The following is a 560,943-nucleotide window of genomic DNA, read 5'->3' as shown; positions in this document are numbered from 1 at the left end:
TAACTCAATGAACACACACTATACAGGAGTCCAATCTCTAAAGCATTCATGTGGTGAGTTGTAGTAGTAAGCCCACTTAGTAGCTCAGACCAGGGATTTTCGAAGTTGGGTCCGGGTATCGGGGTCTTGGGGTTCCGCGAAAAAAGATGTTTTGTTTTGGGGTGCAGCCAAAGTTACACGTTAACCTAATATATTTATTATGTTCAACACTTTATCTTTTATTATCTGATCTTATTACCGTTCCATTCTGGTATCGGATATCCCGAGAACGCAAAAATAATTGATTAAACTGACAGCCTTAATTTTTAACTGAATAAAATGAAGTTATAGCCTATTTAGTTTAGCGACACATACATTCAAGAATACCGGTAGTTTGTAATAGGTCTATCTTTCTATCGAGTTTCTAAGCTGTCGTCTTCACATTAAGGACCTAAGACTATCGGAAAAATAACCTGTCAAACCATATATCCAGATAATGTTATTAGTTTTAGATTTTGTTAAAAGCTTTGGCTTTTGTAAAATGCCCATACAATTTTTATTATTTAATTTATCACTAGCTTAATATATTTTTCACAAAGCATACATGGGTTTTTATACATGGAAATATAAGCTTATTTGAATAATGTAAACACATGAGATTCTCTAAACCACATTACCGAAGGCGTGTTATTTATTTAATTTTAATTAAATTAATTAACCGGGTGTGACGGTTTGCATATACGACAAATCACCGCCTGTGAAACAAGCTCAAGAAATAAATATCAAAGATTATTTTTCCAGTTTTCTGAATCACCCATTCACTTCCAAAGTCAGTCATTGAAGCATGGCATCACGATTTCATCTGAACTTGAACCGGTGATCAATCGATCAGTTCACGAGACCTTTCCACACTGGGGGAAAAAAAGAATATTAGGATAAAAAAACGGGTGCGGTTTCTAACCACCCCTTGGTGCGCCTCGGTTCGGTTTCAAGGCGTCCTTGAGAAGGCAGTGGAAACGGGTCACACAGGAGGAAAAGACCTACGTGAATTGTCAGATTTTAAAAGACCATGCCTCCTTTGCAACTCCTACCAAAATGACAACACTTTCGGGAAAAGCTGAGCTTCAGGACTGGTGGTTTTCTCCAAGGACCCGCGGGAACAATAGCGCTGATTTGCTGTGGAAACCGTTGGTCTCGAGACGCTGCATGGTCATCACAGCTTCATGGCGGCTCTCTGAACGCGTATATGTTCATGAGCAGCGGAGCGACAGTAAATGGCAGACGGCGCAGTCGGGTTTGTTCGTGTTGGCAATTTTAACTGAACTGATAATATATCTGTTTTCCTTTGGATGTTGGTTGCATACGTGCGCCTTTCCCAATGCCTAAAATCAGCCTGGATTGTTGATTTAGGATCCTTTCTTTCGTCCATTGTTCTCGAAGACCCATCATCTCTATTGTTAAGGTGGGTGTTGAATGCGTGTCGTGGAAATAAACATTTTACACATACCAGGCCTATGCTTTAATGGTTCTGCCTTTCATGGTTATTGTTTAAATTTATAAACCATAACCATGCTTGTTAAATATAATTGTTAAATATTTTGAAGCCTAAGCGTCATGTATCCAAGAAAAATATGTTGAGGAACTTAGCACATTAAACTCTCGCATGAGCCTATTATTGTATTTTACCCATTATTTTATTACACAAATATTTATATTTGATCAGAATCTTTTATATGCCTCAAAGCAATGTGCAATGTATCCAAACAAAAAGTTATTAAATGCATTTAAAAAGATAAATGTCTGGTGTATTTAATTTACTGCAAACACACTTTGCTTCAACTTGCAGTCAGTTTACAACATGTTAGAGTCTCTGAATGCTTCAGATGAGGGCAAAAATAAAATGAAAAATTGAATCAAAATAATGTGAAAAAATATATGAGAATTGTGCCAGTTTCATTGTCCATCCTTTCCTCATACGTCAAGTTAGTGTATTAAAATAAGTAAATGGTTAAGTCTATACAATTCTCAGATCAAATGAGAATTGTAATGCAGGGCTTGACATGACGACTTTTGAGCTATATGCAAATCTTTGTTTATTCAGACCAGAAGGGAACTAAATAATTTAATAATAAGCAAAGTACAGATGTAAACAAACACTCATTTTGCATGATGTGCATAACAGGCCTTATTCCTGAAATGTGCAAATATAAGCAACTAATGCCGTGAATTTGCAAGTCAGACTGGTCTGTACTTCCTTTGTACAATGAAATGGAATTATAATGCAAATTCCCAGAAAATTCATGACAGGATTAAAGCATTGAAAAACACAATCACCATCGACAAGCCATACCGTTATATAAGCCTATATAAATATATACATACACATTTGTGAATAAGCAAACATTATTAGTATTGGACACTACATTATTGACACCTGACTTGAGGCATCATGTACAGTAGTCAACATTTGAAGTGGATCAAAACCTTTCTTCAAAGTTATACATGAATTTTGAACAATACCCGTTCTTGTTTTATGACAACTTTGATTAACTTTTTCGATCCACTTCAAATGTTGACTACTGTAGTTCATTTGAAATATGGTATGTGTTCACAATTCCACGAAAATAAATGTTATGAATAATACAATTTCTGGGAAACATGGAAACCGTTACTGCGCAGAAAGTATAAATAACTTGTGATTTGATGTTTATTAAAAATGCCTGACGGGTGTTTTCAATTTACTCCCTTTGGCAGGAATTTATGAGGAATATGGGATATTATCTATGGCCGAAAAGTATGCATGTTAGGTAAACAAACATTGAATCTTGCCTAGGTGAATTATTATTATAAATTTTTTTAGCATCCTGGGAAAATATCCTACAATCATGAGGGATCAGTTTCCTAAAACAATAGACTTTTATGTTCTTGGCAGACACATTTTTACCAAAAGTGGTTCCAAAAGTAACAAAAGCCCTAACTTATTGTAACCAAAGATATGATAGTATAATGTTGCCTCTCTGCCAGTTTAGCAAAAGGTCAATTCTATAAAATAAAGATAAGATCTGCCTCCCACAGCCTCTGTTGCTTTTGAATCAGATGACTCATACAGCCACTGTGTGTATGTGTGTGTGTGTGTGTGCACGTGTGCACGCACGCGAGAGTAAGATTGTTGTGGATTCTATTCTCTAACAATCTCAAACATATCTGATGCAGAAGGCTACATGTTTTGTTTTAAATGCTTTCGGGTGGTTTGAGAAAAATGGAAGACTAATAAATGGATTTTTATAGAACGGGAGTGTTTGGTACACTGTGTGTAAATTCAGTGGATAATAGTGTATAAAATGTCAAAGAATTGCTTTACTGGCTTTAGCAAACGCCTCATTGATGATCGATAACAGGCTTGTAGAAAGGTAAAGCAGACCAACTCGTGATGATTTCACCCTGCCTGCTGTCATGCTGCTGCATATGAAATTTCAAGTTCAGCCGAAATTGTTGCACTATTATTGTCACCAGCTCATTAATGATAACTGTGGATAAAATACGCCCTTTATTAAGATGAAAGGATCGTGATTCAACGCAAAAATGTGAAAGTGTCATGAGTAACAGCGCCACCTAAAGGTAGTGCCCACAAACTGAAGTGTATGTCAGTGGGCTTCATTTCTCAAGGTCCTGAAAAAGGGAAGAGAAGAGAAGAGAGCTGACCTTAGCCAGCCATGCAATTCAACATACTTGTATCTAACTTTGATATTTTAACAGCTGGCTAAGCTAATTTTTTATAACTTATTACCCTATATTTTTCATACATGCTAAAGAAATTCACCTCTCTTTCAATGAAGGTAAGACCCCTACTCATAAAAGTGTGGACGGGAAAAAACCTCCATAAAATAGACATAAACCACTTTTGCACTAACTCTGCAATAAACAGAAAAGCTCAGTGTTGTGGATTCTAGCCAAAAGTGCAATCTTTTCTACTCCATCATCAGCAATAAAGATTACTGTTTATCAACAGAATTTACAGTCAAGGGCAAAGTAATGCCAGTGCTGTGCACTAAGTGTAGTAAAGATGTTGTGTTAACCTTCCCCATTTATTTATTTAATTATTTAAAAGCCATATGTTCACTAATACATTGGACAAATAAAACCATACGTGTTTGAAATTATAGTTAAAATCATTCACATCAAAAAATTAAATAAAGAAATCCTAATTTTTAATGGCATGTTATTATGATGATGATGTCATACATGAAGCTGGCTATTATTTCTGCTTGTGTAAAAGATGAAAACCTTCTCTTTAAATATATTTGAATCAGATTTGCTGACAGTTGCATGTGTTAAACAAGTTAAACAACTGGAAATTCAAGCAGAGACGGGCAGTGCAAGGGGAATGCCAGCGTGATATTTTAAGAGAGGTATTTTGCTGTGGTTATTTTGACCACTTACATCTGGCAGAGCTAAACCTATACAAATGTTTTTTTCAAGAATCGGCATGCACAAGTAAAAATGATGCCCTTAAGTTCAGCCGTGCCTGTTTGATTCCATTGGTTTCTGTGATTTCAGTCACACGAATGCTTTACATTGGTCGCCTGGGGCAGATGTAATCTACTTTACGGCTTTATCTGCACTTTAAGGCGGCACAACTGCTTACTTCAGTGCATCCAAAGGTAAATAAACAGCTTAGAGATCTCTGCTGGAAAAAAAAGACAACCCTATTTTACATCACTTAACAAGAGAAAATCTGCTTGTCTTTTGAATAGCATTTATGTGAAATATATGTTTGGATACAGAATTTATTGCGCTTTACAGACTCGCTTTTTTTTTAAGGATCCTTGGTAGAAATCCTCAGGGAATATAGCTTTCTGCCTTCCTGTGCCTTCGGTTTATAAGCAGTGACAACTCAGCGCTTGACAGGCGAGTGAGACAACCTGCCACAGAGCTCAGAGACCTTCCCAGGATGTCGAGCTCTTCTGGGGCTTAATCTCAGTGTGGTGGGCCCGCTCCTATGACAGCTTTTAATTCTCACTGGGCAACATTCATCATGCACTGTCTGTGTCTGCTATGGGCGCTGGATCAAATATACCCCAGGATATTCACATTCCAGCCAGTGTGTCCCAACCCACTTTACACCATCACATATATTCATGGCTCTTTTATTCATGAGTTTGTTTGCCTTTTGTTAGACTGCTCTCTCCCCTGTGCAGCGTCTGACTGTGAGTGACAAGAGAACAGCCGGTAGACCACCAGACTGATCTGAACGCACTAAAAAGAATTACACATCAAATCGTACAGTGAGATGTGATATTCATGATGCATATTTCACTAGATCTAATAATAGTCTTCTTTTTATGTTAAAAGGAAATCAAGGCGACATCGTTTTCTTTGATAACACACAAACTATATATTTAACTGCCAACTTGTGGTTTAAGAAATGTGTCGAAAGCTGTACTTTTGACAAACTTATAATAAGAATTTCATAATACTGAATTTGGACATTCATGTATTTTTTTAACAGTTGTTGAGGGCAATTGCAACAATAAAAAAAATAAAAAAAAGATCCATAGGCCTTCTCTTGTAAGGGCTTACCATTGCTATAATACTTTTTAATATTAGTGAAAAGGTTTTCCTTTCTACTACGGTTTCATTCTTTTAGCTGAATAGTGTTTAAAGCCAAAGTGTTTAAACCTGCATCATATAATTTGTCTTTGGAGTCACACATTTTTTATTTCTTTTGGAAAATATAGCCTACAGCTAAATTTTTTGAATTGTTGTATTTACTAACTAAGCATTATATCTGCCCCAACAGCCATGAAAATAATTAAAATGAAAGCTATTAATGGCAGTTATATTATATTTAAATCCAAAGTCCTTAAAACTTTAGACTACATTTTTTGGACAAAACATTTTTTTTAATATAACTTTAGAAATGATCAAGAAAATAATATAATATATAAAGACTACAAGAGAAAGAAATTCATCTATAACTCAGAATTCTGGTGACTTATTTTTCAAAATATTTCTTAGTTTCCAGTTTTTAGTGCTATAGGACTACAGCAAATCCATTTGTAAAACCTTAATCTTCCTCTGGAAAGAAACGTTGTGCATGTGAATAAGAATGTTGTTGTGGCTTAAACATTTCCAGTGAAATCCAATCAGGGACTTAACACAAAGCGTCTATCAGACTGAGGGTCAGAGAGAGCTTTCAGGAAATTAAACTTATTGCAATGAAAAATTAAACGCAGTTCAAATCAGCCCCTATTGAAGGGGTGTTCAGTGTGGGTGGGAGAGCGTTTGACATTTTTAATTAACTCAGGCTTTGTATTATCCCAGGGTTCATCACAAACCAGCAGTGTACCTCAGTAGTTGAGATGCAGACTTTCAAAAGGGCAATGCTTCAGACGTTTCAGCCAGAGCCGAACTATACGCACATACATGAGCCATTCCCCAATAACCCCGCACGCCTGACCTCCCGTGACCTTCCCGCTCTCTTTTTCTGCCAGCTTCAACTGACTTCTGGTCCTCAAGTGTCAGTCAGAATAGAATTTTGTTGCCAGAGCAGAATTTAAGTCCATCTTCTCCCCTTGAGCTTTGGCTGAGTTCGCACACACATGACACTCAGTCCTCAGCATGGGGAAATAAGGCCCTCATGCAACACTACTGTCGTCTAGCCACAATGTTCGCACCCCCCAGTTTCAAGAGGCTGCGACTTATCTGACCATTCATTATTCACAATACAGCACGGAGCATTTGGAGTCCCTCAACGTGCTTTGATTTAAGCTCTGGGATCATAAGCATATCACAACAGATTGGCTTTTTAAGCCATTTTTTCCCCTCTTGTGCTTGGGTTCAGATGCTTAATATGTACTGTTGCCGTAATGAGGTTGTTTATGCAATTTTGTGTTTTGTTACATGCAAATAACACTCTGATCTGATGCACATCAGAGCTGCAATTAAACCTTAATATCAAAAGAGTTCTTTAGGGCTTTTGGAGTTGAGAATAGTATAATTTTAAAGTCATTTCTTTATTTATTTAACAAACTCCACAGAAAGACTAGCGGATTACATGCTTGCTGATGTGGATTAGAGATGAGATTGTAAAATACAATCATGCATATTTATGTTCCTAGTGCTTCTGATGTTAATTTTATGCTATTGTATCTTTGGATGCCTGGACCGCATGTTTCCGTGATATGGGGAAATTATTTTGCTTTATCTGTGATGGGGAAAAGATCGTGTTACTTTTAAACAGCTGCTAGGTACAAAGGGAATATAATGAAAAGTACACACAATCAGAATGTTCACACACTTTGTTGTTCCCACCAACTTTAAATAGCACAAAGCTGGCACTGTGTTCTGAGGACGGCGATGGTTGAAAACTTGTTATTAAAAAGTCATGGGAACAACATAATGCATGAAAGATTCTGAAGAAAGAGGTTGATTTTCAGGGAAAAAACTTGCTTTATCTCAGCTGCTCATCTATGGTGGAGTTTTAGTGGGTGTCACAGTCAATTACGTGAATAGAAATATTATTTGGGAAAAAAATAGCTATAGCTAATTAAATAAATGCCATGAGCTTTTTCCAGGTTACTTTAAATAGGGGAGACCAGGGAGTGTTATTTGCTTTAATGTCTGTAACACAGTTATTTTATTTTACTTTTTTTAAAATTAAAATATAAAAAGTTGGTTTTAAACCAACCCCCTTCAGGCCCTTCCCCCAATTCCACCCACTTCATTAGTGCGCAATCTTTTTCAAAGGGTTAGTTCACCCAAAAATGAAAATTCTATCATTAATTACTCGCCCTCATGTCGTTCCAAACCCGTAAGACCTTTGTTCATCTTCGGAACACAAATTAAGATATTTTTAATGAAATCTAAGAGCTTTCTGTCCCTCCATTGACAGCTACACGACCAAGTTACCACTTTCAAAGGTAGATAGGCTACATTGTAAAAGTAATCCATGTGAATCCAGTGGTTTAACCTACATTTTCTGAATCGACGGGAGTGCTGAATCGACGGGAGTGCTGAATCGACGGGAGTGCCCCCCCCCCCCATAATTTGCATTTTATGTACAAAATATTAATCTCCAATTCCTGTTCACCCCAAAACGTCTGGTGGCTAGCCATGTTTCAGTTTAGTTTGCGCCAACCCTGGGTTTTAGCGCATCAGACATGTGTCACTTTCCTCACAGCTGATTGGTCCAAATTCGGTTTGCAACCGCTTACCTGTAACATAACCTGCCCCGGACCAGGTTAGCCGTGGAGCGTAAGTTACTATGGCGATGAACACTGCTAAAAGCCAAACCACTTTCATGGTGCCACATGTTTTGTACATAGAGCACAGAGACCCTAAAAAGAGAGCATGAGATGCTATTAAAGTGTTCATCGGCTTATTTTATTTGGTTATGAGAGCCGTGACAAACAAGCGGTGGAACAAAACCCTCCTATGATATTTTCAGAATTCATTGTATTCGTATTGATCCATAGAAGAGGGACAAATGGCAGTCATTTTCTGCTTTGTTACTGGACTCCATCAGTCTTGCTCATTTGCTCTCATTTTGCTTTATGTCATCAATCACAATAGAAATCATTTTGTTTGATGCATTAGCTTTCTGTGTCAATACAAAGAAGATTAAAACTGCAGCATGGTATCATAGATAAACAGTTTATGGGAACCTAGTCACATGAAATGGCTAATTATAAATGCCAATGGTTATAAATGCATGATAGTAATAAAAGAGCTGTATGTAAATCTAAATGAACAGGTGAACAGACTTTTTTTTATGTCATCCTCAAGCTACATTGTAAGAGATAAAAAGGTAAACATTCAGCATGATGTTTGCAAGTGATGCATGTGCCACAAATGAGTGTTTATCAAAAAAGACATGTTTTAGGACATGAAGCAACAAAAACACAATATTGATTTTGTGCTACCGTGATGCTTATCTGAGTCTGAATAGTCTTTATGTGCATGAAGGTGACTCAGAGCTGGATGGTAAGTGTAGCTGGCCATGGATTCTGGGAAATACAAAGTGATGTGCTTCAGCTGTTTGCCATTAACCCAGGCGCACTACCTTGGAAGGTCATCTGACCTCTCCTGTGTTAAATAAAGGCCTGATGCTTTGAATAAATTGGTCAGATGAAGAGCAGGATTGCTGTGGCACAGCGTGAGCATCAGTGCATTGTGATACAATGACCCACGATGCTTGCGATTTATAGCACAGCTTTTTATTTAGTGATAAAAGCTGCTGTGATGGAAGGTGACAGCTTCTAGCACAGAAATAAATCACACAGAAAATGGAAGGCTTTCGCTTTGAGCCTGCATATAAAAAGTGTCTATTTTGTCATTTTGCATTATTGATCTCTTGGAAACTGACCGGGATGAGGGATGCCTAAATTTCTGTAAACCTGCATGGATTTTAAAAAATATCAAGTGCGTGCATTGGGGTCGGGATATAAATTATTAATATTGTTTATTTATTAGTAATAATACTACTGACCACGACCAAGGTTATTATTTTGATATATTTTATTCGGTTTGGTAAATGTGTCGTGAAATATTGGCATATGTACATAAGGAAGGCAGCATGACAGAAAGAGGATGATGGCTTAATACAAACAGGCTATATTGCTATATCAAAACCCTTGAAGTCAACTACAGGCGAACGTTTTACTCATTACTAAATCACAGTAATCATCATGTTCAGCAGCTGCTGGAATAAAAGGAAGTTAGGTTTTATGCAACAAAGAGCAATGTGCATTGTACCCGTGTGCAAAAACCCAGTGTGGAAGTGGCTTTGAAGTTTGCTAGCGACTGTGCAAAAATAGCATAGCATGACAAAAACAAACTCTCGTTAATATGCACCGTCTCGTTCTGAATGCACCCACACTCCATTTTCATCTTCCCGTGTGTGGTTTGCGTAGTCGGTGAATCTGAGGCCTCTAGAGTGCGAGCGTCAGCCTCTATCACCCGCAACATGCATGCCATTTCTGGGCATGAAAACCACAGCTCACCCCAGGAGCCGAGACTTAGCATGCCAAACAATACCTTACAGTTACACTCGGTCTTTTCAGCATTCTTTTAATCATGACATCATGAGTGTCGGCTTCCTACTCTCTGAAAAGGCGCCCAGATGCAGCTGCTCGTGTCACTCCACAAAGTAGACAAGTGCACGCAGATGAGAGAGAAGCTTTGCCGCTTTGACACAAAAGCAACTTCATATTACAAGAATGAGAGACAAATGTTTGAAAGACTTTAATGAAACTGTCACTGTAGATGTTCTATATCCAGCTGACGGTGTCGTGCTAATGCTCAGGAAATATGTGCATGTTGCTAACAACACTTTCAGATGAAATCGTGTTGGCTTTTATAAAGACTCTCGGGTCACATTTCTCACGATAACTTCCATTTTAGATTAAGGTGTAGGCTATAATGATATATACCTTTTTGTTTCTTCAACGGTGCTGATTCACACAGACAAAAAAAATCACAGAGACTTTTCACTGTGTGTGACTGCTCCAGAAAAGCAGGGATTTTCTGTAACACTTTCTGATCTAAAAAAAACCACTTATTTAAAAATAACTGGAAGCGAATGACAGTAGAAGCCAGACACATTCAAATTACAAATGGCCGCGCCCACTCTGACCTGAAAATTAAGGTGGATAAGGGTATAGGGGGGGATTTCGGACACAGCCACTGATTCATTTGGAAAAGAAATGCTACTGTGTGTCCACAGAGACTCAACAGTTCATTCTCTTGTGGCTTTGTTTGTAACTTTTTTTGATGAAGCAAAAAACACTAAGTAACTGTCAATAATATTGTGTCTAAAATGTAAGTTACACTGTTAAAAATGATTGTAATTTTAATGGTAAACTACTGTAAAAATGCTACAGTAAAAACCTGTTAACGGGACTTTACTCTATAAGGAGAATACTCTATATACTAAGAAGTTTCTTTTCTTAGTTTTTTCTTATCAGCTATAGGGTTTTATGTTACATTTTATGTTGTTAATGTTAAATTAATGTTTATTGCATTATTTTAGTGTCGTGTGTGTTACCATGGTGGTGTTTTGTGTTTGTGTGTATGACACTGTGTGCGTCAGCTTGTGTATTAACCTTAGCTTGAGTAAAAGCTACATGTGATGAACTTTGGCTTTCTTTCTTCTGTTTTTTAATGATGGTTGTCAGTATTATAAAGGTAAAAAACTGATTTTAGTGATTTGGTAATTAATATGACTTCAGTTAATGAAATGCATGTTTTTTTTTTTTTACTATCTGTAAAATGTCAAATGTAGCTGCCGTATTTGTACAGTAAAGTTCTGGCAACCACAGCTGCCTTTTTTTATTGTAAAATTCACAGATTTTTGAGTTTTTGTTTAAAGTGTACTAATATTACCTTCTAGTTTCCTAGTTTATAGAACTTGTACAAAAGCATTATCACACTCGTAATGGTTTTGCTGGGCTGCAGTAGAAAATATGTCAGCTGGATAATAATGTTCTCGCCTAAAATGTAGCATGTGTGGTGAACGCAAACCACAAATTTCAACGACCTTTGGCATATAGTTCTAAACTCGAGCAACACATTATATAATTGCAGCTCATGTCTGCAGGGGTTGACTGTCAAACACATTTACTACAGCATTGTGAAGCAGCCCTTGCCATGTTTGAATCCTACATGCAAGCCGTGTTTTTCCTCCAAGGATGTAATGTCTCTAAAATGTTAGTCATACCGCATGGGTGGAAACCTTCATTACTCATTTTGCCTTATGAGCTTTCTGGCTCAGACCAAATAAGCTGTTACCAGCACCCTTTCTCCAGAACGAGATACCCAGCTGTGTGGGTATAATAAAATTATAAAACCTGAATAAAGGATTGGCAGGAAGGAGCAGTAAAACATATATGCTATTTCAAGCCCAGCAAGGCTGAACGCACTTTGTTTCCTTTTAATTTCTAATGGCTCCATCTCCTGTGCTCTCTGGGGTGTGTCCAATGCATAGAAACAGCTGTCTGCAAATCTGGGTCATACCAGCCCAGCCTGCATGGCCTTTAACAGAGCAGAAGCCAGGGAGCATGGCAAACAGAAGCCATCCCATCATCTGAAGACCGTAGAGTGTTTTTTTTTTATAATTTTGCACAGATTCAATCAACATGTTTTATTACAAAAACCCACACCCATGTCCTTGCTGTCAAATCGTTTTTCCTGGATTTGTGATCGCTTGAACGGAGCATTGATGGATGCAATTTTTTACAGGCATCCCAGACATCCTTGGGGGTGCTTTATAGTGACAGTAAATGTGGCTTGGATATTGAAAACGCACCCTGCAATTCGCATGGCAAGATCCGATGCTGTCTGAATTGCTGTGCCTTATAGCTGTATTCAGTGAAACAACATTATCTAAATACTCCTATGACTTGGCTGTCTTCTTTTGAACAGAGCATTTGTCAAAATTGAAATCAATTGCTGTTCTTACAAGAATTGTTTAAAGCATTCATATATGGTAAAAAATAATTTTCCAAAATCTAATGGGATTAAGTCAAATGTGATCTACTGAATATACAGGTTTATTTGATTTTTAGTTTTGTGATTTTTAGGTTTATTAGAGTTCTTTTTGGATATTGTGTAATCTTTATCAGAAATCTTCTAGTAGTTTTAAATGACGTATTGTTAATTGGTACTTAAAAAACCCCCACATGGGAAGTAAATGAGCTTTAAAATCAATCCTGAAGAGATTTTATTGAAATTCCTTGTTGTATAGAGCAGTTGTTGTCAACCAGGGGGTCAATCAGTAAACTTACAAGGGGGACTCGAGATGACCTAAAAAGATTTAATAAAATAAGACAAAACAAGCATTAAAATAAGACAAACCAACTACAAATCAAGATATTTCTTATATTAAATTACCCAACGTCTTGAAAAATATGAATATATGAGGAAGCCTGTTTTAAAAAGTGTGATGACTAAACCTAGAAAAGCCATGTAAATAAAAAAATATATAAAAAAATTCTAGTTATGCCAAACTGATAGTTATGCCTATTTTAATAGGGTAGAATTTTTGAGTACAAAACATTTTTAAAATCCTTATTCTTATACAGTAGATCACGAATAAAAAAAAATCATGGGGACTTTGAATATTGTCAAGGCAAGGGGCTGGGGTGGGTCTTGCTCTCAGAAAGGTTGAGAACCCCTTTATCCAGATAATCTTTGGAAGCCATATGTGTTCTAAAATATCTACGTTTCTATTTTGTGTTATGCTGTAAAGTCCCCGATATACTTCAAGCAAAATCGAAGAATGAACTGGTGTGATGAAAATCAGGCTAAATGAAGTTCATTTTGGGAGTTTGCCAAAGTGAACTTTCCAGAAAAGTTTGTTCTGGCCGCTGCCCCACCGGAACACGAAAGGACCCCCCATGCTTGGGACGGCCGTGGCTGCAAATGTATATTTTTACCCCTAAATGAAGAACAGAAAGGAACTTTTATATCGGGGCCTTAATCCTAAGAGAAATCCCATTGGAAACCCTTAGATTTGGTTCCAAATTATGACAGAATTGTTTTTATTTATTTTTTATAATTATGACAGAAAAGTAGTTTTTTTGTGTGACTTTTTTGACTTAGGAAAAGTTTAATCGATATAAAACTATAAATATACATTTTTATAAATATTATAATGTAAAATATTGCACGTAGGAGCTGTGTTAGAATGTTTCAGTGTTCAGATCACTTTCCTTTTGTACTGAGAATTGTTTCTAACAACAAAACTGTCCAATTATTGTTACCTCTGCAGCTAAAGTTTTCACTGACTCATTTAATAGAAATTAAATATGAGTTTTCCTGCAGTACATGCAGTCCTTTTTGAACCATTAACACTGTGAAAACTGTTAGTGGAAGAAGAGAACAGTGGTTGTCCTGACAAACCAGGTTTATAACAATAAAACGCACTTGTACTCAACTGTGAAGCCTGACTGGAGAAGAGTTACAGCACAGCTTCAATTCATAAAATGACTTTCATTGAATGCTGGCTTACCAAAAGTGACGTCACAAGGTTTATATGCTCTCCTTTTCGACACAATGCAGGAATCCTACCAGCAGCCATTTCAGTGGAGTCATGCTGGTTGCTGTAAAATGGAGAACTATCATATTGAGAGCTGATGGGAAACCAATTTTCTTTTTCTTGAAGGGAACATATTTCACATGGTTCTGGTTCCACAAAATGCTTAGAATTTTTTTGTTGAAAATAATAAGTACCAATAGAAGATTATATATATATATATATATATATATATATATATATATATATATATATATATATATATATATATATATATATATATATATATAAAAAGTTGGCCTAGAGAGGGATCAGTGGACATGCTCAGCGCCTTCATTCAACACCGTCAGGCACTCCCTGCCCAGATTAAAAAAGCTCTCTGTGTAACACCTGATCTGAAATTCAATCCCATATTGAGTGCATGTGTAAGTGAAAATTGAGGTCATACTAATCTGTACCTCTGTCTCTTCCTGTCAAATCATAATCCAATCCATAACCTGCCACTGAAGCCATAGAAAAGTAAATGCATAATCCCATATAAGCCTGGTTTTCACCAAAAGCCCCGTAAACTAGCTAATGCCTTGTGTGTTATATAAAAAAAAGAGGTTCATAAATGATATCCCAAATCAAGTTTGTACCACTTTTAACCGTAAAAGAGGTTTAGCATGCGAATACATGAATGGAACCTGAATTATAGTCATGACACTTGATTTGTATTCAGTCCCATACAACACAATCATAATCCTGATTGCGTTTGCTGCTCAAAGTGGATATTTTGCTTGCGCTTATCTCATAATCCAGAAGTAGAAAGGCAGGATGCGGCGCTATCAGAGAAAAAGAATAAAAAAGAAAAGAAAACAGAGCCAGCATGTGGTCTGTGGGATTCCTCTGTAAAATCAAAGAGCAAAAACGCAATGTCAATCAGTTTCTGGTATATATCTTAAGTAACAAATTAATTTGTTTCACTGTCTTGGAAATTACTGCTTTTACTTTTCATCTTAATCACTGGCAACACATACATATTCTTTCTTATATTCTTTTTTTTAACAAATCCTCTAAAAACAAACAAATAAAAACCACCAGTGTTTGGGGAAAGTTGCCCCCCATATCGAAGTGTCTATTTGCACCGCTGCCTTACAATATTGCGTTAGGCTACTTTCTCAAAAAGTATTAATTGTGTTGGCTACTTTTTATGGAAAGTACTAAAGAGTTACATTTGCCTACCTCTGTGTTACTTTTTCTCACCTGGGCTGGGCTTGCTTACTTGATTTTAATAACGAACTAAACAAAAGTTATATTTTTGGCTAATGCAAAGGCCCTTTCACACCAAAAGTGAAATGATTTAGCCTCAGGCTGAAGGAAATGCAAATTCACGGTTATACAGTAGAGGGCGCAGTTCAAACAAACCTTTCAGCTGTGCTGCCAATTCTGGATTGCAGAAGAAAGGACACATGATAAGTATACTAGCTGCATCCGAAATCACATACTTCCCTGCTAAACAATAGGCTACGTGACAAAAGAAGTATGTCCACTCCAAATTCACGGTAGGCCTACTCATAAATAGGCAAAAAGTACCCGGATGACCTACTTCTTCCGGCGCGATTCTGGGTGCTTCTCATTTCTTATTTTTGCATCCTCGTTACCTTAAATTTCCTCGCGTCTCAGCTCCACCCCCTGTAGGATGCGAGTTAAGGCTGCAAGGAAAGAAAAGGAGGACGGAGGAATCAAATGAAAGCTTTTTTATATACATGGGGTGCTTCTCAATATCTCTCCTCGTCTCCTCGATCCTCCGTCCTCCATCCTATGACCCGGAAACCGATCGAGCTCAGCCATCTTGAAGGACATCTCAATTGGCTTTATGCACAGCTTCACTACTTCCTGAACTTCAGCCAGCCCTTTGTTTCCTGTCTGTCATTATTGGACAAACTGATTAATCTAGGTGCGCCTGGCCTCAGTAACAATAATCAGGCACACCTGGATTAATCAGTTTGTCCAATAATGACAGACAGGAAACAAAGGGCTGGCTGAAGTTCAGGAAGTAGTGAAGCTGTGCATAAAGCCTATTCTCTAATTGCACCGCGAGGATCGAGGAGTGAGGAGGCTTCCAGAGGAGTCATGAGCGAGGATGCACAGTTGCATGCTTTGCGGAAGTGTTTTATCGACTAAACGTGACGCATGTATCAATTCTCCTCCCCCTTCACGTCGGTCACAATCATTTTAATTTATACGTTACCTTTGCAGTTTATATAAACCACACATCTCACATATTTCAACAGGGTATCTTGCTTCATTATTATTTATTACTAATTTCTTAAATAACCAAAATTCTACAACATAAGGGCAGATCCTTTGAGCGCTGCTGATGACGCAGTGAAGTGACGCTCGAGTGGTCAAGTATTCCAAAGTATAAATAAACTTTCATTCGATTAGCTCCGTCCTCATTTTCTTTCCTTGCAGCCTTCCCTCGCGTCCTACAGGGGGTGGAGCTGAGACGCGAGGAAAGGAAACGAGAATGCACAAATAAGAAATGAGAAGCACCCATGGAATACTTGATCACTCGAGCGTCACTTCACAGCGTCATCAGCAGCGCTCAAAGGATCTGCCCTTATGTTGTTGAAGTTTGTTTATTTAAGAAATTCATAATAAATAATAAAGCAAGATACCCAGTTGAAAAATGTGAGATGTGTGGTTTATATAAACTGCAAAGGTAAAGTATGAATTAAAATGATTGTGACCGATGTGAAGGGGGGTGAGAATTTATACGTGCTTCACGTTTAGTCATAAAACACTTCCGCATAGGATACACCTGTGCATCCTCGCTCATAACTTCTATGAGGCTGGAAGCCTCCTCACTCCTCGGAAACGTAACTCTTGTTATAATGCTTTACCCCAAATCTGATAACCACCATGTCTTTTGGACACTGGTCCCTCCCATAGAAGCTTTAAAATGTTTCTTTAAAATAAGCAATAACCAGCATAAACTAGCTGGACCAGCATGGAAATCCATGTTAAGCTGGTCTTTTCAGCAGGGAAAACTGAGCTGATAGCATGATACATTAAGCTTGTGTAGATACTTCCATTTCTTAAACAATGTGTTTTTGTCTTCAGTTTCAGCTGCATCTGTCCTTCCCAGTGTTTCTCCTGCTCTATGAGTCATCTAGTGTAGCCACATTAGCACCTTCACAGTCAAGTCCGACTCTTAGCACTGTCTGGAGCAGCTGTGTCAAATGTAACCTTCCCTGTCTGCTCATTACAGTCCCTGTATCCCTGCCATTATCTGGGTCATGGTAATTCAGACACCCACAAGTGGCTATTACACGAGCCCTGACTGTACAATAACTTACAACCAGCCAGCATGGAAATGAATGTGTTGCTATAAGACATCTAACCCAACATACAACAGAAGCACCCCATCTGTTGGCGAGTCGAAAATGAATGACTCTAGACTGTGACTGCATCCCAATTTGGCCGAAATTTTTCCGGAACAGCATACAATATTAGAAGTAGTGTGTCCTAAATCATAGTACACTTAAATTTCATAATAGAAAATTAAACTATAACTTTTGGCCATTAAAATGCATCTTGCAGAAGAGCATTTTCTGGTTGTGCTTCGGCTCTGTTGTTCTATGAATGTGGTTTGATGAATATAGGACATTTCAGACATACCCACAACCAGTGCTATACAGTTATTTCCTGCTACATCTGTCCAGACAGCTCTAAAATATAAATTGTTATTATATATTAAAGTGTATTTGAGTAAACATGTTTGGAAGATGGATTTCTTTGCACTATTATTTACTTTGAAATAGAAACCATCTTTTACAATTTTATGTTGTATGTCCCAGTACTTGGTTACTGTCTCGTGACATAATAAAGGACTATACAATACCAACCAAAAGTTTGGAATAATTAAGAATATTAATTATTCTTATAATATTATAAAAATATTTTCTTAAGAATAAAAAAGAAGTATCTTATGCTCACCAAGGCTGCATATATTTGATGGAAAATATAGTAAAAAACAGTAATACTATGAAAAATGACATATAAATATGATTTAAATCAACTTTTTAATTTGAATATATTTTAAAATGTAGCCTTATTTATTCCTGTGATGCAAAGCTGAATTTTCAGTATTATTACTCCAGACTTCGGTATCAAATGATCCTTCAGAAATCATTCTAATATGGCATTAAACATAAGAAACTTAATTATTACAAACTTTTGACTGGTAGTGCATATATGTATTTGCACCATCACTAACAATGTATTATAGTTTAGAAGTATACATGCTAGTAAAAGTATGCTTATTGCGGTGCAGTGTAGAAAAATAAAAAATAAAGTATAAATCAATTAACACGCTCTAACAAGTCATTTTTAAAATTCATAAATGGTTTGAATATGTAATTTGCTGTTGAATTAGTTCCTTATGATGATCTTTAGAAAGCTCTCAATATAAAATGGGACTTCTCAGTACACTTCCTGGCTAAGAAGGCATAAGTCATAAGATTGGGGCCACAGTGTCTGGCATGTCATTAAAGATTCAACACGGTCTCGATTAGAGGTCTCAAAGCGGGAAAAATTTGTAGTATGTTGGTATGATGTTCACGATCTGCTCCATCCCTTGAGAGTGCACCTCCTTGTAATCAGTATGTCTGTCACGCCTGAGACTCTCGCTCTGACATACTCACAATTTAAACCACTCACATGTCTTTTTCATGAGTTTAACCTTCAAGCAAAATAACTCCATTGCCAGTGTACATTTTTATTGGATCGTCCCTGGAGGAAAGTAACACATACACATCTAGTTTTTGCTTGAGTGTGCTGACACTTGTACTAGATGAAACAGCTATTAGATACTGTGCAGTCCTGAGTACCGGTATATGTGAATGTCAGAGAAAGAGTATGAATGCAACGTCAATGCAACAAATCAATGTCCTTGAGCTGAGAAGTTCGCTACAAAGAACAAGAATATTTCACCACAGCTTGGAAACACAAATAAAAATCAGCTACTTTCCCAAGGGAAGGACTCTTAAGTGGCATATTTACAATGAGATACCGTTAGGTGTTTAGCTTTGAAACATAGTAAACTAGATAGTCAGTGACAACAATGATAACAAAACTATGACAACAATGATAAATCAATGAGACAGACAGATTCTGAATTGTTACTGGCCAACAGTGTAATTTACAAATTAGTTATTCACTGCAGTTTGGAAAACTTGATTCTCATTGGTCAATTGTGGCACCCTGCTGTCAGATATTTCCTAATATTCACCATCGTCCATGGCAAACCAGTCTGAAACTACGTTCAAGTCTCTGGTATCACACAGTGAACTCACTCTCTCAAAGTTTTTGGAAAGAAATTAATACTTTCATTCAGCAAGCATAAATTGATCAAAAGTGACAGTAAAGACATTTATACAAAGGATTTCTATTTGAAATAAATGCTGTTTTTAACTTTCTATTCAAAGAATCCTGAAAAAAAAAATGTTTTACAGTTTCCACAAGAGTATTAAGCAGCAGAACTGTTTTCAGTATTGATAATAATACTAAATGTTTTTTTGAGCATCAAATCAACATATTTGATTGATTTCTAAAGGATCATGTGACACTTACGATGCTGAAAATAGAATGATAGAATAGAATAATTTACTTTTGAAAATATATTAGAATAGAAATCTAGAAAAGCCACCATATTTCACAATATTACTGTTTTTACTGAATTTTTGATTAAATAAATGCATTTTTCAAAAACATTTTAAAAAAAAAAACTTCCAGACCCCAAGCTTTTGAATGGTAGTGTAATTTTTGTTTAAAAAATTATTTCAAGTTAAATTGATATTTCATTTAAACATGCTTTTAGTGAGTTGCAGTGTAGTTAAACAAAATAACCAAGGTCAGTAAAACGTTTCTGACATTGTTATATTGGTGTGTATTCAGTTTAGAGGACAGGGAGCAAAGTGGGATTATAACAAAGGATAGAAGGTGATTCCCAGTGATGAATTGGACGTCAGTTGGCACATCCTGGCCCGTTTAACTTTCAACGAGTTGATCCATCTCCTCTAGAGTTTTGGAGGCTGCTCAAAACAAAGTGCCAGAGAACTAGAGCAGAGTGAAAAATGTTCAGGAACTGTACTATTAGACACCAGGAACCCTCCAGCGGCTAGACCAAAATTAGAAGCCTCATTGTAACCAAGTCTACACCCTATTTTAATTCTCTATGGAGTTAATTAGGCCAGCGTGGTTACAACACTACTATACATAACGTTTTTTTTACGGTACGCTCAGGTGGTTTTGTGAAAACAAGAGTGTGTGGGAAAATGGTAGCTGATAAATCCTCACGCATGAGAAATTCCTGTTATTTTATATAGGCTTGAGGGAAAGTCAGATTGTGGTATAACATTTTGGTTACACTTTATTTTAAAGTGATGTAGTTACTTACTCAAATAAGTACTGAGTAATTTTAATTAACTACAAGTTACTTACTATAGAGTTAAGGTTAGGGGTTGGCACAGGTTACTTGTAATTATGCATAATTTACTGTAATTACTATATAGTAACATGTAACTACATCACCTTAAAATAAAGTGTTACCTTTATTATTATTTTTCCAGTATTGTTGAGGTTAAATAGCTGTTTAAATAATGATGCTGTTGATATTTGTTAAAGAACAGGCTAATGGTTAATTCATGTTTTGGTTTTGGATTCCTTATGGATGAAATATGTTTGAGTCTGGTTCATTTCATTTGCCAATTCTCTTGTATATATTATAGAATCCCTTCTTAAACATTAAAGGATTTGTTCACCCAAAAATGAAAATTCTGTCATCAATTAGTCAACTTCATGTCGTTCCAAACCTGTACGACTTTCGTTCATCTTTGGAACACAAAAGAGATTTCTGTCCCTCTATAGACGGCTACGCAACTACCACTTTGACTATTCAAAAAGTTTATAAAGAGATCATAAAAACGAATCCATTTGAATCGAGCGGTTTAGTAAAAAAATTCTGAAGAGACACTATCGCTTTATAATGAATGAGCGCAATATGATGAACAGATTGAATTTAGGCTTTTACTCATATAAACATTGATCAGCGAACATAAACAGAAGCTCAACCGTACTTGCTTGACGCATGAGGACAAACCTCATTGGTTCTTGCAGAAGCTCAAATGTGCTGCGTAACACATGAGAACAAACCTCATTGGTTCTTGCAAGTTTACCACAACTGACGTGTGAGTTGATGAATGTATAAATGTGAGTAAAAGCCTAAATTCAATCTGTTCATGATATAAAGCGATCAAGTCTCTTCAGAAAATTTGTACTAAAGCGCTCAATTCATTTGGATTAGTTTTACGATCTCTTTATGAACTGGTTTGCCTAGCTGTCAATGCAGGGACAGAAATCTCTCAGAATTTATAAAAATATCTTTATTTGTGTTCCGAAGATGAACGCAAGTCTTACTGGTTTGGAATGACACGAGGGTGAGTAAATAATGACAGAATTTTCATTTTTGGGTGAACTATCCCTTTAAAGGGACACTCCACCCATTTGCATTAAGAGGTCCATTGTTAGACAACCAGTCATACTATTGAATGGTCGTGCAACATTCTTTCATTTTCCCCTGAGACGAGAGAAATCTACTATTTACCTTTTTCACTTCCTCCTACAATGACGCAAAAATCGTCATTTGACGTCATTGTAGGAGGAAGTGTAAAAAGGGGGGATTTCTGTATAGACTACAAGCACAAATTCCCACCCTTTCAAACCCGCCCATAGGGGGTTGGACCTAATGCGCTAACAGAGCTATCACAGATCAGTGGGTGGGACTTCACTTGCAGATACTGAAAGCAATATCAGCCATCTTGTTTATAAGCTAAGCTAACAAGCGCTGTGGATATAGGAAGTTACGACAATGACGGAAGAAACTAAACATGATATGGAAGAAGAGGATTTTGAAATTCTGCTGCTCGAATCCGCTGTTCGTGGCTATCTTTACGAGCCGCAATATAGTGAAGAGCAGCTGAGGCTGATGGTGGAACAGGAGGCGGCTGCCTGTCGCGGACGAGGAGCCCGGGCTGGCTTGAGCTGGGCGGACTGCTGGTGCGTGTGCTCTCGCTGTGCGCTACGGACACAGATAGAGTCCGTCTGCTGCAGAGAATTTCAACAAGGCAGTTTCTCCTGGACGAAATCTCTGAATCAGACGACCACACGGACGTTTGTGTTGTGATGTGAACCATCCTAGTTTCGCCTGACTGAACATGCAGGTATCATGCAATAATTCACCATATAGAAAGAAATACAAACGAGTAATTCACTAATGAGTTTGCCAATGTAACGGGGTTCGTTGTTGTGGGAAGAAGGAGGCTGGAACCGGCGAACATTTAAACGTTTTAATAGTAAAATAAACAAATACAAAACAAAAGTATAAGCCAGCTGGCCACACACAACAGAAACAAAACATAAAATCAGGCCTGTTCCTTTTGTGCTTCCGCTCCTCCGTGAGAGATATGAGACCGCTGCACAGGTGCCATTCATTATCACTCGCGTCGTCCTCTCACGTCCCTCGCCCTCGTCCTGCTCGCCACAACTAACTAGACATTTGTGAAATGAATTTTAAACTCATTTGGCAGCTAGCCTTCTTGTAGACGGAAGAGCGATTTCTCTGATGTTTGCGCTGTTCTGGATTAGTGGGAGTGGCTTGCGGAGCTGTGCAACATGGTGCATTGTGGGAGTTGTTGTCTTACATACAAATGCGCCCCAAAGTTATTTTCTGTCTTTTCTCGGTCAAGAGGGCACCAAATTTAAAATTTCTTTTACATTTCGACTACATATATAACCCACTTTCAATAAAGATTAATGTTGAAATGGGTGGAGTGACCCTTTAAGGGTTGCTATTTTGAAACCCCAGTAGAGTCAATTGATGAGCTGGAGAGTGACCAGGATCTCCCATCTTCACCATTGTGCCCTTGAGCAGCCTCAGGTTGCCACAGGAGGGTTGTCCTGTCCATGTAGTAAAAGTTGGCCTACTGCAAATCTAGTGACTAAATATTTTAAAATTATGGAAATAAGCTTTTCCTGCTGCATGCAATTAAAACTTAATAACATACTGTCATTATATTCAGCAAAAAAATAATTGGGTGAGGGCTAATACCAACCCAGCAGGTTTTATGTGAATGTATTAGCTAAGAATATGTCAGCTAAATTAGGAGGAAATCTGTACTGTGTCTGATATCCAGACAGGGATCGACTGAATTTGATTGCAAATTACATTTTCATTCTCACTGAGTCGCTGTACATTGTAATGGATTTGGCTGATTATCTCACCATCCCTGTATGTTACCTCTTCATAGCAGCAGTAGAGTAGCCTATCTCCAGAATGTCCTGCCGTTAAACCAGTGAATTATCTGCTCTCTGCATTAGCTCATGGGGATATGAGCTGCATTTTGCATATAGCATGAGCAGTAGGTCGTGGAGTTATAATTTGTGTTTAATCAGATTTATCTGTAAACAGAAATGCAACGCATGCAGCCAACATAAAATTATATAAAACTTAGTGTTTTGCCAAGAACACTGGACAGTGTTTCTGTAATGTATGCTAGTCTGAAAACGTAGTACAGCAGCGCCATCTGCTGTCTTGAAGAGTGTACATGTAGCAAGCTGTTTAATACATTTTATACCATGGTCTGGGTGAATACTCGATTCTGATTGGCTGCAGGGTGTCCATTAAAAGGTGATAGAGGACACCTAGTAAAGGAGTTCTGGTGAAACTGACTGTTTACCGTTCGAAATTAATAGATAAATGCGCTGGTTGCATCAGCTGTGAGTAACCATAGGAACAGGCAGTCAAAGTATCCGTTTACAATTTATTGTATCAAAACCTGATCAAAACAAACATCTAGTACTGAAGGGTTCTACGCACTGATCTATATCAGAGACTATGTCTATATAGAATGTCATTATATAGATCAGTGGTTCTATGAGCTGAGCGGACTATATCTGTTGCTAAATAAACCGTCAGGCAGGCATAACCAGGGAAACCAAGTTATTGTTTGTAAAAACTTTAGATTTCGATTGTAAAACTAATTAAATTATAAACTAATGTTTTAAAAATGTGTTATTTGGCAAGTGACCATGAAGCGGGTTAATGCCCTTCGAGGTGTCCATATAGGTATTAATGGACTTTGGCGGAGGCAACCGTTAATGGACTTCGGCGTGGCAAGTGAATGAAGTGGGTTAAAGCAGCACTAAGTAGGAATTCCGTTTTTGTCAAACAGCGACCCCTAGAGTCGCTGTGGAGTACTTGTACTGTCGTGAATAGCACTCACGCAGAGATGGCTCGCACTCACGGCCGAATCCCCTCCCCCTGTACACCGGTACCTGTTCAGTAGGATGGACGCTGTAACGAGTGGAAATAAGGTATGGCCCATTTAAGAGCTGCGCGCGCCCTGTTTAACTGTCGGCAATCTGTATTGTATGTGCGCCTCGAACACCACATGTATACGGCGCCGGGTTATTTCTGTTTGATGCTCATTTTATCAGAATTTTATCAGATCTGTTGTTTGCCATAAAGCAATTCGTTACCTCGCGAGACCTGATATCACACGATACTTGGGGGCCCGCCGGCCCAAAGTTGCAAGGGTGGTTTTGCGGCTCACAGGCACCAGGGGGGTGCGAGACGACCACCATTCAACACGAAATCAGTAATATAAACATTACAATGACTCCAAAGCTGTTAAGGTAAAAAAGTTATTTAGTTCACCTTTCATGCCCTTCGAGGTGTCCATTGTATAGGTATTAATGGACTTCGGCGGAGGCAACCGTCCGACGCGCACGCCTCGCCGTCGTCCATTAATAGGGACTTTAAGCAACAGCTGCTGAGCTGATGGAACGGCAACGGCAGCCGGAGGTAAACGGTTAAGTTAACTGCCGTAGCTAAAAAATGCAAAAATCACTAAGCAACAGTAAAGAGTACGGCGTAGAGGATAATTTAATCATTTGACAAAAAACAAATAAAGAAAGTGATTTTAAAAAGCAGGAAAGGGTTGCTTTGGGCATTTAATGATAGGCCTACATAAACAAAATTTGCAATGCCACATACCATAAAACATAACATTAACTTTCTTAATCTTTCACGTAGTAGCGACTACGGCAAATCAGCTGTTCTCCCGTAGTAGACGGTTACAGTAGAACGTCGCGAAGTAGCAGAAGTTGCGCATGCGCAATGGAACGCCAGAATGCCGTTGCCGTTCCACCAGAGGCTATTGCTTAAAGTCCCTACCTGACAATGGACACCTCGTCAGGCATTAACCCTTACACATAAAAAATGGCCCGCGATCTAATTGATATTACTGAAATATGTGTCTTATAGACATCTTATATGTCCCACTGTGACAGCCCTAGGCTCCAATGTGACATAAAAAGTTAAAGTTACTTAAGTCTCGAAAAGGGGACTCTTAAAGGGATAGTTCACACCCACAAATGAAAAGATTTGTGGGTGAAAATTCTAGAATTTTCATTCAAATTTCATTTGACAGTGGCTGAACTGTCCCTTTAAGCAAAAAATACATACAGGTTTGGATCAATTTGAGGGCGAGTAAATGATGCTGAATTTTCATTTGTGGGCAGACTACCCCTTTAAATATGAATCTATGCTATTCTAAATGATTTTAGCAGCATGTAAATTGTGTGGGAAGGAGCCATAATATTAAATATGCTTGCAGCAGTACATTTTCTTAATGTATAGGCCTGATGTCATAAAGTGAACTGCAGCTCCAAAATATAATCAGGTTTATTAAATCTTACAGTTAATCTTTCATGTAAGGATTTTGTCATTTGAAAAATGGATGTGATGGTATTTTATGAACTGGATGAAATATACTGAATGGCATCAATCCACAATCTGACTTGTGATTCAGCCGGGAATCAATCATACCTTGTTCGTTCGTTTGGCCAGAGGAGAACCCCTGACTCAGCCTGCTTTCTCCCAAGTTGTTTTTCTCTCTCTCCATTTCTGTCACCAATGGAGTTTGGGATACATGCCAGTTGCCTCTGGCTTGTTTAGTTAGGGACACTTAATATTCAGCAATATTATTGATTTGACAACACTGATACTATTGGATGATAACTGAACTGGGTTTAAGATGACATTACTATTTTGTGCAGGGCTCTTAGCTATAGTTGAATTTAACTCAATCCATAATTGATGAACTTTACTCAGCTATTAAACAGAACTGAATCAACACCGAATTGACTTTAACTGAACAATGATACTATTTTCTTTTTAGTAGGCTACTGCTTTACAGCATTGTTGCTTTTCATGGAATCGATATGTTCCTGTTTATCACTGTAAAGCTGCTTTGAAACAATCTGTATTGTATAAAGCGCTATATAAACAAAGGTGACTTGACTGCAGTTTTAAAATAATACTGTCACACACCCCAAATGAAGATAACTTTACTAAAAAAATTCTACAAGAAAAATGCAAGAAAGTTTACAAAGAAAAAAAAAGATTTATTTAGATATGTTTACATTCAGTTAGCTTTAGCAAAAAGGTCCAGTATCCACATTGCACTGACTATGATTTTCTTTTCGGCAAATCTCTTTTACATGCATCCAGACATAATGACCCTCATCTAGTACAGTTCCTCAGTCCTGTCAGAATGTACGTTCATGTTTGTCTGTCAATACCATATAACACCACAAAATGTGGAGTCAAGACTTTAAACCAGAAGAAACCCCAGTGATTTTCACAGTGGTGCCAGCTTTATCACCACACAACTAACATTTGGCATCTTAACCAAAGCGCCGTCAAAAGAACATTTGGCAACATGAAGAAAACACTCTCAGAGAAAAAAAGAGGCAACACAACTTAGAACACATATATATAACTCTTTACAGTGTCAAAGCTTGTTTCTTCATCTATTTGACTACATTCACAGGCACAGAGCATTGCAGGTGGGCCAAAAGAAGCCTGCAGCAGAGGTCTGATTTATGGGAACTGCGGAGTTGCTACACAGTGTGGCAAAGGTGCTGCCTGATGAGATTGATGACAGGAACAGACATGTTTTTTTGGCTTGGACTATAGGGTACTAGTACCCCTGGGTGAAGTTGTAGCCAGTCTCTGAGTGTAAGATGGAGCTTGAAGCGGTGAAACTGTAGGCAGCATAGGAGACCACAGAGCCCAACATCAGTCCAGTCATGTAGGACACAGTCATTATGTTACCTGTAGGACAAAAAAACGCAAACTAAATGTACTGCCTACTGCATCTTTAGAGAGGAGATTATAAATGCATCTTTCTGAAGGTTTAGACTTGTATACAAGCACCTGTTCATCTGGATTTATACTGCATGAATCTAAACGGAGTGGTACATTTACCTGCCAGCTCCCTCTGCTCAGGTGCCACCTTGCCTGCAGCATGAATCATGGGAACACTGCCAAAGTAGCCATTAGTGATGCCCATGAAGAGAGAGAAGATGCAAGGCCATGTCGGGTGGCTGAAGGTGGGCTTCTGAGCGGGATACACACACAGGATGAACAGAGGGATGAAAACTACTCGCACACAGGAGCAGAAGAGAAGACGAGTTCCGTTCCATTCATACGGTATGGCTGCCAAGATCTACACACGGACAGACGAGATTAGACATCAAATGATTTCAGAGAACGTTCAAAGCGACAAATACTCTGTTATGTCACCATGTCTCTGAACATACTTTGCCCACAAAGTCGGATATGTTGAAGGTGGCCATGATCAGGATGGGCAGCCATTCCCCCATTGTGACATTCCTGATCTCAGATTCCAGTCCAGGAAAAAGACACAACGTGATGAAGTAAGTGACGGCAATAGACAGCATGTAAGTCCAGATCACCCTGGCAACCACATAACGATGCAGGATCATGTCTGCAACAGAGGGGGGTCATTGCTCGATTAACCCAATAACATGAAAATTAGGTGCTTTTGACAGTATACACTACCGTTCAAAGGTTTGAGGTCAGTAAGATTTATTCAGCAAGGATGCATTAGATTACTAGTGACAGTAAAGCCATTTATAATGTTTCAAATAAATGCTGTTCTTTTGAACTTTATATCAAAGGTATCCTGAAAAAACTGATAATAATAAGAAATGTTTTTTGAGCAGCAAATCAGCATATTAGAATGATTTCTGAAGGATCATGTGACACTGAAGACTGGATTATTTGATTTCCATTACACGAGAGTAGATGTTAAAACCTTCGCCAAGATAGGCACCAACTGAGACGTAGCTTTACAGTAACCTATGCGTCTCCATCCATTTACGCTACCTTCTATATGGTGATGTGAATATCCTTCCGTGTCTGGTGTTAATGGCTGAAGTATATTTCTTGGCGCTTCAGCACACACAACGGCTGCGATGCTGGCTCCGGGGTGAGCGGTCACAGTGCGGTCTCCCCAGCGGATCAGCACGACAACCGTCTGGATTGAGCTGAGTAGGGTACATCTCTGGAGTCTTCAAGTTGGTACCTTCCGTCCTCAGCGTTTCGTCGACTAGCCCACGACACCTCAAGAGAGCTTGAAAGTAATTCTGGCATCCCAGAGTCACCCCCCTCCGTCCCCCACTCAACTCAGCCCAGCTTACTTGCCTGTACATCAGCGTTTCTTTCTATTGTGCTTGAGATCCCTCCTGCTGCTGAGGTTGCTCCTTCCTTGTAGTTCAGTGACATAAACCCTTGATGTGACCTAACCACAATCTGTAACGCCACAATCTCACCGCAACCCGACCATACGCGCCAATCCGTTTGACTAAAGCTGTCGAAGCCCCACTGTCGTCTTTAAAGCAGGTTCAGTTGCAACGGTTCCGTATGGCATTCTACCTACCGCAAAACACAACAATATCTGTCCAACACAAATCCTCATTCATGCAAAATACAGTACACAGGATTGTAATAACTATGATAACTATGCAAACTATAAAAATAATCCAACAGACTCTTCACGTTTTTCAAGTATTCTTCGAAACCGTAGCGTAGTGTGGCGGCCTGTACACAGCCAGCTAGAATCTTTCCGTCTCAACCACAGCCAGTTGCTGCTCCTTTCTGCTGCTTCAGATAAGTTCTTCACTGTGCGACGCAACTCTTGGCCACTGAATCCGACGTCTCTGAGAAACCGGGTTGTAGAGTGTGCCACAAGTCCTCGACAACCCACTTCCACTGGATAAACCCGGCGGAGGAATATTGTCTTCTGTGTGTAATGTTTTGCTAGAACAGGTGGCAACTTATTGGTCATGTTACGCTTGTCTTCCAATGCTAGAGCCAAACATCGCAGTACCTGGTCATGACGCCGAGTAAACCGACCTTGGCTAAGAGCCACCTTACATCCTGTCAAAATGTGCCTTAATGTGGCAGGTGATGAACACAAAGGACAAGAGGGATCCTCTCCTACCCAAAGGTTTAGGTTCTGTGGTGATGGGAGAACATCATATATTGACCTGATAAGGAAACTGATCCTACTCTCTTCCATTGACCAAAGGTCTTGCCAGCCCATTTTGCATTGTTCCACACTCTCCCATCTCATCCACTCTCCCTGCTTGGCCAGGGAAATGGCCTTTATACACCTCATCCTCTCCTCCTGCTTTCGCACCTCGTTGACTACCAGCTTCCTCCTTTGAGCTGGGCCTGCCTTGTGCCATTTAGGAGGAGCTAAACTGAGCCCAAAACCCCCTCTTCCATGTTGTACCTGTCCCACGATATCACCAATTTGAAGGTCAGCCTTTGCATCTTCCACAGCTTTCTTTGCTGACCACTTTCTTCCAGTTTTTAATACAGGTGCTGCCTCCCTTACACATTTGTCGCGTGACTCTACTAAGGTAATTTCCAGTCTGACCTTGGCACACTTAAACTCCTCGGTTAAAGCAGAGACTGGCAGCTACAATATTCCTTTATTATAAAGTCCCACTCTGCTGAGGCAGCGTGGAACTCCCAACCATTTCCTGATGTATTAACTTATTAAAGCTTCCAGCTTATCCACTGTTGTCAAAGAAACCTCGTACACAGTCAGTGGCCACAGCAACCTCGGCAGTAGACCAAACTGAAAGCACCAGAGTTTTAGTTTGCCAGGTAGAGCACAGCTGTTCATGCTCTTCAACCCTTCCACTGCTTGTCGTCTAACTTCTCCCACCCGAACTGTGTCCTTTAGATCCCCATCGTACCATCTCCCAAGACTCTTCACTGGCTTCTCAGACACTGTTGGTATTGCCTCACCATTAATGAAGAATGTTTTATCTACTACTTTGCCTTTAATTATAGAGACACTCCTTGATTTAGAGGGCTTAAATTTCATTCGTCCCCATTCAATGTTATCGGTTAATTTACCCAATAACCGATTAGTGCAGGCTACTGTTGTAGTCATGGTTGTCATGTCATCCATGTATGCTCTGATTGGTGGTAGTCGCATCCCAGAAGCCAAGCGCTCTCCTCCTACAACCCATTTTGATGCCCAAATGATTACTTCCATTGCCATGGTAAAAGCCAGTGGAGAAATGGTGCATCCTGCCATTATTCCAACCTCTAAGCATTGCCATGTAGTGCTGAATTCTGAAGTTGAGAAACTAAATTGCAAATCTCCAAAGTAGGCTTTCACTAAATTTATTATTGTCATCAGTACACTGAAAAAAATCAAATGCTGCCCAAAGAAGCTCATGTGGCACTGAACCATATGCATTAGCCAAATCCAGGAATGTCACATGGAGCTCCTTCCTCTCCTTTTTAGCTGATTGAATTTGTTGCCAGATCACATTGATGTGCTCTAAGCATCCTGAGAACCCTGGAATGCCCGCTTTTTGTATTGAAGTGTCAATGAAGCCATTCTTTAATAGGTAGGTTGACAATCTCTGAGCAATAATGCTGAAGAAAATCTTGCTTTCAACGTTTAATAGTGAAATAGGACGAAACTGACTGATGCTTGTTGCATCTTTTTCTTTAGGTATAAAGACTCCACCTGCTCTGCGCCATGCTCTAGATACAACATGTTTTTCCAATGCCACTTTTATCAATTTCCACAGAATTGGTAGAACTCCTGAAGCACTCTTGTACACTCTATACAGAACTCCATTAGGCCCTGAAGTAATGATGCTGAAAATTCAGGTTTACCATCACAAGGATAAATTATATTTTAAATATATATTTACATACAAATATATATTCCAAATTGTAGTAATATTTCTCAATATTACGTTTTTTACTGTCACAAATAAATGCAGCCATTGTGAGCATAAGAGACTTAATTCAAAAAGTGACCAAAAATGTACCTAAACTTTTAAACGGTAGAATATATGCAACTTTTAGCTTATTAGGAATGCACAATATATCGGTAACAGTAACATATAAGTTATCTGAAAAAATTACATACATATATTTACACTGACATATTTACAGTTTATATTTTAACATTACGTTTGAGGTGACCTAATGCTTACTTATAGTCAGTCTTTAAAAACACTTAATTTAACACCAATAATATAGATCTCCTAATGACTTCAAATTGTACATTATAATGTTGTTGTGCCTTAATTAATTTGTAGTATTTAAAAAAGGCATTTTAGTGTTTTATTTTTATTTATTTAGACAAAATAATATAGGTTTTTGATATCAACCACTCGGTTATTGGGCATGACATGAAAATAATTTATAATAATCAGTTTAGGACAGAATTGTAATATTGATGCATCCTTAAATCATACATTCTTTGTAACATGGATGAGGAGTAATATATAAAATAAAGTATTGTAAATTAGATCACACCTTTGATGCCTGGCCAGCTCCGTTTAATCTTTGGTTTGGGAACGTCAAATCTTACGTAAGTGTTTTCTCCAGCAAAATCTGTGCATCCGTCTTCAGCTGGGGAGGAGCCCACTGCACCATTACCCTTGAAAACAGACAGGACATCTGAACAATTCACACTGAATACATTATATCTGCATAGGACAGTGGAGTGACCATCAATAATTGTTTTTAGTTCAGTATGGCAACCTTGCATTCACTAATACATGTAGCAAAATCTAACACATCAAGCAGGTCATTGCAACTTTGTAAGAGCGTGCACTGAATTCAGATATTATAATTCTTCTCTTGATGAACTTGCATTTCTGCAGGGGCTTTGTGAGGAGGACCATTACTTGATTAAGTGTCTGGCTGAGCTAGTAAAACCACTCTCCTTAATTTGCTGAGAATAAAACAAGAGCATTCGGGTCCCACGGCAGCACAGACAGGGAACTGCTCAGGAGAAATACCCCTTCAGAGTAGCTAGCTACACCTTTAAGCTCTAGCATAGAAGAGCATTGCATACATCAAAAATAAATACACAGCAATGACTAACAGAGAGAATCTTTAAGATACAAATACTGTCTCATTTTGGGCATTTTGTCTTTGCTATACTTTAAAAACCAGCTGTTAATCCTGGCCAGACAAAAAAATCTTTAATTTAATTTTTCATTAATTATTTTCTCATAAATTGAATTTGGACCAATTCTAAAGACCGGATCGAACAATAATAAAAAATAATATAAAATGTAAGAAATAATTAATAATAGAAATAAAATAGGGAATCCATTAGAATCTGTTTTGATTCTTAGAACATACATTCATGGAGAATTTAGGATCAATTTCCAATTATGATAGAAATCATTTAGGATTTCTAAACAGGGAATTTCTAGATAAATATGAAGAAATCTTGAGGGGAGAAACGGCTGAGTGCTCAGCCTGTCACCCACAGGAAAAACATGAGGTTACTCTGAAGTGCTTTCATATATTACTCTGCCTGTGAGCAGTGAGCACTTAAATCATGCTCTCCCTGTGTCCTTCTCAGTCTCAGAGAGCACTGACCGGCACAAATAGAATGAAGTTATGTGGGATTTTACAGAAAACACTGCTGAGTATGCAGAGAAGGTTTGTCTAATTTACACAGAGAGTTCTTGGGGACTTTCGCCTGCAAAAACGGACCTCAGATGTTGGACTGTTACACTTAAAGCAAAAGTATGAGAAAGCTAGAGCACATTGTGGACACACTCAAACCATATGACTGGGTTAAAGGCCCGTTCACAACTAGAACGATAACTATATCAATAACTATATTAGTGTCCACACCAGCTGACGATAACGTTCTGTTTATTGTCTGCTGGTGTCGTGCTCAAGCTCAAGCTCTTTAAATCAGCATGGATTCAGATTGGCTGTCAATGTTTTTATCATTCATCAGCTGGATATTGTTATCGTTATAGTTGTGATGTGAACGGGCCTTAACCCTGCTCATCTTAAAGTTGCTTATATGGGTTTGATGACTACAGGCACATCAACCTTTTACTTTCTAATAAACTTTTTAATTTAGCTAAGCTTCTATTTCGGATCCTGTCGGATATATATTTAATTGTTTTACCCTTGTTCCACACTTTTAATCTTAGAATAGTTAGTGCACTTGCCTACAAAGAAGTAAACATTAGTAAACATCATGCTTGAAATAAGCTATCTATATAAATATCTACATATTATTTATGTATTATATATATTTTTACATGTATATATTAGCAAATTGCATTTCATATTTTTTTTTATATATTGTTAGATTATGATATATTATATAGCTAATATGTACAAATTGTATTTTTAATGTTTTAATTTTATAATTAATTTATTAATATATTTATATCAATACATATCAATACAAAATAGATGTTAATATTAATGTATGTTTATAATGTGTGTCATTGCCAGTAAAGCTGTAAAAATATAGAAATTGTTAAAAAGTTAGCCTTAAAGAAATCAAGGAGTCTGAGACTATTCCACTTTTTTTTTTAAATCTCATGTCCACCACAAACTGAATTTTTTTTTTAATTTTTTTTTTTGAGATGTGGTGAAAATGCCATTTGCTAGTTCAGAACAATAACAGAATCACTATTGGAGAAAGGCCACAAACAGGTTCATCTTAATATGTCCTTCTCACATTTGACATGCAAAACTTACAAATCTTACTTCTTCTGTAATTACATCATGGTGGACCTGGTACTGGGTTCCATGGTGTGAGTGGTCTTTGGCATGGGACAGGCCCTGTCGTGCCAGACTCGTGTAGTATTGGACAAAACGTGTCCGTCGCACCAGCATGTGCAGGACAAAACAAACCAGCACCATACAGATGGAAATGACGAAGAAGATGATGGTGTTCTCCCTTTCGTTTTTGATCAGTAGTTTGGTGAAGATTCGGCTGAGTGAAATGATTACTCCTGCCGTGCCTACACACACACACACACACACACACAAAAAACAAAAAAACAATGAGAATCTTGTTTTTGCAGTTTGGTTTTTCAAACATCATGGTTTTTCATAACCACATTTGATGACAAAAAGCCTCTTACTCTCTCCGGTCATCACGCCCTGTGTGTAGCGCTTGGGAAGCATCCCCATGTATCCATAGAAACTGGACTGCTGCACTGGAGACACAACAGGGTAAAAGACTGTTATGGATGGAAATGTTTGAGAACACAATGTTCTGAGCCTAACTCAGCCCAACATGATTCTGCGGAAAGGAAAATACCTGTACATCCAAATGCCACAGTGCCCATAGACATCAGATTGATGACATACGCCTGTTTTGTGGTGAACTTCTCCAGCCACACATCAAAAATAGTGACAAAAAACAGAGGTCCAAGTGCAAAGAGGTAACCTGCAAGAGATGAACTCAGATATAAACAAATCTGATATAGCACAGCTCAAAATCAAACTATGTTTGCAAGTAATATCATTGAATATTTCATAGTAGATGTTTTAACAGGCCTGATTTGGTTTTGGAGGGCTCTTAAAGGGATCGTTTACCCAAAAATCACTGACTCACCCTAACGTTCCAAACTTGTATGACTTTCTTTCTTCTGTGGGACACAAAAATGCATTTTAAAAAATGTCTTAGTGTTTTTGTCCATGTAATGAAAGTTAATGGGGTCCAAAAAAAAAAACCTGACACTGTACACTCTTAGAAAAAAAGGTTCTATATAGAACCTTTAAAGGATTCGGTCAGGTGCTTTATATACAGTACTATGCATAGAACCTTTTATGGGTTCCCATCATGGGGTAATTTTATGAATTTAGCTTTAATTAATTAATTTTGTTTTAATTAATTTTTATTTTAAACTAAACTTCATGAAATAAACGGATCGTAAACATACTTTATCACTTTATTACTTCATAAAAGTAATGCAATAGTTAAGGACATTTCACCTTATATAGAACCTTTTTGGCAAAAGAATCAAGAATCCAAAAAGTCAAGAATCCAAGGTTCTATAGTCAACCTTTTTTTCTAAGAGCCTATGGACAAAAAACTGAGACATTTTTCAAATTTTCATCTTGTGTGTTCCACAGAAGAAGAAAAAAAGGCATAGGGGCCATTCACACAGAGAGTTGAGTAAAAAAATGCCCAGCCTAGAGATGCGTTTTTTTAAAAGTTAAACTTATTTTAACTTGAGTCATGCGCGAAACGCTGTAAAAGATGCGAGCGCAATGGTTAAAGACTAGCACGTGTTTACATTGAAAAACAATGGAATACTAGAGTAGTGGAATGGAAAAAACACATTCTGTATTGGCAGGTCTTCTGATGATTTGTGCTACCCTCTACCTCCCATTAAAACAGTAGGTAGCAGAATTCGATAGCGAAAAATGCTACCTCTCAGATTGTACTACCAGAATCATATTCATGTGGTTTGAGGCTTTATTAACACCCATACCTACCCTTAAAACAAATATAGTGTTGGTAGCACAATCTAGCATTATTCGGCCCCTTACAGGTTTGAAACCACATGAGGGTAAGTATAATGACAGAACGTTCATTTTTAGGTGAACTATTTCTTTAAAAGCATGAAATTATTTCCTGATTGCTCCCATTCTTGACGGTCACTAGTGAAGGGTTTGTGGCAGTGTGTGTTTTTGTGGTGTCATCAACCACTTTCCCTTTGTTTTTCTCCCGTTTCCATTATATGTGATCCATCTTCTTAGACTGCATTTCACAGTATTTTGCGAGTGTTATTCTTCAGGTTCAGATGAGTGATGCAGCTTTCCCCTCAGGCCAGCAGCTGTCTCAGGTCGATCAGCGGCCTCCTCCCCCATCCCTTTGTTCTCTAGATAAACAGACTCACCCACAGTGATCCTGGTGTGCAGGCTCAGCATCTCCACCAGGACATTGTTTAGGATCACAGCCACTAGGGCCACTAGAATATATGTTAAACCCATGTCAAACACGATAGATGTTCCTGAAGGGCACAAAAGACAAAGAGGAAATGATTACCAAATTGATTGCACAAACCACAAAGAGAAGATTCGTGCATTTTCAGATATCAGACCTGAAATATTAACATAATCAGATGTTTGAGACTTTTTGGATTTGTTTTAAAAGAAAGATCATAGTAATAACAAGTTAACAGTTATCGTGAGATTAAAATGTTAACCTAAAGAGCTGTGGAAGAAATCACCCATTCACAACCCGAGTTGCAAGTTGTACCTTCTGCTGATCATTTGTTTTATATTTAAAATTCATCAAAATTCACAAATCTTCTGATTTATATTATATTTACAGTCTACACTACTGTTTAAACATTTGGGGTCGGTATGATTTTTGCTCTCTAAGGCTGCATGTAATTGATCAAAATTACAGTAAAAAAGTTGCCACACTTTTTCCTTCCCACAGACTTCCCACTGAGGTGCCTTGATACAGCACTCTGGGAACAGCCTATTTGTTCAGAAATTTCTTTCTGTCTTACCCTCTTGCTTGAGGGTGTCAATGATGGCCTTCTGGACAGCAGTCAGGTCGGCAGTCTTACCCATGATTGCGGTTTTGAGTAATGAAACAGGCTGGGAGTTTTTAAAAGCCTCAGGAATCTTTTGCAGGTGTTTAGAGTTAATTAGTTGATTCAGATGATTAGGTTAATAGCTTGTTTAGAGACCCTTTTCATGATATGCTAATTTTTTTAGACAGGAATTTGGGGTTTTCATGAGCTGTATGCCAAAATCATCAGTATTAAAACAATAAAAGACCTGAAATATTTCAGATGGTGTGCAATGCATCTAAAATATATGAAAGTTTAATTTTTATCATTACATTATGGAAAATAATGAACTTTATCACAATATGCTAATTTTTTGAGAAGGACCTGTAGATATTTGTAAAAAATAAATTGTATATTTAGATTTTATATATCCTCCTGAGAATTTAGCATTTTTGTTCATGTCATTACATTGTTTAGAGCATAAGAAACAAATGGATTTTTAAATATAGTTTATTCAAATGTTATGCTATGCCTCTGTAGTGGACACCAGGACTTATATAAAATGACATGACATGTATAGGCAAATGACATGTATAGGCAAAAACAATAGGATTTTTAGGTTTTCAGGATTTTTTAAAACCAAACTTTGTATAAAGATGATTCTCAACTGTTATGAAAGATGTAAGGGAATTAATTGACATACAATTTTACTTAATGCAATATGTGGGTAAAATGACCATACATGGGTAGACCCATTCAAAACCCATATATTTATACACTGTATCTAATTTGCATATTAATGTGTTCTTGGGGCAACATGTGATGAAAAAAGAAATGTAGTAATGGGAGTAATAATTGGCAACATTTTCATAATAATATCTAATATTTCATATGAATACTAACACATAATTATTATTTCGCTATTCTCTATGTGTCTCCCAAAATGCCTGGTGTCCACTACAGTGGACATGTATGAAATCAATGCCCTGTTTTGTAACAGAAAGTCATATTTTGATTAGAAACCCTATAAGATTTTCCTGAGATGTTGATTCATGGCAAACAATTTGAAAATGAGTCCGATTTAAATGATAATTACAAAATATCATCATATTTCAATAAGAGTGCTAAATGTGATCACCAAATTAATGTCAGTCATTTTTAAAGACCAAGTAAAAGTTGTTGTCATGGTAAAACCTCCAAACATTTGGTATCTTTGAAAAGCCCTGAATGTGCTCTTTACAGGACATCCAGACTGTGGCATGTATGGCGTCAGAGATATTCCCTAAAACAGAATGTCCACTACAGTGGACAAAAGAGTATTCCTGGGTCCCAGGAGGATATACAAATACAAATCACAATAATTAACATAAATCAAGTGAATTCATTAATTTCACAGTTTTGGTAAGTTATGAGGCATAAATTGAATGGAGTACCTTGAAATTTATGATGCAGGTAGTCAACGTCTGTAATGAAGCTATTGTAAGGCAGCAGGAAGCCCACTCCAGCCAGGAGCATGGCAAAATAGATCCCATGGTAACGGTCGTCTGGAATAGGTTCTTCAAACACTATGCACAGAAATCACACACATTTGTATGCGCAAACAACAAGTCATAGTTAGAAACACTGTCCCATCTATGTTTTATTTGTGTGACATTTCAAAATATATGCATTTTAAATATTTGGCTCCCAGCCTGTCTGCAGTCTCTTTGAAGTATATTTATGCATATGTATGAGACATTTGACATTTTGCTTCTCTCTCTCTCTCTCTCTCTCTCTCTCTCTCTCTCTCTCTCTCTCTCTCTCTCTCTCTCTCTCTCTCTCTCTCTCTCTCTCTCTCTCTCTCTCTCTCTCTCTCTCTCTCTCTCTCTCTCTCTCTCTCTCTCTCTCTCTCTGTCTGTCTGGACGAGGAACTGATTGATGGAAGCACTTTTAGCACTTTTGTGCCTCTTGCTGTCTTTAGTGCATATATCAAATGTAAAATATAACTTATTATATATTTAGCTTTTACCAAAGATCATGGAGTAACCTGTTCTCCTGATCCATTGATTTAATAAGCATGACCTTGTAACCAGACAACATGAGGGGACAACAGACTCTCCACCTAACATGATTAGACCTGGCATACATGCCAAGTAATGTACCCTTTCCAACCAAGGTGAGTCTTCATCCTTGCCCAACCAAATACGAAATAGTGACTCAGATGACAATTTTACATTGAGGCACATCATATGCAGCAGAGACTCACCAGGTTCTGAAAGGGCCAGCACTCCTTTATCAGAGATGTCTTTCACCTGGCAGTCCTCTTCCTCCAGCTGATAGCTTTCGAAACTGAAGCTCATCACCACATTGCCCTCGGGGGTCTGGCCAGGGGTGGCCTGTTTACGTCTCTCTACTCCTTTTGAGCCCATAGTCCCCGAGATGTCTTTCAAAAAGGCCTTTTTTTAACAGTGCAATAAATATGATCTATAAGAGGATGCAAATTATTTATGTGCCAGCAACTTACAAAACAGATTAGATGCAACACATTACATACAAAACTATAAATATCTAGATTTTTAGTTTTAATCAACCTCAAAATGTAAAAGTATAGCTAAGATATTTCATTTTAAAGTCTTTTAATAATACGAAGCCCCATGTAACAGAATCACATGAGATGATGAAACTCTGATTAATCTTAACAATACCTTCAAAAAAATAAACAATCCTTAAATATAGTTACATGTATTTTGTGTTTTTATTTTGCACGTATTCCTGATGTAAATAAAGTTCAATACGCGCATTATAGGCATTATTATAGGCATTATCAGTTGAGATGAAAGGGGCCTGTGATGTCAAATTGGCTCTAGCGACTGAACAGTGAAGTGTAATAAAAGCATGTGAAGAGCAGCCTCAAGCCACTTTCTGTTAAGTCGACCATGCTATGTGACATTTCACTTTTGGCTATATGTTGTATGCCTATGTGCAAGTCCAAGTAACGTCCTCTGTACATCTGTTTGCATATGCATGTGTGTGCATCATTGCTGATGAATTGTCAAGGGATATATTGCATCCCTATGTGTTCTATTTTAGGAAGGGACAGTAGGCTATCTCAAAAAATCTATTCTGTTAATGCAAATTAGGCACTTCCAGCGAGCAGAGCCTTGGCCAAGATGCCACTGTTGGACGTGCTACTGAAATCTTCTTCATCTTGGAAATCTGCCAGTGCGTCCTTTAAAGGAGGCTAGCAATGCATGACTGGATCAAAAGAAAAGCAATCTTTGATATCAGTGTTACGTCACTGACTAGAGAGCGGTTAGGCACATTTTGTGCCTTATCCGACTGTGTTGCATTGAGTGAGTGATGAACAAACCAAATGGAATTGTTCATTGTCAATAATTTACACAGTACGAGTTTGTAACCAAACACAAAGACGTACATCACATCCACCAAGCTGTCATGTAGCATATAGTATCATAGTGGCTCATGCTGTTTAACTAAGATACTATATGTCAACAAACAGTGCTGAAACGTGCAAATAAAAAGCACAGAGCAACACCTGCTCCTGAACGAACTGTCAAGGTCTGTCAGGCTCATTTTACTCCACTTATTTACAGCCATTTTCTATAGGCTAGATGACAATGATGAGCACAAACAAGGAAATTAATATATAGACATGTATAAAAAGCTTTCCAAAATGATGCGGAGAGGCAATAATATAGAAAATGGGCTGATGAAGGCAGACGAATGATGTAAGAGGAACAATCAAAGGACCTGATGCTCGCGTGCTTTGTTGTGATAGCCTAGTGTTGCTGTGTGTTTAGCACAAGTTAAATCTCTGAAATTTGTGTTAAAAATGTTATGAAAAAAACGTAAAGTGAAAACTTACGTATGAAAAATGAACTAATCGTGCACTAGTAGTCCACTACAATTTAGAAGTATGGCAAAAAACAGCAGTCAACGCGCCTTTCAGTGAGCACTAATTTAATCACTTTCTTCTTTTCAAAACATACCATCCCTGCGAGAAAATCTCACATCATTTTATGCTATCTGTAGCCTGCTTTCTTTCAGGTGCTTTGTTGCTCTCACGGGACTTGTTACTCACACAATCAAATCGCAGCATATATTTTCCATTATTCATCTAGCAGCGCTCATGCATCATTTAGAGAGACAAAAGCGATACAGTTATCAGAAAGACAACAGGTTAAATCTTACCCCCGAACAATTAAATGTCTCTTTCCTCCCTTATACGCATGTTATTCGGTGTAACCACAACCCTTCTTTACATATAAAGTATTTTCATCATACGTGAGGTGATGTTTCGGTTCTCCGGTGTAAATATCCTCCTTGCCAAGGTGAAGAGCCACAGAGCCGCTGTCATTCTCCCTCCCACACAGCGCGTTTGTGTCGGTCTATAAGCCTCCAGCTGTCTGCCTAGGAAACAAGCTTTCATTATCGCTTTATTAAAGGAAACCTGCTTTAGAGCACTTCATGATTCTGAATACACTTATTTTACAATGCAAAGAATAATAGCCTACATGTAGTTTCACAATTTAAATATTTTCGGAAAATCTAAAACTATAAACAAATAATCAGAATTTATAGCCTATGGCTATATATGGAATGCTTCATTCTGATTGGTCAGTTGCGGTTTTTATTATTTCCGAATAGATAAAAATTCAAGTCCTTGTAATAATAATATACTGTTTGGATAGTTTGGGATCAGTACGATTTCTTTTTTTCCTCCTAATGCATAAAAAAAAAAAAAAAAATGTTCACACTTTTAGCATTCCAGGGTCTGTTTGGACCCGGTGGAATAGAACCTTATAAAACAGTCATAAGGTAATATTTTTGGACTAAAACCATATTGTATCTAATCAGTAACTTATCATTAATGAAAAATGAGTGAATGCACAAAGGTTTTGAATGTTTTTACCATTACTTCATTTACCCCCTTTTTATTAATTGAAATTGAAGAAATTCTTTGAAATGTCACAGAGCTACAGCAAAAACAAGTGTGATGCAGGAATATATATATATATTTAAATATAATTAAATTCACTTATAATTCATAACTGCTCAAAATAGTCTACATTTGTTAAACTTGCATATTCTTTTCCTAACAAAACAACATCACCAAAACAACAACAATATTACTCTGAAATGTTTTCAAACAAAATATATTCATTTTACTTCCATAAACATTTACTTTATTATGAAAAAATGATGATAAACAGCTTGAATCTCCTTTTAATTCTGCAATGATTCATCAATAGGTGGCAGCAAAGTGAAATGTGGACTTTTTCCCCCCTCTTTCCTTTTTTAAACTTAAAATATGTTGATCTACTTTTGCTCTACAAACACATTAAGACATTAATTTGTTTATCATTTAAAATTTTAATCTCAGGATTATTGTGTGTGTATGCACTAGCATGTTTATAAACAAAATGCAGCCCAAAAGCATTAGCTTAAATGGTTATATCTCTTTTATATAAAAAAATGACAGTACACTTACAAAATTTAATCTTTGTACTAAAAATGATGTAGCCTACCTCTTCCAGTTTAAAATGGACCTGAATACAATAGAAGTGTTAAAAAGGAAATGAATTGCTTACTTTTAGCTTAATACTTCTAAGGATGCATTAAACTGATCAAACGTGCTAAAGACTTTTAAATTGTTTTGAACTTTAGTTTCATCAAAGAAAATACATGGTTTACACAAAAAGCAGCACAACTGTTTTCAACATTGATAATAATCAGAAATGTTTCTCAGAAATCAGCATATTAGAATGATTTCTGGGGATCATGACACTGAAGACTGGAGTAATGATGCTGAAAATTCAGCTTTGCATCTCAGTATGTTATTTGGTCTATTACATTAGCCTCTGTAGAAAAAAAGTCAAAACAGTCCACATTTTGAAAAAAAATAATACATTGCAACAGATTGGAACAAGTGGGACCCATGCTACTTTTTGTCATTATTAAAAGTGACATATTTTGGATAATCAATGTGTTGTACTGTTGTACAATACATGGTTGGGCAGCATTCAGCCTTGAACTTGATTTTGCATCAGATGTCCAGACAACATAATTGGGTAAGATCAAAGCACAACAGTGAATCTCAAAGAGGAAAGGCGCAAATGATAGATTTCTTTATTCTTTATTTCCTGACATAACTATCTGTAATTTCATGTATTTAGCTGTTCACTCTTTTTCTCATTACAAAAAAAGTCCAAAACAACCATATCAGCCAGCGCACCCTCAACGAAAATGTACAGACTGCCTCTTTAAAGTCACCATGGACAATTCTTATTTTTTATGGAATATTGCAGTATTTATTATAAATGATTCATTTGTGCATATATATATATTTTTTTTTAATTCATGCGTCTTCATATTCTTTAATCAAAATAACTTCCCCTCCCTCTTGTGTTGACATCTCTTCCCTTCTCTGATGACGTGTTTACTGGCATGGGGGCGGGACAATCTGTCACTCACATGAGATCGACCAATTGCAAACCACAATGATCCAATCAATTCTCAATGGACAACATCAAGTCCTGCCCTAATTTTTTTAATTTTGTTCAAGAAGCTGTTTCACTGATTGGTAGTTACACGACACCATTTTCAAAAAAAAAAACCGGAAAGCTTTTTATGCATTTTGGACGTTTAATTACACGACAACTCTTTCGGGGGCCTGAAAATGCAAGTTTTTTAAATTGAGTTTCAAAGTGCAAGTTTTTGAAAACGATACTATTATAATCCTAATGTAAACAACAAAAACGCGACTTTGCCTTCTCTTAAGGTAAAATCTACATACAGTTCCCAACAAAAGTACTGTTTAGTGTAAAACATGTTGAAGATTAGCGTATATCGCCAAAGCCGAAGTGTTAGCTTTAGCTGTTAAGCTTTTCTTGGCTAAAGGTTGCAGGCTTGCCTTCCAGGTGGCTTTGGTGTTTCTTTACAAAGTGACATCGTCAACTACTGGCCTGGCTTAATACAGCGTCCTTAGTCGTTTTCGTGGATCCGTGTGAAGATCGTTTTGACAACGTTGTCGTCTGTACGTGCAAAAAGAAATGGAAATAGGCTACTTTTCTGTTTTTATTACATCATTGTCGGGTAAACTCACCCTCAGATATAACGGTATGGTATGTCACAATAGGGAAGAAAAGACCAGAACCGAAAGATCGTAACTTCTGTTTTATGTCGACGTTAAATACATAAAACAAGACAGATTTAGGTCCAGAGTTCATCTGTGCTTGCCCTCTAGCTGAGTTTTGAGTTGATCGCTTCTTATTCAGTTAAGTGCTACTAGTAGGGCTGCTGTTTCAGCATATGGTGCTGCAGGAGACAAGAGATGATCCATATCATGCAGGAATAAGATCCAGACTGGAGAGAAATGAGATACGGCTTAAACACTGCCTTCATTAATCGTGTTTACTGCTGGGGTTTGTAGCACATCATTGGCTACCTTGACAAACCAGAGGAAATGTTCTCATAACATGCAGCGCAGCGACTGCTATAATAACAAATCAATATGTTATATTTTTAAAGCTTCAAGTTAATAGTTATTCCAACAAAATATACATAGCACAAATCCCAAATAACAATTCTATGCAAGATAAGATGTATTTTATCTGAACCACAATGAATGGCATAGCTATGATCTGACATAAACAAGCCATTGAAGATGTAAATTAGATATTGATAGACGAACTGTGTGTGAGTAACAGTTGGCATAATGTCAAATAAATGAAGAAATTAGAAATATGATCTGTTCCTAGAACTTGCTCAGTATTAATAGTGCCTTCCGAGCACCTTATAGTCTAATTTGCAATGTATTGTGAACACCGCTTGTTAAATCCTGTAACTGCAAATTTATTTAATGACTATATCATGCTATTGTGATTTTAGATCTTATATTTGCTTTACAATGTTTTATTATTTGAACATTAAATCTCACAATGGCATCATGAGGTGGCCTCCAGACAGACCTGTGCCCAAAGTCAAGACATTGTGTCCCTTTAAGTCACAACATTTCACTTGGCGGCCATCTTTGAAAAGCCTCTCGGGCAGCTATTTCAGTCATGGAAGTACAGCTCCTATCTCTTTTAATGGGAAAACATAAAATTCTCCAAAGCAGTTCACTTATCTTATGATTGAATTTCCTATTTGAAATCACCAATGAAATCTGACAACAACTGTCTCATAAATTTTGTTTCTAACCACTCAAATCATGACAAAACAGTATTTTTCAGGCTGGACCAGTCAGTGCACTTGTGCAGTCATAAGCGTGTGTCTCAGAATACAGAGAGAACAAGAACATGTATAGAGAACAAGAGAACAATGTAAACACTGGATGAATTTAAATCATTTTCCAAGAATTCGAATTAGTTAAGAGTGTGTTAAGGAGCCTAATAGCCTCAGGGGAAAAGCTGTTTCAGAGTCTAATAGAGTTAGTCCAATAATATCATGTGCGATTGTGTGAGGGTGAAGGGTTTACAGGAGGTGGCATTTATTGTACCTCAGGCCTTGTGCATGCAGAATAGGTCATTACTATAACAATTATTTCTTGTATATGTAATGAGATTGAATATTGTAAATTAAAAATCATTATGCTTTACATGTTAATTCCTATCATGACAGTTATTGCGGATATGAATATATAATGCAAAACATAATAGTCTCTCTTCTCTGCCAGACAGATTTTTAATATATTGTCAAAAGCAATTAGCTTGTGAGACATGCAGTGAGGAAGAATTACCTGGACACACCTCAAGGCCTTAATTTTATTAATACAATCAGTGTAAACTGATCTCCCTCGACAGCACTAGCAAGATTAAAAACGTAGGCTGCGTTCAGAATGCAATACCATATTACTGAATACTACAGTATACACTGTATACTGCCTACTATTTAAAAAAAAGTAAATTAAGCCATTATTCCACAGTAAATATATAAAATAGTATGCTAGTGATATGACTTTGTAATTATGCATGTTGCGTCAAGTTATCATTTTGAAAATAAAAATGGTTATTGAGCATTTTGAATCAGATTTTGTGTAGAAATTTACATTTACATTAAGCAGACTGAATGAGTCAAGAAAGAGATGTGAAGAGGATATTTCTTCTGGTTTATCCATCACAATGGAAATAGCAAGTCAAGTTCGGGACATTGCATTGTGGGATACAGAAGTCCATGCAGTAAGGTAAGGTCATCTGTATACTGCTTGTTTTGGTAAATGGAAGTCATCCCAGTATCCTTAAATTAGAAAACATTCTAGTATACATACCGTAATATATACTGGAGGTCTGCAGCAGTAGTGCGAGTCAATATGTTCAAGAAAAAAAAAGAAAAAAAAAGAAAGTTAGAAAATCCAGTGGCACACAGACAATTCATTTATTCTCTATCATTCCCATGGCAGATAAATGAGCTAGAATAATAACATTCTTTCCATTACATAATTTTACTAATCATGAGGATTATTAACTTGTTAAATTAGAGTCTGGAATTGAAATTGGCCTGATCTTCCATCTGTTAGCAGACATTAAGGATGAACTAATAAACCTGGGTCACTGAAAGCATAGATTAGAAATAATATTATTTTAAAATGTAATATGCATCCTATGGCAATACAATAATAATATTTGAGGAGTAAACACATGGATAGTGAAAATCAGAGCAGACAGGAGAATAATGAAAATCAATATAACGTAACTGCACGCTGGACAGTTCTGAAAGACTATGAACTGATGCGTCCATTTGATGTGACTGCGGCACCATCTTAATTAAAATCTCAAAATTATAATTCTGCCGGGGATTTTTATGGCAGAGCAGAGTAATGAATGACACTTATGCCTTTGACCTCATGTCTAATGCATCTACCACAGTCTCTCTCATGTCTCTGTCTCTCATTCTGAGATCACCATGAATTGAATTGAATTGAATTTATTGTTGAGGATAACCCCTTGAGATGAAACATCTCGTTTTCGAGGGGGTCCTCGAGACAAAGACAAAGATAATGCAGCACATATACATTCACTCACACTAAAGCTCTACCTCATCCCGCCTCGCCCGACCCACCAACTCCTTATTGGAAACAAATCCATGAGTAAAACATATTGCAGTATTAAGATGCATAACAACATTTAGCCCTGGCTTACATACACATATGTCTATACATACATATATACAAACATCATGTATACACGTACCTACACCCATACTCGCATAAGTACACATAATAAAAAAAATAAAAATAAAAAAATAAAAAAATAAGTATCCCAGATATAAAGGGTATAAAAAACAAAAGTCCAGTCATGCATGAGGAAAACATTTACAGCAACAGTTTGCTTGCAAGTAAGTAAAGAGAGATATTTTGAAGGAACACAATGATGTGACAGATCTTAGAGACCCAGGCAGGCTATTCCAGTCTGAGGGGGCTTTGAATTTAAAGGCACGTCTACCACTCTCTTTGGAGATATTTGGCACAATGAAGGAGAGATATTCAGTGTGTCTCAATCTATAGCTGGGTCTATATGGAAGTAAATATTCCTTCAGGTAAGAAGGATAATTATAATACACACATTTAAAAATGACCTGATACCAGTGATACTGTCTTCTGGCTTTTGGTGATAATAGGTTCAGTGAGTCATACATTACACAGTGGTGAGTAGTAAAAGGACATCTCAGCACAAATCTACATATATTATTGAAAACAACATTCAATGCCTTCAAATTTGATTCTGATGTGTTTTGATAGACAATGTCCGCATAGTCTAATATGGGAAATATTAACTGTGACACAATTCTTAGTCTAATCAGTTGAGTGAAACAGTTAATAGAGCGATACAATATTCGTAAATTAATCTTTTTAACAACAGAGTTGATATGACACCTAAAGGAGAGTTGTGAGTCAAGCCAAAGGCCCAAATATTTAAGTTCATCAACTTGTACAAGTTGAGTATCATCTAGGAATTTGAGTAAAAGTTTGTTATCTTGATTCATTGAAGCTGATCTGGTGGGGAACAATATGCTATATGACTTTTTCTTATTAGCTTCTTATTATTTTTCTTATTCTTATTTAGCAAATGAGAAGGAACTGTTAAACACATCTGCCGGACTAGAGTAGGAGAAATTCGAAAATTGTGAACTACAAATGGAGGAAAAGTGTTGGTTGAAAGCATTGGCAACTGCAAAAGGATCACTGATAACATCATTATTGACTTTGATTTCGGTAGCAATGCTTTTAGTGGAATTTTTAAATAAAGAATTAAGGCTTTTCCAAAACTTCTTAGGATTATTGAAATTATTAGATAGAAAGTTTGTATAATAGTTCGATTTAGCATTCCTTGTTTTAGTCGTACACATATTTCTTAATTGTTTATATACAGCCCCGTCTGATGGATCCTTTGACAGGCGGTACTTTACCCATGCCTTGTCTCTTTGTTTAAACAGACGAATTAAATCAACATCAATCCATGGTAAATGTCGGCCCTTAACCTTGACTGATATCCAAGGGGCATGTTTATCAATTATTTTAAGCACTTCTGTATAGAAAAAATTCCAAGCATCTTCAACTAAAGGAATAAGGTTAAACCTGTTCCAATTTATATCTAATAAATCTTGGATAAAAAACTCAGTGTTAAAATGTTTACTCTGCATTACCCTGATCACCTTGGGTGGTAGGCGTGGTATTCTAATTTTCCATACACAGAAAACCATGGAATGATCACTAAAGCAATCGGGTAGAACACCGGTTTCAGTAATCCTGTTAGAGTGGGTGACCGAAGTGACAGACTTCTCTCTTTCTCATTTACCGAATGTTATTGAACACTGGTGCAAAACAATAGTGAGTTAAAGACAATAATCATTTTAATAGTAACAATTAATTGTTATATACTGTCTTACAATGATTCCCCCTACTAAATGTATATATAGTCACTATGGTTAAACCATCATCTACTTCATTTTTTTTTTCTTTTACCATCATTTACTTAAATGTCACAGGGGAAACAAATCCTTTATATGCATATAAAGGATATTCACAGTTTAAAGTATATACATCTTAAATACATTACCTGAGATCTACATATCCTCTCAAAGGCTTTCAGCTAGGCTGCCATGAAAGCTTTTGGTCTTCTGCCATATACAAATAGATGTATGTGCACCTAAAGGCAAATGGCTGTAGGAATGATTTGGATTAAGATTTACTCTAGGCCTTCAATTAAGGAAAGAGCATGTAAATACTGAAACTGTTTTAGTCATCTGTATCATCTGTACTGTATGAAAAACTTAAGAAAAAAAATCCTGACACAACGCCGAATCATCCCATTTTGTAATGTTGCAAAATAAATATTACTATTAAATTATTAAGCGAGTTTGGTATACAGTTAAATGCACTTGTCTGAACATCCCTAAAACAACTACCGGTAGGCCTACCTGATTTTGCAACAATAAATGCAGTGTCTATAGGTCTCTGTTGCTCAGAGAGGATGTTGCTTTTGCCTAAAACCACATAACCACTGCAAAAATCCAGTAATTTTCTCTCTAGCTAAACTTAAAACAATCAAAACAACAGATCCGCATAAGTCTAAAGACATGTGCAAGTGTTCACATTATAAAAACCAACAAGTAGGCCTGATTACTTACCACATGTTTACCACCAGAAAGATGCAATATGTGATTTGATGTGTTTTCATCATTGCCTGTTTTACAAACAAGTGCGTATGCAGTAATGTCTCCCTCCAGTGGTAGTATCCTATATTAAACAGACCAAGAAAATAATATAATATAATAATTGTATGTAGCGTGTTTTAGATGCTTAGATAAGATTTTTCACGTAGCCTACTGTTTGGTGTCATGCCAGAAAACGTGGTATTTTATTAGCGTATTTGCTTGTGTGTAGGCCTTTGCTAAAGTTAATCCTAAAATAAACCGATAAGGTTGTTTTTGTTGGTTTCTTTCATTACATTGATATCAAAGCCAAACAACATTGTAATCGTTTAGCACCGCTCTTCCAGAGCCATAGAGAGACGGCTCTGCGCTCTTCTTCTATCCAGCGGTCACATGATCTGTAAACTCCGCCCCACATTTTGCCCGTTGACGTCACTTCATTTTACTCCCAGCGTACCCTGCTGCAGCAGCCATCATCTTGAAGTTCAGACAGAGCAAGATGGCGGATAAACCAGGTATGGCTGAATGGGAATTGCATAGTTGAATATGTTTCTCTGTATTACGTTAAGGTTTTTACAGAAATCGTGCTGTTTTATTCATCTCGGTGTCTGAAGACAAGAATGGCGTGAATGTTCATGATGTCGTTTGTGCGTATAGTGTCGCTGAAGGCCTCGATGCAGGCAGACGCGAGTCATGTCAAGGACTTTCAGTAACATTGGCTGCCTGATTACCTTCGTGATTGAATATAATGTCCAGGACATGCAAATCCTCCCGTAGTGTTTTGTGAGATATTCGTTAGTGAATCGTGCTGGTTTGTTAATGAGGGAAAAAACATGCTTAACTACTAACGTTATATACTGTATTGAACTACTGGCTGACAGCTTTCACACAAGAGTAAAAAAAGAAGCAGCATTTGTTAATTTTGTCATTGTCTCATTGACTCATCTCACATTTTTCAGAAAAGGGCAAAATAATTTAGTAGCTATTAATATTAGTAATAATATTTTATTAAATATTGTGGCGTGGGATTGTTCTCTTTACAAAAAGTATAGTAGTATTACCAAAGTTTTCTATGTTTATACCATGGTACTGAATAGTCACCAAATAGTGCTGAAAATGATACTACTTGAATATTTTTAAAAGCAAAACATACCGTGGTGTTTTTTGAGTCTGCTTTGGACTAATTTGAAAAAGTGCATTTTGCATAATCTTATTTTACTTTTTTGGATTTTAAGTTTCATTTGGATGCACAAGGAAACTGACTCACTGAGCTTATCAAATAAAACCTAGTGAAATGCCTTGACAATTGTGTTTGTGTTTTTTCCCTCAGTTGCCCTGGCCCAGAAGAAGCTTTTGGACGTCAAACTCGGGGAACTGCCATCGTGGCTCGGAAAAAGAGACTTCACCCCAAATGGAATTATTGGTGGAGTTCGTGGAGGTAATGAGTAATGTAATTTACAAAATTAATGTAGTTTTTTTTTATATTAGAAAAACATCTTTGATCAGTAATATTGTAATAATTTCTGTTTGTGTGTTTTATAATTTCACTAATCTAATCAAATCTCATCTCAGGCTATGATAGATATTACAACAAATACATCAATGTGAAGAAAGGAGGTATTGGTGGAATTGCCATGTTCATCGCTGGTTACATTGCCCTGAGCTACCTCTGGGAATACGATCACATCAGTAAGTACTAAAAGTATTGGAGAATCCGTAGTAATGTCCTTCGCCATTGTACTGTTGTCTAAATTTAGTGACACTAAGGAAGTGTTTCTTTTCTTGCCTCTCAACAGAGCACGACAGGTGGAGGAAGTACCACTAAAACATACCCTTCGTCTGCAGCAGTGTGATCGCCACACCTCTCAGCTTTCTCTGTTTGTGACTGTTGTGACCAAGAATAAAATGACATTTATTTAATTTGGACTCTTTATTGAAAGCATACAAAAGTGTAGGCTGTATGTATAAGACTTGATTATTCACATTTCTTGTGATGAAATAAACATGTATTAAATTGCTTGGGGTTAGACTTGTGTTTTGTCACGACTCAAGCGTTAGGAAAGTTTTACTGATTTTGAATACAAGTTCAGTATGCAGTCAGTAACGTTGCAACTGAGATTATTAGGGGGGAAAATGTTCACTGAATTTTCAAAGCACAAGAATGTGGGAAAAGGAGGGACAAAATTATCCTCATCCAGAGACAAAAGCTAAAACAGCATGAATAGTTTGTGCTACTTTTCATATTATAAGATACAGATAAAACAAGTCAAAGATAATGCTTTTATAAACTCAGTTAACCTTTATTGTAAGTACAACATCCATTTTTATAGATACAAAAAGGCATGTCAATAGACTGCAAAATGATGTCTCTTCAGATCATCTTGGCTGCTAAATGACACAATGTTCTCTCTAAAGACTGTCATATATTTTCCAAGAATTTCAGCACTGCTTTAAAGCTTAAGCAATCAAGATGCTTGTTGCTCCAATACAAAAGACTCACATTTCAAAGTATGTGATTATGTAAGGTTTTGTTTGAAAGAAAAACAAAATTCAGTAAAAAAGCCGTTTTCTACCTTTTGAATGTGTGTTGACTGTGATGCTCTTGGCACATGGACAGTGAGGTAGAACCACATTTACATCACTCATCTCTAACTTTTACAGTGAAAGGGTAATGTACTAGGAATCGAATACCTCACTTTGCAAGCTATCACCACATATTGGAGATCCTTTATTCAGAAAACTACTGTCCACTCAAAAACGCCAGGTGTCCTTTTGTGCATTTGTTTGCGTAATGGCCCTTCTCACCGCACTGGAAGAAGCAAACCGACATTGAGTGTGATTGCACATTTTGAAATTATTTGCACATATTTGAACATCATCAAATTAATATAGCAGACATAAAAAGTTTATGCAAAAAATCAAATGGCGTTCTCACCTTGTAACATGTAACTTGGTCCAGTGGACGAGGACCGCGAGGTCCACCCATGTTGCTGTGAGAATGCATTATCCCAACAACATTTGGCATTCTCTGGTGGTGGTTGTTGATATTGGGGTTGGTTAACTGGATGAGTGAATGTGACGATCTGTTTATGGGCTGCATGTTTTGCTGCTGGAGAGTAAAAATTAAGATGAAACATTAGTATCAAAGTAAGAATTAAAGAGGCCATATGATGATGTTTTAAAAGTTTATTATTTTGTGTATTGGTTGTGCTAGATAGGTACGGAGACCCGAAAGAGAAACAGTAGTAAAAAAAAAGAAGTAAGAATGGGTGTAAAAAATTTGTCAATGTTTTTGCATTCCCCTGAGAAACTTTGTGTTCGCACGCAAAACCTTTGTGTTCCCACAAAAACTTTGCATTTGTGTGAAAAACTTGAGTTCTTTGAAAAGTTTTGTGAGAGACTGCAAATGCATTATTTGCCTATTTTTTTCTCCAATTTCATATTTTTTCAATCACCATGTCTTTTAGGGGCTCTGTAGAATAGGTAAACAAGCTTTAGTGTTCAAAGAACATTCTTTTTCACATAATGTTTATTATTGCAGCATTTCTATTCCCAGGCTGTCTGAAAAGCACAGATTGAACTCCTTACCATAATCGAGACAACACTACAATCCACTGAAGCCTCACCTTATTTCTTTGCTTATACTTTTGCGCAGGCATTATGCTAATATTTCCAATTGTGACAGACGTTTGCGGAAGTAATATCTGGACTTTGCGTTTTAGGCAGGTCTGGATCAGTGTTCTTTTTTAGATAGAATAAGGGCCATTTACACTACACCGTTTACAACTAAAAACGGAAAACTTTTTTATGCGTTTTGGCCGTACATTTTTAGGGGCTGTACATATATAAATTTTACATATTTTGGGGGCCTGAAAATACAAACTTTTGAAACCGGGATTCAAGTTTTTGAAAATGAATATTGTTACTGTCTCCTTGTACACTACAAAAACACAAATTGGTGAAAACGGTGATGCAGTGCAGATTATGTGTTCAGGCCAATTACTGGCCTTGCATGAATAATACAGCGTTTTTAGACATTGTTGAAGATTCGTGTGAACGGGATTCGTTTTGACAACATCGTCTGTATGCTAAAAACGCAAAGTAAACACTTTTCCGGTTTTAGTACATCATTGTAGTGTAAACATACCCTAAATCCCTTTTGTGGGAGACTATGTGCTTTGTAACTTTGCAGATTGTATACATGTGCAAACAGATACATTACACACAAAAGGAAGAGGAAAACAACCCTTTACGAGTATTTGGAAAAAAAGAAGAAGAAAAATAAACCTTTTGCTGAGACTGTGCTTGTTGAGGTAATGGTGGTTGTTCAGCCGCACCCATTGGGAGTTCAAATCTTGGGCTAGGAATTACAATTTTTTTTTATAATTTGGTTAGAATTGAAGCAGAAATGTTTCTTTAAATCACAATCACAATTGCAATGACAGATACTCACTGCATAAATTTGCATGACTTGCCCTCTGGGCAGAAGCCAACAAGGTAATTTACACAAATGACTCTTCTTGTGTGTCTGTGTCTGCAATCCGGACCTTAAGGGGAGGTGGGGGAAATGGACATTTTATATTTTCCCATACAACAATTCATTTTGAAGTATCTGTAATGTAACTTTCATTTAAATATAAATATTAACTAAAACATTCATTTAAAACATCCTAGCTTGATTTAACACAATTGAATGTAGTACAGTGTTTATACAACTTTTTTTTTTACATGTAATAAAATATATAAATGTAAAACTGAAAATATCCGCAAATAAAAAGACTTACCATGCTTACAAAAACCCCTATCATACCATGGGCAATCTTTAATCTTAGATTCTGGGTCAATGTGCAAGAATGGACACTCTTTGTTACTGCACTCCCCTGCACAAAGAAGTTATTAATACTTATTACACAGACAGACGGATAGATAAGTTATTAATACTTATTACACAGACAGACGGATAGATAGATAGATAGATAGATAGATAGATAGATAGATAGATAGATAGATAGATAGATAGATAGATAAACAGATAGACAGATAGATAGATAGATAGATAGATAGATAGATAGATAGATAGACAGACAGACAGACAGACAGACAGACAGACAGACAGACAGACAGACAGACAGATTTTAAAAATACTAACCGAATTTAGAGTAAAAATAACATTCAGGCATCTTTGTCATGTCATACTCGTGTAAAAATTCACATTGGTCTCCTTTCTTGCATAAACCTCTAAGCCAGTGCTTGCACACCACAGTCTTTTCTCCACTGATGTGTCTGAAGGGGCACATTCCACCTGTCAAAAGAGAAAGCTGTAAAGTCAGATCAAATCAGTAAGTCTCACGTTAAAACCTTAAACAAGCGTCTGGAATACATGCCTTTCATACAGGCAGCTCTCATGAAGAACTCGCACACAGCAGCGCCAGATTCTGAAGAATAACAAGAATAGATTTGTACCGTTATTAAAAGTCTTCTGTCCTAAGCAATATGTATCAAGCAGTTCGTCTTATATGTTGAAATATGATAATAAATCAGAAAACGAAACAAATATTCATCAGTGCTCCAGTTAACTTACTGTCCATTCCTGGAAATGGCAATGGTTGAGCGCCCAATTGTTGTTCTACAGCCATTTCTAGATCAAACTTGAGGTGATCGGCACTAGCAATTAATTCCTGCATTTTGGTATTATATTCTGTATGCTTTTTTTAACAGCAGCAGAAAGTCTTTTCGTTATAACACTTTATCTGAAAACTAAAAGAAGACTTGATGGCTAACAACTTATCAACGTGCCTTTGATCGGGTTTAATACAAGGCGTAAAAAGAGAGAATAGCGAAAAAGTATGCAGATGTATTAATTGAGTAAACGATTTTTAATGTAGCGCATGAGTGGATCGGTAAAAGAGATAAACATTGTAAATAAACAGTTGATTTTAGAACCGTCTGCTTCTACAGCGCTGCTCAAGAGTGACCCCTGACCCGCGAACTCCAGGCCGTATAATCGATTACGACAGCATCGAGGTTTCTGGGAACGCGCGAATTCCATTTTTAAAAAATGTATTTCCTAAAATTAGTAATTTCGTATTATTAATGTCAAAAAGGTGTGCTAATGATCTACTGGTGATTTGTCGTTAGATGGCGACTTGGGCGCCATAAACCATAAAAAATACACGAAATGCTGCTGATGCATTGATCAGTGTGTTGGTTGTTGATTAAAAGGTCTGCTGCAGTCACTAGCGCCATGCAGTGCCAACCAATTGTATTATAAAAGAGTGCTGACAGTGGTGCGGCTGGACAAATTGTACTGGGATTTCAAATTTGAATGTGTGAATCTGAGTTTTAGTCATACATTTATGTATTTCTCCATTTAATATTTTAGTTAATAAAACATAGAACACAGCTGAGGAACCGGAGGAGGAATTCTATTTAAGCTTGGCATATCCATTTTCATTTGAGTATTTTGAACAGATAAGGATAAGAATTAAGTCACATCCACTTCTGAAAATGTCGCTAATCATTCTTTTTAAGATAAAGGAATAAGACCCATTCACTCATTAAATTGTTCTTAAGCTGCAAGGAACTGATGTGAAAACTGAATTTGTACCATCAGTAAACATTTTTCAATAATATTAGGGACATTTTTATTGCCATTCTGCAGTATTAGCTGAGTGAGTAGGCTGTTAATATTGCACATCTGGAGAGAGAAAACATTTTCATATACGAGTTCCAGTTCCAAAAAATTAAGTGCTTGTTATCAGATTATATTGTTTTAATTAAAATACTCAATCAGTTGATTTTTTTTAATGATTACATGTTATTCTCACAATGACAGTAAATTATTCATAATTCATTGACTCTCCCTACTACTACGTTTTTATCTTTAACATTTTCCTTTCTAAAAAAAAAAGTCTATAACTTGTTTATTCAGAACGTCTTTCAGGTTTGTGGACACACAGACCAGCCACTAGTCAAGTGCCTAACACTGAAAACCGAGACCCACATAGCATGTGATTTATTGAAATCATTTCACTTTTAAGTGTTCTCAACATTGCATATCTAATCAGCTCCTGACAAACACATCCATTCTTTTAATTATCACACAGTCAGTCATTTACCCATGTATGTCTTAAGGCTTTTGTCTTTCAAACACATTGAAATGTACAGATTCACATACTTAAATGCAATGCAGGGAATCCCCAAATCAGCTGAACCTCTTTGACCTAATATATTTACTTGAAGTACCCCCTGAGATTTTAAGATAATAGGTTAGGTCAATCATAGGATTAAGACAATAATACTACAAAATAAAATGAAGTTCATGGCTCTCTGATGTCAGTTAATGATCACATGACATGCAGGCAAACAAATAAAATATTTATTTGTTATTTAATTTTAAATATATGATTTAATTACTTAATAGCTTTTCATTAAACTTAACCTCCCCATGCAGTTCCATCACAATCCCCAGTGTGGGAAACCCTGACATGTATTATATTTAATATATATATATATATATATATATGATTGATAATAATCAAAGAATGAGACTGGATACTGATCCAGAATGATTAAGATACAGCAGTTTAATAAAAAAAAGTCAAAACATACATAAACAATCATATTATTTCAAAAGATCCAACATAGTAATAACACCATTAAGTGTATTAAAAATACAAATCAAAGCTCAGTAAGCCGTTTCCCCTTTGCCTCATCCAGAACATCCTCTGCATCCACAGTGAGTGCACTCAATGATACGACCCTAAGACAACAGAGCAAATTAGGGACAGTGAAAGAAATGTAAAAAATCTTGGCATACATAGTTACTAACAGGACCAGTGTTTGGTGAAGAAAAATGGATTCACTAAAACATCTAGACACAGAAACAGCTTCTCACAGGCCATTTCCCTCTTAAACAGTTAAATGCCTCCCAAGGCACATGTCTGAAAGTGCAATACTCCCACCCACGGTGTGCACAACATCTTTGTAAATTAATTCAGTCGTATTTATTCATATTATTCACAATACTGTAAATGCTTATTCTGACTAATCCTATCTGTGTCTTCATACATTTATTTTTTATATATTATTCTTAAATTGTATCATGTCTTGATACATTTATGTGTATGCTGGAAGCTTCAATACCAAGGTAAATTCCTTGTGTGTGTAAACACACTTGGCAAAAAAGCTCTCTCTGATTCTTACCACTTCCAGCTTGCCCTTGGGAACTCTGCATATGCAATTTGTTCCAAAGTTTGTGTCGCGCGTCTGAATGCACCGCAGACAGCACAGATTTTCATATCCCTGTTTCTTCCATTTGGCAATCAAGTTTTTGTCTGCATAGCCCTCTTTGATGCAGTACTCATAAAGCTCTGGGAATAAAATAGAAATGAAGAGTTAACAACTTATAGATCTGAAATAAAACAAACACTACAAAGCTGAATCTAACTAACGTTACAATACCTCGACTGATGGCCTTTCTCTTGTAGAAAAGGTCAAAAATGTAACGGCTGCGTTGGTGATGAAGTCGGAAGATTGGCCAAAGAGACTCAACTTTACGTTTGCCCTCATGTGGCTCGGTTTCAGCTGCGAATGTAAAGCATATTAAGATTGAACACCGTGGTATACGTATAAACGTGATATTATCTAGCCAATAGCACAATAAAAGTGACTTCTTAATCTTTTTTTATGTTTTATTAACGACATACATAAATATGTTTTATTACGCCAACGTTCCTTCTGATCATTAAACGTTACAAATAAACAATCGACTTGTTAGCATTCTGGCTATAGATTGTAGCTTGCTGAACGAACCTTCGCGCATTTTCTGGTCCAGTTCGTCAAGGGTTGGCTCTATGAGCTCCCAACCATCTGGAGGTGGTTTCCTACTCCTTTTTACCTTAGGCATTGTTTTATTTAAGCAATATACTATCGTCTCAGTTATTTAGCAACAACGGGCTGATGCATTAGGAAGTAGGAACTTTACCGATTTCTGTCGCCAAGCAGATGACGTCACTCGTTGGGTCCTTATAGAATGACTTGTTACACGAAAGTTACGTCAACGAGCTGTCTTTGTTCTTACACATATAATACGAACTATATTTATTATCAGGCTTATTTTATTTGACATTTCATTCCTCAAATGGATTGCATTGAAATCCTGAGTCATACACATATCAACATTGGTTTTATTATGGTGAAGCTGTGATGTTATTTTCTCTTCCAGTATATTGCGTCAGGCTAGGTGCCTGGTTGTGTGCCTGAGTGTAAAAATAGAAATATGGACCCTCTGACTGATCACCGATGACTGTACTTACTTAGTTAATCGTGGAATTTTATATTTGTTTTATTTACTGTATCGCCCCCAAGCCAATCACAACCACTTACAATTAATTACTGCAATTTTGCACCTACAGAATTGGATACGTGAGAGTGTGGTGAAGTGAGGCAACCTGCTATCATAACTGTACCAAGCTTTTGTTGGGACTCGGAGTGTGTTTGAGTGGATTTATTTTTTAAATAACAAGTTAAGTTTAACCTTGATCATGCCTAAAGGAGGTAAGAGATCATTTAGTTTTAGATCACTGATTGAGCACGTAATGAGCTGGTGCTGCTCATATAGTCTGCTTTTATGATTGACATTATATACAGTCGATATTCTGTACTTTTAAAATAAGTATTCTGCTTTATCTGGATATTTTTAATTGAGAACAATACTCTTAGAAAGTGATATAGCCCATCTCACCCCCCTTTTTTGTTGTTGTTGTTGCTTATTTTAGGGAAAAAAGGGGGTCATAAAGGTCGCATGAGAACCTACACAAGTCCTGAAGAAATAGATGCTCAAATGAAAGAAGAAAAAGAACGAAAAAAGGTAAGTTGTATTGCAACTTCCGACAGAAATACAAACAAATATGGGCAAGAATGAACTTTTAAAGTAAGCGTTAACGTTTCAGTAATAGTCTTAAAGGGATAGTTCACCCAAAAATGAAACTTCTGTCATTAACATAGCAGCTCCCTCTGCTGGAACAGTTTTTAGTAGTTTCTCTGAGAAGGGAATGTTTATAAACAGCTTAAGTTGGCATGAAATGAAAATGAACCCCATTAATTCAATAAGTGTGTCTTAATGATCTTATTGTGAAGGCCTTGTCATTTTTAATCAAAAATGTCTTAAAACTTTCAGTGCAATGACAGACTTCTCTCTGGTGACGTACGCCAGATTTCTCCAATAATTTAGTCTGTTTAAACTCCACTCCTTTCTTACAATTTAAAATAACAGTAGTTAAGAAAAATACAAAATGTTATTGATTCTCAAGAGCTCCAGTCTACTGCCACTTTCAGATTCAGTGGCCATCTGCAAGTCAAATTACCTAAACAAATGAATTGTTGTATGTTGTAATGGTTTATTTTGACATTGTAGAATGAAGAAGAAGAAGGTGCAGCAGTGAACGACAACCAGAGTGAGGACAAACTGACAGCATCAGGCTCAGAGGACAGTGACGATGAGGGGTCTCAGGTAAAAAATTGGTGCTTCCATGTTCCCGCAGAGCTGTCCATCTACTTTTAGATACTTCTGCAGATTCATTCACCAGAGACTACCGTGGCAGGACGTGGATATTCAGCCAGTTCTGGTCACAAACATCTGGCACACTGTTAAGAATTAGCATCCACACTAAATGTATGTTCTAACGTTCTGTTTATTGTAAGAGTGTGCTGCAGATTTGTCGTCTGCCGCTTTAAATGCTTAAGCTTGTTAAAGTCTGTGGATTCTGATTGGCTGTCAATGTTTCTTTCATTCATCAGCTGAAAAAAAAATAGTTCTAAAAAGTGATTCCAACAATATTGTTGCTCTGTGTCGTTATAGTCATAATTGTGGTGTGGATTGCCCTATTCTCATAGAACTAGAATGCTTATTAAAATGTCATAATTATCGTTATAGTTATCGTTCCTGGTTTGAATGGACCTACACTCAGTTTACTTAATGTGGAATCTCACTGGGTGGAGAGCAGAGCATTGCTCTTTGATTAGTCACTCAATCAATGTGTTTAGAACGTAGGAATTATATATGTGGAATGTCAGTCACAGTCATCTGATGGATGAAGGTTGGTTGGCGATACTTCAAAAATAAATATTTTGAATTGGCTTTTATTTTTACATTTTAGTTAAAGTTTTATTTTTTATGTTATCGTATGTTTCTATTTTGCTTTAATTTATTATTATTTCAGTTTTAGTATTAGTAATTTATCACTTCAACATAAACCTATTTTATTTCAGTTAGTTGCAAAGCCAACATTTCTAATTTACATTTTGTTTTTTTAAATTTACGTCTTTTTTAATCTAATATTCTTATTTTATTTTTCTTTCAGCCTTATTTTCTTATTAAAGTATTTATATATTTTAATTAACTAAACCATTTCAATAGTTTTAGTTTCAGTTAACAATAACAACACTGTCTCCATTTTTGTCACAGAAAAAGAAGGGTATTGAAGGATTGATAGAGATTGAAAATCCTAATCGAGTTGCCCAAAAAACAAAGAAAGTCACAGAGATAGAACTTGAGGGTCCTAAACAGCTTTCCAGAAGAGAAAGGTAAGAGACAACGTCTTTATCTCCAACTACTTGTTACCCTCCCATTATTTGTAATAATTTTATTTGTATAATTTTTTTATGTCATTGCTGCTCACATTATACTAAATGTTTGATATACTTTAATATACTTGTATACAGTCTTCTAGATACGTACATCTGTTCCCTTTCAGCTATTTCAATTTTTTTTCTCTCCATATTTCAGAGAAGAGATTGAAAAGCAAAAGGCCAAGGAGAGGTATATGAAAATGCATTTAGCAGGAAAGACAGATCAAGCTAAAGCCGACCTCGCTCGACTCGCCATTATTAGAAAACAACGTGAGGAGGCTGCACGGAAAAAAGAAGAGGAACGTAAAGGTAAATCTTCAGTTTCAGATCAGGTATTCTGTCTTCTTTTGTACCGTAAAAAAGAAGAAAAGTAAAATAGGATTGGATCACTCTCTGATCCAGTTTTCGGACACTTTTCCGGATTACCAAATCTGGATTACATGGGGTTTCATTTCACAGTGTAGTAGACTGCTAGATATGTAAAGAGCAACAGGTAGAAGAGTTATTGTGGGTAACTTTAAAGGGGTGGTTGATTATGATTTCACTTTTCTAACTTTAGTTAGTGTGTAATGTTGCTGTTTGAGCATAAAGAACATCTGCAAAGTTACAACGCTTAAAGTTCAAAGCAAAGGGAGATATTTGCTTTTAAAGAAATCGTTTTTTAAGGACTACAACAAACGGCTGGTAGGAACTACACGAGTCATCACTAACCCTAAATTTGACATAAACCCCGGCCCCGGGGCAGTCCATGTTGAGAAGAGGAAGAGCTGTTGTTGTAGTCAAGCACATTTGTGAGTCAGCTCAAACTGTAGCATCTGTCTTTTCACATGCAATAGAAAGTCACTTTGTGTGCATCTCACAACAGTTCCTATACAAGCGATTTATAGATTATCCTGGCAGAATATGCTAATTGAAGATAGTTAACTCCACATCAGCAACATAAATTCGGCAACTAACCATTCAGAGATGTCCTGTTGCATTCTACATGTTGTCACTTCTTCTTAGTCTCTCCATTTTTGTCTGACTCCGGTTTAAACATAAAAGGCAGAACAGTTTCTGACATTTTAGGCTGTGTCTACTTGAGGTAATCGGAGCTGCTAACACACACACACTCTTGAAGCTCCGCCCACTGTGTCGGGAGCTGCAGTTCATTTGCATTTAAAGGGCCAGACACAAAACGGTGCGTTTTTGCTAACCCTCAAAAAGTGACAACTTTAACATGCTATATAAAAATATCTGTGGGGTATGTTGAGCTAAAACTTAACATACACACTCTGGGGACATCAGAGATTTATTTTACATCTTGTGAAAATAGTATAATACCACACCTTTAAAGTGTTTTTATATAAAGAGAAAGACAACAACATAAACAAACAAACATCCCCTTCCATTTTCAATTTCTTTAAAACAATCAGACCCCTATGGAGGCACTAAAGGGACATGGATATGTAAAGAAAAATATGAAATGGGAGAAAAATTATATATTTTATATAGGCTACATTTAGTTTTGCATTCCCCCAAGAAAGTTTGCATTCATTCTCAAAAAACTCAAAAGTTTTGAGAGTGAATGCAAAGTTTCTTGGGGGAACGGAAAACATTTGTGAAAGAACACAAAAGCATTAAAATTTATTTATCCTCCCATCTCATATTTTTCCTCCCATTACCATGTCCCTTTAGAGTTTCCATAGCCCCTCGTGTGACCCACATCAAAAACAAACAAATATACATTCAATAAGGGATGCAGTTGTTAGATGAACCAGTCGAAAGTATTTTCTCTGATGATTGTCCCAATGTAGTTTATATACTATACTATTAAAAACACATTTAAAGTTAAATATATTATGTTTTTTTTTAGATTTACAGCTGTTTGGGGGATTATTTGATTTATTTCCAATTTTTTTTTTTACTTTACTGTACTGAAAGGCTTAATATATGTAGCATAATGTTTACATTTTTACTTGAACTGTTAAACTAATCAAGATCCACATAGAAATATAAATGTGTATATATATATACATGACACAAATGTTTTATTTATTTTTTTACCAGTTTTAAAGTTTTATTAAATTTTTGTTCCTGAAATCCACCCTTCTGCTGGGTTCAGCATAATCCTGCATTTTTTGGATCAAAGGTATCCTAATCTATTTTCCTTAAAGGTTTTGAAAAACACAAACTGACGGTTTAATCCAGATCAAAACCAAGATTGGATTTTGTGATCTAATCCAATTTTGGAATACCGGTACTTTTTTTTTCTTGGTTTGAACAACCCATTTTTAAGATTTCCTCCAATCCAATAGCCGAAATTAGGTTAGATTACTTCTGAACAACTGTGGGCCCAGCTTACATCTTCTTTCAAAAGTGACCAATATCCGATATCTGCATTTACACTTTACACTTGGCATAACAACCCAATGTAGACATACTGACCCAGAAAAGCTTAAAGACATAAAGACCGAAAAGGAAGTAAAAACGGCGCGATTTGCAATAAACGCATACGAAATAATAATTTTGCTTTAAAGGTCAGCAAAACATTAGTCTCTTAAAGGGTTAGTTCACCCAAAAATGAAAATTCTGTCAGTAATTACTCACCCTCATGTTGTTCCAACCCCGTAAGACTTTCGTTTCACATCACACACATGACCAGCGTCGGCCAATAGTGAGCCTGCATGTGACGTACAACACAGAAGCGCTGTGCAGTTCCACTACATGAACTCACGTCAGAGGCCCACAGAGAAGGAAATGAATAGTTGAATAAAGTCGTTATTTTTGTTTGATTTTTGCGCACAAAAGGTATTCTCGGCGCTTGATAAACTTAAGATTGAGCCACTGTAGTCACTCGGACTATTTTAACGATGTCTTTAATAACGTTTGGGCCGGCCAGTTTCGATCCCTTAGAAGCCTATGGAGGAGTGATCCAGCTCTCAGATTTAATCAAAAATATCTTAATTTGTGTTCCGAAGATGAACGAAAGTCTTACGGGGTTGGAACAACATGAGGGCGAGTACTGACAGAATTTTCATTTTTGGGTGAACTAGCCCTTTAAGGCAGAGGGATAAAAAGAGGAGAGCACTTGTTGCAGCCTAGAAAATCCTCCTGAGTTGACATCATTCGCCACTGTTGCTTTTTCAATGACGTACGTCGCATTGACAGTGGGAATATCCGATCTGTCCTCTGCTTACATGATAGATCATAGATGCAAATGCACATCCAATTCATGTCAGATTTATTTCCACATATGAATGAGGCTTGAGACCGATCTGAGAGTATCGGACTCCATATTCTTTTTTCCTGCTCACACGTTCGTGGGTCATATCCGATCTGTGCCACATGGGAGGAAAAAAAATCTAAATTGGGTGCAATATAAATGTGGGCAAAATGTCTCATGGCAAATCAGAGATTAATTGATGTTTTCTTCTTTGTCGTTGTAGAAAAAGATGCAACAGTGGCGGCAGCAGCAGCGGCGAAAGGACTACATACATTGTCACTCAAGTAATCCAAATATTGGATTCTTAGAGGTTTTAATGCATTTGTGGACAGTATATAATTATATTGACAATGTTATATTTGAAGACAACGCAAAAGATAATGTGGTATGCTATGTAAGATGAAAAGGAATATTTCAGAGTATATTAACCCAAAAAGCAGGCATTTTATTGTCCAAATAAAATGTCTTTGTGAAAGCTCTGGTGCTTTCACTAAAGTGACTAAATCTTAATGCTTGCTTTCACTCAGTGATATTAGTATAGACATATTTATTAATATATTAACATATTGCCACATGTAACTGAGTGGACTTTGCCATCTCAGTTTAAAGGATTACTGTAAGAATAAAGACATCTGTCCTCAGTTGTAAAGGACCTGGTGTAATTTAGAATGATGTTCTGATGTTATTCCCTTCGAATAATGTAAAGAAAAACATACCAATAAAATTTCAGAACTTTTTATTATATCGTGAATTATTTTGTACATCTTAATAGTATTCTTGAATCCCTTCCGAGGAACTGTTTTGATTTTTTTAAAGGTGTAGTTTTGTACATTGTACTTGAATGCATTAATATTTTTGACATTTTGTAGTTGTTATATGTATTGACACTTATATTATTTTTAGATCATTACATCATACATTATATCATTTATATTATATATTTCTAGATCATTTTTAGAGTGCATTAGAAACATATTGCGAAGATGTTTAAAATATATATTTTTAGCATTATCATATTGCACACAACCTTTGATCGACTAGCCACGCCCCGCAGCGTGATCATTGGTCTCCAAATTTCGCGGACTTTGACACGAGGAAACCTAAAAGAAAGAACAACACACATTCACTAAAAGTAATTCGGAGCGAAGCGTTCATCACGTTTGTTAAGGTAAGTAGAAGAACATTCCGACTGTATATTACTAGCTATGTTTAAAATTTAGGTAACGTAAAGCATAGTTGTGATTTAGTGGATCAAATCAAAACCTTGTGACTGTCTGCATGTGCTCCACATTCTTGGCCGCATAATGTTAATCTCTCACGGTTGTGCAGATAACGTTATGTGCATAAAGAGCGCTTCCATTAGTGCTATATGCACGAATGCTAATCGCATCGTTTCAGTTTTTATTAGTAAACGTTTCCATCACTCACTTATGTATTATTTTAGTTACAGGATGTATTTCGCGGGAAAAATGCAACTCTAAAGGCAGTAGTTCCGGTTTGTGTGTCATACTTGCTGCAAATCTAATTTTGTTTTACCCCTAAAGTTATCGACAAGACATGGAAAAACAGTTATGTTTCGTAAGCGTGCTCCGCGCTGCCAGCTGCAGTTGCATCATTTGATTGACAGCTGAGCAGTGTTATTTTAGTACTATACTATTATGGTATTTATTCGTATATTTTCAGTTTTCATTAAAAATATATATATTTCCATTCAACTTATTTCACATTGTTTGAGTAATTGTATTACTTTAAGTTAAAGTTTTTTTAAAACTAATTTTCATTTGGACGAAGAATGACTTAAAGTTTAAGAACTCAAACTCAAGGACATGCTTCTATTATAAATAATGTATCCCAGTGTATGTAACAATAACATAATTTCCTCTAGAGGTAATCAACTATGGCTCAGATCAACGGCCATAATAATAAAACATGGGAGTCTCATAACAAGATGATGCTGGAGCCTCTCAGCACAAATGATCCTGAGGTAAGTGTGTGATTATACAAACAAACAGCCTTAAGACTGTATTATTTTGAAAGCATGCAGTGTACCATGAGTGATATTGTGAAATGTGTCTCCTAGACTATTATCTGCTCCGTGACTGACAGCTGTAGCACATCTATGCTTGACTCAATTAAAACGACTTGTCATTGTTTATCTGTTTATCGCATTGATAGATTTCTGTTTGCACTAGATATTTGACATAATAAAGAAGGAGAAGCGGCGGCAGACGTATGGATTAGAGCTCATTGCCTCTGAGAACTTCACTAGTCGAGCTGTTTTGGAGGCTCTTGGTTCCTGCATGAACAACAAGTACTCTGAGGGTTATCCTGGTCAGAGGTAACTATTGTGCAATGACATTTCATGTACTGTTTAATTACAATTTAATGTTGTTTTTGTAATGAGAATAATATTATTTTATTTACACTTAGCACTTAAGATATTGAAAAATGGGCTTGTGTTAAATCTCAAATTTTGTTTAATGTTATAAGATATTATGGAGGCACAGAGCATGTTGATGAATTGGAGCGTGTGTGTCAGGCAAGAGCTCTCAAGGTCTACGGCCTCGACCCGGATAAATGGGGAGTGAATGTTCAACCGTACTCTGGTAGGCTTGTTTCTGTGTCTGGACTGTTGCTGCTGGAAGAGATGATGTAACAAATGAAACATTAACTCAATCGCACATTGTTCAAAATATTGTTTCTTTTTTTCCTCAGGGTCACCTGCGAACTTTGCCGTATACACAGCCATAGTGGAACCTCATGGGCGGATCATGGGCCTTGATCTTCCTGATGGCGGCCATCTCACCCATGGCTTCATGACTGACAAGAAGAAAATCTCAGCCACATCTATTTTCTTTGAGTCTATGCCTTATAAGGTAACCTTGTAGTGAACTCTTTAGTTAGTGTTAAGTTCAACATTTACTAAGACATTATTAAAATCAAAAGTTGTTTCTGTTAAAAAAATTTAATAGAAGTGAACTAACAATGAACAGTTGTATTTTTATTAACTAACGGTAACAAATATGAATAAATACTCTTACTGTATTTCTAATTGCAAATTTTAGTTAATGCATTAACTAACATTAAGTATTGGGACCTTATTGTAAAGTGTTTTTCCCCAGGTAAATCCAGAAACTGGATATATTGATTATGACAGACTTGAGGAAAATGCTCGCCTCTTCCACCCAAGACTAATCATTGCAGGTCAGGAAATCTAAGGAATTTCTGAACTACAGGATGTAAAGTATTCATAATTTTAGTTGTTGGACAATCAAAAAAAAATGTGTTTTTATCTTTGAGAGTTGAGATTTTATTATATATATATATTTTCTAAATTCCTTTTTGTGATTTCTTATGTGTCATTTTTTATACATCTTTGTTCAACTAAATAATGTGAAAAAAACTACATAAACAGGTTTTCTGAATATTCCCTCTTTTTCTGCTATTAGTCAGATAAACAATAAGCTCTGCCCAAATTCACATCATTGGTTAATCCAGTGTTGCTGGTTGGGACAATGTATTTTAAAGGGCACCTATTATTCAAAATCCACTTTTTGGACATAAATGTGATTGTGTGAACACAATCACCCTACAATGATAAAAATCCCCATTAAAGCAAAGCAGTCTCATTAGACATGCCGTTTTGAATCTCTGAGCAGTGTGACAACATACTGCTCAGGCCCCGCCCACGGCCGCTGACCGACAGTCCTGCATTACCATAGTTTCCGCCCTCAGTGAGTTGTACACTACCCGCCATTTTCTCCGCGTTTGAGCAGCTGTAGCTGTTACGTCTGAAAACGTTCAGTATTGTTTCCTGTTGGACTCTGTTATGTTATGCACTGCGAGTGACAGGTTACGGTGCTTTTTAAGGCTTACGGCAGTGATTTACGGCAAGGGTCAACAAATGTAAGGTTTGCATCAGTTCAGTAAACGCAACATGAACGGAGCTACACGGTGTGGTTATTGAGTCCTACACAAACACATCAACAAACGTCTCGTAAGCAATCCAGGTGTTCTGTTGTCAGTTGGATGTAAGAGTGAACTTAAGAGTCTTCGTTTTCTCTCAACATCTGAGCCACTGAGGAGACATTAGTGAATTAGTTTTATTTTTTAAGGTAACGCGCCTCAAAATATACCTAAATTCATGACGCATTTGCAACGAGCGGAACCGATAAGCGGAATTGTTAAGCAAGCATGCTAACGGTTCCAAGGAATCGATTCACTGGGCACCGGTTCTGAAGAAGAACCGGTTCTCGGTTCCCATCCCGGCGGCGTTGGTACGGCAAAATTTTTGTATGTGAATGCTGTTTTACATGAATATTATGGCACGAGTGGAGCACAACACGTTGTTTACAAAAGAAATAATAGGTTAGCAATTAAATGTTACATCGCAGCCATGGAAACATTTGGATTCATGACGAATGAGAGAGTTATAGCCCATAAATTTAAGCTTTGTCAGCTTTGTATTCTGGTTTGCAATCTGGTCACCTGATTATCAGCGAATTTAACAATATTCCATTAGTTATTCCACTGGACATTTATTTTCCCAAATCTTCACTCACGTCTCACCCATTTTCGAAGGGGATTATAAACGATTCTTCCTTGGTTCGCTTTTAATTAGGCCTAATATATTCACATTCTTTACTGTGGTAAAGTAGAAAAACGCTGTAGGACAGATTTTTAATGCACGTTTGTGCTTGTTATTAGACATCGTAAGGCGCGGCAAGTTTATTTTTAAACCGCGTTGCACACGTGGGTGATTTTAGTTTTGCATCCTCTGGCAGCGCAAAATCAAACACAGTCTAAATGTCTTGCCCTTGTGGAAGATAAAATTCGCTCTTCAGACCTTTTACAACAAGTAGAAAACATGAAGATATCAGAAAAGAGATATCGATGGTCTTTCCTGCTCGTGTCCCACATCCCTCTCAAAGCGCAGAGAGGTATGCTATATGACGCGTCTATGTGTGGAAATATAAAACAAATGTTTTTTTTTAAATATTTAACTTTATTATATTATTTAAGTTGCCATTATTTACTGATATTTATTTCAATGCTTTACAGGTTTTAGTGTGTCTCTTTGACGGACTTGCTCAAATAAATACGCATGTCTGTTACGAAATGGATGTTTGAGCCTCGTTTATTATTATTTTTTATTTCAAAACCACCGCGCAACCGCCGGTAGTTGGTCCACCGCGGTAGTTAAAAACTGCCACCGTCACAGCCCTACTCGAGGATGGATCAGTAGTAGTACCAACTGTTCGTGATACAGCTTATAGTTTCCAGAGCGATACTGGTCACAGCAGTAATGAAAGCTAGAGCACGCACTTTATTACAGTTCATAGGAGTTTTACGGATATAAAGTTTATATCAGCATATACTAATGTCACGGATAGTTCCTATAGTGCTGGTTTAGACCCTACTCTGAAGTAAATTATTTCCTCCAAAAGGAGTTCCTAGAACTAAAATCGTTCCTAGTTCCTGCGGTGCAAACACGGCAAAAAAACAGGAACTTCCGCCAATAGTGCTAGGAACGAAAGCCTCTGGTGCGAAAGCCCTTAAAAACGACACGTTTTTGCTCACCCCCAAAAAGTGGCAATTTTACAATGCTATAAAAATATCTATGGGGTATTTTGAGCTAAAACTTAAAATACACACTGGGGACATCAGAGCCTTATTTTACATCTTGTAAAAAGTAGCATAATAGGTGCCCTTTAACATTGAAAGAAGTGAAAAACATCACCTTTAACATTTCTGTGTATCATTGTTAAGGAACCAGCTGCTATTCCCGTAACCTGGACTACAGTCGGCTGAGGAAGATCGCAGATGAGAATGGAGCGTATCTTCTGGCAGACATGGCTCACATCAGTGGTCTAGTGGCAGCAGGAGTCGTTCCATCTCCGTTTGAGTACAGTGATGTTGTTACCACCACGACCCATAAGACCCTGAGGGGCTGCAGGGCAGGAGTCATTTTCTTTAGGAAGGGTGAGTTCAGTGTGAACTGACCTGTCACACTAAATCTAGGCCCTTGACAGCACTGCGTTGATCAGTGTTGTGGAAAGTTACTTTTAAAATGAATGCGTTACAATATTGTGTAATACTCCCTAAAAAAATTGACAAATTGCATTACTTGGATACTTTTTATGGAATGTAATTTATTTTGGACTACTTCCACCTGGGCTGGGCTTGTTTGTTTGGTCTTTAATAACAAAAAAAAGTTTCTATGTTTTTGGCAAATGTAAAGTCCCTTCACACCAGTGAATTAAATGAGCCTCAGGCTGAAGGAAATGCAAATTCACACCTGTACGATTAATAAAGTTAGATTAAATGCTTAAAGTATATGGATTAAATTTGAATAATACGGAAAACAATAACCATCATGTTCACACAGCGCTCACAACACCTCTGCATTTACTCCCGATTTTTCTCAACATGGGGACAAGAGAGATGTCAGCCAATAAATGGGAAAACAAAGTAACTTGCGTTACTTATTTTAAAAAGTAACTCCGATATTTGCTGCAAATTGAAAAGAAATACATTACTTTACTACTTGGGGAAAAAAGTGATCTGATTACTTAACTTGCGTTACCCCAACACTACAATACAATCTATTTCAGGAGTTCGAAGTGTTGATGCAAAGACAGGCAAGGAGACCCTGTATAACCTGGAGAGTCTGATTAACCAGGCTGTGTTTCCTGGACTGCAGGGCGGCCCTCACAACCATGCCATTGCAGGTAAGAGCTGACGTCCTCCATGTCTTTTATTTAAAGGTTAGAGAAGTTTGCACTAGGGATGTTTATGATTAATCGAAGATCTATTAAGGCCATGCTTAAAAATATTCTTGTTTGCCGTAACCCGACCGACCCTGTCAAATTAGGACCGACCCAATTATTTATTTTTTTCCCCTTTTAGTCCGACCGACTTGCCGGTTGTAAACTTGCATTAAGACCGACCGATTTTTTTTTTACTCTTCAAACAACTAATACAAATGCAATAAAATAATATACATTTATTATAGTAAGTATTGTGAATATAAATTGCGTAGGCTACGTTCTTTCTTTTAAATAAAAACCCGTGGCGTCATCTATTATGATTATGTTTACACCATTGGTTTACGCATGTCACACTATGGCCTGTGCGTTCGCTTCGTTTCATTCACTGTCAATGGTTCGCGCTCGGTGATGATGGCTGCGGCGCGGCTGCTTGTGAAATACGTCTGTATGAGCCTACATTTAGTCGCTCATTATTCGAAATTCTTAATGGTCAAATAGGGAATCGATGTTAACGGCCTTTTCTCGGAGCCCGTCCAGCTCGTCATGACATGCCCACCGCGAACGCGCGTCACACAGCAACTGCAGGCTCTGACAAACAAACACACATAAGTGTGGGAAGCCAAACACACCGAAAGGGGGACGAAACGGCGCGGTGTGTTACAGAGTTCGCGCTGCGCTGACTTGTAATCTGCGTGGCTCAATGGACCGAGACGCGCAAGCGCGACAGACTCGACAGCGCAGGAGAAGTGTTTGCTTGCGCCAGCCAATGGTCAGAGCGGCGCGAATTAATCTCACCAGCGCCGCGCTGACCAATAAAACAGCACATCCCATACCGAAATGTACTAAATTGCACAAAAGAAAATCGACCATTCCATAATATGTCAGGACTACTTAATCGGCCTATAGTTTCCTACAATGCGCCTAGCTATTTAACCACACTGATTTCCGTTAATAATAGCAGATGTTTATGGGTCAAATCTCTCACTCTCTCCCTGCAACTTTTTGTTACCCTCCTTTCCTGCCCCTAGACCAGAAAGGGGGCTTGTAACAGTATGGGTCAAATGTAAACGAATGGGGCCAAACGCGCTGTTTTATTGGTCGGCGCGGCGCTGGTGAGATTAGTCATTTTAATTTATTTGTTTCCCTCTGAAAATCCACTTTCATTGAAATCTAGTGGCTCCTTTTTTTCTTTTGATTTTGCCTATTTTTTTTCCAAATGAATGCAGCTGGAATTAATGCAATAAATATGTTTTTTTTTTTACAAAGATTTCAAATTGTTTGTGGTCTATAACCTGTATCAGAATGAGGTTCGCAATGGTGCGCCCGAAGGCATGGGGGTTGAAGACCCAGTCAGTGACGTCACGATATGCAAATTTGTTTAAATTCATACCGACCTAATCACCATGACCAAAATTATCCTTTTTTTTTTACATTGAATCTTGAAAAAAAAATATATAGACCTACCTACCGACCCTTTTTTTTTTTTTTTTTTTGCTGTTACTGCAAACCAAAATATTTTTAAGGATGGCCTAATTGACATTTGATTAAGCTTGTCGTTTAATTTAGTTCAGTAACCAGATGCTGAAAACACTGTCTATACATAAGATGCACAAGTATTTATCTATATATAAGTATTACAATCACTGCAAACACCATGATAACACCACTTGACAAAAAGCACCATTCATTTGTTGGCCTCCCTGTATCAATCAACCAGTATCCCAATAAACAGTCATGGCAGTGCTTGCCAGGAGGGCATGTAGGTACTGGTACACTGTAATCTTACAATGACCAGTGTAGTGGTATGTTATGCACTGGATTCATTAGGGCTGGGTAAAAAATATCGATTTTTTCGATATTAATCGATATCGATTCTTAAATCTCAAGAATCGATTAGTCATCCTGTTTTCATTTGATGAATGAATGGAACATTGTTGTGCGCATCGCATCCAATAAATCGCAATAATCTTTGTCCTTTGTTACTATTGATACCAAATAAAGTCTCAAATTTCAAATTACGTCCATTTTCTTACGAAATTCAAAAACATATACCGTTTTGGTGCTGTGGCGTGAGATCGCTCTGGCTCAGCTCAGCTCAAGTGAAGCAGCAGCGCGGAGCGCACATGATCTCCTCTTCTGCCTTAATAATACCAGTTACAGCGCGAAATAAACATGAATGAACGTCTGAAAGTGTGTTAAAAGATAGAGTACAACTTATCGAAATCCATATCATGTCACATGGAATCGCTCAATTAATGCATGTTTGAATAAATCTGGCAAGTTTTTATGACAGCCACCATTTAAATGTTTATATTTCATATAACTTTATTATAACAAAAAAAAAAAAGTGTAATTAAAGTGTTTGTATAGCTACAAATCAGTTAATTTTTACCTTCAAAATTATAGTAGGCTAATGAAGCCTAGTAGGCTACAACTGACTCCCATAGTTTACAGCATTAGTTAAGAGATTTGTTTTCCTTGAGAAAATTTGCCATGTATTGTACCTGATATCCAAAATAATCAATATTGAATCGAATCGGAATCGAATCGAATTGTGAAATTTGTGTCAATACCCAGCCCTAGGATTCATCCTGAGTTAGTACAAATTTTGTTGAATTTGGAATTGAAGTCAAGTAATATGTACAAACTATGTTCACACTTAATACATAGATATATTAATATATAGTAAATTTGATTTTGAAGTCTTGTTTAATTAAATTTAACAGTAAATATGCATTAATTTGTATAAATTAAATAATAATTTAATGTTATCACTCAAAAAATTACTAATTAAACTAAGACAATTATTATATTCCTGAAGATGGGCAATCCTAAATCTGAGTTCAGATTTTTTTTTCTACCAAAGATGTGCTTTGGTCAAATTAAACGTTAAATATTTATTAATTATATATAAACTAATTTAAATTGTTTATTGATGATGATAATTACATTTTATAATAATCAATTATCAAATTTTTTTATTTTTATTCTTAATCTGATTTCAGATTTATTTTTATTTTTTTATGTGATGCGCAGGGGTTGCTGTTGCTTTGAAGCAGGCTCTGACTCCAGAGTTCAAGAACTACCAATTGCAAGTTCTGGAAAATTGCAGGGCTTTAGCAGCCACCCTAATGGAAAAGGGCTACAAAGTTGTTACAGGTAAGTTTCTTTAGGATTTAGATATAAATTATAGCTAAATGAAACCATTGGCTGATTGAACATCAATTGGCAACTGTGTTCCCTTTATCTTTCATTTTAAATTTAGGCGGCTCAGATAATCATCTCATCTTGGTTGATTTACGTTCAAATGGAACTGATGGAGGAAGAGCAGAGAAAGTGCTGGAGGCTTGTGCCATTGCCTGCAACAAGAACACCTGCCCAGGTGCCTTAAAAATGCTCCATTTATAATACTTGTACAATTGACCCAATCTTTTACAGTCTTTTTGGACGTATTTTTGGATATTTTACTACAACAATCTAATCAGTTTTTCCTCTCCCAAACTCCATTTTGAAGGTGATAAAAGTGCCTTGCGCCCAAGCGGCCTTCGTTTAGGATCTCCTGCTCTTACATCTCGTGGATTATTGGAGGACGATTTCCGTAAAGTGGCTGAGTTTATTCACCAGGGTGAGTTTGTTTTAAGCAATAATATAATATTATAGGATATGGTACAAACTTTTAACCTACCTCAGACATTGATTGTTTATCTGCTCTTAGGCATTGAGTTGACATTGGAGATCCAAAGAAACATGAATCCTAAAGCAACTCTGAAGGAGTATAAAGAGGAACTGGCACAAAATGAGAAGTACCAATTGAAAATAAATGAAATCCGAAAGGAAGTCGAAGACTTTTCAGGAAAGTTCCCGATGCCTGGGTTGCCGGAGTTATAACTACTGTCTTTCTGACATTTTGGTCTTCCCAACATAAAGATTTCTTTTGATTTGATGGGCAAACGCTTGAATAACAACCTTAATGTGATGACTTCCTTTTTAAATAAATCATTCAAATGACCTGTTTGTCTTTTGATATCACACATTGGTTTGGTTTCTGTACTCCTGCTTGTGTTTTCGCTTATTTCTGTGGATTAACCTGCATAATCTAAAAGTGTTACTGTCCACTGAAACCGATCAACAGAGAAAAAATATCCAACTGGCACAATAAATTTGGACATGCAATGCAAATAAAGTCTATTGTAAATGTGAACATGTGACTGGACCTTTGCCTTGGTGATTAAGTATAAAATTTACTTTTCACTGTTATTATTTATTTACCCTAATAAGTTCGCATGTGTAAGTCTATACAAATTCAGAGTGAGACATATTATGTGCCTTTAATTACATAAAGAAAGGTATGTTTTTGCTGAATACACAACCTTTTACAAGGTAGATATAATACCATTTGATAAAGATGTGATGCACATGGCTAAATCAGAAATAATTTAATGGAATTGAAGGCAGAGTAATTTCACTGTGGGCAGCAACAAAGCACACAGATGACCCTTGAATTTTTTTACTTTAACATCCATAAATGTTTTAGCATGAGGATTACACCTTACCCCAGACAAGCTTACAATACTGTCTTAAAATAGATTTGTGGAAAGTAGCAACAAAACTGCATGATTTAGACCGTTACAGCAAAGAAGATTTGTTCAAAATCAGCAAAAAGAAGATAATGTGCTTATAATGGTATTACTGTTTCTAAAATTACATTCAACAGACTCTGCAATTAAATGCTGAAAAATCGGTCTCTGACAAATCGTTACAAAGGCCAATAATTACGGGGTAGCCAAAAGCTCGGGCACGAGTATTGTGGCGTATTTGACGCTTTGGGAAAACTCCTTTTTCTCTGAAACACTGAAGCCTGAATTAAACACGCAGTAAAACTGCATGAACCTATGGCCCTACAGGGCCAGCAAAACCATCAGGACCCATGGTTGCAGTGCAGGGACGTCCACGTTGTAAAATCTGTTGAAGGTGGACGATGAGGACCAGCTGGCTGCCGCAACGATGTCACCAATGGATACTCCACTGTGCCATGCCCAGGAGGGGGCCATGCCTCTGGTGGAGTGGGCTCTCACTCTGATGGGGCACTGGAGGCCCATAGAAGTGTAAGCTAGTGCAATTGCATCCCCTATCCAGTGGGATTATCTCTGCTTCGTGATCAGATTCCCTTTTGGTGCGGCCTCCAAAGCATGCGAAAAGCTGCTCTGACTACCTGAACTGGGCAGAGTGCTTGATATACACCTTTAAGGCCCGAACCGGGCAGAATAAGTGCAACTCTCGCTCGTCCTGAGAAACTGGAAGAGCTTAGAGAGTAATGCCCTTTGCTCTGAACGGAGTGGAGAGCACCTTAGTTTTTGTAACCACATCTTGGTTTGAAGACGACTTTACAGTCGTTTGGCCCAAACTACGGACTGGAGGCGTTTAGTAGACGGGGCTCTGGCCTCAGAGATAGTGTTTAATACTCTCGGATGGAGGCTCGTAGGCTCCCATCGAGGGACCAGACATGGAGGGCACACAACTCTGGTTGGGTGTGCCAAATCGTCCCCTTTGTCTGGGAAAGGAGGTACTTTCTCAGGGGAATTGGCCAAGGAGCTGCTCCCAGCAGCTGAGAGGGGCCACCAGCAGGACTGCGCGTCTGTCCTCCCCGATTCGTCTGATGACCTGAGGGAGCAGCGCGACTGGGGTAAAGGCATACAGGGAAAGGCTGACCCACTTGTGCTGGCACGTGCACTGCTCTCATCGAGCGCAGGATGTGTTGTGCCCATAACATGAGACATCTCACCAGTTTGTACAGAGGCCTCGATCTGAGTACACCTTGGTGGTTTGTGTAGGACACCACTGCCATGTTGTCCGAGCGGACTAAGACGTGGTGCCCTTTCAGGTCTGGTAGAAAACTTTTGAGAGCCAGAAAACCGCCAGCATTTCTAGGCAGTTGATATGCCGGTGTTTCTTCATACTCGACCAGGAGCCGGATGTCGGCCTGCCCACGCACAGAGCTCCCCAATCCGTATTGGAGGCATCTGTCGAGACCACCTTCCTTCTAGAGACCAACCCCAAGTCTGCGCTGGCCTGGTACAGACGAGAGTCCTTCCAAGGTCCAAGGCAATGACACAGCCGTGGTCCACCTTGATACGGAGACATCTGAAATGCCAAGCATGGGCTGGAACACAGGGTTTCAGCCAATACTGCAGGGGCTGCATGTGTAGCAGGCCCAGCGGAACTACTGATGATGCGGCCGCCATTAGGCCCAGCATCCTCTGAAAGGCTCTGATGGGGAGTGAAACCCCGACTCTGAATGACACCGCAAGCTGCTGAATTGTCAGAGCGCACTCTGGCGTGTGCCAGGCCCGCATTTGGGCCATATCGAGCACTGTTCCCAGGAACGAGATTCGCTGAAGCGGATTGACAACAGAACCGGAAGACAATACAATGCTGAATAAAGTTGTAGTTTTTGTTATTTTTGGACCAAAATGTATTTTCGATGCTTCAAAACATTCTAACTACCACTGATGTCACATGGACTACTTTGATGATGTCTGTATTTCCTTTCTGGACAAGGACAGTATACCGTACATACATTTTCAAAGGAGGGACAGAAAGCTCTCGGACTAAATCTAAAATATCTTAAACTGTGTTCCGAAGATGAACGGAGGTCTTACGGGCTTGGGACGACATGAGGGTGAGTCATTAATGACATAATTTTCATTTTTGGGTGAACTAACCCTTTAAACCCTGGAACTGTTCCACCATGACCCCTGTTCCCTACCTGAAGGCTGGCCAGACATTTTTCACCCTGATTCCTGTCCTGCTCGAGTCTGATCTGGCTGTTCGAATGGTCCAACTCGAGTTTCCTGTTCTGCTGGTCCCACTCAAGTTCCCCCTCAGGCTACCGGCCCCAGTCAAGCATCCAGACACGCCTGACCCGCCCCGACCTTCAGCCAGGATTCCAGACCTGCCTGATACTCCCTGGTCCTGTACTAGGACTTCTGACCTGCCTGAGCCTCCCTGGTCCTGTACTAGGACTTCTGACCTGCCTGAGCCTCCCTGGTCTCGCCCTAGGACTTCTGACCTGCCTGAGCCTCCCTGGTCCTGTACTAGGACTTCTGACCTGCCTGAGCCTCCCTGGCTTCACGCACCTGCCCCTCCTTGGTCCCTTCTAGAGAATACTACAATACTATGGGAAGCCAAACACATCTCAAGTGGGACGAAACGGGGCTGACCACATTCAGGTGTTTTCCCCTGCACATAAAATAATGAAGATCAGCATGAAGTTATTAAAAAAAAAATTGCGTACTACCTTTCATTTTTTGTTGTAAATGATTGAACATGGTCTTTTTTAAATGCTATATGTAAAGAAAAACTCTCTCTAACTATTTTTTTATTTTTTTTATTTTTTTTACATTTTCTTCTGTAAGGTAAGTGCCAGAAAGTCTGGGCAACCCTTCGAAAGAGCAAAAGGCTCCTGAGAATTAACATTTGAACCCTCCCCTGCATAATTAATCAATGTAAGCAAATATAATTTGGGAATTACCTGTCTTTCGAATGTCTGGGTATTGTGTTAAAAGGTGTTCCACGCATTTTACTTATCATTATTTATAGGCCTCCAAAATACTCTCCAGCCTTTGCTGAGGACTTTACAGAACTGTTATCAACAATTTCCTCAGAGTTTGACTGTTTTGCCATTGCTGGGGATTTTAACATTCACATAGATAATGCAGAAACCAATATGGCAAAAGAAATCAAAACTGTTTTGAAAACTTTTGATCTGACTCAGCATGTATGGTCCCACACACAATCGTGGACACACTCAAGATTTACTTATCAGTAAGGGTCTAGACATTTCATCGATTGTTATTAAGGATGTAGCACTGTCTGATCATTTCTGTATTTTCTTTGATATATTGATCTCTCCTAGCCTGGTAATACCAGACTCTGCAACTTCACTTTGCTTCGTAGACAGAGTCTGGAATGGCATAATAGAGAAGTGTTTTCTCTCTCGCTAGGGGGCGCTTGTCTGAAGTTTAAAATCATTGGTTACCCATAAGCCAATCAGATAAGTTTATATATGACGTATGTTATGTGCCAACACAGCCACATCGAACCACAGACATCATGCATCGAACTCAAATCTATGATCGAACTTCCACTGTAAACCTGCTGTAAACACTTGATGATGTGAGCGAAATACCGGAGTGAACATGGCTGTAAACGACTTTTGCAGATTATGCGAAGTTAATCTACGCATCCACGGTACAATCAGGGCCTCTAAACTGATATTTGACAGTAGAGAGAAACAAAAAAATATTTGCAGCCAACTGTCAAAGTTAGGATTAGTTCTGTTAAACACAGCTCTTTGTTCATCTCGAGTCTGTCGGAAATGCTGCAACTTAATTGCAAGATTACAGCATGTCATGGCAATATTTAAGACCTGGAAAAGAAAGGAGACACTGACCTGTCAAAAGGATCCCCAGTTTCTCGCTGACGATCGGTAATAGTTGATAAATTAAACTTTTCCCAAAGGGAGTAGGGCCACAACATCACCTCCATTCAAAATGTTTAATACACACTCCTCTTGTTCGGGCTTCAGTTTGCTAATGCCGGGAATATTCTCCACAACAGAGCGAATTGCATCCGCGTCTCCATATCCGCGGTCGTTTTCGATTTCCCTTACTTAATCTTAAACTCGCCGCTTAGCGACTACGTCACGTCTTTCAGCCCGCCCTCTGTTCGTTGATTGGCCCGGCTGTTTTCAGGCCGGAGGAAAACGGATAGATAGGCCGCTGTCTCAGACTGAGTACAGAAGCGAAATGAAATTGAGCGGAAGTACGAAGTCTGACGTAGTCAGGCTAGATCTCTCCTGCCATTGAAGCTAGATCTGTGTCTGTCAAGAAGAGATGCTTAAATGAGAACACTAGTGTACTATTTATGAAGGCCATATCTTTAACGCCAAGCATATCTGCTGACTGTTGATTTTCTCCTTGATTTTTTTAACTCAAAAGTTAAATGTGTAATTGATGATATTGCTCCAGTGAAAGTCAGGAAGAAGAGCGGTAAACAAAAAGCACATTGGAGAAACTCAACAGCAGTGCAAAATATGAAAAGACAATGCAGAAAAGCAGAGGCCATGTGGCAGAAGACAAAACTTGTAGTCCATTATAACATCTACAAAGACAGCATCTATGCTTTCAATATGAAACTAGGCAAAGCTATACAGACTTTCTTCTCTAATATTATAAACAGCAACTTAAACAACAGACACACTCTTTTTGTTACTGTAGAGAGACTTGCCGGCCTCGAAAAGTTATTAAAGACATCGTTAAAATAGTGACTACAGTGGCTCAATCTTAAGTTTATCAAGCGACGAGAATACTTTTTGTGCGCTAAAAAAAACAAAAAATAACGACTTTATTTCAACTATTCATTTCCTTCTCTGCGCCTCGAGTCAGTTCACAAGTGTAATAGCGTAAGCTTCTGTTGTTGTACGTCACACGCATCACGCACATGACCAGCGTCGGCCAATAGTGAGCCTACGTGTGACGTAGCTCTACGGAATCACACTACGTTAACTGACTGGAGGCCCAAAGAGAAGGAAATGAATAGTTAAAATAAAGTCGTTATTTTTGTTTGTTTTTGCACACAAAAAGTATTCTCGTCGCTTGATAAACTTAAGATTGAGCCACTGTAGTCACTTGGACTATTTTAACGATGTCTTTAATAACTTTTCGAGGCCGGCAAGTTCAATCCCTGAAGAAGCCTATGGACTATTATGGAGGAGTGATCCAGCTCTCAGATTTCATCAAAAATATCTTAATTCGTGTTCCGAAAATGAACGAAGGTCTTATGGAGTTGGAACAACATGAGGGTGAGTTAATACTGACAGAGTTTTCATTTTTGGGTGAATTAACCCTTTAAGCAACTATAGACCGATGTCAAATCTTCCTTTCATAGGCAAGATCATTGAAAAAGTTGTCTTCAATCAGCTGAACAAATTCCTAAGCTTGAATGGATACTTTGACCATTTTCAATCTGGTTTCCGATCGCATCACAGAACAGAGACAGCGCTCATAAAGATAGCGTCTCAGGTTACGACTGTAACCATAGTTCCCTGAGAAAGGGAACGAGACGATGCGTCGACGACGCTTTGGGAACGCCCCCAGCGTGAATGCGTCTGAGCATCAATGTCAACTAGTCCAATGGAAAGAATGAGCGTCACGGGCGGGTGACGTCATGACCAGGAAGGGATAAAAGCACATCCGGTGCAAACCGGCATTAGCTTCAAAAATGTCGAAGCAAGCCGATCACAGGGATGCAGGAAGTATGGCAGGGTGACGCATCGTCTCGTTCCCTTTCTCAGGGAACTATGGTTACAGTCGTAACCTGAGACGTTCCCTTTCGAGGGAACTCGCGATGCGTCAACGACGCTTTGGGAACGAGAATACCCAAAACGCCAGAATTCCAAGTACCTGAGTGTCAGTCTGTTGAAACTAAGCACTAAGCACCTGAGAACCTGGGGCAGCATCCAGGTCCAAGCTGTAAAACCTAACGAATGTGAGCGGTGAGGACCAGCCCGCCGCATCACAAACGTCTTGAAGAGAAACTCCAAATAGTAAGGCTTTAGAGGCCGCCATACCCCTCGTAGAGTGAGCTCTGACCGCCAAAGGACACGGCTGGTCAGAGTACTCGTATGCAAGTGAAATAGCCTCAACTATCCACTTACTAACCGTCTGTTTAAAAGCAGGAAGACCCTTCTTAGGTGATCCAAAGCAAATAAATAACTGGTCGGACTTCCTCATTGAAGATGTCCGATGAACATAAGTATCCAGTGCTCGCACTGTACACAAGAGATTCAGCCTTTCCTGGTCCGCAGATGTAAAAGGAGGAGGACGGAAACCTGCAGCACAATAGGCCTCGGAATAATGGTAGGCACCTTTGGAACATATCCATGTTTCGGGTAAGATTGCCTTGGCCATCCCCGGTGCACTCAAGGCAGGTGGGGACCGAAAGGGCCTGAAGGTCTGACTCTTATAGGGACGAAATAGCTAGCAGAAAATAGTCTTAAAAGAAAGGAACTTCTCTGAGACCAAATCTAAGGGCTCGAAGGGAGCCCCAGATAGGCCTTCTAGAACTATTGCAAGGTCCCAAGCCAGCACCCTAGTGCAAGTTGCAGGCCTCAGCCTCAAAGTGCCACGAAGGAAACGAGTGATCAGCGGGTCTCAACCCAAAAATGTACTACCCACCAGGGCGTGGAAAGCCGCAATGGCCGCCACGTATACCTTAAGCGTGGAAGGACATAGACCTGATACAAAGCGTTCTAGCAGAAACTCGAATACTGTGTTTACTGAACAGTTAACCGGATCCCACTGACGCTGCTAACACCAAGAAGTGAAAAACTCTCGAAATAGTGAATATAGTTTCCTCGTAGCGGGAGCTCTGGAGCTTAGAATGGTCTCAACAACCTCGTTTGAGAGACCACTCTCTATGAGTTGGGCCCCCTCAGAGGCCAAACCCACAGTTTCCAAATCCCCTGCCGGGGGTGCAATATTGCATCCCCTGCCTGAGACAGAAGGTCTCTCCTGATCGGGACCTTCAAGGGAGGTCTGTCGAGGAGAAAAATTAGGTCCGCAAACCAAATTCAGCTCGGCCAGGGTGGTGCTACTAAATAGGCTTATTCCATCCTGGCGGAATCACTCCAGAACTCCTGGGAGCAGAGGAACAGGGGGAAATGCGTACAGACGTAGCCTCGGCCACATCTGCACCATAGCAACCAGCCCCGAGGGGACTGGTTGAGTAAGGGATAACCAGAGTGGACAGTGCGTCGTATGCTGAGACGAGAACAAATCCACTTCTGCCTGGCCATAAAACTCCCATATTTGCTCCACCGCCTCGGGGTGGAGTCCCCTGGCCTCAGCCCCTGCCTCGACAGGGTGTCTGCTCCAATATTCTGGCCCCCCTGGAATATACACTGCCCTCAGACAGCGTAATTTCCTGAGGGACCAAAATAATAGGCCACCAACGTGTTGTCTGTGGGTCAAGAACCAGAGTTTCCTCCATATAACCAAGGCGCGGGGATACTGCCGCGTGATCTTGATCGTACGGAGTGGGTTTCCCCTCAGGGAGAACCCTCTGGTCCTGAGCCACCACTGTAAAGGTCTCACGTACAGCAGGTCAAAGGGTATCACATTGAACGCTGCTGCCCTGAGGCCTAACAGTCACTGTTTCAGAACAACACATGATGGCCCCTCAGGTCTGGGAGGAGAGGTCTCAACGCATTGAAGACGACCATCATCTCTAGGCAATTCATGTGCCAAGCGAGATGATGACTCCTCCCAAGCCCTGAGCTGAGCGGCCTTCCAATACCGCTCCCCAGCCGGTGAGGGAAGTATCTGTCGAGATCACAACTCGATGGCAAAGAGCTCCCAACACCGGACCCCCGGCTAAGAACCAGTGTTTCCTCCATATAACCAAGGCGCGGAGACACCGCCGCGTGATCTTGATCATATGAAGTGGGTTTCCCCTCGGGGAGAACCCTCTGGTCCTGAGCCACCACTGTAAAGGTCTCATGAACAGCAGGCCAAAAGGTATCCCGTTGGACGCTGCTGCCACAAGACCCAACAGTCTCTCGAACTGTTTTACAGTGCGTGACTGGCCTAGCCTCAGCTCTTTTGTGGCTGTTAGGATAGCAGCTACATGAACGGGCGACAGAGTGGCCCACATCGTCACTGAATCCCATACCACACCAAGGAAAGTGGTTCTCTGTACTGGAGAAAGCACACTCTTCTTGGCATTGAGCCTCAACCCCAACATCTGCATATGAGCGAGAACCGCTAACTGTTCTGATTCCGCTAGAATCAGCCAGTCATCTATGCAATTCAGAATGCGTATACACTGCAGCCTGGCGGGGCCAGAGCTGCGTCTACACACTTTGTGAATGTGCGGGGTGATAGAGCTAGACCGAAAGGAAGTGCCTGATACTGGTGTTCTTTGCCCCAAAGAAAACCTCAGGAACCTCCTGTGCTGAGGGAGGATGGAGATATGGAAGTATACGTCTTTTAGATCTATCGTGACAAACCAGTCCTCGGATCTGATTTGAGTCACGATCTGTTCGAGTGTCAGCATCTTGGACTTGAGTTCCAGCACCAAACACTCCAACAGACGAAGATCTAGTATGTGACGCAGCTCTCCATCCTTTTTTGGAACAATGAGATAACGACTGTAAAGACCCGACGCAATGTTGGGTGAGTACACCTGCTCTATAGCTTTCTTTGCTAACAGGGCCTTTACCTCTTGCTCCATTACCAGATAGATTACCCATAGAGATATATTTGGCAGTAGCTTCCCTTTACACTTACACTTTAGGACAATATAACGTTGCAGTCAAATTAATAATAATATAATAATAATGATAATAATAAACACACGATAATTGAAAAGGAGTAAGGGGATAGCAAGGTAGCTAGCTTGAAGCCAATGGGGCTGTCGGTAAGAACAGGTCCAGTCTAGTCACTCAGGTATCAAATTCTTTATTTCTTTTTGTGTGCGTGTGGTTTCTACAAAGGAACATAGGAATACAGCATTTAAGGTTACAATAAACAATACATATGAGGCATCTACTCATACTATAAAGATCATCAAATATACATCTAAATAACTAAAGATAATGCCTAAACAGGAAATATAGCAAACATAAAAATAAGCACCTTTAAAGACAAAGTTTAAGAAATACAGAACGATACTAAGTATCAAACAATAGGCACTTACATGGTCAATTACGCACACGCAGGAAAACACAAAGGAGAGAAACTCAGTCCTCTGCATGGTACATCCATGTGCTACAAACAGAATTAACATGCTGTGGGCACAGGTGCAGTTAATAAAGCCAGATATAGAGTCCTGATTGGCTAAGAGATCAGGTGGGTGGAGCTAGAGTTAATCTGAAAATTAACAGGCTAAGAGGGGTGTGGCACATGCTTTGCACCTTGTGGATTAAGGGACACAAAACTTCTCAACAGCCGCCCCCAAATTTGTATAGCAAATTTGATCAGTTAGGGAATATCAGGTAGGGCTGGAAGAGGGATGAGGCGGGCAACGGGCCTTGTATATGTCCTGTCCTTGAGTTGTACATCAGCAACCCGACAACGACCATCCTTGCTAGGATGAAGGGCGATGATCTTACCCACTGACCATTGGGATCTGGGAAGTTGAGGATCTAGAATCAAAACAACAAGAATAAAACGGAGGTTCGTGCCAGCGAAGACGAGCGGGAGGGAGATCTGCCATTCGGGGAATAATGGGATGTGCTCGGAATTGTAGGCATTTCGTGCACCTATGCTGATATTTTCTGACTGCCTCACGACCCCTTAGGATCCAGTACTGCCTCCTTAACTCCGCAAAAAGCCTTTCTGGCCCAGGATGTTGTAGGTGGTCATCACAATCCTTAATTATAAGCGTTGTGATTGGATGGGCAGGGTCCAGGACTACTGGATGAACGGCATCAGGGGGTAGATCACTGCTTTGCCGTAACCTTCCGCCTACTCGAATGAGCCCTGATGCGGGGTCTACCTCTGGGGCAAGGGAGAGTAAACAACTTGAAGATAGAAGGGGCTTTTTGGCTTTGAAGGCAGGCTAAATCATCCCTGAAGGAATCCACCAGGGCTTGTCTTAGCATGGCGGCCTCTGAATCATGGTAGTTTTCGGCTGATGGAGGCTTTGCCGCCCCATGAAGGGATGCAGCCATGCAGTCAAGGAGATCTTGGAGGGTGGCAAATTGACTGGGGTCAGGGATGGAGGGGTATGGACTGAGGGATACAGCACCACAGAAGCTGGGCTTATGCCACTCTTCAGCATCATCAGATGGATCTATTGCAGGGCTAGTGGGCCACAGTTCAGAGGATTGAAAAAGAAAGGCAGGTCCTTGGTTCCACCTGCAGGGCCTACTAAGTTCGGCTAGTAGCTTTCCTCTAGTTAGGTCGTCTGCTGGGTTGTTCTGAGAATCCACATAACACCACTCCTGGCCTTTAGTGAGCTCCTGAATCTCAGCTACCCTGGTTCCAACGAAAACCTTGTAACGGCAAGAGTCAGACTTGAGCCAATGGAGTACAGTGGTAGAGTCAGTCCATAGAATAGTCCTTCTGATATGGAGGGTGAGCTCTGTTTGGAGGAGATCAAATAGCTGGGCTCCTATGAGAGCAGCACATAATTCAAGTCTCGGAATGGATAGTTGTTTTTTGGGAGTGACGCGGGACCTCGCCATGAGGAAGGACACATATCCTTGTTGCTGACCATCTTCTATGTGCATGTAGGCAACTGCACCATAGGACTTCTCTGATGCATCACTGAAGATGTGAAGGTCCCGAGTGGCTAAGGAGGTGTCTCCTGAAGGAGGGGTGAGACAGCGAGGCAGAGTGATAGTGGAGAAGTTAGGGAGTTCAATTTCCCAGGAAACCCAGGCTTCTAAGAGATCATGAGGGAGATTTGGATCATCCCATTCTCGTGCTTTTCCCCATACGTGCTGAACGATGATTTTGGCCCTTGTTGTGTAAGGGAGGATATAGCCAAGAGAATCGTACTGGCTAGCAAGAACTCTGTAAATATGGCGCATAGTTGGAATGGTAGGTTCAATGACTCTGTGCCTGTATCTGAGGGTATCGTTCTGGCAGTTCCAGAGGAGGCCTAGTGTAGACTCTGAGGGATCAAGGAAAGGATGGTGTGATAACCAAAGCTCCGTTTGTTCTGACCTGGCTTCAGGAGGTAGGTCATAGATGACCTGAGGATCATTACTAGCCCATTGTCTGATTTCGAAGCCGCCAGAGGAGAGGGTAGAGCGCAGGCTATAAAGGAGATCTCTGGCTTCCTCTGGGGTCGTGAGACTCTGTAAACAGTTATCCACGTAGAAGTTATTGTGTATGGAATGGCGAATGCACTCATCTGCCTGAGCATCTTTGATGATCCTCTGGAGGATGTAAATGGCACAGCAAGGGCTTGAGGTTGTGCCGAAGGGGAGAACTTGCCATTCATACACTGTTGGAAGAGCTTCACAGTCCAGGTCACGCCAGAGGAATCGCAGGAGAGGTTTATCCTGGGGTAATAGGCGCACCTGGTGAAACATTGATTTAATGTCTCCACTGATAGCAGTCTTGTGCTGCCTAAAACGGAGTAGAACTCCAAGGAGTGAAGGCCCGAGGATAGGTCCAGGAAGTAATTGTGAATTCAGGCACTGATTTCGGTAAGAGAAGGAACAATCAAACACAATGCGATCTTTACCATTGTGATGCACAATGTGGTGGGGTATGAACCAGGACTCAGGGGCATCTTATATTTCAGAGGATGACAACTTCTTGACATACCCAGCATTAACTAATTTCTCGATCTCTTTGGTATAGGTCTTTGCCTGTTGTGGGTTTTGAATGAGTCGCTTTTCACAGCTGCGGAGACGGGACATTACTGCCTTCTCGGTCGCCTTCAGAGGGGGCCAGGGGTCTACACGGAGGAGAGGTGCCGCATATCGTAGGGTGCCATCAATAGGTATTCTGATGGTTCGGGTCTCAAGCTGGTGCATTGCCTCTTGATCCTGTTTGGAACGAACCACATCTTTCATGCTTCTCTGAGGTAATGCATCAATCTGCCACAGCTTCTGGACATTATGGTGAATGTCATCAGGTGGGCATTTAAAGGAGATATAGTGAGAACAAGTAGAAGGAAAGCTAGAGAGATCTCTTGCAGGACCCTGCAGTGTCCAGCCGAGCCGGGTCTTGATTGCTACAGGGGTTCCAGGAGGGCCTAATTTGACAGGTTGTGTTGGGATGATAAGATGTGTATGATCAGCCCCTAGCAGGAGAAGGGGTCTTACTTTATTAAGCTGTTTGAGAGGGAGCTGACGGAGGTGTGATTAGCGCCGCTGGAGGAATTTCACCGGGTGAGAATGTTCTGACAAGGATAACTGGTCAGCAGTGAAGGCTTGACTGATGACATAAGACTTGTTAGGATGTGCTTTAGGAATAAGGGTGAAGGATACAGAAGCTCCATTAAGAGTCTGGACATCCTGTCTCACAGTTCTCAGCTGTAGATTCTCAGATTTTCCTTTTAACTGAAGTGTTTTGGCAGCGGGGTGAAGGAGGATTGTTCTTTCGGACCTATCATCCAGTATGGCATAAGTATCTAAGGATCTGTTGCCATAGCGCAGGGTCACTCCAACTACCTTCAGCAGTACTTTATTGCAGTCACTATGGTGGTCAAGATATAGATTTTGCACTTGCCTCTGGTTAATGTTGCATAGGATGTGTAGGTGTTTCCCGTTACACTGGCTGCAGCGTCCCTTCAAGTCACATTGGGTTGCAAAGTGATCTCGTAAACATTGCCAACAACGTCTCTGTTCCTTGATCCAGTTAGTTCTCTGGTCTTTGGTGAGCTGGAGGAAACCACCACATTTACTGACATGATGTTCGGTAGAATCACAGTAAGCGCACACTGGATAGCATTCAGCTATGCTGTTAGGAGAAGGCTGAACAACTTTAGGTGAGGGAACTTGGGCTCTGGAGGAAGTCATATGAGAGGAGGTTTTAATACCATGGATTATGGTTGTACCCCTTAATGGGTGAGGAGGTGGAGGCCTCTGCCGGATAGGCTGACCGATAGGCTGAGATGTTCTTTCTCTCCTGGGCTGGCAGCGGGGTTCTTGTTGTAGCCAGTTGGAAAAATCCAGGAGGTTATAGGAAAGGGGACCCGGTCTACTCAAACTCATACATCTCTTAAACTGGCAGAACTGTTCATGGGGAAGCTTCTCTAGTAGTCGCTCAACATGTGAGCCACAGGTAAGCTCAGAGAGACCTTCAGGGCCCATGGACTGAAGGAGGCCCACTAATGCCTGCACTCTGAGGGAAAATTGGTCTAAGCCTCTACCATCACCTGTACGAATAACAGGCATCTCCATTATGGTTCGGAGCTCCTTCAAAGCAAGTTGTCTAGGTTGACCATAGCGCTCATCTAGGGCTCGTACAGCTTGAGTGTAAGGATCTGGGGCATAAGCATAAGCCAAAGCAAGTCTCCTTGCCTGGTCTACCTTCAGATGATCCAACAGGACGTGGTATTTATATTGCTCTGATTCTCTTGGATCTAACAAGTTGGATAGGGCCATCTTTAACATCATGTACTGGCATTCATCCTCCCTTGTGAGATCAGGGAAAGAAGGGCCTTCTACCCTCCTATGGTTGAACTGCTGGAGGCCAACAGGAGGAACTAGCTGGTTTAGAGGGGGAGCCGATGTCAGGTGGTGTGGCTGCACATTGAGAGGCTGGTATGCCGGCTGGACAGAATAGGATAAAACAGCAGGCAAAGGTTGATTTGGCAGTGTATAGGCTGGGTGCATGGGGTTATACGAGGCTGGTGCTTGATATCTGGCAGGAAACTGACCACAGCCAGGAGGATGCATGCTCTGCAAGGACTGTGGCATAGGCTGGGTAAGAGGGGCACGGCTTACAGGAGGAGGAGATGGAAGCTGTGACTGAAGTGGAAGAGGAGGTGGCCTATGGTCCTCCACAGTCTGATGGGCTTGTGGTGATTGAAGGTTAGAATTATCAGGGCAAGGGGATGACAAGCGAGACCATGAGGAGTGAGTGCTGCTCCTAAGCATGCACTGCTGGATTAATCTACCCTGATTTCTTAATTCTTCTACCAATTGCTGTAGGAGTGCAGTCTGAGTATCGGGCATGTGAGCTATAGGAGAGGTATGTGGGTGTTCAACATCAGGGGGTTGCAGTTGCATTCTCTCAGATAGGACAGGGGAGTAAGGGTGTGGAATATCCTCCTGAATGTCTCCCTCCAAGGGCAATTCCCACTCCTCTGGCTCTTCCTCAGACTCGTCCGCTTTCCAGGGTTGATAATGAGGACCAGTACCAGAACTGTCTGCAGGATGAAGCAGTTGTTGTTCTGGTGGTTCTGCTGTAGGTTGTGACCTCTGATGATGTTGCAGGATGAAATCATCATAACGTGCAGGGAGCTGGGCTTGGCGACGTGGGCGCTCAGGCTGAGACAATGAGGGCAGGGAGTGACTAGACATATCCACCGATCATCAATGGGCTCCGGCTCGAAGGACCATGAAAAGGAGTAAGGGGATAGCAAGGTAGCTAGCTTGAAGCCAATGGGGCTGTCGGTAAGAACAGGTCCAGTCTAGTCACTCAGGTATCAAATTCTTTATTTCTTTTTGTGTGCGTGTGGTTTCTACAAAGGAACATAGGAATACAGCATTTAAGGTTACAATAAACAATACATATGAGGCATTTACTCATACTATAAAGATCATCAAATATATATCTAAATAACTAAAGATAATGCCTAAACAGGAAATATAGCAAACATAAAAATAAGCACCTTTAAAGACAAAGTTTAAGAAATACAGAATGATACTAAGTATCAAACAATAGGCACTTACATGGTCAATTACGCACACGCAGGAAAACACAAAGGAGAGAAACTCAGTCCTCTGCATGGTACATCCATGTGCTACAAACAGAATTAACATGCTGTGGGCACAGGTGCAGTTAATAAAGCCAGATATAGAGTCCTGATTGGCTAAGAGATCAGGTGGGTGGAGCTAGAGTTAATCTGAAAATTAACAGGCTAAGACGTGGGGGGGGGGGGGGCGTTCCCAAAGCGTCGTTGACGCATCGCGAGTTCCCTCGAAAGGGAACAAACGATATTCGCTTAAATACTGATACAGGCAAATTATCAGTACTGGTACTTGCCTTGCCTTGTCTAATTATGTAACAACAACATCCGAGACGCAGCACACAGTACAGCTAACACACTTTGACAATCTCCCCCTTCTCCCCCCTTCTCCTCCACACCTAAAACTCACTGAAAACCCATGAAATGTTAAGTGTGTACAAAAAAAGTAACTTTACATGTTTGGTAACATTTAAAATGTCTCAGTGTGACTGGTACAAATGTCTCATTCCCAAAGAAGTAAACCAAAAGGTAATAAAGTTCTTAAGAGTTTAGAAATATTTTGCACACAGAAGGGTGTGACTTTCAGGCAAATGGTCTTTTGCTCTCAAACGTTGTGACCTCTGAATGCAAATTTCCATTGTTAGCACATGTTTCCATGTGAAAGAAGTTTCTATTTATATAAAGAAATGCAACAAGAGAATCGTGGCGTTTTGTAACTCAAAATTAGCCCGTGAATGCTGAGAGTCGGCGAGATTTTCTAAATGTCGGGTTAACTTACATCTTTTACTCATTTGATGTTATTGTATTGATTATCTTTGAATTGATTATGAAATTGACATGATACATTTACCTGACATTAACCCTCTACCGCACGCATTATGATAGACCTATAGAAAAAAATATTTGACTCTTTTTATTTTCTTAGAATGGCTTAACTTGAAGTGCTGTAAAAAGAAAATTTTTTTTTTTTTATTTTTTTTTATGTTGCAACATACAGCAACAACATACAACAGTGGAGATTTTTTAGAAAAAAAAAATCCATTTAAATTAGATTTTTTTTCCATAATACAAATGCATTGGCAGTATGACAAGCCGTTTTAACTTTTATTCATTTCCAGGATACTAATTCTTAATATCAACAATTAAATTTTTACTAGTTAACATGATAGTTATTGATATCAGGAATTAGATTTCTACTATAACAATTTTTGATATAAGAAATTACATTTCCACTAACAATGCTAATTCTTGATATCCACAATTACATTTTCACTAGTTTAAATGATAATTCTTGATTTCAACTATAGTAAAAACCTTTATTTTTTATATCAAGAATTAAATTTTCACCTGTTGAAATGTCTATTCTTGATATCAACAATTGAATTGCAACTAGTAACAATGCTCATTTTTGATATCAATAATTTATTTAAATTTCTGATATATAATTTTTTTTATGTATTTAAAAGGGACAATGCACATCACTTGACATTTTTTGTTTACACTGAAAATGTAAATGTGCCAGAGTTAGCAGAAAAGCTCATTTTCATCTGTATCATTGCATGTGATTGTTAGTAAGAAAGACATTTTAGATATCTAAAATAATATTGATATCAGATTTTCAGATATCAAAAATGATTTTTTTACTGCATGGTGGCAATTCAATTGTTGATTTCAAGAATAGACATTTCAACTAGTGACATTTGAATTATTGATATCAGGAATTCAAAAGGTCGGAAAAGGGTGGCTTGCCCACTTCAGGTTGGTGGAGAGATCCTGCCTCAAGTGAAGGAGTTTAAGTATCTTGGGGTTTTGTTCACGAGTGAGGGAAGGATGGAACGGGAGATTGACAGACGGATCGGTGCAGCTTCTGCAGTAATGCGGTCGATGTACTGGTGTGTCGTGGTGAAGAAGGAGCTGAGCCGCAAGGCGAAGTTCTCGATTTACCGTCAGTCTGCGTTCCTACTCTCACCTATGGTCATGAGCTTTGGGTCATGACCGAAAGGACAAGATCCCGGATACAGGCGGCCGAAATGAGCTTTCTCCGCAGGGTGGCTGGGCGATCCCTTTGAGATAGGGGGAGAAGCTCGGTCACTCGGGAGGAGCTCAGTGAAGAGCCGCTGCTCTTCCACATCGAGAGGGGTCAGCTGAGGTGGCTCGGGCATCTGTTCCGGATGCCTCCTGGACGCCTTCCCGGGAAGGTGTTCCGGGCACATCCCACTGGGAGGAGACCCCGGGGAAGACCTAAGAACACGCTGGAGGGACTATGTCTCCCGGCTGGCCTGGGAACGCCTCGGTGTCCCCCCGGAAGAGCTGGAGGAAGTGTCTAGGGAGAGGGAAGTCTGGGCATCTCTGCTTAGACTGCTGCCCCCGCGACTCGGCCCCGGATAAGCGGAAGAAGATGGATGGATGGATGGACGGATATCAGGAATTCGCATATTTACTAACAATGAAATTATTGATATCAAAGTTATATTTCTACTAGTAAGAAATCAATTCTTGATATCAACAATTGATTTTGAAAGGCAGCCTATGGTGACATTTCACTAGTAAAAATACATTATAGATATCAACAATTCATATCCTGGAAATGAATAAAAGTTAAAACAGCTTTCCATATTGGCAGTCCTTAACATATGACTAATCAACATTATATCACTAGCATTAATGTTGTTGTTGCTACAGCTTAACAGATTGCAGCTGACCTTTTTAGCTAGCTACTATTGCAATAATGTTATTCCACTATTGCACAGTGTTGCCGCTTGGCAACACAGACATATGACCGATTTACCAAAAATTAATTTCATAAAAACTTTTTTGAGTGGTGAATATGTCATCATAACTTAAAGGGGTCTTATAATGCCATTTTCATACAAGTTAATTTGATTCTTTAGGGTCTAAATGAAAAGTTTGTAATATACTTTAATTAAAAATTCTCATTAGTATTGTAAGAAAACACTCATTTTACCTGGTCAAAAACCGCTCTGTTTTTTAGCACGCCGTTTCAGTGCATATGACTTTAAATGATAATGAGCTTCGCTCACTCCGCCCCTCTGTTCTGCGTTTACAACACACGCGGAGTGTTGCCTTGACAACATTTAAGGGTTTTGGAGAAAGAATGGCAGCGGGAGTCTCTGAGGACACATCTGTGCAACCGTATCAGTTTGAACCGGAGTCGGACCCGGAACAAGATGACGGCCCGAAGAAGTTCGTCAATTAAGTCTCGAACAGGACGTTTCTGAATGGTTGGTTAACATAATGTCACTTTGATCTATCTGTGTGTACTGGCAGGGTAGAGTAACTTAGTGAGATGTACGAACGCTATGTGTTTACTGATGTATACGTACTCAGTCATGACGTGTTGTTCATTATAAACGTGGGATTATGAATTATATTGAGAACGTCGTACATAGAAAACATGCCGTAATGTAACTTACCCTGAGTGTAAACCTTAGCCGCATTCATCGTGAAGCGTGCAAGCGATTTGCAAAAATGTATATAAAGGTTAATAAAACGTTACACTCACTTCAGTTCTTCTAGAGGTTCAGCCGGAACATGAATAGTTGCTACCGATTCTTTTTTCAGAAGCAGCTTCTTAGCAAAACCAGCTTTATACTGACCCTCCTTTATAAAGCAGTCTGGGGAGAAATGATTTGCGCAAACATGAGAGCATTGATGTTGCTCGTGGGGGAATATTCCCTTCGAAAACAAAACTCAGCCACTGCGTCTTCAGCGGTTCGGATTTAGGAACATCAAAATGACTGCCGTGTTCGTTATTACACCCAAGAACAGAACGCCATTCTGCTCCAGCGTATCAACAATGGTGGACTATGATGACAGCTCGCTCAGGGCGAGGATGTGTTGAAACACCGCTGTCAATCAACAATCGTGGGAGGGGCGTCTGACCATGTGACGACAAGAGACAAGAGACGACCGTGTGACGTCACACGTCCGACCGTGTGACCACAAGAGCAACTACCGACAAGAGACGGTAGTCTGTCAAAAATCGCGCCACAAAAAAAACTGCATGTCATGTGACTTAACCAAAGCACATCATTGGCTAAACTAAGGTCTTCTCATTTCAACAAAAAACACGAGAATGTTTTCTTAAAGAGACAGGGGCAATGAAATGAACACAAAGAGTATGTTGCCATATGGCAACACCATTGGGTAGAGGGATAAATTGTAAACATTTGATTTTATTCTAATCAACTCTGACATTATTTTCAATAAAGAGTTAAAAAGAATAGTCATTTAATGATGCACAGATATCATTAAAACCTTTTCATTTATGGAAAAAAACGAGAAAATACACGAGAAAATGTATTTCATTTAATCAAATTACTTTGCCACGCGGACAGTAACGCGCAGAGACCTTCCCCGCTGACCGAATGCCACCATTGGATCGATTTTGCCGGCCTTACACTTCTGTAACGACTTAAAATGGATGCATGCCAGGCCTTTGTATTTTACCGTATAAACATAAAAAATTACTCATCCTATTCTGATTTTCACTTTCTCTATTTTAAGCTCTCGGTTGGACCGTAATAATAGGCTACTAGCAGCAGTGCCGCATTAAGACTATAAGGGGCACCTGGGCTTTACCCAACGCAAAATTAGCGCCTATCTTCAACTAATGCTCAGTCAGTGCTCAAATGTTTTTGTGCATTCAAAAATTACGTATCTGCTCGTGCCTTAAGCTACATTGTGATCTCACATAGCAGAATATTTTAGTCCATATTAGAGAAACGTAGGCTACATGTGATGCATAGCCTATATAACAAAATATGCATGCACAATTTCTTTTACTGTCTATGGAATTTCCTGAGCTGTACGATACAAGGTTGTCGTATAGGGACATCGTCAGAAAAGCTATAACGTTATTTAAAAATTAAATTATATTACACTATCACTAAAAATAATTCTAATGTATATTTATAGGAACACATTTTTATGGGAAATATTAACTAAATTACTCCCACAGTCACACTCCACCTATTATTGACTGTCTCTGCCTCCTGATTCATACATTTGTGTTTACTCTATTAAGTTAGGCTATATAAACAATTGCAAATAATATATATTTATACATATATATATATATATATAATATATATTTTCTGTATTATTTGTAATTTAATTAATAAAAAAATAGATTTTTGTGTCTGTCCCTATGTTCTGGTCAACTCTGTTACCTATGTTATAAAACAAAAAGAAAACCTCCAAGGCATTTGTAGAAGAAGCATGTGACTTGCACCAGATGTCACTTCCTCTGGCGGGAAACTCTGGAAAGCAGTCAAGAATGTCATTATTCTCCTTCATTAATTTGTACAAAATGTTTAGGATACACCAATAGTAGATTAGGCCTAATTATTAATTATTAGTCAAATCTATTATTGTGATATTGCAGTGAATTTCTCATTCACTTTTTAAAAAACGATAATATGGCGAAAACCCATAAAATTATGTTTTTAGACAAGCATGTGCTAAAGCACAAAATGGTAGAAAATGTCAACTCTGTTATCGTCAACCCAATTGGTCTATAACAGAGTTGACCGATTTTTCTGCTAGTAGGCTAGCCTACATTGATGTTCAGTATTAATATTTTAATATACAAGTTTAAGATCAGCAAATATTGAAATGTTGAATTTAAAGTTCATTATATGAAAATAAAAAAGTTAGCCCCTATTTTTTGTTTTCTTTCTCTACTTGAAATACCCGCAATTCTGGAATGAGTCACATGCATTCAAAGCAAAGCGATAAAGCGTCATTTTAAAGGAAGTCAACTCTTCATTAAATGCGGTTATCATTTTTTCCGTCATCACCGCGGGCCCCTCCCAGCCCAGGTAAGCACGTGCATTAATGCGGCCCTGCCCACTAGTACCGCCGGGGGATGGAGCGGGGTGTGGGGGTGGATGTATATAGCTATTTATTTACCCAGAACGGGCTTGACAGAAGCTGCAGCACGACTTCTAGCTCAAATCGACGCATCATAGCCTAAACGGTCATAAAGTGCAAGTCTGCGAGATAAGATGTAAGTATAGCTAAACTAAATATTTCTTATTTGGTTTAGGATAGAACTGTTAAACGACAGACAAAAATAGTTAGGCTAACTAATAAACCTGTGTCTAATTTCGCCATTTCGAGTTGAAAATATGCCTATATTGTAATAGCCTAATTAGTTGGCCTATAGTGAGGGGACAAAGTAACTTCACGATGTCGTTTTCATCATATTAGACATAAGATAGCTATGTCTAATATGATAACGAATGTAGGCTATATTGTAAATTATTTTTTTTAAAAGCCTTCCGTAAATTAAGAAAAATAATTAATATAACATAGGATAGGCTATCAATTAACCGTATGTTTACCTAGCCTACATTCTTCACTGACACAGACGAAAATGAAAAGACTAAGTCAAAGCTCAGCTTTAGGGGGGGGAGAGACATGGCAAAATAAGGACTGGAGACTTAGTGAAAAAGAAAGAGTGATGGAGATGAGGAGAGAGCAGGTATTGACAAATAATCTACTGCCCACTGACATGGTTTTAAAGCTATTTATTATCATCTTTTTGGCCTTGAAATGCACAAACGTATTTCAGAGACATCAAACTTTTCTCGGGGGAGCACCGTATAACCAATTAGCTCAAATTTCAGGAGCTGCCTGTCAGACAGAGGCAACGCGCTGAGGGCAGGGCAAGGACACAGCTTTTCAGACACGACATTCTTCTCTTCTTTATAGTTCTTTTGAGACAGTTTCTATCACGTTATTTTAATAACAATTGTCAAGAGTATTTTGTAACATTAGAGTGGATATTAATGCGCGAGCGCCAATCTCTTCGCAGGCGGATTTATTTCACTATCGCACAAAACTCGGGGCGCGCTTTCGAAATTCGCTCTGCTCTCGCTCAGCCTATTCTGGGCTGCGTAACGTAGCCTACACAACGACAACTCGCAGCTTAACTAACTGAATATGCATCGTGGAACGGGAAGAAATCAAGTAGGCTAGCTAGTCTCGACTGTTTTCCGAAACTCTGTTGTCGCAAATTGGTCGTTCAACCACGCTGGGGACGGGGTGCGTTGCCCGTACAACGACGCAACTCGATGTTTCACTACCATAGTACGATGCATCGTTGAAGAAATCAACTATCAGCTAGCTTTATTTCCAGATTCAGGCTCGTTCTTACATACTAGAGGACGTTCGCACATGCACAGTCTTCAAAAACGGTGCTTTAAACCTCTTGACAAACTCAAAGACGTATCAGGCTAAATGACATTTGAATGGATTCTAAATAAAAGACACAGGTTGTACTGAATGTCAACATGCTTATTTTGCTCAAGATAAGGATTTATTAAGTCCACATGCAGAGGTGGGTATTAACCTAACGAAATATATATATTTTTTTAAATTGTAGGGTGATATCAGCTAAATTGGGCCACTTTTTGGTAAATCGTTTGGGACAATAATACAATACCATGCCTTTTCCATTTGTTTTTATGATTAATAATGACTGTTCTTGATAATTTTGTGTTGGAATTATGTAATAAAATATAATTATTTAGGCCCTACAGTTCTTGAAACATCAGCTGTGCCAACTTTTTTGCATGAGCAGTTTCAGGTAAAATGGGCCAGCTGTCCAGGTAAAATGGGCTAGTCAAATGCAAAGGGAAATAGTACTAATAATGTATCATCAATTTTAATTTTAAAACACAATTTCTTATACAGCCACATAACATTTAAACTGCATTAAACAAACATATTCATATGTGCCATTAAAAAAAACATTTTGGGTGCAAAACCCATATTCAAATGTGCAATTAAAAAAGTCCATTTTGGAACAGCATAGATCAGTGAACTGTGTGTGTGTGTGTGTGTGTTTTCATGTTTTACTATTCTGGTGGGGACTTAAACCCGAATGCACACAGACTCATGGGGACTCGAGTCACTGTGGGGACCTAAATTGAGGTCCCCATAAACAAAAGCTTATAAATCATACAGAATGAGTTTGTTTCAAAAATGCAGAAAGGTTTCTGTGATGCGTAGGGTTAGTGTAAGGGGATAGAATATGCAGTTTAAACATTGTGCCTATGGAGAGTCCTCACAAAGATAGCGAACCAGACGTGTGCGCACGCACGCACACACACACACACACACACACACACACACACACACACACACACACACACACACACACACACACACACACACACACACACACACACACACACACACACACACACACACACACACACACACACACACACTCAAACACCTGTGCATGTGTGTTTGTGAGTGACACAGATAATGGCCCATTTTAGCTCGGGTTAAGGTAAATTGGGCCACCAAGAAAAACATCACTTTTTCAAAAAATATGTTCATATACCAAACTAACAACATTCTTTCTGATTGATGCCATCAAGACAGATATTATGCATAGTTTTTTTATGTGCATGTTTATTTTTTATTTTTATAGATTTATCATCCTTATAATAGTTTAGTTAGATTTGGTATGCCAGGCTACTTACCGTGCAGCTTTCTGGTGTAGTCTTGTTTTTAATTATTCCCCTGCCCACCATACATTAGCAACCATAAACCAATCAAATCACCTGTTACTTGTCAAGCACAGTTATGAAATGACAACAGTTTGAAATCCTTTGCAGTCATTGGCTTTAAATTCCATAGGGGCTGGGACCCCAAACCCTTAAATGGCCCATTTTACCTGATGGCCCATTTTACCCGATATCACCCTAGCCTTTTTAAGAGATTTAAATGTGGGTACTTTTACTTTAACTCGAGTAGCCTACATTTCTAATGAAAACAAAACAAAACTGTAGGCTACTGTTGTTACTTCGTTACGTTGGGCGACTTTCCTCGCGTTACTTTATTTTAATGCCTATGTTTAAGGCCTATGTTGTTAAATGCGTTGTTTAGGCTATTCCAAGCGCGCTTTTTTTTTCTGGGCTTCAGCGAAGCTCAATTCACAAATGAATCACTCTTTTGAGTCGAGTTGACTCAAGATGTTCAAAGACTTCATCAAACAAGTTGGCAGATCCATAGGGCAGATCTGTCGATCGGTTCGCGAATCAGTTTGAATGATCTGTTCAGTTTCCTGCACGCACTGAATCGTCTGAAGCGCTTTCAATTCACACTCGACCCGGAGCGTTAGATGAAATGCGTGGTGGACCTACAGTACAGTCAAGTGAAAGCAAATCTGCAAATGCATCATATTATGACATTACTCGTTTTTTGGACATATAGATTAATTTATACATTAAATAAGGTACCATTGTCCACAGTTTATGAAATGAACACCCGCCATCCCGCGGTGGTTTGTGTGTATTGCGCAGTGGCGTGCGAACTCGACTTAAAAACGAAAGCCTTTGCCTGCGGGCTGCGGCACAGTTAAGTTAAACCAGTTTAAACATGCTTGCACAAATATACATTTGATTACATTTTGGAGAACAGACAGAAGAAGATCCGTCGATGTGCATTCGATCGTTGTTGCACGGTCATAAGCGCGAGCACATGTGAAGAGTTTTAACTCTTTCCTCTCTGTGTCAATAATGGTTCCCTTTACATGCCTTTGAATGCAAAACTCTAGAGTCACTTTATTTGGACATTGTCTAATAATCCAAATGTAGTATAAGTTACTATTAGGCTTATACAAACCAAAGGACAGGCAATGATTTTCGGGCTACAGATGGCTTGAAAAGTTTTTTGGACATACTTTATATATTTAAATTATACTATTAAGTGCGTATTAATGTAGCCTATTCTAAACAACTTCAAGTATATTAAGTGTATTTCAAGATATCGGTTAGGATAAGTTTGAACCTTTTTCTAATATATTAAATTGTGCTAAAATGGAACCACTTCCAAGTAGCCTACATTTAGTGCATTTAAGTGTATTTCTTTGCAGTTCATTTAAAATATACTTTCATTTTTCTTAAACTAGGTAGAATATATTTGAAGCTTCATTTTAATAGGCTACTTCAAAAACGGTTAAATAGCATTTCAGCTCATTAAAAATGTATTAGCATTACACTAATAGTTTATTAAACTGTTTTATTCAGTATTCAAAATGGTATATTAAAAGTGCAAAAATAATTAAATAGAAATGTTAAGACATACACAGACTTTGAAATCAAGAATTTTAATATACTATCTTGTGTACATTGCAAAATAAATACAGGGTACATTAAAAAAGTACAGCAGCATATATAATCTCTTGAACAAAATACATTATAACAAAGATCAGTGAAATGCTATGGCCGAGCTATATTTATACATTTTTAGTAGAACATTTCAGTTATACCTGTATTACTGAAAAGTACACTATGTATAACTAAATAAATAAGCATCACAATGCAATTTTCTGAAAAAATTAAAGTTATGAAAAAACAATGTGCATAAGTGAATAATGCATTATTTACAAACTTAGGCCTACAAATGGTTAAACCAAAGAAACAGAAGAGTTTGAATGTCACATCTTCATCTTCGAGTGGACTGTCATTTCTTTGAGTACGACTCGCATTTTCTGCAACTGAGGGCTTGTGGTTCAGACACTGTAGTATTTGAAGACTGCTTTATCAGGATCTGTGAACGGGTAGAAGAATTTATATAAAATTAAGCAATGATTAACATTTTTGAATCCATGTTTGAATATATGGATAATAATTTGCATAGAAATGCATTCGAATTCCGTTGACTTCTCAGTTTACCTTAAAGCTTTGACTATATCCTTATCAAGCTAGACATGAGTGTCCGTCTGTGGTCTTGTCAGAGCACTCTATGAGTTACATTGAACATAAGATTAGAAGAAGCCCAACACAACTTACAGTCAGCAGAGTTCAATCAAAAAGTCACTGATATTATTTGCAACAATAAAGCAACCTGTGAGTATTAGAGGGTATGTTGTATATTGATAATTGTGGTTTATTTAACCTAGGGTATTTCCCATGAATGTGTCTATTGTGGTCATGCTAACATGCACTCTCTTCACCTCTGTTGAATTAGAAGTTGTGCAAAATATTGTATGCCAGGACAATAGGTCAAGTGACTTGCAACTATACCAAAAAACAATTAACAGATATTTAATAACAGATTTTTACATGAATGACTCAAAGGCAGCACAAATTAGAAACCTGAAATGGACACGTTGCTAACATTTTCCTACCAAGACAGACCGAATCACCTTTCATTAGGCCTGATTAAAAAATCTCTATAACAGAGGTCATATGAGATTAAACCATACTTACTTACTACTGTCTTCTTCGCTTGTCTCTGCACTCAGATTTCAGTTTTTCTTCTATAACAGCTGGTCTGAAAAACAACAATTTAAAAAAAATATATTTATATATATATATACACACACACGTAAGGCAGGCAAACTATGATGAATGATTTGTTTTCTTTTTAAGAATGACAGTACGCTGAGTACAATGTACCTGGTGGGTAATATAATCAAAACCCTTCTCAGACTCAGGAGTTTCAAATGTATGCTCTCTTATAAGCATCCCTTTTAACAATTTAATCTTTGTACTTATTTGTAATTAGAAATATATATTAGAAAGTAATGGTCAGGTGGATGGTGGATGGTCAGCTCAAGACAAAGTAACTTTATGTTCATAACATGGTTTTTTCAAACTTTTCAAAGATCATTTACATCATAACAATGAAGCCAAATTGTTTAGGAAATCAGAAATAAATACACAGCTTCATTTTGCAAATAAAAATAATGTTAATGTAATGTTGCACATTTTATAATGACTAATTATGTTTTTTTGCAGATGCATTGGACAATGTTTTAAAGTTGTTTTAAGACAGACAAATGTCTCCACATATATTTTAAACAGATTTATCAAATACTTTAGACATTGACTATATACCCAGTGCTGAAGTTGCTAGAAATCAGTGTCAGCATCAAGTTACAGCGGTTAACGTCTATGGCAAGCCGTTTTAACTTTTATTTATTTCCAGGATATGAATTCAAACACACCTCCTGTTGCCGATGTGATAAGGAAATAACGCAAGATCACGCGTGTGTGAGACCAGAGTTCTCGCGCGAGACTGAAATTGAAATATGATAGCCTGCAAGAGGATTGATCCAAATAGTCTGTGCGCTGATCTGCAGTGAAAAGGAGAAAACAAAACAGATTATGCAGGAGGAAATGGTTTGGGAGACGAGGGGAGCAAGGATTGTGTTTTCTGCAAAGAGAGTTGGCGGTAAATAAGTAATTTTGCAATGTGCTGCTGTTGCTGCTGGTCAAGCAAATGTTTGTGCTTTGTTTCTGTTTAATATAATTTATTGCGGTCCGTGTCCTTAATATAATTTATATATATATATATATTAAAATACTGATATTCTGCTAAGTCCTCCCCGTGCTCTCTCATTGGCTGTAGTTCATCGCCGATGTAGTTCCCTTATTGAGTCGGTCCCTCGACATTACGTATGGGGAAATCCTTTTCCTCGAAATGTTGAAGCCTGATTTGAATAACTCTTTGCTTGCAAAAGCCAATGGCGCCAGCGCCCTCACCTGATTGGCTGACAGTACCCAATATAGGTGATGCAGGGCGCCAAAAACCTCAGAATCTTTCTTCTTCACCTGGAGCCTGTTCGCCGTGGATTCACACAGACAGAGTGGACAACGTGGAAATTGGAATATCCCCATTTCGCGTTCCGGCGGATTCTTTGCTATTAAAAAATGTTTCTTTGCCGCATGTGTGGTGGTCCCATCGACTTCCCGGACGCACACGAGCAGTGTGTGCTGTGTCTGGGGCGGGCCCACGCGGAGGTGGCACTCGAAGGATCAGATTGTCGGGCCTGTGAGGACCTACCGGTTAAGATCCTTCGCTCGAGGCTGGCCGTTACCCGTAACGGTGGCCTTATTACTCCTGCCTCTCCCCCGCCCACCGCCGTCGAGCCGCGGGCCGGGAGACTGCAGAGAGCTCCATCAATGGACTCTGCCGAGGAGTTGGCGTCGGCCCAACGCCCATGCTGCCCTCACATGTCAAAACCTCTCACCTACTCTGAGGCCAGTTTCTGTCCCCCGAAGGAAGCGCGGCAAATGGTCTCGTTCGGGTATGGTGAGGACGACACCATGTCCACGAGTGCCTCCGACCCAGGAGCGTGGTCTGAGGCTCCAGCAGAAGCCACTCCGGCCTCGTTGGATGCGGAGCTCATGGCTATTCTAACTGAGGCAGTAGCTAATATGGAGCTGGACTGGGCAGCCCCCAAGGAGCAGCCGTCTAGGAAGTGGATGGACGGTTCCTTCCTCGGCGCGGGCCGCCAGGCGGACGCCCCACAGAGACCAGCACACTTTTTTTGGAGCTCACTCGGAGCTCACTCGGTCATGGCGCTCCCCTCATTCAGCCCGAGCCCATGCACAGGGGACCTAGCTACTGACAACAGTGGAAGGTGCGGAGAAGTTGGGTTACACACAACCGCCTCCTGTCGAGGACGCCGTCGCGGCCCACCTGTGTCCGTCCCCCGGATGGAAAACCACCTCTCTGCCTTTCAGGCCATGTAGAGCCACTGCCCACATTGCCGAGAAGGCATATATTTCGGCTGGGCATGCAGCATCTGCCCTCCACACGATGGCAATCCTGCAGGTCTTTCAAACTCGACTCTTGGGGTCCCTGGACGAGGTAGACCCGGACCCCGAGTCCCTCAGGAAGCTGCGCACGCATGCCGCGGATCTGGCTCTGGCCGCCCCGCCTCTAAGAAGGTCGCCCAGGGGCTCAGCCGTAACATGGGCAGTCTCGTGGTTCTGCACTGCCATCTTTGGCTGACGCTGACCGAGATGCCCGATACTGAGAAGAAGGTGCTCCTGGATGCACCGGTAAGCCCGTTGGGTCTTTTCGGCGTTGCGGTCGAGGCCTTTTCTGAAAAGTATGCCGAGACCTTGAAACAGTCCAAGATGATGCCGCACCTGCTGCCTAGACGGTCTCAAGCCCCCCCTAGAGCGAGGTCTAGATCCTCTTCAGGGCAGCGTCCGGCTGGATACGCTAGGCGCGCGCCCCCGAACCCGAGGGAGCACCGCGAGCCTGAACCGCCGCTTCGTCAGAGGCAGTTTAGGAAGCCCCGTTTCGCCGCGAAACCGGCTGCTAGCCAAGGACGGCCGGCGGACAAGAAGGAGCAGCGTTCCTGATGTTCGTGCCAGGAGGAAGAGAGCGCAGGCCGTGCAAGACAACGGAACTGCGGCGAAAAGGGCGCGTTCCCGCCCAGAGTTTGCTCGCAGACCACCCCGTTTCGGCGGCGTGATTATGTCAGAGGTATCAGAACAGAGCGCCCGCTGCTTCCGGCAGAAATCTCCTCTTTCCTGGCCAAACAAGCAGTAGAGATAGTGCCCGGGGAAAAGAGAAATTGCGGGTTTTACAGTCGTTATTTTTTAGTTCCGAAAAAGGACGGAGGTATGCGCCCCATTTTGGATCTGAGATTACTGAACAAAGCGCTCTCGAAACGCGCGTTCAAGATGATTACGGTGAAGCAAATCCTCGCGCATATTCAGCCCGAGGATTACTTCGTCGCAGTGGATCTGAAGGATGCGTATTTTCACATTCAGATAGCCCCGCACCACAGGTGCTTTCTGCGTTTTGCATTCGAAGGCATTGCATACGAATTCAAAGTACTGCCGTTCGGGCTAGCTCTGGCTCCCCGCGTGTTCACAATGTGCATGAATGCAGCGCTCGCACCCCTGAAGCTCTGTGGTATGCGCATACTGAACTATCTCGACGACTGGCTAGTCATCGCGCATTCGAGAGGCGCTCTCGAGGAACACAAACGCAGACTCCTCGCCCACTTATCAGGTCTGGGTCTGTATGTGAACACACAGAAGAGCACGCTTCAACCGTGCCAGTCGATCACTTTTCTGATTATGGTTTTGGACTCGCGCTCAATGATCGCACGCCTATCAGAGCCGAGGATCCAGTCTGTTCACAACACACTAGCCCTCTTCGTTCAAGGCAGAGCTATCCCCTTAAAAATGTTTCAGAGGCTACTGGGTCTGATGGCAGCTGCAGCCTCCGTCTGCAGACTGGGCTTGCTGCACATGAGACCGCTGCAGCATTGGTTACAAAACCGAGTGCAGCCACAGGCGTGGAAAGCGGGGACGGAACGCCTCATTGTAACGTTCATGCCTCGAGACTCTGGCGCCGTGGTCCGCCACGACAATGTACAAGCAGGGTGCTGCTATGGGCAGAGTGGTCAGATGGGTAGTGGTCACTACGGATGCATCACTATCAGGCTAGGGAGCCCTCTGCGATGGCAGACCTGCATTCGGTATATGGGCGGGGGACCAGAAGCGCTGGCACATAAACTGCTTGGAGATGGAAGCGGTTCGTCTTACCCTACAGAGCTTCCTCCCGTTTGTGAAGGACCGTCATGTTCTCATCAGAACGGACAACACGGCGGTGGTAGCGTACATCAATTGCCAGGGAGGGCTGCGCTCGCGATCCCTGCAGGGCTTAGCGAGGCAGATGCTCTTGTGGATGGATCGGGTACTTCTCTCGATCCGTGCGGTGCACGTACCGGGCAGTCTGAATTGCGGCGCGGACATGCTCTCCAGGGACGGCGTTGTGCCGAGGCGGGACCTTTTGTCCAAGGCAAGGGGCACCATATGGCACCCCAACCCAGAGCTATGGGACCTACATGTGTGGCAGATCAATACGGAGTATCACAGCGAGTGCTGCAGACGATAACAGAGGCTAGAGCCCCCTCGACGAGGCGCTTATACGCTCTGAAATGGAATGTGTTTGCTAACTGGTGTACTGACAAACGAGTAGACCCCAAGGGTTGTGATATTTCCGTTATTCTGACCTTCCTGCAGGAACGTCTAGACGCTGGCAGCTCCCCGTCTACAGCGAAAGTCTACGTGGCCGCTATCGCCGCTTTTCGTGACATGATAAATGGTTATTCGCTGGGAAAACACCCCCTGATAATCAGTTTTCTCCAGGGGGTGAGGAGGCTTAATCCTCCCCGCCTTCGCCAGATGCCAGTTTGGGACCTGTCGTTAGTGCTCAGTGCGCTGTCCGACCCTTCCTTCGAACCAGCCGAATCTAGCGACCTTAAAGTGCTCTCAGTTAAGACGGCGCTTCTGCTCGCGCTGGTTTGCGGGAAATGAGTGGGAGACTTGCAGGCTCTGTCAGTGAACAGTGCGTGTATGCAATTCGGACCGGACGACTGCATGGTCAGACTTTTACCCAAACGCGGCTACTCGCCGAAGGTGCTCTCAACTCCGTTCAGAGCCCAGGTGGTTACAATTCAAGCGTTTTGTCCCGCGGAACTAGACAATGATTCAGTGTCACAGAAAGGCGCTTTGTGCCCCGTGCGTGCGCTGCGTGCTTATGTGAACAGGACTAGCCAGTTTCAAACTTCAGAGCAGCTCTTGGTCTGCTACGCTGGCGCCAGGAAAGGCAGCGCGCTCTTGAAACAGAGGGCTATCACACTGGATTGTGGAAGCCGTGCGACTAGCTTATGCTTCCCGAGGAACAGATTGCCCAATAGGGGTGCGCGCCCACTCCACTAGGAGTTTGGCGTCGTCATGGGCCTGGGCGGAAGGCATGTCTCTTCAGGACATTTGTCACGCAGCGGGCTGGTCATCTCACAACACGTTTGCTAGATTTTATAACTTGGACATCCCCTTGTTCGCACCACACGTTCTGTCAGTGCAGGAGGAGAAGGCTGGACTGCCATTGGGTAACTGAGTTGCCTGGGGACACGCACCGTCTGGCGCGTCCTTCTAGCCATGGTTCCAACCAGGTCGTATAGGCAGCGAGTTGCCTTTGATAAGTTTCACATAGTCTAATGTGGCCCATTCATTATGCCCGCATTCATAAGCTGGCAGTATTCTCAAGCACCAACATATTGTTGCATTTTCCCCCATATCACACCAGTTCAGTGTTGCTTAACTGAGTATGGGGAGATACTGGTGGTGTGAGCGCCGAGTTGGCTCTGTGCCAAGAGCGCACCGGTGTTTCAACCAGGTCCGGTACCCGACCTAAAGCTAAAGCGCATGTCTGAGGATTAGTGCTTGTGCTTTACAGGAGCTCAATAGCTGGGTCGGCCAGTTTTTTCCACACGGCGGGGGTTTTATATGTTCCCCATACGTAATGTCGAGGGACCGACTTGATAAGGGAACATCTCTGGTTACTCACGTAACCGTAGTTCCCTGAGAGGAGGGAACGAGACATTACGTAAACTGCCGTGTGGTAAAAAGCCTTCAGCCTCATTGCTCTCGTTCAGTCGAAAGATTCTGAGGTTTTTGGCGCCCTGTATTACCTATATTGGGTACTGTCAGCCAATCAGGTGAGGGCGCGGGCGCCATTGGCTTTTGCAAGCAAAGAGTTATTCAAATCAGGCTTCAACATTTCGAGGAAAAGGATTTCCCCATACGTAATGTCTCGTTCCCTCCTCTCAGGGAACTACGGTTACGTGAGTAACCAGAGACGTTTTGAGTCAGAAGTTCAACACTGTCAGAACCACTGATCATTATATAGATCAGTGGTCAGAATACATTCACACCGCAGGATTTTGAATTGCCGACAGCTTATAAAATCATCTTCAAGGCTGTGCTGGTTGCATTTGAGGTACAGGTCATGGGGTTTCTCAGATTTCGCTTGAGAACGGTATTAGCAGTCGCCTCGATGGTAGTCTCCTTCATTGCTTATTTTTATATTTTGAATATATCTCTCCACTGCATACTGTAACCCCTTGTGCCTCGATCTGGAGGATATCGCTAAGGTTTTGCTCCAAAAAAGGTCACTGACACGCACGGGTATACCTCTTCCCGTCATGGCAATCTGTCGCGCTGGTCGTGTTTGACCATTTGTTTGACGGGCGTAGAAACAATAACTAGGGGGCGTGGCTTTTGCGAACGGTCAAATTCCCCCCTTTGATTTTATTAAACCTAACGTTACTTGATTTAAAAAAAGGTGGTCGCTAACAAGTGGCTAAATGGGACACTACAAAGGTTGTCTGGGAATTAAACATCACCATGCTGAACAGGTAAACTCATCTATTCACAACTATTCACTTTCTTCAGACTCATTGAGTTTATAATCACTCTTGCATACTATTCGAACTCAAACTTTCAGAGAAAGTATTTTTAATTAAAGAGCTGTCAGAAGCTTTATGGCGGTTACATTAAAGTCATAATGTTGGGTGACGAAAGTATTGTCAAACAAAACGGAGGCTATTGGTGCGTTCTTTTATTGTCAACGAACCGACTCGGCCCTCGGATATGACGCCATTTCCACACCTCAAGGTTTCTGGTATGTTTTGCGCGTCCGAGTCGGAGAAAAAAGATGTACGCCATAAGAGTAAGAAAGAGAAGGGCGTTAAATTATATATTTCGAGCTACATCGACAACTTTGAGGGTGAGTAATCTCTCATAACATGCGAAATCCGACTAGCGAATCAGTTTCTAAAATCGTTGTCTCGTTTCTGAGAAAATTAATTTTATTAAAGTTTGGCCTCTAGTACACTTTGCTATAGAACGCGCTATGCGGAGGTAAAGACACTTGCTGAGATTCTACCGGAAATGCGTCAGCAGCGTTCGTGCATAGAGCCTATGTCGCCAAGTTAGATAAATGCTTTCATATAATGCAGAAAAAGAGAAACATTACCAGAAAAAGACGATAAAACGTTTTGCCACCTGAGCTTATAACTTTAGCTCCCATACAATAACGCAATAATTGCAAGATAACGTTAGCTTCGCGTTTCCCAGTGAGCATAAACAACGTCTCCGTCGTAAACAAATTTAGTCAAAGTTGTCAATAGGCTATAAATGAACATTCACACACCCAACTTCATGTGTACGCGCACTAACCCCACCCCCAAATCCTTCTTGTCAGTTATTGGCTGGAACACTGTTTGTTTTGTTTTGTGGAGCGGGTTGCCCCAGTTTGTTTTTGTTGCTGTTTGTGGAGCCTGGGCTGTCTACAGAGACCACGTTTTTTTACAGTGTGTTCAGGGAACAGGCAGCTAGCGGTTAGTGAGGACATGTTTGCTGTATGTGCCAAAAAATGTTTTGGCCTAAAAAACGTGTGACATCGCTTAGAGCACCTTTAGTCTTTTACAAGTAGCCTACAAACAAGTAAAAGTGAACAACATTAATTTTAAGTGTGCTTATTACAATGCTTAATAATAGTTGACAAATGTGTATAATACATTATAAGTTGGTACATTGTAAATGTAAAAAATGTTTTTCAAAATATTAAAATGATAAATATATAAATATTAAAATATTTTGCAGTAGGCCTAATTGTTTATAAAGTATATATTTTAAACACACTAAAAGCTTAATCATTTTGCTATGTTCTTATACAAAGTAATACACATACCGCTAAAATGTACTTTAAGTAAGAGCAACATATGTTTTCTATTTAAATAGACTAAAACTTCACTAAAAGTATGCTTGTGTTTAGCATATTTCTTAAAAATGCAACTAAGCATATATTTACTTATAGTATACTTTTTAGAAATATATTAAAAGGATGCTTGTGTTTAGTGTCATGATTCTGCCATCATGTCTCTGATTTCTCTGGTCTTGTGGCAGGATCATGGCAGACCCATGTTTTATGTACAAGCGCATGGTCTGTTATTTGGACCATGTGCTTGTGTTGTCTCGTCTTGTAACCCCGCCCCCTTGTTACCCTTGTTTAGTCATCATTGATTAATCTGTGTCACCTGTTATGTTATCATTAGTCTCCCTTTATCTTCCCCTTGTGTTTCACTGTCTTTTGTCGGTTCATTGCCAAACGTTACTTGTGAGTATCTTGTGGAAGTCTCGTCATTGAAAGTCTAGTCATTGTTAGTATCTCTCGAAGTGTTGTTTGTTTTCTTGTTCAGTCCTTTCCTAGTCTAGTCAGCCTTGTATCCCTTGTTCTATCTGTTTTGCCCCCTCGTGGGTTTTGTTTTCCTGTTTTTGTTCAAATAAACCTTGTGTTGTAGTATACTGTCTGCGTCTGGGTTCATCTCCGTGCACTAACATAACAGAATGAACCGACCAGAACCGAACCCAGCAGACATTACGTCCTCTTATGTCAGGCATAACCTAGATGATCTTAAGGATTGGTGGCACAGGACCATTGCTGACTCTAAGAGGGGCAAACTCCCGATTCCCTCCCAGGGAGAGCTATCATTGAGGGAGTATGCCCGAGTCGCCAACGAGAGGAGGTTTTTCCTGCCTGATGTTCTCCTAAACCGCTACCTCATTGCAGGTCTCAACTCTCCTCCACCCCTGGCTGAACGGGAAAGGCTGGTTTGCCATTCGTTCGCTGATGTGGTGGATTGTTTATCGAGGAGAGAGTCCCGGGGGTCCGTCTTGTCTTCACCACCAGTCAAGCTGCCAGTGATTCTGGAGGGTCGTGTCCTAGGCGTCGTTTCCCAGGGGAATCAAGCTGGTTCCACTCCCGTGACGTCATCCGGACCCGAAGGTCTACTCGGCAAACGAGAGAGACGGCTGTCGTGGGAGTCGACTTCGGAGTCCTCTTCCACTGAGACTGCAGTCCCTGCTGTGCTTCCTCAACTGGTCACAAGCCCGGCTACGTCCTCTGCACCGCGACCCAGGAAGAAGAGGAGGAAGGGAGCCTCTTGTCCTCCGTCTCTGTCTTCCCCAGAGCCCGCTCCAGCGAGCGCCGTCCCAGAGCCCGCTCCAGCGAGCGCCGATCCCAAGTCAGCTGCTGTGAGAGCTGCGGCCGATCAAGCTGCAGAAGCAGTCCTGCGATCGGTATCAGCTCGTCAAAGGATGCCTGTTGTCATTGCCGCTGAGGCTTTAGCTAATTATTTGTCAAGTCTTGTCAAAATCCTTGAACCTGTCTGTCCTGCCATGTCCTCAGCACCCACGCCTGTACCTGTGAGCGCTGCACCCACGCCTGTACCTGTGAGCGCTGCACCCACGCCTGTACCTGTGAGCGCTGCACCCACGCCTGTACCTGTGAGCGCTGCACCCACGCCTGTACCTGTGAGCGCTGCACCCACGCCTGTACCTGTGAGCGCTGCACCCACGCCTGTACCTGTGAGCGCTGCACCCACGCCTGTACCTGTGAGCGCTGCACCCACGCCTGTACCTGTGAGCGCTGCACCCACGCCTGTACCTGTGAGCGCTGCACCCACGCCTGTACCTGTGAGCGCTGCACCCACGCCTGTACCTGTGAGCGCTGCACCCACGCCTGTACCTGTGAGCGCTGCACCCACGCCTGTACCTGTGAGCGCAGCACCCACGCCTGCCACTGTAAGCGTCAGACCCATGCCTGTTCCTTTGAGCGCTGAACCCGAGCCTGTCGCCGTGAGCGCTACACCCGGCCCTGCCCTGTCGCCTGCCATGTCCCCTGTCAGGAGTCCTGTTACCTCTTCCTCTGTGTCCTCTATGTCTGAGCCTGTTGCTGCTCCCTCAAATGCAGTATCCCCATCTGTTTTCCCGGTCTCCCCCGTCTCCACTAGTCCCCGGACTGTTTCACCATTTGTCCCTGTCTCCACTAATCCCCGGACTGTCTCACCGTTCGTCCCTGTCTCCACTTGTCCCCGGACTGTTCCCCCTGTCACCACGAAACCCCGGTCTGTTTCGCCCAAGTCCCGTCCTTGTGTGTCTTCCTCCAGGCCTGCCCGGATTTCTCGTCCTCAGCCCTCATCCCATGGACCCAAGACCCCTAGTCCTCCTGTCCACCCTGGACCTCCTCCTATGAACTTTGTGTGTCCCCCACCCCCTCTGCCTTGCATGTTATTCTTGATGTTTCACCCGAACCCAGTTATTGTTTATTCATGTATGCCGTTGTTGATGTTCACTATGTTTTGTTGGTTCTTGTCTATGTCTCGTTCTGTCTTGTCTTGTGTTTAGTTTCCCTTTGAGGAGCGTCTGGAAGCCGCTCCTTAAGGTGGGGGTTCTGTCATGATTCTGCCATCATGTCTCTGATTTCTCTGGTCTTGTGGCAGGATCATGGCAGACCCATGTTTTATGTACAAGCGCATGGTCTGTTATTTGGACCATGTGCTTGTGTTGTCTCGTCTTGTAACCCCGCCCCCTTGTTACCCTTGTTTAGTCATCATTGATTAATCTGTGTCACCTGTTATGTTATCATTAGTCTCCCTTTATCTTCCCCTTGTGTTTCACTGTCTTTTGTCGGTTCATTGCCAAACGTTACTTGTGAGTATCTTGTGGAAGTCTCGTCATTGAAAGTCTAGTCATTGTTAGTATCTCTCGAAGTGTTTGTTTTCTTGTTCAGTCCTTTCCTAGTCTAGTCAGCCTTGTATCCCTTGTTCTATCTGTTTTGCCCCCTCGTGGGTTTTGTTTTCCTGTTTTTGTTCAAATAAACCTTGTGTTGTAGTATACTGTCTGCGTCTGGGTTCATCTCCGTGCACTACCATAACATTTAGCATACTATATATATATAAATAGAAAACATTTGTAAAATTGCTTTACTGTCACTTTTGATCAATGTAATGCATCCTTGCTGAATAAAAATATAAATTTATTTACATTAAAAAAAACTTACTGACCCCAAACTTTTGAATGGTGTATAATGTTACAATGCTTTCTATTTCAGATAGCCTAAATGCTGTTCTTTTGAACTTTCTATTCATCAACTAATCCTGAAAAAAAAAAAATTCAACATTGATAATCAGACATTATTCTTGAGCAGCAAATCACCATATTAGAATGATTACTGTTACAGTTATATATTCACATAGAAATAAGCTATTTTACATTATAATAATATTTCACAATAATACTATTTTGCTGTATTTTGGATTAAATAAATGCAGCTTTGGTGAGCAGAAGGGACTTTTAAAAAAATCTTACCGATGTAAAATGTTTGAACGGTACATAGGTATATCCAAACACATTTGTTAGTAAGCCTAGACACAAAAGGTTGACAAATCAATAGCAAGAATATTTGCAATTGAAACCCATGACATTCCAGTTTCCCTCACCTGTGAATGTTGTTCTGCAGTGGTGAGATATCTGGAAGTTAGAATTAAAAATGTTTTATGGTTTCATTCATCAAGGCATGAAAATATTTTAGGTAGCCTACATTTTACATTTAATAGAATTCTAGATTTTAGATCATAACTAGAGTAGCCTAAAATAATGGACGTGCTCCTCAAGACGAAGTTTCTGCTTTGAACAGCTCTTTTCGTGGCTACAAATGCATTTCTTCAAAGCGGCCTGTCAAAAACTATACTATATAAAAAATGAAATGCTGATCTTCATTATTTTATGTGGAGGGAAAAACACCTGAATTTCTGCGGAACAGTAGCCCAATGAATTTGAATGTGGTCAGCGCCGCGCTGCACTGTTGAGTAGGTCCCAGTTCATGGAGATGACATGTCAGAGTGGCACGAGCTCCATAATATTGCGCCGTTTTGTCCCACATAGTTGGCTAGATGTGTTTGGCATCCCATTAATATACACTCTCGTGTTAAAATAATACGCCCTTGACAATTCGCCTTTGGCTTTATTAGCAGCGTGTGCTAGACGACACTTGTCAGGATTTGACTTCGATTTTGGGAAGGGAAAAAAAATGGACACCCCCCTCCAACCTCTCTGGGAAACACATATGTGTTACAAATGCCCCAGGCACAACGTTTAACCATATTTTTCATAAAATTACGACGGTAATAGCCTGCCAAGACCAAAAATATGAGACGCCTGTGTTAAAGGCAATGGAGCGCTGTGAAAAAGTGTCGGACCTCTGTGGGAGCTCGTTCTTGGCTGCGCTGTGATTGGTCAATCTACATTCTAGGGTGTGGCTTAGCCGAAGGCGAATTGCTGTTAAAATAACACAATAGAAACTGCCTCAAAATAACTAAAGAAGAGAAGAATATCGTGTCTGAAAGCTGTTGTCTTGCTGTCGCTCAGCGCGTTGCCACTGTCTGAGAGTGTAGGGCAGCCTGGGCAGGCGATAAATTGCATGGTCAGACTCAGATGTGCCATAGGCCTATACATAATGCCACAGCGCTCTGGGTAAATTACAGAGCTGGGTATATACAGCGGCTAGCTATGGCCAACATGACATCAAAAAAGATAGCCTACATCCTCTGAATAGGGAATTCCAGTATCTCCCCTCTGGACGGAGGCTAAAAGTTCCTGGTTACAGAACCACAAGATTTAAAAACAGTTTTGTACCAGCGGGAATCACTCTGTTAAACAAACAGTAAAATCATTTGCACAAAACGCATAAGCAATCTGGTCATGTACTGTTTTCTGTTCCTCCTTTTTTTTTTTTACTACCTGTTTTTATATGTTTTAATGTTTTGTATGTTGCATGCTATGTTGTGGTCAACAAAGTTAAGGATGTCCTGCCTCTCAGACTGTAAAACTAGTTTACCTACGGGTACCAATAAAATAACCTAACATACATCTACACCCCACCCTAACCGAGAGCGCAAAACATAGAAATGGAAAATCAGAATAATCTGTCATTTGTTATGTTTGTTAAAAAATCTGATTTGGACGCAACAACCCAAACAAGACAATTATCCGTTTGTGAATCATTTATGTTTTCACACAAAACGAAACTCTACGCTGCATGCTGTGCCTCCATGAGACTGCTGCTAACTTTGCTTGATTGAAACTTTGACGTCTCAATTTTTTTCTATTGTTGGTGGTTTTTCTGTTATATTGGAATTAGCTTACATTTTCATGTGTTCATAAAGAAAATAAAAATAAGAACCTCACGGCCGATGTCAAACTTGACTTGCATTGAAGGGGGGGGGGGGGGGGGGGGGACATCTGTCTATATAGAGGGTATGTGTGTGACGTCCCGCCACCCGGGGTGACTGTAGTTACGCCCACTGAGTGGCAAAAAGACTGAGCAGTAGCATTTGTTTTTACCATGAGTGCTGCTAAAAACACACAAAAACATCTAAAACGAGAAAGAGCTTTCCGATTGACTTTACAGATTTGACAAGAAATCTGACGTATATTTTTACAGACTTCCGGAAGCTACAGAACAGAGAAGCAAATGGATCGCTGCAATTTAGAAACAACTGTACTCATTTCTGTTATCATTTTGTGTCTCTGGTGGTGATGGCGCTGTGGATAAGACACATGCCTTTGGTGTGAGAGACCCGGGTTTGAATCCACTGTGAGACACCAATGTGTCCCTGAGGAAGACACTTAACCCCTAGTTGCTCCAGAGGCGTGCGACCTCTGACATATATAGCAATTGTAAGTCGCTTTGGATAAAAGCGTCAGGTAAATGTCTATGTTATATATTGTATTGACAACTAAATTAAAAGATCAATTAAATATTTCTCATCGTATATTCAGCATAATTGGATATAATCGGGCTGGCTGGGTGATATGATATATAACATAAGTGATCACCCGAATTTAGACCTACCAGTACCTATTTTGTATTTAAGGGTTCACAGGCAAATTTGCTTTATGCATTTCCCCGGCGTCGCAATCAGGCATACAAATGTCAGGAAACATGATTCCTGGCTGCATGTCAATATCCATAGATCACTGGAAGTTGTAAGGAACACTATATTGAGTCCAACCTTTAGTTTAAACTGATAATCGTTTGTTTTACTCATGTTTTCGCAGTTTCCAGTCACGCAGCAGCTCTTTTGCCAATCTGTCCCGCTGAGGGGGCGTGTTCCAGCAAGAATATGACGTCAATGCATACCCTCTATTAATTCTAAGAATTCCAGACAATTTAACTTGAATAGCAAGTCATTTTCTGATGCATGTACAGGCAGGTACAACAGGGAACAATGAAGACAAAAGATGACTTGAAAAAAAGGATAATCCACAGGTAAGCATCAAAGGCAAGTTCAAACAGGGTAGTGCAAAGGTAATGCAAGGTGAGTATGTGAGTGTCTAAATGAGGTGATGATCAGCAGCAGGTGTAGTGATGGCTGACTGAGTGCAGGTGGGGACCAGAAGGGATGCTGGAAAATGTAGTTTTGTGGTGACTGGAGAATGTGACATTACTCCTCACCCTCCCGGAAGGTGCAACCTCGCGCCAAAATAAGTCTGGGGAGTGGAAGGAGGAAGAAGCCAAGAAGCCAGGAGAGGATGAGCAAGGGTAGAATCCATAGCAGAAGATCCATGATGCTTGGCAGAGCTGAAGACTCTCAAGGTGGAGCTGGCAGAGCAGTAGATACCCACCGTGAGGCAGAAGACCTTCAAGGCGGGGCCGAAGACCACCAAACCCGAACAGACGACGCTAACCCCAGGCAGACCGGTTGGCAGGAGAACGTCTGGAAGGGCAGCTGGGTTGAGAACGTCTAAAATACCCAATGAGAGAAAAACAGAGAGTTCAAGGGCAGCCATAAAGGTTGTGACGAGGTGACTTTTGAGGATCGCCTCTGTGGCCATGATGACGGGACTTTGAGCGGCCTCTGTGGCTGTGATGGAGTAGACAGGAGGTCCGGGGACAACCTCCGTGGCTACATCAGGGCAAACTGGAAACTCAGGGATGACCTTTGTGGTTACTTCTAAACAAATAGGAAACTTGGGAATGACCTCTGTGGTCGCTTCAGGGTATACAGGAAGTTCATTGACAAATACCGCCACTTCGATAAGAGTAATGAAGCCGGTTTAGGTGGCTAGCCCGATATTTTTCTGTTTTGCGCCAACCCTGGGTTTTAGGCACCATGAAAGTGGTTTGGCTTTTAGCAGTGTTCATCGCCATAGTAACTTACGCTTATGTTCAGGTAAGAGGTTGCAAAACGAACTTGGACCAGTCAGCTGTGAGCAAAGTGACACATGTCTGATGCGCTAAAGTCACTCCACCCGTTTCCACTCCAAATTAAAGATCACTACACAGCAAATAATTTTTACATTTTAAATGTTTTTTAATGATTTTTAGATATTATTTATGTAATTATTGTACCCTTAATCGATCACACATGTACAATTTTAGTTTATCGATTATTCTTACACACAGTTTAATTGAATAAATATATAAAGGTATATAAATACACTTTAGAATCAATAGATAAAGCTATAAATAACTACATGTGAGCTTAAATGTTAAATTTTCTCTACCTTTATCAAATGTATAACTTCACAACTTTTACTTGCACTGATATAGCAAGACTTTTTTTTTTAGTTGTCCTCTTTCATAGACAGCCATTTTCTTCTTGCTGTGTAAATTTGTTTAAATTCTTTATATTTTTAAATCTCGTAATATTCTGTAGTGAAACACGCTGCTTCTCTCGCGAGAAATGAATCTCAGTTTCACTCTCTCAACCAATCGGTTGTTCGCTACTGATGTCACACCTAAACTCAGGATCAAAGCCTGAGTTCACAAAAAGTTGATGATCAGCTGCAATCCAACCAATAAAGTCTGGTTGGATTGGTTTGGTTTTGTCAAATCAAAACTAATCCTGTAAGGCTGTAACTCTGAGTTTGTTCAACTACCATCATGGTACACAGGCCTAGTGGCGGTTCTACATTGAATTACACCCTGGGCGAGACCCCCTTCGAAAAATGTGCAGGAACTATAGGCCTGTATTTATAATATTATGAATGAAATGTGCGTTATTTGGAAGAAAGTCGAGGTGTGACTGACTTTTGCCCACTAATTCCATTAGAGTATTGCTCTATACAGTGGATTCCCTGTTCCCCCAATGTCCGTTCTATTTTGGAGAGACCCAGAGGTGAACTGTCCCCAGAGGTGAACTGTCCCCGTGGCCCCTATCCCCTTCTCACACAGCTTCTGTGCACGGCACCTTCTCAGCAAGCAGGGGCGCCAATTTGCCAATTCCCCACACAGGGAAATGATAGATAGATAGAAAACCGCTTCGCAGCGCAGAGGATTTTTTTTTGAAACTGCTCGTGCCGCCATGTGTCCTGAAAAAATGCCGCCCCTGGTCTTCTGTCAGCAACAGAAGAGGATACAAAAAGGTCCTTTTCAAAACAGTGGTTTATTGGTAGGTAAAGCGGTGCACAAGCGATAGCAGCAGGCTAGTAGGCCTAATGCAATTCTGAGAATTGCAAACCACTTAACTTGAATAATAAAAGTCGTTTTCTGATGCAGGTACAGGCAGGTACAACAGGGAACAATGAAGACGATGACTAATCCACAGGTAAGTATCAAAGGCAAGTTCAAACATGCTAAACAAGACCAGACATTTAACTCGTCTCCATACCTCCGACTTCCAAACAGATGGAACTGGATTAATATTCTGAATGTTCTGATCCAATCTGAGTTCTGACCTGTAATGCTGCCTGGATCATAATCTCGTTGGCCAGAGGAGAACTGGCCCCAGACTGAGCCTGGGTTCTCCCAAGGTTTTTTTCTCCATTCTGTCACCTGATGGAGTTTTGATTCCTTACCACTGTTGCCTTGGCTTTTGGGTTGCTTAGTTAGGGACATTTAATATTCAACTATATTATTGATCTGCCTTACGATGGACGATGACACAATTTTCTTCTAGAAAGAAACTTTGTTGTATTATTTTCATGTTATCACTGAAGCTGCTTTGATACAATCTGTATTGTAAAAAGCACTATATAAATAAAGGTGACTTGACTTAGGCCATGTCTACACTAATCCGTATACATTTGAAAACGGATTTTCGTTTAAAAAAGCTCTCCGTCCACACACTAGCATTTTCAGGCGTTTTCCGACGTTTAAGTGTGGATGAGAAACGGTTGTAAAATGCCTGAATACGCTAAATTCACCTTACTGCGCATGCGTAAAACCTTACAAAGGCTTCCTGTGATACAGACGGAAAAATAAATAATAAAGATATCATGCAATTCTTCTGACAGGATAATTTTATTTAGCAAAATACTATCTCACCATTCACTGATGCGTCAAGGTCGCACTCAGTCACATTAGGTCTAAAAAGCAACTGCTATCATTGCCGCAGGACAGCAAATGTGAGTAAATTTGCAGCACTGTGATATGAAGTGTACGCAAAGTAGCTAATACCTTTTAGCAAAAGTGTTAAAGTGAATAACACTTAACAGGCACAAATACCGATATAAACCATTATAGTTGTGCATTTTTAAATTCGTTTTTATTTTAATATAATTTTCAAATTTCCTATAAATTTCTGTTTAGTTTTAGTTTCATTAATGGTTTAGTTAGTTTTGTGTGAACACATTTCTATTTAGTTTTTATATATTTAGTTTCAGTTTTAGTAGTTTAGCAGAACACTTCCAGTTAAAGACATTTAATTTTAGCAGTTTAATGTTTGCAGTTTACAGTTAACTTTTGTGCAAACCTCTTAATAATAAAAATAAAAAAAATGTTTGAGATTGAAATAATTATTCATTCATACTCATTCATATTAAAATTAAATCTTGTTAAACGTTGTAACGGGGTTCGTTGTTATGGGAAGGAGGAGGCGGGAACCGGCGAACGTTCAATGATTTTAATAAATAAACAAATACAAAAATGAAAGTAAAACCAGCAGCCCCTCACGGACGACTGCTGGCCACAGAAACAAAACACAACATAAAATAAGGCCTGTTCCTCTCTCGATCTTCACCGTCGTCGCTCCTCCTTTATGCTTCCGCTCCTCCGTGAGAGATGCGAGACCGGTGTGTCTCACAGGTGTCGCTCATTACCACTCACGCCACCGGCCTCGCGCCGCTCTCACGTCACTCGGCCTCGTCCTGCTCGCCACATACCCCCATCGCCCCTCGCAGGCCGGGGGGTACCCACGAGACTGCGCTCTACTCCCCCCCCTCCGGGGGAACCGATCACGGTGGCCGCGGCACCTGGGGGTATGGATAGACGAGGCGAGAGAACAGGAGACGGAAGCATGAGGAGCGACAGATACGAGAGAGAGGAGAAAAAAAAATCATGGTCCGGTTCCCGGACACACTGCCGCTCGGTCCTCAGCCAGCTGAGAGACTCACTCGCGGTGCCATGCGATGGTACTGGACATCCGTTGGGGAAAGGTTCGACACTCCTCCGCCTCCTGGCGGACGGCGATGGCTCCTCCGGTCGAGGGCAGCCGGCAGCGAGTCCTCCGTTCCCTGCTCCGCCCCCATCAAGGCCGACGGCAACAGGCTCCGGCCCACGGCGAACGGGAGCGACTCCTCCGCTCCCTCTCGGACAGCAGGCACCCCTCCTCGACCCAGGAGCACGGCAGCGAGGTCCCTGTCCCACCTGCTGTTACATCGCTCCAGCACCATCGCCTCGGGCAACAATCGGCGGCCATGGCTCCCTCGTGCTACCCGACCTCCTCAGCACCGCGATCCCCCTCAGCAGCGAGGGCTCTCCGACAGCGTGTCCCTCCTTCTTCCCGGGTTTCGGCACCAATGTAACGGGGTTCGTTGTTATGGGAAGAGGGAGGCGGGAACCGGCGAACGTTCAATGATTTTAATAAATAAACAAATACAAAAATGAAAGTAAAACCAGCAGCCCCTCACGGACGACTGCTGGCCACAGAAACAAAACACAACATAAAATAAGGCCTGTTCCTCTCTCCCTCTTCACCGTCGTCGCTCCTCCTTTATGCTTCCGCTCCTCCGTGAGAGATGCGAGACCGGTGCGTCTCACAGGTGTCGCTCATTACCACTCACGCCACCGGCCTCGCGCCGCTCTCACGTCACTCGGCCTCGTCCTGCTCGCCACAAACGTGTATAAGAAAAATAAAAAATATACGTATGATTATTCTGTTATAGTTATTTCTATGTTTAATCCTTTCAAACATTATTCTTGTATTGATCCATTTATGCTTTTCGTCTATTGTGTATTTTAATAGGCTATCATAGGTTACTCTTTGTTTTTAATATCATAGGCCTACTCATTTTTAGTATACTCATGTGTTCTATTCAGACCAGACATTTAGTTTACTTCTACCAGAGAATGTGACATATGTAACCTACGTCTATTTGTGGGTTGAAATGCTAGGCTATTGTTATTTCCGTTTTCTGCTCAGGCCCCATCCACACTACTGCGTTTTAGTTTAGAAACGGATAATTAAAACGAATACGATATCCGTCCACACCAGCGTTTTAGCTGCGTATTAGAATTGATCTCCGTCCACATTAAAACGACTGAAAACGCGGATCACGTGACCATTCACCAACACTGGGCATGCGCGTGCCGGTGTAAACACAACTTCATTGATAAAATTATCCCACCATGCTCTGGGTTAACCCCAAACCGACGCTCTATGTACGGTCAACGCCGCCGCTGCACACGGGAATTGTCACAGATCGCTCAAATAATAGCTTGACTCCGGCGCATGTAGGCAGTTATAGCATTGTAAAATGCAGAATTTACTTGTACAACAGCTGCTAGCAAAGATATACGCCATGACTGATGACACCCAATCATAGAGCCGAGCGTGAGCCTCTACTACGTCATCATTTCTAAAGTCCTCCGTTTTGACCCGTCTACACTAAAACGCCCTCCGGAGATTCAAAACGAAAAACGGGTCGGCAGCGTTTCTAAACTTCTCCGTTTTGGGTCTCCGTTTTTGCCGTTTTAGTGTGGACGGGAGGGGCAAACGTAGCAAAAGGTCTCCGTTTTTAAACGAAAACGCAGTAGTGTGGAAGGGGCCTCAGTGTGGTAGCCTATCTTGTTTAGTTTCACATGTACGGAGCCCCTAAAGGGACGTGCTGGTGGGAAAAAATTGGTATGGGAGAATATATATTCTTTTCTTTTTTTTTTTAAATCTTTTGCGTTCCCCCGAGAAACTTTGCTCGGACAGACACCTGTTTAATGTCCCGCTGGCAGTGTTTCAGAGCTCCGTACGTTAACGGAGCATGAATAGTGTTTGAACTTGCACTCAAATGTAGGCTAAATGCTGACAGTTATAACTCGAGGAGCTGTCACAGATTCGAACTTCCCGGATCAATAACTCGTGAGCTAAACGTTGTTAAAACACAAACTACACCTATTTACAAATCACAGTAATAACCTAACGAGCAACAACCCACTTGTCCTCAATAAACTCAAGCCCCTGCCCCTTTTGCCTCAAAATGTATTGTGCCCTTTTCTGATAATTGTATACAATAATAACTATTATTATAAATATTATAATAAATAACAATAGACTTACACACTCTTGCCACTAACAATAATAATACAAACAAATATTATATATAAAAAAAAATTTGGCGGAGAAGTGGTAGGCGGAGTTCCTTTGCAGCGCCTCGCACAGTTCTACCAGAAAGACTCGGGAGAATAAATACTGTAACAATAAATACATTTATTGATAGCCCAGCAAGCAATAAAGTTCTTTGGCGTAGGCCCCGTCCATAGCTCGCAATCCGAGGGTCCGGACTCTGCATTTCCTGCCTGAAGACGAAGGCAGGGGCGCAGCCGACCCCCTGTGAGGTATAGGAAGGGACCATCCTGGTGGTGGTGGGGAGGATGGAGGGGAAGGGACCATCCTGGTGGTGGTGGGGAGGATGGAGGTGAATGAAAGCGTCAGCATCTGCGAACTCAGACATGTGTAAGTACTGGTCTTTTATACCGCAAGTATTAGACACGATTGGATAGATGAGAAGGTAATAAGTGACGTAGCAATTGAGTCTTCCCGGCAGAACTTAACGCTAAAGCTTCCATTTCTACCAGAAAGACTCGGGAGAATAAATACTGTAACAATAAATACATTTATTGATAGCCCAGCAAGCAATAAAGTTCTTTGGCGTAGGCCCCGTCCATAGCTCGCAATCCGAGGGTCCGGACTCTGCATTTCCTGCCTGAAGACGAAGGCAGGGGCGCAGCCGACCCCCAAAAATAGGTGGAATATAATTCCACCAGGACGGAGCCCACCCCCAAAGAACGGTAAAGAAAAGTATACCCACCAGTCGTGTATCCTGTAGAGCCTAAAATAGAAAGAAAAGGGAGTTAATAATGGCATGAACATGAAATGTGGAAAGCCTCGTAGCCAATAACTAATTAGTGAGAGACGACTTCATAGTGAGCCTGAAGGTACTATGCGAAGACGTGAATAAAGCATTTATGCATTAATGTTCTGCTGCTGAAATGTACATTAGCATTTATCCATGCTGACGCTTTCATCCAGGCGACTTATGTTTTGAGACGCACTTACGTCTGATCGAACCAGTTTCCCTGAGAATGAGTTGGAGGGAAGCAAGTGTTGTGGAATAGTGACTTAGCTGAGAACGAGCTAACTTAGGACATAGGGACAGGTCATGGAACAAAGCTGTTATAGGACCACAGAGAAAAGGCCACCTTGGGCATACAGAACCGGCCATATGGGACAAGCCGTAACAGACCGCACAGAGACAAGGCCTCGATGGACCACACAAAACAGAGCCACATTGGCCAGGCCTCATTGGACCACACAGAGACAAGGCCGCGATGGACCACACAGACAATGCCACATTGGGCCAGGCCTCATTGGACCACACAGAGCAGGCCGCCTAGGGCCGTACACAGAGCAGGCCTCATTGGACCACACAGAGACAAGGCCTCGATGGACCACACAAAACAGAGCCACATTGGCCAGGCCTCATTGGACCACACAGAGACAAGGCCGCGATGGACCACACAGACAATGCCACATTGGGCCGGCCTCATTGGACCACACAGAGCAGGCCGCCTAGGGCCGTACACAGAGCAGGCCTCCTTAGACCGCAAACTGGCCACATTGGACCACACGGCCATGATAGACCACAGACACAAGGCCGCCCGGCCACATGGCCTTGCTAGACCACAGAGACAAGGCCGCAATGAGCCACGACGGCCTCTAATGCCGCACATAGAACGAGGTAGACTGGACAAGGCCGCAAGGCCACACAAAACCAGGCCGCAAGGACCACAAGACCACATGGCCATTTTTTAGCGAGGCAACAATGCCTCAAGGCCGCTTGGCCACACAGACAACGGCCGCTTGGCCACATTGAACCGCGCCACTAAAGGCCACAGACCACTGGCCATTTTTTACATACAGGACAAGGCAACTTGTGCCACAAGGCCACTATGGACCACACAGAGCAAGCCACACAGACAACGGCCACTAGGCCACATTGAACCGCGCCACTAAGGGCCACAGACCACTGGCCATTTTTTACATACAGGACAAGGCAACTTTGTGCCACAAGGCCTCTGGACCCACACAGAGACAAGGCCCGCTGGGCCACAAGGCTGCTAAAGCCATACAGAGACAGAACCACTCATAGACAAGGCCTTAGGCCACATAGAACCAATGCCATAACTGGCCACAAGACCACGGGACAAGGCCACATTAGGCTACACGGTCACAGTAGACCACACTGAACATAGAATGAGGCCGCAAGGGCCGCAATATCGTAAGCCCACACTGAGACGAGGTCACACAGGGACAACGGCCACTAGGCCACACAGAACCGAGGCCATAAGGGCCACAAGACCATGTAGGCCACACATAGGACAAGGCAACATTATGCCACAAGGCCTTGAGACCCGCACAGAGACAAGGCCCGCTGGGCCACAAGGCTGCTAATGCCACACGGATACAAGGCCAACGAGACACAGCCACTAGGCCACACAGAACCATGCCATAACTGGCCACAAGACCACGGGACAAGGCCACATTAGGCTACACGGTCACAGTAGACCACACTGAAAATGTATATCATACACTTGCATGATTTTTTTTTTTTTTTTTTTTTTTTTAAAGACCATAAAGACCACATGGAACAAGACCACAACGGCTACTACTGCCACATAGAGACAAGGCCACATTAAGACAAGGCCACTTGGCCACATATAGACAATGACTCATTGACCATTTGTAAATGCAAGCAGAATTTAAGACCAATTGTGAGAATGGAATATCATGGCACCACCACCAGTAGTTGCAAAGGTTATTTACCTGAACAGTTTTAGTGAAGAGCTTGCTGAGCTTCGAGGATGATTTTGAATCGGGTCTTATATAGACTAATGCAGAGGAAGACCATCTGCCCAGGATCTTAATAGCTGAAGTAGAAATGCCATGATCAGCTGCTGTAGTGGCTGCCCCGATCCTGAAGGAATAACCAGTATACTGGGAGGGAGATAGACTGCAGCTTTTGAGGACAGAACTGATGAGTCCTGAACTAGCTTAGAAAGAAGTGCTCCGTTAGTTAGGATAATTGGAGGGGAATTTAAGAAATTAATCATAGATGAGAAGGGACAGAATTTATTACTAATTAATAAATTGATAATGTGAAACAGAGCCTTGAGAGTCATTCTTAGAGTTCTTAAGAAAGAGAGTAAAGAAATTAGGTGAGAAACGCAAATCAGAAAAAGACCATGGGGAAATCGGAGTATTTAGCTCCTGGAGTGAATCCCCTGGATGCATGAGCCATGACGCTGTAACAGACAGCTCCAATCTGAATACCAATAGAAAAGAGACCATGCGGACAGGAAGTAATAAAAAGGGGGTTGGATGGATTTTGCTTTTCTAACTTACTTAGTGTGAAATGTTGCCGTATAAGCATAACCAACATCTTCAAGGTTACAACAGTCAAGTTCAAACAATGGGAGAAATTAATTTAAGAATAGCTTTTTAAAGACTACAACAGCGCTGAGAGGAGCTAATGAAATTCCTCCTGGTTAGTGCATCACAACCTAAATTTACATGAATCCTCCCCACAGAACATGATTTAAAGAATATCGAGACAGAATAAACTAATTAGTGACTAGAGATAGCTACGATGAGCTACATAATTTATCAACGACCATTCGGAATGTTGTCTATATGTTGACACTTCTTGAGTCGCTCCATCTTGAATGATTCTGGTGGAACAAAGTGAAAAGTTAAATTGTTGGTGAGAGGTAATTGAAGCTGCAAACGAGCTGTTGAAACTCCGACCCCTGTGCCGGGAGTAGCAGCCCTGCCACATCCAAAGGGATAGACAAAATGATATGCTTAATCACCTCGAAATGACCATTCCAACATGCTATTCAAAATTATCTGTGGGGCATTCCGAGCCAAACCCGCATACACACCGGAGACCCACCACATATCCTGCGAAAAGGGGCACAATTATACACTTTTTTTTTTTTCTTTTTTTTTTTATACAATGTGATTGGCAGGCGTTTATCGGAGGTTTACTACAGGTCTTGGCTATGCCTTAAGTAGCAAACAAAGAGAAGGAACGGTGAACAGACTTGGATAATTAGTATTAATACTTGCGTGAATTTGAATGCCTGCGAGCAAACTATGGATGGAAGAAATATTAAATTACGATTCGTTATTGTAGATGAGGAAGGAACAATCGGCCGTGATCAGGATGTGAAAACAGGAATCTGAAAGAAAAGCAAACATTACTAATTTAACAAACTCTGTTAGAGGAGGGCAGGGTGATGGATCCGGGTTGCTGAAGGCCAAAAGCCGTCTGAAAGCCTGTAACGAAGAGTGAAAGCGCGTAGCTATGGCTTTGCATTGGAAGGAATAAGCGCAACCTTAATTATGAAATTGAAGACGATTGATAGCCAAATTAACGTCTCAGAAATGGCATGATCGCCTAACAATAAGATCTGCCTTGATGACAACTATGCTTTGTAGCACAACGATATAATATATTTTGCGACTTAATCCCTAAGGACGCTAACGATCGCTATAGGATGATTTTGTGAAGAGCGGACGAACCTTGAGTGAGCTTAGAAGATTCATCTAGCCTTTACTGACCTAGATATCCGAATCTGAGATTGGACATGCACCCTTTGTCTAGTGTGTTTTTTTTTTTTTTTTTTTTTTTTAAACCGGCTAAATCTGACTTCTTAATACGGTACTTACCTGAAGTAAGGTGACGGCGTCCTGTCAAGAAGCTACTATCATTACCTAAATGATACTTGATCTGTTTTTTTTTGTTTTTTTAAAGCGTAGAATCCTTTTCTCAGATGCGCAGCATATGCCTGACATGGCTCCCAAGTTGCTCTTGCAGACATAGCCCCATTCATGGCTGGGAGATCGCTGGCCACAACACAGTTGAGACTCTTGAATAGAAGATACATGAGCAAGTAAATCAAACAGTTGAGCAAACACAATGCCACTCGAGCCTCCTTCACTGATTAGTTCTGTTGATTGGTTTGACTTGGTAAAACTAATATGACTGTTAGTTCTACTGAGTTAGCAGTTTTTGCTAAGGATATGTGGCCTTTGACAGGAGCATCCTTAGTCTGCATTTGTCTGTACATTAATGTGGAAATACCCATCACATAAAATATTTCTATCACACATATCAGTGGATTAAGTAGTCACCAGGAAAGGTTAAATATTACAGCAATTGTACACATTTCCAATATTGTAGATCTAATTTCATTAAGGGACTTATAATATGATTTAAAGTAGGCCTAAATATGTTGAAAATAGTTGTTTGTGAAATTACAACACTTATGTAAGTATGTAATTAACTGCCATTGTAGATATATCCATTACCGAATGCATAACAGCCAAATGAACAACTTGCACTCTTTAGCTCAGGTTTTTTTTTTTTTTTTTTTTTATCAGTTACTCAGTTGTTAGTGGGTATTTGCAAACTGCCCATGAGAGCGTGGTATCGACAACGCTGATATATATATATATATTTGTTCTACAATTGCACAGTTTACAGGAACGTTCATCTCCATTGTAAAATAATACATAGTGCAGTTCCAACATTGCGGGTGTTTTGACAGCGCTGATATTATTAGATCACTGTACTGTGGCGGTGACGCGAAACTTGCTTACACTTGCTATGAACATTTCCCCTTTAAGGCGAGCTAACCGGCCCCATTGCAGTCTGCAGATCAGTAACGTTAGTAATTATGAACACGTACGCCACGTCACCGTGGACACCAATTTGAACTCTGCCGCTGGTGTAGGAAGCAACAGAGAAATACTTACCTGGATGAAGTTTAATCATGATAGAGGGGACATATTAACAGTGGCTGGTGGAAGCGCCTACCAAACTTGAAAAACCGACTTGAAAGCCTTGGAAGTGGAGCTTGAACTTGAACCAGCGAGAGAAGATCGCCTCTCGTGATTTGCAGAGTTGTTGATTCATGTCGTTGGATCGTGATCTGCGGGATAATGCACCCGTGCAGACAGCGAGGTTCTTTTGCTGGACAAGTTGATGAGAATGACATAGTTCTCTTCCTGCCGGATTATCCTGACTGAGCTGACGCTGTTGAGGCGTTTGATGACGTGAAAATGGAAACTGATTGGTTACCCAGGGTGTTTTAGGCCTAGAGAGCAGAACTTCTCATAAGAGGCCTTGGCTGATCAAAAACTCTCCGAAGACCACTGTGCATACGGGGAGATGCGGCACTGATCGCGGGAACCTCGACGTGTAGCAGGAGATACGGCGGGACATATCCATCGTCGGAACTCAATAATAGAACAATATGCGTGTCCTGAAACATGTTGGCTGGCGACTAAACGAGAGCATGAATGAAAGCGTCAGCATCTGCGAACTCAGACATGTGTAAGTACTGGTCTTTTATACCGCAAGTATTAGACACGATTGGATAGATGAGAAGGTAATAAGTGACGTAGCAATTGAGTCTTCCCGGCAGAACTTAACGCTAAAGCTTCCATTTCTGGTACGCACTACACAGCAGTTCGCGCGAGTCTTCAAACTACACGAGCAGCAGGTAACTGTAATATCTTGAAGGTCCGAATAAGGCACTGAAAACGGTGGTTGAAATAACTCAATAGCTTTTACTGGAAACAGCCGCATATTAGACTTGTAGTCGAGACCGCCTAAACCGAGACCAAGACACTACCAAGACCAGATGGTATCGAGACCAAGACAAGACCAAGACCAAGACCAAGACAGACCAAGTCGAGACCAAGACCAAGTCGAGACTAAGACCGAGACCAAGTCGAGACCGGAGGGGAAAAAAACATTAGTGTTGAAGCTAAGCAATAACTTGTCAAATGTTGTTTTGCATTTGCCTGCCTATCTCTGCTGATTTCGAAGTCTCCAAATGAATCCATTCTGCAACTTTTAAATACATAATTATATTTTTAAAAACGAAATTATAGGCTTAAGTGCAGGATCCGAAAGTTGGTCGTTTTTGTCGCTATGGTTACACACACACACACACACACACCGTTGGCGGTGCGCTCAAAGTCATCTGTCAGTTGTGCAGTTACCCAAAATCTCCTGAATGAAGGTAAAACCCATCATGTCACTGATATGTGTTTTACTAAATATTAATATATCAAAAACTGTACATGATATGTGTTTTTTAAATCAAGTGATCAAAGTGCTCGTTGCCGCTGCGATCAGTGGCGCGGATACAGTGTTTTCTCGCGTGGCTCGCGCGCACCGCACTGTCTTCACTCGGACGCGCGCTTCAATACATTGCGGATATCGTCGTGGATATTGTAGTATTGTATTGCTCAATCCCCTGACCACTATGTCGGTCTGAGACAGCGAGACCTAGACAAGACCGAGAGGTCCGAGACCAAGACAAGACCGAGACCAAAGACCGTCAAGGCCGTGACAAGACCGAGACCACTTTTACGTGGTCTTACGTGGCTTACTTTTACAGCTTCCACTCGTCCAAGACCGGTCTCGAGACATACATCACTACCGCATATACATACACAGACACAGCTCACTTCTGAGCTTCCTGATTACACTGTCACGTGACCTAAGAACCAATCACAACACTGCATTTCCTCACATGAGAACCCCAACATGAGAAACCCAGTCTACTACATTCCTCCCCTTTAAGATTTAAGCCCGTTTACCAACAAAAATAAACAACTTTAACTCACTAGATCTTCTTGAACCAGGAACAGTCCTTTCACAAATTTTTTTTTAAACCCCTGCCTCCAATTAACCTCTTACAGGTCCAGTCTCTTGGGAGCAATTCATGATTCTCTCTGGATTTCTCCGTGGCTGCACTTCGGGAGGAACAGCAGGGGTGCTGTTATGGCTGCCTGGAGGAGACGTAACATTGGCTGACCATGCTGGACCCAGGCCGACACCCTTCTCTGAGGAGTCAGAGTTAGGCAGTTTCACTCCGCTGGCCGATACTGGATCAGGCACTGGTGAAGCATCTGATATAAAGTCACGGCCCTCAAAAGGTGTGCATGACTCCAGTTCCTTGAGTTCTCCTCTTCTCCCCAGCATGTGGTCCACATGAACTGACCGCTGTCTGTTTCCTTCCCAGACACGGTATGTCACAGGACCTAAGCGCTTTATGACAGTCGCGGCAGTCCATTTCTCATCTCCCCCCCTGAATCTTTTCACGCGGACTTGGTCGTTTTCCTGAAACTCTCTCAATTTCAGTCTCTCTTTGTCATGATACAGCTTTTGCTTTGCCTGCTGATGCTCGATAGTGCGCGATAGATCTGGTCTCAAAAGACTGAACCGGGTGCGCAGCTCTCTCTTTAAAAACAGCTCAGCTGGAGAGCGACCGGTGACTGAGTGCGGCGTAGCCCTGTACATGAGCAGAAAGTTTGACAGCCTGTGCTGCAGCGAGATGCTGGGCTGTCCACTTGCGTCTAGAACCTGCTTCACAAGAGCCCGCTTCAGTATTTGCACCGACCTCTCAGCCGCTCCATTCGATGCTGGATGATATGGTGGTACCAGAGTTTGTTTCACTCCATTTTTGTCAAGGAACTGCTTGAATTCTGCGGCGGCAAACTGGGGTCCGTTATCCGACACCACCTCTTCCGGAAGACCACATGCAGCAAATAGGTTGCGCAACACCTCTATGGTTCGGCTTGACATTGTGGAGGTCATGTGGAAAACTTCCAGCCATTTCGAATGACTATCCACTATCACTAGGTAGTACGGTCTATCCTTCTCCGCGAAGTCCAGATGGATCCTCTGCCACATTCTGACAGGCCACCGCCAGGGATGGAGCGGTGCCACCGCAGGTACCTTCTGCACAGCTTGACACACAGCACAGTTTTGGACCATGTTCTCAATCTCGCCATCCAACCCTGGCCACCATACATAGTTGCGAGCTAGCGCCTTCATCTTACATATGCCCGGGTGTTCATGATGCAGGTCTTTGAGAATCTTTGGCCGGTGCATTTGAGGAACAATGACTCTGAGACCCCTCACAACACAACCTTGATCGGCTGACAGCTCATGCCTCCTGACAAAGTACGGTTTCAGGCGTTCATCATTCAGGTAATTAGGCCATCCATTCATGGTAAAGCTCCAAACCTTGCTCAACAACGGATCTCGGCTGGTGGCTACTTTTATGTCCTGAGCTGTTACTGGCAACTCTTCCACATGTGAGAAGTAGAAAATGTGGGATTCCTGTGCTGTGTTGTCCAACTTGGTCACGGGAAGTCTGGACATAGCATCAGCATTAAGGTGGTCTGACGACTTCTTGTATTCTAGCTCATAACTGTAAGCCATGAGAATTAACGCCCAGCGCTGCATGCGCAAAGCTGCCAATGTAGGCACCGCTGACTTTGGCCCCAAAATAGCCAGCAAGGGTTTGTGATCAGTGATGAGAGTAAATTTGCGTCCATATAAATACTTGTGAAATTTCCTCACTCCGTAAATGATTGCCAGCGCCTCCTTTTCTATTTGCGCATACTTTTGCTCGGCCTCAGTAAGAGTGCGCGAGGCGAGCGCAACTGGTCACTCATCACCATTGTCCATCACATGAGAAATGACTGCTCCCACCCCGTACGGGGATGCGTCACATGCCAATCTCAATCTCTGTGTCATAATGTACCAGAACCGTGCTGCTCAGTAACATCTCTTTACCTGTCTTGAAGGCTTCCTCACAGGCAGGTGTCCAGCTCCATTTTTCCTCTTTTTTTAGCAGAGTGTGCAATGGCTGACATGGCTGTAGCACACTAGACAAGTTTCTCAGAAAATGGCCATAATAGTTCAACAGCCCCAAATACGCACGCAACTCAGAAACATTTGTGGGCTTTGGGGCATTTACAATAGCCTCCACTTTGTGCTGAGTGGGGTGCAGGCCTTCCTGATCTATCCGATGCCCCAAATACTCTACACTTGACTGTAGAAATCTTGGCCAACTTTGCTTTCAAACTATAGCGTGCAAGAGAGCTCAACACTGCATCCAGCCTTTTTAAGTGTAGGACTTTTGTGTCGGCTGTGATCAAGATGTCATCCAGGAAACAAGTCACCCCTTCTTGCCCTTGTAGTACCTTATCCATCACTGATTGAAAAATTGACGGTGCACTGGCAACTCCATAGCTGAGACTATGGTAGCGGTACAGTCCTCTGTGAGTATTAATGGTTAAATACTCTTCAGAGTCTTTGTCCAATCTCAACTGCTGGTAAGCATGAGAAAGATTTAACTTTGAGAAACACTTCCCTCCTGCTAGAGTTGCAAATAAATCCTCAGTGTTGGGCAGGGGGTAAGTCTCGACTTCCAGCTGGTTATTTATTGTGACCTTGTAATCCCCACAGATGCGGATGGATTTATCGGGCTTCGGTACAACTACGATCGGGGCCCCCCATTTGCTACGATCCACTTTGGAAACTATTCCCTCTTTTTCTAACCTATTCAGTTCTTTTTCAACAGCCTCTGAACACTTCTATGGCACTGACCTTCTCTGAAAACACCACCGAGTGGCGCTGCAGCACTGCTTGTAATTCCTTTACAAAAAATGTAGCTTTCTGGTCCCCGTACTGCACTGGTGCCTGAACATAGCCAAGAAGGGGAATTATTTCTCCTGAGTACGCTTTTAACCTGATGTTGGACTTTTCAATGGGTAAATGCGGAAACTTATTTTGGTTTTGGTTAACACTTCAGACGCAAGGGACACTGCCGCACCCGTATCCAACTGCATACTAATGTCCTCATCACACACTTTCACATTAACTTTAATGCCTCCATCCCCACTGGATGCCATGTAAACAGTAAAGACTCCTAACGGGTCATCTTCACTGACTACATTGTGATCCTCCGTTTCCACGTACTGAGCCTTGGCAGTCTGTCTCCTATTCCGACATGCTCTGGAAATGTGCCCTGTCTTGGAGCACGCATGACATTTCTCATTTTTGAATCGGCATTCCTGAGGTGAGTGTCCCCCTCCCCCACAACGGTAGCATCTCTGTTTGCTGTCCCCTTCCTGATAATTTTTCAGTTTTGGATTCTCATTTCCATGTCTAAACTGGCGATGTCCTTTGCTTCCAATATATGATTTAGAAACTTGATTTACAGCTGCAGCCTGTACTTTTCCCAAGATTTCAAGAGAATTCTTCGACGCCATCTCCATTGTCAACGCTATCTCACATGCTCGGGCAAACGTCAGCTCTCTTTCCGCCAGTAATTTTCTTTGAATCGATTCAGCGGACAGTCCACTCACAAGACGATCTCTCAATGCGTCATCTAAGTGAGTTCCATATTCACAGTCCTTCGACAATTGTATTATTGCCACAAATGTAATCCGTCACTGACTCTCCTTCTTTTTGATCACGTTTTTGAAAACGGAATCTCTCCGTTATGACCAAAGGCTTCGGCTGATAATGTGATTTCAATGTGTCAGTCAACTCCTCATAAGTCATTTCTGCTGGCTTCTTTGGTATTACCAAGTTCTTCAGCAGCCCATAAGTTTTGTGGTCCAATGCACGCTAAAAATACACTGACCTGTTTTTCTGCTTTTATTTCGTTTGCCACTACCCATAGTTCAAATCTCTCCAAGTAGGATGCGAAATCCTCCCGCGACTCCTTGAACTCTTCCACTCGTCCTATTAGCGCAATCCTCTTCGCCAATGTAATATCTTGAAGGTCCGAATAAGGCACTGAAAACTGTGGTTGAAATAACTCAATAGCTTTTACTGGAAACTGCCAGAGAACAGCCGCATATACATACACAGACACAGCTCACTTCTGAGCTTCCTGATTACACTGTCACGTGACCTAAGAACCAATCACAACACTGCATTTCCTCAAATGAGAACCCCAACATGAGAAACCCAGTCTACTACAGTAACGTTTAAGCTAATACAGAAAATTACATTTATCCTATATGCTAGGCTACTCTAAAAGTTGCGGCAGCATGCAAGTTATACTTAACTAAACTAACTCGATTTCAGACGCATTCTGAGTGGCAATGTCATTCGTTTTTATCCAAGGCCATAGCGAGTGTTATTAGCTTGGGGAAATACATCTAGTTAAATGAAATCTTAAGTCCATGTCCAACTCTAAATTGTAAGGAATTTATATATTTGATTTCATAGTAACGCTTTAAAATAAAGTTCATTTGTTCATTATTCATGTATGAACTAACCATGAGCAACACATTTGTTAATGGAAGCTTTAGCGTTAAGTTCTGCCAGGAAGACTCAATTGCTACGTCACTTATTACCTTCTCATCTATCCAATCGTGTCTAATACTTGCGGTATAAAAGACCAGTACTTACACATGTTTGAGTTCGCAGATGCTGACACTTTCATTCACCTCCATCCTCCCCACCACCACCACCACCAGGATGGTCCCTTCCCCTCCATCCTCCCCACCACCACCAGGATGGTCCCTTCTATACCTCACAGGGGGTCGGCTGCGCCCCTGCCTTCGTCTTCAGGCAGGACAGACTGATCTCATGAAATGGCGTATGTATGACACGCCAATTCGTATTTCCATTTTTGGCGTGCTATCAACACGCATAATCGCTTTTCAGCGTGTTTATCAACGCCTTTGACTTAACGTTATATTACTGTATTATGTATAAATATATGACCTACCCCAACCCCGTCCCTAAACCTACCCGTCACTGGGGTTAATTCCATTTATGAGTCTTCTCCTACCATCCTAGGAAAAGAAATATCGCTCCACAGATGTAGATATAGATTTTGCTTCGTTTCGCTCGGACATTTAACGGCGTACACATACACGCGGAATCACTCGGACATTTAATGGCGTAGACATACACGCAAAAGATTTCGGCGTGAACATACACGCGGATAGCTCAAAATGCGTATAGATAACACGCCACTTGACTTGAAAGTGGCGTGTATGTTTACGCAAAGTCATGATGTCATGTTGGGCAGGAAATGCAGAGTCCGGACCCTCGGATTGCGAGCTATGGACGGGGCCTACGCCAAAGAACTTTATTGCTTGCTGGGCTATCAATAAATGTATTTATTGTTACAGTATTTATTCTCCCGAGTCTTTCTGGTAGAACTGTATTTGTTAATCTTAGTTAATAATACAACTGTTAATTGTTTATTCATGTTATGTCACAGTCAGTGCATTAACTAATAACAAATACAACTTTTGATTTTAATGTTTTAGTAAATGCTGACATTAATATTAACTAAGATTAATAAATGCTGTAGAAGTGCAGTTCATTATTAGTTAATGTAAACTAATTTAACTAATGAAACCTTATTGTAAAGTGTTACTGATTCATGATAGCTAACACTTTCAGACATATAATACATACATTAAATTTACAACATCAACAAAACTAAAAAATTTCCATAATTAAGTCAAGTCAAGTCAAATATATTTATATAGCGCTTTTCACAATACAGATTGTATCAAAGCTGCTTCACAGTATCAATCAAAACAAATTAACAGTGTTTGTTTATTACTGGAAAAGACATCCAAGTTTGGTAGAGCTGATCAGTGGTATGATGGGTCATTTAATTTGAATTACCTTCTTGATTCTCACTGTTTTGTTTGGTAAAGTAAATAATATTTAGTAATATTATCATCATTTCCCTATTTTCATTTGATGTGTTATGCATTCTAATTGTATCAACATATTTTCTTAGAATGCCAAGGAAAGAAAGAATAAAAACTAAAAAAAAATGTTAGTGCCCTTTTTGGTCCCTCCACCCCTGCCCCTGCCCCTGCCCCTGAGGAGGTCTGTGCACACCACTGCTTTAGGGGCTCGAACTCATGAGATGGTTATCTTACTTGGAATTAAGGTAGGCTACAGCTGTATTTGCATATGGTCTAGAAATGATGGAAATACTTATTTGGCCATTTCTGCTTCTTAGGGCTGGTTCACACAGAAAGCAGGTTTGCTTTGAAAAACAGAAAAACATACACAGGCAGTGTAATGGGGAAAAAAACGCAAGTTCTCGAGACTCGTCTTTTAAAAGTTTAACTTATTTTAACTTGAGTGCCACGTTTTTTACAACGTCGTGTCATGCGCGAGATGCTGCAAAAGACGCAAGACTACGGTCATACAAGTCATACAAGCGTCTTGCACAAGCCCTGAAAAGTGAAGCCAAAGTGTCTCGATCGCCCACCGGTGACTGGTCCTAGTATAGGTCATAAACCCCACCTCCACGTGTTATTCAACGGGACGTGAGACCAACTAAACAATTAAATTACATTTCAAATATCTTTTTTCCAAAGGTGGTTTCTGTCATTTGCTGTAGTTTTTATCACGCTAATATAAGTTCAAGTGTCTGTTTTTAAAATAAGTTTTTAATTTTGTTAGTTATGTGATGCTATAAAAAAGGTGATGTGACGTCATGATTGACAAGCTGTTATTGACAGGTTCTCTGAGCGAACTAGTCCCTGAAGCACCAACTGACTTTTTTTTCAGGATCTTCAGAGGGCTGAGGAGAGTGTATAACAAGCCTCTTGTCGTACTGCAATCAACAGACATCAAAATTGGCTTTACTTCCTGCTCACTACTGCGCAGGTCTGGTCCAGAGATCGCTACTGCGCAGACTCAAGTCCCAAGATGTCAGCGCCATATCGGGACCAAGGGGGTAATCCATCAGCTGGAAACTGAAGCTTCCCATGGGGGCCGCCATTGTAGCAGACCATCACCTGCTGTTTGCATTCCATTGACTCCCATTCATTTTGGCGTCACTTTGACAGCGAATAACTTTACATCTGAGGCGTCTAAAGACTCCATTTGTCCATTATTTATTTCTAAAGAAACACGACAATGTATAAAAGGCTCCATTACTTTGTATCTTACGTTATGGCCCCGTAGAAGCAGTTTTTGTAAAAAAATAGGCTAACGATTACGTCATAACCACTCGACTCTCTGTCGCACAGTAGAGAAATTACTGTATAGACAGAAGGAGAAGCTCGCAGGCAATCTTTTACTGTCTATGAGGCAATTGGGTGGACATGGAGGCATAAAGTCAAGGCAGAAGATAGAGATTCCCATAGATAGAGAGTCCATAAAAGCAACGGGACAAAATATTTCAACAACAGGTTCGTTTCAGATTTCAATTCAGATTTGTCTCGGCACAGCTACTAGAAGGTCAGAACTGTTGCTCACGTCACATCTACGTCGTCAAGCTCAGTTTGAGCCTGCGCAGTACGCTTGGCCATCAGGAAGTGAGTGCTTCTATTGGGCTTCAATTCTCTCCGTTGAAATCAAGGGGTCGCTGTGTCCATTTCTTTTATTGTCTATGAGTGGGACCCAACACTTCACCACAGCGGCTTCACTTCTCATCATTGGAAGAGAGCAAAGGGGCGTCGTCCATCTTTTTTTACAGTCTATGGGTCATACATTGAAAAATAAAGTAGCGCTGTGGAATGGAAAAACTCCGGTACAGGATGAGAGGTTATTAATTACGAAACTGATTGTTTATTTTTACTAATTATTATTTTATTTCCGTTAGTTTTTCAGTAACTGTTATTGGTTTCGTTTAGTTTTAGCTTTTCATTTATGTGAAATTTCTAATTTATTTCAGTTTACGAAAATGTTTTTTGACCAAAAGTTTTAGGCCCTGTTTACACGAGAACGCTTATGGGTGAAAACGTACAAATATTTTATCAGATGTGCCTTTCGTTTACATGGCGACAGCGTTTTTGGGGCTTAAAAACGCAAAAAGTGAAACCATCCTCCAGAGTGGAAATCTTAAAAACGCTCCACCATCGCGTTCCCGTCTAAAGGGTAAAAACGCAAAAGTCTGCTAGACAGTGAAGGCACAGATCTGCTCACGGTGGCTTTCGTCGCGTACGCGTTTACGTCACAGGCATCCGCCAGTACAGGGAAATAACAATTACAGCAATAACTCCACCTCCTCGTCTGTCCAGACAAAATTCTCAGCTCTTGCTGTTCGCTTCGCCATGTCTTTTGACTTCGCGCTACTAGGGAGAGAAGTAGAAGGAAGGTTGTACGCAGGCGTGCGGACTTGGTGTTGTTGAGTGGCAGTCCTTCACATTGCCATCTAGCCGCCTGGAGTGCATACTTCATCGAATTTCACACACTTTTGCATCACCATATGCGCGCAGATTTCCCACCCATAACGCTCTAAACGCAGAATAAAAAGTGATAACGCAACGCCACTTTTGCGTTTTCTCTTCAGATCGTAAACATACTAGCATTAGTCTTGGTTTCAGTTTTCGTTTACGAAAATAACCTTGGAATAAACATGAATATCTATGGGTACAATATTCACTTGACTAAACTTGCGTCATCGTTTTTAAATACTTCCGTTTTGACAATTCACTCTACAACACGAAACGGTATTTTCAAATGTATCCACTTCGGAGAGCGTTTTCAAAAAGCTTCGTTTTCATTTATAAAAACGCCGTCTTGGGACGGAAGGCCAAAACGGAGAGAAAAAGATGTGTTTTCAAATGAAGGCCTGAGGGTAGGTGGTGATGTTTATGTGTGTGTCTAAATGAGAGGTGATGATAAGCAGCAGGTGTAGTGATGGCTGACTGAGGGCAGATGGAGATCAGGAAATGTAGTTCTGTGGTGACTAGGCTGGTGACTGGAGAATGTGACACTACTGGTAGCTCACAAGCGACGTATTGGAGACTATAGCTACTATTATATTTATTCTTATTCTGAATTAGCATTTATATTTTCAGTTTTGTTTGTTGTAAATATTTCTATTTAACTTATTTCAATTTGTTTTAGTAATTTTAGCATTTTAAGTAAAACAAAATGTTTTTAGTCAAATATTTTGATTTGTTTCTGCTTTATTTCAGTTAATGACAACGCAGATTACTACACTGCAGATTACTGCATATCAGTCTAAGCAAGACTCTGTAGTTACAGATCAATAATCATACTGTGCATTTGAACCAAGAATACCCTGTTTTAAAGTCTAAGCACTCAAACACAAGTACATCAATGCTTCTATTACAAATGGTGTAACCCACTGTATATAGTTTGTTTTGCATATGTCTTCTCCCATTTAACAGTAACATTTTTTTCCTGGAAATCAACTTTGGCTCAGCTCAACGGCCATACAAATAACACATGGGAATCTCATAACAAGATGATGCTGGAGCCTCTCAGCACAAATGATCCTCAGGTAAGTGTGTGATTTATATATCTATATAATATTATATATCTGATTCTGACCCTCTCAGAGCGTCAGTCCGCGGCGGCAGGCCTTCAGAGAGCCTGGGCCGGGCCCCACTCTCTTCCTCCTTCTGCTCAGCCACACACCACGCCTTTTCCCGACACCGCACCCCGTACGGAATCACCCGCCCCTACCAACGAATGTCCTCTCCCTAGCGTGAGGCTGCCTCTGCTAGAGTTGCAGGCCCAGACAACACTTCCTTCTCCTTGCCCCTGCTACCGCTAACCTTTTTCCCCATCAGTGGCCTACAGCAGACCCTAGCGTGAGGCTTCCTCCACTAGCTGCGCAGGCCCAGTCGGTATATTTTCCACCCCAGCCTTCCTTTTCCTTCCCTGTCGCTACCCAAGCCCCAGGGGCCATCCCAAGCGTAAGGCTGCCTCGGCTTTCATCTTCGGCCCTGGAGTTTTTCCCTCCCAACACTCTTCCTCAGGCGAAATCACCATTTTCTCTGTTTTCAGCAACACAGATGCCCATACCTCCAAACGTCATCACTTCAGAACCGCCCCCTGTCACCAGCAACGTCAGCAAGCGCAGATTTGATCAGAACTTCAAACAGCTGGCTCCAAAAGCGGACTCCAACCCTCACTATTCAGAATTAATCTTCCCATAAATCACCCCTTGAGACCACTGCTCTACTCCTCTCTCAACTCCATTTTCAAGCTTTTTCCCCCAGAACCCACCAATCTTACCTAACAGCATGGAGATGTTTTAAAGAAGATGTTTCTCTTATCACTATTAAGTAGTTCATTTCATATCTCAACACAGTTAAGAACCTCCAAATCGGTTCCATTAAAGGCTATTAATTGGAATCCAATTTTTCCACAAACTTATTTTTGGCTCACCCTCCTCCTCAATAACCAACTCACATACCTCCCTACTTATCAAAGGCGTCCAAAAAACCCATCATACCTGTCCAGACGCCAGACTACCTTTAACATTAGACTACTCATCAAATTGCATCTCCACCCTCCGCCTAGGCTACCATTCCATTAATGTTCTGAATTAGCCATTACCTCTAATTTTAACCCTAAAATTCACCCCACCATTTCAGATTTATCAATATTGGACAACGAGACCATCTTTTACTTTATCAAACAAAGTAAGCCAGATCAGACGAAAAAAGGTAATTTCATTTACATTTTTAATCTCCCGTCATCCATCCAACCGTATCAAGCCCTCCTATCCTACCTACACTTCAGGAACCCACAGGTTAAAACCCCTTATGATCCGCTTTTCACAGACAATATCGAATCACCCCGTCACACGTTTTGGTTTCAAAAGCACCTCAAATTGGTCTTGATCCAATCCGGCATCTCAGCAGAGCACTTCTCAAGCCACTCTTTTCACATAGGCGCCTCAACCACAGCTGCCCAAAAAGGCCTCTCCCAGCAACAGATTCAAGCACTTGGTCGCTGGTTGTTGGAGGCTTTCAAAAACTATATTAGATCCAACCGCTTCCACATCAAAAAATCACACCAAACCCTTATCAGCTAATCTACTCATCCCCACCCGCCTTTCACCCTTCTCTTCAACCATCTTACCACTTCAACTCACGCCTGCTCCATCCAGCCCAAGTTCTTCGTCCAACAATTCTCCCCTTAACAACAGTATTAACCCTCAGCCCCGCAGAAGCCCACCCTACCTCCTAAGTCCGCTCCATGCCGTTAGGACGCCATGAGAGCCTTCCCATTCCAAATGGCCAAAGTTCTATTCTCGCTCTACTACCGGCAGTGCTTGCCTGTCCGATCACTGCTTGTATTGAACTCCCGTCGGATGCAGTTTAGAGCCCTCCCAGTCGAAACAACCTAGCTCCATACCCGCTTGACTGCCGACGATGCTTACCCGTCCGATCGCCACGAGTATTGAACTCCCGTCGGACGCCACTAGAGCCCTCCCAGTCAAAACGGTCGAGAACTTCCCGCTTCACTGCCATAGGAGGTTTACCCATCCAATCGCCGCGAGTATTGCACTCCAGTCGGACGCTGTTAGAGCCCTCCCCGATTTTACCTGTCTTCCAGCTTAAAAGCTTACTCTTCCGATCACTGCGAGTATTGAACTCCCGTCGGATGTCGCATAACCCCTCCTGGTCAAACGGCTAAAACTCCTCATTCACTGGTCGGGGGAGCTTTCCCATCTGATCACCGTGAGTATTGTCGGATGCTGCGAGGGTCCCCCGGCCAAAGCGTCTAAACTCCATCCTCGTTCGCTGGCCGGCAAGGCTTACCCATCCAATCACCGCGGTCCGCGAGTATTGAACTCCCGTCGGATGCAGAGAGAGCCCTCCCAGTCTGGCAAATAACTCCTTCCCTGCAAACGCCACAAACTTCAGCCTTGTACTCCGTTAATTTTTGGGGGGTCAGTGACATTTCCCGGCTGCTGTTCGTTGTTCCATTTTGCATCTCTTTGGGGGAGTACTCTGAGTTCAGGCGAAAATCTGAGCTCAGAGCCCTCCCCTCGGACAGCATGCCAAATATGGATTCGTTTATTTCATTCGTATTATTTGTAAGTGTAAGCTCTTGAAATTTCTGTTTGCACTAGGTATTTCACATAATAAAGAAGGAGAAGCGGTGGCAAACGTATGGATTAGAGCTCATTGCCTCTGAGAACTTCACTAGTCGAGCTGTTTTGGAGGCTCTTAGTTCCTGCATGAACAACAAGTACTCTAAGTATCCTGGTCAGAGGTGACTATTGTGCAATAACATTTCATGTACTGTTTAATTACAATTTTTATGTTGTTGTAATGACAATAAGATTAATATTATGTAATTTACACTTTGCAATTACCCTTTGCGTTACATATTGAAAAATGGGCTTGTGTTAACTGTCAAATTTTGTTTAATGTTATAAGATATTATGAAGGCAAAGAGCATGTTGATGAATTGGAGAGTTTGTGTCAGGCAAGAGCTCTCAAGGTCTACGGCCTCGATCCGGATAAATGGGGAGTGAATGTTCAACCGTACTCTGGTAGGCTTGTTTCTGTCACTGGACTGTTGCTGCTGTAAGAGATGATGTCACATATGAACAGTGTTGGGGAGAAAGTAGTTACATGTAACGGGTTTATGTAATTAAATTACAAAATAATTATTACTGTAATCCATTACAGTTACTAAAAAGAACTGTGTAATACAATTACAGTTACTTATGAAAATGTTGACAATTATTAAGGGGGTTACATCTGAATATTCCTGTAAAAAGTTACGATATGTTAAATAATATTAATTTGTTGCTTTGCCTCTTATTGATGTGCACACTGGCTCCAGCCATTTAAATACCGTTTAGGAAAGTGATGCTATTCTGATGCTTTTGATAGGCTCTCTTCTTTGAATTTGCAGTTGAAAACATTTGTTAGAAATTTAGAAAAGTAATCAAATGTAATAAGTTACATTACTTTAATAAAGTAATTACTTACACTACTTATTGGGGGTGTAACGATACATGAGATTGGGTTCACAAGAATGAGACGAGACTTTTTAAGAAATCCTCAATGACAAAATTCATGGAAAAATAGTCTGCAGGTGCATTTTGAAATGTTTTAACTAATCATCTTGTAATGAATGTCATTTCAGTTCTACTTTCTGAGTATGAATTATCTTGAAAGAAAACACCTCAAATGTTTTGCCACAAACTCAACTAAAGGAGACAAACAAACTGGCTTCTCTCCTGTATGATTTTACAAGAGATTCTTCAGACCTTACTGTACATTAGCTTCCAGAACTTCTGATTGAAGCTGTGTGTGACCTCCTAATTGAACTCTTTTCCACAAATTTAACAAAGAAATAGCATAGCAAATAGAAATAGAAAAAGCATTGTTTGCTTAAGTGCAAACAATAACTGCAACCATAATTAAAGTACTCTCTCAATATTCTAAGTGCAAACAGAGACCACACCAGAGCTAAGAGGTGGTTACAACTACACAGCCCAGCCTAGGATAAATTTGATATTGGGAGACAGGCTATTGAATGCAGTCTAATTTGCGCGCATCAGGGAGCTCGCGTTTTAATTTTACTTTTAATTTGTGATGATCGTGCATACTCCGTGTATAGTACGATTTACGCTCTGTTGTGCAACGAATCATCAGCCATGATGATTCAATATTTTCCCATTTTCAATAGGGTAAATTGTAATCTGTAACATATTAAATTTCCAAAGTAACCTTCCCAACAATATGAAACATTAACTCAATCGCACATTGTTCAAAATATTGTTTCTTTTTTTCCTCAGGGTCACCTGCGAACTTTGTTGTATACACAGCCATAGTGGAACCTCATGGGCGGATCATGGGCCTTGATCCTTCTGATGGCGGCCATCTCAGCCATGGCCTCATGACTGACAAGAAGAAAATCTCAGCCACATCTATTTTCTTTGAGTCTATGCCTTATAAGGTAACCTTGTGATTATAATCAACATTGTAGTGAACTCTTTAGTAAGTGTTAAGTTCAACATTTACTAAGACATTATTAAAATCAAAAGTTGTATCTGTTAAATTGTTTAATGGAAGAGAACTAACAATGAACAGTTGTATTTTTATTAACTAACTGTAACAAATATGAATAAATACTCTTACTGTATTTCTAATTGCACATTTTAGTTAATGCATTAACTAATATTAACTATTAGGACCTTATTGTAAAGTGTTTTTCCCCAGGTAAATCCAGAAACTGGATATATTGATTATGACAGACTTGAGGAAAATGCTCGCCTCTTCCACCCAAGACTAATCATTGCAGGTCAGCATAATTAATTTCTTTGGAAACCTAAACCTTTGGAATTTTTTAACTATAGGATGTGAAGTATTCATAATTTTAGATGTTGGGAATTTTTTTTTTTTTTTACCTTACTTGAAAACGCTCCAGTCACTGTCACTTGGTTCCCTGAGATAACGGGAACGAGCATTGCGTGAGAGATTTTCTCTCTCTCACTGTCTCTCACTTTTCTCTGAATACTGAAGCCTGATCACAGACACAGACAATGGCTTTTCAGGCCGTCAGAATGGGCGGGGCCGACTGCCGACTGCCTATATAAGTTGCACCAGAGAATGTCTAATAGGAGAGAACCAAGGGGGTAATCCATCGACCGGAAGTTGAAGCCGGCCATCTTGTAGCAGAACTTCACTTGCGTTAGCATTTCCATTGACTCCCATTCATTTTGGCGTCACTTTGACAGCGAATAACTTTACATCTGAGGCATTTAAAGACTCCATTTGTCCATTATTTATTTCTAAAGAAACACGACAATGTATAAAGGGCTCCATTACCTTCTATGTTACATTATGGCCCTGTAGAAACAGATTTAGTAAAAATAGGCTAACGATTGCGTCATAACCACTCGACTCTCTGTCGCGCTGTACAGAAATTACCGTACAGACAGGAGGAGAAGCTCGCAGGCAATCGGGGGGACGTCCCGTCAAGGGAGAAACCCATAGATAATGAGTCCATAAAAGCAACGGAATACTTACTCCTGCTCACTCACACCAAAGAACTCTTTGCTCAAGTTCCCCGTCTCTGCAAGATTAACGTTAGCAATTTTCACGCACAGCTACTAGAAGAGTAACGTCTGTCAGAGAGGTTGCTCACGTCATCAAGCTTAGTTTGAGTCAGTTTGAGTCTGCGCTGCAGGAACGGAAGTGCTCAAAAATCGCTAAAAATGGGCTTCAACTGTCTCAACTGAGTTCCAATGAGATGGCTCTGTCCACTTCTTATACTGTCTATGGAGAGAACTGGCACTCTCTGGTTACTTCCGGGTTCTGAACTGGCTGCAGTAACACGTCTCTGTCCATGCGGGGGCGCTCGCGGGCGAGTGCAGAATGAATGGGAGTCTATGGGGTTTCACCCCCAGAAATCCACTTTTCTCAGGATGTAATTTTTTGTCAAGTAATCTGAAAGTTGCATTCAAAAGGGGGGACTAAGATAATACACTCAGCTGAAAACTGTAGGTGTGTCCCCGACTAAGGATTTTCATAGTCGAATCAGATTCGTAGTCGAATCATGTGTGTGGTGTTGGGGAGGGGGCGGGGCTTTAACATTTTTAACATTTTAAAGCCGCGATGTACAGAACATCACAGAAAGATATAGAAGAAAATGTATAAAAAATAATATATAGCAGAACAAATGTGTGCAAAATGCCTAAAGTGCAGGGGAACAAATATTCAAAACACAAGTCACAAATATTAAATTAGATCACCCTGAGTGATCAATTAATAAAACTAAAATAAAGAAATTATTAAAATAACGAAAGTATGGCCAGGATTGTCAACTTTGTCTTTTTAACTGCAGAAACAACAATAAACGCTAAACTGGAGCGGCAGTCTTTTTAGCTAAACGTGTTCACAGTATCCAAATATCAAATTAGAACCGGCTGAAATGTTTTGAAATCACTTGTACCCATACCTGATCGAAAAAACAAAATCCAGTCTTTCACTCGCCCTGTGTCCATTTGAGTCTTTTCAAATTGTGTGCGCGGATAAAATACATTCTAAAACGCTTAACGTGAAAAACGCTTAACGGCTTTGTCCTAAAACTGTTTATATTAAAAGATCAAATTCTGTACACACCTTATATTAATAAAGCATACTATATAGCCTACAGAAATGCAGATGAGCCCAGAATATGAACGCAACGCGTTTTATTATAGGTACGTTAAGCATTTTCCTCCCATAGAAAACCGTTAAAGAAAAAGCTTTACGTGACTTTCAACAGGAGAAACGCGTTGCGTTCATATTCTGGGTTCATCTGCTTATCTGCTCATAGAATGGTTTCTTAAGGTGTGTAGCCTACTGTGTATACATTAAGCACGTAAAAGTGCCATTTAAGCGTTTTAAAAGCTTTTTTCACGTTAAGCGTTTTAGAACGTCCCGAGGAAAACGATCGGTTACCTAACGTAACCTCGGTTCTCTCTAGATGAGGGAACGAGTATTGCGTAAGCTAGCTTACGCTGCGGGAAAGATTAATCTTTTCTGAGAAATTGAAGCCAAAAATTATCCTATAATTTTGTATCCATTGTCAACGCAGTTCAGCTGCAGCAGAGCATGAGCAGGCTAGCTAGCAGCTCATTGGCTCGCTCACAGGGAACTGCTTAAGCCTATGAGGAGACACGAATGAACTCTCGGCCAATGAGAGTCTGACCTGCTCTCATTGCGTCAGAGCCCGCCGAAACGGGCGTGGCCAGAGAGTATAAATTCGCCTCTCAGGGGAATGGGGTTCCTGGACAGACTGTCTGGACCGTCGTTCAGATGGCCCGGCACGTGCGTCGCTCTGAGCGAGAGCAGGTGACACTGGGACCAAACTAGGATGCGTTCTGTCAGCCGGAAGAGAATTCTGGATCTGACTCCGCCCTGACGGTTTAGATAGGAGACCACAGCCATATTGTCCGAACGGATCAGCACATGGTGACCGTGAATGCGCGGCAGAAAGCGCGTGAGCGCGTTCTCGACCGCCAGCATCTCCAAACAGTTTATGTGGAGGAGACTCTCCTGAGCTGACCAGGGGCCGAAGGCCGGTGAGCCCTCGCAGACCGCACCCCAACCCATGTTGGATGCGTCTGTCGAAATGACTTTTCGGCGAGAAAAGGTCCCCATGGAAACGGCCCGCTGAAACCATTCTGTCATGGTCCATGGCTGCAGAGCTGTGATACAGGTCTGCGTTACCTTTATCAGCTGGCGGCCCATGGTCCACGCGCGGTGAGACACACGGCTCTTCAACCAGAACTGAAGCGGGCGCATGCGCAGTAACCCCAGCTGGAGCACTGCGGAGGCTGAGGCCATGTAACCCAGCGCCTTCTGAAAAGTTTTCAGAGGTGTGAGTCTGTTCATCTGAAAAGATGCGGCGAGACGCTGCACACGGCGCGCGCGCTGTGTAGACAGACGAGCCGTCATTGAGACCGAGTCTAGCTCTATACCCAAGAAGGAGATAGTCTGACTGGGTTGAAGTGCGCTCTTTGTCCAGTTGACAGAGAGGCCCAAGCTTTTCAGATGGTCGAGGAGAACTGTACGATGAGACAGTAGCTCCCTCTGTGATTGTGCCAAAATCAGCCAGTCGTCCAAATAGTTCAGTATTCGCAGCCCCTGACTCCGTAGGGGGGCGAGCGCCGCATCCATGCACTTCGGAAACGTGCGGTGTGCTAGGGATAGGCCGAACGGGAGGACGGTGTATTGATAAACCTGGCCTTCGAAGGCGAAATGTAAGAATGGCCTGTGAAGGGGATTTATCTGAATCTGAAAGTAGGCATCTTTCAGATTTAGTGAAATGAACCAGTCCCCCTGGCGCACATGCCCGAGGAGTTTTCTGATAGTGAGCATTTTGAACGGTCTCTTCATGAGAACTTTGTTCAGAAATCTGAGGTCTAAGATTGGTCTGAGGCCGCCGTCTTTCTTTGGAACCAGAAAATAACGGCCGTAAAACCCCGACTCGCTCATAGATAGAGGGACTCTCTCTATAGCCCTTTTGCACAATAGTTTTGCTATCTCTGAACGGAGCAGAGTCACTGCTTCTGGGTTCACAATAGTTTCTAGCCGCGCTCGGAAACGTGGAGGGCGGCGGTGAAACTGTAAGCGATAGCCTAGCCTTATTGTGTTTAGCACCCACTGGGAAATTCCCGGAATAGCTTCCCACGCTTTGAAGCGTAACGCTAAGGGGTGAATGGCTACATGGTCCCCGTTGCTGCACACAGCGGGCCGCGCGGGCGCGCTCATCGTGTTTATGACAGCGGGACTTACACTCAGAGATGAGTTTAAGAGCCGTGTAACAGAGTGAGCAGAGGTGGGACGCGCACACGGGCTCGTGGGCGCGCTTATGTACTCTGAAACTCGAGCGGGTTGGAACCGCTTTATGAGAGTGGGCTCTGTGAGACACACGGGAACTGAAATGCTTTTGTGTATGTGTGAACACAGTGTTGTGGGCACATTTTCTACACGTGAGGCTTTTATGCTCTTTTTGAGATTTCTCTGGGTCGCCGTGATAACGGCGTTTGTGCTCATGCAAGCGGGAAAGGGAACCGGCTTGGTAATGGCGGGGTACACTGCTGTAGTAGCCGCGTGAGCGGGGACTAACAGAGGGCGAAACTTTGACGGCGGTCCGGCCTCGGCGGGAGAGCGCCGTCTTTTGTCAGCTGTGCTAGGCAGACTTTGAGTGATCAGGTTTCAGCGTGATCCTGGACCGAGGCCCACGGGGAGGCGGCGGTCTGTGGCGGCTGTCAGAGCGAGAACGAGGGCGGCCGCCCTGGCGTCGGTGAGAAGTCTGACTGTGCTGAGCTGGGCGCTGGGGTGGGGCTCGTGCAGGAGGCTGGTCATGTGAGCGGCCTGCAGAGGAGCTAGCGCGACGAGGCAGAAAAAGATTCATGGCCTGGGAGGCTTTCTGCACTTCGGAGAAACGGTCAACGATACCCGTGACAGCAGATCCGAAGAGGCCGGACGGAGAGAGCGGGGCGTTGAGAAAAGCGGCGCGCTCGGAATCTCCCATGTCGGCGAGCGTGAGCCACAAATGTCTTTCAGACACGCAAATGGCGGCCATACATTTCCCCAGGGCTTGAGCAGCAGACTTTGTAGCGCGAAGGGCAATGTCCGTGGCGCTCCTCAAATCCGCGACTGAGGGGGGATTTTTTCCGCTCTCGTCCCACTCACGCAGTAAATCACCCTGTAGAATCTGGAGGACGGTCATGGAGTGAAGTGCAGAGGCTGCTTGGCCGGCGGCTGAGTAAGCGCGTGCGTGGAAGCTCGAAGTCGATCTGCAGGCTTTAGAAGGAAGCACAGGTGATGAGCGCCATCTCGTGGAGGGCGGGCACAGATGTGCGGCGACCAGGTCCTCTACAGGGGGAATGGAAAGATAGCCCTTTTCTGCGGCTCCGTCCACAACGCGAAGCGGGGCGGAAGAGTCGGAGCGAGTTCTGGCAGAGAGCGGGGCATTCCAGGACTTTGTGAGTTCCGCATGCAGTTCGGGCAAGAAGGGCGCGGCCCGTTTAGTGACGGGAGTCGAGCGCTGGCGGAAATAGCTGCCGTCCATATGGTTGATGGTCTGCTCGGGGGGAGGAGACCAATCGAGCCCGAGGCGTTCGACGGCCTGTGAGAGGAGGCGCACTAATTCCTCCTCAATTCCAGCGCGGGTCCTAGAGGATTCTCGGGCCGAAGAGGCGTGAGAACCGGACCAATCCTCACTGTCTGAAGCGAGAAGCGAACATGTCTCCTTGATGTCCGCGGCGTCGTAGGAGGCGACAGAGCGGCCACTCGGCGGCAACTGTATGTCCGGAAGCGGCGGAGAAGGAGAGCGGGAGGCGACAGGCTCCGGCGGGATGAACGCTTCTGGCTGGGGTTCCGGCGGCCTCTGCGAGCGCCGTTTCTTCTTACGCGGCGAAGTCGAAGGCGGCGCGGAAGCAGCTTTAGTGGCCTGAAGTCGAGCCCGCAGGGTCGACAACGGCATCTCCTCGCAGAGATCGCAGCCGCCATCGGCGAGGGCGAGCTCGGCGTGCTCCAATCCGAGGCAGAGAGCGCAGATGACGTGGCGGTCTCCAGTCTCGAGGGGAGCGCGGCAAGAACCGCAGGAGGAAAAATGAGACATCTTTACAAAGACGCTCGGCTCTTTTAGATACACACACACAAAACAAGAAGCTTTTGGTAAAGGATATGAATCCGTCGGATGGCGCTAGCTTGCAGGACAGCTGAAGGTGGCGAAGACGGCCGGCTTCCTCAGTCTCCCAGATGCTCGCTAGAAGGTGCCTTTTCCACGACGGCGGCTTCTCTCAGGATCAGCAGATGCGTGTAGCCTCGCTGAAGAGATGAAAATCAGAGTTTGCAGCCTGAGAGGCGAATTTATACTCTCTGGCCACGCCCGTTTCGGCGGGCTCTGACGCAATGAGAGCAGGTCAGACTCTCATTGGCCGAGAGTTCATTCGTGTCTCCTCATAGGCTTAAGCAGTTCCCTGTGAGCGAGCCAATGAGCTGCTAGCTAGCCTGCTCATGCTCTGCTGCAGCTGAACTGCGTTGACAATGGATACAAAATTATAGGATAATTTTTGGCTTCAATTTCTCAGAAAAGATGAATCTTTCCCGCAGCGTAAGCTAGCTTACGCAATACGAGAGAACCTCTCGTAAGAGAACCAACCTGTTAACGTTGGCCGGAAGAAGTGCGATCATGGTTTTCCTGATGCTAAATCCAGCCTTGGAGAATATCCTATTCTGATGGTGTGCATCTTTAGATTTTCTTATCCCAGACATTTTTAAAGATTTAAATCCCTGCCGACAAGACGCTCCTCTGTCGGTCACGGATCGAAAGTGAAACTTAAATCTGTCACGGGGTGTTTGGATTCATTCACGCTGCACGCACGTTAAAAAATATTTATTAAAAGCTTATTTCTTTGCACATTTTTATTGACAGCATTATCATAATAGGCTGTATATTAACGTTTTGACAGAAAACCAGTAGTTCTATGTGAAATCAGACATTGAGCACACTCATATAGCCAAAATGACATAATCCTCGTTTAATAACACATCTGCGAAGATTCGACCGTGAGATTGGTAGTCGAATCAGGCTCCTCCTATCGAAGCATCGAATCTTCGACTATTCGGGGTCACCCCTAGAAAACTGCATTTTTAAGTTCACTTATCTGTTCTAAAAATCCGTTAAAAAATGTGATGACGTCACATAATAGCAGAATGCTAGCGTGTTCCAGCCAACAACGGCCCAACCTGTAAGAAATCGAAAGGACATAAGTACTCATTTATTCGACTTTTGGTCTATAATCTATATTGAACTTGTGGAATCAACAATAAAATCTATGTTGATTCAACGACAAGCAGGAGAAAGAGATACATTTAGCAGTCTAGCCCCATAGACTCCCATTCATTCTGCACTCGCCCGCGATCACCTCCAGTGGAATTCTAATGGAACTGCAACCAAGATGATACACAATGGGGCTAATAGGAAGTGCCAAGGCTGTCCGTAGACTGGCTTTGGTTGCACCAAAGGCCATCCTGCCATTTCATAGCACGCCCAAACCTGTCTTGGAGGGGTCTGTCACGACCACCTTCCTTCTGGAGACTGAGCCCAGCTCCACGCATGTTGGACGAGTCGAGTACTACCCCCAGAAATGAGATGCGCTGGCTGGGTAACAGCGAGCTCTTGTTCAAGTTGATCCTGAACTCCAAGCTTTCTAATTGGTTGAGGACCAGAGATCTGTGCGCACATAATTCCTCTTTCGATTGGGCTAAGAGCAGCCAATCGTCAAGTTAATTTAGGATGCAAACTCCCCTCTGTCTCAGTGGGGAGAGAGCTGCATCCACATATTTCGTAAAGGTGCGTGGAGTCAAGGACAGTCCAAACGGTAGAACTGTTTATTGATAAGCCACCCCCTCGTACACGAATGTCAAGAACGGTCTGTGATGGGGAGCTATCTGGATATGAAAGTATGCGTCCTTTAGATCCACTGATAAAAACCAATCCACTTCAGGCGGCGAGGGGTTGAAGAGCCGCAGATGGCAGCCTGCCGCATTGTGGATAAATGCTCTTTTTTGTGAAGACGCTTTTTTTTGTTGATTTGCTACAACAGTGGAAAAACACCTTATAACAGGTGATGGGGGTCCAGTACTGCCAACAAAAACAGCGTCTCCAATGCCCAGAACTGAACAGGGGGTTGGGAGGTTAATGTGTGGTCTCTATGGTGGCGGTCTGGCCTCGGCGGGACTTAAGAGTGAAAGAGCACTGGTGAATCAGCACGCTGTGGGGAGAGCGAGGTCCGCGGGCGCTGGGCCGACATGAGAGTTTGCTTTTTTTCCGCGGCGTGCGCCATGAAAATGCTCACAGTGCATAAAATCTCTCACGCAATGCAAGTGAACCTTATCGAAAAGGGAACTGAATTTTTCTTTGGGAGTTGAGATATTTTTGAGATTTGGAATATTTTTTAGATATATTATTTTCCTAATTACTTTTTTGTGTGTAATTCCTTGTTATTTTTATACATCTCTTTGTTCAACTAAATAATGTGAAAAAAACAGTACATTATGCAAAAGTAATTGCAAAAAAAAAAAAAAATACAGAAACATTTATGAACATTCCCTCTTTTTCTGCTATTAGTCAGATAAACAATTTGCTCTACCCAAATTCACATCATTGGTTGAGCCAGTGTTGCTGGTTGGGACAATGTATTTTAAAATTGAAAGAAATGACAAACATCACCTTTAACATTTCTGTGTATCATTGTTAAGGAACCAGCTGCTATTCCCGTAACCTGGACTACAGTCGGCTGAGGAAGATCGCAGATGAGAATGGAGCGTATCTTCTGGCAGACATGGCTCACATCAGTGGTCTAGTGGCAGCAGGAGTCGTTCCATCTCCGTTTGAATACAGTGATGTTGTTACCACCACGACCCATAAGACCCTGAGGGGCTGCAGGGCAGGAGTCATTTTCTTTAGGAAGGGTGAGTTCAGTGTGAACTGATTTGTCACACTAAACCTAGGCCAGTGGTATTCAAATGGTGGATATTTGGTTCCATCCGGATTGCGGGACATAATTGCGCCATTTTACATTTTCTACAGTTTAAAGTGAGCAGCACGTCAAAACAACGGAGCGGTTCAAACCACAAGCGCTCAGGGTCATTTACGGTAATGATCTTTTGGTGCTATATCCTCAAATATTGGGTAACACTTTAGAATACGGTTCCTTCTTTAATGAATAACTACATAGGAACAAATGAGTAATGCACTATTAACATTATATTAACTACTATTAACTAACAAGAAACTCTGATTAACGAATTAGTAAGTAATAGCACTCAGTCGAATGTGGTAGTTCACTATTAGCTAGTCTCAGCCTCAGACGTCACGCCCACGGACCGTTGGCTGAATGTCTGATGCATATGGCACACTTTTCTGGAAACACTCCAGGAGTTTCGAAGTCGCAATCTGATTGGTTGAATTCTATAGGATGTCCGGGAGACGTGCGTTTTGCGTTCTTTATCGGTCCGCCTGGAAACAAATGCCGTGACACCAAAACCCCTCGTGGAAGAAGAAAGCCATTGTGTTTACAACTGTGACAATGAGCAGTTATGAACTGCTCGACCAGGATCAACTAAACGCTGGATTTTCAAAAGTATGTGAAGTTCGCGGCTCCATTGATGAAACTTGCATCAAGTTGCATAAACTTGCACATGGTTCTTGAATTAATAATTTATTAGATGCACGCCAGTCTGTTATTGTAGGGACATCGAAATTATATTGGCACGCCCCTAAACATGACGTGGAACAAAACGATCTGTGATTGGTTGCATTACATGTCAGTGAAACGTCCTCTTGGGCGGTCCTTGGCCAAGAAATGCTACGATAGAGTCCAGACCTTCTGCCGCCAAGTCTGAAGGTCTGGCTATGCGAGACTAACTATTAGCTAATCAGTAGCTTCTATTTTTCATACCTCACTGAAGACTACTAAGAACTATATACAGGTTCATAATTAATATTAATAATGCATAATGTATAATATAAGGTAATGGTAACCCATTAGTAATGAGTAGTGTTATTACATCCTTCTAAAGGAGCTACTAATAATTTGGATCAGTATTCTAAAGTGAAAAGCTTGATAACTACCTAATATTGACTGAAGTCATTGTAAGCTTTTGAGGTTTTTGTAAGGATTTGGATAGTAAAAAATAGTAGTTACTGATTAGCTAATAATAGTGAACTACCACATTCAACTGAGTGCTATTACTTATGTAAGGACTGGGCTAAAAGGGTGAATCTGAATAACTAAATACATCCTGCTAAAGACCCAAAAAGACTGAATGCAACACACACACACACACTCTCTCTCTCAGGAATGGCCAGAGTCATAAAATGCTTTTAACATTCCATGCCATCCCCCATCTCTACAAGAGAGATAACAGAACTCTGACACACACACACACGAACCAACACACACACACATAATGAACCTTTACATTACACGCATAAAACGAGCCATTACCAATTGTATATGATATATTGCTGTATGTCTGTGTGTTTCCCAGTCCATGGTAGTTTAGAAATGATCTCCTAGCGTATCAGTGAAACTCTTGAGAGTTTAAAAGTTATGTATTAAATGTATCTTCATATTCCAATTATGTGTAAATGTTGTGTTTGGTACCGTTTTAATTATCTCGTTCCAACTGATTTGGTCAGATACAGAAGATTACAGTAAAATGTATGTTTTCTATGTTTTTATCATCTTGTGGAATGATTCTGACAAATTCTGACTGGTCATAAAAGAGGCGGACACGGCCATAGTTTAACTTTGACAAGACAAAGAGAATTTGGCCGCCAAAAGTTTCGTTGAATGTCATTGGCCAGTTCGCACCTCAGAGGTGTGGACTCCAGTTCCTCTAAAGAGGACTGAACCTCCCCCTGTTCTCTCTCTCCTCCTCCCGTGTCCTCGTGTCATGATGTAACGTCTCGCCTCCGGGCGAGCTCTTCGCCTTTCTTTTATTTGTTTCTAGTTTAGTTTGTGTTTTTCAGTTGTAGATAAGTCTCTGTGTTTAATTCCAATCGACGATTGAAAAGAAAACCCCGTGACATATCTCTTCAGCAAATCCATCTACAAGGGACCTTTAAACGAGCGCGCGCTCGCTTTGAAGGAGAAACACGCGCACGTGACCGCGTGACGCGCCGGACCGAGCGAAGCACGCGCTTCTTCGCCAGCCATGCACAGATGGAACATTAACTCCTCGTGATTCCTCCGTTCTACGAAGTGAAACGAACTCAGCCGAACTATTTCCCTTTGGTAATGTTACCCCAAAGACTGTGAACCTCCGTTCAACACGCGCGCCAAGCAGCCCACGTGATGCTTCCTCACACACATAGGAATCCTCTCACGCACGCGGCCAGACAAGGCCGCGCAGGATTGCCGCGATACAGAGAGACCAAGAAACTTGCGCAAGTATATCTCTTTATAGAGCTTCTAAGAAGTTTTAAGATGATGTTTCGTGTTGTTATCAGAGAGGTGAATGTCTTCCTGCCAATGAAATTCTCCCAATTTCTCTGTTCTCTCTCTCCCCATCCCCTTTCCTCTCTCTCTTACTCGCTCACGCGTGTACGTTATCCATTGTCCAAACTTTATGCATTTCTCGTTCATTGATGTCTTATTGTATTGTTCATTGTTGTCTATGTGTTTGTAAATACATATATCCCATGTAACCATAGTAAATACATAAGTAGTCATGCCTTTATTAAATCCATTATATTCATTTTGATTGATGTTACTGTGTCTGCTCATACTCCAGGTCTCTGAAATGAATAGATCAAGCTACGGCTTTATAAATTAAAAATACTTTAAAGAGTATGTGTTTATAGGGCAGAAAACCCAGTTCTTCTGGCCAGAGAATTGCGTTTCCTGAAATCCTATGAAGTAAGATGATATGTGGGATTCCCCCAATATTAATCTGACAATTGAGCTAATTAAATTTTACCTGTCTGTAAAACGTGATCTATGCAATCAACTTGTAGTTAAAATGCAAGGATACACGTATGCATGCAGGTAAAATGATAGATCCTCCCTTAGAGGGAGAGTAAATTCAATGTAAGACTGATCTAATCCAAACATGTATGAATAATTATTAATAACCAATTATTAATTAATTTATGCAAATTCCCCACGGATTAGATCCGCCCTGAATCCTTACAAAATGGTGGAGAATGCGGGCACATTTTAAACTTGTTTATGAGCAATTCAGATTCAATCGAATGTGTATATTGTTATTTAATATTGTTTATGTAATATTTAATATTACACGTGCGCATCGGAGTGAACGCTTGCGAACTCCCGATCTGATTTAACAAGCTGCTAAATGTTCAAACATCTTAGTCACTTTTAATCGCTAAAAGTAAACTGCAGTTCATAGTATTAAATTTGTCCCACAAAAGACGAAGAAACCTCTTTTGAACGACGACATTTTTTATGTTAAACTCCCCTGTCTGAACGATGTTCTTCTGTCAGGGTGAAGACAAGACTTAGTGAATCGATGCTCTTTCACTATTCTTAAAAAGGCCTTATTTTATAATCGTTAGATTAACGATAAAAACTCCTGGTTAAAACATTGACTTAGCTACTCAATTGTAAAAACCGAAAAGCATATTATCACAAGTGCTATTTGATATATGCTTGGAGTCGAAAACAGATGAATAATTCCTGTTTCCTTTTGCACGACGCAGCGAAAGAAAACCTGCTAACGTGTTAAATAAATATAGCACCGATAAAAATCCAAAACTGAAAACATTTTTAATCAATGCCATTTGATAAATGTTATTTGGAGTTGAAAACAGATGAATAATTCCTGTTTCCTTTTGCACGACGCAGCGAAGAAAACCTGCTAACGTGTTAAATAAATATAGCACCGATAAAAATCCAAAACTGAAAACATTTTTAATCAATGCCATTTGATAAATGTTATTTGGAGTTGAAAACAGATGAATAATTCCTGTTTCCTTTTGCACGACGCAGCGAAGAAAACCTGCTAACGTGTTAAATAAATATAGCACCGATAAAAATCCAAAACTGAAAACATTTTTAATCAATGCTATTTGATATATGTTATGGGAGTCGAAAAACAGATGAATAATTCCTGTTTTCTCTCGCACAACGCAGCGACGAATCCTGCTAGATGTGCTTGTAAAACATAGCACCGAGAAAAAAAAATCCAACACTGAAAACATTTTTCATCATATATGCTATTTGATAAATGTTATTTGGATCCGAAAAACAGATGCCTAATTCCTGTTGTCCACAATTTACGTGTAGTGCAGCGAAGAAATCCTGCCACACACTTGTGTGAAATATAGCATCGAAAAAAAATCCAAAACCTAAAAAACATTGTAAATCATAAAATGCTATTTGATAAATGTATTTGTATCCGAACGACAGACGTGTAATTCCTGTTGTCCCTATGTGTGTGTGTAGGAAAAATCCTGCCACGCCGTTTTGTGAAATATAGAACCGGAAAGAAATCCGTCGATATTTAAATTCCGCACTATTTCGGATTGATGCAGCAATTGAGGCGTGTAATTCTTTGCACGTCCTCTGAGACAGTCACTTGTGAAAGCAGGCGGGTTGCAATGCTACTGCCAAACGCTAGGGCGCGCCCTTGAGTTTCCCAGTATCAGACGGCCTCCACGTCCTGACTTTACCCTCCATGAGCGAGATGTCGCCATCGTGTGGACAATGGTAACAAGGTCATCCTTTCCTAAATAATTTTCTCTCAGCACCATTTCAGATTGTTCCAGTGAATTCCTGAAATTGTGTTTCTAACTTTCAATGCATGTGCAAGTTCCAGTTTTAATAACATGATTTCACTACTGACTGTGTACATTTATTTTGAATTTAGTTCAAACCACGTTTGAATTCAAAATTCAAAAGTAGGTATTAGCAGTTTCTGATGACTAATCAAATATAATGCCAACCTTCAATTTCCTACACTTATTCAAATTTGGTTTGAAACAAACAAATTTCAAATTAATTTGAAGGAAGTCTCCGTTCCTGTCGGGAATGGTTTTATGGCTTTATTTCTATATTTCCTTTTTCAAATTATTTGTAGTAATTTTGATTCGATACGTTATGACAACTGTATCCTTACTTTCTAGAAGTTACTTAACATCTATGCATATGCTTGATTTGAATTGTAGTTAAACCAGTTTGAATGCAATTTAAATCAAGGTCTCTGTCAGCCAGATTGACCACTAGGAGGAAGTGGCCCAAACACGCCACTGCAGCTTGCTTCCTCCTGTGCTCTTCCTGCGGCTCTAAAACTCTCCTCCGAAGGGAGACTAGGTTATTCTGATAATTAACATTGTCATAATTCCCTTTTGTTTTTACCATAATTTTAGTAAAGCCGTTGCCTTTGATTTTTCAAAAAAAAAAAAAAAAAGAGACACTCAATTTGATTTAGATAAAAGAGCTTTAATTCACGTTGAGGTTCAATTGTTCTTCATCCTGTTTTGTGTTTGTAGGTAGAAATCTCTCTCGGGCTGTGGCGATTTGACAGTCAGCTCTGCTCGAGGTCCGGCGGGTGGTTCGTCTGATCTGCGTCACCAGCACTGACTGAGCACGGGTCTCGGACTTTCCTGTATCTTTCCCTTCGTGCGGCCCGCAACACGACATTACCAATTCGGCACCGCCGGTTGTGTTCCAGGTCAAGTTGCTTGAAAGGGCGCACCTAGGTACAGATGCACCGAAAGGCCCGGGACACTGCTGCCAAGTGTTTGGGGCGACAGAAGGACCAACCACGATGCTGACTTCGAGCGGAATGACCTCATTTCACCCCAGGCAAACTAGAAAAAGGTATTAAACCCATCCACTTAGTATTGGCCACAGAATCTATGAATTCCCCCGGTCATTGAAGCGTGTGGCTCCCTTCTCCTCTCCGAGCCACAAACCGCAGGCTTAGGCCTCCTCTTCCCTTGTAACACTTCCTGTGTACTATTGACGCCATTTCATTACAGAACTTTCCATCTTTAATGGTTGCATGTTACTTCAAACTTTGCTATCTTGCCACTGCTCTTTTCTGTTGTGCTCTGTTCCTTTCAGTTCACCTAGAAGACAGAGCCTATCTGAGACAACAAGGAACGCTGAATAATAGTTTGACAAACCAAGCCGTTAGCATCAACAGGTGACCACTAAGCTACCGCCCTGTTAAATTTTATTCAGGCCCATACTGAACTACCTAAATTGTCCCACCGAATGATTTAACTGTCTGCATCAGTTAACCAAAATTTTCATACACGGCATAGCCCGTATTATAGCTCGTTAAACGTAGAACGAAATTGCACTGGTCTCTCTGCGTGTGTTGTGTTCCTCTCGCCCACAGTGAAGCCAGTTTGTTCCGGTCCCACAACCCGCTGGGACAACCTCGACACATGGCTGACGGCCATGACGGCTAACTTCCTGCCCGAGGACGCTAGTGACTCAGAGCCTCGAGCCAAGAGCATCGCAGACGTGGACAAGCTGACGGCGCACAAACCAAGCCAAAGCTCCCACGACAAAGACCGGTCAGACACGTCAACCTCACTTGCCAGCTCATCACACAAGAACGTCTCCACGAAAGGAGCCGCATCGCCCTGGAGCACAAAGTTGCAACGCTAAGGATGCAAGCCGAGGATGACAACGACCCCTAGCTACAAGAAGGAAGTGGAAAGACTTCAAACCGCCCTGGCTAACCTTCATCGACACAGACCGAAGTGAATAGTCAGAGAAAAGAACCAGAGAGGAACTCGACGAGAAACTCCGACAAAGTGAAGCCTCTTGCAAAGAGCAGAGACCGAACTGAAAGAGACTCGAAAGCGCACGGCCTGCGAAAAACCCAAAAGAGGCCCGTGCGACCATCCACAAGCCCGTTCAACAGAGACAAGATCTCGAACACGAACTTGGCACCGATCACACAGAGTCGCCACACTCTGTTAGACTGCAGCATGACCTGAAAAGGGGAAACACACACCACAAGTTTCCCCTGACCGGTCCGCACATTTCAGCCAACGCACAAGAGCTGAAAAGGGGGGTGAAAAAGCCCGCCTTCCACACATCTCTGACAATCTACAGGACATTGATTTTTCACCTGCAGTCTCCAACCGGTGAACACACGTCACAGACACCCAGCAGCACAGACCTAGAAGAACCTGTGCTACCACCACCGGCTCCGAACGAGTTTGCTGTGGAACTTACAACGAACCTGTGACTGAGGACACAAGTTTCAAGAAACTTTCCCTCCAAAACCCGTCAGCCACCATAGTTCTTCTGCCCCCACGCAATGCCCACTCAACGATGCGTGAAGGTCCCCTCAGTAAGAATTCCTAAAACCCCAAATTCCTGAACTGCAAAACCAGAAGACACACTGCACGAACACCGTGCAAGACTCAGCTAAAAGGTCCTTGATCAACATCGGACATAAAACTTTTAAAAGTAGATGAAAGTGTGCTCAAAGAGTTGCAAGACTCTGCGTCTGTAAAATTAGAATTTTACTGATTTAAAGGAATCTTAGACGGACATGTAAGCCTCAACGGCCGACAGACTATGCACGACTCTGTTGAAACAAACGGTTTCTAGATGTTGAGTAAATGGGCACCGCTAAACATTAGGTTCCGTGACAGTGAAGAGTTACATAGAACACCAGCTCCAAATAGGGTATACGTTACCTTGACGCCAGAGTGTAGTAAAATCACCTGAGTTCTAAACTACCGTTAACCCACGGGCGTGCACTTGATCATCGCGATCCAACTAAAACAAAACGTGCAATACGTGTTTCGATCGCTGGCTTGTCTAAATGCCGATAAAACAATAGCTGGAATTGACATCTCTACTTCAAGTAAAAGAGCCTTAGATTCTCAACTGGTATCAGTAACTTCAGCATTAAAGCGTAAGTCTGTGTGAAAAAGGTATCATCTCAGCAGCTTGTAATCTGTACCGATATCCATTCCGCTTTGGTTAAAAAGAAATCCAAATCGCGGTATGGCTAAAACCTGTTTCTGACAAAGAAAACTCAGAACAGTGTTATCTATGTAGACCCGGGTGATGCTCCCCTTTCTACGATGTAAAGGCCCTCAGAAAAAAAAAAAAAAAAAAATTTGTTGCTAGATTGATGTAATTCACCTAAATTTTGGCTGCATCTACAAGCAGAAAGCTACTAAGCGATCAAACCAAGTCACGTGCTGGAAAATCAGCATTTATGCACGAGAAGAAACGTAACTACATACGCTTAGACAAGCGTTGACTTGCAGCAATTCTATTTCCTTACTTTGTAAACAAATAGAATAAGTCATGTAAAGTAAAGAGCAAAGTTCCATTAGTACAATTAGCAAATGCCAAAACACATCTGCAGTTTACTAAATGGAACATCAAGTTCTTGAAAAACAAAGTATAGGCGCCTCCTGTTAACCCGTTAAAACGTGTGTGATTCATGTAAAATGTACAGACATTCTTCAAGTACTGTTGAATTGTTCTGACATGCTCTGGTTCCCATGACAACAACTTGCCACAGGAAGTGTTAACTCGTAATGTCACTTTTGTAAACAAACCAGCCTGGGTGGCTAAGCTAAATCTAACCTAGCATCCAGCTAACTTAGGCTAAGCTAACCTAGCCTAGCATCAAGCTAACTTAGGCTAAGCTAACCTAGCTTAGCATCAAGCTAACTTAGGCTAAGCTAACCTAACCTAGCTCCCGTACAGCATAGGCTAAGCTAAATAACTTCCACAGTTAGCAGCTAGCATCATTTACTTGAACCCTTAATCACCTCCTGTGTTCCACAGGGCAAAGTATTCTATAATACTTTCCTCAACACCAGTTAGGGTTTCTAATTATCCACTTTCCGTGTTTGCAATTCTTATTAGCTAAAGTTCACCTTCACTGGTTTAGGAATACTCCTTGCTAACCGTTGAAGACTAACTTCGCAGATCCCCTGTCAATTAAACTTAAGTTTAACTACATGTAAACTGCGTAACTAACTACAGAAGAATTTGTATAACCATAGGAATTTTCATCTGCATGTTGACTAAACCTTTGGAGGGACACACACGATGTGGTTTTGAACATGCAACCGCTACAACCCACTATAAAGTGTTGATCAAAGCAAATCCAAAGTTTAGTCACTAATGCCACTGATTATTCTCGACTTCAGATCATTCCTGTGTTTGATCATTTTATTCCATTTTGCTTTGATTTTTATTTTATTTTCCTCATTAATTATTTCATTCCTTTGACCTTGATAATAATAGCAAGCAGCTATTCCCTGGTCTATTAGGTCATCTATATGATTTAATTTTTTTTTTGTTTGCCTCTCTTGTCCGAGTGTGGTTCCATCTCCTATAGGGCCCAGAAAGGAAACAGACCCCCTTATTTGTTATTTTGGCTTAATTTCAACCAGTGCACTTGTTTTGTGACCCTTCAACACCACTACTAGAGTCCTGAGGATTGACAATAAGCAGAATTTAAATAAGAAAGCTGTCCTTTTCCCTATTATCGTTCACTTCGTCGAACCATCTCTAAGTCCAGAGAAATAATTTAGTCATAAGAACCACCTTACGTCATTTATTTCATCTCGGCTATGTCCTTTCCAGGAAATACCATCGGAACCACACAAAACTTAGCCTAACAGTCACAGCTAAGATAAGGACACAAGAGAGACTTAGCTTTATGCTAAATGCTTAACGAACCTATTAAGCAGTAGTTCTGAACTTTTAGGGCCACGCATTAATCACTCACAACAAGTGTGCCAGAATGCCACAGAGCCCCTGCCTAACCGCTCATCAGTCACGACACCAGCCCAGACGCCAAGACTTCTGTAAAGCCTAATCAAAAAGGGGGTGGCACGAAAACTCTACCTAACCACCACCAGAGACATTGATTTGAGCCTTGAAGGCCTGCTAGACACTAGCTCGAACACCACGCTAATGTCAGCCCAACTCTCTGAAAGACTCAGTGCTACAGCTGAGCATCAAAACGAACTCTCAAGTCCCAAACATGTGAGCTGAACGTGCAATCCTACAGCCAAAACAACATTTGGCTCAAAACAGGTAGCTCCCGTTCACCCAGTGTACCGATCACGTACCCACTTCTGATTGGCCAAGTTCTGTTAAATCGCTTTGAGCCTTTAATAGACCCTAAACAACTGAATGTCTGAGCTCAAGTTCAAAAACCCCTCCCCCTCCAGTCACACAGGTCAAGAGAACCTAACTGGCAGGTCACAGAGGTCACAAGAACTCCCTCAGCCAGCCATAAAGGCACAGCCTCAGCACCAAATGGAGATGTGAACTTGCTACCCTGCACCTTTCAGCTCACCAAAGACTGTGACTAACCAAATGAACTTTGAGACAACCACCTCTCTACCCCTCCAACCACCCACGACCGCAGTCTGCACCCACCGACAACCGGTGCCTTCAGCCAACCTGCGTCGACAAGCACATGCTGCGTGCACTAAACAACATTCAGCGTTCTGCACCTGATGCCATCACCGCGCCACAGCTTGTGATGCCACAGTGCAAAAGGGGGGTAATGCCAATGTATGCCGCTGCACGCCGCAGCACCAGAGACACTTGCAAGACACCGAAGCAAGTGGCATACCGGCGAAATTTTTCCTCCCTTTCTCTCTGTCTCTCTCCCTTTCACTTTTACCAGGATGCTGCTGTGCCTCCAGCCAACCAGAGGGCAACCGCACTCGGACATCTCACCAGGTCTGGCACCAGGACTCCTTTTCTGCCGGACCCGCACTCAGAAAGTGAATGTGCCACCTGATCCTTACAACGCCTACAGAACACACTACCCCAGCGTAACAACACAATACAGCTGGGTAGGTGCCGATGGACAAAGGACTCCCGCACTCACGCTGAGACCGTGGTTGAACACATGCTCAAGCAACTTGAGAAAATGACTGTCACGAGCACTCACAACAGAGTGCATCCCTGCAGACCATCGACAAGACACTGAAGGGAACTGTGGTAACTTTCAACACTCACAGCGTTGAACCCCATGCACTCCAACACTCACTCCATGAAACAGCTGTTTACTGTCTTCCAGAATGACTGTGCTCAAACTCAGCTGGTAACAGCCCTGATGACAAACCTGCTGCAGGGGGTGAACTCCTCCATCGACAGCCTCGCCAGGGGTAGAATTCCACCGCACCTGATACCCTTAAGCCTCGTGAAAACCGTACTGGCGTCCGCCATCACCACGCCACGAGTACAAATACACCTTTCCTACTCTCTGGGTAGTGCCATCCCTCTCTGCGCCGACTACAAGCAGAGAAGTTGGGGGGTTTTCTCTTGAACTTGCCCATCATAGAGTCAAGCCGAATCTACCGGCTCAAGAACATTGTCAAGGTCAGATTTTGAAAAGTAACATTCACATCAAGATCCACACGCCGGACGGGGTTGACTGCAACGACGGCAACACAAAGCCGTCCTAAGCTCCGAACCCGTACGTGTGCACATTGACCAAAGAAATTCACTATCTCTGCCCTAACAAGCCTCTCCTCAGAGACAACACTGACGGAATCTGCGGGCTGCAGATCAGCGACACCCGCTGCCCTGCCGAAGCCAAGCTACGCACTCAAGGCATCAAGACCCAAGCAGAGAGTGTAAGTGACAGGCGGCTCGCTAACACTCCTGTGCGCACAGCTGCACTCACTTACGACCAGAATGACACCGACACCTGTGTCACCTCGCTCCACTAGAGCCTGTGAATCCAAGCACCGGAAAGTGCCATCCTTCACCTTGGCGACCTGGCATGGTACCATCTTCCATGCAAAGAGTACAAATTAAAACTGGAAATCCCATCCTTCTCCAGGTACCACACTTTCACCCTAACTCCAGAACGGGAGTTGTGGTTTGCGAAAGGGGGGTGATCCCAGCTAATTGACATTGCTCCTATCTACACAGCTCTCCAAGCTTTGTCTCGACTACCCATTCTGACTACCTCACCTGTTGTCCAAGCCTGGACCGCAGCCGACACTGCACGGTGTACCTCTATGGTAGTCAGACACACCCTGACACTGGGCTTGACCTTCATCCTATACAGGAGACTCAACGAGATACAAACATCTTCAGCCAAGCTCACGAAAGGTTTCGGACGAAACCCGCAAAAAGGGGGTGCCAAGTCAGAGACCAGGCCAGAGGCAGCTTCGAACCTCATAGAGCTGAATCCTCAGCCCTAATAACCACCTGCTGCATGAGTCATGATTCACCTGCCATCCGTCCATTGTGATGATTGTTGTCCGATTAAGTCCACACAGGGACTTCATCGGACAAAAAGGGGGACTGTAAGGACTGGGCTAAAAGGGTGAATCTGAATAACTAAATACATCCTGCTAAAGACCCAAAAAGACTGAATGCAACACACACACACACACTCTCTCTCTCAGGAATGGCCAGAGTCATAAAATGCTTTTAACATTCCATGCCATCCCCCATCTCTACAAGAGAGATAACAGAACTCTGACACACACACACACGAACCAACACACACACATAATGAACCTTTACATTACACGCATAAAACGAGCCATTACCAATTGTATATGATATATTCCTGTATGTCTGTGTGTTTCCCAGTCCATGGTAGTTTAGAAATGATCTCCTAGCGTATCAGTGAAACTCTTGAGAGTTTAAAAGTTATGTATTAAATGTATCTTCATATTCCAATTATGTGTAAATGTTGTGTTTGGTACCGTTTTAATTATCTCGTTCCAACTGATTTGGTCAGATACAGAAGATTACAGTAAAATGTATGTTTTCTATGTTTTTATCATCTTGTGGAATGATTCTGACAAATTCTGACTGGTCATAAAAGAGGCGGACACGGCCATAGTTTAACTTTGACAAGACAAAGAGAATTTGGCCGCCAAAAGTTTCGTTGAATGTCATTGGCCAGTTCGCACCTCAGAGGTGTGGACTCCAGTTCCTCTAAAGAGGACTGAACCTCCCCCTGTTCTCTCTCTCCTCCTCCCGTGTCCTCGTGTCATGATGTAACGTCTCGCCTCCGGGCGAGCTCTTCGCCTTTCTTTTATTTGTTTCTAGTTGATGTTACTGTGTCTGCTCATACTCCAGGTCTCTGAAATGAATAGATCAAGCTACGGCTTTATAAATTAAAAATACTTTAAAGAGTATGTGTTTATAGGGCAGAAAACCCAGTTCTTCTGGCCAGAGAATTGCGTTTCCTGAAATCCTATGAAGTAAGATGATATGTGGGATTCCCCCAATATTAATCTGACAATTGAGCTAATTAAATTTTACCTGTCTGTAAAACGTGATCTATGCAATCAACTTGTAGTTAAAATGCAAGGATACACGTATGCATGCAGGTAAAATGATAGATCCTCCCTTAGAGGGAGAGTAAATTCAATGTAAGACTGATCTAATCCAAACATGTATGAATAATTATTAATTACCAATTATTAATTAATTTATGCAAATTCCCCACGGATTAGATCCGCCCTGAATCCTTACACTTACTAATTTGTTAATCAGAGTTTCTTGTTAGTTAATAGTAGTTACTAGAAAGTTAATAGTGCGTTACTCATTTGTTCCTGTGTAGTTATTCATTAATGAAGGAACCGTATTCTAAAGTGTTACCAAATATTGTTATCTAGAGCCAAACTCTTCATTTAAGCCCTTTCCGCTCTGTGTGCGTTGCTTCTCTCCCGCTAAAGACGTAAAGCACGACATAAAGAGCCGCAGATGACGCGGTTATTTTAACAACAGTAGCAGATACACAATGAGCAGAAAAAAATAGATACATTTGCTAAAACCCTGCAGAAAACAAGAATGCAGCAAATACAATTATTTTGATCTGTCATAAAGATGACTCCGACCGGTTAACTAAACCAGGTTTGTGACAAGTTAACGCATGTAACTTGCGTTACTTATGCTGCGTTCCAGGCAGGTTTTTGAGCACGTAAATCACGACTTCAAACCACGACTCACGACTTTGTAGCGTTCCAGGCCAGTCACGCCAAACTACCTGAGCGCAAGGAATTGTGGTAGCTAGATGTAAACAAACCATTGTTGTTTTGTATGTTTTCGCGGGCTATGTGACGTCAGAGCTCGGAACTGGGAGTGCATCGATCTAGTATGAGTTCACGGGTGGGAAGTCACGGGTTTGACTGCCGTTCCAGTGCACTTTCACGGGTATAAGGTTGGAAAAACACGGGTTACAGGTTGCCTGGAACGCGGCATTATAATGCCTTGCCCCGTCACAATTATGTTCTGTCTTGTCTGCACCTGTTCTCGTTAGTCCCTGATTAGTTTACCTTTCTCCACCTGTGTCTAGTTAGTTTCCTCATTTCCTCCTGTGATTTATACTCCCTGTTCTGTTCAGTCCCTTGTCGGTTCTCGTTTATGTTGAACGTGGATGTGTCTATTCCTGCCTGAGTTAGTCTTACTTTGCATCAAGTGTGTGTGTGTACCTTCTGCCCATGTTCTCTGTACCTGTGTGAGTTACTATAGTAAAAGTTTGTATTGGAGCTTTTGGCCTCTTCGTATTCCTCAGCCTACACCACACCGTGACAACCCCAACATTGATCATGATACACTCTTGAATTTCAGGAGTTCGTAGTGTTGATGCAAAGACAGGCAAGGAGACCCTGTATAACCTGGAGAGTCTGATTAACCAGGCTGTGTTTCCTGGACTGCAGGGTGGCCCTCACAACCATGCCATTGCAGGTAAGAGCTGACGTCCTCCATGTCTTTTATTTAAAGGTTAGAGAAGTTTGCATTTACACTAGGAATGTTTATGATTAATCTATTAATTGACATTTGATTAGCTTGCCTAAATTTAATTTAGTTCAATAACCACCAGCATAATCAGATGTGGAAAACACTATATACATACAGTCATCTGATGCTAGAGTGCACAAGTCTCATCCTCTCCTTACGTACCTATAACAAATCCTTCCCTCATGGATCAAAATGACCTGAAGCTCTAAAATTATACTTTTTTTTACTTTTTTTTTATCATTTCATTTTTATACTTTTTTTAATGCAGTTTTTTACAGATTTGTTTTTTTATTTTTTACTGTATTTACCTCCAAATTAATAGATTTTATCAATAATTTTAATACAAATAAGCAAATTCTTCACATTCTTTCACTTAAATACAAAATAACTCTCCATTACATGCAAAAACTTGTTAAAACAGCTTTGTGTTTCACATTGTGTGTCTCTGCCGACCTCCTGTGGAAATAAAAATCTAACATGATATTTCATGACTCTTGCCACTAGGTGGCCTTATAGCATATAGATGGCCTTTATGTAGCAAATGAACTGTCCCGTGGGTCCTAAAGTCAGTTTTTCTTTTTTTCATCAGTATGCATTCAGGTATATATTTAGACATTATAAAATAATTTTTGGTAATGTTAGGGGATTTACAGTTAAAGACCCAAGGACCAGATATGATTAATTAAGACCCGGAGTCAGAAGTGCAGTCAATAAGACAAGAGTCAGAATTATAATAAATTAAAGTTTTACTGAAGATAGTTTGCAGTTTCATCAGGCGGAAGTCAGCTTCAAAACTCACAAGGAGTTCGTAGTCCGCCCCATACAGTTACAGAGATCACAGCAGTTATACCCTAAACCAAGGTCTAAGCTATGTCCTTGCTTCAGGTTGCAGTTTCTGATTGGCTAAGAAATAGATAAACACCAGGGCTGCCAACTTTTGAGTTCAGCTTAGAGTGAGATTTTGGGGGGCGGGGCTTGGGTTATGGGGGAGGGGCTTATTGAGGGGCGTGGCTTGGTGTGGGGAAAAATACAAACACAAAATCCTTGCATTAGCAGAAGTGTATTAAATATATATTGATTGTCAAAGTATTTGGTATCTGTACAGAATTTCTTGGGAGATTTACATTACATTTAATTTTACATTTAACATTTTAATTGACATTCTGTTCTTAGAAAACAATAATTAACATTAACTACTAGGCATGTCCATATTTGTCATCTGGAAATGCTTTTGTACTGTTTTTATGATAAAGTTATGTAAAATAACTGCTCAGTGCTGCAAAACAAACAACTCTGCCATTGCTAACTTAATTCTATATAAACTATATAACAGGCCTATTACCAGCCTAAACTGGATGGAGACAAGGAGCGCCCTGTAACTCACTGACCTGCCTGCGTTCACAATTCACACGGTGCAGATGGGAGGGAGAACGGCTGACTACACAGTTTATGGGAATAAATTGTGTATTTCCCTCACAATTGTCACAAAAAACTCACACTGTCTGTCTGGTCTCCAGAGCCGGTCCGAGCCTTTTGGGGGCCCTAAGCAGAATTTGATTTGGGGGCCCCCTCCCACTACGCGAAGTCCCCTGTGCTTGACGATTATTGACACAAATGTCACGCAATAATGATACATTATGAATGAATACAGTAAGGTTATGTATTAATACAAAATAAATAGGCCTACTTAATCAAAAATAGATGCCTACTTAAATAAAAAAGTTTTAACTTTTACTTTACTCTTTTACTAACTCTTTAAAACTTCTTAAAACAAACCGTCTCAAAACATATAAAATAAATGATTTGCTAAAATAATGACAAAACTGAGAAATCAGAAATATAATAAGAGCAAGGGTTCAACAATGACAATTATTGTTGAAAACTGTAAAAATATTATTATTTCTCAACTGTCTCAATACAGTGTGTAACTGTCCACTGGGTTGTTTTGCGAAAGACACGCAAGCTCGCTTAATCACCTCTCTGTCGTCGTGCGCGTGCGCGGTTAGGAGCGCGCCGTTAAGAGCTCAACACATCTGTCTCGCATGCACGCTCGCTCGCTATAGATTACAGGATATTTTAACTAATTTGCGGTAAAACTAGTCGATCACGAATGGCTCAACTGGTAGATCTATAGATAAACTTATCTTTCAGGCATTTGACCGACCGGGTTTACACTTCAGCGTGAGAAATCGGGGGTGTGGCGTGAGAGCGTGAGAATTGGCTCAATTGCGTGAGTCTCACGGTGAATGCGTGAGAGTTGGCAGCCCTGAAACACACATTTTCCACACATAAACAGATAGACTGAAGCATATCTCCATCGATTAGGCGGCTGACACTCGGACCCTAAATTTAGGCACGCCGTGACCTTCCAGGTCGCAGATCTCGGTTGCTGGGCGCCAACATGTCCAGAACAACAAGTCAGTCAATCTTCAATAATGCAGTTGTTTCTTAAAGGTTCAGTGTGTGATTTTTAGCGGCATCTAGCTCGGTTGCGAGTTGCACTAAGGGCTCAGCCCGCCGTCTGAGACCGCAGAGAATAGCCAGAGTAAGCCAAGAGTGTAACATTGTCACTGTTTCTGTACCACAGTCCATTTTTAACCACATCATGGATAAAGTTTACAAAGCCATAGTCAGGTGAGGATCAAGGGTCTTAATATATATTATAATAATAGTAATCAGCTGATTGTCTCACAAACGTAACCAGCACATTTCTCCCCACATAGCAAAGCCATAACACAGCTAGGGAGAAGAACTAAGTTACATGAAACAATCCAACTACATATTTTACACCTTTGACAAGGGAGAAGTCACTACTCACGGTGTCTATGGCTAGCTTCTAGCTTTCTGCTGCTTCTCTTTCAAGGTAGTGACGAAACGCGCTCTGTAGCGCTGTTTGTTCGCTGTCGGCTACAGTAGAAACATGATGTCACAATATGTCGACCTTCATAGAAGGGGGTGCCCGCGGTTATGTAGATATAAATGTCTCGTTCTAAGGTAATAAAAACATTACGGTTTATTAAATAAGTTCTTTATACACCACTGAAAACATAGTTATGGATGTCATATTGCATTTCTGTTAATAGATACTCAAAATTATTACACATTGCACCTTTAACCTGTAACCAAGAAGACTAACAAACACACACACACCGACACACAGCTCCTTGAAGGTTAGATTTGGCCAGGCTCTAACTATATAAACAGGAGAGTCTTCTCAAAAGATAATACGTTCTTTCTCTCAAGGAGAGGACACTTCTAATCCAACTGGAACGTAAGGCTTTAACAAAGAAATGGTCCCTTAAACTATAGACTTTAATGACCCCTGTAAGGTCAATTTTGATTTCATGACGACTTTAATATTCCTGGCATCCTTAATCTGATTTTTTTTATTTTATTTTTTTTATTAAACAATAAATATTTATTAATTATATATTAAATTGTTTAAATTGTTTATTGATTCCGATAATTACATTTTGTAATTATTGATTAATAATATTCCTAAAAATTGCCATTCTTAATCTGGGCCCGTATTCATAAAAAAATCTTAATGCAAAGAGTAGCTCCTAGTTACAAAACTCTAAGAAAATTCTTAGAAATGTGGGCGTTTACTCTTAAAATTAAAGAAAAATTCCTCGTAAAGAAAAAAGTAATTCAGAAAGCATCTCAACCCTTAAAAGAGGTCTTAAGGTCAAAATTGTTAGGAGCACAGACGAGGACTTTTAAGAGGCTTAAGAGTTTCTTTAGCAGAGGAGAAAATGGCAGAAAGACGAAGATGGAGAAGAAATGTGTTGCAGACAATGGATGACTGAGTAAATAAGACGTTGTAGATTAGATCTTGCAGGGATCATGTTTTTTTTGTGACAGATCTTATTAGAGACACACTAACATCTCCGACACAGCGCAGGAATGGCTTGCAGGCTCAAATAGGCTAACTGCATTTATGAATATAGCAGGCTTCCCTGGTGCTCACAAGCAGGGGAATGAACCGTTAAGAATTTGCGCTATAAGCTCCCACGACTGCTTTTTGCCCCGTGCTGTGACACCCGGCCCGAACTTTCCTTTAATGATGGCCTTGTGTTTTTTTTAATTTGATTTATTCTTTTTATTTCAAACATGTAAAAGAAACAATAATAATAATATAATAATAATAGTTCATCCACTAACTGGGCTAACAGCAAACACTGTTCCTCTGTCAAGTTGCGCTTTCTCGTCCTTCTTGGTTTTGATTCCATGTTTGATACATTAAAACCAACATTCAACCCACCACTTAAATAGACATGCCAGCAATCAGTGTAATTGGAAAGAGTGGAACAATTTTTATCATTCTAAGCCAATCAAATACCTTATAGGAAATTAACAGCATGGTAAATAAAATAAAAAGGATTTATATACACATATATGTGTGTGTGTGTGTGTGTGTGTGTGTGTGTATGAGAACGGTCAAATAGGAAAAATTACGCATGTAATTTCAAAGTGAAGGCTTAGAATAAACCCTAGACTTCAAATCACTCTTTTTTCCTTCTTGGACAACCAACCAATTACAGTCTTCAAAAGATTGTGTCATACATAGCAATGGGGTCAGCCCTGCCTCCTCACTAAGATGAAAGTTTTTGTCTTTTCCTTTTCCTTGCTCAGAGTTGCTCTCAGATCGGTCCTGAATCGCTCTTAAGCTAAGTCAAGTCAAGTCAAGTCATCTTCATTTATATAGCGCTTTTAACAATGGAGATTGTTTCAAAGCAGCTTTACAGAGATAAACATACAATTTACGGTAACAGAGATTGTTTTGGCTTTATAGCGATTTTGAATAATGTTATTTCCAGCTAAAGTTGGTTTTGATTGATTCACTTTCAGTAAAATTATCATTTGTTATTACATTAGGGGCCACTAAGACGACGACGTTCTCTCTAAACAGACTTTAAACGCGAACCTGTGACCTGATGGCGTTTACATGCGCATTAAAAATTGATTCTATAGTTATATTTGTTTGAATGTGTGCGCAGGTTTGTAATTTCCCAACAAATCATGCCTAAACAAACTACTTGTCTTGCCTATAAATTTGATACAGAATTTTATTTTATCACTTCGAGGTACGCGAACCAGATTTTCAACAACGCTTTATCTGTAGAGTGGGAAAGGGATCCTCCATAGGGAGAGGATAGTTGACACTTCAGCACTGCATTGTCATCGGGTCCAGGCGAATCTCCTTCGTCAGATCTGGATACGGCCTGGATCCGGCAGGCTGCAGGAAAACTTCGGGATAAACAAAGACACTAAAGTTAGCGTAGATGCCATTCTTCTTATGATGTAACGAGTACATCTGGATTTAAGGGAAGTGTTCCCAGTTCCGGCTGACCTAATCTATGCAGCCTAACATTGAATTATCAAAGTCTATAATGTATTATGTGTATGCTAGGTCAAAGAGATATGTTTTTAGTCTAGCTTTGAACTGACAGAGTGTGTCTGCTTCCCGGACAATGGTAGGAAGACTGTTCCAAAGTTTTGGTGCTAAATAAGAAAAGGATATACCGCCTGCAGTCGATTTTGATATTCTAGGTATTATCAACTGGCCGGAATTTTGAGATCGCAATAGACGTGAAGGACTATAATGCGTTAAGAGCTTGCTCAAGTACTGCGGAGCTAAACCATTTAGTGCTTTGTAAGTAATCAACAATATTTTAAAATTTATACGATGTTTAATAGGCAGCCAATGCAGTGTTGACAGAACCGGGCTAATATGGTCATATTTCCTGGTTCTGGTAAGAACTCGAGCTGCTGCGTTTTGAACTAGCTGTAGTTTATTTATTAAGCGTGCAGGGCAACCACCCAGTAGAGCATTACAATAATCTAGCCTTGATGTCATGAACGCATGAACTAATTGTTCTGCATTTCTTAATGAGAGCATATGGTGTAATTTAGATATGTTTTTAAGATGGAAAAATGCGGTTTTACAGATACTAGACACGTGACTTTCAAATGAGAGATTGGTATCAAAGAGCACACCCAGGTTCCTAACCGACGACGAAGACTTAACAGAGCAGCCATCAAGTGTTAGACAGTATTCTAGGTTATTACGTGTGGAAGTTTTTTGTCCAATAATTAGAATCTCTGTTTTTTCAGAATTTAGTAGTAGGAAATTACTAGTCATCCAATTTTTTATATCGGCTATGCATTCCGTTAATTTTGTGAATTGGTAAGTTTCGTCGGGGCGTGAAGAAATATACAGCTGAGTATCATCGGCATACCAGTGAAAACTAATTCTATGTTCCCTAATGATATCTCCTAATGGTAGCATGTACAGAGTGAACAGCAACGGTCCTAGTACTGAGCCTTGTGGCACGCCATACTGAACTTGTGATCGATAAGACATATCTTCATTTATTGCTACAAACTGATAACGGTCAGATAAGTATGATTTAAACCATGCTAGTGCAACTCCACTAATGCCAACATAATTTGAGTCTATTTAAAAGAATGTTGTGGTCAATAGTATCAAATGCAGCACTAAGATCAAGTAACACTAATAGAGAGATACAACCACGATCGGATGATAAGAGCAAATCATTTGTGACTCTGATGAGAGCTGTCTCGGTACTATGGTACGGTCTGAATCCTGACTGAAAATCCTCGCAGATATCATTTCTTTCTAGAAAGGAGCACAGTTGTGAGGATACTGCTTTTTCTAATATCTTTGATAGAAAAGGCAGATTCGAGATCGGCCTGTAATTGACTAATTTTGTATGATCTAGTTGCGTTTTTTTAACAAGCGGTTTTATCATAGCCAGCTTAAAGGTTTTTGGTACGTATCCTAGTGACAAAGACGAATTAATGATGGTAAGAAGAGGATCTATGACCTCTGGAAGCATCTTTTTCAGTAGCTTAGTCGGTATAGGGTCTAGCATACATGTTGTCGATTTAGATGATTTAACGAGTTTAGAAAATTCGTCCTCTCCTATGGCAACAAATGAATCAAATTTTTCCTCATGGACACTACAATGCACTCCCTGATGCGATACTGTGGTAGACGGTTGCATAGTTATAATTTTGTCCCTGATATTATCGATCTTATAAGTAAAGAAGTTCATAAAGTCATCACTGCTGTGTTGCTTGGACACTTCTGGGGTTGAAGCTTTCTTCTTCGTTAGTTTAGCTACTGTTTCAAATAAATACCTAGGATTATGTTTATTTTCTTCTAATAGGGTTGAAAAATAAGCAGATCTAGCAGCTTTTAAAGCCTCTCTGTAAGCAATCGAGCTCTCTTTCCATGAAATCCGAAATACCTCTAGTTTAGTTTTCTTCCAGTTGCGCTCCATTTTTCTGGCTGCTCTCTTAAGGGCCTCGGTGTGCTCGTTGTACCATGGTGTTGGACTATTTTCTTTAATCTTCTTTAAGCGCAATGGAGCAACTGCGTCTAAAGTGCTGGAAAAGAGAGTGTTAAAAGTTTCTGTTGCAATATCGAGTTCTTCTAAGCTATCTGGGATGCTGAGATGTTGAAACTGATTAGGAAGATTATTGATAAAGCAATCTTTAGTGGCAGAAGTTATAGGTCTAACGTATTTATAACACGAAGTCGGCTTTGCAGCCTTGGCTAAATGTAATTTACATATGACTAGATAATGATCTGAGATGTCATCGCTCTGCTGCAGAATTTCAACGGCATCAATATCTATTCCATGTGATAATATTAGATCTAGAGTATGATTACGACAATGAGTAGGTCCCGACACGTGTTGTCTAACTCCAATTGAGTTTACAATATCTTTAAATGCCAATCCCAATGCATCTTTTTCATTATCTACATGTATATTAAAATCACCAACAATTAGTACTTTATCTGCAGCCAATACTAATTCTGATAGAAAGTCCGCAAATTCTTTGATAAAATCTTTATGGTGCCCTGGTGGCCTGTATACAGTAGCCAGCAGAATTCTCAAATGTGATTTATCGTTTACACTATATATTTTTACATTAAGAACCAACACTTCAAAAGAAGTATATTTAAAACTAGATTTCTTAGTGGCTTTGAAAATATTACTATAAATTACAGCAACACCTCCCCCTTTGCCTTTCAGACGAGGTTCATGTTTATAACTGTAATCTTTTGGGGTTGACTCATTTAAAGTAATATAATCATTTGGTTTTAACCAGGTTTCTGTCAAACACAGCACATCTAGATTATAATCTGAAATCATATCATTAACTATGAGTGATTTTGGAGTAAGGGATCGAAAATTCAGCAACCCAAGCTTTATCATTTGCTCATCTGTATTATATCTGTTTTTTATTTGTTGAACATCAATTAAATTTTTTAAACTGACGTTTTTTGGATTTCCAAATTCGGGGAACAGACACAGTCTCTATATGATGATATCTAGGTGAAAGAGGCTCTATGTGATGGTATTTATCTGACCTTGGTGACGTGAGGTCGCTAGCAGACGGTCGGTTTAACCAGTCTGTCTGCTTCCTGACCTGAGCCCCAGATTGTCATGTTTTAGCTCTAAGACTATGAGCCAAATTACTAGAGAGAAGAGCAGCACCATCCCAGGAGGGATGAATACCATCTCTTTTCAACAGGTCAGGTTTGCCCCAAAAACTTTTCCAATTGTCTATGAATTCTACATTATTTTGCGGACACCACTCAGACAGTCAGCGATTCAGTGAGGCCAATCTACTAACTATCTCATCACTCCTTCGAACAGGAAGAGGGCCAGAGCAAATTACAGTGCGTGACATCATACTTGCGAGTTCACACACCTCTTTAATATTAATTTTGGTGATTTCCGACTGGCGGAGTCGAACATCATTAGTGCCGACATGAATAATGATCTTAGAGAATTTACGATTAGCATTAGCCAGCACTTTTAAATTTGCTTTGATGTCAGGCGCTCTGGCTCCCGGCAAACATGTGACTAGTGGCTGGTGTCTCTATTTTCACGTTCCGTGTGATCGAATCACCAATTACCAGGGCACAATCAACAGAATTCTCAGTGGGTGTTTCACTGAGTGGGGCAAATCGGTTTGTTATGGGAATCGGAACGGAAGAGTGGTTCTTTGATCCGCGACTAGAGCGGTGATCTCTCACAGTCACCCATCTGCCCTGCTGCACGGGCTCTACATCAGCCGGAACCGTATCATGTAAAGAGTTCACTATGCTAGGCGCATCCAAAACACTATCTAAAGATCTAGCATTCTTACCATCCTCAATTAAAGTTTGGATGCGTGTCTCTAGTTCTGAAATCTTCTCCGTCAGCCTGACTGTCTCCTTGCATTTATCACATATAAATCCTATATTGCCATCGGAGAAGGCTATACTAAACATATGACATGTGACACAGGTGACAATAACAGGACAAGACATTACTCACCGTGTTTGTTGACTGATTCTTACTTACCTGGACTTATGAACTCAAAGGTGCGGGCGCGTGAGAGAAAATAAATAAATAAATCGCACGGGGTGCGCGTTAACAGGCTAACGTTAGCGAGTTATCGTGCTGTGTTAACAATAACGGAAGATGTAAGGTTAATCTCAGATGTTGGGTAAGCTGTATTTAGTAGTATAAACAACTAGAAATGATAGTAAATGATAAATGATGGCTCAAAACAGAAAGAAATACGAGGCTCAGGCGGAGCTTACAACCTCGAAGCAAACAAACACACCGCAGGCAGCGAGGCAGACAGGAGCAATCGATCAGCGATCCAGACAGGAGCCTACGTAGCTAAGACTCCTACGTAGAAGATTTAAAGGGATAGTTCACTTTGAAATAAATTTTTGGTATGTTTTAGCTTACCTCAAGGGCATCCAAGATGTAGGTGTCTTTGTTTCCGCAGTAGTTTCAATTTTGATATTTTTTGGTCAAACCGTTCTTGTCTGTCAGTCATATAATGCAGGTCTATAACTCACCACCTCAAAGAGCATGCACAGAGAAGTCCAAATTAAACATGATTTAATGACTCGTAAATGTAAGTACACATTGATGGCCTAAGACACGAAACGAGCAGTTTGTGTGAGAAAACGAACAGTATTTAAATAGTTTTTACCTCTTGTAACCACAGCCACGTCCAAGTGATCTGGGGGCGCGGGCGCTTCGGTCTGCGCAAGCGCCGCTCTCGCGTGTGTACGTCACTCATTGTTTACACAGAGATTTCGGAAGTGTTACCTTTCACTGTGAAGATCTAAACATATTTAGATATACAGGAAATCGAAATGGAAGACGATTTCGATATATCAACAGTCAACGTTGAATTTTTTTCACAACCGCGCGAGAGATCACTTCCGGCGCTTGCGCAGACCGAAGCAGTAAATGCATGCTCTTTGAAGTGGTGACCATAGACCTGCATTATATGACTGACAGACAAGAACGGTTTGACCTAAAAATATCAAAATTGAAACTACTGCGGAAACAAAGACACCTACATCTTGGATGCCCTTGAGGTACGTAAGCTAAAACATACCAAAAGTTAATTTCAAAGTGAACTATCCCTTTAAAGCTAAATTAAGAGTTTTCTGAGAGGATTCTTAGAATCTTTATGAATACGGGCCCAGATTTCAGATTTGTGTTATTTGTTTGTTTTATGTGATGCGCAGGGGTTGCTGTTGCTTTGAAGCAGGCTCTCACTCCAGAGTTCAAGAACTACCAATTGCAAGTTCTGGCAAATTGCAGGGCTTTAGCAGCCACCCTAATGGAAAAGGGCTACAAAGTTGTTACAGGTAAGGCTTTAGATATAAATTATAGCTAAATGAAACCATTGGCTGATTGAACATCAATTGGCAACTGTGTTCCCTTTATCTTTCATTTTATATTTAGGCGGCTCAGATAATCATCTCATCTTGGTTGATTTACGTTCAAATGGAACTGATGGAGGAAGAGCAGAGAAAGTGCTGGAGGCTTGTGCCATTTCCTGCAACAAGCACACCTGCCCAGGTGCCTTAAAAATGCTCTATTTATAATACTTTGGTAACACGTTACAAAAAGGTTTATTACGGTGGTTAACTACCTTAGTTAACGTGAACTAAGAACAATACTTCTAAAGCATTTATTAATCTTAGTTAATATTAATTTCAACATTTACTAACCCTAACATTATTAAAATCAATGGTTGTATTTGCTTACATTAGTTAATGCACCGTGAACTAACATGCACAAACAATGAACAGCTGTATATTTATTAACTAACATTATAGATTAATAAATATTTTAACAAATGTATTGCACATAGTTGGTGCATGTTAGATAATACTTTAACTAATGTTGACTAATGACCTTATTGTAAAGTGTTACCAATACTTTTAATATTTCTTTTACAGTGATTGTGATATTTTTGGATATTTTACTACAACAATCTAATCAGTTTTTTATCCCTCTCCCAAACTCCATTTTGAAGGTGATAAAAGTGCCTTGTGCCCAAGCGGCCTTCGTTTAGGATCTCCTGCTCTTACATCTCGTGGATTATTGGAGGACGATTTCCGTAAGATTGCTGAGTTCATTCACCAGGGTGAGTTTGTTTTAAGCAATAATATAATATTATAGGATATGGTACAAACTTTTAACCTACCTCAGACATTGATTGTTTATCTGCTCTTAGGCATTGAGTTGACATTGGAGATCCAAAGAAACATGAATCCTAAAGCAACTCTGAAGGAGTATAAAGAGGAACTGGCACAAAATGAGAGGTACCAATTGAAAATAAATGAAATCCGAAAGGAAGTCGAAGACTTTTCTGGAAAGTTCCCAATGCCTGGATTGCCGGAGTTATAACTACTGTCTTTCTGACATTTTGGTCTTCCCGAAATAAAGATTTCTTTTGATTTGATGGGCAAACGCTTGAATAACAACCTTAATGTGATGACTTCCTTTTTAAATAAATCATTTAAATGACCTGTTTGTCTTTTGATATCACACATTGGGTTGGTTTCTGTACTCCTGCTTGTGTTTTCGCTTATTTCTGTGGATTAACCTGCGTAATATAAAAGTGTTACTGTGTCCACTGAAACCGATCAACAGAGAAAAAATATCCAACTGGCACAATAAATTTGGACATGCAATGCAAATAAAGTCTATTGTAAATGTGAACATGTGACTGGACCTTTGCCTTGGTGATTAAGTATAAAATTTACTTTTCACTGTTACTATTTATTTACCCTAATAAGTTTACATGTGTAAGTCTATACAAATTCAGAATGAGACATATTATGTGCCTTTAATTACATAAAGAAAGGTATGTTTTTGCTGAATACACAAACTGTTACAAGGTAGGTATAATACCATTTAATAAAGATGTGATGCACATGGCTAAATCAGAAATAATTTAATGGAATTGAAGGCAAAGTAATTTCACTGTGGGCAGCAACAAAGCACACAGATGACCCTTGAATTTTTTTACTTTAACATCCATAAATGTTTTAGCATGAGGATTACACCTTACCCCAGACAAGCTTACAATACTGTCTTAAAATAGATTTGTGGAAAGTAGCAACAAAACTGCATGATTTAGACCGTTACAGCAAAGAAGATTAGTTCAAAATCAGCAAAAAGAAGATAATGTGCTTATAATGGTATTACTTCTTCTCAAATTACATTCAACAGAGTAGACTCTGCAATTAAATGCTGAAAAATCGGTCTCTGACAAATCGTTACAAAGGCCAATAATTACGGGGTAGCCAAAAGCTCGGGGACGAGTATTGTGCCGTTTTTGACGCTTTAGGAAAACTCCTTTTTCTCTGAAACACTGAAGCCTGAATTAAACACGCAGTAAAACTGCATGAACCTATGGCCCTACAGGGCCAGCAAAACCATCAGGACCCATGGTTGCAGTGCAGGGACGTCCACGTTGTAAAATCTGTTGAAGGTGGACGATGAGGACCAGCTGGCCGCCGCAACGATGTCACCAATGGATACTCCACTGTATCATGCCCAGGAGGGGGCCATGCCTCTGGTGGAGTGGGCTCTCACTCCGATGGGGCACTGGAGGCCCATAGAAGTGTAAGCTAGCGCAATTGCATCCCCTATCCAGTGGGATTATCTCTGCTTCGTGATCAGATGCCCTTTTGGTGCGGCCTCCAAAACATGCGAAAAGCTGCTCTGACTACCTGAACTGGGCAGAATGCTTGATATACACCTTTAAGGCCCGAACCGGGCAGAATAAGTGCAACTCTCGCTCGTCCTGAGAAACTGGAAGAGCTTAGAGAGTAATGCCCTTTGCTCTGAACGGAGTGGAGAGCACCTTAGGTACGTAACCACATCTTGGTTTGAAGACGACTTTACAGTCGTTCGGCCCAAACTACGGACTGGAGGCGTTTAGTAGACGGGGCTCTGGCCTCAGAGATAGTGTTTAATACTCGACCAGGAGCCGGATGTTGGCCTGCCCTCGCACAGAGCTCCCCAATCCGTATTGGAGGCATCTGTCGAGACCACCTTCCTTCTAGAGACCAACCCCAAGTCTGCGCTGGCCTGGTACAGACGAGGGTCCTTCCAAGGTCCAAGGCAATGACACAGCCGTGGTCCACCTTGATACGGAGACATCTGAAATGCCAAGCATGGGCTGGAACACAGGGTTTCAGCCAATACTGCAGGGGCTGCATGTGTAGCAGGCCCAGCGGAACTACTGATGATGCGGCCGCCATTAGGCCCAGCATCCTCTAAAAGGCTCTGATGGGGAGTGAAACCCCGACTCTGAATGACACCGCAAGCTGCTGAATTGTCAGAGCGCACTCTGGCGTGTGCCAGGCCCGCGTTTTGGGCCATATCGAGCACTGTTCCCAGGAACGAGATTCGCTGGCTGGAAGTCAGTGAGCTCTTGGCTAGGTTGTCTAGGCAGTCCCAGGAATTCCAAATAGTTGAGGAGCAAGGACCTGTGAGTTTTCAACGCAGCCTCCGACTTGGAAAATACAAGACAATCATTGAGGTCATTCAGGATGCGTACTCCCTTCTCTCTCAGAGGGGAGGGGGCCGCATCCATGCACTTTGTAAAAGTGCACGGGGCCAGAGACAGTCCGAATGGAAGGACGGTATACTGCATCATTGAGGTAATTCAATTCAGGATGCGTACTCCCTTCTCTCTCAGAGGGGAGGGGGCCGCATCCATGCACTTTCGTAAAAGTGCACGGGCCCAGAGACAGTCCGAATGGAAGGACGGTATACTGGTAAGGGCCCCTCCCACATGAACAGAACAGAGGATGTGCGCTAGGTTGCTCCTTACCAATGTGCAGACCACGCCCTTAAAGTGAGGGGATCTGCAAGCAAATTAAAGTGAGTAACCTCGTTTGATTGTGTACAGAACCCATCTTGACACTCCGGGGATGGTTTCCCAAGCCTGAGCCCGGGTAGCGAGGGGCTGGGAAGCGTTTTGGGTGACAGGCCGCTGTGCTGAGACGGGACTGACACTCATTGTATTGGGAAGAGGAAAAGTACTCTTTTTTGAACGTGTATGTTTTTTTTACATTTTGTTTGCAATGACAGTAGTCAGTTGCATGGGTGCGTGAACATTCAAATGAACAGGCCCAGTGCTTACAACAAACACATTGCCTCCAACACCCAGAGCTGAACGGGGTTGGGAGGCAGGCTCAAGACTTTTTGGAGGGTGGTCTGGCCTCAGTGAGACTTAGCCCTCTCCTGTTCCTGAGCTGTCGACTTTGTGGGCTGCTGAGTCGGCAAGCTTCTCTGGCGACACACTCTGCGAATCCATCCAACGCGGGCAGAGGAGACCAGGGGAGTAGAGTCGGGGAAAGCAGATTTCTGCGTCCTTAATCTCCGTTAAATTTACTAACACATCTAAGCTGGCCATGGCCCTGCGATGCTGCGCAGCTCCCTAAAAGTAGCAGAGACTGGGTCAGACTCGTCCATGGAGGACAACCTGGTGAGTTCTTCGTGAACCTCCGAGAAGAACAGCGTTGCTCTCTGGAACCATTCATCCTGGCGACTGATTGTGAGCTCCTCTGGGGCAGACCACTCTAATTCAAGCTCCTCGATGTCCTTTGAGATGATGTTGATGAGTTCGGCATCCAGCCCAGTTCTGGCGTCTCTCGGATATCTAGACATCTAGGGGGGGGCAGAGTCATCCACTGAGCCCCATCAATTCTCTGCGTCAGAAGCCGCCAGTCAGGCCCGTCGGAACAGGACAGGCAAACCAAGCAATTGCTTGGGGCCCCGAGCTGGACTGGGGCCCCAAGACAACGACTGTTTAAGAATAAAATGCAACGACAAACTGTGAGCGCCCCTTTGATAGTCAATGCAGTAAAGTGCAATGACACTGTTATCGGAATCCCCCTCAAGGGGGCTCCCTCCGTAGTCGCTCGCTGACAGCAGCCAGCCAACCACGCGATCTCTGCTGCCGGCAAAATACAAACCTCCTCGGGAGTTATCATGACGCGGAATTATGCTTCAGGAAGCCAGAAAAGAAAGAAGAAAAAGGAAGAGAAGGTTAAGAAAAATACCAGATAGTGGTAAAGTAATAAATTACACTGCATAAAAATAGCTCTACTTGTCTTGTACAAATGGTGTAATTTTGCAGCAGGTAACATTAGGCTAGCAAAAATATGTTTATGTTAGCTACCTGTAAACAACCGGCAAATGCTGCTTGTAACGAACAGTTAGTGCACATTTTTTTTCGAACGGACGGAATATGGTTAACGTTACATACTGTAATATGTTTTTTAACGGTTTAAGGAGTTCCAGAATCACTGTTTATCGTATTTAATGACATGACATTGCTATAGCTAATAGGTTTTGATGAAAGTGGCATAGCATAACTATTCCACCGTGATAATCTATTTACCAATGGGGGTTAGGAAAACCACACAATAAATTCCGTGCATCAAACATTAGCTTGGGATGTTTTTAAGCATTGGTAGTGAAAGCAGCATCCCTTCCCTTCTAATATCAAAATATGGAAATGCTAACATATCTTTAAGTTTTCTGTAACACTTTATAATAACAATCATTAATAGATGGTAAATTGTTAGTTATTTAATATTTAGTTAATTGTCATTTAACTGTTAGCAAACAGTCTTTTTACTTAATAAATAATTTGTAACCTTACCCATCTATAAACATTATTTAACCTGAAAAAGGCAGGGGAACATGATTTTTTCATAGCTTATGGGGGGGGGGCTTCCATGTCCATTTTGCTTGGGGCCCCCAAATTCCTTCAAACGGCCCTGCCGCCAGTAACATGCTGCCATCAGGGAGATTATCCTTGGACCCCCCAAACAAGACCAGGCAGCATTCGCCAGAGGAGGGGTGCTGGTCTGACGCGAAAGGCAAGGGAGATTTCTCTCTCTGGGTTCTCCGTGCGACATCGGGTCCCTAATAAATGAATAATTGAAAGAAGCCTATGGGATACCAAGAATAATCAAAGATCTAAATTTAATCGCAACTAATCTTCTGATCAGCTGTTAAATCAGAAATGTAAATTGAAGAATCACTTACAATTGGGAGTCAGATTAAATGATTCATGGAGTCAGAATTAAAATTAGAAACCACAATTTTTATAAATTCAAGTGATTTTTACAGAAGTGCCAGAAAAGACATACACGCAGAATACCCTCAACCATGCCATTGGATTCCGTCGTTGGGATACTAGATATACCAGGGGTCTCCAACCGTTTTTCATTTGAGTGCTACTTTTTTTTATTTTTATGAAAGTGGCTGAATGCTACTCTCATGTTATGCGATACTTAAGTCTCCTAAATACTGTATCATAATTCTCATAATTCTCTGTATCAACTATCCAATATGTTTTACACCTGAAAGAGTTTTTGTAGGCCTATATAAGTCAACTTTTAATGTCAGAGAAAAGAACAGAATCAGAGAATACAGTTCTTTATGGAAAATACTTTGTATATTATAGGCTACTGTAAAAACACATAAGTGAATTTATAGTGCATAATATGAAACGGTATGAATATTTCATGATTATAGTGACCTAAATGATCACGTTATCGTGGTCTCGTTAAAATGTGCAGGAAATGTTAAAAAAAAGTACTGATACTACAGAGTGAAATCAATTCACCAAGTTTTAGCCAATGTTGAAAACCAACAAATAACAAATAAAATTAGCATTATGCACTTTTTGTTTTCATAAACATTAAAATAATAACATTAAAAATAATGGCCAGATTTTAAAGAAGTGTCTACAACATAGTTAACATGTAGGCCTACTACAAGTTCAAATACAGTTTTGACAAAAAAAGTTTTATTAAAACCTCACATTTCAACCTTTAAATTATTGGATGAGTCAAAATGATAAATTACTTTCATTTTATCTGCTTCATAAACAAGGCTACCTTATTATCCGAAGTGTAACGATTTTTACAATGCACATTGACTTATATTCCATCTCTCTTTTAAAATGACCAGAGACTATTCCTGAGCCACCCGTTTCCCCTGTCAGGCCATGGCCCACAGGGCGATTTTTCAAGGGGGTAATCCATCGACCGGAAGTTAAAGCCGGCCGGGTACCGCCATCTTGTAGCAGAACTTCACTTGCGTTAGCATTTCCATTGACTACCATTCATTTTGGCGTCACTTTGACAGCGAATAACTTTACATCTGAGGCGTTTAAAGACTCCATTTGTCCATTATTTATTTCTAAAGAAACACGACAATGTATAAATGGCTCCATTACCTTCTATGTTACATTATGGCCCCGTAGAAACAGTTTTAGTAAAAATAGGCTAACGATTGCGTCATAACCACTCGACTCTCTGTCGCGCTGTACAGAAATTACCGTACAGACAGGAGGAGAAGCTCGCAGGCAATCGGTGGGACGTCCCGTCAAGAGAGAAGCCCATAGATAATGAGTCCATAAAAGCAACGGAATACTTACTCCTGCTCACTCACGATAAAGGACTCTTTGCTCAAGTTCCCCGTCTCTGCAAGATTAACGTTGGCAATTTTCACGCACAGCTACTAGAAGATTCACGTCTGTCAGACAGGTTGCTCACGTCATCAAGCTTAGTTTGAGTCGGTCTGAGTCTGCGCGTCAGGAACGGAAGTTCTCAAAAATCGCTAAAAGTGGGCTTCAACTGTCTCAACTGAGTTCCAATGAGATCGCTCTGTCCATTTCTTTTACTGTCTATGCGATTTTTGTGTCATGATTGCCCTGCATTCCGGGGCAGCACACACCTCTCAGCTGGCTGTCTCATGTCCTGTCTGTACTCCTGAGGCATTCCCAGCATTGTTAATTTTGACAGCAAATTTTGATTTAGTTTTAGTCATAGTCTTTTGACTAAAATGCCATTTAGTTTTAGTTATCTGAATTGTTTTAGTTTTGGTAGACTAAATCCACAGTAGATTTTAGTCGACTAAAATCCAATGGGTTTAGTTAAATTGTAATGCATTAATTTAGAGTTTTTCAAAAATTTCCAAACCCATTATGTACTCCCAGAGAAAACAACTATTAATATTAATGAATACCTGTGTGACGATGTTCGGCTGGATTGCCCTCGAGTGCCACGAGAGGGCGCTCCACCTCTGCACTGCCTTCCCTTGGACTGTTCACGCACACACCCTGGACTGATTACTCACACACCTGTTTCCACTGATCACTCTCACACCTGCATCTAGTTCCACACGCAGCTCCACACACACTTATACCTCACTGTCACTATCACTCTTTGCGTAGTATTGTATGACTGTATGTCACTGTCTATTCCTAGTGTTTCCTAGTCTTGATTCCAAGTCTGCTTTAGAGCATTTCCATGCCTGATATCCTGCCTGTGTTTCCTGACCTTCTGCCTGTGTTCCTGGATTTCGTATCGTCTGCTGCCTGCCTCTGATCTCTTGCCAGGTATTTGGACCACGATTTAGCTTTGTCTCCTATGCTGTGTCTGCTGTCTGTGACCCTTGCCTGTCTGACTACCCTGTAAATAAACCTACGCTGCACTTGGATCCCTCTGTGTCTGGTGGTTCATGACAGAATACTACGCCATAACCAGATCCAGCAGCATGTCAGCCTTGTATGCCTCCCAGTCAGCCAGTGCGGGTCTGAGCGCCGTACACCAAGATCAACTGGACGAACTCACCTCGTCGCTGGAGAGGTTGGCCAAGATGGTTTGCGGTCTTCATCTTCCTCCACCGGGACCATCCCAGTTTCAACCCGTCTCCACTGTTGTCAGCCCTGAACTGATCCCATTTCCACGTCAAGCTCGCCCAGTGAAGACACGGATACGGGAGCTGATATCATGCGACTCCAGCATGGAGATCAATCGATTGAGTGGTATGTCGAAGAGTTTGTTGAACTGGCACGTCTCACGCTTATTAGCACCGAATGTCTAATGATCTTTTTCCGCGGAGGGTTATCTGAACCGCTCCAGTCACTGATGCCCATCCATGATCCTCACGGTACTTTAATGCAGTATATGGACATGGCCCTTCTTCTGAGTGGTTCAGCTCTCACTGTGGGTAAGATGGGGAATCTTCAGGTCCTGCCAGATTTTCACGACATGCCAGAGCTTCTTCCCGCCGAGACCGTCAGGCCTGGGTTTCGTCCCGCCGAGTCAAGTCCCGAGTCAAGTGAGTCAAGTCCCGAGTCAAGTCCCGAGTCAAGTGAGTCAAGTCCCGAGTCAAGTGAGTCAAGTCCCGAGTCAAGTGAGTCAAGTCCCGAGTCAAGTGAGTCAAGTCCCGAGTCAAGTCCCGAGTCAAGTGAGTCAAGTCCCAAGTCAAGTGAATCTAGCCCCGAGTCAAGTGCCGAGCCGAATGAGTCAAGTGAGTCAAGTGAGTCAAGTCCCGAGTCAAGTCCCGAGTCAAGTGAGTCAAGTCCCAAGTCAAGTGAATCTAGCCCCGAGTCAAGTGCCGAGCCGAATGAATCAAGTGAGTCAAGTGCCAAGTCAAGTGAATCAAGTGCTGTGTCAAGTGAATCGAGTGAGTCAAGAGCCGAGTCAAGTGAGTCTAGTGCCGAGACAAGTGAATCGAGTGCCGAATCTAACCAAGTGAGTGAATCCAGCCAAGTGAAAGATTCAAGCCCAGTGAAGCGCCGTCGCAGAAGGAAGAGGAGGACTCGTTTGGCTCGCCAGGCTCCGGAGGGCGTTCCCAGATGCCTCGCCCTGCCGGCCCCGCCTCTGCGCCTCGCCCTGCCGGCCCCGCCTCTGCGCCTCGCCCTGCCGGCCCCGCCTCTGCGCCTCGCCCTGCCGGCCCCGCCTCTGCCCCGCCTCTGCGCCTCGCCCTGCCGGCCCCGCCTCTGCGCCTCGCCCTGCCGGCCCCGCCTCTGCGCCTCGCCCTGCCGGCCCCGCCTCTGCGCCTCGCCCTGCCGGCCCCGCCTCTGCGCCTCGCCCTGCCTGCGCCCTTCAAGCTCCGGGAGGGCTTTCCTGAACCCGTGGATTTCCCCAAGTATTTTTTGGGGGGGGGGCAAGGGTCCGGTGAGGAGACCATGAGGGCTGCGCCGCCATGGTCGGTCGTCTGCAGGGGCTTCACCTCCATGGCCTTCGCCTCATCCTGCTCCGCCCTGGTCTTCGCCTCGTCCTGCTCCGCCCTGGCCTTCGTCTCGTCCTGCTCCGCCCTGGCCTTCGCCTCGTCCTGCTCCGCCCTGGCCTTTGCCTCGTCCTGCTCCGCCCTGGCCTTTGCCTCGTCCTGCTCCGCCCTGGCCTTCGCCTCGTCCTGCTCCGCCCTGGCCTTCGTCTCGTCCTGCTCCGCCCTGGCCTTCGCCTCGTCCTGCTCCGCCCTGGCCTTCGCCTCGTCCTGCTCCGCCCACGCTCTGCGGCCCAGGCCCGCCTTGCCTAGGTCCTGGTCCCGTTCCCCTGCACGGGCCTGGCCCTCCGTCCCTCCCCCAGGATCGTCTTCGCTCTGCCCCCCGCCTGGATCTTCTTTGGAGCGTCTGGAAGCCGCTCGTTAAAGGGGGGGTTATGTGACGATGTTCGGCTGGATTGCCCTCGAGTGCCACGAGAGGGCGCTCCACCTCTGCACTGCCTTCCCTTGGACTGTTCACGCACACACCCTGGACTGATTACTCACACACCTGTTTCCACTGATCACTCTCACACCTGCATCTAGTTCCACACGCAGCTCCACACACATTTATACCTCACTGTCACTATCACTCTTTGCGTAGTATTGTATGACTGTATGTCACTGTCTATTCTTAGTGTTTCCTAGTCTTGATTCCAAGTCTGCTTTAGAGCATTTCCATGCCTGATATCCTGCCTGTGTTTCCCGACCTTCTGCCTGTGTTCCTGAATTTCGTATCGTCTGCTGCCTGCCTCTGATCTCTTGCCCGGTATTTGGACCACGATTTAGCTTTGTCTCCTATGCTGTGTCTGCTGTCTGTGACCCTTGCCTGTCTGACTACCCTGTAAATAAACCTACGCTGCACTTGGATCCCTCTGTGTCTGGTGGTTCATGACAACCTGTTAATATGAATGATTTTAAAGTTTGAACATGCAATACAGACACAGATGTAACTGCGGTGACATAAAAAATATCTTAAAATGATATTAAACCACTTCTCCTAAAGTAGAACAGTCTTCTTTTCAATGAAGGATATATGCATTCTCTATAACAACTTGCATACATCATTCTTTATCATCATTCTTTCAAGCAGACATATTTATTTAAATTGATCCTTAATAAAGAGCAGTGAATGCTTTTTTCTTTTGTTGTCTGATTAATATTAAGGGTACAGATGCGGCATTAGGTTTATAACACAGCTGTCGCTTTAAGACTGAATGAATGTACGGATCCAATTGCACTGATGTACATCCAATATTCTCACAACTATACATTCTGTAAAGACATAACTGACCGTGAATACTCTCCAAAACGGACATAGACATAATGTTGTGTGTATTTGTCCATTCAGATGCAAAAGAGCTTAATTCAGTACTTGCCCTCTGTATAGCTTTCTATGTGCATGGCTGCCACCCTGGAGCTTAAAGGGTTAGTTAACCCAAAAATTAAAATTATGTCATTAATGACTCATCAGCGTCACTGAAGCGGATTGACAACAGAACCGGAAGACAATACAATGCTGAATAAAGTCGTAGTTTTTGTTATTTTTGGACCAAAATGTATTTTCGATGCTTCAAAACATTCGAACTACCACTGATGTCACATGGACTACTTTGATGATGTCTGTATTTCCTTTCTGGACAAGGACAGTATACCGTACATACATTTTCAAAGGAAAGACAGAAAGCTCTCGGACTAAATCTAAAATATCTTAAACTGTGTTCCGAAGATGAACGGAGGTCTTACGGGCTTGGGACGACATGAGGGTGAGTCATTAATGACATAATTTTCATTTTTGTGTGAACTACCCCTTTAAACCCTGGGACTGTTCCACCATCACCCTTGTTCTCTACCTGAAGGCTGGCCAGACATTTTTCACCCTGATTCCTGTCCTGCTCGAGTCTGATCTGCCTGTTCGGATGGTCCAACTCGAGTTTCCTGTTCTGCTGGTCCCACTCAAGTTCCCCCTCAGGCTGCCGGCCCCAGTCAAGCATCCAGACACGCCTGACCCGCCCCGACCTTCAGCCAGGATTCCAGACCTGCCTGATACTCCCTGGTCCTGTACTAGGACTTCTGACCTGCCTGAGCCTCCCTGGCTTCACCCACCTGCCCCTCCTTGGTCCCTTCTAGAGAATACTACAATACTATGGGAGGCCAAACACACCTAAAGTGGGACGAAACGGGGCTGACCACAGGTGTACTTCAGGTGTTTTCCCCTGCACATAAAATAATGAAGATCAGCATGAAGTTATAAAAAAAAAAAATTGCGTACTACCTTTCATTTTTCGTTGTAAATGATTGAACATGGTCTTTTTTAAATGCTATATGTGAAGGAAAAACTCTCTCTAACTATTTCTTTTTCATTTTTTTTTTTTTCATTTTCTTCTGTAAGGTAAGTGCCAGAAAGTCTGGGCAACCCTTTGAGAGAGCAAAAGGCTCCTGAGAATTAACATTTGAACCCTCCCCTGCATAATTAATCAATGTAAGCAAATATAATTTGGGAATTACCTGTCTTTCGAATGTCTGGGTATTGTGTTAAAAGGTGTTCCACGCATTTTACTTATTATTTATAGGCCTCCAAAATTCTCCAGCCTTTGCTGAGGACTTTACAGAGCTGTTATCAACAATTTCCTCAGAGTTTGACTGTTTTGCCATTGCTGGGGATTTTAACATTCACATAGATAATGCAGAAAACAATATGGCAAAAGAAATCAAAACTGTTTTGAAAACTTTTGATCTGACTCAGCATGTACATGGTCCCACACACAATCGTGGACACACTCTAGATTTACTTATCAGTAAGGGTCTGAACATTTCATCAATTGTTATTAAGGATGTAGCACTGTCTGATAATTTCTGTATTTTCTTTGATATATTGATCTCTCCTGCCATTGAAGCTAGATCTGTGTCTGTCAAGAAGAGATGCTTAAATGAGAACACTAGTGTGCTATTTATGAAGGCCATATCTTTAACGCCAAGCATATCTGCTGACTGTTGATTTTCTCCTCGATATTTTTAACTCAAAAGTTAAATGTGTAATTGATGATATTGCTCTAGTGAAAGTCAGGAAGAAGAGCGGTAGACAAAAAACACATTGGAGAAACTCAACAGCAGTGCAAAATATGAAAAGAACATGCAGAAAAGCAGAGACCATGTGGCAGAAGACAAAACTTGTAGTCCATTATAACATCTACAAAGACAGCATCCATGCTTTCAATATGAAACTAGGCTAAGCTAGACAGACTTTCTTCTCGAATATTATAAACAGCAACTTAAACAACACACACACTCTTTTTGTTATTGTAGAGAGACTGACAAACCCCCCTAAGCCATATTCCCAGTGAAATGCTCTCAGACAGCAAGTGCAGTGAGTTTGCTTCTTTCTTCTCTGAGAAAATCAATAATATCAGAAAGGTGATCAGCACATCCTTGAGTTGCACTGGGGTCAGACAGATCAGACCACAACCGGAGAAAGTAGTTACTATGTCTGATTTCGAAGAAATTGATGGCAAAATTTTGAAAGAAACAGTACAGCACCTTAAAACATCAACCTGCGCCCTTGACGCACTTCCCACATCTTTTTTCAAAAGTGTGTTAAACACCTTAGAAGCAAATCTCCTAGAAGTTGTAAATGCCTCACTTCTCTCTGGGAGTTTTCCAAACTCTTCCAAACTCCAAACTTATCAAGCCCCTCCTGAAAAAGAGCAATCTGGATAAGACCATATTAAGCAACTATAGACCGATGTCAAATCTTCCTTTCATAGGCAAGATCATTGAAAAAGTTGTCTTCAATCAGCTGAACAAATTCTTAAGCTTGAATGGATACTTTGACAATTTTCAATCTAGTTTCCGATCGCATCACAGCACAGAGACAGTGCCCATAAAGATAACAAGCGATATTTGCTTAAATACTGATTCAGGCAAATTATCAGTACTGGTACTACTCGACCTCAGTGCTGCATTTGACACTGTCGATCATAACTTCTTGACAGGCTGGAAAACTGGGTGGGGCTTTCTGGGATAATCATAAAATGGTTCAGGTCATACTTAGAAGGGAGAGGTTATTATGTGAGTATAGGAGACCATAAGTCTCCTATATATGGTGGACATCCATGACATGCGGAGTCCCTCAAGGCTCAATTTTTGCGCCACTCCTGTTCAACCTGTATATGCTCCCAATGAGCCAAATAATGAAAAATAACCAAATTGCTTACCACACCTATGCAGACGACACACAGCTCTACTTAGCCCTATCGCCTAACGACTACAGCCCCATTGACTCCCTGTGCCAATGCATTGATGAAGTAAACAGCTGGATGTGCCAAAACTTTCTTCAGTTAAACAAAGACAAAACTGAAGTCATTGCGTTTGGAAACAAAGATGAAGTTCTCAAGGTGAACGCATACCTTGACGCTAGGGGTCAAACAACTAAAAATCAAGTCAGGAATCTTGGTGTGTCTCTAGAGTCAGACCTTAGTTTCAGTAATCATGTCAAAGCAATAACTAAATCAGCATAATATCATCTAAAAATTATTGCAAGAATTAGATGCTTTGTTTCCAGTCAAGACTTAGAGAAACTTGTGCATGCTTTCATCACCAGCAGGGTGGATTATTGTAATGGACTCCTCACTGGCCTTCCTAAAAAGACCATAAGACAGTTGCAGCTCATACAGAACGCTGCTGCCAGGATTCTGAGCAGAACCAGAAGATATGAACATATCACACCAGTCCTCAGGTCTTTACATTGGCTCCCAGTTACATTTAGGATTGATTTTAAAGTATTACTACTGGTATAAAAATCATTCAATGGGCTAGGAGCTTAAAATATTGCAGACATGCTCACTGAATATAAACCCAACAGATCACTCAGATCATTAGGATCACATCAGCTAGAAATACCAAGGGTTCACACTAAGCAAGGAGAGTCTGCTTTTAGCTACTATGCCAGCCGCAGCTGGAACCAGCTTCCAGAGGAGATCAGATGTGCTCATACAGTAGTCACATTCAAATCCAGACTCAAAACACATCTGTTTAGCTGTGCATTTACTGAATGAGCACTGTGCCACTGTTCGTCCTACTGTTTGTATTTTATTTTATTTTTTATTCTAAACTTTTTAAATTTAATTTTAATTTCCTCTATGTAAAGCACTTTGAATTACCATTGTGTATGAAATGTGCTATATAAATAAACTTGCCTTCCCTTGCCTAATTATGTAACAACAACATCCGAGACGCAGCAACGCATTCTCATCCCAAGGCGTCACTAAATTACAATTTTGACCATGCTTCAATATTCGACGCTTTAGGCACCCTTTAGCGTCAGTTACATGACGTGATCCTAGGGCGTCATCTTACTGACGCTTTACCTTTAGCGTCAGTTACATGACGCGGGTAGGTTTAGGTCTGGGGTAGGAAGCGTCAGTTACATGACGCTAAAGGTAAAGCGTCAGTAAGATGACGCCCTAAGATCGCGTCATGTAACTGACGCTAAAGGGTGCCTAAAGCATCGAATATTGAAGCATGGTCAAAATGATTCCCAAAGCGTCAGTTTGATGACGCCTTGGGATGAGAATGGGCTGGCACACAGTACAGCTAACACACTTTGACAATCTCCCCCTTCTCCCCCCTCACTGAAAACCCAAGAAATGTTAAGTGTGTACAAAAAAGTAACTTTACATGTTTGGTAACATTTAAAATGTCTCAGTGTGACTGGTAAAAATGTCTCATTCCCAAAGAAGTAAACCAAAAGGTAATAAAGTTCTTAAGAGTTTAGAAATATTTTGCACACAGAAGGGTGTGACTTTCAGGCAAATGGTCTTCTGCTCTCAAAAGTTGTATCCTCTGAATGCAAATTTCCATTGTTAGCACATGTTTCCATGTGAAAGAAGTTTCTGTTTATATAAAGAAATGCAACAAGAGAATCGTGGCGTTTTGTAACTCAAAATTAGCCCGTGAATGCTGAGAGTCGCCGAGACTCTCAGCATCATGTATTTTCTAAATGTCGGGTTAACTTACATCTTTCACTCATTTGATGTTATTGTATTGATTATCTTTGAATTGATTATGAAATTGACATGATACATTTACCTGACATTAACCCTCTACCGCACGCATTATGATAGACCTATAGAAAACAATATTTAACTCTTTTTATTTTCTTAGAATGGCTTAACTTGAAGTGCTGTAAAAAGAAAATTAGATTTTTTTTTATTTTATGGTCCTTTATGATATGTTGCCATACAGCAACAACAGACAACCGTGGAGATTTTTTAGAAAAAAAAAATTCCATTTAAATTAGATTTCTTTTTCCATAATACAAATGCATTGGCAGTATGACAAGCTGTTTTAACTTTTATTCATTTCCACTAACAATGCAAATTCTTGATATCCACAATTAAATTTTCACTAGTTAAAATGCTAATTCTTGATTTCAACTAGTAAAAACCTTTATTTTTTATATCAAGAATTAAATTTTCACTAGTTGAAATGTCTATTCTTGATAACAATTGAATTGCAACTAGTAACAATGTTCATTTTTGATATCAATAATTTAATTACATTTCTGATATATATATATATTTTTTTTTTTTTTTTTTTTTTTTAAAGGGACAATGCACATCACTTGACATTTTTTGTTTACACTCAAAATGTAAATGCGGCAGTATGGAAAGCCCTTTGAGCATTTATTCGATATCCTACTAGTACGCATTTATTTCATCATACTAGTAAGACTTTTGTTCAAACTAGTTCGACAAAATGGCGGTTAGCGGGCATATATTTTAAACCTTCCTATTGGCTGTCCAGCAAGAATTCCCTCCTGCCAAAATGTAACCCTTTAAAGCCTGATTAACTTTTAATTTTGTTAACTGCCAGCTCATTGATCAATATCTATGCAGAAAAAAGTGTGAAACCTGTGTACTGTCAGATAAATCTTTAATCTTGCTTGATTTACTTTACTTTTTGCCTTTTTTCACCAAGGTTTTTCTATGTTTTTTTTTCCCTATTGTATTGTTGGTGAGTAAAACAGAAATGCAGGTTCTCTGCTCCATGGAGTAGGCTATACTGTATATAGGCTACTGTAAATATTCTCTCTCTCTCTATATATTTTATATATATATATATATATATATATATAAATACACATATATAAAAATTTTCCCTGCACGCCTGACCGCAGTGAAGGTAACGCTCCAGTCCTCAGCTGTGTGGGATCACTTTTAACTGAGTGATGACAGCAGTAGTGTGGAAGTTATGGTGTTCATTAAATACGACCACATTACCCCTGTTTTAGCTTCATTACACTGGCTCCCAGTATGTTTTAGAATTGACTTTAACATTTTATTGATCACTTTTAAAGCTCCTCATAGCCTCTCACCTTGTTATATTTGTCTGTTCCAGAGTCTCGACTAAAAACTAAAGAGGACAAAGCGTTTGCAGTCGGGGCCCTAAGGCTCTGGAATAGCCTGCCCGAGGAAATCAGGTTGGCTATTTTATCCCATTTTATTTTATTCTATTTTATATTTATCTTAAACGTGTCTCTTACGTGTTTTCTTGCTTTTATCATGTAAGGTCTATTGTTTTTGTGTTTTATTGTTTGTTTTTACACTTGTTAAAGTACTTTGTGACTTGTTTTTGAAAAGTACTCTACAAATAAAGATTATTATTATTATTTCTATTAATATTATTAAGAATTTTGCAATTGCTTCATTTCATTACAGCTCAAAACAGTCAAATTTCCTACATTTTAAAATTAACAATTAGGCTTAGGCCTAAACTGCAGGCTACCACAAACAAACAATAACATAATGAACACATTTATATAATTATATTATTAAACGTTGTGCAGTATTGAGTGTGGGATCATCTGAATAATGAAGTCGAGGTTAAAGTGCTGCATCATGGTTGATTTAATGTGGTACTCAACATCCATCTATCTATTTATTTAGTTTTTAATTACATTTCAGTGACATGCTTTATCTTTATCTACCTTTTGTATTGTTCCAGAGACAACAAATAAAGATAGAAAGAAGTGCTGATACTGGCGTCTTTATTCCATGTGGAACCATAGACAGTAAAAGAATGGACAGAGCCATCTCATTGGAACTCAGTTGAGACAGTTGAAGCCCACTTTTAGCGATTTTTGAGAACTTCCGTTCCTGACGCGCAGACTCAAACCGACTCAAACTAAGCTTGATGACGTGAGCAACCTGTCTGACAGACGTTAATCTTCTAGTAGCTGTGCGTGAAAACTGCCAACGTTAATCTTGCAGAGACGTGGAACTTGAGCAAAGAGTTCTTTGGCGTGAGTGAGCGGGACTAAGTATTCCGTTGCTTTTATGGACTCATTATCTATGGGCTTCTCCCTTGACGGGACGTCCCCCCGATTGCCTGCGAGCTTCTCCTCCTGTCTGTACGGTACTTTCTGTACAGCGCGACAGAGAGTCGAGTGGTTATGACGCAATCGTTAGCCTATTTTTACTAAATCTGTTTCTACGGGGCCATAGTGTAACATAGAAGGTAATGGAGCCCTTTATACATTGTCGTGTTTCTTTAGAAATAAATAATGGACAAATGGAGTCTTTAAACGCCTCAGATGTAAAGTTATTCGCTGTCAAAGTGACGCAAAAATGAATGGGAGTCAATGGAAATGCTAACGCAAGTGAAGTTCTGCTACAACATGGCAGCACCCGGCCGGCTTCAACTTCCGGTCGATGGATTACCCCCTTGTGTGGAACACTAAGCATGTCTCCATTACAACCACTTCCTCTAGCAAATGCACCTCATTTTATACAACACATTACTGCCACCTGCAGGCATAAATCAGCACTCATCACATAATAGATACTCATTACATCTTTTCCCCTTTTTTTTTTTTTTTTTTTAACACAGTTTCACAATTACTAATAATTCACATCAGCCCAACTGTAAAAAATCAGCAATCACTTCATCAATATACATAAAAAAAACAAAAACATTTTTTTTTTTTTTTTTTTACAAGTCCATTCGAACAGGAGCTTTTCGAACTCGATTAGTTCTCCGTAAGACAGGCACGTCAGTCTTTGGTACAGATACATCAAGTTCAGGAATTTGTTCTGCAGAGTAAAGCATACCTGGAGATAGCATTTCATGACGTTGCAGATCAACAGAGGAGGTTGCAGACAAAGGAGGCTCATCCAAAGGAGGACGTTGTTCTGCAGTCTTAAGCAAGCTCTGACGATTTCTCCGCAATGTCTGGCCATCTTCAGTTTGAACCAGATATGATCTTGGGTTTACCTCTTTTAGAACTGTAGCTTTCTTTCTCCATCCCGTAGGCTCCTCAACTCTAACTGTATCTTGTTCAGACAGAGGTTTCAGATGTCGAGCTCCCTTGTCATAATATTCTTTCTGCCTCTCTTTAAGCTGTTGCATCTTTCTCAATGATAGGCTGTTGTTTTCGGTTTTCAGGGATAACTTTGGCAGTGTGTCACGCAGTTTTCGGTTCATCAATAACTCACCAGGAGATAATCCACAACTGAGTGGAGAAGAACGGTAACTCAGAAGAGACAGATTTACATCAGACATGCTTGCGGCGGCTTTTTTCAGTAGCCTTTTTACAATTTGTACCCCTTTTTCTGCTTTACCATTTGCCTTTGGATAAAGGGGGCTTGAAGTAGTATGCTTGAAGCCATACTGTTCTGCAAACAGCCTGAATTCACGACTATTATACTGAGGACCATTATCACTTTGCACAATATGAGGAATTCCATGCCTTGCAAACATGCTTTTCATGCCTTGAATCATATCATTCGATGTTGTATGACGGAGCTGTTCAACTTCAGGATAATTGGAATAATAATCGATAACCACCAGATAATCCTTACCATTCAACTGGAACAGATCAGTTCCTACTTTTTGCCACGGTTCAGTAGGATGAGCAGCTATCATCATAGGTTCTTTAGCCAGTTTATAATGATGACTCAGACAGACGTCACACTGATTGATGTAGTTCTCAATGTGTACATTAATTCCAGGCCAAAAAACAGCTTGTCTAGCTCTTCTCTTGCATTTTTCAATACCAAGATGTCCCTCATGAATTCGACGAAGCATGTCTTGGCGCATTGACACTGGAATGACAATTCTGTTATTTCTCAACAGCATGCCCTCAACCACACTCAGTTCAGCCCTTAATGGAAAGTACTGTGGACACTTGCCTTTGATCCATCCATGATGAAGATGTTCAATAACCCTCTGCAGTTCAGCATCTTCTGCAGTTCCCTCTGCAATCAGTTTTAACATCTCATCTGAAACTGGTAGAGCTGAATACACCATATTCACATGTCTCTCAACTTCGTCCATATTACTGATCTCCGAAGCTACTGGTGCTCGAGACAGTGCATCAGCCACAATTATATACTTTCCAGGTGTATACACAAGATTCAGATCATATCTTTGTAATTTCATCATCATACGTTGAATGCGAGGTGTCATATCATTTAAGTTCTTTTGAATGATAGATATTAATGGTTTATGATCCGTTTCTACTGTAAAAGTAGGTAATCCGTATACATATCCATGAAACTTATCACAGCCAAATACTAAACCCAAGGTCTCCTTTTCTATTTGAGAATAGCGTCTTTCAGTCTCTGTCATAGATCGAGAAGCATATGCCACAGGTCTCCAGGAATCTTCAAAGGCCTGAAGAAGCACCGCCCCCAATCCATCCTGAGAGGCGTCTGTAGAGATCTTAGTTGGTCGTGTGGGATCAAAAAAAACAAGAACAGGTTCAGTAGTAAGAATCTCCTTTAACCGATTCCATTCTTGATCATGTACAGAAGTCCACACAAACTCTTGATTACTTTGTAACAACTTTCTCATATGGGTAGTTTTGGCTGAAAGATTTTTGAATGAATGAGACTGGCGTCTTTATTCCATGTGGAACACAAAGCATGTCTCCATTACAACCACTTCCTCTAGCAAATGCACCTCATTTTATACAACACATTACTGCCACCTGCAGGCATAAATCAGCACTCATCACATAATAGATACTCATTACACCTTTATTTCCCCAAAATGTAGATTATTTGGAATGTATATGATTTGTAATGAAAAATATCAATAAAATAGGAATGCAAATGTAAACTGTTTTGTAAATGCAATACAAAGATTAATGTCACATTCACTTTAGTTTTATGATTTTACCGTATAAACATAAAAAATTACTCATCCTATTCTGATTTTCACATTCTATATTTTAAGTCTCTACAGGCTACTAGCAGTGCCGCATTAAGACTATAAGGGGCACCTTACCCAACGCAAAATTAGCGCCTATCTTCAACTAATGCTCAGTCAGTGCTCAAATGTTTTTTGCATTAAAAAATTACGTATCTGCTCGTGCCTTAGGGCCGTTACATAGTCAACGCGAGCAACGCGAGCAAGCAACGCGAGCGACGCGAGCTACGCGCTCCTTTTCATAGTACACAAGCGTCACCGGCGATGCGTGAAATGCAATACACCGATCGCGCAGCAGGGGGTAGTAGAGTCTAGAGTCGGGTCACGTAATATTCAGATCAAAATGGCAACTGAAGAGGAGTGCATATTGCTGATTTTACATCGGCGGCAACAAAGGATGTATACGAACAAGCTCGCATAACTTTTCCTCTTCGCCCGCCATTGTATTCAAATCTTCTTCTTCTGTAAACATAATAATATACCTTTTTATGTACATTACTTGCAATGTCGCCCCCACCGACAACGCATAGTATTGCGTGCATGGGCGCGTCGCGTATCAAAAACAAGGATGACACATTAGGCTATTGTGATCTCACATAGCAGAATATTGTAGTCCATATTAGAGAAAGCTACATGTGACGCATAGCCTAGCCTATATAACAAAATATGCATGCACAATTTCTTTTACTGTCTATGGAATTTCCTGAGCTGTACGATACAAGGTTAATGTCGTATAGGGACATCGTCAGAAAAGCTATATAGATCTCCCGCTTAAAGTTTTTGAAAACTCCGCCTACTTTGCTCTGACATAGCACAGCGCAAATCACGTTGTATCTGAAGAGCAACGCTGAACCCATGGTGGCCGCGCCGCGCATTCCGCGTCCTGTGTGAAAGGCCCATATTAGGGCTAGGCTACATTGTGATCTCACATAGCAGAATATTTTAGTCCATATTAGAGAAACGTGGGCTACATGTGACGCATAGTCTATATATATAACAAAAATATGCATGCACAGTTTTGACGCATCTTTAATCGCCTTTTTGGTTATTTCATGACTTATTGATGACAGAACTACAACGTTGCATGCTCGTAGTTTCTTTTGCGCTTTATTTATAGTGAAGTGATATTCAGCGCGTAGCCTATCCTACTGTGAGTTGATTGACGAGGTGCGCGTCTTCTCGCGCAGGATTTGAAACGCCCGCATGAGGCATCGGACGTACATTTCTAGTTGGCGACCTTCTTTTATTTAAAAAAAAAACAAAAAACAAAAAAAAAAACTTTTTTGAATCAGTTTTGAATAATTATTAATAATAAATAACACAAATTATATTACACTATCACTAAAAATAATGCTAATGTATATTTATAGGAACACATTTTTTATGGGAAATATTAACTAAATGACTCCCACTCCACCTATTATTGACTGTCTCTGCCTCCTGATTCATACATTCAACCGGAATTATCATGAAACAATTAAGTCTAATTTTAAAATCTTTTTTTGTGTTTACTCTATTAAGTTATATAAACAATTGAAAAGAATATATATTTATATATATATATATATATATATATATATATATATATATATATAAAGAATATATATTTTCTGTATTATTTGTAATTTAATTAATTAAAAAATAGATTTTGTGTCTGTCCCTATGTTCTGGTCAACTCTGTTACCTCTTTTATAAAACAAAAAGAAAACCTCCAAAGCATTTGTAGAAAAAGCATGTGACTTGCACCAGATGTCACTTCCTCTGGCGGGAAACTCTGGAAAGCAGTCAAGAATGTCATTATTCTCCCTCATTATGATGTACAAAATGTTTAGGATACACCAATAGTAGATTAGGCCTATTTATTAATTATTAGTCAAATCTATTATCGTGATATTGCAGTGAATTTCTCAAAAACGATAATATGGCGAAAACCCATAAAATTATGTTTTTAGACATGCCATGTGCTAAAGCACAAAATGGTAGAAAATGTCAACTCTTTTATCGTCAACCCAATTGGTCTATAACAGAGCTGACAGATTTTTCTGCTAGTAGGCTAGCCTACATTGATGTTCAGTATTAATATTTTAAATCTTACAAGTTTAAGATCAGCAAATATTGAAAATGTTGAATTTAAAGTTCATTATATGAAAATAAAAAAGTTAGCCCCTATTTTTTGTTTTCTTTCTCTAGGCCTACTTGAAATACCCGCAATTCTGGAATGAGTCACATGCATTCAAAGCAAAGCGATAAAGCGTAATTTTAAAGGTATAGTCAACTCTTTATAAAATGCAGTTATCATTTTTTCCGTCATCACCGCGGGGCCCTCCCAGCCAGGTAAGCACGTGCATTAATGCGGCCCTGCCCACTAGTACCGCCGGGGGATGGAGCGGGGTGTGGGGGTGTGGATGTATATATTTACCCAGAACGGGCTTATGTTGACAGAAGCTGCTGAGCACGACTTCCAGCTCAAATCGACGCATCAAAGCCTAAACGGTCATAAAGTGCAAGTCTGCGAGATAAGATGTAAGTATAGCTAAACTAAATATTTCTTATTTGGTTTAGGATAGAACTGTTAAACGACAGACAAAAATAGTTAGGCTAAGTCATTTAATGGAACATTTTAATTAAAAAAAAAAAAAAAATTCTCATTTCTTTAGCTCTGTACACAGCATGGCTTATATCAGTCATTATAGCATCAGTCGTCTGCTTTTCCAATGCAGTTTTCCAATTAGTAAATCCTTGTTTTGTGAAAACCAAATCCAGGGGCGGAGTGGGACCAAAAAATCTACCGGGAAATTTCGTAGACCACCGGCCCTCGTCGCCGGCAGGGTCGGATTAAGAGGCTGATGGGCACAATGTCTTTTGGGTCCCCTCTTAGGCAGGCCAAATTTATATTTTGTCCAGGGACATTTTAATATGGCATTTACAGTTTTACTGATTTAAAAGTAACTTTGTTGTACTATGCTAGAGTAAAGTTCATAAATGGTCGTTCTTTCCCATAGGAATTTGTAAAACTATGTTGGGTGGACCTCTGTGCCTCTAGGGGGGTTCGGGGGAATGCTCCCCCGCAAGATTTTTTTTACATTTGAAGGGTAAATGCATCAATCTGGTGCTCTTTGAGAGATCAAAATTAAGAGCTTAACCCATGAACTGCTCGTTGAACAAAGAAAAAGCATTGATTTGTACCTGGACAATAAAGAGGGCATCTTTTTAGTTATGAGAGTCTCAGTCTGCATTACATTATCAATGATGTTTTAGGATGTCAAACCAATTATTATAATAATGTAATAATGATTTTTATAATTATTCCTATGACGTAAAATCCATTTAGCCTATAAATGTACTATATAAATGAAAATGAATATTTTTAAAAGTATATTTTAGCCTACATTACACTATAATATAGGACAATTAAAATATTTTTGTCCTAATTTCTTCACTTGCAAGAAATAAACCCTTGAGCTTTTATTTAGGAGAAAACACCAGATAACCATGCTGATCGCGTGACCAAAGTAATCACGCAGCACAGACAGGATGCCTATTAAAGTCTTGCTGTTTTATAAAGACAAAGCCATATCATGGTTTCAATTTTAGTTCGTTGGCAAAATATAACGCTAGAGACCTTAATGTTAGGTTATACATTTTACATCTTTATATGTGCTGGGAAAAGGGAAAAGAGAGAGTTCGGCAAAAGGCGGATTCGAACTCGGGTCGAGCGCATCAAAAGCTGCTTTCAAGCCAAGCGTGCCGCACAAGCCCTCAAAAGTGAAGCCAAAACGTCTTGATCGCCCCCCAGTGACCGGTCCTAGTATAGGTCATAAACCCCGCCTCCCCCTGTTATTCAACGGGACGCGAGACCAACTAAACAATTAAATTACACTTCACATATCTTTTTTCTAAAGATATTTTCTGTAATTTAGTGTAGTTTCTATCACGTTAATGTAATTTCAAGTGTTTTTAAAAAAAATAAGTTTGTTTTTTTAGTTCGTTATTTGATGCTATAAAACGGTGCTGTGACATCATGATTGACAGCTGTGATTGACAGGTTCTCTGTGCGAAGTAGTCACTGAAGCGCCAACGCCCTTTTTTTCATAATGTTGACTATGTGGTTAGTAGTTGTATTTACCTTATTTTAACAAGGTACTGCAATCAGCAGACATCATTGGAGAGGAACGGAGCAGACAAAGGCCACTTAAGAAAAGTGCAGGGCATGTGCTTGCGATTGATTCAGCGAGAGTGAGGGCGGGGCCTTGATTTCGCGGCTTTACTTCCTGCTCACTACTGCGCATGACTGGTCCCGAAAACGCTACTGCGCAAACTCAAATTCCAATATGTCAGCGCCATATCAGAACACTGGCGGCTTCAGTTCTCTCCAATGGAAAAGAGCGAAGGGGCGTCGTCCATCTTTTTTTACAGTCTATGTTTCAAGCACTTTACGCCCTACTCGTCACTCGGTGCAAATTAGAAGAGAAAGCGATAGAGAGATATGGAGGGAATGAGAACACGCTTACAGAAAGAGTAACCAAATAATTTCAGTGACTGACTGACGGCGAAGGAAACTCAAAACAGGGGCTGAGCTCAGCTGACGACAGTGTGTCTGCGTGCTCCGCTCTGCAGTGACTGACTGAGACGTGAAGCTCAGCAGGTTCACCACAAGCCGGTGAAGCGGCCACGCCCTCTGTCACTGGCCTCACTGTTTTAATCAATCCAGCTATCCAGTCGCTAAACACTTCCACAGTAAACTCCACGAAGGTGCAATTTATGTCGTTTAATCATGAAAAGTGTGAAACTACAAAGAAGAGAAAATACACAAGCATGATTTTCACAAAATAGATAAATCATCAAAATGAGCATAGTCAAACACACAAGGCAAATAACCAACAACAATACAGTTGTATAAATCAACAGCATTAATACTCTGTAAACTTGAGTAGAAAAAAGTAACAAACATGCTGAATTAAATGCTACATTACATAGCACAACAATAAAGTACACATAATGCTCATTAACAAAATCAAACAGTCACTTACAGATATTGCATTGGAAAGGGCTTTGATAGGCAAGATGAAGCTGGATGTCTGCAACCACATGAAGCACCTTGCACAACTCAAGCACAGAAGAAATATGGCCTACTTCCTCTTTTAAACAGGAAGCCATAGGAAAACTAAGGAAAACTCAAAAATAAGTATCAAAATAAAAGTCCTTGTTTAAACCGAAGTTTAAAGTCCAGCACACTCCCCGCCTGGGGTATGTAAATACCTCACTTTAGCTTTTATACTCCTAATATCTTAGGGGGAGTAAAGCAGAACCACTTCTGATATAGGGCGAATAAAGTTTTTCTGCACACCTTCTGTGATGAATTTCAACTCCACTTTCCTCACAAGACCATCTTTACTAGGTAGTGTTTTTGCGATGATAGCCATAGGCCACTGATTTCTCTTGACTTGGCTATCCTTCATCAACACAATGTCTCCTTCCTTGAGACAAGGCTTCTTGTCTTGCCACTTCTGCCTACTCTGTAGAGTGGCAAGATACTCACGGCGCCATCTTGTCCAAAATGTTTCTGCAAGATTTTGAACTCTTTTCCACTCAGCCTTGAAAAGATCTTTATCTGTAAACTCGCCAAGTGGCGGAGGGTTCGAACAGGTTTTCTGGGTCAACAGAATAGCAGGGGTGAGTATTAAAGGAACTTCAGGATCTGAAGATACTGGCACGAGAGGGCGTGCATTAATGATAGCAGACACTTCAGCCATGAGGGTTACAAGAACGTCGTGTGTGAGATGCAGGGACTTTCCTTCAAGCAACATACAGTCAAGAATACGTCGGGCTATACCCACCATCCTTTCCCAAGCACCTCCCATATGTGATGCATGGGGAGGGTTGAATATCCATGTACAAGCATGTTCTTGTAAATACTTCTGATGATCAGAGCCTGAAGTTTCCTTATTCATCTTGAGCTCCTGCACTGCTCCAATAAAGTTTGTACCACAATCAGAGCGTATCTGCTTAGCGGGTCCCGTTATTGCAAAAAACGTCTCAGAGCATTAATGAATCCGCTTGAGCTCAATGTCTCTACAACTTCAATGTGCACTGCTCTTGTGCACATACATGAGATAATGATTGCCCATCTTTTGGAATTGGAGCAGCCTCCTCTGGTGCGGCGTATGTGAAATATACGCCGCACCAGATATGCGATATGTGAAAGGTGGAGCCACTTGAAGTCTTTCTGCGGGCAAATCGGCCATCAGTTGGAGCTCTGTAGGATGGCTTTCTACATGTCACACACTTGTTAAGTAGACTTCCAATGCATCTTTTGGCACTCATCAGCCAATACCCTGCTGCTCGTATTGCTCCCTCAGTAAAATGTCTTCCTTGATGTTTGACTGCTTGATGGTAATGTCGAACAAGCAAGGTTGCTACGTGATGTTTACCAGGAATGATCACAGGATTGGATTCTTCCTTCTCAAGACCTGCCTGAGCAATGCGGCCTTCAAAGCGCAGAAGACCTTTTTTCATCCAGAATAGGATGAAGTTTCCGTTTACTACTTTTAGGTGAGAGATTGCATCCTGCTTTTATATCACTTAGCTCTTCAGGAAAGGCTACATTTTGAACGCTCTTTAGTATAATAATCCTGGCTTTTTCCAACTCCTCATTTGTGGGACTGTTACTACAGAGATGCCATCCACTACATCTTGGCTCTTTTGTTAAATGGGAGAATGACTGGGAGATGTGGCTTAAATGAGCGATCGCTCTGATTAGCTTATTCAAGCTGGAGAAGCGTTCAAAACGCTCAGGAGTCAGGAACTGAGTATGCACTGCAGTTAAACATGAAATCACTTGTGGTCGGATTTCTGGATCTACTTCAAGATCAATAAGGTCATAGTTCTCTTGAAGCAAAGCATTTAAGGATGGAGTGTTCTGAAAGAAATCTGGCCCTGTAAGCCAAGTTGCACTACTGAGATAATCAGCTGATACAGATCTAGACCCATGATCTGCAGGATTGGCATCTGATGGAACATAGCTCCATTGACTAGGAGTAGATGACTGAAGAATTCGTTGGATTCTGTTGTGCACATACACATAAAAGCGTTTTGTTCGATTATGAATATACCCAAGAACAACTTTACTATCTGTGTAGAACTGGATATTATTGAACTGCAAGCCTATTTCTTCTACAACCATGTCTGCGATCTCAACTGCTAGAACTGCTGCACAGAGTTCTAATCTTGGAACAGTCAGATCTGGCTGTGGTGCCAACTTTGTCTTTCCAAACACAAAACCAGTATCTGCTTGGCCATTTTGAGATGTGGATCGCAGATAAGCTACAGCTGCAACAGCTTTCACGGATGCATCTGCAAATATACACAATTCCCTTATCTGAACCTCTGAAGTAGGAAAAGATGAGTAAGTTCGTTGTCTCTTTAGATCTTGCAGGTTTTGTAAGGAATTCCTCCATCTGATCCATTCTGGCTTTATGTCATCAGGTAATGGAGAATCCCAGTCTTCAGCCTGCTTTGAGAGTTCCCGAAGCAACAGCCTGCCTTTGATGGTAACAGGAACAATGAAACCATAAGGATCATATAAGCTGTTTACGGTTGACAGTACACCTCGCCGGGTGAATGGCTTCTTATCGTCAATAGCTTGGAAAGTAAATGTGTCTGATGCTAAAGTCCACGACACTCCTAGGCTACGCTGGACTGGAGTATCTTCAAAGAAGAGATCAACATCTTTGATATCCACAGCCCGATCTTGAGGGTGAAATGCCTCAATCACTGCAGGTCGATTGGAGATTATTTTATGTAGCCTAAGGTTTGCTACTGCAAGCATGTCTTGAGTTTGCTTCAGAGCACTAATTGCTGCGGTTTCATTTGGGAAGGATTTCAGAGCATCATCAACATAGAAATCATGTTCAACAAACTCTTTAATTTCACTGTCGAAGTTCTTTTCTTCCTCCTTGGCCGCTCTATGCAAACCATATATGGCAACAGCAGGAGAAGGACGATTGCCAAACACATGTACACACATTCTGTATTCCACTATTTCTTTACCAGGGTCATTGTCTTGATACCAGAGAAAGCGCAGGAAATCTCTGTGATCCTTTCTGACTAAAAAACAGTGGAACATATGCTGAATGTCAGCGGTGATCGCCACTGGCTCCCTACGAAATCTTAGCAACACTCCCAGGAGGGTATTGTTGAGATCTGGCCCCTTAAGTAGGATATCATTCAATGAGACTCCATCATAAGGTGCACTAGAATCGAAGACCACACGGATCTTGCTTGGCTTCTTCGGATGATAAACACCAAACAATGGCAGATACCAGCATTCTTGGTCTTTCTTGAGTGGGGGAGCAATTTCTGCATGTCCTTTAGAGAACATGTTCTCCATAAACTCAAGAAAATGAGCTTTCATTTGAAGACGTTTGTCCAAAGTATGACGAAGTGAGGAGAGACGGCTGTAAGCATACTTTCTGTTATTTGGAAGCCTTCTTCTGGGAACTTGAAATGGCAAAGGAGCCACCCAGCCATTGGATTCATCTTGGTAGAACTCTTTGTCCATTATGCGTAGAAACCTGTCATCGTCCACTGACAGTGCAAGCTTGTGATCTCTGGATGTACGAACAAAGATTGATTGGCCTAGCTTCTCACTTGCACATGTTGCTAAAACACTTACATTTTTTGATGTAAGATGATCTTGAAACTGAAATTTTGTGCCATACTGCTCTTTTACATGGAACTGACTTTCACAGGGCCAGAATAAACTGGGGCGACCACTTTCAAGTATGGAGGTCTTAAAAACATCTACATGAGCAGGTCGATGAGCACCTCCAAGACACACGTCTCCAATAACTACCCATCCAAGATCTAACTTTTGAGCAAATGAAGCGTTGGGTGGACCATCAATCTGCTGACGGACCTTGTGGACCCTAATGAGGTCCCTACCAAGGAGGAGAAGGATGTTAGCATCTGGGTCTAGGGACGGTATTTCATGAGCAATATCCCTCAGGTGACTGAAATGACGTGCTGCATCTGGGGTAGGAATTTCAGAACGAATGTTAGGAATCTGATTGCACTCTAGCAGTGTAGGAAGATGAAGACTTACACTCTTATCCAATGATTCCACAATGTAGCCACTTGCTCTCCTTCCTGTTGTCTCTTTTAATCCAGCACATGTCTTGAGTGAATATGGAAAAGAAGATCCTTTGATTTGAAACTCTTCAAAGAATTCTGTTCTCGCTAATGAGCGGTTGCTCTGTTCATCAAGAATTGCATACATTCTTCTGGATTCGGTTTTGTTACCGACAGGATAGACATTAACCAAACAAATCTTGGAACATGCTCTGGCACTCTTTCCAGCTCCACACACTTCAGTACAATTTGAGGTTACCTCTTGGTTGGTTAATTCATCTTCCTCCCCGCCATCTTCTAAGACAGGAGAGATTGTTTTCCTCCAAGGCGCTGGACCAGGATGTAGAGCTGACACATGACGATCACTATCACATTCAGTGCAATGGATTTCAGCTTTGCAGTTTTTTGCCATGTGATCTACAGAAGAGCAGCACCTGAAGCATACTGAATGTTCTTTAAGAAACTGTTTGCGATCCTCAAGACTTTTTGCTCTAAAGCCTCTGCATCTTATTAGTGGATGAGGCTTATCATGAATGAGACAATATCGTTGAGGATCAACAATCTGTATCCTGTCTGTAGCATCTCGTTTCAGACATGTTAACTTGGGTTTTATGAACAGCTATAGAAGCTTGCCTGAATTGATCTGATCTTTCTCTTTTTTCTTGTGGCGGTGCTGAAGGAAAAATGGCAACGCTGGGATCTGTTCTTGTTTTAGCTTCTGAACGAATAAAGTCACCAAACACAGAAAATGGTGGGAAGGCCACATAATGTTCTCTCTTGTACTTCGATCCATACGATATCCATTTTTCTTGGATACCATAAGGAAGTTTTCCTACAATCGGGCTCACACCATGAGCAGTGTCAAGGTAAGACAACCCAGGAAGATAGCCATCCAGCTTGGCTGCCTCTAGCTCTGCAAGCAGGTCTCCAAGATCACGCAGCCTATAGAGATCTTTACCTGATATTTTAGGGAAGCTTTCTAATTTGGAGAAGAGAGCCCTTTCAATTGCCTCTGCTGAACCATACATTTCCTCCAGCCTCTCCCAAGCCATTTGTAGACCTTCAAAAGGGTGCCTAATATTAACTGATTTTATTCTTCGTACATGTTCAGATGATTCTCTTCCGAGATATTTGATGAGCAAATCCATCTTAACATGTACGAAGCTAGCTTACGCAATACGAGAGAACCTCTCGTAAGAGAACGAATCGGTTACCTAACGTAACCTCGGTTCTCTCTAGATGAGGGAACGAGTATTGTGTTCCTGGCCGTGCTTGTGCTACTAGCGTTCTCGCTTCATTCTATGAAAACCAGAGTTTACAGCCTAGGACGCCAAGTTATACTCTCTGACCACACCCGTTTCGGCGGGCTCTGATGCAATGAGAGCAGGTCAGACTCTCATTGGCCGAGAGTTCATTAGCATCTCCTCATAGGCTTAAGCAGTTCTCTGTGAGCGAACCAATGAGCTGCTAGCTAGCCCGCTCATGTGCCCTGTCCCAAATGGAACCCTAAGCACTCGCGGTCTTCCTCTGAGTCCGCACTTTCGCGACGTAACGCCGCTTTGAATGTCGGGAAGAAGTCTGCTGTGGAGTCCGCATCAGCGCGGGCTCGGCAAAAGTGCGCATCAAGGGCGCAAATCGACCGCAGAGGGGGCGCTCGCGAGCACCCTTCTGAGATCTAAAAATGACAAATGGGACACACTACGGTCTCACGGACTTAACGGACACGCGCACGCGGCAGCCATTGTAAGTCCACAAGACCGAAAGTGCACATGAAGTGTGCCATTTGGGACAGGGCCATGGTCTGCTGCAGCTGAACTGCGTTGACAATGGATACAAAATTATAGGATAATTTTTTGGCTTCAAATTCTCAGAAAAGATGAATCTTTCCCGTAGCGTAAGCTAGCTTACTCAATACGAGAGAACCTCTCGTAAGAGAACTGTAACCCATGTTTTTCCAACCTTATACCCGTGAAAGTGCACTGGAACGGCAGTCAAACCCGTGACTTCCCACCCGTGAACTCGTACTAGATCGATGTACTCCCAGTTACGAGCTCTGGCGTCACATAGCCCGCGAAACCATACAAAACAACAATGGTTTGTTTACATCTAGCTACCACAATTCCTTGCGCTCAGGTAGTTTGGCGTGACTGGCCTGGAACGCGACAAAGTCGTGAGTCGTGGTTTGAAGTCGTGATTTACGTGCTCAAAAACCTGCCTGGAACGCAGCATAACTCCACCTCCTTTGCGTCACCATATGCACGCTGATTTCCCACCCATAAACACTTGTCTAAACGCAGAATAAAAAGCGATAACGCAACGCCACTTCTGCGTTTTCTCTTCAGATCGTTTCCGTGTAAACATAGCCTTTGTCTTAGTTTCAGTTTTCGTTTACGAAAATAACCTTGGAATAAACATGAATATCTATTGGAACAATAATCACATGACTAAACTTGCGCCATCGTTTTTAAATACCTCCATTTTGACAATCCACTCTACAACGCGAAAAGGTGTTTTCAAATTTATCCACTTCGGAGAGCGTTTTATAAAAACGCCGTCTTGGGACGGAAGGCCAAAACGAAGAGAAAAAGATGTGTTTTCAAATGAAGGCCTGAGGGTAGATGTCGATGTTTATGTGTGTGTATAAATGAGAGGGGATGATAAGCAGCAGGTGTGGTGATGGCTGACTGAGGGCAGGTGGAGATCAGGAGGGATACTGGGAAATGTAGTTCTGTGGTGACTAGGCTGGTGACTGGAGAATGTGACACTACTGGTAGCTCACAAGCGACGTGTTGGAGACTATAGCTACTATTATATTCATATTCTGAATTAGCATTTATTTTTATATTTTCAGTTTTGTTTGTTTTAAATATTTCTATTTAACTTATTTCAATTTGTTTTAGTAATTTTTGCATTTTAAGTAAAAAAAAATGTTTTTAGTCAAATATTTTGATTTGTTTCTGCTTTATTTCAGTTAATGACAACGCAGATTACTACACTGCAGATTACCGAATATCAGTCTAAGCAAGACTCAGTAGTTATAGATCAATAATCATACTGTGCATTTGAGCCAAGAATACCCTGTTTTAAAGTCTAAGCACTCAAACACAAGTACATTAATGCTTCTATTACAAATGATGTAACCCACTGTATACAGTTTGTTTTGCATATGGAAGTCTTCTCACATTTAACAGTAACATTTTTTTCCTCTAGAGGAAATCAACTATGGCTCAGCTCAACGGCCAAACAAATAACACATGGGAATCTCATAACAAGATGATGCTGGAGCCTCTCAGCACAAATGATCCTGAGGTAAGTGTGTGATTTATGTATCTATATCTATATATATGGATGCACTTGGCCGAAAACCGAAACCGATTTTTTTTTTTTTTTTTTTTATAATTATTAATTTCTAAAGGTGCCCTAGAATGTGAAATTGAATTTATTTTGGCATAGTTAAATAACAAGAGTTCAGTACATGGACATGACATACAGTAAGTCTCAAACACCATTGTTTTCTCCTTCTTACTTAAATCTCGTTTTTGAAAAACACCTCTGAAAAATAGGCGAATCTCCACATAACACCGACTGTGACGCAGCAGTTGGGATCATTAATATGTACGAATCCAAAAATTTGCATATGCCAGCCCATGTTCAATGACAGGGAACTGCGCAGCCGAAGCATAGCAGTTGCTCAGTGTTTGGATGTACACATGAACACAAATGTATTCTTTAGTTCCTTCATCCGAGCCTCTGAAGAAACAATGGGTTAATTTTATTTTCTCTGGAAATTTCCAAACATTTCACAGACGACTGTTTCCTCAACTTAGGCCAATACAGAGCTGGCCTCGGATCGAGCTACCAAGCAACACTTTCTGATGTGTAATTGTTCAAGTTCAGACAGGTAATCTTTCTCTCAAAATCGTTCAATAATGTTTATGCATCAGTAAGTCAAGCCAGTGACTAAAATGTCAACTTCACATCGTTTCTTTTAGTAGGATGAAAAAAAACGTATTTAAATTGTGAATAAATTATATACAGAAAGCGATCAAATAACAATCTTTCCACACAGTGCAAGTTTATCTGGACAACTCGTTATGAAATCAATGGCGCACGTTACACTGCACAACAAAGCTCTTACTGTATGTACATCATCGTGTTTGCATTGGTGAAAGCATTGGAGAGAGTGCAGAAACTGCGTTACAATGGTAAGATCTTCATTCTCGCGATCAACAGACTTTCATCTGTTTGCTCAATGCTCATCACGCAACATTTTATGTGATGGGAATAGATCTAAATACTTTAAAAACATCTCACGATTCGTTAATCTCGATAGCTGTAATAGTAAAAACGTATAATAGCTGTAGTAAAATTATTCGAGAGAGTTTCACATGTAATACATAGCTATTTCATATGCAAGCATGTCAGCCAATCACAGCAGTGGCCGGTTACACTGAATCCCACAGCAGACACGCCCCTTCAAACAGAGCGTTCAAATCAGAGGCTAAAATCAGGCTAGGAAAAATGCCTTTTATTTCTAAATTAGGACTATTTTTGATCTAAAAAACATACTAACATTATAAGGGCAACCCAGGAAACATTATAAAATAATAATAAAAAACATTCTAGGGCACCTTTAAATTATTATTATTATTAGACTTTTTAATGAAATAATCAATAATCATTCCGAGATAAACATTCTGAGATAAAAGGTCTTTTAAAATGATTTATTCTTGCAAGAATAGGTTCAGTCTGACACACAGAAGTTACGCTGTGCATGAGAGTGACACACAACAGGAAGATATGAGACAGCCTTTATACTCTTTTCAAGGTTCCTCTTCACCCGCTGTACCTTTCACCCACCCAGATAAGGTCCTTACTGCTATTTAGTCTCTACTTAAAGACACAAACTGGTACTGAAATAAACTGGCCAAAACTGGCCGTCCCTAAGGTCAGTTGTCCTGTCCCATATGTTCCTGAAACGTCACAATGGGACCAATGGGATCAATGACTATTAAAATTTCCTCACCAATTCCCCGCTTTTTATCATTCAGATTACCCATAATCATAATAATAAACAATAAGACAAATTTTAAGTCATATCATCACACTTATACTTTTCATTTCTGACTTTTGTATAAATTATCACTCTTCTTAAACATTTGTGAAATAACATTTTGAAAAGTAAAAAAACTTAGGCTGTTTTGTGGGGATAGCCCCTTAACTATTAGCAAGCAAGTAAAGATTTTATCTGAAGCCGGGCTGAATGAATAAGCACTGTTATTGCACTCCTGACCTAGATCAGACCCTCAGTCTAAACAAGAATAAACCTCAGAATAAACAAGAAATAGTTTACAGATTAGTAGGAAAACAAAACCATCAATCCAAACATAATGAATAAAAGTAGAATAAAATCCCTCATTTCAAACCCTGTCCTTGTACGCCACCTTGTAACACGGATGACTGCTGTTTGTAACCTTCTTTAAATCTTTTGCCCTTAATCTTTCTCAGAAAAACAAACTGAACATACATTTAACACATCTCACTGTAGCTTCCGCTACCTGTCTCGTCGCATAATTTTGTTAATCCTTGGGATAGACTGTCATTTTTTACCAATTGAACAGACAGCAGGTTTTCACCTGTCTCTGTTTTCGTATTCACCCATGAATAACAAAATTATCATAACACATACAATCCTAGCTCCTACCATTAAAGGGCATATTGCAGGTTAGAGGACCCAACGAGTCAATGTATAGAAAAATAATGTAGGAACTAGATTTTCTTTAAAATATTCTTATAAATACGCTACATAAGCTTCTGGAGTCGTTTTTGTGAGAAAATTTTACTTCCGCGTCTGAAAATGGGTGTGGTGGGCGTGACGTAACGGGCGGGAGAGCGGTCGATTCAAACAACAGGAAAACAATGGATCGCAATGACATTTCGGACGCTGAGGAAATACTTACTTACAATTATGGACTACAGCCATACAATTATGAGCCTGCTATGCTGCCAGAGAGTAGGGACAGGCCAGGATTAATGTCAGACAGAACGGTCAGAGACACATTGAGTTGTGGTGTGAGGAGAACCAGTGGAGAACAGGACAGGTGTCTTGGTGAGAGACGTGCTTATAGATACACGTTCGCTAACGATATACACTGTGCTCACAATATTGTACAGATTATTACCATCGTATATCAGGCCAGCAGACATTAGTATGTTTAGGGTAGATGTATACTATTAAATGTATAAAAACTATACTTGAGTATATTTCTATTGTAAGTTACTAAAAACATACTCAAGTACATTTTTAAAACATATTTTTCATCTGGGTTATAACATAAACAGAAAATTAAAGATTTTAATATTTAATCAACCTAGTAATTTTGTTTTTCAATTACAAGTTGCCTCTATTTAGGGCATGACTACCTATATCACACTATTTGATGCCATTGGTACAGTATACGACGATCAATATTCTTGCTTCGGCATCCCATGTTAAACTCCATCATATCGCCGGGATGATAATCCTCCGATCTGAAGTAAACGCTACACACGATCTGAAGTGAACGCTACACACGATCTGAAGTGAAAGCTACACACGACCGCGTTTCTCGAAGCCGATGCGGAAGAGAAATCCCGTCTCTTCACCTGCACAAACCGCACCAGGCACGAAAGATATACAGCAGCACCGTTTTTCTTGTGTGGGAAACCTGTGGACTCGATGTCCTGACAGGCCGGAGTTTTTGCAACCTCCACAAACACAATAATTTACCATTACGATGATAGATTGAAATACAATAACTACCGAAAACACACTGACTCACGGCCGCTCTCACTGAATGCCAGCCTACTCTGCACTGAGGCGAGGCTGAGGCTCCCTAGCGTGACGTAAAATGACGCGATGTTGAAAAAAAGCCGTTTTTATGAGCAGTCCAAGAAAGCTCACTTTATCTACTAAATTAGTGCCCTTATGTCGTTTTAAAACATTTTAAATCCTGCATTACCTTTTCATATGGTATTTTCATACAAGGTTATATATTAATTTAGTTGTTTTTTTTACCTACAATATGCTCTTTAAGCCTTTTCCATTAATCTATGCCCATCTCCATTTATTCACTTCAAATTCAATTTAGTAAGCTCTATTGAACGCACTGTTTAACAAATCTAACCAGAGAAGTCTTATAATTTTATCCATTCCTCTAACCAAATTAGTTGTTCAGAATTAACTCTAATATCTCTTGTACGGACACATCAATCAATAGATTTTCTACATTTACAATCAAATCAATACCTAGTTTGATTCAATCAAACAAAATCATCAAAATCATCACAAAAACAGATTCTTCTGTTAAACTTAAACCATCAGTTGGCAGTTGGTTCCTCCAGGTGTGTTGATCATCTCGTTCGCCCCACGGACGTTCCGTGTTCGCCAGGGTGACACTTTGCGTGCCGTTGCAATGGTCTTTCCCTCGTAGGCGAGGCAGACAGTTACTAGCACAGTCTTCTTTAAACCTCACTTTATGCTCTATTGGATGGTTGAGGCCTGTTGGTGTTGTCTAAGGTGAGAGGCTTGGACCCAGGTGTCACATTCTCCAACCATTTTCTGATCCTTACAAGGTTTACCCTTAAATCACGACCGCACCCCCACTGGAGTGAACCATTTCTTGCCTGCTTTCACCTGTGAATGGAGACCTTAAGTATTTTGTTAGTGACGCGTGTCTAGCCGCTCGTCCCTTTTGGTGTGACCTGTGGAATCAACAACCTGAAACATATTATCACCGGATCATTTCTTGCTCACTTAATAGCACAGGGTTCCTTTCTCCCCTGAAAAAAACACTCAACCCACTTTGCTCATGTCAATATTTATATATTTGGAACAGAATCAGTTCTGTTTGATGCAATCCATCCTGACATTCTGCAAAAGGAAAATCTTAAGTTATGCGCTGCGCAGGTGTGGCACCTTTCTGCTACAATAATAACCCAGGCCAGGATAGTTAGCCAAATTCATCCATAGCCATCATTTTATTGGGCACATTCTGCCCTGTATCAAAAGTCTGCATGATCTGTAGAGAAAAACAAATGTCGAGGTTATTTTCAGATAGTAAAATTCACGTAGTTTCTTTTGTCTGCTGTGCTGCCACGGCCTTCGCTGCTGCATCTGCCCTGGCGTCTCCTGTTGAAACAGTCCTGCAATTTTGTTATCAGCGTGTGCGGCACACTTACAGACAGCAATATTGCCCCACCTGTGCAATGGCTTTCAGCAAATGTGAACCCCTTAGTAAACCATATTTGGCAATTGTTACCCTCCCCCTTTTGATGCATGACCCAGCTCATGCATCAATTTAAACTAATTTGATTTGCTACCCAAACGGCGTCCTTCAGCCCAATCTCATCTTCTTATCGAAGTATTTGAAGGGCAACGGCCCTGAGTCTCACAGCGTATCCTGCTTTTCAGGCCTGTTGTTTGGTCTCTTAAGTCAGTCATCTACAAACATTTCCAAAGTCATCAATTGTTTCTATCAGGTCAGGTCGTGCTGTACAGACTTGGTCAATGTCAGTCAATCATTTCCCCCCCTTTGTTCACAATAATCATAACTGTTAAGGGCTCTCTTGATAATTCGAAATTGACTTAGCCAATGTGTCGCTTTGTTGTTGCCGTCAAATCCCCAGACGGCGATCTACGAATTCACAATTCCAATTTACATCAATACTTAAACTGATCTTCAAATCTACATCATGTATGACAAAAGTATTACAGCACACTTACAGACAGAGCTTGATGGCCAATCAACTTAAAGCTCGTCCCCTGTTCTGTATCAACGCATTCTCATCCCAAGGCGTCACTAAAATGACAATTTTGACCATGCTTCAATATTCGACGCTTTAGGCACCCTTTAGCGTCAGTTACATGACGCGATCCTAGGGCGTCATCTTACTGACGCTTTACCTAAGCGTCAGTTAGATGACGCGAGTAGGTTTAGGTCTGGGGTAGGGTTAGGATTAGATAGCGTCATCTAACTGACGTTAAAGGTAAAGCGTCAGTAAGATGACGCCCTAGGATCGCGTCATGTAACTGACGCTAAAGGGTGCCTAAAGCGTCGAATATTGAAGCATGGTCAAAATGATTCCCAAGGCGTCAGTTTCATGACGCCTAGGGATGAGAATGGGCTGTCTGTATTGTCTTTTCATCAGAATTATCAACTTCTTTAAAGTTTGTCATTTGCCTTAACCCATCTGTGATGATAAAACACTCATAAAAACATACAATGCTTTCACCATCAAATATACACATTCATAACTGACTATGAACTGCTCATATTCTCATATTCATATCTTTTAAATAAGATTTTAAACTTCACATTTTCTTGTAGCTTTTACCTAATTGTACATGGTCTCTCAACCAGTTTCAAAGCATGTCTTGTTCATTATTCATTTGAATTTAACAAGGTCAGCTGGGTTGTTTTGGTTTATTATAATTATTTTGTTTAAGCTTGCTTTAGCAGGCTGATAACAGAAAGACAGACAGAGTTACCATCCCTGCCTCCACTCAAGCAGTCTCTCTCACTATAAACAATTAATCTTTTCAACAGCCTTCTAAGACTGTAACTTAGACAAAATTTAAATTCATTACAATAACCTTCGACCATTCACCTTTGTTATCCAGACTTTTCAAATCTACAAAAGCTGTCTTCATCTTTAGCCACCACCATGTCTAACAACCTTCAGGAGTTCAAAACCATGTTATAGACTAGTTCCAAATCAACTTCTATACATTTTCTTGCTCCCCTAAGGCAGCCAACATCATGTTCCTGATTTAAACTAATACGTTTTGTTTCTGTCTCCACAACAAATAATACCAATCACCTCATGGTCTCAGCAGGCTCTTGAAAGCCCATTCCTGTTAGCCCTTTATCTATAATCTCCATCAGGGTGTTGTCCCCTGGCATAATTGGAGACACTTGTCACAATGAAAAACAAGCCATACAATGAATGCGGTTTCTGGTGAGTGGTATAGAGGAACACTCACATTTCTGGGTCAGACTGCCATAACTCCTTACAGCTCATCTCCCCTGCATGGTGTATGATGCTGTTGACCCCCCTGCCTTAGGTTGCCCTCTGTCTGGCCAAAGAAGGTCTTACCCGTCACTGGGAAAGTCACCTCGTGACACTGGTAACCGCTCTCTCCCAATACCAAATCAGTCTTCTTCAACAAAATCAGTTGTTTTCTGGAGCTTAGGAAAGGCACGTTCAAGAGTCACCAGAGCCATCTTAAAAGCAGAAACCTAGCTGCTTAGACTATACTCAGTGAGTTTAAATCACAACCGTACATTCAGTGTACTTCATCTGTAGCCGGAGCCATCGGCCCTGAATGGTGGAGACTAAATGAGACAAAGTTGTTACTGGTCCTAAAATAAGCTAATCAAAATGTCACTTCTATCGTTTAAGGTCTGTATTATTAAAAAAACTTCTTTAAAGTCATTCAGTTTTACTTTTAAAACATTTAAAATACTAATTGCCCTCTGCATGGCAATGATTTCTTTTAACATCTCTGTGTCTATGATTTTCAACTGAAACACTGTGCTTTACTATAAATAGTTTATTATCACTTATGACACAGGCTCAGATAGCAGCTTTTAGCTGACATTGAATGAGAGAGGACTGGTACACTGCACTCTCATAAACTTCTAACTTTATCTACCATCTTTTAACTCTATCCCAGCTTAAGGCATCTTTGCCAGAAATTACATGTGTTTCCAAATAAACATAATTTCATAGTTGTCTTTTGCCCATACCTCAGGGAATTTAGACATTACAAATTTCCACTCAGATTGAGTCTCTGTTGCACTGACAGTTTCAGCCACAGCACACATCAGATTTAGATAAGCGAACTGTTTCATTACAGCCAATAACAAACTTATCTTTTGAAAGCAAAGCATCAGCTTTTAGTTCTTTCATGGTCAACTTTTCAAGCTGTTTGTTTAATCAGATGCCTTTCTACCCATTTTACATTTAGCAACTGATAATTCAGTAGCCTGCTGCTTCTGCTTATTTGATCTTAAATAAAAATAATTATTCCAGTTCTCAATAACGTTTCGCATGTCATCTCAATTACCATAGTTTAATATCTGACTTCAAAGTTTTTTCTAGGAGTTTATCAATCTCCAATTAGGATTCACACTAGCTTTGACGAGGCTAGCACTCTCTGCTTGCGATACATCTTTTGCAGTTATTATAAATCATCCGTGAGATTAGTCTCTCTATATCATCTAAACCCTTTTTAAAATGTTTAATTAAAACACAATCATCCTTTTAGTTACTTTAATATATTTTGCAAATCACATTTGTTGGAGTCATTCATTTTGCATCAAACTGTATTCAATTCACTTATAAAAATTACTATTATAGATCTTTTCTTCAAAAGGATTCACTTTAAGACTTCAATCTTTTGACCTTGTTTTGATAACATTAATTTTAACTTTATTTTTTCATCATAACTACTTCTCACAGTATTCCTCTATCAAATGGTTAGTCTGAGATCTAAAAAAAATATTAATCAGTATTGTCTCAGTCCCACTTATCTTTACTGTTTTGCAGAAACATATTACAATCGCCTATTTCACACACAAGTGTGACAATCAGCAGCTGTAGTGCCCTCGAGAGCCACTGGAGGGCACTCTCTCTTTGTGTTATGTTTTCCCCATGGACTCATTATGTTTTATTATGTTCAGCTGTGTTTCATTATTGGTTATTGAGTTCCTGATTTAAACCTGTGTTTCTCCTTTGTCCGGTGCGAAGTCTTGTTACACTGTAAGCGTGCATTTCTGAGCGTTATTCCCTGTTCTGTTTCTCCGTGTTTCCCTGGACTCTTGACCCTAGCCTGTATCCTGGACTGTTTACGAACCTGTGCTGCCTGCCTCGACCTACGCCTGTTTGTACCACGATTTATTGGATTGCCCTTGTTTATTTGTGTGCCTGATTGTCTAATAAAGTTCTGCGCATGGATCCGACCGTCTCTGCCCGTACGTTACAACAAGCACGTACACACATATATTTTACACATTGAATAGGTTCTCTCTCTTATTATATCTGTTAGGGATCAATGACTATTAAAATTTCCACAACACATGCCTCTCTTGGTATCATTGTAATCCTCTTGGCCTCCTCTAGTCAAAAATGTATCTTAGGTTACGATAAAATGTATTACACTATACTTTCCATTCTTGAGAGTAGAAATGATGCTCGCCATGATTCTGACCACCCTTGTCATAAACCATGCAAATCGGCTGTCAGAAAGAGACAAAGGAATTCTCTCCCGCGCGAAGTTCCCAAGTGTGATTGGTCATTCCGCTCGAAAAGGGGTGCGGAATATTTGCCTTAAAAAAGGATGATGTTCAAGCATCTCTCTCTCTCTTCTTCGGTGTGCTCTGCCTTCTTGTTCGAGTTCCGGCTTTTCTTATTTTCGTTCTAGTCATTTTCTTTGTTTTAATCTGTGTGCTGTAGTTATTTTGATCTCCGGGTGAAACAGACTAATTTCCAGCAACTCACCTACACGTAACGTTTTGAACTTCCCGCGAGCCATACGCGTCCTGGAAGGACCAAAAGAATGATCTGACCTAAAGGACACAACGAGGACCCGAAACGCGCGTCCAAGCAGCCTTATTCAGTGACACCAAGATCCATATGCAAGTATCGTTCCATCGAAATTCAAATGTTTTAAGTGCTTGACATGTTTTAAGGCATTGTGATTCTTTTGCTGGCTTTCCAAGGTTAACTGTTTTGTAAAACTTGCTATCTCTATGATCTCTCTTTTCCTTCCTTTCTTTATTTCCATTATTCGTTTCCTTCCTTTCTTTATTTCCATTATTCGTTATTCGGTACATGTTCGTCGTTATATGTAATTTGTGCTATAGCTTCATTTATTAAACTCAATTACACATTTATTGTCTCTGATTGTTGCTCAGCTAATAAAAGCCTCTTTAATGTGTGATCTTAGCTATAAGCTTGATATTGATAACTACTTTAGTTAGTAATATTATCAGAAAGTTAGTCCTCATAAACAAAGGTATAACTTTTCCTGATAGTGATCAGAATGATCCTTTTCGCAAAGTTGATCAGAGAACCGTATGGTCGGTTCAGCGGACGGACCGATCAGGCGAGGTGCAGTTAATTCTGTTTAAAGGATATTCTGGAAAATTGATATAGCCTATGTGTATATTGTATGTATCCATAATTAATTATAATTCCTTGTGGTTAATTGTGTGTATATATAAATGTACAGATACATGGACTATATATCCCCTTTTTGGACAATTTAAAATGGTAGGTAATATTGTCTCATAACCCGTATGATCAGTTATTGATTGTGAATTATTAATTATTGATTATACATTCCCCGTATTTGAGCGAAGTTACCCTACAAAGCCAATAAAATAAAATAACCACACTTTTGTTTAAAGTAGCCTAACACAAAAATTGGACAGAAAATAGGCCCATATTAAAATAATACTAAATATCAATGTATTAAAATCAATATATTATTCTTTATTCAGTTCTATGCAACAGCATCAGATTTAATAGATTTGTTTTGACCTAGAAAGATATTATCAGTGAATGTAAAGTTGCAAAGTTACAAAACATGCGGCACGAGAGTGGAACCTGATCGCTTAACACGGAGAGGAAAGGGGGATCCCTAATATATATATATATATATATATATATATATATACGAATCTGAGACTAACTGAAGGAGGTGGTCTGAGTTCGGTTGCACTTGAACTGTGATTCGCGTGAATGTGAAAGCAATATGGACTCGGGTAGCCTGGATGCCAGCCCGAACCCCGCCCACAAAATTTTTTGGTCGGGAAGTTCGGTCTGGACTCGATCCATTGAGGAGTAACTATGATCGGTTCAGAAATCGTCGGGCCAATCAAATCGCCAGGGTGGGCTTTATACGATGATGGACAGATGATCTGCAGTTACGTAATCATCACGTCACCAAAGAGCGCTTGGGTTAAACTGGTTTCCCTCAAAGATGACTGCAGCTGGAGAACTGAGATGTATAGATTCCGCTATCGCGTCTGTTGTAAAAGAAATCGACAGCGCATTAATTTCAAAAGACGAACAGAGAACTGCAATCAAGGCATTTGTCGATCGGAAAGATGTGTTTGCCGTCCTTCCTACGGGATTCGGCAAAAGTTTAATTTATCAGCTGGCTCCGATGGTCGCTAAGAAGATGGGACGCAATGAAAACCCTGTGGTTGTTGTGGTTTCTCCTTTGGTCGCACTCATGGAGGACCAAGTAAAAGAAGCAACACTCGTTATTTTACTACTTCGTCCAGCGTGCGTGCAGTTGAGTTCTGTTCTATGCGTAGCTCAACATACGTCACTTACTGCGTTGCTCTGATTGGTTGTAGGTCTATCCAATTGAGTGCAGAGTTGTTGTTTTTTCCTGGTTCGGTTAAGACACACCTCATAATCAAAGCCCTATGGAGCAGTATCAGACTCACATTCTGACTAGAATATGAGTATGACGAAGTCAGGCTAGGACTCGGGTGCACAGGAAGAAAAGTAACCTGCGCATGCGTTGTAGCCAATTACGATGTTCAGTAAATGTAAGGGATGGTAGTGTTGACGATTTACCTTGGATACGAGCGAGAGTGAGTCTGCATTGTGCGAATCAGGGCAACAGATTAATGGCAATCCACTGTCTCTAAAGATTCAGTTTGCAAGCATAGAAAAGAAATCCACCTTCATGCAACACACATACAGTAAACCCAAGTGTTGTTTACTCTGCTGCGCATAATAGCACCAAATAAATAAAATACGGGGGGAGCCGGGAACAATCGCACTCTGGGTGCAGCAAATGTGCCCGGTGTAAAAACGCCCTCAGTCTCCTGGTTTGGAACTCTCTGGGTTCTTATATACTGCTCCACTTACACCTTAACGAGCTGGAACACAAATCAGGTGGCACTCCCAAACCTGTGAAGTGGATATTGGGAGGAGCAACAGGGAAGCACAAACAGAGAGAATACAGAGACAAGCACACTACATCTTTTACACCAGCAATAGAAAACACATACGTCCCTATGAACGTAACACTATATATACAAACAACCTCAAGACTATATTTTTGAAAGCATGCAGTGTACCATGAGTGATATTGTGAAATGTGTCTCCTAGACTAGGATCTGCCCTGTGACTGACAGCTGTAGCACATCTGTGCTTGACTCAATTAAAATGACTTGTGTCATTGTTTATCTGTTTACAGCATTGATGTTTTATTAACAAAGTTTGGGAGGAACACGTTCAAATTACCGTATTTTCCGCACTATAAGGCGCACCAGATTATAAGGCGCACCTTCAATGAATGACCTATTTTAGAACATTTTTCATATATAGGGCGCACCGGATTATAAGGCGCATAAGATACTGCAGTCAAACGTTTAACTGGGTTTGCGTTATGCATCCACTAGATGTCAACAAATGTCAACAAAAAAGTCAGATAAAGTCAAACTTTATTAAACTTTCTGACAACTCCGTTCACTCCCATGGTAACGTTGTTCAAACGTTAAAGGAAAACTCCGGTCAATTTTAACATTGAGCTCATTTATTGTAAATTTGGAGTGCTGTCAGTACAGAGAACAACGACAAAAACCGGTGTTGCCTACACCGTGTTATCCTCTTTTTAAAATTTGCACCCTGTTGGGTCAGGGGATCTCTGGATAATCCGTAATTCGTTTGTAATTATAAAACGAAAATACTGTAATAATTTAGCCAGTATGATCTGGCACCAGAAGACAACACACCACCACAGCTTCAATCAAACAGTTTTATTGATAGAGGGGACTGCAAGGACAGGCTAAACACAACCTGGAAAAGCCGTAGAATTACACAGAGCACTACGTGTATTCACTCACTTCATTAGTGACAAACCCCAGAATCAATTACAGTGGCACTTCAAACTCATTTAAAACCTCAACTTCATGCAGGTGTAAAATGGTACCCATGACTGTTCCCTAAACCTTCCCAGTTTCAGTCCCACCCACCTTTACTATCACCCTCTATTATTATGAAGCACAACTTTATTTAATACATTAGTTTAGTTTAAAACAGACACAATCTTAAAACACTTAACTCGCCCACAGCGGCGTTGCCCCTCCCTACTGCGGGGGGGGGGGGGGGGGGGGGGGGATTCCACGTAGCCCACACCGTTCCGTGACGAGAAATGTGAGCGATGTCGTCACGATGATTGGTATCAGGCAGTCTCAGTCAAACAAGGGGAAATCCCACCGTAAGTCCATTTCAAAAAGGGCAAAGTCCAGCCGAGCGATAGCATCAGCATTCCGCACAGTCGCGGCGGCACTCCTAACTTCCCATCTCTATACTCTCTCCCCGCACCCGCTATCTATCTATCTTCATCGCCGGCGGTCCTATCCAACCGCGAACGACACCCCCCTCCCAAAATAAAGGTGAGTACCGCCGTCCTGTTATCCACAATGCAAACCGAACCAAGCCCGCTATCTCGTCTTTTGCACCCCATTTAAACCTTTTCCACACCCAGCCTCTCAATACACAACTCCCGCCCCGGTGTTTCTCATTTCTCAATCAGTCTCAATAATTAGTTGCCAAGACAATATCCCAAAACGCCACCCACATTACACTATCCCCTCCCCAATGGAACAGACTCGTCCCAGAGTCATACAGAATCCATCTCATAGTCCCGCGTCCACCCAGGTTGACGTCGCTCTCGTACTGGGCGTTGTAACTTTGGCTGATGTATCACCACTGTAGAGCCATCCTGCCGTCCGTCCGGGTCCCTTTGTCGTATATCCGGCTCCTTAACAGGCTGTTGTACTGGACCAGCAACCAGTGATTCTGACCCTTCCGAGTTACGTGGGAGCACAGGTGCCCTTTGATGAACCCAACTGGCGCCCAAAGGAACATCCAACTGGCCGGCCACCCTCCGACTTGGGCACTGGGACTCTTTCTTCTAGAGAAGAAAGAACATATGGTTTAAGTCTGTTAAAATGCACCACTATTTCCGGCCCCCCCTCTCCTAACACCACGCGATACAATACATCAGAGATGCGTTCCACAACTTTATAAGGGCCCCGGTATCGTCTTTGTAGTTTTGGGCAAACGCCTTTTTTCTTTGCCTTATTCCGTACCCACACCAGTTCCCCCATAGAATAGAACTGCAAATTAGCCCGAAGATCAAATGACTCCTTCTGCTGCCCAGAAGCTTTTGCCTGATGTCTTTTTACGGCCTCTACCACTGTGGATAATGTGTCTGCCAACCCAGTCACATACTCACTGGCGGACACAAACTTTTTATCATGGCCTACATTTAGCATCACGTCCAGAGGAAGAACAATCTCCTGTCCAAACAAGATCTTGTAAGGTGTAAACCCTGTACTGGCATGGACACTACTTCGGTAAGCCATCAACACGTACGGCAACAGACAGTCCCAGTTGGATTGATTCTCATCAACAAACAAACTCAACATTGACAGTAGAGTACGATTAAATCGCTCCACCAAACCATTAGACTGCGGATGATATGGGGAGCTACGCGTCTTACTCATATCCAACAGTCGGCACAATTCTCTAAACAGGGCAGACTCAAAATTTCGCCCCTGGTCAGAATGAATACTGCGGGGAGTGCCAAAGCGACATATCCACTCCTCAACCAGGACACGAGCAACTGACTGTGCCTCCTGGTTGATAAGGGGAAATGCCTCAGTCCATTTAGAAAAGTAATCACTCACGACAAGGATATACCTATGCTTTCTAGGCGTCTCAGGTAGAGGCCCCAAAATGTCCAAAGCAATACGTTCGTGAGGACGAGATGTAACTGAAAAATTCATTGGAGCACAGGGGGCCTTCCCATGTGTTTTTCGGGAAGCACAGTCTACACATTGTCTACACCACTGTCTTACATCCGCAAACCATCCTGGCCAATAGAAACGATCTCTTACTTTCTCTTGCAATTTTTGAATACCCAAATGGCCTCCTGTTACCGAACTGTGCAGTTGATTTAACACAGATGCTACCAGCACCTTAGGGAGAACCACCTGTACTTTTGAAGCTGCATCTGAGAAAGGAGGGGGCACTCGTACCAACCGCTGGTCTTGCAACCGCAATTGGCCCCAAACAGAACTATACTTCTTCAGGGCAGCATTCTGCTGTATTTCAGTAGCATTATCATCTGGGTCCTGCCTAAGATGAATTAGGAGGGCCAATTCTGGATCATCTCGCTGGGCCTGTGCCAAGTCATCACCCACCCCAACATTTGTTTTCTTCTGCACCACCTGAGGACCTTCCTTAACAGCACACACTGATATAGCTGGTCTATGCATAGGGCTGATGTGGCCTTCTTGCTCCTTGGCTTTCACGTAAGCAGGTAGCCGCGACAAGGCATCTGCATTGCAATGCTGTTTTCCAGGGCGATGTACAATTTTGTAGTGAAAACTTGCCAATTGCTCCACCCATCGAGCTAGCTGCCCCTCTAAGCCCTGAAAGTTATGCAACCATCTCAATGAGTTATGGTCTGTGCGCAACACGAACTCTTTCCCTAGCAAAAAATGCTTAAAGTACTTTGTAAAAGTCACCATCGCTAACAACTCTTTCTTTGTAGTTGCATACTTGCGTTCCTCTTTGGTAAGGGCCCGACTGGCATAAGCTATTACTCGCTCCAACCCCCCCTCCTCTTGCGAAAGCACAGCTCCTACCCCCACATCACTAGCATCAGTGTCCAATATAAAGGTTTTATTGGGGTCAGGATAAGCGAGCACAGGAGAAGTAATTAACCTAGCCTTCAACTGGTTGAAGGCTACCTGACACTCCTCACCCCACCTAAATCTTCTCCCCTTCTCAGTCAGCTGATGTAATGGACGTGCTATGTCTGCAAACCCCCTTACAAACCGTCTATAATAGGAGGCCAAACCTAAAAAGCTCCTCACTTCAGTCTGAGTCCCAGGGATGGGCCATTCTCTCACTGCTTCCACCTTTACAGGGTCGGCCATAATTCCATCCGCAGAAATTATATGCCCTAAATATTTGACACGAGAGGAAAACAAATCACACTTAGAAGGTTTTACCTTCAGATTTGCAGCCTTCAACTTAGCCAATACTTCCCCCAATCTCGATAAATGCTCCTGAAATGAACGACCGAACACTATAATGTCGTCCAAATAAACTAAACACGTAGTCCATTGCAAATCAGCTAAAACCAAATCCATTAAACGCTGAAATGTACTAGGTGAATTGCAAAGGCCAAAACTTAAGACGTTAAATTCGAATAACCCATGTCTTGTGGAAAAAGCGGTCTTGCACTTATCTTCAGCATCTACCTCAACCTGCCAGTAACCACTGGCAAGATCCAGAGTGGAAAATAGCTTTGCATTAGTCAAACTATCAAGAGCATCATCTATTCGGGGAAGGGGATAGGCATCTTTAGCTGTAACATCATTCAGCTTCCGGTAGTCTACGCAAAAGCGCAAACTACCATCCTTCTTTCTTACTGGGACAACCGGAGCCGCCCATGGACTACATGAGGGCTGTATAATCCCATTTTTTTGCATTTGCTTAATATGATCATGTACCTCTTGTTGCAAGTGCAACGGAACTCGACGTGGGGGTATCTTAATTGGCTTTGCCTCCCCCGTATTAATCTGATGCAAGGTCAGGTGGGTTCGCCCTAGATCATGATCCCCTGTGCTAAACACTGACGCATACTGCCCCAACAACCCACGGATGGCCTGCGTTTCAACCAGAGACAGCCCCTTTTGGTCTAACCCCAGCTGCCTTAAGAGAGCCTCCACCGACCACCCTACGGGCACCTCCATCTCATTATGTTGGCTGAAAGCCACTGCTTCAGGACCAACTACTACGTCTGTAGACAAGATCCCAATCTTCGTCCCCTGCCTAAGGGTGAGAGGATTATCCGTTACATTAATCACTCTAACAGGAATAACCCCTTGCCCCACATTACAAACGACTCGAGCCACTAAAAGGTCACAGTGTTTTGATAAAGTGGAGGAAGGCTCCACCATCCCAGCTATCGGTCCTGCAAGGAGCCCTTCTACTACCCCGGAAATAATAGCTTCACTACGCGGCTGTACTATTGAGTCTATTTGAACAGTGACAGCCTTAGGCTGACAAGCATCCACTAATAAAATTAAAGGGAACTTCCTACCCATGACTGAACAGCACTTTTCCCTCAAATCAATAATTGCCCCATACTTAAGCAGAAAATCCATTCCCAACAAAATATCAGGGGTAGATATATCCGCTACAAGAAACTCATTTATTAATGCTAGGGAACCAAACTGACAAATAGTTTGCCACCGGCCTAGAATGTACATAGTACCCCCATTAGCTGCAGAAGCTTCGCCCCCATAATCGAACAACTGACACCCCCCTTCTGTTAACTGTAACCACACATGTTTCGGGATAATTGAGGCCTGCGCCCCCGTATCCAATAACAGATGTACATCAGACCCACCTATTTTAGCATTGAGATACACTCCAGAGCTGGGTTGGTTACACAGGGCCAATCTCGTGGACTTCACTAATGAGGGGGTAGGCATTTGGCCCTCTGTGCCTGCCCCCTCTAGTTTCCCTGCAAATAGGGACAATTTCGACGTAAATGACGGTTACAACCACACTCCCAACAGGCTTCTCGATCACGAGATGACCGGTCCGTAGCCCACCCCATCTGTCCCCGAGTCTCAAAGGAACCATTTCGCCTCCCAGATGGTGGCATCTCAACACAAGCCTGTAGTGACTGAACTGTCTGCTGCAAAGTTTTTACTTCCTGCCTCAACCCTTCAACCACTCCCAAAAGTGTCTCCATTTGCTTATTATCTGTAATACCTTCTGACACCACCCGCACTTTAGTATCTGCAACAGGGCAATTTCGCTCCAAACTTCGGATTAATTCTAATTCAGAAGCCAAATTGACAGCCTCTTCCAAGGTGGATGGTTTTGCACTGCGAAGTTGGACACGCAAATCCCCGCTCCCCACGTGTTCTATAAAATGGTCACGGGCAAATAGATCACGTGTATTATTATCAGCAGCGGGATAAGCTTTAGTAATCAACCGGCGCAAAGCATTGCCAAATTCCCTCGCAGTCTCACTATGCAATCGCCGACGGGCTAAAAAACTGGCCCGGTTCCAATCATCACTATCACACGGCTCCAAACACCTCCCTAACGATGCTTTTAATACTATATAACTGCTTCGAGAGTCAGTTGATAATCCACAAAAAATGTCTCGAGCCCTTCCAGATAACAATAAGGAGAGGAACTTCAACTTCAAGCTATCGTCCCAGCCATTCACCTCAGCGGCCATTTCAAATTGTCCTATCCAATCTGACCAATCACGATTAACTCCTGTAAAAGTTTCAGGCATAAACACTGGTCGTGTTGTCGCCATCCTAGACACTGAACCTTGCCCTGTTAGCACCCTATCAAAAGAAGCCGATGGTGTGTTATCCCCCTCTGGGTCCAACATAATGACCCCTAAAATCTCACCGCTGCCACCAGTGTAATAATTTAGCCAGTATGATCTGGCACCAGAAGACAACACACCACCACAGCTTCAATCAAACAGTTTTATTGATAGAGGGGACTGCAAGGACAGGCTAAACACAACCTGGAAAAGCCGTAGAATTACACAGAGCACTACGTGTATTCACTCACTTCATTAGTGACAAACCCCAGAATCAATTACAGTGGCACTTCAAACTCATTTAAAACCTCAACTTCATGCAGGTGTAAAATGGTACCCATGACTGTTCCCTAAACCTTCCCAGTTTCAGTCCCACCCACCTTTACTATCACCCTCTATTATTATGAAGCACAACTTTATTTAATACATTAGTTTAGTTTAAAACAGACACAATCTTAAAACTGCGGGGGGGGGGGGGGGGGATTCCACGTAGCCCACACCGTTCCGTGACGAGAAATGTGAGCGATGTCGTCACGATGATTGGTATCAGGCAGTCTCAGTCAAACAAGGGGAAATCCCACCGTAAGTCCATTTCAAAAAGGGCAAAGTCCAGCCGAGCGATAGCATCAGCATTCCGCACAGTCGCGGCGGCACTCCTAACTTCCCATCTCTATACTCTCTCCCCGCACCCGCTATCTATCTATCTTCATCGCCGGCGGTCCTATCCAACCGCGAACGACACCCCCCTCCCAAAATAAAGGTGAGTACCGCCGTCCTGTTATCCACAATGCAAACCGAACCAAGCCCGCTATCTCGTCTTTTGCACCCCATTTAAACCTTTTCCACACCCAGCCTCTCAATACACAACTCCCGCCCCGGTGTTTCTCATTTCTCAATCAGTCTCAATAATTAGTTGCCAAGACAATATCCCAAAACGCCACCCACATTACACTACCGTTTTTCTGTTTTTTGTTTCAAAACGAGAAACCAAATAACCGTTTTTGGTGTCAAAATCAAAAAACGAAAAACCAGTTAAAAACGGTCCGTTTTTCGTTTTTGGCGATCATTTTTATCGTTATTCCTTTTTGAACAAAGACTGAAGAGAGTCTTTGAACTTCCGTCTAGTCGTTTTTCGTTTATAAACAAAAAACGGAAGTCACGTGGTCTATTCCTTATTTGGAAGCGAAAGTAACCGGTAACACTTTCAAAATAAAAGTAACTATAGTTAGCGAGGTGATTGTAGACTAAAACTGAACTAATATAACGTTTTTTAGTACAACTAAAGTAGCACTGGTTGTGAAAAAAACACTTTAGTTAACTGAAATAAAAATTTAAACTAATAAAATAATAACTCTTAATAAAATTAAACATTTGTAAGACCATTGGTGACCTCTGTAACTTCAGATTAAGACAAGTGAACTCATTTTATATGTAGCTTAGGATAGCAGGCAGCCTATTTATTTATAAGTTTCTATTATTTAATTCACATTTTAGTTTTGTAACATATTTATGACAACAAGCAACAAAGGTTTGACCTTTTGACCTTTTCACCTGCCTTCCAGCTCCTCTTTCTATGGCACTAGCTGCTAAAAACTCTCAGCTTCAACCATCTACTGTTACCCCTTCTGTGTCAAAACAAAACTCTTCCAAAACAAATCTATAAAGTTGTATACTTTTTATTTTCCTTTGCATTTTTCTCCAGTGTAATATACTTATTATGTTAGTTAAGTAGATTAAATATTTTTTATGCAGCTTGTAGTTCTCATTAGTTATGTAGACCTACTTGTGTGTGAAACCTAGCATTACTCAGTCAAAAATGATCTCTAGCTCTGGGACTTTCAGATCTTTTAGTGCTTTTTTGAGTTTAATTCTGTTTGATGAACCACCAGGGAAAGGCAGTGCTCTGTACTCTTGGTACTTGTGTAAAGTAAAATAAAAGTTAAGTTAAATCATTTAGTTTTTCTCCCTGCTACTCATGTCAGGGCCTCCCAGATTTCCCCAATACCTGGAGGATGTGAGCCTGTGCACTGTGTGCAGGGTTTAAGGACTGATGATAGTAGCAAGACTGGCCCCAGTCACCTACCATCACTCTCTCTTCAAATAAATGCTGGACTGGCAGGACAAAGCAGGACACCACTCCTTCCTCCGGCACCATAAAAGGGCCTTGTTGTCACTTTCAGATATTTACATCATGGTTTATGGTAAGCCACATCTTTGAATTGTGGCATTACTTTTGTGGAATTGGATATTGAAATTAGTGTGTACTAAGACTAATTGTGACTTTGGTGCTACAAGTGCGGCACCCAGTGTCACTAGTAATGCTTCTGTTGGAAATAGTGGGACACAAGTGCCACTAAATGGAGTGTAATGGAAACTGTTAAAAAGAGTGACCAGGGTACAAATAGTGGTTGATTTTCCTTTATCACCAGCCCAACAAACAATACTACTATTATGTTTATGGTTAAAATTGAACATTCACCCAAAAAAATTTAGTTTTTTTTTTTTTTTTGTCACAGGTAGAACTATTCTTTATGCTTTTCATTAAGTTGTTTATTTAAATGTATTGTTGTTATTCTAGTTCTCATGGCTGTGCTGTGTTTATTTAATTATTTAATTTGCTTGACTGTTTCTTCTTTTGATTCTCCCTCAGTTGTTTTCTTACGTTAGCTGTTTATTGCTGTTATTTGGCTGGTTGTCTCTTGGTTTTGTGGGGTTTTTTGTGTCTTTTCTCTGCCTCATCCCCGTTCTCTTACTGGTGTTGTCCTTTCTCTGTGGTGTCTGTTGTGTGGTTTTTGTGGCCCCCATCCCCAAATCAATTTATAATTAAATAAATAATAAAACAAAGGAGTAATACTCTTGTTAAATGTAAAATGTGTCTGGCGCAACATGGTATCCAGCTCCTCAGGCTGTGGTGCAGCACTAACCATATGGCTGATGGACAGAGAAGGTAATTTTGTACCATGGTTTTGACTCGTAAGGGTTTATTTTGTTCAAGACTAGTGAGATCAAATGTTCAATTATTTAAGGTTATGTCCAAATTTGTAGAGGAAACAGATGTCAGATAATTCTCCCTAACAGCCAGAGTTATTATTTTATTAGTTTTAATTTTTATTTTAGATAACAAAAGTCTTTTTTCACACCCAGTGCTACTTTAGTTGTACTAAAAAAACGTTATATTAGTTTAGTTTTAGTCTACAATCACCTAACTATAGTTACTTTTATTTTGAATGTGTTACCAGTTACTCTCGCTTCCAAATAAGGAATAGACCACGTGACTTCCGTTTTTCGTTTATAAACGAAAAACGAATTGACTGAAATTCAAAGACTCTCTTCATTCTTTGTTCAAAAAGGAATAACGATAAAATTATCGCCAAAAACGAAAAACGGGCCGGTTTTAATTGGTTTTTCGTTTTTTGATTCTGACACCAAAAACGGTTATTTGGTTTTTCGTTTTGAAACAAAAAACAGAAAAACGGTATTTTCGTTTTATAATTACAAACAAATTACGGATTATCCAGAGATCCCCTGACCCTGTTGACTTAAACGGGACAAGTTTTAAACCTGCTTTTAGCCTCTTAACAACCTTAATGTGTCATTGAGGTCGAAGTCCACAGTAGGCGATTGTCGACTGTCGAGTGCGCGCGCGCGATCATTGGTAACTAAGCAACAGTGGAGACTCATGGTGCGTTCCATTCGACCGTAAGTGGACTGTGAAGTGGACTTCACAGGGTATTTCGCCATCTTAAGTGAGATTCCAAAACGAAGGGAACGAACATGTTCAGTTCGAAGGGCACTGCAAACGGCATAGGGAATAAGGGAACATCGATACATCACTTCACAGGAAGTCAGTGAAGTCCACTTCAACTGATATACCGTGCTCAGGGAGTAGGGAGCAGTGAACACTTGTGTAGGGACCCTGTCGAATGGAACGCAACTTCAGACTGTCAGCCGATGACGGTGCTGTGTGGTGTTCTGAGAATATCAGATCAAGTCAAATGGATAGTTCATCCGGATCAGATGTTGAACACACGGAGGAGGTTTGATCGCGCGCGCGCGCGCGCGAACTCGACAATCAACTACTGTGGACTTCGGCCGAAAACAGGAAGTAAATACGGGTATGTGAGCTGGCTGAATAAAGAGATTATTCCTGCCTTCGTGAAAGCTCGGATCACAGTTGAGACTGATATATCAGCCCAGGCATCCACGATCCATTGGCAGATAGTGGCGTAAGTCGCCCGGCGCTGTCTCCCCGTCTTGGTGAACGTGGGCCCTATCTTGCACTCGGCGCAAATGACTTTGTACACTGACGCATGTATCATTCCTATTTTGCACCCGCGCAAAGCGGACTTTTCCCTCCACAGACGCACGTAGTTAACTAAGAAATACACTTGCGCTCCCCGGGGCGGTTCAGCGCAAAGAGGAGGCGTGTTCCGGCGCAAACTTTTCCTCATGCTATTTTGCTGTTCTATAAAACAATTGCGCCACTGACCAGAAAAAAACTAGTCTAAAGTCAGTGGCGCGTTGCGCGTTGTTCATTATGCTATTTTAAGGGCGCATGCTTGGCCATAATCAATGTAGCGTGGGCACAACGCGCATACACGTTGATTCTCTCATCTAAGCAGCAGTTTTCATTTTTGCAAATCATACATTATTACGATAAGATAGATAGATAGATAGATAGATAGATAGATAGATAGATAGATAGATAGATAGATAGATAGACAATTTATTATAAAAGCATGTAGCTTACACATTTCCCCAAATTATCATACGCCTGTTTAACAGAAGTTAATTTGGGTGGGTTTCTCCATCCCCAATGTCACTTCTCTGTGTTTTACGGCCCTGACGAGAACGTTGCTCTCCTCGGCTGTGAACCGCTCCTGGCGCGCGCCTGGCAAATCCGCCAAGCGCGCCTGCTCTTAAAGGGAATGTGAGATGACGCTCTGATTGGTTTATTTCACGTTACGCCCAAACCACACCTATGAATAATGAAGCTACTTCAGAACAACCCCTTTTAAATTTGCGCCAGGCGCAAGAGGCATTTATCCCGCCGGGAAAATAGCAACAGCGCCGCCGGGATCCGCCCACAAAGTTACTTGCGCTTTACGCTTTGACACTTGCGTTTCAGATCGTTAAAATAGGGCCCTGAGTGTTTCGTTCCACCATGTGGGGCACTACCCAATTTTTTTATATTTAACATCAGAAATATATAGAGATTCCTTAGGAAAAAGTTCTCCGCACACAACCTTGCAGTTTTTGAGAAAAATTATGCTAAAGGTGCCCATTTTGAAAAAAAAGGGAAAAAATAGGGAATTTTGCACTTTCAAACCTGTTTATCATATAAACCCAAAAATGCCGAATTACCACTTGAGGTACAAAATAAACCAGTTTGAAATGTGTGATATACCTGAAGTTGCTATCTAGGCACAGTAAACATGATAAGATTATCAAGAAAACTTCTACTGTAGCATTAGCATCCCAATTACTTCTCATTATGTTGTTCCAATTCAAAGGTAATATTTGAGGTAAAATCTGAATAACAAATAGAATTCAGCCAAAATATAATATATTTAAAAAACACTTTTCAAAAGAACACATTTGAATTGTCAATTCACATACACGAGCAGTAACTGCACTGCATCACTGTAAAAAATATTACATGCTATCTACTTAAAAAAAATATGGTAACAATATTACACGTATTTGATTTGAGTAGATTAAGGTTTTTTGTGTGTGTGTGAAATCTACCTGAATAAATTAAGTAAAATTTCCTAAATTATTTAGTCTATGGCACATGATGAATTTAATATTATTAGTGGAATGTGCTTTTTTAATTTAAGTTGTCTCACAAATAAATCAAGCAGAATTTACTCGTTTGTATTAATGAAATTTATTTAATTATAACATTTACTGCCTTTTTCAGGTTAAGATAATAATGAATACATAATGCACTTTTTGTTATCAAACATGCTTTTATTCTGTATTGTTGCACAAATAAAACAAATCTATATAAAATGTAAGACAGCAGTTTTAAGATATGAAAAATAAAAGCAAAAAAATGCTAACATTTTCCATGTCATTGAGAAAGATCATTTTGTTACACAAAAACATGTGCATACAAATTTCTGTTGGAAAAGTCACATTCTTGACTAAAACTTGTGAATAACTTGTAGCAAAACATATCAATTTGTACCTCCTGAAAGCTTGTATGTAGAACAATATTAAACGTTCATCAATCAATGCAGTTTTTTTTTTTTTCACCAGAACTTGGTCATAATGCATTGTCTCAATCTAAGTCATGTGTTTGTTTTTAAGTGTTAGTAATTTCAGGGAAAACTTGCAAACATCCAGTTCCAAGAAGAGCTTCTGAAAGGCCTCAAAAGTGTGCCTCAGTTTTTTCGGGTAGGTGAGGTTTAGTGCATACGTGAGTCCAAGAAGAACAGCATATGACTTGTGCAAGCCAGCCATGACTTGCATCCCCTCCAAGATGATGCTGAAATACTCCTGAGAATCCCTCTTGCAGATGGCAATTTTCATTATGTGCTGCAGGATATCTCCATTGTCACTGTAAAACAAACATTAAAGAAGTATTTTTATCTCGTCTGTCTCATTATAAGTCTGTCCATAATTATAAAGTTGATTTGTGTACGGTTGTAAAAATGTCTTATAACAGCTTAAAATGCTAAGACAACTACAAGTAAACCATTATAGTTTATTTTCTTTGTAATCACTGAAACATAAAAATATTATGTTTCAGTGGACCACAAAGACAAAGACTGTCACAATAACATTTACAGTTTCACCAATGACAGAGGGTGTATTAAGGAAGAAAAAATAAAATAAATTTAAAATTACATTTGGTGACACTAGGGGAGGGGGGAGGGGGAGGGGGGGGGGGGGCATAGTAACTACATGTCAACTAACTGAGAGTATTAGTAGACTGCTAGGTTAGGGTTAATAGAGTAAGTTAACATGTAGTTGCAGTTACTTATAGTCAGTAGAATGTCTAAAGTGGACCATCAAAATAAAGTGTTACCTTTTTTCATATAGTGGCTGCCAAAAATCTATTTTGTGTTAAATATTTTCACATTAGCTTTATATAATTTAATTAGAAAAAAAAGATTATTGTTTAAGTTGCATTTCTATTTTTATAAATAAAAACAATGTACAAATACATTTCTCAAAACACCATACTCTTGGATGAGGTCATCCTCTTTTTCACCCAGATAACAGATCAAGCAACGGAGGACAACGTCTCTCATCATGTCGATGTTTTTATCGGGATTCTGATCGGGAAGTTTGTAAATTAGCATCACCTAAAAATAATGAACAAATATTGATATGTTATGAAAGTAACTTACCTGCAGTATGGGATCAATAGCTAGCTCCGTAGTGTCTGACGTTTTGACCCATTCCTTCGCACATTGCTTGATTTTTTCCCATCGGACTTCAGTAGGGCTGCGGACCTTTCCAACCATCTTTTCCGACATGAAGAATACACTTTACGGGTGTTAATTGAGCTTAATCCCCGTTATCAGATGAAGATGCGCTGCTTACGTCCTCTTCCATGTTTACATGTGCGTAGTGATATTAACTTGATTTTGGCTGTGACCTACTTACATTTTCGATGCTGATTGGTTGAAAATCTAGCTAAACAGTTTTATATGTCTCAATACGCAGTCAATATAGTGCGCCAATAAATTACACTTTTCTCATTAACTGCAGGATAATGCGTGGAGAACTTTTTAGCTTTATATATACATAGCTGACTCACCTATGTTCCTCGATGGTTTTCGGCATTGGACCAGCCAAATAGCCGCTATGTCAGAGATTGAATTCTTCCCGTCCGATGACGAGTCCCTCTACTCCCAGAATACTCCTCTGCACTCTAGCAATTCAAGGAGCACCCACACTGTACCACACTCCTCCATTGCGCGGTCGCCAGCCCATCCGTTCCGATTTCCACACTCCAAGACGCCTAGACCTGCCATGACCTCCACCGGAGAGACACCCTCCATCTTCCTCTGCGTCTTCATACACCCTGGCCCATCCAACCATACCTGCAATCGAGAAATGGACAGTTCTTAGTTCTAAGGCAAGCACTGATCAGCGCTGACGTCCATTTCTCAAGACATATAAATATACCCGGATTATACGAATTGTACGTCAATACAATACTTCCTTCTCCTTTTGCCCCTGCTACCGCTAACCTTTTTCCCCACCAGTGGCCTACAGCAGACCCTAGCGTGAGGCTTCTTCCGCTAGCAGCGCAGGCCCAGTCGGTATATTTTCCACCCCAGCCTTCCTTTTCCTTCCCTGTCGCTATCCAAGCCCCAGGGGCCATCCCAAGCGTGAGGCTGCTTCGGCTTTCATCTTCGGCCCCGGAGTTTCTCCCTCCCAACACTCACCATTTTGGAAATCACCATTTTCTCTGTTTTCAGCAACACAGATGCCCATACCTCTAAACGCCATCACTTCGGAACCGCCCCCCTGTCACCAGCAACGTCAGCAAGTGCAGATTTGATCAGAACTTCAAACAGCTGGCTCCAAAAGCGGACTCCAACCCTCACTATTCAGAATTAATCTTCCCATAAATCACCCCTTGAGACCACTGCTCTACTCCTCTCTCAACTCCATTTTCAAGCCTTTTCCCCCAGAACCCTCCAATCTTACCTAACAGCATTGAGATGTTTTAAAGAAGATGTTTCTCTTCTCACTAAATTAAGCTTTATGTAACAAAGTTCGGGAGGAGCATGTTCAGGTAATCATCCAATCAGCACAAGAAGAAGCCAGTATAAATAAAGCCTTCCCTTACCTCCTGTCTCATGACTTATTTCTCAGCATCCCACCACCACCCCTTCACCCCACATTCGGCTGGGTCCGCTCATAGTTACCTATGACCTCTAAGGTTATGGGGGGAGTACTCTGGGGTTGGACCCATAGACAGTATAAGAAATGGACAGAGCCATCTCATTGGAACTCAGTTGAAGCCCATTTTTAGCGATTTTTGAGCACTTCCGTTCCTGACGCGCAGACTCAAACCGACTCAAACTAAGCTTGATGACGTGAGCAACCTGTCTTACAGACGTGAATCTTCTAGTAGCTGTGCGTGAAAATTGCCAACGTTAATCTTGCAGAGACGGGGAACTTGAGCAAAGAGTCCTTTATCGTGAGTGAGCAGGAGTAAGTATTCCGTTGCTTTTATGGACTCATTATCTATGGGCTTCTCCCTTGACAGGACGTCCCGCCGATTGCTTGCGAGCTTCTCCTCCTGTCTGTACGGTAATTTCTGTACAGCGCGACAGAGAGTCGAGTGGTTATGACGCAATCGTTAGCCTATTTTTACTAAAACTGTTTCTACGGGGCCATAATGTAACATAGAAGGTAATGGAGCCCTTTATACATTGTCGTGTTTCTTTAGAAATAAATAATGGACAAATGGAGTCTTTAAACGCCTCAGATGTAAAGTTATTCGCTGTCAAAGTGACGCCAAAATGAATGGTAGTCAATGGAAATGCTAACGCAAGTGAAGTTCTGCTACAAGATGGCGGTACCCGGCCAGCTTCAACTTCCGGTCGATGGATTACCCCCTTGGTCGGGCCGAATTCTGAGCTTGGAGCCCTCCTCCCGGACAGCAAGCCAAATACACATTGTAATATTACATCAGATTTCATTAACATGTAAACTCGTGAATACGTAGTTCATTTCATATCTCAACACAGTTAAGAACCTCCAAATCGGTTCCATTAAAGTCCCACTCCGATCATTTTTTTTAGCTATTTTTAAACATTCCCAGTGGTCTTTAAATTATGATTATGCCATTTTTAGCCAAAATCACAAAACCTGTGCCGTTTTCTGGGACTTTGCTTCAGCAGAGCGGCAGTAGCTCATTAGAAATTCGCCTCTGCGTTGTGGGCGGAGCCTCGATATTTCATCCCTCCTGGAGGAGGCTGGCTGCCCTCTCTCATTATGCAATGATGTAATTACTGACGGGATCAGTCGGTGTTCTCCAAACTTTAGTTTTGACGATTGATAGACGGTGAAAAGTGACTTATTTGTTACAGTATGTGTTCCAATTTCAGCGCCACTATCGGAGCTCTGTTCACAGTGACATGCAACGGCTTGTGTGTGTGTATCTGACCCTGCTGCTGAGTAAAATTAAACACAAAACACAACTTCAAAAAAGCCCCTGTGAAAAGCATTACATTACATTATAATCTACAACGCTTTAACACAGATGAAGTTAAGTTAACAGAGAGTTGCCACATTATGCAGCACTGGGGTTTTTGCCCGGTAGATAACGTTAGCTGATTTAATGAGTAAAAAGGCGGGATCGTTGAATTAGCTCCTGACAGAAAAGCGCCACTTTGGCCGCACTGTGCTAGCAAACAGGCGGGATCGTTGAACTAGCTCCCGACAGAAAAAAAAATAAACTCACCGGTAAAGACACAGGCTGTCCAGTTGATGGTGTCTTGATGGAAGGCACTGCATCCGGCTTCAAAAACAATTTATTGACGAAGCCCATTTTCTTCTCCTGCCAGTTGGTGAAACAGTCTTCTGTAAAGTGCTGACTGCAAACCGATTTGTGGTTTTTATCATTGCCGTGACCAAGGAACGTCAACCAGCTATCTCTCACAGCAACATGTTTTGGTAAAGCATGAAAGCTAATACCACTATCTCTCCTCTTAGCATTGCAACCCGCTACCGCACATAGGTGTTGATCCGCCATCGTCTTCTCTACTCCTCAGAACCTGAGCGGGCGTGGCGGGGAGTATGAGCTTGTGGCCCCGCCCAGTGGAGTTACTACGTCACAACTCCAGTCTATTTCAAACGGCATTTTTGCGTCTGCTACTGATTCACAGCCATTTGAATGTAGAAATACTCAGAAATACAACTTTGAGCCTATTTTTCTAAAGATATGTCCTCTAACATAAGAAAAATGCCACAAGAACATGTTAACACCTAGAAAAACATTATTTTCATCGGAGTGGGTCTTTAAAGGCTATTAAGTGGAATCCAATTTTTCCACAAACTTGTTTTTGGCTCACCCTCCTCCTCAATAACCAACTCACATACCTCCCTGCTTATCAAAGGCGTCCAAAAAACCCATCCTACCTGTCCAGACGCCAGACTACCTTTAACATTAGACTACTCATCAAATTGCATCTCCACCTTCCGCCTAGGCTACCATTCCATTAAAACAGCTCGCACACTGGACGCTAAGTCCATCTCGGCCTTTTTCAGTTTTCTCAGATGTTCTGAACTCGCCATTACCTCTAATTTTAACCCTAAAATTTACCCCACCATTTCAGATTTATAAATATTGGACAACGAAACCATCTTTTACTTTATCAAACAAAGTAAGCCAGATCAGACGAAAAAAGGTAATTTCATTTACATTTTTAATCTCCCGTCACCCATCCTACCGTATCAAGCCCTCCTATCCTACCTACACTTCAGGAACCCACAGGTTAAAACCCCTTATGGCCCGCTTTTCACAGACGATATCGAATCACCCCGTCACACGTTTTTGGTTTCAAAAGCACCTCAAATTGGTCTTGATCCAATCCGGCATCTCAGCAGAGCACTTTTCAAGCCATTATTTTCACATAGGCGCCGCAACCACAGCTGCCCAAAAAGGCCTCTCCCAGCAACAGATTCAAGCACTTGGTCGCTGGTTGTCGGATGCTTTCAAAAACTACATTAGATCCAACCGCTTCCACATGAAAAAAGCACACCAAACCCTCATCAGCTAATCTACTCATCCCCACCCGCCTTTCACCCTTCTCTTCAACCATCTTAGCACTTCAACTCACACCGAAGCCTGCTTCATCCATCCCAAGTTCTTCGTCCAACAATTCTCACCTTAACAACAGTATTAACCCTCAGCCCCGCAGAAGCCCACCCTACCTCCTAAGTTTTATCGCCAACAGGGCTAAGTCCGCTCCATGCCGTTAGGACGCCATGAGAGCCTTCCCATTCCAAATGGCCAAAGTTCAATTCTCGCTCGACTACCGGCAGTGCTTGCCTGTCCGATCGCTGCTAGTATTGAACTCTCGTCGGATGCAGTTTAGAGCCTTCCCAGTCGAAACAGCCTAGCTCCATACCCGCTTGACTGCCGGCGATGCTTACCCGTCCAATCGCCGCGAGTATTGAACTCCCGTTGGACACCACTAGAGCCCTCCCAGTCAAAACGGTCGAGAACTTCCCACTTCACTGCCATAGGAGGTTTAACCCATCCAATCGCCGCGAGTAGCCAACCCTCCCAGTCAAACAGCTAAAACTCCTCATTCACCGGTCGGGGGAGCTTTCCCATCTGATCACCATGAGTATCAATTTTTTATCGTCGGATGCTGCGAGGGTCCCCCGGCCAAAGCGTCTAAACTCCATCCTCGTTCGCTGGCCGGCAAGGCTTACCCATCCGATCGCCGTGAGTATTGAGCTCCCGTCGGATGCAGAGAGAGCCCTCCCGGTCTGGCAAATAACTCCTTCCCTGCAAACGCTGCAAACTTCAGCCACGTACTCCGTTAATTTTGGGGGGGTCAGTACCATTTCCCGGCTGCTGTCCGTTGTTCCATTTTGCATCTCTTTGGGGGAGTACTCTGAGTTCAGGCTAAAATCCGAGCTCAGAGCCCTCCCCTCGGACAGCATGCCAAATATGCATACGTTTATTTCATTCGTATTATTTGTAAGTGTGAACTCGTGAATTATGTTTTATTAACAAAGTTCAGGAGGAACACATTCAAATTATCTAACCAATCAACAAGAGAGCTATAAGGGCTATATATATATATATACATAGCTGACTCAACTTTGTTCCTCGACAATTTTCGCATCCCACCACCACCCCATCTCTTCACACTTGTCTGGTTACTATCCTAACCAGAGATACAGGGGGACTAAGCCAAAGTCCAAGATCAGAGCCCTCCCCTCGGACAGCACTCCAAATACGCATACATTTATTTCCTTCTGATTATTTGTAAGTGTAAACTCTTGAAATTTCTGTTTGCACTAGGTATTTCACATAATAAAGAAGGAGAAGCAGTGGCAGACGTATGGATTAGAGCTTATTGCCTCTGAGAACTTCACTAGTCGAGCTGTTTTGGAGGCTCTTGGTTCCTGCATGAACAACAAGTACTCTAAGTATCCTAGTCAGAGGTGACTATTGTGCAACGACATTTCATGTACTGTTTAATTACAATTTTTATGTTGTTGTAATGACAATCAGATTAATATTATGTAATTTACCCTTTGCGCTTACATATTAAAAAATGGGCTTGTGTCAAATGTCAAATTTTGTTTAATGTTATAAGATATTCTGAAGGCACAGAGCATGTTGATGAATTGGAGAATTTGTGTCAGGCAAGAGCTATCAAGGTCTACGGCCTCGACCCGGATAAATGGGGAGTGAATGTTCAACCGTACTCTGGTAGGCTTGTTTCTGTCACTGGACTGTTGCTGCTGTAAGAGATGATGTCACATATGAACAGTGTTGGGGAGAAAGTAGTTACATGTAACGTGTTTATGTAATTAAATTACAAAATAAATATTACTGTAATCCATTACAGTTATTAAAAAAAACTGTGTAATAAAATTAGTTACTTATAAAAATGTTGACAATTATTAAGGGGGTTACATTTGCCTTTGTTGCTTTGCCTCTTATTGATGTGCACAATGGCTCCAGCCATTTAAAGGCCGTTTAGTAAAGCGATGCTATTCTGATGCTTTTGATAGGCTCTCTTGTTTGAATTTGCAGTTGAAAACAGTTGAAAACATTCGTTAGAAGTTTAGAAAAGTAATCAAATGTAATAAGTTACATTACTTTAATAAAGTGATTACTTACACTACTTATCAGGGGGGTAACGATACATGAGATTGGGTTCACAAGAATGAGACGAGACTTTTTAAGAAATCCTCAATGACAAAATTCATGACTGGAAACATAGTCTGCAGGTGCATTTTTAAATGTTTTAACTAATCATCTTGTAATGAATGTCAATGTCAAGAGGTGGTTACAACTACACAACCCAGGCTAGGATAAATTTAATAATGGGAGACAGGCTATTGAATGTAGCCTAATTTGCGCGCATCAGGGAGCGTTTTAATTTCACTTTTAATTTGTGATCGTGCATACTCCGTGTATAGTACGATTTTCGCTCTGTTGTGCAACGAATCATCAGCCATGATTTTGTCATTCATCTCGCCTTACTCTCGTCACGCGATCAATGAACTGTGATTTCTGCACACTGTGTGCGACTCTGCACTCTGCAGCTCGTGCTGGATGAGCAGAGCAGACGTTTACAATAGTTTACAATTGAAGTGACCGTGGCACGAGATCTCGTCACACCCCTACTACTTTTTACATTTTCAATAGGGTAACTTGTAATTTGTAACATATTAAATTTCCAAAGTAACCTTCCCAACACTGTATGAAACATTAACTCAATCGGACATTGTTCAAAATATTGTTTATTTTTTCCTCAGGGTCAGCTGCGAACTTTGCCGTATACACAGCCATAGTGGAACCTCATGGGCGGATCATGGGCCTTGATCCTTCTGATGGCGGCCATCTCACCCATGGCTTCATGACTGACAAGAAGAAAATTTCAGCCACATCTATTTTCTTTGAGTCTATGCCTTATAAGGTAACCTTGTGATTATAATCAACATTGTAGTGAACTCTTTAGTAAATGTTAGTTCAACATTTACTAAGACATTATAAAAATCAAAAGTTGTATCTGTTAAATTATTAATGCAAGAGAACAATGAACAGTTGTATTTTTATTAACCCTTTAGCTGTCACCCTTTTTGAGAATGGGGGTTCAAATGCACTATTCAAACTTAAATGGTTGTAATTCAAGAATGCTTTGGAATATATACCCAAGTTTGGTCTTGTTTTAAAGAAAACACTCAGCAGATTATTGCTGAAGTGAAAACACTTCAAAAAATTAAAGTATGAAAAAGTTATGGAAGTTTAAATTTACAGTCAATCAAATATACTGTACTATATATCTTTTATTTTATATACATTTTTACTCTAAAATTACTATAAAATCAAAGCCATATATCTAACCAAGTTATGTTCCAAATTTGAAGTTGATATCACAAAAATTGAAGTTCCCATGAGATTTTGTTTAGGCGTAGTACCAAAATTAGCCACCGGGTGCCATTGAATTCCATTGAATTTAGTTGTAGATATTCTGCCTTCACAAATTAATAATTTTCTGTCCAAATATCAATTATGTCACAAAATTTGGAACCTTGAGACACAGACCTTTCTGACAATATGTGTTTTGTCAAGATTAGAAAAGGTTTTGATCATAAATTATGAAATATAATGATGCCCAAAAAGGGAGGAGCCTGATAAAATAATTTAGAGTACCGTTTCTACGGTAATGCAACGTTCAATTATAAAACGGTTTTCACAGGATGAATTCTGAGTTTGTAAGCTTTCAAATGATACATAATTTATGATAACTACTAAAATATGTGATATAATAAAAAAGGCGATAAAAAAGATATTATATTTTAGAGGATAATATATATATATATATATATTATAATTTTTAGAGGATAATATTATATTATAATTTTTTATTGAAAAATACTATATTATATGTTTTATTATGAACTTTTAGCATGAAAACCCAAAGTTTCAATTATTAAAGGTGTGTGCGTCAACTTTTTGTGACAAAGGTCAGAACTCCTTTAACGGTGCAGATTTTTTTGAGGCGCACTCTTGTCAAAAAATCATCGGTTACTCTTCTTACATAATTTGTAGCAAAAAACAGCAGTCAAATATCTATTTAGCAGACTTAGACCTTTCCAACGATATATAGTTTGTCATGACTAGATTAGGATTTAATTGTAATATAGTGAAGTAAATTTAGATTGCCCGTATAGGGGCAGGTGAGAGTTAAGGGGTTTATTAACTAACGGTAACAAATATGAATAAATACTCTTACTGTATTTCTAATTGCACATTTTAATTAATGCATTAACTAACATTAACTATTGGGACCTTATTGTAAAGTGTTTTTCCCCAGGTAAATCCAGAAACTGGATATATTGATTATGACAGACTTGAGGAAAATGCTCGCCTCTTCCACCCAAGACTAATCATTGCAGGTCAGCATAATTACTTTCTTTGGAAATCTAAGGAATTTTTGAACTATAGGATGTGAAGTATTCATAATTTTAGATGTTGGACAAAAAATTGTCTTTTTAACCTTACTTGAAAACGCTCCAGTTACTGTTACTTGGTTCCCTCCTAGATTTTCTCTCTCTCACTGTGGGAAACTCAGTTCCCCTTCAGTCGCTCACGTTCGACGTGACGACGTTAGGGGATCACTTCAGGGAGCCCTATCAACTTCGAGTATCTAAGAACAAGCCAATGAACGTTGGCGTGCGTGAACGCGTCACGCGCCCCCGCCCCGCAGCGCTGGTATAAAACAGGAAGCGGGCGCGAGCACCCACCGTCTTTCATTTCGGAGCGCGAGTTTCCTGTGACTGATGTCTAAAGATTCAACACCTTTGAAGACTTCAAGGAAGATCTCTCTGTTCCAGTGTTGGTGTGACGGCGCGATCAGCGGTGGCCGCGAGCAGTGCAGCTCTCAACTGCTGTTCTCACAGCACTATTATTTGTGTGTGTGTGTGTGGGTGTGTCCACACAGTGGCTACCCCTGGGCGCCTCAGCACTGTGAGAGCAATTTCCTTGTTTTCTTTTTTTTTTACTAAAAGAGCAACACAAGCGGACCCTGTGTCTTTTTCAAGATGTCATTCCGCTTGTGCGTTTCTGGATGCAGTCGTTCCCTGGCTCCAGCAGATGGCCACAATAGCTGCATCTCGTGTTTGGGCGTTCGGCACGCTGAAGCAGCTTTTGTGGATAGCTCATGTTCCCATTGCGGGAATATGACTATCACAGCACTTAGATCGAGACTCGCTTACCTCAAGGGAGGTGCAGTCCCCTCGCCTATGCCCCGATCTAGTGCTTAATCTGCCCCGCAGAATAGGCCTACTTCGGCGCATGACCAGGGTGATCTGAGGATTACCGTGAGGGCTTCCCCGCCGAGGCAATCTCCGCGGGCCCCTCACGCCTCTCATGTGCTGTTGCCATCGGCGCCCCTTGGCGAACGGCTCGGTCCTTCTCCGGAACGACCAGTCGTTTCCTTTGGGGCACCAGCTGACAATCAGATGTCGATCGCAGCATCGGAGGGGGAGCAGTCATCTGGAGATGACGACTCGGCTGCGTTGCCCCCTTCGGGGTGTGTAGCGTTGTCCGAGCCGGATCCAGAATGAGCCGCTATGCTCTCCCGGGCCGCCGAGAAGGTCGGGCTTGCGTGGAATCCTCCACCACGTCCCGAACCTTCTCGGCTGGACGATTGGTTTCTCGAGGCGGGCCGTGCTGGTTCTCAGTGCGCCGCCCCGGTACCTTTCTTTCCGGAGGTGCATGAGGAGCTTTCTAGGACGTGGAAGGCACCGTATAGTGCCCGAAGCCGTCCTAGTGGCTCCTCTCCCCTCGCCACCCTCGACGGCGGGGCAGCTAAGGGGTATGTGGGGATCCCCCCAGTGGAGCGGGCTGTCGCGATGCAGTTGTGTCCGGCATCCGCCTCCTCCTGGCGGAGTGACCCACGCCTCCCGCCCAAGGCCTGTAAGTTCTCGTCCGGTCTAACGGCGAGGGCTTACAAGGCCTGTGGACAGGCTGCTTCCGCTCTTCGTGCCATGGCGCTCTTGCAGGTCCACCAGGCCCAGGCGCTCATGGACATGAACGAGGGTGGTTCTGACCCAGAGCTCCTCCGGGAGCTCCGTGTGGCAACCGACCTCGCCCTCCGGGCGACGAAGGAAACCGCACGTTCAGTCGGTCAGGCAATGTCCACCTTGGTGGTCCAGGAGCGCCACCTTTGGCTCAACCTGGCGGACATGAGGGACACCGATAAGTACCGGTTCCTGGATGCCCCTCTCTCCCAGGTTGGGTTGTTCGGCGACGCGGTCGAGAGCTTTGCCCAGCAGTTCTCGGCCGCACAGAAGCAGACGGAGGCCATCCGACACATCCTGCCCCGGCGGACCGCTGCTGCTCCCACCCGCCCGCCGGCCGCAGCTCCTCCGTCTACTCGTCGCCGAGGTCGGCCTCCTGCGGCGTCCTCCGCTCCCGCTAAGCCCCAGCAGCAGCCATCATCCAGGCCTCAGCGTGGAGCAAGCCGCAGGAAGTCGACCCCGCCCAGAGGTGGATCAAGTTGCTCTTCAGGAGATGGCGGACGTGCCACTCCTTCCCCCGGTGGAGGGCCGGGTGGAGAATCCTTTGTTTCCTTTTCTTTTTGTTCCGCCACTGACCCACGGGTCAGTGGTACCCACCTTGTCAAAGAAAGAGCCATTTCTGAAACCTCTGGGCCCCAAGAGGGCGCGCTTGGCAGTCGACGACGCTATGCCTTGGCTATCCCGAGCCCCTCTTCCATCGCCAGCGGGCAGCAGTGGCTGTGTCCTGGACGCACTGTCGCCTCCGCACACTCACTCTGCCCTCCGGCGGAAGCAGGTACGTCTTGCACCACACGTTCAGACCCCACTCCGGGCCGCTATGCCGCCCGAGTCGGGTCCCTGCATTCCGTCACGCTGCCCCACTCCGGGTACGTCTGTGGTGCCGTTGGTCCCGCTTGCTCGGTCTCTGGGAGCTTGGCTAACGCTTCCCAGTTCGTCTCGCTGGCTCATCCGTACTGTCAGACTCGGCTATGCGATTCAGTTCGCCCGGCGCCCCCCTGTTTTCAGGGGCATCCTGTTCACCCGTGTTCTGGCGGACAGTGCCCCTGTTCTCAGAGCGGAGATTGCAGTTCTACTGGCGAAGGACGCAATCGAGCCGGTCCCTCCAGCCGATATGAAGACCGGCTTCTACAGCCCGTACTTCATTGTACCCAAGAAAGGAGGTGGGTTACGGCCAATCTTGGACCTGCGCGTCCTGAATCGGTCCCTTCACAGGCTACCATTCAAGATGCTTACGCAGAAACGCATTTTCAAATGCATCCGTCCCCAAGATTGGTTTGCAGCGATCGACCTGAAGGACGCGTACTTTCATGTCTCGATTCTCCCTCGACACAGACCGTTTCTTCGCTTTGCGTTCGAGGGACGGGCATATCAGTACAAAGTCTTACCCTTCGGGCTGGCCCTGTCGCCCCGCGTCTTCACGAAAGTTGCGGAGGCGGCCATTGCTCCCATGTGCGAGCGTGGTGTTCGCATTCTCAACTATCTCGACGACTGGCTTATTCTCGCCCAGTCGAGAGAGCAGTTGTGCGAACACAGGGATTTGGTGCTCAGTCACCTCAGCCACCTAGGGCTTCGGGTCAACTGGGAGAAGAGCAAACTCACCCCCGGGCAGGGGGTGAGTTTGCATAGACGAGGCGCCTCTATGCATTGAGTTTGCATCTACGAGGCGCCTCTATGCATTGAAGTGGAACCTATTCGTTGAATGGTGTTCTTCTCACGAGGAGAACCCCCGATCATGCTCGATCAGAGCCTTGCTTTCCTTCCTGCAAGATGGGTTGGAGCGAAGGCTGTCTCCCTCCACCCTTAAAGTGTACGTTGCCGATATTGCCGCACATCACGATGCTGTTGATGGTAAGTCCTTGGGGAAGCACGACCTGATCGTTAGGTTCCTGAGGGGAGCGAGGAGACTGAATCCTTCTCGCCCACTCTCTATACCCTCTTGGGATTTGTCTCTGGTCCTTTCGGCAATCAGCTGAGTTAAAAATCTTGTCCTGTAAGACAGTTCTCCTGGTTGCATTGGCCTCTATCAAGAGGGTAGGGGACCTACATGCTTTTTCGGTCGACGAATCGTGCCTAGAATTCGGCCCGGATAACTCTCACGTGATCCTGAGACCCCGGCCCGGATACGTGCCCAAGGTTCCTACCACTCCCTTCCGGGACCAGGTGGTGAACCTGCAAGCGCTGCCTTTGGAGGAGGCAGACCCAGCCCTGGCGTGGACAGAACGCAAAGCCTCAGGACCTCAGACCAGCTCTTCGTCTGTTACGGAGGCCAGCAGAAGGGAAAGGCTGTCTCCAAGCAGAGGATGGCCCACTGGATAGTGGATGCCATCGCCTTGGCTTACGAAGCCCAAGGCGTGCCTTGCCCGCCCGGGTTGAGAGCCCACTCCACTAGGAGTGTCGCTTCTTCTTGGGCGCTAGCACACGGCGCCTCGCTGACAGATATCTGTAGAGCTGCGGGTTGGGCGACACCTAACACGTTCGCTAGGTTCTATAGCCTACGTGTTGAGCCGGTTTCTTCCTGTGTGCTCGCTTCAACCAGCCGGTAACACCGAAGTTCCCGCTTTAGTGTCGGCTTGCTGCGCCACTCCCCTCTACGGAGCGGATACGTGCGCTCTTTTGCTCCAGTCGAGTTCCACACCCAGGTGAACCCTGTGAGTTCCTCCACACCCCTTCGGCAGTTGGACGTTGCGGAGCGTCTGACGCCAGGCCTAGTGCTCGTATGCTTGTGTAACTTGTGCTAGGCTGGGTTCCGTATGTGTGATCCCTGCGGCGATCCCATATGAGTATTTTTCCACGATCAGCTCCCTGCGGTGAGACCGTGTCTTTCCCTTGGCAGAGCTCGCTCTGCTGTCACTGTCTGGTGTAGCCTCCCCCTCCTTAGGTGGAGCCACCCCAATGACATTCCATATGTTGCACTGCCCCAACCGGCCAGTCCATATGTGTATTCTCCACATGGTACCTCCCTTCGGGCAGGATGTGGCTCCGCAGCGTCCCTCTCCCCTGGAGAGGCACGCTTCCCAGTGTTATTCAAGAGTTCACTGCGTGGGTATGTGGAACAGCAGGTTCTCCCTCTACGCAGGTCTTCCGCCCCAGCATTGGGGGTCTGAGAGTCTTGCGTAGGGCACTGGATGTGGCAGCAACCGATGGCGTTTTCCATGGGATCCCCTAACGTCGTCACGTCGACGTCACGTCGAACGTGAGCGACTGAAGGGGAACGTCTCGGTTACTGATGTAACCCTCGTTCCCCGAAGGAGGGAACGGGAGACGTGACGTCCCGCCGCCACAGTTGCTGACCATCGCTGTACGGCCGTCATTAAACTCGGCTCCTCAGTGAAAAACGGTGGGTGCTCGCGCCCGCTTCCTGTTTTATACCCGCGCTGCGGGGCGGGGGCGCGTGACGCGTTCACGCACGCCAACGTTCATTGGCTTGTTCTTAGATACTCGAAGTTGATAGGGCTCCCTGAAGTGATCCCCTTACGTCGTCACGTCGACGTCACGTCTCCCGTTCCCTCCTTCGGGGAACGAGGGTTACATCAGTAACCGAGACATTTTCTCTGAATACTGAAGCCTGATTGGTTCACGTCTGTGAATTTCACAGACAAATGGCCTTTCAGGCCGTCAGAATGGGTGGGGCCGACTGCCTATACAAATTGCACCAAACAGCCATATAGTCAGATTTTATCGACTGAAGTGCGACAGTTTAGACTCACACATATGCGCAGTAGCATGGCATGATACACAATGCTCGTTCCCATTATCTCAGGGAACCGAGGTTACGTCAGTAACTGGAGCGTTCCCTTTCGATATGGTTCACTCGCATTGTGTGAGAGATTTTCTCTCTCGTGCTATGGGGAATGCTATGCGAAACGGCTCCTCAGTGAGGAGGGTCCCTGGCAGGCTACTAGAGTCAAGGACTTAGAATGTCCAGAAATGGCAGACTCGGGTTCGGTGACCGAAGTCCGAGGGTATTTTAGAAAATCCCCTTGGGGTGGGGCTCGATCTAGGCAGACAGGACCCGTGCCTGAAGAACTGGGACATCTAGGTTGTAGAACCTGATAAAGATGGACGACGAGGACCAGCCGGGCGCGCAGGCACAGATGTCAGCCATATTCCGCTAGATCACGCACAAAAGGAGGCCATTCCTCTGGGGGAGTGGGCCCTCACACCAATGGGGCACTGGAAAACCCAGGGACTTGTAGGCTAGCGCTATCACGTCCACTAACCAATGGGACAATCTCCACTTTGTAACCGGCAGCAGTAGCATTGTTAACCACCACGCAACCCACGCAAATGCTTAGGGCCCTGCAGGTTTGAGGGGCCCCCTGCTGACCGAGCAATTAAATCAGTTGATGACCGCTGTTACAGCAGCGCTGTTGACCTGGTTTATTCCATATTCCATAATCGTAACCAAATTTATAATGCTGCAAATTTTTTTCGCTGATCAATGTTTATATGCAAATAAGCCTGAATTAAATCTGCTCATCATTTAAAGGATTCGTGTCTCTTCTTGGATTAAACTACTTGATTCATGATTCTTAATGAACGTTTTGAAGCGTCAGAGTTAACACTAACCAAATAAGCATGCACGGTTTGGCGCTGAGCCAGAGATGGACGCGCTCAATGCTTGTCACGTCTCACAACTGTGCAGTTTTTTTTCCAACAACAATGTTTAATTTAGGTTTCTTTTAAATATACATAATACTAGAAAAAATATATATTTAGATTGTAAAATACACACTGATGTCTATGGAAGAACTCTTCTAATTTGAAACCATGCTTTATTCACGTCAGAAATACGTTGCGTAGGTAGCCTAAACTAAATAGTTTACTTTTAGTTTTACTTTTTATTCTTCTCCCAGTTAACCGGCCACTCACTTTCATGTCTTTCAGGAGAAGTGGATGAATTTGCGCGTTGTAAATCCAACAACTTTGATTCTCTGCACTTGAAGAACAAACATGGCAGTGCCGGTCACCCGTTATCAACTAACTTGATCATTATAAAAGTGTTTAAAAGACAAAATACAATCACAAACACATATTTGAGAATCGGAATTTCAGATAGCCTATTTCACAATAAGAAGACAATTTTTCAATCAAGCTAAAAACCAAGAGGTGTATTTTCTCTTAGCTAAATGGACTCTGTAATTTTGAATAATGAACACAATGGACAAAATTAAGACCCGTGCTGAATCCAAAACCAAGAAGGTTTATGGGCCCTATCTTGCACTCGGCGCAAATGACTTTGTACACTGACGCATGTATCATTCCTATTTTGCACCCGCGCAAAGCGGGCTTTTCCCTCCACAGACACACGTCGGTTAACTAAGAAATACACTTGCGCTCCCCGGGGCGGTTCAGCGCAAAGAGGAGGCGTGGTCCGGCGCAAACTTTCCCTCATGCTATTTTGCTGTTCTATAAAACAAATGCGCCACTGACCAGAAAAAAACTAGTCTAAAGTCAGTGGCGCGTTGCGCGTTGTTCATTATGCTATTTTAAGGGCGCATGCTTGTGTAACGGAGGCCAGCTAGTAGTTGCTGTGCGAGTAAACCTCACTCCTCTGATCTCAATAGGCGCTCTAGCGACAGATGCTAGAGGCTGCAGTCTTTAGCCTCCTTGTTAGAGCGCCTGACTCTCACGCCGGAGACCCGGGTTCGAGACCCGCTCAGAGCGGGGTGAGAAGGACCCGGGTGGAGGGGTTACATTGGTGCCGTGACCCGGATGGGAGTGAGGTTTAGGGGGGTGAGTGTAACGGAGGCCAGCTAGTAGTTGCTGTGCGAGTAAACCTCACTCCTCTGATCTCAATAGGCGCTCTAGCGACAGATGCTAGAGGCTGCAGTCTTTAGCCTCCTTGTTAGAGCGCCTGACTCTCACGCCGGAGACCCGGGTTCGAGGCCCGCACAGAGCGGGGCGAGTAGGACCCGGGTGGAGGGGTTACATTGGTGCCGTGACCCGGATGGGAGTGAGGTTTAGGGGGGTGAGTGTAACGGAGGCCAGCTAGTAGTTGCTGTGCGAGTAAACCTCACTCCTCTGATCTCAATAGGCGCTCTAGCGACAGATGCTAGAGGCTGCAGTCTTTAGCCTCCTTGTTAGAGCGCCTGACTCTCACGCCGGAGACCCGGGTTCGAGACCCGCTCAGAGCGGGGTGAGAAGGACCCGGGTGGAGGGGTTACACTTGGCCATAATCAATGTAGCGTGTGCACAACGCGCATACACTTTGATTCTCTCATCTAAGCAGCAGTTTTCATTTTTGCAAATCATACATTATTACGATAGATAGATAGATAGATAGATAGATAGATAGATAGATAGATAGATAGATAGACAATTTATTATAAAAGCATACATGTAGCTTACACATTTACCCAAATTATCATACGCCTGTTTAACAGAAGTTAATTTGGGTGGGTTTCTCCATCCCCAATGTCACTTCTCTGTGTTTTACGGCCCTAACGAGAACGTTGCTCTCCTCGGCTGTGAACCGCTCCTGGCGCGCGCCTGGCAAATCCGCCGTTATAATAGGAATCCGCTTTAGAACAAGCGCGCCTGCTCTTAAAGGGAATGTGAGATGACGCTCTGATTGGTTTATTTCACGTTACGCCCAAACCACACCTATGAATAATGAAGCTACTTCAGACCAACCCCTTTTAGATTTGCGCCAGGCGCAAGAGGCATTTATCCCGCCGGGAAAATAGCAACAGCGCCGGGATCCGCCCACAAAGTTACTTGCGCTTTGCGCTTTGACACTTGCGTTTCAGATCGTTAAAATAGGGCCCTATATCTTAAAGCTTAAAGGGATACTCCACTTTTTTTGGAAATAGGCTCATTTTACAACTCCCCCAGAGTTAAACTGTCGAGTTTTACCGTTTTTGAATCCATTCAGCCGATCTCCGGTTCTGGCTGTACCACTTTTAGCTTAGCTTAGCATACATCATTAAAGTGTACAAGACCATTAGCATTTCTCAAAAAAAAAAATGACCAAAGAGTTTCGATATTTTTCCTATTTAAAACTTGACTTTTCTGTAGTTACATCGTGCACTAAGACCGACGGAAAATGTAAAGTTGCGATTTTCTAGGCTGATATGGCTAGGAACTATACTCTCATTCCTGTGTAATAATCAAGAAACTTTACTGCCGTACCATGAGTGCAGCAAGCGCAATGATATGACGCAGCGCCTGAAAATAGGCTACCTTCCGTCAACATAACCAACGTGACAACCTGCTTGCACAGGGAGCGTTCCTTGTAGCATGGAGACATTTGTGAGAGATGATTCAGAGGACATATACTTTGGTTCAGATCCCGAACCGTATCTATTTGAACCGGAATACACTGGAAGTTACCGAGCTGGGGACTATTTTCAGGCGCAGCGTCATATCATTACGCCTGCTGCACTCATGGTACGGCAGTAAAGTTTCTTGATTATTACGCAGGAATGAGAGAATAGTTCCTAGCCATATCAGCCTAGAAAATCGCAACTTTACATTTTCCGTCAGTCTTAGTGCACGATGTAACTACAGAAGAGTCAAGTTTTAAATAGGAAAAATATCGAAACTCTTCGGTCATTTTTTTTTTTGAGAAATGCTGATGGTCTTGTCCACTTCAATGATGTATGCTAAGCTATGCTAAAAGTGGTACAGCCAGAACCAGAGATCGGCTGAATGGATTCAAAAACGGTAAAACTGTTATGCAGTTTAAAGTAAAACAGATTGGGTGTGGTGTCTGTTCACCCTAAGCAGAGGTGAGAGCAGAGAGCGATCTAATCTGTTCTCTAAAGGGCGTAGAAAGCATTTTAGGTACATAGACTCATCTGGGTTTAAGGACTACTCTGCTGTCGTTAAACCCAAACCACTGAGGTCCACTGAGAGAGCCTGCAAGTCACCAACCTGCTTGACCGATGCCAGTATATATAAATGGTTCCAACAGCTCCTGAAGAAAAGAGAGGATGGACTCGATCTCACAGGATATGGGGTCTATAAGTTGGGCTGAGCACCAGCTGGAAAATAAGGCCCAATTTTGTCTATAGAGGCAACTGATAGAAGGTGCCCTAGCCTCAGATATCGTATTCATGACCTTCTGGGGCCTGGAGGCTACCGTCGTGGGCCATAGGTGGAAGCTCCACAACTCGGGTTGAGGATGGAAGACTGGTCCTTTCGCTTGGGAAAGTATGTCCCTTCTCAAAGGGATCGGCCATGGTGCTGCAGACAACAGCTGGACCATTCCCAGGAACCATGGCTGGTTCTGCCAGACTGGTACCATGAGAAAGACCGATCATCTGTCCTCCCTGATTTGGCGATGACCTGAGGGAGCAGTGCTACCGGAGGGAAGGCATAAAGGTGCAAAGGGGGCCACCTGTGGGCCAATGCGTCCTTTTTCTTCGAAAAGAATATTGGGCAGATGGTATTCTCTTCCAACCCGAAGAGATCCACTGACACCTGACCGAAAATGCTCCAAACATGCGGACCGTAGGGGGTGGAGTGTCCATTCTCCTGGGGGCGGTCCGGGAAAGTAAATCGGCTCCCGTGTTCATGGAGCCCGGCACATGCAAAACTCGTACTGAGCGGAGATTGTCCTGTGTCCACAGGAGGCGGCGAGCCAGTCTGTTCAAAAGACGGTCCCTGAGACCACCCTGGCGATTTATGTAGGCCACCACTGTCATGTTGTCCGGACCAGGACATGGTGCCCCCTGAGCTCATGCTGAAATTCCTTGAAGGCCAGGAGCACTGGCATCCTCTCCAGGCAGTTGATGTGCCAGTTCGACATTGGCTCTGTCCAAAAGCCAAAGGCCACGCATCCCCGCATTTCATAAAGGTGCGTGGAGTCAAGGACAGTCCGAACGGTAGAACTGTTTATTGATATGCCACCCCCTCGTACACGAATGTCAAGAACGGTCTGTGATGGGGAGCTATCTGGATATGAAAGTATGCGTCCTTTAGATCCACTGATAAAAACCAATCCACTTTGGGCGGCGAGGGGTTGAAGAGCCGCAGATGGCAGCCTGCCGCATTGTGGATAAATGCTCTTTTTTGTGAAGGCGCTTTTTTTTGTTGATTTGTTTTAACAGTGGAAAAACACCTTATAACAGGTGATGGGGGTCCAGTACTGGCAACAAAAACAGTGTCTCCAGTGCCCAGAACTGAACAGGGGGTTGGGAGGTGAATGTGTGGTCTCTATGGTGGCGGTCTGGCCTCGGCGGGACTTAAGAGTGAAAGAGCACTGGCGAATCAGCACGCTGTGGGGAGAGCGAGGTACGCGGGCGCTGGGCCGACATGAGAGTTTGCTTTTTTTACGCGCCGTGCGCCATGAAAATGCTCACAGTGCATAAAATCTCTCACGCAATGCAAGTGAACCTTATCGAAAGGGAACTCATTTTTTCTTTGATTTTTCTTTGAAGATTTTTGAGAGTTGGGATATTTTTTAGATATATTATTTTCCTAATTACTTTTTTTGGTGTAATTCCTTGTTATTTTTTATACATCTCTTTGTTCAACTAAATAATGTGAAAAAAACAATACATTATGCAAAAGTAAATGCAAAAAAAAAAAAAAAAAGAAACATTTATGAACATTCCCTCTTTTTCTGCTATTAGTCAGATAAACAATTTGCTCTACCCAAATTCACATCATTGGTTGAGCCAGTGTTGCTGGTTGGGACAATGTATTTTAAAATTGAAAGAAATGACAAACATCACCTTTAACATTTCTTTGTATCATTGTTAAGGAACCAGCTGCTATTCCCGTAACCTGGACTACAGTCGACTGAGGAAGATCGCAGATGAGAATGGAGCGTATCTTCTGGCAGACATGGCTCACATCAGTGGTCTAGTGGCAGCAGGAGTCGTTCCATCTCCGTTTGAATACAGTGATGTTGTTACCACCACGACCCATAAGACCCTGAGGGGCTGCAGGGCAGGAGTCATTTTCTTTAGGAAGGGTGAGTTCAGTGTGAACTGATTTGTCACACTAAACCTAGGCCAGTGGTATTCAAATGGCGGATATTTGGTTCCGTCCGTATTGCGGGACATAATTGCGCCATTTTACAATTTCTACAGTTTAAAGTGAGCAGCACGTCAAAACAACAGAGCGGTTCAAACCACAAGCGCTCAGGGTAATTTACGGTAATGATCTTTTGGTGCTATATCCTCAAATATTGGGTAACACTTTAGAATACTGTTCCTTCTTGAATGAATAACTACACAGGAACCGATAAGTAATGCACTATTAACATTCCAGTAACTACTATTAACTAACAAGAAACTCTGAATAACGAATTAGTAAATAATAGCACTCAGTCGAATGTGGTAGTTAACTATTAGCTAGTCTCAGCCTCAGACGTGACGTCACGCCCACGGACCGTTGGCTGAATGTCTGATGCATATGGCACACTTTTCTGGAAACACTTCAGGAGTTTCGAAGTCGCAATCTGATTGTTTGAATTCTATAGGATGTACGGGAGGCGATATTTTTTTTCACAGGATGGTAGGGGAAGACTCATGAATATTCATTAGCGAACTCATCCCTGATTGGTCTGAAGACCTACCCCCTGTAAGTCCGACTAATTCGATCCAAGGGCGGCATTCAAATTAGCGGTGAAGGTCACATGCGCGTTCCGTCTCTTCCAATGGCAAAGGGATTTTAATTAAATGCAATACATTATCTTATGTATTAACTCGTTTCATCTGACTCCATAAAATGAAAGTGTTTTTCAATGATATCTGTGCATCTTTAAATATACGTTAATGTTTGACTATTCCTTTTAACTCCAATGAAAATAAAGTCAAAGTCTGTTAGAATAATCAAATATAACAATTTATTATGTCAGGTAAATGTATTATAACAATTCCATAATCAATTGAAAGATAATCAATGCAAATCATCAAATGTTTTAGGAATAGAGAAATAGATGCAAACCCAACATGAACTACATGAGCTACCTCATGGGCTATCTGAAATACAGAAAAAGCCACGATCCCTTGCTGCCTTCCATTAAATAGCCAGACCTCATTTCATATGTAAACCTGTATTCACAGTAGGGGTGTAAATCGGAGCCTACATGACGATTCGATTCGATACCGATTTCTTAAGCCAACGATTCGATTATTTTCGATACTTCAGAATTCCCCACGATACGATTCGATTCGATTCAATAATCGATATTTTTACATGATATCTATTAAGTTTCAAATAAATCAACAAATTTTTTTATAATTTGCCTTTTATTGAGAATACAGGAACAGTATTCTATTCACATAATGTGTATGTTGTGCTCAATGCACTGCAAATAGAACATCAAATATAACAGTTACTGCATACAGTTCTAAACTTGATTCTATCGAATCCTGGTGTGTTTCCGTGCATCTTACGTCATCGCAAACGTGCACGACGCATGATAGAAAACAGAACGCGGGTCAATATATTGTGTTTTTTTATTTTATTTTGTGCTAATATGCACAGCTGAGTGAACAACACCGGTTTACTGTGTGTCGCATTTGGCTTTTTGCTGATTGCAAACGCAGGAGACAGTGGATTTCCATTAATTTGTTGCCCTGAGTCCACGTGCTATGTGTGTGCGAATACAGACTCACTCTCGCTCTTGTCCAAGGTAAATTATCAACACTATCATCCCTTACATGTGTTTTATTTAACTAAATACATCATAATCAGCTAAAAAGCATGCGCAGGTCACTTACTTCCTGAACTAGTGCGCACCCGAGTCCGTGATGCTTTCACATTCACGCGAGCCGCGGCACGGTTCGAGTGCAACCGAACTCAGCACACCTCCTCCAGGCAGTCTCGGGTTTGGTACCCCAGTGCGCACCCGGGTCCGCATGACAGACAGCGTTTACATAATTAGCGATTTTTCATGCGAACCGTTCCCGTTCCGTTCCGAGTTGGTGTGAAAGCACCCTAGACTTTTCAAGTAAGCCGTTGAAGTAGCCTTTTGTACACGTTAGCGCCTGTTTGTTTACGTTAGTAACTGCTTGCTTGGAATTCGCCAACTAAGTGACTGAGGGTGCGGCAGTTTAGTTCGGTGACTAACTAACGTTAGCCCAGTGCATAACAACAATCGTTTGTACGCATATGAGCGGATGCTGAAAATAGACAGCCGGCAAAACAAACACATTAATCGATACTCTTGCGGACACATCGATGCATCGAATCGTCGGCTGTATAATCGATGCATCGATACGAATCGATTAATATTTACACTCCTAATTCACAGTGGAAATGTACTGTGTTCAACCCCCCCAGACTTACTGGGGGCCGAAGTTGATTTGCATGGTACCATTTGCTAACAGTGGAAATTAGCATTGAGTTCACACCTTCTGGGAGTAGGAGACCACATTCATTTGTGTGCCAGATATCCCTAAACTCTTAAAAACCTTATTTCCTTTTGTTTTACTTATTTGGAAATGAGACATATGTATCACTTACCCTGCGACAGTTTAAATGATACTAAACACAATACTCAATGATAATCATTCACATTAAACCATAGCCTATATATATATTCTTATGTGAGTTTTAGCTGTTACTGGGTGAACTGTAAATCAGGTGAGACTGCGTGAGGGGGAGGTCGAATGCTATTTCAGCAAGTTCCTTTGTTTCAATAGACCATGTGGTCAAGACAGTGTCTCCAACCAGTTCTTACAAGGCCAAATGTTAATTTCCAGCTTCAACCAGTTTCCCAGTCTTACACCCCTAACCCCGCCCCTAAACCTACCCGTCACTGGGGGTCTGATGACCTACCCCTAACCCCGCCCCAATCAGGGATGAGTTCCCTAATGAATATTTATGAGTCTTCCCCTACCATCCTGTGAAAAAAAATATCGCGTCCGGGAGACGTGCGTGTCGCGTTCTTTATCAGTCCGCCTGGAAACAAATGCCGTGACGCCAAAACCCCTCGTGGAAGAAGAAACCCATTGTGTTTACAACTGTGACAATGAGCGCTTACCAGGATCAACTAAACGCTGGATTTTCAAAAGTATGTGAAGTTCGCGGCTCCATTGATGAAACTTGCATCAAGTTGCATAAACTTGCACAAGGTTCTTGAATGAATAATTTATTAGATGCACGCCAGTCTGTTATTGTAGGGACATCGAAATTATATTGGCACGCCCCTAAACATGACGTGGAACAAAACGAACTGTGATTGGTTGCATTACATGTCAGTGAAACGTCCTCTTGGGCGGTCCTTGGCCAAGAAATGCTGCGATAGAGTCCAGACCTTCTGCCGTCAAGTCTGAAGGTCTGGCTATGCGAGACTAACTATTAGCTAAACAGTAACTACTATTTTTCATACCTCACTGAAGACTACTAAGAACTATATACAGGTTCATAATTAATATTAATAATGCATAATGTATAATATAAGTGTAACATTATGGTACTGGTCTTTAGTAACATTACTTGTTACCCTTCAACAGGTATCTTAAAGGCATCAAAGAAAGGAAGAAAGACTGATATACCAAAAAATTTATTCTCAATTTATTATCACCAATGGCATGGTTAAAATGTTGAATGTTGGCAAATAATACTATCCAGCGGCACACAAACGGCCAACAGCAAGGCCTCACTAGTACACAAAAACACAGTGCAACAGGCACCTCAATCTTCGTTAGCACAGCACCACAAATAGGAAAAACTCTGTACACAGCAAGCTCGGAACTGATTAGTACATATGAAACCACACTAAATCTACACTAGAGGCTAGCTCTGGGCAAGTGCTGCACAATGTTAGAATACTGTTTGCCAAACAAAAGAACAACAACAACCATCCCTTCACAAAAAGAAAGAAAAGAACAAACAAAACAAATAAACAAAATCTACAATAAACCTTGGAGGTACAGTATAATTCTTAAAATTACAATGGGGAAAAGCAGCAATTACACCCGGAAGCACTCCGTTTCTCAATGTACCTCGCACTAAGGATCCCCGCTCGGCTACTATGTTTCCCGTTTGCAACCAAAGAGACGTTCCTGTTTACAACGACGAACAGCAATACGTCGCCAGTATGAATTAAAAGCTCTCGTTGTTCCAGCTCACACTGAGAACAAGGCGCTGCTCCCCCGGGATAAATTAATTACTCTCGTCCAACTTTTAAATGTCAAGCTTGACGCACACTTACTGAGCCAACCAAACAAAAACAATTCATCCACCCTGTGCGCTGCTTTTATCCACTTCCTAGTTCCAACCACGCCCTATAGCACTTGTGTGAAAAACTACGCAAAGGAGGTTAGCCTGCAACAAACTCCCTCTGTAGGAAGGGAGTAGGTATAAATAGCCTACTTAATCTGGTTACATAAGGTAATGGTAACCCATTAGCTACTAATAATTTGGATCAGTATTCTAAAGTGAAAAGCTTGATAACGTACTCGGTTACTAACGTAACCTCGGTTCTCTCTAGAGAGGTTCTCTCGTACTGCGTAATATCTTACGCTGAGGAAAAGCTCTTTTCCTCGAGATATTGAAGCCAAAAAATTATCCTTAATTTTGTATTAATGCAAAACGCATTGCAACAGCAAGCAGACATAGGCAAGGCGGCTTAACGTGCCTATTGGCCGGCCTATGGCAATTGCAGCAGCCTATCGAGAGAGGCCATTCAGTGACAGTCCAATGAGGGCGCTTCGCGCCCATTGCGTCACGCTCCCGCCGAAGCGGGCGTGCCCTAGCCTTATAAATACGGCTCGATGGGCTGATATACTCTGGTTTTCATCGCTGAAGCGAACCAACGTACTGCATGCACGGCAAGATACGCAGTACTCGTTCCCTCTCTAGAGAGAACCGAGGTTACGTTAGTAACCGAGTACGTTCTCTTACGAGAGGTTCTCTCGTACTGCGTAATATCTTACGCTAGGGGAACACAATGCAAAACGCTGTGCGTGCTGGGATCCGACACCTAAGTCCCAAGGGCATGTGCCCGGGGCTCATATAGTGCACAATCACCAGAGACTCACACAGAGTCTGAGAAGATATACTGGAAGCATCATTCTCAATATCTTTTAGCATCCAAAGGAGTTAGTCATTTAAGTGTTCCATACAGTCAGGGTGAAGCGCTCAGCCTGAACTGCGCAAAAAATCACAGGTCTAATTGCCCATGTTAGCTTTAGTCGGCCGCGAGCTGTGCTCAAGCGGATGCAGTATTCTGAGCCGAAGTTCGGGGCAGATAATACTTATTTATACTGACAACAGCTTGGCCTGTAAGGCGGAAACTTCCAGGTTATAAAACCTGATAAATGTAGACGGGGAGGCCCAGCCTGCCGTCATACTGATATCTTGAAGGGTAAGTCCGCTAGACCAAGCCCACGACGAGGCCATACCTCTTGTGGAATGCGCTTTAACGCCTATAGGGCACTCGAGGCCCATTGACGCGTATGACAGCGCTATGGCATCGACTATCCATCTGGATAGGCTTTGTTTCGAAACGGCTAGTCCCTTAGAATGCCCGCTGAACGAAACGAAAAGCTGCTCATTCTGTCTGAAAGCTGACGAGCGAGACACATAAGCTCTTAATGCCCTGAATGGGCAAAGGAAGCTCACATCCCTTTCCTCGCTACAAACCGGCAGAGCGGACAGGGAGATAACCTGGGCTCTGAACGGTGTATTGAGAGACTTGGGGACATATTCATGTCTCGGTTTGAGTATGACTTTTAAGTCATTTGGCCCAAATTCCAGACATGTCGCACTCACAGAGAGCGCTTGCAGATCCCCTACGCGCTTCACTGAAGCAAGAGCCATGAGAAACGCTGTTTTGAATGACAGGTGTTTCATATCCGACGAGCGGATTGGCTCGAATGGGGCACCTTTCATGGCTTCCAGAACCGTGGAAAGGTCCCATACGGGGACTGAGGGGGGTCTGGGAGGATTCAGCCTCTTAGCTCCCCTGAGGAAGCGGATGACCAGACCATTTTTCCCCAGTGACCGGCCAATCGCGGGTTCTGTGTAGGGGTGGGAGAAAAAATCGATCCATCGATGCATCGCGATTCTCTCTCCAACGATTCTGGATCGATTCTGAGAATTCCAGAATCGATTCTGAGCTTAGTTTTTAACCAGATGTGCGATGACGTTGAGTTTGCTTTAGAAACACCCGTATTCTGCTTGCTTACAATTCCTCACACACATACACCACTCGAGCCTTCCGTAAAATAATCTTTCATAAAGTTCGGAAAGGTTGAAGCGAATTACAAGGACATTCACAGGCTTCATTGCACAGGATACGCTGTGAGAGACGCGCGCTTTCTTTGATGTTACACTTGAAGTGTGCTGTCTCGCCCGTCGGTATTTTCCTTACAAATGCTCTACGAAGTCATCATTTATGTGGTTTGGAATGCAGTGGACTTATATATTTAAAATATGAACCTCACTAACAGAAGGCTGCTTTCAATTTCGAATGCTGACGCGCGCTTTGTTTGTGTCGTGAGACTGCTCGCTCATGCGGCTGTGCGACTCCGTGTAGTGGTTTAATGTACTTATGCAAAGTTAACGTAAACACAGCCAGTTATGTCTTAAGGGATTAAACGGACAGGACACACCGCATTACTTCTTTTATTTCAAAAGAGATGCGTGCGTGAATGCAGCTTAATAGATCTCCCGCAGTCTATGATGTCATAGAAAAAAACAACAGTAAAGATGAAGAAAAATCACTCACAGGTCTTGAATGGAAAACGTTCAGATAATCTATAGGCTACTGAAAGCACTTTTTGTTTGTTGTTTGTTATATTTTTCTATGCTCCTCTTTATTATTTGTTATATTAGTTATGTTAGTTTAAAATTCTTAACATACAACTGTTTTAATAAAAAAAAATTAATTTGTAATTATTTTTTAAAAAGTACTTAATTAGGCCTACTTATGTAAACTAATGAATTAATGAGGGGGGGAAAGGTAGATAAAGAATCGTTCTGGAATCGGATCGTGACTCCCAGAATCGGAATCGGATCGGATCGTGAGGTGACCAAAGATTCCCACCCCTAGTTCTGTGAACGCCGCAATAGCCGCCACATAAACTTTGAGCGTGGATGGGGTTCTGCCCTTATCCAGTAGCTCTTCAAGGAAGGAAAGAACTTCCTTAATCCCGCAATCAGGAGGTGAAAAGCCATGTGCTTTGCACCATCCAGAGAACACCGACCATTTTGAGGCATAGAGTCGTCTGGTAGACGGTGCTCTAGCCTGTGTGATCATGTTCAGCACTCCCTCGGGGAGGTTTGTGGGTACCCGTTGATGGCCCATGCGTGCAGGGACCAGTGCTCCGGTTAAGGCTGCCAGATTGAACCCCTGGCCTGGGAGAGGTCTTTCCTCATCGGTATAGGCCAAGGGGTAGTGCTTGTCAGCTGCATCAGCACTGGAAACCATGATTGGTATGTCCAGAGCGGCACCACAGGGAGCACTGAGCATCCGTTTTCCCTTATTCGTTCCAACACCTGAGGCAGGAGCAAAATGGGGGGAAAAGCATAGAGGGGGCAGCGGGGCCAGATATGGGCCAGCGCATTGAACCCCTGGCCTGGGAGAGGTCTTTCCTCATCGGTATAGGCCAAGGGGTAGTGCTTGTCAGCTGCATCAGCACTGGAAACCATGATTGGTATGTCCAGAGCGGCACCACAGGGAGCACTGAGCATCCGTTTTCCCTTATTCGTTCCAACACCTGAGGCAGGAGCAAAATGGGGGGAAAAGCATAGAGGGGGCAGCGGGGCCAGATATGGGCCAGCGCATCTCTGCTCTTGGAGAAAAACTTTGGCATTGAGCGTTCTCTTGAGACGCGAACAGGTCTACCTGTGCTCTGCCAAATGTGAATGACCAGGCACATATGCTGCTCTCAGTGAGCGCAGATTGTGCTGAGCCCAGACCAGGAGGCGTTCCGTCACCCTGTAAAGGTTTCGGGAAATGACGCTGCCCTGGTGATTTATGTAGGCTACCACTGACATGTTGTCCGAGCGGCCAAGACGTGGTGACCTCTTATTCGGGGACAGAAGCGCCTCAGCGCATGATCGACTGCCGTCAATTCTAGACAGTTGATGTGTAGGAGCTTCTCTCGTTCTGACCATAGGCCGAAGAACGGTCTGCCTTCGTGCAGTGCTCCCCATCCCGAGGTGGAGGCGCCCGTGGACACCACCAGCACACTCGAGGAAGTCCCCAGGTTTACACCTGATTGGTACCAGTCGGTCACCTTCCAAGGTTTCAGAGCTGCGACGCATTTCTGATTGACCCTGAGGCGAAACAGACCGGAGGCCCAAGCTCGAGACGGAACTCGTGCTTTCAGCCACCACTGCAGTGGGCGAATGCGAAGCAGACCCAAATGGAGTACTGATGATGATGAGGCCATGAGGCCCAGCATTTTCTGAAATCTCTTGAGCGGGACTATAGTGCCGCAGCGGAAGGATTTCGTGAAGCGCTGAATGTTCAAGTATGCGCTCTGGCGATAGTCACGCTGTCATTGACAGCGAGTTCAGCTCTGTGCCCAGCAGTGATGGGAATAACGGCGTTATAAATAAACGGCGTTACTAACGGCGTTATCTTTTTCAGTAACGAGTAATCAAACGAATTCCCCCGTTACAACGCAGTTACCGTTACTGACAAAAAAAACGTGGCGTTACTACTGAAGCGGTTTTCATCCGAATAGGCTCTCTCTCCACCATAGGACCTGCAAAGTTTTTTTCTCTGGTGTGTGTGTGTGTTTATGAGGCGCTGGAGTGGACAAAAGCGAAGCGAACGGCGCGAGCGCGCTCAATGGTCGAGAGAGACCGAGTGTGTCCGATAGCGCGCTCAACAGTTGCGCAAGAGAGACCGAGGGTGTCCGAGCATTATATCGTTTGTTTATAAATAAATGTCACATTTCAGCATTAGACAGCATTATCTATAGCCTATAGATGTTATTCGATCTGCGTCATCAATGTTTGCGGCGGCCATATTGTTGACATAGAAATCACGGAAACTGTCAGTCTGTCAATTGACAAGCGAGGCAGCGTCGGTATTATCCATGGTATTATCACTGTATTTTTTTTTTTAAAACAGCGTGATGGTGTGTTGTGTAATACACGTCTGTTCTAACAACAGCAATAAGAACCCCGGAGTTAGTTTTTATGATTTCGATAAGTTACCGACTGTCAGAAAACGTGAAGGGAAGGAGACAGAGTTGAGCCAGCGCAGGAGAGGCTAGCTAGGATAAATAGGCTAAACTTTCAGCCAACTCACCACAGAAAAGTCTGTTCCCATCCTTTTACCACAGGTTTCACACATAATCCGTGTGCAATGCGTGTGCGGTGCGTTGCGTATACGGTACAGAAGCAGGACGCGCTACAGTGCTTTAGTGCTATATGCTGCGTTTGTATGAAGGTAAATCAGTAGCTAAACTCGAGAGCACGTAGATGTGAATTTGAGAACTTGTACAATAAATATTCGTACTTGTATGTGAACATTTACACTCACAGCTCCGATGTGAATTCCTGTAAAATAAAAATCTGAAGTTGAATGTTGAGATTTGCACTCGCAGACAATAGTCACAAACCTGTATTCTGAATCTGAAGCTGCAGACAAGCAGTCACAAATGTGTAAAATGCCATTCACAGAAATACAATGACAGTCACAAACATGTAAAATATATTTGCACTTCTTCTAACATTCAAATTCGCAGTACAACCTCAAATTGGCACTTGCAACTTCTCAAATCTGTCACTGCAAGTTCAAATTTCGTGCCTTGACTTTTGCTACTCTTTACACGATATATGAGGTGCAAAACTGATTTGTGCACTTGTAACTCAGTGGCGGTGAGAGCGGAAGGGGGGCGGGAGCGGGGGTGTTCGAAGGAGCCGTTTTATTGGTTGGCGCCTAGCCAATGAAATGGGACTTCTATTGTACGCGATGATGTCACGAAACCCGCCTCCTAGTGGATGTTCTGAACCACTAACATGGCTTAATGCATTAGACTGATTTAAAAGACATAAATGATATTATCAAACTTAGTAAACACAATAATGCATACTACAAAAAAGCAGATGAGCACAGAATATGAACGCAACACGTTAACTTAAGACAGTGGTATTAAAAGACCAAACTAAGGAAACACCATAAATCGGTCTTTGTCAGGTGACGTCACACTCGTGATACACGAAGTGCATTATGGGGCGTAGCCGCCATTTGTAAGGTATCGATGCAGGGGTATTCTGTTGTTGGAGAATTGTGTTTTTCATTATTTTTTAAAACTAAACCATCCTTAACATGACATTATCATCATCATCAATACAGCAAACCTATCTTTGCTGTTACTACTGTGTCCTTCGGTGGGAATGTAAATAAATCCTGTACTCAGCCGTTGGTAAAATGTCCGTGGGTTTTAAGAGATTTATAGTTTTTAAATTGTTCACTGCTATATGCGCTTATACCATAAACAAGATAGTTGACAATCTCCCTGTATGAGGATGAGAAAGCAATGCGGGATCAGCACTCCAATTTACTGCAGTCAGCTCATATATGGATCTATGTTCTGAATGGATGACAATTTCTCCAAATAACGGTACCTGCCATATTTATCGAGTTTATTGTGGTACGGCATTTCCTCGGTTTTCTTGTGCTTCTCCAGTTTTGCGAGTTATTTACTTGTTATCTCTACTCTTGTAATCTCTTCAATGCTCACAGTCAGTAGCGATACCTCAAAAATGGCGCCTGTACGGTGTACATTTTAGGACATCCTCAGACGTCAGACATATCAAGACAAGGCATCATGCCTCAGACTAAAAGGCTTCAATCATTGGACAAAACGGAATCGTGCCTCAGACTGAAAAGCTTCAGGTCTCAGGAAAAACAATGTCAGGTGTCAGGTCTCGTACAATTAGGCATCAGACGAAACAGCCTCAGACAAAAAGGCATCAGATATAAAGGCATCGTACGAAACGGCGTCAGACAAAACAGCCTCAGACAAAAAAGCATCAGACATAAAGGCATCATACGAAAAGGCATCAGACAAAACAGCCTCAGACAAAAAAGCATCAGACATAAAGGCATCAGACTAAAAGGCATCAGACAAAACAGCCTCAGACTAAAAGGCATCGGGCGAAACGGACTCAGGTGGAGTTTGGAGGTTCGCATTGCCCCGCCCCGTGTGACGTCACATATTCGCGGTTCAGATCAGATACAACAACAGCTGATGGATGAGGTAACCCATCGTGTCGTGATATATTTATATATTTGCTTTCATCAAATTTTACACTAATTACGTTGTTTACAGAAGAGAACATGCATTTCGCGAGTTTTATCTGCACGTTTAAAAAGTTAGATGACATATTTCAACTAGCTATAGGCCTATAGCTTTGTATGTTGGCAAACTTTCGATAGTTTTCACGATCGTTAAGTTAATGCGTTCTTTCCAGCTATTAGAATGCTTGATTTAAACATTTTTAAAACAAATCAATAGCGTTAGACTCATCAAAATCAAGTTGGCTTATAAGGCTGGAAATGAGGGATGGTGACGGAGGGAAATAAGTGAACTATTTTATATTGTTATATAGCCTATTATTATATATAGGCTAATACAAGTTTTTATATTTAATTGCATCTGAAATATCATCGTTTCCATTACAGATTTGCGCAAAACTTTTGAGATTTTTTCTAAATGTCGATAAAAAACTATGGCGAAATGACGGCGTTTCCATTAACCGATGTAATGCGACTAAAACGCCACATATAGCCAGGAGTTTCTGGGTGTTTTTCCCTCATTTCTGCTCCCATGTCTTGATTGTGGCATTTCTTTGAGGTTTAGAATCCAGTATTCCTGTAATTATGGTTTCTTTTTTATGAATTTAATAAAGAACTAGCCTATGTATCGTATTCTGTCCAAAAGGCCAGTGTAGGCCTACTTTTGTGTCCATTAGTTTTTCCTTTTTTAACCCATAATTTTGCAAAACGAAAAATTAACGGTTGTTGTATTTTTAAAACGCAAAGTTGAACATCAAAATTTTAATTTGAACTGTAGCCTACACACCAAATGCTGCGCAAAAAAAATGAATAGCCTATTAACGGATTTTCAGATTTTTATTCATGCCTTTTTGCCCCTTTATTAAACATTTAAAATATTCACAAACTTAGATTTTACTAGTTTTCTAAGGCGAAATTAGAACCTCGAAATTATATTTTTCCCGCAGTGCTGAATGAGAAGAGCCATAGCCTAGGCCTATGTCTCTGGAACCACAGCCTACAGAAAGGTGATTTATAGGCGAATTATAGGCTAAAAATAATAAATGTGTCTGAAAAAAATAACGAGGCATTTTAATTGTTTATTAATAAACTATTGTTTTCTAAATCAGTGTCGGCTAAACATATCTCCATCTCCGCTGCAGCGGATGCACCTTTAGAGAGAAATGCATCTTTCATACGGATTACATAATCAGAAGGCTTTTAGCTTTCGATTCGAATTTGTTCGTTTTAAATTGGACATTTCAAGCTTTAGCCTATAGGCTATATTTTGTTTCAGTTCTCGCGCTCCAGTTCACCGAGATCATGAAACCGCGCCTGATTGTTTTATTTTATTTTGTAATGGAAACGATGATCTTTCAGATGCAATTAAATATAAAAACTTGTATTAGCCTATATATAATAATAGGCTATATAACAATATAAAATAGTTCACTTATTTCCCTCCGTCACCATCCCTCATTATAAGCCAACTTGATTTTGATGAGTCTAACGCTATTGATTTGTTTTAAAAATGTTTAAATCAAGCATTCTAATAGCTGGAAAGAACGCATTAACTTAACGATCGTGAAAACTATCGATAGTTTGCCAACATACAAAGCTATAGGCCTATAGCTAGTTGAAATATGTCATCTAACTTTTTAAACGTGCAGATAAAACTCGCGAAATGCATGTTCTCTTCTGTAAACAACGTAATTAGTGTAAAATTTGATGAAAGCAAATATATAAATATATCACGACACGACGGTTTACCTCATCCATCAGCTGTTGTTGTATCTGATCTGAACCGCGAACATGTGACGTCACACGGGGCGGGGCAATGCGAACCTCTAAACTCCACCTGAGTCCGTTTCGCCCGATGCCTTTTAGTCTGAGGCTGTTTTGTCTGATGCCTTTTAGTCTGATGCCTTTTAGTCTGAGGCTGTTTTGTCTGATGCCTTTTAGTCTGAGGCTGTTTTGTCTGATGCCTTTTAGTCTGATGCCTTTATGTCTGATGCTTTTTTGTCTGAGGCTGTTTTGTCTGACGCCGTTTCGTACGATGCCTTTATATCTGATGCCTTTTTGTCTGATGCTGTTTCCTCTGATGCCTTTTTGTCTGAGGCTGTTTCGTCTGATGCCTTTTTGTCTGAGGCTGTTTCGTCTGATGCCTTTTTGTCTGAGGCTGTTTCGTCTGATGCCTAATTGTACGAGACCTGACACCTGACATTGTTTTTCCTGAGACCTGAAGCTTTTCAGTCTGAGGCGCGATTCCGTTTTGTCCAATGACTGAAGCCTTTTAGTCTGAGGCATGATGCCTTGTCTTGATATGTCTGAGGTCTGAGGATGTCCTAAAATGTACACTGTACGCCTGCGGTGACGGATCATGTTGGCTAATCCATAAACTAATATTAACAAATGAGACCTAATTAAAGTGTTACTGAACCTTGTTAATTTTAGCTCTTAAACCTTTTCATAGCACCAACATTAAACAGGACAAAATGCTTACTCCAGCATTACAGTGAATAGAAGTTTGTCTAAAAACAAAAAACAAAACAAAAACTGAAGAAATCCAAAGGCACAAAAACAAGAAAACCAAAATCATTTGTCACCAAATGTTTTGCAGTAGTTGGAAAGTGCTGTTTATGGGGGGGGGGGGGGGGGAGTGAAGGAAAACATTTGTTTATAAAACCGATCCAGTCCATTATTATATTTGGCTCAAATGAATGAAAGTGAGAGATTTGCGCTTTAAAGTTTATATACACCTTGCAGTATCTGCAAAATGTTAATAGTTTTAGCAATAAGAGGGATCACAAAAATGTATATGTTCTCTTTTTATTTAGTACTACCCTGATGAAGCAGTTGAATGTGTGATGTGATGAATTACCTCATCAGGGCCACACCGTAGCAAAGCTGGGCAAGGTTCCTCTATTTCCCACATACAGCAGGATTGCACTGACCACGCCATCTTCACTGACACTGGGCTTAAAGTCGTTAAAAATAGAGAACATTTTTATTCCTACTTTACAGGGAATTAAACATAACTTTATCAATTACACAAATATAGGTTAATGACCCATGCAAACCCAAGACCCATGCAAATTGAGAAAGGTAATCTTGAATTTTAAGCTTGCATCTTAGTATCTTCATGAAGGATGTTCCTGTATTTACCACGGTTGACACAGTAATGCGGCAGCCTTCTTCACTTGGTGTGTAACCTGTAAAATATATGATGATTATAGGGGCATATGTAAATGCGCAGGTGGGAATGTATAACTTGCAAATGGAAAAGATACAAAGCATCAAAAGCTATAGGGATAGTTAGTGACTTGATAGCAGTGTTTTAGCTTGATCAAGGTGTGCTGGCTGGGCAAAAATACATAATAAATCGTGTAACATCACCTCATCAATACAGGCCTGTGATTCCACACCGCTTGCACTGTATCTCCAATGTGAACTGATCCTGCAAAATGAATGTTTAAATCCAGATAAGCACAAAAATATTGCATATTCCAAAACAAATAATCAAATGCAAAACGAAATTAAATGCATTACAAGCATTATTTCTAGAGGTGGGTGATATATTAAATATGTATGGTGGTTAAGATTGATTAATATTAAATGTATATAAATGTCTTCTAAGGGTTACAATATTGGATCAGCATTCAGCATGCAAATTTAACTTTAAGTCATTTAGTTTGTATACAATTATTTAAAAAGTCGGTTTAATAAAATAAAAAAAACATTTCAGCAGCCAAATTCCTCGAACACGCCCACACACGCGAGCACATTATGATGTAAGTCATTATTAGAATGCATCAGATAAATTATTGGAAACATGATTAATTTACCTCCCGAATCTATTGCGTAGCCTACTATCTGCGATTAAAAAGCACTCTTAATCGCAATATCAACTGCCATGTTACGGTGAAAAAAATTAAATAAAGAAAGCATCAAGATATACTTACTTGACCGATTATTTGCAGTATAACATCTCATCTGCAAACAGCCAAACGTGGCGCTCCTTCTGTTCTCTTCTTGTTTGGGAAGCTTCAGTTTCCTCACGGACCGCCATTACAGAAACATAACAGCGCATTTTTCAAACTCTAGTGAAGTAGTGCGTCATCATGACGTAGTATTTCTGGCGCATGCGCATTAAACACCATGTTCGTATATTTCATGCATATTTCCATAGACAGTATATTTTTATTTCAGCTTTTATGTTTAAGTTGAAGTTGTTCTAACTCATTGTGTTGTTAGACTCTGTAAGTTCACAAAACTTTACTCTTTCACCTAACTAAAAGTCAATATTTTTGTTCAGTGTAGTGTAGATTGCAATTAAATGTGTTTAATTGACTTAGAACAACATAATGATATTGAAAGTATTCTGTTCACAGATGTAAAGTACAACACATTACTGTTATGCTAAGACTCCTCTCATAAATTACATTTTATTGTCAAATATTATGTAAAAAATTGACAAAAATGTCAACAATAAGTTGTACTGGATTAGGCCTACTGTATAAGCAAATGTATTGGAAAAATACATTTCAAGTGCATTAATGCACACAGTATATATTATAGACTAAACACATTAAAATACATTAACAAATTATTTTTGGACCACACACTTGAGTTGAAATTAAAATAAATTATTTTCCATGTTTTCCATTAAAATTCTTATTTTATTTAGTATATTAGTCAATACATCAAAATAAAATTCATTTAATAACTTTAACTTTAATAACTTTAAAACACTATAAAATGCATGTTTAAGTAAAACTTAATTAGACATTATTACAAAGTGCATTTTTAAAAAGTACACTTAAGTGTGTTTAGAAATATTGTGATGAAAGTGTACTTACTTTAAGTTAAACTTAATTAGATATTATTACAAAGTGCATTTGTAAAAAGTGCACTTAAGTGTGTTTAGAAATATTATCATGAAAGTGTACTTTCTTTAAGTAAAACTTAATTAGACATTATTACAAAGTGCATTTTTAAAAAGTACACTTAAGTGTGTTTATAAATATTGTGATGAAAGTGTACTTTCTTTAAGTTAAACTTAATTAGATATTATTACAAAGTGCATTTGTAAAAAGTGCACTTAAGTGTGTTAATAAATATTGTCATTAAAGTGTATTCCCTTTAAGTACACTTAAGTGGTCTTTAATTTTAATTATATTATATTATCTGCAAGTGCACTTTTCAAAAAGTATACTTTTATGAGTTTAAGCACACAAAAAGTACGCTTTCAATACAATTAAGCACACTTCATTTTCACAAGGGTAGGCTAGCCTACTCTATCATTTCTGGTCAGAAAATAATAATACATTATTCGCAACTACTTTTATTTGTGTACACTCACAATTTGTAAAATAAAATAAAACAATCAGGCGCGCTTCATGGTCTCCGTGAACTGAAGCGCTATAACTGAAACAAAATAGCCTAAGCTAAAGCTTGAAATGTCCACTTTAAAACGAACAAATTCGAATCGAAAGCTAATACCTTCTGATTATGTAATCCGTATGAGAGGTGCATTTCTCTCTAAAGGTGCATCCTTACAGCGGAGATGGAGATATGTTTTAGCCGACACTGATTTTTTATTAATAAACAATTAAAATGCCTTGTTATTTTTTCAGACACATTTATTAATTATTTTAGCCTATAACTCACCTATAAATCCCCTTTCTGTAGCCTGTGGTTATCTTCTCATTCAGCACTACGGGGAAAATATAATTTCCAGGTTCTAATTTGGCCTTAGAAAACCAGTTAAATCTACATTTTTTTTCATATTAATTTGTCAATATTTTAAATGTTTAATAAAGGGGCAAAAAGTCATAAACAAAAATCTGAAAATTCGTCCATATTAATTATTTTGCGCAGCATTTGGTGTGTAGCAGTTAAAATTAAAATTTTGGTGTTCGACTTTGCGTTTTAAAAATACAACCGTTTATTTTTCGTTTTGCAATTACGGGTTAAATAAGGAAAAACGAATGGACACAAAAGTACACTGACCGTTTGGACATAATACGAGACAGAGTTCTTTATTAAATTCATAAAAGAAACAATAATTACAGGAATACTGGATTCTAAACCTCAAAGAAATGCTACAATCAAGACCTCGGAGCAGAAATGAGGGAGAAACAGCCAGGAACTCTTGACTTAGGCTATAGGCTATGTGCCGTTCGCAGTATTAAGGGTCTGCCATTAATGCTTGGATAACACCACGTCTCCTTCCATTAATAATAATAATGTCTAGTGCGGTGGCTGTGATATAGGCTTTAAACCTACCATGCGTTTACCATGATTTTTGGAATGACTTATCGCGAGAGGAAAAAAATACATTTTAGTCGCATAACATCGGTTAATTAATGGAAACGCCGTCATTTCGCAATAGTTTTTTTATGGACATTTAGAAAAAGTCGCAAAGGTTTTGCGCAAATCTGTAATGGAAACGCGCCTAATGATTACTACATGAATGAATGAATGAATGCTACAATGATTTTTTTTTTGCCCCCCCTGGCTCGAATGTCAAACTCCGCCTATGCGTTTGCAGTGCGCATAACTGATCCGCGGCTGTAACGTTACCACAAACACCCCGGTACTCACTATTTTTATTTTAACACATACTCACTATTTCAACAACGTAAACCAATTATTCCATGCATTACTTCTATATATTAAGTTGCTCAAGCAATTGGTCAAATATGTAACCATGTTAAACATTACATGAACGCACAAACATTTTAAATGAAAACTTAAAATTGACAAAAACAACCGACTCTCATGCCTTTTCTTTTGCATTTACATTTTAATACAACAAATCTTGCATGTCACAAAGAACTTGTTTTTCCACCTCCACGAATGAGACGAGTGTCGTTCATTATGTTGCCTTGTGTTGAGGTGCATTGTAGTTTGTATACGGATACTGTATGAACGAGATCGTTATAAATATCCGGATAAGTTACGGCTGGCAAAGTGGCAATAAGGACGGATCTTTACTTAAGCTTGATTGGTGTGGACCCACATCAAATAATAGCATTATCTTCTCTTGATACCGACGAGATGAAGCCAGGCTACTGCTCCCCTCAACTCAAATCTGCACGCAGTTAGGGGCAGCATAGTCTCGCGTAGCCAGACCTTCAGACTGACGGCTGAAGGTCTGGAATTCATAGCAGCTTTCTTTGGCCAAGGCCCGCCCATAAGGCCGTTTGACCGACATGTCAAACAACCAATTACAGTTCGTTTCGTTCAGCGTCACGTGGAAATGTCCCCACAACAACAGACCGGCGTGCAACAAGTCAGTCAGCATAGAAAATCAAAGGAGGAGAAGAAAACGTCTCCGGTTACTATCGTAACCTCGGTTCCCTGAGAGGCGGGAACGAGACATTACGTCATACTGACGTATATGGGAACTCCATTTTCACTGAAATCTTATAGGATAACGCCAGCTGGAGACAGCTGGCCAATTGACGCAAAACATGCAAATGCTGACCGGTCCGCGGGCAGTATAAAATAGCATGGGCGCGACAATTACGTCAGAATCAAGACTGAACGCTAGCACAGCTGATCAAACGGCGAGCACGGCAGTTGACGTAATGTCTCGTTCCCGCCTCTCAGGGAACCGAGGTTTCGATAGTAACCGGAGACGTTCCCTTTCAAGGCGGTCACTTCGACATTACGTCATACTGACGTATATGGGAACTGTATAGAATCCCGCCGTGAGCGCAGTGAAGATAAGCCCTGAACGGGGTCAAGCTACACTCCCACAGGAACAACAGTTCTAAGCCAGCAGCGCCGCTAGGAGCACTCAAAACTGATAGGCGAAACTAGACCAACGTCTGCTCCGGCTTACCAAGTTGCGCATCCACTGCAATGAGGCGAAGGCTGCACTGGACAGGGCAGCAGAATACCATAAGCACTCGAGCACAAGAGCTAACACAGTGTCGACGGCATAGCGGTGACAGCTGCATAACCTTAAGCCACACACAGAGTTAACAGTACGTTGGAACTACTGCGTAATGTGGAAACAGCTATGTAACCTCATAGTCATAACACAGAGTTAGCAGCAATGGTAACTCTGCAATACATACTACTGCACAGCTGGTGGTAACAGTTTCATGAGTACATTAATAAAACTCACCGAACCCACGACGCTAAGGTGGTGCATCAAACTTGGAACCCTGGCGAATGTGTTCTGAGAAGACAGCCAGCATACCTAAATCCCGTAGGCATTAAGCAACCATTTAAAGCATCGAATTCAGAGAGAAGTCTCTGTATAAAACAGCACGTCCCTAGTACCATCCACCAAGCACACAAACAGCTGGTAGACTGCTGCCAAGTGATCCACGTACATCCACAAATCCCTTACAGGGCCAACATCACTCTGAGCATCGGCATCATGCGAGGCTGAAACTCAGCAGATAGGCGGGCAGGGATCAACCTGTGCTCTGAACGGTGTAAGCGACTTCGGAACGTAGCTTGGTATCGGACTGGGAGTGACGCTGCAGTCATCAGGTCCGAGACAATGCGACAACATTCACTAGAATGAGCGTAAGTCTCCAAGTGCTTCGCTGGGGCGAGAGCCGGTGGCAAGGCCATCTTAGGGAGAGCTCCGTCTCAGCACTCGTCAGTGTGAAGTGTCTTGCTCAACTAAGGACCCAGCAGCGGACACACAAGAAGGTTCCACAGCTTGGGGCTGGGGTGCCACCTTGTAGAACATAGCCGATGTTCTATAGCCAATGTACAGAAGTGCAAATCAACACATAACTGAATGTACATAAACGCAGTGCCAGTGGCCGTAGCGACGACAACTGTGAATATACGCAGTTAGAAAATAGCCCCATAATAGCATAGCACCTCAGTAAGCAAACAAACAGTCATAACTGTAGCTACAACTGTGAATATATGAGTTTGCACAGAATAACCAGTTGCCCTGATAGGAACGGGGCAATATAACAGCGTAGCACATGCACGTACAGCATTTTTCAGAACTAAGATGCATAGTTAGATTAGGATGGCTAGCAGCACTGAAGGAAACAGGGCAGCATTACAGCATAACACATCCATTTACGTACATACATCCAGAACTGTGAATATGCACGGTTAGATTAGGATAGCTAGTTTTGCACTGAAGGAAACAGGGCAACAAAATAGCAAAAACACGTCCTTGTACGTGCCGTGTAGTCGCCATAGCGACAGAACTGAATATGCAGTTAGATAGGATAGCTGGATGTTGCACTGAAGGATAGAGGGCAACATAACAGCATTACCCATCAGTGTGCACATATCAAACATCTGAGTGTATAATGCGGTGCAAGTCGATGAAGCGACCGAGACTGGATGAATATGCACAGTTCACATAATGGTCAGTTACGTTAGCAGCATAACTGCATAACGCTTCAGTGTGGACACAGATGCAGCGCAAGTCGCCGTAGCGACAAACTGTGACTAAGCACAGTTAGATAGGATAGCTAGGTGCACTGAAGGATACAGGGCAACGCGATAGCATAGTCACATTAGTGTGTACAAAAACACAGCGTCAGAGGCATCGCGACATCGACTGTGAATACATAGTAAGTCAGAATAGCCGGTTGCACTGATGATACAGGGCAATATTTAGCGGCGCAAACATAGCACATCAGTGCGTAGCGTGTACACAGCGTCAGTTGCACCGCACAACGACTGTGTACGTAATCAGAATAGCCATTTGCACTGAAGGATACAGGGCAATGTACAACGGCATAAATCATAACACATACAGTGTGTAGAGTGTACATAGACACGGAGTGTGTAGAGTGTACAAAGACACGGCGTCAGTTGCATCACACGACAACTGTGAATATGCACTGCGTAGTAATCAGAATAGCCATTTGCACTGAAAGAAACAGGGCAATATACAATGGCATAAATCATACACATAACAGTGAGTTGTATGTACGTAACACAGTGTCAGTTGCATCGCACCACACAGTGAATACGTATTAATCAGAATAGTTATTTGCACTGAAGGATACAGGGCAAAATACAAAGGCAAAATTCATAACACATAGTGTGTAGTCTGTACATAAACACAGCATCAGTTGCATCGCACAACAACTGTTGAATACGTACTGCATAGTAATCAGAATAGCCATTTGCACTGAAAATTACAGGGCAACATATAATGGCATAAATCCCCACACATAACGCTGTGTAGTGTGTACGTAACACAGCGTCAGTTGCATCGCACAACAACTGTGAATACGTAGTAATCAGAATAGCCATTTGCACTGAAGGATACAGAGCAACAACGGCAAAATTCATAACGCAGTGTACGGTGTGTACGTAACACAGCGTCAGTTGCATCGCAAGACAGTGAATACGTAGTAATCGGAATAGCCATTTGCACTGAAGGATAAGGAACAGGGCAATATATAATGGCGTAAATCATACACATAACAGTGCGTAGTGTGTACTTAACACAGCGTCCGTTGCAACGCAACAACTGTGAATACGTAGTAATCAGAATAGCCAGTTGCACTGAAGGGTACAGGGCAATATCGTGGCATAAGCATAACACACACATATCAGTGTACATAAACACAGCGTCAGTGGCATCGCACAACTGTGAATCAGAATAGCCAGTTGCACTGAAGGATACAGGGCAATTTATAGCAGCATGAATCATGAACACATATCAGTGTGTAGAGTGCACGTAAACACAGCGTCATTTCATCGCACAACAACTGTGAATACGTGGTAATAGAATAGCCATTTGCACTGAAGAACAGGGCAGCATATAACGGCGCAAATCTTAGCACATATAAGTGTGCAGTGTGAACAAACACAGCGTCAGTGGCGTAGCGACAACTGTGATTACGTGGTTAAATCAGAATGGCCAGTTGCACTGAGGGATACAGGGCAAAATATAAGGGCATAACAGTTAAATCATGGCACATAACAGTGTGCAGTGTGTACATAAACACAGCGTCAGTGGCGTGGCGACAACAACTGTGATTACGTGGTTAATAGAATCGCCAGTTGCACTGAGGGATACAGGGCAATATATAAGGATATAACAGTTAAACCATAGCACATATCAGTGTGCAGTGTGTACATAAACACAGCGTCAGTGGCGTAGCGACAACAACTGTGATTACGTAGTTAATAGAATAGCCAGTTGCACTGAGGGATACAGGGCAATATATAAGGGCATAACAGTTAAATCATAGCACATATCAGTGTGCAGTGTGTACATAAACACAGCGTCAGTGGCGTAGCGACAACAACTGTGGATACGTGGTTAAATCAGAATAGCCATTTGCACTGAGGGATACAGGGCAATATATAAGGATATAACAGTTAAACCATAGCACATATCAGTGTGCAGTGTGTACATAAACACAGCGTCAGTGGCATAGCGACAACAACTGTGGATACGTGGTAATCAGAATAGCCATTCGCACTGAAAGAAACAGGGCAAAATATGACGGCACAAATCATAGCACATATCAGTGTGTAGTCTGAACATAAACACAGCGTCAGTGGCATAGCGACAACAACTGTGGATACGTGGTTAAATCAGAATGGCCAGTTGCACTGAAGGATACAGGGCAGCCTGACGACATAAGCTGTAAGCTGTGCACCTCCATTACCAGAGCGGGGCGTCCTGACGCGGCGCTTTCCGTGGCCTGTGTCGCCACATTCCCGGTCCCGCCCTCTGCCAACGGTGAAGATCCGGTTCGTTACGGGTTCGAACCGTTTTGGCGGCTGTAGCCGAATTAGGCGGGACGAGGTGCCGACGAAGAGAGACATCGAGGAAGGCTGGACGTATAGATCAAAAGTTTCGGTTTAATGTCTGGCCGCGGCGCGACTAAATTTTTTCTGCTGTGAGAGCTGGGATCGAACACGGGTCTCCCGTGCGACGGCTTTGGGGTTCGCCACTGAGCCACAGGGGGAAACACCCACTTTCGCGCCTTCAGACACAGAGCCATCGCCTTGCCTCGTCTCTCTGGATGCGTCTTCGCATGACTTACCATAGGACGTCGTGAAGACGGAATCTTTCTTGAAGTAGCCTGGCTGTTAGATACCGGGCTAAGTAAAATAATAAAAGTATCCTTTCCGACGAAGCCTATCGCGTCGAGTCCGTCTAGCGAGCCCGCGAAAAGGACCGGAGAGGCGACGGGCAGGTTTAAAATGTATCTGCTGCGAGAGCCGGAATCGAACACGGGTCTCTCGCGCGAAGGCTTCAAGTTCTGCCACTGGGCCACAGGGGAGAACGACTGTCAACTCTTCTTTGGGCTTGAGAGGGCCCACCAGCAGCCGCTGGCGGCAGTGGGCCTCATCCCTGCTGATGCCCGGAGTTTATGAGTAGATCCTTGTTTGGGTAGAGCGAGTCGATACACACATATCTGGCACGTAGCAGCCATCGGATGCGGGGAGGAAACATGGTGAGTAACCTCTATTGCAACTTCCACGATGACTTCAGATAAGACTTCTAGCGTGAAGAAAGAGATTCTGACGTAATTGTCGCGCCCATGCTATTTTATACTGCCCGCGGACCGGTCAGCATTTGCATGTTTTGCGTCAATTGGCCAGCTGTCTCCAGCTGGCGTTATCCTATAAGATTTCAGTGAAAATGGAGTTCCCATATACGTCAGTATGACGTAATGTCGAAGTGACCGCCTTGAAAGGGAACCGAACACAATACTGAATCGGCCAGCTGCGATGTCAGCATCTGTTGTTTCATGTTTGCCCGCAAACGCGGCTGATATCCCCTTCACAGTTAAGTACTTCACTTGATCTTCCATAATAGATAGGAGGGGACACACAACTAGTAAAGTTGGATCTGCTGGGAATCCTTATAAATGCTGACAAAGGGTCGGCCAGGCTTGGAAAATAATACTCTTCCCAAATCCCGTCGGCAAACAGGCTAAAATATCTCTTTTTGTCTCCACTAAGTGCCTCAAACAAAACTCCTGGACATCTCTTAAAGAGTCTACGGCGTGAACCTCGCATACTTTTGAGAATCCTACGTTTAGCTGATCTTGATAAATGCTCATTGTCACTCATGTAAACACAACAGTTTTTCTTCCGCAATCACACGTCTGCGCTTTGTTTCCCGGCAGACCGAAAATAAACGCGACATTCGCGCCCCCCGGAAATCCGATAAAATTCAACCAATCAGATGACGACTTCGACATTCCTGAAGTGTTTCCAGTTAAGTGTACCATATGCATCAGACGTTTAGCCAACGTTCCGTGGGCGTGACGTCTGAGGCTGAGACTAGGGGCAGCAGGACAGATGTCATGTCAACAATAGAGGGTATGCGCATGACGCGGCCGTCGGCCGGAGTGAATGCGGTCACGCCCACAAGTGGCAAAAAGACTGAGCGGCAGCATTTGTTTTCAGCGTGAATGCCGTGAAAATCACACAAAACACATCTAAAACAGGAAAGAGCTTTGCGATTGACTGTACAACTAGATTTGACCAGAAATCTGAGGTACTGTATATTTTTACAGACTGCAAAAAGCTACAGACCAGACTATATTCTGCATAATTGGATGTTTTTAAAGGGTAACTAAACCCCTGGTCAGAGCCTGACTCCACCCACTGGCAATATTTGAAAAATGCTGGAAAAGTGGGCAGAGCCCAGCGGAGATAGAGGGGACGAACTGAGACCGCAGTGAGGGATTGATTGACACTTGCTGTCAAACTCGCTAAAATGGAGACCGACTGGAGTGACGCAAGTAGCTTTGCAACAGAGCGGTCATTTGAAGTATTTTCTTCCCCACCTTCATCTGATTTTTCTGCCTTTTAAGAGGGCCAAATCTGAGGTGTGTGGTCATATTTTGGCTTTTACAAAAGTCCTGAGGGAAACTTAATCGATGATGGTCACCCTGTCTGCAGAACATGCACAAAAAAGTCGCTGCAATACACTTCAAAATGTTGTTTTGAGTTGAAATATTTTATCTCACTCACTTGAAATAAACGTGAAGCTTCCACGAAGAAAAGTTCGCATTAATGTTTTAAATCTTACCTGTTTATAAATCCATTTTGTACAGCGTACAAAACAATCGTCCAGACAAGATGATCACAACAATATTATCAAACTCTGTAAACAATAAATTAACTCTGATTTTATTTTCAATACAATCAAAAACGGAGACGCAAGACGGCAAATTGTATTTGAATGAAACGAGAGAGCGCGTCCGTTGTGATGCATGGATTTGCACTGTGTTTATAATAGGCTTGTTTGAGATGCGCCTTGCCTCGCCTGAAATGTAGTCGAGAGTAGGCGGCTGCAGTGAGGGGAGGAGTAAAAAAAGCGCAGGCAAGCCGGACAGATCTCGCTTCTCGCACATGTTCTCGCAGTGGATCAGACACCTGTGAGATCAAAGGCGGATATCGCGGGATTCACGCCCGTGCACGGTGTTGCTAATAAACTGGATGTAATTTTTTGAAAAGTTTTGTTGCTTTTACATGAAAATAAATATAATGAACAAGACACCCAAAGTACTTATTTAATTCCATTTTAAATAGGCCTACGTGTTTATCAAGAATTTTTCTTGTGTTTTTATAAAAAAAAATTTTTTTTAAATTACATCACATATTGCACTGTCAGAGAGTTTGGGAATATCCACACATAATTTATACAAATAAAACATGATATCAGAGTTTTAAAATCAAACATTTTAAAAGAGAACAATACATCAGGTTGTTTAAACCAATGAGCATTAAGCTGTGTCGTCAGCAAGTCGTTTCCCATCGTGCTTTTGATCAGCGCAGTCGGTGGAGAGCAACTGCGCGCGACTGCAGAATCCGACACGTGCGCCTTGCGGTCGCGAGAGTTTTTTGACATACGTCGGCATGACATAAGAGCAAGGCGGACCGCACTCGGACACATTTCTAACCGGCATGCATCTCGCGCTGATCACCGGTGATCGGTTCTGCGCAGATTTTGCTCATCTCAAACAAGCCTAAAGGCCAATTTATACTTCTGCGTCGAGTGTACGCCGTAGTGTACGGCGTACGCACGTAGGCGACGCCGTCATGAGCATTTATACTTCTGCGTTTAGGTCTGCGTTGCTCTGCAGTACAGCGCCGAAACGCTAGTTGGCGGCGGAGGGTTTTAATGTTCCACTGTGTTTAGATTCCTCGCGGCAAGAAGAAGAAGATTCCTCGCGGCTGTTTTGAGTTTAGGTTACTACAAGCAATGTCGACTGAAAGAGAGCAGATCATGTTGGAGTTGGAGCTTATCGAGGTGGAAAAGGTAATTTTTTGTTTTTTTTAACAGTTTCGCTGTACTTAGAATTTAAAAATGGCGGGCGGTGCAGAAGAACACGCCGGAAATACATAGGAGGAAACGCGATGCTCCCAAGCCGACCAATTACAGATCTTGCGGTCCGCGTCGTCGCGACGTGTAGTTACATTTTTGAGGAGGTGCGCGTCAGGTTACGGCGAAGGGTACGGCGTATGGTACGCGTCTGTGCGTATGCTACGCCGTACCTACTGCGCGCACCCGACGCAGAAGTATAAATTGGCCTTAATGCGTTGCTATTGACGACGGTCAGAAGGAAATGCCACAGAATATAATCTTGCCTTAAAAAGTGCATAGAGCTGCTTGTTTTATTTGTTGTTTGTTGATTTTCAAATGTAAAACTATCCTGATCGTTTTCAATACTCGTAATTCCAACTCCTGTCCTGACTCGCTACAGTAAGTTAGTTTTGACGGAACCAGATGCTTTTATACCAGGGGCTGCCAAGGGCGTGGTGAGCTCGCACCAAGGGCGTGACAGAGGTCCGTCAGAGAGTATTCTACGTCAGAGAGTACCCCTACTGCAGGAGCTTTCCGTTTAACCTGAAGAGGGCAGCACTCATACGTTTTTACACCATATATTTGAAAATTAAAACACTTTATACCCAAATGTCAAAAAATTTACTCGAATCAAAGAACAGCATTTATGAAGCTCCATTCTTACAGATCATTAACTAAAAAAAGTTGTTTCAGTGTTTAGTTACCCTTTAAATAAACACTGACAAAAAACTATACAAGTTTTAGGGCTGGACGATATTATGATATACAGTATAACATTAATGTAAGTGATCACTCGGATTTAGACCTATCTATATTGTATTTATATAAAACGTTTACAGGCAAATTGTCTTCATTTATTTCCCCGGCGTCGAAATCAGGCACATATAAATGTCAGGAAACACGATTCCTGGCTGCATGTCAATATCCATGGATCACTGGATCTTTGATAAGTTGTAAGGAACACTATATCGAGTCCAACTTTTAGTTTAAACTGATAATAGTTTGTTTTACTCGCGTTAACGCAGTTTCCCCTATTAACTCCAGTCACGCAGCAGCTCTTCTGCCACTCAGTCCCGCTGAGGGGGGCGTGTTCCGGCGGGGAAGTGACGTTAATGCATTCCCTCTATATGGCCGCGGTTATCTACTTCCGGTGTTTGCGATTGGTATCATCTGCAACGTTAATTAATTTACATGGTTATACAAATAAAATCTAAAAAATTACCTACAGGGAACGTTCTGTTTAGGTTATAAAATAAAACTCGAAAATAACCTGCAGGGAACATTCACAGAAAACATCTTTGTTTGACCGGTTGTAAACACGTGCGGCAAACATGTCTAGAATTTGGCTTAAATAACCTCTGATGATGACGTTCGCTATAGGCTATAAAAATAAACCCCCAAAATATTATATATTAGTATTATATATTTTTTTGTGATAAATTGTTCAGTATTATATTGAGAGAGCACTTGTTAAACTGTTTACTTTTGTTAGGAAGAAAATACTTAGGCTACAGTATGTCTACTAGTTGTGAAGTTGTGTAACAGTTTTATCATTTTAATGTGCACAAAGAGTATGTATATTTTTTATTATTATTTATTCATTTTTGGTACATTTCTTAAGAAGCATCATTTATTTTTAAACTTATTTGTTGGCCAGTTGGGGTCTGTGCGATATTAAGTATAAACCATCTATAATGTTTTATTGTTCTACTATAGTAATGCTAATATTTAGAATAATATATTAAATTTAATAGGTGTCTCTCACATTGTCCCACAGCAACATTAAAATAGAATAAATTATTATTATAAAACATTGAACACTAATCTACACTATTAAGTGTCCATTTCATTAATTTAACATATTTAATACTGGGGGCATCCAAATTATTTGACATAGGCCTATTTGATTTTTTTTTTTTTAAAGTAACGCAATAGTTACTTTCTCTGGTAATTAGTTACTTTTATAATGATGTAACTCAGTTACTAACTCAGTTACTATTTGTGAGAAGTAACTAGTAACAAGTAACTAGTAACATGCTCAACACTGGTGCCCAGAAAGGATATTTCCTGCACTGTAAAAAATGATTTTATGGCAAAGTAAATAAAACAGGAAAAATCATGAATCTTTGCTAAGAATAATTTTGTAAGAATGAAACCTTTAGAATATTAAGTAAATCCTAATTATATACTCAATTTTTACTTGTAAATATTATACATCCAACAACAAGTAAATTTGACTTCTGACTCTCTGGCATATTTACACACATTAATTAAGTACTTGAAGCAAATTTTTAAAAAATCAAGTAAAATTTACGTCATTGAAGAAAGGAATCTGCGCATGCGCGGAAAGAAGAAAACCGTTATCATTGAGGAATTTGGATTTCCAATCTCCACTCCATCTGCTCTCAGGTAAGCAACAGTTAAAAACTGCAGTAGCCTATATTACGGATTTTTAGATGTAATTTATTCAGTAAATGTAACTACGATCAACCCATGTGTTTTCATCACTTAATTCTATACATTTGAAAAGTTTAATGTTCTTAATGACAAGTTAGCTTTGTTAGCTTTCGACGCGTTAGCAATAGGCCTATTTTTTCCTCAGTTTTAAACTTTACGTTTTACACAAGTAAATTACGCATAAAAACCATGAATATGTTACTTAAATCATGATCTTTTCGTTTAATTTGTTATTTTGTGTGCAATTTTCTTTATAGATCATGACAAATATCGTGGCTACGAATTAACAATAGGCCTAACCGAACGCGAATTTAATTATTTGCGCGAGTAGATTACATAGAAAGTCAATGCAAAGACGCAAATAGACGCATCATTCGCGCCGGGCATCGCGAATTGGGCGACGCGTTTGCCGCGAACGTCTTCCGCGCAAGTTGAAAAATTTGAACTCGAGCAGAATGTTCAACTGTCTAACTAGACGCGTAAAAGACACCATAAAAGTGAGCAGGTTTTCGTTCCCTCATCGTGCACAATATAATTCATTCCCTCATTCATTTACTAAATCGTGCATACTATCTATTAAATCATGATCCCTGCTTTTAGTAAATGGTGACCACGTTGTAAATAACAATAATTAGTTGCCTTATTTAAATCAAGACGAGTGAAAAATTAGAAACTTGGGCATAAGTTACTCTCAAATTCCTAATTCGTAGCCATGATAAATAAATGTATCTGCATGCTGTGTGCATTAATGTGAAGAAATAGGTAGGAGAGTGAGGTCATGCAGGATGTTTTTAATGTTTTTTATATGATTTGGCATGAGTGAAATGAATAATGTGAATGCAAATTGATTAACTTTTAATTTAAAAGTATTTGCTGTTTACTGATTATTGTTTATTTTTTCTCTTTTCTTAATTTCAGGATATTTCTCAAATGCATTCAGTCCTTTGTGCCTTCGTTGATGTAAACCGGTTGAGAGGGACAAAGAGAGAGACTGAACAAGCTGAATTGTGTGCCCAAAGTGATCTTTTAGATGCTTATTTCTTAATAAATTACTCTAAACTGCACATTGTCACTGTATTATTTTGTCACATTATAAGAGTAACATTTAATTTAAAATAATTACCAGCACTGCATAAAAGAAGTAAAATGTATTTAAAATATCAAATGGTTTTACTTAATTATATTAATTACATCAGATTTGTAAGTAAAAATTACTCAATATAATTTAACAGGTCAAGTTATATGTACTTTTTCACTTTGTTAATTTTACTCGGCTTACTTAAGTAGATTTACTTAATTTCCATAAATGTGAAATTTACTTGAAAAATATCAGTGCAAAAACTTGCCTTATTAAAATTGAGTAAATTCTACTTATTGTTTTTCTCAGTGTGGCTGGGGGACAGCGAGCTCTTTGCCCAATTTGACTGTGAGACCAAGATTCTCGAGGTGTTCGAGTAATATGGTCCTGTGTTCTATGAGCTCTGAATGAGATCGAGCTAGAATCAGCCAATCGTCCAAATAGTTCAAAACTCACATGCCCTGAAGTTTCAGGGGCGCGAGAGCAGAGTCCATGCACGTCGTAAATATACGGGATGCCAGGGACATGCCGAACGGTAGGACTGTGTATTGACACGCCTGGCCCTCGAAGGCGAATCTCAAAAATCACCTGTGACGTGACGCTATTTGTATCTGAAAATAAGCATCCTCCAGATCTATCGACATAAACCAGTCCCCTTGGCAAATGTGTGCGAGGATTTTGCTGGTTGTGAGCATTCTGAACTGGCGTTTCATAAGCGCTCTGTTCAGATGTCTTAGATCTAAAAAGGGTCTGAGACCCCCGTCTTTCTTCGGTACCAGGAAATATCTGCTGTACAGACCCCCTTCGCTCTGAGCTTGAGATACGGGCTCTAATGCCCCTTTGCTCAATAGTGTCGCTATTTCGGCTCGAAGTAGATGTGCTACTTCTGTTTTCACCGTGGATTCGACGCGCGCCGTGTACCGGCGGGGGCGTCGAGCGAACTGTAGCGAATAGCCTCTTTTATAGTGTTCAGCACCCATTCTGTTACCCCGGGAAGCTGTGCCCACGCTCTCGCGTGAATAGCTAGGGGTAGAATGAGATCTGGGCTCTGGCCGTGACATTAGGCTTGTTTGAGATGCGCCTTGCCTCGCCTGAAATGTAGTCGAGAGTAGGCGGCTGCAGTGAGAGGAGGAGTGAAAAAAGCGCAGGCAAGCCGGACAGATCGCTCTTCTCGCAGTGGATCTGACACCTGTGAGATCAAAGGCGGATATCGCGGGATTCACGGGATTCACACTCGTGCACGGTGTTGCTAATAAACTGGATGTATTTTAAGTTTTGTTGCTTGAATATGAAAATAAATATAATGAACAAGACACTCAAAGTACTTATTTAATTCCATTTTAAATAGGTCTATATGTTTATGAATCATTTTTTTTCTTTACAGATATGTGTTTTTATTTTTAATAAAAAAAAAAAAATTACATCAAATAGATCGCACTGTCTGAGAGTTTGGGGATATCCACACATAATCTATACACATAAAACATGATATCAGAGTTTTAAAATCAAACATTTTAAAAGAGAACAATACATCACGGTTGTTTAAACCAATGAGCATTAAGCTGTGTCGTCAGCAAGTCGTTTCCCATCATGCTTTTGATCAGCGCAGTCGGTGGAGAGCAACTGCGCGCGACTGCAGAATCCGACACGTGCGCCTTGCGGTCGCGAGACTTTTTTGACTCACGTCAGCATGACATCAGAGCAAGGCGGACCGCACTCGGACACATTTCTAACCGGCATGCATCTCGCGCTGATCACCGGTGATCGGTTCTGCGCAGATTTTGCTCATCTCAAACAAGCCTATAGTGACGGCAAGGGAGCTCCGGCGTGCTGTAACGCAGACACTGTGTTTACAGTGTGTGAGGCGGGGGCGCGCCGATCGCGGCGGGCAGCCTGGCCGCGCTCAAAAACCCTTATAGCAGTTTGCTGAGGGAGAGAGAGAGAGCGGGGCGAGCCCCGTGGGGCTTAACATGTCTGTGAGTGAATGTGGGCGCAGGACAGCGGGCACATTTACTGCACTGAAAACAACGTCGGCCTGAGCTGACTGAATGTGTGTTGGTTTCGTTTTTACAGAAACCGTGGGACATGTGGTGTGTAGTGTTTGTGGGCACTGAGACGTGGGCACATTCACTACATTTAGTGCACAATCGACATAAGGCGATTTTGTTTGTGCGAGCCCTGCATTTTTGCGGGCTGTGTTTGTGTAGAAATGAGCACTGGGTTGTGGGCATTTTTATTACACTCATAACACCATCGGCTGTGGCCGGAATACCAGAAAATACACTGCTTATGTGATTGATCTGGGTCACCGTGGAAACGGCATTTGTGTGCAGGCAAGCGGGCCGTGGTACTGGCTCGCTTACTGCAAAATACACTGGAACAGTCGCATTTTCTGGAACTGAACGAGCAAAAAGTTTCGGTGGAAGTCTGGCCGCGGCGAGACTAAATTATTATCTGCTGCGAGAGCCAGGATCGAACACGGGTCTCTCGCGCGAGGGCTTTGAGTTCCGCCACTGACGCATGCCCACGGGAGGCGGGGTAGCTTTCTTATAACGTAAAGAAAGCTAGGTGCGGTTTAAGAAGCGTCGTCACAGTTTTGTGTGTGTCGGCGTTTATTTGCAGGCGTGCGTGTTATACAACAAGCTCGTTGCTGCAATATTGACATTTTCAGCCGCTCAAACTAAGAGGAGCTGAGAAATGTTTGAGAAATTGAGATTGGTCCAGCCTCGGTGGGACTAAAACACACTCTTTTCTCATTTTGCCGGTGACGCACGCCCATGGGGGGGCGGGGTAGCTTTCTTATAACGTAAACTTTACGGAAGTGCACAGTCACATTTGGCCCTCTGATAGTGACAATAAAATATTTGTGGCCCTCACTATTATCAAAGTTGCCCATCCTTGTCGTAAAGAAAGCTAGCCGCAGTCTTGGTGCTGGCCCGTTTCCCTGACAACTCGCGGACAGAAGGGGGGAGGTCCACAGAGCTCGCCCAATCCTCACTGTCCGACGCCAAGATAGAGCAGCTGGCCTTCTCTACAGATGCAGCTATTTCGTCACGGGCTGGAGAAGGCTTGGGGACCCGCTGAGTACGGCGCCTTTACGGCGCGGCACTGTAGCGGGTGGAAGTGCAGTCTCGCTGAAGGATGCCAGGCGAGTCCTCAGAGTCACCATAGGCAATAGCTCGCAGTGAGGGCAGCCGCCGTCGGCGAGCGCGAGAGCTGCATGATCCTCTCCCAGGCAGGAAACGCATATCACACTGCGGTCCCCGTCGCTGAGTGGGGCTCGCACGAGCCACAGGAGGATGGCATCTTTAAAAAAACGTGGCTCTTTTAGATAGACGTGTGAGTCGCGGGGCGAACACACACACACACACACACACACACACAGAGCAGAGTAAAGGATAGTACGCCGGATGGCGTAGCAGGAACGGCGGCTGAAGGCGGCGAGGTGAAGGCCAGCTACTTCAGTGCAGAGGCTCGTCCCGCAGAAAGCTGTTTCGACGGCGCGGCTTCTCACTCTGGATCCAACGATGCGTGAGCTTCGCTGAAGAGATGAAAATCAGAGTATATCAGCCCATCAAGCCGTATTTATAAGGCTAGGCTACGCCCGCTTCGGCGGGAGCGTGACGCAATGGGCGCGAAGCGCCCTCATTGGACTCTCACTGAATGGCCTCTCTCGATAGGCTGCTGCAATTGCCACAGGCCGGCCAATAGGCACGCTAAGCCACCTTGCCTATGTCTGCTTGCTGTTGCAATGCGTTTTGCATTAATACAAAATTAAGGATAATTTTTTGGCTTCAATATCTCGAGGAAAAGAGGTTTTCCCCTAGCGTAAGATATTACGCAGTACGAGAGAACCTCTCTAGAGAGAACTACCTAATATTGACTGAAGTCATTGTAAGCTTTTGAGGTTTTTGTAAGTTTTTGGATAGTAAAAATAGTAGTTACTGATTAGCTAATAGTGAACTACCACATTCAACTGAGGGCTATTACTTACTAATTTGTTAATCAGAGTTTCTTGTTAGTTAATAGTAGTTACTAGAATGTTAATAGTGCGTTACTCATTTGTTCCTGTGTAGTTATTAATTAATGAAGGAACCGTATTCTAAAGTGTTACCAAATATTGTTATCTAGAGCCAAACTCTCTTCATTTAAATGGTAAATGGACTGCATTTATATAGCGCTTTCACAGACCCAATGGCCACCAAAGCGCTTTACATTTGCCTCACATTCACCCATTCACACACTCATTCATACACCGACGGGCGACGGCAGCCATGCAAGGCGCCATCCAGCTCGTCGGGAGCAGCCGGGGTTAGGTGTCTTGCTCAAGGACACCTCGACACTTGGTCAGGTGGAACCGAGGATTGAACCACCAACCTTCCGGTTTGTAGACAACCCACATGAACCACTGAGCCACTGCCGCCCCGCCACTCTGTGCCCTTTCCGCTCTGTGTGCGTTGCTTCTCTCCTGCTAAAGACGTAAAGTGCGACATAAAGAGCCGCAGATGACGTGGTTATTTTAACAACAGTAGCAGATACACAATGAGCAGAAAAAAATAGATACATTTGCTAAAACCCTGCAGAAAACAAGAATGCAGCAAATACAATTATTTTGATCTGTCATTAAGATGACTCCGACCGGTTAACTAAGTTAACGTATGTAACTACCCCTGTCACAATTATGTTCTGTCTTGTCTGCACCTGTTCTCGTTAGTCCCTGATTAGTTTACCTTTCTCCACCTGTGTCTAGTTAGTTTCCTCATTTCCTCCTGTGATTTATACTCCCTGTTCTGTTCAGTCCCTTGTCGGTTCTCGTTTATGTTGAACGTGGATGTGTCTATTCCTGCCTGAGTTAGTCTTACTTTGCATCAAGTGTGTGTGTGTACCTTCTGCCCGTGTTCTCTGTACCTGTGCGAGTTACTATAGTAAAAGTTTGTATTGGAGCTTTTGGCCTCTTCATATTCCTCAGCCTACACCACACCGTGACAACCCCAACATTGATCATGATACACTCTTGAATTTCAGGGGTTCGTGTTGATGCAAAGACAGACAAGGAGACCCTGTATAACCTGGAGAGTCTGATTAACCAGGCTGTTTCCCCTGCACTGCAATGTGCCCCTCACAACCATGCCATTGCAGGTAAGAGCTGACGTCCTCCTCCATGTCTTTTATATGGTTTGAGAAGTTTGCATTTACACTAGGAATGTTTATGATTAATCGAACATCTATTTATTGACATTGATTAGCTTGCCTAAATTTAATTTAGTTCAGTAACCATCCAATCAGATGTGGAAAACTCTATACATGCAGTCATCTGATGCTAGAGTGCACAAGTCTCATCCTCTCCTTACGTACCTATAACAAATCCTTCCCTCATGGATCAAAATGACCTGAAGCTCTAAAATTATACTTTTTTTTCAGAAAGCATATATCATTTCATTTTTATAATTTTTTTAATGCAGTTTTTTACAGATTTGTTTTTTTTATTTTTTACTGTATTTACCTCCAAATTAATAGATTTTATCAATAATTTTAATACAAATAAGCAAATTCTTCACATTCTTTCACTTAAATACAAAATAACTCTCCATTACATGCAAAAACTTGTTAAAACAGCTCAAAAACTATCACATTGTGTGTCTCTGCTGACCTCCTGTGGAAAAGAAAATCTAATATGATATTTCATGACTCTTGCCACTAGGTGGCCTTATAGCATATAGATGGCCTTTATGTAGCAAATGAACTGTCCCGTGGGTCCTAAAGTCATTTTTTCTTTATTTTTTTTCATCAGTATGCATTCAGGTATATATTTAGACATTATAAAATAATTTTTGGTAATGTTAGGGGATTTACAGTTAAAGACCCAAGGACCAGATATGATTAATTAAGACCCGGAGACAGAAGTTCAGTCAATAAGACAAGAGTCAGAATTATAATAAATTAAAGAAAAGTTTTACTGAAGATAGTTGCAGTTTCATCAGGCAGAAGTCAGCTTCAAAACTCACAAGGAGTTCGTAGGCCGCCCCATACAGTAATAGAGATCACAGAAGGTCTAAGCTACATCCTTGCTTCAGGTTGCAGTTTCTGATTGGCTAAGAAATAGATAAACACACATTTTCCACACATAAACAGATAGACTGAAGCATATCTCCATCGATTAGGCGGCTGACATTCGGACCCTAAATTTAGGCACATCCTTCCAGGTCGCAGATCTCGGTTGCTGGGCGCCAACATGTCCAGAACAACAAGTCAGTCAATCTCCAATAATGCAGTTGTTTCTTAACCTGTAACCAAGAAGACTAACACACACACAGCTTCTTCAAGGTTAGATTTGGCCAGGCTCTAACTATAAACAGGAGAGCCTTCTCAAAACATCAAGATAATACGTTCTTTCTCTCAAGGAGAGGACACTTTTAATCTAACTGGAAAGTAAGGCTTTAACAAAGAAATGGTCCCTTAAACTATAGACTTCAATGACCCCTGTGACTTTTACTCATCAGGGTACCCTAGAAAAACAGATGTATGTATTGACACGTTGAAGACCTTTCTCAAACACAAAACGAGTCCATATTTCATTTCTGAAAGCCGGGCTAAATGCACTGTTATTGCATTCCTGGCATTTGAGCCAGACCATCAGTCAACTCTTAGATATTTCATACAGACTTTTCTTATAGAAGTGTGATTATCAAAAATGTTCTTTTCATGTATTCTTTCAAAGTAAAATTTCATAAGACTAGAGAAGTCATTCAACTCATTTGATATTTAGAAGGAAAAATATTGATTAATACCATGATTATAATAACTCATTACATATACATTGAAGCAGCAGTGGATTCCAGAATCCACCCCTTCAGGAAAGTTTTAGCATTTTTAGTTTTAACTGAGCATATTTTTTTTAGGTTTATTTATACTGAAGTGTCAGGTTTTGTAAAAATTCAAATTAGTTTTTTTGTTGTTTTTTTTGGGTCAAAATTTAAACAAGAAATCCCCATTTCCAATTAATTCCTATGGGGGTCAAATTGACCCGCGAGGGAAGGATTTGTTACTATTTTTTTTATTACAACCACTCCTCGAATCCAGTCAAATTTTTCTGTGTGTATTCTAAGTTCAAGTGCGACAAATCTCCCAAGGTCTTGGACCACTTCGATGAACACTCAGTTCTTAAAAATGTAAAGAAAATGAATTTCAAAATGACCCGAGGATGAGTTATCTATATGTAAACATTACATTCACTGCAAAGGCCCTATCGAATTCCAAAGCTGCCGAAATAATTAATAAATAATACATACATGCCTTTGCAAGTCACATTGGGAATGAATGACTGAGAGATGGGCAATATGGCCAAAATCTTAGTGTTGTGGCTTATTTCCAAGTGAAACGGAATCTTGAACAGAGGGCAGATTTTAGTTTAGTGCACCTCCGCCCCATCCCTCGCTCATTGCAGACTGACAGTTGGAGGGGAGTGGTTAAGCCCAAAGCCGTCAAACCATAGACTGTAAAAACTGACGTCATCAGAGAAAGAACGCCATTCCAGAGCAGAAGCACATTTTCAGATTTTGATTAACAGATTTTGATTTCTGTGTATTAACTTCAATAGATTAATTGTTCACCACAAGACTAGTAATGTGTGCTAACAAAGTACATAAGGTCAATTTTGATTCATGACGACTTTAATATTCTTTGGCTTTGGTCAAATTAAAAAGTAAATATTTATTAATTATATATTAAATTGTTTATTGATTCCGATAATTACATTTTATAATAATTGATTAATAATATTTCTAAAAATTGGCATTCTTAATCTGATTTCAGATTTGTGTTATTTGTTTGTTTTGTGTGATGCGCAGGGGTTGCTGTTGCTTTGAAGCAGGCTCTGACTCCAGAGTTCAAGAACTACCAATTGCAAGTTCTGGCAAATTGCAGGGCTTTAGCAGCCACCCTAATGGAAAAGGGCTACAAAGTTGTTACAGGTAAGTTTCTTTAGGATTTAGATATAAATTATAGCTAAATGAAACCATTGGCTGATTGAACATCAATTGGCAACTGTGTTCCCTTTATCTTTCATTTTATATTTAGGCGGCTCAGATAATCATCTCATCTTGGTTGATTTACGTTCAAATGGAACTGATGGAGGAAGAGCAGAGAAAGTGCTGGAGGCTTGTGCCATTTCCTGCAACAAGCACACCTGCCCAGGTGCCTTAAAAATGCTCCATTTATAATACTTTGGTAACACGTTACAATAAGGTTTATTAGTTAACTACCTTAGTTAACGTGAACTAAGAACAATACTTCTAAAGCATTTATTAATCTTAGTTAATATTAATTTCAACATTTACTAATAAATTATTAAATACAGCTGTAATAGAACAGCTGTATTTTTATTAACTAACATTATAGATTAATAAATATTTTAACAAATGTATTGCTCATAGTTGGTTCATGTTAGTTAATACATTAACTAATGTTGACTAATGAACCTTATTGTAAACTGTTACCAATACTTGTAATACTTTAATACTACTTTTACAGTGATTGCGATATTCTTGTAGTTTTACTAGAACAATCTAATCAGTTTTTTATCCCTCTCCCAAACTCCATTTTGAAGGTGATAAAAGTGCCTTGTGCCCAAGCGGCCTTCGTTTAGGATCTCCCGCTCTTACATCTCGTGGATTATTGGAGGACGATTTCCGTAAAGTTGCTGAGTTCATTCACCAGGGTGAGTTATTTTAAGCAATAATATAATATTATAGGATATGGTACAAACTTTTAACCTACCTCAGACATTGATTGTTTATCTGCTCTTAGGCATTGAGTTGACATTGGAGATCCAAAGAAACATGAATCCTAAAGCAACTCTGAAGGAGTATAAAGAGGAACTGGCACAAAATGAGAAGTACCAATTGAAAATAAATGAAATCCGAAAGGAAGTCGAAGACTTTTCTGGAAAGTTCCCAATGCCTGGGTTGCCGGAGTTATAATTACTGTCTTTCTGACATTTTGGTCTTCCCGAAATAAAGATTTCTTTTGATTTGATGGGCAAAGGCTTGAATAACATGGTTTCTGTACTTTTGCTTGCGTTTTCTCTTATTTTCTGTGAATTAACCTGCGTAATCTATGAAAAGTTTCCAGTAAAACCGATCAACAGAGAAAAAAATATTCAACTGGCACAATAGATTTGTACATGCAATGCAAATAAAGCCTATTGTAAAGCTTGTGAACATGTGACTGGACCTCTGTCTTGTTAATTAAGTATAAAATTGACTTTTTACTGTTACTATTTACCCTAATAAGTTTACATGTGTAAGTAATTACAAATTCAGAATGAGACAAATCATGTGCCTTTAATTACATCATAAAGGAAAGAATAGTTTTGCTAAATACACAAACTGTTACAAGATAGGTATAATACCATTTGATAAAGATGTGATGCACATGGCTAAATCAGAAATAATTTAATGACATTGAAGGCAGAGTAATTCACAGTGGGCAGCAACTTAAAGCACACAGATGACCCTCAATTTACTTGACATCCATAAATATTTTAGCATGAAGATTACACCTTACCCCAGACAAGCTCACAATACTGTCTTAAAATAGATTTGTAAAAAGTAGCAACAAAACTGCATGATTTAGACCGTTACAGCAAACAAGATTTGTTCAAAATCAGCAAAAGAAATAACCTTCTTAGAAGATAATGTGCGTATAATGGTATGGCTTATTCTCAATTTACATTCAAAAGACTGCAATTAAATGCTGAAAATCGTTACAAAGGCCAATAATTACTGGGTAGCCAAAATAACTTAATATTAAGACACACTTGTGATGAAACAGCGGTGGCAGTTAAGGTCTGTATTTCTGGACTACAACTGCATTCATGCAGTAGTGGAAATAACAGTTACAGACAACGTATTGGCGACAACCACCATTATCGTTCATTTCACAACACTACAACAGACATTAGAATGAAGAGCCACTTCATCCTCACAGTTACTCATGCTGACGTTGCTTGCACACAACTTAGACAACAATTTATATCCATTTTAAATATATCTAGAAAGGCTGAAGAGTAACACGTGAGATACAATGGAAGTGTTCATAAATGCCCCCATATTTTGCCATGTTACATTTTTGTGTTCTTTAAACATGCAGAAGATTGTGTAACAGTTCTCCACAATGTGACATTTTACATGCAGTACATTCATTCACCTTATCACACAATTATGTTAAAACACAAAGGGCAGTTGGCTCAATTTTTGTTTGTTTAACAATGTCTGTAACCTTTGTTCATCTTTGTATAAAAAAAAAAATCCCCTCAGATTTTATGTCCACTAGAGAGGGCAGTACAAAAGGGAGCAAATTTGCACGTCTTTCTTATATTAATAATCAATTAGCACATTACATTTCTCACGCTCAGAATGCAAGAATCAAAAAGCTAATAAAAGGACCAATCCATGAATTGACATCAAATTTTTCTTCTAATTTAAATGCATATAATGCTATGCTAGTGGATTTTATAGAGGCTGTTGGCCAATGGTAAACAGCAGCAGCATACTGAGAAGAACATGTATTGTAAAATACTCTTCTGATGCCACTTAAGTTAGTTCCATTAAAATTATGCTTGTGATTTTCATGCTTGCAACAGTCTCATTACGTATGAAGGCAAATAGCATTAATGATTAAACAGGCTTCCAGGACCAGATTGATTAAATTGTGATTAGAGACTCTCCTGCTGTTGTTCCTGTGTAGCTATAGCTGTTAATGAAAACAAGCCTTTAACTACACATTTAAATGAGCTGTTTCATTCGGCCTCTTTCAAAACATGTCTACTTTTGCTTGGACGACGTTGTAATCTTGCTGAATCTTGATTTTATTACAAAGCTTCTGTAAAGGTCTTCAGACCACATGAGGAACCTATTTTCTCCATTTTACGGAAAACGGTTTGGCAATAGATTTAAATATGCAACCTTTACACTAAACAAATAGACCACATTCTGTAACACTGGATTGCTTCCTGGAATGCCACGAGAATATTCACACACACACACACACACACACACAAAAGTGATTACATTCAAATAATACATTTGGTCTCCTGATCTTAACTGGGTTTAATGGTGAACAGATAATAGACACATTCAGATTTTGTACAAATAGCTGGTGGTGTAATCAAAACAAAAAGACTGCTTGACCCACTTCGAGGACCCCTGAACATAATGTTGCTTGATGAGCTCACTCAGGTACTGTACGATTTTACTCTCCTCAACAGTGTAGCCGAGCTGCAACAAGAAATTAGTCCTGCGTGACTTTACCGAGCCCTGGTCGTTGATGTCCATGGGAAGATGAATGTGATGGCAGAATGTGTAAAGGAAGGCCTTGGCTGTAAGCTGAGTCAACATACCCTGAACATGGAGGAAGTAGGTGCTGCCACGCTTGATCTGAGTCCTGTGGTCCGCCAAATGGCTAATTAGTGTTCCTCTATATGGTGGACACCGGAGGGTCTTGTTGTCACAATCCAAAATGCTTATGTAACGGCTGTATCGATTCAAAGAGTGGAGGATGCTGGATCCAGCCGGGGAGGCAGCTCTGGAAAAAAAAGAAAGAAAGAAATGTCAAAACTCTGTACACTGCACTTTTGGTCACTGATTTAAAGCATTACAACTACAAGCAAAAAATATATATTTATGATACGGAGTTATTGATTGACTACGGGTCAAATTTCCTCAACATACCTCTGCAATCCAATAAGTTTCCACCTCTGCAAGTCGGTAAGCTGAAATGGCGTCGAAAGCCACGGTTGGACGGTTTCACCATACTTGCCGAGATTGGGCACGAAAACAAACAAAGCATTGACCAGCTTCCTCACCATGCCCTCGTCCACCCCCAAAATAACAAGCGTTCGGCCACTCAGAAGGCAGAAAATGGCTTGCTGAGCAAATGGATATTGCCTGATGAATCGAAGCGCGCTGTGACCAGCTTTCTTCTTCTGCTTTAGTGTCAACGCACTGCCGTAAGTGAATGGAGACACTGCTCGATCAGAACTGGTGGAGGCGCTCATGTAGCTCGTACTATCAGATGCATCTTCGATATAAATTTTTGCCACATCCTCTGAGAGAACGCAAGTGTTTAGTTCGGAAAAAGTCAGTCCCATGTTGGGGCTCTCTGCGAGGGCTGACTCTTCCAGAATGTAGTTTACCTGTAAGGCAGTATCTCCCTGAAAAAGAGACAGGGGTTCTTGGTTCACCACAGTGTCGCCACAACACTCCTGAGCGAGCTCAGGTAAAGGTTCCTCAAAAACAAAACTGTCCTGTCCAATACAGCAGGATGCATCCATCGGGACTAGATTCCCGTCGGATGACCTACGCGGGACAGCAACAGAATGGGACGCATTTTCAAATGAGGATGCAATGGATACCTTGCAATTTCTTTCAAGGCCATCAAAGTAATTTGCCTGTAGACTGGAAGGACTAACACCTCCAAGAGCCTCAATGCTCTTGTCGCTACTGAAACTCCCTTTGGTCTCAGTGTCGGCGGCTTCAGAGGTTTCCTGTGTGATGTCAGATGTACTGGATTCAGGAGGCCCTTCCATAGACTCCACACCTGGCTTAATGTGATCTACATCTATGCAGGTGGTGTAGGATTCGAGACTCAGCGGCTCACCAGATAAGTGCAGAATGGGGACTGTTGGGATGTTGGAAGTGAAATTGAAGTTCTTTGAGGTTCCTTCGTCCTCCCAGTCACATTCAGCTTCGAAGAGAAAACTAGTAACTCTCTGTTTGCTCAGAAGAGCCCTGTCGATCTGGCTGGTGTAAATAGAGCACAGATCTCCTCGGAACGACTTCTCGATTACATTTAGTTGCTCTAAAGTTTGGTGATAAAAGTTGGAATCGCAGAGCTCTTCCAACGTTTTCAAGCGTTTATCAAAGCACTTCGCAGATTTGGCCTTGATGAGCTGAGGTGTGTAGGATGACTTTCTACCATCGCTTTCAGATTCTACAGTCTTCTCTGCAACTTCAGAATGATTACTATTTAGTGTATCATCTGATACACTTGTGTCAGCCTGTTTTTCTGTCTCGCATTCTACAAAATCCATATCTCTCTTTTTCCTGGAAGGATAAGATGTGATTTGCCTCAGTAGATCTTTGTGTTCATAGATAGACTTCTCCATATTTGCTAATTCATTCGCCTTCTCAATAGCTTGTGTGGAATAACAGCCATTGTTCATTTTCTGCAGCTCTGCCTCTTTGTGCAGCACCGATCTGGTGTACTCCAAGTCTTTCAGTTTCTTTTCCAGTTCATTTGCAAAAGCTTTCCTGTTTCCTGATTTGACTATTTCTGAAGCCTTGGAAAACTCAGATGACAGCTCTTGGAACTGCTGCATTATCTTCCTTTCGTCTGCGGAAATGTAGGCCATGCAAAAGGGCCGTACGAATCCACGAGCCTCCAAGTCATACAGTGTCAGATGATGGACGTAGGCAAAAGCCCCTTCCTTGGAATCACCTAGGACAACTTTTGAGTCCTCCACAAAATTTAGCTTTGGGTAGTTACTGCCTGGAGGATGTCCGGCAAAAGATGCCTGGTAGTCCACAGACATGATGCGTAGTGAGAAGTAGTTAAGGTCAAATGTCCCGCACACTTTGGGGTCATTGGGAATGGTGAGTAAAGGCTGTGGACCAACCTGTTCTGAAAATTCAGAGATGAGTATGAAATCTTTTGAGAATTTCGCATAGGATGTCTTCGTCCATGGATTTGCATTGGCAGTATGAGTAAACAAAGGCACAGAAAACTCCTCTGGAAGTGACAATGGATCCGAGAATGACTCCCCAAAGTCATCTTCTTTGGTAAAAGCCACCACATCTGGTGAGCCAATCATGTTCTCTGAGTATATAAAGATACATCAGCAGAAATATCCTTCAATGCTCAGTATCTCCATCAATGAAGACATAATATTTAACAAAGACATCGTTTTGAAAACACAAATCATAAATATGTTGTGCACTGAGGACTCTCTCCCTCTCTGCAGCGGGGCTGGTTAGTCCACTGAGCCAGATCACGATCTGCTATGCATGAGCTTGAAGACGATGCTGTCCAGCCTGACAGACCTTTGACGTCACCTGCCATAAATCTGAAACATCTGTCAACGGTCGCCGCTTATATAAACCTATTTATAATCGGCCATCTATATAGTATATCGAAGCGAAAACGTCACTGTTACAGTGCAATCCAGCTGCTCAATAAACTAACATCATCTGAAAGCAGCCATATTTAAACGATCGTAACCTTCCCACGTGACTGTCATGATGAGGAAGTGGATGTGTTTCAAAACCTAGTGAGCTGCCTAGCTAGACAGCATTTTGGAGGTTCCCAGCGACTCGAAAGGCGCTATGCTGCCTAGGTACTAACTAGGTTTTTGACACACAGACGGCATTTGTTATGACGCGCTTTGTGGTTGTTCGAGGAGAGAAATATTGGATTATTCGTGTCGTATGACAAGACTCGTTCTTATATCTCTGGAAATTATTTAATTTAATTTATTTATTTAGTTAGTTAGTTAATAACATTTCGTTGGGGAAATACACAATACAACCATACGGCATTCTAACACATTGCTTTACGGTATTTTTACGACAATTCTCGTCAGGCGCCGGAATTGGAAGTTTTTAGAGTTGATTCATCTGCTGTGTGTTCACACATTATACTTTTACAGATGTATTTTCAAAACTTTAAGTTTACACATATATATATTTTATCTCCGTTATTTTATAATTGTCAGTATTGTACTATGCTAGTTAGCAAGCAAGCTGCTGTTAATGTGCTGTAATGTCGAGTGTGTGTAGCTGCTACTGTGATCATGCGCTGCTAGATCACAGTTATGAACCTTTTGCATAGATCTCTAAGAGTGACAATTCACAGTCAACTTTATAGGCAAATATCTGTAAACATGATAAGACGCACGCAGATTAAGAAAGTGCTTTGTGTTGCCGAGAAAAACGACGCTGCTAAGGGCATAGCAGAAATTATGTCAAATGGGAGATCGAGAAGAGTGAGTGCTGACTGTTGTTCAAGTTATCTTGATCTGTAATGTAAAATCTGATTGTTATCATCAAACGAGTTTTTATACTTTATATGTTTTACTTTTATAAGAGTTTTACTTTTATATGTTAGGATAGTCGTCTTTGTTAATGAACCTGGTTTTCTTTACAGAGAGAAGGCTACTCTGTCTACAACAAAATATATGAGTATGAATACAACCTGTTTGGCCAAGTAAGTACTTTTTTTGGTTTATCACAGAAAAAAAATTTATATTGTAAAACATATAAGTTAGTCTGATCATGGTGTTTATTTCTTCACAGAATGTAACTGTAAACATGACATCAGTATCAGGGCATCTCTTGGGTCTCGAATTCAAAGCTCCTTTTCAGAAATGGTAATATATATATATATATATATATATATATATATATATATATATAGATTTAATATAATAATAACTAACTATAGTTTATTCAAACTTTATTATGTGGTATGTTTCACAGGCATAGTTGTAATCCAGTCCTGTTGTTTGATGCTGAGGTGGAAAAGTACTGCCCTGAAAACTTTATACCGATCAAGGTACTAATTTCCATTCCTTCCATTTAGAATATGAGCTTGTATTTTATATTGCAAAAACAATGTATTTACATTATCTAGAGGACTTTGGAGAAAGAGGTAAGACAGTGTCAAGCTCTGGTCATTTGGACTGATTGTGACCGGGAAGGAGAGAATATCGGCTTTGAGATCATTAATGTCTGCAAAGCAGGTAAGTTTAGTGTATCATGCATGCACTGGTGCTGTATATTTCTTACAACTTTTTAAAGTCGGCATGAAACAGAAGTTGTGATAGTCTTTTCTTCCTTATTGTGACGTACATCCAAATAAGAAAAAATGTAGGGCGGGACTCGTCGGATGGTTGTGGTTTGCTATTGCTGTGATGTCATGTGAGTGACAGGTTGTCCCACCCTCACGCCAGTAAACATATCATCATCTGTGAAGAGATGTATTATTTGATTAAAGATTACAAGGGCACAGGAAGAAAAAAATAAATAATGTTGTACACAGAATCATGGATAAATCATAATAAATACTGCTATATTCCATTAAAAGTAAGAACAACTATTTTGATTTCACAGTGACTTTAACCTCCTGTGATATCTTTCAATTTAGTGAAGCCAAACATTCAGGTCTTCCGTGCACGGTTCTCTGAGATCACCCCAAACTCCATAAGAAGAGCCTGTGAGACCCTCACTGAGCCGAATGTCAACATCAGTGATGCTGTGGATGTGAGACAGGAGCTTGATCTCCGCATCGGTAGGCATTTTAAAATATCAGAGAACATTATCACAAACTACTTTCTTTAAGATGAAATCTAATGTGTTTATCTTATGTACATTATGTTCCTTCAGGGGCATCGTTCACCAGGTTCCAGACATTACGCTTGCAGAAGATATTCCCAGAATCTCTCTCCGATCAGCTCATCAGTTATGGCAGCTGTCAGTTCCCAACCCTTGGCTTTGTAGTAGAGCGTTTTAAAGCAATTCAAGCCTTTGTCCCTGAAACTTTCTTTAAAATCAAAGGTACTCTGATTTTTTTAATTACACAGTTCACATTTAATATTGATGAACGAAATACGTCAAGTGCTTTCTCACATACACTTTATTGTCTGTTAGTTGTCCATGAGCCTAACGAAGAGGAATCAGTAGAATTTAGCTGGAAAAGACATCGTCTTTTCAATCACACAGCGTGCCTTGTGCTGTATCAGATGTGCATGGAGGTCTGTGCTTCTATTTAATTTCTTTAAAAAGGATTTTTAAATGCATAGCAACAATATAGCTTTTTCAATTTTTCTTCATTGAAATGAATAATGCATTACACACGTGTTGGTCATTATTCTGTCATCATAAGTTTCCTCTGCTTGGCTTTTATCTTTTCTGTAGGATCCCATGGCGAAAGTGATATCTGTAACAAGTAAACCAAAAAGCAAATGGCGACCTTTACCCCTTGACACTGTGGTGAGTAATTGAGAACATGTCTCTTGAAAGATTTTTCTGGTAATTCAGACTGGAAATATGGACAAAAGTATGTGGACACACACATGACCATTCAAAAGTTTAACGATAACAGAAATACAGTAAAAACAAATAATGTGAATTGTTTACAATTTAAAATAACTTTTTAAAATTTGAATCTATATTAAAATGTAATTTATTCCTGTGATGTCAAAGCTGAATTTTCAGCATCATTACTCCAGTCTTCTGGAGTAATCTTACTAACTTACTACTAAAAGAATCTTACTAACCCTAAGATTTTGAACGATCGTGTACTTTTTGTTATACAGCTACAGACAAGTTGATGAATATTAACAAATTTGACTTTTACAACAATGTACACAATTGTCATCAGCTACTAAAGTTTTTTTCAAAGTGCAATTTCTTGAGTGACTTTTGCCCCAAATGATCCACAAATGAGTTGCATGAGTTAAGTGCAATTAATAACTGAATCATGGAGATTAAAAAATGTAGCATATATGATAATGTCTACTTATTTTTTTGGTTAGGAACTTGAAAAACTGTGTTCAAGAAAATTGAGGATAAGTGCCAAAGAAACCATGAAAACTGCAGAAAAGCTGTACACTCAAGGGTATGTTGGTTATTTCATCCATCCATCCATATGTCTGTGGTCTACAGCAGAGTTTTCCCCCTACCAGGATGTTTCAATGTCTCCCTATTCAACAACACACTAAAAAGCTGATGAGTTGAATCAGGTGTTTTAATTAGTGAGACATCTAAAACATTCTGGTAGGTGGGTCCCGAGGACTGGGTTTGAGAAACACTGGTCTACAGCATGTCTGTCGTGCCCCTTCACAAATCAACCTGTCTGTTTCCTTCCAGGTTTATCAGTTATCCTCGCACTGAGACCAACATGTTTCCTCAGAACCTGAACCTTACCCTGCTGGTTGAGCAACAGACACAAGATAATGAATGGGGAAATTTTGCTCAGCGCATTTTGGAAAGCGGTGGGCCCACACCTCGAAATGGAAACAAATCAGATCAGGCCCATCCCCCCATTCACCCCACCAAATACACCAACAGTTTACAGGTGAGCAACCTAGGCCCGACGCCAGGAGGTGGCTATTTGTACCCCCTCCACCCCCAAAACCCTTTGACGTGTACGATCACACCGGTGTGATTAGAATGTTTAGTGCGTCACGTCAACAACTGCTAAATTCAAACGTGTTTCGTGTGTTTTGCTGAGCCAGAGATGGACACGCTCAGTGCTTTTCATATCACAACTTTTCAGTGTTTTCAAACATATTATGCTTATTTTTGGTTTCAGACATTTAAATACTCATAAGTAAGGGCAAAAAAATATATATATTTATAGTTTGTTAAATACACACTGATCTCTATGGAAGCCACAATAACAATCCATTTAAATATAATTTGACAAAATGTTTTATTCATATCAGATACACATTGTTTTGCAAACTATTAAGTTTACTCTATTCTTCTCCCAGTTCGCCGGCAACTTTTATGTATTTCAGGAGAAGTGGATACGTGATGTAAATCCGACTGATCCGATTCTCTGAATGGCAGCGCAAACTAACATGGCGGCACCCATCGTGCGTTATATATCAGCTAACATGATCATTATAAAGGTTTTTAAGCAACGAAACATTCACTTTCACCTATTCAACAATCTGAATATATCAGATAGTTCACAATATAGTAGTTAACAAGTTTATGAATATTTTGAAAGGAATAAATGAAATAATACATCTGTCATACAGATACCCCCCTCACCTCGGTACGCGATGCCCTCCCTCAAGAATTATGACTTCCCCCTTTCATGTGTCCTGGCGCCGGCTCTGGTGCAACCTCTCTGTTAGAACCATCATATCTGCAGATGCAATTAGCTAGAAATGTACACAATGGCAATGTTTAATTATTTTTCTTTTTTTGAAGGGTAATGAAAAGCGGCTGTATGAGTTCATTGTACGTCACTTCTTGGCCTGTTGCTCCAAAGATGCTCAGGGTCAAGAGGTGACGGTTGAAATTGAAATAGCCGAAGAGAGATTCTCTGCTAGTGGATTGACGATCATTGCACGCAATTATCTGGAAGTGTACCCTTATGACAAGTGGTACAATAAGGTGATGATTACTACTCAAAGCATAACACATTTTATAGCTGAACATTATAGCTGAACGTTTTTTTTATGCCTTTTTTTTTTTTTTTTTGCACAGGTAATTCCATTATATATGCCTGACACCACGTTCCAGCCCACAGCGATTGAGATGGTGGAAGGACAGACCAGTCCACCACAGCTTCTGACAGAGGCCGATTTGATATCGCTCATGGAGAAGCATGGCATTGGTACTGAAACATATCGGTCAAGTACCTTAAATATTTGACATCATTGTTGAAAAAGAGTGGCACTCAGCTTGAGTTGCTGTTGCAGGTACCGATGCAACACATGCTGAACACATTGAGACCATAAAGAGTCGCATGTATGTGGGGCTGACGGCTGACCAGAGGTTCCTTCCTGGAGAGCTCGGCATGGGTCTTGTTGAAGGTAACGAAATTAGCATATTAGTGGATGCATGCAAAACTAAATTAGGAACCTTTAAAATAGCATAATAGAGGCAGTTCAATCTCTGTGATTGGTGTGAAATTGAGTGTCGCATTGTTTCAGGGTATAACTCTATGGGGTATGAAATGTCTAAACCAGACCTGAGAGCGGAGCTGGAGGCGGATCTTAAACTTGTGTCAGAGGGCCAGAAGGACAAAGCTTCTGTCCTCAGTTATCATATGGCAAAATACAAGGCTGTATTTATTGAATCCGTGAGGAAAGCAAAGAAGTGAGTCTGAATGTAGCATCACTTATTTCAATTTCAGTTACACTGCAAACTACATTTCTACATACAAATTTGGATTGAGTGTAATTGTTGTCATATTGCGTGCAGATTGGATGAAGCCTTGTCCAATTATCTGGGCCCGGCTCAGGAGATTACCGAAACAGAACAAGGAGAGATGGAGATGCCGTTACCAGTGCGAAAGTGTCCTCAGTGTAACTGTGACATGGTGCTAAAGAGGAAGAAAGACAGCACAGGGTGAGGTTTTGGTTTTCAGGTTGAATCTGAAATGAAAATGTTGTTTGTTTACTCCTTTTCTGATCGTCTTTTTTATATCACTCTGTGCAGGATGCTTCTTTCATGTATGGGATATCCAGCTTGTAAAGCAGCCGTGTGGTTTCCAGACACAGTTCTGGAGGTCAGCAGAGACGAGAGCATCTGTTCAACGTGCCGTCCACATCCGGTCCATATGTAAGGAATGCGGTTCTTTTGCTGCTTTGTAATCATTTTAATATTGCAGAGCAGTTACACTACCTTCAAAAGTTTTAAGTCAGTAAAAAAAAAAAAAAAAATACGTATCAATACATAAGATAAACACATTTACTATAATACTTAGATTACTTTTATTAAGCAAGATCAGATTAAACTGATAAAAAATGACAGTTAAGACATGTATAATTTTACAAAAGATTTTTATTTCAAATAAATGCAGTTCTTTTGAACTTTCTATTCCTCAAAGAATCCTGAACAAAATGTATCATGGTTTTCACAAATATATTAAGCTGCATAACTGTTTTAAACATTGATAATAATCAGAACTGTTTCTTGAGCAGCAAATCAGCTTCTTAGAATGATTTCTGGAGGATCATGTGACATTGAAGACTGGAGTAATGATGCTGAAAATTCAACTTTGCATCACAGGAATAAATTACATTTAAAATATATTCAAGTAGAAAACAGTTATTTTAAATTGTAATATTATTTCACAATATTACTGTTTTTACTAGATTTTTGGTCAAATAAATGCAGCCTTGTTGAGCAAATTTTTACTGACCCTTAAAGTTTTGCACAGTAGTGTATTTTTGGTAAAAGTTTTACAAGAAGGTTTCATATGTTAACTTTATTTCATGCGATAGCTTATATGAAATACTGAGTAATACTTTTACAGTATTTAATTAATATTAATTTATATCTGTAATAATACATTTAAAACATGTCAAGTTGTGTATATTAACAGTTTTTAACAATTTCTGTGAACAGACATGAATTGACAACAAACAGTATATTTATAAATGAACATTAACCTTCATTAATAAATGCTGTAAAAATTGTTGTTACTTGTTTGTTCACGATTCATATGGCATTAACTAATCTTAAGAAAATGAACCTTATTTTAAGGTGTTACTCTTTGTGTGTGTGGAAATTTGTGCTAATAAACAATGGACAATATGACCAGTACCATGTATTAAGAACGTTAATAATGTTTCTTTTTTAATACTGACTCTTGTTTTATTCATAACATCTTTGACAGGCTCAAGTTTAAATTCAAGAGAGGAAGTTTGCCACCTATGATGCCCCTTGAATTTGTTGGCTGCATTGGAGGATGTGATGAGACTCTCAGAGAGGTCTTGAACTTAAAATATCTCAGAGGAGGAGGAGAAGGAGATTCTGGCTCTCGGCCTTATAACAGCTCTGGGTCAAATCAGGATCATGTACCTCGAACCAACTCAGCACCTCCGTCCAGGGTGGAGAACGTGAGACCTCCTGCACCCAGACCCCGAGCCGACAGCAACCGTCCCCCAGCCAGTCTGCCACCTCCTCGGGCAGCACTACCACCAGCTTCAGCCCAGGGTGGTGCCATTGTGTGTAACTGTGGTCAGGATGCCATTCTTCTCACTGTACGCAAAGAGGGTCCCAACCAAGGCCGTCAGTTTTACAAGTGTAACACAGGGGATTGTAAATTCTTCCTGTGGGCTGACCAGCCGACTGAGCAGGGAGCGCCCGAAGGAAACAGAGGACCCCTGAGTCCGAATTTTCAACCTTCCAGGCCCTCAAATGGGTTTGGGAACATGCCTCAGCAGAGGCAAAACAACAGAGGATCTGGAGGTGATGAAGGTGAAACCATGTGTAACTGTAATGAGCCTGCAGTTACCAGGACTGTCATGAAAGATGGGCCAAACAAGGGCCGAATGTTCCACACCTGTGGGAAACCACGTGATCAGCAGTGTGGGTTCTTCCTGTGGGCCAATGAAAATGTGGCTCCAGGTATAACACCAGTCTATCATGCTTTTAAACGGAAAATACTGTATATACGTAGGCAAAATATAATTGGAATATCTTGAACAAGATCATTCTTACATAGATTGCCATTCGAAAGTTTGGGATCAATGTGATAAAAAAAAAAAAAGGAAATTAATATTTTTATTCTGCAAAGACAATTGATCAAAAGTAGCAGTTACTGTTTTATTTCAACATTTCTATTTCAAATAAATTCTGTTCTTTTGAGCTTTATCCATAAAAAAAGTCCGGAAAATAAAAATGTATGACAGTTTCCACAATAATGTTAAGCAGCACAACTGTTTTCAACATTGATAATGATAATAAGAAGAACTGTTCCTTGAGCAGCAAATTATCAAAGATTTCTAATGTGACACTGAAGACTGGAGTAATGATGCTGAAAATTCAGCTTTGCATCACAGGAATAAATTACATGTTAAAATAGATTCTAATAGAAAACAGTTATTTTAAATTGTAATATTTCACAATATTACTGTTTTAACTATTTTTGGTCAAATAAATGTAGCTTTGGTGAGCATAAGAGACTTTCAAAAACATTAAACAATCTTACCAAGCCCAAACTTTTGAACAGTATTTTACTTAAACATCCCGGCAAACTCCTAATTTAGGCATTTTGTCATTTGCTTGGTTTCTCTCTCTCGGGTTGCCTTTGATTGTTTTGTATTGTGCTACATTTCATTTTGGAATAATTTCTTCAATATTGTCTTTTGTTGTTCATAATTAATTTACCTTTACCTTTCCTCTCACTTTTTCAGCCACAGGTTTTTCTGGAGGAAATGTTGGTAAACATCCTGGGAACAAAAAGGCCAGCACTGCCTCAAACAAGCCTCCCACAGCCAAAAGACCAAGAACCTGTGGAATATGTCATGAGCCGGGTCATACCCGGGCCACCTGTCCTCAGGGCCAGTAAAAAATAGTTCCTGCAATTTTTGTAAAATACAAAATACACATGTAAATGAAATTAATGTTGTCTGATGTATAATTAATGTTTTTTTATGTATACATAATACATTGTATTGTGTAAAATAAAGTTGTTTTAAAGTAAAACATTATTTTTTGTGCATAGTCATGTATTTTTAATGAATAAAATGTTTACATGACCTACAATATTGTTACACAATAATTTATATTTTTTATATTTATATATATTTTCATATATAAAGGGCAAATTTATACTAAAAAATATCATACTATTCATTTTCTACATTGTTACATTTAAAAAAAAAACTTAGGCTACTATTTCTGTACTGTTAGATGTATTTCATGCTCATTTTAATATTTTTTTATTATATAGTTATTTAAATAAAGTGTTATTAATCATGGTTTTATTCATTTAAATCTTTTTTTTAATTTTATTCAAATGCATTAATTAATTAATTTTTTCACTGTTTTTCTTTAACCTTTTCCACTGACCCCCAAGCACTCGGGGTGCAGGTAGGGGCGCCGCCAGTAATTTTTGGCCCTATGAAAGAATAGGAGGTTGGGCCCCCTACCGCACCCATTCCATTCATAAAATCGATCTCCGGGGCCCCAAAAGTCAGTGGGCCCTTAGAATAATCCTAACTTTCACCCCACTCCCAGGACCCCGGAGCCCAGTTTGAAAACCACTCTGCCAAATGCATACATGTAATGTAAATGCAGTATGGACTCTGTAGTATAATATACTACTCCAGACCACCAGAAACAATAAAAAAAAATACCACATTGACCTGAACAACTGGGAATGTTGTGATTGGCCCTAGCTGTAATACGAGGGTCCCTATATTTCTCCCACGTCCTGTAAATGGCACTGCAAATGATTCAGAAATGAATCAGTGTGTTGTGAGTCAACATTTAAAAACTGCAAAAAGGTGTAGTTTACCATGCATTTGGCGGGTTTAAGTAACAGGTGATCTTTTATAGAAACATAAATATTTTTTTAAGTGAGTGGCTGGTGACGCTGAGCAGGTCGTGGGCTGTACCATGTGAGCGGGGGGCGGGGGAGCGAGTGTTTGTTCCACCAGCCGCTGCCGAACTGAAATAGGCTGCGACTGCTGCCATATCCTGAATTAGACATGGCCGCGACCGGAGTTCTCCCCTTTATCAGGGGAGTAGACCTGAGTGGGAATGACTTTAAGGTGAGAGTTCTGATTCAATACGTCTATAGGTACGGGATATTGTTAATAAATCATTCACTCAAACGAGGAAAGCGATGTAGGTTAGTTAGCGTGTCAAAACAGGTTAAGATGGTGAGCTAGCAGTGCTAACTGTGCTAGCTTAGAAGAACACTGGGCGTTAGCTCGCGACTTGTCAAAATTTGTTGCGGTCAATCAAGCGGTGTGACAGGGAGGGCAGGGGAAATAACTAGAAGTTTGTTAGCAGTGCAGCTGTGCTGGTTGACAGTAACGTTAATACTTCTGGCCTCAAGAAATGTGCTGCGGTTGACAGTCTTTACATGTCGTTAGGAAATAACGTTAGCTTCTTTTAGACTAGATGGAGCATAACGTTATATCATCAATATGCACATAAAAGAAAGGTTTTGTTATTTAAATAATTTGTAAGTTAAATACAGAAGTCTTTTACATGAGTTCCATTAGCAGTAGAATTACCCAGCCTCTCAAGTGTGTCAGTTTACTTGAGTAAATTTGTGATGATGCTCTGAGTCATTGTCTTATATAAAGCAACTTCAGTCAGATCTGCTCATATCGAGATGATTGTTTGAGCAGCTTACTGTTTTCTATCTCAAAGTGGGGTCTGGGAGCCCCCAGGGGCCTCAAGAGAGTGCTAGGGGGTCTGTGCAACTGTTTAGAGAAAAGTATAAGATAAATAAAAAATAGATTAAAATAAGTAAAGGATTGAATAAAATAAATACATCTTATAATTAGGGGTGCACATGATACCAATATGGGGGCCGATATATTTTATTTTTTTAATGTTATATCGTTATCAGCTCGATAAGTAAATTTGGACGATATATTAAAGCCGATAAATAATGGATTATTTCCTTCAGCTGAGACACTTCAGATGGGCACTGTTAGTCATGATGGTTTTGAAATGCTTGAAATATGATTGGAATCACTTCAAAAAGGAAAATATAGTTAAGTGCAACAGGTGCAGCTCAAGTCTGTCATATAGGATTAGGCTATATAAAATTATATTGAGAACATTATAATTGTGTGCTTGGGACATGGCTTTTAATCGTGAGACTTTTGTTTTTGTAATCAGGCTCTCAAAAAGGATACAACATTTTTGGATTTAGATTTATCGGCCAATATATCGGTTATCTGCTATCAAATATAAAGAATTATCGGTTATCATATCGGCCAACAGTTCTGTGGATCCCTACTAACAATACAGTACTATAAGTAGAAACAATACAATAATTGTAATTTAATGGAAACTAAATATTTTCTAAATAATATTTTGATTATTAAAATGATTTTATTTTGTTAGAATGGGTGTCTCTCGCATAAGGATGATCGTATTTGGGGCTCTGTGGTGTCTAAAAAATTGATAAACCTGGTTCTGGCTCATGCTTATGTTGTTGCCATAGCAACCTTTTTTTCTGTCCTGAAATGACTTCATTGTACCAGGTTTATTTTGTTTTAGATAAAATTTCTAGCATTAGACTGATTTATTTGGGAAATGACATCAGTGTAGCAGATCCATCAAAAACCACCAAATCATTAATGCAGAAACTGACTTGTATGATGGTCTGATTTAAGACTTTGTATCTCTTGTTTTGAACACAGGGGGGTTATTTTCCTGAGCATGTCAAGTCTATGAGTAGCTTGCGATGGCTGAAGCTGAACAGAACGGGGCTTTGCTATCTTCCAGAAGAACTGGCCTCCCTACAGAAACTGGTGATTGTGTATTGCACATCTGAGTCACAATTTCATATTTTGCAACTAGGCTTTGTCAACTTACTAATATTCATTCTCGGGTCTATTTTCTTTTTCTTTTTTTTTTGCCCTTTTTTGTGAAATCAGGAACATTTGTCCGTGAGTCACAACAGCCTCACAACACTGCATGGAGAATTGTCAAGTCTTCCCAACTTGAGGGTAAATATGATCGACCATATTGCGAAATACTTGACATGTTCTCTACTAGTGTTTCACATAAGTATAAATATTTGTGTAACTGTTTACACTACTGTTCAAAAGTTTGGTGTCAGATTGTTTTTTGAAAGAAATGACTACTTTTATTCAGCAAGGATGCATTAACTTAAAGGTATTTATGTCACAAATTTCTATTTCATGTAAATACTGTTCTTTTAAACTTTCTATTCATCAAAGAATTCTGAAAAAAAAAACGATCACAGTTTCCAAATATTAATCGGCACAAATGTTTTTAACACTGATAATAGTAATAAATATTTCATGAGAATCAAGTCATATTAGACTGATTTCTGAAGGATCATGTGACACTGGAGTAATGATGCTGAAAATTCAGCTTTACCATCACAGGGATAAATCATGTTTTAAAATGTATTCAAATAGAAAAGTTCTTTTGAACTGTAATACAATTTCACAGTATTACTGTTTTACTGTGTTTTGGTTAAATAAATGCTGCCTTGGTGAGCACGTTCTTTCAAAAATGTCTAAAGAAATCTTTACTGACTCACAAACTTTTGAAGGGTAGTCTATGTACTTAAAATTGCTTTTGTCAATAAACACAGCATGAATTTCAATTTTACTGTAAATATTGACAATCGTTGACTATCGTTTAATCTGCTCTTGTTGTTTTGCTGTAGGCGGTTGTGGCCAGAGGAAACAGCCTAAAGAACTCTGGTGTTCCTGATGATATTTTTCAGCTGGATGATCTTTCTGTGCTGGTATGTAGAGAATTACTTCTACGTGTTTATTTCTCAGTTAAGTGCAAAATGACAGGCATGATTTAAATTTACGTAAGCAGGGCTGTGTTTTGATTAGTGAAACTATGCAAATTTGTCATCGTTTGTGTGCTGCAATGATGGTGTGTGTATGTATTGTTCCCTCCTCTATTCAGGATCTGAGCTACAACCAACTCTCTGAAATCCCTCGGGACTTGGAGAACTCCAGAAACATGTTGGTCTTAAACCTCAGTCACAATAGGTACGGTCTGGGTCTGTCTGTTTTGTACCCAAGTTCTTGGAAGTGAAGAATAAATGCACTTTAAACATTTTAGGATTTTATATTGTGATCTGTTTCCGTGGTATTTTGGAAGTCTGGAAGATGTCTTGTGTGATGATTTGGGGATGTACAAGGGTTAGTTCACCCAAATATGAAAATTATCCAATCTTATAAGCCAGTGACCATAGTTTATAAAGTTATAAGTACAAATACATCGCTTTGCTTCAGAAGACCTTTATTAACCCTCTGCAACCGTATGGATTACTTTTATGATGGATGGATGGATGAGCTTTTTTGGGCTTCAAAATCTAAGTTGCTATTCACTCTCATTATAAAGCTTGAAAGAGCCAGGATATTTTTAATATAACTCCAATTGTGTTTGGCTGAAAGAAGAAAGTCATTTACACCTAGGATGGCTTGAGGGTGAGTAAATTATGGGATCATTTTAATTTTTGGGTCAACTAGCACTTTAAGGATGCATTTAGACTAGACTGGACTTGTGCTAGATGTGTTACTGATGGAATGGAAAAGAACACATGGATCTTGGGATATGTTTGTAAAAGTTGAACTATTTTTAGTTTGACTTTGAGCCATGGCCCCTCATTTTCCACAACGATATTTGAATGCCCCATGACTTTTCCAGTTGTTTGTGATTTTAGTGGATAGGGATTTAAAAAATATTTTTTACTCAATTTCTACCCAATAAAATATTTTAGAATTTGGCATGAGTATAAAAATGCTCCTGGAGTAATTCGATTTAATTAATTTACATGACTTTTCTTGAGATAAAATCAAAGTTGTAAAAAATTAGGCTACCTCATATTATATTCATGTTTTTCAAGACCCCCAGTTTGAGAACCACTAATCTATATGTCTTTTTAGTACATATTTAAAAAAAAAAAACAATAGTGCAGATCGAACTCGCTTTATCATTTACCCCCATCCCTCCCTAAATACTTCAGCGATCAAAGTGCAAATCCTTTTTTTTTGTAGTCACAATGGTTTTAACCATGAATTTCTGTGAACATAAATGTTAGTCTGAAACAGTTCTCTGATGTTTGCTTTCTCACAGCATTGATAACATACCTAATCAGCTGTTCATCAACCTCACTGACCTGCTGTACCTGGACCTCAGTAACAATAATTTGGACAGTCTGCCTCCTCAGATGAGACGCTTGGTCCATTTGCAGACCCTGATACTCAATAACAATCTGCTTATGCACGCACAGCTGAGGTAAGACGGGTAGTTTTTATGGTTTAATTTCTGTCTATGCCATATAGGAGGAAGGCTGCATTAATTTCAGATGACATCATTGTGTTATCAACATTGCCTCTGATAAACTCTGACTCCAATCTGTGTCACTTGTATGCCTTTGTCGTAACAGGCAGTTACCTGCTATGGTAGCTCTTCAGACCCTCCATTTAAGGAACACACAGCGTACTCAAAATAATATGCCCACGAGTCTGGAGGGCCTCACCAATCTAGCAGGTAGAGATCTAGCGGTGTTACTGCTCTCTCTGTAAAATAATCATCAGTGTCTCTAATTGCTATTGTTCCATGTATGATGAATCTATTGTGCGTTTTTGTGTAGATGTGGACCTGTCCTGCAATGATCTGACTCGGGTACCAGAATGTTTGTACTCGCTGACTAATCTCAAACGGCTAAATCTGAGCAGCAATCAGATATCTGAACTGTCACTGTGTATAGATCAGTGGACCAAACTCGAGACGCTCAACCTTTCTAGGAATCAGCTCACATCTCTGCCTGTAAGTCCCTCATTGCCAAATAAAGTAAAACAGAGGAACTTATCAGTTATCAGAAGTTGTTTGTTTTTAAAAAGTGCTTTTGTGCGTGTGCTGATACTTCATCACATTAATAATGTTGTCATTTAGATTATATTTAAAATATATTTGAAATTAGTTTGCCACTTATCTTGTCTCTTCTTTTTCCCTGTTTGGTGTGATGTGCAGTCTGCCATTTGCAAGCTGTCCAAGCTGAAGAAGCTGTATGTGAACTCGAATAAAATAGATTTTGATGGGCTTCCATCTGGTGTGGGAAAATTGTCCAACCTGGTTGAGTTTATGGCCGCAAATAATAATTTAGAGCTTGTTCCAGAGGGGCTGTGCAGGTGAGAACTGAGACAGTTTATTGGTGGTTAGATATAATTACAAAACCAACATGTATCCTATTGATAATGGTAATATGTGGCTTTTTGATTTTGCTCAGGTGTGGAAAATTGAAGAAGCTGGTCTTGAACAAGAACCGGCTTGTGACGTTACCAGAGGCCATCCATTTCCTCACTGACCTGGAGGTAAGAACTCTTTAACCCTCTGGGCTTCTTCGGTCAAAAATGACCGAAACAGTATACGTTTTGAAATGTTTAATTTTTTTGCTTCATCGGAGGGGGATGAAACTTGGTGACTTTTGTTGTATTACCTATCTGAACACACAAAAAAATCAAGGAGATGATTCGGATATGTTAAAGGGTCTTAAAAAAAATAGTCACACTTAGCTTCCTTTCGGTCAAAAATGACCGACATAGGAAATGAATGGGAAATGCGAAAAAATAGGAAAACTCAGAGAAACTTTTGGTGGTACAAACTACAGATCAGCCACTGTGCAGAATAAAAGTGTAGAGCAATGAACGGGTGACACTCTAAAACATCAAGAGTGCAAATAAGACACCTAACCCCCCCCACACACACACCCACGCACACAAACACACACACACACAGAGAAATGAATAGGAAAGACTGTTACAGCAAATGTTGAGAAAATGCTAAATAAAATCAAAAATTAAAATAAAGTACAAAAGATAGGCTACTCTTTCTCGCTCAAATGCACACACACACACCTCATCATGTCTAAAACAACAATATGAATCAAAAAGCCTTTCTATGTATTTATATAGGAAGCCTACAGGCGGTTACGGACATTACACACATTTATACATTTTTACTTATCAAAAAAAAAAAAAAAAAAAAGTAGTCTTTTAGCATATCTAAATATATATCTAAATAAAAAAAAAAGAATAAGAGAGAGAAATCATGTCTAAAACAGCAATAGGAATCAAAAAGCATTTCTAGGAATCAAAAAGCATTTCTATGTATTTACATAGGAAGCTATGGGCAGCCTACAGGCGGTTACGGACATTACACACTTTAAAACATTTTTAAAGCCACTGGATGGCGGTATTCTCACTTGAATTTTTTTTGCCTGCTGCCAGCATTATATTTTAATGTGCCACGTTGAGTTTTTTATTATTTATTACGAGTTATTATTATTTTTTATATAATAATAATAAAAAAAATAAAAAATTCTAATGGAAAAAATAGCTCGTAAAAATTATATAAATAATGCAAAGTATCATAAAAATCTTTAAAAATTCGAAATAATAATAAGAAAATATTATTGAACAAAAATATATTTGAATGGTTTTCCTGGGGGGAAAAAAAGTTACATTTTAAGGCTTCGGTCTTTTTTGACCGAAAGGAAGCCAAGTGTAACCCCTAAACAAAGAAGCCCAGAGGGTTAATGAAGAAAAAATATCTATAAAAATATCCTGAAAAAGGAAGTTTAATAATAATAATAAGAAATGTTTCCTGAGCAGCAAAGCAGATTAGAATGATTTCTGAAGGATCATGTGACACTGAAGTAATGATGCCAAAAATTTAGCTTTATCGCAGAAATAAATTACATGCATATTATTAAAATAGAAATCAGTTATTTAAATTTGCTGAATATTACTGTGTAACTTTATTTTTTTATCAAGTTCGTGCAGCCCTAAGATACTTATTTCAAAGCAATAAAAAACATTTTACCAGGCTCAAGATTTTTAACACTAGTGTATGTTTTTATGTACTTATTCAAAAGACTAAAGCAACAAATACTCATGCATGTGTTAAACCAGTTAATAAATGATGATTAAAGTTGTCTTTTGTGACGTTGATGTTTTAGGTTTTGGATGTTCGTGAGAATCCAAATCTAGTCATGCCCCCTAAACCAGTAGACAGGACAGCTGAGTGGTACAACATAGACTTCTCGTTGCAGAACCAGCTGCGGCTGGCTGGTGCGTCTCCAGCCACTGTGGCAGCAGCTGGTGGAGGTACAATATGCTTTTTTTTATCTAAGTGTTATGTTATTGTAATTATGACCTATTCCAAACTAACCCTTATTGGCTGGTGATGCTGAGTTTGAAGTAACACAACTGAAAATATGACTGTAATACAGCTCAAAGTGCAACTTGATCTTTGTGTGTTATACAGGAAATAGTCCTAGAGATCATATGGCCAGAAAGATGAGGCTAAGGAGACGCAAGGACTCGGCACAGGATGATCAGGCTAAACAGGTGCTGAAGGGAATGTCAGACGTGGCTCAGGAAAAGAACAAATCCATTGAGGTGAGGGAACAGCAGAGCAATAATGATGGAGTCATTATATTGGTACATGTCCAAACCTATCTGGTCTTCACATGCCTCTTGATCCTTTAGGAGAATGGAGACATGAAATACTCTGACCTGAAAACCAAACGCTGGGACAAGAACCTAGAGAAACCTCAGCTAGATTACTCTGAGTTCTTCTTGGAGGATGTGGGGCAGATCCCTGGTGTTACGATTTGGCAGATAGAAAACTTTGTACCCATGCTGGTGGACGAGGCCTTCCATGGGAAGTTCTATGAAGCAGACTGTTACATAATTCTTAAGGTCAGCCCTGTAAAAAAATTCTAATGATCATCATGTTTATTAAAGTACTATAGTTTAAATATTGTTTCTTTCATTTACAAGATCTTCTGCTCCCACTCTGCATCCACTCTTTCAATTAATGCTTTGTAATGCACTTTTACAGACGTTCTTAGATGACAACGGAGCCCTGAACTGGCATATCTATTACTGGATCGGGCAAGAAGCTACGCTTGATAAGAAAGCCGGCTCTGCTATCCATGCTGTCAATCTCCGTAATTATTTGGGTGCTGAGTGTAGGACAATCAGAGAGGAGATGGGAGATGAGAGTGAAGAATTCACTGCGGTCAGTAAAGCAAATGCCATTCCCTGTGCAAAATGATGTAATGCTGCATTATCAGCATATGCTTAGCTACATTTTTTTGCACTGTGTTTTAGGTGTTCGACAATGAGATTTCTTACATTGAGGGTGGAACTTCTAGTGGATTTTTCACCGTAGAGGACACGCAATACCCGACCAGGTGCCCCGCCAAAAAACAACACCCAGGACTGCCTCTATAGCTCACCCATGATCTGACTCACACTAATCCTGTTTGTTTTGTGTTTTGGGCAGGTTGTACAGGGTTTATGGGAAAAAGAACATCAGATTAGAATCTGTGCCTCTGAAAGCATCCTCACTGGACCCACGGTGAGTTTTGTGTGCCATTTGCTCTATGTATGTTGATAAGAGTGACTCAGTCTGATAGTTTTTTTTTCTTTCTGTTTAAAGTTTTGTCTTTTTGTTGGACACTGGTCTTGAATTATTTATTTGGAGAGGAGCAAATGCAACACTTGGTGGTACTACAAAAGCAAGGTAATATATGCAAACAATTAAGCTTGTTTTCTCTTGTCTGTTTGTTCAGATTTGTAATAGTCCCAATGCTATTTACAGGTTATTTGCTGAAAAGATTAACAAAAATGAGCGAAAAAGCAAAGCAGAGATTACGACTTTGATGCAGAATCATGAACCTCCGGAATTCTGGGAGAAGCTTGGGGGACAGCCGGAAGAAATCAAGAAACATGTCCCAGATGACTTCACTCCTGTCCGACCCAAGCTCTATAAGGTCAGGGAATGGTCTATGGCTTGTTGTGCATTTCTTTCTAAAACCACCATGGTGTAAAATATTTAGTACTTTCTTGTTCTGTTAGGTTGGCTTGGGGTTGGGATACCTTGAACTTCCTCAGATCAACTACAAACTGTCTGTGGAGCACAAGGACAAGCTCAAACTAGATGTGGTTCCAGAGCACAGACTGGTAATGACATTTCCATAATGATTGTAGCAGCAAAGCATTCTAGGAAAAATGTATATTACCATTCAAAAGTTTGGGGTCCTTAATCATGCCTTGAATACACTAACTGGTGGAATATTTTCTTGTTATACAGGTACAAGGTCTTTTGGACACTAAAGGTGTCTACATCTTAGATTGCTGGTCAGATGTCTTCATTTGGATTGGCCGTAAGTCCCCACGTCTTGTGAGGGCAGCTGCTTTGAAACTGGGCCAAGAGGTGTGCAGCATGCTTCATCGGCCAAAACACGCCGTGGTCATCCGTAATCTGGAGGGCACAGAGGGACAGGTAAAATTGCCAAAATAAGAGATTAAAAAACGTTTTGCCTTTATTTAAAGATACTCTATTAAATGACACAACACTCTGTTCTAATTCCGTGTTGCGCTCAACAGGTCTTTAAATCCAAGTTCAAGAATTGGGATGACGTGTTGAAGGTGGATTATACCAGGAACGCAGAGAGTGTGAAACAAACCGTGGGCTTGTCTGGAAAAGTGAAGAAGGATGCAGAGCAGAAAGACCAAATGAAAGCTGATCTAACGGCTCTGTTCCTGCCTAGACAGCCAGCCATGCCTCTCACAGAGGTGAGACCTGAATTAACAGCTCATTTATCAGCCAACTTTTCAGTTTTAGGATGTCCTGAGTAGTTCTGGCAAACATCTATAAAATTCATTGTGTCTTTGTGGGTTTGTTGTAAATCTGATAGGCGGAGCAGATGATGGAGGAGTGGAATGAGGATTTGGACGGCATGGAGGGCTTCGTTCTGGAGGGGAAAAAGTTTGCCCGTTTACCAGAGGAGGAGTTTGGTCACTTTAACACTCAGGATTGCTACGTATTTCTCTGCAGGTTGGTCAGAGGGCTTCACTAAAATTAACTGCAAAAATTGCAGCCAGGTGGTGATGTCAATTAATTCTCAGATGGACAGAGTTCTGATAAACTAGGTTAAATCCTCAGACACCCTTTCTATTAAATTTCATTCTCAGTGCTCTGTATACATTTACTGATTTTTTTCTAACTAATAATAACTTTTATTTATTACTAAATTAACTATTACTGTCTTGGAGACTTGTTACTTTCATTGAAATGTGATATTTGTGTCTGTCTCAGGTACTGGGTGCCAGTGGAGTATGAGGATGATCAGGAGAAAAAAAAAGTAAAAGGAGAAGAGGGAGATGATGAGGACAAACAGCCTGAGGAAGACTTCCAGTGTGTGGTTTACTTCTGGCAGGGCCGTGAGGCCTCCAACATGGGCTGGTTGACCTTCACTTTCAGCCTGCAGAAGAAGTTTGAGAGCTTGTTCCCAGGCAAACTGGAGGTACTGCATGCTAACATGGTTAATTAAATGGATCCATTATGAAATTGATCTCATATTTCATCTTCATTTTGTTGTAGTGACTCTTATTGCCTTGACCTCATATAGTCTCTGTCGGGTGGAAACCAAAAATGCTACTTTTCAGGAAATGGAAAAAACACTATATTTTTAAATCATTAAATGCACGTTGTCAACGTTGATATTTCGGCTTTATATATGGTCAGACACTTGCATGTGCCATTATATTGTTAACAAATGTTACCAAAATCAAGCTCGAATTTCGAACATGCGTGTTTTGTCCGTCATTAGAACGGCCGTATCTGAGGCAGTAAGTTTTCATCAACTTCCAGGTTATAAAGTTTACTGTAGCTATGTGGGGGCTTAGTTTCTTCTGTCATTTGGCCCAAATCTCATGAAATAAAAAGCGAAATGCTCCGAACAGACTTATTAACAGTACTGTCTGACTGAAGCCTCCATTACTAGCTCTAAAATAACATTTTGGAATTTGCAACGGGGGCTTGGGATGAGATCCGTAAGAAATTAGTCCTACACACAAGAGCGTTTTAAGGACAAAAACCTGACAAATGTCTTGAGTTACAATATCTGAACAATGTTTTGAGGTGTGGTAACCGTAGTATAAGCGGAATAGTTGACTCCGGGCCGTTGAATTATTGAAAAATAATTACCATTACTACCACTGGTGTGCATTATTTTTTTGAATAATTCAATGGCCTGTCGTCAATTATTCCTTACACACACACACACAAACGGTGTTCATTCAAGATCGAGGTGGGGTGGGGTAACTTTTATTTTAAGGAGAAGTCATATCTCATGCATATTTCAGGTTGTGAGGATGACCCAGCAACAGGAGAATCTCAAGTTCTTGTCACACTTCAAGAGAAAGTTCATCATCCACAAAGGCAAGAGGAAGCTGAAAGTGGACAGTGTGCAGCCAAGCTTATACCACATCAGGACAAATGGAAGTGCGCTATGCACCAGGTAACTATATAATGTATGTGCAGGAAGTATCTTTTCATCAGCTATTTCTAAACTCAAAGAAATGAACATGTGTGGTGTTTCTGTTGTGTTTTAGGACTATTCAAATAGCCACAGATTCCAGTAACCTCAACTCTGAATTCTGCTTCATATTGAAGGTAAACTGGCATTTGATGTACCTTTTCATGTATTATAAATCATTAAATAATAACTAAATAACTAAAATATTACTTAGGTGCCATTTGAAAGTACAGACAACCAGGGAATAGTTTACACATGGGTGGGCCGAGCAGCAGACCCTGATGAAGCTAAACTGGCAGAGGACATCATGAACACCATGTTTGATGACACTTACAGCAAACAGGTTCATTCCAGCTATGAAAATCAAAAACATGCTCTCTACATCATCTTGACTATTTTTTAAACTATTTTTTTCTTTTTCTTCAGGTGATAAATGAAGGAGAAGAGCCAGAAAATTTCTTCTGGGTTGGCATTGGCTCACAGAAGCCATACGATGAAGATGCAGAGTACATGAAATACGCTAGACTGTTTAGGTGAGAAAAAATACGCTAGGCTGTTTAGGCTGTTTTAAAGGAGAAAAAATATTTTAATTAGCAAGGATGCATTTTTTAACCAAAAGTGATAGACATTTTATAATGTTAGAGTCCCCCTGTAGTCAATAATTTTATCCCTTAAAACTCATCTTTGAAAAGACATATTTAAACGTTTTTTTTTCCTGTGAGAATTTCTTCATGCCTTCATTTCAAACCGCGTTTTTGAGACTGTCTTTAGATCACTGCAGTTTTAAAGAGAACATACTCATAAATGGTGTTGATTTATGAATTTGCACATGGTTTGTCTTAAAGGATTTTAAAAACACCACATAGACATATAAACAACATTAAAATCTTGTTTTTCACCACAGGAGGACTTCTATTTCAAAAACTTTTGAACTTTCTGTTCATCAAAGAATCCTAAAAAAATGTATCATGGTTTTCACAAAAATATCAAACCGTTTTCAACATTGATGATAATAATAAATGTTTCTTGAGCAGCAAATCATCATATTAGAATGATTTCTGAAGGATCACTGAAGAGTAATTATGCTGAAAATTCAGCTTTGCATCACAGGAATAAATCACATTAAGATATTAAAATAGAAAACTTACTTTAAATTGTAATATTTCCCAATTTTACTGTTTTTACAGTATTTATCAAATTAATGCAGCCTTGACGCGCATAAGAGACTTTTAAAAACATTAAAAACTCTCATCGCCCCCAAACTTTTGAATGGTAGTGTATGTATGATATTTTAAATCAAATAAATGCACCTTTGGTGAGCATACTGACCATAAACTTTTCAACAGTTATGTTTATTTATCTAATTATGTAATTTGCCTCTCTTCATTCACCATATTTTTGAGGTAATAATAGATTTAATCTCTGATCTCAGGTGCTCAAATGAAAAGGGTTACTTTGCTGTATCAGAGAAGTGCTCAGACTTCTGTCAAGATGACCTGGCTGATGATGACATCATGCTTTTGGACAATGGGAAAGAGGTAGAGCTTCATGCTTGCACCCGAACAGATTATCCTGGCAGCAATTGTTTTTTGGGGTTTTTTTTTTTGCTGAGTTGTCTTTTCTGTTGTTTGAGAGTTTGCTTAAGAACTTTAGTGAAATTTATGGTAATGTAAAACATCTTCTATAATATTTCATGCTGTTTTCCGTTTTGTTTTTATTATATTTATGCAACTCTAGTATTTTTGTAACTCTGTTTTTGCCATTAAGATAGCCTCAGATGCTGACACTGCATTAAAAAAACATATTACTGCTACTATTTTGTTGAGATGTTTGTTTGCTTGTTTTACAGGTTTACATGTGGGTCGGCACACAGACAAGCCAGGTTGAGATTAAACTGAGCTTGAAGGCTTGTCAGGTCAGTGACATATTGAGTGGCAGTTTTATTGTACACTTAGTTTATTGTACACCAGCACTTCCCATGCCTGCTTAACATTTGTGTCGCCCTTCAATCAGGTCTATATTCAACACATGAGGTCCAAGGATGCAGAGCACCCGAGAAAACTGCGCCTGGTGCGCAAAGGCAACGAGCCTCACTGTTTTACCCGTTGTTTCCATGCATGGAGCGCGTTCAAGACTGCACCTGCATAAATCAGCCTCTCATGGTCTGTCTGAATACAGAATGAGCATTAGGGTTCAGAAAACCACACCACTCACAATAGCCCTTCCATTATCAATGTGCACTGCATCACTCTCTTTAAAAAGCTCACACATATATATTTGCTAATTGCTGCAATATTAATGAGTTTTATATTTATATGTAGATTTAAAGTCACAGAAAGTCTAAATGATACAGCACATAGGTAAGCGTTAAGAGATCAAATGCTGTATTCCTTAAGGGATGGTTTTTAGAAGAACATATCTGTTGAGGGAGAGTCTAAGGTTTTTAACCATCTAGCTGCACAAGTATTGTGAATTGTCTGTTTACATTTTCTAAATTCTGCAGCGGTTATTTTAAAGACGACTCTTTATATCATTTGTTTGGGCTACACTTTTCGTGTTTTATTCAGTAGATGCATATCACATATACTGCCAAGACTTTTAGTTCTTGAAAGCACAACACCCATGTCTGTTTCAGATCTCACCCTAACGCAATGCTGATTTGGTGCCTCACACCGGATTTTTTTTTTTATTGTTTGCCTTTGAATGTTTCATTCTGTCAGCTTGACCCGTTTTACTGCTTCACTTTTGGGATGTAGACTCTGATGCCAATGCTGATGGAATAATGAATTGCACAGTTTATGTGGAATGTTATTTCATTTATTATGTGTCAGAATGAGAATTTATGCTTTTATGCCCTTAAACTGCCCCAGTACATCCATGCTAATGCAGCAGTTAACTGGGTTGAACCAAGCGATTTTAATTAACAAAGCAATCTGTAATTATGATGAGACTGGCAATCTAGTGGTCTAGTGCTACTACGGTTTGGTCTTCACATATCAAGGCTGTTTTAGCTATTTGGCTGACGCCTTTTCATCAGTCACAGATTGTGCTTTTTTTTAAAAAAAAAAAAAGGAAAAAAGAGAAAGTTATGGTCCTGTGTATGGACTACTTTTTTTCTAATTTTGAATGTTTGTTGAACTTGGACAGGGAAATTTGTTTAGCCAAGGAAATGAATATTCTTATTTTTATTATGCTTATCAAATTTGTTATGGCTGTCATAAAAGGGATTGGTAGAGGTAAAATTAATTTTTGCAATCGATGGTGAGTTGCCCTATTTTGTTTTTTTGTCACCGCAGCTTTGATGTCTGCATATATAAATGTATTTCTATGTGTACAAATATTTTCTGCCACTGATTTCACCTGCAAATGCTCTATTTATGTATTTTGTATTGAATAAAGTTTCATCGCACATCTGAATGTCTCTTGTTGAGTATTTGTCATTGCATGCATATATGGTCATTTTAAGTAATACTGACAGTTGAATGAATATTAAGTCAATATATATTTAAAAAATCTTTCATGATTTTGCACATTGTTTATGAGCAGAAATTGGCCCAAAAACTTTACGTTAAATTGATGTTATAGTAAATGTGTAATGCATTATATTATGTATTATTATATTAATGATTTTTGCAATATAATTAAATCATATTGATATAACATTATACAATTTTTTTTTGTATATTTTAAAGCATATTAATATAATTAGAATATTACTTCACGCACGGAATGCAGTATAAAAGTCCGGTGTGTCATAATAAAAGCTCTTCCTGTCTAAGGCGAGTGGACCAGTCCCCACAATGCACTGCGCTGAACGATTACGCACTCAGGAGCGCGCTTCACCCGGCCTCACTGCCCGTGCCCGTACTGTCGTTTACAACAAGCCCTCCAAATCCATACGGATTATACCGAGAAAGCTACCGCACACACAGCCAGTGCCTTCTAACAGTATGGAATCCACCCTTAAGAAAGACACGGAGAGCACATGTGTGCTGTGCTGCCAGGACATCGACATGTTCGCGGTGGGGAAGTGCGATCACCCGGTGTGTTACCGCTGCTCCACCAAGATGCGGGTGCTGTGCGAGCAGAAGTACTGCGCCGTCTGCCGGGAACAGCTCGACAAGGTGCCGCCTCGCCCTCTCCTCTCCTCCAGCAGCGAGAGCACAGGCCTCGGTCACTACTGCTGTACACACACCTCACACACGCGGAAACACGGCCTCACCACTCCCATCACACTAACGTTAGCTAGCATGTCGATTCATAAAGGCAGCGGTTGTGTTTGTTAGGTCGAGATGACCTGAAAAGGTTTAGCAGCTAGTTCCGTTTTGTCATCTCTTAGAAGTGAACTAGATCTATTTGTTTGAGTAATTGTTATGATATCTGTTTTTGCTTGTTGTTAAACTTGGAAGCTTGGTTTCAGGTGTTAGCTGGTTTAGCATAGCAGTGGTGATTTATTGCCTGACGTTTCCCGTGACAACTAACGTTAGTTGACTTTTTTGCTTCGTCCCTCACAGTGTAGTTTACTTCACATTTGTTAAGACATATGTGAAAGCCATGGATACAATAGGGACAAAGTTCATTTGTTTTTGTTTAATACACATGATTTTGGGACAGCTGTGAGTTGTGCTGTTATGTAACCTGCTTCACTGATAACTCCCGTAGAAAATACTAGACGTGTAGTTTCTCTGACAGGCTGTCAAAGTGTGACGTCATGTTGACGGTGAGTTACTCGCGTGTCAATCGATCAAGAGTGCACGGCTCTAAAGTGCCTGTTTAGCACAAGTTACACTAATCAGCAAGTTTGACATGTGATATACACGACTCTGCTTTTAGTCTGCTTTTGCTTGATTGACAACGTTGTTCATTTTGTTTAAGGAAGTCTTTCATTCATAAAAAAAAAATCAGATTTCTTTCTCTCTCCTGTAATTAATAATGTGATTTATTATTTTTCTTAATATCCCAGGTGGTCTTCATAAAGAAACCTGAACCATTTGCTGCTCTGAAAATTCATCAATATCAGTGTGAGAAGAAATATGACATCTATTTTGGAGATGGGAAGATCTATGCGCAGTTCAGGTGTTCATTTTACCTTTTTTTTTTTTTTACAGTAGAGATACTAAATTGTCTAAATAGCCTTTAGCCTTTTAACAATATTCAATGTGTATTATATTCGCTCAGAACTTAGATAAACTGTCATTTCAACCAAAAAATCATTGTTGCCAAGTATATTAAAAATGTTTACTAAATTAAATTGTTAAAATAGTCAAGCCATGTTTTCCACTTAGTTTCTCTGAAGAATGTTCTTATATGCACCACTGTATATATTTTATTATAACAATAATTTAACAGCACAAAGTAATAAACTGCGATGTTCACATGTATTTTACTAAAACTTCTTAATGTATAAAAAAAATGGCACATTTGTTGCACTTTATTTTAAGTTGTCCGTGTTACAGTGTAATTATGTAATTTAAGTATGGAGTAATATTTAATGAACTACATACACTTACTGTAGGGTTGGGAAGAGGGTTTGGTTTAGGGTTAGTTGCATGCAATTATGCATAATTTATAGTTATTACTACAGTAACTGTGGAACAAGGACACTGGAAGATAAAGTGTTATCAAGACATTTTTTGAGATTCTAAGTTGAATCAGAGTTGTGAATCAACACAATGGAACCGTGTTAATCAGCGAATCGGTTACCAGCTCTGATGCCATCTTTAGGCAATTTACTTGTACCAAATAAAAAGTCCATTTAGGTCTCCACAATATATTAATTTTATATTGCCAGCAAAACCATCGCCCAGCCCTATTTTCTACCTTAATATCAACACCATTTGATGATACTTGTTACTTACAAGTGTTTTTTTTTTTAAAATCTTTTACTACAAATGCAGGAAGATTTTGTTACATGAATGTCCACATTGTCCAGAACCAAAAGTGTTCTCCAAATTTGAAGAATTAGAGCAACATATGCGGAAACAACATGAGCTCTTCTGCTGCAAGTTATGTGCTAAGCATCTGAAGGTAGCGTATTAGATCTTAATTTATTATTGACTTATTTTGTTTGCAAGCTCCTCAGTCGTACAATGAATATTTTGCCAAACTGTATACAGATATTCTCGTACGAGCGGAAGTGGTACAATCGAAAAGACCTGGCTCGCCATCGAACGCAAGGGGACCCGGATGACACCTCGCATCGTGGACATCCGCTTTGTAAATTCTGTGATGATCGTTACCTGGACAATGATGAGCTACTGAAGCACCTGCGACGAGATCATTACTTCTGCCATTTCTGTGATGCAGATGGAGCTCAGGAGTATTACAGGTAGAAGACCAGTTCCTGTTCACTATTTTTTTTTTTTTTTTTTTTTTTTTTTTTTTTTTTTTTTTTTTTTTTTTTTTTTTTTTTTTTTTTTTTTATTGAAATTTTGTTAGTTTTGTTCCAACAGAACAAACAACACCAAAAAAAAAAAAAGGACAACAGTTCGGGCAGACCTTAAATGCACAATTCTCAAATCAATTTGCAATGAAATAAAATAAAAAGATAGGTTACAATGGAAGATACATAAACATTCACAGGAATAGGCTTCTCGCTTTGAGCCAACACAACAGCTTTCAAGAAAAAAGTAAGCAATCGTCCAAAGTGAGAGAAACATAGTCCAAATAGGGTGTCCATATCCGATTGAATATATCTGTTGAAGAATGTAATATACATGTTAAAAATTCCATCTGTTCACTATTTTTTACTTCTATTAACATTTATTTCCAGAAGTAACTCGTTCACATGCACCCGAATAATGGCTCATTTGGACTGAAAAACCTTCATGAAAACACGAATTCAATTTTTGATCGAATTGAAAGGGGTCATGTAGATAGACATGAAATAATACAATCAACAGTCATTTTTAAAATCTTAAAATTAAGCTTCTAAACATTTGAATCCGACTAATTTCTCAATCGGATAAAAAATTACATTGCGCACATGTGCAGTGCCGTTATGCGTTTGTTTACATGGTTTATGCCATGCAAACACGTGTATGTTTTCTCATTATTACAAACTATTTAATGGATGAGACTGAACTAAATATTTGCTGAAATCAGATTGGATTCATTCCGACTGACGAAAAGTAGTGCATGTAAACATACCTAGTGTCAGCTAAACTACAAAATCATTATATCGTAATGTAAAAAACTTTTTCCTACAGTGACTACCAGTACCTCAGCGAGCACTTCAGAGAGAGCCATTATCTCTGCGAGGAAGGGCGCTGCAGTTCAGAGCAGTTCACTCACGCTTTCCGCACAGAGATTGACTATAAGGCTCACAAAGCTGCTGCCCACAGCAAAAGCCGGGCAGAGGCACGGCAGAATCGCCAAATCGACATTCAGTTCAGCTATGCACCCAGACAGCAACGAAGAAATGACGGTAAAGCAGAATTTGCTCTTTTTGTGAGTTGGATATGATTATTCAGGTGCCGCTTATTTGTCCTTCAACTCATTTGAATGGCTTTTTTAGGTCTGGTAGTTGGTGGCGATGACTATGAGGAAGCGGATCGCTTCAACAGACCGGGAAGACCAGGTAGAGGACGAGGCCCAGGAGGACAGCAGAACGTCAGGAGCTGGAGATATATTCGGTAGGTCCTCATCAGTGCTGCATTCTAAACATATAAGATCGCCCAGGAAGACTGAGAGAGTTGTTGTTCTGCAGAGAGGAAGAGGACCGAGAGATGGCCGCTGCTTTGCGAGCTTCAATGGCCAGCCGACAAGAAGAGAGAAGCCATGCGCAAGACAGAAGCAGTCAGAAGCCACGCAAAGAAGAAAAGATGGAGCCAGATGAAATAAGAAACAACAGAGGCACAGCGAAGCCTGCGATTGAAATGCAAGGTATGAGAATGGAAAATATGATAAATTGTGGTATTGAATTTTATTTTTATTTATTTTTTTAAAGTGGATGAAACTGCATGTTTACCTATATTTCAGCTCGATCAATGAAGAGTAATGCCTCTTTGGCTGGTCAGGACTTCCCAGTTTTAGGGGCAGGGGCAGCTGCACCTCCAGCCCCAATTCAAAGGTATGTTTGTCCTGTTTTTTTTGTCACGTTTATGTATTTTTTCATGTAGTATTGGTAATTTGCATTTTTTATTAGTAGTGATTGGTTGCTTGCGCATTTATTTTATCCAGATCTATTAATTTATTCAAATTCACATTCATTGACATTTATCCACTACTTTCTGTGATGTTTTTAATGCCCGAGTTCAAATTTATGTTTCTGAGGTCATTAAAGGTGCATTGTGTATATATATATTTACAATATTTAGGAGGATCTGTTGACAGAAATACAATATCATATACATAACTATGTTTTCAGTAGTGTACAGGTCCTTCTCAAAAAATTAGCATATTGTAATAAAGTTCATTATTTTCCATAATGTAATGATAAAAATTAAACTTTCATATATTTTAGATTCATTGCACACCAACTGAAATATTTCAGGTCTTTTATTGTTTTAATACTGATGATTTTGGCATACAGCTCATGAAAACCCAAAATTCCTTGTCTCAAAAAATTAGCATATCATGAAAAGGGTCTCTAAACGAGCTATTAACCTAATCATCTGAATCAACTAATTAACTCTAAACAACTGCAAAAGAGTGCAGTTGTTTAGACCTTGCACACCCTCAAGCAAGAGGGTCAGCGAATAAAACAGACACAATGATGAACAAGTAACAATAATATTTGCAATAACATATCATTTTACTGAATAATTAAGTAAACCTAATTTATTCATTTATTTTTGTAAAGAAACCTCATTGCTTTACTGGCCACTCTCTGATGTCTCAGACGACGACATCTTTCCTGTCGGCAACCCTAACTTCTGTTGATTGCAATTCGCAACCTCACCACTAGATGCCGCTAGAAATCACAAACTGCACCTTTAAGTAAAAAATAAATAAATCAGAGTTGTTGCTGTTAAAACTAAAGCTAAAATTATTATAGATAATTTCCATTATTTGAAATAAAGCGCAAATAAAATTAAATATAACTATCAAATTGAAAAATTAAACTTAAAAAAAGTTAGTAAAATAAAGTACTAAAGTAATAAAATACTTGAACTAAAACTGAAATAAAAATTAAGACTTAATAAAAATATTATATAAAAAAGTAATAAAATGATTACTAAAAACGTGAACTAAAAATGAAATGAAAAAAGTTATTTAAATAAGATATTAATAAATAATATTATGGAATATAAATAAAACTAAACTTACACTACCTGAAATTATAATGAAAGGGATTCTTGAAAACAAAACCTTAGGTTTTTTGGCATAGTCATTTGTTATTATTTCATAAAAAAAACACTGCTTTTGTCCTCCAAATCTAGTATCCTGCTATCATAATGACATAAAAAGTCGTCCGAATTCTTGAAAACAAAACCTTTTTGTTTGGCTATTTTGGCATAATCTTTTATTATTATTTCTTTGAAAAATATTTAAACAGAACTGCTTTTGTCATAAGGTGCAATCAGCATGGAAAAATATGCAGAAAAACCCAAAACAAAAAGGGGAATGATGTCAGAGAGAGGACCCAAGCATTCCTACTTGCCAGAATATCAATTAAAGATTAAGGGGTGGGTGGGCACTTAGAATTAGCAACAGCAAGAAACGCCCTAGCGGCATTGTACCGAGTTTTGCATGGACAAGCACCACGTAATCTAGTATTATACATTGAGTTTAAAGGGATAGTTCACACAGAAATGAAAATTGTCATCATTTACTCACCCTCAAGTTGTTCCAAACCTTTATGAGTTTCTTTCTTCTGTTGAACACAAAAGAAGATATTTTAAAGAATGTCTGTAATCAAACAGTTGACGGTAACCCATTGACGCCCATAGTATCCTACTATGGAAGTCAATGGTTACCGTCAACTGTTTGATTACTGACATTGTTTAAAATATCTTCTTTTGTGTTCAACAGAAGAAAGAAACTCATAAAGGTTTGGAACAACTTGAGGGTGAGTAAATGATTGCAAAACGTTAATTTTTGGGTGAAGTATCCCTTCAATTTGAGCAGATCAGCGATTAACAATGTCATGTCTCCCTATTATTGCAGCACGATCAAACAAACTTCTGTCTCCCTGAAGGAAGATGATTTTCCAAGTTTGTCTGGCTCATTAGTTTCCTCTCCAATGACACCTGCATACACAAATCAACCCAAGAAACATTCATCCTTCCAGGAGGAGGACTTCCCTGCACTGGTCTCCAAGATCAAACCACTGAAGCCCCAGTCGAGCACAACGTCAGCCTGGTCTCAAGCTGGAAGCAAACCTGTGGTGGTTCCCAATAAACCTGTAGTTCTGCCCACCAAAACAGCCCATGTGGTCTCTTCATCCATACTGTCCGCTAGTGACCCGCCCCCCAGTGGAAGTGTGCCTCAGCCTCTCTCTGCCGCCTCTTCTCGCCGCAAAAAGAAGCTCACCCCTGCTGAAACCCACAAAGCTCCACCTAAAGTGAAATGTCCATCCTCGTCTGATGATGAGGACCCCCAGAGCGGTAAAACAGCCCAGGAGATCCGGACGGTACCGACTATGCTTGACATTTCCACTTTGCTGACAGTGAAAGGTGGCTCATCTCAGCTCAGCCCCAACCCCAACCCCAAAGCCAGTAAGAAGAAGAAGCCAGCGATGACTTCATCTCTGGGCTCTCCCTCGCACACTCCGGAGTCCGTGTCCAAAATGGCTCACAAAGAGAACGTTCCTGAGATGAAGCCACCAGATACCAGTCTCGCCAAAGCTCCCGCTGCGCCCAAAACAAACTCATTTATAAATGGACTCGCGGAGAAGCCAGTAGAAGCACTGTCCTGTACATCATTTCCTGAAAATGTTCCTTCCCCTTTCAAGCAGACAGTTACTGATCAAGCCCCTCCATCCAAAGAAGAGGATTTCCCAGCTCTTGTTTCCAAAAAGCCTCCACCTGGTAAGAGGGTTTCTTTCTTAAAAGAGGCAATTCACAAAATGACATCGCTTTTATGTAGGGCTGCATGATATATCGAAATAAAATCGATATCTCGATATGGCTTAGTCAGATCTCACAGGCGGCATTTTGTGAAGCACGTAATTTACGACAACCCATCAAAATAAAAGCTTGATGAATAAAAGCACTGTTTTGTTTTGATACCATCTGAAAATGAAGAAATTAAGACTTAAATATTAGTATTGTAATTCTACAGTAAAGTAATACATTTTATTACTCTTTTTTTACAGCATAATAGTATTTCAATATATTTCTTTTATTTGATGTGTAGTTAATAATAGTCACAATAAAAAATGTATATTATTTATTTATTTTTAAATCGCTTCACTTTATGGTTTGAGTTGGTTCACCCAACTATGAACACCAACTTTTATTTATTTGCTATTATATAAAATAAAATAAAAAGATTTATTTTGGGGCATTTTTGCCTTTATTTGATAGGACGCGAAGTGGGAGGGGATTTGGAAAGGTCCACAAGCCGGGACTCAAACTTGTGTCGCCCGCAGCGCAACTGCGCTTCATGTCGGAGCGCTGCCCACGATGCCGCTGTGTTAATTTTGACCGCAAATTGAGTTATTTTTAGTTTTAGTCATCTGAATTGTTTGTTTTAGTCTAGTTTTAGTCTACGAAATACGATAAGATTTTAGTAGACTAAATCTACAGTAGATTTAGTCGACTAAAATCGAATGGGTTTAGTTAAATTGTAATGCGTTAATTTAGAATTTCTCAATTTCCAAACCCATTATATACTCCCGGAGAAAACATTGATTAACCTGTTAATATAAATTATTATATTATTTGAATTTATTTAAATTAAATAAAACCACTTCTCCTAAAGTAGTATACGGTCTTCTTTTCAATGAATGATATTTGCATTCTTTATAACAACTTGCATGCATCATTCTTTATTCTTTCTAGCAGACATAATCATTTGTATAAATTAAATATAATTAATCCTTATTAAAGCTATTAAAGAGCAGTGAATGCTTTTCTCTTTTCCTTTTGTTGTTTGATTAATATTAAGGGCACAGACGGCATTAGGTTTATTACACACTGCACTTTTATGCACTGATCACATCCGATATTATCACAACTGTTTATGTTCTGTAAAGACATAACCGACTGTGTTTACGTGAATACTCTCCAAAACGGACATAGACATAATGTTGTGTGTATTTGTCCATTCAGATGCAAAAGAGCTCAATTCAGTACTCGCGCTCTGTATAGCTTTCTATGTGCATGGCTTCACGCTTCGGGTGTGTGCGCACAGAAAAGCGTATCGAATAGAACGCTTTTTTGCGTCTTCACTCTTATTCAGATCTATCCATTTGTCTGCTCTTCTTTCTCCCAGACATGCATCGAGCGGATGCCAACTCATGTCCCGCCTGTGCATCAACCACAAACGCAGGACATCAGTTCTGACTGGATCTCTTCCCAATTCGTCCCTACCGAAAATTTTCCTCATAGTTTTTGTTATTCAAAACTGTTTTTTTAGTTATCGTCTCGTTTTCGTCTGTAAAAAAAATGTCATTGACGAAATTATTCTAAATTAACACTGCGAGGCCGCAACAAATGTTTCAAGGTTTCCCAAATGATTTAGGATTTTGCTCTTAAAGTCTTCAGAGTAAAAAGTCATTTTTCTCTTTTTTATTTTCTATGCTAATGCACTACCTAACAAAATCACTCCAATCGCTCTTGAATGATTAATTCTTTCCAAATTGCTATTCAAGCCATCTGGCGAAACTTTCATATCACAATATATATGGCAGAAAAAAACAAAATATTGCATTGTCAGTTTTTTGCAGCCCTACTCATAAGTGCTTCCTTGTGTTTCGTAGGCTTTAAAAGTGCTTTTCCGTTGAAGAGCACTCAGAGTGCACTGCCTCCTCCTCCTCCTCCTGGCCTCGGGTCTGTTGTCAGCAAACCTCCCCCAGGATTCACTGGCATCCCACTCAACAGTAATGTGGTGGAGTCATCAGTGTCGGATGTTAACAGGTTAGAGGACGTGATGTGTACTCTTATAGGTGTGTGTGATGTGAAGGGGAAGTGGTGTTTCTTGTCACTGGTTTATTTTGAGTACGTAAAAGGGTTTTTTCCATAGTCTTTGTTTCAAAACCAAAATATGAGATAATGTCGATATAATGCACCAATATATATAATGCATATTTTGTTTAATGTAAGAAACCAAGTGGCATGTTTTTCTCAGTACTAAATTCACTTTTCTTAGGGTTTTTTTTTTTGCAAGTACATTAAATCAATTGGTGTCAAGGTGATTTGTAGTGAATTTATGGAGTCAGTTCCCCTCATGTGTAGTTTATCTCATTAACTATGAACTTGATCCGCTAACCTTTGAAAACCAGAAAATGTCTAAATACTCTTAGGTTTCCTGTTTAACAGTATTTTTATTGTATTGCATTTTTTGGCACACGATATACACAAAATTGCTAAAATTAAACATTTGTTGTACATATATTTTTCCCTACACTACCGTTCAAATGTAAGGGGTTAAAATGATTTTTTATGAAGTATTAATAAATGTAGTTCTTTTATTCAGCAGGGAGGCATTATAGTGATTAAAAGTGACAGTAAAGACATACACAATATCACAAAAGATTTCTAATTCAAATAAATTCTGTTCCTTTGAACTTTCTATGGATCAAATAATTTTAAAGGGTGTTGGTAAAGATGAAAAAATTCACCTTTTCCATCACTGGAATAAATTACATTTACATAGATAAATATTATAATAGAAACCAGTTATTTTATATTGTAAGAATATTTCACAGTATTACTATTTTACTGAAATTTTTGATCAAATAAATGCAGCCTGGTTGAGCATAAAATACCTTTTTTTTTTTTTTTTATCATACCAATGCCGATCCTAAACTTTTGAATGGTAGGGGGTAGGGTGTATTTCACTATAACATCACTTCACAACAGAGAATTCTGTTTGATATATTTACCTTGATTTAATGCAAAAATAGGTTGCATTAAACTAAGTATTTGAAGTTAACGAAGTGTTTTACCTCACTCAGGCATTGTTTTCTTTCAGACCGACACCTGCTATTGGATCCTACCTCATACCTGAAAATTTCCAGCAAAGAAACATGGACCTTATTCAGTCTATTAAGAATTTCCTTCAAAATGATGAAACCAAGTTCAATGAGTTCAAAAATTATTCAGGCCAGTTTAGACAGGTAACTTTCAAACCAAGATTTCAATTACTCTTCTTTTTTTTTTTTCAGTGTTATATTGATATAAAATACTTTTGGATTATTAGTCCTGCAATGTCTAAAACTATTTTAAGCAGCATGATGTCTTTTATAATTATTATGCAGCTTCTATGAGCTCATTAATTGATACTTTTGAATGTATTTAAAATATTTGAAACATGCATTTTTGGTAAAGCTGCTTTGAAACTGTTTGTATTGTTAAAAGTGTTATACAAATAAACATGAATTGAATATATTATTTTCAAGTTTTATTTGTCACATCCTGTTGGACCATTTGAAAGGTGTTTAAAAATGGTGGGAAAACTGCTGACCCATTATAGATCCTTTGATGCACTCTTCCTTTCACATTCTTTGAAAAAATGTCAACATAAAACCTCGGTGTTTATTAAAATCAGTTTACACACTATATTTGACCTTGATCTCTAACATTTGTCCTTTATTGGATGTTAATAAACTCTCTTTTCTCTTGATCAGGGTATAATCCCTGCTGTCCAGTACTACAAAAGCTGCCAGGAGCTGCTGGGAGAGAATTTCAACAGGGTTTTCAACGAGCTGCTGGTTCTCCTACCAGACACTCGCAAGCAACAGGAGCTTCTCACTGCCCACGGAGACTTTAAGGCTCTCGAGAAACAGCAGCAAGGCTTGAAGCCTAAAAAAAACAAAAAGAAAGCCTGGCAGACATGCACCAGCAGCAACAGCCTGGAGTTGGACTGCCAAGTGTGTCCCACCTGTAAGCAGGTGCTGGCTCTGAAAGACTTCAACACCCATAAGACCCAGCACATTGGCGATGATGACTTCCCCTCTCTACAGGCCATAAGCAAGATTATCAGCTAGCTGCCAGCAGACACATGTCCACGGCTGTCTGTGACACACGACCTGGAGCTGCACCAGGATATTCGCAAGATGCGTGAAAGGATGAGGGGTTGTCGGAGCTGCAGTGAAAATGTTTACTCGGATTGTTCAGGTTCAGAAAGTTTTGACAACACCTTTTTTTAAAGGGGAAAGATCAACCCTAAACGTGTAAGTGGAACTGTAACTGTTTTGAAGAGAAACGGGTTTAATCTACTTGAAGGCTTGAGTTCTAACGTTAATTCCAGTTCATCTTGACAACTTCTTTTGATCAGGTTTTTCCAGTGCTGTTAACATGGTCATTTTTTTTTTAATTGTAAGGTTGGCTGCCTTTAAAAAAAACCCTATTTATTTCAGAATGCTCCTGCCGTTTAGTTGAAATATATTAATTTCTGTTTACAAACTCTACAGCACATAAAAATGAATGGTTAATATATAGTTTTCTTACAGTAAGCTACTTTGATCTGTCAACTGATTTTTGACAAATGACATTTTTGAATGTTTGTTTGTGCTTAAATACTTTGCAATTAAACAATCAAGCAGGGGAACACAATGCACCGCTCGGCACTCCTTAGGGCTCACGTTATTGTCTTTTCTCTGTTACACAATTACATCAGTGTGAAAAAGTTTTACCTGCCTTCAAATATAACACCAGACAGACATTCTGAAAGGTTGGCGGATAGGATCAGATTACAGAATGTTTTGGCTAAATGGATAATTCTTTAATTTGTTTGCTTAGTTTTTGTTAATTACCATTGTGCTTGTGCCTCTTAAATGGTTTTTCTCCCTCTCATAGAAAACTGTTGAGACTTCAGTACGCTCACCGTTTCTAATCTCTCTTACATGAACGGCTAATTGTGGCAAGACCCTGTCGTCAACAATTTGCGATGTGTCAGGACATATCTGCAGAATAAATGCTGGTCGAACATTATCAACCTTAAGATTCATTTATTAAGGCTCCAGTCTCTGTACCTCATCTGTTTGTTGTGTGCAACATACTTAAAACTATTTACTACAGTGATATTTACTACAGTGATATTTAGAGGAAGAGTTTATGCAAAATTACAATTGTCATTTTAAGAAGCACTTTATTACGTGTAACAAAAGGAGATGTTACATTCTCAAAAATAAAGGTTCTTTATTGGCAATCGTGGTTCAATGTAGAAACTTTACCATCCATGGAACCTCCACTGCACAAAAGCGGCTTAGTGGAAAAGGGTTCTTTAGATTAAAATGTTCTTCACACAAAAAAAAAGTTTATTTAAAGGGCATATTGCAGGTTAGAGGACCCAACGAGTCAATGTATAGAAAAATAATGTAGGAACAAGATTTTCTTTAAAATATACTTATAAATACGCTACAGAAGCTTCTGGAGTCGTTTTTGTGAGAAAATTTTACTTCCGCGCCTGAAAATGGGCGTGGCGGGCGTGACGTAACGGGCGGGAGAGCGGTCGATTGATCACTGAAAGTTTGGAGCCTTTTCATTGCACCAAAGTTTTTTGTAGTCGAAAAAAGGTTTCTTGACTCTTAAGAAACCTTTCTCAGAAAGGTTTTTTGGTAAAGCTAGAAATGGTTCTTCTATGGCACCACTGCAAAACCCCCCTTTTGGAATCTTTATTTTTAAGAATGTATGTCATCGGCTGCGAAAACAGCCTTTATGGAACTTTATTTCTAAAGGCTGTTCGCACCAAGGATAACTAATGAAAAATCGTTCTAATTATAAAAGAATAGCAGAGTCCACACCACAACTAAAACAATAATGGCACAGAGAAGCGATATTGTTGTAATCAATTTTTTTTCTTGCTGATGAACGATAAAAAAAATGGACAGCCAATCAGAATCCATCCTGCTTTCAAGAGCTCGAGCATTTAAAGCGGCAGACGACAAAACTGCAGCATGTGCAATAAACAGTATATCATCATCTGGTGTGGACATTAATATAGTTATCGTTCTTGATGTGAACGGGCGTTAAGAGTTTAGGCAGAATATCAGGGACTGACAAACTCCGTGACCGTTCACTTTTAGTTTTCCATACAGTAAAACAAATGAAAGGGAACCTTTCTGCCAAACATCATCTTTTGTGTTCCCTGGTAGAAGTCATGCAAGTTTGAACAACATGAGATTGAGTAAATGACAGAATTTAAATTTTTCAGTGAACTATTCCTTAGTCTTATCTAATTTTATAGTTGGATCTTAAGGTGTTTCTTGTTTTCACAGCTTCTGAAGTTCCCTTTCGATACGGTTCACTCGCATTGTGTTAGTTCACTAACGCTTATGGGGAAAACTGGTTCCTGATGGCATTTCAGCCCACCGAAAGGGGCAGGGTTGGCAGTCTATATTTCTGCCTTGCAGAAATTCCCAATTGTCAGAATCTTTCTCCTTCACCGTGAAGATCATCTCACTGCTCCGAAGACTGAAGCCTTGCTCTCCTTGCAGTTGAACGAGCCTTGCAGCGGAACAACAACGCTCTGCAGGCAAGCCGATTCTACACGCTCTGCAACCAAGCTGACGCTCCTCATCTGGCACGAGTGGCATGGTCTCGTTCGGCAGGTCTGACTAAGAGTTAGACTCAATGCCTCTGAGTGCGAAGAGTGGGCGAACTCCGGCAGCTTCCTTGGTCATTCCGCTGTTCCTGCTCCACAGGCGACTACTCCAGCTCTGGTTGAACGGCCTAGTCCCACCCCATGCGTGGCACACAGGCCAACACACTCTCAAGGTGACCCACGGCTGCGTCAAAGCCTTGGTCCCTTGGAAATCACCCTGCTTTTACCAAAACAGGGTTACGCTGGGCTCGGTTTTCAGGAGGAAAGTGGTCGTGACAGACGCCTCCAAGACTGGCTGGGGTACCCTGTGCGACGGCAGAATAGCCTTGGCTCATGGGCGGCGATCCTTATGTCAAGTTGGCACATCAACTGCCTGGAAATGATGGCGGTGATCCGCTCGAACAACAGGATGGTGGCTGCCTTTATAAACCACCAAAGAGCTCTCAGGTCTCGCCCTCTGCACATAATGGCGAACCATCTCCTGCTTTGGGCACAGAGGAACCTCCGCTCAGTGAGGACGGTCAATTTGACTGGCTGCCCCAACGAAGGAGCAGAGATGCTTTCATGCGGCGGACCGGCACCGGGGGAATGGGCCCCCAGGCAGTCAACACGATATGGCGCACCTTCGGTCAGGCAGATGTGGATCTCTTCGCGACGAAAGAGAATTCCCATTGCCAGATATACTTCTCAAAGGAAATGGACATGCTGGCACGGAAATAGACATGCTGGCACAGAAATGGCCTCGTTTGCTCCTTTATGCCTTCCATCCTGTAGCCCTACTTACGCAGGTCCCCAACAATTTGGTACCCCCAACTGGAGATGTAGTACCTGCATATTTGGCCCATATCAGGCCTTCCCCAGGAAGTTGCGAGAGCGATCTCGGAAGCGAGGGCTCCTTCCACAAGGCGCCTTTACGCTCGGAAATGGTCTGTTTTCTCAAGCTGGTGCTTAGCTCGGAAAATAGACCCAGCCAAGTGCGAAACTTTGTCTGTTCTCACGTTTCTGCAGTAGATGCTGGACGGTGGGCGCGCCCCCTCCATACTCAAAGTACACATGGCGGCCATTGCGGTAAATCACGCCCCGGTGGCCGACTAATCGATTGGGAAAAACAACCTGCTTGTTAGGTTTCTCAGGGGACCTAGGATGTTGAATCCTCCCTGCCCGTGTTCGGTCCTCTCCTGGGACCTCTCCACAGTCCTTAGGGCCCTCTGGGACCCTTCCTTTGAGTCAACTGACCTTCGGTCCCTCTCGCTTAAGACTGCTTTCTTGCTGGCTTTAGCGTCAGTCAAGGGAGTTGGAGATCTGCAGGCTCTGTCTGTGGAACCTTCCTGCCTTGAGTTCATTCCTAACGACTGTAAAGTGGTCCTCAGGCCGAGAATATGCTACGTGCCGAAAGTGTCAAAGGTAACGTTTATGGTTCATTGAAATAACTGGAACGAGCATTGCGTAGCTGCCAAGCTACTGCGCTGCACAGCGAGTTATGCTAGCCGCTCCTCAGTCGAAAGATTCTGACGATTGGGCATTTATGCATGGCTTATATAGGCAGCCAACCCCGCCCCTTTCGGCAGGCTGAAATGCCATTTGTCTGTGCACTTGCTCAGATGTGAACCAATCAGGGTTCAGGATTCGGAGAAAACGGGAGTTTTCCCCATAAGAGTTAGTGAACTAACACAATGCTCGTTCCCATTATCTCAGGGAACCAGGGTTACCTGAGTAAACATAAACGTTTTCTATGCTAAATTTAGAACTAAATAACATTGGGTTATATCAGAATATATAATTATATAACCATTTGAAACAATTTAAAGTAGAAAGTTCAAAATGTTACAGGGTACAGCTTCTGACAACTGAATAATCTCATTATAATGGAATGCAAAAGTCATTAAAGGGGCACATTACAGGTGATCCACTCATGAAAAAACATGTCTTTATTTTTATAAGGTCTGACAACTGCAGTCCGAAGACATTCCAACTGACAACAGCAAATCTTTTGTGTACATCTTTCAATCACAAGATGGCATATATTGCCTGCAGACACAGTATGTAATATTTGTTTTAAAAGAGTTATGGACTAGGTCAAGGCATTTTTACTGATGCAAATTTTGCACTTTGTCCTTCAAAGGAGTACAAATACAAAAATTAAATAAGGCTTTTAATTTCACATCTCTTCATCGCCTATTATACTTGTTTAGAGGTGCAAATTTTGATCCAGCAAAACATACCTCAGTAAATTAGAAATATTGGTCCATGAGGCATTTTAAAGAGTGCAGAGTTAAGTACAGAAAACACAAGACCCTGACCACTTTCACAAACATACTTCATTTACATGTTTTGAAGTACAATCACTATCATTTTTGTATGTTGCCCTATCTCTGAACACAGAAACATTACCAAAATCTACCACATATCAGACAAAGCACTGATGATGGTCACCAAACAGCTTTTTTTTTTTCTTTTTTTTTTACAACAGCCAACTGATGAATATCTGAAGGGTGTCCCAAACACATCACTTTGCAATTTACACTGCTGTTCAAACATTTGAGGTCTGTAAATATTTTATAAGTCTCTTATGCTCATCAAGGCTGCATTTATTTGATCAAAATTACAACAGTAATTGTAAAATATTATTACAAATTAAATGAACAGTTTTCTATTTTAATATATTTTAAAATTTAATTTATTCCTGTGATGGCAAAGCTAAATTTATAGCATCATTACTCTAGCCTTTAGTGTCCTTCAGAAATCATTCTAATATGATGATTTGGGCGGCAGTGATAATGGGCGGCAGTGGCTCAGTGGTACATGTAGGTTGTCTACAAACCAGAAGGTTGGTGGTTCAATCCCCGGTTCCACCGGGCCAAGTGTCGATGTGTCCATGAGCAAGACACCTAACCCCAGCTGCTGGATGGCGCCTTGCATGGCTGACACCGCCATCGGTGTGTGAATGTGAGGCAAAATGTAAAGCACTTTGGTGGCCATTGGGTCTGTGAAAGCGCTATATAAATGGAGTCCATTTACCATTTGTTGCTTAAGAAATATTTCTGATTATCATCGATGTTGAAACAGTTGTGCTGCTTAATATTTTGCAATAACTGTGAATTTGTGAAGAATAGAAAGTTCAAAAGAGCAGCATTTATTGGAAATAGAATTCTTTTTTTATCAATCTAATGTGTCCTTGATGAATAAAAATATTAGTTTCTTTCAAATGCCATTTTCTTCAAATATGTTTATTTTAAATGCCAAATCAACTTTTTACATAACTATATAGTTGTATTCCTCACTTTTAAAATGCAACTAATTGTGGCTCTGATAAAAATAAAATAACTTTTTGTTCGAAATCCACAAAAAAAAAATCCCAAATCTTGCTTTGTCTCAACAGGTTTAGAGGCTTCACGAAATCAAACATTGAATCAACACCATTTTTACACACCTTTGATATAGAAGACACCCTTATCTACAGCGAAACCCCGCCCTCTTTTAGGAAGACCACCTCTCGTAAGCTTTTAGTTGGAGAACGTGTCAAACGTTTGGTGATTCCATGTTTCAGATATTGCACTTTATATACAGTACCCAATAACATTATGGAAACTGAATATATAAGTTATTGTTTAGGATGCATGGCACTTTATAGCTCTCTAAATATAATACATGCAACGTAACCTTTTTCATTTTTATACAACACTGATACCCTTCAATCAGTTTCATTCCAGCTGATAAATTAACACGTAATATTCCAAATGAAAGTGAAATCACAATCGACATATTCTTGTACAGAAGTTCACAGAACGGTACTACCTATGAACATTGTCACACCACTTCAGTTTGAAGAGCAGTGCCAGTCATCCACATGATAAACCAATGACATCGCACTTGGACTCTTGCTCGGCAGCGTTTCAGTAAATTGGCACCTGGTAGGTTTGGCCGGTGGGGTCCAGGTTTTCAGTGAAGGGTGGGCTCTGGTATGTGTCGCCGGGCTCGGTGCTTGTGACGGTGGGGTAGGGCTGGACGGGAGGGTTGCCATCGATGTGCTCTGTTGTGAACAGGGTCATATCGGTCCCTAGCAGGTACTTCTGCACCGCTCTTACAGTCGAACCAGCCTGAAATACAAAGAGAAAGCAACTAAAAGTCATGGATTACTATCAAACTCTAGCCTGGATGCCAGCCGAACTTAGCCCCGCCCACAACATTTGAGAAGCAAGTATGCCCGAACCAAAGCTGTTCGGACCAATCAAATTGTCCGGGCGGGCTTTATACGATGATGGACAGATGATCAACAGTAACGTAATCATCCACGTCACCAAAGAGTGCTTGGGTTGAATTCGTTTACAACAAAGTATGGCTGCCGCTGGAGAATTTAGATGTGTAGATTCAGCCATCCCGTCTGTTATAAGATGTAGACAGTGCATTCATTTTAAAAGAGGAACAGAGAAACGCGATCAAGGCATTTGTCGATCGGAAAGATGTTTTTGCCGTCCTTCCTACGGGATTCGGTCTATCCAATTGAGTGCAGAGGCATTTTTTTTCCTGGTTCGGTTGAAACACACCCCATAATCACAGCCCAATGGAGCAGTATCAGACTCACATTCTGACTAGAATCTGAGTATGACGACGTCAGGCTAATCAAACTCTCTTTAAAAATAACAACTCTCAACTCTGACCACTTTTCCTGCTCTCAAAGCACTACAGAAATATTGGTGACAAACTATTCTAGTACTTGGCATTTAGTTTTGTATTTTTGTCATATGGCTAAAGTTGTATCCTTAGCAACATAACTGTAAAAAAAAGTTGTTGCCTTAAATTTTTAAGCACAATCAACTTGGATGTTTAAGTCATTTCAACTTAAATTACATTAAACTGACTTTAAAAATTAGTATAATCTTGTATAACATAAAAAAAGTCAAAAATTGCTTAACTTATTTTGATGAGTTAAAGCAATGTAAAAACATATGTTGTCATAACTTATTAACCATAATTTTATACAGTGATGCTGAAACATCACAGTATTATCAAAACAACATTTGCAGGTCCTTGCAAGAAACATGAATTAAACATTTACAGTATATAATATATATATGTAATAAACAAAATAAAATAATCGTTTATGTAACGATTTCTAAAAATCACAGACGAGATAAACATTTCACTCTTGTAAGTAACTGTAAGAAATAGCCAATGTCTTTCACTGCTTCTCTCACATCAGGACACAGCACCAAACACTATTCTTATCCTCATTCATAGCCAGGGAAAAGGAAGTAATTCTATTACATGTTCCCAATCCCCTGAGGGCTGAAACCAGTATGTAGAGCAAGCTAATGTCGATGAGATAGGTCATGATTTAACAACTTCCTCAAGTACTCAACTCAAAATGGATTTGTATTCTGCAAGAACGGCGATCACTCTCATAAAATGACAGTAAAATGTGTTTTCATTTCCATTTTCTCATTTACCCAGGTGAAGATGGAGAAGAAGGAGAAGGTTATGGCAGCTCTGGCAGCATCCGCTCCCTGATTTAATGGCAGCTCATCTGGGGTGGTGCGCTGCCATTGGTTGGCCAAGAAGCAGAAACAAACAAACCACAAAAATGCCCAGAAACCTGTAATCATGTACAAAATAATATTAGACTAATGACAATATAGTTCACTGCCCCCGTGTTTACATAAATAGACAAAATCACAAATAAAAGTGACAATGTCTGAAGGCAATACAGTTACTTCTGTGGAGATTATGAATCGTTGCCAGACCCCGTAAATAATTCAGCACTTAAAAATAGCATGCAGTCACAGAAAGTCTGAGTCTGTTTTTACTTGCTCTCATTGTTTACCTGAAAATCCAATGTCCAGCATCACTGCCTTCTTTCTGTCTTTAATACTGCTGATTTGTTGGAACTTCACGTCAAGGATAATGAAGAAAATGCAGGCTAGAAATGCTATGAGCCCAATGGTGGTCCCATAGTTGCAGGCATCGTTGTTCTTGTTGAAAACGCAATAGAGCCTCTCGCTGCCATGGTTGACGTAGCCTTCATTTATTATGGATCCAAACACCACTATTGAGAAGATCTGCAGGAGAAAAGATACGCATGACTTAATGCTGTGTTTTTATGATAATGCTGTTAAAACCCTTTGTAAATGACATTAAACATTTAATACTATTACATTAAATACTATTGTGTAAAGGCAGTTGATATGAAATGACAAGCAGTGACAGAAGCTTACACTGTCACATGTTATACTTCATCTTCTAAAATGATAATTTTTTTTATCATTTTTGTAGAATTATAGTTACAGTTTTATATTAATCGAGAGACTATATTTGTACTTTAAAAAATATAGTAACCATAAAAACTTTATTTAAAATGTGTCAAATATGTAAAATGGTGACCAGTTACAACAGATAAAATATACGCATTTTCATTTCTGCATATATAAAGTATACATACATTTTAACTAAAATATTGATGTTGATAAAATGGACACATTTTTTAACTCCCTGGTTATACATACCTTGGGTCTGTGGAGAATATACACTCACCGGCCACTTTATTAGGTACCCCATGCTAGTAACGGGTTGGACCCCCTTTTGCCTTCAGAACTGCCTCAATTCTTCGTGGCATAGATTCAACAAGGTGCTGGAAGCATTCCTCAGGGAGTTTGGTCCATATTGACATGATGGCATCACACAGTTGCCGCAGATTTGTCGGCTGCACATCCATGATGCGAATCTCCCGTTCCACCACATCCCAAAGATGCTCTATTGGGTTGAGAGATCTGGTGACTGTGGAGGCCATTTTAGTACAGTGAACTCATTGTCATGTTCAAGAAACCAATTTGAAATGATTAGAGCTTTGTGACATGGTGGAAGTAGCCATCAGAGGATGGGTACATGGTGGCCATAAAGGGATGAACATGGTCAGAAACAATGCTCAGGTAGGCCGTGGCATTTAAACGATGCCCAATTGGCACTAAGGGGCCTAAAGTGTGCCAGGAAAACATCCCCCACACCATTACACCACCACCACCAGCCTGCACAGTGGTAACAAGGCATGATGGTTCCATGTTCTCATTCTGTTTACGCCAAATTCTGACTCTAACATCTGAATGTCTCAACAGAAATCGAGACTCATCAGACCAGGCAACATTTTTCCAGTCTTCAACTGTTCAATTTTGGTGAGCTCTTGCAAATTGTAGCCTCTTTTTCCTATTTGTAGTGGAGATGAGTGGTACCCGGTGGAGTCTTCTGCTGTTGTAGCCCATCCGCCTCAAGGTTGTGCGTGTTGTGGCTTCACAAATGCTTTGCTGCATACCTCGGTTGTAACGAGTGGTTATTTCAGTCACTGTTGCCCTTCTATCAGCTCGAACCAGTCTGGCCATTCTCCTCTGACCTCTGGCATCAACAAGGCATTTCCGCCCACAGAACTGCCGCTCACTGGATGTTTTTTCTTTTTCGGACCATTCTCTGTAAACCCTAGAGATGGTTGTGCGTGAAAATCCCAGTAGATTAGCAGTTTCTGAAATACTCAGACCAGCCCTTCTGGCACCAACAATCATGCCACGTTCAAAGTCACTCAAATCAACTTTCTTCCCCATACTGATGCTCGGTTTGAACTGCAGGAGATTGTCTTGACCATGTCTACATGCCTAAATGCACTGAGTTGCCGCCATGTGATTGGCTGCTTAGAAATTAAGTGTTAACGAGCAGTTGGACAGGTGTACCTAATAAAGTGGCTGGTGAGTGTATATATATATATATATATATATATATATATATATATATATATAAACATTTTTCATTACATTTCTAACTATTAAACTATTTCAAACTTACTAACAATAAGCATTATATAATGTTGTATTGATAGCTAATGTTCTTAATTAAAGCTATTATAAAGTGTCTATCTTTTTTAAATGTTTCAATTACAAAATGAAACAGAAAGATAAACTTACACAGTCATAATGATATTCACTTTATGACCATATCAATGCTATTAAATTAACATTGTGTAGGCCTACTGCAAATGTTCTAAATCAATATTTTCCTTTTCTAGGACAAAATGTCCTGTTCTGTATGAAATCTTTTATTTCTGAAAATATTTATATAGGCTAATACCTATTTTACACGGAATAAAACAAAATTTGACTGAAAGAGAATTTTATTGCACAAAGCCATAATCCACGTGATGTGTGTGTCTGATGCAAAAATGGAAGTAACAGTACATGAGCGTATAGTAAAGCAACAACCAATCAGAATCGAGGAGCCGGTCATATAGAAGCAGACTGTGGCTGCAGATCAAAACCTAGTGGGCTGCCTATCTAAACAGCATTTCTGAGCAACATTAATGCTCAAAATGAGACACTCGCTTATATTTTTGATACACTATAGTGATGCTCTTACTGAAAAAAAAAAACTATATTGCATTAAAGAGAAACGTTCATCAATTTAGGCTCTATACATAGGTATATAGCCTATATGAAGTCACGTCTACGTGATAATAGGCCTATTGATAAATATAATATAATGCTATTATAAACGAATTCATCTCACAATAATAAACGAAACAACACAAAAGATTCAAGAATGAGCGCGTGTATTTAGGCTATTCATGCTTCTATATGTTATTATTCTGAATCACATGAGTAATCTCGTCATCAGAGGCAAATACGCTTCGTGACATCAACACGTCAAAATTTGCAATATAAACGAAAAATAATCTTACATGTCGTAAATAAACGCATATCTACAAACGTCATATTTCCCCATTGACCTCGTTAAATTATTAAATGAGCGTGTGATGAAAACGTTATAATTATGATTTGCTCTGGGTTATTCTCACAGACTACATTTGTCTCCTCTAGGCTGACATGAATATCTGTAGGTAATTAAGTGTCTTACCCATGATAATATTCTAAGGATGGTCTGCGGCTGCTGAATAAAGGCAAAAGGGTCGAAAGCAGCCCCGGCTCTCCCAGCGCCAAATGAACCTACTCCGTCCATTTTCCTCCTACTGTTATTCAGGCTCTGGGCTCTTGGTCGAGGTAGGCAAACACACACACACTCACACACACACACACACACACACTGTCAGAGGCGTGCGCAATCTCTCTGATTCTGTGTTACATTCTCAACAGCAACATCTACTGACTAGTCTTCTCTTCGGTGTTTGGGAAAGTGGGTGGTTAAGAAGTGTGATTTCGAGTCTTCCAACCTCTTATCTGTCTTTCATCAGCAAGTCCTCTTGTGTTGGAAATTAGCATTTTCTCATAACTTTAGTCCTCACAAGACTTGTATTTGGAATAATCTTTTTTATTGTACCCCGTAATAAGTCTTTGTATTATGAAAACTGGTTTAAATTGAATATTTTTGTCTTTAGTGTATGATGGACAGTTATGGTAATATTCTCAATTACAATGATTTCTGTTTAAAAAATGCCATCCTGGTGTTTTACACAGTTGTAAGTGCCATACCTCAAAACATGGTGATATTCTTGCACACTATGTGACATCCCTCTCCATCCCAATGTTTAGGTAACCATTCTAAGAGATAATTTATGTAACAACATGCTTGTAGAAGTGTAGATTGATAGACTACCAAATCAGCTCAGATGACACTATATTTATTTTGATTTGAAGGAGATAAGAATGGGTTACCTATAGTTTTCCAATTTTCCCTGAAGTAAAAGAACTTCCATTTTAAAATAATTTACTTATAGGTCAAAATTTTATATTGGGGGAAAATTCTTGTCAATTTTGTGAGAATGACATTGAAACTGACCAAATCTCTTCTGTATGTTATTCTGTTCTCAGTTGTACAGCAAAATGTACCACATCGACATCCATGTCAACCCCTTTAGCTATGAACAAGTTCAATTTGGTGTGCTCAAGAAACATTGTACACAACACTATCTGGTTAACAACCTTTTCGGACTTGCTAAATTCTTCATTCATAAATATAGATTTTCTTATGATTGTGTCATTCTATTTGAAAACTAAATTTACAGTTTTAAGATCTTGTTCTAATGCCACTATTCTCTATCTTGGTCCTTGTAATACATTTTTTTCTCCCTACTAGTCTAGTGCAGTTTTATACTGGGAAGGGTAAAATATATCAATATAAGCATTACCCCCCCCCCCCCCCCCCCCCTCCTTCCTTTCCTCATTTTGTAAATGAGCTTAAAATTCTTGCTTCATCCCTCTGTGCTCTCTAAAATGAAAAAGCTATTACAGTAGCCAATTTTTTCCATGACCTAAGTGCCTTGTAGCTTTCTATCCCTCCTTGTAGATTTAGTTATATACACTATTATTTTATTTATTTGTGTATTTCTTTTTCTTTCATTATATTATATTTAATGAAATATAATATAATTTCAATCCTTATTTATTTTGCTTTAATGTCTATTCATTTGGATTTTCAAAATTCCACCAGTCTCATGTTATTTCTTACGGTTGTGTCAGCTAACTTCATAGGGTCTGTTCAGCTTCACCCATAGCAGGCCAAATGGAACATTTTAGGAGGCATGCAGAATATTTTGTCAATAGGATCTAGTGTTGCTTTACCCTAATGTTCTTCAGCATATTTTTTTTTGTTTCATAGCCTACAGAGCCTTTGGCATGACATTGTTTTGACTATCAAAACATACTTAGGTTCATAAAATTGTATATAAACAAATTTATATAAGACAAGGTCTAATATTTTAAGTAGAAATTGCTATTTGTGAGTAAATAAAACCCCCGAAATTACAAATGAGAAAAGTCATGTAAATACACTGGTAATAAAAAGTGTAAACCATGAAGAACACTCAGTTATTAGTATTATGGCATTTAATTATTTATAATTATGTTAATATCATGTTGCCACTCCAAGTTTCTGTAAATAAAAACTTTGAAAATAAGCAGCTTTGTCATTATAGCAAAAGTATCAGAAATATAGGGGGTCCAAATATAGTCTTTGACATTGAGGGGCCTTGGAGTCAAAAAGGTTGAGAACCACTGCTCTAAACAAACAGAAAATTTTTATTTCCAGCTGTTGAACAGAGTTCATCCAGTTACCTCTGGGCTATTTACATCCACCGAGAGCTCAACCATCCAAAAAAAAAGTATGGGCCATAACACCATACTCTTGTAGACAGACACACTCTTGATTAAAAGCACAATTTAGACATTTGTATAATGATAAATCATGATATCAATTAGAACAAAGTTTAAGTGCAAAGTCAACATGTATATGTTTATGCATGACTCCTGATTGGCACTGCAACCTGCATTTGTTGCAACAAAAATGACAGGTCCACAGAATCAGTATGCAACGTCTTTTAGCTCATGTTCATTTCAGTCACAAGAACCATCTTTCCAGCCGTCTCGCCATCGCTCATCCACCCTGCTGCAGTCAAACTCCGGCTTGCCTAACCGGATGTTGATGTCATTATGGAGACGACACAGCCACTGTGAGAGGTTGTGCCGGCTGTTAGTGTCCGGTTGATTTGTTTTCAATCTGATAAGAGACAAGATCATTGAAACACATGCTACCAAACATAAATGTAAACACTGCAATGCTTCTGCTAAAAAATGGTAGAGGACAAACATAAAAACCACAACAATAAATGATGCCAACCTTGATCTCAGGTCCTCTGCACATTCATCACACGGGAAAACCTTGGAGAAGAGGTTGATGAACTGTGTCATCTCCCCCTGCTGTTCTGTGGTCGGTGTATCGGGATAATATGCAGCCATAGTGTGAAGAAAAGACCATGAGCTCCTGCCCAGCTCCTCTCTGTCCAGAGGGCATTCAACAGGCTTAGTTTCCTCCACCGCCCTGCTCTCCTGTTCAAATATCAGATGATTGTTTACTGTAAATAGCAACTGTTGTAGCACAACATTATTGTGTTGCTCTGGCAGCTAAACTATAGTTCTTGACAAGTAACTATAACCAGTATGTAACTTGAGTTACATAATCAGATTACTTTTTCAAGTCACTAGTAAAGTAACACATTACTTTTCAAATTTACAACAAAGTATCTGAGTTACTTTTTCAAATAAGTAACGCTAGTTACCTTGTTTTCCCATTTATTGACTGATAGCTCTCTGACCCCATGCTGAGACAAATCGAAGTGGAGAGGCGTTGTGTGTAAACATGATGGTTATTTTAGTTCTAGACTAAACGTGAGCGTGCATTTACTCATCTCACTTGCACAAAAAAAGCTTCAATATTCCTCAAAATACTATGCAAACCTCCAATAACTAAATATGTTAAATAAAACTAGGGCTGTCAAATGATTAATCGTGATTAATCACATCCAAAATAAAAGGTTTTTTTACATAATATATGTGGGTGCACTGTGTATAATTATTTTATATATATAAATAGACACACATGCTTGTATATATTTAAGAAATATTTTCATGTATATACTGTATATAGATTTATATATAATTTATATTATATATAAATATAAATATTTTATATATAAATAATTTTTTTTTCTTAAATATACATGCATGTGTGTGTATTTATATATATATACAAAATTATTATACACAGTGCACCCACATATATTATGTAAAAAAAAAACTTTTATTTTGGATGTGATTAATCACGATTAATCATTTGACAGCCCTAAATAAAACATACATTTTTATGCATTTAATCTCACCTTATTGACCAATATACTTGCTTCTACCTTCGATGAATCAGTTAAACCATAAGAAAAAATAACTTGGAATAATGAATAATAAGGCGTATTATTTCACTTTTGGTGTGAAAGGGTCTTTACATTTGCCAAAAAATATAACTTTTTTGTTATAAAAAAACAAGCCCAGCCCAGGGGGAAAAAGTAATGCAAAAGTAACTTCACGCATTACTTTTCTAAAAAAAGTAACTAAGTAACGCAATTAGTTACTTTTTAAGGGAGTAGCGCAATATTGTATTGCATTACTTTTCATTGCGAACTTTCCCCAACACTGACTATAACCATGACTGGCTTCTTCTACCAATTAGTTCAGTGTAACTGGTTCCTCTAAAACAATGGTTCTCACACTTAGACACAAAGGCCCTCTGATGTTGAACACAATATTCAAAGGCACCCTCTCTCATAGGCTCAGATACTTCTGCTGTAATTAATCTGCTCGTTTTCAAACTACTTTTATTAAAAGAAACTGAGAGTATCGACATATTAAATAAATCAACCACAGTTCATTTTGTGATTCCAGAAGTTTTAAAAACTGTATGTTCCTCATTAAAAACAATAGTTACAGTGGGGATAAAAAAGAAATATGATTTCAATTTATATCTTGATTTTTTAAAGCAGTTTAATGTAAATTATTGTTAGGTTATTTTACATATTACTTATTATCATACTTTATTACATTATTATTATTATCATATTAATAATGATTAATTAATGTAAATGCTTTAAAGTCATCCTGCAACTCCTTTGGAAGTTTACTGAGGCCCACTGGTTGAGAACCACTGCAAAAAATATTGAATTTACTTATTAGTAGCCAACACATTTAGAATGTTGGCTACTATACTTGTATTAAAATCTGATTCCATTAGTCCCCCAAATAGATTAGCCTATTTATTATGAATCTACAATATTTAAGAATGTTCCACATATGGTTGAAAATACAATCATTGGCCTAGAAAGACAACATTCTGGTAGTCAAGACTACAAAAGAGGAAGGATGCCCTTCCCTCACACTCTGCAGCCGATCTGTGTGACTGTACGACTGCTTTCTTGCAAGAAAATAAACCTCAAAGACAATTGGAAATGTTTGTCTCTTATTCAGTGATAGAATTTTGTTTGCCACCAAAACATATACCATAGTTATTACTATATTTAGTGTTACTATAGTAAAACTATAGTGCAAGAGGTGAAAGATTAAAATGTAATTCTGAAATGTAAAAAATCCAAACATTTAACGTTACAATACAACTGACAAGTCGATATAAGTTCAGCAAGGATACATGTGTTTAGTTGTCATTCAATCTATTTTGTTTACACTGATGTTTTACTCCTGAGTCCTGATTCTCATTCAAAATTGTAGTTTCACTGTCACCTGCACTGAGGCTGAGGACGTCTGGTTCTGCAACTTCATCCATGATTTAAAATCCGTACACGCTCGGCACGGTTTCTTTTTTGGTTCTCCGGTAGTGGTCGGGTCTTTACTCGTACTGTCCCCAGGTGGTCTGTCAACCACGGGGAAAGGGAAACCCTCCATACCAGCGTTATTTTGCGTGGAGGATCGCGACCCGGCAGCGGCTGCCATGTTTAAACTCGCACGATGTGTTATGTACAGGCCAGGGTTGCCAGATCTCCCAGCCCAATCAAAACTAGTTCACCCCAAAATGAAAATTCTCTTCATTTACTCACCCTCAAGTTGTTCCAAACCTGTATACGTTTCTTTTTTCTGTTAAACACAAAAGAAGATATTTTAAAGAATGTTGGTCACCAAACAGTTGACGGTAGGCACTGACTTGAACTTCCGCAGTATTTCCCCCTTACGTCAATGGGTGCCATCAACTGTCTGGAAGAAAGAAACTCATACAGGTTTGGAACAACTTGAGGGTGAGTAAATGATGACAGAATTTTCATTTTTTGGGCTAACTATTATCCATTAAAATATGCCACTCACATACCCCAAGATACATCGTTTACCGCGGACTTGGCAACCTTGTGTACTTCCCATGTGAGCGAATCGTTCAGTCGGTTCTTCTCAATGAGCATACTGAATTTTTCATGAACGACGATATGTGCCTTCACCTGGCTTTACTAGAACATTATTCTACAACGATATGGAAGGGACCAAAATCCGAAGTAATTACATGCTGACGTGAAATAATCACTACATCGGTTTTGTGAAACGACTGTTCAAATGAACCGATTCGCGGAAATGAGTCGGAATTGAATTCCAACCACTGTGTTATGCATGATTGATAGGAACGTTTGTTGTCAAACATGTTGGTCTTGTATAAATTATCAACAGTATGGCAACAATGGGTAAAATATAACTGACATATCACGATAAATGTAAGCGCTATATGAAAAAGTTTTTTTTTCAGGATTTAAACATTAAAGAATTAGTTTCACACCGGAGCAATTTCTGTGCAGCACTGTGTCCACCAGCGAGTGGTGACGTCACCAGCAGTCCATGCCGCAGAGTTCGGGCTGCCTAAAACTGTAATTATCACAGCATTTACTTCTTTAAATACACGAGTGACAGTGTCTAATACTTTCTGAAGTGTTGATTTTTTATAAGTAGCCATTTGGTATGATATTTGTATTACATCACATATCAATCTGCAACAGTGTTTGATAAGTTTAATATAATTGCCTACTAGCTTAGCTTACTGACGTTACTGACAACGTAGCTAGAGAGCAGATGGACATGCTTTATTTCATGCTACTGTAATGTTCACAGGCTTCACATTAGGAAACATATCACACTTCATTGACAATGGGGATTCTGGAAAAGATAGCGGAGATAGAGAGAGAAATCTCTCGAACACAGAAGAATAAAGGTAAGTCAAGAGACCCTGGTTTAAATGTCCAATGGGCCTTTAGTTGCTTTGTATCTGTTTACTTCTTCATCGATTAAACCCTGATTGATTTCCAACTTGTTTTGCAGCAACTGAGTACCATCTGGGTTTATTGAAAGCCAAGTTAGCCAAGTACAGAGCCCAGCTTCTGGAGCCCTCAAAATCAGCTGGAGCCAAAGGTGAAGGCTTCGATGTTATGAAATCTGGCGATGCTAGAGTGGCTCTGATTGGATTCCCCTCAGTTGGCAAGGTAACAATGACACCAACTGTGCCATATTTATGATGGACAAGACATGCTCTAATTGATGTATTCTTGTAGTCTACTTTTCTCAGTTTAATGACATCAACAGCAAGTGAAGCGGCTTCATATGAGTTCACCACCTTGACCTGCATTCCAGGTGTCATTGAGGTATCATTTATGTTATAACATTTCTCTTTCCTCTCTGTTTTTGTTAATTTCTTCTTTCTGCTTATATCATTACTATTGTTATTATAGTAATTACAATATTATGATATAATATCTAGTTTTGTATGTAGTATCATATACATGTATATCTGACATGATATTGGTTTAATTTAATTTGTTAAAAAATTCAATTCTAGTACAAAGGTGCCAACATACAGCTGCTGGATTTGCCTGGTATCATTGAGGGGGCTGCACAAGGTATTTTCTTTTGTAGTGTACATTTTTAAGTGTAACATATTTTGACATTTGTTTAAATTCATGAATCTTTGTTTGAAAGGTAAGGGCAGAGGTAGACAGGTCATTGCTGTGGCCAGAACTGCAGATGTGGTCATCATGATGTTGGATGCAACTAAAGGAGAGGTTCAGAGGTGAGTTGAAATATTTTCACAGACAAGGCTTAAGCCTAGTCCCAGACTAAAATGCTTTGAGCTGTTTTAACTGAAAGCAACTCTCACTGATATATCTTAAAATAATTCTGTGCCATTGTTTGTTTCAAGATACACACCAGTAATGTTTTTTTTTTTTTTTTTTAGCAGCCAGTATTAAGCCAATGTTTTTAGTACCAGTAAGGCACGTTTATAAAAGCTACTTAAATGTCCTAATTGAACTAAGGCTTAATCCTGGCTTAATCTAAGCCCTGTCTGTGAAACCAGGCCGTAGTCTTTGGAGAATGTTTGCAATATTTGCACTATTGTTCTGTTTGATGATTGTTGTTTTGTTCTTCAGGGAACTTCTGGAAAAAGAACTTGAAACTGTTGGCATTAGACTCAACCGTCCCAAACCAAATATCTATTTTAAGGTCAGTGTTTCAGTTTGTCTATTGACTAACATGTCCTTTAAATTTAGTCAATATTGTGTAGAATATCATTCATTAATTTTAGTCCACTTTACTCTCTCTAAAATACCATATTTCTTTTTAAAGAGAATTATACTTTTTTTCAGCAAGGACGGATTGATCAAAAGTGACAGTAAAGACATAATGTTACAACATTTTTCTATTTCTGAAAAATGCTGTCATTCTAAACCTTCTTTTCATCAAAGAATCCTGACAAAAATATGAAGCAGTAAAAACTGTTTATTTTTTTCAACATTGATAGTAATAAGAAACGTTTCTTGAGCAGCAAATCATCATATTAGAATGATTTCTGAAGGATCATGTGACACTGAAGACTGGAGTAATGATGCTGAAAATTCAGCTTTGACATCACAGGAATGAATTACATTTTAAAATATATTTACATAGAAAATGGTTAACTCTTTTTACTGTATATTTGATCCAATAAAAGACGCCTTGGTGAGTATAATATACTAACACATTAAAAACATTTAAAAATCTTACCGACCCCAAACTTTTGAACAGTGGTGTATAAGCACTTATTAATCATTGTCAAACATAACGATATATCAACAAGAAGCACTACATGTATAATTGTCCTTTTGAAAAAAAAAAAAAAAAATCTGAAATACTGACACTGTTTACTGTTTAGAGACTAATAGGATTACACACAGATATACTGAAACATTACTTTTGCTTTTTATTTATTTATCTGTTCACATGTAAAATATCTGTTTTTCAGCCTAAAAAAGGTGGTGGCTTATCATACAATTCAACGGTTCCCCTCACACACTGCTCTGAGAAGCTTGTTCAGCTCATTCTTCATGAGTACAGTATCCTTTTGCCTAGTTTAGTCACTTTATTGAATTTTCCTCTAATGAAGAGCGACACGTCTACCTTAACTTGAATGCAGAAATCTTCAATGCTGAGGTTTTGTTCAGAGAGGACAGCACTCCCGATGAATTTATTGATGTCATTGTGGGCAACAGAGTGTACATGCCTTGCTTATATGTGAGTATATATTTCAATTCAAGTATCAGCCTAATGCAAAGCTTCTCAGATTTAACAGTATGTTGGCAAATTTGATTAATCTTGTTACAGGTGTACAACAAAGTGGACCAGATTTCTATAGAGGAAGTGGATCGTCTGGCCCATAGACCTAACAGTGTAGTGATCAGCTGTGGCATGAAACTGAATCTAGATTACCTCCTTGAGCAGTTGTGGGAATACCTGGCTCTGATCTGCATATACACCAAGAAGAGAGGAGGTGTGCCTTTTTGTCCTCATATTTTAGTCATTTAAAATTTTTGCAGCCTTTCACACTAGAGCAGTGCTGCTCAACCTTTTTGACTCAAAGGCCCCTCGTTGTCCAACATATTTGAAGTCCTACCTCTATTTACAGTATTTCTGCTGTAATCATGACAAAGCTGCTTGTTTTGTATTGATACATTAAGTTAATGATCCTTTTTAGCATTTTAATTGAGATTAGAGATAGATTATTGTAATCTATTAATGAGTTTTTAGTGTAAACCAAGTCTGTTTGGCATCAGATTTTGGTTTATTTTGGTATTATTTTGGCTTTCCATCCACGTGAAAAGGCTCACATTTGGTATTAAAGCATTGCGGCTAAATTTAAATCTTAACAGAAATTTGGGAAGTTCCCTTTCAAGGATTGCCATAAGAACGAGTGCTGTTTCTTTGCTGTACAGTACTTTTTACAAAGCGTTAATTTTGAAGAGGTGTAATTGTGTTCATTTCCTGTTAAAAATAAAAGCCAGTACAGTATAGATATTTTAATTTCTATAATTATTGTGTTTTTCTTCCCCTCCTTTTTTATTGTTGTGTAGCACGACCAGATTTCGGTGACCCTATAATCATGAGACGAGGAGCATCAGTTGAACATGTGGTATGTCTCTGTATTACCTGCAACTTTATTTATGTGTTACGCTGTGGTCAACCTGTGAAAAAACATACTCAGTGCACCTTTAACCAAAAATGTAAACATTTTAGAAAACCGCATTGTAGATGATGATGAAGTGTTGTGCACTGTGTAAAAATGTACCTGAATATGTGCATTTATATTCTATATGCTGTCTTAACTAAATCTTCATCATACTGTATACTATAGTGGCCAAAAGGGATATCCGGAGGGGATATTTGTTTTTAATGACCCTACAAGTTTGATGAAACCATCAAAATATGAGGAAAATATTTAAAACATCAGGGAAGAACAAAACATTACACTTGGTTAAGGTATTTATGACAAAATAGGGAAACTACAGCTACTGATTTTATTTTATTATGCAAAAAAACCAAAAAGCTCACAGGAAAAAGCATAGTTTGACTACAACATAGTGTTTAATATTTTGTTGCATCATAATTTCTTAATATGACAGCCTGGCCCAAAGTTATATCCATCAATTTGGCATGTTTCATTGCCTTATACATTGACTTCAAGCACAACTACTCAATAAGCTTACAAAAGCTTTAACACATTTTTAACAATATTTGAATAAAGTGTGAAGATGTAAATTTTCCGAGGCCGGACATCACTTTTGGCCACTTCTGTATATGTCAATTACTTGTATGAACTCATGCTTGCGCCTCTTACTTCTTCCAGTGTCACAGAATTCACAGGACATTAGCTAGCCAGTTCAAGTACGCTCTTGTCTGGGTAAGATTCTCTTTCACCTGTAGTGAAACATAGTCTTGCTTTTGTTCCGTATGTGCTTTTTCTTCAACAACTACTGTCTTTTTGGATCATAGGGAACAAGCACAAAGTACAGTCCTCAGAGAGTAGGACTGACACACATCATGGAACACGAGGATGTCATTCAGATCGTGAAGAAATAAAATCTAGTCTTCGGATCCTCTACAGTATCAACAGAACATTTGATACATGCACAACAGAACATTTTTCTGTTAACAACTGCAGTGTTTCGCAGAACTTCATGGAAGAACCTGTGGTCAGTCATTGAAAAGTGATTATTTTGTTTATGAAAAACATCCTGACAAAACCCATTCAAATAAATATTCAGATTTTTGTTCTTATTTGTGCCTTTCATAATGTTTTTTTTAATAAACTGAATTGGACATGTACAGTAAGGAATAAAAGTCTGAGACTACTTGAAAAATCTGGCATTCAAAAAAAAGGAGAAAAAAGAAGAAATGTGATATTTCAGACATATTTCATATTCTGCACTTTTCTAGGTCACTAACCAAATTTGTGACATTGATCATGTGAACTACTCCTTGCAGACAGTCAGCACAACTAGACAGAAAATAGATGTATAATACATATATAAAAGCCATTGAAAATGTATAAGACTACCAGGGTAAAGTGACGAAAGAAAAGAGTTTCAACACAAAGCAATGACTGTCATTAAGATTTGCAGATAGATTGCTCCAATCCTGTGTCAGCTGTATTTTACAATCCCATAAAACTAACATGACAGGCTTCAATGATCATAGTTCATTCTTATTTGAAGCACTTAGACAAGAACACTTGTCCAGAATCCATACTAGATGAAGATAGCAAGAGAAGATCATGTTCCTCTAAGGAGTAGCAGATTATGTTGAACTTCAACACTACAATTTATCACCAGGTAGGTCTTTTATGGTGTATTAGTTAACCATTTAAATCATTGTTAAGGGTTAATTGCATCTGTAATGGCCCAGGTGATGAGATTGTGATGCACATATCCAAGGAAGATTTACAAATGTTTTTTTTAAATGTAGCGTATCCAGTGTAAAACTTACATTTGTGCATTGTAATAAAGTGTGGTTATATGGTGAAGACTTTATATGATTGCAGCACACCAGTAAGTTCAACTCACAACTTAAACATGGGTGGTGATTCAGAAGCACTCTTTATTTCACAAGATGTTAACTGTTAGCTTTCTGTATTTATCTGAAAACCTAGAGCTGCCTACTCTATTCATTACAGAAAACTAGCATAATAGATGACATTAAATATGCATGCTGAGGCACTAGGGCTGTACAACACAACAGACAAGTGTGGAGTGGGGAATTATCAAGCCATTGGAAGGCTGTTCCACTTCAGGCTTGATGGGGCTTTGTGTAATTAGCCCACATTTCAAAACGCTAAAATGATGAGCAGGATGGCAAGAAACTGTTTTGGAATAACTTGAGGATTGACGTTTCTATGCTGGAGTTACTTTGAATGAGTTCGGATGGAAAGATAATGGTAAGAAGGACGAGTGCAGTTCCAATGCGCTTGTAAACATGACACTTGATGCTGGGGCCATATGGTGGTGTGTGTGTGTGTGTGTGTGTGTGTGTGTGTGTGTGTGTGTGTGTGTGTGTGTGTGTGTGTGTGAGTGCTCTAAGCCGGTACTGTGTACTTCAGCTTACTTCATTCTGATATTCTGCACCATTTACTGCTGTGCTGACCGTGAGGTTTTGAACAGGCTACTGGAATATTTTGAATACTGCAGTCTGACATTGTGACCTAAAATGTAGCTAAACTTTTATTTAGCTATTTGTAACTTAAAGAAGGAAGCTCCTTAAGACCATTTCATTTTTTTTTTCTAGTTGAGCAAATGTATTTGGGCCATTCCACCGAATGGGTGACATTTGCTTGTTGTAACTCTTCAAAATTTACTTGATTTTTTATCTTTTTTCAACACTGAATCTGACACTACACATATTTAACTATTCAAAATGTGTATTGGTCAATCTCAGGCAACTTTATTATTATTTTTTTTACCAGGTTTAAGCAGAAGATGGACGCATATTTTCTCAGTCCTGTTACCGAAACTTATGTGCCATTTAAAAAGCATGTTTAAAAACACAAATTTAATAAAAAACACAAAGCCATTTTTTCATTTTAAAGAAGACAGAACCCTCAAATTTATAATTGTTTTAATAATTTAATTTATTAAACTATTGTATAAATGATGGACCAAACAAAACTGATAAAAACACTGGTTTAACCTTATTTTTTTAGAAAAAAGAAAAAAATAGTAACAGGAATGAACACTTGGTAACAGGAATGAACACTTGGGTAACAGGAATGAGTGTCCATATGTGTGTGTGTGAGAGAGAGTGTAGATGACTGTGTGTGCATACGATTTGTGTTGAAGTGGTGTACTATGCGCTAGTAGTACTTCACAGAGAATGAGGTGGAAAGAGAAAGAAGGAGAGAGAGAAGAAGAGACTTTTTTTTGACTTTTTAAAGCAATTTATTCCATCATTAAAAAAAAAAACTTTTTTAACATCTAAAAAACATAATTTTTATCAAAACATTACCATTTAAAAAAGAGATCTTCCCCTTCTATAAAAATTAAACTTTTGTTTACACACCATTTCTTCTCAAACATTAGGAGATTACAATGCATTTTATGAAATTCATATTCTAATCTTACCCTGGATTCAACCAAGGCCTTAAATAGATTAACCATATTAACTTTTTGTCCTTCCATTTCAATTCTATAAGCTTTCCAAATGGCTAATTTTGCTTGACCAACCAAAAAATTAGAAAAAGTACAGATTTCCCACTTATCGCGAGAATACTTACAACCAAAAATAAACACTGTTTTTGAAAAAATTATTCCTAAACTGCTCAAAATTCTATCCAAAACATTAAAAAGTGGAGATAATTTACAACATTCACAGAAAACATGAAAAACTGTGTCAAGTTCATTGCACAAAGTACAAAAAGAAGAATCTGAATATTCACATTTAAACAAAAAAACTTTTGTTGGTAATGCACAATGCAAAATCAAAATGCACAATGCAAAAAAAGAGAGAAGAAGAGAGGGAGGGAGAAAAAAGGAAGTTAAGACAAAAAGGGGGAAAAAGAAAGGGTTGCGGGTGTGTTTCGCTCCTTTCATTGCAATATGCCATAGGTGGGTGTTTCTGGCACCTGCACAGTATGGGTTCTCTCCATCTTCAACAAAATATAAGAAAGACAAAGACAAAACGTTTAAGTCAGCTCGTGGTGGACTAGCTTCCTGGAAGTATGGTTCATATTGTAAAAGAAATGCTAATGTCTACATTATAAGTAATTGCAACCTTAAAACTCATAATTCAGGTGAATAGTATTATATCAACTAATATTTACAGTATTAAATCAACAAAACAGAGGACTCTACTCACTCCTGTTACTTTAACTCACTCCTGTTATTTTTCATATAAGCAACAGGTCTGAAAGTAACAGGATTGAGTTTTTAAGCAAAAAAGTCATCAAATACATGGCATATGGCCACATAACATACATGCTAATAGCACAAGGACACTGAGCAATGTCTAGTGACTTACCAAAAGTTTATATTTTTAAAATAAACAAATAAAATCTAAGAAATAATTTAGGTAACAGGACAGTGTGTTGAGATTGACCTTCTCAGTCATAGTTACAATTTCATCAAATATACAGAAATTAAAAAGAGAGGACTTACTTATGGTCTTCCCATTGCCTTCAGAAGATCCAGATGATGCAACTTCCTGTTGAAAATGTGTCTTGTGGAATATTCCAAGTTTTTCAGAGCCCCCTAATAATTACCCTGGATGTGTTAGGGTAACAGGACTGAGTGAAAACCCAGAGACACGACTAAATTTTGTATTTTATCTAAAATATTAGATAAAATAATTTTTTCTCATGAAAAAAAACAAACATTTTAAAGCATAGATTGGATATAAAGTCACACAACAATGCAAACAAATGAAGATTTCTGAAGGATTTTAATCATCATATTTCATGGCAAATTTTAGAGATAGAGAGTGGAGAATGCAGAAAATGCCATTTTTTTGTGTTTTATGTAGTTTTTATTAATGTTTTTAATTATACATTTTAAATTTGTAGTTAGCTTAATGTGCAGGACATTTAGCTTAATAATAAAATGTCTTTTAGAGTTTCATGCAATTTTATACATTTAATGTCCTGGGGATAGAAATGTCACCCTTTCGGTGGAATGGCTCGTTCTGGTTCTCGAATCTGATTGGCTGAGAGCATTTTCCAGCTGTGCGATATTTCCCCAGTATCAGCACAGGAACGTTACACCATTTGTATCACTCCACTTACATCGACTGTCATGATTGTCAAGCAAATCCACCAATTTTTATTTATTTTTAATTGTTTTTTAAATAGGCCTACTACTACTGTTGTGTCATGAAATGTAGTTCTAATAGTTTTTTAGGCAAGAATGCAGGTATTTAGACCTCAAAATTATGTTACTCATATATAAACATAGCGCATATTTGACAATTTGTTTCGACCTTTTCGGAGATTGAGCTCCAGACCATCAGCGGCCATTTAGCGCTCATGTACCCGCAGACAACACCTTCATCTCGGCCAGTCCTTCAAGAATTTGCGGCTGGCTCTTATGTAGATAGTGGTTAACCCTTTATGGCACAACGCTGCCATATGGCAACAATTAATTTCTACTCCTGTCCTTGTTATTCAGGAATTAAAAGGGCAGGCCTTAATGTTTTTAAGTTAAAAAAATACTTTGAATGTCCCTCGAAAACTCTTTTTCCCACTGTCACCCTCACAAGGAGACACCTGTTGAAGTGCCCAGAAATTGCTCTGTCCGAAAAAGCTGCAGTCCGGCGTTTTTCCTCTTTGTCGCCATCTCTGTTCGAAATCTGCAATTGCAGTCATTCGCGGAATTATCAACTTTACGTGAGTTGTACTTCAACACCCTCGACACGGCACAGCGCGGATGAACACAATGTTTGAGGAGACTGTGCAGGCTGTAAGTTATCATATCACACAAAACCAATGCAAATTATACTTTGTTCTCAAATTGTTAATGTTAACAACGTCAGCATTGCGTGACTACATGTAATGTCCTTCCGATATGTATCCTTGTTTTCACATGGGCCCGGTTGCAGTCTCTTTTTTTCTGTAGCCACTCCGAAGTCCGAACGAAGTCTTTTGGATTTTACAGCGGGTGAATCTGTTGTCACTGGTGATTGTCGTTTGAACCTTTCTGGATCCGCCATCAAATTGATAAGTTTAATTATATCAAGTGCTGTGAGAAAAGGCTATAAATCTCCACCTCCAGCATCCTCACTCGCAATATAGCCTACTAGCCGAGACTCCTTCTTTATGTGTACAGATGTGACGTAATGACGCAAAGACATGCTCAAATCTCCCGCGGAAATCCACCAGTACCACTGGAATTAAAAACATTATTACAAGCTTGCCGCTTTGAATCGAGCTAAGGCAAGCAGAGAGTTTTTAACACTGGCTGGTTATGTATTTTCTCAAATATGTATTTTGGATAATTTTTAACCCCCAAAAAGCTACGGACTGCAGCTTTAACCCAATTTCTAAAGATCTCTTCTCAAGGGGGATTTTTGCAGAATCTTTGATAAGTAAATTAGATATTTTGATTCACAAATCAACTTTGTCTAACATAGTTTTACTGAGAAAATTTTCAGTAAAACTATGTTAGACAAAGTTGATTTGACAGGGCGGGACGTGACGGGCACGTGATCGGCTTGGAATGCATTTTCAATTTGCACATTGAATTTGGCTACATTCATTGCGCGACACTTAATGAAAATGCAATAGCAAGAGCCTTAAATGTGAGTGTAAATGCAATTAAGAAAAATAACATTTAAATGATCATTTTGCTACAGTTTTTGCTTGAACATGTTAGACATATCTGAGCATTTCTGTAATACATTTTCATTTTGTAACTTATAAAGCGTTAAAATCAGTATTCAATTTACATATTAAAACTATAGTGTATGAAATGGCAAATGTAAATTATATAAATGATTTTTCATTTTCTTTTTGCACAAACGTCGCACAAATGTAATGAAAATGTAAATTTAAATACAGAAATGCATTGCCATTTTACATATTGCATTGTCATTTTGCATATTACATTTCAAATTAAATATTGCTACCCAAATGCTTCCATAGATATGGCTGTATATCAGCAGGCTGTGATTACCTACGTCATACGGCACTCGTGCCTACGGCCAAATAACAACAGTGCTGATAGACAGCCATATCAATCGCAATATCACAGCAATATCTGCTGTGATATTGCTCACAGACAAGCCCAGTGAAATAAACTGCATGACCTTGAAGTTTTCAAAAAGTTAGTGAAATTAATTGCTTTATTCTTGATCGCAGTTTTAACTAGTGTTAATAATTGCCCAGTTGGACAATAAGACTCAATAGAAAGATGATGGTTTTGATTGTTTTACTCTCATATTTTATAGAGGGCCAAATAGGTCATGTGACTACTACAGTATTTAAAGCATGGAAGGTGCTGAGACGAGCTATAGGAAATGATTACAAAGTAGAAGTGCTTTTGACACACAATAAAATGTATTGTTATAAGACACAGGATGAGGGAAGTTAATGAGTATAACAATATTTTATTCAAAATGACCAACATTGATGTTTGCATATGGAATAACTGAGGTAGACATTTCATTTCATGAGGTTCCCGTGTGGTGTTACAAACAGTAGTGCAATTTATTTCACACATGACGTTTATCTCAAACTCTCTTCTTTAAAGAGCCTTTGCTGCCCCCTGGTGATTTACCAGTAGAAAATGTGTGAAAAGGCTTCTCAATAAGACAAGGACCTGGCTGCAGCCTGCAGATCGGGGCGGGGCTGCATCTGGAGTGGGGCTGCACGTGTCGTCCCGCCCCTCGCTTACTCTGATTGGCTCTGTCGTCTTTCATAGGCGTACGCGATTGAAAATGTGTTAGTATTTGGTGTAGGAAGGAGTAGGCTACATGTCATTTAAAAAACTGGAAAAGCTGTGCAGTTTCACAGAGCCTTCATTATAATGCACAGATGGGGAGAAAAGAAAAAGAAAAAGAAAAAAAAGATGGTCTTTAGGCGAACGCACAAACGACCCCACAACACTTCAAAAGCAAGCAAGCAAGCAAGACATAGAAAGACGAAAAGATGCACTGTCCAGCTGGGTTAGACAGACAAAGACAGAGACAGACTAGAGAGAGAGGCACATCAACTTAACTTTATTGTTCTTTGCTGATATCAAACTTGGAGAGGAGAGAACACAAGTCTACCGTTCCCGCAATTCACTCTCATGGTGTTTTTCTCTCTCTCTTTTCGTGACCAAAGGGATAGTTCCGCTTAATTTTCTCATTGATGTTGTAAACTTTGATTGAGGCGCTTCCTCCCACGAGGGGGAGGCGGGGCCTTGAGTAATTTGCGAGGCCCTACTACCATAGACTGTAAAAAACAACTTGCGTAGTGTGCGTGGGCTAGTAGGGCATAGGTATAGGGCTGATCGGCTCTGGGTCTTCAGTAGCCTAGCCTGGAGGAATTAATTATGAATTAATTAGGCTAAATAATTTATGATATTTTGAGTATTTCATATCACCAGAAAGGAAATTAAAATTATGTATCAGTATCGTTATCAGTAACATGACAAAGACAGCATAGTTGCAGAAGGTGTTATTGGTCATGCAGTTGTATGATAACTAAATAACACTGCAATAGGATAATATGTCTGCCATGTTATATGGGTGTTTATGAAGCTATAGGCCTAAATATCAGACTTTTTGCTACACTTTATTTCAGAAAAACAATCTGTTCGTCGTTATTTTAAAGTGACAAAATCGAGAACTTGTGATCTGTAGGCTACTGGAGCCTTCACGTGCTATGGAAAAGATGATATTTTCCACTTGTGAACTGGTATTTACCAGTGTGTTGTGTTCAAGTGCTTTTGTTGTCGTAATGTGGTGAAAGATGGACTCACAGATCCAGACCTGTTATTTGGCTAAAACAATTTTAGATTATTACTAGGAAGCTCCTATTGACTGCTAGCTAGCATCTGCTCTGGGTAGGTAACCCATGTGCATTTTCCACGTCGGCTTTTGGAATTTACCATATTTACTATAGCACGTGAAGGCTCCATACTACCTGCCATAATTCGGAAAGAACGCGCCTAGAGTCTGTTCCTATAATGAACGCAACTTTCATGCGCATCTGACTGACAGATAAACACAGCACATTTTTTTATTTTTTTTTAAAATCTGTGCTGTTGTTAAAGGGTTAGTTCACCCAAAAATGAAAATTATGTCATTAATGACTCACCCTCATGTCGTTCCAAGCCCGTAAGACCTCCGTTCATCTTCGGAACACAGTTTAAGATATTTTAGATTTAGTCCGAGAGTTTTCTGTCCCTCCATTGAAAATGTATGTACGGTATACGGTCCTTGTCCAGAAAGGAAATACAGACATCATCAAAGTAGTCCATGTGACATCAGTGGGTTAGTTAGAATGTTTTGAAGCATCGAAAATACATTTTGGTCCAAAAATAACAAAAACTACGACTTTATTGAGCATTGTATTGTCTTCCGGTTCTGTTGTCAATACGCGTTCAGTGACGCTGATGATGTAAGACGCTGCTGACGTGTATCTGGTGCGCCCGAGCTTCGTTTACAGTCTGAGGGAGACGCACGCTGTAAACAAAACAATCTTCGCAAACATGTCTAAGGATTTCGACACAGAGGAAGACTTGCATTTTTTTGCCTAGCCATATTTATTTGAACCCGAATACACGGACGCACCGGATAACACGTCAGCAGCGTCTTACGTCATCAGCATTCATTTGTGAATTTGACTGATCTAAAAGATTAAACTTGCAGTTGCTAACAACTCAGTGATTCAATAATGCAGACATAGCGAGTTAAGTTAACAAACTGAATTTGACACAGATTCTCAGATTAAGTGTGCTCTAGACTGAGCTCAACCTATTTAAGATCTTATTTACACTGAACAGTATTATAAACGCAACACTTTTGTTTTTGCCCCCATTTTTCATGAGCTGAACTCAAAGATCTAAGACTTTTTCTATGTACACAAAAGGCCTATTTCTCTCAAATATTGTTCGCAAATCTGTCTAAATCTGTGTTAGTGAGCACTTCTCCTTTGCCGAGATAATCCATCCACCTCACAGGTGTGGCATATCAAGATGCTGATTAGACAGGTGTGCCTTAGGCTGGCCACAATAAAAGGCCACTCTTTTGGCCAAATTATCTGGGGCGGAGGGGGGGGGGGGGGGACCCCCCTGAAAAAGAAAAAGAAAAAAAAGAAAAAGGGTTGTTGATTGTGGCCTGTGGAATGTTGGTCCACTCCTCTTCAATAGCCTGGTTAAAACCAGACCATTCTCAGTTGTAACTGAGTTATGGTCTGGCAAAGCGTCATAGACAAATCATTTCCAGAGGGGCGTCACCAATGGACGTTGCGGTTTAGACCTAAAACCAATCAGAGCAATGAAGGAGATGACGTATGCAGGGCGGCAGAGAATCTTCGAGTGTTGTTCTTTGCTCGGTTTTTAACAAAAAGGAAACGCTCAAATCGCTTAAAACAGACGCGATAGCTGATTCGAACGAGTGATGTTCGACGGCGGCATCCATCTTTGTAATGTAGGCTACAAAATCTGCTTCAAAATCCCAGCGCTGTCGTCATCATGTAAAGCCCGCCCCAACGTTTCTGATTGGTGCCTTGATTTCGACAGATTGGAAATGGGCTTGAATGAGCTCTTTGCCAGACTAACTTTCAGAGCAAATCTAAATTTGCCGGAAGTTTTCTGGGTTTTCCCAGGCTACTTCAATGGCTGTGCGAAGTGATATTGGCAGGACCTGGAACTCGCTGTCGTATACGCCGATCCAGAGCATCCCAAACATGCTCAATGGGTGACATGTCCGGTGACATGCTGCAACATGAGGTGATGGTCGTGGATGAATGGCACAACAATGGGCCTCAGGATCTCGTCACGTATCTCTGTGCATTCAAAATGCCATCAATAAAATGCACCTGTGTTCGTTGTCCATAACATACGCCTGCCCATAATATAACCCCACCGCCACCATGGGCCACTCGATCCACAACGTTGACATCAGCAAACCGCTCAGCCAATATCTAGCAACTTCGCACAGCCATTGAAGAGGAGTGGACCAACATTCCACAGGTCACAATCAACAACCTTTTTTTTTTCAGAGGGGTCCCCCCAGTCTAATCAGCATCTTGATATGCCACACCTGTGAGGTGGATGGATTATCTCGGCAAAGGAGAAGTGCTCACTAACACAGATTTAGACCGATTTGTGAACAATATGAGAGAAATAGGCCTTTTGTGTACATAGAAAAAGTCTTAGATCTTTGAGTTCAGCTCGTGAAAAATGGGGGCAAAAACAAGAGTGTTGCGTTTATAATTTTGTTCAGTGTATGTGGCTTTAGACACCTCTCTTTTACAGTTTTGTAAATTGATTGATGACATTCGCTTTGACATCCATGCACTTCTTTGATCTACATCCACTACGAACACTATTTTCTATCAAGTATTCCTATTGAAGACGAATTAACCAATCAGAGTAAGTATGGGGCGGGGCGACATGTGCAGTGCATTGGATGGTTGTGGTTTGTTATTGCTGTGATGTCATGTGAGTGACAGGTTGTCCTGCCCTCACGCCAGTAAACACATCAGAGAAGAGATGTCACTGCAAGAAGGAAAAGTTAATTTGATTATAGATTATGAGGGCACATGAATGTTTTAAAATAATGATGTGCAAGTATAAATCATTTATAATAAACACTGCAATGTTCCATAAAAACAAGTATTGCCAATTTTGATTTCAAGCTGACTTTAAAGTAATAATATGTGTCCTTTAGGGGGAGACAAGATACAAATTTCGGACTGATGTTAAAACGGGTGTCCTGCTACAAGTTGTTGTACCCGTGACAAGTTTTTTTTTTTTTTTCCTTAGGGCAGCTGACTGTCTATTGTACTGAACAATTATTGGTATAACAAATGTTACAGGGACTTTGAAGTAAGTCAACAAGTGTTGTTTTGGCCACAATGAGAAAGAATTTTAATGAAAAATTCCTTGTAGATGTGATGCACTCTCACCTCTAAAATCTAGAGGCAAGTGCAGATCTTTGAACCATGTCTGCAGCCACTGCTTGTAACAATTAGCTTGTAATGGGGTGAGGTAGTTTGTTTGCATACAGAGCCAGGCCTGTCGTCTCTAGAATAATATAAATTGTTTACCTTCTCTGAGGTATATGATGTTGCTTTGTGTGCTAAAATGCATTGTCCAAATAAGAAAACAAGCAAGTCACATTACCATGGCTTTTGTTCCATCTCCGCATTTTGGAAAAAGGTCTGTTTGCATGTGTGTGCAGCTTTTACATCTGAAAGAGAGCAGTTTGGTAGAGGAACAACATAATAGATCAGCCCTTATATGAACATACAATGTGTTGGTCCAGCATATAGTTCAGTGCAGCACACTAATTATACTGAGAACGGATCTTATATTCCAGAACAGAATATAGCCATTGAGTGACTCTTTTGGAAAAGGGATTAGATGCAATGATTTTTAAAAAATAATTTTCAAGGTAAGTGTTACAACTACTGGCACAATCATGACAATATCATGATTTATTATATTTTTATTTTACAGTATGCTTCCTGTACAATGCTAGTTTTTTATTAATTTATATTTCTTCACTAGGATATTAAAAAATAATAAAGCTGTTGATATTTTTATTTATGCTGTGTATATAATTATATATTCCTTTCATTATTACTTTTAATATCTGGCGAGTTATCACTCTGTGGGCATATCTTTTGACGACCATTCTATAGATCCCAGGTGCCTTGTTAAAGATTTCCCTTCATTATTTATTAATTAATGGCTGGCATCTGCAAGCATAAGGAGGTTCATTACACTAATCAAACACTGCGCTTGTGTGTGACAAAATTGCCATTTGTGTGGTGTAGCCTAATTGCATTAAATTAGATAAGTCATTGACACAGTAACAAGGTAGTTTAACAAGTCAATTCATCTTTTTTTGTCATTGCTTTTACGGTTTTTAAAATGTGGTTTCTTCAGTGACTTTGGAGTTCTTACCCCAAGACAAACAACAAATTGAACATTAATATAAGTAGCAGCAATTTAAAGGGATAGGTCACCCAAAATGAAGATTCTGTCATCATTTACTCACCCTCAAGTTGTTCCAAACTTGTATGAGTTTCTTTTTTTCTGCTTAACACAAAATAAGATATTTTGAAGAATATAAGCAAACAGTTGATGGACTGGACTGACTTTCCATAGTGTGGAAAAAAAATGATATGGAAGTCAATGGGGCCCATCAACTGTTTGGTTACTGACATTCTTTAAAATATCTTCTTTTGTGCTTAGCAAAAGACAGAAATTCATACAGATTTGGAACAACTTGAGGGTGAGTAAATGACAGAATTTTCATTTTTGGGTGAACTATTCCTTTAAAGGGTTATATACAGTATGGATAACTGCACAGTTAAGAGGCTGTTGTTGGAGCCATTTGACATTTCATTGTGGCAAAGATGATGTTTGACATTTATATGTATGGTCTGAGACAATGTATAGATTAGATAACTTAGATAACTCACTTCTAACCATTTCTAACACCACTGAAATTTTATCTAGTCCTCCCCCAAGCCTCTTAATTGTAACCTTACCCAGCACTTGGCCTAGGTGAATAGCTAGGCTTGGATTTAAACAGGTTCATTTAGGGTTTGGGGTATGCATTACGTCTCGCCAGGGAGACTAAGCTATGGGTCTACAGGGGTTTAAGTCTTCTCTTTACTTACCTATACTCTAATATGCATTTAACTCCTGATGAAAGTAGTGCTGTATATATACTGCCGAAAAAAAAATTGAACTGACTTTTAAGAGCGTCATTTAGTAAAACATTGAATCTCTATTAATTAAATTAAAAGTAAAGTCATATGTGTTGTGTATTGAAAATGGATTGGACATCCTCGAAAGAAAGCAGCCCACCCCCTCTTGGACTTGTTTCAAAACATAACAGCTGAACAGCTGATGCACCACAGAGGATTTTTTTTTTACATTACAGATAAGAGATAACCACCTCTTCTTCAAGCAAAGAAAATAAAAAAAATGAAATCATAAAAATAATGTTCAGTTTAAATATTACCTACATGTATAATCACATAAATATGCAATATATGCCTGTGATGGCGAATATCTGAAGCTAACAATGAATGGGGTCACTCTATATTTAGAACTTTTCCGATTAATATTTAATTATTTCTTAGTGAACTGAATACAGACCGGCTATTAAGAATTTATCCCTACCAGTGTCATGAACTCTTGGAATATTAAGTGGTCAACAGAGAGATAATCACACAGCTTATTACGTACATATGTGATTCTTGTCTGTGATAACCACTAAATTTTTTCAGAGCTGACATAAACATATGTATTGAGTAGCAACATATGAGTTGCATGGTAGCATCATAATAATGAATGTTGATACCTGTTTGGATTCTCTCCTGCTCATAAAAATATAGTCAAAAGGTAAAGAAGTAACCCTACCAATAAATCATATATAATTCATGTCAGTCTAAACATTTACAAGCTATATTTATTCTTTGTACAAATAATATACTTTTGTTTTGTTTTATTGGCCTAAACAATGCAAAATCAACAAATCCGAAATTTTTGTTATATTCAATTAATTCAAATGATTTCCATCTCCAAAAGTCCTATTGGGTGGTTGATAACATTGTTTTAAATTAAAAATGTCACTGCTGCAAGTCATGGCTCAATAAAAAAAAAAAAAAAAAAAAAAAAAAAAAAGTTTGGCATGACAGTATCAAGTTACTAACGTTTTATTTGTTTGGTACTCAAATAATATCAAACATTTAACCCACCTCAGATGTGATTGAGGAGACATTCCTCTTCAGTCAGTATCATCATTACCATACTTTTTGGAAATGTCCTCAGACACAGTTTAGTAACAGCTCAGCCAACGTGCATTATTTATACAGGAATGAGCCAAACAGATAATGTTACTCTAAGTCAGTGTAGTTGATACATTTAAGGTGCCCTTCGTAGCTATTACAGGGAGCCCTCGCATACTTTCAGACACATGCATCTGGAGCTATTGAAGGACACTACCTGCAAAACTCAAGAGGACAAAAAGTGTAACTGGAGTACTTTCCCAAGGCATGAAAAAGCTTGTAGAACATGACAAAGGGATGCTGACATTCATGGATGCCTGAGATAAAGAGCCTTTTGTGTGTGGGAAATCTCTTGCCAAAATTAGCACTACAGCCAAGGACAAGACTCGGATATTTCTGAAATGTGAGGAATACACCAGTAAGGTAGAGTCCTGAACAAAAAGAGCTATCAGCATTTTGGCTTTTGTATTAAGTGAAATTTTTACTTGGGCTTACATTCAAGAGAATTATTAGACATAATTCATAACTTTTTTGTTGAACCTGGAATCCACATGGAACATTTGTGTTACTGTTTGAGTTTTTTGTCACTGACCACCCATTTTTGATACAGTGACGTATATTAGCATGACTTTTGGAGAAGGATAAAATGCCACCAAAGAAAGCAGACAAAGCCGCACCTAAGAAAGGTGACAAAGGAAAGGGGGAAGCAAAAGAAGATACAAAGGCAGCAAAAGATGACAAGAAAGGGGGAAAGGGAGGCAAAGATCCTCCTAAAGGGAAAGGGAAAGAGGATCCAAAGAAAGCAAAAGGAAAAGGCAAACCAGATCCTAGTGAATCTGAGGAGGCTTCCGAGGTGGAAAGGAGTGAGGTTGAGGACAGTGAGGCAGTAGATGAAGAGGATGTGCAAAGCGAGGATGATGGTGGTAAAAGAGGAAAAGGGAAAGGGAAAGCTGCACTGAAGGGAGCATCCAAAGCTATGGCAGTGAAAGCTGTAGCTAAGCCAAAACGTGGGCAAGCAGCGGAGCAAGGTGTTGATCCAAAAAAGCCACAACTTCAGCTAGGTAAAATGAAGGACATAAACTTGAAAGGGGCGTCTTCGGCTATTACAGGCTTTGCTGTTCAGGGTCAGCAAAACGTTGAAAAGAAAGAGGATGCAAAAGCTAATTTAAAAGGTGCTTCTAAAGTTCTCACAGGTCTGACAGGAAAGTCCCCATTTTTCTCAAAGCCAGCCCCAAAACAATCAAAAAGAGGGCTAAAAAGCACATCTAGGCTTTTCATGAGACTATCTGGCAGCAAGAAGAAAAAAGGTATGACCCCAAAGGCATTACAAAGTACATCAAAGTTGTTTTCAGGCTTTGGAAAGTCAAAAGCTACAGAAGAAGACAAAAATAAAAAAGAGGAAGGTGGAAGAACATTTTTATTACTCAATATTGGTGGGAAAGCAAATAAAAATGCAGCAGCCACCTCTGGACTGGGAGGCAAATTCAAAGGCTTCTTTGGTAAAAAGAAAACTGGAGCTGCACAATTCAAAAGTAAAGGATGGGCTCTGGGGAAGATAGCAGGAGCAGCAAACTGGTTAACTAACAAATTTATCTCATCCAAAACATCTGGAAGACTGGGTCGCTCTGTTCGTTATGACAGGTCAAGTGTGGGGCAATATCATGGCTATCAGAATGGAGGATATGAATATGATGAGGGTGAGTTCAGCTATGAGGAAGATGACTATGTTCAAAGTAGTTATAGCAGAAATAACCCCCGGGGACGTTATAGGAGCAGAAATCATGACAGCTATGGTGAGGGGCGCTTCAGAGGACCACATCAGTATGACTACTTTGAAGATGACCAGGAATATTATGATTATCCTGAAGATGAGTATGGCTTTTATGATGAGGAGAATGATTATTATGATCCTATGAATGAGGATGAGTATGGCTATTTTGATGAAGACTATTACGATCAGTATCAGTATGATGTAAGACAACCATATGGTTATTATGATGATAGAATCGACTATGATTACAGGCACCAGAGAGTTGATGAATTTGGATACCCTGTTGATGGTACGGAATACTATGATGAAATGGGTTATGCTGTGGAAGATGAATTTGGCTACCCTGGTAATGATGTGGAATACTATGAATATGGATACTATCCAGAACAGTTTGACTATTATGGTGATCAGCAAAATTATTACATTCACTATGATGGTGTTTCAGATGCCACCATGACATATCCAGGTTATCCATATGCATACAATCCAAATCAGTACATATACAATGGAGACACCACCGCAGTTTACCTTGACTCTCAGATGGTTGCTAACCAGCCATTTATGTACACAGTGGAGGATGTCATGGAACCAACAGAACCCTCAGGAATGTATGGTAATGAGTATGTACAAATACCAACAGAAGGAATATTGACTGAAGATTCATTCAGATTCCCAAGACCACAAGTAAAATTGTTTGGAAAAGAAAAACTTGAAATTGCAAGTCCGATGCAATTCACCAGGAATGATGGGGAAATGATGATTCCAGACCAATATGAGAACCAATATGCTTCACCTATGAGCCTTCCTTTATATACTCCACATCAATCAGAAGCTGTACAAAGGTCATTTTCTCCCACGCCTATATTCATTCAGCAAACACCAGCATCTATTATACCACCTGGTAGTCCCATTTTAACCAGAACACCCCAAGTACCATCCTCACCTGTTCTTCAGGCAAGACACTTTTCGTCTCCAATCCCAGTGTCACCTGTCCCAAGTAGACATTATTTTGGACCTGTAGGACTCATACCACTCTCAACACCATCATCTCCGGTTTTGTCAGCAAGGAGATTTGATCCCACTATGGTTGAACCAGTATCTCCCCATTTAGTCTATCCAGATCCTATGTTTCAGAGACATGATTTTCCACATGAAAATGTCCAACCAACAATGAGACAATTTAACAATCTCCCCTCACCACAGCTCTCCTTAAGACAAAGTAATTTTTCACCAGGTCGAAGCAGCCCTCTACCTCGCCAAAGATCTGATATGTATGAGGAAATGCGTCCAAGGTTCTCACCAAGGCAGTCAAGAATGTTTAGCCCAACATCATACAATAATAATGCACAAAGGCAGTTATCTCCCATCCAAAGGAGAAAATTTAGCCCCCCTTCTTCTCCACAACCGTCCAGACGAGCACCATCACCTTTAGCTTCTTTAAGGGGAAAATCTCCAATACCCCAGAGAAAGCCATTTGGTTCTAGAGCACCATCTCCTCTTGTTAATGGAAGAGAGAGTCCTCCAATGTCTCCACGAGGCTCAATGAGAAGGAGAAGTCCTCCTTCTTCGCCTAGACCAACACTGAGACAAAGTTCCCAGGCTAGTCCTGCCCCTCCAACAAAATCTCGTTTCAGGCCAATTGGTAGAAGCAATCAGGACTCTTTTATGTCATCAAGATCTATCAGGAAAAGTTCTTTTTCACCACAACCATCTTTACGGAGGAGAAGCCCTCCACGGTCTCCAACAATAGGCCAACATTCACTAGAGGAGAGCTCACCATACCCACCTCACAGAGCCACATCTCCCTCCCAAAGACAGATGTCTCCGAGACCAATATCCCCCTTTGCCTCTAGATCTCAGAGACCTCTTTCCCCATCACCATCAGCATTTTCTGGCAGAATTCAACATGACCCACAACATCTACCAACTCGTTCCTCTACACGTAGATTCAGAGGATTTGGTGGCAACAAAGTGCCAATGGGAACAGTTAAGCCATCTCCTGTTAATCCAATTTTCCAAAGAAAAAGTCATCATGGCACTCCTCAAATGCAAAACGTTGCTCCGTTCAGATCTTCAGTCCATAATGTACCCATGAGTTCAGGAGCTTTGAATCAGAGTGCTAGATCCTCACCTATCATGTTGGCAAGACAAGGTTCCAGACCAGCAGGTTTTCAAGACTCAAAGAGATTCTTTCCATCTGGAACACCAAATCCACAGAGAGGGTTTCATAGACCTGTTGGGAGAGGGCGTCCTGTTGTGAGAGTACCAATAAGTCCCGTTCCTCTCAGACAATCAATAAGAGGCCAGAGCCATCCTCTTGTAATGAATGCTCAACCCCCTTTTCCACAACATGTTCCAATAAAACGGCCAGGAGTACCTTCACCACAATTCTCTGTGAGACATGTTCCAACCCCATGTCCGTCACCTCAGCTTTCAGTGAGAGCTGGTTCACCAATGTCTCTACGCTCTCCATCGCCGATCCTCTCACAGAGAAATGCTATGCATAATGAATTAATCAATCGCGCCTCACTCAGATCACAATTTCCATTGAGTAGCACTCCTCAGCCTCAGGTAATAACTGAATTTGCCCAGACAGTTGAACAAGGGCCATCTCCTCTACTAACAAATGCTTTACAGAACCCAAATCTTGCTGCTGCTTCGTTCAGTTCACCTTTTCCAAGGTTTAAATCCCCAATGTCACAGATCAACCAAAGTTTATCTCAGAGCTCTTCTCCAGGCTTATCAAATGCATTACAAAATCCACTTCTCCGTAATGCCACTTACCGCTCACCTCTGCAAAGGTCTGCATCTCCTCATTCTATAGTGGCACCTCAAGAGGTTCAGGTAATCAATCAGAATTATTCTCCAATGCTCTCTAATGCATTGCAAAACCCTTACCTACGTAATGCCTCCCTCACTTCCCCACTGCATAGAAGCACATCTCCATATTCTCCCACAGCAGCTCAGCAGGTACCACAGAACATTTTGCAATCTTCTTCAGTATTAACAAATGCACTACAAAATCCTCAATTACGCAGTGCCTCATATATCTCACCTCTTCAGCGAAATACTTCTTTATATGCTCCGGTGATGTCACAGCCTGAACAGCAAACATCAGTATTATCAAATGCACTTAAGAATCCTAACTTAAAAAATGCATCCTATTCCTCTCCTTTACAGAGGAATCCTACTCCTTTCATGCAAGCACAGGATTATTCCTCACATTTGTCAAATGCATTAAAGAATCCAAAACTTCAAGGTGCTTCCTTTCAGCTACCTGATGGATCAATAATATCTAGAAATGCATCCTGTACCTCTCCTTTACAGAGGAATCCTACTCCTTTCCTGCAAGCACAGGATTATTCCTCACCTTTGTCAAATGCATTAAAGAATCGAAACCTTCAAGGTGCTTCCTTTCGGCTACCTGATGGATCAATAATATCTAGAAATTTAGGAGGCCAAAAAGAGGAGGCTACTACATCTGTTCTGTCAAATGCTTTGCAAAATCCCAGTCTCCGGAAAGCAACTTATAGGCTCCCTGATGGTACGATAATGAGAAATGAGCCAGCACAACCAGCTCAATCTTCTTCACCGCTATCCAATGCTCTTCAGAATCCAAACATTCGAAAAGCAAGTTACAGGCTTCCTGATGGAACACTTGTATCCAATAGCACTGATCAAACCGTGGACACAACAAAATCATCACCATACTTGGGAAGTGCTCTACAGAATATTAACCTACGTAAATCTTCCTATAAACTACCTGATAGTACTCTTTTTTCCCGAAACCAACCAGCAAAGCAGTCACCCTCTCCACATCTTTCAAGTGCTCTTCTGAACTCAAACCTTCGTAAGGCTTCTTACAGACTTCCTGATGGAACACTTTTGACTAAGAGCTCTGAACAGGAACCAGAGCAATCAATTTCATCTAATTTGTCAAGTGCATTACAAAATGTTGGTAAGGCCAACTATCGCTTACCTAATACCTCCGGCCTGTTTAAAAAGCCTAAACAAGAGCAAGCTCCCTCTTCAATGATGTCCAGTGCCCTCCTAAACCAAAATCTTCGTAAAGCATCTTACAGATTGCCTGATGGATCAATCATGACAAGAGCTAAACCAGCTCAAAGTGAATCTCCCACTTCACCCTTTCTGGGAAATGCCTTGACGAACGTTAACTTACGCAAAGCCTCCTACAAGTTGCCGTCAACACTGGGACGCTCTCCAGAGGACCCAAGGTACGCAGTAGTGACCCCTCAGATTCAGGGTCAGTCTGGTGAACACTGGGCTCAAAATCAAATAATAGATTTTCATGAGCCAGATGATGTCTGGTCTTCAGAAAGAGTCCTCCCTCATCATACTGTTCAGAACCTCACAAAATGGTCCATGTATAGGGATGAAGAACTGGAGAATTTTGTCGTCCCTGTGTTTCCTGGCCAAGTGACTGATAGCACAGAACCTGCATGGCTACCAAATAGAGAAGGTGAACCTCAAGGGAACTGGTATGACAAGGTAACATAACTTGCATATAGTTACTCTTTATAAGAAAACATTGCTCAGCTTTTAATTGCTGTAGACCTTTCCTGTAGAATTGTTCTACAGTGGAAACAAATACAAAAATAATAGTACAATATCTGTGCCACTAAAATAATACAATTGTATGACTGAAGATTCAGGTTAAAACAATTAGATTAGAAATACTGAAATTTAGATTTAAAACTATGGGTCAAAAATGATGTTGGGCAATGTCATATCAAAGGAAAATATTATGACTTTGGTATTGGCTGGATATTAGACAATATGGACTAGGGATGGATGGATGGATGGATGATTTGGTAATGTATTTAAGTTTGTGTATACAATGCACCAAAATACACCTGCCATGCCAGCTATATCACAACAGCATACAGGTATCATTTCAATAGACCTTAGCCGTAGCAGCATATTTAATTTTTGACAGGAATGAAAACAACGCCATGAGGGACAGAAGTACAGTGTGTTCAATGAATTGTACTATTGTTTAACAACATACCAGTTGCTGATGAAACATCTTTCCAAAAATCTTTCAGTAGACAAAAACAAAATGTGTATGCCATTGCAAAGACTATAAGACTTGCAAGTATATCCCTCACAGCCTCATTTTCATAAATGTAAAATTCAATATTGCGTCTCTACCCTGACTAAGGTCTATAAATAATTATAGTGTGAAATACTAGCTTTATATCATGTTTGGTTTAGGCTTACACATTGTTTACACAATTTTTTGTAGATGTACTCAATTCGAAGTCTGCCCACAATGCTGTATCGTGAACGTGCAGAGGAGGATGGGTTTGAGGACATGACACAGCTTGAGTATGAGCTTATTGAATAAGATAAATGCTATATATAATGACATTGTGTTCACTTTTAAGTGCTTTCATAAAAAATAAAACTCTTTTCAGGGACCTGCATGAAGGTGCTGTGTTGCTGAATTTGAAGAAAAGATTTGAACGCAATCTGATATATGTAAGTCAAATGCAAAGTCTACTACACATGGATAGTACATTCATTAGTTTCTTTATGACTAAAAGCTATCCATGCATTTCTTTAGAACTAAGAATTATGTATTTTAACCACTGGTTAAATAAAATTTTAAACTAAAATTAAAACACTTTTATTCTGTAAGTATTTTAGTACAAAGAGTTTTGAGTGAATTTAAAAAGGAAATTAAACAATGATGCGTTTTGAAAAGCAATGTTGTTTTTGTTTGTCCCAAGACTTACATTGGAAGTATTCTGGTGGCTGTTAATCCCTACAAGATGTTCAACATCTACGGAACAGACATGGTTCTACAACACAAAGGGCATGCACTTGGAGAGAATTCTCCGTAAGTTCTTTCATTAATAAATGCATTAATTAATTCATAATACTTAAGTTTAACCCTTTACTTTAAACTTCAGTAGTATTTAACCGGATGATCGCTTTTTTATCAATGCTAGGCTAATTCCTTATACAGTATTGTACTTTTTTCTTAAATGTTTTGAACTTATCCATTGTGTTTGCAGACATCTATTTGCTATTGCAAATGCCTCATACACAAAAATGATGGATGCCAAAGAAAACCAGTGCATTATTATCAGGTAGGATTAAATTAAGGTAAACATGTAAGATTATCTCACAGAATGTAATATTTTAAATATTTTTTAAAAATATATATATTTGAACAACTAACCTAACTCCTAATGTGTTTTTGGAAAGATTAATTAAAATAACAGACAGAATTCAAATAGCTAAGATAATCTATGTCCTGTCACCTTAAGTAGTCTTTTACACTGATGGAGGCATCAGTGTCAGTTCTACTTGACACAGCTGATCGCCTGGAACACTTTAAACCTAGCTCTGACGGAGATACCTGTAAGGAAAGACTACTGATGTCTAGGCCATGATTGCACCAGCAGATCATGTCTCTGTGAAATGCACCCATGGCTGTTCAGAGTAGCTGGAACGACAGTCCCAATCAAGCATTCAATTTCACTTCTGTCTGATGATCAGACACCTCACTCATTACTTAAGTGCATGGCAAAAGACAAGAAAATCGGTTCCTCACATGCCAAGCCGCATTCTATGCCAATTAAGTAGTTAAACTGGTACTTTAGGGGGTTAGAGTCATCATGTGGTCTAAATGTGCTTATTGTCTTTCAGTGGGGAGAGTGGCTCTGGTAAAACAGAGACCACAAAGCTAGTTCTCCGGTACTTAGCAGCAATACATCACAAACAGAATGTCACACAGCAGGTATGAGTTAAGCTAATCAAATCTTTGAAAACTGTTAAACTCAGTTCATGCACATTTTATAACTTATCTTTTTCTTGTATTTTACTTTTATATGCTATCATACAGATTGAGGTATTGTACTTTTGCGTGGCCTTCTGTTGTTTGCAACCTTTTTTGCATGGCTTGTGGCACTTTGTGATATGCAAGTGTGCAAAAGTTTTTTTAATTACCTATGGAGTATTAAACAATTTAACAGAAGTGGTGAATAATCTATAGAAAGTATCTTCAACTAAAAGAATATCACATGCTTTGCAGAAACAGTAAAGCACTTTTTTTTGGTAGCTATTTTGGATTGCTATATGGAAGATAGTAAATATTAAGACTGGCTGCCAGGCTTAAATCTTAAAAAAAAAAGGCATTTTCTCTTATTACACTGGCAGATTGTTTTGACGTTATAAACAGGTTCAGAAACAAGTGGGGGGAAAAACTCCCAGTGCAGTAAGACAACATACATTTAAAGGGGTAATATGATGGTTCTAAAAAGAACATTATTTTGTGTAGGCCTATTTGGTTTAATGGAATGTGTTTACGCTTTTTTAGGTTAAAAAAGTAATTATTTTAAACATAGGCTACTGTACATTATTGTTTGCTCCTCTGTGCCCCGCCTTTCTGAAACGCGTCGAGTTTTACAAAGCAGAGGTCGTTCTGAAAAGCGGGGTGTGCTCTGATTGGCCAGCGATCCAGTGCATTGAGATTGGCCCAAAAACCTTAAGCGTGTGACTGAAATGTCACGACCCTTACCATATTTGGAACATCAGCTCCCAAAGCAATAATATCCTATGATAATATCCAGGTGATAATGTCGGAACTAGCTTATCAATTCGAGCCCGAATCTGAACCGGAAAATGCAGATGATCAAGCTGATCGATCAACTTTGCAAGCGCGACTGGAACAGATCGTATCAGATTGGTATTGTATTTAATTGGGGACATTACTGATTACAATGATTTACTGTCTTTTTACGCGTTGTGCCGCACTACGGGGGGACAACACTAGCCTCGTGAGACCATCCTGATCTCGCGAGCTTTCAAGGTTTCACTCGCAGATCAGTCTGGATACTTTCCGTTAAAGAAAATTTGGGAGCAGTTCACCAAACGAACGTCCAATCAGCGTTGGCTTTGAGGCGGGTTGAGGTGTGACGCAACGAGAAGCGCGTCAGTTCAGTCTAAAGAACATGTCGGCTTCAGCGGATGAAACTAGCATCAGCGTGGCTATCGAGCAAGTTTTATCGGAATTACAGAGTATTTCTTCACTGAAAGAAGAGCAAAACACTGCTCTGGAGGCTTTTCTCAGAGGAAAAGATACGCTCTGTTAGTACGTCATATGCTTCGTTGATCTGATTGGTTGATTTGGCCCGTCTATCACCAACATAGGCCAATCAGCTAACCAGTATTTTCGCCCCTTACCAAAACTACTTCAACGGAAGGTTTCCAGATGGATATGCGGAGCAAATCCATCTGGCGGAGTCAGGTTAGGACAACACTATGTAAACATAAAAACATGTCTGTTTGTGATCGTAGAAACGACAAGCAAGCGCTACTCATGTACTGCTCAAAACTCGCGTTTGAAACATACTTACAGGCTCTGTCTGTGAGTCAGAAGCGCCAGAATGTACTGGCAAAGATGGATTCAATTGCCCCACTGTTTTATAATTGTGTCCTCTTTTGGAAGGCCAAACAAAGTAGTTTGGCTTTCGCAACGAAAAACACAGTCTCCACGACATGGCGGGTGCCGCCTCAGGGCAACAATAACACAGAGAGAATAGGTGTGTTCGACATCGGCTGCGGCTGGATGTAACTGATCAGCGAGAGTAGCCGCGTGCAGGCGGGGAGGAGCTGCAAACGGAGACGTGAAGTCGGACACTTTCTGGTTCCCGTAGTGACCGCTCACGTGGTGTTTGTATACTTTACCACAGCTGAAGTGAAATAAATTCAATATTTGCCAAATGCACAGATGTTTCAGACACATTTTCATTCAATACTTTATGTAGGCCTACTGCTTCATACTGCATCTGTTTGAACAAGAATAAAGTTCAAAATAGCCACTATCAATGAAGTGGAATCAACGTTTTTTAAATCAGTTTTATTTTGATAAACATAACACAACACATCGCGACTACATGAAAAGAGTGTTTACGGTTATAAAAAAAAAACTGATTTGTGAGCTTTAGTGGAACTAAAGGTGTGAGAATAAACACGAAACGCACGTGATCGTTGTCATGCGGTGAATCCGGCCAATCGTGGAACAGCTGTGTCGTCATCAGAGCTCGTGCAGCTCAGAGCAGCCGCTCTTCAGAAGCTGCGCTGGCTGAGTTCTCCGGCTACTCTCGAATCGCTCTCGCGGTACTTTGATGGCATACGTCACCGTCACGTGGCGTCGGCGCTGTATCAAGTCGGACAACATTTCTAACCGGCATGCACTGCTTCAAGTCTGCCGCCGATCGGTCTGCGCAGAGCTGCATGAAGTCGAACAAGCCTAATAAAAGTTATGCCTTCTTTGCATTTACATTTGGGCGGTGTTATCAAACTCTGGTCCCACATACTGACGTAGATTTGTGGGGGCGTGTTTGAACGAAGCATTTTAGGTAGGCTCGGCTGAGCCTTAAAGGGTAGTTCAACCAAAAATGAAAACTCAGTAATTACTCGCCCTCATGTTGTTCCAACCCCCTAAGACTTTCGTTCATCTTCGGAACACAAATTAAGATATTTTTGATTAAATCTGAGAGCTGTCTCACTCTTCTATTTTATTTGAAACCTGCCGGCCCAGAAAGTTAGTAAAAACACAGTTAAAATAGTCCAAGTGACTATAGTGGCTCAACCTTAAGTTTATCAAGCGACGAGCATACTTTTTGTGCGCAAAAACGTAGGCTCACTCACTATTGTCCGACGCTGGTCATGAGTGTGATGCTGGCCAATAGTGAGCCTACGTTCTGACGTAGCGCTGCGCTGTTACACTATGTCAACTCACTCAGAGGCCCACATCGAAGAAAACAAATAGTTGAATAAAGTCGTTATTTTTTTATTATTATTTTTTGCGCACAAAGTATTCTCGTCGCTTGATAAACTTAAGGTTGAGCCACTGTAGTCACTTGGACTATTGTAACGATGTTTTTTCTAACTTTCTGGGCCGGCAGTAGATGAGTGAGACAGCTCTCGAATTATTTACAAATATCTTAATTTGTGTTCCGAAGATGAACGAAAGTCTTACGGGGTTGGAACAACATGAGAGTGAGTAATTTTCATTTTTGGGTGAACTAACCATTTAACTTTTACAAAGAATATCTCTTTAGGTTTGACATTATGAACTTTGTAACTCTACAGATCTTATGTATGCACTAACAGCTACTTAACACACTAAAGAAAAAGGAAAACAAATAATCGCATCATATGACCCCTTTAAGATACAATCTATGAACACAAGTCTCATGCAGTGTTGCTTCTCAAGTAAATGTATCTTGTTTTAAGTATTTTAGATAGTTTAACATGAAAACAAGACAAAACTATTAATAATATGTTTGTGTTTTTTGCAGTTATTATTGCTACATACTTCTCACATATTAATTTATGGCATAATCTACAGATTCTTGAAGCAACGCCTCTTTTAGAGTCTTTTGGAAATGCCAAAACTGTACGGAATGATAACTCCAGTCGATTTGGGAAATACATGGAAATATTTATGGAAGAGTAAGTTTATCAATTCCAAATCTCTTTACAATGTTATTGATACACCTATAAGGAAACAGTGAACACTTATGGAGTACATTTACAACTGAAAGAGGATAACAGGATCAAGATTCACACGATGCTGGTTAAAATGACTGTATGTTAGAGTACATGGGTTAAGTTGCAAATAATTACATATTAATGCTTGTCTGATTTTCCTGCTCCCAAACAGAGGGGTAATCAGCGGTGCCATAACCTCACAGTATCTACTTGAAAAGTCCAGGATTGTGTTTCAGGTATTCTTCATAATGCTCATAGATATTTAAAATAATAATTTATTAAACAAATTCTTTATAGACAACCACAATGTTAATTTTTCTTTCTCAGGCCAAAGATGAAAGAAACTATCACATTTTTTATGAGATGCTTGCAGGCCTTCCTTCACAGCAGAAGCAGTCTTTCTACCTTCAAGACGCCGAGACGTATTATTACCTCAATCAGGTGAGACCATGGTTTAATCAACTAGATTATTATAGCAAAAATAACTAAACAAAAAAAAAAAATCCTCAAAAACTAGACGGTTGTTCTCTTTCATGGATGCTCTATTTGGTCGCAAGGGTGGAGACTGTGAGATTGTTGGCAAGAGTGATGGGGAGGATTTCCGCAGGCTCCTAAGTGCCATGGAAATACTTCACTTCAGTGCTGAAGATCAGAACGGTATCTTCAGAGTCCTGTCTTCCATCCTTCACTTAGGAAATGTCTTCTTTGAGAGATATGAGGTACATTGAAACTCAAAAAAATGGTTGCATCCTCCTCACTTGGATTCCCCTCATGTTGCTGCACTATAATGCTCTATTTCAGTGGTGTAATGCAATAAGTTCGATTTTTTTTTTTTTTTGACAGACTGAATCTCAGGAAGTGGCATCAGTTGTGAGTGCTCAGGAGATCCGAGTGGTGGCTGAACTTCTACAGATTTCCCCAGAGGGTCTACAGAAGTCCATTACTTTCAAAGTCACGGTAAAAAAAAACTGCCTGATAATGTCTTCAGTACTAGATAAAAGATTCACCTTGTACATGACAAGAGATAATGCAGGTTGATTTTTTTGGATATGTTATAGCCTTTATTTAGTGGTATTGGCATGCTATCCATGCAGAACTATACTCACATTACCCACTTTTAAGGCCAATTTCACACTGCATCGACAGATGCCGACCAACAGCACCAGACACGTTCGTTGGATTTTATCGGATCAGTGAGTTTGTTGTGCTGGTTTTCACTGATTGAACTTATTCAGTTGGCATTTGTCGGGTTGTGGAATGTCTAAGAATGTCTGAGAAGTGACACACTGTAATCTGGTTATTGTCCGCATTGTTCACTGTCTGTCGGTGCAGTGTGAATTGGCCTTTACTTGCCCATGTCATATCTTAGCAATCCTTTATAGACAGTGTAAATTTCATATCATCCGTCAGCACTTAAAATTAAAACAATATACCTAGTTTGTCTTCCTCTTATCCAATTTCTATAGGAGTACCTTTATTACAGCACCAATATAAAATATACTTATTAATTATTATATAAACTAGACTCAAAACATTTGGACACTTAAGCCACGTTTAAAATGTGTTTTTATTGCATTAGGTAATAAAATTATCCTTCCACATTATTATCTTGTTGTATTAGATAATAAAAGAGCAAATCAATGCAAAACCATTATAACTAACTTTTGCAATGACTTTTGCACCCAACTGGTGCCATTGGAGATTTTTACTAAGTAGGAAGTCAGCTCCCCCAAGTTCACACAGATGTAGTTTATCAAAATAACTATAAACATGCTACACTGACGAATGACAAAGTGTCAATTTTGAACAAACTTCTTGTTTTTAAATGTTAGCTTGAAAGTCTTTCTCTACACTAGATGATACTTGCATTGTCATACTTTGTCATATATTTTCAAGTGTGACAATATTTTTGCGACCACTGTATATTGCGTATTTCAATATACAGTGCGTATACACCTGGATTTGCGTATCTGTTTGAGACAGACTGGACTCGAGGAAATCAACAGGAAGTGTCCGCATCTCACCTCTAGACCTTACATGACCTCCTGGCAGAACTCACACATCAAGGCCCCATGCCAAGTATCAACACACTGTTAGTGAAGGTTTTATCATTACATCAGTTTCATTAAAGTCCTTTGGAAACACGATCCAAATGCCAACACTGTTCAATTTGAAGGCACCAAAAGATAGCCGCAAATGGTGCGTATTAGCCCCAATCCCTCATATAGTATAACATGGCAAGCTGATTATGGCAGGGCAGCATGCCATATCCCTATGGCAACCAGTGTAACCCAGTCAGGGAAAACCCTGGGCAGAAACAGACATCAAGAGGCCTTAAAGCAATTTGAGGCTCCCATCATAGACTGTGTTACAGTCCTAAGGGTGTAGCAGGTACCATTCAACCCTCTGTAGGGGTGCCACCAAGAGGTCTGTCGAAGTATTAACCTGCTAACCAGTTCACCACAAACACAGTAAACTTGTTATTCCAAAACCTAAAAGGCAGTTCTACCGTGAATACAATGTGATCAAAAGGACTGTGAAACAAAATATCACTAGAGAGCAACAGTGGCTGCACGCCCACTTTTTCAGCAGCCTTGGTTCCACAAGTATTTTTTCCCATTCATTTCTAGGGAATTTTTTATAGCTTTTACATTTAACAGCCTTAATGAGGGAAACAACTACAATTTCATGAAGCATAATTAATGAAATAATTGAATGAAGAAATATAAAAACAATGGAGAAATATAAAATTGTTACATTTATAGATGTTTATCATATATAAAGAAACAATCTATTTTAAAGGGTTAGTTCACCCAAAAATTATGTCATTAATTACTCACCATCATGTCGTTCCAATCCCGTAAGACCTTCATTCATCTTCGGAACACAAATTAAGATATTTTTGATGAAATCAGAGAGCTTTCTGATCACAACTACACATACTCCCCCCAACTGCAACGTAATTGCAACTTTTAAGGCCCAGAACCTGGAAGTGCTGCACTGTGTTTACAACATGAACAGCGCCAGAGACTGACACCAGAAGAAATTGTTGAAAATAGTGGTTCATTTTGTTTCGGGTTTTTTTTTGCACACAAAAAGTATTCTCATCGCTTCATAAAATTAAAGTTGAATCGCTGTAGTCACATGGACTATTTTAACGATGTTGTTCTGCCCCTGCTTCTGTGTGTGTATTGTGCGGCCTAGCCTTTTACATCAGCTCGGCAGATAGTTAACAGTTTCCCCAAGACAAAGAATGAAGCTTGCATATCCTTTCCAAACTTTACTCAGGAAGCACTGTAAAACTGCAAAGAACAATACATTTTAGTATTTCATTCGAATACAGTTGTTGTTCAAAAACAATATTGAAATATAGTCTGTTAAACATAAACAAATGCGCTAGCTTAATGCTAACTTCTATGGAAAATTACATTACGAAGCTAACGTTTAGCATATGTGATCAAAATACACATTTAGAACGAACTCAAACTTCCTTAAAGGATTTAATTTCTAAAATTCTTAGTGCTAAATGTCAGGATAACTGTAACAATTCGTACTTACAGGCAAACGTGTATTCAGGCCAAATTAAATCCAGATAGAAAAAGACCGTCACTAAACGTGACTGTTTACTTCACCAAGAGCCATAGAACTGACACGTAAAAGTACAACGTAAACATTACGCTACATCAGGAGTCACCACAAGAGGTCTCTCTTTCCCCAGATAAACATAACATAACATAACACTCCCCGCTTGTTATAATGTATAATAACACTATTCCCTTTTTACAAGTAGAACAACTTCTGAGACAGGTCTAGAATACACCCGCTGAGTACCCTGTCTGCCCACCCTCACGTCCACTTTGCGAACTTTAGAGTCTTTGCTAGGAATAGCATTCACCACCACTCCGACAGGCCATTCATTCCGCTTGACCTGTGCATCCTTGAGCAGCACAACATCTCCTTCGCTCAGGTTTGGCTTGTCCACGTGCCACTTTCTCCTTGGTTGGAGTGACACCAGATATTCTTGACGCCAGCGTTTCCAGAATGAGTCGGCCAACGCTTGTACTTGCTTCCACTGTTTGCTGTATAGGTCTTTAAGGTCATACTCTCCCGCTGGTGGGAGCACTGGGTCGACTTTCTGTGTTAGCAGCATGGCAGGTGTGAGCACTGTGGGCATGTCTGGGTCGGATGACACCGGAACAACGGGTCTAGCGTTCATAATGGCCATGACTTCAGACATGAGCGTAACCAGAACTTCATGAGACAGGTGGGCAGTGTTTGTCTGTAAAAGCAGTGCATCCAGTATTCTCCGGGCAATACCTATCATGCGCTCCCACACTCCACCCATATGGGAGGAGTGGGGAGGATTAAAGGTCCAGGTGGCTCTTTGATCATAAAGGTAGGCATTCAGTTCATGGTCATCAGATTTGATCCGAAGCTCCTTGCATGCCCCTATGAAGTTTGTTCCCTGGTCAGAACGAAACAAGCGAACAGGACCACGGACAGCTGTGAATCTTCTTAGTGCATTAACGAAGCTTGAGGAGGACAGAGACTCGAGCACTTCGATATGCACGGCTCTTGTTACCATGCAAGTAAAGATGACTGCCCAGCGTTTGTTCTCTGCAATGCCGCCGCGAGTTCGTCTTGAGCTTATGGTCCATGGGCCGAACACATCGACACCTACATTCGTGAATGGAGGACCAGGGTCGAGTCGTTCAGCAGGTAGGCTTGACATTTTTTGTTCTTCCATTCTTCCTCTCAGCTTATTACAGGTCACACATCTATGTATGATGCTTGACACCAGTCTCTTGCCACCAATCAGCCACAGTCCAGCAGAGCGAACAGCACCCTCTGTCAGATGTCTTCCTTGATGAGCGACCTTTGCATGGTAATGCCTCACCAATAAGGTTGCTACGTGGTGCTTTCTGGGAACAATGATTGGGTGTTTCTCTTCCCAGGGTATGTCAGCCAAAGAAATGCGTCCTCCAACTCTCAGCAGGCCGTCCTTGTCCACAATTGGATTCAGTTTCCTCAGAGGGCTTGACCTTGGAACGACTTCACCTCTGGAAAGGCATTTCATCTCTTCCGCAAACGCATCGTGTTGAGCGTTTCTGATGACTATTAGTTTTGCTTGTGTAGACTCATCCGTGCTGCTGAATGAGCCCTTTGCACAGGACCTGGCCTTATGTATGAGCTTAGTAACGGCTCGAATGAGTGACTTCCAGCTGGAGAAGTGCTCAAATCGGTTTGATCCCAGCTCGACTTTGAAGGCCTTGGTCATGAAAGCTTGGATATGTGGGCGTACGTCTGCGTCTGCTTCAGGGTCGATGAGCTCAAACTCCTCTGGCTGTGGGGTGCCTTTGGCTAAGAAGGCTGGTCCTTTGAACCAGTTGGTGTCTTTCAACATGGCTGCCGGCACTGAGCGAGTCCCATGGTCTGCAGGGTTGTGTTCTGTGGTGACAAAGTGCCATTGTTCCGGGCTTGTAGACTTTCTGATGCGAGTGACTCTGTTGGCGACATATACATAGAATCTTCTACTTGTGTTGTTGATGTAGCCCAATACAATACGGCTGTCTGTGTAGAATGTGATTTTGTGGATGTCTACGTCGAGTTCTTCTGTAATTAAGTCTGCCATTTCAACAGCCAAGACAGCAGCACAAAGCTCAAGCCGTGGAACAGTGTGCGGGGGATGCGGAGCCAGCTTTGCCTTGCCCATGAGGAATCCAATGTGAGTGTGTCCTTTTTTATCAGTTACTTTGAGATAGGCCACTGCTGATATGGCCATTGTGGAGGCGTCGGAGAAGACGCAGAGTTCTCTGTGTTTTGTGGAGCACAAGGAAACAGACACATAAGGTCTTTCAATCTGAAGCTGCTCAAGCTCACAGAGTGAGTCCGTCCATATTCTCCACTGTTCCTCTTTTGGCGCTGGCAGAGGAGCATCCCATTCAGCTTGTTCAGCAGACAGTTCCCTGACTAAGGCCTTTCCTTTGATTGTGACTGGTGCCACGAGCCCTAGGGGGTCGTAAAGTCCATTAACTGTAGACAGGATTCCCCTTCTAGTAAATGGCTTCTTCTCTCTAGATACACAGAAAGTGAACGTGTCTGACTGCAAGTTCCAGGTGAGTCCCAAACTGCGCTGCATTGGCAAGGGGTCAGCAGTTAGCTCTAGATCCACAAGGTTTTTTGCCCGCTCCTCAGGGAGAAAGGCATCCATCACAGCACGGCTGTTAGAGGCTATTTTATGTAGCCTAATGCTTGACTCTGCTAACATCTCTTTTGTGCTTTTCAGTACGGCGATGGCCTGTTCGTCGGTGGGAAATGAGGAAAGCCCATCATCAACATAAAAATTTCTCATGACGAACTGTTTAGCTTCATTGTCCCGTTCCTTTCCTCCGTGCAAGGCTGCTCTTCTCAAACCGTAGATGGCTACTGCAGGGGAAGGAGAGTTTCCAAAAACGTGCACTTTCATGCGATACTCAGTGATGTGTTTGTTTGGGTTGTTGTCTTTAAACCACAAAAATCGTAGAAAATCACGATGTTCTTCCTGGACAATGAAGCAGTAGAACATCTGCTGTACGTCTGCAGTTACTGCTACAAGCTCTCTGCGGAAACGCATGAGGACCCCCAGTAGGGTGTTGTTCATGTCAGGCCCACTGAGAAGAACGTCATTAAGGGAGGTGCCTTCGTGTTTCGCACTGGAATCAAACACTACACGTATTTGGTCCTTTTTCTGTGGGTGATAAACACCGAATATTGGTAAGTACCAGCATTCTTGTTGTGGCCTCAACGCTGGGGCAGGCTCTGCTTGGTCAGCATCAAACATTGCTTGCATAAAGTTGAAGAAGTGTTCTTTCATGCCATGTTTCTTTTCTAGCATGCGACGGAGGGAGGCGAGGCGATTGACAGCATGTTGTCTGTTGTTGGGCAGACGCGACCTGTTTGGCTTGAATGGCAGCGGAGCTACCCAGCAGTTTGCTTCGTCTATGTAGACCTCCTTATCCATGATGTCAAGGAACAACTCATCTTCAATGGACAGGCCAAGCTGATCGTCGCGCTGTGTTCTTCGAAACACGTCTCTGCCCAGGCTATCTGCTTCATTGACTGCATACGACACACATGGATGGGTGTGGGGTGTTACAGCGCTGTCAATCTTCTCTCTGACCATTAAGTTGCTGGTGCATGGATTGAGGATGGAATGGCGTCCGCTTATCAGCACACTGGTTCTGAAGACGCTGGCAGTAGTGGTTTTATGTGCTCTTCCCAGACACACATCTCCGATTACCACCCATCCAAGGTCGAGTCGCTGGGCAAACGGTGCGTTGTGTGGCCCATTACATTGTTCGCACACTTTGTGCAGTCGGATTATGTCTCGCCCAAGTAGAAGAAGGATGGACGCTTTGGGATCCAGGGCTGGGATTTTGTCTGTCAAGTGTTTGAGGTGAGGATGATGTCTGGCTACCTCTGGTGATGGTATTTCAGACCTGTCGTCTGGCAGCATGTCACACTCAATCAGAGTAGGCAAGGGAATGTGGATGTTGCCGTCCACTGACTCCACTATGAAGTTGCTGGCGCGTCGCCCTGCTGTATCTACAACTCCTGAGCATGTCTTCAGAGTGTACCTCGACCCCGCACCTTGAATTCCGAAATGCTCAAAGAATTCTGTTCTTCCAAGAGACTTATTGCTCTGCTCATCAAGGACAATGTAGGTCTTCATGGCTTTGTCTCTTTGGCCAGCAGGATACACTAAGGCGAGACAAATTTTGGAGCAGGATTTTGACATGTTCACATTCCCACAGATTTCTGTGCATTTGGACGTCACAGACGGAATGGCCTCCAACGGCTGCCGCTCCCCGCTGTGATCCACGGTACTCACGTAGACATCAGTTTTCCAAGGGGCGGGCCCTGGATGTAGCGCTGATGGGTGTTTGTCGCTGTTGCACTCCTGGCACAGCAGAGCCCTATGACAGTCCTTAGCCACATGAGTGGACGAAGCACAGCACCTGAAGCAGATGTGTTTTTCTTTCAGATACGCTTTCCTCTCCTCAAGAGTTTTGTTTCTGTAGCCACGACATTTTCTCAATGGGTGAGGTTTGTTATGTAGTGGGCACTGTTTGTCGGGATCCTCTTGTTTCATGACTGCTGTTGTATTATCGCTGTTGCCGCCACTTTTTGAGATTTCAGTCTTCCTCACAGCAACTGATGTTCTCACGTGATGACTGGCTGGCTGGTAAACACTCTTTTCTGGCTTTGCTGCACACCATGCTCCTGTTATGCTGGCAAAGCTAGGATCGTTGCGTGTTTTTGCCTGTTCACAGACAAAGTTGACGAAGACTGCAAATGGAGGATATGGCACCCTGTGCTGCTCCTTGTAACGTGATCCTACAATAATCCACCTCTCTTGTAGGTTGAGAGGGAGTTTCTGGACTATTGGGCTTACTCCACGGGAGGTGTTGAGGTACGAGAGACCAGGTAAGTATCCATCTGCTCTGGCTGCTTCAAGTTCCATGAGAATGTCTCCCAGTTCTCTTAGCTTGTGGTTTTCTTTGGCTGAGATCTTAGGAAATTCTTCAACTTTTTTCAGAAGAGCATTTTCAATCACCTCAGGTGAGCCATAAACGTCTTCCATTCTTTGCCATAACATCCTAAGGCCTGCGGGTGCATTGTGAATGTGTACCGCTCTGATCCTTCTAGCTTGCTCAGATGACGAGGGCCCAAGCCATTTGCATAGCAAATCAAGTTCCTCTCCGGCAGAGAGTTTCAGGTCATCAGTAGAGCTGACAAAAGACGCCTTCCAGGCCCAGTAGTTCTCCGGCTTGTCATCAAACTTCAATAGGCCTGAGCTCACCAGCTCTCGTCGCATCAGGTACTTCCCTAGATCTGTTGCAGCCATTGCACTGGATGGGCTTGTGTTGTACATAGGGAACGACTGTGTGTAGTAAGACTGGGGAGGCTTGAAATCATCACTGGTCTGTTTCACATTGTGGGAGAGCTCTCTGTAGCTGTATGATTTTCTCTGTGCAGTGCTGGTTACCTGATTTGGGGTCCAGATGGGTTCTCCTTTGTCCAAGTGGTGTTGATTCAGTTCAAGAAACCCGTGTTCACTGATTTCACTTGGTGACGCGTTGTCCTGATTCTCACATTTGTTTGCTTCACCGCTGTCCATGTAAAGCTGGCGCACTGGTGAATGTGAGGCCATCTGTGGTCTTGCATCTGATTGTGAGACTGTATTCGAATTTATTGTATTAGCTGCTTTTGCACTCTGATAAGGCTGATGACCTGGATGTATAATAGGAATCTGCATTGCAGCATTTCTACTATGAATCTCGACTGGAGTTAGAGGCACTGTGTTTTTTTTTATTTGCTGAAGTGAATTTGACAGTTCATATTCTTCCTCAGCAGCTGCTTCAAGACTTTCTGCTTCGGCGTTAGCAGCAGCCGCCGCTCTTGCTAATTTCAGCTCATGTAAACTGGCGTTTAGAATGGCTTGTTGTTTTATTAGCTCTGCCTCTTCTCTAGCAAATGCAAGCTCCGCACGTGCAGCTTCTGCTTTGGCCCGTGCTTTCAATGCCATAGAATTAGCCACAGATTGTCTGCTGGTTCTTGAGCAATTAGATATTTGTGATCTGGTTTCTAATCCATCAAAATCCTCTTCTTCTATTCTGTGTGCCATGATGGCTGCTTTTAGATGATTTTCTACTTACAGATCGACAAACGCTGGCCGTTGGAAGAGATGCCTTTTTACTGTTCTGCCCCTGCTTCTGTGTGTGTATTGTGCGGCCTAGCCTTTTACATCAGCTCGGCAGATAGTTAACAGTTTCCCCAAGACAAAGAATGAAGCTTGCATATCCTTTCCAAACTTTACTCAGGAAGCACTGTAAAACTGCAAAGAACAATACATTTTAGTATTTCATTCGAATACAGTTGTTGTTCAAAAACAATATTGAAATATAGTCTGTTAAACATAAACAAATGCGCTAGCTTAATGCTAACTTCTATGGAAAATTACATTACGAAGCTAACGTTTAGCATATGTGATCAAAATACACATTTAGAACGAACTCAAACTTCCTTAAAGGATTTAATTTCTAAAATTCTTAGTGCTAAATGTCAGGATAACTGTAACAATTCGTACTTACAGGCAAACGTGTATTCAGGCCAAATTAAATCCAGATAGAAAAAGACCGTCACTAAACGTGACTGTTTACTTCACCAAGAGCCATAGAACTGACACGTAAAAGTACAACGTAAACATTACGCTACATCAGGAGTCACCACAAGAGGTCTCTCTTTCCCCAGATAAACATAACATAACATAACAGATGTCTTTACTACCTTTCTGGGCCTTGAAAGTGGCAATTACGTTGCAGTCTAGGGGGGGGTCAGAAACCTCTCGGATTTCATCAAAAATATCTTAATTTGTTTTCCGAAGATGAATAAAAGTCTTACAGGATTGGAACGAGATGAGGGTGAGTAATTAATCAGAATAGACAGAATTTTCATTTTTGGGTGAACTAGCCTATCCTTTTAAGTCTATTACTAAATATGCATATGTAACAGAGGCCAGCTAGTAGTCGCTACTAGCTGGCCTCTGTTACACATGTATACAGTATACATTTAAGTAGTTTGAGAGCATAGGGAGAGTAACTCATTTACATCATTTGCAATGTTTCATGGGAGTGGTTGGGCACTAAAGTGTTTGATTCTCTGATAGTGGTTTAGTTTTTAACCATGAATTCCACTGTTGAACAGGATTAGTGCAGGCTGATGGCTTAAAACAAAAGCATATATAATCTAACAACTTCATAGCTCACAGTAGGTCTGTCTTTAGAGGTTTATAAGTTATCGTTCAAAATCCCCAATGGAAGAAATGCATGGGATTTTTATTTCCAGAACCTTACTGTTGAACTCTATAGATTCAAATCCTCAATCAAACAGAACAATGTTATGACAGATTATTTCAATCTAATTATTTATTAAATCAATTCATGAAAAACCTAGGCCCAATAGTAAAATCTCTCAAATGTGTCAATCAAACCAAATAGAGAGCTTATTTAAATAGAATTCCTATTCAAACCTGATATGTCTGAAACTATCCAATATTCCACACCAACAAAGGTAAAGTGAGGGTAAAGTGTTTTAAGTTCCATCTGATCATTCCTTGTCCAGTAAAGTTTCTGTAAATAAAGAAGAATCCAGGGTTTTTAAGATGTTTCCTTATAAACTACCAATTGTTTCCATTCCACATATTTTCCATCTGAGGTATCAAGAGCTGATTCCTCAACCTTCCTCTGGTGGAGACCATCAACATGTCCGTGTTCTGTTTCAGCATCTTTCCTCACATCAGATCCACATCAATTCCTGATCATTGGGAAAAAACTTTTATATGATCCTTTACACAGCATCTTGTTTCAGATCAGCCTTTGTCTCAGTCTTGGTCAGAGCCAGTGCTCATCAATGTTCACAGTCCCATTGCCATGTTAAAATGTGCTTAGGCATTTAGACTACTACTCATGGCTGCAAGTGAGACACCTTTGAGGGCCCTTCAATGTAATTTAGCTGATTCTTTTCATTAAAGGAACATGTACTCTCTACGTAACAGGAGAAGGCCATACTCAAAGTAATTTCCCTTTGTCCAATTGAATTGAATGGGGATCTCATGCTACCAGGCTTTTCTTATCTGATGAAAACATTAAGCCCTGCTTTCAGACATTGACACCAGGTTTTTATCCTGCTAAGAGACTGATCTATCCAAGTAAAGTGATTGGTTTCCAATAAAAGTGGTGTGTTTTATTATAACAGAATGTCCCAGTTCACCCCTTTCGGATTTGCTACCAGTATTTCTGGTATTTCAGTAATTCTGTACTTTCTTAGGAAACAATGAGGGAGAAGATCTACACGCCCCTGACTGTTGAGAGTGCAATTGATGCCAGGTAGGGAAACTCCTACAAAGCATTTCTATATGCTTACACTTAGACTTTGCTAATTTCCAAATAAATAAGTAAATAAATATTTCAAAATAAAATAATTGGAAGATGGCTTCCAGCACGGAATACAAAAATTAAAAAAGGTAATCGCAACTTTTTTATCAAATTTTTTTTTCACAGTTACGAATTTATATTTCACAATTTTTACTTTTTTCCCCTCAGAATTGAGAGTTAAAATCTCACAATTCTTACCTTGTCTTGAAATTCAGAGTTTAGAACTGGCAATTCTAACTTTTATTCTCAGAATCGGAAAATGCAAGAACAAAAATGTCAGAATTGTGATATACAAATTTGTAGAAATGAATTTGCAATTAAAAAGGTAATTAAGACTTTTTATCTCAAAATTCGAACTTTCCCCCTCACAATTCAGATTTTTTTGTTCTCGCAATTCTTGTCAGAATTGTGAAATAAAAAGTCACAATAATCTTTTTTTTTATTCCGTGGCGTAAACAAGCTTCCATAAAAAATAAATATTGTTTTGAATTGTATTTTTATTTTACTTGTACATTTTCGAAAAGCTTCTAAGAAAAAAAATACAATTTACAAAACTAAAATCGCTGTTGCAGTTCTGGGACTTCCGCCAAATTTAGCCACTCCAGATTTTTCCATAGACTGAGCAAGAATTAAATATGGAATTGAAAAAAAAGAAAGTAATGAACATTAAGATGTAGAGTATTAGAACTAAAATCAGTGTCATTAAAAATACCACTTTCTCTGCATTGACCATTGAGGTAATCATATGATGGTAATTTTCCCTCTCAAACATAACAGAGATGCAGTTGCCAAGATCCTGTATTCCCTTCTGTTCAGCTGGCTAACAGACAGAATAAATACGCAGGTTTATCCTCGGAACGAAGCACTATCTATCTCCATCCTTGATATCTATGGATTTGAGGTATGGCGCTGTAACTTGTTTTCCCGCGACAGTAAAAGATTTTGCTAATACTCTTCATTGCGGTAAAATTTGGATTGCATTCGACTGAATCTCACCTTTTTGTGCTTTGTAGGATCTTACCTTCAACAGCTTTGAACAGCTTTGCATAAATTATGCAAATGAGTACCTTCAGTTCTTTTTCAACAGGGTCATTTTCAAAGAAGAACAAGTAAGCTGTCTCTGTTCACTCTGATCTTCTGAGAAACTGCATGTGGTATGCATCTGAAAAATGATTTTCTTTTGAATGTGCAAGGATGAATATAGCAGAGAGCAAATCAACTGGGAAGAGGTGCCTTTCTCTGACAACCAGGCCTGCATAGACCTCATTGCAGCAAAGCCCCATGGGATACTCCGGATTCTTGATGATCAGAGCGGGTTTCCACAGGTGTCATTTCTTCTTTATGTTCATTGATGTTCTTGTTAGTATTTATCTATTCATCACTATTAGTTTGCATCATTTGCATTTTAATTAACCTCCTTTTGAACAAATTTCCTCTAGGCTACAGACCATACCTTCCTTCAGAAATGCCACTATCACCATGGCAACAATCCACTGTATTCCAAGCCAAAAATGCCTCTCCCTGAATTTACTATCAAGCATTTCGCTGGGAAGGTCTCCTATCAGGTGCATTTAAACTACTTGTCTTGAACCATCAAACATTTTAATTATTCCCTATAAAGTATTAGTGGAGGAATAGACCAAACTTTTTGTGATTGAAAACACGCTTCGCAGGTCCATAAATTTCTGGATAAGAATTACGATCAAGTTCGCCAGGATGTTCTTGACCTTTTTATTCATAGCAAAAACAAGGTAAGATAAATTATTTAACTACCATGAGCCTGGAATGAAATGACCCCAATAAACTGACCCATATCTCGCTGTGGTTTTAGATGGTTGCATATCTGTTTATGAGCTATGCTGAGGCCCTCAACCAGCAGAGATCTCATGTTGGGAAGAACAGCACAGTTACACGGCGCCATCAGGCCTCAACGGTGGCGGCCAAGTTCCAACAATCCCTCATGGAGCTCATTGAAAAGATGGAGAGGTAGACCACCTAAATTGTGCATTACGCTGTCTACATGAATCTCTTCTGTGATTGGTTTCAGACCCATGTAAGTTTTTCTATCACCAACTACTTCTTTCCATTTTGTACTTACAGAGCCAACCCATATTTTGTGCGATGCATAAAGCCAAATCAAAACAAGGTAAAGAACCGCAATCACAATCACTATTTGCATCTTGGCTGGAATTGAAATCCACTGAGAGAGTATGTAACCTTACAGGAGCCTGCTGTGTTTGACATGGAGCTGGTCAGTGCCCAACTTAACTATTCTGGGATTTTAGAAACCATTCGAATCAGGAGAGAGGGCTATCCGATCAGAATGCCATTTGATGTCTTCCTTTTCAGGTAAGAGCTAGACATGTCAAACACGTCTGAGGCCATTAACACAAAGTTTTTCCCTTTTGTATCTGTTTTTTAAAATATCAAGAAAATTATAATAATTACTCAATTATTCGGTTGAATTTAGATATAAATCACTGCTAGGCCTCAAACAGCCCCCACCTGCCAATGGTGAAAACTGTGTCATCATGTTAAGGAAGCTTTGCCCTGTTAGACAAGGATCGTTTCAAGTCGGTGTCACCAAGGTGTGTATGATTCTGATTAAGTGCAATTATTACTATTCGTTTAGTCTCAGACCGTCAGACGTCACGGTGAACATGATTTCACCAAGTACAACATGTTCCTGGATCAACATCTTTGTTGATCCTGGAACAACTTTCAATCAGATTAACCAATCAGATTTGAGGGACAAGTTTACAGTTTTATCAAGTTTAGGCTTACAACCAGGGTTTGGTGCTTCTACATCAGTGTTAGTCACCTATCATTTCCCTCTGATTTAAGGGATAAGTTATGGTTAGGTTTAGGGGTAGGGATAGGACTACATTTTCAGACAGAAATGTTGTTCTAGGGTCAACAAAATATGTTGGTCCAGGAACATGTCTTACTTGGCAGAATCACAGTGACCCAGACGTCACACCATGGACCACCCACAGGTAGTTAATGGCCAAAATATCATTGCAATGTGGACTAGACTTTATGATGAGAAAGGTCTGGCTATGTGAGACTACTCTCCACATTTGTTTTTTAGTACTTGATTGCACCTTTTATTTTTTGTTAGTTGTTCATGAAAGAGGACATCTACTTCCTGTTGGAGAGTAAGAGGGACAGAGTAAGGCATGTAGCTGCCCTGACTCTGCAGCGTTACACCAGGATGTTCTTTGTGAGAAAACGCTATACAGCCTTCCGCATGAAGATCATACGGCTGCAGGCCCATTGCCGAGGCTTTCTCACAAGGTATAAACCATAATATCTTATTCTCACTCTAAATCAGTGATTCCAACCTTTTTGACCCAAAGGCCCCCTTACTGTCAATGACAATATTTCTGATGCTTCTGCTATGATGACAAAGTTGCTAATTGTCAGACTTTTTATTTACAGAAACTAGGGGCCAGATTTACTAACAGCTTGCGCCAGCGCAAACCCTTTTTGGTGTTAAAAAAAACACTGTCAGGATTTACTAAAGACACGCAGTGATAAATTAGCATGGATACGGTTATTTTTGTGGATGACCTTATTGCATGCATTTGTAGGAGTTTCCTTGTCAGACCGCTAAATTTATGGGAGGAAAGTAATCGGTCGCATTTTAGTTTGGGGAACACATTCACTATTAACTATGACTTTTGCCTCAATAAACTCTTAATTTACTGCTTATTAATAGTTAGTAAGGTAGTTGTTGTTAAGTTTAGGTATTGGGTAGGATTAAGGGATGTAGAATAAGGTCATGCAAAATAAGGCATTATTATGTGCTTTATAATACTAATAAACAGCCAATATGCTAGTAATATGCATGCTAACAAGCAACTAGTTAATAGTGAGAATTGGTCCCCAAACTAAAGTGCCACTGAGTATTTAAATGAATCATGCAACGTGATTTATCAAGGGTTGCGGTAGTCAAATTACTGGTATTTGTGGCATTACTGGTATTAACTGCCTGGCATGACATTGAATTTGTACATTCTCAGTAGATAGATCACCCGCAGAACTTTCCATTCCCATTAGCGCCTTTATTAGATTGCAGCCGCATGCTACTTTGCCCTGTTTTGTAAATCTGGCCCTAGGAGTGATAATCTTAAAATAAATAATTATATTTCAATAAATGAATGTTCTTCGTTTTAACATTTTCTTTCTAAAAAAGGAAAAATTCGGCACACCACGGCTCCAAAAATATGAAACATTTAATGATAGACTCACCACCTGTGTGTGAGTCTATCATTAAATTGTACTCATGTTTGGAGCCGTGGTGTGCCGACTTTTTTCCTTTTTTATTAATTTCCTTGTTGAGCACCCAATTTGAGCAACATATTGCTTTGCTGTTGATGTGCATGCTTTGGATCTGATTTTACTACATTTTCTTTATAACCAATAAATTGACATGATTTTTCTAGTTTGTGATTATTGTTTTTTTGTTTGTTTGTTTTTTACTCACAAATAGCAATTTCTATCCAATAAATTGTTTTAGATCTTGACAATTTCTATAAATTTGCTTTCTCTTCACAGGAAGCGATATGTGAAAATGAGAGCTAGCCTGGTGAAATTACGCTCTCTGATCCATATGTATGTTGATCGCAAGAGATTTATTAAGGTAAGAACAATGCAGTTTTAGTGCGTAGTGATCAGGCTAAACTGCAATCCCACTTTTAATTGTTTTACTTATTTTTCTTCTTTTAGCTGAGATACGAGGCCAGGAGAAAGGCAGAAGAGGAGCAAAGGAGAATAGAAATGGTTATAATGACATTTACTGTCTAAATTTACCACATTTTAGTTAATGTCCTATGCCTACAGTATTTAACCAAATATAATAAAAGAATGGGGAGAATAGTTCATTAAAAAAACCCTGCTTACAATATAGTCGTTAACTCTTTACAATAAGGTTTCATTTGTTAACATTAATTAACTACATTGGTTAACATGAACTAACAATGAATAATACATCTACAGCATTTATTAATCTTAGTTAATGTTAATCTCAACTTTTACTAATACATGTTTAAGATGTTGTATATGTTAACATTAGTTAATGCACTTATGAACTAACATTAACAAAGGTCAATAAATACTGTAAAAATATATTGCTCATTGTTGGTTAATGTAAGCCAATGCATTATCTAATGTTAACAAATTAGACCTTATTTTAAAGTGTTTCCATATCTTCTTTATTTGCAGGAGCTGTCAAAACGGGAAGTGGTCAACGTCACTCATCTGGTCATTCCAGCTGAACTCGGAGCATTGCTGCAGGCAGCCTCTGGTACTGCAGGGCAATTTCCTCACGTTATATATATATTTTTTTATATTGTTCAAAAGTTTGGGGTCAGTAAGATTGTGTTTTGAAAAAAGAAAATTACTTTTATTCAGCAAGAGTGCATTCAATTGATCAAAATTGACAGTAAAGACATTTATAGTGTTACAAAAGATTTTGGTAACACTTTATTTTAAGGTGACGTAGTTACACGTTACTACATGTACTTACTATAGTAATAACAGTAAGTTATGCATAATTACAAGTAACTAACCCTAAACCTACTATAGTAAGTACATGTAGGTAATTAATATCACTAAGTACTTAATTAAGTACGATGTAACTGTCACCTTTAAAAAAGTGTAACCCAGATTTTTTCCCTCAAATAAATACTGTTATTTTAAACTTTCTATTCATCAAAGAATCTTGAAAATAAATGCATCACTGTTTCTGCAAAAATATTAAGCAGCACAACAGTTTTCAACATTGATAATAAGAAATGTTTCTTGAGCATCAAATGATAATATTAGACTGATTTCTGAAGGATCATGTGACACTGAAGACTGGAGTAATGATGCTGAAAATTCAGCTTTGACATCACAGGAATAAATTACTTTTTAAAATGTATTAAAATAGAAAACATATTTTATAATTTGGCTGTTTTTTACCAAATAAATGCAGTCTCGGTGAGCATAAAAGATAACAAAATCTTACCGACCCCAGACTTTTCAAAAGTAGCATATAAAAAGTAAATATAATGTATTTCCATTGTACACTGCATGTCATATCTCACCTCTGTGTTTTTAAGGTGGTAGAGAGCTCCATTCTGATTGCTTGGCTTTAGTCCAGGCTCCCACCGTTCAGGTGGAGTCACAGATCACGCTTCCTCTTGACATCAACAATTACACTATCTCTAAATTTGTCCAGATTCACTTCAAAGTAAGACATACATGAGTAATGTATTCCAAAATCACAAATAAGCTCTCATACTCAGATATTCATTCAGGAATGACTGATATACTGTATATTAATTTGTATGTTTTTTTTGTATTATTAATAATAGGAGCCTAAGTTTGGAATGTTAACTGCACCTTTGAAGACACCACTAACACACATTGACGATGATCTTACACATGAGGCTCTAGACGCCTTTGTCATGGTACACTACATTATGTACTGTTGAAGATTTTGCCATTGTCATTTATTTTACACACCGGTACAATAGACTAAAGAACAAATGTTGTTTCTTGAAGTATAAATCCTATTAATTTTCTCCATAGAGAAATAGATTTTTAACATGTAAACCTTTCAACACAGACCTACAATGAGAATGAGATTAAGTGAAGAAATGTCTCTGTTGTAGCCATAAGTCAGTGTGATTTCAACTCTGTTAGCTCTCTATTAGCATTACTTCTTTCACTTTGTAGATCTTAAGGTTTATGGGTGACCCACATCTCAATGGTGCTCAGGAGAATTTATTTGGAAACTACATCATCCAGAAGGGGCTTACCAACCCTGGTCTGCGGGATGAAGTCTTATGTCAAATTGCCAATCAGGTTTGGAGAAACACCAATCCAGAAAACTCAGAGAGGGGCTGGCTGCTGCTACTGGCCTGCCTGAGTGCGTTTGCACCATCAGCCAAAATTGAGAAATACCTTCTGAAGTAAGCAACATACCAGTATTCATGTTGGTTCATTAGCAACTTGTAAGCATTCATTACTTTTTGGCTTTAGGTTTGTCTCAGATCATGCCTATAATGGATTCAAAGCTGTCGGCCAACAGAAGCTCATTCAAGCCATGCAGAAGTCTCTGTATGGACCGGAGACAGCGAGGACTTACCCACTGTCCCTGCTGGAATGGACAGCCAATAGGAAGAAAGCAAACATGGTTTTGCAAGTACACTGTTTTGATGGTGTGTATCAGTTTCACCTTCACTGTTTGAGTTTCGGCAACCTTCAGTCAGTGTTTGCCATGTAGGTTGGGTTGCATTAAAAAAGTGATTTACCTGGGTCCATTACGCTAAATTTCAATCACAGTAAGCTTGAAGTTTAATTAAAATAAACCCTTAATTAAATCCTTGAGTAATTCAGCACTTGAATGCAATTGTAAACTCCTATACTCTACATATCATAAAACACTTGTGAAAAATCAGCATAGATGTTTGAAGGCACATTTAAAAAGGCATTGGCTGGGTTTCCGTCCAAACGTGAAGCGAATCTTTTCAAAGTTCGCAAAAAAACAAATGCGAATTAGGTGCGTTTCCATCAAGTAGTTCGAGCGAATGACGGTGGTATTGCTAACCTAGTAACCAACAGTAAATAATACACCATCAGCGGAAACAGCCGATTAGTGGCGTGGGTTTAATGTTCGCCACGTAAGAATTTATTCGGCAAATGTGTTTCCATCTCCCATTATTCGCATTAACTCTTTTCCGCACAAGTCAAAAAACACCTCAAGCGAGCGTAAAAACTTTTTTTTGCGAATTAAGAGATATTTTTCCTTGAAATTTGCCATTTCCATCACTCGTGTCTGATGTGATACTTCAAAATGTGCACAAAAACGGTGATGGAAACAGCTTATGTCAATACGAAAGGAGAATATTTGCCCTTGTTTGGAATGAAAGAGATATGCAGACTTACATAAGGATACAAACACAAAGGATAGCTCACAAAACACTAAAAGAAAGCTCTGAAAGGCTCTTCCATTACTATAATCTCCCTAAATCTGCCTGGCAGTTTCTTTTGTTCCTCAAAACCCTCTGGAGACAATTGTGTAATGCACATCTATATCAGGTGATACCTGATCTGTGGTGCTATAGAAAAAGTCATTTGCATGTAGTCTTCACTCCTGTCAAACCACAGCTGTTAAACGTCATGTTGTATTGACAGGGACATCTTCCCTGTGCCCTGTGCACTCCTGGACGAGTGGGGAGGAGTTGGCTGGAGATATTCTACAGCACAGGTATGTGACCGTACACAAACTCCATATTATGTTCTATCGCTTGTTCCAACCATTTTCACTCTAGTCTTTCCTCGAGTCAGCCAACACACAATCTTTGATTTTGCATTCATCCATCCATTCATCTTCATAAGAACCTTTTTAATATGTTGTATTCCAAGTCATTAGTTCATGGCTCTTTCTTTTGGGCATGTTGGAATATGTACAGTCTATAATGAGGCCTTCATTATTCATCTGTAATTTGCCTGAAATGAATAGCCCCATTAATTGGCTCCACAGGGGTGTGAACGAGGCCTGGAAGGGGTGCTCTGTTGTCATGAAGGAGCACGGACAGTGGGCGGAGCTCGCAGGGCACGATTACGTAATGGACTTGATCGCAGACATGGAACTGATGAGAAATTTTCCAAAGCAAAAATCCTACTTCATCATCTCCGCCGAGAGTCCCATCAGAACCAGGCCCAATGCCAGCCTGTCAGTATCTACATGATAGTCTTGCATTTTATTTGACTTTTATTTACATTGGAAATGGGTTATGCCCACTAATGTGATACATGATCATAAATATGAATTGTAATTGAATAGATCTGCGTTGCATGTCATTTAAATGTGAGTGTTTAATTTCTGTGGCACCAAACTAATGACTGACAGTGGCCGGGAGACGGGGAGTGTTTGAAAATAGCTAAACACAGTCATTTTTAAATTTTGTTTATTGCCGCTGGTGACACATACATTACAAACTTCACCTTTAAGGCACAAATAGTAAATATTAATATAAAAAAATAAATTTGGTTAATTCTTTGCTGACTGATTTTGATTTGAACTTTAAAATGACACCTAGTAAGGTGATGCATATGGCATATTTCTTTATGATTTATTTGTTTTAAATAAACAAAAAAATACATTGTATAGTTAACTTCAGGGGAAATATTTTTGCAGTGTCTTCATCTAATACTTTGCCCTCAACATGAATTTTCACAGGGCTCTGTTTGGAAGTGGATTTGATTCTGATGACGACAACTCACTTCTGCTCCCCCAGACAATGCTGAGCACCAGTCTCCCAGATTCAGATGGGTATTACAGCCACGGTCAGCTGTTTCTTTCTTCTTCTTCTTCTTCTTCTTCTTCTTCTTCTTTTTGGCTATAGCTTTTAAGCTACTTTTATATATTCTGTACAATGCTAATGGCATGATTTCTGGGTTTTTTTCTCAATAACTGTGAAAAAATAGAATCAGACTTCAGTGAAGCACCAACTCAGAAAGGCATGGACAGATATCTCGACAGCCTGTTTGACCCAGTGCTGTCTGATGGTAATGGGGTAAGTTTCTCTTGTTCACTCCCCCAATTCAGCAAGAGTTCATGAGTTTTTAACAAGTGTAAATGTAATAGAAACAACATGATTTGGATGTTTAACTACACCGATGAGCCACATTATGACCACCTGCCTACTATGCTGTTGGTCCTCCGTGTGCTGCCAAAACACCACTGACCCGCCAAGGCATGGACTCTACAAGACCCCTGAAGGTGTGCTGTAGTATCTGGCACCAAGACGCTATCCTTCGAGTCCTGTAGGTTGTGAGGGGAGCCACCGTGGATTAAATTTGTTGGTCCAGCAAATCCCACAGGTGCTGGATTGAGTTGGATTGAGATCTGGGGAATTTGGAGGCCAGGGCAACACCTTGAACTCTTCATCATGTTCCTCAAACAATTCCTGAACAATATGTGCAGTGTGGCAGGTGCATTATCCTGCTGAAAGAGGCCACTTCTACCAGGGAACACCATTGTCATCTACCTGGTCTGCAACAATGTGTCAAATTTACATTCACATGAATGGCCGTACCCATGGTTTCCCAGCAGAACAAAGACCTTCTTCTGGCTTGGACCAGATGGGATAGCCTTCGTTGCCCTCGTGCATCAATGACCCTTGGACGCCCAACCCCCTGTCACAGATTTTTCCCTCCTTGGACCACTGTTGGTAAATCCTCACCACTGCTGACTGGGAGCAACCCACAAGCGTTTCAGAGATGATCTGACCCATTCGTCTGGCCATAACAATTTGTCCCTTGTCAAAATCGCTCAGATCTTTATCCCTGCCAATTTCTCCTGCATTCAACACTTTGATTACGAGAACTGATTGTTTGCTTTCCATCTAATCTACCCAGATCTTAATATGTGGTCTTTTTAGGAGATGATCAATGATGTTTGCTTCACTTGTGACTTATCATAATGTTTTAGCTCATCAGTGTATTTATGGAAAGAAGCTTAAACATGAATGCATGAAGAACACAACTGGCCACTTGATCCTCATAGTGTAAGTGATTGAGTGTATCAATGTGCTCTATGTTTGCCAGGTCCCCTGCAATGAAGGTGATTAAGTTACCAGTTTACCGTATTTCTCACAGCATTGAGCATACTTTATTTTTTCCCTTAGTTTTATCATTTTGAGATAATATCTGGTGTTTTTAAACACTTGTAGAGGTATGGCAGTGGAATGATTTATATATTTTTGGCAAACAGAAATATTTGAGGACAATTGTAAAAATAAGCTCTGGAACCTATTCAGTCACAAAGGAATAGTTAGTTTAAAAAGAAATATATATATTTTTATGCTCACTTAAAGATCCTAGACTGGTAAGGGAAAAACAGACTCCTGTGGTCTAGGCTGGCATGGCTCTGTCTCAGTTGCGATAGTAAATGGGATATGCCCCTCTTAGAGAGTATAAGGTACTCCCATGGGGAGATTGATTTCTCGTATGACTGAGCTGGGAAGGGTCCAGCCCTGAGTTGAGAGCCTGTTTTGCTTTGCCTTATCTCTTCTCCAGGATTTTGAGAAGTCATCCAGCATGTCCAGCCGTATGAAGGGAGCTGGTGGGATTGGAGGGGAGGATGGTGACATAGTGAAGCCCCTCTCCAGCAGGCCTTATCCCCCCGGACTGCAGCCTGGTGGTGAGTTCTGCATCTGTCCTCTTTCTGTCCTCTTCTTACCACACATCAATTATGCATGGGTACCCTAGGGTCAATTTGTACCTAAAAGCAGTTAATTGCCTGATAAACATTCAGAATTGCTAATTTTTGTAAACTGCACATTTACCAATGCTTTGCATGATAAATAACCAATTTACCATGTAGATTGCTTTAATGCTTTGGGGATTTTTGTTTTGTTTTTGACTGTGGCTTTTGGTGATTGGTATTACAAAATGGGTGCCATTCGTGTTCCTCATATACTTATGTGTAAAAAAAATACTTAACAATAACTAGCTGATGACAACTTTTGCTATGTTTTTCTAATCACATCAACAAAAAGCCAGAAACTTTATTTAATTCTTTATTCTTATTTTTTTTTTAAACAAATTAAACAGTAACACACATATATATGTGATGTATTGAGGTGTGTTAACTTACACCTCAAGCTAAAAAATATAATATATATATTAATCAATTTAATCAGACTGTTTAACACTTTAAAAGTCACATTTTTAAAATGAGTAAAATACAGAATATTTCTTATATGAAAAAGCTGCAAGGTGTTTATTTCACTATAAGCAGTATTGTTCATGTTTATTTAATTAGTTGGTTGGCACAGCTAATTGGGTTTCATCTGACCTCAAAATCCTAGCCAACTTGCATTAAATAATTTGATTAAGATATGTGACAGGGGTCATTGCTTACTGATCCTTAGCCATATTTACTGTTCTCAGCGGTGCCAGTTCTACCTGTTATGGGAGGAACAATGATGCCACCTATACCTATGCCAGCTATGCCCTCTGTGCCTCATGCCCCTACCGCCGTACCTTCAGTACCCATAATGCCAGCTATGCCTTCTATGCCAGCCTTGCCTGCTATGCCACCTTTGCCAGCTATGCCTAATGTGCCACCAATGCCTGATATGTCAGGTATGAATGCTGCATAAGTCCGCTTGGCGCTTTTTGATTCTCTGGGATAATTGTTTAAACACTGCACTGTTTATTTCTGTGCGTTCTAATCACAGTCATTACATTCGCTTTATTTTGTGCTTATTTAAATCTCTAAATGTGTAGATCCAGCTGTCATAGCACAGCAGCAGCAAGCCATCATCAACCAGCAAGCGATTATATTGGTGAGCAAACAAAGCATGACTTAGACTTGTAGCAAAATACTAAATGTGTTTGAATAGCGAGCTAATGTAATGTACGACAGGCTCAGCAGATGACAATGCAGGCCATGGCCCTTCAGCAGCAGATGTATAATTCAGCGCACCACACACACAGCGAGCATGTGCCAGCTCCCCGCTCCAGCCAGTACAGTCCTGTGAGTATCTCTGAGCACTGATTACTATATGGATGATAAATCATTAAAAATCAAGACAAAGCTTTATTATAATGCCATAGATAGACGTCATATTAGAACTTTACATTTCCACATACAGTATTGGGGTCAGTAAGATATGTTTTAGAAAGAGGTCTCAAATGCTCAACAAGGGTGTATTTTTTATATCAAAAATGTATATGATGGATGCATTCTAATATGATGATTTGCTGCTCAAGATACATTTTTATTATTATAATAATCAAATAATAATTAAAATGTCGACAGTTGTATAAAGTTCAAAAGAACAGCATGTATTTGAAATTAAAATCTTTTGTAACATTATAAATGTCTTTTCTGTCACTTTCGATCAGTTTAATGCACCTATGCTGAGTATTCATTTCTTTAAAGGGGTCATATAATGGTGCATGCACTTTTACAAGTTGATTGTACTGAAATGTGTGTTGGCAGTGTCTGTACACAACCATCATATAATGATAAAAATCCATCCAGTGGTTTTGTTTTAATCTCCTTATATGTTTTCCCCTGCCTCAAATCGAGCCGTTCGACCGTGTGACGTCACACGCTCGGAAGCCCCTCCCACGATTGTTGATTGACAGGAGCGTCTCAACACAGACCCGCCCTCGCGGGTGAGATCAGCTCCATGAGAGAGCTGTCAATCATAGTCTGCGCGGTCATTAGCCGCGTTTCCACTGTCGGGCCAGTGCTAGGCCAGGGCTTTAAACGGGCCGTGCCGGGCTAATAGCCTCGGGCCAGTAGCACCTGGCCTGCGTTTCCACTGTCGGGCCAGAAGCTCCACAGCGCGTCACTAAAACACGCCCGCAACACGCCTCTCTGGAACAACGTCACACTAACCCATCATTTCACCAACAAATGGAAGTTTTATCAGAAAACTAATCAGAAAGAAATCACTGGAAACAGCGTGCATCGCAAAACAAACATGATAAAAGCGCCCGTTTGCTGGCATTTTTGTTGTTTACTTGAATATTTAAAACCCAAGCATCGATGTTTTACCACAGGTTTACAATAAAAAGTGATACATTGATCATAATGAATTAATTTATGTCAAAATTGCACATTAGTCACACAGAAATAAACGACCGTTAGGTCTATTTCAAAAAAGAAAGAGGACACACTTACATTATTCAGTCGAGGCTGTTTCTGTTTATTTGGTAGTTACAGGACATATATCACATTTAGAAAGAATGATAATTTCTACAAATAATGTTATATGCCACCAAAAATATGACCTGAGGAGCGTTAGCACAGTCTCGACTCCCAGTAGCTACAGATATATTTTCAGTCAGAGAAACAGGAAGCTCCCGAAAAAAAAGTAGATAGTCCGGTATAAAGAGACTAGTATATGTAGGCTACTGACAGATAAAATAAAAACATGATTGTGATAGCCTTTATGAATGGTCTGACTTCTTCAAGCGTTCACCATGTTTTTTTACTATGCGTATCTTCAAACGTTTACTATGTTTACTATGGTAATGGTTAGCGCGCATAGTCTTTTGCATCGCGTATAAATATTTCTACCTTATACGGTGATCAGAATCCACATCGGATCACAAACAGAAGGCATTAAAACATGAAAGTGAGTTAAATTATTTTAAAAGTCTTTAATGCTGACAGAATCCATCGGCGCTGTCTCTCGACTCAGGTAATCCCCGCCTCTGTTCGTAACCACTCCTCTAGCCCGAGCTGGCCCGCTTTGGCCCAAGGTATTCGACGGGCCAGAAATCCTGGCCGTTGGCCCCGAGTAAGCCCCGATCAAGCCCCGGAAGTGACAGTGGAAACGCGACTGGCCCTGGCACGCACTAGCACGGCCTGGCCCTGGCCCGGCAGTGGAAACGCGGCTAATTGTTGATATGCTGGAGCACTGTCTATGAGCAGAATGGCGTCTAAGCGATTGTGGTGATCTGTTCTTGGGTGTAATAACGAACACAGCAGTCATTTTAATGTTCCTAAATCCGAACCGCTGAAGACACAGTGGCTGTGTTTGTTTTCGAAGGGAATATTCCCCACGAGCAACGTCAATGCGTTCATGTTTGCGCGAATCATTTCTGACCAGACTGCTTTATAGACGAGGATCAGTATAAAGCTGGATTTGCTAAGCTGCTGCTCATGAAAAATGGATCGGTAGCTGCTACCAGATATTCGTGTTCCTGCTGAATCTCCAGAAGAACGGAAGTGAGTGTAACGTTTTATTAAACTTTATATTAATATATTAATCTTTGCAAATCGCTAGCTGCACGCTTCACAATGAATGCGTCTAAGGTTTACACTTAGGGTACATTACGGCATGTTTTCTATGTATGACGTTCTCAATATAATTCATAATCCCACGTTTATACTGAACAACGCGTTATGGTTATTGAGTTACAAATGGTGTACGCCAGAGCTCTGGTGTACGCATAGAACAGAGGGGCGGAGTCAGCAAAGCTCATGATCATTTAAAGTCATATGCACTGAAACGGCGTGCTGAAAACAGAGCTGTTTTTGACCAGGTAAAATTAGTGTTTTCTTACAATACTAATGAGAATTTTTAATTAAAGTATATTACAAACTTTTAATTTAGACCCTAAAGAATCATATTAGCTTGTACAAAAATGGCATTATATGACCCCTTTAAAAAAACTTACTGACCCCAAACTTTTGAATGGTGGTTGATTTTTTTTCCTCAAAACATACTATTGAACAGTTGATACATAAAAAAAAGCTGTTGTTGGTCATGTATCTTATTTGAAGACTAAACAAGAAACTGGACCTGTTTCCTACAAACCAACCCCTGCTTCCCCACCACAGAAACCTTCACAGAGACAGTATAGTACGTCATTATTTCAATCTGTATGCCTCATGCTTAATTTCACTTATTAAAATTATTATTTCATAGGTAACACTTTACAATAAGGTTCTATTAGTTAATGCATTAACTAACATTAGCCAACAATGAGCAATACATTTGTGACAGTTTTTTTTTTTTTTGGTTAACGTTAGTTAACTGTTCTTTGTTAGCTCTGGTGCATTAAATAATATTAACAGAGACATATTTTTTTATTTTTTTATTTTAATAATCTATAACTAAGATTAACAAATTCTTTACAAATGTTTTTCATTGTTAGTTCATGTTAACTAATGTTAACAAATGGAAACTTATTGTAAAGTGTTACCATTTCATCAGTGTTTTGCTATGTTTCCAAAAGGCCCAACTAGGAGGGATCCACCAGCGGGGGACTTGGTGAGAGGCACTATCTCAAACACAGAACACTTAGAGCCAAGTCACAACATCAAAGATATTATCAGGCAGTACCAGACTAACCCTGTAAAACCAGCTGAGTTTCCCAGGTGAGAATGAGACCTGAACATATTTAGATCTGAGCGGCAGTTCCACATTCATTAATAATGAATGACCTGAACTGAAAACTGAGACACAGCAAACCAATGTTCTCCTAGACCTTATAACAAAACATTAATAAAATATTAATCAAAAGAGATCATTAAAGTAGAACAGAACAAAGGCTAAAGCTCTAACTTCACTGGTCTTCAATACAGGAGGGAAGCTAAAGTGTTTTTGAGGAAACCAGACCCCCATGACGAAGCTATATTGATTCTTAAGGACCAGATGAGTGCTCCACCTTCACAGGTAGATCAGTCATAGTTCAATTACAGATAAACTGACAGTGTTAAAGTCATGTGAGTTAACGTGATATAAAGTATTATCAGTGGGCTTTAACATTATCATTGCGGTTAAAGCTGATGTGTTCATGCCCCAAACTATCAGCAAAAGAAAACCTACACTCCAGTTTCTCCTTCGTCATCTGCAAAGGAGTTTGATTATGACCACCATGGGGCACTAAAACCAGCAAAAAGCATAAAGACGAAGCGATCACCTCCTGTGCCAGCTGTTAGTCAGAGATTCCCAGCTCCTGCTCCTGGTAAACTCAGATCATCTATGTCATTTCATTTAGATATAGAAACCATATTAGCATGGCTATAACGTCGCTGTGGTGTGTCACATTACAGTATCTAGAGAACTTCCAGTAGAAGAGGAGAATATTCAGACTCAGCTGCACAAGAGGAGCAGTGAAGAGCACTACACCTACACCAATGTACCCTGGAAAATCTACCTGAGGAAAGAGGCTAGTGTCATTTGTTTTGTATTGGGTCAATGGGACACAGTGCTGTTGCGCTAAAATATGGAAATAATTATGAAACATTAAAAAATACTTTCATGTGGTTTTAGGTTTTTTATCCGAAAGACAGCTTCAACCACCCGCTGATACTAGACCTCTTGTTTAAGCAGGTTTGGAATTTTTTTTTTTTTTTGTTCTTATGCTCACAAAGTCAGATTTATTTGATAAAAAAAATACAGTACAAACAGTAAGATTGTGAAAAATTACAGTATTCTAATTTAAAATAACTGTTTTCCAATTTAATATGTAATTCAGTGTCACATGATCCTTCAGAAATCAATCTAATATGCTGATTTGGTGCTCAGGAAACATTTCTTATTATTATCAATGTTTAAACAGTTTCTTAATATTTTTGTGGAAACTGTAACACATTTTTTTTCAGGATTCTTTAATGAATAGAAAGTTCAAAAGGACAGCATTTATTTGAAATAGAAATCTCTTGTAGCAAATCTTACTGACCCCAAACTTTTGAATGTGATTACATTTGTGATTGTTTTTACTTTTATTAACCGTAATTATAATGAAACTTTCAGATTGTCCATGACACATTCTCAGAGGCTTGCATTCGCATTACAACAGAAGAAAGGCAGAAGATGAAATCCCTTTTTGGTATGATTCATGTTTCACTTAAGTCTTACATACACATTTTCCTCTTGTGATAAGTGAACTTTGCTTGTGGGTAGGAAAATTTTGGCTTCTATTTTGTGACAGTGGAGCAAAACGTTGACATCAATGCCACAATCCAGGATGAAAATGCGAAGAAGAAGATTGTGGTTGCCGCAAGAGACACCTGGGAGATCTACTTCTCACGCCTCTTCCCAGCATCTGTAAGGAATCTCTCTCAGATTATCCCTGCTGAAAAGACCTGCGTGGACCAGCCTGAAGTTCAGTGCTGGTCCAGGCTGGTTTATGTTGGTCAGGGCTGTTTTTTTCTGGTGGCTCTGCATAGCACACTGTTCACAAAATGTAAATTGTGAAATTACTGCCATATCTGGCACGTCAGCATCCAAAACACATCATAATGTATTCTAATGTTTTCAGCGGGCATGTGTTGCTTCATAATGCTATTTTAATCATGACAACTCTCAGAGTAGTTTTGGCATTTTAATTATATGGCAATGCTCATGTATTTGGTTTTGGCGGATTAAGGGCCAGATTTACTAACAGCTTGCACCAGCGCAAACCCTCTTTTGTCGTTAAAAAACTACTGTCAGGATTTACTAAAGACACGCAGTGAAAAATTAGCACTGAAAAGGCGTGGACACAGTTATTTTTGCGTCTGACCTTTTTGCACAGTTATTGCCTTATTGCATATACATTTGTAGGAGTTTCCCTTTCAGGCGCTACATTTCTGGGAGAAGAGTATTTAAATGAATCACGCAAGGTGATTTACTAAGGTTTGCACCATTATTTATCGCCCAAACAAAGCACCTCTTAAACTAGACGCTACCTGGTAGATTGCGTTGGTCATTATGGAAATGATCTGTGCTCTTTAATTTGTGCGTCGTCAGTAGGTCACGCGCAGAACTTTCCACTCCCATCTGCACTGTTTTGGAATTGTGCTCTCTCGCTAATTTGCCCTGTTTAATAAATATGCCCCTAAATCTGCTACGCTGCTGCAGATGATTATTGCTGCTTCTGCTGCAGAACAAGTATGGACTTGCTAATAGATACACAGAGACGCTGCTGTGAGCATGTAAGATGTGCTGCTGCTGCTGCTGCATGAATAGACTTAGGCCCCATCCACACTACTGCATTTTGGTTTAGAAACGGATAATTAAAACGAATACGATCTCCGTCCACACCAGCATTTTAGCTGCGTATTAGAATTGATCTCCGTCCACATTAAAACGACTGAAAACGCGGATCACGTGACCATTCACCAACACTGGGCATGCGCGTGCCGGTGTAAACACAACTTCATTGATAAAATTATCCCACCATGCTCTAGGTTAACCCCAAACCGACGCTCCATGTACGGTCAACGCCGCCGCTGCACACGGGAATTGTCACAGATCGCTCGAATAATAGCTTGACTCCGGCGCATGTAGGCAGTTATAGCGTTGTAAAATGCAGAATTTACTTGTACAACAGCTGCTAGCAAAGATATACGCCATGACTGATGACACCCAATCATAGAGACGAGCGTGAGCCTCTTCTACGTCATCGTTTCTAAAGTCCTCCGTTTTGACCCGTCTACACTAAAACGCCCTCCGGAGATTCAAAACGAAAAACGGATCGGCAGCGTTTCTAAACTTCTCCGTTTTGGGTCTCCGTTTTTGCCGTTTTAGTGTGGACGGGAGGCGCAAACGTAGCAAAAGGTCTCCGTTTTTAAATGAAAACGCAGTAGTGTGGACGGGGCCTTACATAAATCTAGATCTAGGCAGGTGGAGCTGGGGGAGGTGGAGGGTTTTAGAGGAACTGATAGCATGCTGCAGGACTAGCAAACAGTAAACACTGAACCAGTTGCACAAACTGCAATGAGATGGAATCAGCTTGTGCCATGTGGTAATGGTGTGTTATTGCTTGCAGATTGCATGTAAAGGACCTATTAGCATGCGCCATCTAGAGTTACATTACTGAACTAGATAAGCCTAAAAGAGAATATCTTCCTGTTCTTGTCCTGAACAGGGCAGTGTTGGCACAGGGGTCCAGGTGCTGTCTGTATCTCATAGAGGAATCAAGCTTTTAAAAATGGTCAGGAGCAGTGCAGTAGCCCCAGACTACTTCAGAGTTCTACGACCCTACAGGTACCAGTTGCTGAGGCTTTTAATGTCTGTGTTTTGTCATTGTTTTTAATGAATTCGTATTTTTTATGAGTTTAATTAATGATACAGTACCACCATCACCATCATAAATATTCCTTGTTGTTATGATCTTTATTAACCTCTTACAGCTATACAGACATCATGTTCGTCACCATTCCTTCCAAAAACATGCTGGAGTTCAACCTCACCAATGAGAAACTGATTCTGTTCTCTGCCAAAGCTCCTCAGGTTAAAACTATGATTGACTACTTTATCACAGAGCTGAAAAAGGTCAGTTCCCTCATACATAGATTCACTCCGGGGATGATTGGCTGTAGTGCGGCGTGTTAATTGCGCTCTCTGTCTCTCGCTCTAGGACTCAGACTATGTCGTTGCTGTGCGTAATTACATTACAGATGACAGAACGCTGCTGAGTTTCCACAAGGGAGACATCATACGCTTGCAGAAAATGGAAGGCATGGATGCAGGTGAGACTGCTTTAAACCAAAAGTGGTCATGAATACCTTACATTACTCTTCATATTTGGGGGAAAAAAGAGCCTAAATAATTAGGATATCAGCTTTGAAATATAACACTTGAAAGTCAATAATGTAATCTGTTTATTTGTTGAAAAAATGTTAAAAAATAAACTGCTTTTTTATACATAAAACAACTTGATGAAGTTGTTCCATGATGAACATGTTTTAAAAGAATGAAATAAACCTCTTTTCATTTTCATTTCATATTTTACACAAATAAACTGGAATATGCATATACTAGATAAATAATAGATTACTTTAATTTTACTAGGTAATTGTTACTTTTTTCTTAATAATTTTGAAAATCTTTTCATTGACCTACATGCCTGCATACATCCTGTTTCCAGTGATTGTCAACTGTCGTTATGAAGAATTTAATGTGTCCTTAATGTACTGACCCCAAACTTTTAAAGATTGCTAAATAGTATTGTAAAAGGGTAAAACTTGTTCACCTAAGCCATAACTTTGACTGCTGGCTCTGTGGCTGTTTCACAGGCCAGTGTTATGGTTGCATAGTGAAAAAGAAGGTGATTCTCCTGGAGGAGTTAAAAAGAGACACACCTGATTTTGGTGGGTCATGCGTGGAACCTGCATGGAGTGCTTTTTTTAGGGGTTTCTTGATGTGCTGTGTAACTGTTCTGCACTTAGCAGTGCCATTACAGTTGAATTTCTGGTTTGCAGATTTATCTGAATTTATGCATCCCTAGTTGCATGTATAGAAATGGCCTTCCTTCTCTTTGCATGATGGTTTCACTGATGCTTTTTATACAGGCACTTCTCCAATCTTAAAATGTCATACTACCATCACACGCAAATTTTCACTCACCATGTCTTGTTTTGTGCAAAGGCTGGAAGTTTGGGGCCATTCATGGGCGATCTGGGGTTTTTCCTGTGGAGTTTGTACAGCCAGTGGCTGCTCCTGACTTCATTAGCATTCCTGTGGACAAGAAAGAGGAACCCAAGAATAAGCAGGGGCGCGTGGCCGCCTCGGCCGCTGTGGCTGTAGCTGTGGGGTCCGCTGCCGCGGCCCATGAACTGGGCCGGTCCATTGAGGTATATGTGCTTCACGGGCATGTAAATCCTGATTTATATGTAACATAGATCATTCTGAGAGCCGTTGTGTCACTGCATCAAACCTCTAGGTGGCGTCTCCTGTCAGTGAGTATGCAGAGGCCTTTACAGACAGTGCTGATATGGACATCGATGAGAGAATCTTTCAGGACAGCCAATACAACATGGTGGAGTTTGCCAAGAAATATTTCAGAGGGGCCCAGAGAAACAACGGGTCTGTTGATTACATCATGGGGCATTGCGAGCTCAAGTTCTCACAGTTGCATAGCTGAATTAAGAAAAAATAATAGATATACTGACATATGCTTGGATTTTGCAGTGATTCATATAAGAAAAAGTCAAAGAAGACAAAGGAATCCAGAGAACCATCAGAAATGGTGAAATTTTCCAAGGTACAGAATACACACCATACCATCAATTTTGAAACATTGAGGTTTTTAAAAGAATATAGTTCATTTAAAATTAGTATACTGTCATGATTCATCGTGTAATTTAATGAACAGATATTGAGGCTTTTCAGCTTTAAAAACCATAAAAGTATCATAAAAGTAGCACATGCATCTTGTGCACTATATTTCAAGTCTACTGAAGTCATATGATAGCTTTGTGTGAGGAACAATTTAATTAACCCTCATGTGGTGTTCAAAACCCTATAACACCTGTGGTGTTCCCGGTCAAAAATGACCGGGCCATAAAAAAAACCTTATAAATCACTCATTATACCATATTTTCACCCAATCTTGGATTCAATCTTTTTGTCAACATGTTCTCTTTCAATTAGGACTGGTTTTATATTTTGATTTGCATCTGAATAATCATAGGCCTCATTTATTTGAGAGTAGGCATTTCATTTTTTGAGTAATTTTTTAAAAAAAATTGAATAATTTTGGAAATATTAAATAAAATCTGAAGAAAATTGGTACTGTTGATCACACTAGTCAACTTAACATTTTCACCAGGAATTTTGTTTTGATACTTTTGTTTTGTAAAAAATATGGCACATAGTCACACTTGTGGTGTTCCCGGTCAAAAATGACCGGCCTATAAAAAATAGCTTATAAGTCACTCATTATACCATATTTTCACCCAATCTTGGATTCAATCTTTTTGTCAACTTGTTCTCTTTCAATTAGGACTGGTTTTATATTTCTGTTTGCATCTGATTAATCGGGGGCCTCATTTGTCTGAGAGTAGGCATCTCATTTTTTGAGTAAAAAACAAATAATTTATGAGTAAATTTGGAAATATGAAAAAAAAAAAATGAAAAAAATGGCTACTGTTGATCACACTAGTCTACTCTAATGTTTCACCAGGAATTTTGTTTTGAAACTTTTGTTTTGTAAAAAATATGGCTCATAGTCACACTTGTGGTGTTCCCGGTCAAAAATGACCGGCCTATAAAAAATAGCTTATAAGTCACTCATTATACCATATTTTCACCCAATCTTGGATTCAATCTTTTTGTCAACTTGTTCTCTTTCAATTAGGACTGGTTTTATATTTCTGTTTGCATCTGATTAATCGGGGGCCTCATTTGTCTGAGAGTAGGCATCTCATTTTTTGAGTAAAAAACAAATAATTTATGAGTAAATTTGGAAATATGAAAAAAAAAAATGAAAAAAATGGCTACTGTTGATCACACTAGTCTACTCTAATGTTTCACCAGGAATTTTGTTTTGAAACTTTTGTTTTGTAAAAAATATGGCTCATAGTCACACTTGTGGTGTTCCCGGTCAAAAATGACCGGCCTATAAAAAATAGCTTATAAGTCACTCATTATACCTTATTTTCACCCAATCTTGGATTCAATCTTTTTGTCAACTTGTTCTCTTTCAATTAGGACTGGTTTTATATTTCTGTTTGCATCTGATTAATCGTGGGCCTCATTTATCTGAGAGTAGGCATGGTCAAAAATGGTCACAATGGCCGACCATTGAAAGTGAATGGGAGAGACTGAAAATAACAGAACAATTTAGTTTTCAGGAGCATGTTCATTATTTTCATGTACACATATGAGCATGTGTGCTTGCAAACATCGAGCCCTTGGACCTGTGCATGTATCGATACATTTATACACACGCTATCCAGACACACACACGTTAAAACACACAAACTTTTTTAAATATTACACACATTCTTTTCCACAGAGAGAAATTTGATCCTACCCTAACCTGCATCTAATATACATTTATCCATCTGACATTACCACACACACACACACACACAGGCCGTGATCAGATTTTTGACTCAGAAACTAGTGAGGAGGAGGAAATTCAGGATGCATCTTGCAGTGAAGATGTTTCTGAAGAGGAAGGCACCACTGAATCGGCTACGGAGCTTGAAACAACTGATGAGGAGCAGTCTTCCAGTGATGAGGGCCCAGCTGAGGTTACCGTTTCATTCTGGTCAAAAGATGGAACTTTGTCCTGGCCTTCATCCCCACCTATGAGGCAAGGCAGGTTTTCTTCTGAAGGCCTTCCTCTTCAGAAACATCTTCACTGCAAGATGCATCCTGCATTTCCTCCTCCTCACTAGTTTCTGAGTAAAAAATCTGATGAATAACATCATGTGCAGAGCTGTTTTGCCATTGTGCTGCCACAAATGAATGACAAGCAAGGTGCTGTGAGGCATTTTATATATGCCTGTGCTATCACATGATGTATATTTGTAAATATTGTCTAGTTCTGTGTGAGAACCTCACAGTTCCAAAACAAAATGTCATAATATTTTGTCTGGAAGCTGTGATGAAACAAGACCATGAAAGAAAGATTCTTTTGAAGCCGGGTCACTGCAGTCACGGCCAGTTTGTGTGTGTGTGTGTGTGTGTGTGCGCGTGTGTATGCGTGTGTGTGCGTGTGTGTGTGTGTGTGTGTGTGTGTGTGGTAATGTCAGATGGATAAATGTATATTAGATGCAGGTTAGGGTAGAATCAAATTTCTCTCTGTGGAAAAGAATGTGTGTAATACTCAAAAAAGTTTGTGTGTTTTAACGTGTGTGTCTGGGTAGCGTGTGTATAAATGTATCGATACATGCACAGGTCCAAAGGCTCGATGTTTGCAAGCACACATGCTCATATGTGTACATGAAAATAATGAACATGCTCCTGAAAACTAAATTGTTCTGTTATTTTCAGTCTCTCCCATTCACTTTCAATGGTCGGCCATTGTGACCATTTTTGACCATGCCTACTCTCAGATAAATGAGGCCCACGATTAATCAGATGCAAACAGAAATATAAAACCAGTCCTAATTGAAAGAGAACAAGTTGACAAAAAGATTGAATCCAAGATTGGGTGAAAATATGGTATTATAAGTGATTTATAAGCTATTTTTTATAGGCCGGTCATTTTTGACCGGGAACATCTCAAGTGTGACTATGTGCCATATTTTTTACAAAACAAAAGTTTCAAAACAAAATTCCCGGTGAAACATTAGAGTAGACTAGTGTGATTAACAGTAGCCATTTTTTTCATATTTTTTTTCATATTTCCAAATTTACTCATAAATTATTTGTTTTTTACTAAAAAAATTAGATGCTCACTCTCAGATAAATGAGGCCCACGATTAATCAGATGCAAACAGAAATATAAAACCAGTCCTAATTGAAAGAGAACAAGTTGACAAAAAGATTGAATCCAAGATTGGGTGAAAATATGGTATAATGAGTGATTTATAAGCTATTTTTTATAGGCCGGTCATTTTTGACCGGGAACACCACAAGTGTGACTATGTGCCATATTTTTTACAAAACAAAAGTTTCAAAACAAAATTCCTGGTGAAACATTAGAGTAGACTAGTGTGATCAACAGTAGCCATTTTTTTCATTTTTTTTTTTCATATTTCCAAATTTACTCATAAATTATTTGTTTTTTACTCACAAAATGAGATGCCTACTTTCAGATAAATGAGGCCCCCGATTAATCAGATGCAAACAGAAATATAAAACCAGTCCTAATTGAAAGAGAACAAGTTCACAAAAAGATTGAATCCAAGATTGGGTGAAAATATGGTATAATGAGTGACTTATAAGCTATTTTTTATAGGCCGGTCATTTTTGACCGGGAACACCACAAGTGTAACAATGTAACAAAACTCCCACAAAAAAATAAGAAATTTTTCAAAAAAACCCTGAGATTTAGTTAAACCGTTTGGGAACAAAGTCACTAAGTTTCAGTCCAAAGCGATAACATTAACTAGTATTTTCGGGAAAAAGAAATTCTTCTCCGGGTCAAATTGACCCGAACACCACATGAGGGTTAAATATTCGCTAAAATTGGATCATTCAGTGAATAGAACCATTTCAAAGAATGATTCATTAATGAATTGTACATTGGGGATCTAGGGTGAATATAATCAGTGCTTACTTTAAATACATTTTATATGATTTTAATATACCTTTATATAATAATAATAATAATAATAAACATGGTTGATATATTGTATGAAGCTTTTTTTATGCATATTCTAATTGATTTTTGCTTTGTTTTTTTAGTCACCAATTCAAGAGTCCCTGATCGAGTTCACTGATGAAAATATGAACAGAGTAGCTGGAGAGATTTTTCTTGGTAAGCAGAATGTTACAAATTAAGTGACAGATTTTTTCTTCTGTCATCCATTTTTATTATTTTTTATGTTTACCATCTAATACGACTTCAATCATGATTATCCTTCAGCTATAATGAAGTTTATGGGAGACTACCCAATGAAAGGTCAGGCCGAGCAGGACGTTGTCAGCACCATCCTAAGGGTATACAACTCTTTAAATAGCCCAACATGCCTTGTCATCATGAAATATTAAGATACCAGACAGGAATGTGCTTAATGTCTTCAATCCCACTGTGATATAAGCCCAATCTCTGTTGCAGTTGAGTGGCGAATATGGATTAATGAAGGATGAAGCGTACTGCCAAGTCCTCAAGCAGATCACTGGAAACACCAGCTCCAAGACGTATAAGCTTGCTTTTTTTCTGAATGAGCGAACCATGTAGGACTCATTGTAATGTGCCAAGCAGAGTAACAGATGATCTTTGCTGTGTTTTGCAGGGAGAGTTGTCAGAGGGGCTGGAGGCTGCTGTACATCCTCACTGCATACTACAAGTGTTCAGAGGCGCTTAAACCTTACCTGCTTAAACACCTTCAGGATGTCTGTGCAAGTCCTGGGGTGCACTTTCAAGGTAATTTGCCTACATGTTACAATTACACAAATCACACTGATTACATATTAACTGACGATTACAAATTAACACGATATGTTGATAGGCATTGCCAAGGCTTGTGAGCAGAACCTAAGGAAGACGTTCCAATACGGTGGACGTGTTGAGCATCCCAATGGGATGGAGTTGAAAGCTATGCTGGTTAGTTGCACATAAGCAAATTTCAATGCTAATTTCAGTCACATTTTCACCAATCTGTGCTTAATTATGCACAATTGTTTTCAAGGCTGGAAGGAGCTCCAAGCGCCAGTTGTTTCTGCTTCCTGGTGGAATTGAACGCCACCTAAAGATCAAAACCTGCTCAGTAAGTTGCCTCTGTGATATTTATTGCAGCTTGGCCAATCATATTCATTTAGTAGGAAACGTTGGATTCTAATTCACTCTTGTTACTTTGAAGGTGGCTCTGGATGCCATTGAAGAGCTGTGCTATGAGATGGGTCTGCATAAACTTGAGGCCTTGGATGAATATGCTATATTTGTTGTCACAAACAGAGGTGAGATGACAAAAAGGAAAAATAACACATTGTTCAAATAATTTGCCGCTGATTGTTTTCAGTAGCTGAGATGGTAGAGATGATACGAGTAATACAAGCTGTTTTCTCATGTGTTGTCACCCTTTCTCCAGGTCAGAATGTCCGGCCTCTAAACAAAAGGGAGTACATCTTGGATATTGCTACAGAGGCTGAACACGTTGATAGCAACTACAGTCTGTGGTTTCGAAGAGTGATATGGACGCAGCCACTAAAGTTTGACAACGAGCTCGGAGTCACTATGCATTACAATCAGGTACATCAGTCAGACTGATTCAATTTCCCAGACATTCCTTTCATGTTTTGTGCTGCTTATTTCATAAGTTACAAAGATCTAAGGCATTTGTTCTTGTTTTGATCTAAGTTATCGCTGTTCAGGCTACTAATCTGATCTTCATTCATATTTTGCAGGTGTCCCCTGACTACTTGAAAGGGCTGCTCAATGTTGTCCCACAGGGTAAGGCCAGTGAGCAGCAGCTTCAGCAAGTGTCAAAACTGGCAGCCCTGCAACATCGTGCCAAGGACTCGCTCTACCTGCCGTCCATGTAATGCCATTGATCTGGCGTCACGCACTGAATTTATCAACCAGAGGAAGAACTGAAATCTTATGTATTCGTCAAAAGCTAAAAAATGTCACATTTACAAGTGACATTATAGACATTTATAATTGTACAAAAGAGTTCTGTTCTTTTGACCTTTACATTCATAAACATTTTTTGAACAAATTTGTTACGGTTGCACAAAACTTTTAACATAGATACGTTGATAATCAAAAAGATGTTTCTTAAGCAGAAAACCAGCATATATGAATGATTTCTGAAGGATCATGTGACACTGATGACTGGAGTAATGATGCTGAAAACTCAGCTTTGACACACAGCATTAAATTACATTTTAAAATATATCAACATAGAAAACAGATATTTTCAATTGTGATCATATTTCACAATTTTACTGTTTTTACTGTATTTTTGATCGAATAAATGCAGCCTTGGTGAACAGAAGAGACTTCAAAAACATTGACCCCCAAACTTTGAACAGTTGTGTACACACACTGACCATTTAGCATAACTGCCTGATCTCCAAGCAGAAAATTGTAGTTGTCGAGGTATTCAATCCCAGGTATCATTACTAGGTACAAGCGAGAAATTATTCACTCTGAAGAAGATGTCTGTCTACATATTAATTACTGTGTCAATTCTAGAGAGGTAAAACTTGTGATTGTAAAAACACTTGTGTTTATTGTGATTGTTCTGCTGGCCCCTGATGGAGAAAATCACCTGGCTAGTGTACCTGAGGTCATTTAAGTTTGACACCTCATTTATAGACCAACTTTCTCTTGTTCTTTGCCATCAGCCATGAGGTTCAGGAGTGTATTCCCACCCAGCTCTTTGGTCTCCAGAGGCCCCAGCAGTGGTTAAACATGGTAAACCAGCATATGCAGCAGGTGCAGGCCCTCAGTCCTCATCAGGCCAAAGCACAATTTTTGGGTGAGGTGTTGACTTAGGAGAACAGCCAATGTGGAGGCACGCAGCCATTTATTCAAAAGGCTGATTGTTGTACTCGTGTTTCTGTTTCAGGGCTTGTGAGTGCTTTTCCCATGTTTGGCTCATCATTCTTCTACATACAGAGCAGCAGCAACGGTGCTATCAACACCCCGTGTGTACTGGCTGTCAATCAAAATGGTCTGAACTTTCTAAGCAAAGAGACTCATGTAAGTTTAACCCCTTGTTTCCCAATCTTTACTAAAAGCCTGTGTGAAGATAACCTTTTAAAGCTGTATTTCTAAGACTGCATTATTTCTTAATTTAATAGCTTAACTTAATTTTTTTCATAATTTCTGTCATAATTAAGACCAGGCCAGCTGACAGTCTTGCCTGGGCCCGGGACAAGATCATCTTAGATGGGCCCCCACCCCCCACGATTTTTTATATTTTTTATAAAACACCATATACTTTTAGCCAAACTGAATAATAAAAACACGTTTAAATGGGTACATTTTCTATAAATGTCTTCATTTTCTTTTCTGACATAGCTTACTGCAGTTCTTGTTAAAACACACTAGACATGCAAAATCTGTGCATTTTGGGCACTTTTTGTGTAAAATCATATTTATTTTTTGTCCATCAAAAGTGTGCTTTCACTTTTAATTAAGCATGAGCAGCAGCAAAAATAGACTCGGATCTGACCCATTATCTGTTCACCGATGATGACAGTGACGCATTTCAGCCGGCTTTTTATTTCTCATCTCCATAAATATATCTAGTAGTAAAGCTAATGCAAGGGCTAGAAATCAATGAATTCTTTGCTAATACTTCCTCATCATCATGAGGAGCGCAGTTTGCACCGCTTTCTCCTTTCCACAAGCGCTTGCTCTCCCGTGGCGTCTGTCGTTGCTATGCAACAATGAACTTAAGCGCGCCTGTAAAAACGAGCGCGCCGCGTGGCTATTATGAGCTAATATCCAAAATATTTCCATATGTGGCTCTTTCCTCCTTTCTTATCAACAAGTGGATTTACAGCCACCATCAGCAGCACCGCCGGTCGCCATGTCTCAGCGCTTTTATGAAGAGGACGCAACTAAACGCGCTTTGAGCATGCACGCGCATCAAGTACCGGGTTTGAGAAAACCTGGTACCGTGGCGTGACGTTTAAAAAAAAATTAGTACCGACTTGGTACCGAAGTACCGGGTCTTTGACAACACTCATAGACGTTGGCTGCGCTGTTTCTTACCTTGCTCTACGTTGACTTTACTAACGTTAGTTCCAGCTTCACCGTCACCACCTTTTTAAAAATATTTGTTTAGGACATCTCAAAGGCCTCTATTTTCTTCTCATTTCTTTTCTTTTCTGAGCACCGGACTTGTGCTGACCGGACATTTTGAGCGTAACGTTAGCCTACTGAACTTCAAATCAAATGACAACATCAAATTTTGATCAGTGGCCAAACCATTTTTGTTTTGGGTGGGTGGGTGGGGGGGGGGGTGGGGGGGGGGGGTTCTTGACCACTATTTCAAGGACAATTAGGAAGAAAACAAATAAAAAGATTTTATGTAACTCAAATATTAGATTTTTTTTCCACAAATATGGCTATTTTATTTATTTTTTAACAAATATTCCATAATTAAATGAGGGCCCAGTTCTGGGCCCCCCCACTACCCTGGGCCCGGGACAACAGACCCGTTTGTCCCCCCCTGTCGGCGGGCCTGATTAAGACAGTAATATATGTTTAAAATGAATTGAGAGTGAGTAAATAATGACAGAATTAGTACAAAACTTTGAGGTTGGTGAGATAAGAGATTTATTTCAAAAACATTCATTTATGTTCACCAAGGCTACATTTATTTAATCAAAAATACAGCAAAACAGTAATATTGTTTAAAAAAGGTTTACAGCTTAGAATAACCATTTTCTATTTACTTAAAATGTAATTCCTGTGATGTCAAAGCTGAATTTTCAGCATCATTACTCCAGTCTTCAGTGTCACATGATCCTTCAAAAATCATTCTAATACGCTGATTTAAAGAAACATTATTATTATTATTGATGTTGAAAACAGTTGAGCTGCTTATTATTTTTGTGGAAATCGTGATACATTTTTTTTTTTCAGGGCTCTTTGGTTAATAGAAAAGTAATAAAGGACAGCGTTTATTTGAAATTGAAATATTTTGTAACAGTATACATTTCTGTACTGTCCCTTTTGATCAATTTAATGCGCCCTTGCTGAATAAAAGTATTATTTTTTCAAAAGTCTTACTGACCCCAAACTTTTTAATGGTATTATATCTCTTTAAGGCTCCTATTTAAATCATTAGCACTTTTCTCTGTATTTTAGTAATAATGATGCATGTCCTAGATAAAGATTTGATTGAATTTTGCACCAATTTATGTAAAAGAATGCATTATTCTGGGATTAGAATATGTAATCTGCTTTGGCACTGCTGTCCATTATACCCTATATTTGCAAATGTATTTGCATTTCCTCCCAAGATATTATATAACATAGTCACATATAGACTTCACAGCTGTTTTCAATGTTCCTCAGGAGCCGATGGTGAAGTTCCCGCTGAAGGAGGTCCAGTCCACCCGGACACAGAGGCCCACAGCTGGCTCCAGTTACCCGTACGTGGAGATAATGCTGGGTGACCTAATGTCTCAACGCATTACACAGTTACAGCTGGACCAGGTATGGACTTTCAACTAAAAGAGGGAATGTATGATTCCAAATCATCACACAATATAAATCTAAGTCATATATATAAGTCATATATAATGAGTTTTCATTTTCACTGGGCCAGTGTGGGCTGAGCTTATTCCTGTGCGTTTTACTTTACAGAGCCTTGAGCTGTGCCGTGTCATCGCCATGCATGTGGAGAACCTGCTGTCCGTACGAGAGAAGAGACTTACTCTGCCGCCCAGTGAAATCACACTGCTCTAGCACGCCTTCTCACTGATGTTATTTATTAGTACTTTTATGGCAATAATTGCAATCAGACACTATTAAACTCATACACGTCCAAAGCCAGCTGTCATTATTGATAGTGCAATATGTCTGTTTGCAATTTAACCAAGTTCCAGGATTAGATTGTTATTCGCAACAATTTGCATGCTTTCCATTAGGGTGAACATATGGTCCCATAGTTTAAAACACTATATTTCTACCTCTAGCTCTGAACTCATGATCAGCAAGAGTTTATTTTTTTTATGAGAGAGAAAGAGTAATAAAACAATGTAGCCACTGTTTTTGAAGTTGCACTACTTGAGACTATTATGATTTAAATATTTATACAATGTTTTTATTATGTTAAATTCTCTATGTGGACGAAAAATGCACTATGTACAATGAATGTAGGTATAATATGAAGTCTTTATTCTAAATAAAATAAATCACAGCTGTACTGTTCTCACAATTTAATTTAATAACACTGAATGCACAATGAATAATATTAACATTATGCTGTTAAATGTTTGTAAAAAACAAAACAAATTGATGCTTGGCAGTTCAAACGTGTGAATAAATAGTTACGCCAGCCGAATCCTGATCCATGTTTTCCACGCGTTCGCTGGCAGTGGGCGTGGCTTGGTGAATTGGTAACAGATTCTTCCCTCTGATTGGCTCTCCTGAGACGTGGTTCCTGCGAACTTGCCCTGTGGTTAAACTGCATAAACACACAGCTGAAAACTTGCACGGCTTGAGGAGTGGATACAAAAGAAACTGGAGCTTGCATGAAGGATCACATTGTTTCTCTGCACCGATTCACGCCTAACGGAATTTCTATCAATCTGAGACGGTGCGGGCTGTGATATATCTCTGATTCGGCTTCAGGATGATGAAGTTTAGGTTCAGACGGCAGGGAAATGACCCTCATCGTGAGAAAATCAAGCAGGATCTATTTGCATTCAATAAGGTGTGTGGGATATATAGCGTTGGGTCTCCTGTGTCTCGAGGATGCATGCGTTTCGGGTTGCACTGAAATCGACTGAAAGAACATTTAATTCAAGAAAATATATAAATAATTACATGCACTGTTTAAATGTTGTTTTTACTAACACGCAACTGTTAACGGCAATGTTTTCCAACTATCAGGGCCAGATATATAGGCTAAGTATCAACAATATACACGCATGAAAGTTGTTTGCAACAATTAGTACTTTATGTATAGCAAGCTTTTCTTCTTGTTAGTGCACAGTTGGACTTTTATAGCTTTATGAGAATGAAAAATGTGTTTGATATTCAATCATCTTCATCAGTGGAGCTCATTAAATCAGATAAGATCAGGGCGCGTTGTCTATTGTGAGTGACCTCAAAGTTTACTCATTTGTATCTTCAGCGGTTAGTTTTTACATTTTTCCAACGAATTTCAATTGCAGAACAGGAAGTGTCTGTCATGCAGTTTCTTTTACTTAATTTTGGTATGTTTGACAACTTTTTTATTTATTCATTTGCATAGAACATAAATAATATATGAGATTATATAAGAGCTAAATATATTAATTTAGTTCAATGATAATTTTATTAATAAAAAAAAAGAATGTTTGTTTATTGATGTTGGTTTCTGAGCCTTGAATGTATCCTGCAGTGGTGCTGCTGGCAGCAGCAGGGTGATTGTAAGGATTTGTAGAGCTCTTCATAATGAGGCTGCTCTTAAATCATAATGAACATGTTACTGCTCCCCTGCCAGAAACACAGAAAGGGTTTGATTGTTGGCTCTTTACTGATGACCAAACTCTGGCAACATTTCTAGTCCTCCTCCTCATTGTAAAGCATCATGAGAGATAACATTTTCAAACATCTTAGGTTATAGCCCTCAGTTTTTGTTCATTTCTCTAATTCCGCTGATGACTTTTATCCACAGATGGTTTTTGTGGTGTGGAAGGCGTTTGTGTGTCATACTGATGAAGTGTCATGACACTGTGTATAATGTTACAAGAAGGTCCTGTTATTTACTATGACACACTTTGTCAACCTGTGAAAAGAGATCTGCATCCTTCGGCCAACTTCAAGCCTTGTTTTGCTTAAATTCGTGCCCTCTGTGTGTTGATTTAAGATGACGTTTTTAAAGGTGCCCCAAAACATGTTTCTGCAAATCATTTTTGATAGCTTGTGTGAAGATGAATTTAACATTGTCTGTCAAATCTACTAGGTTTCCTTCTGTACTATTTCTGGTTCTGTATTTTTGTTGTTGTAAAAACAAGGAAATCCCCTTCCTGTCAGGATCGCACAACTACTTGGTCAATGAAGTATTAATTGATTTCTTTTTTAGTAGAAAAAGAGGAATTTCTTACATTTTCTATCTTACGTACATTTACATGTGAGTTTAAGTCCTAAAGGTGAGATTTCCTCTTTCTTTTCTTTTTTTTTACTCAGACAGTTGAACATGGATTCCCAAACCAGCCAAGTGCTTTGGCCTATGATCCCACACTGCAGCTTATGGCCATTGGAACTAAATCAGGGGCCATCAAATTGTATCCTTTTGTGAGCGCTTTACTAAAATGGAATTAATGATAAAAGTTCTTCTCTTTATTTATGTTATACACTGACTACCACTTGAGATTTATAAAAAATATTTTTGTACTTTATTCAACAAGAATGCATTACATTGATCAAAAGTGGACAGTAAATACTTTCACATTGTTACAAACAAAAATAAATTCTATACAGTATCCTGAAAACCAATGTATGTTTCCACAAAAATAGTAGGCAGCACAACTTTTTCCATGTAGACACATATGTGGACAAAATTCTTTTTTTTTTTGTTATAAAACGATGGAGTTATTTGTATTTGTCTATATAATGGTGTCCAAACTTTGGCGAGAACCACTGACATTTTACATCAACAGGGTTATTAAACACTGACTTCTTCAATGTTATAGTATTAAACTCTTTGCATCCTTGATGATACTTCTCCAAACTCTCAGTAATTTTCATAAAATGTTGAGAAAGATTTGGTCATGTTTATCTCGATCGATGATACAATGCAGTGAGGGAACGTCCTAGTTTATGGTTCACTGATTGTGATGAATTACTCTGGATGTATGGCTCTGTTGTGTTGAAGACTTGAGTCATCTGCCTTTGTACACAGTGTGACTCACTAAATATTGTGCTTGACCTATCAAACTTGGTACTTTAAAAACAAACTTTTCTAAATTGTCATAATTATAGTTAACGCTGTCCAGGCCTGAATCTTTAAGTCCAGTGGGTTTAAGGAATGTTTAGGAGGGTATTATCAGAATAAAGTGTTGGAGACTCCTTTGGTAAGCTATCATTATCTAGTCCTCTTGGACTGGACGAGTCAAACAGCCAAAACATCATGGATGGAATACATCCAACATTCTTTCACAGTAATGCTTGCTTTTTTTTCTTGAGATGGAAGCTGAGATACGAGCAGGATCAGTGATATTATGATGATTGTGATGGTACAGTGCAGGTCTTTGAGCTTTAGGAGGCTGGTAGTGTCAGGCACAGCCCAGCTGAGAGACGCTCAGCCTGCAGCCTTGACTCACTCGGTGGGGAGGGTGGGAGCTGAGGACAGCCTGATCTGACAGCCTGCCACTCACCAGATCTGAGTGAATATCTGACAGCACTTAGAAGCTAATGCCTCGTCCGTCAGACAAAAAGACTCAGGATAGAGGGATGACAGAGACTGGTTGGGTGTAAATAAAGGGTTGATTAATGACAGATTTGGCTTTGAAGGTATTTGATTGGGTGTTGAAGGCTGTGTGATGAGAGATCAAAGTTTGGTTTACCCATTCTGACTCCATCCTTATTAAAACTGGATGTCTTTGAATAATTGCTGGGAATATAGTGTTAGCTTAGTGTTGGTCAGTCTCTCTCTCTCTCGCTCGCTCTCTCTCTCTCTCTCTCTCTCGTTTTGTTGCTTTTTTCTGTCATCAAGAGTTTTTTTTGAGAGACTTAAGTTCTGTTCAGACGTTTCCTCATAATTTTATTTTACAAGGAAAACTAAATGACTTGGCGTCACACTATTTTGTTTTGTGCTGAATTCTGCGGAATGGATTTAAATGCTACAGCATAAATAAAATTAGCCCAAATATGTAATAAACTAGGTGTTTTTTTCCCCTTGTCATATTATATTAGGTGGTAGACCTATTTATCAATTCATTGCATCATTTATTTTTTATTAGTTAATTTGAACTTGGTAAAAATCTGTTAAATTAACAGAAATCAACTTATTGATTCTGCAATCCTATAATATTCTTTTTCACAAATAAAGAAATAGTTAAAAATATCACTAAAAAACAGGACACTATAATCTGGTAAATTTGTGTGCACTGGGAATTATATATATTTTCAAATAAAGACAAGGTAAACACTAATTTTACATATAGCACACAGTGAAAATGACATGGATTGATATAGTAGGCACCAGGACAAGCGAAGTAAAGTTTGAAATCAAGAGTTAAAGTTGCCGATCGTGCGTCTCCATTGGCAGCTGAACTCCCCTGTCTGCATCCGATTCGCACAGACCAATCATCACACACACTAGAGTAAAGGGGATAATACACGGGGCAACTTTTTGAGCAATGTTGCTGAGTAATGTTGCGTCAACGGGCAACCAGGTGAGACACAGGGCCCACGACCACTCTAAAGAATCCAATTAGAAATTTGTTGCCCGTTCTCAATGGGAAAGTGCCCCAGCAACATTGATTAAAAAGTTGCCCCGTACATCATCACCTCTAACACTCGTTCATGCAGGCTACAAATGCACACTTCAGAATATCTCACAGCTGAATTCGACTGTCTGCAAGGTTTAAAAAATTAATTGTTTACTAGACATTCAAAGACTTGTTTAAATGGTATAAATGAGTATATGGTGAATGCTAACGGTAGACGAGAAAGGGACTGTGATATTACAGTGTTTGCCGTTCTATTAGTAATAATAAAAAAGCTAATGGTTTGTATGTTGTTTACTTGCTTTGTTTAACAGTTCTATGTAATAAGATATGATTATATTGTGTGCTCAGGCACTGGCAGTCTCAATGCTGTCAAAATAAAAGTCCCACTTATGACACATCAGCCAAACAGAAACAGGCCAATGCAGATCGGTCTTGGGGATATAACGGTCGACCACTAGTAAATAGAACTTTCGTAAAGTTTCACAAACTAACAAACCTGTTAAAGGGGTGGTATAATGCCCGTTTTTACAAGATATAAAATAAGTCTCCGATGTCCCCAGATTGTCTATGTGAAGGTTTAGCTTAAAATATCCCACAGATCATGTTTTATAGCATGTTAAAAATGTCCCTTTTTGAGTGAGCAAAAATGTGTAGTTCTGTTTGTGTCCCTTTAAATGGCAATGAGCTGCTGCTCCCGGCACAGAGGGCGGAGCTTCAAGAGCTCCTGTGTGTTAGCAGCTCCGATTACCTCATGCAGACACGCACTAAAATGTCAGAAACTGTTCTGCTTTTAACTGAAGTCGGACAATGATGGAGAGACTAAAAAAAAAAGTGACAACGTAGAATGCAACAGGACGTTTCTGAATGGTTAGTTGATGAATTTATGTAGCTGATGTGGAGTTAACTATCTTCAAGTCATTGATTAGCATATTCTTTAATGAGAATCTATAAATTGCTAGTGTTTGAACTGTTGTAAGATGCCTACAGAGTGACATGCTAGTGCATTTGTGTTACTTACTGTATTGCAATAATTGTTAAAAGACGGGTCCGACAGTTTGAGCAGACTCCCAAATGTGCTTTACTACAACAACTCTTCCTCTTCTCAACACTGCTTGCGTGTTCCCGGGGTCTATGTACATTTTAGGGTTCATGTGACTATCCTGGGAGGAACATTGTGTGTACAACATTGTGAAATTAAGGAAAATCTACTATGGAAATCTACGCTTTTAGATTCTATATCGGCCGATTCATTAAGCACAGTGGAGACCCAGTGACTCCAAGCTCTTTTCCTATAGGACGGTCATGGCATAAACATGGGCTGAATCAATAGCCATAATCGGTTGGATGAAAAAACTAGCAAGATCTTTATGAACAAACTATTTAGTGAAAACAGAATACAGTCCACAGCAGAATTTTTTCAGTTCTTGCTGAGTTATTTGATTAAGCTGTCAGTGCTTTCTTCATTAGTTAGGAAAAAACTGGAACGCTGCTGTGGTTTGATAAGCTCCATTTTATCTGGATTGGTTCCAGCTCCAGATGTGTGGTTTGCACATCAAAGGCTAGATTGCTGTGATGTGCATAGCTCTACAGCTCTGATGTCATCCTGATGTCAGACGCCAGAACGGCCCAGTCTGAAGCGCGTCTGATCAAGGGTGCTGTCATCAGATTTTGTCCAGTTCATCCTGTGCAAAGCTGTTAACAGAAGCTCTGATATATTAATTTATTATGTGACTAAGCCATTAACCATGCCAGTGAAAAAAAAAAAGCTCCTTTTTTTAAAGTTCTTAACTGAATGATTTTTCTCTGATTCAATTCTTTCTCCTTTTGCAGTTTAATAGAGTGCTGCAGGGTTGATGTATTTTTTTTGTTGGCCAAAACCCGAAAATTAGTTAGCTTCTTAGCACTTTTTGTTCCATCAACCTTAAATGAGTAGTTCACTTTTTAAAAAAAACTTTTGCTGATAATTTACTCACCCCCATGTTGTCATCCAAGATGTCCATGTCTTTCTTTCTTCAGTCGAAAAGAAATTAATGTTTTTGATGAAAACATTCCAAGATTTTTCTGAACTGTTGTAGCCAAACGGTTCAAGGTCTAAATGCATTTCAGTGCAGCTTCAAAGGGCTTTAAACGACACCAGACGATGAATAAGGGTCTTATCTAGAGAAACGATCTGTCATTTCAAAAATAAATAAAAAAGTTAAAGTTTTATAGGCACAAATGCTCGCCTTGCGAACTCTCCTGTTCGAACTCGTTCATCAAAATGAACAAATCTTTTTTCGAGTCATTGACTCGTTCATCAAAATGAACGCATCTTTTTTCGAGTCATTGACTCGTTCATCAAAATGAACGCATCTTTTTTCGAGTCATTGACTCGTTCATCAAAATGAACGCATCTTTTTTCGAGTCATTGACTCGAAAAAATCGTTCATTTTGATGAACGAGTTCGAACAGGAGAGTTCGCAAGGCGAGCATTTGTGCCTATAAAACTTTAACTTTTTTATTTATTTTTGAAATGACAGATCGTTTCTCTAGATAAGACCCTTATTCATCGTCTGGTGTCGTTTAAAGCCCTTTGAAGCTGCACTGAAACGGTCATTTAGACCTTGAACCGTTTGGTGCCCAGCAAAGTGCATTATATGGAGAAAAATCCTGGAATGTTTTCATCAAAAACATTAATTTCTTTTCGACTGAAGAAAGAAAGACATGGACATCTTGGATGACATGGGGGTGAGTAAATTATCAGCAAAAGTTTTTTTTAAAGTGAACTAATCCTTTAAGTCGATGTTTTTGTTTTTTTAATGGGTTTATGGTTAAATGCTCGAATAAGGTCTTTGGTTAACACAAGCTCGAGATATTTTCACGTTTTATTCTATGACATAAGTAATACCCCACTCGTGATTTTATTAAGCCTTCACTTGACTTTAAAAAATGGCATTTTCTAAATAGGACAGATGTTGTCACAGACTTTAATTTCACCTACTCACTAGTCTGTTTCCACAGCCTCGCTGTGTTTATAATTGCACTATTCTAACTCAAATTTTATGGGACAATGTTTTTAAATAAAGACTGAAGAGTTGTCATCTTAGTGATGATGACTAACAAAGTTAATTGATAAGGGAAGGAGGCGGCGGGAACCGGCGAACGTTCAACACACTTTAATAAATAAACAAACACAAAACGAAAGTAAAAGCGGCAGCCCCTCGCGGAAGACTGCCGCACACACATGAACAAAACATAACGTAAAATAGTCCAGGCCTGGTCGTCTCTCATCCTTCACTGTCCTCGCTCCTCCTTTTATGCTTCCACGCAGGTGCAAAATAGCATGTGCGCAGGTGACGCTCATTATCAATCATGCCACCGGCCTCACCTGGTTCTCATGACCCTCGGCATCGTCCAGCTTGCCACAATGACAATGAAGTCATGCAACTGTGGTGGAGTGTCTTTATAGCCTATGTATGTTTAAACTTTTGCTGATTGAATTTAGGCTTCAAAATTCATGAAAGTTGTTCATTCGTGAAGATTATGATGAACAAAACCTGTAAGAATCAAACCTTTGTTGGTCACAGAGCTTATTTTGTGCAGCATTCCAAAAGCCAATGGAAAAACCCTATTAGGTTTTTGTCGAGGGAACAAGTGTGATGCTAACTTAGAGTTGACCTACAAAATATCTCATCGCTGCAACACTGTTTACCGCTATCTCAGTGGGTGAAAGGCACTGGGTGTCCTGCCCCAAAATCTACGAATGGCTTACTGTTTAACACTAGAACCGCCATGGGGTAAAATTTACCCATAGCTGTTTTTCAAATGTTCATAACAGATTTTCAATAAAATAAGTCTCCCAGTCATTGATTTTTACTAAAATTGTGTTATGTACAATCAGCTGTTAAAAATTGTTTAGATAAAACCAGATTAAAAACAGGGCATTTATGCCAGCAAGTCAAATTTACCTATATTTTCGTGCCGCTTATGTTTAACGTTCTATGTTATTAGGCAGTGCCTTTCTCCCACTGAGATAGCGGTAAACAGTTTGTCACAATGGATAATATTACACCACCCAAATATGTATTTATTTTCTTCTAATTCTCGTTGTCATTGCAGGCTGGTTTAGCCTACATTCAATTCACCATTAAGAAAAGTGAGTAGTGTAGCCTGCTTAAAATAGCCTAGAACATAAAACAACAGGACAAAAACAGTTGATGACTAAAAATAATCATTTCATGACTCTAGAGTACACATTACTTTGTGAAGACAGTGGCATAATACAGTGACATAATACGTTTTTTTAAGGCGTATTAAAACAGTAGTCATGTGCATAGGTCAATTTTCCCCACTGGCGGCTTTAGGTAGGCCTATACAACCAACGACCCCTGGCGGTTCTAGTGTTAACCAAACAATGGAAGAGCAGGTAGATGAAAACTTTTGGGAAATTACTAACTTCAATATTTATGCCATTACTGGTGCAGAAATGTCGAACCTTTAAAATCCAGCCATTTTTTTTTATGAGCCAATATTCTTGATCCTCTGAAGGCTTGCGTTTAAATTAGATATTTACAGTTGCCTTTTGTTTCTTGGCCTCAGTTTAGTAAGCTTTAAATGTAATTTGAGCTTGTCTGGTCATAAACGTGTCTCCGCTGCAACCACAAATTGAGGCGCAGGGGTTGGAACTATATTTTAAAGCTAAAGGGGAGGACAGACGAGGGGTAAGATTGGAAAGCATTGAGACTGCTGGGACAGAGGAGCTGTTGGAAGTGCCGGATTCACTCCTAAAGAATGCATCTGGCTGTGCCCTTAGACACCCTCTGCTGTAAGAGGACATTCCTCTGCACTATTGTTGCCAGTCCTTGTCTTAAAGACATCTTTTGAAATGGTTTCCCGGGCCACCGCTGGAACAGGCTGGTAATCAGGATGTGCTTCAGATTTGAGGAGCGACAGCTTCCATGATTGACCGTCTCTGGCAGGCTGTGCTATGTAACAGTCATAATCAACAACAGAAGCAGCATTTCTGACAGTGCTCAAATGAGGTGCTGTCCCCAAAATGAATTTCGTCATTGCCATGGCATCCCCTTGCTTACTTGGCACACATTAGAGCTCATTAACCTAATCTAACAGGCGCCATTTATACTCTATCACAATCATTATAAATGCTCATACTGCTGCAACAAAAAGAGGTTTAAGGCTTGCATAGTGAATCATATTATTATGGTATACACAAGGATCGATAAGACTACAACTTATCAGCAACTTCTGTTTCATGCCGACTTTAAAGTGCACTTATTCTCCATTATCAAGGGGGTTAAAAGAATTTGAGTATAACCAATCACACATGCAACACTTCCATGATATATTTCTTGCTAGATCTTGAAATTGTCAGTCATCTTTCCAATCGTTGTTTGTCTTCTCAATCAGGCGCAGTAGCTCTGCGTGAATGGATCTGTATGCATAGTCTTATCCTAGTGTGCTAGCTATCTGTTTTCTTCTCCCAGCGGCATTGCTGCAGCTCTCTGATCTAAACCAGGAAGCTTGCATCTACGCCACTGCAAACACTCAAACATTTGTCTGGTCTGGAGGCATAGGCTTATCACAACTTTTAGTTTGGCAGATTGCCTCATGAAAGCCTGATACTCTCACATTTCACATTCCCACATAGGGATGTCCTCTCTTCTTATTGAACACAGCTGAGGAAACACTCGAACACCTCTTCATTGGTTCATTCATAACTTTCCCGTTTTGCTGGAGCTGTTTCTTGGAGATGGTTTTCGAAGGTGCTTCTGAAGGAAATTTAAATGTCTCTCTTTGCATATCTTTTCTCTCATGTGTCTCAGCCTAAAGCCATTAGTATTCTGTTGTGAGCCTCATGGTCACACACAGGGAGCTCAGAATCAGTCCCCTTCCCCCCTGTAGTGCACTTCTGTGGCCGGTAAGCAATCTATAGACCTTTTGGAAACTCTAATAGTGAAGAAGACTCATTGAAATCTGTTTTATGTTCATTGCTGCCCAACCCTCCACTTAAAGGGCCACAGTTTAATTACGAATTGTGGCAAGTTACTGGACGGGAAAGGGTTTGCCTGTGGCTTCTTTATAATGACCTTAGTCTGGTTTGGAAATAAGCAGAACAGATGCAGGAATCTCCTTCCAGTTCGTCTAATCAGTGGTGACATGAACTGAAAATGGCCATGCACTATCGGGTAAAACAAAGTTCACGGTTAGTTCTTTTTTACTGAAACTGCAGTTTCTAGAAATGCTTACAAAGCCAAAGTTCAGTCGGAGCTGCTGTATGTCAAGTTTCGTCATTTGCATTTATTTTTTTGTAGATGGTTTGCCGAAAGGAATCTCAAATTGCATATCTTGAATCAGATGATATTTTTAAGTAATTAACTAGGATACCATGTATCTTTGGAACATTTTATGTTTTCTAATTTCTATCTCAAAAATGGTGGATACTAAAAAGACTGGGTTTAATCCATCATTTAATGACTTCTTCAACAGGACTTGCTTGTAATTGTTTTTTTGTTGTTTTTTTTTAAGAGAAAACCCCCATAATTACTTGGGTTTTGTCTCTTTAATATAGGACAACGTATGTTTACTACATTAGACTTCGGACACAATGTCTGCTGTTTGTCACTATTCAGACCGTGAAATTGCATTATCCTTTGCTAACTTGTTGTTAGCGCTTGAGTGAGTTATTGTCGAGCATTGTTGGGAGTATGTGGAGAGGAGATGGCCAGCGTGGGCCCTCGGAGAGTGTGTTTGGCTTATGTTGTGAGAGCAGTCTGGGGCCCTGGAAGGGAGTTCTGATTGTTACATGACTTTGACATGTTAAAACTCTTTTTGTGGTAATGGAGAGGGTGGAGAGAACATCTATAGTGTGGTAAATATTTATACTATTTAGGCCCAGATGAATTTAAGGCAGTTCTTTTAAAGCTGTAGTTTCCCTTGTGAAAAAGCATTGTATTTAGGGCTGGGATAAACGATTATTTTTTAAACGATTAATCTAGCGATTATTTTTTCGATGCATCGATTAATCTAACGATTCATTTTCCAGTCCATTTCGATTCGGTTATCGATTATCTCCCCATTAATTGACTAATAGCACTTTATACATGTTGATTTACATATCTGAATGAAAAAACATGAATTCCTTAGCATTGCAATATATGTTTATTGCTCTTAAAAATCCAAAATAAAAGACTATACAAGTGCAAATTAATGCATTCTTAGTCAGAGGTAGCATTCAATAAAGCCTTGAAAACACATAGGCCTAGCTTACTGAAAAAAGTGCATCTTGTAATTCTTCTTTAAGATGAAAATAATAACTTGATGTCTAGCATTCAATAAAAAAAATTCTATAAATATTTTTGAGTCTTCATTTTCTTTTCTGACATACCCACTCCAGTTCTTGTTAAAACACACCAGACATGCAAATTATGTGCATTTTCTGCACTTTTTGGGTGAAATCATATTTATTTTGTCCATCAAAAGTGTGCTTTCACTTTAATTTAGCGTGGGCAGCAGCAAATTAAGACGCGCTGCTCCTGCTCCCGCTCCCGGTGTGAATGCACTCATTGATTAACATGCACGCCAGGGGGAAAAAAAACCCGCACTCAGACATCCCAAACCTCCCGGAAGTTCCGGGAGTCCCCCGCATATTGATAGCGTCTCCCTGATGCCCGCAAATTAGTTCAAATCTCCCAGAATCTAGTGCGCGCAAGCGAGACAGAACGGTGAACGTGATTTCACCACTGAGAAGGAACATACTGCGCACATAACATACATAGCGCGCACGGCAGAGAGCGAGAGACCTTGCGTGTGTCTCTCGCTCTCTCCCTCTCTGCCGTACGCGCGCTATGTATGTTATGCGCGCAGTATAGTCAACAATCCAGTCAGCTACTACTCTCCGGCGCCGCCATCTTTGTTTTGGGTCTGACGAATCGACGCGCATATTTTGCTTCGAAGTATTTTTTGCGTCGACTTCATCGATGACGTCGACGCGTTGTCCCAGCCCTAATTGTATTAAATGTGCACTTGTACTTCAAATCTTCTGTATATCAATGTGTATGTGTCTGTGTGAAATCAAGTATACATTTAAAAAGAACTATTTGAAGATAATATAATGGCGCTTTTCCACTGCATGGAACGGTACGGTTCGGTACGGCTCACTTATGGCGCATTTCCACTGCATGGTACGGTACGGTACGGCTCGCTTCGGCTCGCTTTAAATGGTACCTGGTCTGTTGAGGTTCCAAGCGTACCGTACCGATACTAAAATGTGACGTGAAAACACTACAGATAACTGATTGGTCAGACAGACAGAAGAGGGGCATGCTCCCCCGAGAAAATTTGGATTTCTCGGACCTACATATGTGCATTTTAACCCTCTGGGGTCCTTCATTTCAGAGTCACACTCAGGACCTTCGGGTCCAAATGGGCCGGAAGGGTGGGATTAATATTTATAAAAAAAAAATCATATTTTTTTTTTTTTGCTTGTTTTTTATAATATTTTTTCTTTTCTTTTTTGGTGTTTTGAGATAATTTCAAATATAAAACTGATTTATAATTAATATTAATGCAATAATTATGACCCATTTTTTTCCCCATTGAATATAATAGAAAATGTTTTATTTTTTTATTATTTTTTTTTAAAGCTGTATTTCATTTTAGAGTCAAGCCTAGGCCTCATGAAAGCAATTTTTGAAATGAGATGGATGCCATCTGGTGGACAAACTGAGCATTTTAAAAATTCAAAACCCATATGTAATCTGAATTTATTAGTGTGTATGTGTATAAAAGTGTGTTTGTGTGTGTGTGTGTGTGTGTGTGTGTGTCTGTTTTGCACTCTTGATGTTTTATAGATTCACCCCTTCACTGCTGTGTGCTTTTTTTCTGGATCGTGGCTGATTTGTAGATTGTACACACAAAAAAACTCTGTATTTTCACATTTTTGCCAATTTCCCATTTATTTCCTATGCGGGTCCATTTGGAACCGAAGGTCCTGAGTGTGACTATTTTTTTTACAACCACTTAGACTATTCAAATCCTGTCCCCAATGTTTTTGGGTGTTCATATACCAAGTACCAACAAAGTCACCAAATTTCGGACCATTCCGATAAAGCTATGATTTTTAAATAAAAAATACCCTATAATACTATATACCCTTATAATACTAAATTGCAACTTCATTACAGGTTTAATTACAAATATATTAAAATACGTGGCATACAAGCTTAGAAATGACATATTTGGTTAAATTAGTTTACTATAAATACTTGTCAGTACACTTTGCATGTTGCATGACAATAGAATTATGAAATTGCATAATCTACTTGCGTCCTACTTAAAGGTTAAAAAAAACTTTTCACACTTAAGAATAATCTTTTAAAGTGTATAAATGAAGAAGTATTGTAAGGAGTACTTAAAGGAGCTGTATGTAAGAAATGTATTTAAATTAATCATAAAATGGCCCTGAAATGTCACTAGACATTAAGAAATCATGTACATTTCAAACACTTATATCACTGACAACAGTAGTCTGGCCAGGATATTGTCATTTAAAAAGTGCAGTTGCAGCCCTCAACTGATGTTGATGTTGTCATGTTGTGTTTTGGTCTGATGCTCCACCCTCCACCTATCTACCAATCACGAAGTCAGTAGTGTTGCGGCATCCGGGTTGCCAGCTCTGCTCTAGTTACCACAGCTGCAGCTCGTCACGTTCCTGCTGGATCCTGCAGCCGATCTGGCAACCTCGAGTCAGGGGGAGGGGGAGGGGATACACCACTCTACAGTAATTTGACAGTGATTGCAGTACTAGTTTTGGCCACAATCTTACATACAGCTCCTTTAAATTAAAATAAAAATAAAAAATAAGTATGCTAACTTTTTTTCACAAGGGTTGCCCAAAATGAAATTTGTCATTTACTCTCAATTGGATTTTCTAAACCCCATGACTTTATCTTGTAGGCCACAAAAGGAGATGCTTTGACAAATGTTTATACTTCTCTTTGTCCACAATGAAAGTATCTCTCATGTCTCTTAACTAAACAACTGCTAAGGCATATTGGATTTCCAGATTAGCAATTTAAAGTAAAATTTTCAGGTTTGAAACTGTCGTCTTTGGCTTTATTATTGATTATCTTGGTCAAAATAATTTACATCTAAGTACTGGCAATACTTTCATGGATTTCTTGAGGGTAAAAATGTGATTTTAAAATGTTTTTGAGCTGATTTGGATGCCTTCAGTTGTTTAAAATTCATGTTCTTTGTGTCTTGGGAATATCAGGTTCTGTTTTGAGTGTCTGCTACCAAAACCATGCTGTGCCCTGTTTGGAGTGCAGCCATCTCATGGTTTGTAATCTCTCCGCACCATTAGCAATGCACTGAGGTGGATGGATTGGCTCAAAAAGGAGGGTATATTGACTGTATAGGGGGAGTTTTTGAGGGGAAAAAATGACACAGCCTCTCTGTTCAAGTTAATGGCCTGTTGAGTAATCAAGGCTGAGTGTGAGAGAATTTTACAGATGTAACTGTTCCTCGCCCCTCTGTTTAATTCCTGCACTCCCAGCATGCTTCACACACCTGGACCCTCCTTTGGTTCTGTACTATTTTACCTCAATTATTAAACATTTTCTCCCCTTCAAATTTCTCTTCAAAGAAGCTTGTAGTTACTTTAGTTTTATTAATTGGCCATCTGAGCAGGACTTTCTCTAATGTAGTCCAATAAATTGTTTGGATACATTTGGCATATATTTCTTCTTCCTTAGAGGTTGTTTTCTTTGCATCCCTTGTCATTATTAATATTTCTTTTCTTTTTTTTTTTACGTTTTTTTTTTTTCTTTTCTTTTTTCCGGTAGCTCAAGCGGCTCTGCATGATGTGGGAATACAATAACTAATAAAATGTATACTGATAAAAGCTTATGCCTAATGCAGTCCTATAGGAGAGCAAGCTTTACTCAGTGAGTGTGCTTACATGTACAAATAATAATAATAATAAAAAAAATATTTTATATATTCGTAAAGATATCTTAATACTATTATTATTGATGTCAATTCGATTGATCGCAATTAATTGCATCTAACATAAAAGTTTGTTGTGTGTGTGTGTAAGGTGTATATATTGTATATTCACAAACTTTTATGTTAGATGCGATTTGACAGCACTGTCATGTATTTATTTATTCATAAATAAGAATCATAATCAGCTCATTATAAAAACAAACAACTCAAGAAAACCACATTTGAATTCAAATTATAATTTTGTCTGGTAAAGGAGTTTCATGCAGACAAAAATCTACATGTATATTTTGCGTAAACCATTTATGACCATTATCTGATAAACAACACCATTTAAGGTTTTAAACCTCAACACCATCAACACCCTCAACACCCTCAACACCATTTGACCTTTCATCTAATTAAGCGTAATTGGTGTAAGATTGTGCGTGTTAACGCTCTGTGTCTCATGTTTCTCGACTTCTGAACCTTTTCATTGTGTATCATTTTTGGGGCATATGAGCCTCTTCTGCAAATAACAGGATGCCTGTTCCCGTGTGACATAATCGAGATGCTGCCATGGCAACCACGGGGACTTCAGAATGGAGCAGTTCGTCTGGGGTGCCGTTTCAAGAGCCTGGTTGTGTAAGACATTATGGGCTTGATTAGGCAGCAGCTGAAGTGGCTCTCAGAGAGCTGTGTGTGAGGTGGCAGGGTGACGTGCGGCAGTGCCACACAGCCTGAGCTTTTGTTCTGGGCTCAGTCGAGCTGACGGTGTGTCCTGTGCTCCCTTCGCTCCATCAGTGCATCTCTTCTCATTAGTCTGAATCAGATGTACCTACCCTGCCTCACAAGCAAAAAAACCAACGATGACATTTTGTCCATTTAATGAAAATGCATGCATTATTTAAAATATTGATTTATTATTAAAAATTAAAATAAAACAAATATTTTATAAAGATATTGATTATAAATGAGAAATATAAGAAAAATTGTTAAGTTGAGGTCTGAACCCAGGCCTCTTTACACATTAAATTAGAAGTTGTTAAAGGGTTAGTTCACCCAAAAATGAAAATTGTCATTATAGACTCACCCTCATGTCGTTCCAAGCCCGTCAGACCTCCGTTCATCACAAACCCACTGATGTTCAGTGGGTCAGTAACCCACTGATGTCACATGGACTACTTTGATGTCTTTATTTCCTTTCTGGACAAGGACAGTATACCGTACATTTTCAATGGAGGGACAGAAAACTCTCGGACTAAATCTAAAATATCTTAAACTGTGTTCCGAAGATGAACGGAGGTCTTACGGGCTTGGAACGACATGAGGGTGAGTCATTAATGACATAATTTTCATTTTTGGGTGAACTAACCCTTTAATGTTTTACTTTTCTTCTCTAGCGAAAGAAGTGAGCAAGTATTGCAGCTGGTGCATGTGTTTTATATTATAATCATTATAATATAATATACAAACTGCATGCTGTCCAGAAAAAGAGACTTATTTCACATTTAATTTCAATTGTTTCATTTCAACAATTTCAATTGTGTACAAATCTTTCTTTTGGCTTTTTGGTCAAATAATGGCACTTTGTAAACTCTTTCAGCTTATTCGTCAAGCTGGAAATGGATGGTCAGGTTTAGGGCATTGCATTGTGGGATAGGGTATTTGACGCAGTGTTGTTGGGTTGTGTACTGCACATTTTGCCCCAAAAATTGTGCATGCTTTCTTTGCACAGTATACCTATTGCTACAATAGTGCGCCTTTCCAAACACATTCGTGCTCAGTTTAAAGTCAAGATTTTACTTTTAAAGAGCTCCTCTCTTTCACAAGGCTTGCTGAATTGAGTTTTTCTAAGGATGTCTCCTCCTTCCTGCAGAGTTTGGATCTTTTTTACGTGGATCAGATTTGACCTAGATATCCACTCTTTTGTTATGAGAGTGGAAGGCTGTGTAGTTTTTTTAATGAAAAGCACACCACAATAGCCATCCAGAAAGCATTTGAGCTACAGTCTATTGAAGAAAAGCACAATCAGCTTTGCCAACTGAAAAAGAGTAGATTTCTCTTGATTCTGGAGACATTCAGGATCAGATTGAGTGTGGGCCAATCAGAGCTATTTAGTTTTGATTTTATTTTGGCTCATTTCTTAGTGTTTAGCTCAGTGGACTGTTTAATGAGTGTTATATGTCTGTAATTACTTCCCTCAGAGAATCCTCTGTTTCATGAGTTTAAGTCTTTACACAGTGTTGCTTCTTGACCTTACATTTGAACTACATTCACCACAGCTTTGGCTTGATTTCCCTTTAAAAAAACAAGATTGAAAGTGATTCATTGGAGCTGATATGTGACAAAACATGTCTTAAGTAGGACTGAAATCAATCAATAATAAAAATAAAAGAATTACATTTTTGATTAGTCAGATACACAAGCATTACCATTTTATGAAAAGCCTTTCATAAGAGAAATTAAGTGATTAACGTCTCTGTTGCCATTTAATTTCAAATACTTTATAGAGCACACATGCATGTCCGTTAAAACAATTTTTGTACACCATGAATAACAAGCATTTATCAACACTTAAAGGTGCAGATAGTGATTTCTGAGAAACGTTGTTGAAAGTGTATCAGACCGAGCACCACAACACCCTTCTAGCCAATCAGCAGGAGGGGCGTTTCCACTCATGATGGGTGAGGAGAGACAGTAAGCAAGAGGGAGATTCGAAGAAAGACTGGAGAGATGGCTGAGAGACATTACAAAAGAGAAAAAGTCAGAGGAATATCACCGGAAAAAGAAGAGTTATGATCAGACAAGAGCTTGAGGACCAGTGTTAATATTAGAAGAGACCTTAGTGAGAAGGCCTGAAAACTGACGCAGAGGTTGCGTTGTTTCTGCTCCAGATCATTGGTTTCCCTATGTTTCACAGAACCAAGATATGCTGTCGATGTAATGTTAGCTAGTAACAGGACAGTTTTGAGTGTCATTGTTTGTCTGGAGCTGCTTTACTGTTGGCGACTAACAACAAACTCTTGCTGTTGTGTACGTTTTTTTTTTTTTTTACCTTGTCGTTTGTACGTCATCTTAGCTGAATGGAAGAAAATAATGCTTCGTGAAAAATAAAAGCGATGATAAAGAGACATCCACTCTTGCATTGCGTGTTTGTGCATTTTGGGGGCGAAGCAATGAAGGGAGGGGTGTGTTTGTTTGGGTTGATTTCAAATATCAACAGTGTTTCTCAGAAATCGCTTAATGCATGTTTAAGTTTGTGCATTGTTTAAAGAAAGCATGAATAGATACCTGATAAATTGAAGACAAATTCAGTTCTCAAAGCCTAGTCTGAAACGTTTTCCCTTGAGGTAATCTGTTCCCAAAACAGATGTGAATCCTGGAATGCACCACTGTAAAATAATCCTTGACTGGGCATTAAGATATGGCGCTCCTGGGGTGGAGATGACTGGACTTCATAAAGACACTGCTGCTGTCACTCAGATACACTTCCTCTATGGACAGGTAAGATCATGTTTTAAACCTGTACTCATAAGGTGCACATGTTTACATCAATCATTGTAGCTTGGTGCTGGGGTGTGTTTTATTGAAAATATATATATTAGGGCTGTCAAATGATTAATCGTGATTAATCACATCCAAAATAAAAGTTTTTTTTACATAATATATGTGGGTGCACTGTGTATAATTATTTTATATATAAATACACACACATGCTTGTATATATTTAAGAAATATTTTCATGTATATAGATTTATATATAATTTATATTATATATAAATATTTTATATATAAATAATATTTTTTTCTTAAATATACATGCATGTGTGTGTATATATATATATATATATATATATATATATATTTATATATATATATATATATATATATATATATATATATATATATATATATATATATATACATACATATATATATATATACAAAATAATTATACACAGTGCACCCACATATATTATGTAAAAAAAACTTTTATTTTGGATGTGATTAATCGTGATTAATCATTTGACAGCCCTAATATATATAATATATATATATATATATTTTTTTTAACATTCAATAAGCCTCTCTCTCACTCTCTCTCACTCATTCTCTTTCTCTCTCTCTCTAGGGGAGGATACTTTCTCTTTTGGATGATAACACCATTCACCTATGGGAGATTGTGCAGAGAGAAAACCGCTCACATTTGATAGAGGTTCACAGCTTCAATCTGCCTGGCAGGCCAGGCATTGAGAGCACCAAGTAAGGTTCTTTTCTTTCCTTTCCTTTTTTTTTTTAAACTCCCCAAATTTGTCCAATCTTGTCCAAACTATGACCTTGAGGTTGCTTGCTTCTCCTCTGTAGTGCGACACGTGTGACCGTCATGCTGTTGAAGCTGGGCTGTGATCTTCTTGCTCTGGGCACTGAAGGTGGCGGGGTACACTTTCTGGAACTGCCCACCCTCACGTTGCTGAACAAGTCGCTGTTCCAGGACGAGGTCATGCAGAGGTGAGAGCTGCCCTTCCAGTATCCATATTGACCTTGTCACATTATCAGGTCACCCAAATGTTACCACTTTACTAGTTGTCTGACTAGCTGTATGTAGCTGCATTTTATTTAAAAATTTCAGTTATTATACTACCATTCAAACCAGTTGGTAAACCTAGGGTTTAGGGTTTTAGGGCTAGTTGCACGTAATTGTCCTTGTTACATAGTTACTATGGTAATAAATTATAATAGTATTTACAGAAATAGTATATATACTATAGTATTTATAAATTATGCATACTGTAAAATAGTGTTGCCTGCCTGCATATGGTCTTCGTTGGCTGCCCGCAAACAACGCCTACTTTGACCCACTCTCCAACACTAGTTGTAGCGGAGGGCTGGAAGAGGTTCGTGTTGTCGACATGTCGAGAAGATGCATGCATTTTTTTTTTAGTGCTGCAACTCCACTTTGAATAAACTTCCAAAGGATGAGGACTCTCGCTGGAATTGATGTGAAAAAACTGACACCATTGTCACTATTTGCATCACTGTGTATACATGTGCTGAGGAAGACTCCGGAGATGAAAGTCAGATATTCTGACAAGTGCTTTAAGTTTTAGACCAATCACAACAGACTGGGCCATCTGACCAATCAGAGCAGAGTGGACTCTTGGAAAGTTGGGCTTTAGGGAGACTGAATCTTCGAAAGAACCGTTTTTAGACTTTTTGAGAAATGTGCAATGTATATTATGAGAAAATTAAGTGTTTTTGACCTTGGATGCATTTAAACCTATTGGAGGAGACCTCCAAAACAAAATTAAGAACCTTTAAAATAGCATAATATGTGCACTTTAAATTTGTTGAAACTGTAACACATTTTGGGTAGAAAGTTCAAAAGAAAAGCATTTATTTGAAATAGAAATCTTTTGTAACAACATTATAAATATCACTTTTGATCTATTTAATGTGTTCTTGCTGAATAAAAGTATTAACCCTAACCCTCTCTACAACCACTCTGAAAAATATTTTCTGAATGTCTCTCAAGGGACAAGGGTATTTTTTTTTAAGTTTCTGTGAATCAGGATGTCCACACTGGACTCTAATAAACATGGCAGTGCAGACAGATTCTACACGCTTACCTCATAAAATAACCATTTGGGGACTCCCACCCCATGGGTTAATGAAGCTGCAGCAAGAATTTTTGTTTATTTTCCTTCCCTCCTTTAGCCCTTATCCAAGCTGCCTTTGTCACACTTCTCAAATACACTTTGAACAGGGAACAGATCAAACTTCCTGATTCACCCAAGGCTGTTTGCCCCTTTATGCCCCCAGCTGTGGCTGTCTGTTACTCTGTCAGTAGGTTATATGCATCTTGAGCTTTCCTGTCCCACTGCCAAGGCACTGACTTCACATGGCCACAGTTAGAAGTTTGGAGTTCAGAAAGGCATTGATCTCTGCGATCTGATGAGATACAGTATTTATTCCTCTGTTATTTAGTTGTCATTGTAAGAATATTTATAAATATTTAATACATCAATCTTTAAGAAGAAACCTGTTTTTCCTAATTGCTGTAATTGTGACTGTTACAAGGCAGGAAATCACACTAGCTATTCATCTTACTCTTTAAAGACGTTGTTTAACTCTGAGATAAATTACAGCTTTCCCAGTGTGCCCTGTTGCAGATATAGCCTGGGTGGCTAAATGTGGACCTCATCTGCCTCTGAGAGACCTTGAACTGCTCATTAACTCAGCACAATTTGGGGTAATGGGCATCCTATCTGAGCCACTGGTAATAAGTATGTGTCAGCCAGGAAACTACTGAACAAAATGCTTTTGTACCAAGTGCCAAATATCTTGGGCCCTATCCAAGGAGGCGTTTAAAATGGAGGATATGAGCTTTGCACACTCATCTTTGAGAATCAGCAGGATACAAAATGCCAGAGTATACTCTGCGTCTTGGTAGAAAACATTGTGTTTTGTGGTGATTTTGTTTTTCTTAAAGGCATGTGGGACATCTAGATTGACATGTATTTGAGTTTTAATGTCTTCATAATACTTATTTAATTCATGAATATCATGAATAATTGGAAAAATTATGGAAAGATCATGTAAAAAAAATCATAGATTTATTGGTCAAAAGGTATGGGAACATTTGTTAAATTGAGTTCACCCAAAAATACAAAATATTGTCATCACTTACTCACCCTAATGTTGTTCCAAACCCTTAAGAATTTTGTTCATCTTCTAAACAAATTAATATATTTTAATAAAATCGGAGAGATTTCTGTCCCTCCATAGACAGCTACGCAACTATACCACTTTGACGCTTCAAAGTTCATAAAAAGATCGTAAACCTTATTCAAATGAATTGAGCGGTTTAGTCACAATTTTCAGAAGAGACACGATTACTTTATATGATGAACAGATTGAATTTAGGCTTTTATTCACATAAACATATTGATCAGTGAACTTAAACAGAAGCTCAACCGTACTTGCGTAACACACGAGAATGAACCTCATTGGTTCTCGCACGTCAAGCAAACATGCTTGAGCCTCCGTTTACCACAACTGATGTGTGAGTTTATGAATGTTTATATGTGAATACAAGCTTAAATTAAATGGCGTTTATTCTCGATTCATAAAAGGCTGAAATCTCTCAGGTTTCATTAAAATATCCTCATTTGTGTTTTGGAGATGAGCGAAAGTCTTACGGGTTTGGAACGACATGATGGTTAATAAATGGCAGAACTTTCATTTTAGAGTGAACTAATCCTTTAATTTAACTTATTAAATTTTATTCGAAACTTACAGACTTGTGCTACACATTTGAATTTTTTTATACAAATATAAAATAAAATTGCAAGATCTCCCATTAATTTGACAGTTCAACAATCTATATCTCGGAGCAATAATGTAATTTCAACGTTGCCATACAAATGTATGATTTGGTTATCACACAGTGACTTATAAACAGCGGGATGTCTTTCAAGAAGTGCAAATCTGGTTTTCCATTTCTTAAATTTACTTGTAAAAGCCTTCGTTGTTTGTGTGAATTTTGTTTCTTGTGACTGTTTTCATCCCAAGCCATGCCATCAAACAACTACTCCAGTCCTTCTTTTCCATGCGCTTTCCACTTTTCCTCTCCCCCTTAATGGCTACATCTCATCCCGACTCTGTGGGTGTACCATGCACATTCCAGCTCTTGAATCCATGCCACAGCCACAGAGGAATCCTGAACTGTGGCTTTTGATTGGTCATCATTTGTCTGGCTTTCAAACTGAATTTAAGCATGTCAGCGTCTGATAATGGTGTGTCAACTTCTGCCGTGTTACTCTTGTGTTTGAGCCACTGATATTTTTTGGAGTTGTTTATTGAACTTTGCGTTTTCTTTCCAAACATGAATCAAGAGTAATTGTTACCAAATGTTCAATACATTGTTCTCAAAGCTTGCAGCTTGGTTTATTCTTCTCATTGAACCCAGAGACCTGCACATTTTTCCATGTGAAATGCTTTTCCACACAAGACTGCATTTGAATCTGCTGAGAATAAAGTGCTGAGTGAAGTTTTGCAGTGAAGGTTTTCTGTAACCTCTGATGTGTACTTCAGTAGCGCTCTGTGTTTGGGGAGTTAAGTAGTGTGTACTCAGATTTGGGTTTTTATACCAAATAGAAGTGCAGTTGAGTGGCTCTACAAAGAGAATAAATCTCCCAAATGTTTTCTGGTGCAGCGTAGCGCTTGGTTTTGTCATTTATCTCTAGGTTTTCTGTATCTTCGATGTACTCTGAATAAAATCTTGCTGTGTAATCTCATTCACATGTCTCCTCTTTCCCCTCTTCAGTGTTCCAGAAGAGTACAAGTGTGGAAAATCATTGGGGCCTGTGGAGTCCCTGCAGGAACATCCAAAAGACTCTGATAAAATCCTCATTGGTTACAGCAGAGGTCTGGTTGTACTCTGGGACCTCAACAGTCGGCATGTAGACAACCTTTTCCTGGGAAAGCAGGTGGGTGTGTGTGTGCAAGTTTGTTTGATGTCTCTCAAATGGCTTTCAACACTTTTTGCGGTCATGAGCTTGAAACTTTAAACATTGATGTCTATGTTTCTATTTTAATTCAAAGTTTGTCTGTAAATGTCAAATAATTACACTCCTGACTTTCAAAGGGAGCAGGTCAAGAGATCTGTCCGAGACTCATAACTCTGCTTAAATTGCATCTTTAAATCATCCATGCTTGATGTTAAGTTGTCCAGATGGTTTAACTCAAACCTTTTGACTTCCTTTCAACGTCTTTGGTCCTTTTTTGACACTGTGTATTGTGTGGGACTGTCACTCTTGCAGCAGCTGGAGAGTTTGGTCTGGGAACGGTCCGGGAACAGCTTTGTTAGTTCCCATAGTGATGGCGGATACATGGTGTGGGCTGTCAGCAGCAGCAATCCCTGCACCTTTGACCCGATCTCATCCACCATACCATATGGTGAGCCACAACACATGCCAATTACACAGCCTTTCCCTTTTCTTTTTGTTTCACTCGCACAGACTTTGTTAGCAGTAAGTTTGGTGCACAATTATATAAGAAATGATTGAGCAACAAATCAGCATGTAAGAGTGATTTCTGAAAGGTTATGTAATGACTGCTTCTTTCCAAAACATAAATCTTTCTGACCCCAAACTAGGATTAAATATGAGTCAACATCACTGAGGCCAGTTGTTGTATGATGCATATACATTTTGAACAAAGCCAAGCTCCAGTCACTTGATATAAGTCTGGTACAATTTCAGTCATACTAGAGTAGTGGTTCCTAAACTTTTTAGACTGGCGTACAACCTGAGTTCTTTAACATCCTTTTTGCGTACCACCTCTCTTCCACTTGGACTGCTGTACACCTTTTCCATGAAGGGGCAATAATTGCCTCCTTAAATTGATTTTAGGTGCAGTTTTTTTAGAACTTTTATAAAGGCAAAGTTTTTCTAACCCTATTAAATGCATTTCATGTTTTGTCAAATTCTTAAAATTCCATTAATATAATTAATAAAGCAATAAATTAAACTAAATCCATAATTTCAATCAGATGAAATCGGTATCAACTAGCTGCATATAGATGTATTCACACAGATTAATGCTGCTCAGAGGTGGCATGAATACAATTACAATGGCATAAATAATGTTATGAGATAATGTTTTAAATGGAAAAAGGTCAACAGAGAAATATAAAATGATGAGAAAAAGTGATGCTTTTAAATGTCAAACTAAAACTGCCAGTTGGTGGCTGTTAGTCACTGTCTTAAAGAGTGAGTCATCGAGTCATTCATTCATTCAGCAATGAAGTGAGTGGCTGTATTTATGAATGGGTCATTGAATCATTGACTCTCCCGATTCGTTCAAAGCCGCTGATTAATTTACTAACAAAACACTGCTGTGTGTTGCTTGGAGATGCACAACAGTTCTGCTGTGGCTTTTGTTGTATTTCGTTTCAAAATAGAGCACACATTTAGCCTGGGTTTCCCCATACTGCCTTTGCGCAGCGCGATTTTATTCACGCTGCTAGGCAGTCTGGATACCATGGACCAAATTTTCGCCTCAGCGAGGGGACCAAACACAGAACAGGGAGGGAGCAGCAAGACGATGACGACGTCTATGCGACACACCGAAGCAGTTTGTTTATACCTATGGATCAAACATGGCAGCAGACGCGAAGTTACCTTTCGATGCAGCCTTGGATATTGTTCTAAGTAGTTTAGTACGCAAATAAATCTCTGACCCATCGTCTTCTTCCTCGTCTAATTTCTTTCGCTCTACATACGTCGTCTGGTATAATTGAAACGATTGGCTATGAGCTACGTACAGGCGCATTTGATAGACATTCGTAGCACCCAATAAACGGCTCTGGGCATTCGTAAACCACGCCTCAATACGAGAAAATGAACATGTGGTTCCCAGACCACGTCTCAGTGTCAATGAGATGTGGTCTGACGTTAGCCAGGCTAGCACACAATACTGACAATGCAAATGTACATCACTTAATATTGCCCTTTTGCTTGTTGAACTGTTGTATAAAATGTCACAATTGCAAGCATGTGGATATTCGGGATTTTTTTTATTCTTGCTCGTGTAATATATTCTCAACATTTACAAACAAGAACTCACACAGGGTATGTTTTTGTGTTGAAGAGAGTAAGTCTTAATCGATGTCTGTGTACCATCTGTGTCTATATATGTTTGTCATGTTAGTAAGTGATAAATCCCCACTTTTACAAAGAATGGCAATAGTGTAGAACCTATCATATGGATGCTGCTTTTGTGGATGCAGTCATTTTTGATCACAAAAGATGATTTCATTTGATTTTGTCATATATTTGACCTTTTACGACACTAACATTTTCCTGTTTTTACATTAGCGGTGGCATTTTGCCTGTTAGAAATGCATGATCGGTTTTAGTGTCATTTTTAAGGTGGGGCAGAATTAAATGAATGGCAAAACTCTGCATTTTGTTCACGGACCCCCTCTGTCACCTCACTTACCCCAGTTTGGGAACCACTGTACTAAAGTATTTACATTACATTTTAAAAAGACTAGCTATTGTTTTATTCTGATTAAAATCAAACGTTTAACATGCATTTTTTTGTGTGCAGATACACTGTAGTAATTCCAGTAGCCATTAGCCATAGATGTCTGGTTATATGTTTGCATAACTCGCACAATGTCAGGAAATGTTGTTATGTGGCAAAGCTTAGGGTCTGTTCAACTTTTGTTATAGGCCATTAAAATCCTTTTCCAGACCTATTAAAGGGATCGTAAACCTCATATGCACTCTTCACTATTAGCTGATGGTTTGTTGAGACAAACCGCTTGGGGATCTACGGATATTTTCAAATTTTTAACATTACTCTGCCAAGATTACTGTATTTTTGGTAGTTTCTCTCAAACTCAGTTTGTCTTTCTTTTTCCTCTTTTTGTGTCTTATTCATCTCAGGCCCCTTTCCCTGCAAAGCCGTGAACAAGATCCTGTGGAGGACAACAGAATCAGGGTTTGTGCCGTAATGTGTGAGAAATGAAATACCATAATCATGTTTTAGCTCTGCTGGTTTAACTCAGGAGGGTGTCCTCTGTTGTCTCTGTAGAGCTCCTCTAGTGTTGTTCAGTGGTGGTATGCCCAGAGCCAGCTATGGAGACAGACACTGCTTAACCATCCTGCAGGACAGCAGCCACGTCACCCTGGACTTCACTTCGCGTGTCATAGACTTCTTCACCATTCACTGCACAGACAGAGATAAGGGTGAGTGGGTCAGGTGGTGTGGTTGTTGTTGAATAATTAAAAACACTGTACCTGTCTAATAATATTATTATTATTATTATTGAATAATTATTGAATTATAAGGTTTTTTTTTAAAACTCTTATGGTCGCTTTAACTTCAACAGCCCTAAATTCAACAAGATATTTTTTTCACACACAGTAGTATGAGTTCCCACAGTAGTGTGATACGTTTTTCAGGCCCCTTTTGACTGACAGGATATAATCTGCCCTGATAATTGGCTGATTTTAAACAAAATAATTGCTTTTATCGGCCGATACAAATTGGCTGATTCATGGATGCATCCTTAGTAAATTTGTACCATAAATACATGCTGTCATATAAACCGTACAGCTGAATCTATACCATCATACCGCCCAGCCGTAGTTATAAGTTCAAACTCCTACATGGGGCAATCACTAAACTGTCATCATTGCACCCTTGATCATGGCACTTGGACCCGGGTTGTAATAACCCATTCTATAAATCACTGATGATACATGTGTCTGCTAAATGTTTTTTTTTTTTTTCTGTGCATGGACTTTAGTTATTTTTGTGCCTCACAGAATTTGATGAGCCATCAGCCCTTGTGGTTCTTTTGGAAGAGGAGCTGGTAGTGATTGATCTTCAAATTGCTGGCTGGCCCACTGTCCCTGCTCCCTATCTGGCTCCTCTGCACTCCTCCGCTATCACCTTTTCATGTCACATCTCAAACGTGCCTCCCAGGTTTTGGGAGAGAGTGATCAGTGCTGGCCAACAGCAGTGTCCTTTGCAGAACTATGAGGTGGGTGAATTAAGGACTCCACACAAAGACCCAAAACTTGTGTTTATTTTTTATTTTTTTTATACATGTTCTGTGTTGGTTTGAAATGAAATTTGGTGGAATGGTTTTAAAATGTTGGAGCCGGGATAACTCATATTGGTAGCTGAAAGTATTATTGAGTTATATTAAAAGAAAAATTATATTAATTTGTTTCAGATTCTTTCAAAATACTGTATAATAGCCAAATAATATAAAGCCAAAATCTGGATAATGTGTAGAATGTTGCAAATTATGTGTTGCTGTTTGAATAACAAGACATATGTAAACGGAGGAAATCCAACTATATGTCAATGTTTTTTCCAATTCAGCAGAAAACTGCTGCATTTCATATAACATCTGTTATGAGTATAACGTTAACATTATTAAACCAACACCTCCCTTCGTTTTTGTTACTGTTATATAAATGAATTAATTTAATATAGCACGCTCATACTGTATTTTTAGATTTAATAGCTTAGGAGCAAGGGATTTTGACTTTCTGAAATGGATTTTATTTAACAACCTCCAGTAAAACATAAACCAGCATCAAAGTTTTTATTTAATGTTATTTCATTACAGAATTAAAAGTTTTCCAGATGTATTTTCATTGAAGTGGCTACCCTGAAGTGTTTTTTTCCTCTGTATTTTGACAGAATTGGCCAATTTGTGGAGGGAAAAACTTAGCACCTGATCCAAAGCAAAAAGAACTACTGTTAACTGGGTGAGTTTGTTTCATTTGTATTTTTTTATTTTATTTTAAGCTCTGTTTCCTTTACATATTACAAATCAAAATCAAGTTATTTGAACAGCTGCTCTTAAAGGTTTTGATAAAACGTCCTACAGACTTTAATGAAATGCATTAATTTATTTGGATCAGTTGTCAAGATGATGTGTGGCTATTTTTGTTTGTTTTTTAGTCATGAGGACGGTACAGTGCGCTTCTGGGATGCGTCGGGAGTGTCGCTCAAACCTCTGTACAAACTGAGCACAGCGAACATCTTTCAGACAGACTGCGACCACAACGACAGCTTGACGCAGGCTGGGGAGGAGGAATGGCCTCCTTTCAGAAAGGTCAGGGATTATTTGGGAGTTCTGATGATTTTTTTAAATTCACTTAGCTATCACATCATCTGAACACTGGGATATATGTTATCTTATTTTATTTTACTCCGTTTTCTTTCACAAGGGCTATTTCAGCTCTGAAAGTTTCTTGACCTCTCACTTCTCTCTTTGTTTTCCTAATCCACCTTTTCCTCTTCAGCTTCTCCATAAAATGCAGACTGCAGTCTGGCGTGTGGCCCACTTAAGCATATGGGATTCACAGTGGAGTTGATTCCGTTTGCACCTTAATTAAAAGCAGACTGTCTGCCTGACGACTGAAATGCTTTGCTAGCGTCTGCTGAAAATGAAGCGCATTGTTGCTCTGGATGGCACTGCTGCATTGCTTTTTGTTTTACTGTTTTTTTTTTCTCCCTCCTCATAACATGCACATTCCTCTTTTCTTTGTTCTTGACTTTGTCAGCATCTGTTTGGGCGGGAGCAGACGCGGTTTGAGGGTCAATGTGTCTAGAGGGGAAGGAAATACAGTCTTATATTGTTACCGATTGCATTATATAATGTTCATAACATGTAGTCAAGCTATATGGCTGATGCTTTTTCTTTAAGGCTGTATGGATGGTTTTTGATTTTTCTTTTTCTTTTCTTCTTTTGTCTTAACTGTCACAAAAACAAACAAAATATCTTCTACATGCTAAAGTAGCCTATTTTTCTTCTTTCTTTTTTTTTACGTGTACACTAGAGTATGCGTAGTAGAAACAACGGCAGGCCCAGGGTTGTCACCTTGTGGAACAACTGATTAGTGTAAAACAAATTAAATGCGCATGTGCGACTTGCGCGTACAAATGGTGCGTTCAAGTGCTCCTGGGTAGTTCGTATTTTACGAGTTGGCAAGTTGTTTACGCCGTCAGGTGCGTTCAAGTCACTTTTGTAGAGCAAGATGGCTGTACCTTCTCTTAATTAACACAAAAAACATTAGGTTTTTGTACTCTACTTCCAGAAAATGAAGAACAAAGAATGCTATTATATTTTGTGCAGGGAATTAGCTTGTTTTGTTGTAAATGAAAAAGCCTGAGAATGTCAATGCTAAATGCCTGTAAATATTGTGGTATATCCACGTTTTTCTCCCTAACGCCCCCAATTCGTAAAGTTCGGTGCTTCCAACTTGTATTTACGCCTTTGTGGTGGCGTTCATGTGCGTTTAACTTGTAAATGCGATCTTTTCGACATGACTTGAACTGGTGGTGGGCATGCTATTCTAGTGATGAAATTTGCATCACGCACAATGTACGCGGACCCTCGCGTACACAAAAACTGAAGTATACTTTGGGCTTTACTAGACTTACCGTAATTGGTTCATGTGTGTTTTTACACTATACATTCCTCATAAATAGGATATTGCTGCACTGTTTGTGCAGCTTTATAAATCAATGAAGAATTATAACAATCTATGTTTGCTTTTCATTTATTTGCAGGTGGGCTGTTTTGACCCATACAGTGATGATCCTAGACTAGGAATCCAGAAGATCAGCCTCTGTAAATACAGTGGAAAACTGGTGGTGGCTGGAACAGCTGGACAAGTAGGATCACTAGTTTTTAATGATTTAATACAAATATATCCACATAGGCAGCATTATACACTTAATGAAACCTCATAACATCTTGACTCTGTCCATTCAAAATCATCTGTGAAACATGGATTCATCCCATCTCCTTGGGGGAAAACCAGTGCCATTTGAATAATGCCTAAAGGCCATTCACACCAAGCTAGTTATTGGTGTGAACGGGCCTTAATAATGTTGCCTAGATGGGAAGCTCACTAGGTTTTTAAATGACTATAGTTTGCACAAAAAGAAATGATAGTAGTGTTATAAACTCTGTTCACAGGTTATAGTTATGGTTCTAAGCGATGAGAAGTCAGATCATATGATTGATGTGGCCACGGTGGACCTGCTTCAGGACCGAGAGGGTTTTACGTGGAAGGGTCATGACCGGCTGCCTCCTAAGATGGGCCCGGTAGTGTTTGCTCCTGGATTCCAGCCGGTTGTCCTGGTGCAGTGCATGCCGCCTGCGGCCGTTACTGCAGTAACCCTGCACGCAGAGTGGAACCTCATTGCCTTTGGCACCAGTCATGGCTTTGGCCTCTTTGACTACCATCGGCGGAGTTCGGTGCTGGCGAGGTAACTCATGGGGCCATCCAAGGCTGCTGTATTACTTGGCCAAATGCTTGTTCAGGAGCACTTATAATCAGTGCTTCAAACTGAAAGATTGATGTCATTTGCAATGAAGATATTGAAGTATTCTGAGTTGGGGTTGGCTCAATAGCAGAATTTGAGTTGGTAGATATACTGGCCCTGGTAACTTGGTAATAATACCTTAAAGGGTTAGTTTAAGTACAATTTAAGTTCTGTCATTAATTACTCACCCTCATGTTGTTCCAAACCTGTAAGAACCCGTTCATCTTCGAAACACAAATGAAGGTCTTTTTGATGAAATCTGAGAGATTCCTGTCCCTTCATTGACCGCTACAGTACTAAAGAGATCGTAAAACTAATCGTATGAATTGAGCGGTTTAGTACAAAGTTTCTGAAGAGACTCGATCGCTTTATATGATGAACATTGAATTTAGGCTTTTATTCACATGTAAACATTGACAGAATTTTCACTTTTGGGTGAACCATCCCTTTAATGGTGGAGACATATAGGTAGAAACATTTACTAAATTAATAATTAAAATGTGAATTTTTTTGTGTACAAGCCCATCTTCAAATTAAGCAGGGTCATAAAATTAATTATCTCGATGAGCAGGTCTCATCTGAAACTGCATTTCCAAACAAATTCTACAAATATTCCAGAACACAAACTCAATACTCAATAAAAATATATGATCCAAAAAATTACAATTTAACTAGATTCACATACAATGTATTTCTATCATATAATATTCTCGCATATTCAGCATCTGTCACAAGAATGTGGTAGTAATAGTATTATATACTACTACTAATAACAACAACAATAATGATAATTTATGATTTTATTAGATCATACAATTATTTATAATTTAGAAAATTATAAAATGTATTTAATATAAATAATAATAATACTTATTTTATAACTATAATTTTTTTTATTGGTATAGTAACGGTAATTGATTATCCATTGAATTAGCCAATGAATGGATTGGATTGTTATAGGTATGCAATTAAACCCTAATCTGAATAAGCATTTCCTTCAGCCGTTACAGCAGAATAACCTCATAGGATATTAATAAAGATCTGACTTTTGTATGAATGGAGTTTGCTTCAAAGGAAGGTTCTTTCCATAGGTGCACCCTACACCCCAATGACTCTCTGGCTATGGAGGGCCCGCTGTCTCGAGTCAAGTCTCTGAAGAAATCCCTGCGCCAGTCCTTCAGACGAATCCGGAAGAGCAGAGTCTCAGGAAAGAAACGTGCCGTGGTTAATAGTCCCACCGGTAAAGTGAGTGTCTGGAAATCTCTCATACGTGCCTCACCATCTCACAGGTTTTTGTGATGCAGGGAATGAGGCCATTGAGTCTGCTGACCTGTTGATTATTAGATTAATAGAAGATGATCTTCTTGTTTTCATCAGGTGCGGGAGGCTAACGCCCAGTTGGCGGAGCACGATGCTGAGGTGACGCCGGTGCAGAGACGGATTGAGCCCCGTTCTGCAGACGACTCTCTGTCTGGGGTGGTGCGCTGCCTCTGCTTCGCTGACACATTCCTCAGAGATGGTGAGAATTGTGAGAAAAAGGGGACAGTGTGATATGACTAAAATGCGCTTTTTTTAGTTAGTTAGTTTTTTTAAACTACTACTGTAACTGTATTTAACAATTATACAATGTACTTCTGTACATACAATTTGGTGCATTGTAATTACATTTAAAGTACTTGAATTTAATTACTTGAATTTAATTACCATTTGTTGTACATGCCTGTTTTATCCATCTGTTATTGTACCAGTTTAAGCCAAAATATCAGACCAGTATAAGCTATTTTGCTTTGAGTCTAACTAGAACTCTGAGTGTAGAGAGAAGGAATGTCATTTTACTTTTACTTTATTTATTTAGTTTTGTCTGTCCTGCGTGCAATATGTAGGCTGATGTGTATATTATTGTCTAACCTGATCATGGCTGTTACACATTCGCCCACGTTTTTGTGGTGTTAAAGTTATTTACCCTATCACTCTATATTATGATGTCTGGGTCACAAGCATGAGGCAGCCTCATTTCCCTCATCTTCAAAATATATGACCTCTTAACACAAAACAGACTCTTGCACAATAGTAATCAGATCATTTTTAGGGAGAGCTAAGTTTCCATGATAGAGTTCCGAACAAAGTATTACAGTATTGTTTATTAGTGCAATGAACTATTCACAATAGTTGAATAACTTTGTGTTTGTACTGTGCAGTTATGGGTGTGAGTGGTTTATGTTTTTGGACCATTATAATAGGTCAAGTCAGGTTACTATTGTCTGAAACAGCTGTGCTGACTGAATAGGGAAAACTAAAAAATTTGTTCAGTCACACAAAACGCATAAAATTGAGAAATGCAAATCAGGTCATGGAGAATGCTACTAATAATGTTTTAAGTGGAATCAGATGTTCTATAACAGAGATACCCAAAACTTCAGTGAACACAAACATGTTGATATACTCCATAGTCCATAGGTTACAGATATTGGAAATTATGCATGATTTTTTAACAATGTTTTTGAAAGAACTTTCTTATGCCCAGCCCACCAAGGCTGCATTTATTTGATTAAAAAAACAGTAGTACAATGAAAGTACTGAAAATGCAGCTTTGACATCACATGAATAAATTACACTTTAAAATAAGTTTACTATTTGAATATATTTTAAAATGTAATTTATTCCTGTGATGTCAAAGCTGCATTTTCAGCATTGTCATTCTTCAGAAATCCGTCTAATATGATGATTTGCTGCTCAAGAAACGTTATTTTCATTAATGTTGAAAATTGGTGGCATCTGTGATAGTTTGTCTAAAGATCAAAAGAACTTATCAGTATGATAAGATATGCTTATTCTGTTCAGCTTGCTCTTGCCATTCATTACGCTGTGTTTTAGTACTTGTTCAATTCAATCATTTTTATTCAACAGTAGACCAGTTATAAAACATAGTCTAGTAATTCCTATTAAAAATTAGACTTTTACATTTTAGTTTAGCATTTGGTAAGTGCAAAAGTTTCAGAATCTGTCATTGAAAATCCCATACCAGTTAAACACTTGAGCATATAGCCCTTTATGGCCCTGTCAAGTCACCTTTATTTATATAGCGCTTTTTACAATACAGATTGTTTCAAATCAGCTTTACAGTGATAACAGGAAATTAATGCAACATAGTTTGTTTTTGCTGTTCAGCAGATCTAGAAGAAAATAGCGTCATAGTCCAGCTTAAGTTCAGTGATGGTTCATTTTTGTTGTAAAAAAATGATTAATTGAGTTCATTTATACAGTAGTCAACATTTGAAGTGGATCAAAACCTTTCATCAAAGTTATACATGAATTTTGAACAACACCCGTTCTTGTCTTAGGACAACATTGATGAACTTTTTTGATCCACTTCAAATGTTGACTACTGTATATATAGCCGCTCTGGAGAAAACAGTGATGTCATTTGTCCAGCTCAGTTCAATTATGTCAATGCAGGCAGATCAATAATATTGTTGAATATCGTCAAGCAAAAGGTGACAGTGGCCCTGTCCCAAATGGCACCCTAAACACTTGCGGTCTTCCTATGAGTCCGCACTTTTGTGACTTAACGCCGCTTTGACTGCTGGGAAGAAGTCTGCTGCAGAGCTCGCATCAGTGTGGGCTCGGCAAAAGTGTGCATCAAGGGCGCATATCGACCGCAAAGCGAGCGAGCACCCTTCTGAAACCTAAAATGACAAATGGGACACCCTTCTGTCTTGTGGGCTTAACGGAGACGCGCACACGGCAGCCATTGTAAGTCCACAAGACTGAAAGTGCATATGAAGTGTGCCGTTTGGGAAAGGGCCTATATCTATGGTGGTTACACTCCTGTAAATAACACTTTCACGTCAGCCTTTGCCTTTTTTTTTTTTTTTTTAACAGATCAAATCATGCTTGCGTTTTGTAAATAAGACTCCAGGCTCTTAAGACAATCATGTATTGATATGGAAAATAATCTGTTCATTTTGGCATGCTATAGGCCACCATTATTTTTCCTTTGTTTCTCAGGAACGCATCATGGCCCTACAATGTGGGCCGGCACAAACTCTGGCTCGGTGTACGCATACGCTCTGGACGTACCCTCGCAGGAGAAGTTCTCTGAGCAGAGTGTGGAGGCCCTGCTGGGGAAAGAGATCCAGCTCATGCACAGAGCTCCAGTGGTGTCCATCGCTGTGCTGGATGGTCGAGGAACCCCTCTGCCAGAGCCGTATGAAGTCTCCAGAGATCTGGCCAAAGCTCCAGACATGCAGGGCAGCCACTCAGTTCTTATTGCTTCTGAAGAGCAGTTTAAGGTTGGGATATTTACAACTAAATCTACCATTAACTAGATCGTAAAAAGCTAAATTGGAAGTGAATAATCTATCTTCTGCTTTGTGTAGATTTTCACGCTGCCTAAAGTAAGCGCAAAAACCAAGTTCAAGCTGACCGCCCATGAGGGCTGTCGAGTACGGAAGGTGGCGCTGTCGAACTTCACCAGCGTGAGCTCTGAAGAGTACTCTGAGAACGCTTTAGTGTGCCTTACCAATCTGGGTGACCTCCACGTGTTCAGTGTGCCAGCACTGAGACCGCAAGTCCGCTACGACTGCATTCGCAAAGAAGACATCAGTGGCATTGCTTCCTGTGTGTTCACAAAGACTGGACAAGGTTAGTAGTTAATTCTCAAACAGCCTGCAAATCATTTCTAGCTCGGAGCCTTCCCAGTGCAATGAAATTGCCTTCAACTTTATCAGGGTTCTACCTGATTTCGCCCTCGGAGTACGAGCGCTTCTCGCTGTCAGCTCGTGTGATCACAGAGCCACTGTGCCGAATGGATGTGGAGCGACCTCACGATCTCTCTGAACACAGGTGAGTAACATATAGATTTCACTAATTACAGTTTACACAGCCACAGCCCCACCAAAATAATCATCCAAACATAGACCTCTATATACATACACTGAATTAATAATAAATTGTACTCCTGGGCACCAGTCATTAGTCAATTAGAAGATATTTGATGTACAAAATGCAATTGTTAGTTTGGATCAGTGAGATTTCACTGTTGGGAGGGCTAATCGAGTAGTTTTGCCATTTTAATATTTTGTGGAAACCGTTTTCAACATTGATAATAATAATAATAATAATAAATGTTTCTTGAGCAGCAAATCAGCATATTAGAATGACTTCTGCAGTGGTGGAGGATGTACTGAATCTCAGTACTTAAGTAAGGTTGTCATTGTGGTACTTCTACTTTTACTAAAGTAAATATGTCTCTGGTTGTTTGTACTTTTACTTAAGTAAAAAGTACCTGATTTTAAATGTACTTTAAGTATTAAAAGTAAAAGTACTTGCATAACAATTTCTCTTAATGTCTATATTCTAATGATTAATAAAACAGTTAATTCTAACTCATTCAACCTAATACTCATATAATGATGTTCAATATGATGGAAAAGCAGTTATATTAAGTTTTTGTCACCATTTCTGAAGAAGCTTGCAATTAGGCAATATACACATCAAGCTTACTATATACCCTTACTATATACGGTATATATATATATAAACACACATATTATGTTAAAACGCCGTATATGACGGCGTTTGGCTGTAAACGCGATTAATTTATGGCGTAATTCTGAACTTCTTGGCTTGCCATACTAATCCTAACCAAACGTATAATGCACACACATCACTACTAAACCTACCAATGCGTTTCCTATGCATGTAAAAACTCATTTTCGCGTATAAATTGCACGATAAACACACTGCGTGCTATAGAGACGCATTTAGTGTGACCGGGTTGATATATCTATGGCAACTAAACTTCACTGGTGAGACAGAAACGTGCGATGAACGGATGGTCAGGATGATGTTTTGGCAGGGGAAAAATTGATCAGAAAATTTTACGAAAATGTAACAGAACGTTGTAGAAATGTAGTGGAGTAGAAAGTATAATAATTGCTGCAAAATGTAACGAAGTAAAAGTAAAAAGTATGCACTATTGATTCTACTTAAGTAAAGTACAGATACGTGAAAAATGTACTTAAGTAAAGTAACGAAGTATTTGTACTTCGTTACATTCCACCACTGGACTTCTGAAGGATCACATGACACTGAAGACTGGAATAAGGATGCTGAGAATTCAGCTTTGACATCACAGGAATAAATCACATTTCAAAATAGGTTAAAATAATTTTAAATTGTAATATTTGACAGTATTACTGTTTTTACTGTATTTTTGTGTGCGCATAAAATACTTATTTTAAAAACGTTAACTCTTACCGACCCCAAACCTTTGAACAGTTGGGTTACAGATGGCTAATTTTGGAGGATACGTCATCAGTCATGGCCCTGATATTCAGAGAATAGTACTTCTGCATTTTCAGCAAATTTCAATCTTTTTTTTTTTTTTTTTGCATTTCCAGCACGACGCTCCCACCACAGGCTAATGGAACACACAAGACACAAGCAGAGAGCAAGTCTGTTGAAACTGAAGGTAACGGGTCTGCACTCAAGTCTTGACAAATGGAAAATATATGTCATTCTTCACTCAACTAGCTGAAATAACCAGAATTTGTGTGGTTTTGTTTTACTGGAAATTAGAATTTTTATGACAGAGGTCTAATTTATGTACTTGTACAGCAGTAAACTATGATCTCACCCCTTTTGTGACAATACAAATCGCACTGTCAAGAACATGTATTTCATGAAATACAATGATTTCATTGCTTAGGCTGAAAAGGCATAAAATAAGGTAATATGCTGTCTTTCTCTCAGGTCTTTTGGAGGAAATGAGGAGCGCTTTGTCATCCCCCGTCCTGGATTCTCCCAACAGCAGTGCCGACATCACTCTGGACACCACTGGCGATCTCACCGTTGAGGACGTCAAAGACTTCTTAATGTGAGCGCCTTTTATTCATCTGTTCTGGTCTATTAGAGTTGAGTGTATTTTGGGTTCCCCTCAATGTTTTGCTTCTTTAGGACTGTGGATGAAGCTGAGAATAACTTCAGGAACATCACAGAGGAGGATGGGAGGCCTCCTGGAATTCTCATCAACTGAGGCGAGCCGGCAGACAGCTGGAGGTGAGGAACGTTTAGCACTTAAGCAGCGTCTGTGAGCGGAGCGCTGTGGTCTGTGAAGAGTAGACAGGAGATTTGTTATTGGACGCAGAAGGGAGGTGTGTCTGACTGAGGACATGCACCCCGCTGAGCCTGGCAGTTATTTATTGTGCAGATCTGTGCTAGACTTTAGTTTGCAAAAAAAATAGTGTTAGTGTATTTCGTGAAGGAGAGGAACAAAAACATCACTGCATTTTTTTAGTTGTGTGACAATAGTTCACTTGTTTTCTAAATCCTGTAGCTTTTAAACAAGCTACGTTTTTCAACAAGTACAGTAGCAGTATAGCAAACATGTTTTTGTATTAATAATAAACAATATATCTTTTTTTTTTCAAGAACAATTACAAGAAAATACAAAAAAAAGAATATTAAAAAGAGAAAACCCAACACAATCTGAGTTATACAGTAAACATAACATTAACATAAACTACTAAGATAACATGTCAGGGGAAACATCACAAATATGATGTTTTAAATATTTTTTTCATAATCTTGGGTTTTTTAGGAGTATAGCATAAAATGTGTGCATCTTTTTGTTCTCTTGCTAAAAGCAGCGATTTTTGCTGTCTTTTATGTAGTCTGATATGAATCATTGTTTGGTTAAAAATAGAAATCATATCTAGTGTTGGTTAAAAATAGAAATCATATCTAGTGTTGGGAAATAGTCAAGTGAATCTGATTGTTTAGATGGTTCTTATAAAAGGAGTCTTAAATGAATCAGTACAATGTTGTTTTTCTTTTTTTTTTAATACAAATTAATTTAGTCCCTGTGCATTTTAATTTTAAGTGCATGATTTTGTTCAGAATATCTGATATAAAATGAATGAAAATCAGATATTGTATATAAAATTAATAAATATTCAGTGTATATATACTATATACTGTGTATATATATATGTGTATATACACATACATATACACACACATCTATATATACACATACATAATATGTGTGTGTACAAAATATACAGATGTACAAATATATACACTATATATGAAATTAATGAATATCCGAGATATTCTGAACAAAATCATGCACTTAAAATGAAAATGCACAGGGACTAAATTAATTTGTATAAAAAAAAGAAAAACAACATTGTACTGATTCATTTAAGACTCCTTTTATAAGAACCATGTTGTTTTTCTTTTTTTTTATACACATTAGTTTAGTCCCTGTGCATTTTCATTTTAAGTGCATGATTTTGTTCAGAATATCTCGGATATTCATTAATTTTCACGTTTTACTATTCTTGTGGGGACATTTGGTCCTCACAATGTAATAAACAAGAGCACACACACACACACACACACACACACACACACACACGCGCGCGCACACGCACACACACACACACACACACAGAGGCATGTTGTGTATTTCATTGCCAGAGATACCCACCTCGTCCTATGCTTTGTGACTTTCTAGATGCGACAGTAGTTTCCAGTTTGCTAATGACCACCACTTTATGCTTTACCCAAAGCCCTCTCCTTGTCTAGTTAGTACATGTGTACGCAGAGCTTCTCATGCACTCTTGCGATTCCTGCAGTCCAAATTCCTCCAAGCTGGCTCTCAGTGGGGCATCTGCCTCTCTCATCCTACTCAGTTAAGCCTTAGGCATTATTATCTGAACTATAAATGTACAGAAAATTAAGAACAGACCACGGTTTCCAGCGCTTTCATTTAGCCATAGCCATTTTACATTTGTTTTATTGTACCTCTTTGCCTCCTTGTGGACACGTTTGGCAGTGCAGAATGGTTTGAGTGATTGTAAGATCAATCGGTGTGTTTGGAGGAGTGCCTGTGATTTATATATAATTGTATCCGTATTTAAGCCTTGATGAAGATGTTTCTTTTCAGGAGCAGTTATGGATGAAAACTCATCAGCTGAACTCATTACTTCAAATTGGATCTTAACAGAGCTGTTTGCAGAGCAGACTCCGGAAGTTGCACCAAACATTGTTCATTTTTACAGTGGGAATTTTGCACTTTTTTTCCCCCTGTGCCAAAAGACTGAATGATTCATTCTATTATCCTGTTCTCCTTCACCTTTCCTCCAGTTTTCCTTTCCCACAACCATTGGTTCCTTTCAGGGGCCATAAAATGGTACATTTGAGAGGTGACTTTTAATGGTATGAGGGGATAAAACAGCCAAGATGTGTTGCACAATGTCCGTACGACCGACGGTAGGGGGGCTGCTTGCACTGACCCCATTAAGTTTTTCTTCGTTTGTCTTTCAACATTCCTCTTTTCTCACGTCACCTCTCTTCTCACTGTGTGCCATTAATTTGCTTATGCTAAATCAAATCGAAATACTTGTATTCAGAAGTTTATATTTAGCCTTATCAGTTGATTTTCCTAGAATACATGGCTGCTACAGTAAAGTTTATGAATCTTAATGGTACTTTAGGGCAAACAACTGCTCCACATAGGTTATGTTTATCATGGCACAACAGAAAATAACCATTAAAACATAAGGCAAAACTGAAGCTGAAACATATAAAGTGCCCTGCTCATTTACTAAGGAGAACGGTATATAGTCTGTATGAAGCGTTTACTTTTTTCCCCTCCTTACAGCCTTTTTATCTATATATATATATAGATATATGATACTGTGATGGTTTCTGACCACAAATCTATTGAAAAGTTCAAGTTATGGACCCTGTGGGTTTGATAGAGATATTTTCATTTCATTCAGTCATCTTTATTTTTTTTTAAATAATGTCCCTTAACCACTTGCCATTGTAAGTAATTCTGGCAGTTAACTGTGAAGTGTGTAATTTGAAGGAACATGGTGTGTATGTAACCTTTCAGTATTCTCCTCTTTAATTCTAACTAGTTTGTTTTTGCCACAGTATTAACACATTATGAAGGAGCTAATGACTTTTTCTATTTACACCGTATTCTTTAGAATATTTTTTTATGGCTTATAAGGGTTGGTATTTTATAGATATTTCACTGGCATTAGGCATTTCTAACACTGCATTTTGTGGGGCAATTATGTGTAGTAGAAATGACTTCTATTGGTGGTAGTGTAGCTAATAGAGGGAAAGAATCAATAGGACACACGTTTTGCACAGACACATTTGGATGCTCAGATCAGATAATACAAATGTTAGTCAGTGTGCTTTTAGAAGTATGACTTTAAAAGTGAAAGGCTCTAGTTACATTGTAAAACTGCACATAAACAATTTGCTTGGTATTGACGCATTCTCCATGCATATTCCCAGGTTTTTGTTTTGTTCGTTACATCTCCAAGGGCCCTCACTAATGGTAGTTGATTTAATTTTTGTTTGTATATTTTTGCCTTACATAACCTTAACTTTCCATCCAGCACCTATCCTGTGAACGTATTTAATTTTTATTTTTATTGTGTAGAATTTTAATTTGAGATATTGCAATGCTAATGAAATCTTGAATGTTAATAAAGTATTTACTTCATATTTTGTTGAATTGTCTGTGCGGTCTGTACTCAAATTAGCAATAAAACCAAATGCCATTTCATAGGTTATTGATGTTATACCATAGACTGTAAAAAAAAGATGGACGACGCCCCTTCGCTCTCTTCCATTGGTCAGAAATGACATTCTCTGGCAGTAGCAATTTCGGGACCAGACATGCGCAGTAGTGAGCAGGAAGTAAAGCCGCGAAATCAACGCCTCGCCCACACACTCGCAGAATCAATCGCAAGCACACGCTCCTGCACTTAAAAAAAAAAATTATAGACATTTAGATATTAAATTTAAAGCTCCAATCTCCTCAGTCCTCCGAAGATCCCGAAAAAAAGTCTGTTGGTGCTTCAGTGATTACTTCGCTCAGAGAACCTGTTAATCACAGCTGTCAATCATGACGTCACCACCATCGCATCAAATAACTAAATAAAAACAAACTTATTTTAAAAACAAACACTTGAAATTACATCAGTGTGATAGAAATTACATCAGTGTGATAAAAACTACAGTAAATGACAGAAACCATATTTGGAAAAACGATATTTGAAGTGTAATTTTTTTTTTTTAGTTGGTCTCACTGCCTGAAAAACATGGGGAGGTGGGGTTTATGACCTATACTAGGACCGGCCACCGGGGGGTGATCGAGACGTTTTGGCTTCTTTTCAGGGCTTGTGCGGCACACTTGTTATACATTTAACCAAGGGGGTAATAGCAGAGAATGTCTAAAGCCTGAAACACACCAGTTTTTGTGCATCGGCCGAGCGACTTTGTCGCTGCATGTCGCCAGTGGCTGGCGATGAGGTCGCTAGTGGGAGTTCCCACTACTGGTTGCCTTTATGAATGACATCCAATGATGTGGAGAAGGATCATACGCGCTCCGCTCCTATTGGTTGTCGCTCCCTAAAGTCGCTCCTCATTTGCATAAAGTTAAACAGATCTCAACTTTGTCTCGTCGCCAGACACGCCCCATCCGGTCGCCGTCGCGCCGGAAATCGCCAGCTCCCCATTGAAATGAATGGTATCGCGTCGCTTGGTCGCGTGTAGTGTGAACGGGGCTTAAGTTTCCTCAATGTGTGTTCCGCACGGTTCCGTGCCGTCGGCTGAAATTGACTAATTTATCTGCAGAAATAAACAGTTGTCTCATATACACGCAGGCGCAGAACGCGCATTCTAGCTGACAGTCGGCTGTAGTTCTCTCGGTGTGTTCAAGTGCAGCTTTTTACCCCGACGAGAGGTGACAACACAGTCGGCTTTCATCAGCGGTAGTTCGTCGGCGTCGGCTTGGTGTGTTCCAGGCTTAATACCCGTTAGACGGGCTCTGGAAGTCTCCCCGGGGGCCACCATTGGTTAACAAGCCTTCACCTGACAGCGAATAACTTTACATCTGAGGCGTTTAAAGACTCCATTTGTCCATTGTTTATTTCTAAAGAAACACGACAATGTATAAAAGGCTCCATGACCTTGTATCTTACGTTATGGCCCCATAGAAGCAGTGTTTGTAAAAATAGGCTAACGATTGCGTCATAACACGCGACTCTCTGTCGCAAAGTAGAGATATTACCGTATAGACAGAAGTAGAAGCTCGCATGCAATCGGGGGGAAATGGAGGCATACAGTCAAGGGAGAAGCCCATAGAGAGTTGTAAAGTTGCTCCTGCTGCTAGCTCAGGGACAGCTAATACTCACGGTCTCCAGCTCTGTGAGATTCGGAAGGGAATGATTCAGATTTCTCTTGGCACCGCTACTAGAAGACGTACAACTGTCAGTCAGGTTGCCCACGTAACATCTACGTCGTCAAGCTCAGTTTGAGCCTGCGCAGTGTGCTTGGCAATCAGGAAGTGAGTGCTTCTAATTGACTTCACTTTTCTCCGTTGAAATCTATGGGGTCGCTGTGTCCATTTCTTTTACTGTCTATGCATGTAACTCTTTCCCCACCATTGACATAAATTTCCATGTTTTCACTGTTATACGGTAGGGGGCGCTATTACACATCTTCTGAAAAATTACTGAACGCGCATGCAAAGATGCAGAAACAAGCGTATGTAATGCATATGCGTATGCATATGTAAAATAACGTGATCATCAACATTAAACAGAATATAAATCAAAACTGCCTAATGTTATTTTACTGAATGTAATGTCGACCCAGGACGAGCTATAGGACTCTGCAAGCATTAGGGGTTTTGATGGACTCGATCTACTCCTATATTTTGATAATTCTGAATCCGATCTGGATGTGTTTTTTTATAAAGGTGACACATTATGCCCCTTTTCACAAGATGTAATATAAATATATGGTGTCCCCAGAATGTATGTGAAAATTCAGCTCAAAATACCCCCCAGATCATTTAATAGCTTGTGAAAGTTGCCCCTTTTTGGGTGTGAGCAAAAACGCGCTGTTTTTGAGTGTGTCCCTTTAAAGGTGCATTGTGTAATATTTAGGAGGATCTGTTGACCGAAATGCAATGTCATATACATAACTTTGTTTTCAGTAGTGTATGAAGACCTTACTTAATGAACCGTTATGTTTTTATTACCTTAGAACGAGCCGTTTCTATCTACATACACCGCGGGTCCCCTTACATTGAAATTAATTTTGCGCAGACATGTTTCTACAGTAGCCCTTAACAGACAAACTACAGAGCGCATTTCGTCACTATGTTGTTCTTCGTACAAAGAAGCTAGCTAAAGTCAGCGAATAAAACCGACACAATAATGAACAAGTAACAATAATATTCACAATAACATATCGTTTTACTGAATAATTAAGTAAACACCATATCTTAATTTATCTTTGTAAAGAAACCTCATTGCTTATCTGGCCACTCTCTGATGTCTCCGACGTCGACATATTTTCCTGTCGGCCACCGTAACTTCTGTTGGTTACAATTCGTAACCTCACCACTATGCCACTAAAAATCACACACTGCACCTTTAAATGCAAATGAGCTGCTGCTTCCCGCATCCCGCCCAAGTTCAGAAGACGGTGGATCCTCGGATACTCCAGAAATAACAATTTCACATTCCAAAATCTTGGTAGATGCACCAGACCAGGGACCCGATTATAGCACTTAAACAGGGAAAAAGTCAGATTTTCATGATATGTCTCCTTTAATGAAACATCCATATTCAAGTGTTGATTAAAAAAATAATGTATGATGCTAAAATAAAATGGAGGGTCTGTTATTTCTATTGATATGTTCAGATATTTTCAGCATGTTCAGATATTCATTCAACAAAATATTCTAGGGGCCATGAAATTTTGGTGAAAATTATCAAATGCTGAAGGTGGCTGGCAACAGCTCTTAAGTTTTGAAGACCGGCAAGAGTGACACCCAAAAGAGTGAAAGACTTTCATCTTTGAAAGTCAGATGCAATGATTAATGCATCCATGGCCAGGATATAATTATAAAATATGACATGATTTTAAAAGTGACCTACACTCACCTAAAGGATTATTAGGAACACATGTTCAATTTCTCATTAATGCAATTATCTAATCAACCAATCACATGGCAGTTGCTTCAATGCATTTAGGGGTGTGGTCCTGGTCAAGACAATCTCCTGAATTCCAAACTGAATGTCAGAATGGGAAAGAGAGGTGATTTAAGCAATTTTGAGCGTGGCATGGTTGTTGGTGCCAGACGGGCCGGTCTGAGTATTTCACAATCTGCTCAGTTACTGGGATTTTCACGCACAAACATTTCTAGGGTTTACAAAGAATGGTGTGAAAAGGGAAAAACATCCAGTATGCGGCAGTCCTGTGGGCGAAAGTGCCTTGTTGATGCTAGAGGTCAGAGGAGAATGGGCCGACTGATTCAAGCTGATAGAAGAGCAACTTTGACTGAAATAACCACTCGTTACAACCGAGGTATGCAGCAAAGCATTTGTGAAGCCACAACACGCACAACCTTGAGGTGGATGGGCTACAACAGCAGAAGACCCCACCGGGTACCACTCATCTCTACTACAAATAGGAAAAAGAGGCTACAATTTGCAAGAGCTCACCAAAATTGGACAGTTGAAGACTGGAAACATGTTGCCTGGTCTAATGAGTCTTGAGTTCTGTTGAGACAATCAGATGGTAGAGTCAGAATTTGGCGTAAACAGAATGAGAACATGGATCCATCATGCCTTATTACCACTGTGCAGGTTGGTGGTGGTGGTGGTGTGGGGGATGTTTTCTTGGCACACTTTAGGCCCCTTAGTGCCAATTGGGCATCGTTTAAATGCCACGGCCTACCTGAGCATTGTTTCTGACCATGTCCATCCCTTTATGGCCACCATGTACCCATCCTCTGATGGCTACTTCCAGCAGGATAATGCACCATGTCACAAAGCTCGAATCATTTCAAATTGGTTTCTTGAACATGACAATGAGTTCACTGTACTAAAATGGCCCCCACAGTCACCAGATCTCAACCCAATAGAGCATCTTTGGGATGTGGTGGAACGGGAGCTTCGTGCCCTGGATGTGCATCCCACAAATCTCCATCAACTGCAAGATGTTATCCAATCAATATGGGCCAACATTTCTAAAGAATGCTTTCAGCACCTTGTTGAATCAATGCCACGTAGAATTAAGGCAGTTCTGAAGGCAAAAGGGGGTCAAACACAGTATTAGTATGGTGTTCCTAATAATCCTTTAGCTGAGTGTATATAGGGAAAACCCGTAACGCCAAAGATGGCGGTTGTATGCACATGTCCCGCCCCTCCCGCTGGAAAGCCAATCGTCTGCTTTTAAAAGTCAAGCCTGGAAACATTTAAGCCTATCGTCTGGTTCCACTGACGCATGCGCACAGTTGAGGTTTGCGACAGCGCAAAATACGTTACTGTTTGAAAAGTCGGCAGATTTGATATGCACTGTATGTGTGAGTTGTGTAATATCAGACATCAGAAGTCTCCCGCAGATTGATAGCGGCTCCCTGATGCCCGCAAATAGTTCAAATCTCCCGGAATCTAGAGCGAGCTCGCAAGAGCTTGCACATACTGTGCTTCAAACTGTGTAGCGCGTGCACGACCGAGGGAGAGAACCCTTGTGGATGCGTAGTAAAAGTATAACCTGTGGGCAAAAAGGGGTTTTAAACCTTATTTTGGGGCAAAGTCATCAAACTTTTTCAGCGATTTTTTTTATCATATTTTACTGCTGTTTCTATACATGCAGTTTTTATGTCCCGGTGACCAGTGAAACTGCAGTTCTGACTCTCTGCCCATTCATTTAGATAGGAGCCTGGTCTTGTTAGTCCGAAATAGCTGCCCGGAGGCGTTGCCAAGATGGCGGCCGAGTGGCATGACTTGCCTAAAAGGACTTTGCCACTGTGCAGGTTGGTGGTGGTGGTGTAATGGTGTGGGGGATGTTTTCTTGGCACACTTTAGGCCCCTTAGTGCCAATTGGGCATCGTTTAAATGCCACGGCCTACCTGAGCATTGTTTCTGACCATGTCCATCCCTTTATGGCCACCATATACCCATCCTCTGATGACTACTTCCAGCAGGATAATGCACCATGTCACAAAGCTCGAATCATTTCAAATTGGTTTCTTGAACATGAAAATGAGTTCACTGTACTAAAATGGCCCCCACAATCACCAGATCTCAACCCAATAGAGCATCTTTGGGATGTGGTGGAACGGAAGCTTCGTGCCCTGGATGTGCATCCCACAAATCTCCATCAATTGCAAGATGCTATCCTATCAATATGGGCCAACATTTCTAAAGAATGCTTTCAGCACCTTGTTGAATCAATGCCACGTAGAATTAAGGCAGTTCTGAAGGCGAAAGGGGGTCAAACACAGTATTAGTATGGTGTTCCTAATAATCCTTTAGGTGAGTGTATAACATTTACTATGCAATATACTTTAATTTATTTAGTGCTAATAAAATTAAGATTATAAAATTATTAAGCCTATTTGGAGAGAGAGATGTTTATAATGTAAACTTAAAGGGTTAGTTCACCCAAAAATGAAAATTCTGTCAGTATTTACTCACCCTCATGTTGTTCCAACCCCGTAAGACGTTCGTTCATCTTCGGAACACGAATTAAGATATTTTTGATGAAATCTGAGAGCTGGATCACTCCTCCATACTAGTCCATAGGCTTCTTCAGGGATTGAACTTGCCGGCCTCGAAAAGTTATTAAAGACATCGTTAAAATAGTCCAAGTGACTACAGTGGCTCAATCTTAAGTTTATCAAGCGACGAGAATACTTTTTGTGTGCAAAAACAAACAAAAATAACGACTTTATTTCAACTATTCATTTCCTTCTCTTTGGGCCTCTAGTCAGTTAACGTAGTGTGATTCCGTAGAGCTATGTCACACGTAGGCTCACTATTGGCCGACGCTGGTCATGTGCGTGATGCGTGTGACGTACAACAACAGAAGCTTACGCTATTACACTAGTGAACTGACTCAAGGCCCACAGAGAAGGAAATGAATAGTTGAAATAAAGTTATTTTTGTTTTTTTTGCGCACAAAAAGTATTCTCGTAGCTTGATAAACTTAAGATTGAGCCACTGTAGTCACTTGGACTATTTTAACGATGTCTTTAATAACTTTTCAAGGCCGGCAAGTTCAATCCCTGAAGAAGCCTATGGACTAGTATGGAGGAGTGATCCAGCTCTCAGATTTCATCAAAAATATTTTTAATTCGTGTTCCGAAGATGAACGAAGGTCTTACGGGGTTGGAACAATATGAGGGCGAGTAATTACTGACAGTACATATGTCAGTCATCGTGTGATAACGAAAATATGACTTGGCCTAGACTACTTGTTCTGAGCAGATGTTGTCAGTGAACAGGCTGTAAAACTGTTGGCTAAGTTACAGACACTCGTGAAAAACTGATGCTAATTATCTGGGAAACATTCAATAACAGCAGTCAAGTTGTCATTGTGTCAAACAAGTTGTGAATTTGTTGTAACATTAAAAACAGGAGATCATGACTTACTCTGTGCTCAAAGTGATGCTCGAGCTCCAGTGGTTTCCTCTGTGGGTAAACGAAACTTTCGGAAGATGTTGTAGCAAAATCACGTCGTGAACAATTCCAGGATTTGCTTTTTTTTTCATTGGTTGTTGCGTTAAATCTTACCCAGATACAATAGTGCTATTTTCTGATTGGGTATTGTGTAGCCCCTTTCTTTTTTTTGATTGGCTGATAAGTGGCAGGCTCGACTAATGCCGCGTTCCAGGCTACCTGTAACCCGTGTTTTTCCAACCTTATACCCATGAAAGTGCACTGGAACGGCAGTCAAACCCGTGACTTCCCACCCGTGAACTCGTACTAGATCGGTGTACTCCCAGTTACGAGCTCTGACGTCACATAGCCCGCGAAACCATACAAAACAACAATGGCAACCCCTACGGATGCAGTGTTTCTGCAGGCGGTACACGGTGAGAATACACTTTAGGACAATATCACGTTAGCTAGTTTTCAGTCCATTGAGTGCAAGGATAAATTAATACCAAATACATTTCCAAATATACAAATAAAGTAAAATAAAAGGTATAACAGCTTATCTTGCCTTATGCGCCGTTTTTCCTCCTCCGTTTCCCTCAAATAAACAAGGAGTAAGCACCTTTGGCGACAGAAATTATTACAAATGCGCATAAGCCCCGTAAGGTCCACCATGCTGGTTTGTTTACATCTAGCTACCACAATTCCTTGCGCTCAGGTAGTTTGGCGTGACTGGCCTGGAATGCTACAAAGTCGTGAGTTGTGGTTTGAAGTCGTGATTTACGTGCTCAAAAACCTGCCTGGAACGCAGCATAAGAATTCCGGGGGAGACGCGCATTGTTTCCTGCCGGTTCCATAGTGAGAGCGGCGCGACCAGAGAAATTTTGGGTGCTGCGGCATATTAAATATATTACAAATAGTTTTTCCGCGTGAGAAATACAATGTGTGGCGGGAGTGCGTGACAAAATACCGAAATGAGTGACACTTGAGAGCCCTGTGGCAACTTTAAAAAAAACTCTAGTGGGGAATTAAAGTAGAAGTGCTTGTCTTTTAGGGTCAGACCAGCATCTGGGTCCCCCCCTCCCCCCTCCCCCCTCCCCCTCCCTTAAACAAATGTGACCAACTACACCTTGAAAAATAGTACTCTTTTATTAAAGACAATTAAGTGTTGATAATCACATTTAACCTACACAAACAAAAATATCAAACAGGAGAAATGTGAAAATCATTCTGAACATGAAGGGCTATTGCATCATATCATCCTCCTCTTCTTTTTCCTCCTCCTCTTCTTTTTCCTCCTCCTCTTCTTTTTCCTCCTCTTCTACCTGATCATCATCATCAAAGTAGCGCTCCTCTGCATCATGGCTTACGATATCCAGGTTATCAAAATCTGGATTCCCATCCACTTCACTACAATGAAAATATCAATGTTATTTAAGATATAAGATTATATAAGAGCTAAAATATGAGCAATTAACACTACAGTTTGCATTACATGGCATCATTAAAGGGATTGTTGACTCAAAAATGAAAATTAGCCCATGATTTTCTCACCCTCAAGTCAACCTAGGTGTATATGACATTACACACGGCCGAACAGCCATACGCAGTCTACTTGCGCCTAAAGTGCAACTTACGCAACTTGGGACGTCAGACGTAGTGTAGTGCGTCATGGCATAGCGTAAATATCAGCAGTATGTTGCATTACTCACATAAGTTGCACTTATGGGCGGCACATTTCCACTGCTGGTACGGCTCGGTACAGCTCAGTACGGTTCGGCTCGGCACGGCATGGCTCGGCTCGCTTTAGCTCGGTTTGCTTTTCCACTGCAGTTAGTACCCCTTCAAAGTGGGTGGGATTATAGTCTGACCGTTATAGTTTATCCGCTCCTCGGCAACCAACGAGAGGAACGTTTGCACTTCGTCCACTGACCACGATTCAGCCAATTCTTTTTTGGAAGTTTTCTTTCTTTCTTTTTTCTTCAAGCAAGTAGTTTTAAAACAGGTGCTACAGCGGTGGCTGTTACTGGCTATTTAAATTTAGCGGGTTTGATGTCTCGCAAATACAATGACGCTGGTAGTGACGATTCTGTCTGACCAATCAGTGATCTGCAGTGTGTTCACGTCACATTTTAGTATTGGTACGGTACGCTTGGAACCTCGACAGAGGTGGTACCATTTAAAGCGAGCCGTGCCGTGCCGTACCATGCAGTGGAAAAGCGCCACATGTGAGCCGTACCGAGCCGAGCCGTACCGTACCATCCAGTGGAAAAGTGCCAAAGCGTGCCGTACCGAACCGTCCCGTACCATGCAGTGGAAAAGCGCCATTAGACTTGAGTCAAATCCGTATGTTCGTTTGGCCGGAAGCTAGAATTTTACTTTGTAGCATGTTAAATACTAGCTAGTTATTTTTCTTAATAAAGTTTTAAATATTAATATTTTTCTTACACGAACGCATCGCTTCACTTCAGAAGGACTTCATTAACCCCCCAGAGCTGTGTGGAGCACTTTTATGATGGATAGATGCACTTTTATGGACTTCAAACAGAAACAGCCATTCACGGCCATTGTAAAGCTTGGAAGAGCCAGGACATTTCTTTTATATAACTCTGATTGTACTTGTCTAAAAGAAGAATGTCATATACACCTGGCTTCAGGGTGAGTAAATCATGGGCTAATTTTCATCCCTTTAACAACTAATTTGAAGAGAAAAAAGCATTTTTATTAATATTATTCTCAGAATTTGATCTTAAATTAGACCTAATTGATAGTAAAACTGGAGAATGAGTAAGTCCTCTGATTTGACCTGTAGTTGAAGTCATCTTTTCCATCCAAAAAGCGCTGATGCATTTGACTCAGGAACTCCTCCCTCAGCATGGCTTTCTCTTCTGCAGTTGGCTCCCACTCTGCCGGTCTGGGTTCCTCACATTCTAAAACACACACACAAACTGGCATATGTGGTTTACGCGAACTCTCTATAGGCGTAATGGTTTTTACACTGTACAAACTGTATATTCTATCCCCCTACACTAACTCTATCCCTAAACCTACCCATCACAGAAAACGTTCTGCATTTTTATAATGTAAAAACCCCCAAAAACGTTTAGTGTATTTTTTTAGGCCATTTGTTTTACGACGACACAGGAAGTGTCCTAATAAACCGTTGTAATAACCATGTCATTCATTAAACACATTTATGTCCTCATAAACCACAAATGCCAGATCACACACAATCATCCATCAAACTGATTAGATGGAATCGGAGTTATGACTCATACCTTCCTCATCCGACTCCTCCACTGCACACTGCTCTCTCTCCTGCTCCTCCTCCAGGCGGTTCTGGATGAGTTTCTCCTGGTAGGAGTTGATAAGCAGGTCAGCGAGTCCCCCTGGGCCGTTCCTCATGGCCTCCTCTGAGCGCTGCATGATGTCCTCTTCACTGAGATACTGTCCGATGTACTGCTCGTACAGCAGTGGATCTCGCACACGCATCTGCTCCTCGCTGAAGTACTGGCCCTCTACCGAGACAACGTGTTTGAGGAAGACAGAAGTATCTTCTAAGTAAAAAAGCATGCTTTTCTTGTCATAAGCATTTCTTCAGCAAGTTCACAAAGTGCTAGAGGGGTTATTTTATAGATTTTTTTCTTGCCGTTTTAAAATGAAAAGTTTTAAAAAGAGATTACTACTATTATTTGGAAATGATGCATTAAATTGACCAACTGACACTAAAGACATGTTACAAAAGTTTTCTATTTCAAATAAATGCTGTTCTTTTGAACTTTCTATTCATCAAACAATCCTAAATCCACAAAAGTATTAAACTGTTTTCACTGATAGAAATAATAATAATGTTTCATAAGCAGCAAATTAGATCATGTGACACTGAAGACTGGAGTAATGAAGCTGAAAATTCAGTTTAGCCATCACAGGAATAAATTACATTTTAAAATATATTTAAATAGAAAACAGTGATTTTAAATTGTATTACTACTTCACACTACTTGCTGTATTTTTGATCACATAAATGCAGCCTTGATGAGCAGAAGAGACTTCTTTCAAAAACAAAAAAAATCCTACAGACTCTTTTGAACTGTAGTGTACTGTATTTATGCCATTCTTTTCAGTGCTAAATTAATCATGACTTTAATGAATTAATCAACATTTATCTTGCATCACTTACTATCTTGTATTTTTACTTGTTGCAATGCATTGTGGGATTGCCTTCTCCGTGAAGGGTTCAAGTGATGCTGCGTTCGAATTTGGCTGAAATTAGGCCGAATCTTAACGGCGGTATCCCTATGCAACCTTCAGGAACACACTTCGAACAACCTGTGCTTACCTTTCTGAAGAACACGAAGAGCTGCGTATCGATGGTTCCGGATCCTTGTCCGGTCTGCTGTGCCAGATGCCCGTCTCTGAATCTCCTTGCAGTAATACTGCGCCCTGCAGTCATTGCTCAGGTGTGAGAAAGCGTCCATGTGCTCTGGCTTCAGATGGGCCTGATAGCGCTCTAGAAAGACTAAGGGCTTAGATTTGTACTGATCCATCAAAACCCTCTTCTTCTCCTCCAGAGTTAAATCTGGCTCCCCCAGCTGCTGGCTTTTCACTGGACTCCCACTGGCTGCTATAGCCTCGATCATTGTGCTCAGACAGCTGGATGGCTCATCCTGAGAAAAACAAGCAGGAGCAACAGGGTTAGAATCATGTACAGAATTATATTGCATGTATAGTTCATGTGCTGAACACAGGTGACATCACCTGTAGATTTGGGGAGTAGCTTGTAGTGTTTTGGGCATCCTTAACATCAGTCTCAGGAGGACATTTTTCTTGAGGAGCAGGTTCATTGCAGTTGCCAGATGTATTAGGTTTAGTGCATGGCTCGATTTCTCCCCACAGTGCTGTCTTCTGCTAAAGAGCAGCGTCCACAGAGATTCAAGAGGTTAGAATCATTTTGGGTCATTATACAAATATACAATAATAGTATATAGGCACATCTTGATGAAAATACTTGAGTGAGAAAAGCTAGCATCTTGTCTTCATTGTCACTTTTCTCTCTATTTTTTTTATTTAAAATCATGATGTAACGGAACTACAGAAGTAGCGACAGATCTTCTCTTTCATATGACGTACATCCGAGTAAAACGGATTATCAAAAAAAGATAAAAATGGAGGATGGGGACTTGGGCTACGTCCGAAATCACATACTCTCATGAGTAGGTATTTATTTTGAACAAGTACATACTTTGTGACTGCTAAAAAAGTATGTTCTATATAGTATGAATGTAATCCAGACATACTACATTCACCATGCTGTCATTGTCATGTGACCTACCAGCGTCAGTTGCTTCACCGCCATTCACAAATCCTCTCCTGTGTCCATCGTATGCAGAATATCGACAGAAATAGTAGGTTATCCGGGTACTTTTCGCCTATACTTTTATGAGTACTGTGAATTCGACATGTACTGAATGAATGTCACGTACTGTTTTTCACCCACTATATAGAAGGGAAGTATGCGATTTCAGATGCATACTGTATAATAGGTAAGTATGTGATTTCGGATGCAGCCTCAGTTTTGTCCATAGGTTGTTGATTGGATGGAGACAGATCTGAATGTGAGCTTAGTTGTTTGTAAAAAAGGGGCGGAGTGGAGAAGTCATTATTATATTTCGATTAAACATAACGAGGTCAAGAAAAAGAATTTAGAAAGATGAATTTCCATTTCATGCAGACTTTAAATTTGATTTAATATATTAATCTCTAGTTGTGTTCCTAATTTATGTGTCAAGACTTTAATCATAACCCATAACATGTTCTTCATTTTTTAATAATGAAGTATTATTTAAAAATGTTGTCAAAATGAAGTGAATTCTTCGATTGCAAGCAAATGTCCTCTCTTACATCGTATGCTTTGTTTGTTAGTAATGGATTATCTTGAAATTTGCACTCGACTTTGACAGTAAAACTTTAGAATACTTTAGAATCAAAATAGACTATTTTGACAGAAAGAGTCTTGTGTCAAGTGTCGACGCAAATGAGCTGAGAGCAGATGTTTGTGATGACATCTCTCCCTCACCTGCAGATCTGGAGAGTGTGTCCATCTCTGGTCTGTACCGCAGCACTTCACGTTGTCACCCTCATTGGGTTTGATACATGGCTCGATTTCTCCCCACATTTTTGTCTTCCACTACCGAAGACAGTTATAGTGGTAACTTAACTGCTGTTGATATATCACAGAGACATTTTATTCTGCCAAATAACGCTAATGAAATAACGTGCAACTATGCCTACGGAAAGATGTAAATAATATTATTTGTAGTAGTAGGATATGTTACGGACATCCACTACCTCTTAATGTACTCCGTTTGCATTGGTCCTTTTAAACGTTATGTATTTAAAACAACAACAGTGGCGTTTAACGTTCTGCCCATCAGTGTAGCCACACTATCAGTTCCGTGTGGAACATCATTGCATCATTGGGTGGTTCCGTTTATTTCAACCTGTGTAAATATACCATTTTCCAGTAGATGGAGATATACGCCAACACTCCATTATACTGCTTTGTTTTGACTGGTCAGAAATCTAGAAAAATTACAGCGACAGCTTTCTGAATCATCTGACCAGAAACATTTAAAAAGTAGGTGTCTTATTACTGAGAACTTGTTTAATAACCAGCCAGATAAGTCTTGAATAACCCATAAAAAAGCCAAACTACTAATAAATCTGTGGTAACATGGTTATATACTCAGCAAAAGAAAAAAAGAAACGTCATCCTCCCTTCAATTGCCTTTTTTCCAGTAAATTTCTCAACATGGATAAATATTTCTAGGAACTTAAAAAGATTCAACAACCGAGACACAATTTTTACAAACATTTGACGGTCTCAGGAAAAACAATGTCAGGTGTCAGGTGTAGTAACAAACAGCCTCAGACTAAAAGGCATCAGACCATCAGGCAAAGCCAAATGAATTGGCTTTATGCACAGCTTCACTACTTCCTGAACTTCAGCCAGCCCTTTGTTTCCTGTCTGTCATTATTGGACAAACTGATTAATCCAGGTGTGCCTGGCCTCAGTAACAATAATCAGGCACACATGGATTAATCAGTTTGTCCAATAATGACAGACAGGATACAAAGGGCTGGTTGAAGTTCAGGAAGTAGTGAAGCTGTGCATAAAGCCTATTGGACTCAGACAAAAGGGCATCGGACAAACCATAGAAAGTAAAAGAGGACAAAATTAACGGACTCAGAAGGAAGCATAGCTGGGAAGGAATACGTGAAAAATCATGAAGATTTGGCACTTCTGGAAAAGTTTTTGATTTTTGGCAGGGTGTTAGGTATGGGCCTAAGGTTTTTAAAAAACCATGGATACAAGTTGGGGTGGCCCTCTAGTGGCCGGTATCGATAAAAACCAGAATGGTGCCCGCATAAAAGAGAACTCTACACCCTTCACTACACACTAGCTCAATTTCTTGACATTGCCATTCGGATAAGCTTGTAACGACATCGAGATGTGCCTTAATTAGCTCAAATTATGCATAGGGAATTTTAATAATTAATCATGAATATGATTAATATATTGCGTATTACAGTTAAATTATCGAAATTGAAAATAGATCGACTGTATATATGAATGGTAAATCATAACGAATTATAATTCCTCATTCATATATCAATGGTCTCATTACAGATCGATTATATGAGACAACTTTAAAGGAATTAATTTAGTTTATCAAACAATCGGTTTGTCCAGCAAACAGCCGTAAGATTAACTTACCAACTTCTCAACAAGGTTGTCCCTTTTTATAAACTCCAAGAAATCTCAATGTTCCGGCCGTGAACATTAATTTTCTCGTGTTTATAAAATTTACGTTACTGATATAGTAACAACTTGTAAAGCTTTTGTAGCTATAGGATCGCATTTCATTGACTTGTAAAGTATGAGCATTCAAAAACAATCAAGAATATAATGGTTTTAATAAAATGAAACTACGGATACAGAATTCTACATTTAAACACGGGATACATGTATGTACAGTAAACAGTAAAACTAATGAGACAGACGAACAACAAACAGGAGTGAGAGAGAGAGATTGCGAGAGCGCAAGATTGGGAGTGAGAGAGAGAGAGAGAGAGAGAGAGAGAGAGAGAGAGAGAGAGAGAGAGAGAGAGAGAGAGAGAGAGTGAGAAGATGAGAGATCTTCTGGTTTGGCACAATTCATCACAGACACAGAACTTTTTGAATTAGAACAAGACTCAACAGATCTTAAATAAGCATAGTAAAACGGATACTTGCACAGGTAAAGCTCTTTGGTGGGGCTGATCTGAAAAAGGCGTGTGGGTGTATCTCTGTCATGTGGATGCCGAGCGTTCGGGTTCGTCCAGCGAGCGCGGCGTGTTTGAATGTCCTTGTAGGTGAAGCTTGCCAGTCTGGCTGTGTTCATTTTCTTCGCGAGAAGACATGAACAGAGGAGGCCTCGAAAAGGATAAAATAAACTTGAGGAAACAAAACAAGAAAAGAAACAATGGATCATCACACTAAGGCGAGGTCCAGATGCACGAGGAGTCACGTGATGAAGCCACGAAGAGCAGGAAGAGCCAGGGAGTTTAGGCAGAGAGTTTTTAGGAAGCTTTTAGAAGCGTTTCAGAAGGGATTGAGGGAAGCTCGGCGCGTCTCTTTAAGGACACTTAGGTTCACGCCTCTGTTTGCGCGAATCACACATGACCGTCAGCGGATCTGAAGCGGACACAGTTCTCTTTGTCCTGTGGGGGATGCCCACTTCATGAGGAGATTGTATTTGAGCCGTTTGGCTCCTAAAAATATGAAATGTGTAAAATAATGCACCTTACTTCATCATGCTATCGGAATTCGGCTCCGTTAGATTGAGCGAATTACAGACATATCAGACACGTCACATGAAGATTATCGGAATACAGAGTTACATAAGATATGCATTTTATAAGCATTTAATGTTCCTTCACACGACTATAAAGCCATAATACCGGCTACCGTGACCTAGGAAATATCAAACTCATGTTTATGCATTTCTTAAGTGGTTATACTTATAGACAATATAAGATTGCAGAGGCTATTCCTCTTTCTTCATCAGAATTCAAGTGGGAGCTGTGATTTCCCTTGGAATTCCTTTTGGGAGTCATAAAGTTTTATGACCTAGCAAGAGGGAGAGTTATAGAATCTTTCTTTAGAAATAAACTTTAAGGTTCGAAGTTACAGAACAGTTAAAATTACATCTATAGAATAAGACAAGACTAATTAGATATGCATGCATACAGGAAGGTTGGATACAATTTCTGTGTTATATACATTTATATACACATTATAGGACATTTGTGTGTGTGTGTGTGCAATCAATGTGTGATTGTCCTTCAGCGTTCAGGCAGTGCTCTGTTTGTGAGGTGATCAAATCATGACAGACCCTAAGGGGTCGCGTGGTCTTCGGCCGGACTCGTGATCTCATCTCGAGTCACATGTCCAGAGCTAGCTCAACTCGTAAGCAAAGCATTCCGTTGTTCATTCATTAGAGAAAGATGCTGCATGTGCGAGTCAGAGTCAATGATTTAATAAATTCAAAACACTATCCCCTTTGTTTCAGAATGGAAGTTAAGGGGAACTTAACTACATTAGAATCTAGTTACTTCACTCCAACATACTAGAGCTGGCTCAACTACCGATCTGATTATCACTACAGCTCTATTCTTCACGTCACGCCCATCCAGCCTGCTCTTCACGTCATGCCTGCCAAGTCTGAGTATCTTCACGTCATACCTGATCTTCACGTCATGCCTGTTCAGCCTGATTCTCGTCCCGCCGAGACCGCCCTGCCAGAGTCTCGTCCCGCCGAGACTGCCCTGCCTGAGTTTCTCCCTGCCGAGCCTGAGCTTCACGTCAGCCCTGCCGAACCTATCCTCCACGTCAGCCCTGTCGAGCCTGAGCTTCATGCCAGCCCTGCCGAGCCGTCAGTCCTGTTGAGCCTGAGCTGCTTCACGTCAGTCCTGCCGAGCCTGCACTTCACGTCAGTCCTGCCGAGCCTACGCATCACGCCGTGGCCACTAAACCTGAGACTGTTCACGTCATGCCTGCCGCACAAGAGACTGTTCACGTCGTGCCTGCCACACAAGAAACTGTTCACGTCACGTCTGCCGAGCCAGAGACTGTTCACGTCTCATCTGCCGAGCCAGAGACTGTTCACGTCACGTCCGCCGATCCAGAGACTGTTCACGTCACGTCCACCGAGCCAGTGTCTCCGGACAAGATGGCCGTCGCCTGAGCCTTCAGCAGAGATGGCCACCGTCACGCCTGAACCTGAGCCCTCTGCAAAGATGGCCGTCACCACGGTGTCTGTCCCTGAGCCGGTGTCTGTCCCTGAGCTGGTGTCTGTTCCTGTTCACGATCTGGTGTCTGTTCCTGTTCCCGAGCCGGTGTCTGTTCCTTTTCCCGAGCCGGTGTCTGTTCCTGTTCCCGAGCTGGTGTCTGTTCCTGTTCCCCAGCCGGTATCTGTTAGTGTGTCCCTTGACAGGACCATGGAGGCTGCGCTGCCATGGCCTCCCGAACTGTCTGAAGGGTCGTCTCCGCCCTGGCCGCCTGAAGGGTCGTCTCCGCCCTGGTCGCCTGCACTGCCTGCCCCACCCTGATCCCCCAAACTGCCTGGTCCACCCTGGCCACCTGAACTGCCTGGCCCACCCTGACCACCTGAACTGCCTGGCCCACCCTGGCCGCCTGAACTGCCTGGTCCACCCTGGCCGCCTGCTCCGCCCTGGCCTCCCGTCCTGCGGCAAGTCTCCAGGCCCTCCATTCCGCCCCCGGGTCCGCCTCCGCTCCACCACCCTCCTGGACTATTCTTTCCTGGGGAGTGTTTGGAAGCCACTCTTGGGGTGGGGGGTTGGTTATGTCATGATTCACGTCTGTGTTCCCCTGTCTTGTCCCATGTTAGCAGTACCCCGTTATGTTGATTAGTCTCCCCAGGTGTTTCTTATTAGCCACGCCCCCTTGTTATCTTGTTTAGCTTGTTTGCCTGTGTATTTAAATCTCTGTGCTTCAGTTGTTGTTTGTCGGTCATTGTAAATGTAGCTGTTCCTTGTTCCTGTCCCGAGTTCGGTTGTTTGCCCTGGATTTCCTGTTTGTTTCATTAAAGTAGTGCTTGCATGTGGGTTCTCTCTCCGCTTCGTCTTTGCCTCACCGTTACACCTTGTATCAAACAAAATAGAAAAAAATTACATTATACAACAATTTAAGACTAAAGGAAGCTGAGATATAACCTGTTCTCTTTTCGGCGGGGGCCAATTTGGATTTTATGGATAACTGCCACTAGGGGGACCACCCCAACTTGTATCCATTGATTTTTGAAAACCTTAGGCCTTTCACCCTGACAAAAATCAAAAACTTTTCCAGAAGTGCCCAATTTTCATGAATTGCATCCTAGCTAGCACAGAAGTTTCGAAATGTCCTGCCTCAATGTGACGTCACATGCACACGGTTTTCTGGTTAAATTGTGTAGAACATGTCCCACTGAGATTATTTTGTACATTTGTATTATTTGTAAGTTTTATTTGCACATTTAAAAAGTTAGCTAAATAGCACATTGCAACTAGCTTGCAAATCTTGGACAACTGTTGCTGCTTTGTGTACAGAGCGGTTACCAGGAAAACTGCTTTATTTATCCTGACCAGTGTAACATCTATCTATCTATCTATCTATCTATCTATCTATCTATCTATCTATCTATCTATCTATCTATCTATCTATCTATCTATCTATCTATCTATCTATCTATCTATCTATCTATCTATCTATCTAAGAAACGTCTGTCTGTCTATTAATCGAATATCTCTCGAACCGTTAGTCCGATGGACTTCAAACTTGACAGGTGTCTTGCTACGGACATGAGTAAGTGCAGTGCCCAGTTTGAAGTTGTTTGGATTAGAAATGCAAAAGATATCGTCAAATATATCGGTAAAAGAAGCACACATTGGCTTTTGCCGCTCTCGCTGGCCACTCCAGCTCACACTGCACACTGAGTGGCCACTCCCCAAAATAAACATTCTGACATTAGAGGGTTGTGGTTTAAAAATATCTGAATATTATATTTTATTCACTACCATCATTTGTAGTAGCCTATTCACAAACTGTTTGCTCAAGCGTAGCGTTTTCTCGGAGTTCACTGTCCGCTCCCTGAATCGTCGCGCTTATTCATTTGTGGATGTTAACTGAATCTGTTTAATTCTGAATATTATATTTTATTCTGGTCCGCTTAACATTATCGTTTTCTCAGAGTTTAGGCTCCATGTGTAATAGTAGCCTAGGCTATTCAGCAACTCAAACATACCAAACCAACAATTACTAAAAACAGATTTTGCACGGGCCAATCAACTAGTCTATCTATAAATTACAGAAACGTCTGTAATTATACATTTGTACATTATACATTAATTATACATAATTACATTGTAATAAATGTATAATTACATTGTAACAAATGTATAACTGAGTGTGGTCTATATACTTTCTTTTATCAGAATTATTTTCATAAACACGTTACAATATAACATTAAGATTACATGAAAAGAGTTTTCACTGTTATAAAATCACGGATTTGTTAGCATCAGCGAAACTGAAGGTGTCAGAATAAACATGAAAAACAAGGTCGCTGTCGTCTGTGAATTCGGCCAATTGTAAATCAGTTTTGTCATCATCTAATCCTGTGCAGTCGCTCTGAAGAAGCTGCACTGACTGCACCAGATGGCTGTTATCATTATCGGTACGGCATACATCACAGTGAAGTAGCGTCAGCGTAGTCTCAAGCCGGACAAAACATTTCTAACGGCACTCACTGCTGAAGTCGAACACTCCTTATAAAAGACAGCAGTGCATATTTGTTTCAACGAGGCAAATATAAAACATCATGAAATCATCTCCTGTTGTTAATAACATAACCTCGGTTCCCTGAAATGATCCATGACACTATAGGGAAACAACTTTCTTCAAAAAATAATAAAGCCTCATTGCACCTTGTAGAAACATGACTGCCAGGTCATTCATGCCAACCGACTTGCCGTTAACCTCGCTGTGAAATGCTGACACAGTGACAATACACACTTTTAGCGTAGAAGGTGTGCTGCTGCCTAGGCACTGTTGTAAGAAGGACAGGATGACTGTAATTGAGCAATTCACTGGGTCTTCCACCCTTGAGCTCCTCAAGCTCTCAAAAACTCTCCATTAATGAGCATAAAAGCACCTTGTAGAAGAGGCCTTCACTTCATTAATCGTATCCAGCACGCGCTGAGGCAGAGATACTAACACCGGAAGGCTCCGCTGATCGGCCAGGCGTGTGGATTCCACAATTCTGAATTGGGGTGCCAGATTAAGTCTATCGCTTGAGAGAGGAGGTACTTCCTTAGAGGGCTGGACCGGAGATATGAAAATGATGCTGACAAGCCATTGTTGCATCTGTAAGCTTGAGCATGCAAGTACTCGTATAAAAGACAAAGTGATTGACACAGGGCAATTCACCACTGCCATAGTTGTCTGTGATGAGGGGCTCTCTGAAAAATATAGAAACATGAGAGTAGAAATATTTCGGGTTCACAAATATAATCCAGTTTCTTGGCCAATATGCACAAGGTTTTGTTTCAGTGCGCTTATTGGAAAGAAAGGTTTGACGGCGGGAGCCCCAAATGAATACAGCGGCACAGCCGGTGCATATCATAGAAAGTCAGTGAGTGGTGGGAGGCTATGATCGGCGGCAATGCCGGTGAATATTATCGAAAAACGCGAGTAGCATTATACCTTCTCATGAAAACGGCGGCACTGCCGACCTACATAGTGTTTAGTATAAGTGTAACGGACGTTGGCCAGTATGAGCTGTGCGTGTAAACCTCACTTCCCTGGCCTCAAGTGGTCTTTAACGTCCTCGTGTCCCACATTGAAGACCCAGATTCGAATACCACTCAGAGCAGGTCGAGTAGGACTGGTTACATTTGGTGCCGTTGACCCGGATGGGAGTGAGGTTTAGGGGGGTGAATGTACAGTAACTGTCGTAGGCCAGTAAGAGCTGTGAGTGTAAACCTCACTCCCCTGGCCTCAGGAGGCGTGCTAGCGACTGACGGTCTTTAGCATTATTGTTAGCGTGCAGCCTCTCACCCAGAGACCCCAGTTTGAATATGTTATGTTTCTCCCCAGATGGTTTAGTTACTACATTTACCAACAGGAGCTAACAGAAACATGCTAACCAGTAACCTTGGTAAATGACTGAATTTTTACTTTTGCATCTCATGATATTAAAAATACTTTGTCTATGGCTGGGAACCTGACATTGCATGTCTGCATATAGGTGAATTCTGGGAGTTTGTCTGCAATCCCTTAGTTACTGTGATCATATTTCTGCTCATGCAACAACTGCAAGGTCTGGACTGCCTCTGCTTCTCACTGACATTTGTGCATTTGTTTAAAAAAAATGTTTGGGGTATAGTTTAATATATTCAAATTATATTTAAAATAATATAGAACTGTCTATACAAATAAAAACAAAACAAAAAACAAATTACACATCTTCCTTTTGCTATAAAATATTTATGTGTAGATCACAGAGAATATCCCTCAGATTAGTTGTGGTCATTACACAATACAAGGTAATACAATGTAGAAATACAATTCTATAGCTTTTCAAACACTTCTGCTTCGTCAACCAAGTCATATCAAATCCAAAAAAAAAAGAACAAAAAAAAAGTAACTTATTGCAGACAGTTTGTGTAAATAAACAAGTCCTATAGTTCCAATAACAGAAGAGAAAAAAAAACTGAGAAATGATTAATCATGAAAGCTTGAGGAAAATGCGTTGATTATTTATTGAAGGGTTACGGACATTGGCCTGCTTAATGTCAAAAGCTCAAGTAAAAAAGAAAAAGAAAAAAAAAAGCTAATAATGTCCACATGCCCAAAGTGATTAAAACACTTTAAGCAATTATATACTACTCCATCCATACAGATCTATCATTTATTCAATAGCAATTAGAAAAAAACTCTCAACAATCCTCTTGCAAAAAATGTGGATCTAGTACCGTAAGATGCATGAAACACTGCACACATTAGTCTCAAAGCCCAATATTAAACTAATGTCAGATTATGTTGTCAGAGTACATACTTTTGTAATCATCAATGATTTTTGCTTACACCTAAACCTCTTGCACTCATCTCAACATAGACTATCATAAAATATTGCATTAGACAACAACTGGGTTTACTCAGTTTTACAAAGAGGAATACCTTGTAATTAAATCTCAGTGCAATAAGATAAGTCTACAAATGGAAAATATCTGAAAATCAAAATATTAAAAACTTTAAAAAAAACACCCAGATGTTTATATTTCCTCTCGGTAACATGCAACTGATTTTCCTTCTCCATCTTTTGAGGAGATTAAGAAATAAAGAAAAATAGTAAATTAACACAGCACAAAAGCTGCATCGAGTATTTTAAATCTCAGGTGATACATTGATGACACTGGATATGTGAGTTTTATAATTTAAAGAGCAGGATCTGCAGGAGTCATTTACCTGTGAATTCCCCCAAACATCATGGCTTAGTTTAACTATACATAAATCACATTGACCCCTTTCAAAAAAATCAAAACATACCTTTGTGTTCCTTTCATTAAACATGTGTCTCATTGCTGCACAAGAGCACAAACCCAGAGGTGCCATTTCAAAGCAGAACAGATCAAAAAATAGATCAGAAGTGTACTGATATAAACTCCCTTAGTCTTCTGCTTTGATAGTTATAAAGTTTGAACATCAGGAAAAACAAAACAAGGTCACATTTACATTTGAATTACTTTGTCCTTCACATGCAACTTGTGCCACAGCCAAGGGCATAAAAATGTTAAAATAGCTTGTTGTGGGTAAATTAGGTTATAATGTAGAGTGTAGCAGAAATTGTAATATACATTTAGAGATGAACCTGAGTATGGTAAAGGGTTGTAAATGTGAGATGCACGTTACTGGCTATGTTTGTGTAAAAAGTGAGTAACCTAACTGGGTAAACTTACAGAAACATTTATAGTGTATTGCACTCAGGCTACAGATCATTTGTAGTTTGGTTCTCATTGGATCTATGTAACACGACACACTCCGTCCTCTCAATAGAAAAATAAAAATCATCTCAGTATCAGTAGGCCTAAACAGACTAGAATTGATCCCACAGCTATTCGATTAAAAAAAAACTTGTACATTCACAAGAAGACAACAGAGGACAATTCAAATTGATATGTGCAAAAACATTATAGATCTCTATAAAAAATATGTGCATATGAATAGAGCTTGTTTCTCCACTAATACAATATGTTCTCTATTTACACATTACGAGTCAATAAAGTACATAACTTGTACAGTTATTATTAGTCTTTTAATCTGTATACTCTGTCTTTACAGAAAACATTAGCAATGCTCATGACAAAGAGAGGAAAGACTGACAAATATGATACAGATGATACATAACACTACACATCCTGAACTCAAATCAATGTGATTGAGCACTGGGACTAAAATAAGAACCAGAGTTCCATTTGGAAACCTGAAATTGCATATCCCATGTTCAACACCCTTCCAGATCAAACGCTGTTCCCACTAGGATCGGCTGCCATTCCTGGCTGGCTTTCATGATGAAATTACATTTGAAAAAGAAACAAAGAAAACTTTGGCTACAGAAAGAGGTCAACATCCTCCGTTCAGCTAGTTGCCGCACCCTCGAGTGCGAACGGTAAAATTTGGCTAAAGCCAATGTCCCTCATTGGGCTGTCCTGTTTACAGAGCCGAAGTCCGTGGATTCTTCAAATCTGCTATCAAAGGGGGGTGGCTGTGTGTTTTCACACAGAATGCCTGCCAGACTGCCCATTGGGGCGGGGTGTGGCAGGGACAGATACTCGGCACAGTGAGAGGGGTGCCGCTCTACTTTGATGAGCGGCTGGGTAGACAGCTGGTTCTCCGGCATATCTAGAGAGTCCCGCTGCAGGGCCAGTTCATAGGATGGCGTCCTCCTCCGCAGTAGCATGCTGCTCTCTGACAGCTTTTTCATGGATGCAAGAGAGGCAGGGGTCTCCGTTTCAAATGGAGGCTCGATGGAGATACAGGGAGGGCTCATCTTTTTCTTCCGGGGAATGTGCAACGATTGTCCGCGCATCGGAACGTGCCTCTTTTCGCTGAGTTCTTGACCAAACAGCCCATCATCTACTAAAGAGCAAATCTCAATTGAGTGCCTGCGATGGTCATCGGCACCGTAGGGTTTTGCCAGAAAACCCTCAGTGTCCACACCGAAGCACTTCTTCGGGTCTTTGACGCTTAACTCGCCTAAGTTGGCAGCACTGCTGCAGTTCTTCACGAGGATGGGAAGCAGCGTCCCTGAGGTGGCGTAAGGAGACAGGGAGTGACTCCGTGCTTCTGCCTGGACCCCTGCCCACAGTCGTGCTGTACTGTTGATGTGGCGGACCTCCTCGTCGGTCGGATCAGCAGAGTCAAACATGGAGCCACTGGGGCTGATGCTTCTGCTGCTGCTGGCCAGGCTGGGAGGTCGAGAAGGGATATTGTGCTGGCTATAGGGCTGCTGGAAGGTGCGGACACTGGGTGCATGTCCACGTGGGGGCAGCAAGGGTGACTCCTGAGGAATGCTAGGGCCAGGGATCCGAGGAAAATGCAGCTTAAAGCTGCCTGTGGTTATCCCTGCCTGTCTTTCAAGATTGTCTTTGGAGTCAAAACTTTGCACGTCGATGGAGTCGTTTTTAATTGCTTCCTGAAAGAATAAACATTGGACATCGTGAACATGTGGCCTGCAATCACAGCACAACAGTGAAGAACTTGATATCGATGGGACATTTGAGAGTATACCTGTCTGCATAAAGTCCTGCCAATGCTGTGGGTTGGAGAGGAAATGGGAGGGGGTATCTTGGGGAGGCAGCTGAATTGGGAATGGGGAGGAACACCAGGGACCTGAAGCAGGGAACGGCTTTCACATGGCTGGGAGTGGACTGAGGTGATGGAGCCTATTGGGAAAGGTTAATGAATACGTTCCTTAAGCTTTTGAAGTCAATACTTATTAATGCATAAAGTCATGTATTCTGGGTCTTTATACCTAATTCAAGGTACCCTTGACTGGTCTCCACTTCTTCTAGTGGATATGGAGCACTGGCTGGCCTCACAGGGCGAAACATGTAGCTGTCATTGGGCAAAGAGTGCATCCTTGACACTGACATTTTCCGTGGAGACAGCAAATTCTCCTGTGTTTTTTGCATCCCCTCCTCCTGTGGAAGAGAAATGTATCCCTCACACATAAACTCACAAACACCTAGAGCCAAGTTTGCCAGGTTCATTCACCAGCTCACTGCAGTTGACAAAGCAAATTTACTCTTTGCCAGAGCAGCCCATGAGGGGTAGCAAATGTTTCTGGCCTCCCTGTAGAGCCCCACTTCTCACTGTCCACATTGCCTCAGCATATTTTCTTTGTAATGTGACAACTCAGCACCCAATAAAACACAAATGCAATCCTGTTGCCTGAAGCCAACTCAGGCTGCTCCTTATAAAGTTAATGGTGCACAGTAAGTGCAAAACTAAACTAAATAAAATAAAACAAATGGGACAATGTTTTGTATACTATATGACCAGTTCATTATACAAGGGGTTTTCAAACTTTTTGATGCCACAATATGATGATCCCCTGGTAAGAAACCTAAAATATAAAAGTCATCTATATATTTGTATTAAGAAAAATATTAAGTGTGATATTATAAAGACAACATGTTTTCATTGTGTCACTGTACCAAATCAAATTATTACAATATTATCTCAAATAATCTCTCTATAGCATATTTTTGTATGTTTTAAGATTATTTATTTTCATGATTGATTTATGGAAAATGTGGTGAAAAAATATGTTTTATATTTATATTTTTATAATTAATTTAATTATTTCATAATATATATATATATATATATATATATTTATATATAAATGTTTGATGCAACAAAGATTGAATTGAGATTATGTTGGAGACCCCTTATTATCAAAGGGTTTGGCCTGTTACTTTTTTTAAGGACTGAATTTTTGCTGCTGAGTTAGGTCTGGTGAGGATCGCTGAAAAATTCCTTAGAAAGTAGTGATATGTAGTTCATATTTTTTTATGGCCAATTCCGATTTTTTTTTTGTTGAAGCAAATTTATTTGTTGTATATTTACTCTATAACAGGGCAAACTGGCCTTAAACAAAAATATATTTAGCCATTTGAAATTGGAGGCAACCACTGCATTTGAATCACGAGCATGGCTCGTGATTCAAATGACGAAGAAAAGGGATAAGAAGAAAAGAAAATCCCATCAAAACTTTTCTAAAGACAGTTAGTTCTACATTCATATAAACCCCCACCCCCCAATTTAATATTTATATTTTTCTTCCTGTATATCGAGCTTCACGAACAGTAAGCTTGCTGTGTCTGGTATAGAACACCAAAGAATCAGCAAAATATTTGATTACATACCATAAAAAACTTGAATAAATGTGTTAAAATAATTGCGTGAAACATGTTTTATTGACTTAGGTTAACGTGTTAACTTTGACAGCCCTAATAATACATTTAGTACTATATTGATTTTCCTGAAATTTTTCACATACCCCCTAGCATTGTCTTGCAGCCCCCTGGGGTTTCCCAGATTCCAGTTTGAAAACCCCTCGTTATACTATTATCATAAATACATAGCTTGACAATGTTTATTCATGACTTCTGAGTCATTTTGGCAAACCGGGGCATGTATACCTGTTTGGGTGAATCTGGGTGTGGTCCTACATAAGTTGCCCTGCCTTCAGGCCCTGAAGAACTCCCTGCTGAGACGTTGCTGAGACGCCGAGCCATTTTCATCTCCATCTCAATCTCAGCGTCCATTTCTGCATCTTCTTTAGCCTCCTTATTGCTCTCCTCCAGGTGTTTCATCAATACAGCCACCACCACGTTCACCAGCACAAACTGAGCCATCAGTACAAAGGTGACGAAGTAGATGGGGGAGACCAGAGGCAGATAGCAGTAGTCCTCTTTAGGGCACTCTCGCAGAGTGTCCTGCACATATGCAACATGTTAATGATTAAACCTGCACCTGTGAAACCCTCTCAATACAGTTACAGAAGAACAATGAAAAACTCTTCTGCATTGTAGTACCTTCATTATGCCATTCCAGTTGTCCCCCGTCGATACTCTGAATAACGTTAAAAAGGCCATTCCAAAGTTCTCAAACGTAGCATGGCGACTTAATCCTTCACATGGGTCGTCGTCAGAGCATTCTAGATGAAAATATTGGTAAACAATAGTGAGTCGAATACGTTTAAACATCTTATACACAAAAAGCATAGCTAGACTCCCAGATTATCACTGAATGTGTTGCTAAAAGTAAAGATAACCTGACAGGGTCCTCTGTATTATCATTAAAGAAGCAAATGAGCCGTTACTCCCAGACACGTCTGACACAATAATTATCATTGATTTTAAAGTTGAAGGCTAATGAAAGTAATTAGAGTGCTTGCCCTTTAAGAGAAAGCATAATCCTGTCATTTGTGTTCCAGAGGCCTCTCGCAGGGATTTAAGTAGTATAGAAAAGGGATATAACTAAATAGGATAGAAATGTCTTTTTGAGCCTAGAGGCTATCTCACAAAAATGTTACCTGTGCAGGAGCAAGCTCCAAAGATCAAAAGCGCTAATTTAGCTTCTTCTTCCATTATAACCAGGGGTTAAATTGGGCCAGGGCTGTCCGGGGCTAAGCCCCGGCCCATAGGCTTATGCTGGTAACTCATTAGTGGACTTTCCTCCTTCCACATTTTCAACAATATAGGCTATATAAGGCTATATATAAAAAAAAATGTTCACTCCTTTCTCGTTCTTACTAATTCAACAATAAGACAAATCCCAAACTTGAGCACAAAAAATATGATGCACACAAATCAGCAAGTTGTGAGGAGAAATAACAAACCGTGAGTCCAGACAGGACACACGCAGAACTGGCCACTTTTGTTCTGCCAGTGCGTGCTGAAATCTTCACGCAGACGAGTCTTTTGATAATTTTGATAGGGGCGGGGTCCAAACCTATGTGTAACAAATGCTATTGGCTGCTGGCCTTCTCTGAAACTATTATTATGATTGGCTGCTTGTAATACAGGGATCTGTTTTCTTTTTGAGTTCATGTCTTAATAGCTGTAAGAATCTTTGTGCATTGGAGCAGCGGATTTCCATAAAGCAAACATCCTCAGTTTCATACATGTATGATGCTCAAGAGGCTAACTGCAAATTATAAATTTAAAATAAAAGATGAAGATTGTGATCTAGGAATACACACGATCTTTTCAATCTTAATGTTTTTCCTATTAGTTTGAGTTTCCATCCCTTTTAATGGAAATGCATTAATTTAGCTCATTTGTATAACTATGGTGTACTGACAGTATAGTTTTATATAATTAGTGTAGAAATATGTGAAAGGCTTATAGATAATTAAATGTTTATTTAACTTTTATAGACCCCCAAAGTTTTTTTTTTTCAAATTGCCAGACATGATTAAATATATTGCTGTCTATTTAAATTAAGATACAATTTTATTTGCCTTTTGAAGATAATATATATTTTAAGATTTCTATTAAGACATTTAGTGTTGCAGAAGAAACATACATACAGCACATTCTCATATAACCTGACACCAGCTTATAAGCACACGCAGCACAATAATGATTCAATTTATGTATTTTTTCTAACATGCTGTCTTAAATCATATGACAATTTGTTCTGTGTGGTATTTCTGCATTCCAGTATTATCATTTCTACAAATATATTACATGATTTATTTATTACAGTGTTTACTTGGTCATGGGCCATTGATACCACAGAGCCCCCCACATAACAAATCACAATTTAACAAATGACAGTACTGTAATAGTCCAAGGAGAGTTCTAAAACTGTGAGAGAAGCATTCTCATGGGGACCAAACTGAAGCAATTCTGGCCTAAAAATAAGAGTGTCAGCTAAGGTAGAGAAAAGCCGCTAAATCTGTGAAATGGAGAGCTCAGTATGAAGAGTGAGCAGGATTGCAGCACTGACCTAGTTTCCCAAAAAGCTCCACACCAAGTGCCGCATAAATGAAGAAGAGGAGCATAAACAGCAAGCCCAGATTTCCCACCTAAAGAGAGGAAGCGTAATATCACTGTATGTTATTAAACAATCAATCATGGGGAGTAGCATTGTGTTGTAGATGCTACTCCCCATGGGGAGGACAACTTTTACTCTGTCCTCCCCATGACTTACATATCCATACAAAGACACAAACAAATGCAATTGTGCAGTACATCTACATCTCTCTAAAGCAAAATCACACATACACACAACAGCATACTGTATACACTGTAAAAATATTTTGTCTCTACTATAAACTATGTATAAACAAAAACACACAAAACATTATGTACCTGTGGTAAAGCTTGCATTACTGTGTCCAGCAGGGCTCTCATACCTGTAGCCATCTTCAAAAGCTTCAGTACTGTTGGGCAGAAGCACAGAGAAACCCATATCCAAAAACACATCCACTTGTAAAAGACCATACAAATACATTTTGTATGGTCTGGGAGAAAAACAAGAAGCTAAAAAACTGCAGTACCTCTAGCTATTCTCAGCACCCTCATAATGCGGATGATGGTGGGGTTGATTGGCAGTGCTGCATTCATCTTGATCTCCTCCAGTGTGATGCCCATGATAGAGAGCAAGACTATGGCTAGATCCAGCTGGTTCCATCTGCCAGCACATTAAAGCATCATACAGTTAAAATACTACTTCCAGCAACGAGTGTCATTTAGCTAATCGGTGTCTGAACATTAAGCAAGCTGAGCAAACAAACCGTACACAGATTTATAAGCATATTGCAAATACAACATACGGTTGATTGCAGCTGTACATGTGCTAATGTGGGATTAATGATAAACAACAGGGATCATGACTCCTTTTAATTTAGCATGTTTCATTTAACTGAAACAAATGATTCATCCCATTCCCCATGCATGACATCAGATGCAACATATTAAAACAGGACTTAATCACGCTGTCACGCTTAATCACAAAGGTGTTTTACAAACGTGTTAGAGAGGTTAGTGAAGTTGTCTTGTTATAATCCTGTATACATAATTAATTTTAATCTAAATACTTGATTGGGTGCTGTTAATTACAGTTATATTTTGAATATTGCCAAAAGAACGTCTCAGGTTATGCATGTAACCCTGGTTCCCTTTCAAGGGAACTCGAGCTGTGTCGAGACGATGTGGGAACGCCCCTGAGTGATTGCGTCGTGAAGCACGTGTGAAATCAGTCATGATGGTGTGATGGAACGTCATAGGCGGGTGACGTCACAGACCAGGAAAGCATACCCAGAATCAGACTGCACTAGCTTCTGATAGGCTGAAGCAAGTCGATCACAGGCATCACAGTATGGCAGGGCGACGCAGCGTCTCTTTCCCTCTCCAGGGAACCAGGGTTACATACAGTACGTAACCTAAAACCTCAAGCTGCGTTGAGACGCTGTGGGATCTCTATACCCATGACGCCATAATAACAAATGCCTGTCTGTGTGAAATCATTGCGCACACTAAGACAAGAGCACCATAGACCCTGGAGTGGAGCCTAAATCCAAGTTATAAAACCTGACAAAAGTGTGCGGAGAGGAGCAGCTTGCCGCATCACAAATGTTCTGAAGGGAGACACCCGACAGTAGAGCTTTAGAAGCAGCCATACTCCTGGTGGAGTGGGCCCGAACAGTCATAGGTGAAGGCTGACTCGTAAGCAAATAAGATGACCCGAAACAGACAAAGAGTTGATCTGACTTTCACCACAGCCCTGTGGACATACGCATCCAAAGCCCTAACAGGGCACAGCAGAGTAAGTTTTTTCCTGATCTGATGATTGAAAAGGTGGAAGGCAAAAGGCCTGCAACATAATAGCAACATTAGGCAAGTAGCCCGGTTTAGGGTGAAGAAAAGCCCTTACCATTACATTTGCAAATTCTAGGCACGAAGGAGCAACCGACAAAGCCTGTAAGTCTCCAATTCTCTTGAGAGACGATATAGCAAGGAGAAACAAAGTTTTTAGTGTGAAGAACTTTTCTGAAACCTCTTCAATAGGCTCAAAGGGAGCCAAAGCCAGGCTACAATGGCCAAATCCCAAGCAGGCACTCTTGTGCGTAGTGCAGGGCTCAGCGTCAAAGTGCCACGAAAAAAACTAGTAATCAGAGGGTCTCAGATATAGCTGCCACGTACACCTTTAAGGTGGATGGAGTCTCCATTCCCCGGGCCTCAGACCCAGCCTTGACAGGATGTCCGCTCCCTGGCTTTGATGCCCGGGGATATGTACTGCTCTCAGAGATAACAGTTTCCCTTGGGCCCACAGGAGGATCTGGTGTGCCAATTTGCATAGGTGACGCGACCTCAGACCCCCCTGATGGTTGATATAAGAGACCACCGCTGTGTTGTCCGTGCAGAAAAGCACATGATGGCGCCTCAGGTCTGGGGGAAGTGTTTTAGTGATCGAAACATTGTTATGATTTCCAGACGATTTATGTGCCAGTAACATAGATGGTCCAGCCACAGACCTTGCGACCCCCAACCTGTGAGGGAAGCATCTGTCATTAGCATTACGTGATGACAAGAAGCCCCCAGTACAAACCAAGATTTTTTCTACATGACTAAGGCTTGTAGAGTGACCTTGATCATGCGAAACGGATTTCCCCTCGGGGAGAACCCCTTGCCACCACTGCAGGGGTCTCATGTGCAGAAGGACAAAAGTTATCACGTTGGACGCAGCTGCCATAAGATCCAACAGTCTCTGAAAATGTTTCAACCTGAGTGACTGGCCTAGTTTCAGGCCAGTCACTCAGTGTGAGCAGGGGACAGTCGTGTCTGCATCGTAGTCGAATCCCAAATTACACCTTGAAAAGTGGTCTTTTGAGCTGGAAGAAGCACTCTTTTTGGTGTTGAGCCTCAACCCCAACTTTCTCACGTGAGCAAGAACGACATCTCGATGCCAAACCACCATCTGCTCGGATTGAGCTAGAATCAACCAATCGTCAATGTAATTTAATACGCGAATGCCCTGGAGTCTCAGAGGAGCCAGAGCTGCATCCACCCATTTCGTGAAAGTGCAGGGTGATAAACCTAGGCCGCTAGGAAGAACTCGATATTGGTACGCGTCGCCCCCAAAAGCGAACCTCAGGAACTTCCTGTGGTGAGGATGGATGGCTACATGAAAGTAAGCGTCCTTTAAGTCTATCGTGATGAACCAGTCCTCGGACCGGATCTGTGCCACGATCTGTTTGAGTGTAAGCATCTTGAACATCTAGAACCGTGCGATTCAGTTGGCGCAGGTCTAGAATAGGACGCAACCCTCCATCCTTTTTTGGAACAATGAAGTAGCGGCTGTAAAACTCTGACTCCCTGCTGGGAGGAGGAACCCTTTCTATAGCCTCCTTTCGTAGAAGAGTCTGAACTTCTTGCTCCATGACCAGAGCCTGCTCAGGGTCCACCACCGTAGGGAGGACTTGGGTGGACGAGAACCGAACTGAATTCTGTAACCCTTTTCTATTGTGAGCAGGACCAAATGAGATATATTTGTCAGTGGCTTCCACACTGCCAGAAAATCTACTAAGGGGTCCAGCCTCTCGAGACTGGCCTCTGGTATTGGTCGAACAGCCACTTCGGTGCCCTGAAACGGCGAACCGGCAGGGAACAACCGAACTGACTGTTCTACGACCCTCCTCAGAGGATTGTTGAAAACCGCTACCACTTCGGTCCCCTGAAGCGACGAACCGGCAGGGAACAACAGAACTGGCAGCTCTGTGGCCCTCCTCAGAGGGTCGCTGGGAACCCTTGCACCCCGAAACACCTGAGGTGGCGGGGTTGGCAGAACGGCCCCCTGAGGGCACCGAAGATAAATGGGTACCGCATCTTGAATCTTGAATCAGCTTTATTGGCCATGTTTGCAGAGACAAACTAGGAATTTGACTTGGTAACAATGAGGCTCTCAAATTACAACACTCATTAACTACAACAGGCTACAACACTCACATGACATATAAACACAGAGTGAAGAAATGTATATTAAAAACAGAATACTGCTATATGTTTAGTCTGGCAATACAGTGGAAATTACAAAGTGCAGGAGGGAGGGGGGGAGGGCGGGGGGATAGTGCAATATCAGTATTGTCTTAGAATTTTAAATACAGTAAAAATAGAGCCGTGCAGGTTCATACAATGATCATATATTATTGTATGATGAGGTGTAATCCGCTTCTCCCTAGAGGGGACTGCCCTCAGACTTCTTTGTCGAAGCCTTCTTCGAGACAATGACGGTTCTCAGATCCTGCCTGTCTCTTCAGACAGGCTTTGACTGCGAACGCCACCCAGACCCCCCTGTTTGTGGAGGAGCCCGAGTGGCGACGCTCTGCTTTTGCTGCACTGTGCTGTGAGGAGCTTGTAGACGGCCCATAGACCATCGAGGAAGAAATCTTTGGAACGCGGCCACTTGTTTCTTTGCCTCCTGAAACTTCTTGACGACCAAGGTGTCAGAGTCTCCGAAGACGCCAGTAGGCGAGAGCGGACCGTCCAACGCTTTACCCACCAGCGTCAATGTAGCTTTAAGAGGCTTGGTGGGTAATGTCGGGGATTTTAGTCTCATAACCATGCTGTCTCAGCCCCATGACATTACTGTATTTAGATGTTTAGGGCTGAAGAAGCGATATGAAACTGGTTTCTTGGGGAAAAAATGCCAATCCCCGATGAGGAGGTTGTGATCTAGATGGTAGGTATCGTTCATCTAGCAAACTTTTCTTTTGTACTTCTTGTTTCTTGGCTGGCCACTCGATATTTAATTTAGCAACATCACGAGTCACAGCCTCCATAAGCTCCTCGTATGCAGGGGTATGAGGTGGCGAATCCTCAATATCCCCTGCATCAAAGCTAACAACATCCAGATCCTCAGAACTGGATAGTTGCAGCACTAGTGCCTCACCCCAAGGAAAAGAAACCGCAGCGCGTGCTTATCCCTGAGATAAGGCACTGGATCTGGCTGGTGAAGGCTGAGATAGGGCTGGGCCCATCTCACACCCCTCCGCCAAATCCATCTGTGAACCCAACAATCTGAGTCGCCGCTCAGGCTCGGCAGAAGCGGGACCCGAACCATGAGGAACACGTCCCGAAGCGCCCTCCTCAAAGAACGCTCGGCGGGAGCGGAGCGTCATCACGGACAGCTTATCACAATGCTCACAGCCAGCCCCCTCGAGAACTGACTGGGCATGCTACACTGTTTGTTGGGCAGGGAAAAGCACACAGCTTAAATTGCTGCTTATTCGCCATGATATATATATATAGATATATAGATATATATAGATATATACAGTGTTTCCGCTACATTCATTCACACCTAAAATCATCCCGCCACGGCTGCAGCTTCTCAGTGAGGTCCGATATTGTGCATACTATTGTGTTATTGTTAAGCCCCACTAAAGCCATACAAAACATTGTAAAGCACCATAACATTTTCGCACTATATTCCAAGACTTCTAAAGTCATTCAATAGCATAATGTGAGGTAAAAGTGAATATTTAAGTCGTTAAGTTAAAGTTAATGGAAACTCAGTCATTCTCCATTCAGCATTCAAACAGTGCGTCACGTTCGGTTATGACAGTAACACGACGACACTCTCTTCAAGATCAATGTTCCCATTATTATACTTTATTTGTAGATAAAGGTCTATAGTTTGCATAAAATGACTTTATCTTGCTGGAGTTTATAGCACTTTCTAAATCATATTCCTTTCTCCCGGGTGTCTGTTAGATTACAGCTCTAGAGTAGAGAGCACTATGAATTGTTCTTCATGTGCACTGTAACTGAAATTTAAAACTGTTAAAAGAAAAGGCTCAATAAACTGTTGCATAGATATAATACATTAAGCATAGATAGATATAATCTCTTCGCTTTGTGCTTTGAACTTTTCAATGCAAAGCGCTGCACGCTGTGACTTCGCGTTGCTTCAAGCGCATCATTCTGCGCACGGGATGCGCATAATCGCTTTGCCGCTCTTATTGGCGCCTTTAATGTTCTAATGCTTATAATACCAATGGGAATATCACTCATGGGCCACGCCCCCTCCCCCTGGCGAAATGGGTCTGCCACCACGGCTGGAAAAAATCCTAGAGGAAACACTGATATATATATATATAGTTGTGCAATGACATACAACACCAAATAGACAGATAGTTTTACAGAGAGTACTTGCTGAAGACACAGAAGCTAGCGCAGTCTGATTCCTACTTTTGGCGCACACCCGGGTTCGATTGACGTCAGAGTTCGATTTGTTTGGATGATGTGAATACTGTTTTCCGAACTCAGGTGTTCACCCTCGAACCATACCCGAGTCCGCATAAAAAAGGTGGTCTGAAGTACGATTCATTTGAACTCAGGTACGGTTCATATAAACGCAATCGAACTAAATCACGGAATTGATGATGTACGATTCGATAAAACTGTGTTTGTGTGTGTCCTCACTCACTTTCCTGACAAGCGTGACGGACGCACTGCAAGCAGAGAATATATATAATTTCTGCACTCATTAGAACATTTGCAGTACATTTGCGGCAGATAGATTGCATGCTGGTGCTTTGAAAACAAAAACAAAGGTTCAAAAACCAAAATATAAAAGTGAGGTGAGCAACTCTATGCATTTTGCTGCCTTCTCCTGTGACGCCGATACTATGCAACAAGAGGAGTAAATAGCTACTGCTTTGATGATGCAATCGTACCGTGGTTCAGACCCAAATAATATGATGTGAACACAATCCAGCGGGGGTGGGGGAGCAATAGAATTCCGGTTCAGAACAGGCACTCGAACAAAGTGTGAAAGCACCTTTAGATTTACACAATCAACCTTTTAATCTCCCGACACCGTTTTATCCCTTAAAGGGTTAGTTCACCCAAAAAAAAATATAAAAAAAAATTCATCAGTTACTCACCCTCATGTCATTACAAACCTGTAAGACTTTCGTTCACCTTCAAAACTGATATTTATCTCCCTCCATGACAGCTACGCAACTACCACTTTGACGCTTCAAAAAGTTCATAAAGAAATCGTAAAACTAATCCATATGAATTGAGCGGTTTAGTCCAAATTTTCTGAAGAGACTTGATTGCTTTATATGATGAACAGATTGAATTTAGGCTTTTATTCACATATAAATATTGATCAGTAAATATAAACAGAAGCTCAACTGTACTTGTTTGACGTGCAAGAACAAACCTCATTGGTTCTTGAAGAAGCTCAAACGTGCTGCGTGAAGGCCCGTTCACACCAAAAACGATAACTATAAAGATAACTATAATGATAACTATATTAGCACCCACATTAGCGGACTATATTGATCGGTTTATTATCGTTGCTAAGCACGTGCTGCAGTTTTGTCGTCTGCCACTTTAAATGCTTGAGCTCTTTAAGGCAGGGTGGATTTTGATTGGCTGTCAATGTTTTTATTGTTTATCAGCTGGAAAAATCGTTCTGAAAGTGAGCGTTTCTCTGTGCCTTTATCGTTATAGTTGTGGTGTGGAATCTACTATTCTTTTATACTTAGAATGATTTTTAGACCTATATATTTTTCGTTATCTTTATAGTTATAATTTTTGGTGTGAACGGGCCTTAACACACGAGAATGAACCTCATTGGTTCTCGCATGTCAAGCAAACATCCTTAAGCTTCCGTTTACCATATCTAATGTGTGTGTTGATGAATGTTTATATGTGAATAAAAGCCTAAATTCATCATATAAAGCGATTGTGTCTCTTCAGAAAATTTTCACTAAATTCAAATGGATTTATTTTACTATCTTTTTATAAACAATTTTGATGTGACAAAGTGGTAGTTGCATGGACTGTCAGTGTCAATAGAGGGACAGACATCTCTCAGATTTCATTAAAAATATCTTCATTTGTGTTTCAAAGATGAATGAAAGTCTTATGGGTTTGGAAAGACATGAGGGTGAGTAAATTATGATAGAATCTTTATTTTTGTATGAACTAACCCTTTAAGTACACATATTTTTGAAGGACATTGGTGTCAATTATCTTATCTGTCTGATCTGAGTAACAGCCAGTCATGCATTGATCTCAAGTCTTTGTTGGCTTGATTAATTAATAATTAGTGCACACCGACTAATATTTTGCTGTACACAAAGCTGATGGATTCTTTAATTAACTTTATTGGCTTAAGCACTTGCAAATTACAGCATGACTACAGTTATCCAAAAACGCAAGTTTATCCACTGCACAAAGAGAGTCTGTGATAAGGGACAAGGTCACTGAGGGGTTGGGGACTGACAAGACTCCCCTTAGACCTCCTTAAAGTGACTTTAGTATCAGGATTATAATTATAATAAGATGGCTTGGTTAAAAATAAATTCGTAATGAAAACGTAATGTATATAGTCAGTATAATACATACCATCTAAAGTGCGCCCTAATAAGCATTTGTGAATACTGATTTTACTTCCAGAAATTTCTTCAGTACAATACAGATTTGCATACATGCATCCATTGTTAAACTTATTTACAGGGTATTCACATTATATGCTGTTCAAATTAGAGCCATATAGGCAACAATACCTGTCTTTGAAGAATCTCCGAACACCAAATGCCACAAGTTTGAGCAAAGCCTCAATTATGAAGATGACGGTAAAGACATAGTTACAGTATTTCAATGCCTCTTCAAGGTACTGTGGGAGATAGGAGCAATGGTTTCACCAGTTTTAATGTAGTACAATTTATAGTAAAGTAGCATATTGACACTTAAACCACATTTAATAATTCACAAATGCCTTTGCATTTATATAAATTGCATAAATTCTATAGAAATAATAAACCAGGTGTCATTTATTTTAATGACGAGCACAAACACTTTCCAAGCAGAACATTTCACAAAAATAAGTTTGTTACTTCAGGTTTCAAATGATGAAATACAACTTTATGCAATGGTAGATCACTAGATGAAACAAATCAAGATGTGTTTAAAGTGTTCACAGACTCACCCGAGGCTGATTGAAATGCTCGATAGACATAGTGACCACATTGATGCCGATGATGCAGGTGATAAAGAGGTCCAGGTAGTGGTTGGTACACAGTGTGTGGATGTAGAGCCGGGCTGGAGAGTAATCTGCATAGTACGGTCTTTGCTGGGCCTCTGTTGATACAGTCATACAGACAGACAGAAGAGTCAGTGCAGGGTAAATACAGATAAACCAAATCACTGAGGCAGAGGCAAAAGGCACTGGGTGTGAGGGGACGAATGCTGCAGAGAGGACCAGTACTATCCGTTTACAGTACTCTCATGCAGCACTTGTGCCTTCATGGATTTCAAACATGCTGCTTTGGTGAACATGCCGTTGTAAACATGGCAGGGTGTGGGAGAACATATGAAAGGACTTCTGCCAGTAGCACCGGTGACGGGGACATATTGAGTGTTTACCAAGGAGAGCTTAGAGGTGACTGTTTATCGATTAGCCTAGTTGAACTGTGTGTGGTATATTGGACATGACAGCAACCATAAAATTGATTTGAGTTTGAATCCATCTTTCTGAGTCTGCCATAAAAGCATGTTTACAGGTAAATAGTACCATATGCCAAGAGAGAAGCCTTTTGAGCTACTGAATATCTGATCGATTTAAACATGCAGGTAAAGCATAACCATTACATGGAACATCTCTCCCTAGCAGATACAACACTCATGGCCACCTTGAAAGTCTTTTACAGTTAACACAGAAACAGCCTGTCTTTCAATATGATGGGATAATGTCAAGCCCAGATGGAATCTATGGATATTTTCCACATTTTCTGAATTTGGGGAGAAATCTGCTGAATTCTGCAGAATATAAAATGAGTTAAGCTGAACTCACTGTACTCTTAATGATAGTTAAACGCTTTTTTTAGCAAATTAGTCCAAATATTTCAAGAGTGGTACAAGATTGATATTCCAATTTTGAGGAAATCCACTGAGCTTTCTGTGGGAGCAGATTCCATGTGAGTCTGGATAATGGACAGATCCTCAGATGTTATGTGGATATGTTATATATATAGGGTTGTTTCTTCAACTTCGGGCACATTTGTGTCCCATGGGTTTATATTATTTATGTCCCAAATGAGATCATCTTAAAAATGTGAAATAAACAATTGCATTATTTATTGCAATGAAATAATATGAAAAAATACTGTATAATTGAGCAAAACATTGAGGTAATAAAGAGGTCCTATAACTTATGAGCATAATATTTTTCAATTAAAATGGTCAAATTATGCAAAAGCGTATTTAGGATGCATAATTAGCCTAAACAAAGTCAAATTAGGATGCCATTTTAGAAAATTTAATTTCCATTTCCAATGCTACTGAACACAATACATAATTTCAGATGTGTTAGGAATTTTCAACACTTAATAAAAAAAAAAGACAATTCTCCTGTGATATATGAAAAATGTTTTCCACAAGGCTATTTTCTTGAGTCCACATGGCCAAAGTTGAAAAAACACCATGTATTCAAATATTTGCCTTCTTTTCTTTCCTGTCCTGCCTGTTGTGAGGACTGTTTTGTGAGACGTCCTTTAATCTATCCCAGATGAATGTATTGAGGGGCTCTCTGAATAGATCCAGGGAAATAAAAAACTCAACTGCTATGGACTCAGCTATGAGTACTATAAGTCACACTCTCATACACGATTAATCCCCTGACTGCAGTAAAGGCTAGAGGAGCCAAGTGTGACAAACGTAGATAAAACCGTCAGCTTTTATGCTAAAGATTATTTATCAGGAAGCTTTGCCCTGGCAGGCATGGTGCTTAAACAAAGAAAACACTTCTTCACATTTATTCGTTTAGTCACGTAAAATCATGGCCTGCATTCTCAATGCTCAATGCCTGACTCCTTAATGCGCACAGAAGTGAACCAGACAACCCTAATAAGTGCCCTCAGTGTGCCAAACTGATTAAAACAGACAGCCAGACCATTGCCAACTAACCATTTCCGATCTCTCAACTGGATAATATGATGTAACTTTCCTCGATGTCATTTTACAAATGTTTGAGTTCAGCGCTCTAGAATAAATATCAGCCACACATCCCCCAACCCCTATTCAAAAAATGTTCACTACCTCTTTGGATGTATTACTACTAGGTACTTTATTTTAAATAATTATCAGATTAATTAAATTAAATGCATTTAGCAACACCAAATGAAGACAAATCAAAGGCATGATGTGACTACGGCAGAGGAGTGAATCCTTGAATATATAAAAAGTAGCTTTAAAAGTCAATACATTGTTAACTTTTTTCAGTGCCATTGATTATAAGTCTATCACTGACCTATGGTCCACAGCAATCTATTATGCAATAGAGTTTGTCAACCTGTCTGAGATACACAACGGTTTAAAAGTTTGGGGTCAGTAATAAGAAATACTTTTATTGAGCAAGGATGCATTATATTGAATAAAAGTGAAAGTAAAACATTTATAATGTTACAAAAGATTTCAAATTCCTTTGAACTTTCTATTAATCAAATAATCTTTTTTTTTTAACGGTTTCCACAAAAATATTAAGCAGCACAACTGTTCTCACCATTGATAATAAAAATGTTTCTTTTGGAATGATTTCTGAAGGATCATGTGACACTAAAGACTGGCATAATGATGCTGAAAATTCAGCTATGACATCACAGGAATATACTGTATGACATTTTAAATATTTTCATTATGTCAAAATATTTGCCTTAGTGTAATACTATTTAACAGTATTACTGTTTTTACTTCATTTTTGATCAAATAAATGCAGCATTGGTGAACATAAGAGACTTCTTTCAAAAACATTAAAAAAATCGTACAGATCCCAAACTTTTGAACAGTAGTGTAGACTTGGTGACCGTTGGGATGCGCTCTTGGTCTAAGTACACATACAGACTGATGTAGATTTCAGATATTTGGCCATAGCGCTGCATATTGTGCCATGATTCTATTGTATTAAAATCAACTTTTCAAGTTTCAAAGTCGCAAAAAAACAAACTTTAAAAAACCGCTTTTGCATGCACGGACGTGCAAATGGCTTCTTGCTCACTTTGTGCTGCCTGTTCTCAGTAAGTTCGGTTTACCGAGGTGTGTTGACTCAACACACTCAAGGTTGGTATTACAATCTTGAATTGCTCTGATAGTAGGAAAATGAACACAAATTTAAAGCTAATTAGTACTAGTTAAATTTTATATTCAAAATAAATCTGCGTGTACTATTAGCCGATCACACTATATATTGATAGCAGGACGCTCTGCTGCTTTGGTCTTGATGCTGACCCCATATACTGTGCAAACTTCCCCTGTTGGCTTGACATGCAGCATTTTGTGTTGCGGGCATCTCATGCAGGAACATGCTGCAGTCAATCACAATCTAAGGCTGACATCAGATCGGTGCAAAAATGTGCACTTTTTTTTTTTTTTTTTTACTCAGCCTTATGACTGCTTCTGTCTTTTAAAAAGAAAATCTTTCTCTAGCTTTCTCTCTCAGGCTCTGGAAGCAGGCAGTGCTCAGAAAAATAGACTACCGACCAGACCCGCAATTCTCCTTACTCCTGCGCTTTTTCTCCAGCAGTTTCTGCCTCTTCTCCTCGCGCAGGCGCGCCTCCTCTTCCTCCTGGTCCTGACGACACTTGTGGAAGTTCTCCACAACCACTCCCACAAACATGTTCAGCACAAAAAAGCTGACGATCAGCAGGAAAGAGATGAAGTAGAGGAGCATCCAGGGGTTGTGATTGCGCTCAGGCTGCAGGCGTGAAGGGTAGATAGAGGACACAACACATCCATCATATGACAAATTAGAATAGTCATGTGAATTTATAAATACTACAACAGCACCGGCCAGAATGAGCAAAGCAGATCCAAACCTGCTGGTCCACCCCGACAGCGTCCAACCCGTCATACATTATATTGACCCATCCATCCTTACAGGAGAGCACGAACAGTGACATGAGAGCCTGCGGAAGAGAGACAGTAACCAGCAAAACCCTCATTCATTCAGCGCAGTGGCAGGGCTCATAATGAAAGTTTGGGGAATCATTTCAAACAAATTACAGCAGAAAACGTTTTCTGAAGGTCCTATAAAAATGAAAAGGCGACATGACCTCACTTTCTCACTCAGCCAATCACATTATTATGCTTCAATGTGTCTAAAGCAATGAATAATGTCTAGTGAATAACAGTTACCTGTCCCAAGTTATCAAAGTTGTACTTTCTTCGAATCCATTTGTACTTTGCATCACGACAATCAGACCTATTGGTGATGTTTTTGGTGTCGCCACCTTCACAATGGTAAAACTTTCCTTTGAAGAGCTGTGATAGATAACATCGATTCTATGTTATTAAAAAAAACCCTCATATTTCTGTTGAAAAGCATGTATTGTGTTCCAGTTGAAGCAATTACCTGAACTCCAAGAATTCCAAAGACAATAAAGAAGGCACAGCAGATCAGCACAATGTTCCCAATGGGCCTCAGAGACGTTATTAGCGTTTCCACCACCAGCTTGAGTCCAGGAGCACGACTAATCACTCTATTTAGGTGAAAAACAAAGACATAACCTATTTCAACCTGTTTGGACTGCAGTAACGTTTATGTAATGGTACAATAGACTGGGTGACCTTTAAGATCGATAAACCACCACTTGGTCTTACCTCTACAAATAAATTGCAAGGATAATAAACTTAATTCTGCCAAGCTTTAGTTGAATCAGTAAGTGAGAAGCGTGTAGACTCGAGAGATAATGCAACCACATAACTAACCTTCCGTTTATTTCCTAACTAGAGCAATCACTGTGTAGCGTATTTCATTGATTGATTGTGCCTCAGACAGGCATGTTGTGACCTTTCACTGACTCACCTCAGTGGCCGCAGAGTTCTCAGCAGGCGAAGAACCCTCAGGATGCCAAAGATTCGGTTTGTACCAGTGGAAGCCATAGAGACCAGAATGTCAATGAGAGAGACAAAGACCAGCACCCCATCCAGAACATTCCAGGTGCTCTGCAGATAACTGTGCTTCCCGGAGCAGAAGCCAAGGGCCACCACCTTTAACACAAGCCATATCACGTCTGTGCAATTGTTTTGTGAAATTAACGCTCTTTATATATAAGGAAATACAAAACCATACCTTCACAGTCATTTCAGCAACAAAGATCACAGTGAAAACATAATTGGAGATACTGAGAAACTTTCGCTCCTGAAGTAAAAAACAAAATGACATACTGTATCACATACATCCAGTAAGCACTAAGCATGACAATCTCAAATATTAGATGCAAATGAACTATTAAGGATAAGATTTCACTTAAGCAAACTTACAGATGGCTGGATAGTGGGTCTTTCCAGAGCAATAGTGATGCAGTTTAAGAAGATGAATACCAAGACTACATGATCAAACATCTTGTGAGAAATTAACCTTTGGCACATCATCCGAAACCTAGGACAGAATTATATAGCAGTTACAGAAGTGAACGTGAAACTTTAAAAGAACAAACTGGTCAGCTGATGCTAGGAGATGGAAAATACTTACTTGTTCTGAGGAGAGAACAGATAAAGGGACCAGTCGTCATGATCTTTACACCACTTAGGTTTATATGCTTCCAATGTCCTCTTGAGACGCAGACAGAAACTCTGTAACACATAAAAGAGAGGCGTCAGCAAATTGAACAAGAACTACAGATAATTACTACAGCTCTAAATTGTCAGGAGTTTAAAGTGTTTGATAAGAACCTCTGTCTGTTATAAGCATTAGGCTAATGGTCTTGATTCAATACATCAATAAATAGGGATTCAAATGCATGCTTGTTTAAACGTGATGAATTACCATTTAACTAACTAACTGTTTATTTTGCAAATGTGTTTTCAGGAAAATAGATTTTGCGCAATTAAAATCCACTTTGTCTCAATGTCTAATTGATTTGCCAGGTACTTGGCAAGAAAGATGGTTCAACTTGAAGAAATGACACCATGATGCAGCTGTAATTATGCAGCTTGTAATACAATTGTGGGAAATCATTATAGATTATTTCCAGCACTGACACATTTATGCTGTTTTTATGGACATTTTATGCACCCCATTATGCAGTTTCAGTTTCACCGCCATGCAGAACCTTTTAAACAACAATTTAAAGTGTTTTTCCCCCAACAACTCAGACTCCTTCATGACGCATAACTCAAATTTCCTTCGCAAGAAATAATAGAAAGATGAAGACAAATGTACACATGCAATTTGGTTTCCTGGAACAGCCTAAAAAAAAACACAAGACAATGATGAGAGGAGTTTGCCTATAAACGTGTGCTATATATCTGCACATCTAACAAGAAATACAGAACTAGTCAAAGTTTGGGCACAATTGTTTCTCATCGTCTTAAACTTTTTGATCTTTTTGTTTTAATATTAATGGTTAAGCTGGACCAGATAGTGAATTAAAAAACAAAACAACAACAACAGGAAACAACAAGTGCCCAATGTTGGGGAACATGATATTTATGAGTAATGCAATGTTAAATGCAACTTTAATTAATTAAAATGCAACTTTTAAAAGTAAAATAATATGCTCACAGATATTACAACACCCCTATTATTACACCCCAACCTATTTTTATTATTATTATATATTATATTCTATTACAAAGGAAAGGGTTTTCAATTGTATGCATCAATAAAATTAGAAAAGTAATGCATGCAAGTTATTTGAAAAACAAAAAACTTTATATTATATTATTTAAACATATTAATCTCATCATCTAATGTAACCCAACACTGTCCTTCAGTACTGCTTAAAAGTATTTAGTTGAGTAAATGAACAGAATGTGTAAAACTAGAAACTAGACAAACTGTGGCGACTTCGAAATTATCTAAAATGTATGGTTCAAAAGTTTGGGTTTTTGAAAAAAGTCTCTTTATGCTCAACAAGGCTGCATTTATTTGATCAAAAATACAGTAAATACAGTAATATTGTGAAATATTATTACAATGAAAGGGATTGTTCTAAAATGAAAATGAAGTCATAATTTACTCACCCTTGTGTTGTTCTAATGAAATTGGCCCCTTTTTTTCCGGACCACAAATGGAGTATTTAAAAAAAAAATGTCCCCGCTCGCGCTTGTCCATATAATGGCAGTGAATAGCGACCAGCATCAAGCTTTAAAAAAGAATGTAAAAGTATGACAGAATGGTCCCATGCAACACGTGCCGTATATTCCAAGTGTTCTGAGGGTATATGATAAGGTTTGGTGAAAAACAAAACAAAATTTAATTTATTTAACGAAAATCACAACCTTGCCTGTTGGTCTTCTGTGTTCGACTGCACATTCATGAGAATCTGTTAGCTCCGCAGTTCACTCCGACTCGCCCAGAAAAACACATAAGTTGTGAGAAGTCAAGATAAACAAAAACATTCTTTAAACCCTATTGTATACCCCCAGAATATACGGCACATGTTGCATGGTGTGATACTTTTGCGTATTTTTTTAAAAGCTTGATGCTGATCGCTATTTATTATGTGAATGAGTGCGAGCAGGACATTTTTTTTTTTATTCTCCTTTTGTGGCCCATAAAAGCAAGAAGGGCATATGGCATTACAACAACACCAGGGTGAGTAAATTATGACTTAATTAGCCTTTTAGGGTGAACTATCCATTTAAAATATCAGTTTTCTATTTGAATATATTTTACAATGTAATATATTCCTGTGATGGCAAATCTGAATCGGTAGTGTATATATTGTTTTAAAATGTACTACAATTCTAAAATATGTAAAAAATAAATAAAAAAATTGTAATGAATAATGTGTAGGTGTGTCCAGACTTTTGACTTCTTGTGTTTGTTGTTTGTATGTGGGCCTTTATTGTAGCCCCATTGTTTCTGGTAATTTCACAGCACTTGAAACTCAATTTCAAGACAAGGCCTCTTGAGTGAGGAGATATCATCACACTTACACCAATAAAGGTCATTTTCCACCCACCAAGAAAAACAATTACTGTCTTCAAACTACCGTGCTGAATCAATTACAGCATGACAATTTGTCTCCTCACAAGACAAACTCCTGAGAAGACATCTTCGAAAAACAAGTCATAAGCAATGCCTGACTCTGAAAAAACACAGCACAGGTGTGATTCTCCAGTGTCAAGCCATGACTTACATCATCCATGTCCTCCTCTGTAATGGAGTCTTCTTTGCTCAGGCTGGTGTACAGGTCAGTGGGTACGTGCAGGCTTCTTCCATTGCAGTCGTGGTATTCTCCCAAAGAGCTGAAGCTGGGGGTCTGGGGCAGCTCAGGGATATCTAGAGAGCTAGGATATTGCAGTGAGCCCCCACTGATATTGGCCAGTTTCTCACCCTCTAGGTCCTCATCCTCAAAACTACCCCTGCCTTCCCCAGACAGCAGAGACTCCTTCTCCCCAGACGTGTCCTTCCTTTTCAAACTCGGCGCCCGTCCTAAACTGTTCCAGCTGGATCTGCGGCTGCCCCAGTTACTGCCTGAGCCACGGGGATGGCACGGAGATCTTCTTGGGCTAGTCTGAGTTAGTAAAATAATATGTTATCCTGGTAAGATTACAATGCAAATTACAAATTACAGTGCTTATGTTACACATATTGCTTGTTACTTCAATTTAGTACTACTGCCTTTCATCAGTACTGGGGCATCAAAATAAGTGTCCCCATATTTTGATACGGTTTTGTATATATGGATATAAATTTGCTTTACCTGCAGTACATAGTCATTATGCTCAATAAAGAGCTGGTTTGTCAGTGACAAACGATAGAAGACATTTACAAGTTTTGTTTCGTACGATGGATTTTACGTACATTTTCACCATATCCAGCACACTTTTTGTTGTGTGAGAAAACGTCTTGGGTTACGACTGTAACCCTTGTTCCCTGAGAAGGGAACGAGACACTGCGTCGACTACGACACTTTGGGGAACGCCCTTAGCATAGCGGCTCTGATGCATGAATGAAACTAAGCAAATCTTGATTGGTATTGCATCATGACATAAAAGAGCTACAAAGAGACGGCGGCACACAACAGAGTTAGCTTCTGCGATGAAGCAAGTCGCTCCCATGCAGGGGAAGGCGTGGCGGAGGGACGCACTGTCTAGTTCCCTTCTCAGGGAACAAGGGTTACAGTCGTAACCCGAGACGTTCCCTTTCGAGGGAACTCGAACTGCGTCGACTACGACACTTTGAGGAATGAGTACCCACTATGCCACAACGAGCCCTGCCTGTCCCAGTGTGAAGCTGCTCACAGGCACACTTAGGACGAGAGCACTAGAGTGCCTGGCGTAGAAGGAATTTCCAGGCTATAGAATCTGACGAAAGTATGAGGGGTGGCCCATCCTGCTGCATCGCACACTTCTTGGATCGGGGCCCCTGAAAGGAGGGCTCTAGAGGACGCCATGCCTCTGGTTGAAAGAGCCCTCACGGCCAAAGGGGAAGGCAAGCTGCGCACCTGGTAGGCCATAGAGATAGCCTGAATGGCCCAGTTACTGATGGTCTGTTTGGATGCGGGAAGCCCCTTCTTGGGCGACCCGAAGCACACCAGCAACTGGTCTGACTTCCGCCATGAAGAAGACATGGGCATAACTCTTGAGAGCTCCGACAGGGCAGAGTAAATTAAGTCTTTCTTCATCCACCGTCACGTGAAGTGGAGGATGAAAAGCCTGCAGAACCGTAGGCCGTGCCACATTAGATGGCACTTTAGGAACATTCCCCGGCCTAGGATGCAAGATAGCCTTAATGTCGCCTGGAGCAAACTCCAGGCACCTATGAGATTTAGAGAGCACCTGAAGATCTCATACTCTCCTCAGAGAAGTAATGGCTAATAAAAAAGCTACATTGAGGGAAAGTTGTTGGCCTCAGCCGACTCCAGAGGTTCGAAGGGGGCCTCGACCAGCCCTTCGAGAACCACTGCCAGGTCCCATGTGGGTACGAGCCTCAGTTCTCATCCTCCGAGCCCCACAGAGGAAACGTACGATAACAGTTTCCCCTGGGACCATAGGAGGGTCTGATGTGCCAATCTGATGAATCAAGTAGGAGACCACCGACACATTGTCTGCATGGTGACCCCTGAGGTCTGGGAGGAAGCTCCTCAGAGCCCTGCCTGACCGTGCCCCAGCCCGTGAGCGAGGCGTCTGTCGAGACGGATTTTCGGCGACATGACGTTCCCAGCACGGGGCCTTGGGACAGAAACCAAGCTTTCTCCCACATAGATAGGGAACGTAATCTACACCCTGCCTCTGCAAACGCGAGATTTGAGGCGTTACAATATATTTGGCTTTCATCCCTCGAGAAGAAAGTCAACAGGTGCGAGGCTGAAACATCCGACAGCGCATGTATGTACGTGTCGAGATATTTCTCAATGAACACTGCCAGCACCCTCAGGAGCTGACTGTGAATGCCTCGCACCCAAACAGCATTATTTCACAGATCGCGTGTGTCCCTTTTATTGCAGATCCGTAATCTACACGCTGCCTCGGCAAATGCGAGATTCCAGTCATTCACAATATATTTGGCTTTCATCTCTCGAGAAGAAAGTCAACGGGCGTGGGGCTGAAACACCCGAAAACGCATGGCTGTGTGCGTCGAGATATTTCTCAATGAACACAGCCAGCACCCTCAGGAGCTGACTGTGCATGCCTCGCACCCACACAGAATCTTTATTGCAGAGTAGACCCGTAATCTACGTGCTGCCTCGGCAAACGCGAGATCCGATCCACTAGATTCTATATTGCAATTCTTATGGGACAAACAACACCAAATAGGACAGACAGTTTGACACAGAGGGCTTGCTGATGAGCAAAAAGCTGACTCTGTTTTGTTGCCTGCGTCTCTTTGTAGCTTCCGTGTATGCTGCCACACATTACGTCATGACGCAACACCAATCAAGATTGGCATAGTTTAATTAATGCTTAAGAGCTGCTACGCTAAGGGAATTTCCCAAAGTGTCGTAGTCTACGCAGTTCGAGTTCCCTCGAAAGGGAACTACTTCAAGGGATTCAGTGCGTGAGGGAAATGTCCGAATGAATCAAACTGATTCACAAACAATAAGAAAATTTGACTGATTAGATCAAAAGGGTCATTTATTTGCAAAACTAGGATTGTTCTGATTTTGTTCAGGTGATTGTAAAAACACAATTGATTTGATTTCTGAAATATTATTAGGGACAATTATTCTCAGGTTTGTATAAAGTAATCTCCAGTGTAAAAGAAAATGGTTAATTAGTAATAATTTAGTGGGGCACAGCAGTATTTTTAAAAGAGTCTAGCGATGCTCCTTAATAGCAATGAGAAATTAAAAACAAAGTGACATTGCATTCAAGGTTTAAGTCAATAACAAATAACAGTGTCCACAATAAAGAAATCTTTAAAGAATTTGTTTAAAAATGTGTGCCATGTTCGTACAAATTTGCTCTTTTATTATTTATTTATTAATGTCCGTTTCATATTGTTTTGAAAAAACGTTTATACCATTTCAGGCTAAGTTTAAATGAATCTAAGAATGTAATGTGGTGTAACCATCAAGTAGATAGTGATATCTTGTTTTCCAACTTACAACTTGAATACATAGTTAATGTACGTAACCAGTTACATGTACACATCTTAATCATTATTTTCAAGGTAAAAAGTAAAATATCATAAATTATTAATGAATAAATATCACTTTTTTGGGGGAGCCACACTAAATGACATCTCAATTGAAACAAACTTGGCTATGTCATAAAAAGATCAATTATGACATCACTTCACCTTATGACGTCACCTTTTTTGTGTTCTTTTCACAACTATTTACGCTAAAGCAATCTATCTGTGATGTTACTGTAATGTCCATAAGATTGACATTTGATTTAGTTTTTTCTTACCAGGGATTTCTGATCAAAAGCGTTTGGATCTATCGAGATCCCACTGCCCCGCCTGGACTCAGTCAAACTAAACACTGATTCCGGGCCAAGAGAGCTCTTTGGGGTGGGCATGGGCGTGGCAGCAGTGCGCATGATGATTGGAGGGGGCAAAGTGCCACGAGGATCCACATGTCCATTCGCTGACATCATCAGAGAGTACATCTTCAACTCTATTGGTGAAAATGAAAGAGGTTATTCAATGAAAGTCAACACCATTCACTGAATAAAAGTAAATGAATTATCCAGGAACTACTTAAAGTTGTATATGGCAGAAGAGCATAAAAGGGCATTTTCCTCAGTAGATTCATTTATGTGAAATGGGTACGCATTGACTTTAATGTGGCTCTGGAGGACCACTGCCCACTTTAATGGGTCTTAACGGACTTCACTCTGAATGATCAGGCTAAGAATAGGAAAAATATATATGCATATAAGCCCTTTTTTGTTACTTGGCAATAAAATTTTATGTGAAAAGGGAAGTAACCTGAAGCTCGTAATTCCCCCATCTTCTCCTCCTCTTCAAAGTTCACAGATCGCTTCTCTTCATCCGCATCTGACCTATTAGCATCTCCCTGCAAAGCACAAGAGATTTTTGTGGACAGCTCACAGTGTTTCAGTAACCGCTCAGCCCACTAAAGTGTTATTCAGGGTGCAGTGAAGCCAAACAGGAGTCGCTGTCTCGGAGGATGCTGGCCTCTGGCATCAACAACAAACTGCCCTTCACTCAGTCACAGCCTGCTGTGCATACAGACAGCTGCGGTGCCCGTATTCTCCATGCCCTGCTACTCTGTTAGAAATATGGTTAGGGTTGTGTTAAGTTGGTGTTTGTTTTAGCCTTTGCAGGTTTACACCTACTAATATCAAGCTCACAATTCACACAGTCCCCAGGATGACAGATGGGCCAAACACTGCAGCACTGTATCAGCAATGCAGTTCAACTCCCCAGACTATCTGGAGAAAGCAGTTTGTGCAAAAATCTGCATCCATCAGAAGCCAAATTCTGTAAATGTTTGTAGCACAAGATCAACTTGTGTGCCAAAGGTTGACCCTCTTCAAGGGGTGAACACTTTGCATATTAGCTATATATTTAGCTGTCCATTTAAATTAACAGTTAAATTAACAAAGTGTGTTAGATTTAATTTCTATTCAATATTTAAAATATCTTTTGTTTATAATGTAAACTTTAAATGTACAAAACAAGCTGTGAGGGTCGTGAAAAAGCAGCACAAGCTTCTTAAAGTGTAACTTCGCAGATTTTCAACCCACTTTGTATTTTTACAATGTCGGTAGTAGGCGTAAATGAACATGTTTACTCCTTGTAACCTGGACTGAGAAATTTAGGGCTTTCTTGAAAACGATAGATTATACTTTGGTATTTTTGTATCCCCGCCCTTGTTCAGTCGTATCGATAGAGGGTTATTAACAGAAAAGTTATTGTAAGAGTCTGTTTATCACTGAAAATTGTTTGCAGACTGGTAGGAGTGGTCTTGGACGGCAACATGCCCAGTGCATTATGGGTGTTGAAGTTTTATTTAGCAAAAGGAAAGATGACAGCCTTTTTCTGTTTTCTCTAGTCAGGTAGAACCGATATCTTTTGAATTTGTTCCGCCTTTCTTCTGCATAGGCAGCCAAGTTTTTATTAAAAGCCCATTTTGCCAGTGGGGAAGTACTCCAAAGCATATTAACTACATATTTAGTACTAGATTTAAATCTGGAGTTGAGATATTGGTTTATAAGATATACATTTTTATTTTTTTCAAACCATGAATCTATAGAATAATGAAAACCAGAATAATCAGTTATTTGCAGCACAGTTTACATTCTTTACTTTTTTTTTTTCATTTAAAGCTGAAAAATACTTATGTTGACTGCAGTATTGTAACAGCAATGAAGTTTAACTCCCCAGACTATCTGCAGAAAGCAAATACCTTGCACAGATGCTTAAGAAATATAAACAAAATAATGTAAATGAGCCAGCTGTAATAGAAGTTTTTTTTTATACCTCTGCCTGAAACCCCTCCACTAAGATGGCCACAAGCAGGTTAAAGAGGACATAATTCCCAAAAGTCATCAGAGCCACAAAGTAAAGAGCCGCCCATGGGGAAGTGGAAGCCATTCCATTATAAAGGACCACGTTCCAGTCTTCCTGAGTCAGAATCTGAAAAACACACGCAAACAGTTTGTCTGAGAAACAGAGGACAGATAATGGGCTGAGTAAAGAAAAAAAAAACTGTGACATATTAATTAGATGTGCAATAGAGTAGTGTTTTGTGTATGTGTTTTCCTGTATCTGAATTATACAGTGGGGAAATGAAAACAGAGTTTGATGCTGTAGCTCCAATTTGAATAGTGTTTTGTGATGATACTGTACAAACTATTCAGAGTTCAGCTCTTTACTGAAGTAAAAGTAATTGGCTTTCCCAATCTAGCAATTAAGTATTTTTTAACCACAAAATGGTGTTGGTCCATTGTAGTGAGATGCACATTAGAAACTATTTTAGCTTAAGATATAGACATGGAGTTAATAAATTGGTATATGGGATATACAAATATTTATAATAATATATATAACTGTAACCTGACAAAAATAAGCAGATAAGATCTGTAAAAATTACTTACAATAGACTTTACATTTGATATGTCAATATTTCAAAGTATGAAAAAATGTCTATTCTGTTCATTGAAAGTAAGGACAGATCAATGTACAGCTAGCATAGTTTCTGTTCTGACCTGAAACACAGTGACAATGGCCCACAGCAAGGAATCAAAGTTTTTCCTGTCAGGAATGGTGTCTCCATTCTCCATCTTCTGGCTGAATTTGCATCCGAACAGATGCATTCCAAGAATGCTGTATTGACAGTCAAATAAAAATGAAATGCATAAACATTTAAGCGCACAATTCCAGAATTACGTTCAATAAAATCGAATTAATGTAGCACAGTGTTTTCTAAATCAAACGGTCAAGATTATTTAAAGTGTTGGTGGCACTGTGCAACAAGCTCGGTTCTAACTGGTTGAATGAGGGTGTGGGTTTGGTCTGCACCTGAATGTGAAGATGAAAAGCATGAGCAGCATGCAGAATGTTGCCACATTGTCCATGGTCTTCATCAGCACCACCAGCTGTCTGCGCAGTGCAGGGAGGAAGCGCACCAGTTTGAGTACACGCAGGAGACGAAACGTCCTCAGCACTGAAAGACCCCCATCCGCCTGCCCTATGATCTCCCACACACTGCCACCGGAAACACATGGTTATATTTAAGATGTTTATATATTGAATAGTTCAGATGAAAAAAACATTACCTCAACATTGCTTATGTATGCTCACAAGCACTTAAAATACTGTACAACATATTAACAAGAAGCCCTGCTAAAATTTTCTACTATCTTTCAGGAATGGCATCTGGGTAGCTGATGCATACTGTAACATGTCCGTGAATTTTTTAAATCAATAAAAGTTTAGGTAATTTTAATGTAATTTATTTAAAACCTTTTTATGTTTCATTTCATTAGCACAAAATCTTTAATAATAATTTTATTAAAATATTTTATAATCCGCTGCTAAGTTCGGGGTCAATGAGATGTTTTTTGTTGTTGTTGTAAGAAATACTGATACTAATACTTTTATTCAGCAAGGACGCATTCAACAGATCAAAAATTACAGTAAAGACATTTATGATGTTACAAAAAATTAGATTTCAAATTAATCCTGTTCTTTTGAGCTTTCTATTCATCAAAGAATCCTAAAAATGTCAAATATAAAGCAACACAACTGTTTTAGATATTGATAAGAAATAAGAAATGTTTCTTGAGCATCAAATCATAGAATGATTTCTGAAGAATCAGGTGACTGGAGTAATGATGCTGAAAATAGCATTTTTAATTATATTAAAATAGAAAACAGTTATTTTAAATTGTAATACTATTTCACAATATTACTGTTTTACTGTATTTTTGATCAAATAAATGCAGTTGATGAGCATAAGATATTTCTTTTCAAAATCATTAAAAAACTTCTGTAGTAAAAAATGTAGTGTATATTTGATAAGTATTTTATCCATTTTCCATCAATTGAATGTTATAATCTATTTAATATATAATATAATTCTCTGCTGAAGAATCCAGCATTGCCGGTAACCAGCATAAGGCATGTTTTGCATGCTAAGACCTGCATGGGATGCTGGTTGCTGGTGACCAGCATAGGACCAGCATGGAATTCATGCTGGTTTATGCTGGATTTTTCAGCAGGGATATGAATATAGATATAGATATATAGCAGATCTTACCTTATGACTACAATAATCCCATCAAAGATGTTGTAGGGGTTCTTGATATAGCCGAAGGTACCAAAGGCCAGGAGTTTGAAAAGCATTTCAAGGACAAACATGCTAGTGAAGACGATGTTGCTGATCTCCAGAATATTCGTCAGCTGCGTGGGCTGCGAGAGGAAACAGAGCCACACCTCATTACCTTCTGCAGACCAAAGTCATGCCAAAATACTGCTGGGAATACAACATGTGAGTGACCTTACTTACTGACCCTCATAATGATACCTTCACACACCTTTACTCTCACAATATCACGTGAAACGCCAGTCAGAGTACTGTATATGAACAGAGACCTGCAAAACTTCTGAGCACATTCAAATGATAAATGGAGCGTTTATGTAAACACAGTACCTCTGGGTCAAATGAGAAAGATATTTCAGCACACTTACGAAACAATTACAATTGTTCAGTTTTATACAAACAGCTCTAGCGCTGAGCTTGGATAAGCGAAATCAAACTTTATTGAGAGCAAAGCAACACAGATCAATCAGACGGACAGTACCTCTAAACTCTGTCCATCATAAGCAGTTTCAGGGCCAGAGAATTAGTCTTCTTACATTTGCTGAAGCAGATTGTACCAACTCTTGTGACTGAAGAATCACCACTGCACTCTTCGATTCTTTAGCACAGAGCAAATCAATAAACACATTCTAAAGGATGCATAAAGGATATGAACCTCTTAGTTCTGCTGCCCATTATAAGAGCAGCAACCCTCAGAATTCACCTGGATACTGTTCACATTAACACACTGTTATAAAATCAATAATGTCAAACTGTTAGACAATCGCCCTTGCTATGGGCAAACTGAAAGTCATCACGTTAAACACTTCCATTTAGAAAGATAAAACCGCATACATTAAGGTTTCACTGCTTCTGATATCATTCTCTCGCCTTATTGGCGCTTTTAAAGACACATAAAACTGCATTATTGCACATAATGAAATAACAAACAATGCAGTATTTATTAATCTACACTCTTAGAAGAAAAGGTATATCGGATCTTAAAGTGTTTTGTCAGGCGCTTCATATTTAGAACCATTTAGAGGTTCCCATCATGGTATTATTTTATGGATTTAGTTTTAATTAATTAATTTTGCTTTAATTTTTATTTTTATTAAATCTTATAGATTAAACAGCTCACATTATCACTAGAAACAAATTGAAATAACCCATTAAACTTGAAGGTTTTATGCAATCATTTAAGACATTTCTCTTTATAACAAAGAACAATAATACATTTATAAATTAACATTATCTAGATTAATAAATGTTGTAATTTGCTGTTCATTGATAGTTCATGATTCCTACTACAGAATGCTGAATGAAACCTTATTGTAAATTGTTACCAGTGAAGTGTGCTTCTATTACAAAATGTACAGTAGGTTATCTAAACCTGTCTCATAATTGAATTAGTTTGCAAGTATAAACTCATACCCTGTAAATAACTGAAGTAAAAGAACCTGTGTCCAGGTATCATGAAGTGAATAGAATACTACAAAAAGTATTCTCACCGCTTGATAAACTTAAGGTTGAGCCACTGTAGTCACTTGGACTATTTTAACAATGTCTTTAATAACTTTCAGGGCTGGCAAGTTTCAATTACAATAGAAGCCTATGGAGGAGTGAGACAGCTCTCGATTTATTTTAATTTGTGTTCCGAAGATGAACGAAAGTCTTACGGGGTTGGAACAACATGAGGGTGAGTAATTACTGAAAGAATATTCATTTTTGGGTGAACTAACCCTTTAATCAATGTACTTCAGGAATATTTAAATGCCACTTCCCCAGACTACTTGTTACCCAGGAACAACAGATTAGAAATGGATTAGTAACCTTTCATTATACCATCTTCTACTGCAATGTTAGATTAGACGAGCATTTTCCGTCTTACAGGCATCAATTTGTAGTCCTAAACAGTTTTAGCATCACAGATTTTGTAGGCTATTTGTAAACTAATTGGTATTGCCGGGTACAAGAAATAAACAAAACCCCAGAATATCTGCTAATACAAGCTAGCAGTGTCAACATAAAACAGATGGTAGTCACATTTTCAGTGGGTAAATTTCCATTTAAACCTTACAATTTATGCAACATAAACAGATGTGCTTGTGTTGTGTCGAACAGGTTGCTTTGTGAATCATTATTCCAGCAGCAGACACCACCTCAGGTGCCAAGATTGTTGAAGTGTGTTAACTCTAATTTGTCTTGAAATAAAATGTAATGCTAATTTACCAGAACAATTCTGAAGCAACAGATTCATAAAACATACTATGGGGCAAAAACATTGTTTAGAGTAATTTTCCTCATAGAGTGAGACACGTGCCATTATGCAGTGCCATAGCCTGAGCTCAGTCGTGATTAATTTTAAACACAATCTTGAAGCCTGTGCATAATTTTTCCAACAAAATGGCGTGTCTTTTTTTCCAGTGACAGAGATGATCAGTGCATGTCTAGTTTTAAGATATTAAACAATTGTATTGTTGTTGATCCTTTCTCCCCAGACCCTCTTGCTCATCCGCCGCAACAAAACCAGGGATGGTTCACAATCACACACTATCAATATCAAAACAATATCCTGACCACTCTTTAATATAATAAAAGTGAATGAGGACCGGGGCTGTCAACCTCCATCATGACAAAAAAGGACTGTGTATGAAAGTATCATACAACCAAAATATAATTCACTGGCAATCTTGTCATCCACCCGAGATTTCCTTGGAGCATGATATGAGTTTATGAGAGAAGTAGCGCTGTTCGATTTGTGAACAAATCGTTCTTTTAAGTCAGATCAATGAATCACTTAATCCACTATACAAAAGTGGTCTGAAGGATTTGTTCACAAATCAGACTAATTCGGTTCTTGACCTCAATGACTTAATGATCCTCAATGATTGCAGCAATTATTGTACCACCCCAATGGGAAAATTATCAGTAAACATCAATGTAAATTAATGTCTGTTTCTCACACAAATAATATATTGCATGAGTTCAGATTTGGAATATAGAGTATGGACTATTTTTATACTTCTTTTGGGGGCTTTTTGAAGACCCTTTTAATGTCCTTTCAACATGAGGGTGCGTAAATGATGACATTTTTTATTTTCAACTGAACCACTACACCACTTACACTACACACAAATCGAATATCCATCCCAGCTTTCCTGAAAATGGTCTGCCTGAGTGCAAAGCTACAAATTCCCACTGCTGCTGCATCAAGCACATTTGCTGGACAGAGCAATGGAAAAGCAATGACAGTGAAAATGCATGTTGGGACACTGGGCTTTTAGTGGCGGCAGCATAGCAGACTAAAGGAGAGTGATGTTAGCAGAGGACAGTCCAGAGGGAGTCGGCTGCTGCAACCTTTATTGCCCCCTTCCTCCATCATTTCCCATGATGCATAGCACACATTTCCACTTCTTTATACACCTCTGAGTGCAGAACAACTCAGAAAAGGCAAAAGGAATGAAAAACAACAACACTGTCTTTGACTTCACAGCTATTTGAGATAATGCTGCTCATCATTTCACAGCTCTAAACCAATCAGTGACCAGCACAATCTCAAGATAAACACAGCATGGTGTGACAGATAAATGTGTGATGATGATAAGATTCTGGATGAAGCTAAGTAGATTATGCATAATTTGTCTATGGACATATTTTTGTATGGATTTGTATGCAACGATGCAACAGATAGAAGCTATCCACAGTGTACGCAACAAAGTGATTGTTGCAAATTCATTTGTCCTTTGTATCAGAAGTAGCTCGAGAGCTTGGAGTACGTCAGATACATAGACAGTAAAAAGAAATGGACACAGCGACCCCATAGATTTCAACTGAGAAAAGTGAAGCCCATTAGAAGCACTCACTTCCTGATGGCCAAGCGTACTGCGCAGGCTCAAACTGAGCTTGACGACGTAGATGTGACGTGAGCAACTCGTCTGACCTTCTAGTAGCTGTGCCAATACAAATCTGAATTGAAATCTGAAACAAATCTCTTGTTGAAATATTTTGTCCCGTTGCTTTTATGGACTCTCTATCTAAGGGCTTCTCCCTTGACGTTATGCCTCCATTTCCCCCCGATTGCCTCATAGACAGTAAAAGATTGCCTACGAGCTTCTCCTTCGGTCTATATGGTAATTTCTCTACTGTGCGAGTCTTGGACGCCTCATATGTAAAGTTATTCGCTGTCAAAGTGACGCCAAAATGAATGGGAGTCAATGGAATGCTAACAGCAGGGGATGGTCTGCTACAATGGCGGCCCCCAAGCGAAGCTTCAGTTTCCGGCTGGTGGATTACCCCCTTGGTCAGATATAGAACGGGGCATCAGTTTACTGTTGGGAATTTATTGTGTCCGTGTCAGTCATGCCACGCACGCCGCATCCAGTGTAGACAGCATCATTGATTAAAATGGGTCCAATATGCTTTTATCGTGTCAAAATTGCACAATTCATCAATTAAGAAACATCTCCAATTTCAGCTGTACAAAAGATATTATTTAGCTCAATTCAGTTAATAATATTAATAATAATAATAACATCGTCTAACAGTAATTAACGTAGCATAATTAAAACTATTTGGTGATACAAACATTTTCTGAACTGTAACAAATGCATTTATAAACATACAAAACAAGGTTTTTAATTAATATGATGCTATAAAAATTTTGAAGCATATTGACAATAAAAAAATGAATAAATGATTATGCAAATCAAATCGGAAATACCAAAAAACAAAAACTGCCGGGAGAAACAGATAGCCCTGCCCCAAACTCGTGCCATTGGTTGAGCAACTGTTGCTATGTTGTGCTAGTCAGGATGTTCAAACAAACAGAGCAATGTTTTGAGTCACTGTGTTTACACATTCAGGGGAATCAGCCAATAAATGACGTACAAATGGCTTTAAAATACTTTTAGAAGGAGAATAGCACATCACACTGCAGGCCCCTCAGCCTAATGTCTAATGTTTATCAAAGGGAAATAACAGTATGTGCAGTTAAGACATGCACGTATCTTTAGTGATGGGGTGAACAGTTATCTCAGTGGGGTGACTTTGACTGATGCAGTAATGAAGACTGTCAGTGGCCCCATGTAAATCCGATTAGGGGGCTGATTGACTTGAGCGTGCGGAGACTCTGCTGAGTTGCTGATCTTTCTCCCCACTATGCCAAGAGCATTCAGTACATAGATCAATGCACCCAGCCTTATCGCATTACTGTAATCCTCCCTCAATTACTACTGGTGACAATTTTTCTCAATAGCTGACAGAACTAAACAAACACCTATATGGATAAGACTTAAAACAATTGATTTCAAATAACGGCAGTTACTCAGTAAACATCCTGTTTATCACATCATACATTTTTGTTCTTTAATTTAATCCATGTGGACTATGAAGACTTGTTACCACCTCAGATGAAAAATAAAGTTGCAATTACAATACAAAGTCAAAATTACAATTAATAAAGATTCAGTAGTGATATAACCTCGTAATAACCTTTTCTTACTCTAAAATGGAATCAGCTTTTGTGACATGCCAACAATGATTTCAAACTGGAAAGATATTTATACATTAAATACACATAATGGAAGACTAGGCAGCAAGCAGCGCCACAGCGCCATAAATAGATTCTTAAAATGTGCTACTATCAGACATACTCAAAAGCATAACTGACTGTAAAAGCACTGATATTGCCATTGGTGACATAATCAAGTTCTTCAACCTAAAAAAGTAGTCCCTCCTCCTCACGCATTTTACTGAAGAATTCATGTTAATTCTTTAAAATGGATCTAAGAATCTCCAAAGGAAGTAAGTCCCTAACACCCAAAGCCACCATAATGTCTGCTAACAATTTTCACCTCTTCTGCTTCTCAAATAAGAATTAAAAAAGCCTTATTTCATGTCTTGGGTTAATTAGACAACATGAACTGTTCTTTAAAGTAACATAGGCTAACGATTAAAGACTTTACTTCAAAAGCAGATGTGCTATCTGGGCTTCTCATTGGTATTCAACAAGCCACGCTTTAGTCAAAGAGCAACCAATCAATCATATATAATCACACATAATTAAATGTAAGATAAAAGGGTTTGTTCAGATCTATTATTAGCACACTAGCTTCCTATTGTGAAAATTGCTCTTTCGATGATGAAGAAAGTCAAGGTGTAGCTGAAATTTATTTCTACCAGAGCAGCTAAACATTATTTCAACACCAATCACTCTCCAAACTACCTTTTAGCAAAGTAACAATATTTATCACAAGCCATTTATGCAATAGGCGTTATGCTGAACGTCACATGAACAAACAGGAAAACAGGTCTCATTGCATCCGCGGCTGTACGAACTGACGGCAATAGGTATGACTTTAAAAGGTAATCAGCTAACCCAGCCCCAGCTAGTTATTTTTATTTTTCCTGTTTAATTCGATTTAAATATGTAAATGTTAGTGAGAAGGGTTAGGGTTTTAGAAAAAAAAAAAAACTTTTAGATATCAATCTGCATATGTGATGGACTCGCTCCTTTGAAGATATATTGAGTAAAACGGCTCTATATTTAACAACGCACATGCAAAACGACCAGAACCGGAAGCAATGAGACCCGTTTTACAGTTTGTAAAATAACCCAATATGTCGAATACAGTTTCTTGTGCATAACCCAAATTTTGACAAAACTTTGTGTTAGAAATCTAGAAAACTTGATGACATTTAAATCAATCGAATTTACAACAACAGTAAGTACACATCACTGTTTGCAAGGCATAAAAAAGGCGTATCTTGTCAATTGAGTCAACTAACGAAACCCCGCCAATTGGCCATCGGGCCATCCTTACTGTAAATCCAAGATTAAGTATTTATTACTATTACAACAGTGTAGGTAAATGTTTTATTCCCCCTGCATAAAATTATTCAGTTTTATACGCAAGACTCAATTCTTCAATATTATCCTTATTATTCTTTATTATTAACCAGCAGCAGAAAATGTCAGTACTGCTTCCACACACATTCCTTATGGTGAGACCTCTATCAGATTGGCTAAATGTCAAACCACAGGATTGGGTGCAAAACCACGAGTAGTAACATCCCAACAACATGGTGAGGAGAGATAGAGGTGCATTGCAGCACAACACAGTTATGTAACTAGGAGATCTGTTTGCCCAATAAGGCTATGAATCCTCATCACTGTTTATGAATGAAAAATAAATAGAGCTAACCTCTGCTCGTCTCACAATGACATTTTGCTGGGGAATACATTATTATATAGTCAATTTAACTGCAAATGACTTTTGTTTTCTTATTAACAGTTATTAAAGGAGTGGTATCATGCATCAAAGTTAGAAAAGTGAAATCATAATCAATCACCCCTTTAAAGACCCCCGGTGGTGGAAATCAAGTTTTTAATGTTGTTTATATGTCTATGTGGTGTTTTCAATATGCTTTGAAACAAACCATGTGCAAATTCATAAGTCAACATTGCTGAGCATTTTCTCCTTAAAACTGCAGTGAACAAAAGGTAGTCTCAAAAATGCGGTGTCTTTCTTATGTCACAAACTACCTTGTAACCAATCACGTCAACCTTTGGGTGGGCTTTAGCAAATCATCGTTAACTATGCTGTGAAGCAGTGGAATCTCAAGAGAAGCCAGGATATCCTGAAAAATCGGGTACATTTAGCAATATAGCGGGTGAATTATGTATGTGATGTACACTCACCGGCCACTTTATTAGGTACCCCATGCTAGTAACGGGTTGGACCCCCTTTTGCCTTCAGAACTGCCTCAATTCTTCGTGGCATAGATTCAACAAGGTGCTGGAAGCATTCCTCAGGGAGTTTGGTCCATATTGACATGATGGCATCACACAGTTGCCGCAGATTTGTCGGCTGCACATCCATGATGCGAATCTCCCGTTCCACCACATCCCAAAGATGCTCTATTGGGTTGAGATCTGGTGACTGTGGAGGCCATTTTAGTACAGTGAACTCATTGTCATGTTCAAGAAACCAATTTGAAATGATTAGAGCTTTGTGACATGGTGGAAGTAGCCATCAGAGGATGGGTACATGGTGGCCATAAAGGGATGGACATGGTCAGAAACAATGCTCAGGTAGGCCGTGGCATTTAAACGATGCCCAATTGGCACTAAGGGGCCTAAAGTGTGCCAGGAAAACATCCCCCACACCATTACACCACCACCACCAGCCTGCACAGTGGTAACAAGGCATGATGGTTCCATGTTCTCATTCTGTTTACGCCAAATTCTGACTCTAACATCTGAATGTCTCAACAGAAATCGAGACTCATCAGACCAGGCAACATTTTTCCAGTCTTCAACTGTTCAATTTTGGTGAGCTCTTGCAAATTGTAGCCTCTTTTTCCTATTTGTAGTGGAGATGAGTGGTACCCGGTGGAGTCTTCTGCTGTTGTAGCCCATCCGCCTCAAGGTTGTGCGTGTTGTGGCTTCACAAATGCTTTGCTGCATACCTCGGTTGTAACGAGTGGTTATTTCAGTCACTGTTGCCCTTCTATCAGCTCGAACCAGTCTGGCCATTCTCCTCTGACCTCTGGCATCAACAAGGCATTTCCGCCCACAGAACTGCCGCTCACTGGATGTTTTTTTTTTTTCGGACCATTCTCTGTAAACCCTAGAGATGGTTGTGCGTGAAAATCCCAGTAGATTAGCAGTTTCTGAAATACTCAGACCAGCCCTTCTGGCACCAACAATCATGCCACGTTCAAAGTCACTCAAATCAACTTTCTTCCCCATACTGATGCTCGGTTTGAACTGCAGGAGATTGTCTTGACCATGTCTACATGCCTAAATGCACTGAGTTGCCGCCATGTGATTGGCTGCTTAGAAATTAAGTGTTAACGAGCAGTTGGACAGGTGTACCTAATAAAGTGGCCGGTGAGTGTATATTATGATGTCATGATGACCTATATGTCTTTCTCAACTGACGTTCTAAGTTGTTCAAGGCATTTCTAAGGATACTGATTGTAAGAAGCAGCTGTCTGACTCTGAGATGGAATATTAGCAACACATTATTAGCTGTTTGATAACATAGTCAAGCAAAAGGCTAATCATATTAATTACCCCTATGTGTCCGACGTTGTAGAGAGCATAAACATAAAACACACTACCATTCTGATACATCGACTTGTATACAAACCTGTATAATTCACTCTTCCACTTCTTCTGAATCAGTTTCTGGTTCAAACATACAGGTATGGTGACTTTCCAAGCGTTAACTTCAATGAAGTTGAGCAAGTGGATCAGGTATTCTGAGCTGGTGTGAGTGAGTGGGGGGTGGGGCTAATTTGCAAATTCATGGATTCACGTATACTAAATGAAGCAAGGGTGTAGAGTTACATGCAAGCTATGTTAAGGCATGAATAAAAAAGAAATTCACAGGGAAAAAAAACGTTCAACTATGTTATTTTGGTGATCAAAGATGAGTATTAAGGGATAGAATTATTGACTACAGGGGGACTTTAACAATTATTATAACAACCATCCTTGTGTTTTTCCTTTACAACAATCAATATGAAGTGCTACAGTGATGGCACGTTTTTGTTAGGCCAACCTAGAAGTTAGCATCACCCTCCTAAATACATCAGGCAGAAATAAAAAGCTAAATGTAGGCTTTGAATGAACTACAGCTTCTGGGAACTCTTTTGGGCTTGATTTAAGATGATTGGTTGGGCTTGACGGGACCAGCCGAGAAGCGATCTTGGAGGCGCTTCAGCACTGAAGCCAACCGGGCAGTTAACTGGGTCCACCTCACGCTCTCTACACCAAGTGGAAACACATTCCACTTTAGGCCGTACAATCTCCTCATGGAAGGAGCTCTGGAACGGAGTATGGTCTCAACCACTCCAGCCGACAGGCCAGCCTCTAGGTACTGAGCCCCCTCAGGGGCCAGGCCCAAAGTTTCCACATGTCTGGTCGAGGGTGAATATTGAGCCCCCGGTCTGTGGAAGCTGGTCCCTCCTCAGAGGTCCCTCCCTCCTCCACTTCCACTGGGCCGAACCTCTCGCGTATCGACTTCACCACCTCGGTGTGAAGTCTCCATTCCCCGGGCCTCAGCCCCTGCCTCGACAGGATGTCTGCTCTCTGATTCTGGTTCCCTGGGGCGTGCATTGCTCTGAGAGATAACAGTTTCCCCTGGGACCACAGGATGATCTGATGCGCCAATCTGGATAGAGGGTGTGATCTCAGAACCCCCTGATGAATCAAGTAGGAGACCACCGACACATTGTCTGCGCGGTGACCCCTGAGGTCTGGGAGGAAGCTCCTCAGAGCCCTGCCATCCATTGGACTCGATCCGTGCAGGAGACAATTATGCCCGCATCGTGACCGAGTCCCACACCACTCCCCCAGGAACGTGGTTCTCTGGGCTGGTGGCAACACAGTTTTTTTCGTGTTGAGTCTCAACCCCAGGCTCTGGATGTGGGTAGGACGACATCTCGATGCCGAACTGCCAGCTCTTGTGACTGGGCCATAATAAGCCAGTTGTCAATATAATTTAGCACCCTGATAGCCTTGAAGCCTCAGCGGAGCTAGAGCTGCATCCATGCATTTGGTAAACGTGCGAGCGGAGAGAGCTAGGCCGAACAGAAGAACCCAATATTGGAACGCTTTTCGCCCCCTGAAAGCGAACCTCAGGAACTTCATGTGAGATGGAAGGATGGATATGTGGAAGTATGCGTCCCTTAGATCTATCGTGACAAACCAATCTTCAGATTTGATCTGACTCACGATGATGGGAATAGTGAGCATCTTGAACCTTAATCTCCTCAGAGACCGATTCAAATGCCTGAGATCTAAAATTGGCGCAACCCTCCATCCTTCTTGGGAACTATGAAGTAGCGGCTGTAGAACCCAGACTCCCTGTCCGGCAGAGGAACACGCTGTATGGCCTCCTGTACCAGCAGGGAGTTTACTTTCTGTTCCAATACCCGACCCTGCACTGGGTCGACTGCAGTTCACACCAACCCGTTGAATTCCGGTGGGCGGAATCGAACTGCAGCCTGTAACCCTTCTCTATTGTGAGCAGGACCCAAGGAGAAATATTTGGCAGGTCTTGCCATGCTTTGAAATATTTTACTAAGGGAACCAGCCTCTCGACGCTGATTTCGGGTATTATTCGAGATTCATTCTCGATCCCCTGAAGCGATTCTCCGGCAGGGTTTGGTCGAAACGATTCTCGATGTGCGGACGCGAGCGCTGCCTGGCCGCAAGCCTGTGGGGTAGACAGAGCAGCATGCGTTCACTGGAAACCGATGTGTCCCGAAGCGCACTTAACAGCGGGATACAGACATCGATTTCCTGAGGGCTCCCCAGAAGGGAGGCTCTTTCAATTTCGTTCTCGACACCCTGAAGCGGAGGACCGGCAGGGAATAATCGAAAACAGTTTCCGATGTGCGGACGCGAACACTGCCTGGCCCCAAGCCTTTGGGGTGGACACTGCAGCGTGCATTCGCTGAAAACCGATGTGTCCCGAAGCGCACTTGATTCTGGATACAAACATCGATTTCCTGAGGGCTCTCCGCGGAGGAACGATTCAGCCCTGCTATTTTCGTCTCGTTGAAGCGGAGGACCAGCAGGAAAAAATCGAAAACAATTTTCGATGTGCGGACGGAACACTGCATGGCTGCAAGCCTGTGGGGCAGACAGAGCAGCGTGCGTTCACTGCTCATCATTTTAATTCCTAGGAAACTAAATGCAGTCATAAACACTGGATAAGTGAAACGGCCTGAATGGTAGGCTGAATTAAAATATCTAACTTCTTAAAGTTAGATAATATTCCATCATTCTAATTTCTTAGAATTAAATGCAGCCATAATCACCAGACAATACTGTTTAAATGTTTATTTATATGGTCTCGTAATCTACACGCTGCCTCTGCAAATGGGAGATTCGAGCCGTTACAATATATTTGGCTTTCATCCCTCGAGAAGAAAGTCAACAGGTGCGAGGCTGAAACATCCGACAGCGCACAGATGTACGCGTCGAGATATTTCACAATGAACACTGCCAGCACCCTCAGGAGCTGGCTGTGAATGCCTCGCACCCACACAGAATCTTTATTGCAGAGTAGACCCGTAATCTACGTGCTGCCTCGGCAAACGCGAGATCCGAGCCACTAGATTCTGTATTGCAGTGCAGACCTTTATTTGGGACAATTCTTATGGGACAAACAACACCAAATAGGACAGACAGTTTGACACACAGTGCTTGCTGAAGAGCAAAAGGCTAACTCTGTTGTGTGCCGGCGTCCCTTTGTAGCTTCCGTGTATGCCGTCACATGTTACGTCATGATGCAGCACCAATCAGGATTGGATAAGTTTCATTCATTCTTCAGATGCGTTACGCTAAGGGCGTTCCCCAAAGTGTTGTAGTCGACGCAGTTCGAGTTCCCTCGAAAGAGAACTGTGAAGTTTCAGCTCAAAATACCCCACAGATCATTTATTACACCATGTTGTTTTGCCAGCAAATTATGTTGAATTTTGCATATGTCCCCTTTAATTAAATGGGGGTATTACTGATGTATTTAAGGTCATAGAATAAAAAGTGAAAATTTCTTGAGCTTTTGTTAACCAAAGACCTAATTGCAAGCATTTAACCAAAAGCCCATTAAAAACTGGAACAGAACCGGAAGTGCAAAAATGATAACTTGTTTTCGGGTTTTGGCCAACAAAAATACATTGTCCTTGCCGCATTTCTATTAAAGCAATGTACGCGTTCAGAAAATTCAAGAGGGAACCCACACTTGCACTCACCTGCTCATGGTGTTCAATCCCCATACTCAAGGTGTTGATAAGGATGGCAATCATAATTCCTTGATTGAAGTATTTGCTATCCACTATGCGTGTCAATCGGTCTCGGAAGTCCTCCCAGAACTGAGCCAGGCGGTTACGCTTCTCCAGTATTTTATGATGGAATACACGGCTGGGTTTGAACTCTGCTCCATGGGAGAACTCGTACACCACGTCCCCTTCTGATCTGGAGTAGTCTGAATCACCGAGCTCCAGATCCATGGTCTCCAGGGCCCTTGAGCAATACGGGCAACTCAGGAGCTCAAGAAGCAACTGAGTGGGCACCACACCAGCTATCTGCAACAGCACACGACTGTGGCCTACATGGGGGGAAAAACACAATCAGTCAACAAGTTACTGCGTTTCATGCATTTCAATACATTAAGGAATACATTACATTATTGTTTTCCAAACATTACTTTACATACAAAGTAACACTGTAACATAATTATTTATTTTTTATAATGCAATTTGTAATGCTTAACTGCTTTTAAAAGTAACATTCCCGAACACTGATTGCTAATTTATCTGTTGCTGTTGTGCATTACTTCCTTCTGGATTGAGGACATTTCTCAGGAGGAAAATGATATCAAAATCATTCACATGATTTATTCTACCAGGCGTATAACTCAAACATCAACAGGTCTTTACTCTTACAATTAACCTAATGTTTATTGTGAGGTCACTTATTTGAATGATTACACATATCTGGACCTAATTTGTTCCACTTTACTAGTCAAACCAATAAAAACAGTTACTTCAACTAGTTAGTCTATTAGTTTACTTTTCTAGCCACAGTCAAGTCAGTGCTCTATGCATTCTGTTTAAGCCCTCTCTTGGTCTTGTGATCTCACTACTTTAAATAAAACTAATCGGTCCAATCAGAGTATGTCTGTGGCTGTACTCTTATACTAATGTGTTTCCTGAGGACATAATCTTACACCATGGCCCACTTTAGTCTGTGGTAATGAGCTGAAGTGGAGGTGACTCGAGCAGCAATCGAAAATTACTGCTGGCAGAGGCAGTGAATTTGAAGTAAACATGCAGTACACATTCCTGTTGACAGAAATCCACAAATAGTCATTCTGCAACAGACTGATATAAAAATGACAACTGGCTTGGGCATGAAAGAGATGCCTTAATTATCTGGGGCTGAACAAACGATATAATGCAAAACCAAATGCACTAAATAGTAGTACTCAGGGGCGTCACTAGGCCCTTCAGCCCCCCTAAACTTCTGCCAAGCCCCCCTAAAAATGTGAGTTTAATGTAGGCTACACAAATTCGTGTTCGCTTCAGTCTTGTTATAATCAGATTCAGCACGTTCTTAATCCACAGCTGCGCCGTGCAGAGAGCACGTCAGAAACAGAGGACAGGGTGTGTGTGTTCATTTGTGTGTTCATCTGAGCCTCATTGGTCTGTCACTGCTCGTCAATGTCAGAGACGACCAATCAAATCAAAGTAGGCGGGCTTTATGTTCACAGACGCTGCTGAGCGCGAATTTTAACAGTGCGACACGACCATTTTTTACAGTCTATGGACTCGACGCGTACGGTCAAGTGCGAGATAAGATGTAAGTAGCTAAACTTAACATTTCATATTTTACTTTTTTAGGTCATAAATGTTAAACGAATGACAAAAAATAATCAGGCAAACTAATATAGTTTTGTCTAATTTCGCCATTTTGAACTGAAAATAGGCCTATACACTCATGTAATGTAATAATTAGTTTACAAGAAACATTAACAAAGCCGTTTTCATCATGTTAGGCACAAGATTAATAATGAATGTGTACATATTGAGAATATAATACAAATTGTAGCCTTTAGTAAATTAAAAAAGCTCAGCTTTAGGAGGGTAAGAGAAAGGGAGGAAGAGACTGAGAAAAAAAGGAAGAGTGATGGAGATGAGAAGAGAGGAGGTATTGACAAATAATCTGCCCACTGACATGGTTTTAAAGCTATTTCTTATACCTTTTTTTTGGTCTTCAAACGTCTTGAAATGCACATATCAGAAATAAAAAAATTTGAACCCCCTACCAATCTCAAATTTAGGACCTCTGTGATTATAAAGCCCTGTCTACGGCCCTGTATTAGGCATAAGATCAATAATAAATGTGTAGCCTACATATTGTGAATGCATTTAATAAACTTAATTACCTTTAGTAGCTTTCAGTAAATAAACGCGTCTGAGAAAATGATTCATAGGCAAAATCAACCTATCAGTTGACCCTATGTTTACTTTCTTCACTGACAGACAAAAATGAAAAGCCTATATCAGTCAAAGCTCAGCTTTAGGAGGGGAAGAGACAGGGCAAGAGAAAAACAAAGAGAAAAAAAGTGATGCTGCTGATGATTAGAGAAAAATTGTCAGCTGCCCACTATCCAAGTTTTTTGGCCTTCAGAACATCTTAAAATGCACACATGTAGATCAGAGAAATCAAAATTTTCTCAGGGAAAACCCCGAACCCCTCTATTTGCCCTGCCTCACATTTGGGACCACAGTTATTATAAAACCGTGCCTTTGCATCGTAATGAAAATGGTTAATAGTGATCTTTAGATCCTAAACTAAAGTGTTACCTTTTTTTTATAATTTGTTTAAAAATCATATTGGGGGCTTAGCCCCCCTAAAATGAAAATCCTAGTGACGCCCCTGGTAGTACTATTTAGTATAGTACTGGGACAAAATGTACTGCTCCTGCAGTAAATTTGTCACTTGAACTAATATAAGTGTCATACATTTAAAGGAATAACTGACCAAAAACAAACAAAATAATCTTTTTATATTCCATGTCTTCTGAAGTCATACAATAGTTTTATGTGAGGAACAGGGCATAATTTAAAGCGATAGTTCACTAAAAATTGAAAATGTTGAAAAATCATTTACTGATCATCATGTAACTCTAAACCTGTATGATTTTGAATTATGCTGGAAACCAAGCAGTTTTGTTACCTTTTACTTCCATTGTACTGTATGGACAAAAAACAACAACAACACTGAGACATTTCTCAAAATATCTTCTCTTATGTTCCACAAAAGAAAACAATTCATACACGTTTGGAACGACATAAGGGTGACTAAATGTTGACAGAAGGTACATTTTTGGTGAACTATCCCTTTAAGTAATTTTTCAATGAAAATCTGCACCTCTGCATTTAACAATTTCCCATTATGATTATGAAAGAACCAGTTGCTGCATTTCCAATCAAATCTTTCACATTTTCCAAATCTTTCATAATTTTGAACATTTGCCTGAAGTGCCGTATGAACACATGCCAGCGTCTTGCCTCTTATTCGGTGTCAGACATTCAAAACTTAACCTTTAATGTCAATTTCGACTTAACATTATACAGAAAATTCATCTCAGCCTATAGTGCATAAACTTGTATGTGAATTTTAACTTACTGTTTACTTTCAAGTTTTCTTGAGTGCAAATTAAAAATGTGAACTTAAAATAGTTTTAAAGATATCAAACTAGTGAAATTTCTAAAAACAGATAGATATAAGTAATGTGGATATATGTAGTGTATATGTAAATATGGATTAAATGAGAGCTGTGGTAAAAATGAAGTTATATGGGTTTAAAAATTTAGATTTTTTTTTAAATATTTGGGTGAACTAAATCTTTAATACTACTCAACTATAAATGCCAGCAGTCTGAATCATTGAAAACCAACTGATTGTCCTTCCAGTGACAGAATAAGCCTGCTGCCTCCGTCTAATACGAGGAATCAACGGTTGACGTAGGATTTCAAAGGGCGTGATGGCCACAATCGCTAGTGGAGTGCTGGCTGCCTCCTCACTCCTTTAAAGATTGTGTTAATGACTTTAACATTTGAGGTATTGATTTTCTGTCGCGTTCGTAAAGGGCTGCCAGACAACCACTTCACAGAACGCCTTTCATTATCCTGAAACAGGCTGTGCAGGGTGAGTACAACTGGAACTGCCTAGAAGTGGAAACAATGACTGAAAAACTCACTATGTTCTCCCATGAGCTGGTGCAGCTTCTCAAAGGGATCAATCGCTTCACATCCTGTATTTGCATCCGATTCCCCTCTCCCTTTCCCTGCAGAACTGCTGCCTGTATAGCTGCAGATGAGGGAGGGCAAGATGGTTGGATAGTTCATGCCCCCGTTTAGTCGTCCGAGTGCCGGCACGCCCACCGTGGCGCTCGTTCGCCCTTGTGGGGCCTCGTGAAAGTCACCTTGATAAATGCTGTGCACTGACTGAGTCCTGGAAGAAAGATTGTGCATGCCGGTTGGCTGAGAGGACACAGTCAGTTGCGGCCCCGTTGCGATAGACCTCATTTCCAGAGCCTCGCCGCACCCAGTAGAGACCACAGGACTGGGGCTGCCATTGCTGAGGTGACAGTGCTGTCGTTGGTGCTGTTGGATGAGGTTGTGGATGGAACGGACCCAGTTCCCGCCACCCCTGTGCCTGCTGTGACCGTTGACCCCGCCGCCAGTGCCTCCTCCTCCACTCAGCACGCTGTTGGGGTTCACCTTCTTTCTGCGCTTGCTCTGCCAGTTGTTGTAGATGCGGGAAGCGCGGCGCTTCACCTTGCGGTACAGGTGGCTGATGTACCTGAGCATCTCCTCGTAGCAGCTCCCCGGCTCAGAGTAGCTGGCAAGGGTGCTGTCGTTGGAGAGGTAGCATGCTCGCTGCTCCTGCATCAGCTGGTTCTCACGCTGCTTTGTTTCTGAGAACTGGGTTGCTATTACAACCAGGCACAGGTTGATCATGAAGAAGGAACCCACCTGAGGGACACAAAGGTCACTGTAGTTTACCATCATGAACATGAGAAGTCTCCTTAATGCCTGTTTTACACCTCACATGTAGGTGCACATACACCACAGTTCAAAGGTTTGGGGTCACCTTATGCTGTCTCTTATGCTGATTAACAGTAATATTTAATATTTTTTTAATATATTTCAAAATGTAATTATTCCTGTGATGTCAAAGCTGAATTTTGAAAAATGAAAAATAATTCATCATCATTTTTTTTTGTCATAATAATTATAATGCCGATATTATTTCAGTATACAAATATTATTAGGCATTTTAGGCATGTATATAACAAAACAGGCGGAACAAGAGTATTTAATTGCTCTAGAAAATAACATTGGTGCCCCCAAACAGTTAACCTGGCATTAACAAGCGGGTTTTTTTCTCTTTTTGTTTTTTTTAGGGGGGGGGGCATCATAAAGGAATTATGCTTAGGGCACCAAAATGGATAGCAGCGGCACTGGGACCAGGGTTGAGGAACATTTCATTTCCTGAAATGTTATACCTGTTAAATTTGTATGAATTGTAATTCAGTTAATTTGACTTTCCTGTTATTGCACTCGATTCATGTATGCGGTGTGAAACAGGCCGACATTATGAAATACTTTCAATTAAAGTATACTTACTATAATAAGCAATATAAAATATATAAAATTGTAAAAGGAGTGGGCATCCATAACGTAATACATGATGTCCACCCATCCTTCCAAAGTAATAACCTGCAAAAAACAGAAGAGAAATTAAGAGAAATGCTGTGAGCTGGAAGATTCAAGTGAACATTATATTGAGCTTGGCTCAGCACAATAGCAGTCTCAGGGGCCTGGCACACATTTCCAACTGTGCAGATGGCTGATGGCTCAAACACTGAGTTTTGAGAGTTTGTCTGGGGAATGGAAAGCCTGCAAGTTTATTGTATTTTTTTTTCCGGCATGTTTTTGAAAATAATAATTGAGTTCAAACACATTCAAATGTAGAGTCCATACACAATGACCTGAGGTAAAGTTTCAATAAATTACCTTACCTCAGATTAAGACATGTCTATTTTTTTTTTTTATCTTGAACACTGCTAGACATTAAAGCTCTTGAAAAAGAGTTGTTTCTTCTCAGGGATTAATTTTGAATGTGTTTTTTATAGATAAAGACATATAATTCAAAGAGAAATGTAGCAAAGTCTTCATGGTGCAGAGTGATGCCAGAGGTCTGATTGTTAGTTTGATTGCAGTAAAAGTAGTAGCGCAGGGTTACGTCTATTAGCATTGAGTCATTTGCTTTGGAAGCTCTGCGCCTGCAGCACTGCATTTCATTCCCATCCAGCTGTATCATTTAGCATTAGACCTCATGTGTGAACCCCCGTTTTTCTCATTCTTTCTATGCTGTCTAACAAGAGACAAATTTCTGTTGTTCACATAAAAAAAATAACATGAATCTTCTTTCCTGATTTCCGCAGTGGATCCACACAGTTGGCTTTAAAATAGCTGATTCAAAACTTAGCCACATTTACATTTAGTAAATGGGACTGTACTGCTAGACACACAATTTTACATAATTTATTATAGCCTCTTTTTACATACTATACACAGCCAGGCATAATTTCAAAATATTGCTTGAGAGTCCATTTGGGCTCAGGATTTTTTGGATGCCAGACTAACAAAAACTTGTTACTTGGATTGTTTTCAGCTGGTCATAGCACTAATATCCTTGAATATTTCCTTATGTGGCAGGTGTTTAATTTTACATTTTTTTAAAATAAAACTGCAGGCTTATAGCTAAGTCAAATTTCAAAGATAGCAAGTCAAATTTTATTTTATGCATTCCAAACACACACAATTAACTAATATTTTCAAACTTTTAACATTTAGCAAAATATCTGCCAAATTACAAATAGACAGTAAAATATTTGCTCACAAGTGAAATCTACCTTGAATTTCATTTATTGTCTTTATATAAACTGATATAAATCCATTTTCACACAATAAATATTAAATCCTAAAATATTATTCATGTTACAATTCATGACTCCATTTTTAAAATGTAAAACCAATTTTTTTTAATGATCGATTTTTATTTTTGAAGACTGTAGTCTGGATCTGGAACAACTTTAAAACAAATATAGTTTCTATAGTTTCTAAAAAGAAATCAAAAATAAATTATGGCATGGTATGTGTAAGTTTAATTTAACAGTAACCATTATATAAGATTAAGCTTATCTGCATAAAAGGGAATAACCTGCTCTCGGGGGTGTCATCTTACGAGTACAATCCAGATCTTTTTACAATCTCATATTGACACAGATGAAAAGGCCCTCTTTTATAATTGCATAACCTTTACTGTCATTATAGCCCAGCCAAAAGGGACGCCATGTGACTGACCCACTTGTAATGATCGGACAAATGAGACCCGACATTAATTTCCATAGAATGGGTCTCGTTGTATGTCCGTACGGTGGGCCCTCCACCAAGGGCATGACTGCGCATATTAAAATACTCTTTAACAGAGGTCTGTGCCATCAGTCCGTCTGTGGTGATTCAACTCTGCTGATGAGGATGGATTGAAAGTACTGATGAGTTAATATGCAGCGTGACGCTTATTCTTTTCTTATTTAATTTCCACAGGCTGTGATACAAGATATCACTTTCCCATCGAAAAATCTCATCACTTTGCAGAGCTCCTTCCGAGAAAGGGGCAGAAATGACTAAAACAGACATTTGCTCAGTGGAGATTCAATTATTTGGTGTGGTTGGAGCGTGCTTAACAAGACTTTGTCCTTTCAAGAAGAAAATCGAGCAATAAAAAGTTGTAAAAAGCCTCATCTATCTTTGGAATAACTAGGGCCTTTGACTTCAGGGAAAAGAACAATGATGCTAACTAATGCATTTCCATTCCCACAGCGTCCAACAAAAAGACTATCAGTGATGTGAAAAAAAGATCTGGATTACAGAACTGAACAGAACACCATTTCAAGAGGAACGTACCTGGAATATCGCAATCCAGGCATATCCAATATTATCAAAGTTCACTGCCCCTTTGTGCGGGTTGAGCTCCCCGGCCTCACACACACTGTAATACTGGTTCCAGTTAACACAGCTGTTTTTGCTGGTCCCATCCAGGCCCGAGTAGGCATGTCCCGGTGGAGATGCATTTAAAGTGCACTCAACACCCTCCTTGAGGCGGGGCACCTCACTGCAGCGCAGCATGCCGTTCTCCTTATTGGCGGAGCAGATGAAGGGGTTGTCCTCACCGTCTTCATTCATGTAGTATGGACTCATGAATGACAGATTATAAAGGCTGTGGAAACACATGAAAAACAATGTGAAATATATATATATAACAGACTGTAACTGACACATTATATGCTCAGAGACCACAGCTTCTTCCTTATCTTTTCATTAGTCATTTACTGTACATGAGACTGAGGACCCCTGCAGAACCCCAGGACTGCGTGCCATGGTCAAGAAGTCTCTTAAAATATCAGATATTTGACCTTTTTATGAGAAGGCAAGGTTGGTTCAGGTTGTAAAATGTCATGTGGTGCGATTCCCCCAAAATGGTATCATATTCATGAATTAAATGTTAACTTGAAAATTGTCTAAACATTGTTCAAAACCATCTGAAACCAACCGGACACAAAGAATACATTTCTACAAACTTGGAAAATGTGTTTTAAATCAGAAAATTTTAAAATTGCTATTATTATTTTATATGCACATCATTGGGGACCCTGGAGCCCCCAAGCATATAACAAATTAAATTTAAAACAGAACATGACGGTCAAACATTGTTATTAAAACAATATATACTCTGATGCCATGGAAGGCCTGGGAATATCATGTCACAAATGGTACTGCTAAGAAAAAATTAAATCAACTGAATGCATGTAAGGGCTGAACCGGGCCAAAACTCTGCTTTTACCGCCATCATATGCAGTGCTTGATATAATTTAATCTCAATAAAATGAAAATAAACTTTCAGCAAAAACACTTCAGAACAGGACATTTCACTAGCTCATATTTCATGCTAAATAAGAACTGGCAGATGAAAATGTTTGTGTAATGGCCCCTTGAATCACAGGGGCCATTACACAAACACATGCACTTACAGAGCACCAATTTGTCCCATTACATCAAAATATGCGATTTATAATTTAATCCATTTTGACGACTGCAGTCTGTACTCATCAATGCCTCTAAATACTTTTTTTTATGTAATGTTGTTTTACTCTTGTACCTTTGTTGGATGTGTGTGTACCTTCAGTGCTCGGGGACCAATGCTCGGCACTGATTTGACACCAGGGTGCAATGTTCAGTTTACAAGACTGTCAGTGGCTGAAATGCCATTGCTGCTGGCAACAGTTGGCTGCCACTTTGGATCATGTTGATAGCGCTGACATGCTCCCAGCGGAGAGAGGGTAAAAGAGGAGAAGAGGGGAAGAAGGCTGCCGGTTAGATAAGAGCAGGACAGTACTTACGTTTTCACGTCAGCTGGCATGAAACACCGATTCCTAAGAAGTCCAGCCCACAGCTGCACCCCGACAATGCCGAATATAAAGAAGACAAAAAAGCACAGCAGGAGGACGTTGCCTAACATAGGCAGAGTATCAAGAAGCAGAGTCACCAGTATTCTCATACCTGAAATACAAAGGCACAAGAGAACACAAACGCAACAGCATTTTAATTATCCTGTGCTAACTCCATACTGCTTTTATGGTTTGTATAACATCCTATGCTTTATTTTTGAAAGTACCAGTGTAAATTGTGGATAGACCAGTGTATGGATTAATCAGATAATGGGTGCTTCTCAATACTCAAATTGATACTTCCTTGTTTCCTCGCTCCTACGTCCTCAAACCTGTGACTGGAATCCAATCGAACTCAGCCATCTTGAAGGACATCTCAATTCTCTAATTACACCGCAAGGAACGAGGAACGAGGAAGTTTCGCGAGGATTCATGAGCAAGGATAGATGATGATGATATTTTATTTTATTAACATTAATGACACAGACGGAGAATATTAGGCTGCTGTCACTTTAAGCCCGAATGCACGGACCGAATATATTGACACACATCCGGTTTCTTTCTCAACTGTTCACTTATGACATTACTGGAAGAATACTTGCCCATTTTGATATCATTTTGTGTGTATGTGTCCGTTCAAGCTTAAGTAAACGCAAAAGAGGAATCATTTAGGTGTTCAAGCGCTGCCTGAAATGAGTCTCCCTCTCTCTCTCGCTCTCCCTCACTTTCTCTCTCTCTGCGTGCACACGCTTCGAGTGTGTGAGGCTGTGCGCACAGATAACAGCGCGCGTGGGCCGATTATTGCCTCTTCTTCCACATTTAAATCGTTTGAATGTGTGCATGCGTGCATATATATATATATACACTCACCGGCCACTTTATTAGGTACCCCATGCTAGTAACGGGTTGGACCCCCTTTTGCCTTCAGAACTGCCTCAATTCTTCGTGGCATAGATTCAACAAGGTGCTGGAAGCATTCCTCAGGGAGTTTGGTCCATATTGACATGATGGCATCACACAGTTGCCGCAGATTTGTCGGCTGCACATCCATGATGCGAATCTCCCGTTCCACCACATCCCAAAGATGCTCTATTGGGTTGAGATCTGGTGACTGTGGAGGCCATTTTAGTACAGTGAACTCATTGTCATGTTCAAGAAACCAATTTGAAATGATTAGAGCTTTGTGACATGGTGGAAGTAGCCATCAGAGGATGGGTACATGGTGGCCATAAAGGGATGGACATGGTCAGAAACAATGCTCAGGTAGGCCGTGGCATTTAAACGATGCCCAATTGGCACTAAGGGGCCTAAAGTGTGCCAGGAAAACATCCCCCACACCATTACACCACCACCACTAGCCTGCACAGTGGTAACAAGGCATGATGGTTCCATGTTCTCATTCTGTTTACGCCAAATTCTGACTCTAACATCTGAATGTCTCAACAGAAATCGAGACTCATCAGACCAGGCAACATTTTTCCAGTCTTCAACTGTTCAATTTTGGTGAGCTCTTGCAAATTGTAGCCTCTTTTTCTTATTTGTAGTGGAGATGAGTGGTACCCGGTGGAGTCTTCTGCTGTTGTAGCCCATCCGCCTCAAGGTTGTGGGTGTTGTGGCTTCACAAATGCTTTGCTGCATACCTCGGTTGTAACGAGTGGTTATTTCAGTCACTGTTGCCCTTCTATCAGCTCGAACCAGTCTGGCCATTCTCCTCTGACCTCTGGCATCAACAAGGCATTTCCGCCCACAGAACTGCCGCTCACTGGATGTTTTTTCTTTTTCGTACCATTCTCTGTAAACCCTAGAGATGGTTGTGCGTGAAAATCCCAGTAGATTAGCAGTTTCTGAAATACTCAGACCAGCCCTTCTGGCACCAACAATCATGCCACGTTCAAAGTCACTCAAATCAACTTTCTTCCCCATACTGATGCTCGGTTTGAACTGCAGGAGATTGTCTTGACCATGTCTACATGCCTAAATGCACTGAGTTGCCGCCATGTGATTGGCTGCTTAGAAATTAAGTGTTAACGAGCAGTTGGACAGGTGTACCTAATAAAGTGGCCGGTGAGTGTATATATATATATATATATATATATATATATATATATATATATTAAACATAGGGGCAGTTCTGCCACGTCACGTAAGTCAAGCTCGCATTAGCTGACTCTCAGCTGATACACGTCTACAGTATAGGAATACAACGCCTATCACTCACTGTATGCATATATAAGCTCCTTCAGTATTATCAGCAGCTATCACGTTTCTCAGGAGCGAATTACCCTCCATCCATCCCCAGCTCCTCCTCTCGTCAGTCAGGATTTGGCATTCTGATTCCCCTTGAATCAGAATAAATTCTCGAATCATGTTGTGTACTTTAAAATCTTGAATTAATGATATCTGCAATACATTCATGTTGGTTCTGTTCCGTTTACCCTTAGAGGGGTTATTGCTGCTGTCCCTGCTCTTATCCATGCTAGGCTGCATGGATGCGCAGGGAGTTCTCGCCCAGAACAGAACCATACCGCCAATCCTAACTGTATGCTAATTGTCAATCGTATTTGACGATAGTGGTCCTGACAGAAATATATATATATATATATATATATATATATTCATATATATGGCTTGCAAAATGATGTATGTGACCTTGTGAATAAATAAGAATGGTGCATAGGGTGGTGAGTACTTATTTGTTTGGCCATAGGTTGATTAGGATCCGTAATTTCCTGACTTTTTTTCTCCTGACTTCCGGTGTTATGACCTTGAAGTGCCATATCGAGGGACGTAACTCCTTGGTCCATAAATGTGAGCGCGTGAGCTGTTATTGGGTTTAATTTCGGGGTTGAGGACGCCATGTTTAGCCTAATAGCAGTGAGGAATATCACATTGAATTTGGTTTTCGTTCCACTTTTGGAGTACGGTACAGATGTTTTCTTGTGGAGATGTGTACATATGGACCTCTGATGTCTAGGCCCTGCTATTTTGCTTATGGTTTATTTTAGTTTTATTATGTATACTTTTTTTAGTTTTGTATTGTTTTTTTTGGCTTTGTGTTTATGTTGTACTCTTGTATTTGGTTTAAGTGTGTGATTTTAAAACCTGGGATAAGGCTGAGCCCACCGCTAAGGTTTATTTTGTGTTATTGTTCAAAGGGGAGTTTTTGATTGATTTCTCTGTGTTCCAGGAGCCAGCCTGAGTGGGAGTATCTGTCCTCTGGGGTCATCAGGGTCTTCCCCTTTTTTCACTGCTTGGGGGCTTGAAGTTTTATTCACTGCATGGACATCGAGATGAAGTTTATTCATCGAGTGACATCGTGTGACTTGTATTGTTCACCGCATTTATTTCAAGTTACATGTTAGTGATTTAGTGATATCAGTGCATGTGCCCATAAAACTGTGGGTTGTGGTCCGATGACTCTTTGCTTCTTTCCCTTCCCACAGGCTTAGTATAACCTATAATATTTTAAGTGCTGGGTTGTGGTTTTAATATTTTGGCATACGTTTCGGAACTCCAAAATGGGATTTTAACATTTAAATTAATGTTAAATGATCTTTTTGTAAGTCCCGGTGGCATAGTCGGGAGTTAAGTGTGACCTTTTGATACAGCTCGGTTACATGTAGCTAACTTGAATTTAATGAATTTATTGCCTGAAAGAGTCATTTTGCATTTAGTGAATGAACAAATTCAAATTTACAAAACAAAGTAATGTTACTTAGGACATTTTTTTAAAAACAATAGTTAAGAGAGCCTAAAACATTTTTTTACAGTAGTGTAATGTAAATCAAATGGCAAACCTTCCCTCGGTTTCACAGACAAGGCTTACTGTAAGCTAGTCCCAGACTAAAATGCATGTTTGAGCTGTTTTAACTGAAAGCAACTTGCACTGACATATCTTAAAATAAAATGCCATTGTTTTGTCTCAAGATGCACACCAGTAAAGATTTTTTCTAAGGCACGTTTATTAAAGCTACTTAAATGCCTTAATTGAACTAAGACCTAAACCTGGCTTGATCTAAGCCCTGTCTGTGAAACCGGGCCCTTATGTTGTAGAATGACACCTTTAACCTAAATTGGTCCCACTTGTAATAATGCTCGACAGAGCAGACAAATTGCATATTTTAAGTGTTCTGCTGAGGGACCGGAGGGACTGACTGAGTCTAACATTAATGGAAAATTAAGACCACTGAACAAAAACCCATTCCAAATCTATTCCCACAACCACTGATAAAAGCTAACCACTACTCAGAACACAGTAGCAACCACATAGCAAGACCCTAGCAATCACATAGCAATGTGCTAACAACCAGTCAGAACACATTAGCAACCCACCCACAACACCTTAGCTACCAAGTAGCAATGCCCTGGGAACACCCTACAGTATCATTGTTTTGCAGGCAAGGAACACTCACATTTTCTTGAGAGTGGATGGAGAATTCTAGTGTAGTGCTGAGAATTACCATAATAGGAAAAGCTTAAGGAATGTATTTCACATGCTAGTATAAACTCACACCAGAACTTTCAGGCAGTTTAATATTACACTGTCCTAAAGAATACAAACAATGGCTGTCAAATTTAGCACATTAACGTATGCGTTTAATTAAACTCTAATGTTGTTATTTTTATTACACACAGTTAACACATTAAATCTGACAGTATAACGGCTTTATTCTATTCTTTTATTTATTTTTATTTATTTATTTATTTAACATGGACATACAATTACATTGGACGAACCATATGCATTTGTTTAAGTGTTTTAGCACAAATGCTAATTTTCAACACCTGTCCACGGGAGGCTTTTGGAAATAAAATACAACAAGACTAGTATGCAAAATAATACTAAAACTACTAACAGAGAAGAATAGCTGAAAATATACCATATAATTACAGACAAAAGAAAAAACAAATTGCATACATAAATTATAAAGCAGAAGCATCAGAGTCAGAGATTTGTTATTCGTGCGAGCACTGCTGTTTAGTTTTTAGCCATTGTTTAAGTCCTCTGTTAAAAGCTTTGCCATCGGTCTCTAGTTTTAAATCAGTAGGCAAAGCATTCCAGAATTTTGGCCCCTTTACTGAGAAGGCAGACTGACCAAAAGAGGTCTTACACTTTGGGACTAAACAGTCACCTCTGATAGTGGCTCGTGTGTTCGCCCCCTGAGAGCTTTGGCGTCTACTGATTAATATAGAAAACTGCGGTGAAACATGATTATTTAGACATTTGAAAACCAATTTAATATAGTTAAAATCAATAAAACTGTCAAAACCAAGAAGCTTATGCTTTCTTAGAACATCACAATGATGCCATCTCATGGGTTTCCGGTCCATGATTTTTATTGCCTGTTTGTAGAGTGAGAAAATCGGTATTAATTTATTTGGTGAGATTTGTGACCATGATGTGACGCAATATGATAGGTGTGAAAATATCATTGCATGCATAATTATATAGTTTTGCAGTGTGACAGGATAAATCCCTTCTTATAAACCGAAAACAATTTATTCTAAATTCTGTGATTACTAAAAAGAGCAAAAGTATTTATGTTAGAATTGATTAAAAATTAATTAATGATTAGTATAATTAATTCAAGGGTTTTATTAATTGTCTCTCCTGGGTGAACTATCAAAAAAAAAAAAAAAAATTAGATACAGGTATCTATGGATACAGGTCCATAAAGTTATTTCATCATTGAATAATATGCAGATGATATTTTTGTGCAAGTGAGACAATCTCTGTAGTGCACATATATTTTGCTGCAATTGAAAGATAAAATGTCCATGTTATCTATTTTTTGTGAGATTATGTGAAATTAATTACAATCAAATATATTAATTAATTTACAGCCCTGACAAAGAACAAACCAAAGAGCAAAAGAACAGGCACGGATCCATATGTAATTCAGTTGTGTCACATGGCCCAGTGATCAGACAGACCGGTGTGTAAAAAACTGTCAGAATGGATAAGCCAGAGAGCATCAACCTTCAGCATATTTCATGCAGAATGCATAACATGTTACCTACAGGTACTCATTCTCATTTAAGATGAAACAGTCCTGTATATCACTCTGCTTTCTTGAGATGACACAATGGTGAAAAGCAGCAAAAAGACACTGCATTGCTCTCTCAAATGCGCATAAAAACATCAGCAAACATCATTGAGAGAAGTGCCCCAGGAGAGAAGCGATTCATCCGGTGGATCGTGTGACTAATGTGTTTGATGTGGGTGTGTGTGGCTGATGTAATTTAAGTGTATGATATATGGGGAGGAGAAGGCTTTAAATGGGCCTGGCTGAGTGTGAACATCCTCTCGATGGCCTGCATCCCTCCCACCAAAGACAGCATGGAGCCACAGCGTCGCTCGGACACTGTAATGAGCCCCCTAGAGAAAAGCCTGGTCCAGTGGAAGAGGATGAACATGCTAACTCGCTCTCTGGTAAACAGATAGAGGGGAGATAGAGAATCGCTCTGCCAAGCATTTCTAGCTTGGTATTTGAATTACGGCTTCAGGTGTGAGATGGCATGTCGGCAATAACAAAACAACGGAGACGCACACATGCACTCAAACTAACATCCACAATTCGCGAATAGTAATATCATTGCATACTAAAAGCACTCCTGCTGGCGGCAACACTCCGCCGAGACAAATAAATCACGGTATCTCGTCTTCCATCTGGGCAACAGCAAAGTCATTAAAGCTGATGTGGTTGATCAGACTTACTCATACTTAAAATCTACAGCTCCAGGGGTGTGTCTCAATCCACCCCCTAGTTTAGTAGTGAGTGCACTGCCCAGGGAAAATTGAAATTCAAGTGGACTAAAAGTTTGCTCCCTAAAAACACTGTAAAGAAACAAATTGGGGGTTAGTTTTGTTGCAGTGTTTTAAAACATTTTATATAAAGTATGCTGTCAAGATTTTTAAGTCTATATACCACACCTATACATATATACCTATAAGTCTATATACATTTGTTTGTTCTGAAAGAAATTTATACTTTTATTCAGCAAGGATGCATTAAATTGAACAAAAACTACTTCAAATAAAGGCTGTTCTTTTGAGCATTCTATTCAATGTAAATGTATCAGGGTTTCCACAAAAATATTAAGCAGAACGACTGTTTTCAACATTGATAATTAGTAAGGGATAATACATTGCTAACTGTGCATTAAACGATTTTAATGCACACCGTGGAGGCAAAGAACCACCCGAAGCAAAGCGGAGTGCATTCAAATCATTTAATTCACAGCTAGCCGTGGATTATCCTGCTTATAGACCTTATTAACAGCAGCGCCATCTTAGATATTTAACGGGAATGAAAGCGAGGCTGTGAGGGATAGACATACATCTCTTCAGTGCGTTGTACTGTTATTTAATGGGCTTTTGGATTGTTCTGCTGATGAAACACTGCAAAAATATCTTTCCAAGACAATCTAACTCCATAACATGAGCTGTGGAAAATGATAAGTGATCTAGGAGCTTTATACAACGTTTTACAGTGGATGCCAATGAAAACATGGCAAGTCTATCTCTCACAGCCTCGCTTCCATACCTGTCATGGCGCTGCTCGAAATAAGGTCTATACCATGGTCATTTGCATGCAGCACTGACAAGTTAAAGCTGTCATTGATGTTTGCAGTGCTAAATTTGACTGGAAGGGTTAAAATGGTGGTTAGGTTCATCAGCTACGACTGGTAAGATCTTGCATTCGTTCCATTTTAAATCAGACAAAGATAAAGTAGTGCAGTAAGGTTAGCTTTATTTGAACGAATTAGCCTATCGAGAGAGAGAGAGAGAGAGAGAGAGAGAGAGAGAGAGAGAGAGAGAGAGAGAGAGAGAGAGAGAGAGAGAGAGAGAGAGAGAGAGAGAGAGAGAGTTGGTGTGTGAATTACCTGTGTCTGTTCAGTGTCTCTCTAGCAATGAAGCTGTGAGTTGAATTACTCCAATCTCCACTCTCTGAGTGTGAGTCAATGACGTATGTGTGTGTTTGCTTCAATGAAAGCAGCGCATTAATATAGAATGCTGATTAAACTGACTTGAAACTAGCTGTGCATTTTATTGCACAGCCAATCAAGAATTTAGTATTCAGACAGACAATGGTATAATACCATTGGAGTAATGACTGGAGTAATGACGCTGAAAATTCAGCTTTACCATCACTAAATTACATTTTATTAATAATAATAATAATAAGTAATTAAATTAAAATAGTTCATAATATTACTGTTTTACTGTATTTTTGATCAAATAAATGCAGTCTTGGAAAGCATAAGAGATGCTTCTTTCAGAAACATTAAAAAAAATCTAACCATTCCCAAAGTATTAAATGGTACTGTCAATATATGTATAGGACACTTGCCTTTGTAAAAGTCTGTTAACAGTAAACAAAGGCAAAGGGGACACAATTGTAATTTTATTTTCCCTTAGACTTATGGCACACATTATGGGACTAACAGTTTTTTCTTATAGGATCTAGGAGATCAAATATAACTGTCAGTCCATCACACAGAGGCTCATTACTAAAAGAAATACGGCTCTCGTTTGTGGGACATGTTCTGCTGGGTAATTCATAGACTAGTGTGTTCTGTAAGTTGTCTTTCCTGCACACAGGCTCATCACGTGATTGGCTGAGATGATCTCTGCTTCACATGTCATAGATCAGGCAGCTGTTTTCTCCTTTCATTACAGATGAAATGACACATAACAATGTCTTTGAGAGGCAGGTAGCATCAGCAGCCAAAGATCAGCCTGCTGGAAAAACCAGGTCATAGCAGCCTCAGGTGGTTAAAGCTGGTTTCTGGAATATAATAGCTAGTTTGTTGCTGTCAAGAAAAAATATTCTCCTGGAAATATACAAATTGCTAGCCGTATTCGCTGAGCCGTAAATGTCATGTGATTAATCACCTTGGATCCCCAGCAGCTCAGCCAAGGTGACCCAGTCGACTTAACCTGATTGATCAATATGTTTAAACCACCTTGAACCAATCAATGACCATAAATGCATAATTTTATCAGGATTTTCCAGCATGAAAGACACTTACTAGGCACTCTGTTGATGGCTCGCAGGGGCCTGAGCACTCGCACAGTCCGGATGGCTGACAGGCTGGCGTTATGACCGTCCAGTGAATACTCCATCATCCTGGAGGAAGCAGAGTAGAGGAAACGTACTGCAAGAGTCAGACACTAAAGGTCAATCTCTATAACCTTTCTTTTTGTCGATCTTACGTGAGGATAATGAAAGAAAAGTGGTTTTAAAAAAGAAGACTTGATGCGTTCATCACTCGTGTCAATTCAAAGGTCAGTTTAAACAACAAGGGGAATGTTTTTTAAATGGTTAATGAATCGTTGCGCTGGGAAATCTCACAGTAATTCTATTTCACAACTTACGGCCTGTAAATCGAGCAGCGGGTCCCTCTTGACCAGCTTTACAGTGGTGATAATGGCTAAATGCACGAGTGAGAAGTGAGAAAAGAGACAGGTTTCCTCACCCTGCCATGACAATGAAGAAGTCCAGCCGATTCCATGTGTCGCCAAGATAACACTTTGATCCAAAAATCCCAAGGGCTATCATTTTGATGACCATCTCCACAGCAAAGAAGGCAAAGATGCAGTCATCAAATGCCTGAGGACAAAAACCACAGTATTTTCAATCATATAGAAGGACAGACATTTTACGGAGGAGGCAGAGCATGAGATGGGGGCAAACTATCATATTTCAATGCTTTTGGAATTGCGTGCAACATTTTTGCTCTGTGAAAGAACGCAAAAGCATTGAAATATAATTTTTTCCTCTCATCCATTTTTTCACCATCACCATGTCGCTTTAGGGCCTCTGTACAGGCTAAGAACTTCAAAAATGTGTGTATATAAATTTGGGCACCATTTGAGATTTTACAGGGAGAGAGTGAGAAGATCAGCTATGATTCATGTTATGTAGTATTTTAAGCTCTGGCCTCAGCTGACCCGATCTCCGAAATCCTGCCGATGCTGATGTCAGACTCTTCTGGACATAAAATTTTCCCACAGTACCATATATACAGCCCAGCTCACTTTGGTGGGAGCGTGGGCAGGATTACAGAGAATTACAAAACTAAGGAAGCAAAATGCTTCAGTCTCTGATATCTGGCAAAGGTTCCAGTGAACCCTGAACCAGTGTGTGCCACAAAACATGGGCTTAACGCCAAGTCTATGGTGGGTGGGACAGTCATAAAACCAGACATTGGACACAAAAATTATAAAAAAATAAACAGATAAAATAAAGGGTAAAGAATCGTTTTAAGACTAAAATGTGAATTCTGAAGTATTGTGGCCCCAAAAAATATTTTGGACATCCACACCTTATACCATGGTCTGGGTGAATACTCGATTCTGATTGGCTGCAGGGTGTCTATTAAAAAGTGATAGAGGACACCTAGTAAAGGAGTTCTGGTGAAACTGACTGTTTACCGTTCGAAATTAATAAATAAATGCGCTGGCTACATCACATCAGCTGTGAGTAACCATAGCAACAGGCAGTCAAAGAGAATCCGTTTACAATTTATTGTATCAAAACAAACATCTAGTTAGCCGTTATACATACTAATACAACAATGAGCGACTTTATTTCTTTTAACCTTTTAGGAGAATATGACATAAAATACGTTAACTTTCTGTCTCGTAAGTTAGCTAAACTGAAGGGTTCTACGGGCTGAGCGGACTATAAATATCTCCGGTTGCTAAATAAACCGTCAAGGGTAACCAGGGAAACCAAGTTATTGTTTGTAAAAACTTCAGATTTCGATTGTAAAACTAATTAAAATATAAACTAATGTTTTAAAAATGTGTTATTTGGTAAGTGACCATGGTATAAGCGGGTTAATGCCCTTCGAGGTGTCCATTGTATAGGTATTAATGAACTTCGGCGGAGGCAACCGTCGCACGCACGCCTCGCCGTCGTCCATTATTAATACCTGACAATTGACACCTCGTCGGGCATTAGCCCTTTCATAATCCACACCAGTGTTATTTTAGATACTATTATAGATTTTATTAATATTCTGAATACCTTTTTATGACATTTTTATTTTATTTTAAAGTTTTAGTAATTTTGTTGTGTATTTTTGCTTCTTTTTTTTAATATGTCCATATAGTTTTTGATATTTTTTTTTCAGTTTTAGTTATTTTAGTACATAAAGTTGAACTAGATGTTTATGTTAACGTTGCCTTGCCAACTAACTGAAATAAAAGTTTTTTATATTTTTTAATTTTAATAAAAAAGACAAAAAAAGTAGTATTGCTTTAGCATTAGTTGATTAACTATACCCTACACATAAAATCCATGAATCTCATGCAGACAAGGAAAGGTTGTTAGGTTTCAAATGATGAAAAATATGGATAAAACGATTAAAGACAAACAAATTAAACATGGACCATGTTAGTCTAACATGTGATGAACAATGGCTGTTATTCTAGGACGCCTGTTTGATCTTCATACATCCACTAAAAATCACATTGCAACTAGTTTGATTTATCAAAGTAATAGCTCAGAAAAGTGAAGCTAGTTCTGAGAAAAGCTCTAACGACATTTGTTTGCAGAGGCCATTTGACTGGATGCTATTTTGTGTAATTTAATATCTACAGTATATATATATATATATACAATTCAATATACTTTCAATCCAAAACTTTCATGGAATACTATCTTTGAATGATGTTTGAGGGAACATTATCATATAATGAGCTTTCAGAGTCCATCTCTCATAGTGCATTGGAGCAAAACTTACCTGCAAGATGATACACCACTCAGACTGGCACTTGAGGTCCTCACATGGCTGGAACATGCCCAGAGTCACACAGTTCAACAGAATCACCAGCATGCTCACATGCTCAAACCATGTGCACAAGAGTCAAGGAAACATATCACAGATATCATATAGTCATGGTTTCTGAATTGTGTTTAGCTAATTGCAAAGAAATATTTCTCTATGGAACATAAAGATACATAGATAGTAAACACCAATATTGATTTTATTGATCCCTTAGTTAGAGAAAATGAGTTTAACAAATTAGAGCAAACAACACTACGGATTTGCAAAAAATGTCAAGGACATTATTCCAAAACGTTCCTTCCTTCTGACTGAATTTTAATTAAACTTCTAAAGCATGATTAAGGAGTGCAAAGCCTATTATTTACACATTTTTCTCTTTTAATTGTAGATGAAATGAAAATAAAGTACATTTAGTAAAAAGGTCTGGAGGTGAATTAAAAGTTTAACAAGCAAATAAAAAGCCAAGATATGTTGTAAAAGATTTGCTTATATATTGAGAGATCA

The 560,943-nt window shown here is 40.2% G+C and overlaps 19 protein-coding genes and 1 long non-coding RNA gene across 30 annotated transcripts; 12 read left to right on the top strand and 8 right to left on the bottom strand.

Annotated features, from left to right (window-relative positions):
• Nucleotides 1-26,506: 26,506 nt before the first annotated feature.
• On the bottom strand, nucleotides 26,507-41,169 carry slc29a4a (solute carrier family 29 member 4a). Of its 3 annotated transcripts, none has more exons than XM_056261636.1 (11): nucleotides 40,976-41,169; nucleotides 39,030-39,219; nucleotides 38,218-38,349; nucleotides 36,158-36,271; nucleotides 34,570-34,698; nucleotides 34,391-34,465; nucleotides 34,002-34,267; nucleotides 31,791-31,914; nucleotides 27,728-27,915; nucleotides 27,393-27,633; nucleotides 26,507-27,239 (listed from the first exon to the last, which is right to left on the bottom strand). In XM_056261636.1, exons 2-11 carry the CDS (start codon nucleotides 39,190-39,192, stop codon nucleotides 27,106-27,108), a joined length of 1,566 nt encoding a protein of 521 aa, XP_056117611.1. In that variant the 5' UTR covers nucleotides 39,193-39,219; nucleotides 40,976-41,169; the 3' UTR covers nucleotides 26,507-27,105. The 3 variants fall into 3 exon arrangements, with proteins under 3 accessions (XP_056117611.1, XP_056117610.1, XP_056117612.1); XM_056261635.1 differs by having other exon boundaries at nucleotides 39,030-39,231; nucleotides 40,964-41,036; XM_056261637.1 differs by having other exon boundaries at nucleotides 34,011-34,267; nucleotides 39,030-39,231; nucleotides 40,964-41,036.
• Nucleotides 41,170-49,854: 8,685 nt separating this feature from the next.
• On the top strand, nucleotides 49,855-51,355 carry atp5mf (ATP synthase membrane subunit f). Its single transcript, XM_056261634.1, has 4 exons — nucleotides 49,855-49,950; nucleotides 50,766-50,873; nucleotides 51,008-51,124; nucleotides 51,232-51,355. The coding sequence occupies exons 1-4, from the start codon at nucleotides 49,935-49,937 to the stop codon at nucleotides 51,258-51,260; spliced, it is 270 nt and encodes an 89-aa protein (XP_056117609.1). The 5' UTR covers nucleotides 49,855-49,934; the 3' UTR covers nucleotides 51,261-51,355.
• A 105-nt stretch (nucleotides 51,356-51,460) lies between these two features.
• LOC130095002 (uncharacterized) lies at nucleotides 51,461-52,012 on the top strand. Its single transcript, XR_008808034.1, has 2 exons — nucleotides 51,461-51,570; nucleotides 51,609-52,012. It is a non-coding gene; the product is annotated as an uncharacterized LOC130095002 (long non-coding RNA).
• On the bottom strand, nucleotides 51,712-55,445 carry cpsf4 (cleavage and polyadenylation specific factor 4). 2 transcript variants are annotated; one of them, XM_056261633.1, is made up of 8 exons: nucleotides 55,017-55,445; nucleotides 54,820-54,870; nucleotides 54,585-54,737; nucleotides 54,220-54,315; nucleotides 53,889-53,982; nucleotides 53,723-53,795; nucleotides 52,371-52,541; nucleotides 51,712-52,244 (listed from the first exon to the last, which is right to left on the bottom strand). In XM_056261633.1, the coding sequence occupies exons 1-8, from the start codon at nucleotides 55,117-55,119 to the stop codon at nucleotides 52,176-52,178; spliced, it is 810 nt and encodes a 269-aa protein (XP_056117608.1). In that variant the 5' UTR covers nucleotides 55,120-55,445; the 3' UTR covers nucleotides 51,712-52,175. The 2 variants fall into 2 exon arrangements, with proteins under 2 accessions (XP_056117608.1, XP_056117607.1); XM_056261632.1 differs by having other exon boundaries at nucleotides 52,371-52,544; nucleotides 55,017-55,443.
• Nucleotides 55,446-56,998: 1,553 nt separating this feature from the next.
• bud31 (BUD31 homolog) lies at nucleotides 56,999-58,402 on the bottom strand. Its single transcript, XM_056261701.1, has 4 exons — nucleotides 58,250-58,402; nucleotides 57,899-58,021; nucleotides 57,641-57,807; nucleotides 56,999-57,197 (listed from the first exon to the last, which is right to left on the bottom strand). The coding sequence occupies exons 1-4, from the start codon at nucleotides 58,341-58,343 to the stop codon at nucleotides 57,147-57,149; spliced, it is 435 nt and encodes a 144-aa protein (XP_056117676.1). The 5' UTR covers nucleotides 58,344-58,402; the 3' UTR covers nucleotides 56,999-57,146.
• Nucleotides 58,403-58,699: 297 nt separating this feature from the next.
• pdap1b (pdgfa associated protein 1b) lies at nucleotides 58,700-64,671 on the top strand. 2 transcript variants are annotated; one of them, XM_056261629.1, is made up of 6 exons: nucleotides 58,700-58,993; nucleotides 59,215-59,306; nucleotides 59,853-59,948; nucleotides 60,903-61,021; nucleotides 61,224-61,375; nucleotides 64,495-64,671. In XM_056261629.1, exons 1-6 carry the CDS (start codon nucleotides 58,981-58,983, stop codon nucleotides 64,557-64,559), a joined length of 537 nt encoding a protein of 178 aa, XP_056117604.1. In that variant the 5' UTR covers nucleotides 58,700-58,980; the 3' UTR covers nucleotides 64,560-64,671. The 2 variants fall into 2 exon arrangements, with proteins under 2 accessions (XP_056117604.1, XP_056117606.1); XM_056261631.1 differs by having other exon boundaries at nucleotides 58,703-58,993; nucleotides 59,215-59,310; nucleotides 59,860-59,948.
• A 634-nt stretch (nucleotides 64,672-65,305) lies between these two features.
• LOC130094999 (serine hydroxymethyltransferase, cytosolic-like) lies at nucleotides 65,306-74,981 on the top strand. Its single transcript, XM_056261628.1, has 12 exons — nucleotides 65,306-65,439; nucleotides 66,157-66,255; nucleotides 66,464-66,609; nucleotides 66,762-66,877; nucleotides 66,987-67,147; nucleotides 67,394-67,475; nucleotides 70,041-70,253; nucleotides 70,886-71,002; nucleotides 74,078-74,200; nucleotides 74,307-74,423; nucleotides 74,556-74,666; nucleotides 74,757-74,981. Exons 2-12 carry the CDS (start codon nucleotides 66,169-66,171, stop codon nucleotides 74,927-74,929), a joined length of 1,446 nt encoding a protein of 481 aa, XP_056117603.1. The 5' UTR covers nucleotides 65,306-65,439; nucleotides 66,157-66,168; the 3' UTR covers nucleotides 74,930-74,981.
• A 61,949-nt stretch (nucleotides 74,982-136,930) lies between these two features.
• On the top strand, nucleotides 136,931-179,607 carry LOC130094996 (serine hydroxymethyltransferase, cytosolic-like). The gene is made up of 12 exons (XM_056261626.1): nucleotides 136,931-137,014; nucleotides 139,457-139,534; nucleotides 142,124-142,266; nucleotides 142,434-142,549; nucleotides 143,807-143,967; nucleotides 144,231-144,312; nucleotides 152,775-152,987; nucleotides 167,612-167,728; nucleotides 178,365-178,487; nucleotides 178,585-178,701; nucleotides 179,162-179,272; nucleotides 179,363-179,607. Exons 2-12 carry the CDS (start codon nucleotides 139,499-139,501, stop codon nucleotides 179,533-179,535), a joined length of 1,392 nt encoding a protein of 463 aa, XP_056117601.1. The 5' UTR covers nucleotides 136,931-137,014; nucleotides 139,457-139,498; the 3' UTR covers nucleotides 179,536-179,607.
• Nucleotides 179,608-211,523: 31,916 nt separating this feature from the next.
• Nucleotides 211,524-297,121, top strand: LOC130094998 (serine hydroxymethyltransferase, cytosolic-like). Its single transcript, XM_056261627.1, has 11 exons — nucleotides 211,524-211,866; nucleotides 243,024-243,166; nucleotides 243,322-243,437; nucleotides 244,493-244,653; nucleotides 246,055-246,136; nucleotides 257,475-257,687; nucleotides 292,769-292,882; nucleotides 295,591-295,713; nucleotides 295,820-295,936; nucleotides 296,349-296,459; nucleotides 296,549-297,121. Exons 1-11 carry the CDS (start codon nucleotides 211,780-211,782, stop codon nucleotides 296,719-296,721), a joined length of 1,440 nt encoding a protein of 479 aa, XP_056117602.1. The 5' UTR covers nucleotides 211,524-211,779; the 3' UTR covers nucleotides 296,722-297,121.
• smcr8a (Smith-Magenis syndrome chromosome region, candidate 8a) lies at nucleotides 297,066-301,764 on the bottom strand. Its single transcript, XM_056261625.1, has 2 exons — nucleotides 299,473-301,764; nucleotides 297,066-299,326 (listed from the first exon to the last, which is right to left on the bottom strand). Exons 1-2 carry the CDS (start codon nucleotides 301,611-301,613, stop codon nucleotides 298,879-298,881), a joined length of 2,589 nt encoding a protein of 862 aa, XP_056117600.1. The 5' UTR covers nucleotides 301,614-301,764; the 3' UTR covers nucleotides 297,066-298,878.
• An 826-nt stretch (nucleotides 301,765-302,590) lies between these two features.
• top3a (DNA topoisomerase III alpha) lies at nucleotides 302,591-310,862 on the top strand. Its single transcript, XM_056261624.1, has 19 exons — nucleotides 302,591-302,783; nucleotides 302,945-303,004; nucleotides 303,094-303,167; nucleotides 303,277-303,352; nucleotides 303,431-303,539; nucleotides 303,944-304,087; nucleotides 304,183-304,353; nucleotides 304,447-304,550; nucleotides 304,714-304,788; nucleotides 305,334-305,416; nucleotides 305,668-305,875; nucleotides 306,742-306,927; nucleotides 307,021-307,150; nucleotides 307,236-307,349; nucleotides 307,470-307,635; nucleotides 307,741-307,887; nucleotides 307,978-308,100; nucleotides 309,161-309,894; nucleotides 310,683-310,862. The coding sequence occupies exons 1-19, from the start codon at nucleotides 302,613-302,615 to the stop codon at nucleotides 310,835-310,837; spliced, it is 3,030 nt and encodes a 1,009-aa protein (XP_056117599.1). The 5' UTR covers nucleotides 302,591-302,612; the 3' UTR covers nucleotides 310,838-310,862.
• A 1,045-nt stretch (nucleotides 310,863-311,907) lies between these two features.
• flii (FLII actin remodeling protein) lies at nucleotides 311,908-326,767 on the top strand. 2 transcript variants are annotated; one of them, XM_056261623.1, is made up of 31 exons: nucleotides 311,908-312,044; nucleotides 313,659-313,769; nucleotides 313,896-313,967; nucleotides 314,660-314,740; nucleotides 314,914-314,999; nucleotides 316,090-316,251; nucleotides 316,403-316,506; nucleotides 316,610-316,785; nucleotides 316,990-317,147; nucleotides 317,246-317,330; nucleotides 318,977-319,124; nucleotides 319,285-319,418; nucleotides 319,509-319,721; nucleotides 319,864-320,043; nucleotides 320,136-320,218; nucleotides 320,311-320,385; nucleotides 320,467-320,550; nucleotides 320,629-320,800; nucleotides 320,886-320,990; nucleotides 321,121-321,312; nucleotides 321,417-321,605; nucleotides 321,728-321,867; nucleotides 322,129-322,336; nucleotides 323,178-323,332; nucleotides 323,427-323,487; nucleotides 323,565-323,693; nucleotides 323,777-323,883; nucleotides 324,783-324,888; nucleotides 325,200-325,265; nucleotides 325,364-325,531; nucleotides 325,568-326,767. In XM_056261623.1, the coding sequence occupies exons 1-30, from the start codon at nucleotides 311,982-311,984 to the stop codon at nucleotides 325,496-325,498; spliced, it is 3,780 nt and encodes a 1,259-aa protein (XP_056117598.1). In that variant the 5' UTR covers nucleotides 311,908-311,981; the 3' UTR covers nucleotides 325,499-325,531; nucleotides 325,568-326,767. The 2 variants fall into 2 exon arrangements, with proteins under 2 accessions (XP_056117598.1, XP_056117597.1); XM_056261622.1 differs by having other exon boundaries at nucleotides 325,364-326,767.
• Nucleotides 326,768-327,134: 367 nt separating this feature from the next.
• On the top strand, nucleotides 327,135-339,393 carry znf598 (zinc finger protein 598). Its single transcript, XM_056261621.1, has 12 exons — nucleotides 327,135-327,474; nucleotides 328,314-328,426; nucleotides 329,248-329,377; nucleotides 329,467-329,678; nucleotides 330,559-330,776; nucleotides 330,867-330,984; nucleotides 331,059-331,234; nucleotides 331,331-331,421; nucleotides 333,461-334,323; nucleotides 336,219-336,375; nucleotides 337,433-337,577; nucleotides 338,088-339,393. The coding sequence occupies exons 1-12, from the start codon at nucleotides 327,151-327,153 to the stop codon at nucleotides 338,445-338,447; spliced, it is 2,907 nt and encodes a 968-aa protein (XP_056117596.1). The 5' UTR covers nucleotides 327,135-327,150; the 3' UTR covers nucleotides 338,448-339,393.
• A 4,771-nt stretch (nucleotides 339,394-344,164) lies between these two features.
• On the bottom strand, nucleotides 344,165-350,132 carry syngr3a (synaptogyrin 3a). The gene is made up of 4 exons (XM_056261620.1): nucleotides 349,892-350,132; nucleotides 346,827-347,061; nucleotides 346,453-346,598; nucleotides 344,165-345,102 (listed from the first exon to the last, which is right to left on the bottom strand). Exons 1-4 carry the CDS (start codon nucleotides 349,991-349,993, stop codon nucleotides 344,899-344,901), a joined length of 687 nt encoding a protein of 228 aa, XP_056117595.1. The 5' UTR covers nucleotides 349,994-350,132; the 3' UTR covers nucleotides 344,165-344,898.
• Nucleotides 350,133-351,985: 1,853 nt separating this feature from the next.
• On the bottom strand, nucleotides 351,986-355,265 carry gfer (growth factor, augmenter of liver regeneration (ERV1 homolog, S. cerevisiae)). The gene is made up of 3 exons (XM_056261700.1): nucleotides 355,051-355,265; nucleotides 352,607-352,815; nucleotides 351,986-352,486 (listed from the first exon to the last, which is right to left on the bottom strand). The coding sequence occupies exons 1-3, from the start codon at nucleotides 355,258-355,260 to the stop codon at nucleotides 352,324-352,326; spliced, it is 582 nt and encodes a 193-aa protein (XP_056117675.1). The 5' UTR covers nucleotides 355,261-355,265; the 3' UTR covers nucleotides 351,986-352,323.
• A 781-nt stretch (nucleotides 355,266-356,046) lies between these two features.
• Nucleotides 356,047-360,882, top strand: drg2 (developmentally regulated GTP binding protein 2). The gene is made up of 13 exons (XM_056261619.1): nucleotides 356,047-356,171; nucleotides 356,413-356,512; nucleotides 356,620-356,780; nucleotides 356,850-356,939; nucleotides 357,134-357,194; nucleotides 357,274-357,364; nucleotides 357,723-357,795; nucleotides 358,574-358,664; nucleotides 358,745-358,842; nucleotides 358,933-359,098; nucleotides 359,679-359,737; nucleotides 360,452-360,505; nucleotides 360,598-360,882. The coding sequence occupies exons 2-13, from the start codon at nucleotides 356,449-356,451 to the stop codon at nucleotides 360,682-360,684; spliced, it is 1,095 nt and encodes a 364-aa protein (XP_056117594.1). The 5' UTR covers nucleotides 356,047-356,171; nucleotides 356,413-356,448; the 3' UTR covers nucleotides 360,685-360,882.
• Nucleotides 360,883-361,170: 288 nt separating this feature from the next.
• myo15aa (myosin XVAa) lies at nucleotides 361,171-430,547 on the top strand. The gene is made up of 65 exons (XM_056261618.1): nucleotides 361,171-361,436; nucleotides 381,583-381,665; nucleotides 381,755-381,818; nucleotides 382,070-382,179; nucleotides 382,358-382,432; nucleotides 382,995-383,085; nucleotides 386,704-386,807; nucleotides 387,019-387,082; nucleotides 387,174-387,287; nucleotides 387,404-387,565; nucleotides 387,690-387,803; nucleotides 398,715-398,773; nucleotides 399,599-399,722; nucleotides 399,835-399,930; nucleotides 400,015-400,146; nucleotides 400,261-400,386; nucleotides 400,495-400,572; nucleotides 400,653-400,807; nucleotides 400,922-400,967; nucleotides 401,046-401,170; nucleotides 401,292-401,409; nucleotides 401,943-402,118; nucleotides 403,382-403,466; nucleotides 403,553-403,606; nucleotides 404,048-404,129; nucleotides 404,929-405,059; nucleotides 405,184-405,279; nucleotides 405,548-405,783; nucleotides 405,854-406,032; nucleotides 407,009-407,081; nucleotides 407,358-407,549; nucleotides 408,057-408,163; nucleotides 408,305-408,393; nucleotides 409,898-410,021; nucleotides 410,774-410,968; nucleotides 411,113-411,171; nucleotides 411,252-411,362; nucleotides 414,132-414,210; nucleotides 414,587-414,728; nucleotides 414,936-415,026; nucleotides 415,165-415,318; nucleotides 415,407-415,522; nucleotides 415,627-415,686; nucleotides 416,110-416,185; nucleotides 416,288-416,403; nucleotides 418,208-418,326; nucleotides 418,473-418,614; nucleotides 418,700-418,811; nucleotides 419,358-419,432; nucleotides 419,710-419,915; nucleotides 420,005-420,147; nucleotides 420,253-420,325; nucleotides 424,426-424,498; nucleotides 424,607-424,680; nucleotides 424,799-424,881; nucleotides 424,977-425,107; nucleotides 425,193-425,287; nucleotides 425,373-425,450; nucleotides 425,544-425,640; nucleotides 425,772-425,932; nucleotides 426,088-426,221; nucleotides 427,033-427,166; nucleotides 427,257-427,390; nucleotides 429,722-429,862; nucleotides 430,013-430,547. The coding sequence occupies exons 1-65, from the start codon at nucleotides 361,404-361,406 to the stop codon at nucleotides 430,112-430,114; spliced, it is 7,203 nt and encodes a 2,400-aa protein (XP_056117593.1). The 5' UTR covers nucleotides 361,171-361,403; the 3' UTR covers nucleotides 430,115-430,547.
• Nucleotides 430,548-430,837: 290 nt separating this feature from the next.
• On the top strand, nucleotides 430,838-472,206 carry llgl1 (LLGL scribble cell polarity complex component 1). Of its 3 annotated transcripts, none has more exons than XM_056261617.1 (23): nucleotides 430,838-431,084; nucleotides 432,545-432,642; nucleotides 449,220-449,301; nucleotides 449,930-450,060; nucleotides 450,163-450,306; nucleotides 454,124-454,286; nucleotides 454,623-454,755; nucleotides 457,254-457,308; nucleotides 457,402-457,556; nucleotides 458,139-458,356; nucleotides 459,028-459,095; nucleotides 459,292-459,445; nucleotides 460,906-461,010; nucleotides 461,318-461,610; nucleotides 462,759-462,912; nucleotides 463,045-463,186; nucleotides 465,676-465,959; nucleotides 466,047-466,311; nucleotides 466,398-466,512; nucleotides 468,072-468,142; nucleotides 468,424-468,547; nucleotides 468,628-468,729; nucleotides 470,624-472,206. In XM_056261617.1, exons 1-22 carry the CDS (start codon nucleotides 431,004-431,006, stop codon nucleotides 468,704-468,706), a joined length of 3,114 nt encoding a protein of 1,037 aa, XP_056117592.1. In that variant the 5' UTR covers nucleotides 430,838-431,003; the 3' UTR covers nucleotides 468,707-468,729; nucleotides 470,624-472,206. The 3 variants fall into 3 exon arrangements, with proteins under 3 accessions (XP_056117592.1, XP_056117591.1, XP_056117590.1); XM_056261616.1 differs by having other exon boundaries at nucleotides 430,839-431,084; nucleotides 454,620-454,755; nucleotides 470,630-472,206; XM_056261615.1 differs by having other exon boundaries at nucleotides 430,839-431,084; nucleotides 454,620-454,755.
• An 8,089-nt stretch (nucleotides 472,207-480,295) lies between these two features.
• Nucleotides 480,296-485,599, bottom strand: ccdc97 (coiled-coil domain containing 97). 4 transcript variants are annotated; one of them, XM_056261612.1, is made up of 7 exons: nucleotides 485,514-485,599; nucleotides 485,242-485,352; nucleotides 483,924-484,073; nucleotides 483,505-483,832; nucleotides 482,444-482,683; nucleotides 481,972-482,095; nucleotides 480,296-480,575 (listed from the first exon to the last, which is right to left on the bottom strand). In XM_056261612.1, the coding sequence occupies exons 2-7, from the start codon at nucleotides 485,338-485,340 to the stop codon at nucleotides 480,410-480,412; spliced, it is 1,107 nt and encodes a 368-aa protein (XP_056117587.1). In that variant the 5' UTR covers nucleotides 485,341-485,352; nucleotides 485,514-485,599; the 3' UTR covers nucleotides 480,296-480,409. The 4 variants fall into 4 exon arrangements, with proteins under 4 accessions (XP_056117587.1, XP_056117589.1, XP_056117586.1 ...); XM_056261614.1 differs by having other exon boundaries at nucleotides 480,296-480,460; nucleotides 480,491-480,575; nucleotides 485,242-485,588; XM_056261611.1 differs by having other exon boundaries at nucleotides 485,242-485,588.
• Nucleotides 485,600-493,732: 8,133 nt separating this feature from the next.
• On the bottom strand, nucleotides 493,733-560,658 carry cacna1ha (calcium channel, voltage-dependent, T type, alpha 1H subunit a). The gene is made up of 33 exons (XM_056261610.1): nucleotides 560,395-560,658; nucleotides 558,121-558,254; nucleotides 557,674-557,771; nucleotides 548,590-548,749; nucleotides 547,097-547,409; nucleotides 544,751-544,843; nucleotides 543,319-544,096; nucleotides 539,303-539,658; nucleotides 526,490-526,641; nucleotides 525,250-525,435; nucleotides 524,937-525,054; nucleotides 524,209-524,364; nucleotides 522,691-522,778; nucleotides 522,168-522,376; nucleotides 518,447-518,824; nucleotides 515,833-515,933; nucleotides 515,622-515,739; nucleotides 515,431-515,499; nucleotides 515,164-515,348; nucleotides 514,711-514,837; nucleotides 514,494-514,619; nucleotides 514,175-514,264; nucleotides 513,840-514,053; nucleotides 510,295-510,446; nucleotides 509,873-509,982; nucleotides 501,845-501,978; nucleotides 501,657-501,727; nucleotides 501,292-501,370; nucleotides 499,371-499,492; nucleotides 498,975-499,271; nucleotides 497,300-497,468; nucleotides 497,056-497,210; nucleotides 493,733-496,960 (listed from the first exon to the last, which is right to left on the bottom strand). Exons 1-33 carry the CDS (start codon nucleotides 560,485-560,487, stop codon nucleotides 495,962-495,964), a joined length of 6,630 nt encoding a protein of 2,209 aa, XP_056117585.1. The 5' UTR covers nucleotides 560,488-560,658; the 3' UTR covers nucleotides 493,733-495,961.
• Between the last annotated feature and the right edge of the window lie 285 nt (nucleotides 560,659-560,943).

Source organism: Rhinichthys klamathensis, unplaced genomic scaffold, assembly GCF_029890125.1.
Source record: "Rhinichthys klamathensis goyatoka isolate OS25496 unplaced genomic scaffold, OSU_Roscu_1.1 h1tg000184l_1, whole genome shotgun sequence".
Lineage (NCBI taxonomy): Eukaryota > Metazoa > Chordata > Actinopteri > Cypriniformes > Leuciscidae > Rhinichthys > Rhinichthys klamathensis.
Note: the sequence above shows the minus strand (reverse complement) of the source record. Positions and strands in the feature narration are given on the sequence as shown.

What these genes read in the sequence shown, in the direction of transcription:
- znf598 (XM_056261621.1), top strand. Translation starts at nt 327,151, where the DNA reads ATGCACTGCGCTGAACGATTACGCACTCAGGAGCGCGCTTCACCCGGC. An exon ending in TTCCAAAAAGCCTCCACCTG is followed by an intron (nt 334,324 to 336,218) that starts GTAAGAGGGTTT and finishes TGTGTTTCGTAG; the next exon opens with GCTTTAAAAGTGCTTTTCCG. An exon ending in TCAGTGTCGGATGTTAACAG is followed by an intron (nt 336,376 to 337,432) that starts GTTAGAGGACGT and finishes GTTTTCTTTCAG; the next exon opens with ACCGACACCTGCTATTGGAT.
- gfer (XM_056261700.1), bottom strand. Translation starts at nt 355,260, where the DNA reads ATGGCAGCCGCTGCCGGGTCGCGATCCTCCACGCAAAATAACGCTGGT. An exon ending in CGTCCTCAGCCTCAGTGCAG is followed by an intron (nt 352,816 to 355,050) that starts GTGACAGTGAAA and finishes ATATTTGAACAG; the next exon opens with GAGAGCAGGGCGGTGGAGGA. An exon ending in GCAGAGGACCTGAGATCAAG is followed by an intron (nt 352,487 to 352,606) that starts GTTGGCATCATT and finishes GTCTCTTATCAG; the next exon opens with ATTGAAAACAAATCAACCGG.
- LOC130094999 (XM_056261628.1), top strand. Translation starts at nt 66,169, where the DNA reads ATGGCTCAGATCAACGGCCATAATAATAAAACATGGGAGTCTCATAAC. An exon ending in TTGAGTCTATGCCTTATAAG is followed by an intron (nt 67,148 to 67,393) that starts GTAACCTTGTAG and finishes GTTTTTCCCCAG; the next exon opens with GTAAATCCAGAAACTGGATA. An exon ending in GGCTGAGTTTATTCACCAGG is followed by an intron (nt 74,667 to 74,756) that starts GTGAGTTTGTTT and finishes ATCTGCTCTTAG; the next exon opens with GCATTGAGTTGACATTGGAG.
- smcr8a (XM_056261625.1), bottom strand. Translation starts at nt 301,613, where the DNA reads ATGATTGGCTCACCAGATGTGGTGGCTTTTACCAAAGAAGATGACTTT. An exon ending in AAACTTATTGGATTGCAGAG is followed by an intron (nt 299,327 to 299,472) that starts GTATGTTGAGGA and finishes TTTTTTTTCCAG; the next exon opens with AGCTGCCTCCCCGGCTGGAT.
- flii (XM_056261623.1), top strand. Translation starts at nt 311,982, where the DNA reads ATGGCCGCGACCGGAGTTCTCCCCTTTATCAGGGGAGTAGACCTGAGT. An exon ending in TGGCCTCCCTACAGAAACTG is followed by an intron (nt 313,770 to 313,895) that starts GTGATTGTGTAT and finishes TTGTGAAATCAG; the next exon opens with GAACATTTGTCCGTGAGTCA. An exon ending in ACTGTTACATAATTCTTAAG is followed by an intron (nt 319,722 to 319,863) that starts GTCAGCCCTGTA and finishes GCACTTTTACAG; the next exon opens with ACGTTCTTAGATGACAACGG.
- LOC130094996 (XM_056261626.1), top strand. Translation starts at nt 139,499, where the DNA reads ATGATGCTGGAGCCTCTCAGCACAAATGATCCTCAG. An exon ending in TCTAAGTATCCTGGTCAGAG is followed by an intron (nt 142,267 to 142,433) that starts GTGACTATTGTG and finishes TAATGTTATAAG; the next exon opens with ATATTATGAAGGCAAAGAGC. An exon ending in GAATGTTCAACCGTACTCTG is followed by an intron (nt 142,550 to 143,806) that starts GTAGGCTTGTTT and finishes TTTTTTCCTCAG; the next exon opens with GGTCACCTGCGAACTTTGTT.
- pdap1b (XM_056261629.1), top strand. An exon ending in GTGACGATGAGGGGTCTCAG is followed by an intron (nt 59,949 to 60,902) that starts GTAAAAAATTGG and finishes TTTTTGTCACAG; the next exon opens with AAAAAGAAGGGTATTGAAGG. An exon ending in AAAAGAAGAGGAACGTAAAG is followed by an intron (nt 61,376 to 64,494) that starts GTAAATCTTCAG and finishes TTGTCGTTGTAG; the next exon opens with AAAAAGATGCAACAGTGGCG.
- myo15aa (XM_056261618.1), top strand. Translation starts at nt 361,404, where the DNA reads ATGTTGAACTTCAACACTACAATTTATCACCAG. An exon ending in CCATTACTTTCAAAGTCACG is followed by an intron (nt 387,804 to 398,714) that starts GTAAAAAAAAAC and finishes GTACTTTCTTAG; the next exon opens with GAAACAATGAGGGAGAAGAT. An exon ending in ACCAGCAAGCGATTATATTG is followed by an intron (nt 411,172 to 411,251) that starts GTGAGCAAACAA and finishes AATGTACGACAG; the next exon opens with GCTCAGCAGATGACAATGCA.
- syngr3a (XM_056261620.1), bottom strand. Translation starts at nt 349,993, where the DNA reads ATGGACGGAGTAGGTTCATTTGGCGCTGGGAGAGCCGGGGCTGCTTTC. An exon ending in TCCTTAGAATATTATCATGG is followed by an intron (nt 347,062 to 349,891) that starts GTAAGACACTTA and finishes TTTCTCCTGCAG; the next exon opens with ATCTTCTCAATAGTGGTGTT. An exon ending in GCTGGACATTGGATTTTCAG is followed by an intron (nt 346,599 to 346,826) that starts GTAAACAATGAG and finishes ACATGATTACAG; the next exon opens with GTTTCTGGGCATTTTTGTGG.
- atp5mf (XM_056261634.1), top strand. An exon ending in TATTGGTGGAGTTCGTGGAG is followed by an intron (nt 50,874 to 51,007) that starts GTAATGAGTAAT and finishes ATCTCATCTCAG; the next exon opens with GCTATGATAGATATTACAAC. An exon ending in CTGGGAATACGATCACATCA is followed by an intron (nt 51,125 to 51,231) that starts GTAAGTACTAAA and finishes GCCTCTCAACAG; the next exon opens with AGCACGACAGGTGGAGGAAG.
- slc29a4a (XM_056261636.1), bottom strand. Translation starts at nt 39,192, where the DNA reads ATGGGCTCAAAAGGAGTAGAGAGACGTAAACAGGCCACCCCTGGCCAG. An exon ending in CCTGCATCATAAATTTCAAG is followed by an intron (nt 36,272 to 38,217) that starts GTACTCCATTCA and finishes TGTGCCCTTCAG; the next exon opens with GAACATCTATCGTGTTTGAC. An exon ending in GGGCGTGATGACCGGAGAGA is followed by an intron (nt 34,268 to 34,390) that starts GTAAGAGGCTTT and finishes GTGTGTGTGTAG; the next exon opens with GCACGGCAGGAGTAATCATT.
- llgl1 (XM_056261616.1), top strand. Translation starts at nt 431,004, where the DNA reads ATGATGAAGTTTAGGTTCAGACGGCAGGGAAATGACCCTCATCGTGAG. An exon ending in ATCTATTTGCATTCAATAAG is followed by an intron (nt 431,085 to 432,544) that starts GTGTGTGGGATA and finishes TTTTTTACTCAG; the next exon opens with ACAGTTGAACATGGATTCCC. An exon ending in CAGGACGAGGTCATGCAGAG is followed by an intron (nt 450,307 to 454,123) that starts GTGAGAGCTGCC and finishes TCCCCTCTTCAG; the next exon opens with TGTTCCAGAAGAGTACAAGT.
- cpsf4 (XM_056261632.1), bottom strand. Translation starts at nt 55,119, where the DNA reads ATGCAGGAATTAATTGCTAGTGCCGATCACCTCAAGTTTGATCTAGAA. An exon ending in TTATTTTTACTCTAAATTCG is followed by an intron (nt 54,316 to 54,584) that starts GTTAGTATTTTT and finishes TTCTTTGTGCAG; the next exon opens with GGGAGTGCAGTAACAAAGAG. An exon ending in AAGCACAGTCTCAGCAAAAG is followed by an intron (nt 52,545 to 53,722) that starts GTTTATTTTTCT and finishes TTTACTCTCCAG; the next exon opens with CAGCAAAACATGCAGCCCAT.
- drg2 (XM_056261619.1), top strand. Translation starts at nt 356,449, where the DNA reads ATGGGGATTCTGGAAAAGATAGCGGAGATAGAGAGAGAAATCTCTCGA. An exon ending in GCATTCCAGGTGTCATTGAG is followed by an intron (nt 356,940 to 357,133) that starts GTATCATTTATG and finishes ATTCAATTCTAG; the next exon opens with TACAAAGGTGCCAACATACA. An exon ending in AACCAAATATCTATTTTAAG is followed by an intron (nt 357,796 to 358,573) that starts GTCAGTGTTTCA and finishes TCTGTTTTTCAG; the next exon opens with CCTAAAAAAGGTGGTGGCTT.
- bud31 (XM_056261701.1), bottom strand. Translation starts at nt 58,343, where the DNA reads ATGCCTAAGGTAAAAAGGAGTAGGAAACCACCTCCAGATGGTTGGGAG. An exon ending in GAGAAAGGCCATCAGTCGAG is followed by an intron (nt 57,808 to 57,898) that starts GTATTGTAACGT and finishes TTTTATTCCCAG; the next exon opens with AGCTTTATGAGTACTGCATC. An exon ending in CCAAGGGCAAGCTGGAAGTG is followed by an intron (nt 57,198 to 57,640) that starts GTAAGAATCAGA and finishes CTGTTGTCTTAG; the next exon opens with GGTCGTATCATTGAGTGCAC.
- top3a (XM_056261624.1), top strand. Translation starts at nt 302,613, where the DNA reads ATGAACCTTTTGCATAGATCTCTAAGAGTGACAATTCACAGTCAACTT. An exon ending in TCCGTGAGGAAAGCAAAGAA is followed by an intron (nt 307,636 to 307,740) that starts GTGAGTCTGAAT and finishes TATTGCGTGCAG; the next exon opens with ATTGGATGAAGCCTTGTCCA. An exon ending in CAATGAAAATGTGGCTCCAG is followed by an intron (nt 309,895 to 310,682) that starts GTATAACACCAG and finishes TCACTTTTTCAG; the next exon opens with CCACAGGTTTTTCTGGAGGA.
- ccdc97 (XM_056261612.1), bottom strand. Translation starts at nt 485,340, where the DNA reads ATGTGGGGAGAAATCGAGCCATGTATCAAACCCAATGAGGGTGACAAC. An exon ending in CACACTCTCCAGATCTGCAG is followed by an intron (nt 484,074 to 485,241) that starts GTGAGGGAGAGA and finishes GCTGCTCTTTAG; the next exon opens with CAGAAGACAGCACTGTGGGG. An exon ending in GGAGGAGTCGGATGAGGAAG is followed by an intron (nt 482,096 to 482,443) that starts GTATGAGTCATA and finishes TGTGTGTTTTAG; the next exon opens with AATGTGAGGAACCCAGACCG.
- LOC130094998 (XM_056261627.1), top strand. Translation starts at nt 211,780, where the DNA reads ATGGCTCAGCTCAACGGCCAAACAAATAACACATGGGAATCTCATAAC. An exon ending in GAATGTTCAACCGTACTCTG is followed by an intron (nt 243,438 to 244,492) that starts GTAGGCTTGTTT and finishes TTTTTTCCTCAG; the next exon opens with GGTCAGCTGCGAACTTTGCC. An exon ending in CAACAAGCACACCTGCCCAG is followed by an intron (nt 295,937 to 296,348) that starts GTGCCTTAAAAA and finishes TCCATTTTGAAG; the next exon opens with GTGATAAAAGTGCCTTGTGC.
- cacna1ha (XM_056261610.1), bottom strand. Translation starts at nt 560,487, where the DNA reads ATGCTGGTGATTCTGTTGAACTGTGTGACTCTGGGCATGTTCCAGCCA. An exon ending in GGGGGAATTACGAGCTTCAG is followed by an intron (nt 522,377 to 522,690) that starts GTTACTTCCCTT and finishes TTTCACCAATAG; the next exon opens with AGTTGAAGATGTACTCTCTG. An exon ending in AGCATTTCAATCAGCCTCGG is followed by an intron (nt 509,983 to 510,294) that starts GTGAGTCTGTGA and finishes TATCTCCCACAG; the next exon opens with TACCTTGAAGAGGCATTGAA.